Source organism: Acanthaster planci, linkage group LG19 (assembly GCF_054643075.1).
Source record: "Acanthaster planci isolate LZ-2023a linkage group LG19, COTS_SCS, whole genome shotgun sequence".
Classification (NCBI taxonomy): Eukaryota; Metazoa; Echinodermata; class Asteroidea; order Valvatida; family Acanthasteridae; genus Acanthaster; species Acanthaster planci.
Window position 1 is genome coordinate 9,890,357 of NC_141795.1, and position 490,050 is coordinate 10,380,406.

Genomic DNA, 490,050 nt, shown 5'->3' on the forward strand with positions numbered 1-490,050 from the left:
TTAGAAGACACTAAAACATTATAGATCCCTTGTGATCCTTTCTGGTCCTTTAAAAGCACTTCGAAGTTGAATGGCAAAAATGGGAAGTAAATAACTGAACTTTCCGACATGAATTCTCTAAAAGACAACTGAAATGCTCTAAACACTCCACCATACTCTAAAAAGTTGGTGTTCATATCAAATACATTCCTAAACTCATTTAGAGAAAGAAAAGCGCCATTCTCAATTTCGCAAGAAATGGACAAATTAGTCATATTAGGCCAAGGCTAGCAGGTTTTTAATATTATTGAAATTTAAATTTGTATTTCTTATTTTATAAATTGTTAGCATGGGTGTTTAAAAAGACACAGTGAACAAAATAAAAGAGAATCCAAAAAAAAGACGCAGAGGTAAAAATCGCAATTTTATCAGACTTACGCCTCGAACAAATCAAGTGGATACGCCTTACGAGAATTCCCCCTCACTCTTAATAATAATAACAATGACTAGCATTTAAAACCCTCTTTGTAGCAAACTAAATCACATGCACAGCACATACAATTGTTAATTAGTCGAATAACTACATAAACTTAATCAATGCCCTAATAAAGTTGAAATTTGAAATATGTTATCATCGGTATCATATTGGCGGAACAGGTAGGTTCCACTATTCTGCAGCAGCTCAAAACTGACACACATAATGATAACGTCACAGTAGTGTTTCCACGTTTCACGTTAAAGTATAGCTGCAGTGAATTTTTCTTAGCCGGTATTTTTTTCTCCAACATTGAGCCCTTCTTCAGTGTATGGAAGTCGTTCACAGTACTATTTGGTTAAATGCATTGCTAAGCGCAATTTTCTTGCCACTTAAAATCATCCAAACTTTCGTGGACAACCCTAGGGCAATGTTGCTGTGATGTTATCTAGGGAAGACATATTTCAGTGCACACGTTTGTCTGTTCAAATTATGAACCCAGAATTTAGTCATTAAAAACATTTCCGAGAAACGGACTGATGTATGGTGTTGTATAGCCGAAAAATGGCTTCACGTTGTGCCGTCGCGTGCCTTGTCATTGTATCCCGTTCGTAAGTGACTTCGTCACAAGTAAAAGGAGGACGCACCACGATTCGCAGGCTCCCATTGGACGATCGCAGAAGTTGCGTGTTAACTTCCGGTTCCATGGTTCCATAAACGGCGATCAATGCATGGAACTCTATGTGCTGTGCCAGTGCAGTGGGCGTGGTTTAAACTGAAGTGACGTCACACTTACGAACCGATTAGGCCCTTTGGGGTGAATTCCATGCCCATATGGTTGTATTTCTTCGCAGGAACTCATTAATATTTTGTGATCCCACGGGATTTTTACAATAAGACATGCCATAATCAGGAGGCATCATAGAGATATTTCTATAAATTCCGAATTTGGGACTGATATTTTCCAGTTCGGGGTATTTCTTTCACAAAAACCCCCAAATCTCGGGCCCATTTCGGATAGAGGCGGGCGGCTACATTCAGAAATGAGCGTTTAGTTTTACTGATGTTATGGGGGTATCTTCCTCGATATAGGCGTATTTTCGTTGCTAACCCCCATGAAATTGAAACGAAAAGAGATTTTCTGGCCATAATCTTGAATTTCCAGAAAAAAACGGAGGCTGACCTCTTCACGAGAGTCAACAGGCGGCGCTATTTCGGTCCGATGTTGCACTGTTTTCTATGGGCGCGTATATTTTGGTGCAGTGCAACCTGTAAAGACAAGATGGCGGCGCCCGTGGCAACAGACCAAAAGGGGGCGCCCTGTTCTTTTTTAGCGCTTTTTTATTTTGGGGGGAGGAAATGAGCAGTTTTGTCTTTGGAAGTTGTCAAAACTTTTAATCCATACTGTTGCTTGCTCATATGAACACCAATGAATCAGCGATTGTTGTTTGATGTCTGTTATGCGATGTTGTCAATTTGTCATGTGATGTTCTCAATCTACTATGTAAAGTTCTGTATTCGTTATATGACGTTGTCAATAATAATTTGATGTTGTCAGTATATTATGCGAAGTTCTCAATTCATTTTGAAATAACTTTTTATGTGATTGTCAATCCATTATGCAATTTTTTCAATCTGTTGTGTGAAATTTTCAGTTCATGATGTGATGTTGTTAATCTATTATGTGACGTTTACATTCAATTATGTTATGGTGACAATACATTGTGTGATGTTGTCAGTTTATTATGTGATTTTTTTCAATCTGTTATTCAGCGGCGTACACAGCTTTTAGGTGGGGGAAATTCAAAGGCGAATGCTGTTTTGGGCTTTTTTTTAAATATGCAACATGATGTAGGGGGAGTAAATATCAATTCACGGTCCCGACATCCTTGTTTTCAATTCATGGTGTTGTTTACTTGCGTTTGGTGCTAATACTTGATAATTAAATATACCGATTCCTTTCTTTCTCATGAAGTAATCTAATTAAAGAAAAAGAAAAAGAGAAAATCTGTGGGGAGGGGCAAGTAGCCCCTCAGCTGGATACGCCACTGCTTGTATGTGAAGTTTTCTATCCATGATAGATATGTTGTCAAACATTATGCGATGTTCTTGTCTCATTATACGTCCTGTAGTCTAAACATTATCTCGCGTTGGGCCTGCAATACGTGGTGAGCTATACCTTTCCTTAGCCCGTGTCGATTTATATGAAGCAGTGAATCTATTATGTGGTGATGTCGAATTACGTGGTGTGGTCAAAGCATGACGCATCTCCACATCTGGAGCTATTCCTGCTGTGTGGGCCTTATCAGTGGGTAGGCCTATGGCCGAACCGTGGCCGTGCAGCGCACTAGCTTTCAGGATGGAGCCCATTTTGAAGAATTTGGGATTGGCACATCTGTTGCCAAAAGTCATCAAGGAAAATTTAAGTAAACTAAACATTTTTCCGCCGTGATAAGTTCAATATTAATACACAGTACTTTAGATGCATGCAAAGTTTTTGGGGAGCATGTGGTATCTGAATCTGTATATGTATAGCCGCGCCATGACGAAATTTCAGAGAAGGGGTGCTCGATTCATGGGGGTGACTGCACACATATTTTAAATGATTTTAAAGTAATTTTCATCGCAATTGTATTCTATGACCAAATCCTCAATATATCATCTCTGATCAAATGTTGCATGTGTAATGTGCCAAATTTATTCGTGTTTCTTCCAGATAAGTTAGTGTTTTTATTGGGTTACAGTAATAATTAACTGTTTCAAAATCTACTATGTATCACGTTTTTGAAAGTTTGTTATTAAAGTGTTAATAAATGTCAACAGCATTTACATTCGATCGATACGCGTCTGACTACTGAGATGTTTGAAAGCAGGGCTTTATAAATCAAGTTTTAATATCCCTACAATGGCTGCTGAATATGCCAAATAAGTTAATAATACATTTTAGATTTAGTACTATTCTTAACTGAGAAAAAAAGGGAGCGTACTGAACTTTTACTATTACTCCTTAAATCTCGATGGAAGAAAGAAAATTGAAATTGGCACATTATAAATGCAACAGTTGATCCCTGGAAAACATATACCATATTAAAAAAATTTGGTCAGAGAATAAAATTTCAAAACGGATCTTTGGAATAATCGACATGATGTGGGTATACAGATTTATAAGATATTTCAAGTTCCTAACAAGCATGAACACAAGAGACATGCACTAGCACTATGAACGCATTTGAAAGTAATTACTATAGTAATATTGAATTTATCAAGGTAACAAAGTGTTTGGTTTGTTTACGTTTTTCCTGTAAATTCTGCGAACAGATGTGCCAACCCCAAATTCCTCAAAATGGGATCCATGATCCTGAGTGCGATGCACAGCCATGTTTCGGCGGTGCATCGCATTTCCAGGTGCATTTTTTTGAGGTGCATTTTGAAGAAACAGTGTGTACTAGGCCTAACCGTCAAAGAGCCGGGTTATTTTGGCCCGTCTGATAGCCAGGGGGTTGATTCCGCCCCCTAAGAAATCACTCAATCGATTTTTCACAGATATTATGTTGAGTCAACGTTGGTAATGTCGTATTTCATAAATTTACTTTAGCAGCTATACTGTATAATTCATACATGGCAACTGAATTTCTAAGATTAACTTGGTAGCTAATTAAGAATTGACAAAATACAACGTTAAAAATTCTGGCAAAAGATTTCCTATACATGTATTCATCTGTCAAAATGTTTAATCTAGAGTGATCAACTGAAACTATGGACTAATAAAATCAAAATTATAATTTCTAAAACTAGGATGACGTCATAAAAACAAAGTATAAGTACATTATTTATAATATAAATTACGTTTCAGCATGCAAACTTAATTTCTTCCCAACAAGTTTATAAACAACACTCAAGAAGTCAAGAAATCTGCTCGGTATTTTCCTTTGTAAAATTACGGTATATCAAGCACATGCTGCCTCAAAACATAAAAATTGGCTACCAGACTTAATCAGTCTCCTTGCAAGAAACGCTCCACAAAAGTTTACAAAAAATACCATGAAATTAATTTTAAACAATAGAACGGGAAATTGAAAGACGAAGTCAATTAACATATTCACATCAGCTGCGACATTTTTACTCGAGAGCTTATGGAGAAAAAATCAGAAAGTGATCAAGCGAGACTCGAAACTAGAAATTCCTGTTTATGGAGACCAACATCCAAGTTTCGGTTTCCTTACGAAAAAAGAAAAACTACAAAAGAAAAAGACTGGTATACACAATTCTTAATGTGCACGGCATGAAAGCGACGCAGTTTTACAAAACAGATTTTTAGAAAGTGAACCTAACCATTATTTACGTGTAAAATTAACTTTGAGCACATGTACACGTGTTTGCGCACGTGGCACTGTTTAGTGACATGGTCCAAATCTGAGATCTGACAAACTCGTTGACACTTCATGAATTGTTTTCATTACGAAATAAGACACCTGCCAAGTATAAACCTGGTAACTTCACGAGGATATTCGTTGCGATAAACAAAGCGCTTCGTTGCGTCATCAAACAGGTAATACACGTTCCCTGTAAATATGTACACATTTGTTACTTCCCCGTCGTCGTTTAAGTTGGGGCTGATGGCCGTAATACGAAAGTTGCGATACGGCAGACCATGCCAATTTAGGCTCCATATTCTACGGCGAGATCTGAAGGAACTCCCACGAAAACGGTAGACAAAGAGACCTGTGAATGAAAAGGGACCCGGTAACTTTATGTTGGTCATTGTCTCATCGGAATCTCAGTAATTCTTTACAGACTTCTGGGGGGATGTGTTAGGTAACAATAGTCTAGAGTGTGTATAGGGATTGGACAGGTAAGGGGGTACCCCTTCGTCCCATATCTTACCTGGTATAAACATTTGAAGCGAGATATGGGCCGGAGAGAACGCCCCCGCCTATGTGTTGGTCATTGTTAGATCGGAATCTCAGGAATTCTTTACAGACTTCTAGGGGGGGGTGTTAGGTAACAATAGTCTAGAGTGTATGTAGAGATTGGACAGGTAGGGGGAGGTACCCCTCCTTCCCATATCTTGCCTGGTATATTCGGTAAAGGTAGACACATCAATGGCTGGTTTTGACAAAATCTGGTTTTCGTTTACACGAGGAAATGTGGAGTGGGAATACATGTTCATGCACAGATTTAATGTACACGTAAAAGGATGGGCGACACTGATGAACAAATTTTCTTTTTACAATTGTCCAATTTCCAATTTCGTTTTTTATCTGTAGCAGAAGATTTCCTTCTCTCCCAAAGGAAAGTTCCAGTACCATTACCAAAGTGTTATTTAATTCCTTTCAGAGAAATGAAACAAATGGCATCATGTTCTTGGCGCACTTTTCCCCCACCCCTGCTTGATGCACACGACACTGAAAAATTTCTCTCTTTTGCCTTACAATTGACAACAATATTTCCAAAACAGAAGTTGTGTTTTGCGCGTGGAAAGTGTGAAACAATTAATGCTCGCACAGTCAGTCAGGCGATACAATTTAATTCTATCTGAATTAAGAGAACGTTATCACCGGCAGCGTTTCTGGTACATGATAAACTGACAAAAAAGATGGTTGATTGTACACAAGTACATGCTTCTTACCTTTAAAGAAGTAGGTGTCACTGGATGACACGTAACCGGCTTGCACATTACAGGGAAGACCAGGCCACTGTTCACGGATACGTCTCCGTCCACGATACTGCAGATTCTCGTATCTCCACACATAACATCCCTAAGGAAGGCAAAACCAAATCACAAACAATTACATGTACTGGAAATTTCTGTCTATTACTGGTGACAAGTTTGTCATATTATGTCAGATAGAATTGAGAGTGCCCAGTCAAAATTGAAGATGGTTACTCCAAACCTAAAATGAACGCACATTCATCCGTTCCGAATTCAAATCACAATGATGAAAAAAGATTGGCAAGGGAAACAAATGTAAGTCATTTTCCCTCACAAGACTAAACCCCTACTTTGACACCCCTAGCGTAACTCACCTTGAGAATGTATGTGATGTCACCTTGTTTGACAGCCGACTGCACGTGGTTTGGAAGACTTTGCCATGCTTCGCTTATTTGTGTGAACGTTCGCGGAAAGACATCCAAGCGCCACACGTATGCACCTGCAAGCCCGCCCCCCCCAAAAAAAAACCAAAACAAAACAAGTCAAAACTGCATGTTTGAGAACAGATTCCACTTGCAAAAGCCAATCCAGTATAAAGAGTTCGAGATACCAAGGGCTAAAATACACCGCATGCCCATCTGGAAAGGCTTCATTAAGACCGTACATTGGTTGCACTTTCGTTCAGTCACAGCTGATCAATATGTGCTTAGAGGGAAGACAATCAACATTAAAGTTACAGCGATTGATTTCTAGGTATGTAATAGCCACCTGTAATCCCCATGTGCATATAGGATTGTCAGCTAATTGTAAACGAAATTGTGCTTGTAATGTCAAACGTATAGATTGATTTTTTTTATTTGGAGCCTCTAAAAGTGCGGCTTTTGCCTAAATAAACTTGAAGTGTGTATGAAGTGCGTTGAAGCCAGTAGTCCATGCAGGCGCAGTTCTGGACCCTTTGCAGGGGGGGGCTACACAAAGGTTTGCCCCTGGCGCGCCCCCTCCCCCCGTAGAACAATGCTTGAGTCTGGCCAGAGGCCAGCACAATTTTTTTTTCCTGCTCAGGGTAGTCCCTGACGTTGAAGGTGACCAAACCAGATTCTTCAGCACGAACAGTGGCAGGATTAGATGGCAAGTGACTGCATTTGGCCGTGAAAAAATGTAATAAAAAATTAGCAAAAACAGCGTCCAAAATTGACGCCATTCACTCGCTCTTCCGTCGCCTGTCGCGTAGCACTGTCGTACGTCGCATCATACGTCGTGTTATGCGTCGCGTATTGCGTCGCCCGAAACACAACGCAACACACGACACGACGCACGACGGGACGCGTCATCTGCTGTCGCCCTTTGCCTCTATGGTGTTTATAGAGGGCGCCTTTACTGTTTTCTTTCAGTTCCGTCCTCCGTGTTTTCATAGTACATGCTAGTACATAGTACATGTACATGCTGTAGGTAGCGGGCTTTGATTCTTTTGTTCTTTTTTCATGCATTGCTTCTAACTGTGTTTTGATTAACACTTATTTGTTGAAGAAATTTTTTTTAAATCAAATCTAATTTTTTAAAGTCAAATCTAATTAGAAAGTGCGTTGCGTCAACTACCAGCATTGTCACTAGGTAATAAATAACATGAACGTCACCCACAAAAATATTTCAGCTTTACCTGCATGTTCTAGTTATGATCCTTCCAATCATTATTCGTAAATCCACTCTAAGATAAAATACATGAATCATTATTACATGGTTGCTAATTATGTGTGAGCAGTTCCACCACACATGGGTTTTCTGTTTACTTTTTTCCTTTTTTTCAATAAAATAGGACAGAAACTAATTCAAAGTTAAAAATGGGTGAAATAAAAACAAGAAAAATCAACGCCTGCGGCTCAGGACATATTTTGCAACGGAAATGAAAGAAAACAGTAAAGGCGCCCTCTACACCATAAAGGCAATTAAGGGCGGCAGCGCAGGACGCGTCGCGCCTCACATCGTGCTTCAGAGGACGTAACACGCGACACGACACACGGCACGACATACGACGGTGCGACGCTACGGGCGACGGAAGGAGCTACACTTAGGTAGAAAATATGCAGGATGGAAAGGACGTAAGACAGTACGACGAGACGGGCGACATCACGATGTGACGCACGACGCAGCGCCTCGTGTGTGTACTAACATAATGGCAAGAAGGCGACGGGGAGCCGTTGTGTCGTTGCGTCGTGTAGTTGTGACGAATTGGAAGAAACAGAAATGTGTGTAGTAACACCATATGTCATGCCACAGTACGTTTTTGTATAGGCCCGCTACAACAGCGACTCAACGCAGACATACAGTCGCCAAGGTTGAAACAAGTTCAATTTTGGCAGACTGTTGCTGTCTATGTTTGTGTCAGTCGCGATGAAGTGTTTCCATAAATATGATTGCGCATCGTCCAAACCTGATCGGCGATGGTCTCAAACCTGATCGGCGATGGTCTCAAACCTTATCGGCGATGGTCTCAAACCTTATCGGCGATGGTCTCAAACCTTATCGGCGATGCTCTCTGCTCTTCTTTATGTCGACATTGAAACAAAGCTTTATTTAACGGAAAAAGCAAGAACCGTGCAACTCTGGTAATGGCAGTCGTGCTATGTACATTTTTGTTGTCTAATCTACTCATCTTACCTATAAATCCAAAGCTGTGGCCATCTTTGGTGTTAACCACGGCGTCGAAAGTGCCATTTCTCAGGCAGGCTTCTGCTGGGGGAGGCGGTGCTTGGGTAGGTGTTCCTGGTGTTGTTGGTGGGGGTGGGGTAGGAGTGCTCGCTGTTGTAATTTCAACGTCTGGAAAATAGAACCGGGTAATTAAATAGCATGTTTGGATTGGAAAACAATCTCATGCTTGATGTTTTGGTCTAGTTCATGTTGATTTAACAGCACAATAATTACAAATAGGCCTATAGCGTACATATATAACATGTCACTACTTTTAAACAGTGTAGAGAATAACAGGTTTCACTGACACCGGCACAATACTCGAAGAAAGCCCTATATCAAAAGCACAGATGAATTTGGTTACGGTTAGTTTCAATCATTCAACTTCTCTATCCAAACATCCCGGGGTATTGCCTTAAATAAATGCTATGCAGTACAGTGCTTATTATTGTGTCAATATTATTTTTCTGTCTTAGCAATAGTTATTTTCAGTTGGATCATACTTTTCCTGCAGAAAAGCTCCCTTTTTACTGATTTGCTGCTTATGGGATGTTTTAGGAGGAAAGTATAAGTTCACAACTTCCACAGGCGAATCTTGCACAAGAAACGGAGACTAGTCTCTTCTAAAGACTGCAACAAATCGTTATCCCATAGAAAAGTACATAGTGTAGCGAATGAATAGTGAACTATTGCCTCAGCTTCATTTCGGTTTCCCATACGATCGCCCCTTTTGTGTGCTGTACGGCAGGCAGACATTTAACATGCATAAAATGACTGCAGTTGTACTTACCATCGTTATTCCCACTATCAGGTTCCTCATCTGTGCCGTCATAGTCTGGTACCCTTTCTCCTGTAAGGTGAAATTAGGACAGACTTGGAATAAAATATGGTAATCGAAACGTAAACACTTGTTGAGTGGTCAACGTTATTCTCCCCTCTTGAACAGTCTATCGTCGGCCCGTGCTCCCTCTCTATAGCTCAAAGCCTCTGCACGAGTTCCCTCCAATTTTCAGTCAAGAGCAGGACAAAAATAAAACTCGGAAAAGGGTGTCGATAGTACTGACTTAAATTTACTTACTGCCATATAGACTCCGTATTCCCTCCTTGTCATCTTCACTTAAGCGGAAATTTGGCTGGTACCCTCGGTAATAGGGATACATGAGTGCTGTAATGTCTTGAGAATGGAGTAAACCCAAGCTGTGGCCGAACTCATGCGCAGCTACTTGAAACAGATTAGTCCCTGAAACGATGGAAAATTGAAAAAAAAATCCAAGGAGGTAAAGTATCTAATTCCTGCTGTAATTTTGTAATATGCCTGAGGGGAAAAACTACTTAATCGACCGACTTCCCTGCAGGAAAGGATATTAATTTTCGGCTACTGCGAACGTGCGATGGAAAAGAAAATGTTCGACAAAATCTTATTCGTTAAGTCCATGGTTATAATTGGATAGTTTTAAACTGGCAAAAGAGATCAGAACACCTGATGTGAAAAAGGGAGCTAAATATGAAGTTAACGCTGATGAGCGTACACAGAGAGAATGAAGATTGATGAAACTTTAATTAATTAATTAAATGTGTGGTATGCACTAATCATCACACAAAGCCGCGGCTGTCGACGTCTCCCGGTGTGAAGGGGTTACCCCTTCCGCGGCTGTCGACGTCTCCCCATTGTGACCTGGAGACATCGACAGCCGCGGCTCTGTGTGAGGATTAGTGCATACCACACATACATTCCATTCACCAGGCACCTGAGGTTTCAATATTGGCTTGCTGCTGGACAAAGCTTTGCGTACTGGGCATACTGCAGCCCAGCAGTCGTGGTCAAAAGAATCCCGGCGTAAAGGGGTTTTAAAATTGGGGAAACGCCAAACTGAATATCGTTTGATTTAAAATAACTATAGAATCGACAGACAAAGCACAGTATTACCTGCAAATGTCCCCACTGTCCATCTTTCTTCGGCGTCAAAATGAGCGTCTCCACTTAAAGGTAGATACGCGTGTGCAAGGACACCACCTCGCCCATCAAATGGTACCCCATCACCATGCTCCCGAGCACCGAAGAGGATTTGAATGTCAGCGTCTTGAACAAAAACCTCGGAGAAAGACAGCGGGGTGACATCAGCCCAAACCTGCCAAAAGAAGAACGATCATAGAACGCATCAAAGTGTATTAATGTCTGTGATTAGCAACCAAAGTGCTTCAAAGTTGGTTATGGTCGCCCGAGGTAACATGTCAACATATACTCTTAGTTAGAAATCGTTTCTCAATATCAACCTCGCAAATTATAATTATTAAATCAAGTACCACCAACCTGAAAAGCATCTCGTATGACTGCTTTGACAACTTGCTGATCCATAGAGGGCGGGAACTGCTCAATCCAATAAGTCAGATGATTCTTGCCGAATTTGACATTAGCTGTTTGATACGTCTCAGGCATGATGTCGGCCAAGCCACATCGACGGGATCCAATAGTTGAAAGAAGAAGACCATCAACCTCGCCTAGAGACATGAATCATTGTAACAGACACCAACTAAATAATGACCTCAATTACCCAATAACACAAGAGAAAGGCTGGCTGAGTCCTGCATCGAAAATGTATTCTTTAAATGGATTTGGAATAACGTTGTTCAACAGGACAGAAACACTATCGGTCGAATTCCAAAATTATTAATACTTGCAGCTGGTCTACAGGTATATGTACTTGGTTGTGTGTGGGTAGGGTTTGGTTTGGGGGGAGGGTTCAGTGGCGTACTGGGGCAAGGGGCATTGTGGTCTTGCCCCAACTCTGGTTTTACTGTTTTGGCCTGTGCACTGTGCAAGCAACATGCGCTGGCGAGCACAGTTAATAGAACTACCACTAGAGGGCGCTATATTCACAAGAGACAACCCACAGACATATAAAATGGGTGAGGCTATAAGCCAGGAAGTCTGCGCATGATGTCCCCACCTGCCTGGCTCCAATCTAGTGCCCATGTACTAATACCCAACTGCAACTCATCGTGGTTTTTACAGACACTTACGAGGTTCTTGGGTCTCAGACTAACTCGGCACCGTTTTTCCTTCAATTGAAAAAAAATACTTGGCGAAGAAAAACAGTAAGGGAAAAAGCAGTTTCAAAGGGAATCGAACTCAGGACAATAAAATCTATGGTCCAATTCGTTATCTACTAGACTATTGTGGCAGCTTGTAGACAAGAGTTCTTTCACGTGCTTTAAGCTAGTGAAAAGACGTTTTTTCGTCATGCCCGTGCCGCATGCGAGAATTTTACAAAGTGACGTCATTCACGGAGTGCCTGGCTTATAGCTTCACCCCATATAAAATGTATTTATCCTGAACGTCTGTGAGACGACTTGCGTCTCTTGTGAATACAGCACCCTCTACTGGTAGTTCTATTCAGCTGTGCTCGTCAGCGCATGTCGCCTACACAGTGCACGGGCCAAAACAGTAAAACCAGTCTTGGGGCAAGACTAGGGGCAATGTGGAATGTTGCCCAGTTGTTTTTATCGCAATGCTAACCTTTCAAAGGTACATGTACCACCCTTTCTTTTGGGAGGCAGCTTGATTCTTTTACTACCATCGTTTTAAGAAAAAAATGGATATTTTTACTTCGCAGGTGCTGCGGAGCGATATTGAGCCCTGGAAACAGAATGATATTAAAACATTTCAAAAACACAAATATATAATTTACGAAGTCTTCCTATACATGTACAACGACGTATGTTATTGGGTTAAATGCCAACATGAAAATGTAACTTGAGAAGATTAGGTCTTGGTGAATGACTGTAAAATGACATACCAGTAGGTTGGAGTCCTGACAGTGTCTGTAAGTCTATGATGGCCTGGGTCATATTCCTGCTTGGATCTGTGATGTTGTCACTCTCCATAAGGTAACCGTTTCTTTCCAGATAGTTCTATGGTTAGAGGGATATACGACGATCACAGTTAGGAACTACTTAACAAAATAATGTGCATTAAATAGGCACTGTGCCCACAGCCTATGAAATAGTCAGGGCCCACGAAAATACAGATGTGAGCAATGCATAACACACACAATCCTGTAATATACACTTCTACGTTGCCTCCATATAGTGAGGACATTTGTCTGTTTTTGTGTTAAAACAACTCATTGAAAATAACTGTGCTCATTTTTCTTGTTTTGTGAACAGTCATTAGAACCTGCTGTTTGTTGATTGTAATTTTTTTGAATGTTCTTCGTTTTGCTCCAGAAAACTCTAATGCCATGTCTTCCAGAAAGCGGGTAATTTTGTGTGGCAAAACAAATAATAACAATAATAATTGTAATTGACGTTTCGGAGTTGAGGCTCTTTACTTTAATATTGGATTGCAAACTTAGATGAATTTTAGTTAGGGTCAGGCAATTTTTTTTCTCGAAAGTCCCGTTTCTCCCCTGCAATTAACTTATCCAGGGTATAGGAGGAAAATAACATTGACATTAGTCCATTTTTGTATACACTAGAAAACCACCACTGAAAATAGAATAATGACATTTTTTCGTCTTATATTTTTTCATTGCATAATTCGAAGTCAGTTGGTTCGTAATCCAACTGAATGTAGTAAAAGAAAATTCGCCTAACTCGACACAGAAGAATGCATGGTCACCATGTACAGGAAATGCTTGTATATTTAAATCAGCCAGAATTGGGGGCACCTTCTCAACTTCGACACTGTGTGCCCCTTGTACTGTTATCAAGTTTGAAAACCATCCTTGGGAGATTAATTTATTAATAATTTATTAAGAATTTCTCTAAATGTGCCGCCATAAGGTTGTATTGCAGTTTAGTTTACAAGGCTTAACTGCAATAATAAGGAGAACCATACTGCAAATTAAATTGAAATATATTCAATGAAGAAAAACAAAAACAGAAAATACGGCATTTAAAGAGCAAATGAGAGTATATTAACAACACAAAATACAAATTACATTAAACTTACCACTAAGTAAATTTGCATAAAAGGAATCGAACTGTATTATATCTGTCATTGCGGAATTTCGGAATGAAAACCGGATAAAGTTACTGGGATTATTAGATCTTGAATATGATTCTCCAGAATAAGATTAAAGGATCTATTGACCAAATTTATGGGTCGGTGGTCCATGAGCCTGTCTTTGAGTATATAGATTTTAACCACTTACACATAGACTGAAAAGAAATCCAAGTGCCGAGATCTATGGCTAGAATTGTTCTGAGGGCTCGCTTTTGCAATAACATTTGTTCAGTAAATTCATATTGGGCACCAATTCAGCCTAGGTACCAGGCAGGACTCGCGTTCTCCACAAACTGTCTTAAATAATGTGGAATTGAATATGGATAACAATTACCTGAAGTTCGGTCATTTGCTGGGCGAAGGGGTTGGCATCCTCATCGTTTTGAGTCGCAGCGGCTTGAATCCAGAAACAAAATACCACTAAGGTTACTTGTAACTGTCGGACGCCTGGCATTTTTGCAACTAATTTTTGCAACAATCAATTGCTAAAGTATGCATTTACGTTGCAAAAATTCTCAGGCTTTCGATTTTCAAACTTGGTTGTAAATTACAAGTACATGTCCTGTCCTTTGTACTGTACTGTACACAAGCTTGGCTGTTGGGCCTGCTCACGCGTACATGTGCAGCTCCTCGTCCTACATGTATTTTCCAAGTGACGCTTAAAACAAGAGACAGGATTTTGACGCTACGCATCAAAATGTTTCCTTTTTATACAAACAACATGTTTATCTATTTTGGTGATCATCACCTTGGTGATACTAAATAGTGTATGTTCACACGGCGTGGTTTTAGTTGGGACAATGTCCGGCGACTCGCGTTTATCAGAAAACCCTCTTGTTTGAAGGGGCGTAAGCAAGACAACCCCTGTCATTTCCAAGACAGTAGGCTATTGTGTTTTGCCGTTGTGTGAATTACGAATGGCTGGATTGCACCTTGCATCCGGAGTTTGGTTTTGCTTGACTGACCGTCGGATTATGGGAGCAGGGAAGAAAGCGCAGCCCAGTTGTCTATCAACCCTCTTTTACAAAAGAGAGACTTCAATGATGCAGGTGTTGGGTGTGGCTACCAAGATGAACGTGTTACGTAGCTTATGAAATACAAATTCACTTGGAGAGAGGACAGAAAATGGCCGATTGACCTATTTTTCTATCCCATGTTACCAATGCCCAAAGACATGTTGCTATGATGAAAAACTTAAATCAAATTATGCGCCCTTAGAAAATAAATAAAGCTGTATGTGTGCTGCTTTGGCTAAACTGTCATAACACCAAAATTATCGGATCGTTCAAATCGCTTAAAAGTATTCGATCAATTGTAATTCACCATTTCTCTCAAACTACTTCGCTTCTGTATTAGGTCAGACGGTGTTGTTTTATTTATTATTTACTATTTATTGTTGCTTGGAAGGTACTAAATTAACGACAATTCTACATTAGGTGGGATACAATACATGTACATGTATGCCGAATAAAAACTCACTAGGTTCCTCCTTTCAGACGGTATAATGAATAATAAGGAAGGTTTTATTCCCCATGTATTTCAATGTGGGGTCGGGAAAAAGAGAAACCTCCTTTTGACAGCGTTAATTTGCCACTGATACTGGGGCAACTCTTTACATGTACCACTTCACCTCGAAACGGAAAAAGGAATTCACCATCCGTGGGATGTCGCTCTTTTATATCACGCACATGTTTCACTTTTTCAGAATTTATATAACAAAAGCGTGCCACGTCTGTGTTGCAACTGTTGCCATCATTATGGGGTAATTCTTTGAGAACATTCAGTTTGTGCACAGAACACTTCAGTTGAAATTCGACAGCCCATTTAAAATTTTTGAACAGTTCTATTTCACCACTTACGGAAAACGGCCATTAGAACTATAGTCTACAGTCTACGGTGATCTTTCACTGCAATTAAAAGATTAACTTGTCAGTGCAGTAACGATTCAGACAGCAACAAGGCTCAAGAAAAATACAGTTGTTTTCGTAAGCACTACGTAAGCGACGCTATTTTGACCCATCAGACGGAGACATTCGGCACTTGATCTTTCACTACTGCAACACTGGGCAACGGATTAGTAAAGATTGATAGTCCTAAATCCCCACGAAAGTAGAAGAATATCAATCAAAAGTGCATGCAGCCAAGGAACTATCGGGGGGGGGTGTGAATAGTTTCAAATGTACTTAGCTGACCCAACAAAATTTGTAAAGGAATGGAAAGATCGAGGATAACACAATAATGTTGTTGGAGAAACTCTAGTACACAGCTTGTTTTTTGTATCAAGTCGTCAACTTTTTAAATTTCACGTTTTTTTTCAATGGAGATCGAATTAGTGCACTGAGCCTTAATACTGGGAATTAATTTCATTTTCATCTAAAGTTTGTACTTTATTGATACCGCGCCCCCAGCACAAGTTCGCCATAAATACCTGGGATCGACTTGACGCGTTGCACACAAGGCCAAAGCTGCAAAGAAATATAGAACTGGATATACTCGGCGAGTCATTTTCATTGTGGTGATCTGAATTTAGCGGTATACAGCTACTACACTGAGAACTTTCTCGCAAAACGTATACCTGCGCCTCAATTAGATACATGTACAGTCAAACCTCATTAAATATGAGTTTCGAATTTTTACCTTGTAGATTACCTTCTGAAGGGTTGAAAACAACAAACAAAGAACTGTGCCCTAAAAATTCCCTTGTTATAGGCAGAGTGCTATAATTATTGATGAAGGACTTGCGCAAGTCTTAATTTGCGTTGTACAGCGCCCTTTTGTGGTATTACACTGCATTTTCTTCGAATAGCTTTCGATGAAAGGCGATCGACCTGCGGCGTTTAAGAAATAACATCGACCTTGTAAAAGGACATTTTTAAATTCCACTTTTTTCACTAGGCCTATACAGTGCTTTCAAACGCCGTACTTTATCCATTTTGGCATGCTTTCGCAAGCAAACGTAAGCAATCTGAATTTTGCGTACGCACTGACGAACTTACGCGAGCATGCCTGCCTCAAGAAGGCCCAGGGCACTTGAAAATTTTAGCAAAGCCTTTTTGTCGTGGCCATTTTCACTTTGGGCCTGCATATAACCCTGACGATTGAAGGCGCAAGATGACTCAAACAGAGACTTCGTGCGATGTACATGACTGTCACAGATGAAGTATGAAATATTTAGTGGTATGGTTGGAGCGACACAAGCCAGACATGAATAACAGATTGACTAGACAGGATGTTCAAAACAAAATTGAAAACTAGTTTTCAGTCTATGTAACTTTAAATTAACAGAAATATCCAGAGTGTAACACAACGATCTTAAAAGTAAACGAACATAGCAAATAAATTAAGAAACGAAAAGAATGAGCAAAACAACTGAAACGTAAAACTCAATGAACAAAATTTAATAACCCTTAATTAATACAAAACCCAAACAATAAACTAAAACATATGTATAGATGGATTGCCTTCCTGAAATCTGAGCTGAGCCCAAGCCTGAAAACCCTGCATGTTAGAAATCAAAAGGACGAAAAACACGCAATTCAGAAAAATGCAAATTTTGGTTGCATCAACTCAATTTAACATAGGGAAAGCATTCAAACTAAAACTCTGCATAACAAAGACATGCAAGTAACTGAACAAAGGGTTAACTCACAGGAAGCTTGAGAGGGACGGGCATATTTTCATGATATTAATGCAGGTGCATATAAAATTTTACCTTTCAAAGAATAATAATATGAAGCTTTCTTTACTAAGGTTGTTGCAAGTGTAGGAGTTTTAACATAAGAGAAACTTCTCTGGCCATTATATCGAAAATGTTTTCTTTTTCCTTTAAAATCAATATGGCCGCCCCTTCATGAAAGCGGTGAGGTCCGTGCACAGGTAAGCAACCCATGTAAACCTGCACCGGCAATGTTCGTGTACACTGTAGAGTAACCTCGATCTTTATAATTAGAGCAGTGTTAATAAATTCATAACGTTAATATTAATAATGCCTTTCATTTGGTTTTGCATGCACAATATTTCTCCGCAATTATAGACCATCTGTGTGAGTGACATACCATTGCAAAGAGTAACTGACTGGAAATTCTCCCCCTTCCTCCACTGTATCCGTTACCCTTCATGCGATACAAAAAAAAATTTAAAAGGCCAACACTACCTACAAGGTAATTATTTGCCCGGAAGTGCAGGGTGCAGAGAGTGTCAGCCTGAATTTAAAAGAAGTAGTACTCATATATCTCTTGCACAGAGCACGACATACCAGATCAAACGATCAACTGTCACGGTCACACCACCCAGAGGTGGCTAGAGAAAGTACCTCAAACGCCACCGGTCGATGTGAACTTGAATCGGAGGATGCGCATTATCTCCAGGGGTATTACTTGTTCAGGCAAGAACTCTGAGATCTATGACTGGTAAATGCCTGCAGGAATGCAAGAAACCAGATAATTTTTGTGTAGAGGTCATCTCCCCACTAGCACTGCGTACGTGCTGTGCTTCCCCGCTGTAGCAGGAGAACACCTTAAACACTACAGGTCGATTTGGAACAGAGGACAAAGGAGATGTCAGGGTTGAAAGCTTCCCTGGGAAAACAACAAATCCTGATATTTAGAGTGGTTACCTTTTCACTGTCCACTGAGACGTTAAATGTTATTACTGGTGGCTTGATTTTTTCAGAGGTCATTTCGACTTATGACAAACCTTTGTGTAGTAGAAAAATGTTAGTGAAACCACTTCAAACAACACTTGTTGATCACAGATTTCCTGGAGAGGAACTTGTACATTTTGCTTTTCCTCGTCGAAACCCATCGAATTAAATGGCATTGTAACAGAAACGGAAGAAAATCACAACACCTGGATAAAGACCAACTTTATTTTTCAGTTTCCCCTTTCTCCTCACCGGTGCATTATTCGGATATTGATCAAAGAGCGCCCTTACCGGTGAGCCTAACCCAGTGCCCTCATACGCCACAGGTCGCGTGTCTTGGGAAGGAGGGAACGCAAGTTTGCAGGGGACAACACTAAGGCGCTAAAACACCGAACGGGAAGAATAAACCTGGCCTTGAAACAACATTTATCTGAAATTCCACTTGTCGAATTTAACGAAGCTCTACAATTTCTCTTTCGACTGGGCTTCTTCCCAGGCCTCATATTACTGCAGTTTCCAATCAACCTGTGGCATTTGGAATGTTTTTTGCGGCCGCACGAGTTTGCCTTAAATTTTTTTGTATTATCATAACAGCGTCGTTACAAACTTTGATTTTTACGTTTGCAGTACATCCTGATGTTTGACATGGTTTTGCGACCAGATTTTAAACGGCGTGTGATGAGGGTCATAATTAATATCCCGCATAAATAGCAACCAACTTTTGATCTTGCAAATGTTTAGCACAAATTTAGGAAATGCAGCTCTTTCTAGATCTGTCGTCTAGGCTTCATTTGAGGTAAAACAAACACCCTGAATGTTTCGCGCAACGACGATTTGCAATAGACCTGCGGCGTTTGATATGGTTTATGTTGATGGAGTTTTTCATCGAGGGCGCTCCTCAACAAGCCCCCAAACAGCACATCGGGAGGAAAAAGTCAGTAGACCTAATTTGTATTTTCATACGGTGATATGACAGAGTTTTTCGTTGGAAGTGCCCTCATGGTTATTTCGTCAGAAGGGCCAAGGAAATGAAACCTAAGATGACTATTGCAGAAGAAATTGTGGATTAATTCTAAATCGACCCGTGACCTTTGAGAGAGTAATTTCTCGGTCAAGTTCTTGCTTAACTGTGTGTTGTGAGTCGTAGCCTCCAAAAATGTCTTTTAAAACAAATTTATCAGTCATTTGTTCCGGTTTATTTCCTGACCCGTTGTGGCTTCCGAGTCCTACATATACAAAAGCGACCTTTGGCGTTTAGGGTGGTATTATGCTTTTGGTTGTACAGCATGGAGTGTCAGAAGAGAAGGCCAGTGTAAATTGCTTGACCACTCATTATGCCAACAATAATCAGCACATATTAATCCTTACTGCGGCTGTATCTGGCATTTTCAAAGCATCTCATTTCCTGCGTCCTCCTCTCCTAATAGACCTGTGGCGTTTGAGATGGCCGCAGCTTTTACTATACGATGGAAAGAATACTCTGGCGCACATGTTAACGTAGAGTAAGAAAAATGTAAACCACTTTAAGGTCCATCCACACTTATAAAATGTTAAAGACCGGCTTTAGTCAACGCTTGTAGCGCCTACGTGTCATACGCTACGATCTTGTGTTCCCTCCGTCACGACGACGTGAGGCGTTTGAGGTGACTGGACATGGTTTACCGATGAGGGTGCTCCGAACAATACGGCTGCGAGAGTAAGGCGCACGGAGGTATACAAAAAAAAATCTGGACTCGCAATGCCCTTCATCAGCTTATACAGATCGTTGAATCCACTGGCGGCCATTCCACCGAGTCGAATACAAAGCTTGCCCGGCACAATGCCCGCCTTTGTTCTCCCTGGCGTCAATAGAAGCAAGCCAACCCACGCATTTGTATTCGGCTCGGTAAAATGGCCGCTGGTTGGCTTCTATTTCATACAAAGGCGTTGCAAGTCAAGTTTTTTTTTTTTTTTTTTATACGTTCCTGGTAAGGTAACGTATCAGTGAAAACTGACAAATACAGAAAGTCTGTCTTGATCCGCGTGATGTCGAGGCCTCTCCACTTCTTTTACCAGGCAAGTAGATTCGACAGATACTGGGGAGGAAAAGTGAGACACAAATATCATTCCAGGAAATTCCCAACCAATGAGTGTTGTTGGAGATGGTTTCACTGATGGTTTTCTGCTGCAGGAAGGGCTCTCTTGAGCAATGCCCACGGGAAAGTTAAGCCACCAATAACAGTGCAAGCAACCTCTCTCTACTAGTAGGCCTAAGTACAAAGGAAAACATTTTTTTTTCAATTCTCCGTCAAGTTTTTCACCCCCGAAATCTTCTATCTCCTATGCTCCAAATCGATCGGCGGCGTTTAAAGTAAAATTTCTGGATGCAGCACATGGTTGCATAATCATACCGGTGGTGTGCATGTGCTTGAGGGGAGAGGGGTAGTTTTGAGTTACAAAAAGAACTTACGATCTTTTAAATTCCGAATATTATTAGCCAAAGACATTCCAACTGAGTCCAATTCCCGGTCAAACATTAACCTTGGTGGTATTACGAGCCCAGGCTCACGGTTTTCACGTCAACCTGTGGGATTTGAGGTAGTTTCGGAGGCCTGTGCGCGACAGAGAGTCAGAAAAAACCGGAGTAAAATTATTAACGCGTCAGGTCATAAAAAATCAACACAAATCTATCGATTTTGCGGCTGTTTATTTTTTCAATTCACCCTATTTCCTGCGTCCTTCTTTCCGAATAAACCGCTTTTTCAGATCGTTAACACAAAACAGAAAATATCAAAGTTTATGAGCTACATTTTCAAGGAGCTTTGCTATATATTCTGACTGGGGAATAATGATACAATGTAATTAATTTTTGCCTCCGATCACAATTTTAAAACCTTAATTTTCGAGCGACATGATTTCAAGGTATGCAGCATCATTTTACTTAAACCGAAACAAATTAAATGATAATATTACATTACATTACAAGCAAGAACAACTAGGCCTAGTTAAACACCATGCAACATGAAATCTTTATGTATAAAACAACTTGAAGGATCACACTCGCTAAACGTGTGAAAGTCTACATTTGATCACGAAATCATGATGCCCTTCTTTGATGGGATCCCTTTACGTAGTTCAGTGTTCCACCTTAGGCTTTTAATTAAGACAGAACGCCGACTTAATTGCAACGCACTGTCGTTATCGTTTCACCGTGACTGAGTCAAGAGGGGTCGGGCTGCATACATGTCCATGTACAGTTCATGTACTAAATATTACAGAGTACGCATTTTCCTGCATGAATAATGCAAGCTCCCCGGCTACTGCATGACCTGTTCTGTCCTTTTGACCTGCAGAGTGCAGTCATGGCGCGCTGCAGAGGGTGCAGACTGGCAACAGTTCAGGCTATTTAAACCCCTGCTTGCTGATACATTCATTTGCGGACGAGGACCGTATTTCACTGCTGTAATATCCCTAAATCTGTCGAGTGACTGCTTCATTATTGTAAGTACGGTGTCTTTGCAATGAGAAAACGTTCACTTTTCCGTGGAGGAAACTAGGAAAGTCTCACTTAAGCTACGCTTGTAGCGATCACATACATGTACATGTACACATTGTACATGTACAGTAATGTACATGTACTTCTACACGTACATGTACACTGTACGTCTACGTCTGGGTACATGTACTGTACGCGTGCATAGACGTCGACCAGGCTAACAGGAAACGCGCTGTGTTTTGTTACTCGTTGAATGCACGTGTACAATGCAATCGCGTGTACAGTGTACCTTTACACTGTACATGTACATGCACATGTAGCCTACATGGTGTATTCTCCTTGGTATCATCTGGAGACATGCATCCTATTTTTAGAGTACAACACATAGAATGACATGTGTCACTGACCTTTGCATCTCTGACCTTATCGTGGGTGTACATGTATTATGCTGCTATTTCGCATTCTTATTGTGATGCTGAAAGTCTTGTGCCCCATCATAATGGGGGCTCGACAATCGCGTCCCACTCCATTGTCGATATAAAGGCTGATCACAACCGCAACCTTCACTATCGTAGTTATTTCCTATTCCATATTATTTGCATTGTGATGGGAAACATTCCATACATGGACATCTTTTTCCCTTGTAGTAACATATCAGCCCTTGTGAACCCATAACGTCATAAAAAGTCAGTTTCTTTGAAAATACTAATTTTTCAGACCGATGTCATAATGTTTGTGCACGGGGTGTTATTTGATGTCAAGATCCTTATCCTATTACAAAACTGCTGCAAACTACCTCCTGACTACAGTGACCTAATAAATACAAACCACAATATGGAGGGCGTGAAGTTTCGATCCTATAGCAGAGTCTTTCTCAAAGAGAATCCTTCTTTTTGTCAAGATATGCAACTCTTTCCCGGTGTACATTCTAACCTCTATTTCACACTTAAGCCTACATTTACATCGTATGCCAGAACTGTGAATCTCGAGGTGCAGATAAATACACCTAGAGAGAGGGGAATGGGGGCAGGTTCCTGCCAGTGGAATTCCAAGTCCCCGGGGTACCCATTAGTTGCATTTTTGAAGAGTATTTTCACCCAATGCACAGGCTGCAATTAAGCATTCAGATATTAGGCGAACATGCCCTTTTGAAAAATCCCCTCAGAAACGTCATCCTTGTATCATAACGCTACTGGAACGGTTACCCAGGGTTTCCTCTGGGGTACTGATATGTGTGAAGTGGTCGAACAAATTTTACCAAAAAGGCCTAAAATAAAGTAGTTCATATAGTCTAATAGTATACATTTACTCCAAAGTTCCCCTCTAAAATAAATCGGTCTTGTATTCAGTGCCCCTCTTTACCATTTTGATTTCTGAACGATTTTAAACTGATCTATTGAAACATTTCGAAGTTGTTTTGCTTTTTCCTTTCATCTTTTCTTTGTTTATTTTAACTTTTGAATTGATGCTCACGAAAATCAGTGAGGTTGGCCGCCTCACACTTATATAGGCAGGGGAAACCCTGATGGAATCTGCTGAAACCGGGCTTTTAACAGAAACTTAATCTGGAGCCGGTTTCAAAGGTTAATGTTCATTAATTTTTCACATCATTTTCACTGATGTAGGACAACTACATGTATTTAAAGATCAATTAGGTTTTTTGACATAAAATAGTTATTTAACAGGGAATTTGTTATTGTTACCAATATCATGACTAACGTGACAGCTTTTCTTTGCATTTATACAAAAAATCGTCATTTTGGTAGCCTCAGTTCCACCTCGAGAATGCTCAGAGTTAAGAAAAAATGCGTCGATGAGAGTGGCAAACAAATCTAGCGATTTGATGATGTCATAATACGGCTCTAGTCCCCCAGAGTTTCTTGACCTTGTGGCCGTAATATTGGGCTTTAAAGCGCAAGACCTGAAAAAACGGATAAAGTAAGTTAGATGTCATTCTCGGCAAATGACCAATGCCTGAAATTCATCACTGAAGACCCTACACAGGTTCAAACTGGGATGGTTCAAGTTCAACTTTATCATACGATCCAGTATACGTTTTGATCAACATTGTCGATGGAAAAGCAATTCCAAGTCACTCTCACTGTCCAACCTCTTTTAATTCACGCCCGCCGGCGCGTTCGCCCCGATTTAATGAAACACTCGTTTAATACGAGCGATTCACAATAGTGCTCCACCAAGAGTTTGCAACGCGTTGGCCAATCATGATGTGCGAAATTTGTCGACCCAATGCGCGTTTAGAAAGGGTCGACAGATTTCGCCCGTTGTGATCGGCCAATGCGTTTGACACTGTTGGAGGCGCACTTTTGTGAATCGCCCCCATTGCAGAGCCGTCATGTGACGTCACCAAAACAGGCTTCTATGGAATATGCTCCCGACGACTTTCGTTTTCAGTTTGCCTGATATGAAGGAGGACTTTAACTGTTGCTTTTTACGGCAATCTCTATTTTGTTTTTACATAATGGATTGTTTAAAATATAACCAAATTTCATAAAAAGTGAAAATCTGAATTACCAATTTGATTGTTTAAAGTAAACTGTTATAATTTCCCTGCACGTCATGCACTTGCGGACGAGTGGATAGTCGTCCCAAATCATGAACACGTGTGGCACTTACTTGATGCACCTCATGTGATATAATTAACCCCAATAGCACATGTTCACTAGCACCTACTGACTAGATTTGTCCCAAAATTATGAACACTTGAGGTGCTTCTGTGCACGTTAAGTGTTAGTTAATTGGATTAGCACATGTTTACTAGCACGTGCTGGCTAGCACGTATGTACATGTGTTTGCCCCCAAAACATGAACACTTGAGGTTCATGTACTATTTTTGCACCTCGTGTTAGTTGACTCCACTTGGACTTCTTTACTATAGCACATACCTACTCATTGGTACATACATGTATCCAAAAATTAAGAACATTTGAAGTACATTTACTAGTTAATATACCGAAGGTGCTGGTTGCATCCGTTTACCAGCCCTGAAGATGAATACATCAAATGAGTCTCAAAATCACACTTGCGTGGCCCTTTGTTATCAAAAACTATAAAACGCATGGTTTATTTCTTATTATTGTATGAAACGGATGTAATTTTATTCACGGTCGAAACAGACCCGTTACAAGATTATTATAAATAAACAAGTGTATGCCTTCAATCTGTACAGCATATCAAGTATGTGGTGCACACGTATACACCCACCTACCACTTTTATGTGAATCACACCTTGCCCATATGTGTAATAAAACTGGTCATGTTTTCGACGTCACCATGACGTCTTAAAATATCCACATGACATATCAGGTCGAAGTTACCCTATGAAGGTTACTTCTTGTGTTCATGTTGAACACAAATTAGTTGATGCTCTCAAAAGAATGACATTAATATAATGTTTTTGTTATTTCCCTCGTTGTAAGAGAACATTAAATATATCAAGAACCAAACAGTTTGTACCTCGACTATCAGCATGTATAAGCGTATTCCACTCAATTAAGGCGTACTGTTTATAAAATGCATGTACATGTATTTATCTAGTTTTCCTGCTTTGAATTATTTGTCCTGTATAAACTGAAAACTAAATAGAAAAAACCCATTTAAAAAAATCCCAAACAAATTTGAGTTACACTGAAAGGATGCTTTACGCAAAATTTCACTGAATTCCTCGCTAAGGCTTTTCTTGGAGTTAATACACAAGATTTGCCGATGATAAGAAAACTCCCCCACTTTCGTCTGAGCGGCTCTGTTCGATCCGAGCAGAGCGGTGACTTGCAATGGTGACATGTACTTCAGAATGGCATTACATTCAATAACAGTTATTACTCCATGGGAGAAATGTTACACTCTCTTGAAAGCTCAATAACTTTGTGAATTCCTGCACTGCTAATACAAAGAGAAAACAAAACGGGTTTTGTCTGGTTTATTTTCTACAGTCATGTGATTTTTCACCCAGACCGGGACCATCATCAGGGCAAGTCGACAACATGATAATCGAAACAGTAATTGAACCTATGACAGGTCATTCAACGCCACAGCCTGGTCCCCTTGCTAGGGGCATATATGCTCTCATCCTCGTCCTTTTTGAAGTGCTTATTCAAACAGTTGCATTTGCTGGCAGACATTTCAACACAACTAAGCAGTTCCCCATCTCGACCGCCACGCTCGTTCTCTCGGTGGAGCTGACAAAATTCGCACTTTGTTACCTGGCATTCTGCGTTCAGCACAGACGACTGCGTTTCATGCCGTCACCAGTGTTTCTCCTTCCTGCAGTTTTCTTTGTCACCGCTAACAACCTCTTCTTCCATTGTCTCAACTACATTCCCCCGCCCACTTGGAACGTTCTTCTTCAATCACGCTTGGTGTTTGCTGCATTAGCTAGTTATGTTATCGTTGGGAGGCCTTTGGGAAGATGGAAATGGCTGGCGATGATAACTTTTTTGCTAGCAGCAACATTAGCAGTATTATTATACCCTGAAGTTGGGAGATTCAAGCCTGCGTATGAAAAGGATAAGAAAGATGATACTGCGAGGAGTCTGTGGTGGGTTATTGCAGCGGTCTTTGGTGTCACTTGTTCTGCTTTCTCTCATGACAGCGCCGAGGTATTTTTCTTAAAAACTATTATGTAATATACTGGCCTCATATGAAAGTTTCCGGCTTCTGTTGGCTTCTGTTGGAATGTTTATTCTTTGGTATGATGGCATCTGCTTAATGTATAATTGTTGCTGGGGGGTAGTCATTTGCTTTAGCCTTAAAGGGCTAGGCCTTTTTGCACTCTTTAAAAAATTGGCTATCTCAAGCCTGATCTTTGACAAACCTCGCGTGGATGTAACAGCATACAATATGAGAACATTTGTGAAACTGCAGTTCAATCCAACATGTAGCTTTTGCTGATCAGGTCGTTTGAAGTTCAATTATAATGTTTAGAAATTCAATTCTTTTCTTGCACCTTCACAGTACGTCAGTAAACTTTGTAGTCGACCAATTACAGAGAAATACATTCAGCTCTATTTCTTCAGTACAGTTCTCGCTGTCACGTGGGCAGAGCTCAAAACCAATGGCAACCTGTTGCTGATGGATATGAAGGTAATATTGCATTTTAGTGCCATCACAATTTAGTTCAAAATAAAAATCCAAAACTGGACATGAGAGGAAAAAACAGTTAAAGAAAATGCACCTTTTCTGATGTTTCTATTTCTGTTGTAGCTTTTTGCGAGCCTATTTGATCAATGTGCTGTTTTATTTAAATTTGACTAAATTCGACTTGCACTTAGACTCGGACTCGACCCTAAAGACACCACGAGACTGTGCATTTACGGGTACGGTGGATGCCGCTATAGCGAACACCGCTGTACCGAACATTCGGCTTTACCGAACATCGTCCTTGGCTCCCAATATTTTGTGCATAGAACCTACCGTTTGTAATTCCCGAACGTCAACATGATAAAACAGTCAGTGTTTTTTTTTTTTATGTTGGAAAGTGACAAGTGGACTTTATTTCCCTATGGATTAGGACGGAAAGCCACTAGTTGTCAACGGTATTGAATAGACACTGGATTTGCGACTCCACATGATCGGGTGCGGAAGAAAACCTCGCGTACGGTGGCATTGCACTAACAATAGTCTTAAGAAGGCGCCGCTGATACACAAATCAACCGAGATTCGCTACGGCATGTATCAGAGATCGATCCTGAGCGGTAGTTTCAGGAAGTTTAGGATAAACTTGATATCAATTTTTTGACTCAAGTTTGAATAAAAAAACAAAAATAATAATCAGATACATTTCTAGAAACCTTAAACTGGAATGCAACGGCAAAACATCACGAAAACAGCAAACCAAGGTATCACAAGAGGGTGCACTTCGGTTAGACAAGAGAGGGCGCTATTCAACATGGCAACGAAACGTTCGGCAGTTAAAATCGCTTCACCGAACGACCGCTGTACCGAGCATTTAGCGCAAACCCCGTCTTGTTCGTTATAGCGGTGTTCCACTGGTACATGTGTTTAGAAACCTTGTACCCGTTTCTGTGAAGATCGAATACCCTTAAGAAAAATACTTGCATGCACATTCATAAATAACAACACTCTTGTCACTTAAGTTTAAACCACGCCCACTGCACATGCACTGCTCATGCATGTAGAATTACATGCATTGATCGCCGCGCCGTTAACGTGGACCCATGGACCGGGAAGTTACTGCGCAAATTTAGCGATCGTCCAATGAGAGCCTGAAAATGCTTGCGCGTCCGCCATTGTGGCGAAGTCATTTACAAATTAGTCAGTCTTGGGCCAATTAGACGGCAGAACTCGATAGCGGACTAAATCGAGCATATGGCGCGCGCGCGATTTCTATTGCGCCCTCTCTTAACTTCATATCACCAATCGACGGCTCGGTACGATTAGGACAGAGATAGATCTGCGGGTTGTTCTTTAAGTGTGCTTTAACTCAAATTCGAAGTGAAACAAAAACCTTAGCATAGGGTACGCAGAAGAAAAAAAGAAAAACAATGGGAACCGTTTTTCTTCATCGGCGGTCGTATATACTTATACGCAGTGCTGGCCCATCACGAATCCCCGCCCAAAATAATTTGTTTAACCTGTTCAGTGAGGAATAAGGAACTAATGATAAAACCTTACACCGTCGTACTGTTTTAAACTGCAGAAAAGACATTTCCTAAACGTATCCCTAAGGCTAGAAATGTATTGCGTGTATCTGTAGGCAGCTTGCATAGGTGTGAAAGTCTTGTGCATGCAACGTCGACGTGCACGGTTTTGCTTTTGAAATTCTGAAGTTATAAGTTGTGTTTGTAAACTCAGGACTGGCGGCAGTAGTAACTCATACAATATGGGTCCGACATCGGAAATATAGGATGTGAGATTGTATAGCTTAGCTAAACTATCCTGAAATTCAACTGAAGCCTTGATGTACGGTTATCAGGTATCTGGTAATATGCACCAACTACGTGGAATACATCTAAAAGTTTTATTTGAAAAACAACATGAAATTGCGATTTTTAAAATAATACAGTATAGATGTAACAGCACATTTTCAAAGGGCATTTTTAAAAAATGTTTTGTCATAATTTGCCTAAATTTCACATAAATGTAGTTGTTTATTATTTTGTTTTGCATACTGTTTTGATGTTTTCTTTGCAAACCATGAAGAATAATTTATGTATTGAAATAATTATTGCGGTACTTTGATTTTTCAACCCTCAATTTCTTTAGGACTATTTCTTGCATTGTAGTCATATCAATGTCAATGCATTATTTGTGCTTTTCATGTTGTCCAAAGCTTGGGTCGAGGACGGGCAAAATGGCAATATTTCTAAAAAGGACCGTCCAGTTATATTTTTCATCCGTAAAAGAATCTTACTGTCCTGTTTCAAAATTCCAGCGCTATATTTCTTAAAAATGGTTTACAGGAACACTTTGATTTTCGGAGACGGACATGGACTCAAATTAGGAGGACTTCGACTCGGAAATAGTGGACTTGACAATCGCACTGGTGCAAACATCCGGGAAAATTTCCAAATACACATTCGCATTTACCATTCGTGCTGTTCTGTTCTATTGGCTCGTTCTCAGTTTTAAATTTAAAATGCGGAGGATATAATCACAAAGGATCTTATAATACGATTTCCCTGCAGATGTTTTTCCCGTTGGATTTCTACCTGAGTATCTTAAACTTAATCGTGGGTACGTTGTGTGGTCTTGCTGTCACGTCCATCTCCACGAGTAGACTCTCCTCCCTTGCCGATGAGGCTTCCTTCATCACAGCCTGGATTTCTCCTCTTCTCTTCCTTGCTTCCACACTTGCCTGTTGGTTAGTGTTCCCCAAGCAGCAAGGCTACCCGTACGCTGTTACGGCGTTAATATTCGTGTTCATGGGGATAGCATCATTTTTATTTTCCATTCACACTTCGCCACTATCGCAGGAACAGCGTAGGGTAGGCCTACCCATAGGGCAGGAAGCATGACATGTCCTCTGTTTTTAAAGACTATCTATGATGGTTTCTTGTGGTCTTATATAAGACCAGTCATCAGCATTTTTTTAAATATGAAATATGCACTTCACTGAATACGTAAAAAATGCATCCCAATATTTTATCCCCCCAGAAAAAATGCGAGCAGGTGTGTCGTCAACATACATGGTAAAAGCAAGCCAAGGAGATTCGCAAGTTGTAAACCCAGTGTGCTTATGTATAGGCCTACCTTTAAGTGTGTCATTCGTTCACAGAGTCTGCATCTAACATGTTACTGACCCCATGACGTTTGACATAGGGGAATAGACGTACACAAATAGAAGCCAACTAAACCTATAAGAAGGCAAAGTCGAGATTGCAGTATGCAACCAATACAAACTATGAGGGTGTTGCCTGCCATCAATGTAAAGAAGGCGATCAAAATTGTGAAGCGAAAAATGGAAGTGATGTTAGCTTATATACTCAGAGTGCATTGTGGAGGTTTGCATTAAACACTCTATTGCACTTACCCTTTGAATTCTAACGATTCGTCTTCCCATATCCGTTCTGTACTGCTGTGTTGCATATTCGTTTTCGTCAGTAAGCCTGAATTATGATAGATTGCATATTTAAAAAAAATAGCAAACAGAAATACAGAAATTCACACCCAAACTTTCCGGGCGCAAAATTCTTTCGAGTTTCACAAAATATGAGCTATTTTGTTACCTTTATAGCCTTTTGAAAGGCCTAGATGTTACAATGGGGGCTTTCACTTGCTTTTTGGGAGCATTTTCATTTTCTGGTAAAATCACTGTGAACAAACTATTGCAAGGGTATTTTGCTGTCGTTTTGGTTTTATGCTGATTATATGTGCATATTCTTGAGCAAACACGTAATTTTATACCGGGAATGAAACCTCATAAGTGCATTTATTTGTTTTGTCGGGCTTTTTTATAAAGAATTTTTCACTAGATGGGCAAGTGTTAAAGTAATGTACCCATCGGCTTGGTTTCACCGAAGTTGTCAAGAGCGCTCAAACGTTTATGCACTTGCACCTTGAATTTGGCAATCAATGGGGGAAATTGGACTAGATGGGCAAATGGCTACTAACATTTAAGTAAAAAAGACTTGAAAAACATCTCACGGCAGTATGTGAGTCCAGGTTATTGTCACCAGTCATGGCAGATTCGCTTGTTGGTAACAATTTTTTTTGCATGCCCTTTGATGCCGTTCCCTTGATTATTTTTGTAATTTTCCCCTTTCATGGAATAGCAGTTTGAAATTTTATCACGCATGAGTTGCTTGAAAATAGGCCAATTAAGTGTGTGCATGCCCAGAATAGGTGACGAAAATAAGCACGTTAATATTTTATAAGATTTCTGGCTTTTCAGTGCTCGTAGTTTAGTTTTCTCATATGGGGCTATGGTGTATGTTATTTCATACATTAAATTTATAGAGAAATTGCACCTTATAGAATAATATTTTGCGTTGTAGACTTCTGTGTTGTATAATCTCTCAAAGAAACAAAAAGAAAATCAAATTGTTAGTCTGATAGTGGGAAAAGGTTAATCTGCGCTTGCGGTTGCGACTTGCAAAAGGTTAAAAACCTTTACTGCACGTTGTAGTCCAATGAAAGATAGAGGGCGGTATGTATGAGTCATGCCCAGAGCGAGCTGGACGTGTAACAAACTGACGCTGGAAACATTTAAAACATTTCCACTATCATTCCAAATGACATAAAAGAGCACTATGATTTGCAGACTGTTTTTGAAATAGTTCCTTGGTTCCGTTTTCACATCATTTTAATTTTAGTCTGATAGTGGGAACAGGTTAATCTTCGCTTGTGGTCGGGACTTGCAAAAAGTTCAAGACCTTTTACCGCATGTTGTAGGCCAATGAACGATAGAGGGCGGTATGTATAAGTCACGGCCAGAGGGGTGGACGCGTAATTTTTTTTTCCTAGAGGTTAGGGGTAATTATATACGGGATTGGATAACTGGAAGCTCGATCAGGTGAGTGGACACTTACAAGCTTAAGTGCTAAGGTAAACGCTGGGCTTTACTTTCCTATCATAAAAAAATCCTCCAACTAATTCCCCACCAAGACAAAAAATCACTACATGTGGACTAGAACCCTCGGCTTGTTGGTTCTAAGTATAACGCTCTTCGAACAGAACTGCCGTGCAAGTCGGCTAGAGAGGCAATTTTGTTGTGGCTTATGCTTAAAAGTTTGTGTACCCATTTGTGATAATTACCCTCAACCTTCCGAGAGAAAAACACTTGCACAACGGTTAAAATACGCCCATTTTATTATAATTACCCCTAACCTTCCTGGGGAAAAATTATGCGAGCTGAAGATTCCTGACGACCCATCGTAAGACCTTTGATTAGGTATTGCCCACGGCTAAAAATAGTTCATAACGCAGCATGTCAGGGGTCACCGGGGAAGTCAGGTCGGGATGCACTTTTCATAATACACCATGGCACAAAACGCACTAGAGAAAAGAACTCATTTTGTTGACAAATGACAGCAGTATTTAACCAGCCATTTGGTCGATTGCCCTAAAGCAGGGCAGAGATTTCTTGTCACATGTGGGGGATGATTTCTGAGAGCTCAACACTGGCTCTATCCCAGTTGAGATTGTGACGCTGGCAAGTACAGAGTACGGTGGTGCAGGCTAAGGATGTGTGCATAGTCACTGCAGGGTTCTCCCCGGGATATTTTAAAAGTGTGGGCGGATTTCTGTCCTTGTTCACTAACAAATTGCATTCTAGAGCATTTCTTGAGCTTTTCACTAGTGATTTCAAATGGAAAAATGACAGATTTAAAAGTAACTAAGTGCTACATTCTAATGATTTTTTATTTTTATTTTGTTTCTACAAATATGTTTACATTGCAGAAAAGGTGGTAAATGACTCCAAATTGACATATCTCTTGATTGCCAGTGTCACAAAGTTCTATTTTAAAATTCCTTGTGTGATTGTGTCCCTCTCAAAAGTGATCTTGCTATTAAGTCATTGTCATCTGCTGTGGTAATTAAAGCAAAACGAAGTTAGTGTTTGAGGAAAATATTCCTCAGTGCATGATGTGCATTATACCGATAGGGCCTACATTGGTGTTTGCTAGTGCATGTGCTTCAGGTTTTTGAATTACTGTACGTTTAACAGAATTTATAAGCATGTTTGTAGTAAAGAATTGGGGGAAAAACTTTTAACTACTGCCCAGGGCAATCACAATTATGAACGAACGTTGAGACAAATTGAATAATTTTGGGCACAGGGAAACTTCCACTCAACCATGACTCAACTTACAGGCAAATGTATTAGGTCTTTCCCCCATTAAATATAATAAAAACTGAAAAAATTATTGCTCTCAACATTGTATTACAATACCCATAATTAGTCACATTTTTGAAATACAAAAAACACAACAGTATGAAGGTCAGGCACGTGAGGTTTAGATGCAGGGCATCAAAATTTATCGTGAATTCTGAAGTTCATATACATATCATAGCTGCGCTGTTGCCAAAATATCTCTTAAACCACGTAACTTTGTAAACTGAAATTGAGAGGAAAATTTCGGAAAAGTCATGAAGTAATAAAAAAGGGGAGAAAAGCGCTTTGGAAACAGCGCTTAATGCTCACCATGAAAACTGGAACACCACGGAGAAAATCGCAAAAGTCAATCCGTATCCACCCTTGTACAGCCCGCGGCACATGCTACCACGCACAGGCTGCTATGATGACCGGTCGCCGCGCAGGCAGGGCCCGCCGCGTCGCCTGATGGCCACTGCTTAGGCAGGGAGGGCGGCGGCCGCTCGGAAAATCAAGATGCTGTTCATCGCTCTGCGGTCACATGCGCTCACCTCACGATCTAAAAACCATTCTTTCTAAGGTATTTCTGATTCAATTTATTTTTTTAAAAATGCATACGTAGTTTCTTTCTCTCGTAGATGTCACGAAGAGCTTTAAAATGCCACTTGGAAAAATGCCACTTTTCACTGATGAAACCTCCATTCATGCAAAATCGACGGAAATAGCGTGGTCCCTGGGGACAGAATTCTTTTTAGCTGTAATCATTTCCACAGGGATACATACTGTAGAACTACGTTTTGGTACACGCAAACGATCCATGCGGACAATCTGCGCGCAGTAGCCCATTTCGATTCCTACTTTTGGACGTGCAATGGTAGGCCCAATACCGTGCACATCAGGGCGAAAAAAATAGGTATCGGGCACTTTTTTGCGTGTCAGCAATGATAGGCAAATAATAAATTGCGCGTATATCAGGCAGATACGCGGTTGTACGTGGGAAGAACCATGAGTGAGGGACTTGAAAAGTGTGTATGTGGAGAGGGAGATGATTAAATCAGTAATCTCGCCCTCAAGAGGTGGAGGACGGATGTATCCCCCATCCCACGGGATCTCCTTCCATGCCGTAAAGAAACATTTTAGACGTAGGCGTAGTATGTCATATCTGTCATGTTCCTCTATTCTTGCTCTATATGCTTTGACAAAGTTATCGCTGCGGCGCTTATCTTTAATACAAAACGAGCCAACAAGAGGATTTCAATTTAAGCGTTAATTCAAGAATTCCAAGACCCAGGTGTGGCCGTAAATACACCCATTACTATGACTCTTCACATTAAATTTTTGAGTGCGTCTTATACTTGCGCACGTGCGCTGATATGGTCCATAGTATAGACGGACGAAAATGAACAACCATCGACAATGCCATCCGAATGTTGACGACAAGTTAGGAATAATTGCCGTATTCGGAAAGGGAAGGAATTCCTCCGTTTCGTCACTTGACAGCGGGTGATACTGGACCCGTAGCCTACCCAGACTCCTCAGCTCAGGGATCCAGACTAGGACATGCCATACCGGTACCTGGCTTGTCCTTATCGCTCTTTACATGTACATGGTGCATTCCATTAAATTGGTAAATTTATGCCCAAGAGGCTCCTTACAATTTTTGATTCCTTAACTTACTTAAAACAAGAGGTGTAAAATCCGATCTGATTGTAGAAATGTTTATTAAGGATGTCAAGAATTTGGCCCTCCCTATTCCCAGGATTTCGCCTGTAGAGCCAAAGTTGACCTCTGATGACACGCTTCTAGAACCCTTGGATAGGAAAAATTACGTGCAACTGTATAAAATTTTTAACTTTTCCCCGTTTGTTTACTTCTTTAAAGAATCACCTCGGAAAAAAAAATAGAAACTGAAACAAAATAACAGAAATATCCTGCCGAAAGTTGACTTCTCACTTCCAAAAATCTAAAGTATATAAATTCCAGTGAATATAAATTCCAGAATATAAATTTCTAGCCTATGGGTCCCCTATACCCTTGACTATCTTCCCCACACTTCCCTCCATCAGACTGATACGCCTCATCACTGGTTTGCCGGCACTCTGCTGACCCCAAGTCATCGGTTGGATCCAGAGTTAACAGCGCACACGCTGAGTTACACACCCGCGAATCCCGTTCCACGTTCCACCGCTTCCGGGTTACCTTTATAACCGAGCTATCCACTTCTGTCCGGCACACTCTTCTGAGGACGGCCAGAGCTCAGTGGCCGAAACATCTAGTTAACACTCACCGGTTCTTTTAAGAACCACACCTCGCCTAAAAGAGATTGATTCCATGGCGTACCCGCAAACCTATTTCTCATCTTAAAATCCCGTCTCCACACCTCACTGCCCTCTATACACACTTAAGCTGCCTCATCACTGGACCCTCTGCAGTCTCCTGACTGTGCGAAACGTTGAGAACCACTGATTCTTTTTAGAACCCCCGTAAATCAAAAAGAGATATGCATGTATGTATAACCCTGGTGCTAACACAAACCTATCTAGTTTACTAATTGACGGAGTGAACCAGCTTCTGGATCACCTGTCAGATTCCAGTCTGGATGGAGAAAATTTTTAACTTTTCCCCGTTTGTTTACTTCTTTAAAGAATCACCTCGGAAAAAAAAATAGAAACTGAAACAAAATAACAGAAATATCCTGCCGAAAGTTGACTTCTCACTTCCAAAAATCTAAAGTATATAAATTCCAGTGAATATAAATTCCAGAATATAAATTTCTAGCCTATGGGTCCCCTATACCCTTGACTATCTTCCCCACACTTCCCTCCATCAGACTGATACGCCTCATCACTGGTTTGCCGGCACTCTGCTGACCCCAAGTCATCGGTTGGATCCAGAGTTAACAGCGCACACGCTGAGTTACACACCCGCGAATCCCGTTCCACGTTCCACCGCTTCCGGGTTACCTTTATAACCGAGCTATCCACTTCTGTCCGGCACACTCTTCTGAGGACGGCCAGAGCTCAGTGGCCGAAACATCTAGTTAACACTCACCGGTTCTTTTAAGAACCACACCTCGCCTAAAAGAGATTGATTCCATGGCGTACCCGCAAACCTATTTCTCATCTTAAAATCCCGTCTCCACACCTCACTGCCCTCTATACACACTTAAGCTGCCTCATCACTGGACCCTCTGCAGTCTCCTGACTGTGCGAAACGTTGAGAACCACTGATTCTTTTTAGAACCCCCGTAAATCAAAAAGAGATATGCATGTATGTATAACCCTGGTGCTAACACAAACCTATCTAGTTTACTAATTGACGGAGTGAACCAGCTTCTGGATCACCTGTCAGATTCCAGTCTGGATGGAGGATATGTGTGAAACTGGCCAGACAGGTCGACGTCTGGTACGGTGCAAAATCTCGGTATAGCACTGTGCTCATCCACCGCTGCCGATGCACCACTGGTCGTGCATGACGGGCGAGTCGCGTCTCCTACGACGCTTCGAAATTTGATCAAACGGTGAAGAGCCATAGCCATACTAGTGGCTGGTGTAGTCTCACATGGAGACACCGCATGGCGAGTTGCCAAATAGACACATGGCACGCAACATAAACTATTGAAAATATTTCTTACAGGAGTTTTTCTGGATGTTTTTACAAAGGACATTAGTCACGATATACACGATAAAGTGCCAAATTTAAAAAAAAAAGTGATACCAATTCATTTTATGTAACGTCGTCATTTATTGTCCACAGAAGCCAGTATCGAAAAATCACACGCAATTTTTATTGGTACTATTGAACCCTACTGAATTCCGTACCATATTCGACTGTCAACTCGACTTTTGGTTTTGTAAGGACTTGCTGTCACAGAGCATGAACCAAATTTAAGTTCTTCAATCTGGTTTTAGCCAGCTAATGAACATATTTGTAATGATGGCCTCTAGTGGCTGTAGAGGATTGATTGAAGTACATGTATAGGCCTATGTCTGACCATGGAGGTAGAATCACACCTCCATGGTCTGACGCGACATTTCAGGAGGCGCGACTGAAGAATATTCTCTTTTCGAGACTGGTAATACAATTATTTTCACAGAAATGTACATGTACATTGTTTATCCCCGGACAGTTACTTTAACAAAATAATCCAATCACATTACGTCATGCATTTGTCCTTCCCAGCATAAGGTGGCCCAAACTACTCTGCAGTGCCGGTGAGAACAAAAGCGGGCAGTACAGGTGGATATGTACGGAGTCAGTGTTGGACCGTGGTCAGTGTTGAAGCAGCGAACGAGAAGTGAAAATGGCGGCTACTGGTTCAAAGGCAACAGGAGGTATCTTGTTTAGTCTCGGGAGTGCTTGGCGGAGACAATCAATGACGACATTGCTTCGTGCGAGCAGTGCTTCAGTACCATCGTACGCGAAAGCGTCTAATGTCAGTGAGAATCCTTGGCCAGGGCACGCTCTCTGTTACACAGTCAAAAAAGAGCAGCCAGAACCACTGCCAACAAAAGTCAAAGGTTTGTCACTTTACTTTTGTGTCTAGTCTATCAATTGTTTCCCAGTCCATCGGAGGCCCCAGGACACTCCTATCCATGACATTTAAAGCAAGATATGGGACGGAGAGAACCCTCCCTCGCCTTTGTGTTGGTCATTTTTTGATCAGATTCTCAGGAATTCTTTACAGACTTCTAGGGGGATGTGTTGGGTAACAACAGTCTAGAGTGTGTATAGGGATTGGACAGGTAAGAGGGGGTACCCCTCCACCCCATATCTTGCCTGGCATAATCATTGCATGAACTGCAATTTGTCCAAATCAGCCAATTTGTTTGTTAATGCTATTTACTTTGTAACTTTCCATGCACTCCTTTCATTTTTTGAGTTTGCTGCTTGGAGAAAAACCGAGAAAATGCTGTTCATTTTTACCACTAAAATGCAGCTTGTGTAATTTGTCTTGCAAAAAATCCATGGGTGTATAATCATAATCATGGTATATAATGTAATGCCCAGGCGAGATCGTCGATCTGCAGACCAATTATGGCCCTCCGAAAATGTGTTTTAATCACGGCTTCGTGTAGTACTAGTGGTCGGCAGATTTGCTCTTAAGTTTGATTTCCTCCTTCAGCAATGGATCCTTGCTCTATGAATAACGCAACGTTGAAAAATTGCCGAACAATTCATTGAGCAGTGAAGCATGGAGCTACAAAGTGACTGCACTGAGTTACCACAGTTTACACAGAACTGGATAGGAGCGGCCATGATCGACTGTGTGCTGTTCCCTTTGGACCATACCATTGCATGCATTTGTAGGGGTGATTGTGAGATGATAATATACTCGCATGAGGTACATGTATAGTTCTTTTTTCATAGAGAAACCTTCATTTAAAACCAATCTAAATTCTCCTTTAGCCTATAATCAAAGTTAACTATCTATTTTATCAGTGAATAATGAGTTTGGGCGTACTGAAGGTACGTTGGCCGTTTTTAGTTTTACTTGTTCAGACTCTGCCAAAAGCTTAACGCACCACACCTTGCATTTTGGTCGTGCCATGGACTCTTGTCACCTTGATGTCATCAGCAAATGTACATATGTACACCGTAATCTCAATCAATGCAGGACTGGTAAATGCCATTTTATTGCGATACTCAAAAAAGTTGAACAGCAGAATATCGAGACTGTATTTTCCAGAAACAGTCAGCAAATAAGCATTTTTTTCAAATAGGTAGTAATTTTCCAATACTGTTAAAGTTCATGCACAGGCACATACTGAGGGCAATGGCTACAAGTAGGAATGTTTACTCAGACAGATACAAGTATATACTGATATATGCTCAAACAATATTCATATATTCTCTGCAGCAGTAAAATAAAATTAATTATTTTGGGTGTCAACATTTACGGGTTGCTTGTTACATTCAAAAATTATGCAAATAAAAGTGTGCATGGTTATATTTGGTACCACCATCAAAAATCAAATTTCAAGCTGTTTTAGTAAAAAAAAAAGACCCTTCTCTTTCAGCTTGGCTTGTCCAGGCCTCAAAGACTCAAAAGGCAGTGTCGGGGGACATCATTTTACACCTGTTAATTTACATGAAGTAGGGTGAAGTCATGAAGATCAGTGCAGTATGATGTTTAACATTCTGAGAATTTCCAATCCTAAATGTACATTCAGTTTACATGTATGTGTATTTTAAAAGTTACTTACAGTATTCCCTTCTATTGTTTCCGAGTCTGCTCACCTGATAAGTCTGAACCCCTTCCCCTGGCCCACTTGTTGCTTTATTTCTTTGGGAAGGGGAGGGAAAGCAAAGCCCCCTCCCCAGCCTGTGGCGCCATCACTGCTCACTACGTGACTTCAGTTTCTAGCCAGTAGAATGGCAGCATCTGCTGCATTCAGAGCTTTTGATTTGTTATTCAACGGACAAGCTACATTGTAACATCATGGTTCAACTATCAAAAGTTAGGGTTCAGCTTTCAAAAATTGGGATTCAACTTTCGGAATCAATTTAAAACATCATTAATTGCTTACCTCAAAAGCTGTTACTTGCCCTGTTTCAGTATGTGATGGCCGAAGCGCACATACATGTACATGTACCATCTACAACTGTTCTGGTGTAGATGTACTTCATTGTTCAAATGATTTTTCAAAGTGTACATGTATGTATGTATGTGGTGCACTGATGGCGCTATTGCATATTACCCGGTACTACGGGTGCAGAGGTATGAAATCTGCATCAGAGGATGTGGTGCCCACCACATTTCGGTGAAGGGTTCTGACAGACTTTACTGACCGCTATGTACATTTACTTTGCAACATTGGTGGTCACCCCACTACATGTATGTACTGCATCAACCACTACTACTCAAAGGTGGATCCAGAATCAAATTTTGGGAGGGAGGACAAAATTGTTTTGGGGGGCAAACATTTTATTTTTTACATTTGTGTATGCTTTTTGCAGGAAGAAAAGGAAACACAAGGGGGTAGACCATAAAATTGCCTTTCATTGTTTAAAAAGACTTTTGCTCTTTTTTTGGAGGAGGTGGGGAATGACACCCACTGCCCCCCCCAGCACCATTGATACTGGGGTCTATTCCAAATTTAGTCAGAAAAGTATATGGAAAGCAAGTCTACTATTCTATTGTTTAAAAGGCCAAAAAAGTCTCCGAGTCCGGTTTCTGGTCAGGAGCTGGCTCCAAAAGTGGTGTGTTGACGCAGCTTCCCCCCCCCCTTTTCTGGAAATGATGTACATGTACAATACCCTACCTGTATGCTTCTGTCACACGTATACACATGTACTGTCAGCTACTGAATGTTTCATGTGGTGCAAGAATATGCATGTACATGTATATCAGTGCCACATCAACATAAAAAATAAGTACATGTACAGTGCATGTACATGTATAGTACAGTATCAAGAGTACATGTATACTGTACAGGTACAATAGTACACAGCTGTAAGCCTTTTCTTTCCAGATTTCTCCCAGCAAGACTGTCATGCTAATCAGTCTGGCCATTAATTAGCCTGACATATGAAATCACATTTTAAAATGTTGCCGTTATTTCATGATTTATGTAACAGCTGTTGAAGTGCTTAATTGACCGCAAACTACTACAACTACATATAGTGGACATTTCTTACAGTATTTTAGAATGTTTTTTGTGACGTGTACACATTATTTGATTTCCATCAAACATTATTATGGTAGCACAACAGTTAGATACTTTGTACTTCAAGGCCCCTTCAAAAATACTTCAAAGAGGAACTGACTTGAAAAGTGAACTCAAACCTCGAAAAGCAAACTTGATATTCCAAAAGTTAACTTCAGATTTCTGCAAGTTAATTCACAGAACCATGTATATTAATCTCAGGTTTTATTGCTTGAACCATGCTTGTAGGTGTCGTGATGCGAGCATGTTTCCACAAAATTTCCTGCCGCAGCACAAAGTTTGTTGGCCGCATCTCAAGATGCATCACACATGCTTACCATGCAATATTCGACAGGTGCGTTCAATTAGCTTCCCTGAATACACCAGTGTTACACCAAGGGAAGCCTTGAAATGAGGCTAATCGAACGCTGCAGTGTATTCGCCAAGGCATTCTGGGAAAAAGGTCAAGTCCCCGCCACGTTCCATCACGTCCATGCACAAACAGTCCATCCGTGACGTCATTACACTCAGGCTGCCTCCAGAGACATGCTCGCTAGCCGAGGTAGTGGTGGCTGACACCAGGGCAGGCACGAAGACCAGTTGATGGCTAAACAAACGCTCTCTTGTTTGAGTAAGTAAGTTTGACTTACACGTGTAAGTTAATCAAACGCACCCCAAGTATACAAACATTGTTCGCCAGTTTCCTGTCGTGATTACTGTATATGACATGCGTTGTGCATATTGGTGCAACCCTGGTAGCAAGACTGTATGGGAACCAAATGGGTCCCAAATGGGTCAACATAAATCGTTCCTATCCTAAGAACGCTAAGTAGAACAGGGCAGATAAGACTTGAAGGTTTTCATGGTGAAAGAACTACATGTATATAAGTAAAAACGATTGCGGTTACACCGTGGATCAATCTCTTTCTTGATTATATGTGGTTCTGAGAAGAACTGGGGAATAACTTGACATTTCGAACAGTGTACTCTGTCTTCAGGAGACTGCAGGATTCCGACTGGGAGTGGAGCGTATATGGTGTAGAGAGGGATCCAGATGTAGGGATTAGCTTGGTGAAGTGTTGAGGCGGGAACAGTGATGTCGAGAACAATGGATGCTGCGCTGGATCCTGGTACTACATGACCTGGGTGTGTGCTTACTCAATTGTGTCAGTTGGGGTTTGCAGTGGGAGAGTGAACAGCTGGGTGCCAAGGGTAGAGAAGACCCATAGGCTAACTAGGGAGGGGGGAACCTAACTGGGGAGTCCTAGGGTATAGGAGACCCATTGGACTGGGATGTGAGGATGGGGCGCCAGATATCACTGATGTTGAAGCCGATGTCTTCGGGAACTGTGTCATGCTTGATGATTTCTATGGCTTCTCTGGTGCAGTGGGGATACCATCGTTCGATGCTGGTGATGAGTTCAGCTTGGTTCCAGTTGATGTGATGGTGTTCAGTGTGGGAGTGCTTAAGTATTGATGACTTATCAAGCTCTCCCTTCCTGCCATGGGCTTTGTGCTCATTGATTCGGGAGGTCCCTCCCCGTCTCTCCGATGTACACTTTGCCACATTGGCAAGGAATTCTGTACACCCCTGGTCTGCGCTGGGGGTCCTGCCGGTCCTTGTGCGAGGTGAGCAGGTTGTGCAACTGCAGTGGGGCTGTGTGGAAAACTCGGATACTGTACTTGTGGAGAATGCGCTGGATATAGTGGGAAGTACTGCCTAAGTAGGGGAGGGTGATGGAACTAGGGGCCCTAACTAGTTGGCTTTGGGTATAGGAGACCCTTCGGCCGGGGTTGGATCTGGGATCTTGGGTCTTGACTTGGCTTGGCTTGGCTTGTATCCGTTACATTGCAGTGCTGCGGTGATGTGGTGGAATTCTTGGCCGAGGAATTCTTCGTCGCAGATGTTGTATGCCCTACGGCCAAGGCCCGGTTGACAGACGACTTGATCTTGGGGTGATGGAAAGACGTGCTGTGGAGGTATCTGTTCGTGTGGGTGGGCTTGCGGTAGACCGTGCGGGCTAGGCTGCTGTCCTCCTTTCTGGTCACCTCAACATCAAGAAATGAAATGTTACGTTCTTGTTCCATTGTGAACTGGATGCTGCTGTGAAGCCTGTTGAGGTGTTCCAGAAATAGTCAGAGGTTGTCCTGCCCATGCTGCCAGATGACGAAAGTGTCGTCCACATATTGGAGCCAAACTTTGAGTCTGTGGTCTGTTGTGTTGATGGCGAGCTGTTCAAATTCCTGCATGAACATATCCGCCAGAACCGGGGATATAGGAGATCCCATGGAGGTTCCAGCTGACTGTTAGAGGAATTTGTCCTGCCATCGGAAGCTCGATGAGTTGACACTGGTGAGGAGCAAGTCATCTGTTCTGGAGTGAGGTCTGTGCGGTCCTTGAGGGCAGGGTCTGCTGCTAGTCTGTCCTTGGCGATGTTGGTGGCGTCGGAGGTGGGGACATTGGTGAACAGGGAGACGACATCAAAGCTGACCATGATGTCATCTGGTTGGAGGGTGAGGTCTTGGATGAGGGCAGAAAACTGGTCCGAGTTCTTGACGTGGTGTTTGGTGTTCCCCACCAAGGGGCGAAGAATTTTGGTGAAGTGCTTGGCTGTGTCGTAGGTGGAGCCTCCTCTGGATACCACAGTGGGGCATAGCGGAACGTCTTCCTTGTGGATCTTCGGTTGTCCGAAGAACCTTGGGCATCTGGAATTGGAAGGCCGGAGCTGTGTGTAAAGGGGCTGAATGATGTTACCGGTGCACTGGAGTGAGAGAAGCTTTTGTTGCAGCCTCCTCTCGATGGACGGTGTGGGATCTTTTCGGAGTTCTTGGTAGGAGGCTGAGTTGAGGATTTCCACCACTTTGCTGTTGTACTCTGTCTTGTCCATGACGACAGTGGCGTTGCCCTTATCTGCGCAGAGGATGTGGATGGTCTTGTCCTGACGCAGTGAATTGATGGCTGCCTTTTCCTGCTTTGAGATGTTGGGTTTGGCTGGCTTGTGTTTCCAAAGGGCTTGATGGACCTGCAGGCGGATCTCATCAGCTGCGGACTTGTCAAGGTGGCGGAGGATCGGTTCGGTGTGCTGGATGATGTCTTCAATGGGTGATGATTGGGGAAATAGGGCAGAGTTCATGCCTCGTGACAGAACTTTGGTCTCGTCTGCGGAGAGGGTGCGCTGACTCGTGTTGACCACGGTGTGACTGGTGAAGGATTCTTTGGAGCAGAGATGGGGCTTCATTTGGTACCGGTTGGAAGATACAGAACATCTCATAGGGCTGGAGGGTTGGGGGCGTACATAGGGATATAGAAGATCCCATGGGCGGGGTCAAGGGCTGTAGACGTAGGGATATAGGAGATCCCATTGCCTGGATGGGGGTGGGGCTGGAACCGCTGCGGGCCTTGTGCTTGGAGATCTTGAGAAATTTCTTGACTTAAAGAGGTCTACATGCAGCCTGTCGGTTGCTCGGAAAAGGGCACGGACCACTCTGGCTAAAGAGTCCATTCTGCGAGTGAGTGCCTCCTTGGCGATCGATGTAGGTGATAGCCATAGCATTGTCCGACTGGACCAGAACTGTCTTGCCTGTCAGGAGCAGCCGGAAATGACGGGAGCATTGAAGATTGCATGGAGCTCGAGAATGTTTATTTGGGAGTCCCACAAGGTTGGTTCCCACTGGCCAGAAACTTGATACGGCAGAAGGCTGGCACCCCACATGTAGGTCAGAGCATTTGTTGTAAGCACCACGTCCTGACCCAGAGGAGCAAAAGGAAGGCCGCTGGAGAGATTGGTCTTGGAAGACCACAGTGTTAGGTGGTGACTTAGAATGTGAAGGTCCAGAGAATCTGTGCGCGGTCAGAAGTGAGACACAAGTGAAGTTGGAAAGGTCTCATGCAGAGTCGGCACGGAGGGACAAGGTCAACAAGACTGGCCATGAGACCAAGAAGTTGTAGCCAAGCCCGAGCGTTTATCTGTTGACAAAATCAAAGTAGGGCAACACACTTTATCTGATTGTCCACACATGTAGGCATCCATAACAAATACCATGCCGTGGAAGAGATCGAGAACAGCTCCAAGAAATGTGGCCATCTGCGAATGAGTTGTTATTGACTTCTTGTGGTTGATTAGAAACCCAAGATGGGTTGTAAGAGCGCACACCATCACCGTAGCTGGAACAGCCTCAACTCTTGAGCAACACAGGATTAACCAATTGTCGAGGTACTGAAAGATGAGGATATTTGAGCAATGAAGATAAGCCCCCACCGCTTGGACCACACTGGTGAACACTCTCATAGCAGTGGAAAGACCAAACAGGAAAGCACGAAACTCATACCTCTGACCCTGATACGAGAAGCACAGGAACCGGCGATCGTCGGGATGAATGGGTACATGTACGTAGAGGTAGGCATCCTTGAGGCCTAACCGCCCAAGCTGGAGTGGAAATTGAGTGAAGAACAGCGTGTAAGGGTCTTCATCCGGAACTGCCTGGGGCAGATGAATTAATTCAGCAGGTAGAGGAGTGTCGAGGACCCCATTCGTCCGACATATTTCCCCTAGAACCCTGCTGAAGTAAGAAGACGGCAGACCAATGGGTTTGGGATTGACAACCTAAGAAGGGGTGGAACAGTCACCAACGCAAACCCCCGAAAAACCGTGGGGGCGGCAGATGACACCACACTGGAGGAAGCCGGAGCCAAAGAGTGTGACAGTTCCCAGGGGGATTGCAAAGGCCGACAAGCATGTTTAGGAGTCCCTGTAGGACAAGCTCTGGAGGAGCAGAGCGTGTGGAGGCCTTGGAGGAACACGAGGACTTGAGTCGGAAGGCTTACAAAAGGAGATCTTCCAAGTACGTACTGTCAATCCACTTGACCTCACTTTCGAGAAAAGAAGTAAACTGAACCTCACAGATATCTTTAGCAAACAGGAAAGACTCTTGATGTCAGAAACTGACTCATGGGGAATATTCATAGCCAGAATAACCGATTCCCTACTTGAAGCTGTAGCATGAAGATACCCAGGCAAACTGCTCAAGCCTTGTAAGCAAGGAATCGTCTAGGCAGTGAAAGGGAGGCTCTGAGCTATGGTGTAGCGCCGGGTTATCTGAACCGGGCGTTGGCCGAAACCGGACCTGACTATTGGGCCAGGGCGAAGACAGGCTGGCAGATGACCTCAAAGGAAGAAGGGTCAGACTGCTATACAGTTGACAATTTGTAAGAATTATGGACAATTCCCCAGGTGGCAAGCCTATATGCGGCCCATATGGGAAAAACCTGGGTGACGTGGGTCATCTGGGAAAGGCCGGGGATAACCCATGCCTATCCCTTATAGGGCCCATATGGGATTTCCCATATCAAGATCTACATGGGCTGACCCATTTTGGTGTCATATGGGTCAATCCTGGGAAACCCCATATGAGATTCCACATGGGCTGACCCATATGGGTGTCATATAGGAAAAACATGGGCACACCCACATAGGAACTATGTGGGCCTGCCCATGATATGGGATATACCTGGGCAGCATCGCATGGGTATTATATGGGACCAACATGGGCACACCCACATGGGAAATACCTCAGCCGATGCACATGGGTGATGCACATGCACATGGGAAAAACATGGACACATGGTCCCATATGAGTATCATATGGGACAAACCTGAGCAAGGCTTAGAACAGGAATGGACAGTGCTGTCATTTTCTCTTGAAGTAACCGAAAAAACCGGCAATGTGCACTCCTCTCATAACAGTACAATGCTATCCTTGCTCTCACATGATTTCATAATCTTAATGCAGGCTCGTTCCTTTGTGGAGTTTGGGTGGTGTCCTTCGACTTTTGGCTTGCCCCTCATTCGAGCCTGTGGGACACGTCTCCCTTCTTGACTTCCATATACATGGAGGTATTAAGCTGGCCTGTCTTCTAACTTTTGTCACTGCTCGCCGAGGCTGCGAAATTAAAGCTCTATCTATTGCTGATGGCGGACATATCGGAATAGATGCGCCCACTGTGGACAAATGACCAGTTTATATATGGTCCATATTGCCATTTCTGATACATTGACACATGTTCAATAAGTTCACGTGACCGTGTACATGTGATCAAAAATTTAGTGAATGGAAGTATTGGACTAGGAAATAATGCATAGGTAGGCCTATTGGTAATCTCCTCCCACTTTAGGTTGGTGAGGGGAGATTTAGTATGAGTAACAAAGCTAAAGCACTTGAACAACCCTTTTTACCATGTAATTACCCTGCAGCTACAACGTGTATATATAAAAAACTAGAGCGCTAACTTCTCATTCTCTGCACAGAGAAAATATGACGCTGTCCTGGGTGCAAATATTTTGAATCCATGTGCGTGCTTGTATAACATTCGAAATCATAATCAAATTATGTATTCTGAATGCAACGCACAAGTGCAACATTTGCGAATGTGAGTTCATCTTCTGAATAAGACACACCTGCAGAGGCACAATGGCGCACATTAATTTATATATTTTAAAGCGAACCATTCCCTAACATTCGAGAAAGGTCGTCCGATTTCGTATGCATGTCTTTCGATGGCTGTCATTCGATGAATAAGTTCAGCTAAATTAAAAAGTTATTCCCTAAATTCAGTCAGTGATTAATGAATTGACAGCTGTTGAGGTAGAGCAGCGACTGCCGTGTGCATCGGATACCATTTAAATCTGATTTGAAAAACGTCATGTCAAAATTCATGTGGAGCGCACACGTTTGTTGTTTTGGAGCAGAGCAAAATGAAACGCTCATTTATATAATTGTGCATTCATAACGTTGTGTATTGGCTTTGTAGATGTTCCGTTAAGAATACAGACACAGATACTGAAGCTGTACAAATGCCATACAAACTTGGAGTTATCCATTTGTGCACAAATATGAATACACCCAGCAGGCATCACTTTGTACATGAGTGCTAGTTTTTGTATCTCTATATCTGTATAATTGTACACTGTAGCTCTATGATGTACATGTATATTAACATCGTTATACATTGTATTAAGTGAATTTCGGAATAAAGATGAATGTTTCATAGTCAAAATGTATAATGCAAAAACTAGTTGTTATCGTTGCGTTTCACTATCTTGTTGCAAACAACCCCAAACAACGAAACTACATGTGTGAATCAAATGAATATGTTTGAAATTTTAGACAAGACCTGTAATTGTCTGTCAAAGTTTAAGAATTCCAATACCGTACATTACAATGCAAGTTAAGTACATGTATTGTCTTTTTTTCCTAATAAATAGTAGTTCACAACTGTATTGTTACCATAGTGTGCCCAAAACCTGAGTCCTACATGAGGTACATGTAGTTGTAGTCAGAGAGTACATGTACATGTTCTGAGAACTCCCAATTATGATACGTTGAAATGACCAAGCTACAGATATTGTGTTTTTTTGTCATAGACAGTGGTCAGTTAACATTGGATTTTCTTTTGTATCTTTTGTATTATATCTTCAAATAAACTTAAATAAATCTCTGAAAACAAATTTGGGAAAATACTCCTAACATCAAACTTGAAAAATGTATCGAGTATATTTTTTCTCCCCTGACAGATACAGAGTGTCTAAAAATAAATCTCATACTCAAACCAACTTCGGGAAACAACACATTTTAAAAAACAAATTTAGAAAAGAGAACTTTGAAAAAGTCTGCTTTTGAAAATGTAGGTATTGTAGGCCTTGATTCGTGTAGTTCTCAGTGCTAGTTTGCTTTTGTATGTGTGATTGTGTCCAAATTTAAAGAGGCAAAGCGAAGTCCTGGTCAATCAGACAACCCCAAAGGGCTATAGTGATATTTATGGGCCGGTATCAAATTCTTTCAGAAAATGTAGCCAAATAACATCTGTGTTGGACAAATTAATTAGGCTGATTAATTTGAGTGCACTCTTTAACCTTTGAAGTGGAATGCTAATCTGCATGACTCACTTTAAAGATGTAGTTGGGTATGGTGTCCATACATCTGAACAAGTATCTGAAGAGAATCATTATAAAGAAAGGTTAAGGTTTATAACATGGAGAAATTTGGTTAGCTACATGTACATGTTCCATAGGATCCAGCCTAAACCCCCCCTCACTCCTAATGCTCATTACTTTGAGAATGTTGGGATTTCCCAGTGTCATAAACGGTAATGCTGGAGTTACGTACTCAAGCTGTTGAAGCTAAAAATATGTATATTTTTTTGCAAGCTGCAAAGCAAATGCACTCAAGTTTATGGAATGCATCACATGTACATGTACTGTCCCTCTGTCCATTCATCAGGCAGGCCCGTATCAACATGTACATTGTACATTATTTATTTTTTTGCTTTTTGGTTCATGCAAGTGTCACCTGTGCTTGGTTTCAATCTGGAGTTTTACCAGTGTTAGAATATTGATTTGGATCGTTGTTTTGAAGTTTTGTTTACATGTTTACTGAATCTTGGATTTTAATCACAAGTATTATAAACATGTACTTCTGTACTGTTGGCACACATGAGGCAGTACACACATGTGTACATGTACAAGACGTGCATTCAAGAGGTGGGGTAGGAAACGGATTGGGGTGAAGGGGGAAAGAATAAGAGATGAATTGATGATGGGTGGGGGGTGTAAGATGAATTTGAGGATAGGTGGGGGCAGAGTAGGAGATGGATTGTACAGTATGTCCTCAAACAATGAGAGACTTTGGTTGCTGCTTCCAGATTTCTTGACCTTTTGTCCTCCTGTCTCATCTACATGTAGGTGAAGTTCCAAAATGGATCAATGGTAGTCTTCTTCGCAATGGTGGTGGCAAGTTTGAAGTTGGAAAAGACTCATACAACCACATGTTTGATGGTTTATCTCTGCTCACCCGATATAACATCAGAAATGGCAAGGTACATGTATGTCGTGTATGTATAGGTGCTGGATTTTGAAGGATTTTCATGCCAAATAAAACTTGCATACGTGCATGGTAACTTTATATCAAAACTATCAACTGTCAAAACACATTTAATGGTGAATCAACGCAGCTTGCCTTTTGGATACAGAAATCTTTGAAGTTGTTTGATAAACAACAAAATGCACAATGGAAAGTATACAGTTTTTTGAAGACGTATTTCTTAGAAGTTGAATTTTACATTACACATGAATTTTCTGTGTAGCATTTTCACCTCTGTTACTCTGGTATGTTTGCTTTCCTTGTTTTCTTTTTTACATTTGCAGGTGAGCTACCAGACTAATTTCCAACGTAGTGATGCTTATATCAAGGCCATGGAGCAGAATCGCATTGTTATGTCAGAGTTTGGCACTACAGCTCATCCCGATCCCTGTCTTGGTATCTTTGGACGTTTCATGGCACGATTTAAACCTAGCCAGTTCACAGACAATTGTAATGTCAACTGGATGGCTATTGGAGATGAGTGTTACGTGATGACAGAGACCAAAGAGATTCGGAAGATTGATCCCGTCACGTTGGAGACCCTTGACAAGGTTTGTGGTTGATGAACTTCATCATTACTTAGAGACATGTTTTTTTCCACCTGTATGTTGCACTAAGACCTGAACCTGGGCATACAAACTTACATGTACATGTACACATATGGATATGTATATGTATGTTGTTCCTTTTAGAGCCTGAAAGTTGACCCCTGTTTGCATGCCTCAGGATAGGGAAATAACATAGAATAATTTTAGAATTTGCAAATGTGCAAATGTTTCACACAAAGCCACCTACAGCTACATTATATTGTTATCCTTGCTTCTGCTTGATCATCACTTCACAGGTAAGTGTCACCCTTGTGCTATTTTTACAGGTTGCGTTTAAATATTTTTAAGAGCTTGCAAATGATATTTTTGCCCTATTCTGCCGCTGGAGAGGTCAATTTGCCAAGAATCTTAGAATATTTTCTGGTATTTACAATGTATGTGAAATGACTCTTAAACACTTGGATTTGTTTTAATGATGGCCAGTGATTAGACTTTGCTTTAGTACAGGTACAAGGAAGAAATGATCGGCCATGATGTAAATGAGATCTTTTGGATGAGGACTTGGTCGTGCTCTGCAATAAAAGTTGTCTCCAATGATGGTAAAAACAGTTCTTTGACACAGCAAATAAGCTGGAGCGTGGGGTGAATTCACCTCAAACAAAAGGCCGAAAGTACCTGTAGATGACATAGTTAGGGACGCAAGGTGACTCCTGTTGTAATATGGGAATAGGAAACCTTGCTTGGTCAAGACGAATTGGTTCTCCACAGATCCCTAGCAGATTGCTGGTCCTGATACGGAAGTGTCCATGTACAGATCAAACTGTAGTCCCATCGCCAGTAGTTGTACATGTACTTAAGCCCTTTAGAATTGGCAACCTGTGACCTCCAGTCTTTGACTTTTTGTTTTACTCATTCTTTGTGTGTTGCCCTTCTGCATTAAACTGTGCTGTACGTTTATGCGGATGTACGTTTATTCTGTGCGGACTCACAGTTGCGGCTATATTGTGTGTCCAAGGAATTGCTGTTGCCCTGGTAGCAGCATCCAGAAACTGCCGTTCACCATCAAAGACTGGGAAAGGTGCTCCAAACATTGTTTCAAGTATATAATGAACACAATTTTTTCTGTGACTGTGCAGTTGTTATACATACAGTTGGAGCTGTCGCCTCGTTCATCAGTGATCATTATTGGACTGCACCATGGCATCTTTGCTCGTCCAGAAGACAAAATCAATCATAGTCAAATACCTCAACCCCTCTTTTCTTGTCAAGATGCCGAGTGGTGGCTTTAGATTAGTCACAACCTTTGCCATTGTTGGCCGCTACAGCAAACCATAGCTGCCTCTATCGCTTGACGTCAATTCCACTGTAATGTCAAATTGCACATTCGAAACACATCGTTGCCACTGACCTCCCCAGTGCTTTCTTCCAGATTCCTCTATCCCGAAACTCCATGAAGGACTGTGGAGTGGCCACCCTCTCCGCATAGTTAGAGTCTACAACAGGTCAGCAAGGGGTGTGCCAGGGTTCTGTCCTGCTCTGGAAGAGCTCATGTACCGTGTTCTATCTTGGGGACCTGCCGAAGGAGGCCATGGTGGCCTAGATCGCAGATGACCTGTACCACTATGGCAACACTCATAGGGAACTGTTACACAAGTGGAGGTGAGTTCTGCACACCCTGTACAAGCGCGGCCTGCATCTTTCTGCAAAGAAGACCATCATATGCCCCCAAGCAGCTACCATACCCAGATGGGTTTAATTGAAAGGATCGCTCCCTGCTAGTCCTCATCATGTTGCCACTCTTTATGCTCTATCAAGAAGGTTGCAGGCCTGTGTTACTTAATCAGGACATACATGTACATGTACAAAGTTCTTGCCTGTGTCCTGCCTAACTGCGCCTCCATCATATGATGGCCCTTGATGCCATCGTGAGTGGACATCGGTCAACTGATTGCCTTCAGATGCCAGATGGCACATGCGCTGCCTTAACTGAGGCACAGGCTTCTCTTTCTAAGGCCTGTATGATTACTTTACCTCACCCAGATGACCAGTTACAGATTATCACCGACACGGTTGTCAAGAATCACGGCATAACAGCCACCCTGTACACGTATGTCACACGCCCATTTATGGTGCCTTGTGTGATATCCTAAGGCGTTTAGCTTAGAATGAGAGAGTGAGACATACACGCTGTTTTAGGTGGCTGTACTGCAGTCACGAGGAGTGCGTGACCCTTGACCTTTAATGCTTTCCAAAGTATATGTACGGTGTCCCAGTTTGGACATGTTTTAAGAATACTACACCTTGCACCTACATGTAGCTGGTTTCTTAAGTTTAAACCTTTGTGGATTCCAACCAACCTGGCTTTCTCGTGAAGTTGAGGCACTGTCCATTGCTGCCATCACAAAACTTTTCAGTCCATATATACTGTACACATATACGTGATTCAGATGAGGTAACGTTATTATCATGGGTGATTTAAATTGTGATGTTCTTAATGTTAATATGGACTTTGACCCCATAATATCCTGTTTGATCTTCCCCAGCTTACTCAGCTCATACAAAACCCCACTTGTGTGACCCAATCGACCTAAACAGCAATAGACCTGATTTTCACGACTTATCCAGAAAAAGTGGTAGAGAGTGGCATCTTAGAAACAGTTCTTAGTAATCATTACCTTGTGTGGTATGTGCTACACAAATGGAAGCTGCCAAAATCTTAATGTACATATACCACTATTCATTTCAGACCCATTAGGGATATTGATTATGAGACTATTGCACTTGATTTTATGGATGCATCATGGTAACAATTCTTTAATTGTGACGAGGTCAATGATGCGTGGTCCATCTGGTATGCGATTTTTATGAGTGTTATGCATGTAGATTGGCATGCCCCTACTCTATCTAACATGTCTAAATGCATTCGTAAGTGCCCTCTACCCTGGGTGGATAATGAAATTATTTATCTTATGCGAGAGCATGATTATGCACATAAAAATCACCAAAAGATCAGGTACACTCTTTGATTGTGCACACACTACAACTACGTGTATAAAATATTGCACAATAGGCTCACTTTGAATATTTGTCAGAAGAAATTAGGAAATTATAACAGTACTATAATTGAATCTAATAAAAATAAAAGTACTCTGTTGTGGAAAAATTAAAAGAGCTTCTCCCCTATCAGGCTTATTCAACTCCCAGCAATATTGTTTCCTTCAATGATTACATGGATATTGCAAATTCTTTCAATGAGCACTTCTCCATCATTGTTGAGCATACCAGTATGACCTCCAGTGTGCACTCTTACCAAAATCATAGCGATTTTAAAATTTTCAAAAATAATATGTGTGTTAGGAAAGTACATGTAGTTGAAGATGCTGGTTTTTTCTTCCCATTGTTACAGAGGAGTTTAATTGTTCAGAGAGAAATTTCCTCTATGACTAGTGGAAAGGCTACCTGTTCACCATGCATAGCATAAAGGAAGAAACTTTTACGTAACCCGGTACTTCTTTTAAGAACTGTAATAAGTCAGTAACTTACAGTATCATGTAATCTAAATTTCCCACCACTGGAACATGTGGCCAGGTGTAGCCCGTGTGGAATACGATACACAAGATAAAATCCATGTGGTTTGATCGCTCGAAGCTGTGACGAAAGTGGCTGGCAAAGCATGAGCGACGCATGTTGCTGATCAGCTCACTTGCACTGACCTAATAAACCCATAGAGCTGAATGGTCAACGAATTTGGCGGGCTGCCCCCCGCAATGATTGGAAATCTCTGGATCTTCGTTCTGCTCCACCCCATCTCACCTAGACACTACTATTACATGACAGGCACCCTTCGAATTTCAACACACAATCTACACTTGGCACAAACATGTTGTCTTTTTTCCTAGAGTATAATGAATTTTATCGCTAAGGTCGATAAAATATCATATCTCATAGTTTGGGCATATTAACCCCTGTCATCAGGGTTTGGGTTTTTTTTGGATACCCTGTATATATGTAACAACCTTGACGATAATAACTTGATACATCAGTGCCAATCTGGTCTTCGCCCATTACATTCTGCTGAAGGTACATGTACCTTGCATGAGTTGGGGGAAAACTTGTTTAAGAGCCATTGATAATGGGAAACCAGGTTCAGTTTTTATTGACTTAAGCAAGGCCTTTGACTCTGGAGATCACGAGATTTTGCTTAAAAAAAATATGTCTGTAAATCATAAACTGGTTTGAATCCTACAGGTACACGTACATGTGTTATCGATCTCAGTCTGTGAACTGTAAGGGAAGGATTTCAGAATCAATGCCAGTTAAAACTGGCATACCCCAGGGGCTCGATCCTAGGGCCACTGCTTTTTCTGATGTATACTGCTGTGTTCCCACTTTTGACTTTGTATTCCTGATAACACCTTTTATCAGATAAAAGGTGTTATCAGGAATACAAAGTCAAAAGTATTAGATAACTGATAAAAGTTATTATACGCAGCGAACATCTTACATACTTTCGGTATATGTGTGGCGTTGTTGTTGGCATGGAAGGACTATAAACAAGTGTTTGACCTATGACTTCTGCCATTTGACCTGGTTGAAAGTGAATCAGTGGGCAAGTCGCTGACGGGCATTTCGCTTGAAAGTGTAATCTATGCAGGCTTATACCAGTTTTTTTTTTAGGTTGACGTATCCGTATGCAAATGGGTTGAGTTAAAATTTGGGCCAATCAGAAAAAGAACCTGAGCGTTGGGACGCTATAATTTGGTGGGCTCATGCAAAAGTCAGTCATTCTGTCACAGTCTTTCAGAGGAGGCAGAGTAGTATAAAAATTTTTGCTTGGGAAATTCAGTGGAAATTTTACCCACCACCAACCCTCTCTCCTCCTTTCAGGTTTAACTACTCGTAGTTTCAAGGTTGGGCAGTTTTTATGCAGGCAGACAGCCAATAAGCCTCTTTGTTGTAATTAACAGTTGTTGCATCTGGATTGTTCTGGACTATTGTTGAATTACATGTAAATTGTATTTACAAGTGCCCCACCTTTGGAAAATTCGTAGTGTAAAGTGCAATGATCATAGTGCTTTAAAGTTTCAAAAGGCTATGCTCCCGACCAAGTGTTCAACATTGGTGGGAACACCATGTGCTATCTTTCACTTGTATGTATACATGTACCATAGTGTTAATGTCAACGGATGTATTCCAGTGCAATTATCAGACTAAGGTCCCTTTGTTTTACTCAGGTGTACCAATATTACCGGTAATTTGGGTTTGGCAGGTGTACCTTTCCTGATGGTGGTCCTTTGTACTGCCTTTCATTTGGTCCAGTTTACCAGTATTTATAGGGTCCAGTGTACCCTTCTTTGTTATGGTCCGGTGTACCAGCATTAAGGTCCGATGCAGGCATGCATTTGTGGTCCGGTGTACCAACATGTGGGTGTGGTGTACCTTCTTTAAATATGCATGCAATCTTAGTCCGGTGTACCCCCATTTTTGTTCTAAGCGTGCTCTATGAGTTAGTGAATACATGTAGCCGGCTTGCCAGAATCGGTATCCGGCGGAAATAAAAACATGACTGTGGCACATGCACATAAAATTGAGCTACATGTATTTGTGTAACTTTGTCATGAGTCTGTGTATAACTGTAAATTATATAACCTGCATATTATGTAATAATAATCTGCTGTTCTTCTAGCAAGGCTGCAATTGAAAGCAATCTTAATGCTGCGCTACATGTAGCTAAAGTTACATGTATGTAAATGGTCAGTACAAAATAAGCTGATAATCAGTGTAACCGAAACTAAGTGCATGCTCAATGGGACCAGAACTAAAACTTTAGATAATATCCTAGATGTTAGTCTTAACAGCAGTCCAGTTACCCAGGTCTGTTCTTTCAAATATTTAGGCATCATCATTGACAATGATTTTTTATGGAAATCACACGTCCAGCCAGTTATGAAGTCTGTTTTTGGAAAATTGGGAATGCTTAGATAAATTTGTGCATGCGTTCCTCGGCAGACACTATGCAGTCTCTTTATTATAGTTGTATTCTACTTTCATGTATTATAGACCACTCTTGCAGTGTACGGGGAAGCAGATTTCACAGTCATAATGATGCCATAAACTTATGACTAGAGCTGCTAGATTACATGTGCATGTAATTGTCGGATATCACTACCTTATGCCTTCGGTAGACATGTTTATAAGTTGAAATAGATGACATTTGCCCAGAGGGTTGAGTTTCAGAAAGCCGTCCTAGTATGCTTACACTCGATGTGCCCAGGTATATGGAGAACTATTGTCACTTCTTTGGGAATCGGCAAACAAGACAGGCATGAATGTGAAATCAAAAGTTCCTCATGTAAAACCGGAGTACATACATGTACATGCTTCCAGCTTGCTAGGCGATGCCCATATCTGTAGTGAATTGCATGTACGTGTACACCGAAAAGATTCAACAGGTTGTTGACGTACAGGGGATTAGGCAGTACCAGGCTTCTGAGAAGAAGGTTGGGGTGAGGGAGTGTGAGGGGGGTGAAGGGCGACTTTGAGTTCAGCCAGAGTGGAGTTGATGCTGGAAAGTGCCTCGGAAAATGGCTGGTCCGAAGTGGATGAGACAGGGGCAGGCTGTTGTGGGGGGCGTTGTACTTTCAATGGCCGTCGTGAAATGGACTGGGCTTCTTGTTCGCCCTTACGAACAAGGCGAACTAAATGATCAAAATCGGCGACAGTATCGTTAAGATGGCGGCAGGCATTTCGGACGTCAGGGTCGCGCAGTCCCCGCCAGTAGATTTGACGGGGGACAGTGTCCATAGAGGATTGGGTAATCCACCACGGCGACACGAATAAAAAACCAGGAGCTTTAAATGTCTGCCAAAGACTGCTGCAGACTCCTGGTCCTCCTGCTGGCTATTCTAGGCTTTTTGAAGGAGAGCCAGTCCATCTTGCACTGTACCATAGCTTGCTTCATGTTCATGAATGAGGTGGGGGATTGAGGCATCGGGGCTAAGTGTCTGAATAAGCCGGCTTGGCTCTCCACAAATGGACTGTCAGACATATGGGGCAAGGACTCGTTCAGAGTATGTGGCATCACGAAGGAAGGACTCCACTTCAAAATTCCAGGTATCAAAGTCCACTCCATGCCCTTTGGTTGAATCTCCCATGAATAATGATATTCGCGGGGGTTGGACATAACCTGTTGGCAAGAGGGGAGGAGGCAGTGGTGGGTAGGCGGGCATGGGGCGCTGGGAAAGGGGACTTAACAGCAGTAATTGGAGAGGGTGAGAGGGATCGTATGCCGAAGTCAGATTGTCTTCAACAGAGCCTGGTACTGCGGTATTATGCAAGGGTTGGGCCACATGTAGCGGTCCCATGGTTGGTGCTGAGACAGGCTCGGAAGATGGCACTGTAGAGAACGCAGACGTGGAGTGCACAATTTGAGGTGGTGGGGGCTGTATTATGTGAAGTGTTGGAGGTGACGTATTTGATCGCGAGACTGGGGTTGGTGTTGGTGGATAGATAATGGGGAGTGGAGAAAGCCTTTCCGCAGATGGAAGAAGGGCTGCAAGAGCGATCAGTTCTGTACACGGCAGGGGAGGTTGCTTGAATGAGCGCAGCACATGTGGGTGTCCATCGAGGAAGGGCTGTCTATCTAACAAGTAAATGGCATTAGTGGCATCATCCGGGAAGCGATAATGGCAATACAAGTACATGGATGTGCCATAGTCGGCTCTAGAATAATACAATTTGCTAACTGATTGAACTAAGCCTGCACGACTCATATGTCTCTGTACCTACTCTGCCGTGGCTCAGTTGACTGGGGATATTGGTTACAAGGACCGTGCTTCTAGTAAAGGGTCTCAAAGGTGAGTTTTCCATGATGGAAGTGATATAAAAGGGTAATGTACCGGCAATACAATATTAGTATCAATGTGAACGATCGGAAAATAAACAAAATGCAAATAACGAGATTACGCAATTACTGCAAGTAACTAATACTATAAGAGAACTCTGTGAACTACATGAAGAGATTTGAACAAAAAAATGGTTAAATCACAGGTGCCAGGTAAGGACTAGGTGTATGGGTAGCGAGAAAAGATCAGACAATCAAATATATCACAACAATATCAAAGCAATCAGCTATCAACAAAATGGAAGACAAATAATATCAGATAGAATTTGTGGGCTTCACTGCTTAGCCGTCGAAGGGTGCATGTGAATGAATGCATTCAATCAATATGAAAGAAAAGCACAGTGTAAACCACACATCGGGCAGCAATTATGTAGCGGGCATGATATGAAAACGATGACACCTGCTTGCGTTATTTATTTGTTCACTAGTTTACGCCATTTTATTGTCAGCCAACCAGTGCCCAGGAGATTAGTGTGTTTCCGGCTAAGATAGCGAAAAGTTTTCGCACGCTCTATGAAAATACAAATATCCTAAATCTAAAGGATACATATATTTAAAAATAACAAGAAAAACCCAGGGATTCTGTTTACAGAAGATAATTATTAATTAACAACAAAAATAAATAAAGGGCCTAGCTTGAAGATGTGTTGAAGTTGGGGATGACTTGTCTGGGCTTCACTTGGCAATAAGCTGGGGAGCTTGCAGTTAAAGGACTTGCAGTTCAAGGGGGCTTGAATGAATTCCGAGGATCGTTGGCTACGTGCAGATGGTGTGCAGGGCTCGATTGCACAATATCTCCTTGCCCGGCTTGAGTAAATCAGGTGTGGGGAACACAATTCATGCGACTCCACTCCAAGTCACTCACTGTCCAGCAGTACATGCAGCTCAATAGGCTCACTGATGTTACCCTAGTGCCTCAGTACTAGTGGTGTCTTTGCCTAGAGCAGGACAGGGACGAATTTGTAATTGTGGCAGGTTCAATGCAAGGAGAGATCACAGAGACAACAGAACAGTCTCTGTTGAGTCCAGTAGCCAAGTGGAGTGCAGGGTCACTGGCCACTGAATTTATCTGCTCCTCAAGGACTCTTGTGGTTGGTTGCAAGTTCTGCTACCAACCTGCCCACATGCGCTGCCAAGCAACCCACACATTTCTAAGAAACTGCATGACCTAACCCCGGGGGAGTTAGAATTTCAAAAAAATGGGGGCACAGAATTTATCCTATTACAATTCCATCATACTTTGCCAATAGAAATGCACGTGACCATACCGACTCATCTTGTCAGATCTGCGTGTTTGTGAAGTCTAGAGAGGACTCATACATTAACGAAAAACTATATCATCAAATTGTCATCAGTGTGCTGCTCTCCACAATGCCCCCACTTCAGTGACACCCAGACCAGCCTCTTCAGATCCACCAGATGTAGTTGGTAACCTTTGCTGTCAACATAATCAAAAGGAGTTGCCAGGTAATTCTTGTTATACGGGAGACTGTCATATTGTTGTGCACCCATGGCCACTAACATTCCCTGGAATACTATTAATAGACTTTGTAACCGTCAGTCATTCCCCATGATGATTGTGTAATGCCTTTTTGCACCCGAAACTAATACACTAGAGTTCTTTGTCTATTCTTCACCCTTTTACTCACGACAATTAGATTCTTGCATACCAATCAGTTAGAAAGTCATGTGACCTCTTGAGATGGAAGTTTCCCATTGGTTGAGCTCTTCAACAATGCTCTTATTTAATTTATTCCTCAGCCCCTAGAATCCTACAAATGGAGCTTATTTTGCCTAGCTCGTCGGTCAGGTGCGTGAGTGAAATGTTACGTAGTGTGGAGGCTGGACCCATTCCGAGAGTGGTGCAGTCATGGCAGTAATTCCAAAATACCATTCTTATGGTGAAGTGTGTGACATCATGAGTAACCATATGACCCCCCAGCTACCGGCAGCTTAGCTTGGACCGATGCAAGTGCGGTGTTGCCTAACCCAGGGTGCCAGTAGAGAGATTTGTAGCATCGTAGCAGCCCGTCACCGCTACATCTGAACCATTTGTCGAGCAGGCCACCACCATGTTCCTCGCCTCTCTGGTCCTGCTAACTTCCTTAGCCCAGATCTTCCCTGTCTCTACACTGAGCCAATGGTGCAGTCACACGGTGTGGTGATTCAATCATTGTGCTCACCACACTCTAGTCTGAGCAGCAGTGCAATCGGTACAGTACTGGTACATACACAAGTATAATGCTTGGCCCGTCCAGGTGGTGCTTGTCACCGTGGTGGGGCGGGACAGCTCCCGCCATGGCTTAGTGGGTCAGAGTTATGATATTTGGTACACCCATACGGTACCAACTTTGTTTGACTGGAATTTCCACTGGTTGTGCTGACCCGTAGTTTAGTTACTTGTATCAACTTTGCCTCTGACTTTGCATTTCAAGAGTTGCACCATTATGTTTAATAGCTACAGCTACTTCAAAACCCCACATGAACTTAAATGAAGCAATAGAAGAGAATTCAGAGCAGTAACCAGCTATGCAGTTTGACTGTTACCCAAACCCTTAGTGTATCCCATCTTTTTTGACCCCAAATATCACATCTTATTGGAACAATTAAAGTCCATGCTACCACAAGTCTGGTATTTAGGAATGCAACAATATTTTTCCCATAACAGATTTTTGATCTTTGTCTCTGACTGTGTGGGTGCTTATAGTAGTTTGCATAGGATTTGCTTTTTTTATGGAGTGGCATAGACGATGTAGCACATGCGCAGTTGGGGCAGAATAATCCCAAGAGCTGGAGGGTACTCTATCCCAATGAATGGCCCATTTTTAAAATGTTATCGTATTTGTAGCCTGTGAGTTCCTTTAGTTACACATACATGAAAGTACTAGTACATGTATATTCCACTTTGTTAGTAAGTTACTTGTGTTAATTCATTCACTAACAACCTCCTTCAGTCCTCTTATTAATATTCAAGAATTCTGCAACCTCCAGGAGTTTCTTCCACCAAGTTATGCCTTTGTTATGAGAAACAAAAAAGAGGTCACGCCAGTAGTCATGATTGGGCCCTTTAGATTTGGTGACCTCTGGCCTTTTGTTTCACCCATTCTTCATGTGTTGCTCTTGTTCACTGTTTACCCAACAGGGCAGTTTCACAGTTGCTGCTATTGTTTTTCCTCCTGTCCTCCCATAGTCTCCTTGTTTATATTTACATAGGTTTTTCCTTTCTCCCTGACATCATCGTTACATGTACTTGTAACCTTTTACATTCTAGAAACTTTTCACCATTGAGATGGCAAAAAAAAATCTGCAGTACACAAGAAAGTTCCTGTCGTTCTTAGGCGCCGGCAGCGGAATGATTTTCAAAGTGGGGCCAGTTGTTAGACCATCAGCAATTAATACTTGTACATGTATATAGGTCAATCCGTTATGCCTCACCCAATTATAGGACCTGCAAAAAGTGGGGCAGGCCCCTCCAGTCGAAAACTTGGGGGGAGGGGGCAGTGGCCCCCTACTTCCGCCGCCAGTGTTCTTACACCCACCCATTTGGCAAATGCGATGAAACACACCGATTTTTGTGTTGCAATAAAAGATGTGTGTGATGTACATGTACAAAGGATTCTTTCTAACAAATCTGTCTGATGCATTTACATGTATACTGTTGTGTATGTAGGTTGACCTTTCTAAAAGGATGGCTGTGCATACTGCAACTGCTCATCCTCACATCACAAATGATGGCATCATGTACAACATGGGATCACATTATGATAGGAAGTCTCATTACAACATCATCAAGGCACTTCCACCAGATCCAGGTGCGTGTACATGTACATGTCTATCCGTTGCTGGCACTCACTCCAGTGCCTACTTGAAGGACATGTCTAAAGACTGTCTTGAATCATTCAAATCATCTACTGTGATGGAAATCATGTGTGATCTTGTTATTGATTTTGTCATCAAGAAAAGAAATATGAAAATGGAAGGAGATGCCTAATTCACTCATGAAACTGTTCTTTTTTTGTGTGTTTGGCTCACAGGTGTGATGGCAGACCCAATGAGCAAGGCATCTGTTCTCTGTTCAATTCCTGCATCTGATTCATTCCCATCCTACTACCACAGCTTTGGCATGACCGACAACTACATTGTGTTCCTTGAGCAACCCCTGGTTCTTAATCTTCTCAAGTTACGCTTTATACGGATTTTCAAGTCAGGTGGGAATCCTTTTAAAGAGGCATTAATTAGCTTCTTATACTTCGACATTCAGGGCTTAGGAAATACATAGGCCACCAAATGGATTTGTCAAACGAAAATAAGGACAAGAGAAAAAAGTGGCCGCCTCTTTCCACAGCAAAGGACCAATTTTCCAAGCACACAAGGTCAAATCAGGTGTTTATGTTTGGCTTCTAATGCCACTAGGAGATGACATTTATAGGAGGCATTTGCAACTACATGTTTGCCTGATTTGCCTGTGGTCCTGCCTGTATATGTACCTATATGTTTCAACCGCTCTCTAAGTTGTGCGCATGGAAGGGAAGCCAACAAATGACGAAAACGAGTACCAATTAAAAACGAAGTGAATTAAAAAAAAGGTTTTCTTCCTATATTGTCCTAAAAGTTATCAATTTTTTTGTTCAAAAGAACTGACTGATCCCTGTTCACCACTTCCCAGGTTATATCGTGTGTAATTGGGTTGTGACAGACAAGTGCCTTTGGGCTAAGAAGTTAAGTGAATACAACAGGGATCACTGGTTAAATAATATGTATTAACAGACACAGTAAGTGAACATCCACTAAAGAGGAGACACCTTTGCATTTTTTTTTTGAGAGGAGCATGTTTGAAGAATGTTAGGTTCCCATAAAGCTGCATGATATTCTGGGAGTGGGTTGGAGAGTGTGTTTTATAATCTTGTTTGGTGCACTAGCTGTAACGTATTTCAGATCATTTCAGAAGTAATTATTTTTTTTGAAGTTTTCTTGCAAAACTATATGCACCGTACTATATGCATCTTGATAGGTTTTTCAACTACAATGAAGTATCAGAAGACACGCCCAGCACGATTTCACCTCATCAAGCGTGACACAGGGGAACTCCTCTCCCAAAGGTTCCTGGCTGATCCCCTTTTCTGCTTCCATCACATCAATGCCTATGAAGAGGGAGGACATGTGGTAGTGGATCTGTGTTGCTACACAGATGAGAGTGTCATCCAGAGTGTGGCCGTTGCAGAAATGAGGAATGGAATGAGGACGAATGCTCCACTCATAAAAAGTGAAGGCAAGAGATTTATTCTGCCGGTCGACAGAGAGAAGGTAAAACTATGCCCATTTTACTTGATAGAACTTGCATGAAGGAAGTCTTTAGATTCATCGTTTCTTTTCATCTACCATGAAGCCCTCAAATCTATCAAAATAGAGATAGTTTTCTTTGACTTTGGTAAGCTCAGGAGTGCACATACGGTGCAAACGTTGAAGACAGCATCAGTATGGCAGTGCTGTTCAAACTTGACATGATCATAGAACAAGCTCTGCTTTCCATAAGGCATAAGAACTGATGTTCTTGGGATATCAGTTGAGAGTGGGGTGTCCATGGGTATTTGCCCCCCCCCCCTTCAATTTTTTCTTAATAGAAAAAAGAGCATTATATACCCCTGTGTTTTTGTGCATGAGAACAAAAGGAAAGGCTCCACAAGAATACAAACTGGGGTGTACGCATGGACATGTATGCATAATGTGTTTATGATGCCTTGTGGGCAAGGATTTGTCAGGCTTAAACATTTCCTGATTTCAAGAATTTTTTCTTCTGGATTTTCCTGACTTAAGATTTTTCAAACAATCCCTTTCAAAATTTCAAAAATCCTGAATTTACCATTTCGGTGTTTTTACATAGAAAAGTTGAATTACATGTAGAACACAAAAATGTGATATATGTGCCCTCAAGCAAACACATGTACATGCCGTAGAACCACTTGACAATGGACTTCTGGAACTGATGCTCTTAGCGGTTCTAACAAGCCTTACATTTGTGCAGAAAGGTCAAGGGTCAAGGTCAAAATGGCTTGAATATAAGCAATCTTGTCAGTGCTTCAACTTGAAAACCACTTGGCAAATGGACTTCAAATTTGGTTTGTGGATTGCTGTTGGGGGTCCAAAAAGTCTCACATTTAGAGCAAAAATGTTCAGCGTAAAGGTCAAAATGGCTACAGCAGTAGAGAAATCTTGCAATCGCAAAGTTAAGTTGGTTTAGGCATTGACTTTGTGGGGCATTTTTGGTTGTTATTGTACCATTCTAATTTTTGTTTTCTCTTTTAGGAAATGCCAACACCTAAACTATGGTTCTGTACTAATGTACCTGTCTGTTAGGAGGTCTTGGATTATAGTACATATGCTAAATGGACAGTCATTTCCAGAAAAATGCCAATTTGTCCCCCTGCCTGACTCACACCTGGACAATCTGCTGGTAAAGGCCACTGAAGAAAGATGGGTTCTTGGGAGAAACAGGCATTTTGGTGAAAAAAAAGAGCACTTGATGGTGATGAGCGTTAAGTTGTAATGTTCAAGAGTTTTAGGTGTGTACTTTCGTTTCTTGTGAGCTCTCTTGAGTATTGTTTAAAGAATTTGGGGTTTTTTGCAGACACCTGGTATGAATCTCAATGCCCTGGATTACTCTAAAGCAACTGCTGTGCTCAATGATGATGGCTCCATTCACTGTACCCCTGAGGTTATCAGTGATAAGTGTAAGCATTTTGTGTTAACCTTGTGCATAAGAAGGGAAGTGAATTTGATATCCGGAAACATTTGTAGCAAAATTCATGTGGTTTGAAATGTGTCTAACCAAGTTTATGAATTTTCATAGCAATTATTTGATCTAAAGTCATAAATTCCCATTTCAGTTCACTCTATTGGTTGTGATCAATTATTGGTAGATGGTTTGTAACAGTTTTTGAAAAACTGACGGATTGCTTTGTTTTGACAGACGTAGAGCTCCCAAGAATAAACTATGAGAAACACAATGGGAAGCCATACCAGTATTTCTATGGTACCAGTGGTGACCTTTGGCAAGTGAGTTGATATTTTTCTGTCCATAACTGTCTCAAAACACAGTAAATTCCTATTTAAACCTTGCCATTCATTTTAAACAAGGCATGTGTTATTGGTCACAGAACTCCACATTTTGTTTCATTGTTTTCAATTTGTACGGGCTTTTAAATTTTGTTCTATCGAATTCTTTGATACTTTCCTTTAATTTATCTTCTCTAACTACAGTTACTTAAAAGTGACACAAGGACAGCAACATCTCAAGTGTGGATGGAGGAGGGCGCTCTCCCCTCTGAGCCAGTCTTCATCGGTGCTCCAGGGTCAACAAGTGAAGATGATGGTGAGTGTTTGTACTCGTGAGTGATTGAGCAGTGTTGGCAGAAAGCTGATATTGATCCATTGGAATCATCACTAATCCATGGATATGATTTTGCTCACCAAGCTATGTACCAAGGAAAGAACAGTTGTAAGTAGTGTAGATTGACTTCACAATCAGTTTTAAGTCAGTACTTCCTGTCTCTTGAAAATTTCTGTAGTTAGCAATGCCATGGGACCAACTTACTCAAGGACTTTAAAGGTGGATTTTTGGGTTAGGAATTGGATTCAATCCTTGATGAAAACCTTGCTATAAAACGGTTTGGCTGTATGTGAGGATGGTGTAGAGATTTCAGTAACTGATAACATGATGTGGAAGGAAAGAAATTTTAAGTTTGGATGATGGCGCTGTACTTGAATATATATACATGTACATTGTATGCATTGGGAGGCCCCAGAAATAAAAACTTTATCATTCACAGAAAATATCCCATGTTAACTTTTACACTCAAAAGATCTCCCTCTAAAAAGTGTCAAATCATGGCCTCAAACAAAAAAGAAAAAAGGAAATTTCATACGTGAACATACACGCATCTATAAGCGGATGTTGAAGTTTATTTAAGATGCCACTTCTCTTTCCTAACTGCATCTTTTCTATCTCTCTTCTGCAGTTTGCCTGGTATCCAGGATAACTAACACCTATTTTTCTTTTTGTTTTGAAGGTGTGGTTGTTTCTGCTGTAGTAAGTGTACAGGAGGGTAAACCTTCCTTCCTTTTGGTGTTGGATGCTCGTGATATGAAAGAGGTAGCTCGGGCTGAGATTGATGCAGAGGTCATTTTTGGCATTCATGGCATGTATCTTGCCAATTAATTGATCTGACACAGTTTGTTCTCTTTGAGGGAACAGTCCTATAGCTAATGTGTTTGGACTTAATTGCATTTGTTTTTTGAAAATGATGAAGAAAAATCTATTTCTATCTTTTAGTTGCCACTGTGACAGTGTTATTAGTTCTAGTAGTTCTTAATTTAGTATGCTCTATGGGATTTTTATTGAAAATGCTAAGGGAATAAATATGTGCTTGGTTGGTCTTACCTGCAGTTAAGACCGACCAAGCACATATTTATTGCCAGTCATAAATATATTTTATTCAGATTGTCAAAAGAAGTCGATATGATGGATTTCCAGCGTTTTTGTTCTAGACTTTTACTTTCATTTTCCCCAACACCCCTGTCTATTTTATGGAATTATTCCTTGTGCAAATTGTCTAGTTGGCGTGTGCGTGGCAAGCCGCGTGCACACACTCTCTTGACCAATCAGCATTGATTAAACAAGGTGACAACACATACATTTGTAATTTATGCAGCAGGCATTATCAAATGTTAATACAGGGTCAAGTTGCAAGTTGTTGGATAGGGAGACTGAGGTATTCATGAATGAAAGTTAAAAGAATGAATTTGTAGTTGAAACAAGAATGTTACTCTGACAAGATAAGTTACTCTGATAAAGATAAATCTTGAATGACTCTTCCATTGTTTGATTGAGTCCAGCTTGTGTTGTAATATAGGGTCCAGGGGTGTTTGGGGGGAAGGTTGAGGGAGGTCACATACATATGCACTCCCCACCTTCTAGATATAAATTTGATATGCAGAGCATGCTCTACAGGAATGCTTGAGCATTCCTTTTATTGGTGACCTGTGTAACAATGGACAGGGACTAAATATACATGTAATCTATCAGCTAAAGCGACCAAGCTGAAGTCCCCTTGATTGTTAGATGTCATTGAAAGTCACCCACTTTTTGTTGCTCATTTCATAGCTCATTGGCATGTTTGGGGTTATGGTTGCACCCTTATTCAAATTGGTATGCACAGACCTCCCCCTTTTAGTAGGTTACTGGTAAAGGGTACCTGGAGATATGGGAATACTCCGCATAAACACCAACAAATGCAGTAAAAATCCTTCAAAATAGTGAAACAAAAACTGGAAATGAGGTTAACTGAGACACAAAGGTTCATTCTGACGGTATATATTGGTAAGTCTATTAAGCTGCCCTTTAAACAACTTGTTTTCTGTGCTACTCACCCCTACCCTCCAGTCACCACTGCCACTGCCCCCCCCCATCTCTTGTGATGCCTAAACTCCACCCCTACCTCAGTGGTGTAGACAGCATGCAGGGTGGGGGATGAAACATATTGGACAGTCGTTGTGGAGAAAAATAGCCTCATTTCCCCTCTCAAATCATGGAGAGGTAACTTCACTAGTACCTATAGTTCCTGCCACACATGTATCCCCACGTCCAGTAATGTCCCTGTTGCCAATATAGAAAACGAGGTAAATGTACATGCACTTCAACATGTACAAAAATAAGAGCTAACTTACAAAACCAGTAGAAATATGAATATATTTGCTGTATATAAATTTATTTATTTCACTTTATCAGTGGCACTAGCAAGCACACTATTACATTGCTACATCTAGAGAGCGTTCATGAACCAAATATTGACGTCATATGATAGTGCTGAAGACCTTTCTTTTGTCTTGGGACATTAACATCTGTTTTGTACGATGAGCCATCAGTTCACTTAAATTAAGAAAAAACTATAGTCATCTGTGATGTACCAAAAGACAGGTTGCTGTCTTTGCCGTATCAGGAAATACACTTTAATGGGGAAAATAATTAAGATAAGAGAGCACGGTAATCGGAAAGTAGTTTGCATGCATTTTTCTTATCGTTTAACATTTTGAATTTTCGAAGTATGGTGCGGGCATTTTCCTACTTTCAACATTTGAATGTTTCTGCTCCATGAAATGATTTCGGAAAGGAAAACTTTATATACATACTTGTCTGTGAGTTCTGGGTACTTTTTATCAACGTGGTTAAGTACTCTGCTAATGTTGATGAAACAAGAATTTTGTCTTCAGTTAGATTTGAAAACAAAGAAAGACACGGCAGAATTTTTAACAATAAACGTCGTATTCGTGAAATTATTGCTGAGACGAGGGACTTTTTCTTCTTTCGTACTCTTTTATTATCCTAGACTTTCAAACCTTGAGGACTGTGAGGAAGCCGGGAAAGTATCCCTATCATCTTGGGTCACGTTTCGGAAGAGGCGATTATTAGAAATGGACTAACCTCAAAAGTGTGCGGGCCTTGTATTCCTTCTGTTGCAGAATTAGACTCTTGAGTGCTAATCAGAAAATTCGACAACAGGGGAAGATTCCTTTTGTTTTGCATGGGTTTTCACCCGATTGTGCCGGGAACAAATGACAAAAGTACTTAGTTGTGTCAAGGAACCTAAGCATGTCGAAGGAACTGACGACTGTTAAGTTGAAATAAAAGGGGCTGGGTTTTGAAACAAGTCATTTATACAATAAGTGTACAAAACAGTTCTGACTTGTGTTCGACATTGTATATCGTAGTCGGTGTAAAGACACACTCGTGTTTATGATTTGATTGATCGACAAAGTAAAATAAACTCAACGTAAATCAGATAAATTAATAAATTATTGAAAGGGCTACCCCCACCCAAGTGCTATCCCACTGCCTCCCTTAAAACAAAAGAACAAAAAAAAACTCTGCCGATAACGTAAGAGTTGTGAATAATAATCTCGGAGCTTTATAAATTGCACATTCCAGCAACTACAAGCAAAATAAAACAACTAAACTCCGTAATCTTCATCACAAAATTTATTAAATTTGAAACAAAATCATACACACGCTTACACGGGATTGTGAATTTCAGATGACGGGTGCGTGAAACCGAATGACCCAAGTGGCCAGTAGTGGGGGGGGGGACTGTTTGGTACACTTTTTATAGTACACTTTTTATAGTACACTTTTTATAGTACACTTTTTATAGTACACTTTTTATAGTACACTTTTTATAGTACACTTTTTATAGTACACTTTTTTATAGTACACGTTTTATAGTACAGTTTTTATAGTACACTGTGTAGAGTACAATAATGATAGTACACTTTTTTAGGGTACACGTTGACCCAAAATCTTAAAATGTTCCCCAATAGACCCATGGCCCGGTCAGGAAGTCCGGACGTAAACAAAGGGATTATAATCCTTACACAACAGTCCGTGGGTCGACTGCTCCGAAAGCAATTATCGGATTGGGAGTACTAATCCTAACAAACCGTGGGTGTTTGGTTTCGGACAATAGGCGGCTCGTGCCGCCGGTTAATGAGAGAGATAATCTCTAGATAATAGACTGTACGTAGTGGCTGAGCTGTGTCGGCGGACTATTGTGTTAATGATTACATTGTGTATGTTGGAAGTGAGCGTTGGTCTGACTTAACCTTTGGACACTAAAGAAGAGAGGGCGCCCACATGCTAGCGGTCTTTGGGTTTGGCTTACTGTGGCTACCGAGATTCGATCGATACGGGAAGAAGACTCTAGTGTCCCTAGCTGAATTTTTAATCCTTTGAACTAGAGTGTTTTACGTCTCGTTACCCTGTACATGTATACGTTTCACAAATTCAGTCACAGCGGAGCATTACTGTTGTTCGTTATTGCGGAACCTAAATGTAAAATACAGCATTATATAAAATTAAGAGTTCTGGGGGTGGCATGACGTCAGTTGGGATTTTTAATACGTAGCAAAGGGGTAAATTTATTCGTCGTGCTGTGGAATATTGTGCAGAAGTTCCGGCCAATATCCGACCTGAAAATTATCATTCGATAGTCATACCGATAAGTATAACACAAAACAAATTCAATGGACTTCACATATTGGTTTCTGGTAGGTTGGTACTGGTACCGTTTTATTTCCCGTTGTTCATCATTGATTTTTTTACAATAATTATCTTAGTAATTTTAAGAATTACTACAAAGGTGATTACCGGAAGTTTGTTAACTTTGAAATCAGGGTTATTACATGTATTCATTATTTTTGGAACAATTTGTCTCTACAGACTGTTATCTTTTAGGCATGCTCCTCTTCGTCATGAAACAGTCCGGCAAATTTTTCAGCATGTTTAGGCAAAACTCTATTCAAGGCTTTGTTGACGTCCATGCCTTTATCAAGTTTTCCATCGAGATCATCCACAATGTCCTTGTGAGTTTCATTTTCCCTCAAATATAGGTAACTTGACAGGAACTCCTTATAGTTGTCGAAAAAGTCTTGTTTGACGGCCCAGAGGGTCTTTCTGTTTGCCTTCTGCCTGGCTTGATCTTCATCCATGCCTTCGTTGACGTACTTGTCATATTTTTCATCCCTCATTTCCCTATGTGTTTCTCTAGCTTCAGTCAGCCAATCTTGGTAGGCGGCATTGTCTTCCAAATCTGAACTGTCTTCATCCGAGGTTTCGTCATCGATCTCCTCAACAGAATCCGAGTTTTCGTCAGCTTCATTCATGTCTGATTCCTCCTCACCATGGATATTTTCCATGTGCCTCTCTAGATTAAACTTCCGTCCGAAGCATTTGTCACACTGGTGACAAGCATATGGCTTGGCTGTATAAATACCATTCATGTTGACTCTGCGAAGGATGACCTTTAAATGACACGGAACAAGTGAAAGCGTTCCATATATCCTAAATATACACGTATTTACTACTTCTGATTTGCATATTTCATTGTTTATTTTTTTATTGTTTTATTGTTCAAATTGGTCTTTTTATCGCTCAAACTACTCTATGCATTGCTCGTTTACTCGTTTTATTACTCTTTTACTCTTTTCATTGTTCAAATTGTTCTTTTTATCGTTCAAATTGATTTTTTTTTTTTTTTTTAGGTGTAAATTGATCTTTTCATTGTTAAAATATATTCTTTTCATTGCTCAATCGGATCTCCTATTTTTATTGTTCAAAACAAATTTCATATTTTTCAATTGGTCTCTTTATTGCAGAGGGAAGAAAACGCCAAGCCTACACAGTCCAATGAGATTACCAATGAGATTTTAGCAATGAAAATGAAAAACTTCATTCATTGCTCAAATCTCATTGGTAATCTCATTGGACTGTGTAGGCTTGGCGTTTTCTTCCCTCTGCAATAAAGAGACCAATTGAAAAATATGAAATTTGTTTTGAACAATAAAAATAGGAGATCCGATTGAGCAATGAAAAGAATATATTTTAACAATGAAAAGATCAATTTACACCTAAAAAAAAAACAAAAATCAATTTGAACGATAAAAAGAACAATTTGAACAATGAAAAGAGTAAAAGAGTAATAAAACGAGTAAACGAGCAATGCATAGAGTAGTTTGAGCGATAAAAAGACCAATTTGAACAATAAAACAATAAAAAAATAAACAATGAAATATGCAAATCAGAAGTAGTAAATACGTGTATATTTAGGATATATGGAACGCTTTCACTTGTTCCGTGTCATTTAAAGGTCATCCTTCGCAGAGTCAACATGAATGGTATTTATACAGCCAAGCCATATGCTTGTCACCAGTGTGACAAATGCTTCGGACGGAAGTTTAATCTAGAGAGGCACATGGAAAATATCCATGGTGAGGAGGAATCAGACATGAATGAAGCTGACGAAAACTCGGATTCTGTTGAGGAGATCGATGACGAAACCTCGGATGAAGACAGTTCAGATTTGGAAGACAATGCCGCCTACCAAGATTGGCTGACTGAAGCTAGAGAAACACATAGGGAAATGAGGGATGAAAAATATGACAAGTACGTCAACGAAGGCATGGATGAAGATCAAGCCAGGCAGAAGGCAAACAGAAAGACCCTCTGGGCCGTCAAACAAGACTTTTTCGACAACTATAAGGAGTTCCTGTCAAGTTACCTATATTTGAGGGAAAATGAAACTCACAAGGACATTGTGGATGATCTCGATGGAAAACTTGATAAAGGCATGGACGTCAACAAAGCCTTGAATAGAGTTTTGCCTAAACATGCTGAAAAATTTGCCGGACTGTTTCATGACGAAGAGGAGCATGCCTAAAAGATAACAGTCTGTAGAGACAAATTGTTCCAAAAATAATGAATACATGTAATAACCCTGATTTCAAAGTTAACAAACTTCCGGTAATCACCTTTGTAGTAATTCTTAAAATTACTAAGATAATTATTGTAAAAAAAATCAATGATGAACAACGGGAAATAAAACGGTACCAGTACCAACCTACCAGAAACCAATATGTGAAGTCCATTGAATTTGTTTTGTGTTATACTTATCGGTATGACTATCGAATGATAATTTTCAGGTCGGATATTGGCCGGAACTTCTGCACAATATTCCACAGCACGACGAATAAATTTACCCCTTTGCTACGTATTAAAAATCCCAACTGACGTCATGCCACCCCCAGAACTCTTAATTTTATATAATGCTGTATTTTACATTTAGGTTCCGCAATAACGAACAACAGTAATGCTCCGCTGTGACTGAATTTGTGAAACGTATACATGTACAGGGTAACGAGACGTAAAACACTCTAGTTCAAAGGATTAAAAATTCAGCTAGGGACACTAGAGTCTTCTTCCCGTATCGATCGAATCTCGGTAGCCACAGTAAGCCAAACCCAAAGACCGCTAGCATGTGGGCGCCCTCTCTTCTTTAGTGTCCAAAGGTTAAGTCAGACCAACGCTCACTTCCAACATACACAATGTAATCATTAACACAATAGTCCGCCGACACAGCTCAGCCACTACGTACAGTCTATTATCTAGAGATTATCTCTCTCATTAACCGGCGGCACGAGCCGCCTATTGTCCGAAACCAAACACCCACGGTTTGTTAGGATTAGTACTCCCAATCCGATAATTGCTTTCGGAGCAGTCGACCCACGGACTGTTGTGTAAGGATTATAATCCCTTTGTTTACGTCCGGACTTCCTGACCGGGCCATGGGTCTATTGGGGAACATTTTAAGATTTTGGGTCAACGTGTACCCTAAAAAAGTGTACTATCATTATTGTACTCTACACAGTGTACTATAAAAACTGTACTATAAAACGTGTACTATAAAAAGTGTACTATAAAAAGTGTACTATAAAAAGTGTACTATAAAAAGTGTACTATAAAAAGTGTACTATAAAAAGTGTACTATAAAAAGTGTACCAAACAGTCCCCCCCCACTACTGTGGCCTCCGTTTTGAATATCAACAAGACAACAAATAAAATATACAGGCAAGATATGGGACGGAGGGGTACCCCTTTACCTGTCCAATCCCTATACACACAGTAGACTATTGCTTTCCAATACAAGTAGCATTGTTTGCGCAGGAAGACGACCGCTGGCGTGTGGCTACAGCTTTAAGATGAAACCGGAAATTCCAGATTTGGACAATTTTTAGGTCTTTTGTGATCCAATATAAGGAGCCTTGTTTGCGCGGGAAGACGACCGCTGGTGTGTGAACAACGGGAAATCTGCACTAAAAGAGAAAACAGTCAGAAAAGAACTCTTCCCTGCTTCCATGGATATTTCCCGAACTAAACCAAATATGAATAGGAAACTTGCATCAATGGATAGAGAATTATGTGAGCTTTAAGATGAAACGAAAAATTCCAGATTTGGACAATTTCCAGGTCTTTTTCAGGATCCAATATATGTAGCATTGTTTGCGCGGGAAGACGACCGCTGGCGTGTCGATAACGGGAAATCTGCACTGAACTAAAAAAAACACTCAGACAGCAATATTTCACTTCTTTCAAGGTCTTTTGTGATCCAATTTATGGAGCCTTGTTTGGGCGGGAGGACGACCGCTGGCGTGTTGATCTGGAATTTCCGGTTTCATCTGAAAGCTCACCTGGTCTTCTATCCATTGATGTAAGTTTCATATCCATACTTGCTTTAGTTGGGGAAATATCCATGAAAGCAGGGATGAGTTCTTGTCTGACTGCTTTCTCTTTTAGTGCAGATTCCCCGTTGTCTACACGCCTTGCTTTCCGTTATTTTCTAATGGGGGCATGTCGAAATCTGGTTGAGCGCAAGAGTTTGCTTCCGTAATTGAGCAATAAACCAGATCTTCTGGATTCTAAAGTTGGTATACCTAGCCCATACTGGCGGGCGGTGGGAGTCGCAGAATGTGCGTCCGCCCCCCCCATGCAACTAAAAGGTCGGCTTTCGAGGCAAGGGAAGATTTTGAGCTAAAGGAGAACATAACTGCACAAAAAAAATCACATGCTTCGGTATGTTTCGCCTCAGTCAATCCCCTCTTCAGGAGTTTATTTGTAACCCCCCCCTAACAATTGGTATGACCTCATGAATCCTGCTGTTTTCAAAATAAACAAAATATCTATGAAAGGTCTGGCTTTGTTTATTTATTTATTTTTTATTTATTTAATTTCCCAAGATGAAACGCCGGTAGGCACGCCGTTGAACACGTTAAATAGAATTACTTTGCTCAGTATTTATTGATGTGTGCCAGACTTAGCAGGCAAACACAAGAATCGGTCTGATGTAGCAAAGAAAGACTTTGAGCATATCATCTCCAGGAACATTGACTCTCTTTAGTATACACAAATGTAGTCTTCGAGAAGTTCTGGAGACAGTGTCAGAAATGTGTAAATTCCACTTCAGATCCTTTTGAATGATAACACCTAATAATTTCAAATGTGACACATCATTCAAATTGATCAAGTTAATTGACAAGTCTTCTCTTGGTATTTCCCGTCTAAAAAAACTGTCATAGACTGCCATTTAAATGGAATATCCACATATTTCCGTGTGCAAGAGCTCTCAGACACATCGTTGACAAGCACAAGAAAAAGAATCGGACCGAATAGACAGCTAAATCACGTGACATATAGCTATGGTGGGTATCAAGCCCATAATAACCTATGTTTTGAGTGTTGTTTATAAATAATACAGCCAAGTTTCGGCATAGTAACAACCTCATTAGTAACTGAGTATGGTACCTACCGTCAGCTTTATTTTTGGGAAATGATACTTATGAAACACTTTGCTATTGGTGGACGCCGTGTTTGTTGGTATTTAATACCCACTAAAGGTCACGTGACTTAGAGGGCGTAATCAGTCTAAGCTATACGTTTAACTATGTGGGAACAACCGAACTTCTGACACCAAGGTTTTTAAACTTTCGTATCACAATTGTATAGTTAACACGGTCAAATGCCTTCGTAAAATCATAATAGGCTCAATGCCAGATTCGACAGATTCCCCAATCACTGGACCGATGCAAGAATTGTTTGCAACTGTTCAATATTTTCAATAAGAAAGTACTTGAGTTTTGCTTCGTTTTTCAGCTCTTTTCTTGTTGCTTAATTAGCTTGTCATCTTTTTCTGTTGTCTTGCTTAAATTTTCTTGAATTAAACTTGGCATATCGACTTTAGGTCTTTATACTTTGGGACTTTCACTTAGGATAGAGCTGAGGCACACAGGTTTAGCAACTGTGCCACCAGTACCTGAAATTAGAAGCGGTAGTACAATATGGCTCTCGCCAAGGACCTCATCCATGTAGCGCCCATTCTTCTGGCTCTCCACTGCCTGTTGATGGATTGTTCATCTCCTGGTTGAATGAAGAAGAATAATGAGGGAAATCTGTAGACCTTAGGAAGCATTCAAAAATTCCTGGTTAAAATTAAAAGAGATTGATTTCTGGTATTTACATTCTGAATATTGTAGAACTCTTTTGACATTGAAAGTTTCACAAACCAATGTTCTAAGGATTAGCCTAGAAAATGTTTCGAAAAGTGAAACCAATGATTTGCAGGCATGGATCAATTGGGATGTTTGAGGATCCCCTGCCCCCTTAGATAAACTTGGGAGGGGTTAAATGTGTATGTATAGTTTAGAACAACACAAAGAAGTGAAACGGTTTTACCAACATTGACCAATAGTAACTTGCTTATCCCACCACATTGTATATCAGAAGAAAACTTTGAGGGAAATTGTAACAAAAAATGATAAATTCAGCACATTTTCCTCATAAGCTCTTCTTTTATTAAAAATGTCGTATATTTGCCAACAGATTGAATGCAAAAGACTTCATATTTGTTCACATTATATTTCTGTGTTCTTTTTCACAAGGAGCTAAAGGTTGAACATAAGTATTTTCACCACTTGTTTGATGGGAGTTGGCAAATACAAGGACTTGATACAATTACATGCATAGTTGATCTCTAGCTTACCTTGTATTTTCTGCACAAATTATTCCATTTTTTGCGCAGCTGCTCCGGTGTTAGATCCACTTCCAACTGCACTGAAAGGATACAAAAATCTGCATATCTTCTTTGTGAAAATATTGTTCTTTTTTAATGTGAATGTATTTCTTTTAATGAAGCATTTAATAAATCACAAGTGTTTTTATATAAAGATGTGGTCATATTTTCTTCAAAAGCAGAAATTTGTACACGTGAATGAGTTTGTAAATAGTTTTATTGCAGGGAAGGGTTTTTACCTTATCTTTGTTCATTAGGCCTAACTTTTAAAAACTGACATATACATTTGATTTCCGCATGCGGAAACTTGTGTGGAAACTGGCTGCAAACCCGCCAGTTTCCAGCGCGTACGCTGTCCCTTTCCGCTGGCCGCTTCCATGCCCGTTTCCTGGGTACTTAAATGCACCCCACGTTTACGGCGTTTACTGCCCCACGGAAACTGGCGGGGAGACTTTTGGGTCGTTTACCACGTTTCCGCAATATCGGAATCGCGACCGAAATTATCTGGCCTAATTGATCCACTGGGTACTTTCTTGTTAATTAAGATGGTGTATGAAACATTGGAAATCCAAATTTGTCTGGATTATTTGCAAGGATAAACCTGGTGTGGGGGCACAGTGTATTTATTAACTGGATTGTCATGAGTATAGATTTAAGAACCAGAACATGATTAAATGGAAGGACACAAAGCCAACCATTTACGCATCTTTTTCCCCGATGTTTTATTTTATTTCAAATCCAGGTACATCCAATCATCTCATAAGCAAGTGAACCTACCAAACTGCACAAACTTAAATAAAAATCTTTTCCAAAAATTTCGTTTTAACTTTGTGGGTACTTGTATATTTTGTTTCATTCATTGACAATGGTACCAATGCATCAAATTAAAATTTATTTGTAGTTATTCATGTTTGCGCGTCTTAAGATCCAGTGTACGCGTGTATGCCTGGGTGTGTGGGGGTGAATTTTGTTAAAGCTACTGGATGACCTCCAGTTTCAGCTGGGGTCAGGCTGTCCCACCTCAGTGCTCTTGGGAGTTAATATGTCCTTGTTCTGTCTCCCAGTGGTCGACTACGGGCCGTTTCTGTACCAACCTGCTGGAACCACGTGCATTTGTGCACTTCCGTTATTCGACCTCATTTGCACATAAAAGTACACTGTACATGTACATCTACAAAGTTATCATGCATTAGCAATGCCTTAATAGAGTCATTTGTCCACTTGCCCACTTTTTGTGAATGTATCATAATAGACCCATGGTATGAGTTAATTGAGTCGAAAAACATGGTCTGACATTTCATGTGATTCACAACACAAAATAAAGCTATATACATGTAAACGAACATAAAACACGGCGCACCAAGTTCAAAGGAATAAAATACGAAGCGGACACCTAGTGCTCATCGTTTTTTAGAAAACTTCAAATAAGAATGGAAACTAGAAATCACAAAGAAAATTTGGGGAGAACTCTTTCAATTCAGATTCAAGGGAATTATAAATCCAGTCCCAATTTAACAACAGTATATAAAAAAAGAAATCTTTTTCCAGATTTTTCACTTGCCCTTGATCATAAATCGTTTTTTTTCCGATTAAGTGGCGTTTCCAATGTGTAAAACAAAATCAAATGGCTTTTTTATTTCCAAAATCCTTTAAATTACACTGAGGTTGGCGGAGCGCAGAAGAGGTGAATGGTTTTAGAATACAATAAACCCGAAAGTAGCTTAACATAAAGCAACAAACAACAAAAGCTTTTATTTTGCCTGTTCTCTCTAAAAATCGAGTTCAATCTTAATATTTTATTTAACGATTATGAATAGACAAAAAATACAGGAATCGTTACTAAATATATGTAGACCTATAGCTAATTTTGCGGCGTTTGCACTGCCCAGGAGCCTCGATCAACTGATGGCGGAGGGCGAGAGGAAGGCACATTCGAGATGACAAATTCAGGAAGCAACCTTGAAACTACTGCAGGAGCGGTCTTTGCAAAGTGTGCATGTGTGCAAACATCACTTATGTTTAAGTGATGCCAGCTTTGACCGCTCCCATGGCAGTTTCAGGAGCCTTCTGGTTTTACATCCAGATGAGCGATCCTCCTCGCCCTCCGACATACTCTCCTCGGAAGACATGTAGTCTATTGTCAACACCTCGAGGGCTTCCTTTTTGAGCTCTTGGGAAGCCTGTAATGTTTTCAGGGCGCTTTGTCGCCTGTGTAGTTTCTGTTTAAAAGAAAGAAATTGAAGGGAAATTGCTGATTTCCCTTCAAGTGCTGATCGTACGTTCCACGCTCCATCCGGCGCTGCTTGTCACGAAGCGACATACAGTACATGTAGGTTTTGGCAGCTTCTGCATAAAGACATTTTAAACACAATAATAGGCATGAATATTTATACTGTCAGGTATAAGCATTGATATATTCCCTGACATACAGATAACAGACGTCAGAAACAGATATTGCCAAACACCACTAAAGCTGGGCTATTAGCCAATTATGTCATATAAATTTTAGGACTATGCGTAGGCATACGCTGCCCATTTCTAAACTCATCTTACAGAGATTTACTAAGACTAATGACAATGTTTTTAACACATCCCTGAGGACATTTCGTTTAACTTTAATACTAAAGAGTGTAAACCTTTTCCGATCTCATTAGTTGGGCTTGTAATGTGACAATATTCACAAAATGCATATCCAAAATACTGCATTTTCACCTACTTCGTATATGAGCAGAACTCCACTTTTCTCGTCCACGAACAGTTCTAACTTCTCGGGTTAACGTCGAAATGGTTGCTTCATTTTCTCTGGAAGTTTTGCTATGAAAAGTAAGCATTTGCATATGATAATTTACAGTGTAAAATCATCTCTATTTTAATTTGCAAAGTCCGTTGGTCAATTTTGGTAATATCAAAATGGTAGCAAACTGTGAACCACTAGTTTAAAGAGGAAAACAAATTGACGGAAATGTCACATGTCGCTTGTATGATAAATTCGATACGTATACATTTGTGCCGGGTTGAATCCTCCAATCCCATCTCTGTACAACTTTCCGTACACGTCCCTCACAGATTGCTATGAGGAAAAAAAGTTGATATAAACTTGTCAAGAACATTTATTGTAACCACAGTTTTCCTTACATGTACTTATCTATTAGTGCCACCGTTTTTCTTCTCCCATAGAATGTCATGCACAAAAAGTCGCTGAAAAAGTTAGTTAACCGCCCTTCCTCGTTTGCTCGTTTCTGGTTCTGTTTTCACATAATTCTTTGTATTCATCGTAGCCTCATTTTAAGTCTTATTAATGAGTACAGTTTCAATTTCCTCACATAAAGATTATTCAATGTTTAAAGTTGCGGTGCTTATCCGAAATTGACGGAAATCGAAATTTCAAGTTGATTTTCAATCAATATGAAATTTCGAGAGACAAACTACCAAAAAAAAAATCATAATCTCACCGAACATTCACGAGGAACAGCAACACGTTTTCCTCTCTAATTTACCTCCCCTTGTCGCATATTTTGTCTTATCTCTTGGAGCTCCTCATTTTGCTTTTTGAGTTGTTCCTCGAGTTTCTTGTTTTCCATGTACAACATGAGCAGAATGATCTCAGATGGTGCACTTGAACTTGAAGCCTAAACCAGCAATTTCAGATAAGGACATGTAGGTTAACACAAGCTGGCTGTGCCTCTGCATGCTGTAAAGTTAATTTACTCAAACTTTAGCAAATAAGCTTGTTTCGTTTAATTTAAAACAGTACAGTTTCGTCCCCTCAATCTATAAATAACACCTGGTTGAAAAAGTATGTTTACAAGGTATTTGCGTATACAAAACAAAGTTTCGTGTACCCGCAGTTGAAGTGAGCATTTCTAATGTCAGAAATGTGATGAGGCATTGAAAATGCACTTGCAAATACATGTACATGTTTAACATCAGCACTTTTTATTGTCCCTTACATACAGGTACCACAGCAAAATGTTTATTTTCGAGTAATTCTTAAAAGTTGGCTCATACAAATTACAATTTTCATGCATCGCGAATCATTGCATAGATGTAACAGGGACATGCTCAAAAAATGTCTTCCATTGTCATACTGCTGAAACTCACCACTGAAATGTTTCCTGCCGAAGTACCATGTAACGATGAGGTCTGTCCACTCCTCGCAGAAAGTAAAGATACTATGGATTCTTGACTTTCTGTGTCACTCTCATCGGTACTCGGAGATGGCGAAGAGGTGGATTGTGGAAACCTGAGTGCGTTGAACGAGGAAGACCCACTGCTGCTGGGCCGAGGATGACCACGATGGCCAAGTGCGTGTATACTATGTGATATATCGACAATTGTTGAACTATTGCCGGCTTGTAAACTGTCATGATCCTCAGAAGAAATTGTTTCTAATTCAAGAAGTGTTTCTTCTCGTGTAAACAGTCGACGCTGCGGCAAATCTTCGATATTTGGAATCTGTCTCGTTCCTCGGTTCATTTTTCCTGTACGTGTTGCTAACATCAACTCCAGATACACAAATGCGGCACGCAATGCCAACAAGGGTGTATGGCAGACAACAGCGGTTATGAATTATCAAAAATGGCGTGCAAAGCAGTGACGGGCCAATTGGAAGGGAGCAAGCTCCGTGATTACATATGCAGACCCTGAATTATGCCAAGACTATCTCAGTCTGGTAGGGTGTTGTGTTAGTTATCACATTTTGCTGCTAGTGACAGTCTCAGAAAAGCTTAGAACTCCATGAAACAGTGAAAGGGCACGCTGAGTCTCCGAAGGCCTCTTTAGCCAGTAAGAGCAGCTGGACGCTCACTTAGTTTTCAGAGGGTGATTTCTGCTACTGAACAGACAGCTCTTCTTTTAATTTTAAAGGCTTAGCAAATCGTTGGATTTTCAGTACTTTTAAAACACTGCAAAGAAATATAAGGCTGTATCTTGTAAATTCCAATCAAAAGTGGATATTTTAATATAAAAGTTATATGATATCAGGACTAAAAGTGTCACAGCCACGAATGCCCTATTGAAGTTTGGAGAATAAAAAGATCATTAATTTTACTAATGCGATTAAATTTAGTAGAGAGTGTTTCATGATTAAAAAAACTGCCTTTGGGCAAGTTATGGATTTTGTAATGCTAATTGTGGATATTTTACAGCTGTGAGTTGTTATGTATGGAAAGATTCAGAAGTAGTTAAAACATAATGGAGATGGTGTATTTTCTCATATTTGGCATGTATTCTACGAAATATCTATACACAATAAACCATTTAGCATCCATTTTAGGTGACATGTTGTCATGAATATCAGTGCTTTAAGGGTACAGTCCACTAATTCAAGCCCCATGGAAAACAGTGTAAAATCAGCACTGTTCAGGGCCCAATAGCATGCACGCCAACATCCCTGAGATTTCTGAAACACAAATGAAATTCTTCTCTGGTGACTTATCTTTCAATTTCTTTTCAATTTTTTGTGGGTTAACCAAATCACATTTTTAATTATTCCCACAAAACATTACCCTCCAAAAAGTGATTTTTCCGAAGTCTGATTGCAGCCATTTTTCAAGTGGCAACCCTCAACTTTCTCAGGCACTTTGGACCATTTTTCAACCGTAGTTTTTAGCCATTCTGCTCTCATATGAGAGCTCAAAGACCCAGGGGTTGATCCCGGCAACGATTCACACAATCTCACCATTTTGGGGGCCAAACAATCTCCTTTTTCAAAAGATACTGTGGAGGGGGGGCACTTTTAATGCTAATGAGCTGGCCAGAAATTCTCACTTGAATAAGTGGTCTGCACCCTTAAGGAAAGAGTTATGTGTTTTAAGTTCTCTTCAACTGGACTTTGCCACCGGCATAATTAGATACATAACCATATGATCGCTCCAAAGGGACCGAGTAAGTATTTATTTCAAGAACAGTCGTCAACGGTAAAGAGCTGGATCCAGGCCTGTCACTACTGGCATGCCATCGAAGTGAAACATTCCAGCTGACACACACTCACCCTTTGTTCGATTGCACAATTCTTGACGAATACCAGCCTTGAAGTGCTCGCGATCACTGGCTACTGGGGGTCAGATGGAATGCGCTCTCGCTCCAGCTGGCTGAAGGTGAATGGGTTTGTTGCCTTGCATACCTTACTCTCCCTTTCCCATCGGACTCGCCTCTTCTCTTCCCGCCAATTTCATTGTTTTTAACGGCGTCTTTATCTGACTTTCATAATGACAAACCACCGAGCAGACTAGTAGCGAATCGTAGCAGCGTTGAACGTTACACTCTGAACTGAAAATATACGTCTAATTTATTCGAACCTTTGCAGTAGCCTTCAAAATGAAAAAGAATTACCCCTTGATTATTTTTCTCCTGCTTAGAGCTAAAGTAATGCTAAACTTTCAGCCCATATACCGTCTCTAGCCATTTCCAAGGCTGATCTTCACTACATGGTAACTTTGCAAACAAATTTTCTATGGCTTAGTTAGTTAATAAATAAATTAAAAAATGGCAATTTAATTTGAAATTTTCCTTGAACGCATAAAACGCTCATTAGTCGCCTTTCAGCCACCTTAACTGGCCTTCCCGAACACAACTTATTTGCCATGATGTCAGTCCCCAAAAAGTAACAAAACAATCTTCCTGCAGAACCTAGTGTTGTATGCAGTGCAGGCTGCAAGACATGCCATTATCCCTTCCACTCTCTACTTGGAATGTAAGACCAGCCTGGGGTGACAAGGGCCACAATTAGCAGGACGATTTGTCTGGCGGGAATACCAAAGCTTGACCCCATGCGGTCAGCCGAAGTGGGATGTACCCGCACGGTAAAAAGGGACACGGAGAATGAACTGAATAACCGCAGATAGGACAGAGATAAAAATGTTTAGTAAAAAGTTTGAAGTTAAGTTCATGTGACAAATGTTGATTCATAAAATGGGAGATAAGTGTGTTAATTAAACAAAAGATGTCGCTGCGATGTTTATTTTTTATCATGCCATGATTACACATACGCTTTATCGGTCAGTTTCCAACGAATCACTAGCCAGTTTCCTCGTGAGTAGTTTCCTTGTCACGTAAATGCTAGCCTGAAACTCTGGAAACTGGTCTCCACGTTTCCGGAGCCCATTTCTGTGTCGGTAAACTGCCAGCGGAAACGATTGGGTGCAAACACTGCACCCGTTTCCGTGGGTATGAAATTTCCGGAAACTACACCTTTCGCTATATTGATCCATTTTGTTTCTGCTAAATGGTTAATGGGATTCCAATTTATTTCCACTGAGTTACACTCATATTAGTTCCACTATGTACTTTATATTGTCTTTACTAGTTTTTCTGTTTCCTAAATATTTACTTTGTAAATGACACTGTAATTTCAATGTAATTTCTTTCCCCTTCTGCTCCCAGGGTCGTCGGTGAGTGGGTATAGTCACCGCCAATTCAACAGGGGGGGGCGGTGTCTTGTCACCTCCCACCCCGTGGCCCTACCGTTTCCCAACAGGGTTTCTCCGGCAGTTTAAGCCCACGTCCAGAGACGGTAGTGGACCCCACTCCTTTTTCCCTTCCCTCCCTTTCACTATGTCCATCCCATCTCCCAGTAAAAATCAATTTTGTTTTTACTAATTTTGCCATCGGAGCATCAATTACTGATTTTCGTATTTTTGTATTACCACAATCACAATTATTTGTCTGTGCTCTCGTGTACCGATTTTTAATTTTCTCTATACTGTTAATCAGCTTTCTCCCTGAATTGACTCCGTTTGTTTCGCTTTCTAAGTAATCTTTCAATTTTGTGCACATAAACTTTATTCATTGTATTTTCTTTGATTTCAAAATAAAGTTTCCTCTTTGAAAATTACAAAAGTATTTACTCTGTTCATCCACAGCACATTTAGCGTAGGTAAACGGGTGAAGTGATAACAAGAAGACAACGAAGAAATGTTCAGCTTTTAGAGGTAGGGGGAACTCGGGATGAATATTCCATGGAAAACCTAGAGAGTCAGGCAGGGACTGAAACTCCAATCCATATGCTGACTTACGATACGGGATACGAACCCAGGTCGCAGAGGTGGAAGGCGAGGATAGAGCCCCAACACCAACCGTTTGTCCGGTAACTAACAGTACAGCTAAATTACTGAATGAATCTAAATGAATGACAATTACATCTTCATGGCAAAATATCAGAAAAATGCGCCCACCTTTTCCAGAGACAGAGACCGCCGTCGTGACCAAAATTGCAAACCCCAGTGTGCGGAACAGGGTGCTGACTTTCGTCAATCATGCTGCGTAATACAGACGGGAGAGATAGAGCCAATACGGGCGTTTCACAATAGTGCGCCTCCAAAAGTTTGCAATGCGTTGACCAATCACAGTGCGCGAAATCTGTCGACCCAATGCGCGTTTGGAAACGGTCGACAGATTGATCAACTTGTTGCAAACTCTTGGAGGCGCACTATTGTGAATCGCCCGTATTGGCAATAGACGCGCCGAGGCTGAGACTTCTTGGGACTTTTGGCTTAGCCAAAGATTGTATACACTTGGTTTCCAACGTATTAGTCAATAAGATCAGAGCTTGTTAGCTTTGCATAAGGGCTAAGGATACAGAGCTATCGAATTTCATTTTTTGTATATCCATAAATTATGTTAATAATTATTGAGATCACATTTCACATTTCCATAATTAGATACATACATTTTGAATCGGTTCTGACAGGGGCATTTTATTGTCCGAGGCTGATATTTGCTACCCACCGTACACTGTCAGAAAACGTTTCAATTTTCTGCAAATTCTAAAGGAAAATGCCTGGATTGCTGAGCACAAAAATATTCATCAAAGCCAGCTTACTGATTAAAACAAACAAACAAACAAACAAACAAATGCCACAGCCCTGGCATCACCCTGGCTCCAGGGCCTAGTTCGGCTGGGCCAGAATTTGGGACTCCCTTACCCAGTCGATGGTCGAGTTCAGTCATTTTGGTATTTGCACCAACCCTACTGACCTGTTGATGGGTGCTGGAATTAGGCAATCATGCCATACTGCTGGCTTTGAATAAATTCGGCCTACTAAAATTTCGGATGGAGGGAAAAATTGGAATTTTGATAAATTTTCGTTGTCTTTCTAATAAAGGATAAGGCTCAACTGTGGGCTTTTTACAAGTTTTGTGAAGGAAGAGAAACGAATTCATCCCCAGATCATGTTTCAAAACCAAACAATTTGCCCCTTTGCATTGGGGAACATCTCCCGTTCACTCCCACCTTAAATACGCCAAGCTTGCTTAACGTTCAGCAGAATCGAGTTCAGATTTTACACTTGGTGTGGCGAGTAAACCAACAACCTATATTAACTTGATCCGAAATTTATGGGAATGCCAATTCCTTTGTTTGTTTGTTTGTTTGTTTGTTTTTTTTGGTTTTTTTTTTTTGGTATTTCACGTTGAGAGGCATGAATCTCAAGTCACTTTTGTTGGTGTTTTGCAAGGTGCTGAGCGTCGTATTTCAGATTCCAAAATGCTCGCGCGTAACATTAACTCTTGCGATATGCGTATGAGGTTAGTACCTCAGCAGTATTGGAGTCTCCCCGGTACCGGTCAGTCGTCTCTGCATAGGCTGCTTATTTTTCTCTTTAAGACCGCAGAGAACAGTGGCTCGTCAAAATATATGAAGGCATGCAAGATAACCCCCCCCACGTGGGTTCTACGCCATTGGTGTTGCCGACAGACTTACGTACTCAGGCTACTCCCGTGCAAAGCCAGTCGTTTCAGGCAATTCTCCGGTTCCACAAACATCTAAACATGTTTATCGGTCAATAGACCAACTCCTTTTGCATGTATACAGGAGGTTCAGTTGCGCCTTGTGGTCTAGTCTCCTTATTCATTTTCTGGCCTCAGTTGGAACGAAGAAACCCTTATTTTTCACTTGCAGCATATCGGACAAGCGCATTACGTATAAAGGCGCATTTCCATATGCGCGTTAACACTCGTGCCACCGAACGCAACGCACTTGTGTTTTTTAAATTTTAAATGATGCAGTCGTCACTTTGCAGAGGACACTATCTAAACAACCTCCGATCCCTGAGCCATATGCAGCAAGGTATGAGACGGAGAGAACCCCCCCCCCCTGCTTTGTGTTGGTCATTGTCTCGCAGGAATCTGGGCAATTCCTTTCAGACATCTTGGGGGTCGTGTTAAGTAACAATAGTCTGGAATGTGTATAGGGATTGGACATGTTGAGGGGGTACCCCTCGGTCTCATTTCTTGCCGGGTGTACCCTGAGCACTGAAGATGATTTTGGGAGCCGGCTCGGTCCACGTGTTGGGTTTTCAGTCCCTACCTGATTCCGTGGGCTTTACCCAGAATATTCCTCTGGGGTTTTCCTCCCACCTCTACAACTGTAACTGCTTCTCATTGTCTCCCTTAATTTCTACAGGTTTCTTCAGGCTTGCGAGCTACAGCGCATGGCGAGCTTTTGAGGAATCCTTGGTGTCATTACCAGTGTGAAGAAGTGACAAGGTTCACTTGGAAAGAGAGGCGTGGCTCAAAAGGGTAACACAACAACTCTATGGCAGCGATTTAACTGATGAGCAGGATGGTTTAATGAAGAAACTGTCTGTTTATTATACCCAGATAATTAGAAACAGGGGGTAGTGACTTGCAATTGGCCTGGATACAGTAGCAATCTTGAGGAAAGTGCGATTTGTAAATGGAATGGTGGAGCTGAAACCAGTGATGAAGTCTTGGAAATATGGAACAAAAAACCGTGGTGACTGGGGAATAAACAGAAATAAATACTAATAAATTCACTGGAATGCACGTTCATGTGCCCACTAGACGACAACACAATTGTACATGTAACGTTGCAACAATTGTCCCCGATTAAGGCTAAGGTTTGTACTCTAAACTTCTCTTTTTTTTTTTACTAACACAAGAGTCACTATATGATTTTATACCGTAAACACTAAAGAACATATAGCTGTACTCACAATTTTCAGTAATGCACGGTAAGGGCAAATTTGGAGGTATTCTGATTGGAAATGTGCTTGGAAACTATTGAGCGGTCAGTCGACAGTGAGGGACTTTCTTACAACTAGGAATGGTTAACAATAATAATAACATAGAGTGACTGTAAGGGGAATGTCACACACGAAACAAAGGTACATTTTGAATTATTTCAGAAAAATGTTTCTTAGAATGTGTTTTTCCACTGTGCAAAGTCTCAGTTTGTCTTTAGCTTGTAGAAAGGGTTGAAGGCAGTGGCGTAGCCACGGGGTGCCTGCCCCCCCCGCCACAAATTCCCGGTAGCCCCCACTGAAAAAAACGGAGGAATGAATATTGAACACGGCTAACAAAAACTTGCCCCCCAAAACACACCACTGAAAGCTGGTGCCCCCCCTTTAAGACGCTGGTGCCCTTTTGTGCCCCCACCAGTAAAATTCTAGCTACGCCACTGGTTGAAGGTTTCATTTACCCCAGGAGTTTGACTCTGTTCAAAAGTTCATATATAGTATCCCAATCAAAAGTAACATCAACAACAATTACATAAATAAGGGTAGACTGACATTTAACTTTTTCATAATAGATATTGCATCTCAGGAGGTGCCCCTAGTTTAAAATCTATCAGCACGTCTGGTGCATTTTCTGTTTTCATACACATTTTCGCCTCATTAAAAAGTAAAACAAATCGCCTGCCCAGAGCACCGATGCCTAATTACAATAATAAAGTACCTTAGTCATAGTTTAATCCTTGATAATTTTAAAACCACTGGATTTTGTAATAAACACTCATGTGAATATTCTTATTCTTTGTACATTTTGAACAATAAATTTGCCTCTATAAATCATCACAGCCTCTTTCATAAATAATTAGATTTGAAAAGTTGATGGAACACAATAATTATTATCCTGAAAATCTTATCCAAATTAATGAGGTCTTAGAAGCACTGGATTTCTGAATATACACTCACGTGAAATTTATACAGATTTTTGCTTTTTCCACATTTTTGAACTAGAAAATTTGTCCCATTAAATCAACATAGCCTCTCCTTCAAGCATAATTAGAACTCAAACTTGTTACAACACAATTGTCCAAACGTGATTAAAGTTAACGAAAGTAATGGCTATCTTTACATATATTTCTGCCCTTACTGCCTCCTCACATAAGATAACGAGTACTGGGAAATTTTACTCACGTTTTTTTATAAATGGAATGCATTTACTGTTTGTGAGGCATGAAAATGGTGGCATTTCTTGTAATGACTACTTGTGGAGAAACATTCCGTGGTATCCAAAAGACACCTCTGCCTCCACCTCGGCCCGAGCAACCTCCGTAAAATCCCGTGCATCCAACACCAGAAGAAATGAATGTTTCCCTTTTCTGAGATCAACTACCGAGGATAGAACAACTCCTGTAAAATAAATCATGAGGAATTGAGAATTGATACTGAACAATCTCTAAAAAGAGAGGAGATAAAAATGAATTCAACGCGTACATGAGTTAAGGCATACTTCACGAGAAAGCGAACACAAATGCAATTTTGTGACGTTAGATCAAAAATTCACTCTGCGAATTCGCAAAAGTTGAAATGAAAAAAAATTGAACTCCAGCAAAATTTCGATGCAAATCTTTCGTGACGTCAAATTCGCTTCGCTTTCATTCGCCTAGAGTATGAACATGCCTTTACGTGGTCAAGCCACGACATAACTAGAACGTACAGTTTCTTTAATTCCTCGCGATAGGATATAAGTAATCTCATTCCATTGATCTGAACACTGGATGCAAAACATGTAGTTGGAAGTCTCGTTATTTAACGTAGCACCGTAGGTTATAACCATTGGACTGATTAATATTTGGACTATTGAACTTCGGGCAACGAACCCTCGGACAAACGAAACCCTCGGACTATTGACTGTTTAGAGAATTGAACCCTCGGACTATTATACCATTGAACTCAGAATCGAACCTTTGGACAATTGAACCATTGGACTTCTTAGCCCTCGGAGCGTTGAACCCGACTGTGACCCACTGCGCGCTGCATCTAATGATATATCTTTTACAAAAAGCTTAAATACACTGTCTGGAATTGTTTAAAGCAACTGGCTGCATGCGTTTGTTAAACCACAACCGGAGCCCAATCAATCTAACGCCCACGGAAAATATTTCATAATTATTACACGATTACTTTAAATATTTAGAAAAACACAACATCTTCCTCAAAACAAAGAGCAAAGGATTTAATTGCTGCTGTTGTAATGTCATTTAAAGCAATCGTTCTTTCATCAACGTCTAACTCTTTTCATTACTGTGTCATATATTGATGCTGAAAATTGCAGAAGACACTTTGGCATTAAAAAGGAAGGGGCTAAGGGGGAACCTGCCATCTCCAGGAGAAGAGGAGGGAGGCATGAGGGGAGGGAAAAAACTTTGATCTTGTGCGGTTTCCTTTGGAGTAACTTCAATACACCTGTACTTTGCTTGGCAATCCGAATGGTATGGAGTACACCAATGTGCACATGATACCTACCATCATCTTCACTCTTACAATCCGGTGACCTGACAAATATTGGCTCTGACGGAAAGCAGCCATCTTCAAACCACTCTTCAGACGTCACACTTTTGGTGTCTACTTTCAGCAGCTAAATGCCAACACAAATGCGTTTATTACTAATGACAGTACGGTTGGTATGTGGAGAATTGAATTATGCATGATGTACTTGTATTACTCATTAATGTCACTTTGATGATTCTTGTCTTCGATGCTTAAAGTCGTTTTCGAGATATTATGTTTTTAAACTCTGTTCGACAGAGCGAGGGCAAACTTTTAACCCACCACGTACAAAACATATAAAACTATAATCCAAATAGCGTCGTTAACCGCTATAACACTAACATAATTTTATTTCTTCTAATGTCAACATAATGTTTTCACATACCTCTGAGGGACTTATGTGAATTTGTAATTTTTTTGGAAGACGTTGGTTAGTTTACCGTCCAGATTTAAGTGGCGTATAGGGAACACTTGGGAATATACTTTTGTCACGGGGAGTTTCGCTACTGCTAGGTTTTCTCTAAAACAGATTGCATTCGATACAGTTTAGTTCAGATTGATCACAATACATGCACGTCTTCGGGCAAGTAATTTTGACTCCGAATGGTTTTGGTGCGTTTTACGTTTGTCTTCATGGGTCGCACGTCGTCCAAGGCAGAGTTTACAAAGCATACAGTGGAGAGAACAAAACAAGCCTGTCTGTAACTGCCTGACGTTGTTCTGTTGGCGGTTGGAATACTATCAGTATGGATGTGAACAAAACTTGGTTAGCATTTCTGAAATTGAACTATGAAAAGTTATGAGATTACTGAAATGAAAAAAAAAACGGTTTGCACGAACTCTGCCGATGAGGCACTCACTTTTCTGCGCAACAGAATGTGGGCGTTACACAATAGCACCCCCAAGAGTTTGTAACGCGTTTGCAAATCACAATGCGCGAAATCTGTCGACCGAAGAATGCGCGTTTGCAAAAGGTCGACAAATTTCGCGCATTGTAATTGGCCAACGCGATGCTAACTCTGGGAAGCACGTTATTGTGAAGCGCCCGTTTTCATTGCAGATATAGTACAGAAACACTGAACATTGTTCAGACGGGTCATTTTCTCCAGTATCACAATTTAAATTGTGCATAAAAACCACCAGCGGTCCGTCTACCAAGGGAAGAAACAGAGAAAAAGAGGGAGAAAGCGTGAGAGTTAACTTTATCCTTTTACCTTTTGATTAAGTTCCCCGCCGTTTGCGTAGAAGAACCTGTATGGCTTGCCATTGTATAACTCGTAATTCATCCGCGGAAACTCAACATCTGCAAACAGTGTAATTGCAACAAATACACATCATATTAACTAAATTGACGTCAAAAGGATAAAAAGCAAAACTGTAACAAAGAAACGTCTTCATTCATCAACTTTATGTTAATTTTGGTCATAGACGGGCTAAACGTGCCTATACTCGAAATTTAACTATGCTCAGCTTTCATGTCCATCCCTACATTACACCAATCCATTTCATCAACCCCAAAGTCTTTCAGTTTGTGATGTATGCATTAAAGCCTGACATCACTTATCTTCATCTGGCCCGAGCTGAAATAAAAGACTGTAACAACAGTCCTTTGGGACCATAGAGATCACCACAGTAAAACTAGAGGTGACAGGCGAAGTCTTTTACGTTACGGAAATTTGGTTCCAGAACAGAGTGACATGTTCTATTACGCTACCATGTTAACGGGCACGCGATTACGCACTCATGCAGTCCACCCGCAGATATACATGTACAGACCACCAGTGTAGCGCGTAAAACCATGATTTTGCAAAGCGTGGGAAACATTAACTCCAGTAATGGAGATCATGGGCGGGCAAGCAGTGGACGAAACGACGGATGGCAGCGCGTCAGTGCGAATTGAGCATGGCGCACTGGGAATACATGTATTGATTTACATGTGCTCTCAAAATACGTTCCCTTTTTTACTCTTTAGTACTGCTGTCTCTTCTTTTCAAATGTAGCAACCGCATTGTTTCGAATGCGTATGGACCAGATTAAGTAAACAGAGGGTTTTTTTCACAATCGAAAATTGGATTCATAGAATTTTATGGCTGGAATTCATCAACGGTGTGTAAATTCCCCATACCGAGGGGTGAATTTGCCCACGCTTTTTGATTTAGTAGGATGTCGTCTCGGCTACGGTACCCCGCCACTGTTTTGAATGGGAGCTGTCTATCTAGCCTATGGGTTTATATGTCTGTGGGTCCACCCCAAAATGTTCAACGCATGTGAAGCTTACTGACGTCATCAATATTCATATGCTCTTGCGTCTCAGTGCGCTTGTGCGTATGGTGTTCTATCCAGATTAAAGACGGATGCGCCACGATTTGCAGGCTCCCATTACAATGGAGATCCAGGAGTTACATGCATTGATCGCCGTTTACATGGAACCATGGGACTGGAAGTTAACGTGCAACTTCAGCGATCGCCCAATGGGAGCATGAAATCGTGGCGTGTTCGCCTTTGTGACGAAGTCACTTACGAACCGGATGGACGACAGATTGCGTCGCGTCGTCCGGTCACCCCGACAGCACGACGAGACGCCGCGACGCCTCCTTTCTCATTACTTGTGTGCATTGCGTTGTGTCGTGCCATTGTTTTTTGTCGCCATGCGTGTTTTACACGCACACGTACGCGTCCGCGAAGTTCCAAGTTGTTGGTGCGTTAAGGGACAATTTACTTGCTCTGTGCCTTCTCTGGTTCTATCCCAATGTTTGGGACTCACCACGCATGTGTGGACGCTCGTGCGCTGTTTGTGTGGGAAACACTGAACGCAGGCGATAAATTTGTGTTTGTTGGAATCATAATAGACATTTTAAAGGTGGTGTACACCATTGGTAAAATCCCAAAATCAGACTACCGTATTATCCTGAAATATCTTACTTGAAAGAAAGTAGGCCCCCTACACAACAGTTTCAATCAATCTGTAAAATGTTTCCACCCAGAATGCTGTAGTTTTCGAGAAAAACAAAAAGTTTGTTCTCTTTTATTACGATGGTCGGCCGACCATCGTTGGAGAGTTAATCCACTTCGCTCATCACATCCTTTAACAGGCGCAAAATTTCCTATAGCCTATGTAGTGTTTGCAGATGTTGTGGGAGTCTCCATTAATGAACGGATAAACCTAAAAGTAGCTAAAAATATACTAACATTCTTTCACCCAAAACATTGTGAACTGAAATTATGGAAACCTGAGTATTAGGCATAGAGTAGAAAATAAATGGGATCCCCGAGAAGTTGAATTTTATTTAAGGAAAGGTTTTTTAACGGAAAACTTTCCGAATTCAAAATAGGCCTAACCCCTAGATAACAATAGTATGATCCGATATGGCGGCTGTTTCCGAGCACGATGATTTTCGTCAACCAAAAGTACAATTTCCATTTCATTTTTTATTTCATTTATTATTTCGCAGGTCAAATTTACAATGAATAAAACAAAGTAAGTAAAAAAAAATTACATAAAGTAAAGACATAAAAAAGACGAAGGGTAAATATAGCGTCAAACCTTATAAAAAGACTGAGACCCAAACATCAAAATAGTTGCATGCCCCTGCGGGATTACTAACGAGTAAACTAAATCACTAGCAAGTAGTTCTCCTATAGCATGACTAAAAACCCTAAATTGCAAAATCGTGTTCTGGCTCATTCTGCCGAATGCAACAACGAGTTGTTGCTCACTGAACCGGCGAATGATATTAGCCACCCGCTTGTCAACAGTTGCACAGCTAGGCACTCTGCAGACTGAACGCGATAAAACGTACTGCTATCAGTGGCTTGAGATATGTAGCTGCCGCCGGCAAATTTAATCCAGGTACACAATTCTTACCATGACAAATCTTAGCCTAGTTCTACGCCAACACAGTCGGGACTTCGTATTTACGAGGTGGGAATCAGACCATGCCAATGTACAATTTCGGAAGTTTTTGCTGAAAGAAAAATCCGCCAGAGCCAGGAATCAGAGGCAAATGTTAATACTCTTTAATTACATGTTGGAGCCAGTTTATAACTACAAGAGAAGGATAATGTTAACTTTTGGGACAAAAAAGACACCAGTTGGAATTGAATCCAGCTGGGACCGTACTATGCGATATCAAAATGTGAACATCACGTCCATTACACATACACTGTACTATGGAGCTTACTTGGAATCTGGTGGTAATTTTGTAACCTTCACAGCCTTACTCATGCAAAAGCATCAATAAGGGCGCTTTATAGTTGTAGCCGGCTAGTAAACACCGTGCAGTTGAATTTAACCGGCGACTGCTAAATATCCACTCTCTTTCAGAATCAAAGTGTTATGCCTATTTCCGGCAGTTTGTGCGTTTATATTGTCTGTGCCTTACGATGTTTGCTGAGCTAAATGGATCGGACGGTCCATTCATTCCTCAATGGACTTCCACGAGATCATCAACCCACAATGTAGACTGAAAGTTCATCAATTTTGATTTAAAATGCATGGAGAGTTCAATTTTGAGACTACTGAACTGCCCTTTTTAACCTTGAATTATTCTTGCCTTAGTGTGCATAATACTGTATAAGTGTAAACTGTAAAATTGCTGTTGCAAACTACACCCCATACTTCGATCGGCTATGACTTGAGGGACGCAGTAAACTGATCCATCTTCTTTCAGGGTCACATCTGCCTTGAAGATCTCAAGCCAGTTTGGTCTACTCCCGCCACGATAGTCCTCAATTGTCTAGAAAAAATAGGGATTGAGGAATTAACAAATACATGCATTTCTTTTAGAAAAGAAACATTTGTTTATGTCTGGAAACGCAACAAACTTAAACTCAAAAATCACCTCTCCAACTGGGAGAACGAAACGTTTGGCTTTCCCAAACTGTGCTGGTTTAACACCGTTTCTCAGATCCTTTAAATTGATATCACGAAGAATGGAGCCGTCTTCGTAAATGCACATGTCAATCACCAAATGCCCCGCCTCCTCGTATGCATTAATGTGATGAAAACTCAAGAAAGGGATTGATGTGTAAATCTGCGGTAGGAGTTCTCCGGAGTATCGCTTAACCACGTGAAATCTAGTGGGCCGTTCATCATGGAATTCCATTCCGATGATGTAGCCTGTTGAAATAGATAATGACATTGAACTGGATTACAACCATAAATCAATTGGCCTTATTCACAAGTCTCACATGCTGAATTGAAAGCGGAGTCAGCTTTTATTTTAGATTGGTAACCTGAGAATAAAAATGAAAGCAATAAAATACAAGTTCGTTACAAATTAGTGAATTTGTGGTGTGTTAAAGCCACATTAAAAAAGTAAAGAAAAGCAAAGCCTGGAATCCAAAACTATAGTCTGGCAGATCCCATATAACAAAGTACACTGGGTAAGATTCTTTGAACATTATCAAAAATGGCTTCCCTGTAAATACAGTTCACTGGCTCATCATATAGGGGATATAGTTTATAGAGTCACAGGTAATAATTAGCCTTGGATGCGACCCAACCCAACCAACACAATGAAAATGACGCACTTTTGAAGAAGAGCTGTGCGTAGAGTACTTTAAGCAGATTGATGACGGCAGATTGCTCCACAAACACGAAGTAATTGTCCGTCATTGCAAAGCTGTGATAGAAGGTAGGATAGGTACCAGATGCAGGGATGGAACACAGAATCGAGGCGTTACTCAACGGGTCTCCCTTGACATCTGCGTAGACATGATGAGAAGCTGTTAGTTACCGTATGATCAAAGCCATAATTATCATCAACCGTCCTCTGTTATGTCCAACCAACCATATAATTTTCAGTTGAGTGTGAAGCAATTAAAGGCATGTAGCTGGCTGATATGTTTCTGCCAAATTAACGCGTTTCCTGGACAGAGCCATCAAATGAAAAAAAAACCATCAACCAAAACTACGGCACGAACACAAATCCTACAATACTACAGCATTAACTCAGGCGTACCTTGGTCATGTGGAGGTATCTTAATGATGTTGTATGAGCTACGATAAGAGAAGCGAGATCCGAGACCGTAGACTGTACCGTCCTTAGCAGTGTGTGGATGAGAACTGGTGGAGTGTACAGCAATCCGATCCGATATATCCACCTGTTTATCAGCGAGATAACATATTCTGCAGTGATGTGACGCTGCTGTATATTAAATATACTGTTCAAAAAGTTGCTGCTGATTACAAAGTTTTCTTTTGAAGAACAACTCTCTTTTACATAAAGGATTTCCGTAGTTTGAGTAGCTTTTTGAGGTTAACAGTAGCGAGTGTAACCACAAGAAGACTAGAAATTCAAGAATGGAATAATAATGATTATATTTATCATATTTGACCTACTGACCTTATGAAGAGTCTCCAAACTGTTGGGATTCACCTTCCGCATCAGCGTTCCGTCTGTGACAGCGTAAAACTCATCTCCATATTGTGCCCAGTTGATGTTACAGTTGTCAGTGAACGTTCGAGGAACAAATCGCGACAGGAACCTACCTAAATAGCTCTGACAAGGGTCTGGTTGTGCCACCGTGCCGAATTCAGACATAACAATGCGGTTCTGCTCCATGGCTTTGATATAAGAATCACTTCGTAAGAATCTACTTTGGTAGGTCACCTTGCAAAAATGAAGAATATAATCCGATGTAAGTGCAGGGTAATTTTGTCTTAAAACATTTGGCATTTCGCGCTGTGATATCAGAGCAACGCTACGAAGTCTTTCCTCGAAACAGAGAAACACCCTTACCGAATCAAGCCAGCATAAACCTAATTGAATTCGTCTCTTTTTATATCAATGAATATTTAAGATGTCGATGTTGGTTCTGGCGTAAAGAAAAAGAATAATGAAAAATAAAACAAAATAAAGGGGGGGTGCCCTGAACGCTCAAAATGAAGGTGAACCCCAAGCATGCGGGACATATTCTTCGTGATAATTTCTGCCTTTTCAGGAAACATACATACATTTAGCTCAATTTTTTTAAATACATATTACTCTATGCTATAGAGGGATTCCACATTAGCTCCATCTGCGCATATCCGCATCGAAACCGAGGCTCTCTGTGTTGAACTTCGTCGCACGCGCCCGCGGAGTCGACACATTACATGCAGTATCCGGTTCGTAAGTGTGATGCCACGCCCACTGCACATGCAGATACACGACCATCGCAGGTACGTTAGTTCGCGGTAAATTGCCGTTATTTTTTTCTTCTGATTTTACGTGTTGAGTGATCCTGAAAGACTCTTCCACAAAAAGTTGAAGGCTAAAAAGTCTTACTTTAACATTCCTTTATGTATTTTGTGTCTTGACTCCTTACTTTCCATCGTCTGATCGTAAAAGAATTGAAGCTAACACATACAGCCTCGTTTTCAAACGTGGAAATGCGCAGATCGACGTTAAAAGCGTCGTATTGGGATCCCTCTATAACAATACGCACGAGATCTTAATGCTTCTTTTCATTGGAAGCGACAAGATGCAAGTAGTTTTCCCAGTTCTCAGAAAATCCTGTCATCAATATTTTTCTGAGGGCTGTTTTGCTTTCTTCACACAACGCACTCCTTCTCAAAAAAGCAAAAGAAAAATAGCCCCCAGAAAGTCCTTCATAAGTACCCACTAACAAAGATTAGAAGGAATATTGGTGATTATTAACTGCCCAAAGACGCAGTTTAACTCGATACACAAGTAAAAAGTGGAACTTACTCAAAACCGAAAAATCAAAAGTATGACATAAACAGTTATACACAAAGCTATGGAGACACTCCTGATCTCCTTGTATGACTTAAAGCTTCATAGAGGTTTTCATCAACATAAAATAAAAAAAAATAAAGTTTCTTCCTCCTACTGCTTCAAAAGAGGTGGAAAATGTTAGCAACATTGAAGGAAAAATTCCTATATAAATTGAAACAATAAGTTAGATTGCACGTCTCCTTTAAAAATCATCAATGGCAGGTGTGAATGGGGGGGAGGGGTAAAGATGTATCTCACTACAAAGAGAGGGTGCTGGGTGTGCTCACACGTACACGTTCCTGTGACATATCCATTAATGTTTCTTTACCATGCCCTTGTGGATATTATAGCGCAGTAAAACTGCCAATCCATCGAACCAATGTTCGTAAGTGTCCGGTCCGACATCAAATTTTCCGGGCCCGTTGCGAAGCAAGCTACCATCCACCCACTCAGGAACTTTACCTTGTTCAAGAAAAAAAGAATCCAGGAATGACACTGAAAAGTGTGAGCAGCATTTGACTCAAATTAAGATTGTCCAAATATAATGTATCCTCAGTGTAAATTATTTTCTAATCTTGAGGATATCCTACTGGCGAGCAATTTAAAGATTCATTTTTCCATTAGGTTGCTTTCTCATACATGCACACCTGCTATTTTCGCAGTACATGATTTATATCTTTGCTGATACACAAAGACGTTTTCTAATTCCCGCAAACTCTTATCAGATTTTAGTCAGGGATGATCAAGATAGCATATGTTATGATTAATTTATAGATATTCGCTTCAGTGAATACATCTTTAAAGAATTTTCAATTTGGCATGTTCTTTAATTTCTCTTCTCTTTCTCACAGCTGTTTTTACCCAATCTTGTCATTCTTCACCTATCCTGCGAATCTCGTGACTAAGATGTATTGTGGAAGTCATTTCCTTATGAAAAGGCTCTAAATATAGACCTGCGCAGCAGGGGAATAAACAGCTGTAGGCATGCGGGCAATATTGTGTCAAAGATGACAGCCTGTCTCCTTATTCCCAGATTAACTGAAATAACAGTATGAAAGGACTAATTCCAATTCCATAGAGCTACAGAAGACAAAAGCCATTGGCAAACTTCCTGCCTTTGCGATATTAGTTACAGGTACTTCGGACAGGCGTTATACATTTATACATGCAGGTCTGCCTTGAGGCACCATGCATTTGAAACAAACACAAAGGTATCAATGTAAACAAAAATGTATATATAGAGGTGAAAGAACCATTGAACAGCATCGCTCAAACTACAAGACAAAAAGACCTTTCAATTCTCTTCATTAATTGCTGTTAATAAGAATGATTGACATTTCATTCTTAGGATCTTTAAAAAAATTCCTACGGGGGGAAAATTCAACGAGGCCGAAAAGTGCAGTATTGAAATTTAAATAATCTGTCCATAAAAATATTATTTCAGTACAACCAACCTTCCTCATCTTTATAATTGCTTCTTATGAGCAGACTTTTTGATGAGTTATTCTAGATGGGAATTAGGTGAATGAATGATAACTGTATTTAACGTTCATCTAAGCAAACAAAAATAAATAAATAAAAAAATAAACACGATATCAAGATATAAAGCTTACACTCAATCGTTTGTGGGCAGTACACAAATAAGTCGAGAACCAGGCTTTTCACATTTCTATCTCCTATACTCAACGTAAAGAAGCTCTTTGGCTGATTACACAGATGGTCTGGAATAGATGCGTTATAATTCTCAGTAATTGCTCAATTATTTATTTATTTAAATCTTTGGACATTAAACAAGGAAAATCATCGTTGGCAGGGGATGTCGAGGGAACGCAAAAGTTAAAAGAAAGCCCTGTGAACCCCTACCAACAGTAATATATATATATGTATTTATAAGAACCAATATGATAACTAAAATAACAGTTATCATCAGTCGGTATATCAAAATGTCGTAGTCATTTTGTCAACCTAAGTACACCGCTTAAATGTGTTCCCACATCGCACATCACAGGCTCAGCGCAGCGCGCTACAGAGCACAATAGATAAGGGTCCAGTCCACTAATTCAAGCCCCATTGAAAACAGTGTAATATCAGCATCGTTCGGGGCCCAATAGCATGCACGCCAACATCCCTGAGATTTCTGAAACACAAATGAAATTCTCGTCTGGTCACTTATCTTTCAATTTCTTTTTAATTTTTTGTGGGTTATCCAATCACATTTTTAATTATTCCCACAAAACAAAATCACCCCCCAAAAAGTGATTTTTCCGAAGTCTGATTGCAGCCATTTTTCAAATGGCAACCCTCAACTTTCTGGGGAACTTAGGACCATTTTTCAACCGTAGTTTTTAGCCCTTCTGCTCTCATATGAAAGCTCAAAGACCCAGGGAGTTGATCCTGGCAACGATTTACACAATCTCAGCATTTTGGGGGCCAAACAATCCCCCTTTTCAAAAGATACTGGGGGGGGAGCACTTTTAATGCTAATGAGTTGGTCAAAAATTCTCACTTGAATTAGTGGTTTGCGCCATAAGCTCCCGGTTTGTGTTTAGCGTTCTCGGAGCATACCATTCAAACCACAGGGGTGTGTAGCATGCTTACATACATGTAGCTTGCTCAAACTCCATTTTCCCCACTTATAATTGCCGCAAACATGCAAATATCTGAATGTACATGATCTTCAAAACATCGCCTATATACTGATTAAACAATGCACAGAATTACGGATGGTTAAGAGAGGTTTTTACCATGGAAATGAAGAGGCGAACCCGAACATAAATGACACAGATGAAGTCCACGTACGTGCCATAGGTCGAGTTCGGGCGGCCTGTTCTTGACGCGGGTTTCTTGTTCTCGCGCTCGAACGGCGGGAACACGACTCAAGAACACTGTTCCCGGAACAGGATCACGCACCACCTCCTTGTCAGGGTTTTACAGGAATACACGGGAAAACTCGTGAGATTTTTTATTTTTGAACAGCCGCAAAAAATATCGAGATAGCACACAAAGCCAGGGACAATGGGAAATTTTTACAAAATTAACAATACTCATTTTCCATAGCAAAGAAATAATAAATGTTCCTTTTTAAAAAGAAAAGAATTCAGCCCAGCTTTCCAAAGTTTACTCTGAAAGAATGTACATGGATGCCGCCATGATGCCACGGACGTGTATAATAAAATCTGGATTCGCAATGCCCTCAATCAGCTCAATGAATCCACTCGCGGCCATTTTCCGAGCCGAATACAAAGCTTTCCTGGCAATGCCCGCCTTTATTTTCCTGACGTCAATAGAACGGAGCCAACCCACGCTTTTGTATTCGGCTCGGTAAAATGGCCGCTGGTTGGCTTCTTTTAATTTTTCATACAAAGGCGTTGCAAGTCCAGGTTTTTCTTTATATACGTCCGTGCATGATGCGTGCAACAACCAGCAATAAACGGTTGTACGTTCCCGGTGTCCGAGCGGCCGACTGACGAACAACAAATCGAGCGGTTCGTGAACATAGGAGAACAAGCCGCCCGAACTCAGCCATAGTGTGCAATGTACTATGTGTGAACACGTGGCCGGCAACTAGCGAGGCGCTTGGTCGAAGTTTAAAAGAGCTTCTCTGATTAGATCACAAATTTGACAGGTCAAGAATTTGACCAATTGAAATTGAGCTTATATGACAATACAAATTATTTTATGAGCTTTACAGACGCGTGGGAACTAGTTTTATACGATGTGTAGTTCGTGAGTTAGGTCAGTGTACAGTGGTGCCGGTCACCAAGTTGTTATGAAAAAAAAAACACCTCCGTGCCACAGAAAACGTGAACATTGCACAATTGGGGGTGAATTTTGACAGGTCTGTTCTTTCAATAAAAAAAAATAGCATTATATATGTGTATTTACATTGGAAACCAAATAATTACATAGTGAAAGAACTGTTGTGATACGTTGAGCTCAGTGTTTTGGAGTTAAGCCCTCATTTGCTCCCAAATGGCAGTTCCCTGATTTTCCAGCCCAGTTTTGACTGTATTTTGTAGTGTCTTGCCAACGGTGAATAACGTTACATAACAAACTGATATGGACGGTAAAATGAGTCGCGAGGGGCTCCATTAAATGGACTAGTGCTCAATTACAGTGAATGAAATATTGCGTGTAATATCACAGGAACGCCGGGGTCCAGGATTTTTTTGTTTTGGAAGGGGTCGGAATCTGCCGGGGCCGGTGGGGGGGTTCTGTAATAGTCGCCATTGTTGAAACCATTTAATCTCTTTGTTTTGTCGTCAACCAAATACACAAAAAGGCCCTCAAAGGGTTTATGTTTTAGGGGACTTTGAACTTTAGACGTACGCTGCTAAGCACGAGAAAAATAAAATTGGCTGTGAGCAGGGGGCCGGGAGTGGACGTCGACCCCCAAACCCCTCTGGATCCACACCTGTATCTGTGATCCTGTGCGGACAGACCTCTGTCAAATGTGTATTTATTCACATTACGTACATGTACAATGTAAATCATCAGAGGTCCAAGATCATCGACAAAGGTACATGAAGCTTATAGGAACTCAGACAAGGTTAGGTCGATCAAATATTAATACAGGTGTGAACGACAGGACAAAACAGGATGGATGGCACATACTTCACCCCTCATCCTGAAACTGCCATACCCTTGTACACTGCGTCAGGTTTTCTCCCGCTGCGACAAATATCTGCTTTCAGAGAATTTCAAACATGATTTAACGGGAAAGGTGGACGACTGACCAAGAAAACGGTTCTTACCTTTAATGTTTGCCTGCAAAGGTTCTACTTGTTCCCTGCTAAACGAACGAAAGAGCCCTGGGAATCCAGTCTCGCCATCTCTCGGAGTCCATGGTTTTGCATCATCACTGTCCTCCGATGCCATCATGTCGCCACTCTCTGATGAGAATAAACCAGTGAAGGAGGCACTGTTTCCCAAGGCGACTGGTGATCTACTGCAGTGATCACCTTGCATGCATATCAGCAGGTTAATACGTCAGTATCATAATCGAACCAAACAGATGTACAGACAATACATCGCACGGTCATCTGAATAAATGTGTGTGGGTGAATGACATCCTTGACAAAGAGATGGCCTTTACGTATGCCAAATAGGCCTACTGTAATTTGCAAATAATGATTTCAACATCCATGATCATGCATGCATGAGCAAGCCTGGTTGTGTTGGTTGGGTATGTTGATGAGGTGTTTGCCACCCATGCCGTCACGACCTCACTGTTTAAAGTAAATGTTCTTATTTTAGTCCGAATTATCCTCTGAAATACAATATAAAATAAAAATTTAAAAATAACAAGAAAAAATTAAGACAACCAATGCTCACCCCACAACCAAAATTAAGCTCAATAAATACATGAAATAAATCCAACAATTTCTGTCCGCCAAGTAAAGACGGAAGGCTTTTGTGAATTTTAGACTAAAATGAGTAAACTGGGTTTGTTTGCGGTAGCACCCTGGATATATCTCTTTTTGAGGAGGTGGGATTCTGAAAAGAACCTGTGAGTGTAAATGTCAAACGTTTTAACTTTCCCTTTATTCCTAAAAGAGTTCGGTTAATCCTTTCACAAGCTCCCGACTGTATGATATAAATTTTCTCCCAGAAATTATAACACTTTGGGAACTAGGCATAAAGTGTTTCATTTATTCCTAGACTATTCCAAAGGGTTTTTATGGGGATTGCTGAAAATATGTTCTGATTGCTTTTTTTCGATCTTTTTTTACCAAAGGCTGTATGCTGTGTAAGGTTATAGTCAGTCAGAATTTCGTGGCACATAGGTAATTTGAAAAGGAAGGTGATTTATAAACTATGGAAAATTATGATACAGTCAATAATGATGGGAAAATTATTATGCTGCTGTCATTTTGAATGTTTGTCTTTTTCCAACGAACAATCAAAGTATTGTTTCATTGTAATGTATTGGTGATATTATCAGACCAGTAATTGTTGAATTATTCCTTCGTGTCATAATCGTGCCAACGTTTTGCAGGTGTTTGGATCTTGCTACAAAAAGTAATAACGGTAAACACATCGCATGTCACAAATGTTACACTACAAAGGTGACTATCAACATATCAAGGCTTGCCAGCATATACATGTACATGTACATGTCTTTATCTCACATATGTCGAGGAGTCCTCACGATGACTCTATGATGATTTCACAGTTGGTAACCAACTTCTGGTACAGGAATCTTATAGGGCACTAAGTGAACTAGGCACATCAGTCACTTCCAACGCGCGCACATAATGTTGAGACCAAATTGTCTCAAATGGAGTTTGTCGTAAATCAAACGGGAACACGGGAACAAACGAGAAGTCCCACTCTTATGCTTGAAACACCGTGACGCACTCATCAAAAGTCACACGGCAATACTATGGTGCACTATTTACGACACACATTTCTCTCTCTCTTTAGCCTCCCTCCAGGTGACGCAACTAGCAAACGCGACAGCACAACGGCACCGTCGCCTTCTTGCTATTAGGTTTGTACTCACATGACGTGTCGCGGTGTGTGTCGCACTGTGCCATCGTCCGTCGCGTCGTGTTGGCTTAGGTCGTTTCCTCGTTGCATTTTTTTCTGCCTAAACGTCGACCCTTCCGTCGCCCGTCGCGTTGCACCATCGTGCGTCGCGTCGTGTTTCAGGTGACGTAATAGGCAATGTGACGCACGACGCGAGGCGTCGTGTGCGTCCAAACGTAATGGCAAGAAGGCGACGGTGCGCGTCGTGCAGTCAGGTCGCGTAGTTACGTCGCCTGGAGGGAGGCTAGAGAGAGAAATATGTGTCGTAAATAGTACACCATACACTACAGCTGGAAAGAGCGTAAAAAAAATCCCACACAGGCAGCTCCACAACTCAGCCCTGTAAGTCACAAGGCTTACCAAGGTCAACAAACTATCTGTTTACAGCGCCGGCTCCAGTCAAAAGCTTCCAGACACATTGCCGTGATCCAGTGGCCTGCTACACTTTCTAAAGAGGGGGAGGGAGAATATTTTACAGCGGAGAAGAGATTGCGAGTATTAACACGTAACAGTGATTTTGTGCACAAACATATGAGGATGGATATTTGCCCCCCCCCCGTTTCCGTCACTGCCAGGACGATCCCATGATTGACACCCCTCTCAAGGAGAGTGAGAAGTCACGGGATCTCGATGAGGTGACGCGTGGCAGTTGGCAGAACGATCAAATCACGTGATTTTAGAGGCATTTCGGTCAAAACGTCCCTTGTGCATGTGGCAGGGAGGGTTCTATGGTCATCCTATATACATGTAGAACAGCAAAAAACCTTACGGGAATTCTATAGGTATCTTATAGAACGCAAAATTGTCCTATTAATCCTATAGAAATGTTTACAGTCCTCAGTTAAATCATGGTTAAATGTCCTATAGGACTCCTAAAAGATTCCTGTAGGACTCTTTTGTAAGGGTTTGTCTAATTACTCCGAACTTTCAGGCATGACACTGTACTAGGACAATGTAAACGATAGACCTGCATTTTTTATTTCTGTTTTTCAAAAATCAAGTTTGTTTTGAAACGGATTTACAAAAGTATGAGTAGGGCGCAAATTCAGTGGGCGAATGGGGATGGGGTAAAAGTGGCAGTGGGGCGCCGGTGGTTCACCGGGGGCGAAGTGACATGGGTGAAGCAGAAACGGGTTAAGCAACCTCGATTCCATGGGCTGCGTGTAGGATATTTCAATAGAAAGTTTTACTTAAAGGTACATACAACTTAAATGAGTATGGAAATTAATTGGCATAATCTACCAAACTAACGATCTCACATGTGGACAAAATTGAGGACATCACGCATCAGCAAGATCACTTTGATTGTAGTTGATCCTCCACGCTTTGAAAAATGTTCATGAAATTAAAATCAAACATCTTTATTCAAAGAATGTTTTAAAAAATGAGCAACAGTATACCCATAATAAAAAACTAAATAATAACACATTAACAGATTCAACAATTAAAAACAAATCTATTTGAACTGACGCACTCTAGGCAGTGTTCCGAACAAATACGACATCACGGCTTCCAACCTTGTCTTTACCGAGTGAATTTGCCTCAGTCCTCAAGTGTTTGTTTCTTGGAATTCTATACATAATACATACAGATAAACAAGTAAAACAAATATATTGCCAATGAAAACTGAGGAGCATACAAACTGAATAGTGTCCAATAAAAAGATCATGCCAATAAAAACAACCTGAGTTCCGAAATTTGACTGGACTCCCGCTGTATTAAGCATAATGTTCAAAATCACTTTCGCATACATGTAGTTAGGTTGTAATCGGTATGATTTTGTTTTTAAAAAACCTGAAACTTACGACTGCAAACAAATCCAGCTGCACGGTTATCAACAGTCCGGACTAAGGGCATTTAACGGCTGTGCAATTCTAAACAATTTTCCAGCAATTTTCCCTTTTAAAAGAGAGAGAAATTGGACCAACAAATTCTTCAGCCAGACTAATTTCCCCGTGCGCAGCATACGTGTAGCGCAAGTGCCGGTCTGGTGTGACGACCACAATTAAAACTTTTAAACCGTCAGGATGCACCGTGGTAAATATGCACAAGAGCCGTCCGCTGAGCTCGTTAATGAAAGTTATATACTCTCAGGGTCCTGAGAGCCACGGAACTGGGGAATTGAAGAATTATGGCACTGAACCTCTGGGCCCGATTCGGGCTTCCAATTCTGAGGAATTTGGATGCAGTCGGGTCCAAAAGTGGCACTATTTAGCCGTTTTGCAGAGGGATGCATTTTCAAAATGGCTACTTTTCCGGGTAGTGAAATTTCCTTCCTCATAGGGGTGGCCTGCTCTGGGTGAGAATTTCTCAAAAATTCATCGGTCAACCCACTAAAAATTGAAAGGAAAATGAAAGAGGACATGTCGAACTTCGTTTTTCTTGGCAGCCTGAACACCTGTGAGAATTGTATTTTTAAAAATATTTGTGAAGTATGGGGATTTATCACTGCTGTCTATGGGAATTTATTTGCCGTGGTGCACCCATAGGTCTAGAACGGTAGCGGCCATGTTGTTTTGAACGGGATTTAAACATGTGCTCTCTGTAGCTGTCTCTGTCAACTAAGCTGAAGTGGACAAAACTGAAATAAAATAGACGTAAAACAAATTATTTGACACTCTGTACCTCCGAATTTGAGGTTTTTATTGCAAAACACGACAATGGAATAACCATGTACAGGTGGCTGTACTGTTGGAAAGTTGTAAACGCAGAGTCTTTTACCTCAGTCACTGCTTGTTCTTTTTTGTCTTCTTTGGAAGTTTTCTTTCACAAAATTGTTGACTTGTACACAGAAAAGGCATTTTTTTTCAGTTAGTGAATTTTAATTTTCTGTTCGTGGCAAATATTTTGTGGGGACTTGACTACGTTTAGACAACATGGAAAATAATAGCATGGGTGGCATGTCCAAGGTAGAAATTTTGAAAACACACTGCAAAATGGCCGAACTGGATTTATGGTGCAAACGACTGCATGACATTCAAAACATCAGTCACTTTCCATTGTCCAATACCTTACTTCTTGGGAAAACGTTTGCAGTAATTATGTTCACTTTGGATGAGGAGGCAGTCAGCCTGAGTGCTTGTGTCACATTTCAAATCATCTTTGGCTTCTTGTTGGTCACGTTTGTACAACGGATACGTGGTATAGTACAGATGGAACCTTTGTGAACGCAATTGCGCCCTGCGTGATTTGTACTGCTGACTTTTCCCACGTTTGGCATGATACATGTACTTCTGTTTCTTATCCATTTCAGTAAGGGCTTTGGCAGATGGTGAGCCACCAGTTATTGGGCAACCGGCAGCTCTACACTTTTGGACTACTGAATTGGCGTGTCCATTATTCACCAAGCGCACTGGGATGCGCTGTGATCCCGACAAGATCCATTTCTTGAGAAGGTTAGTGTTGCCTTTGGATTAGTTACTGCAAAGGCATAATTCATTGATACAGCTTTCTGAGTACTGGTACCATATTTAGTTTTGTCCAGGGTTTCTTGTCAAAGTTTCTTGCTTAGTACTCTGAGAAGAGTCTGTTCATCACAAGTTGACAATTTCAGTTTGCCACGGGCATCGACTGGCAGATATGAAAATTTACATTTACGCTTCCACCCCTACAAATTTGGTGACCACTTTTTGCAAAGGTCACGATTTCCAATGTAAGACTCAGCAACTGCACTTGCTGCATTTTCAGACATGGTTTTCATTTTGGAAGAGTTCCTGCCACTGTTTTTCAGTATGGCAGCCAGCAGCAGCCTCGGCCTGTGCCCTGTGGCTGACATCATCGGCAAATTGATCCTGCAGCTTTATCTTTTCCTTTTTATTTTGGCCTGGAAACATCTCTGGACTGAATTTTGCACGACTTAGGGCTGTAGAGAGGGATCGGTTTAAATGAGGAGGGTCTAATAAATGCTCGGTTTCCATACCTGCAGTCTTACTTTGCATATGGAACTTACACCTTCTGCCAGACAACCGTCGGCATCGGTTGTCACTCTATTTACAAAACGACGTTCTTTACAGTTTATCAGTTTTGGGTACATTGAATGCCACCTTCACGTTCATCTCCCATGTTGTAGTTCGCTGGGCGAGTGGCCGTACATTTCCGGCGTGCTTGTGATCCTCTTCTTTGGAACTGTCACATTTTTTGCATAGTTTGTTCTCGTGGTGATACATGATGACATATTTGCTGGTTGTGACATTTTCACAGACAACATCTCTTGTCTGCGTTGCTGGGATAAAGGGTGTTTTCTTGCGACAGTTTCGAAGAGGGTTGTCATATTGTCTGTCGGTCTCCACTGCAACTGGACTTTCTCGCTCGTAACCCTGAAGTTCCTGAATGTCTTTCACGATTTTTCTCATGTTACACATGTCTTTTTCGTTTTCTGCGTGATACGTGATGACATATTTGCTGGTTGCGACATTTTCGCAGACAATATCTCGTCTGCGTTACTCGGATGAAGGGTGTTTGCTTGCAACAGTTTCGAAAAGGGTTGTCATATTGTCTGTCGGTCTCCACTGCAACTGGACTTTCTCGCTCGTAACAAGCAGTTCATGAATGTCTTTCACGAATTTTCTCTTGTTACACATGTCTCTTTCGTTTTCTTCGGTGCTAATTTCACCGCATTTGTTTGATGTTTATTGCAGGGCACTCGCCGGAGGAACAGTCGTGTCCATTGCTAACAAGAGCCTCCTTGCACCAGCTGTTGAAATTCCGGTGTTGCGGGCCCACTGAGAACGCCATGTTTGGAGCGGCGCGGCGGTCCGTCGTCCCCTGGCTCCATCTGTGGAATCTCGGTGAACAGTTTTCTCTTGTCGCTGCAGACCCCACACTTCTGCCAGGATATCGTCTCGGACACGGCCAAACCTCGACGCTCCCCGGCCAGCATCTGGCGTCAGCGTGGGGCGGCCATCACAATCTGGATGTTCCCGTTGGTGATCTACGATAGCCTGCATGCCCGAGTCGACTGCAGAATTGAAGTAGACAAACTGGTATGTCGCGCAGACACCTCCTTCGGACTGATCAGCTGAACCCTGGCACTAGACTTCTGCACTTTTCTTGTGTTGGAGGTTGTCAAGAGGAGAAGTCTCTGCAGCTTTTGAACGGAGCAGCATGACATCCCTTGCCGGCACTGCATTGGGCGTGGTGCAAAAGAGCCCCCATTCATCTCTGGAAACAGCGAGTTCCATCTGCTGTTGTGTTGGCCTTATGTAGGCTTTCGGCGAGTCCAGCTTTAGTCGACTGTGTTTGGGCTAACATTTTGCAGGGGACAAATTATTGCCTATCTGGAACCAACTTGTCTTCCTTTTGTAGACTGTACGCCCCAAGCGATCCATTTTGCTGCAGAAATAGCTAACACTGCAAGTTCGTGCAACTGTTTCCTCTGTGTGACCATTTGGCACAATAAGTGACTCTTGCGGTAGAACCCCAGCATGATGGCCAAAGCACAAGGGAGTTTATTTCTTTTGTTATTTTATGGGAGGGTGGGTGTGGCATGGGGGTTAGAGAGAGAGGAACGTGGGTCTCAAGAAATCTTTGGAGACAGTAATAACCAAGCTTGGACAATGAAGACTGGGCAGTGGAGAGGGCTCGGCCAAGGAGTCATTGTACAAGTTGTCAATAAATCTTCATCTTGGAGTTGGAGGCAAATGGACAACCACATCTAAGAATTAATACATGTCATCAACGGCCCATTGTGCGCAGTTGTAGATCTTCCAAGAATGTCACTTGTTACAGTAAACTTTTAAAAATAGCCTGTAATGTAGAGAGGCAAAATTTCTCCCAATTTGATATGTGGGAAGGACAAAATAGAGTGCCCTCGTGAAGCCCACTCAAGGCATGCAAAAGTCCTGCTTTCCCATTGTTAAACACTGGGAAACACCATAGCCACATCCAACAGTTTGAGCCCTGTGGTTTCTCTCTAATTTATTTGCAGCGGTGCACCCCTCACTGAAGAAACGCGTGGGTGCACAAGATGGAGGGCGGCGTGTCCTGTCCAGTTTTTATCAATATCAAAGGTTATGGTGGAAGCAGCATAAGATTGAAGTGACCGACACCCGTGTATATACCATGCACATGTACATGTACATGTATGTATCCCAGACAGTTGTGTAATAACAAACACGCGCGCAACGTAAGCAGACAACGCGTAGAGCCGTTTTCCAATACACGACTTCGTATCCTGTACATCGTCACCAAAATCGATTTCCTACTGTAGGCCTGAAGTGCTGAAACTAAATTAAAGTACTACTATTTGTTGATCTTTTGTATCTTATTCGATGTTTCTGTGATACGCTAGCACGTACTTTTGAGCTAACAACTTCAAAGTCAGGTGTTAAAAAGCAGATAGAGCCTAGCAGGTACGATATATCGAGTATTGAAAAACGGCTTTAGCTACAGCCGGCCGGTATACGGTGTGCGGAAAGCGTGTACCCCCATCGCTTAATTACGTGGTATGATCGTGACTTCGATTGTGACAGAACTTGGTGAAAAATTTGTTAAGGGTTGTGACAGAAACTAAAGATATTTCAGCATGTCTTTTGTCACAAAAGTGATTCACAGGGGTCTCACCACATCGGCATTGAGACTGGCAGCAATAAAAAATGTTACTGTCGTCGGTGGTGGTCAAATGGGAGCAGGAATAGCACAGGTAAGCACCACCAAAATGTGGAAACTTTTTGGGGGCTTGCAATTGCCAATGCTGGCAGTGAAGCTGGGTAGTGTTGGTCTGTTCAATGGTTTTATCAATGGTTTTACTAGGCTTCATGCAGTTTTTGGCCGAATCCTAGTTAATTCGTACGTGTCAAGTCGTACGTGCCAACGCGGATTCCGACCAACTTGTACATGTACGCCAAATTGTACCATTACAATTTACATGTAGGCTTACTTTATGTTATAGTCAGCTGATAGTACGACACGTGCGAAGACATGGAAGATATGTGTCGTTGTGTTGCCCTTGCCCTGTTGGATCCCCCCCCCAGCTTGACGCCCACCTACATGACGTACATGTACTGCTACTAGTCTGGCAAAAACTAATGTCAATGTATCCTGTTGTGTCTTTAAGGGAATATACGTGTATGATGTAGGCCTAGGCCCTATGTGCTGACCAGTCTTAAACATGTACGTTTAAGACCAGTCAATTGAACGGCTAGCAGTCACTTGTTTTGTTTGTCTGCTTCGAGTCGACTCGTACCTTGGATGACTTGTACTTTAGATGACTCATAATGGGCAACCTGTACCTTGGATAACTCATACGGTAGGCCTACAGTACATGTACCTTGGACAACTCGTACGTCGAGTTAAGACCCCTCGTACCTTCATGTTTGCAATTCAGTTATAACTTTCTTGCTCTTCCTTTTCAGCATGTTTAAGATCAGATTTGACAAACATATTAAGGAAAAATCTTCATAAATCTCCCGGAGAGATCTTGAGCGCCAGCATGATTTTCTGCATAGTGCCTGCCGCGGGCCTTTGTGTCGTCGGTTTACGTGACGGATGTCGAACAACCTGACTGTTTACCAACTTGACTTCCTTATTAACTTTTGTTCTTGGGGGGGGACTTTACTGAACTCTGAATTTGTTTTTTTGGGGGAGGGGACTTCAATTTATTCTTATGGCTCTTGGAAAACGTTATTGGACTTTTTCATTTTGTGGGGAATGATGGCTTTGTTTAGTAACTTTTTGGGGGTGTTTTTTAATTTTTTGGAGGGGAGGGTGGTTGCCTTCCTTATTAAAAGTCTTTTGGGGGGATAAGTTACAACTGACTTTACTTTACAAACTTTGAAATAAGTGAAAACGTGACATCACTCCATCATCACGGTGGACTGCATGGTGAAGATTCCAAATTGCATGCAACAACGGCTAGCCACGTTGGCCAGCACCAGTTGCCTTGCACTTGCACGACGTTGATGCGTCTCACATTAATGTCACCCCACCAGCATGTAGGAAAGGCATTGTAGCGAAAATAGCAAATTAGGAAACGAACACTCAAGTTAATTACAACTATAATAAGCCCTGAGCAGGGTCTGATTTCTGTGAACATGATGAAAGTACAAGTTGTCTCGTACACAAAGGTACGAGTTGTCTTTCCTGGATGTACGAGTTGTCAAAAGTGCAACTCGGCAAAGGTACGAGTTGGTACAGTTATGTTTAGTTGATGGTCCAAGTTGTCCATGGTACAAGTTGTCCATGATTCGAGTTGTCCATGGTACAAGTTGTCCATGGTTCGAGTTGTCCATGGTACAAGTTGTCCAAGGTACATGTACTGTACATGTACATATACGAGTTTACCTGTTCCCATCGATCTGTGTTCAAAAGTTTTGCAAAAAAACCAGGAATGCTGGAAATGAATCCTGTAATCTTAGTTTATGTGTAAAAGAAATAAACAACCCTTTTTTGGCTAATTTTCCTACAGATACTAGAGTTTGTGTCATAATTCCCCCCAAAATTCAGAAGTCTTTATGTCATCTAAAAGTTTGCCCTTTATTGTTTATGTACCGGTACTTTTAACGTGTTGTGATGTCATCAATATTTTTTGACTCTGTGAAGCATTACAAGGGTGCAAATGGGGCCCCTTTCTTATCTTCAAAATTTCAAATTATTTTTTTTGTCAAGTGAGTGAATATGAATAAAAACTAGTGGTGGATCCATTCTTAATTTTGTTTCTCATATTTCTTCCCAGAAGAGAGCTAGTTTACCTGGGTTGAAACTGGGTTGCCATGTTCATGAATAAAGGTAATGGTGGGATGGGATATGCACCAACCTGATCACCATGGAAAGGGCACAGACAAGTATAAACCCAAGGGTGTTGAATGGAGAGGGTGTGGATGGGCAAAATGGGACATTCGGTGGTCCAAGGGTGTGCAAATAACAAAGAACATGGTTGCTAATGTTGGAGTTGCGTTACATGTAGGTCTGTAGACCAGCCACAGGAAGGTGATTTTGAAGGAAATTAAGATATTTGTCTTAGCTCTTAAAACTATTTGTTCATTAGTATGATTGCAGACTTATTGTGGAGGGGGATTTACTGATAAGGTGGATGTGGGTGGTTAATATGGAGTCACAGAAGAGGGGACCACTGGAAATACATGTATGGGGTGCCACATTTAGTGTTGGGCTAGTGAAGAAACAGTTTACACAAATAAGCAAAAGACAATTAAATTAAGGGACTTTCCTTGTAATTTATTATGCAAGAATAATTAATATTAGCAGAACAAGGAATCTCATGTTATGGTAAAATACCATACATGTACTTTATTAAAATTCATTTCCCTGTTACTGATTTAAGAAAGTTCTTCAAATGAACTGGAAATGACTACTGGAAGATTTGAAGTTTAAAGCTGTCAAATTGCTTTAAAAAGTAAAAAAAAAAAATTTGCACTGTTTCTATGCCAAACACCAGGACTCGGCTTTTCAATAAATTTATCTTGTGTAGCCCATCTTGGCCACCTTAGATTTCAAAGAGCGGCAGCTGCATAAATTTCAGCAGGAATTTTTACACACGTGGTCAAACCCACTAAAAGCTGCCTACTACTGGTCACATGAAGTTATGTTCATACATGTACATGTACAGAGTAATAAGGCAGTCAGCAGCCATTTGGTGGAAACATTAGAGCTACATATACAATGTACAGTTGAACAGACCCTGTTGTGTCTGCAGTTGAAGAATAGTGCCGAGTTGTATGAAAAGTGTTTCTAAGAAATACAGGTATTCCTCACCTGAACCCTCTCAACTTGCTCCTGTTGAGTATTTAAACATCTAAAATCTATGTCAAATTAATAAGTGCCCCTCCTACAGGTACATTGTTCATCGTTTTTGTTGTTTTAAGTTTATGACATAAAATTGTGATTGTGAAAGTTCCCCTTGGGAGCATGGGGTGTGTGATGAATATTTCCAGAACCATCTGAACAACACGTATTGAAAAGTAGGTCTATGAAATCATAGGTTTACTTCCATGAGTAAAAAACTTTCATATTGGAATGCAGGTTGCTGCCCAAACTGGACACCATGTTACTGTGGTTGACCAATCAGATGAAATTCTTGCACATTCCAAACTGACGATTGAGCGGAGTTTGGCTAGAGTTGCCAAAAAAAAGTTTGGAGAAGATGCCAAGGTATGTTAACGTTTTCAGTTATGTCTTTTTGCTTTACTCTTGTAGTCCTCTTTTCTATTATTTTTGTTGCAGCCAGGCTTAGCGTGCAAAGATCGGTGACATAGCCATACAGGTGCAATGACATTTCCTGTCTTGTTGCAGGCAGCTGAAAAATTCACAAAGCAAGCAATGTCATTAATTGACGTGAGCACAGATGCTTCTTCAGTTGTAACAAAGACAGATCTTGTAATTGAAGCTATAGTAGAAAACATCAGTGTAAAGCAAGAGCTCTTCAGTCGACTGGACAAAGAAGCCCCTCCGTGAGTTTGAAGCATGTTATTGTTAATAAATTTTTTGGCAAAATGTTTACAGTACATGTAGAAAAGGATGTCTATTTCAGTTCTGTGCTTTTCTGTAAAATTTTATTCTGCTAATTAGGTAGAAGTTGCATATTTTACAAATTAACTTTCAAACAAAGTTGAGATAGAAGATCAATGCCATGGACTTGTGAAAGCTGTTAATAGATCATCACAAGTGGCCTTTTTACTTTCAAAAAATGTGTAAAAAAGCTATAAGGAAGCTCTACCAAAAGTGGATAAGTAAGGCTTAAGAAGTGACTCTTGTGGACTTTTCATTTTGCAAACTTTGTTGTGTTGGAAAGTTTAATTAGTCTTAAGTTCCCATTTTACATTGCAGGGAGACCATCTTTGCTAGTAACACCTCCTCACTTCCCATCTCAGATATTGCCAGTGTAACGGAGAGAAGAGACCGTTTTGGAGGCATTCACTTCTTCAATCCAGTGCCTGTTATGAAGCTTGTAGAGGTAACCAGAGGGCGAACTATTAAGTTCAGTTAGCAGAAATCTAAACATTGTTTACTATCAAATTGGATCAAATTTGATTTAAAGGTACATGTAGGTGACACCATTGGTAAAATCCCCCAAATGAAACTACCGTATAATCCAGGAATATCTTATGCGAAAAATAGTACAAAACAGCCTCAGTCTGTAAAATATTTCTGCCCAGAATGCTGTAGTTTTCGAGAAAAACTAAACTCTGTTCTTTTTTTTTAACGATGGTCAGCCAACCATCGTTTAACAGTTCGTTTTATTATACACACCACATCCATCAACAGGTGTTGCAGTAATTGCAGATAATATGGGAATCTAAATAATGAATGAACGGGTAATATTAAAAGCAGCTAAAAACATACCGGCAGAAATTTAGCAAATTCCTTTTAAACTGAAGTTAGAGGAATCTGAGCATAAGGTATAAAGTAGAAAATAAAAAGGATGAGCTTAAAGTTAACATTTATTTTAGGAAAGGATTTTCTTTTTGCAAAAATGTTTTAAATCTCATATGACCCCCAATGCATAATGGTATGGGCAAACATGGTGGCCATTTCCAAGCTCCATAGCGAGAAAATTTTCATCAACAGAAAGTATGATTTCCTCACGTTAAACCTCCCATGTTTCAAAAGATAGTCCCACTTTGCCCATGATTTTTAGTTAGTCAACTAAGAATGGAGATTTTAGACTTTCATTAATGTGTATACTGACGTGAAAGAGTGGTCATTTAGCATGATCGTGCACACATGTGCATGATACATTTTCAAGATGTATTTTTTTTTTTTTTTTCAAGATGTATTTTTGCGTTGGGAGATGTTAATTTTATATAACAGGTTTTGCCCTTACCCAACGTATATTAATAAGCACTGTATGGTCAGTGCTTGCGAAAAAAACCTCACAAGCTTACTCGCGTGGGACTCGAACCCACGACCTCCTGCTTACTTACCCCGGCAAGCTCGGTGGTCGAGTGGTTAAGACATCTGCACTAGTAAGCAGGAGGTCGTGGGTTCGAGTCCCACGCGAGTAAGCTTGTGAGGTTTTTTTCGCAAGCTCTTGGACAAGCACTGAGCATACAGTGCTTATTAATATACGTTGGGTACGGGCAAAACCTGCATGATACATGTTATTCTCTTTGCATCAGTGTCATGGATATGAGTGGACTGCATGATTCATTCCAGGATGAAGTTTTTTCCATGAGTCGGCAATAATGCTATGTATACATACATACCGGTATAATCAAGGAGGTGCATTACCCCTTGGTAAATTCACTGACTACTGGCCTTTGAAAACTGCCCTTTCTTAAGAGGGAAAGAGAACCTGTCATGCCTGTTCTCTACCCTGATCCTGCGGGTGTTATTTGCTTACTATGATTTGCAAACACCCTGTAGTTCATGGATTTTTATTACAGTTGATTGTTCAGTTCCACAATTTAGCCAACTCCGCAGTTAAAAAACGGGCTTCATTTTCAGAAAAGGAAAATTGCTGGGGGCTTGATTCATATTTCTCTGAAATAGTTTACTTGAAAATCTTGCAGAAAATATGAGTTCTATACTTTTTCAAATGTATATGTTTTAGATACAAAAGTAACTGCAAGATTTTTTGCCAGCTCCACAAACAAGTTTTAGATAATGTTACAGTGCCCACTCAGTGTGTGTGTAGTGCATGTCCTGTGTCAGAAAAACAAGACCTTCCGTACAGATGGCATTGTTTGTAGAACTGGCAAATGTTTGTGGAACCGGGCAAATAACAGTCCACCAAAAAAGCTCGCTAGCATTCGTCTTTCAAGTGGCCGCCCCAAATGGTAGAGTATCATGTGTAGCTGGATAATTTCTGGATATTTCTGGAGGAAAACCTTTCCATGAAAGTAATTTTTCAAGGTGCCAGGGACCTTGGACTGTTTCTGTTTACAGAACCGGTCAATCAACCGTAGAAGATCTTCAATTTCACCATAGAAAAATGCCATTGTTTTTCTTGATTTTTCACAAAGCAGTTGACTCAAACAAGAAGTAAGTCAGTGGAATCTTAAAACCAGTAATCAGCCAATCTGTCTTGAAATTACGGCAAAAAACCAAAAGTGTCCCCTTCCTTTAACCGTAATCATTGTACTTGGCAAATTGTCAGTCTGTTTGGCAAATTTGTTGTTGCTGTGCTGTGTCTGTTCTCTCAACTGAAGTGACCTTTGACACTTGGTCAGTCTGATATTGTATGCACACAGGGAAGCCATAAGGAGAGACTAGATATGGATCTTGTGTGTTGAGTAGTATCCTTACTTTAGTGTACTCTCCTTGAACTTAACATATACGAAGTAGAACCAGTCCATACATGTACTTGATACTGGGTGGGATTATTTGTGTTGCAGCATAATGTTTTTTGTAAACTTGCAGTGTTGGTCCTTTTTACTTCTGGTCCCAAAGTGGCAGTCACAGGGTGGTGGACCCCTAGTTGTAATGAGTTTGAGAGAGCTAGAAATGCTCAAGGTGTCATTGATTAATCTGGTGGGGATCAAAGGGAGGGGAGGTCAATCCCTCCTCTAACATAAAAAATTGAAGAAATAATTAATCAAAATAAAGTAATACATGTAGAGGTGCATCAGTAACAATTTAAAGCATTACATATATGTATCCCCATGTTTTCAACAATCAGACATGGAAAAAAATCTGTGATCCTGACCGTCCCCTTGGACCCTACATTATACTTATCACAATTGTTAGTCTTAAAGTCAGTGTGACAGTTTTGAATCATCAACATTCCCTGATCACTTGATTAAAGATACAAATTACGGTGCTGCCGTAGATCTCAACCTTACTACATGTACATGTACCATACTTACCAAATCAGATCCATAACCTTCAGGCTTCCTAGCTTGTGCACTTACAATTTCAGATTGACCTGGTGTCAAAGTTCACTTAAGTTGAAAGAACAGATGCAGCATAGAATGATTACTTCACCAAACAGAATGTTGATTTACAGAAAGAAATGAAGTTTGCCGAGTACAGTGATTATACTTACAGGTAATCAAACAGCTGTGCTAGATCTATAGGAATCCATTTTTCCAAATGTGGGAAAATCATCAGGGTTTTCTGAAAAAAGCAATGTTTTCATGAAATACTTTGATAAATATAAATTAGGCAGATGAAATAAGGTTTTAAACAGCAGCAGATATTTAGTCAAATGTGGGGGTAAACTGGGACAAATACTAAGAATCAGACAGATGCCTTGACTGGCTGCCCCACCTCCTCAACAAGGACATTACCGGTCTATGACGATTTGGACTGGCACTTTGACGTAAAGACCAACTCCATCGATGTTGATTTTTCTCATATTGAATCCTATTCAAAAGAACCAAGTCTAAGAAAACTGGCACATATCAACATCTCCTTTTCAACACACGTTTTTGTGTTAATAAAACACACTTTTTGTTCCTATTTTTCCTGGGAGTCCAGTCTGCAGTTTTAAAAATGGACATGTCGCCACAACTTATTAGCATCTAATGAATATTGATGTATTACATGGAGAGGAAATACCACAGTGCACGCGCTATATGCATCCATAGCACACATAGCTGGGGGCGCGCTATATGCATCCATAGCACGCATAGCTGGGGGCGCGCTATGTGCATCCATAGCACACATAGCTGGGGGCGCGCTATGTGCATCCATAGCACGCATAGCTGGGGGCGCGCTATATGCATCCATAGCACACATAGCTGGGGGCGCGCTATATGCATCCATAGCACACATAGCTGGGGGCGCGCTATATGCATCCATAGCACGCATAGCTGGGGGCGCGCTATATGCATCCATAGCACGCATAGCTGGGGGCGCGCTATATGCATCCATAGCACGCATAGCTGGGGGCGCGCTATATGCATCCATAGCACGCATAGCTGGGGGCGCGCTATATGCATCCATAGCACGCATAGCTGGGGGCGCGCTATATGCATCCATAGCACGCATAGCTGGGGGCGCGCTATATGCATCCATAGCACGCATAGCTGGGGGCGCGCTATATGCATCCATAGCACGCATAGCTGGGGGCGCGCTATATGCATCCATAGCACGCATAGCTGGGGGCGCGCTATATGCATCCATAGCACGCATAGCTGGGGGCGCGCTATATGCATCCATAGCACGCATAGCTGGGGGCGCGCTATATGCATCCATAGCACACATAGCTGGGGGCGCACTATATGCATCCATAGCACGCATAGCTGGGGGCGCGCTATGTGCATCCATAGCACACATAGCTGGGGGCGCGCTATGTGCATCCATAGCACGCATAGCTGGGGGCGCGCTATATGCATCCATAGCACACATAGCTGGGGGCGCGCTATATGCATCCATAGCACACATAGCTGGGGGCGCGCTATATGCATCCATAGCACGCATAGCTGGGGGCGCGCTATATGCATCCATAGCACGCATAGCTGGGGGCGCGCTATATGCATCCATAGCACGCATAGCTGGGGGCGCGCTATATGCATCCATAGCACACATAGCTGGGGGCGCGCTATATGCATCCATAGCACGCATAGCTGGGGGCGCGCTATATGCATCCATAGCACACATAGCTGGGGGCGCGCTATATGCATCCATAGCACGCATAGCTGGGGGCGCGCTATATGCATCCATAGCACGCATAGCTGGGGGCGCGCTATATGCATCCATAGCACACATAGCTGGGGGCGCGCTATATGCATCCATAGCACGCATAGCTGGGGGCGCGCTATATGCATCCATAGCACGCATAGCTGGGGGCGCGCTATATGCATCCATAGCACGCATAGCTGCGGACGACAGCACAAACTTGAAGAATGCTCTCATTCTTCAAAAACTCAATTTCAATCCTGGTTCTTTGGCAGAATTTCTAGTACGTCCACCAAGATGCACAATTTGGGCATTCTTGTAAGTCATGAAGAAAGGAGAACAAACTCTTGACGGAAAAGAGATAATGCGGCACAGTAGAACCTGCACACAGGGGTCGCCCTGACATGCACATGAAGCTCCATTTACATGTACAGTATATGTACGTTCATAGCGGAACCAGTCATGCCACGGATACCAGTGTCAGTGTTTTCTCTGGTATTACATCACACAGATTTAGTTTCTCAACAGCACCACCAGCGGTCAGATTGTGGAAATTTTTCATAAAACTCAAAGACAAGGTTCAAAAGTTTCGGCAAAATTACAAGAAATACAGACGCAATGCAGACATGATTTGGTAATGAATATATGATTTATTAAACACTAAATGCAATACAGAGTTTCTTTTCAAAACTTTTAAACAGTTGGAGTTGGTCTTTAAATATGTATGACCATTTTGCTTGAACCCTGGCTTGATGAAAATCCAGCATGCGATTTTGATTCATTGCCTTCACCAACTTGGTTTTCAGGGTGTATGCTTTCTTTAGTTTTTCTACTGATTTGGGTAGAGCTATTAATATTCATGACCGAAAATGCTATTTAAGTGGTGGAGATACAGGTGACAGTAGGGGCAGTCTTGACCTGTTGATATTTACATATGATCAGCATTCGTGGGAATGGTCTCTTAATGTGCACATGTGATTTTCTTTTATTACTGAGTTGTTCAGCATTAAGCCAAGAGAAATAAATGAGCCAGCTGTCATTTGCACCTGCAGGTCTTTTGTTGAAGGTGAGCTTTCGCCATGGGTGTAGTGGGGGGGACTACCCCCCAGAATGAAACAGTAAAGGCAAAACAGAAGGAAAAAAGCAACATGAAACATGTAAAAAGAGATAAGGGGATGAAAATCAACACCAATAAGCTCCCCCAAATTGGCCCCTTTCCACTATTAATTATTTAACCCCTAACCCCCACTCCCTGCTGCAAATTTGTCCTGGGGAAATCCTCGCAATGCCCATGGTGTTGAAACTAAAATTATCACATACCGTACACGTACTGGACAGCAATTACTGGTATATGCTTTTGCTGCTTGAATGTACGTGTATGACTTTTGGCCAGTGAAAGACTCGCATACATGTACATTGTACCAGTACGTGCAGTGGTTTCATGCGTGGGTGATGAGGGGGAACACAACTTGTCTTCATGGTCTTCCAGTGAATATGTACAAATTAGAGGCATCTTGCCATCTCTGTAAAAGAGGACCACATGTACATGTATATTTAAGTGTTGGAGATACATGTAACAAATGCTACTGCCATGCAGGGTTTATAGCCAGCATTTGAAAAATGGGTGTGTACGCTTTACATAAAAAAGAGTACGTCCAAGTTACAAAACAAGGTGTCCAAAATGGCCTCTAGGGAGTGCAAAACGTGACCAGACAGATGTCCTTTGGTTAAAACATTACTGCAGCATACGTGAGTTACCTTGAGTAGCCATCATGAAATCTTCCTTACTGCCCTGCCACCAGTGTCCTAGCTTGTGTGCTTATTTGACATTTTCAAAAAAATAACATTCATGAACTGTAAATGGTTATGAGCAGGCACAAAAATTGAGAGTACTTCAGTATTTGAGCGGACACACTTTGTTCCTTTATGAGTGTAAACCCTGTAGATATGGATGGAAATCCAAAGAGCCAGTTTTGTCGCATTGTTTCTGTAGACACACAAATACTTGCAGCAGAAGGCACACTTACAGGTGTGACTGAGTTTGTACCAGATTCTGCATATGGAAGCAAATATACATGTACTGGTATTGCCTTTCTTTTGCAGGTTGTTAGCACGCCAGAGCAGAGTGAAGCTACAATCAAGACACTCACAGAGTTTGTTGTAAAATTAGGCAAAGTACCAGTCGCATGCAAGGTGAGTACAGGACTGGAATAGGCTGGTTTGACTGATCAATAGGTAGATTCAGAAAATTTGACAGAAGGTTTTTCTGATGTTTAAACACCAGGTCAATCCAGTTAATAACGTTTGACATGTGATAATGAGACAGAAACTGCTGGGGCCGCTTTAGAGTTAATGGCTAGTACATCATAGTACCCACCCATGTACAGTGCAGTGTCCACTTTCATCAAACAAAAACTTGAAATGTGGCTATTGCAATTCCAGACTCATTTTAACAGAGACTTGCATTTACCTTTGTGTTACAAGAGGGCCTTTTCCATTCATTGAGGTGGTCTGCGTAAGGGTTTAACGTACATATATTCCTTTGCCCATGTAAATGTAGATGAGCTACTACAATTATGGTCTTCATTTTGTGTATCTTCATTAATGAATGGTCCAAGTGTGCATCATTGCTTTCAATTGACAAAGCTTTTATGTTATGTTTGCCTTCAGGACACTCCAGGCTTCATTGTCAATAGACTCCTTGTTCCTTACATGATGGAATCCATTAGACTTCTTGAAAGAGGTACTGAAATTTGACCATCCTCGGAAGATTGCTCAATACCAAAAAAAGTACAGTTGACTCTTTTAGTAATACAAGCTCCGATGGAACAAGATTCTGGTTTAGATGAGCATATTTGGCCAGTCCCGACAGAAGCATGTACATGTACATTCCTGTGAGGAAAAAAATCTTGGGTGAAATCAGATTTTGGTTAAGACAAGTGCCTTTACCGGTCGGTTGAGTGCAAAAGTATTGTTATCTATCTATTTAGCACAAGCATTTTCTAAACAGCTCGTCTGTCAACAAGCCCATTCAATAAAAGTGCTGTTGTACTAGGCTCACTGATAATGCTTGCTAATCGAGGACCACGGCTTTTAAATTCCCAAGTGATCAAATGGTGTTCTTTATGGGGGGTTTTCATGCTGCCCTATCCAATTGAAAAAGACAGACGGTGGGCGTTTGTGATTCTCGGGCTATCTGAGGGCCTACATTGTATATAAACAAAGACTCGTTCCAAACACCCCACCAAAGCATGGAAAAGAGAAGAGAAATATATCCCTACCCAAGTTAAAAACTAATGTTAAATGCATGTGTCATTAAAATCCGTTGTTCTGCTATGAAATACTACCCAGTCCCTGACCAACATGTACACCCTCTTATGTCCACACACAAAAATTCACTGGTTTCTTTCACTTTGTACATGTGTACATGTGTACATGTAAATTGTAACTCTGTAGTCAGTCACCAACTAAAATGTTAACATGCATGTATGGTACGTGCACATTCCCCGCAACATCAAGGACAGTGCAGGCCACATCGCTTTGACATTGATTGTGATGAGTTCGCGTGCCTTGTCATTGCATTTGATTAATTTTCTTTATTAATTTTTCATTATACAGGTACAGTACATGCGCATTCCACTTACATAAAGAACATGTTTAAATTGTTTGAAAGCAAATTCATTACCTATCAAGAATACATGCGTATGAATCGGCCACATGCACATGATGAGGGTGATCGACAAACAACACATACAAGTGGGATAATCTGCCCCCTTTCAACATTGTTTCCAATATTTTCTAAGGGAATTTCTGTCAGGAGCTGAACTTTTAGGAGTTTGAAGAAGTCCCTTTCCTTTCGTGACACAAATTTTGTGAAAATGCCCACTATTACACAGCGCACATTTTTCTGAGACAAGTCAGCCAAAATTGTATGCTTTTCCACTGCCCTGCTTAGTGCACACAGGCTGGTATATGTGTAGCCTTGAACTTCAGTGACTGTAACCAAAAAAACCCATGTCTGATTGAGATCAAATTTATGATGAGGATTGTCCTTGCATGCATACCAGGTTTCAAAATAATCAACTGTGGCACAGCGGAGTTCTTGCTGCCGCCATCACCCTCACTCCCAGTTGTGAGATGCCCTGAACTAACCTGGTTGTCTGAGGGCCAAGTACCTTTCCAGTAGTTTTGTATTCATATGGACAGTAGTTCAGATCTGAGACAGCAGGACTGTAAATTTCTTAAGAGTACATGTATTCTGAGCTTTAGTCGTAATTATGGCACTCAAAACTGAGCTTTTATCTTAAAATTTTAGGTGATGCTTCAGCAAGAGATATAGACACCGCAATGAAGCTTGGTGCTGGCTACCCAATGGGTCCATTTGAGTTAGTGGACTATGTAGGCCTTGATGTCACAAAATTCATCGTAGATGGTGAGCTTATGAGTCATTGGTGTGTTTGAAATCAACTGAATCATTGAATGCACTTCTTATTCACATTACTGCTGTCTTATCAACAGCTTGATTCATTATCTTAATCATTTTCTGGATCACAAGAAGATACTGCTTGTATCATGAACTAATTTTACAAAAAGATAATTTTATTGTTGGTACTGTATTAGGGATAGAGAACTTGTTATTCATGAAAATTTGTTGCAATCTGTAGAATTATTTACAGTGTTTTTCCTTTCTAGACATCCCAAAAGCCCTATGATAACAGAACATGTACATTGTGATTGAAAGTCAACCTGTGAATGGTAAAATCTGTTCACACTTTCTCTTTTCCGAAGGCATTTATTTTTAGTTCACAAACTGTAAAAATGTTTCTCAAAGTGGGAAAAGATTTCCACAGATTTTCTCACAAGTGGAAAGGCATGTTCACAGTGTTTCCACAAGTGGGAAAAAGATTTTCCCATCAGTGGAAACAGGTGGATAAAGCAGCTCAGATTTTTACGCGAGTCTAAAAAGATTTCCGCATATTTTCACACTTAGTTTTTCAATACACATATTTGTTGATATTGAACTTAAATATGTGTTCTTTGAGCTTGAAGTTATATGATTTCTTTGCTTTCACAAGTCTTTAAAAATGTGCATCTCCCAATATGGAAAGCAGAGGATCATCAAAGACAGAGGTACAATCTTTCATTTACTGGAATAAGAAGGCAATTGCTACAGGAAGACAGCGTTACAATTATAAGGCATTGTACTTCTCGGTTTGTCAAGATACAAGGCAAATGGCCATTTGTTTTCAATATTTGCTGGGTTAGCCGGTTACATTGGTAATTACATGTGTTTTCCTACAACCCCCCCTCCCAAATAATTTCCAAGCCAGCGTGCAGCCATTTTTCAAACGACATTCCTCTCCTTTTGAGGCATGTGGGACAATTTTTCAGCCAAAATTTAATCAACTCTCCCCTCGGACATAGCTCCTGTGGCCAATTCATGGAGCTTCTTAAGCACAAAATTTGCTTTAGCATGAAAAAAACGTGCTTGACAAATCAGGTTGCCATCCAAAAGTCTGTGTGATGTATATTGTTTTAGAATGGTATTCACCTGTGTTTTGGTGAGCATGACAATCACATAGATTTTGAGCTGGTAACCTTTTTTTTTGAGCAAGGTTTGTTGCACGTAAGCAGCTCTATGAGATTGACCCCTGAAATTAAGGAGTTGATTCAGGCATACAGTTATATTTACACAATCCCTCCATTTGTTGCAGCCTAACAATCTACTTTTTTCAACAGAAACTTGGGCACTTTTCATGCTAATGTTGCAGCTGAAATTATCCCTTGAATAAGGGTACTGTACATTATGTACCTTCAGACATACCTGAATATTCATTGAGTGTCCTTAGTGTATTATCCTGGAGCTAGACCAAAAGAGGTTGCAATTTTCTAGCAAGGGAGGCACCTTTGGACTGCATTTTGCTGATTGATGAACGACAATGAAATCCCGCATTACAGTCGCATTGCTACAATTGACATGAACACTCATGACCAATATGGCTCTTTTCAACTGATTAAGAGGTGCTTCTGCTTGAGGTGGATAACAAATTTTCATATTGGCAAAATGTCACACATATTGCTTTTAAGGAATTTCCTATTGGCTCATGAAGGTCCATCTCTTATAGCATGTATAGATGAATATAGCTATGCATAGATTCATGTGCTGCTCAGTTCAGAATGCATCCATGTTTTGTTATTTGATTAATATTCTGAGTGTGGAATTCAAAATAATTTATCCTTCTCAAATTTCTTTCAATTTTCCATTACTCTTATCATTATTACAAGTTTCCATGACTTTGGGGCCTGGAAATGGAAAATCTGATTCAAAGACTGTCAATGACGGATGGAACCTTGCATCATAGGTGTGGAACACAAAAGCAGAATTTGTTCTAATTTGCATCTTTTGCAATAAGGTTGCATCAGTTCTGCTACAGATTTCGCATCAATTTGCACCTTTTCTCATGTTCCCACAAAAGTTTGCAATTTTTGCAGTCCGATTTTTCTCACTGTTTTGACTAGTGTTCCATGTCACATTTGCAAACATTTTCCACCATTATTACATCATTGTCACACTGCTTCTGCACTTGTCGTATCCAATAGCCTGCATATATGCTGGGTCAGGCGGGGGAAAGTTGTATGCAAATGCGATTGTGAATTCCTTTCACAGTTTTTCTCATTCCTAGTGCTAACTTTCAGTTACAGTGTACTTAACCTTCATGGATGTGAAAATTTCAATTTACTGACAGGGTAGGGTTCCATAACCGTTTCTTTTGTTTTAGGATGGCATGAAAAGTATCCGGATAATCCACTGTTCAAGCCCAGTCCTCTTCTAGAAAGGAAGGTGGCCGAAGGTAAGCTTGGTACAAAAACGGGAGAAGGATTCTACACGTATGGAAAGAAGTAAATTTACAACACCGAGGAAAATGGTCTCTTTCGATCAGGTTCAGCAGGGTTAACGATCATCTCACTCATAATGGACATGATCTCAGCCGAAACTGGAAAATTGAAATTATTATTCAGCGAGGGTTTGGGCCTGGGCAGCAGTTAAGACTGGTTTATGAAAGACATGTACATTTGATTTACATATTTTTCAAAGAGATGCAATTAGGTATTAAAATTATATTTGTTTTGTGATTTTCCGTTGAACGACAACGAAGTTGGTAAACTCTTGAAAAGCATCCGAATGAATAAAATCGCTATTAAAAGATAGTGAGATACATGTATCTGAAAATTCTGTGAAATATAGCAATATCAAACTGGGAACCAAGGAATGATATTCAAAAAAGAGTGTCGAACCCCCCTCCCATTTTCAGTTGCAGACAATAATACAATTTGGCAACATGCAAGTAACTACATGCATGATGTTCATAGAAAAATTGGAAGCTAACCCCGTGGATCACTTTAAAACTGCTTTTGAGAAGGAAGGCAAAATGCTTGATATAGGTGTATTTTTTAATTTGGCCTCATGTTTGGATAAAAAAGGTAGGGGAAAAACTGATTGTTAAACTAGTTGACTATAAGTTTATACCTTCACTGATAACCTTTCTTCCATAATGATTGGACAGTTAAGTAAAACCCATACCAGCACAACGTACGAGCTGTTAAAATTGACACACCAATTTGTTTTTTGATGTTTTAAACTTCCAAGCCTTGGAAAGGCAGCTTCATAGTTCAGGCGAAAGCAAATAAATGAACCTGGGCTGCATTTTGCCTTGAGAAACATTATCCTAGCTAAGGATAGAAACGGCATGCAGTAACTTTGGATTTAAGTTTGTATATTTCTGGTTTCCGTTGCCAGGAAGCAGTTTGCAGCAATGTTTGTGTTTCACAATTCAGAAATCTACTTCAGGTCACTCAAAATATTGAGCGTCATTGGTTACATTCTGCAACTATCCTCAGGATAGAAATTGTGTTCCAGATATCCCAAAGATAGGTCAAACATCGACTTTCCATCGTTGATGAATTTAATTGAATTACATGAACATGAATTTGATTGTTACTGTTTCAAGGTGACAACATGAATAAAATAAATCGGGATTTGAATGGAATTTCTGTTCTCTGTTCATTTGACAAGGGTATTGCGTGAAATTCTAGTAGTAGGTAACGGGTGATACCAGAGCAGACCCTCCTCCCCATTTCCCAGATCAGAATGGACTTTCCAGATCAGAAGGGACTTTCCCCAACCTCAGGGAATTCTCCAACTGCTCGCGGCCTTGCACAAAATTTGGGCTCAACTTACGGGCCAAAAAGCGAGTGACAAAACTCGTGACTTCTTGTCTACAATACCCCGTGACCTTTTGACCCCAAAAGGGACTTGTCCAAAACCGCGTGACCCTTGACCCCAACCAAAAAAGGGACCTTCCCAAAACCGGGTCGAAAATAAAAAACCTCATTCTCCCAAAGAATAATGAGGCTTAATAAAAATTGAGATAATTTACCTATATATAAATAGAGACATGAATAGAAAAACCAAATCACAACGTAGTCCTGTCTTGGCAGATTTTAGGCGATTGAAAAAATCGTTTCTAGCCGACTTTGTCACACAATACAACATTCCATTACCATTCCATGCCAAGCCCGAGCTCGTAAAAGCAATTCAAGCGAGTCAACGGCAATTTAGAAATCTCACCCGACAATCATATCACCAGCTTTTAAAGATAGCACAAGATAATAACTTTGAATTTACGGCCACGGGGGCCAAAGGAAAAGTATTGCGAACAGATTCGATCGTTTGGGTGCAGCCGATGCTAATGCCTCTTTTAACGGAACACGGCCCTTTCTATCCCTTGGGTTTTAAAGAGCCTTTGATGTATCAACTGACTTTTAATTCACACGGCAAAGTGGTCAAAAGCACAGACACGTCAGCCGAGTACAGCATTTCAGATTTGACTTTGGAATATGAAGTTGTCACTAATTGCGACTTGGCTAAAAGTTTGCGGCAAAAACATAAGGGACTAATGTACTACTTATTTGACAGGATTCATTCGTGGAAGAAGCAGACGGTAAACAAGTCGCATACGTTTTGGAATATCAACATTGACCAAAAAAGTAAAAGATTGAAAGGCGTTTTGGTACTTTTCAAAGATCCCACGCTGCCAAACCCGCAAAAATTTTATAACCTACACATCACTGAAACGAGCGTAACGGTCAAAGGCAAGCCAAATCAATTATATTCGCAAGGACTGTTCGAATACCAGCACTTTGCAGAAATTTGCAAATAGTTTGGAGATTCAGACACAGAAGCGGGACGAGCGGTTGTAAAAGACTTAATTTAACCGGCGTCGACATGGCCAGTTGTTTAAAAGACAAATATGGCTTGTGGCTCGATTTCAGGAGTTCCGACGACAATTTGGCTCACGGATCAGGTAGGCCGCTTGGAGGGGGTGGTGATATTTCGATTCAAATGGAAAGAGCTGTAGAAACTGCGGGACCCTTAATTAATGATGTACGTATTTTTAATAATGGATGCACAATTGACGGTTGAGGACGGTAATTTTAAGAGTCTAGTGTTTTAAGTATTAAAAGCCGATTTAAGTAAAAAGTATGAGTCAGAGTGGCAACATGTATAAAAATCCACATTGTGCCTTAATTGTGGGCGATACTGGAAGTGGCAAAACATAATGGGTGCTCGATTTATAAAGTATATATTTACGTATGAAGTTGTAGTAATAATTTGCCCAACCCTTTTAACAACCAAATGTATTAGGAGCGGCTATGGATATATGCCAAAAACAATGTTTATTTATGCGACTTGGAAAAAGAGAAATTAGAATTAAACGAGGTAATTGACTTGTATCAAAAAGTTTTTGAAGGAGTAATTACGCTGTTTATCATTGATGGTTGTGCCGCTAATCAATTTATCAAGTATAAAAAGAAATCTGTGCCATGAGTCAATTGGCTTTCAATGGCAGACATTATTTGCATTCCTGTTGGTTGTTGACGCAGAAATATAATGCCGTTTTGAAAGACTACAGGAGTAACATGGATGGGTGGCCTTTTTCTATTGTAAAGATAAATCGTCCTATGATAAAAATGCTGGACGAAACCGGGCGTGGTACCATACGAAGAGTGTGATCAACTGAAGCAGCATTTAAGAAATTTTAAATTTAGTAAATTAGTTGTCAATACCAGGCCGCCTGTGTCATATTTGCTTGAATAAAAATGAGAACATGTATTTATGTAATGTTAAAATTAAGATGGAAAAAAAGTCTGCAATCGCTGCCATAAATTAAAAGATTTGAATTCTTTTAAAGTTAAAGACGATTGTAAAATATGCGTTGGTTGTATCAGCTGTAACGAATCCGCAAAAATTTCCAGTGACCAGCACAAATGCACTCGCGGAAAATAAAAACGTCAATGTATCGAATGCGGTGGATCTTCAATTTGTGAACATGGCAAGAAAAAAAAAATGACTGCAAATTGTGCAACGACCCAATTAAAGTTACAATTAACAAACGGATTTATCATTGCTGCTATGAAGACAAAAACACAACCGATTTGACCCTAGCCATTTCATAGACACTGACTTCTGCTGTGGTTTAATTAGAAGGTTATATGTATTGCTTTTATCCAGATTGTAAAGTGAAAATGAAGCTTTTAGAGAAGAAACCTAACTTGTGTACCATTAAACGGTTAGACAACTCTATATGCCATATTAAAAACAACTGCGTCTTATCTTGCTGGAGTTGCAACTTAAAGAAAAAATCTAACAAACTCAAATTAACTGACGAGCTAGAATAAATTACTTATTATTTATTTAAAATTTGTTGTTAATTGCTTGAACTAAGATAATGCAGCTTAGTTCAAGCTTTTTTAAATTTTGTTTAAACTAAATAATAACTATGCTGGAGTATATTCAATTTGTTATTGAATTAGTTGTAGCAGTTAACTTTACCTATTACACTTTGGAACACCTACGTGTAAAACACGCGTTAAACAAATTTAAAATCCATATAATAAAATGGACAACATTAAATCAATCCTCAGCAAGTCAAACGTCGACACACAAAGCTCCGAATTTAAACCCAATGTAAAAGATAGACTCCGTTCAGGAGTAGCCTCTGGCGAATCAAAAAAATATTTAGGCAAAGAATACACCGTGAAGGACATTGAAACTCTAACTCCGGCAGGCCAAGAAAAGCTTTTTAATTTATACTAGGTCCGTTTTGGACGAGAAATTGTCAGTACACTTGGCAATGCGATTCTAAGTTTATACGCGCGTCTATTAGGCATTGCTACACCCATAAAATTCCTAGGTTTTAACGTCGACCTGAAGTCGGAAGAAGACCCAACAAAAGATTTAAACAACGACCCAATCATTAGCCAAACAATGAGTCACGGCGTATATCCATCACCCCTGGTAGCAACCTTAATTGTGACAAAACATTTAGCTGTGAATAAAAGTTCATATATTTTAAAAGAACATGTCAACAGAACAACAGCCCACGACAGCACCGGAGGCAGCACCAAACCCAGCCCCGAGCCAGGCCAAAACACAGTTGCAGACGGTGACAAAAGTTAAATCAGAAATAAAATGTATAGAACAGTCGCAGCCAACAGAAATGTGATATTAGGCGGTTTAGGTGGCATCGCATTAATTTTAATTTTGAAAAACAAGTCAACGCCCCCAAAAGTTCAAACTTTTCAAGCACCGCCAAAAGTTCAGGTGACCGTACCCATCCCGGAATTTTAGACATGGAATAGTTTTTAAAGCGGGTAAATTTAAAAACTGAATACAAGTAATAAGATGAGTAATGCTAAAGCTGTAGACATAAATGGCATTGCCAATACCTTGTATTACGAACCCGTGGTTAGCCTTATTTCCATGGGATATGCCATGTTGAGTAACAAAATATTTAAAATTAAACCGCCCGATTTAAATAAATTGCCGGTAGAAGACGCGATAAAATTGACCGCAGTGTCGAGCGGTACATTGGCCACACAAGGCTGGCTCGTGTCACAGGGAATTTTACCTGCAAGTTTGCCAATGGGTTAAACAGCAAGTTTTTAATAAAGTAAAGTCAAAATAAGAACCAGTTAATTACAAAGTGCCTTGGCAAAAGGCGGATTTTACCCGGAAGAAATACCCCTATTGGACAGAGGGGAAGCAAATACAATTTATGACGACGATCAAAATTTTGAAGACTCTTTAGACACCATTGACATTGACGGTAAACTCGATACAACTTTTTTTACTTATGGCTCAGTCAGACCAAAATTAGCAGTTGATCCGAGGCCAGATACATTAGAGTTGGATACGAGGCAATTTCAAACAAATCCCACGGTGAACCAATTTACGCCCATTATAGATAGCGACCGGACGTGCCAAATTCGCCCCAGTGCGAAATTTTTGAATATCGGCCAAATAGTGGATTATTTCTCACGGGCACAGATGAATATCCTAAAGAACTATTATTAACGAGCGAAAAAAGTCCATACACATTAGTAATCTTGAACACTATAGCAGACCGCGCTAGAAAAGCCGGCTACTCGGGATCGGCATTTGTGAGAGACATTTTGGGATTAAAAGATTACGGCCGAAAAATAGCAAAGGCTGGCAAAAGTTTAAAAACGATTCAACCCAAAACGAAAGTGTTGAAAGAATTACCCGGAGCGGCCGAGCAAGTAAGCGAAATCGTGCAAGACGCTACAGAAGATGAGTAAATGCAGACCGAATTTAATATGCGAGAATGGAAAGCTCTAAATAAATCGCTACGGACCACAAAAGGCGCGCTGATTTTAAACCAGGGTAAATTGGATCAGTTGGACAAAAAAATTCAAGTAGTCAAAAATGAATTGGAAGAAGCTGGAACCGATGCCGAACGAACGGAATTGTTGGAACAACTGGAAGACGCTGCAGACTAGAAATCATCAATAAAGATACCGATAAAATTCGAAGTCAATTCAACTGCATAAAAGATACCATCGAAGCTGTAATGGACAGAAACTTGACACTGGGCGAAAAGATCCGACTGTTGTTTACAGAACAGGCATCACGATAGCGAGAATTTTAACGGCTATTGTGTAGGCGGTCAGTACAATCGTAGCTAGCATGATTGCCAGTGTTAGGGCCAAAACCGACTCAAGTACCGCCCTCAAAAGGTGGTATAGTAAATTAGGTAAAACGGCAGTTGTGAAACGTGGCAAATGTGTTGAAAAAACTGGGCCTTAAAGCGCTTGCAGCATGGCCCGGATTTATCGGCAGTATTTTAGGTTGGATATTAAATGTGGTGAGTACAGCGGTAGGTTGGGTCGCCGATCACGTGTGGACTTTATTTGTGGGCGTGGGAGTTTTAGTCTTGACATACGTGCAAAAGATGTAAACAGTTTAACGGAACAAAAATTAACCCACCTTCTCAATTTGGAGAAAGTGGGTTATAGTTTTTTTTTTTGCCTTTTTGCCTAAGTTAACACATGGTACAACATGAATGCAACTGCCACAACTGCAATTGTTCCGACCGTCAACGACAATTTTTCTTCCAATGGTTTCCTTTCGGGAGTGGGTGTTGAAATTGGCTTTATATTTGGTATGGGATCTGACTTCAAAATTTTTGGACAAGGTCCTTTTTCTTCAACTTTTTCGTCAAAATCGAATTTAAACTTGGCACGTAGCCCGTCTGCATGCCTTTGGTCGCAATTTGTAAATTGTTGTTGTAGCCTTCAAATGTGCCGATTCTCAGGTCCATGTCCGATGGCACCTAATATAAACCGGTGCCACTACAAAATTTAAAGGTGTTTTAGCGTGCTGTAGAGAATCTTGAAATTGGTCTATACTTATTTCTAAATCTGGAACCGCGTTTAATAAAGATTCAACTATGGTAATAAATTGCCTTTGAGCGTCTAACCCAGTGCCGGGTGCCATTACACTAGTCTTTGTTTGAGCTTGGGCTCCAAGTAAGGCGTAAACATAGGCTCGGATCGACTCCTTTACTTTTGTGATGCCTACATCTGTTGAACTTTTTTGGAATAAATTCCCACCAGGCCAAAGTAACCACATATGATTGTTGGATCCAAGTTACCGTATGGGTACTCGCGTGAACAGAGCCTTTAGGCGGTTTAGCCCAACCAAACCCCATAAAAGTGGATCCCGCATATTTGCCATTTGTCAGTGTAAATCGTATGGGTCGTAGTTTTTACCTGGGACCGGTACGTAATCGTCATCGTAATAACAAACCGTGCCTAGCCCATTTGATACGTTGTCCCTCGTCTGTTTATAAGATTTATTTGGATCGACGTTGTACAATATTCAAGTGTCTGTACATTTCCGATGATCGTAATTGTTGTGTAACGCGTTAAATACATCGTCGCTCGGTATCGGCATCAGACAGTCGTAAAATATTTTTCTCACCGTGTAATAAACTTGTAAATTAAATAAAGCAGACACGTACAGGTTCGAATCAGATAGTAAATCAAAAACCACCCCACATGCCGCCGTTGCAAAATACACCGCGAAATTAAATTGGTTTTGGTAAAACGAAATTGGGTCAGTTACCCAACGATTTACCGCTTCGTCCGTTTTAACTTTTGGCAACTTATATGCTGCGGTTAAATTTGGAAACTCGGCTGAAAACCAGTTGTTTTTATTTACCACGATTGCCAAGTGAGTAAAGTTGTGTCCCATCTTTTAAATAAAGCTTTTCTAAAAAGGGGGTGCGGTGGGGTAAGCCGGAGGTGGTTCCTTATACTTGACCGACTTGGTGAAACTTATTCGACAACTTTTTCATAAGATCTTTTTCAAAAACTGCCGCCCTTTTATTGGCTAGTGCTTCTGCTTTTTCGTTGACTTTTCGATCAAATTCGGCTTTACTCGTCGATTTACTTTCTTTCAATTTTGTCGTCGTATTTGCACGAATCTTTTCTTTTATTTCGTTAAACTTTTTCAGCTCGGATAAAATTAGTACAAACTCTTCTTGGGATATGTCACCGTCTTCAATCGCGTGAGATACGTATTCGTCTATAGTATTTAGCTTGGCATCTGCTAGCACGCGAATTTGATCGTGCTTTTTAGTTTTGTGAGCCTGTCGGCGAGAGGCGTACTTTAAAATTGCATAAGCGCCAAATGCGCCGATGGCAAGGCCTTCCATCACTAGTCCTACAGGTCCGGTAATTATTCCCATAATGGATGCGATGCCTATAGCGACCAAGTGGGGCCTATCTACAGAATATTCCACGTAGTTTAGCGCGGTTAAAAGCCTTTTAATCTTTCTGTTATAAGTTTCTCTGGCATCACGTTCTCTTTAAATTTGGCCGCGAATTTCTTCGATTTTTTGAAGCCGGTAAATTTTGGTGTCGTTTGATTCGGTTTGGTATCCAGTCAAATCTGGATAGATATTTTACTCGTCGTTTGTAGCCATATTTTAAAATATAAGTCTATATGTCTTTTACAGCTTCAGCAGTTATGTATGTGTCTTTTACAGCTTCAGCAGTTTCTCTTGTCACGTCTTGATAACAGACGGCAATTAAAGCTCGGAGCGGCTTGCCGCTGGAAATCTTTCCGCTAAAACTCGGTTTACTTTATATTCGATGAGATTCGCTTGTTCCGCGGTTAACTCGATGTCCAGCCCATTGAGCGTCTTGCTAGTTTTAGATTGGGGCTTTTTAAAGACAAAACGCTGGTTATATTTACCGCCCACATTTTCTGCTTCACCCGATAAATGCGCGTTAATACTAGTCGGAAATCTCGGCAGACTAGTTTAAATTCGGCTTCCATTCTATTGGTTTGTGGGCACATGTCTTCTTGTTCAATTTTTGTTGGTTTTTGGCCAAACAAAACGAGTAAATCTCGTTCGTTTGACGATAAATAATTGTCCATTTTTTCAATTGTCGTTATTTATTTAAGTGGCGTGAAAACAACCTCAGATATTCCCGGGAATAGCTGAGGTTGACATGGTTCTGATTTTTCTCATTTTTATTAAGCTAATCGGCCGCGTCTACAAACTCAGCTGGAGGGATTTCTACTTTAATTAAATCTTCAACGTCGACTTCATATTCAATTATCAACCCAATTTCATATAAATCGGAATCGAGTTTAGACGCGGGATTAGGCGGCAGTTTGTCGTCTTTTTTGTGCCTCATCTTTTTGTGCTTGCCGGCCACGAGCACCACGTGATCCATGCCTTCCAACTCGACATAATTTACGCAGCATGTACAATCGGTACAACCAAAACATTCGATACACTCATAACAGTCTTCACAACTGTCCAATGCATTTGAATTCTCGCAGTCGTATGGATTGAAACAGGCCACGCAATTTATACATTCGCCGCATTCGTCGCAAGTCGAGCACTGGGTACATTTCCTGCAGTCGTTACATTTGTTGCAGTCGTGGCTTTCTTTACAGTCGGTGCATTCAAATAAACAGTCCGAATTTAAACAGCGCAAGCAACCGTACGAATCTACCAAGTAAACCGAGTTTGTCGTGTCTTGGCAAAAGTGGCAATGGACGTTTGTTTTTGGTCTATCATTTTTTTTTAATATTAGTCTAATTTCTATTTATTTTTTATTTTTTTATGCAACGAGTAAATCTTTGGGAATAAATATTTCCTTTGGCTTGTAAACTTGTTTTCCGTATTTGGTCTTTCTAACTAAACAGACTCGATGCCTTTGATTTTGCACGTCCAACTTTGCTTGCTCGATCAAATCTCTTTTAGTTTCGTAACCGTTTACACTTAACCATACCGCGTGAGTGGTGACTAATTTAGCATATTCAAATTTAGTGGCAAAAGTTGAGGGCATTTGACTTTTATAGAATCGTTGAGAAATTTGTTTGGTTTTTCCGACCCGGTTTCGGGAAAGTCCCTTTTGGGGTCAAGGGTCACTGGGTTTGGGGGCCAAAGGTCACGGGGTTTGGGGTCAAAGGATCACGGGGTTTTATAAACCAGAAGTCACGAGTTTTGTCGCTCGCCTTTTGGCCCGTTAGTTGAGCCCAAATTTTGTACGCGGCCGCGAGCTTGGGGAAAGTCCCTTCTGATCTGGAAAGTCCCTTCTGATCTTGGAAAAGGAGAGGAGGGTCTGCTCTGGTATCACCTGTTCCCTACTACTAGAATTTCACGCAAGGAGAGGGAAATTTAAAACAACAGAACAGAGGGCTTTTTTCGTATTCCTTTGTTAATTTCAAAAACCAATCTGCATAGGTACAAGTTTGATGAAGATCCAAAGTTGCAAAAGTACTAAAGTCGTGCACAGAATAAAAGTGCACAAAACAAATGGCCTTTTGAGCATAAAAAGAAAAAGGAAATAAATAAAACCAGAGGTCTCTGTCTGTGTAACAGAATAGAGGGCTTTTTCGGTGAATTCAAGTCATTTACTATAAACAAGACAGTTTCAGGCTCTTACGTCACACTTACATAATTATTTAGGCATAATATTTTTATGGGGTCTTTGCGTGGTATAACTTTGATGACGTTTGAAGTTCGCTTACAGACCAAAAATTGTGCATTCAAAACTGGTAAAAAGTCTACTGGACGATAAAAAGAATTGAAAGATCAATAATGAATCACACGATGATGTCGTCTGACGTCAGTACGATACAATCTTTTGATAAGGGCTGTTACTTGACACTTGGTGACAATTCAGTTTTGCAAAATCGCCAAAATAGTGTTTTGAAAATGAATACAAAGTCAAGGGGACGAAATAAATGTTAAAAAATTAATAACAAATTACTTGATGACGTCATCATTACGTCTTTCATTTGCAATAATCCTGTACCAGTGTCTTTGTTGGCTTTCACTTTGGTAACGACAAAAGATCACAAAGATACCAAAATTGTGGCTCGAAAACGTGTACAAAGTCAATGGGCTACATGTATAAACCCGGTTGCAGAAACACTTCTCCTTTAAGTTCATGTCACATGTTTTGCGCTGAAAGTGAATAATTTTAATGAAATATTACTTAATATTCGGACTCTTCGGTACATTTTAAACCAAACAACAGAGCGTAAAGCCCACGATGGACGGCGCTCGACAATTAGGTGACCTCTCCAGTAGATAATTTGAAAAATACTTTATCCCAGCAGACTAACACCGTTGAAAACAACTCGATGCCTATTACGACAAGAATATAATATCAAAACAGTACTCTGAAATATGTGATTGCTGAGCCTTCGATAACTGAGTATTTTCTTCAAGGCAACCCAGATTTAGTTCTGAATAAATGCGGAAAAATCACAGTGAATTGAAGACCACGTTTTATCCTTCTCTTTCAAGTTATCTGCAAAGTTTCAACCTGATAGAACATGCACTTCAGGAGATACAGGGCTTTAAAGAGTGCACCTTTAATGTCAAGTGACTTGTCTCCTGATGGCTTCATCATCACATGAGGTCAATTTTTCTCTAAAGCAATCCCTTTTCAAGATATCTGCAAGATGTGAACCCGATCTGACATCTGCTGTAGGGGATATAGTATCTTAAAGGTTGCAGCCTTAATGTCACTTGACTTGTCTCCTGATGACATCATCATCAGATAAGGTCAACATTTCTTTAAAACACTCCCTTTTCACGATATCTTACCAACTTGCCCCCTAGCCAACTCGCCCCCTAGCAAACTCGCCCCCTGACCGACTCACCCCCGAGCCAACTCGCCCCCTAAGTTTGCCAAGCACGTATGGCCGGCCCATTCACCATTTAATAAAAAATACAATCAGTCAGAGATGGAATCGGTGATTGCTGCCCTTAAAAATAGGTTCTGGGGTTTGCAGCTGGCACTCAAATTTTTTTTTATATTGGTAAAACTAATTCAGTATTATCGTGTGTATGGGCCATGGCGCTGCGTTTCCTGTGTATTGTCTATGGGATTTTGTGCGCCACAACACCAACACCCTACCATATTAATATATGTGAGGTCCCAGTCGAGTGAATGAGCAACAGAACACTATAACTAACTAACTAACTAACTGGATATCGGGTCACTACAAGAAGATGCAATCACATACCCAAATATTAATGGGAGTACTCCCTTTTAAAGATATCTGCAAGATTTGAACCCGATTAAACATGTACTTCAGGAGATATGGGGTCTTAAAGAGTGCACCTTTAATGGCACGTGACTTGTCTCCTGATGTCTCCAAATTCCCCTAAAGCACCCCCTGTTCAAGATATCTGCAAGATTTGAACCAAATTGGATATACACTTCAGGAGATATAGTACTTTAAATGAGGCACCATTTAATGTCACGTGACTTGTCTCCTGATGGTATTTATTGTCATCACCTGAGGTCAATTTCCGTTTGTAAAGCACCCCCTGTTCAAGATATCTGCAAGATTTGAACCAAATTGGATATACACTTCAGGAGATATAGTACTTTAAATGAGGCACCATTTAAATGTCACGTGACTTGTCTCCTGATGGTATTTATTGTCATCACCTGAGGTCAATTTCCGTTTGTAAACCTTCCCTTCTTAACTGCCTGCAAGGTTTCAACCCACTAAGACATGTACAATACAATATACAATACAAAACATACTTATCGCAGAAACGCACAGATTAGATATCTGAAACATTTGTCCCATTTGGCGTTCCATACAATACGATCCGCTCTCGGCAGCACGTGGTCGGCATTTTGCCAAGTCCCGAGTATTATGCCCTACGCACTGTGCGCCGTCTGTTGCAGGCAGATATTGGGCGTCTACACACCCACACAAGCATCCTTACACAGCTATACTTGTGGGGTATTTCCTTTGTTCTCGTGTACAGAACTCCCACACAAACGCAAAAAATTTCAAATCACTCCAATTCGATTCAAACAAATTCACTTTCCTGGGTTGAAATTTCGACCGTATGTCGCTTATATAGAACACTTCAAAAATTTCCCTTTTTTGTGTTATTTCCAAATATCAGTTTCCTGAACTTCTTGTGGGGTTCCAATTTTGGTACCCCACAAGGTAAAAACTGGCCTTGTGGGGTACTTCCCATTGTTCTGGTACCCTGCAAGCTCCCATGTATAAGCGCAGCCATACACACACGGCGACCGCGCCGCGCCAATGCCACACAACACGGTCCATGGTCTGCGTCTGCATACACAATCTGAGTCAGCCTCGCATCGACAGCGGAACAACATGGCAATCATCTTGACGTCGACGGTTGCACAATCCGTCCTTGCTAACTGCACATTCACGGGCAAAGTCGTGGTAAAAATGGCCTGCCGACATCACAATTGTCACCAGTGCCCCTTCAGATGACGCTAAACAATAATTTGGCAGCATTTATCGAATATTTTTTGTAAAAATGAGCGTGATGTAGCACGGTCAGAAGACACGTAGTCAGAGCTTCTTGTATATAATTTATCTCTTAGTAATTTATATCGACGTGTCGTGATGCACATAATACGGCTGTTTACTGTAATGCTTACACTGGAAAATATATCAAAGAAATTTTGATTTTATTCTATAATTTTCAATGGCAGTGACAACTGTAGTCTGGTATCCGATCTTTTTACCATTTTAAATCGAGTTGATGCAGACACAAGTCAATTTGGAGTGGCCCGTGAACATGAATGAAGAAAAATGCACAAAAAACAAATGTGAAACGACAAATTTTACGGACAAAATTCCAGCAAACAAATTCTACAAAATCGTATTTATGAATAGGAATTCGGCTCCGGCAATTATCAGCCTTCATACTCCTGAGCCGGTCTTAAACGACCTTTTAAGACCGACCCGGCAGATATTTATTCCCTTAGTAATGATACGAATTACCATATCAAAACAATTCGACGTCATGCCCGAGGCTTCTGCATCGACAGGGAACGAGTCACGTCGATGTCGTGTTGAGCGAACGACAGTGGTAAATATCCCTGGGCGAACTCTGCAGGAGCAATCGTTTTGCTGCGTCTTTAATTTCACCATGAAAACTATATAATTGATATCAGAACACCGAAACCGACCTTATGATTCATGGTTGTTTTTTCATCAAAATCCAGATCCCTCTCAAACTATACGAATCTCTGAGCTGCATTTTTTAAAAATTGTCCTTTCCTTGCAATTCCTCCCAGAAAAAAACAAATCCTGGGACAAGCCTTAATTTGAATAAGGGTCATTCGGGCACGAGGCGCACAGTGCGAACTCCTGACAACGTTGCTACAGTTCGACAGCAACTTGTCGACCAGTCAGGGAACCAGTTGCAGGAGGAATGGACTTGGGCACGCGGAAGGTGTCGGTGCATAATTAACTGTGAATTACGTAACGTGTAAATAATCTGTGCGCCCCTGATATTTTATTATATCGTTCCACAGACATATCTACTGCCCTCCAAAATGAATTTTCCATATTTGAAGTTTTGGAAATTTCATTTTCAAAACTTGAGGTGCAGTATCTTCTCATGGTGCAAAATACTTCATGTGTTCAAAAGCCAGAATGAGACGAACTTCTGGCAGTGTGTTTTCGTGTGCAGTTCTATACGTGTCACAATTTAGCTCCCGCAAGTGTAGGCTTAATGAGCAGAAGTTCTTTTGACACCGAGAAAAAGACATAAACCACTTCGAGTTCCACTCACAGTATTAAAACTGCGTCTGAACGCTCGGATCGTTTTAATTTTACGACCAACTTCCTTGGTTAGCAACTGTTTTAACTTTTGCAGCTGTTCTGAACATAACCGTAGAGTTGAGTTAGTTCATCATGAGGCCATCTTGGTTGAAGATTAACAAAGGTAAAGTAATGTGAGGAATTTCGTTATTATGATATTACAAACACTGGTAAATATCAGTGCTCCTTTTTGACACATGTACCTCTTTGAAATTACTGACCCATTCCCTGCGTTGTGTGTACCTCAACGTGTCGATTTGTTATTTGTACAAAAACGATCGTAATGTACCGTATGAGAACATTTGGTTTATTCAAAGACTTCAACTCAGATTTTTGGAAACCAACTTTTCTGGCTTGAAAACCTGGACCCAGCTATAGAGGGCACGATTGCAGTACTATACAACTCTACCAATAAAAACTGTGCTGGTTTTGATGGAAATCTTGAAACATACTTTTTCCTTGACATGCATGACTATTTTGACTTCAATTGATTTCGAGACGACTTTTAAAGTCAATGTTCAGTGTAGATTTGCAGGCCGATTCAGAATCTGACAGTATTCTAATAATAATTATAGATATCGCAATACAGCGTTTAAATAGGTTGCAATTAATGCAACTGAAACTTGTAAATACATTAATAAACTTCAATACTACAATATTCTTCTGACATGCATAAATTTATATTTACATTAAATTGCTACAATAAATACCTCTATACATGTATTTGCTCAATGATTAAAATTATAGAGATTTTGTTTTTTAATGCTCACAGTTATTGCACGTAAGATGTCAACTTTAAAAAGAAAAAATAGTTCAAAATAGTGTAACATAATTTTTGATCTCCAAATAAAGGTTGTAAATCGACAGCGTGTGAATAAAAAAGGCCAAAACACCAAAGGATCGGTAAACATTGTGATCTTTATGTGCATAAAAGGTTAGCTTATACATCCAAATCCCTTTTCCCATTTTGATAGAACAAAACCAAGCGAACTTATGGCATCCTAGTATTTCTTTCCTACTATAATAGTCTACAAAATGATTGATGTTCTTACAATTAACAAGAATTTCATAGAAATTTGTAATATCGTTCATTTCTTTGGTTTTGTGCTCCTCTTGTTTGTTTTTGTAAGAGAGCCGATTAGATATAGCTATGTAATTGAGAATTGTTTTAAACCTCCTAAAAATGGCTTTGCTTTATTATTGACACTGTTAAATACCCGGTCAAATCTCCATAATAGATTGTTGTCTTGCACAAATAGTTCGTTTATATGAAAACGGAACAGGGTAGGGAGTTGACCACTCATTAATTCAACAATTATTTGTATTTAATTATTAATACATTAAGCACCCACTTTTTCCAGCTTCATGAGCGACGATTACCTTTTCCATACAATGGAAAGTATTCTGTTCCAAACAATAAAATCCAAAGCATCTCTCTTGATCTAAGGTCTGGACATTCAGGGGATGTGTTCTATTTGTATTTTGGTAAATACGTTTACGTTCACTCAGATGCTGTTCCAGGTTTCGCTGTCAAAATCTTTCAGCAGGATCCAATTATGTTAAAATACATAAACTAGTATAGTTTATGAAAATTCTCAAATCTCACCTGTTACCTGCAAACAGAGAACCTGTAAAAACTGCTCGGAAATAAATTTAATACCACTATACTTTAATTTTGATGAACAACACAGCAAACGAAATGAAATCTGAAACTCAAACTACTGCGAAGGAATACTGGCTTATAAGTCTAAAAAAGCCGACCATTCTCGTTTAATGTTCTAATTTACCACATCTGCCAACTCTGAGAAAGTTTCATTTTGAGGAGGTGGGAGAAATACTCAAAATGCTTGGCTGAATTTTATTTTATTTAATGATGAGGTTGTTATTAAGGGACGTACGAATGCATAACGCGTGCATATCATTCAGGCTTTTGTACAGTTTATCGCGGAAGACTTCTGACGATGTAGTAGGGCAACTCTTCCAGGATGTAATGGCAAAAAGAATGTAGTCCTCATGAGGGTTGTAGGCCGCACCATAGCCGTCTGGTACTACGGCACCGTAACACATGAACGTATCCAGTTTTGTCAAGACCTGACCAACACGAAATGATTGAGAACATATTTTAAGATAGCTTTACAAACGTCTGTTTAAACGTGAAATCTGCAATAAAATGTGAAATGCAGAAGGCCATTTTTTTAAGAGAAGCGCCATACCTGACTTGTGCTTAAATTGAAGTAGTTGCTTATCCGGTATGCTTCATCTTTAAAAATCTCGGGCATTGGCTCCCCGAGTTCTCGTGAAAGTTCACGAAGTCCGAGAAGATGACAGTCGAAGCCTTGCCCCATTATATTCTAGAAAGAAGAGAAGACTGTTTAGGTTCGAACCTTTTGAATAAATAAACTACCGATGGCCACAATTAGCTTGCCTTAATTGACTCTAATACGACACCGTGGACCTCTTACGAAGGAAAGAGAAAATCAAAACAAAACGTACTGTAATGCAAATATCCGTCTGTCGTTGTATGGCCGCCCGCAGGAGATCCATTTTTTCCAGTTCCTGAAAAAAATACAAGCAGTTAACCTTCCTCAAAATTGATTCTCAGAGTAAATCTCATTCCCTTACCTTCCTAAACTGTGCAAAGCAAAAACAAGTTTTTAAGATTTTTGCAAACATTAATACAGAGAATCTGCGTGTGTTAATTTGGCATTCACATTACATACAGAGAAGAGAAAATTCGTTGTTTTACTGACCGTAGCTGGTCGATCACCAATCATGGAACGCGAAAATTCAAGAGCTTCCGCTGTTGCTGCACGGATATTATCTACTCTTCCCTCAAGAAATCGCCGTGTGGAGGCGCTTTCATATGTAGAAGTTAAGTGCCCGTAGATCCTATGGGTGTGAGCAATAACATACCTTGAGCCGTTCATTAGGGCTTGGAAAAAATTGTAGGATATCTCCGTAATCACGTGTCCAACTGCATTGAAACTTGGCACAGACACAACTAAGACTTATCATATAAGCAAATATTTCTTGTGTGACGGTGACGTCACATTGTTATTTTTCATGAGTTTGGGCTTTGTTGGTAATTTTGAAATCTATTTAGCGTATTTCCTTAAAGATATGCAGTATTTTTGGAAATGTATTTTCCAAGACCCTAAACGTTCAAAGTAGACGGGTCATTGTCTGGAACTTTTTTGACATCATGATGAGTTGATGACGCAGTCAAAATAGCGATTTTTAGAAATTCTAGTCAACTCTCATTGATTTATAAATGTGAAGACGAACAGAACTTATTTTCAGGACCGACCACGTTTGCAAATATATGTCATCATGTGATTTATTATAAAATATGAATCATCATTGTCCTCTAACAAGATCACTACATATCTCAGTGAGTTCCTACTGGACGTAATGATGGAACCATTACCTGATTTTTCATTATAAATTAGCTGCCTTTTTCTTGTTACTAAAATCCCCTTCAAAATAATAAACTTTTTTACGCTGGAAAATGTGGAAAAGCCGTAATGTTGTGTTCCATGTAGCCATAGGCCATCTCTCTTTAAATATTTTTCCCTTTGTGGTTTTTGTCCGTCTATCATTCTCGTCTATTTGGGCATTAGAATACCTAAACAACCCTTCCAGTCCCCCAGGTGCCTGAGACCATGTGCATTGGAGCAAGGCGATCGTGATTTTGTGCTTCATTACCTGAAGTAGGTGAATTGTAGAGCAATCTGGATAAAGGCATCCGGACTCATGTTTTGTGACTTCGGAAATCCTTTACCAAATTTTGTGTACCGAAGAAGTTTCAAGTCAAAGTCGTCAACATGCCTGCAAAAGAAAAGAAACACGGTGGGCATGAAATAGTTCAGCATCTTTGGCTTACTCTCAGTGCATGGGGTAAACAATCATAGCAAAAATATGCCACCACTACTCATCAGTTTTCTGGGTCCATCAGCCGCACAGTTTCATTTCTCAACAATATGTGCCTTAGAAAATAGATGGAATTAATTCTGGAGCGACGACACTCTATTCACTTTCAGAGTTCATTCATGATGACTTGAAATTCTCTGAAAAAAAGGAGAACGGCATGGCATTGGAACGGTCTCAGCATCTCAAACTACTTAAAGCTTCAATTTAGTTTTGTTTGTTTGGCCTGCCATACCTTGGACATACCATGCTTTCTCTTTTTCACCTCGCTCTTTTTTCTTCCTTACTGGCATTTCACTATAAGTTGCTTCCGTAAGCCAATACGTGCCACTCAGGTCTTAGCCCCTACCGAGTGTTTTCGATTCGTTGACTGTTTTCCCTGTTCCGTTATTTTTTCACGTCAAGAAGTTTCTCAGATATAGTTTATCCCACCCACCCGCCCCAGCACATGTTGGTTCTCTTTTGTTTCTGATTTATACTTTTTAAATTCTTCAGGCTGTTGCTGTTGCTGACAAATGTCACACCTGTGGCATGTGTGGCCATAGGGCCAGGAATTGCCTCTACAACATTGGATTCAAGTCTTCCAACCGTTTCCAATCACGTCCAAGAGCCTGCCCCACACTCTGTTCCTTTACAGTCATAGATGCCCCTCCCACTGGCACTCACCAGCTGCCCAATCAACTCTCCTCGCTCCATCGGGATACGCCTACTCCCCAGTCTGTCAGCCCTGTATGCACGAAGGCCACCCGTTTCCAGGATCAGATGCTAAGTCAACGTAGGGTATCCATCTGTGATAAATTTCCCGATGTTCTAAAGGTACTTGCTTGCCTAAAGGATCCAATTTTCGAGCCGTTACAGTCGGATTAATTATCCAATAAGGGAAGACTAAAACAACATGTTCAGTTTTGGCGTGAATTAGATGCTACCGGCAATTATGTACTGTCTATTACTGAGAATGGGTGTTGCATTCCTTTCACCGTTGACCCGCCCCCGATGTTGTTTTTTTTGAATGACAAGTCCGCATTGCGTGAGGCTGATTTTGTTTCTGAAAGTGTTCTAGAATTACTCGCCTCTTTTCGCATTTCTGAGAAATCGTGTCCATCCTTTGTAACTAGCCCACTCTCAGTTGCTGTCTCCTCGGCCATTTTCATTCTTGACCTCAGTGCCTTGAATAAATTGCCCAAAAGCACTTCAAAATTGATGATTGGAAGATCGGTCTTTAGTATTTGTCTCCCAATGCTCCCATGTTTTCTTTTGATTTAAAATCGGGTTTTCGTCATATCGACATTTCTCCGTTTCCCAGTGCTATTTAGGTTTTTCTTAGCGTATTTATGGTGTCACTCAGTATTTTGAATTCCGTGTTCTACCATTTGGTCTCACAACAGCTCCCTACATATTTACAAAATTACTAAAGCCTCAAGTGAAACACTGGAGGGCATGCGAAATTTCGGTTGCTGTATATTTGGACGATGGGTTTGTGTCCATTCCCTGTTCAGAAGATGCCTCTATGCGCACCTCATATGCCTCTTCTATTTCTAATCATGTTCGTTCAGACTTACTAAAAGCAGGCTTCGTTTACAACATCTCCAAAAGCAGTTGGAATCCTTGTAATAGTCTCATTTGGTTGGGCATGAAATGGGATACAAAGGTAGGCACACTGCAGGTTTTGGAAAGAAGAATACGCAAGCTCCGTACAAGTCTATCCACACTCTCCCTTGGCAAACCTCATGCCTAACTATTAAAGATTTGGATTCTTTTGTTAGGCAATTCATATCCTTGTCGCCAGTGCTGGGTAGTATTACGAGGCTGATGACTTGCCATTGCCAAATGGTAATTTCTCAGGCGGCTGACGAGTTTGAAAACTTCACTCTTAATTAGCTGGTTCGGCAGTTCAGCCGAACCAGGTATTGAAATCGTTCTGTTTTTTTTTTTCTTTCCTTTTTTTTTTTTTTTTTTTTTTTTTTTTTTTCTTCTTCTTCAGCCACGTTTTTCTACCCCTACACTTTGGCACTTAGGAAAATCAAAACAATTTCAAACTTGGAGGATAGTTGTGTGATCATCCAAGGACGGTCCTAGAAGAAATTCACAGTGATAACTTAAGTAGTTTATTTATTATTGATTTTTGAAGAATTAATTTTTTCCCATAGACTTTGTACACAGATTGCACACAGTTTTCGGACTGTCCTATATCAGGCTATGAGGGCGCTATTGCAAAATTACGGTCACACCTGCCTGGGCTTTCAATTTTCAAGAAACTGTCCCATATTGAGCCATGTATGGCGTTGTTGCACAACATAGGGTTTGTACACACATTGTCCCGCATAATGCGTGAGCAGTCCTCAACTTCGACCCAGAATTACTACCAGAACGAAGAAGAAATCAGACTAAATTTTCCCTTCCGTTCGATCGCAAATATACCCAAGTGTCCAAATATTAAATAATATTTCATAAGTTTTTCCCAGTTTAGACAAAAATCACGTGACATGAAATTAAATGAGCAGTTTTCCTGCACACGTGTTTCTAGCCCATTGACTTTGTACACGTTTTTGAGCGACAATTTTGGTAACTTTGCAGTCTTTGATCGTTCCCAAAGTGATAGCCAACGAAGACCCCGATGCAAGATTTATTGCAAAGGGATGACGTCATGATGACATCATCCCCTTATTTTATATTCATTTTTGAACATTTAATTTTTCCCCATAGGTTTTGTACACGTTTTTCTACTTAACACAAGTGAACAAGTAGTCTTTAACTTCGGCGCAAGATTACTATCAGAACAAAGGAGAAATCGGGTACTTTACGCTCTGTTATTTTATTTGAAATATGCCTAAGAGTCCGAATATGAAGTAATATTTCATAAAAATTGTTCAGTTTAAGCGCAAATCACGTGACACGAACTTAAAGAAGCAGTGTTCCTGCAAACAAGTTTCTAGCCCATTGACTTTGTACACGTTTTTGAGCGACAATTTTGGTAACTTTGCAGTCTTTGATCGTTCCCAAAGTGATAGCCAACGAAGACCCCGATACAAGATTTATTGCAAAGGGATGACGTCATGATGACATCATCACCTTATTTTATATTCATTTCTGAATATTTACTTTTTCCCCATAGGTTTTGTACACGTTTTTCGACTTAACACAAGTGAACAAGTAGTCTTTAACTTCGGCGGAAGATTACTATCAGAACAAAGGAGAAATCGGGTACTTTACGCTCTGTTATTTTATTTGAAATATGCCTAAGAGTCCGAATATGAAGTAATATTTCATAAAAATTGTTCAGTTTAAGCGCAAATCACGTGACACGAACTTAAAGAAGCAGTGTTTCTGCAAACAAGTTTATAGCCCATTGACTTTGTACACGTTTTTGAGCGACAATTTTGGTAACTTTGCAGTCTTTGATCGTTCCCAAAGTGATAGCCAACGAAGACCCCGATGCAAGATTTATTGCAAAGGGATGACGTCATGATGACATCATCCCCTTATTTTATATTCATTTTTGAACATTTAATTTTTCCCCATAGGTTTTGTACACGTTTTTCTACTTAACACAAGTGAACAAGTAGTCTTTAACTTCGGCGCAAGATTACTATCAGAACGAAGGAGAAATTGGGTACTTTACGCTGTGTTGTTTTATTTGTAATATGCCTAAGGGTCCGAATATGAAGTAATATTTCATAAAATTGTTCAGTTTAAGCGCAAATCACGTGACACGAACTTAAAAGAGCAGTGTTTCTCCAAATGGGGTTTTTTGCCCATTAACTTTGTACACGTTTCCAAGGCACAATTTTGAACCCTTTCGGATGTTTGATCGTTTTCAAAGTGACAGCCAACAAAGATGTTGATACAGAAATTATTGTATATAAATGACGTCATGATGACGTCGTCATGTGATTACTCTTGTTTTTTCAATATTTATTTCAGCCCCTTGACTTTGTACACGTTTTCCAGCCAGCTTTTGGGTTAGCTTGAGAGCTTTGATCAGCAATACTTATCTTGTTGGTAAAACAGTCCCGAACCAGCTCTGTGTTTGTTTACAAACACTTTTCTCTAGTTGTCCTTGTTCTTCTCAGATCTGATTTTGGAAGGACAACGTCAGCTAGTTGAATGTTCGTTTTGTGTTTGCTCACTGAGTTTTTAGTTAATAAAGAAGTTACTTCCACTGACGCAGGGGCTGTGGTTTGTAATGAAAAATACATAGCTCATAAACTTTGGACCCCGCAAGAGTCATCCAAAAGTTCTACTTGGCGTGAGCTTGAAGCTATCTGATTTGCTATCCTTTCATCTCTCTGTATAATCTCATCTTCTAATCTGAAGCTGTTCAAGGATGGTGAGAGTGCTGCTAAAATCATTAATTGTAGTAGTATGAAACCGGCATTACAGGAGATTTCGTTGGACTTTTCTCGAATTTGTCTCTGTAATTCTATCTGAATCGACGTAGACTAGATCCCCAGATCCCTAAACGTGCAAACTGACTTCATAAGCAGATTGATCGATCCAGACGATTGGTCTCTTTTTGGTGATTTTTTTTCTCTCGACTGAGTAATTTGTGGGGTCCTTTTACGGTGGATTGTTTTGCCAGCTTCTATAACACCGAGTTGCCCCGTTTTATTCTCGTTTTTGGAATCCCAGCTCACTTGCAGTAGATGCATTTGCACGGGATTGGTCAAATGAAAATGCCCTTGTCGTCCCTCCTGTCGCGCTGATACCAACCGCTATTTAACATGCAGTTATGCCAATGTACTAGAGTCCTTGTGTTCCCATAGTGGCCATCTCATCCCTTTCGGCCAGTGTTGTGTTCGTACAAACATTGGATGGAACTGATTCTGCTGTTGTTGCCCTACAGCAGGGTCGAATAAGAACTCCCTTCTAAGTTCTAGGCTCTCCTGATTATGACGGTGTGGTAGCCGCTGCCTTTTCCAATTTCACCACAGTCGTATCATTTACATCCATTCTCGATTTTTTTTCTTTTCTCATGTAGAGTTCGTAGTCATCCCTTCTGGCTAACCTTCCCGACCAGTTTCAAGAATTACAGGAAGAGATTCTTCGTGATGCTATTTTTGCCAAATCCGACGGCACAGTCGTCTCTTATTTTTAGAAATGTCGACAGTTTCTTTCCTGGACAGAGTCACGTCGTCTTTCCCTATGTCTGCCGTTTTTTGCCCAATTCTGACATTGTTCTCACAACTACCCCCGCCACGCTCAAATGGTTGCACTCCTTAGTAAATACTAAGCACAACCCTGTTGATTCTCCTGGGGTTCAACTCCTTATTGTTAGTGGTTGCCGAGCACAGCACCAACCCCCTGTACAAGAGCAACCATTAAGTCTAGTTCAAGTTAAAGCTATCGTTGATACGTTCGCTCCATCCGGAGGTTCACTTTTGGACTTCAGCACGGCCTGCTCTGCCTCAAGTACGCATTGTTATTTCGTCATAACGAAATGGCGGCACTTGAAGCCAGTCACCGTTCATATGTCGACGACAACAAAGGCATTTCAGTTTTCATCCCCAAGTCTAAAACGGATGTATGCAGGGAGGGCAACACTGGCTGTCTGTAGGTCACGTACCTTAGACGCCTATTCCCCCGTTTCTACCCTTCGTCGATTCTTAGCCGCTTCGGATGTTGCTATGGGCCAACATGTGTTTTTGTTTTCCCCTTTCTTTCCATTTGAGTGCTAATTGTTATAAACGAAGTGTTAACAGACCACTGATTTATGCAAGATGTCGGGAATTATTTATCCTAGCCCGTCAGCGTATTGGTGTTGTTAGTAATCCGTCCGCATACGGTCTCCAAAGTTTACGTTCCGGGGGTGCCTCTTATTTAGCTAATAAAGTAAACTTGGCTGATGTGTCACATGAGTTGATTATGCAACATTGTCGCTGGAAAACCACAGAGGCAAAAAATAGGTTCATCAAATGGATATGGAATATCCCTGGACGTTTGCAGTCGTTCGGTCACTCCTTTGTGATTAATTTCTCATGTAGTTTTTGCCATATATTTAGGTACTGTTGTGTTGCAGTTATGACGTGTAATTAAACTCTTTGATGTATTGTGTATGCTGTTAATTTCAGACTTAATGAAATGTAACAGCGTGTTCCGATGTCGGTGGTCATTTTTAACTTAATTTGTTTGCCAGATTTTTCGTAAAAGCGAAAGACAGAATTAAACAAAGAGTCAAGCCCAGGGTGTTTACCCTTCCTTCTGCAAGCAAATTATATAGAGAGAGAAAGTAAGACGACCGGCAGTCAGTTTACTTGATGCCAAAAAAAGAAGAACCGGATGGTCAATTTACCCCCCCCACACACAAAAAAACAGCAGAGAAATAGACTGTGAGTCAATTTACCTGATGTCAAAGAAATAGAGAGAGGGCAAGATTGAAGATTAGTTAGCCTAACATTAAACAGTGAAAAAAGAAATTAGTGGTACAGGCCGAGTTTATTACCGTGCACAAGTAGTGTGTGTATGTTTATGTTCAATTAATCTTTGTTGATGAAAATTAATACTGAATCGAACACTTGGATCCAGGCTCTGACCACAATCCCATGCTATCCAATAAACCATGAGCATATGTAGTTTGTATAAACTAATTGTCCATGTGTTTCCTTGAAGCAGTACATCCATACCAAACTATTTTCCATGCGTATGAGCGAAGCATGAATATTATCTTTTCTCTTTGACGTCAAATCTGGAAAAAAATACGCCAATGATGTTTGGGACAAATTGTTGCTTCTGAATTTCAAGGAAGCTATTAACAACGGGAAGTGTTTGACGTTTTTGCCTTCTGGAACTGGTAATCAGGGTCCTAAAATACTGAGTGATCCCAGAGAAAAAGAGAAAAAGGTGAAAATTTCAAATACCAACCTGTCCACTTCTGTTCTGGCCTTTTCAATATCTTGGATCGTGTCATCTGACAATTTCCATCTCAGTACTCGCGGACAAGGCAGCTCACATATCGATTGGGCTCGTGTTAACTTCCTTTTGTGGGTCTCAGAGTCACTGAAACATAAAAAGAAACTGTTTAAGCACGATAAGACATCCAAACATAGGAAATTATGTATTAGCAAATGCCATTCACCGTGCGTAATTGGTTTCCTGCTTCATGCAATATACATACATGTGAGCCATATACATTACCTCCACAAGGTTCAAATCACAGTTCTTTTGAGCACCTGTTAAGCCATTTCGTTTTCATTTTGTTTTTATTGGATTTAATGAATCCACAAAATTAGCCTTACATCTCGACACCCCTGCATTTTTGTAACAGGGAGGTGAAAGGCGTCCATAAAAAGTCGGTTATTGTTAATTTATTGAAAATCACTTACATGTATCTGAGCAAATGTTCCACAAGCTGGATAACCGCTACGCCCTCTGACGGCGAGTGTTCATAATTCAGTCCACAGGTGCCATCATCGCCAATTATAAACTGTAGATCAATAAGGGGGAAAAGGAGTGTCTAACTCTTCAGGGAACCAAAGTGTCTACCTTTTGTATCGCAGTAACACTGTAATATTATAAAACGTGTAAAAAATTGTATTTTGTACATCTTGTCTTACTTAAAAAAACTGCAAAATCTCATATCAGAGTTATCATCGCAGGATTACGGGCTGATCTATGATTTTTGTAAGAGGTGGGCATTCAGAACGTTTCTTGTTCGTTGGGGAAGGACTGAATGCAGTTGTCGCCGTTGGCGAGGTCATGCATTGAATCTCTCCGGTTTGACCCTAACCAAAATAAGACCTCTACATAGCACATGTTTTCAGAGGGTCCTTCAACCTTTAGACAAAGGCACCTTAAAAAATGGTAATTAGCAGGGGCGTCGGAAACTGGTTGACACAATTATTTTTTTATTATAAGAAAAAGGTCTCTGTGTAGAGGGATAGGGTCTGTAAATAAACATGAGATTTGGGGGATTTTCATAGACCTTTCTCATAATGACAAGCAAGTCTTTCTCTGAATACAGAAAATCAAAACATAGTTCACTTTAAACACTTCGATTCTTGCCATTTTCAGATTTTCTGAGTTGAATATGTTTTCCTGATGTACGTATTTAAAAAGTGCAAAAAACCTTGGCATAATACTGTGTACACAAACAAATAACTCAAAACCAGCTATGAAGTTTTGTCCACCACTGACCAAAAGCCCAGGGCTTCAGCAAATAAAGTCAATTCCTTTGCTATTGGAGACTGTCTCGGCCCTTTGATGCAGCGTTCCACTAAGTTAATTAAATCATTACACGGACAACCAGGTGGAAAATTGATTATACCACACTAGATTTGCAAATTGGAACTCCCTCTGGAGAAAATCAGTGAATTCTGTTAAGTAGGATGATGGCATGCAGTTTGGAGCTGCCACCTGAGGTCACTTTGAAAATTGTGGACGGGTCAAAGGAACTGAATTTACATCATACACATCAACATGCCGTAGGCGATTAGCGTATCGTTATAGGATTATACTGTGGCATTTTTATCGCCTTGAAAGGCAGGGGAAAACATGCTTCAGTTGATTTCTTGTGTGTACCACCATGGATAAAAGCTTGGGCTTGGTTTATGTAAAAAAATGGTGCTAATGTAACAAAGGTTTACCACAACACCATGCGAATTTCGTCTATGAATGCTCCGTTCGACGGTCGTAAAGAACTGAAGGGAATCCGAGCTGTTCAAAGTTGGGAGCGTTAGTAGAATAACTGGGAGCAGTTATGCTCTGAGGGGATGGCAAGCTAGTTGGGCCTTTAAAGCTGTCTTGGCGCCAGGTTATTTGGTGAAGACCTATTTGGTCACCAAGCTTTTGGGGTGCCGGGCTGCTTTGAGGCCAAGCCATTATGATGCCAAGCAACATGGGCTCTACGCGACTGGAGTGTCGAGCGTTTTGGTTGGCAACCTACTTGGGCTCTTCTAGAATCATGTGCTCTTCGAGCGCTAAACAATTTGAATTGTCCCCCACCTGCATAGTTTTGTCGAACCACCTGTTGCCGCTGTTGAGTGCCGTCCCGCCCCCGTGTAGCATCTGATGGGCTAACGGCTCGTCGTCTGCATCCATAGGTTTGCCCACCTCGGCCGGGGGATGTCCCATGTTGGCGTCCAGACTAAGAACGAATATGCAACGTTCGATCATGTCTAGGGAATCGCGGTTTGTTGAGTCTAGATGTGGGAAGAATAGAACCTAAAATCTAAATCACGACAATAACGGTTAGCAAAAGCAAAAGTACACGGTAAATCCTGTTCACAATTATCACTACTTATTTTCGATAATACAGAAGTAACTTTCAGTCATTCTCAGATGACAGGGCAGAAACCGGTAGGGCTGTAACAGGATTACACCAACTGCATGCTCTTATATTTTATAACAATGACGTAAAGCTTGAATGAAGAATGCCGGAATATAATAAAACATGGCAGATAATGTATCATTTCAAATCAATCAGTTAAGTAAGAGGCGAATAAAACAAAAATCAATTCCTTTGTGATCCAAAGTCGCCCGATACGGATTTGAACGTTAACTGTTCTAACTAATGAAGAGAAAAGTTACAGAGCGCCCTCAATAGTTCGTTTTTTGCACCTGAATGCCTCCCCAATCACGTTTAAAGACTATATTTTTTACTAGAATGCCTGTCAGTTTTGCTGTTAAAGTGCGTTTGGTGAGATTTGGGAGTACAACCTTTGGCCTTAATCTGGGACAATCGTCGTTACACGTTTATCTAAAGGGTAGCTGCAATCAGTGTTTTTGTTACAAACCTGTAAAATGCACCTTTATACCTCAATAAACCTTATTTTAAACTTTGGTTTCACTATTTCAAAGGGTATTTTAATGCCTTTTTGGTTTTTATGCTAATGAGTGTTTGCATATTTATGAACAAAACGTCATCTCAGGAAGAAGCCTCAATGTTACATTGGTCTGTACACAAAAAGGTTCTGCGTTTTTTGTAGATTTTCCTGGACTAAGTTTTCTCTTCTTTGCTGATTCATTGTATTTAAGAAACCATCAATCCCTCTCTCAGAAATGTTTTGAGTAAGTAGATTCTTGGTTCACAATTTGAACAGAAATACCTATGTACTGAACCGTGTCTCCCCAAGATGACTTCACAGCAAAAGTACCCTCAGTTGTCTGGGAAAACATGGATAATTTTGATTGTTTAAAAGTGTGCACTTTTCAATGCATTTAACCAAATAAGAATGTGCAAGAGTTTTCATACATTGAAGAAAAGTACAAAGATGCTGGAAAATTGTGTCGAAGAAAAATTCATTGCAGCTACACTTTAAGTCATTGTCCAGTGGATGCATGTATGTGCATTCCAGTGAATTTGATTACTTGCGTTTTATTTTCTTTTTATTCCACAGTCACCATGTTTCCTGTTCCATGTTGCAAAGATCTCGCCCCTGGTTTCAATCCACCCTTTGTGTTATTTATTCACAGTTTCTTCCAGATTAGTATGTCACCCCCAAATTATTATGGTCAATTGCAGGTCTTAAATCTCTGGATTTCTGATTATCAGGGCATCATCTATACAGACAGTTTTCTTCATTAAGTCATCCTGCTTGTTAGTTGCTATAAGGTTGTTGTGTTACCCTTTTAGGCCATGCTTCCTCTTCAAAGTGAACCCATTCACTTCTTCACACGTATGCACCTGTAGCAAATCTCTTTTTTTAGTTTGTGAGGCTTTGAAAGCCACCCTGACGAAACTCAAAGTCATCGACAGTATGCTCTGTCCGAAACATGGTGGTACCAAAAACTTCAATACAATATACAAACTCACTTCAATATACAAACGTTCAAAAAATCTCATCTTATAATGACTGCTTACATTAAAACTTCTGCACCAATTACACGAGTTAAATCGGGACTTGGTACCAGTCCCTATAATTTTTCATAATTAGGATAAGTTCCTTATGCGTTTCTTGCTCATGTGATAATTAAGCTGTGATATGAATTTGACACGTCATAAGAAACATTTAGCGAGAGCCAGCCGAGACAAATGTGTGACTGAGGGGCAAACTCAATTGGCATGGCTATTCCCCCCTTTTAATATTCATTTTAACTTTGGGTTTTCATATTTGATCCTACTAAAAAGAAGCATCAATTTTCAGCTCAAACTGTTCAGTTCGTGTAAGCAGTACATGAGGGCCTTCAGGTATTCAACGTGTCCACACGCAAAGAAGTTTATTGAAACTCCATCGCCTTATATGGTATCATTACGACAAAAAGTAATCGACTGCAGTGAAGCCAGCCACGTCGTCCACTACTAAATACAGTAAATTCACATAGTAAATACGAACGATGCATGAACAAAATTACTTAACCAATCCTTGTGCCGATAAAGCTTCTACATCACTCCCGCCTAATGGAATTGCCAGTACGTCATCATATCCCCAAACGTGATTTATACCGATCTCTTTGCTTCCGTGTCTCCTAGTAAAGTTTTCCGTTCACAGAAGACTGTAAAAAAAGACCCACGTTTGCATCGCCTTAAGCACCCGCAGCATGACTTGATTAATATTTGCTACTTCCGGATCCTCCCTCTGAGCTTATAATATATAGCTTGCTTGCGGCACATTCAATCAGCAAGTAGCCTGTCAAGGTAAAGTGGTAGGGATAGTAGAATGTAGATAAATATATTGCTATTTGTCTTTGGCACTTAAGCCCGGGACGACCGCGTGTCCTAGATTCGTCTTTGTCAAATGCAGCAGCTTAGCAACTCACATACCCCTGCGGTTCATTTGAAGTGTATCGCAGGCTTCAAGATGAGGAAAAAAATTTTCCGATGACAGTGCCATCATAGTAACACAAAACATGAGAAAGATAAGAAAATTAAGAAAATAAAACTAAATATATAACTAGATAAGACAATTTATATATGAAATTTTATTTTTAAAAATACGGGGAAATCGCAAAGCCATTGGCCAGCACAAAAATTCCAAGTCAAATTGCATACAACACGTAATTCCTTGGGTAATCTTGGCTTTGGATCTTGGCTTAGAGGTTACTTAAAACCATGCTCGTGGAGACCATTAAAAACACGAGAGCTGCGCCTTGTTTGAATCTAATCTGGGTGACCGTGATGTATCGAACTCCACATTTTTCCCAGACCTTTTCAATCGATCACACAGGTGAAAACAAACCCAGGCTCTCATGCGTTTGTGCTCCTTTTCAAGTGATTATCCAGAGAAAACACGCTTTGACACAGATAAGTTAACTGCACGACATACAAAATGAACAGTGCCATACTGAATGTGCATTCATTAGACAGGTAAATCACGTTAAGTCTTCGAACAGAATTATTCCGTGGTCATAAATAATTGTACAGAATAAAATTATCATGCTTACGAAAGCTTCAGTCTTGAAAAAAGCCTTTGATTTCCATTTGTTTCCCTAACAGTAACGTCAGTACCGGTATTTTTCTTCCAATTTATTCTATTGTCATAAACTGTGAAAGAAAATTGCCCTTCACAAAAGCTTCAGTTTTTGGAAAAATTGCCTTTGAAATCATACTCGTTGATACACAACGTGTAGTCTATGTGAAAACAGCGCGCTCGAACGCGGAGGTTACACAGAGTAGAACGGGTAAATACTCATATTACACAATGTGTACATCTGGATTCGAGGTATCACACATAGTTGGTCAACAGCATGTTATATTCTGAGGGAATTCTTTCTACCTGGCAACCTGTAACGGCAAGGCTGTTTTAGTCCCCTTTTACATATTTCTCAACTATTTTTCAATCTTGAGTCATTGCCGATGTTTAATGATGATGGGAAAGAGAATTCAAGGTTGTAAATCTGTAAATTGTAAATCTTGTGGCACGAGTCAACTCATTTCGATATAATGACTCGAGTTGAGTCATTTACCTGTTGGGTCTCGAGTCGCCAGATATTGTGGCTTGAGTCGGACTCAAATCTGGACTGGACGGATCCAGACAGGCTTTGCAAGAAGGCTGTCATTCATCACATACAAATTACATACTAATTACTGGAGTCAATGACTCGACTGGAGTCCGACTTGAGTCACAATTTATGGCGACTCGACTCCAGTTCCGACTGGTACATGACTCTAGTCAAGTCCCCTATCAGAAGACTGGATTCGATTGCAAGCTAACAAGACTCAAGTCGGGACTCGAGAAAACCGCTCAACGAGAAATAGTTGCCATCAGACGGTGCTGGTTTATCGTGCTCGCGTTGTCACAAATACAGTACGGTATCCTACCCATACCCTACATACCAATAATAGCGGCTGTTGCCCGTCCTCCACAGTGCAACAAACAAACACCATGTCCTGGACCAACACCATGTGGTTCAGTAGCAGGTATTGCTAACCGGGAACCTGACTTAGAGAGCATTTCTTAATTTGTGATGTCATCTTTGTCTTGGCAATTTCTTATTATTCTAGACTCTTGGTGGAACGCCGGCTACATTTTACCGCCTGATTCACACAATATTGTGCCTTTATTTCAAAACACAAATGGACATTTACATACAAGAAATTGATGGGATTTCAAGCTATTCATGGTGACAGGCGACTAAGATGGAAAGCTTGCGGTAAGACACGTCTCCTGACGACGGACAGAGCACACTGTCCGAAACGTTGAGCCTCTCCGGTTCTTATCAGAACCACACAGACTCAAAAAGAGATATTGCATGGTGCTTACCGCAAGCTTTCCATCTTAATACAAGAAATTGTCCGTCATTGAACGGCAATAACTGGCACCTATTTTATTTCCATGAGGAGTAACATGTGGTGTCACCAAATGTATTAGCTCTGATGAGAATAGAAATACCCCCAAAAGTAACATGTTCTTTTGTGTTTATATGTTGTATTGTGGTTTTTTTTTATTTATGACTCTATTTGACTCGAGCTGAATACTTGACTCAATTGACTTCTTTACATTATGTCTGGTATCGGCTCGAGACACTACATTAACGGACTCAATTTAATCGACTCCTGGCCATTTCACCATCGCAAACATTCCAGACCGGTGCATGCACTGTTCAATTTGCATATTCTCCTCTGCTGCTTTGGAATTCATGAATTTTGTACCAAACTGCAATACCCTCATGATCACTTTCAGCGGTTACACGATACATGTATTTTGTTCGCCCGATTTTCTTTTTCAGGTACTTTGAAGCTCAATTACAATCAATTAACAGGGATGCAGTGGTCGCCCACTTACCTTTAATTAGCCTTTTTCTAGCCTTGGCCCACTCTATTCGGCCCATTGTCGTCAGCAAACCCACAGGGTGAGATGCAGGGTGCTGGTGCGATACATCCACGATACGTTTCAACTGACTGAGAAGGTCTTGCTCACTTAACCGCTTGAAATTGACAATAACGTCCAGTACAAAAAACTACGAAGAAAGGCACAAGACAATGAAAATGTCATCGACAACATTTTGCCAGCACCAAGAACACTTTGTGCTCGTCTTGGTAGTTAATGGGAGCGCTAGAGGTCATTTATCTGGAAGGCGGAATGCCTTACATTACATTAACTTGAAAGCTCCATTCTTAAGTCTATGTACTTGTCAGTTGCATTTGTATTTGTCGGTCTAGTTATTTTATCGGTAGATTTTTTAAAATCTCTCTTGATGAGACGCTATATATTACTTCAAAGAGACTTTCATTACAAAATCCAGAAAAATACATTTGACAGTTTTGTATACTTCCCAAGATTTCGATATGAATTAAACAATCACAACCAAGGAAAATTCAGCTTATCACTTACTAATCAAACCTGAGTAAAAAGGTGTATGTACTGTGTCATACAGTGAATAAGTGAGGAAGCTGTACCTAGAGGCTTCCTTCACAGACAGGAAATAGTTCTCAGAATACAATTCTCAGATCAAAATATAAAAATGAGCAAAAAACGCTTTGCATCAGAACAAAATTTGTTATACCCAGCAAGAAATGAGACCGAGGGGTACCCCCCCAACATGTCCAATCCCTATACACATTCCAGACGATTGTTACTTAACAAATCCCCCAAGATTCCTGAAAGGAATTCCCCAGATTCCTGCGAGACAATGACCAACACAAAGCAGGGGGGGTTCTCTCCGTCTCATACCTTGCTGCATATAAAATTTGTCCACAATTCTTGACGTAGATGGGTGCCGTTACCTCCAAGATATCCTGACGGCAATGTCTATGAAGCTGAAAGTCTATGCGTTTATATGTCTCTGATAGCGCCGTACTAACGACATTGACATCTGAAAATTGACCAAGATCGGCGTTCATTATACTTTTACACTGCCAGTCTCTTTCAACAAAACAAGCCATGCCACGTGACTGCAACGCCATTTACGCCAATTATAATTAATTCTTACATACCCAACCCTTTTTGATGTTCGATACTTCCAACTTTCGGCAAGTCAGCCGAAACAGCTATTGCTTTCCTTATTATTGGCTTTTTAGAAGGGAAGTGCTTTAGACGAGCATTGACTTGGCATGATGATGACGTCATAATGTGACAAGTCACGTGACATAAAAAGTGCACTCTTCAAAGCACTGTATCTGGTGAAGTACATTGTCCATTGGGTTCAAATCTTCCAGATATCTTAGAAGGGGTTCGTTTTAGACAAAAAATTGATTTGATGTGAAAATGACGTCATTTTGTAACAAGTCACGTGACAAAAGGTGCACTCTTCAAAGCGCTATACGTCTCGGAGTGCATGCCTGATTGGGTTAAAACCCTGCTGATATCTTGAATGAAAGTGTTTTAGGCAAACATTGACACCATGCTATAATGACGTCATCAGGTGAAGTCACGTGACATTAAAGGGCACTATTTAAGACTCTACATTTCCTAAAGCGTATTTCTTTTGGGGTTCATACCTTGCAGATACCTTGACAGTGAAGTGATTTAGACGATTATTTACCTTATGTGGTGATGACGTCATCAGGTGACAAAGTCATGTTTCACTGTTTAAAGCCCTCAATCTTCTAAAGTACATATCCCATCGAGTTGAAACTTTGCAGATAATAAGAAAAGGAAGTGTTTCAGTCGATGTTTTTTTTTTACCTGATGTGGTGATGACGTCATTTTGCAGTGCGACAAGTAACTGCACACTGTATTTCGTGACATACATGATCTTGCAGATATCTTGAAAGAGGAGGGCTTTAGACGAACATTGAACTTATGTGATGATGACGTCATCATGTGACAAGTCACGTGACATTAAAGGTACTTCTTTAGAGGCCTATATCTCGTGAACTACAATACTACATGTCTGATTGGGTTGAAATTTGATAGATAGCTAGCATGGAAGTGTTATATAGAAGATGACATGATGTGAAGGGTGCAAACTTTAATTCGTTTTATCTCCTAATGTCCGAAAGGGTTTGAATATTTCGTCGTAACAGGGTTGCCCAAAATATTATTAGAAACTTTGGGAATTTTGTGTAGCTCTTGGATAGATGTTTGATTAAGAAGTGAGAAATCCGAATGTGGTAGTATCTCAAATGAAGAAATGCCCTTTTCTTAAGAAAAAAGGAAATGCCAAAAAGCCCTTCGCTCTCTTCTTCTTCTTCAGACAGACAAAACTTCCAGTTTGGTCATTTACGTTTTGGATAACTAGAATAACGGGCTGTAACTTTATGATACCTATGAGTTGCAACGACACACCGTAGGCATGTCGTGTTTCGTTGCGTTTTCGCGGAATGAGTATACCAGGCAAGATCACGGAAGGACACGGAAGGAGTTACAACTCTGGCACATCAAAGTGTTCGATGATCATCACCGCCCGGTCAGACGAACAATAGTAAATATTCCATTATAAGGAGTGATCGTACGTGAGAATTCATAAAATACCTTATTGTGTAAATTCCGTAATAAAAATGATTCAAATAAAACACAATGTCTTGTAAACAACTTGGCTATTTATTACCAGAAGAAAGCGTTCGATAACTGCACATGAACACTTCGGGTACACAGCTAAAAACGCAACTGTGCATGCATTAAATTTGATGTTGTCAGACCAATACCGAGCACCAACGATGGCATGAATATTCAACATCTTATACTGCAGTACACAACATTTTAAGGATGCAGATTACCAGCGAAAAAAAATCGTCGATGGTCTTGGGGTAAAGGGGGTTGTATGGTTGTGAAACAGATGGTGGGTAGCATGCCTTCGCTTCGCTCTGGCGGGCATGCCAGAAAGCGGTAATTGGCCAGATGTTATAGCCCAGGAAGTTCAAGCTCCTTCTGTGTCCTTCCTCCATGGCAAGATATGGGTCCGAGGGGTACCCCCCCACACACACCCATATAACCCATCCAAGCCCAAAAGACACTCTAGACTGGTGGTACCTAACACATGCCCCTAGATGTCTGAAAAAAATTCCCGAAATTCCGATCAGACAATGACAAACACAAAAGGGGGTTCTCTCCGTCCTATATCTTGTTAGATTGTAACCTCAGGCTTACCTGATTATTGCATGCGACGATGATATGTTCTGGTTCAGGCATTACACTGCTAGAGGGTGAAACTAGGCTGTCTTTTACCTCGCCTGGAACGCGATACGACGAGAACAGCCGGTAGTATTGCTCCATACATAATGGTTGACCAGGCTTGTGATGCCGTACCCTGTCAACCGGCAGAGCTCGTCTAGTTATACAACAGAAACAAAAACTATCACCGATATGTCTATTAAAAGGTTTTACCTTATCCAGGTCTTGTGTGGGTCCATGGGAGCAAAATGATTTTTTTGAAACGACTATACAACTTATTCGTAACAGAATCCCCTGCCAAGGAAGGTGGTGGCCCGATTTTCGATATTTTGTCGCTTTAGATTTCAAAAAACAGTGGGGGCCGAGTGGCTGGCTCGCTGGGTTTTTTTTTTTAGGTCTTTTTTTTTTACAATCGTACTTAGATTGCTTCGTCAACAAATCCAGTCTGCCGATTTCTTAAACGTCAAGTGCGCAACACTTCATCTACCGCGGACTGCAGCTCCAACCAGGCAGCCAGTCGTTAATCCCATAAATTAATTGACTCTATGAGCCGGAAAGCAATCAATAGATTCAATTACAGTAATGGGCTGAGAAATGCTACGCAAGATTCATAATGATTTTGGGGGTCGTTTCGAACATTGCGATGCGTCATAGTTTGAAGGGGTTTTTAGACGAGAACATATGGCTCCTATATCGTGCGTGGAATAATTGCACTGACACAAAAAGTGAATGGGCAAACAAGTTTACTTACGCATCAATTATGACTTTGTAATCCAGTATGCCAGATATTAGTTTTGCTGCAAATCTACAGAAATAAAGAAGCGGTCAAAATCTGTTGTCAATGTCCTTTTTTTAAATGTTAAATTAGGCAACTCAAACGCACGTCAACATTTTCAACTGCGAGATCTTCAAAAATCTTAAACGTCTAATCACGCTGACGCATAGGGCAGAGAGAGTGAGTTTAAAAAAATGTCATTTGAATGCCCACTGAAGATCTATGATAATTAACATATTTGTGATTTTAAATAACCTTTATCAATTAATTAACAATTGTCTGTAATCATGAAGACTGTACACAAGGAGACAATTAGATTGTACATGAACTAGAGTAGTAAAATAAGTCACTTCCTTTTAAGTGGAAAGGCGGTTTTAATTAGTACGTTTAAAGCCAGACAAGGTCCTTGGGACCAAAAGTAACCGAGCCCAAGCTACTTTTGTTTCTATTCATAAATACCTCTTAGGGTAGAAAAGCGAAATAAAGTCGAAAATTAACTTTCTGCAATGGTTTCACTCACCACTAGTATCGTACATTTTCGAAAACACCCCTCCAGCTTTAGAAATAGTAATATGCCTCACGCGCGCAGGACTAATCTCCTGAGAGACTAGTCCGAAGGGACACTATTTTTGAAATGACACCTCATGCAACAATGTCTGACAATACACCCTCATACGCTTTCCCCGCCACGTGGTTGGCATTTTGCCAGGTTCCCCCAATGTAACGGAGCTCCGATCCGTTACACGCTTTCAGCCTGGTTTCCATATCGACGTAAAAAACACAGAGGGCAACACAATCAAGACACAAAGTACAACGCAGACAAATGGAAACCTGTCAAACGGAAGTGTCGCCGATAACGCAAATCAGCCCCAGACGGATCAGCAAAGTTGAGCCCCGTTCAACTTTGCCGACTGTCTGCGTTGAGTGGCTGAGTAGGCCTGTGCAAACACGCACACTGGCATGACGGGCGTACAACGATGTTTCTCTCGCTGGGTATAACTAATTTTGTTCATTTTCTCCTTATTACTAGCACATGCAGCCCTAATCGTCAACAAAATAGCTGACCATTAACAAATTACATCAAACTAGACTATCAGTTTGGCTTCAAGATGAGACATTGCCACCTAAAAAAGGCATTTTGGGCGAAAATGTTCCGAGTTTCGGGCGCCATTTTGTTATATTGTTTGGGTAGAGTGACGTCACATTGCGTCTCATCCACATCTTGCAAACCGTCTGCATTACAACTGACCATGTGGAAACCAGACTTTACTTGTACAAATCATGTGGCTCTTACCGCTACGGCTCTTACCCCTACGGGCATTTTCAGCACACGGCAATTTTTTTTATCATTAGCCGCACAAAGTGTGTATGAACATTGCAACGAGCCAAACACTGTAGACAATGGATGCATATATTTACTCTAGCTTTCGGTGGGCAACTGCAGACTTAAACGGTTGGGATTGATTTGGGGAGGATTTCTGATGATTTGAAAGTCTTTTCGCTATAACTTCCGGTCTGATGACGTCATTAGCCCGACTTTTTTAACGAAAAGTTGAAGACGTTAGGGTTATTGTATTTACCAATTTTCAAGCCATTCCAACAAACATTACCACCTCTTCAAAATAGATTTGTAAAATTTTTCTACCAAACAGTAGAGGGCGCTCGAGTGTTGCATGACGTCACAGGTGCACGTTTAGAGGAATATTATTGGTTCGGAGACTAACACCGTTGACGTGTTTAGATAACTTGTTCCATAGGGATGAAGCACTGAAGCAAACGATCTCTTTCTCCAAGATCACTTAGAGGAGACATGGCCCACGAGGAGTTTATTGTTAGATCTCATGTTATCCCGATTAGACGAACGCAGTTGAATGAGGTCCGAAAGGTAAGAAGGGAGTATACCGCCACTGTTTTGAAAGTAATTAGGTCCTTCAAAGGCAGCCAATGAAGATTTCTCTAGACTGGAATGATGTGTTGGGTTATCTTAGTCCTAGTGACAATCCCAGCCGCAACATTCTGGAGACAGTCAGACGACTTGACTGTTTTTGCGGTAAATTGTACAGTAATGAGTTTCCCATACCAAGGCGATTGGTGACACAGACGAGGGTAAGCTTCTCATTGGCGTCCTGCGTGAGATATTTTCTGGTCGGTCCCATATTGCGTAAATGAAGTGATGAAGTCCAGCAAACTGAGGAAATGCTGGCTTTGTATGACACTGTAGAATAAAAAATGGCTCCCGGATTGCGAACTTCAAGTGATGCACAGACATGAAAATATCAATTTTATTGCGTATCAATATCAATTTTATGAGCCAACGATGATAAACTCAGTTTATTGAACCAATAATGATAAACTTCATTTAGCTTTAAGAAGTTGATACACATCCAGTCACAGATCTCATCTATAAACGGCTCCAGTTGATGAACTGCCATTTCTGCTCTGCTTTGAGTGGGGGTGAAGTGGACATAGATTTGGGTGTTTTTTGCATAAAGATGGTAAGGAAGACCTTACATGTTGATGATGCTTCCAAGAGGAAAAATGAGCGAAAAAAGCACAGGTCCAAAACAGATGCTTGAGGAACTCCTGATGCGAGAATCTTGGAAGCGGGGATGAATACTTGTCATGAATCTGTAGTCATTGTGACCAATTAGTGAGGTAAGATCGGAACAAGCTAAATGCTGTACCATCAAAGCCAAGGTGCTGAACTTTATCCATGGCAGTCAATGTGTCGTTCTGAACTCTAATCAGTGCAGTTTCAATGCTGTGGTTAGGCCGGTAGGCAGATTGATACTTATTAACAAGACAGTTGTATCAGAGGGAAGATGACAATCTGACAAGTACCACGCGTTCAGTTTAGAGAAAGAAAGGGAAGGTTGGAGACTGGACGGTAGTTCTCATATCTCTTTAGGTCAAGGTTGTTGTTTTTTCAAGAGTGGACGTACAATGGCAGATATTAGTGATAGCTTTAGTGGCAATACCAGATGTGAGTGATTGGTTGACTATGCAGGATAATAATGGCACAATGCAATCTGTGCATTTCTTCAATTGATCTATTGGAATCGGGTCCAGACAACAATAATCTGGGTGGACATGCGGAGCTTTCAACTCCAATTCCAGTTGAGGCAGTCGTCGGAAAACTGTGACGGATCGCTTGCATCTTCTGCGTAAAGTGCTTGGAGAACCCGGAGGCAAGATGACCCTCAAATTTCATGGAAGCAAGTACATGTACATTCAAATTTGTCTACGTGCGTGCCAACCGTCAGGCTCTATATACTGTCTAATACCAAAAATGGTGTAACTACACTTATCTTTACATAAATGGTTTGTAGTTCGTATAGTACAACATTACAAAATTAATAATACGGCATAATTATCTCAACATATGTTGTTGTTGTTGTTGATGTTGTTGTTGTTAATTATCACAAGAGCGAGTGGAACATGAATAACGTAGTGCTTCTGTGTCCCGTATCCGCTCCGAGTGCAACAAAAGAGGGCGTGTTTTTGTACTCTCTGTGCACAGCAACTTCAGCCGTGCATTTTGAGGGGGTCCTTTTGGCACAAAAGGTTTCCATATGAAGATAATATTAAACAATTATGTTATTTCAAAGCACTACGTTTTATTCAATTAACAATTGACCAAACGGGCGTAACAACAGGGGTGTGTGTGGGTGCGGCACCCCTGCTCCGATAATGAATTCCAGTCGGTAAATAAAGCTCCAATCGGAATATAATCCAAAATTAAAACATTAATGATATACGTTGGTCGATGGTATTTCCCCTATGCATGAAATGTATTGTACCACTGATCACTTTGTGACAAATCGGCAATTTGACGACACATTTCGCGCGTTATGATTGGCCAACGCGTTACAAACTCTTGGTGGTGCACTATTTTGAAACGCCCACAATGGCGCACGCGGCGTGTGCTACGAGATGTACCATAAAGTTCTACTTATGATCTCTATGGATATATAACCATTGATCTTCAGTCCCACAGACTGTATCCGACATCGATCACACCTTGCAACAGAATGAATTTGCAACCAAACTCAGGTGGCGCGTTTTGTGCAAGGAGGGTAAATACGTACTGTTCTGGCGGTCCTACCCCCTAACTTTTTTCCGATATGCCCACAGTGTTTTGTTTTTCACATTCTGGCCTTGTAAGAGTTTTTAAGTGATCTTAAAGGCTAACAGAAATAGAAAACGGTTAGTTAGTTGGTATTTCAAAATAAAAATATTCAACAGCATCATAAATTCAATGTTTACCCCAATAATCCTGACCCCAAAATGAATAAAAAAGATCCTGTGTTTCCCGCCCAGAAAAAAATCCCCTTTAGGCCGTTCGCGCTCCCCGGCTGATTTGATGACGTCATCGGCATCGTTTCAGTTTAACGTAGAAATTAAAAGACACAGTCTTAGCTAGTACAATGTTTGTCTGTGGGCCAAGCTACATCAAACACAACGTAGTCTATTGCAAGCGTGCAGTACTGCACGTACTGTGTGCAATCTTGCAATGTACATGTACACTGTACATGTAGGCGTTCTGACTTAAGGGTTAAGTCATGATTTCAAATGAAATGTCATCGCGCAAAAATGTGGCAAGTTTTCATTTGCAACAAAAAAGTACAGAAACATACCGCGCAGTCAACCTGATGAGAAAACTGGAGGACAGGGGTGAATTCAGGAATTTTTCATGACTGGTCAGCCCCATCAGATTTCTTTTATATCTGACAGTTGTAAACAGGCATGTTGTCTTTTTATGGTTACTATAATTATTTAATTATTGATTCTTACATGGAGGATTGTCACCACAGACTTGTCAGTAGCATCAAGAGGTTCCTAATTAACGCAAAGTGTACCTCTTTCTGTAAAAGCGAATGAGGCATCTACCTACCTTAGCCTTTGGCCCTCATCTTTGAAGTGCTGCTTCGGAAACACCATCCCTGGGTTCGAGTTGAGTGGAAGTGGCACATGATTGTTCAAGTACATGTCATCCAACCACCATCTGTTTGACTACAAAACAGGCGAAATTATTAAATGATACTTTGGGTGCCTGAAGATAGATAGTACACGTCCCCGCGAGTCTGTCTCTTTTTTTGTAAGGTATGCTTTGTGTGGACGAGTGTTGCAGTGAGCTGTCTAGAGTTACAACTAGCAGGGCGATAGACAAAGTAGACTTAACGCCGCAAGGAAATATCCAATCGTACGGAGTCCTAACTGATTATAAAGTTGGGAGTTAATAGAATTTTTCTAAAAGGGGATCCAAATTTCCAAATAAAAGGTAGGGAACTTTTCAGAACAACTGCAAAACAAAACCCAAAAACAAAGACACATGAGCAAAAATTAGAACAGGAACAAGAACGTAACACCAAACATATCAAACAATAATTACAAAGTCTACAACTAGAACTAACAAGAAGGACGTGAACATAACATGGTAAGAGGAAACCAGCTAAACAAAGACGGCACTGTAACTTAACTCACCCAGTTTGTTTGTGTTTCTGTATACTCCAAAAGCTTCTGGTGCAAGTACTCCCCCTGTCCTCCCGGCTTGGCAAACTCTTGCACCAGGCTCTTGGTGGTGGCGTACTGTGTCCTAGATACCGTTGCCGTTAGCGACTGCAGGTATGCAGCTAATGTATTGTGCAGAGGCGGCACCGGAAGACGTGGAAGAGGTTTCTGTAAGCGGTCAGAAAAAAAGTCCTTCTACCAAAAGATTTGTGTCAAATATATTGTAAGCTCTAGGTTGGTTCTTACCTGCAATCAAACTTTTATTAAATGGTACATCGTGCGCAAATCATTTTCAAATACAGTTCCTGAAGGAGCTGTAATTATTCGATTAGTAATTACCTGTTAGAAAAGGTCATACAGCAAATTAAGTTGTCATGTATAAACATGAATAAGCGTTGTGTGGTAACCAATAAAGACGCAACCTCATAACTTAATTGTTTAACTTACAATCAGAAGAAACTCTTCTTCCCAAATTTAAATTATCTAATTATGATACTCAGATCTTAGTTTGCTCTGATATTTGTAACCTTATAAAAAATCATCAGTCAAAGTGATCTTTAAAAGTGTTCCTTCAATGTTGTTCCTCAACTAACCTCTTGAAATGACAAAAACGTTATTATCGATTAAACTATTTTCTTATCCCTTGAAGGAATTACTTAAACTAGGGTAAGGCACATCAAGTGTGAGGCTTCAGGAAGGCGTCATATGCTTTGCTCACATAGAGCTATCCCACTCAGAAAGTAATTGATCAGAAAATGAGTTATTTGCTTCATTGCCACGTAATAGGGTTTAGCACCTTAACTTTCGCTTACTAATTGCTTTCAGATGCTTGGAGGTCGCTGTCATAAAATCTAAACAGACGAGTACAGAAGGGTAAGGTAGTAAGAATGTATAGCATTGAAATCACGAAAATTTCACTCCTTTCGTGGGTATTTGTCTCAGGAGGCCCGGCTTGTTGAGACAAGGTGAAGTTTATCACGAGGTTATCAATGTCTTGAGGAGGACGTTTTTATGGGACGGATCATTTCACATTAAGACAGCGACAGAACACATTTAATGAGATACCTTATGTAGTCAATGATAGAGGATAAAAAGGGTTAAAGACACCAGAATGACAATGCAGCTGCGTAATTGACATGTTTTCATTTTGTACAACATAAATATTTGTGATTCCTTGATTAATTAGTACACACAGGTGTGGAAGGTTTAGCGTTTGCAAGAAAGCTCAACATTCATGTTTTTACAGTAGGACTAAATTAGCCTTAATGTAGATCCATGGAGCATTTCAGCTAATTGTTTCCAGTAGTATTAAAGTTTGTGTGAATTTTGGTGGTTAAAGTGAAGAACACAAAATTGTGTTAACAGATGCCTAATGAAGAACTAAAAACAAACACAATCATTAGAGTTTAAAACACATCACGTTCTTAAGAACGTTTTCACTGAACGGACGGGTTAAAGTTTAACCTGAATCACATCTTCCAATTATTACAGAAAAAGAACAAAATGAAAGTGTTAATCAACCTAAACAATGGTACATGGTTATTAAAAACAATATTCATGTCTTGCTACTTCTAGATACAACGTTAGTATGACGTACTGCTTTCATTACCGAACTGGACCACGATGGCTTTTTGGTTAACATTTCCGTATTCTGAGGTGAACTATATTTGAAGATAATTACGAAAACACACAATTAAATCAACAGTAATAGCAAATATCGAACCTGTAGTTGTTTGCAAAATATCAGTAAAGATTTAGAACATCTTTAATATTTTTTCATATGGAAAATAACTTTTGAATGATACTCGTAATCATTTTGTTTAATTCGTTTTTCATTCTAGATGTTAAAATAATAAACTAGTTCCATGGTGTATGGACTAAGTATAGAATTTAAATAAAGTATCTAACGGACGCTTGTAAAAATCACACATTAGATGTACCCGTCTTTTTGACACATTTGTTTAAAAATGGGGTAGGTTCATTTAATTCATTTCATTATTATTTCGTACATCATCTAACAGCGCAGGCGCCAAAAACGGAATTTCATGAATGTCAAACATTACAAAAAAAATTACGTACAATCCTTACCCGAAGGGCTGGTTGAATCATTGTGAAAGAAGCCAGAAAAACCCGAAATAAACCCCACAAAAGAAACAGATCAGACATTCGAAGATGAAAGAGGCGTGTTTTCCCCAGTAAATTAATTAGTATAGCCCAACCAGAACTTTTTAATAGATACAACGTGACAGTTTTGAGTTCTCGCGATAGTTTTTCCTCAAGAATTCAAGCAATGTGGATAGGTTCAAGCAAGCACAGTTCGCTTATTGAAAGATCAAAGGCAATCATAATTTAGACGGGTTAGCTATAAACCAATCAAAGACACTTTCTAGTTCTTTATTAATATTATTGTAAAGGGAACTAAAATCTTTGTCAAAGTGGAACAAACTGGAAACATCTGCATATAATATTTAAGATAGCGCACTAGATGACTTATCATTATAAAAAATACATTGAAAAGGGTAGAAGCCCGAGCAAAGAGCCCTGTGGCACTTGACATAATTAAATAAGTGCCATTGAGGTAGAGAACCCATGTCGAAAACCATACTTGTTGTCCGAGATTAGGGAATGCTTTTCAAGAAATTATTGTGTTCTATTGTAAACAAGTTTTTCAAAATTCTTAGCGGAACAATATGTAAGCGGAGCCAGATCACCTGTTTTGAAAAGGGGGGTGACTTTGGCAATGTTTAATTTATCTGGGAAAATTCTTATTGATAAAGAGAAGTTGAAGATGGTACAAAGGGGATCACTTACACTGGTAGTAATAAGTTTGATTAACCCAGGTTTGACACCATCCATGAATTCGGAGACTTTGTCATTAATTTCAGTTTTACTTCTAGGATTAAGGAAAATAAAATTTTCGTTGGGCTCAGTCAAGAAATTTTGACAATTAACGTTAGTATGGGGAATTACTTTATTAAGAGAGGGACCTATTTGTTTGAAATAGTCATTAAAAGCATCTACTATGTCTTGAAAGATAGTTAAATGGTTACCACGAGTATTAAATTCGGAAGGGTACTTTTTGTGATCATTCTTATTCAGTAGTGAGTTGATGATGCACCAGGTTTTTAGCGCTTCTTTTAGCTTTTTTCAAAGGTTTCTTCATAGATTTTTGTGTTAGTAATTTTGAAATTAGTATTCAATTTGTTACAAAAGAGCTTGTACTTATTGGAATTGCTACGAGTCGGATTGCTTCGACATTTGTTTGTATTACTTATTTTTATACTTGATGGAGTTCAATACTCCACTAGTCATCCACGAATTATGCTTTCTAGGCGGCTTGGGTTTCTCTAAAGGAAGGTTTTCTCCGTATATTTTCGAAACTTGATTATTGAAATTATTAAGAATAAGGTTAGGGTTGTCTGAACGAGCAATGTTCCAGCTTGCATTGCTTAAATCGATTTTAAACCTCTCCAATATTTCCGGTGTAATGTGTCTGTCAAGAACGACATGCAATGTGTTTGTCAATAGCCCTAACGTTAAAGGACGATCGGGACTTGATACACAAGTGTCATTAAACAGGATACCACTCTCTTTGTGTCCGATACCATTAGATATGTTACCTATTAGAGTAGCGTTGTAGACGTTATACGAGTTGGTCTGTCTCTCAGTGGTAAATGCTGAAAAGAGCGTTTACGAAATTTTAAGTTGAATTATGATTATTATAATTCAATAAAGCGATGTTAAAATCACTCATGATGAATGACATTTTGCCTTCCTTATTTAAATAGGCTAGAATTTCGTCGAAAAAATCGTATTTAACCAACTTCAATGTGTCAGCTCATCCTGAAGCGCCCTCCTTAGAAGTATTCAACGTGTCCCATTTTATTTTGACAGAAAATCTCATTAAGTCGAAATGTAGGCCTACTGGCTCTTCAGCTCCCTTTAATCCTCCTACTGTAGAGTTCAAACGGCTTTTTACGTCTAAAACTACAGACTCCGCGGTTTGCTCTGTTGTGCATGTACATGTACACTATTTAAACAAAGTTATCATGCACGTGGACATAGAGACGCAGACAGCAGTGCCCAATTACACTCCACAATGATACGAAATCATTGATATGCATGTGAATGTAATGTACTTCATCGCGACTGACGCAAATACAGACGCAGACAAAGTCGGATCAAGTTCAAATTTAATTCGTCGATTGTCTGCGTTTTGGCCTACAAACACGCGCTGGAACGGTCCAACATGCTTACAAGGAAGTCTTCTGTCGCATGAGAATGGCATATTTAGCTCATTTCCCCTAACAAATAAGTGGAACTCAAAGTAGAACCTGAAACCTAAATCCTGATGGCACTTATTTAGGCATCCTAGAATTTGAAAATGATACCCAAAAGTTGAGAATTTCCACTATATTTCCCCACGAACCTTTTTAAAACTTGAACTCCGAAAAGGAATGTGTAAAATATTTGCTAGCTTATTAATTTATAGAAGCTGAAAACGGCTGATCTGAAAGAGCTCGATCGTGCCAGGAATTGACCATTTTCGCTAAAAATTCAAAATAGATGATTACCACGGCAACTAGATGTACTCCTGCATGCAGATGATAAGTTATGGCATGATACATGTATTGTGTTAATGTTTATGCAAAGACTTATTTGTTATAAACAATTTCAGTTTCAAAGACTAAAATGAAAGACCGCTTTTCAGTTCAATAAAAATTACACATTTAAAGCGCCATCTATTCAGAAGACTATTCTGAGGCGCTAATTATCAATATCCCTACACAAACACAACCGTGTTTGCCCTCACAGGTACCTATTTTTATAGGTGGGGAGAGGCACATAGGGTTAAAGTGACTTGCCCAAGATCACAACAGGCTGCCACCTGCGGAATTTGAACCCCTGACCCTATCATCGAAAGCTATAAACCCTAACCACTAGGCCACATGCCCTAAACAATAATAATCAGCACTTAGGAACAGTTTTAAATAGTCTAACTACTCAGTATTTGATTTGAAAAACAAACAAGACGACATGGGAACAATAAATATCGGACGTGAAAACAAATAAAAAATAAAAAAAATAAAATCACAATTCACAACATCAATCACCCCTCCGATGTCCAGTATCTCCATCCACTTATCAAGCACAGAGATAAGGTGCAGCACAGTAAATCTACTACTTATGAACCGTGCCGTAGTAAGTTTCAACTTGCTTAGCCAAATTGTTGCCATAATCGGCTTTGGCTTTTCTGGTTGGTATCAGATGAGAATCTGATTTCTCAGTGAGCAAAAGTCGTGATAAATATCACCCGACGTTGATTTAAAAATTTATTCCACAGTCGCTTCTTTTTAATTTACCAAGTGTTTTTCGGTCGAGGAGAATTTATAATATCTTCGTGCTCGACGGGTAACCTTCTTTTGTATACACTTGCTCTCCGCCTCCCTGAATCCGCAGTTGAACTTTTCCCATTGCCGGTTCACATTGTTTCAACAATCCTCAAACTCTAATGCCCAATCACTGTCCAACATTTCCTTCATTTCCTCATAGTTACCCTTTTCATTACTTCACCTCATTTGGGAGTCAAAGTCCTTGCGGATATCTGGAAAACTCTGAAAGTCAATTTCAATGACAGCATGATCACTTTTTGCGAGCGGTGCCGTACTGTTGATTCCTTTCTTCTCTGTCTCCCGTTTACTTCATGTTTACACCAATAAACTGGTTTGCTGCCAAGGCACCTAACCGGTAGTGACTCTTTTTTCATGTTTTGTTTGTTCTGTATATGTGTAAGTTTGGAAATTTTTCCATACATGTACTTAAGGGGACCTCAATGGAAATAAGTAAAGTAAAGAACTGTGAATATTATACCAGGGGCTATCTAGTTTGATTACCCACGGTTATGAAAACTTTTACTTTGACTTTGTAAACACTTGATGCAATCGCAGAAATTCTGAAATGATGCCGTCAAAGTCTTTCAGGGACAAGCTCTGGTTTCACCACCACCAACACATGCTCACACGTTGTTGTTCTTACGTAAGGAAACAATTTCGACGTGTTTTGGAGAGGGTTTCAGTACGAAATAATTCTTCCAAAAATAAAAGAACGTGATAAGATGAGCCCTTGTAAACTCCCCACAGGCAGGTAGCAATATCCGGAATCTCGCCGAGTGTGGTGTTGCCACAAAAAGCAAAAAAAAATATAAATCATATAATAGTTTTGGAGATCTGAAAGCAATTTTGAACATTTATGAAGGCAGTTTTCCTCTAAATAAATTTAAGTGCAAGGAAAACGTCATGTCATGGATGACTGATGGAATTATGAACTCAATTAAACTTAGAAACAAACGATACAAAAAATACTTCAGGAAACCAACCCCCTAATCGTTTTGTTACTTACGAATCAGTAATTATCATAACTGCTATCATTTAAGTAAGTAAAGCCGACTTTTCTAAGGATAAATTTGTAAAAGCTAAAAATAACGCTACAGATACTTGGGATATAATAACCTCATTACTGAAAAATAAAACATGTGTAAATGCTTCCCCAAATTAAAAATTCAGGGTCATTATGAAGATATCTGCCAAAACATTGCAAATGCTTTTAATTATTAATTAATTCAAGGAGGTAGGGCCTTCTCTGAACCGAAAAATTCTTTAAGATAAAATTTATTTCAAAACATATATGACAGATCCTTTTTTTTTAATCCCATACCTGAAACTAACGTTTATGCTATTGTCTCCAAATTAAAAAATAAGTCACCTAGTATTGATGGTATAAAGCCAAAGCTGATTAAATTTGTGATAACCCACAATGGCGATCCTTTATCATAACCCTATCCAAAATTGTCTTCCACAATTGGACAAACAAGTTCCCAAAGTCAATCCCATATTTAAAACTGGAGATCCCGCAGAGCTCAGTAAGTACTGCCCATTTTCTGTACTTACCTATTTCAAAAAAATCTTGAGAAAGCTATATATAACTGGACTATGGAATTTCTCGATAAATACACTCTTACTTCAGACAATCAGTACAGTTTTCGATTAAATTTTTCAACACCAATGGCTCTAATTGACTTCACATAAAAATAGTCAAAGGATTTAAAGATAATGTTTATTCTATAAGCATATTCTTAGATTTATCCAAAGCTCTTGACTCTATCAATCATGATATCCTTCTGATTTAAACCCTTTTCCTGTGGGGTACCTCAAGATTCCTTGCTAGGACCATTACTTTTTTGATATACATGTATATCAATGGCATCTCAAATATATCCAATTTGTTCTCTCGTTCATTTCATATGCAGATGACATCACTATTTTTATCGTCATAAAATATCTCGTCTCCCTCCTGAAATAGTCAACAATGAACTAAATAATACCTGTGACTAGTTCAAAGCGAATCTTCCTTCTCTAAATTCATCTATATGTAATTACTGATATTAGTATAACAGGAAAAATCAGAGTAACCTACCACACCTGAACATTGTATTAGACAAAACAGATGTGGAAAAAGTAAGTAACTTTCTGGGTGTTATTGTTGATGACAAATTGACTTTGAAATTTCACATTGATGAAATTGTGCCTGAAGTGTCTAAAAGTATAGGAGTGATTCTTAGACCTAGGCATATTGTTCCACTTGAAGTTCTGAAAGCTATTCCTACTTCACTAATTCTTCCTTATTTTTCTTCTTGTATTGTTGTCTGGGGAAATACTTTTAGAACGTACTTAAAAATTAATTGTTCCCCAAAGGAAAATTGTTCGTATCAAAACAACCTCATCATTTGGGCTCACAGTCAACCAATCACACAAAATTTTAGTGTTTGAGCGTTGTTGACCTTTACAAGCAAGCTTTTTTTTAAGTACAATTTGCAACATACTGCCACTCTCCTATAGCCAAATGTTTATAACAACTTGCAGTTTTACACAATAACATAACCAGAGCAACATTTAATTTATCCTTGCACATACTTCAACACAGAAAGACTGTTTTTCAAACAAGCTAAAATTTTCTGAACCCAAAATATGGAATTCCTTGCCGCTGTCTCTTAAACAGTCAACTTCCCACCATATTTTCTAGCGCAAACTGAAGTTATATCTCCTGTGATTTCCTACCAGATGGAAACTGGTCCTATAAGTGATGGCGCATTCATAAATCCAAAATGCTTTCATTTTCAAGAAAAAGCATCATACTTTTTCCAACGATCTTGCAGATGGACGAATTTGGAAATATCACAACTATTAATGGGTGCAACTAAAATGTATGTGCTGCTTGCATCCGGTGCAGCAGTCTATATCAACGGGTAACAAAGTTGCCAACACGCCTTCAGTACGCTTGAACACTGCCAATTCACAGAACAGAAATAAAAACTGTAAAAATGTACCCAGGAATGTAGTGAAATTTGTCTGGTAAATTCCAACACTGGTTTCACTTTAAAATCTGTATTTGGTAATCAAACACAATCTTGCTATCACTTTGTAAACAATGTTAGATGCATTTAATGTTCAGTTCTTGCACATCACTGTCAAATGGCTACACACTATCCATCAAAGCCCTAAACACAGTAATTTAGCAAGAAAGTGTGTAGAGAAGTGTTTAAAGGCTGAACACAGTTTTGCAGTGTTCACAAAATACGTCTTTAATGAAAAATGGACCAAATTTTTGTCAGTAAAATGCATTCAAAAGTTGGGAAGACACTGTCTAATGAGGGCTGTGCGCCCTGTCACCGGGTTTTATATGGACCTTACACCACTGACACACCACTGAAATTTTGTGTCCGTATGGTGTATCATTTTTATTTCGTCAAAAGAAATACAACAAAACTTGAGTTTGACAATTTTAATAAACGGCCCCACAAACTGGCTTCAAACCTTTCGTATCACTGAGCTCACAGTTAATAACACGACGAGACAGTCCCCTTTCAGCGAAGCGTGGTTTATGAGGAATGAAACAAAATGTTCCCAAATGAATAGAACTTATTTATGAGGCTCCTCGCTATGGTCATCTGAGGGAAACGTTGATTCGGCAGACCACGCTGTAGTGATCACAGATTGACCCTTCAACATGGTGCGGGATCGGGCAACTGAAAATCTTTTTCCACCGATCGGTTGCCCAGGTTACGGGTTTTTGACTTTCAGACGAACCACTCGAGTCGTGAGTGCGTTCCGCTTCATGATCACCCACTCTCGACCTATTTTCCCATCCATACCGACATGTTTTTTTCCTGTGCACGTTATAGTCACTGTAAGGAAGTTTATATCTTACTACCGCGCTTCGCAGAAACACTCAGAGTGGAGTATTATTACTGAAATATTGGTACAGCTCATAACAACATTTTAATACTAATTCCAGTTAGCTGCTTTTACGGGGAAGAAGGCTTGGTTTAAATAGTCTTAACATAAAAACTGAATTGGATTCGCTGAAGTAAATAAATAAAAGAGAGGTAGGTTGGGTCACTGGCTTGAGCAAATGAGTTTAAGAAAATGTTCTGCTCAATAATTTCCGACGGAACACATATTTCTAAGAATTCCTATAGTTTGCATCCTGCGTGGCATTTAAAAAATCTTACCATGAAATCATCGGGATTTTCGGAGAGATTTGATTTAATTGTCGATGCAAAATACGCCCTCTGTGGAACACGGCAAAGTGCAGTACAAAGACTGCAACGAATGATTAATAGCCGAAATGAAAATCATATCCTCGATAGAGTAGCGACTCATTCAACCCCTTTCCTAAAATACATAGGGCCCCCTTTTGGACTTTTGTCCAAAGTTTCATTACAGATTTCTTTTGGGGGGGGGGGTTATTTCCAACGAATTTCTGATGGTAATTTTGTTTGCATTTCCTTCAGTGTCCTACTTCTTGCTGGCGTTTCCACAGATAATGACTGTAAAAAAAATTAGATAGAATTCAATTTCAAAGGAATTTCTTTGGGTCATCACCGTGATAAACAAATGCAGTGTAGTAAAGACATCTCTACTGATATCACGAAGGAAGCGCCAGTTTGTTGAACACGAACGGAAACGTTGTGAACCAGCCCAGAACCATTCCAAATTCAATGCTCATAAGAACAGCTATACTGTCGTATTAGTAATCAACATGTTGCACTGCATGACAAAACTTTAATTCATTGGGCCCGAGCGGGACCAAGAGTGGGTGCAATTTCCCACGAAGGAAGGCTCCTTTGGCGGGAACTCCACTTTGCTGGTTTCCGAATGACTATGGGATACATGCGTTGTGTATGCGTCCGGCCCTACCAACAAAACAACACTCCCCACCAGCATGGCTCTTTTTAACCGATAAGGGGATGCTTCTGCTCAATGCGGAATTTCGAATGCCACCAGTGCCTAGGATCATTATTTAAAACACCGTAAGTACGAAATAGTAATCCGTAAGTACGGTTTAGTAATACGAACGTACGAAATAGTAATCCTTACGTACGAAAAGGTAATCCGTACGTAATAAATAGTATTCGGTACGCACGAATTGATTTTTATTGTTACCATGTCCTGAATATACTTCCATAAGAATATCTTGTTAGTATAACATAAAAAATTGACAGTAAAAGATGCTGTCCCAAAACAGCAACTTTTGAATTGCCAATTGACAATAATCTACTGATAAATAGCAGACATTTTTTAACACCTTAGGTGAGTAACTTCAACGTAAAATCATTTATTAACTTGAATAATTTCTGCACGGACACATTGAAACTACTTTCATCACAAATAATGGGAACTTTCGAGAATGGGAACAAGTATATACATGTATATACAAATCAATCTTTATATCACTGACTGTGTGGGAACTTTCAATTTATGAATGCATTTATGTATCGAGTTGTAAAATTTAATTCTATAAATATGTTTAAACGGAGTAATTTAAGCAAGTCAAACATCACAAACACCTTTGACTTTTGTGTGCCTTTCTTTCTTTCTTTCTTTCTTTCTTTGTTTTGGGTTTTTTTGGCTAAATAAATCAATCTTATTTAATTTCATTTAATTTAATTTAATTTAATTATGCATCTGAGAAGTGAGGGACTCTTTCGTGTGAGATTGCTTTGATTTAGCCTGTGACACAAAGAATCGATCCAAATTTGTTAAGGAGATCATCTATTCTGTATAACGGAATGGAGGGGCATTTTTACTCTATACACTGGAAGCTTGAAATATTAGAAAAACAACATTACACACAAACTTGCCGACATGAATAAATGTGGCCATACACCACAGCCCAATATTCCTAACTGACTTTGGATGGTTGGCAAGACAACGTTACATCTAGCAGGTACCGACTGCGCATTCCCTCGTGCCTCTTAGCAGAATTTACCATCCAATTAGCCAAGCGCGGATCAGTTACTTGATTTAATTCAGGGACGCGTTGGGGCCGATGCGTCAATTTCACGCGGTGGTGGCTAGCGATTAGGTAGTGCGCGGCCCCCGAAGAATTTAAGCACGAATGGAGATGGGCTGCTCTTTCCACGCCGATATAAAAAGCAATGTTTCAAAGTACAACCTGAACTGAATATTACCTAGGGAAATATTATGATACACTATTTACAGAACAAAAAACATTTTCAATCAAATGTACTAGTACTGAGTCATTCATAGTTTATTTCGACTGAATCTAAAACCTGTTGTGCATTTCCTATTGGTAACAAAACAAATTCATAATGATGATACGTTTTCATACAAAATTTAATCACAACTCGTTTTCAACTGCCACTCTTTTTTCTGAACAGTATCAATTAGTAGCCTTCCTGTCATTTTTTTTGGAAAAAGAACTAAAAGGAATATTATTCTTTCCATTTTGATTTTCAAGGAACTGATCATGTCAGCATTTCCCAATATGTGCATGATTACTGCTGCATCGGATGCACTCTTATTAAAAAAAATACAAAATCCAGTGGAATATTCAATTTAATTTCGTATGGGTAGAGAAACCGATAAAGTACACCACAACGTAGTCGAGGGTTTTGTGCTTGCCGAAAGCAGAATGGCGATCGTCTCGCCTTATTTCAAAAAAAAAAACAGTATGAAAAAGTTCTTGGCTTTTCGTGGTTAAAAACCTTTTTCTAAAAAAATGAGATGATGAGGATCTTTGAAAAGAACGAAAAGCCTCCATTTATCAGCTCTATAATTCCTTTCCACTATAAAATATCTATATCAATGAAATCAGATTGATTTCAGTAATGACAGTAAATTTCTAACATATGCGCAATTATTTGCATTTTGATAGAACAATTTTAAAGCAAGGCTACTGGGTATGGTCAATACTATAGATTTAGAAGAAAATGTACTTTCGTGACAGTTTAAAAAGGTTATGATACTGTCAACAAAGGTAAAGGTAGACAATACATTTAATATTTGAGCCTATATGCCGTTATCATTGTGCTCTTTATGTAAAGAATTCTTTGATAAAATACAGATTCCACACAGTCACTGACTTTTGTGACACTCTTCCAGATTACGAAATACGCATTACAAAAAAAGACTTACCAGCTGGATGGGATTGTTGATGTCATCATCGATGTCTCCATTGGTCACGTACCTTTCTGCGGTCACGTGGTTCATGTGCCCACCTGGTGCCTGTTTTGCGTCTCGCCGGTTCCCAGTCGCGACACCGTTGGTTACAGGCATGGATTGGCAATGTGTGATGGCTACAAGTGAACTCATCAATGCTCAAGGTCTGAATTGTACCTGTTTGAGGTCCAGCACCTTTAAAGTTTGGAGGGAAAGTTAACTCACACTTCAAATTTGTGCATGTGAACCTATCAACAAGAATGTGAACGATTATTTGTTAAGCCATAGCTCAGCTATCAGAGTAATTTCTAGAACTGATAATGCCAAATAATGTGGAATATTTGTGGTATTATTAACAGTTTACACACCTGTTGCAAATTCTGAGGTCATAGGAACTACTACTTCGTTGCTTGCATTTAGCAACAAACTCTAAGAACGAACAACGTCTCGAAGAACATGCAGAATGACATTGAGATATTGGTTTAGACGTAGAATGGAGTAAACGATATCTAAAATAAAGAATGGCACTGCTCTTTCATAGTTTGTTTGTTTCTTCGTCAGAATTGTGTGGAAAATGTTTCGGTAATTTCCGGTTTTCGATTTCCCCTAAGAATTGACAATACTGTGTTTCCACTTGCCCAAGTAGTGCCTCTAAAGAAGTGATATTTTTTAATCAAGAGGACGTCTGTACATGTACAATTTTGACATCATCTTACAGGAAAAATGGCATTATTTGATGAGGCCTGTTTTTAATCACCACCTAAAAATAAACGGAAAACACTATTATGCATCCGAACTGCTCATAATACCTCCCTTGTATGCATAAAAAGCACCTGCATTTATCCTAATTTTTTTAATTTGCCACATTCGATGGCTATAGAACAGTCTCAGAATAGGAAATTAAAGTCTGGTTTGTGTTGATATTTAGACGTACATCCGTCATTTCAGCTGCGAAAAAAAGACGGCGATTCTTTCCTTTCATGGCGCCACGAGATGGTAAGGAGAAACCTGAATTGTTGTTTTCTCCGGAACGTTGTGGGTAATTTTACGCGGGGAAATATTCCATAAAAATGGTGTCGCTCATTGACGATTTCTGACTGATGGTGTGCGATCATGTGCCCAGAAAGGTCCAATATGGGCTACAGGCTTGAAATGAACGCACAAGCATTTTGTAGTGAAGGCTGAAGTGTTGCTTATTTGGGCAAAACTAGATCATAAAAATCTGATTTGAAATCGGAACTTTTCATTCTTTCCCAGAGTGAACGTAACGGCAAATTATAAAAATGACATTTAATCATCTCTCTGATATGGCCCAGAAGATCTTTCTTGGTATCAAATGTTGTTAAATACAACATCTATTCTAGTTGATTTTGTACAAAAGTTTATAGTTCTAATTTGTAAAGCTGAAATTATAACACAGATAATGCAACCCATCCCTCAGTTCACGACCTTTAGCATAAACTTAATAAAACAAGCGTCTGTGCTATTTCAGATCGGCAGTCCATTGCACGTTCCACAACAGGAGCTGGTCATTGTGTATATGCCTTATAGTCCTGACCTTTTACTCTTGACCTTATCAATTAAGATGGCGCCAACGCAGAAAACTGAACTGTAGTTGATCGCTCGGAGACAATTGTTAGACAATTCGAAACTGAGAAGCAAGTAACCACTTGTTAAGCAATTCTCACAATCACATCTTCTTTATAATGGAATTTGGTAAGTGGCTTTGTTGTTTAACGATGATAGCTCCCTTAAGAACAAGGAAATGTATGAAGCGATAGGGTACAGTGACAGCTATGCGTCATTCGTAAAGATTCACAAGAGTCGGGAGCATTTTCAGGGAGCTACATTTCGGCGTGAATGACGTCATATCTAAGTGATTGACGCCGACAAGTCTGCTTCAACCCTTTTCGATGTATTCCAAGACACACTTGCGCCACTATTCATTGTGAAACAAAACACGACAATGACTGGACACTGTCACTCATGCATTATCACATTTTGGGAGGAATCCCTCTCGACTCGGCTTGCGCTCTTTTCCTTCGTATCACCAACCATAAGTATGCAAGAAGCCGGCCAAATCTCTAAACATGTTAACTTCAGGACGAAGCCACTGGCTAAAATCTGAAGAATTTCTTTCAAGCAAAGCTTTGTTCCAGGATTTTAATTAAGATGGTCTGAAATCTCTTTCACTAGAATAGTGATTAATAAAAGCAAATCCAACGGTCGGCAACTTAAATTACCAAAGGGCTAACTCAAAGAAATTTCCAGACATTTTATGCTCCGGAGCAAATGTTATTGATGTCACAGCTTTCAACTGAATAGTTATGCTTGGACTGAAAGGTATCATAACTCTACTTGCCATGAAACCCAGATAGATTCGTAAAGCCACATTTTTGCCGCTGCGGCTGAAGACCAAGCGTTCCATTTAAGTTTCCGTATCAGGTAGGATAAACCATTCCAATGTAAGCAAAACCAGTATTAGTAGAATTACTTGATTATTGTTTAGGTAAAACGTCTTAATGAAAATTAACGACAGACACCGGTGTTTTATTTGAGAAAAAGAAAGATATTTTCTGTAATTTCCCTCGAATAGGTTCAGCTCAGTGCACGGAAGGGATTGAATGCAGCTCAAACCAAACAGTTGCTTCCGAAAGAGCGCCCCCGTAATTGATGGGAGACTGTTGCTCTGATCGATCTTGCGTCAGGGCAGAATTGGATCAACGGAAGTGTATACGCCCCGACAGGCAGCAATTTGATATCAGTTGCCTTGATGGCAAAAAAGGACAAGAGTGAAGAAGAATCTGAGGTTGCACAAAAAATAATTCGCCCATGTTTCTTATCGTTCAAAAATAAAAAAATATCTGTACTGCGACGCCTAATCCAAGTTTTCTATAAATTATTGTTTTTTTCTCAACACCGCTCAGAATCATACTAAACAACCATTAGGTTTTTTATGAAGGCAGGAAAAACTGATGTTTGATTGATGTATGCATTTTATTCTGCAATCACATTTGAAACTGGCACATTCTAAAGAGCCGAAGTTAAAACCTGGAGCATTCAATTCCGTCCTCTTCTAAAATCTCAGTCTAAATAGAAAATGGAGAATTTTGTGGGGAAAATGATTATAAGGTTTCCTTATATTAGTATAATGGCTCCAGAGTTAACTAGTCATTGCTACTTATTTTGTGTCAAAAATGTACCAAATGAAGCGTTACTCAGGCTAATTGGGCCATGAAATTCGAAATCCTCGTGACGTTTTAAAGTCATGCATTGACAGAATTAAGACTTTGTGTCTTCCATGTTACAACGCATGTTTTTTTTAAACCTACAGGTAGGAAAGGCCCCTAGTGCTATGAAGTATACATTTTCAAAAAAGAAAGTCTTTTTAACTGCATTTTACATGTGTTTCCATTTTTGGAAGCATTCGTTTCATGAAAAATATTTTTACATTGCGCCTCGTGAGTTGTAGGAATACCCTACTGGCTTACACAAGTCACAGCACACGGCGTCAATTCCCACCTCATCTCCTGAATTTACCCTTTCGGAAAAACAGTCTCATGTTTTTTCCTTATCAAACACTTCTGGTATATCTCCCCAAACCAATTTGAAAAATACGTATCAAAAAACAAACCTGACTAAAAATTGCTTCATTTTTATCTTAAATCACAAACAGTGCTTTTCAAAATAAATCTCGTTAAAACCAACTTGAAGAGATGTATTTCGTGAAAACAAATTGTGGGAAAATAAATCTAGTAAAAATGAACGTGAAAAAAAATAAATCTCGTAAAAATGACTAAAAAAACAAACTTCAGAAAATACTTAATTTAAAATTGTATACATCATGGCATTAGTGGGGTTTTGTATTTAGGTCTATTCTTTCAGTAGATTTGAGTTTGTTGCTCGTAGACTGTAAATGATACGGTCTTGAAGTTAGTACATACGTGAAGTTAAAAATTTGCACTTGTTTCTGCTCTGAGAGAGACAAGTTAAGTGCAGCCACCCCTTCTTTACGTTTGCAAAAAAGCGAAAGACTAGTGGAAAAACCCAGTATACTAAAATAACCGTGAAGCTGGAACATCAACCGGTTTGTTCACAGTTTTGTTGAAACTATTCCGAGCCTTTTGCGTAGCATTGTGTCTTTGATCAACACTGACTATGAAAATTACTACATTACTATGAAGCACGAGTTAATCCTATAACTTTATTGACCATGGTTAGCGGTTTACACATAAAACCCCACAAGTCGCATTCCCTCCCTGTCGTTCCCATGAACAGAACCCTTTTGTAACTCGGAAACTTCTCAAACTTTTACGCCTGTACCGTGCGTGCTCGCCCATTACATGTTGCAATTATCTCGTTTCAACATTATCGATTTCATTAATGTCTCGGTGCTGGGTTTACTGTTGCTATGGAACCTTAAGTCCGGAACTATCTCGTTCAAAGAATTTTGTTGGACGGTATGGGCGAGACTTCGTGTCGATCTAATCGGGTATGAGCAGTACATTGAAAACACAGAATACAGTATAGAGTTGAGCGTCAAGTGGAATTTTTGACGTTTTGCTGATAGTACATAAATCATCTGAATCGTTAGGGACACTGTGGGTTTTGATTTCGACTCTGTTCATGTTGAATACAGATATAAATTTTATAATAGACTGATAATAACGGTTCTACTAAGATCGCCGTGATACACAGCCAAATGTAATGAAATCAACCAAGGCATCTCCTGTGGACATACATTAGGCAAAATATTCACACAGGACATACATCAAAAATGACGTTTTGCTTCTTTTCATCAACCTTGGTTTGTCACAGACTGCTTGGTACAACTGTTCCTCGTCCAACCCCTCATTAGACAGCGTGCGCGCATAATTGCTCTCTCAGAGACCCAGTCCTGGACGGAAGACACAGAACCAGAACATTCGTAATAATCTATGATGATCTGTGGCATATTTATTGTTGTACACTTTATTCCAGACTCTTCGCGCATTATTTCGGAAGTTCACTGTTAAATTCAAAGAGCTCTCTTTCAGAAAGCATTTAATTGCCGTTGCTTTTAACCTTGTTCTTGAAATTCAATTGCGTGTTCATAAGCAAGACCCTTAACAGCACCACGGTAGGAATTGCCCAATTTATGATGACCCTCAATATTACGGTAAAAATGTGTGGTTTCATGTGTACGTGGGTTACCAGCGTCAAAGTTCAAAACAGTATTTAGTAAATAAAAATCAAGCCTAGGAAGCTATGATATTTGTGAGAAAATTCTGATGGATGTACGTTGGCTAAAGTTAGGTCTCAGCGTCACAGCGGGGTCTGTCCTTAAATAGGCCTACACACGAACTGGTATACCCATGAGGCAAATGATAGTTTTCAGAACATGGTAATGTCCGAGTGCACTTCTCGAGTGCCACTCGAATTCCCGTCAACACGTAACGTACAAAGGACACGACTTAACTTGGAAGGAATTTCATGAATGCTTCTAGACAGCCCTTTTCCAGCACGGCTGTAATTATGCAAATAATGAAACCAGATGTTTGCTTGTGGTGGCGTGACCTTATTTCCGATTGGCGATGAGGTCATAAAGGTTCCAGACCGGTAAATAGACCCAAAATTTCCCGAGCGGAACAACCACGATCCCCATGCTGTCAGATTCTCTGGTGATCTGGGTAATCATCTCTGGAAAGAAATATCTTCAAACGTTATTGTTTAAGCCACCAAAAATTGCAAGGAAAATAAAGATGAGCTTGTATTTTTACGGATTGTTTTAAATGCAGGTATTTATCATTGTTGTCTGGGGCAGCTTATTTACTTGTCTGCAACCTCATAGCACAAAAAAGCCCCCGTTGTCATGCAAATAATTTTGCTATTGGAAATTATGCATTTTTACGTTGACGCAAACAAACTGCTCAATGTTTTTTCCAGAAATATGCGTTAGGGGATACCAAATTGTATGCGATTTTTTTCCCCAGAAGGCCTGTGTTACAGATAAAAAAGCAACGAGTCATACCTAACAATGCACGACTACAAACCCTCAAAACCGGTTAAATAATACAATACCAAAATCATTCAAGGTTGTTTGCATTGTATCAGTTAATCAATCATGCCATGGTTTTGTTGCACAGAGAACCAATATAATCTTTTACACCAAAAACAAAAAACCTTCATTTCTGAGCTTTTAAGACGGATTTATTTTGCCAAAGTATGTCAACACTCTAATGCACATGCAGATTTAATTAAAATGCACTTCAATGGGCTAAACCTACTGCAAGCAATAATTAATACTTTAATTATTGATAATACTACTTGCCTGTAGCAGATTTACGCACAGAAAATGTACTTTGAATTATTTGTACCACTAAAAACAAATATTATTAGTGAAAAAAAAAATTAAAGAATACATTCAGTTTAGGTTGGGAGGTAAAGGTCATTGTGGTTAATATATTGAAAGCTTTTAAAAATGCACTGGTGTTTTTCCGCTACCACTGAACAAAAAATGGTGTAGTTTTCTTTTTCAGGAAGTAAAACATCTTATTTTAATTCTGGATACTTCTTTTCAGTCAATAATGATATAAACTTATGCCTATATAAGAATGTCAGTTACACCAAGAGGAAAAGTGAGACGTATTCCTTACAAATGGAGTATACATGTAAATAAATTCAGCAAAGTGAATGCAGGTCATCTATTTCTATTAGTTATATTTACCTAGTTTCAAAGTGGTTAAGAATGAAGTTATTTAAAGTTCTAAAAATTAATACAATCTGAGCACTACGTTTTATTGCTAACTTAGCTGGAAAGACGTGTAGTGTTCCATAATATCCAACCAATCCGTCTACCTAAATAACAGCAGATTCTATTTACCTTGAATGACTTTCTAATAACAATAGATTCCATTTACCTTGAACGAAGACAAAATATAAGTAAAACGACCTGAAATACCAATGTCAAACAAAAGAGCACTGCCGATACTAAAAGCGGGCAACAATAACTATACATGAATGAAAGCTACATGATTAAGCAGCTTGCTCTTTGGGCACAAATCTAGGCATTTTGTGTGTGTGTGGGGGGGTCTCATTTGATGGCTCAATGCGCCTAAGTGTAATACGATTACCATTATCCCCCTCGGCGCTTTTTGAGCTGTCTCCAGAGAACAATACCGAATTGGCAGTAGATGGAAGAGACCGTAAAGCTTTTTCATATATACATATACGACCTACATTTGTACATTATACACTCCCCTTAAATTCCACCTGGTACGACGCAGACGTTTCCAATAAGCGTATTTGTGACATATTAAATAACACAAAGGTATTAGTTGCCATTATTTTGGTTCTATTTTAGGTAATTACAGTCAACATAGGATCCTCGTGAAGAGAATTTGCAAGAGGGATAGCACTATACTATTTTGTAAACTTCTTGTGGTTTTTTATTTTCATTCCCGGTATCTACTGCGATATTTCCCTTTTGTGTTTACATGTTTGAAAGAGTAATATTGATGTTCAGAGAAAAACGCCCACCAAAAATGCCGTATAGTTAACACAATGGCCAATAATAAGCCGTAACTTGCTACAAATGGCTGAACACGAGCAAGGCAAATTACCACATAAATTGCCAAAGGAAATTGCGACTCTTGTTACAGCAACATGCCCTTAACAAATGCAACAAGCAGTCGACTCTGTTGGAAAATACTGACATGAGGGCAGGGCAACTACATTGGTGAAAAATGACATGTCACGTCCAGGCACAGTCATTTCCTCCAAAGTTACAATTGCATCGAATTTAGGTAACAAGCTGCTACAGCCTGCATTTTATTGATCCCTGTTCTAATGGTATCGAAGAAGTAAGTATATTAATGACACATGCCGTGTTTTTAATCTTCCTGTCCAGAAAGGGACCCGTAGCCCTGTTGCCGGGCTACGGTTCTTTGTGCATGTTCTTCTTGTTCGGAGCCTCGGCTAACCAGAGCACCCATTCCTAAGCTCCTGCTGTTGGTGGAGCTTCCGTCGTCGCTATCGGTTAGGTTTCCGTTGGGTATGTTGCCGTTAACCTTCTGCATCCTGAAAGCGTTGTGGTTGACATAGTAGCGACTGCCTTCTTTAGCTTCGCGTTTAGCCTCAGCTTTGATGGTATCATACAGTCCTGTGGCCGGCTCCTCTGTAAGAAGTACGGTGTCTTCAAACTGCATGGGCTTCAGGTCATATACCTTTCTTAGACCAAGGAGGATAGGAGCGTAGGCAATGTTCAAGACACCGATGATGATATTCAGGTTGGTGAAGCCGAGGCTTTGGACGATTTGGCCAGCTAACACCGGACCTATGGCGTATGCAAGACAGTAAGAGATATCAGCTATAGCATAAACGCTTCCGTATACGGGCACGTGTCGAACATCGACGAGGAGTCCAAGAGTTGGTAATAGAGAAGTGTCTACCAGCGCAATTCCGTAGCAGATCCCACAAAGGGGAAGGATGAGAACGCCGAATGTCTCACAAGCTGGGACAATGAAAGTGCATATGCCGATGACAACAAGTCCGATGGCGGCGTAGAGCCACTGGTAATGAGGGTAGCGTGTAGTGAGTTTAACCGTCATGACAACTCCGATGACATGGGGGACGAAGGCAGGCAGCCAAATGATTCCTGTTTGCCAACTCACGGCAGACATGGTGTCCTCCATCCAGATTGATATGGTGGGCTCGAGGAAGGCAAGGGACACGTTGGACATGGAAAGCGCCCCAGCAGCCACGGCTATGTAGGGATCTATTATCAGCTTATAGATCGGCGTTCCTTTTGGCATCTGCCAACGACGTTCACCGTAAGGTTTAATGACGAAGAGTAGCAAGAATCCATCGAGGACTGCTACCAGGGCTAGCGTGAAGAACGGCATCTTTTTACCGACGAATTCATACAAAACACCGCCAAATGGAGGGGCCACGAGGCAGCCAAAGGATATAAAAGCTAGAGCAATACCAAGAGCTTTACTTCGCTCGCTTTCTACCTGGAACCGATCAGCTATCATTGCAAGACCTGAGGTGTCTGCAAAGGCAGATCCTACACCTTGCATGCTCCTTGCAATGAACAAGACTCCGTAGGAGTTTCCAAAAGCAAAGATAGTGGTAGCTATGAAAAGAATACTGAGCCCAAAGACCATGGGGATGTCATAACCGATCTTATCAATGATTGTTCCAGAGATAGGATTTATCAAAAGCTGGACGATGGCCTTCGAAGCAAAAAGGATACCGATGTAGACGTCTTCGCTTTTAAAACTCCCGTTTGCTTCGATGGTGGAGTTAACCGTAGTGTTAGTTATATTGTCGCCACTGGTCACAGACGTTGAGTCTGTGTCATTCCATGCACCGATGAACCTCAAGTAGTCTGGAATGATGGGTACTATCACCATATACAACATATTGTCAAGTAGTAAAGCAACGCAGACAATTATTAGAATAAACCGTCGCTGAATCACTGGATTCTTAATGCGTGACTTTGCAGTTCCTATGAATTCAGACATGGCCATTTTTGCGCTTTCCATCTTTTCTCTAGCTGCTTCAGCCGTCTCCATGTTATTTTGTATGAAGTTCAAACGGTCTCCTTTTTTCTGATGTTTGGTATAACAACAGGTATTAATGTCCCCTCGATAAAAAGATCGTTTCAGTCTCAGTTATGCGACTGCGTGGCGTTTTCTTGATCCGCAGAAGCTGGATGTGAAACCATCTACTAACTGCGCACTATCACGGATCCCGTAACATAACGTGCTTTCAGTAGCGAGCGCACATTGCTACCACTGACATAAACCTTGCTGGGCACCAAGCATTGGATATTTTGCACCTGCAGAGGGACACAGAAGGAGAAATTTCTCGATTAAATCTCGTTGCAAAGTGCTCTTATCTCTTCTAAGACGCTCGTTAAAGAACATTTATTTAGTATTCGTTCTGGAAAAGTTGCATGCAAAATATCCGCCGCCGACACCGCTGCAAGTTCACCACATTACATCTACATTCTGGAAAATAAATCCAAAAGAACTCGAAGTCCATAAGAATATTTGAAGCAAAAATGTATACTCTGTACTAAAAGATACAGAGGTAAAAAGCTACTAAGTCAAATTACCTCACAGCTGAATGCCAATTCGAAGTTGGGGGCAAAATGTTAAACCTTTTTGACTTTGCATCGCGAATAATTGATATGAAGTCTCAAACTTCTCGCCAAGAACAGCACTGTTTTGAAACTACAGTGTAGGAAATGTTTCTTGGGAACTTTTCTTATTCTTAGTTTCGTTTTTATATTTTCTCTCCTTTTATTGGAAAAACTGATACAGTGAATGAACTTGGTGAAATAAATCAATGCGGTCTATTTGGTTGGTGTATATTGCGATGTCAGAAATTTCGAATTGAATTACCTCTCAGTTTTGGGATATTGCCTTGCTTTAACACAAACACCTGAAACTGCCCACGCCCTATGCACAAAGATAAATCACAGATTATAAGCATAGTTGCCATGATCAGTTGAGTTATTAGCAATCCACAGGATGATTGTTTACATAAGTTCATAAATGCTCGTAAACGAGCATTTTGAGTCTCAATCACAATGTAGGGGTTTAGACGAACAACAAACCAAGAAGGTATAAGCATTTCTATGTGTTGATAAAAAGAGACTTTAACAATATTACACAAAAGTAATTTGTGGACTGTTGATGCAATGGGTTTTAACAGTGCAACAATCAATGTTTATGAGTGCAATGGTAAGGAAAAAATTATGAGTAGACAAAGGGAATGTTCCATTTCAATAAACTTTATTGTTGCCGAATGAAGTTATACTTTCCTGGCGCGAAAGGGAGAACATTCACTCTACATTTTAATTAATGCTTGATATTACCATTCAGACATTGTAAAGTAAATTGTACCAGAAACTGAAAATGTGTAAATGAATTGTCACAGTAAACTGTCAGTTAAAATTTGAACAATGCGATTTTAATCCCATAGATAATTTAATTAACCCAATTGGCATGTTAAAGCAATATTTGACTCGGCACATCGAAATAAGGAATAAATCTGAAATTGACTTTTTCCAGAAGAAAATTTAATAAGCTTTCAAAGGGTACATATTACAAGTGTGTTATTTCTCTGGTTCTCGAGTTATGATCTGATGAACATGACAAGCCATTTGAATGCTTATAAACTCTCTTTATAACCATGTACACATTTCAAAAAGTCAATTTCAAACTTATTCCTGATTTCGATGTGCTGGGTCACATGTGGGCATGGCAAAACGTATTTGATATTACTGTCAATATCATCGATATATTTAGCGTGATAACGGTATTTTTGAGGGTCGTGCTTAGGAAGGTAAAGTTTTACGTCGATAAGAATGACAAAACAGGAAAGGACATCAACCATGATAACACATGGGAGACTCGGGGAATCCATAGAAATGATACTTTATTTACAATTTTGAATGTAACTATCGAATCACAAGAGAGACAGACATACGGTTGAGGGGTTGAGCCTTTATATTCCATGAAAGTGTACCAAGATTATAGAAACCTATATTACAAGGCTCTAGACAATCTTTTTACAGAGTTTCCAAGCATAATTTGTCGAGACAAACCCTCAAATCATTAGCATGTATTTATGTGTGAGCAATTTTTCTCCTTTCTCTCATACTTGTTTTCAAACTTAGAGCCTTCAAACTTGTTTTCACATACTGAATTGTGTTCTTTCACACACTCAATTTTGGAAGTATTTTGATTCAATTAGACGGTGCATACCCGTCATTCGATTTCGCGCTGGGTGACTAAAACCAGAACTCCCGATTTTTTGTTATTATTATTATTGTTTGTGGTGGTGGTGGTGTTGATGGTGGTGGTGGTGTTGATGGTGGTGTTGTTGTTGGTGTTGTTGTTGGTGTTGTTGTTGGTGTTGTTGTTGGTGGTGTTGTTGTTGGTGTTGTTGTTGGTGTTGTTGTTGGTGTTGTTGTTGGTGTTGTTGTTGTTGGTGTTGTTGTTGGTGTTGTTGTTGGTGTTGTTGTTGGTGGTGTTGTTGTTGGTGTTGTTGTTGGTGTTGTTGTTGGTGGTGTTGTTGTTGGTGTTGTTGTTGGTGTTGTTGTTGGTGTTGTTGTTGGTGGTGTTGTTGGTGTTGTTTTTGGTGGTGGTGGTTTTGGTGTTCTTCGTATTATTATTACTATTATTATTGTTATTCTTATTGTCTTGTCCAGGGGCAAGCATGTTTGCATTTTCAGCCCTCAAACTGTATATACAATGTGTATGCAGAACATTAAGAGAACAGGAATATATGACAACTTAAGACAGAGGAGGGAATAGATGATACAGATGTGTTCCGCGTATTGGCTTTCATATTTTCATCACGCCAAACGATACATTAGAGATCTTATTCAGTGCAATAATGATTGTCCATTTCATCCAACTTTGGAGGCGATAAAGGCCTACTCGCCCTGCGGACCTTCACCACAGATATCTTGAATTGGAGATGATTATAACTGACTAAATTTAGGTTACTTATTTGTATTTATACATACAAAAAAACACGCACTCCCTCAGTACATATGTATATTTTATTTATGTTTGTGTCAATTGGGAAAATTTGGAATTATTTTGTCTGTATTAATCACAGTTTGCCCTCTCGTATGATTCAACGTTTTTGGAGAGAGGACAGAGCAAACTCTTCCTTTGACAGCAAGTTATCAGTGTATTAGAGATCTCTGCCTGTGACCTAAACTTTCATTCTATAACTTGCATATATATTTAAACAGAAAATTACCAATTACAAGATGAACAGTAAATGAAAACAACGCATAGATTTCACAAATATTTGCCTATTCAGTTTGAATGGTAATCTAAATCGCTTATCTATTTCTGGCTAAATTTACTGAAAATGTCGCTAATTCGGATGCAAAGTTTACGAATTCACAGGCGTCGAGTGCTGCATTATGTGATTTTTTACCGCATCTTTTTATAGCGTATTTCATTTTTGTGGCACCATTACATTACGAAGTACATTAGAGGCTACGTATGGTGGTTGTTGTTAGTAACTGTGAGCTATACACTATTAATTTTCGAGCGTCTGACACATCACCGTGTAATTTAGAGGGCAGACCTGAGACTACAGTGCGCACGCCGACGAAAGCAGAGCGAACAAATAAACAACGCGCGCGCGGAGGATTCCTTAATTAAAAGTAAGCAGGTATTGATGCATGAGTAAGTATGACAGGGTCCTGCTTGATTTTTAAAAAGGCTGCATCAATTATTTTGTGCAATGCTATCAATTACAAAGCTATCGTAATCAATGTCCTCACTCTTACAATTAGTTTGGTTCACAGGTAGTGATGTGTCACTTGTTAGTCACTTGTTAAGTTAAAAGAGTATAAAGGTAAGAAAGCCGTAAATCAAACGTAATTAAAAACAGTCTTAGATTGGGGTTTAATTTCGACTTTAAATAAACCTTTGTGAGATTTATGTCGGCCAGTCTGCTCACATAGGCTATTTTCAAAGCAAGACTGGTGCTCGGTGTCCTGTTCTAAAAGGTAATGTAATAAATGTGTTTCTGGCATTTATATAAAGATGGTCACTGTGTTTGGTAATCTTAGCATTAACGGTGCACGATTTCGAGCTAATTAAGGTTTTCTGGTTAACTTTGCACATCTTTCATTTAAAATTGATTAAAAGAAAGTTCAATGTCGTCAAAGGAGTCACTCGGCCCAAATGTTGATATCAATTTCAAAACAACACCATTTGATTTCACTATCTGAGCACTGTACCGTCACTCCAGGAATGGCGTTGCATTGGAAAAACAAAATTCGTTTACTGTTATTCATTTTACCGATTTATTCATTCAGTTTCGTCTGTGGCATGATTGAAGAGTTTATGAAAGACAGGTCATACCAGTCATCTTCTGATCGTTCTTGTATTCGCTCTTACCCCAGCGCCCGAACAGGGCGCTGGGAAGGACTGGTGGCTTTGCTCTGTGATTGGCTACATTGTGCAGGACCTGCGACTGCGAGGTTATCCCTTCCTGTTAGCAAAGGTTATTTAAATTTGTTGGTCCGCCAATGGCAATGCTTTGGCATAGGCAAAGTGTCGGCTATCTGATTAAAGCATGGCCTTGGTACAATCACAGTGTGGTAATTTATCTCACTAAGTATCACGGATAATATGTTTCAAATCATTGGTTATTTGGATCAATTTCGATGAACGAATAAAGTGTAGGTAAGTGTACGGAATAAAGTAAAGGTATCAAGTTGGTAACCACTGGTTATGTAATGCATTGAGGGAGCTAGGACGCTTGGCAGAAATTTACCTGCAATGCGCTACGCGTCGTTAGCTGTGACCCCGTGTGAAGTATTTCCTTCACTAAAATTTGTGCAAGGCCATCAGCCCTGGTTGAGCGACGTTTTGGAAATTCGGTAAGGTTACATAAAATCCAAGGAATGCAAGGTACTGTTATAAATAAAAAGAGGCGTCAAAATAACCGCTAATTCAAACCATCTTAAAAAACAATTCAATGACGGGAAAACCTATCTATAGATACACCGTGCATAGAGATAGACTCATTGGACTAAATGAGGGTAATAATTAGACTTACACTAATTCTCACTTGCATCAACGATCTCGCTTTATTACGCCAAACAAAAATTACCGAACATTAGGCCTAATCACGCGCAGAGTGGGCGTTTTCAGCAAGGGTTTGTAACTGAAAATCGGTAAAGAGTTGACTTGTGTTTTCAAACTATTTAAAATTTTTACTTTTTTCTTTGAAATTTTTCACACAACTCCTTGTGAGTGTCGACACTGCTGGTGACCATTGTATGTTAATCATATTTTGTTCTTCATTCCACATCTTGTGCCTTATCTGGGCAAATTGATTTCAGCCTTCAGTTGGTTTTCTATCCACAAGGAAACTCGCTCATTTTTACAGCAAAACGAAACCCAAAATTCTCTCAAAATGAAGTACACCAGTACACAGGCCAAAGTATTAAGAAACGCATTTTGTTGTCCTGAGCAGACCATTCCAAATGTTTCGGGTGTTATTCATATTGCCCAGGGAATTATCTTACAATAATTGAATATAAAACGGGAAGACACGCGGGACATTTTGTAACTACAGCTGCATCGGAAATCCCAGAGCGAGTAGAGAGAAACTTAAAAAGTAGAATCCCTTGCGAAAGGGAAGAGCACAGGTGACCGGCAGGCAGGTGTACTTGCTGCCCGGCCAACGGCTCTTACAGGAGAAGTATTGGGACTATGAACGGAGCACACTCTGAATTCTTAACTGTAATCGCGCATAATGAGACGTTTTTCAAAAACAAAACGTCAGTAGTTGCACAGACTCTAGTAATGAAAAAGCAAACAAACAAATGGAAGAACAGAAAATGCTTTTACCAAACCTGTGCCGAATTACAGATGGTCTTCTCATTCAAGCACTATCTAGTAAGTGCTTTGAGGATGGAGTAAGATAATACGTATATCTGTTCCAACTACATTTCAATTCCCTATAGCCGTTTGTACATAAGCGCCACATAGGAACCAAAGGTTGCTAAACTATTACCATAGAATAGTTTGCATGGCCAAGGCTGGCCAGGACAGCTGCCATTTCAACTTAACTGTCCAATATCCAGCGCCAGATGTTGCAACATGCTTATAAAAATGGTATTTACTATAACATAAATGCGCTTTGGAATTTGAGATTCCTGACAATCTCTCACTTTTCTATTCGAGAAGAAAAGCGCACAGAGTTGTCTGCAGCAACTGTTATCACATAGGTCTATCCCAACTTTTTTTTCAGTCGTCAAGCTGTTTTCACAAATATTGTTTTTCCTCTGCAAAATATTATTTTCTCCAAAGCAATACAATAACTACTGGCAGATGCCTGTAATAAAAAGTTCACGTGAAAGAGCTAACCTTATCCAAAATTATCTGTCGATTGTTTTCTCGCATAGCCCATTCCCATGTGTATAACGCCCTGTCATCATAAATTACTGAAGCAAAGTATAAACCCTATAGTACGACCCCCACGATTACGTATTTCTTGTCATTTTGTTTGTCTCTGTTAAAACGTCACATTTTAGAAGCCCTGTGGAAGAGATTGCACAAGCATTAAGGGGGTAACTGTTGCCCTGAAGTCAAGATATAACTTTCTTAGTATACCATTCCTCAATGGCCTCGATGGGATATTATACTCAAATAATAACATGACTTAAATATTGCATACATCCAAGAGCCGTAGGTTTGTCTGTGTAAAGGGCTCAAAGTGAAAACTATATTGTGAAGTTTTGGGACATTGCAACGTTTGGTTTACTGAAGTAACGAGGCGTTCAGTATAAGGCAGAATCGGAACACAAGTCTCAAGGTTTAGTTTTAGAACGGCTTTAAGGCTTCGGAATAATTCGAGCTGGAATTGTTTCATGTGGCAAACATGTGCAGAAAAACTCTGACTTTCAGACTACTCCTTGTCAACTGGATTACAATAAGGCATCAAGATGCTTACATTAATTTTTTCAAGAGAGAGGGCAGATTTCAAATTCAAGCCGCGCAAAAGCCTCCTGACTGTATCTGTACTGGTGTGAAACTCCTGATGTCTCTTTAGTTAGTTGTTTCTGAAAAAATGCAGCTGCAAAGCATTTGGACGAGGCTGCTTCTCCAGAGTGATTCTTAGCCATGATTTTTTTTATCTTCTCTTATTAAATAAAACTGGCTCCCTGTCTTGTCGTTGGGTGGCCAATGACCACATGCACAAATAAGAAAGACAACGTAACAAAATCAATGACAACCTACTCATTATTAAACAACCCACGGTTAAACTAAGCAGACGTATTCACGCAGTTTTCTGGCAGTCGTCTGCATACTTTTATTGATGTTAGCCAAGGGCAGAAGCAATGACGTCAACTAATAAAGGATACACTCTATGGTTTCAAGGCAAGCCTCAGTAATTAGCGCTGTCTTTAGAAACTACTGAGCATCGGAATGACGCCATAAAGAAATTTTAGGGAATCATTACAAAAGCAACATTTTTCTCACCCGTGCTGTTTTTACTCCATTTTTAACATTTTTCCAACCCTTTCGTACACAGACTTATCTTACAAAGTCCCGTTATTTTTTTCACTGCAATTGTTGTTAAATTACAATTCATTTCTTCCACGTGCGCATAATTTGGCGTCGAAATTCCCTGTGATCTGATCAGGTATTTGCACTGTATAAAACAATCAGCTAACTAACTTTAAAGGAAGCCAAAATATTTCAATCGTACATTTCCTTATAAAATTTCCCTCCAACGTTCTCTCCTATATAGAAACATTTTATGTTGTCGTCCTTATTACACAGATGCTTTCCGTTGATACAGTTTTCCCAACTGCTGGGCTAAACTGTACGCCTGGCCTTAATTCCCCACTTAGCCAGCGTAATATCGATTGCAAAATTAATTCCAGCAGGCCCGGAATTTTCTCAGTAATTTCAAATGAGTAACAAGGGAGAGTCAAGCTTGCTGTGACTTCGATTTTGTCGATTATTTTGTCTAAAGAATCTATCCAAATTGATATTGAAACGTAATTTTCACATAATTCTGTTTGAAAGAGTTTTCCAAAATTCCGTATTAATTTTTACACTGGATAGACCTAATACAAAAACTCTTATAAGCTTCCAATGCGTCTGTTGAAATAATAGTTAATTGGTATTTCAGTTCAAATGTCCAATGTTAATTCTCCGTTGCAAATAGATATTTCAAAACCGATTATTTACAGTATAGGCAGGGAAATTAAGATTTGTTAATTTGAGTAGCCCTATTCTTTTTCCTAAAAGTGTCATTAAATGTTTTACGAATATGGACACTTCTAAAAAGCTATAGAATTGTGGAGGGAAACCCACAGATAATATACTGCGAAGCATTCAAGGATTTTCCGTCCAACCACGTTCTATTCGATTCAGCCAATATTAAAAGTTGGTAAAGAGGAAATTTAAAGAGTAGGCCTAAGTTTAAACAAAGTGGGGAATTGGGAAATGCAAACAGGAAAAGTCTATTCTTTGCAAAAGAAAATGAACACACACGATACGCTTTTTACATTTCATAGCAACGCCATTATAAAAAAATGAAATAACTAGTCGCTGTCTCACATTATGCCATTTTGTCTATCTCGTGTGTAATCAAAAATATTTGGGCAAAACGTTAAAAGGCCAGAAAAACTGTAGTGGTCTATATCACATCCCGTGTCCGCAAAATTATTTGGCAAACTGAAGAGGGCCTGCGCGCTAAAATAATTACCGTCTGGCAGTCGATATCATGTTATCATCCAAGTGCAAATTAACTCGCTGGGTCTCGCTCGCCGTTTTCTAAGTATTAATATTTGCTGACGTAACTTAATAAACCCAAAGCCTGGCATGCATCGATAACATTCACTTTATTAACATTGATTCGGACAGCGTTGGCCCATTAGGCACGCATAGCAGAACGCGCTGCGCTGGGCACCCAGCCCCTACGGATCCAAGGTGTTAAAGCCTCTGCAGCAGACCAAGGTATCAAATTATGGCGATAGTGCTTTTATGTGCAGGCATTTTAAAGTGGATCGTTGTTAACGGCTGTTGACACATGCCTTTCTCTAAAAGCTCGAAGTGGAGCAAATATTCTAGACTTTAGAGAAACCACAGCAGGGTAGTGGTTGTGCAACATACTTGCAGCTAGTGGGAGAGAGAGGTGCTGGGAGAAAGAATTATGCTAAACAACAATTGACTTTTACTTTTAAGAAAAATTTTCCTGTATTCCTTAAAAATTATTTAAAACCCCCTTTCTTTTACAAAATTTAAATGTCTAGAATTTAAATCATCTTATTTCTGTGTCTCAGCTAAGAAAATGCACTTTGTATCAAAGAAGTCAAAAGACCAATTTCCATTTAACAAGAGCAACTGAAAAAATCCGGACCTTTTGTGTGGATGGAAGAAGAAACTCTTGTTCTAACATGCACTTTCTCCGTTTTCAGCTCAAATTTCTTTTCTCATCGACAGATCTCTACTCGAGAATTATTGTATCTAAAAGTTCGAATAACCTACAAATATTTTCCAGTAAAGTTTAAGATGGGTGTCAACGCCTGCTTCTCTTACATCGAACCAATCCCTGCCTCAATCGGAAAACATCATGCGCACTTAATTTGATGAGTTTTCATTTTCACCTCGTTTAGGATTCAAGACGTTTCCGAATTAGTCACTCTCCGAAATGTGTCCCTGAAATCCTTGCTGCTGCATCTCCAGCAAGACGGTCAGCGGAGGATATTTTCCCGCTCCCTCCTGCCTTAGATTGAAAACGGCGCCTGAAGTTAAACCGCAGCAAACAGCGCGAGAGGGACTCAGGCATGCTCAATTTTTGTGCGATGACAGCTGACAAGTGCCGCACGCGTACACGCCTCTGGGCCAGGAATGTGTTGGCGGAACCCGAGTCTTAAATTTGCTCTACATTTTTTTTGAGGGGGGTGAGGTTCAAGGGGTTGCATTTCACGGCCTGAATCCTATCGGGATAGCCGAACCATTAACAATTTGGTCGTCAGATATATTTTTGGATTATACAAATGTCCAGGTAGGAGTCGGATATTTACGGAATCAAGTGCTTTTTTCAGCACACACACACAAAATCAGTGTGTCAAAACCATTTAAAAGGGAAAAGGGCTTCTTCTTTACATTTTATAAGAATTTTCTAATGTGTCACGTCACGAAAATGTTCATTATAGGTTCATTCTTATGCTTCGAAATTATATTTTTTATATAACCCCCCATTTCAAAAATTGCAAGCTAACAACGGGGCAGGATGCAAATACCCTCATGCTACTTCCAAAGCAGTCTGTGTATATTTTCACGGCTTTTAGGGTAATGAAGCCACAGCCAGACTGCTTTTCATCAGGAGGACTGTTCGAGAAACCCTCATGTCGCGCAGAGAACAGCGACCGTTGAACATCACCCCCATCAGTCCTACAGTGACCGCATAAGAGGATGCGTTACATGTCCAAAGTAACCCGTTCGCACCCCAAGGTTAATTAAAGTAAAGACCTGCGACGTGATGATAGGATACAAGGAAACACGATGCCGTATTACATCGCTGTCACTCAATCCACACATCCTCGTCAGTGCTGACTTTCTCTGCATTAAAGAGCGAGGTCCTGCGCTTGGCAATATTCGTGCCCGAAAGTTGTACATTATTTACCTTTTTGAAGTCGTGCAAGGCTAAAACAGACCCATCCTGAATTCGGCTCCTCGTAGAACTCTTCGCTTGTATTCTTGTACATTTCTGTAGCAGTCCTCAGATCAGAAATGGTACGTATGTAATTACACTGCGATAATGAGCATTTTATTAAAACAAATACTCGCGATTATGTGGAAACAAAACTCAAAAAATTTACAAGACATTGTTGATATGTGATGTACCGTATCACCGCATTGGTGAATATTCCACGCGCGTAATCTTCACACCTGTGAAACCATGCTCATATCAATTTTGCGACATGACTTAAAAACATTATTTGCAGTTTTTACAAGTACGTAAATGTAAATGAAATTTATAATATAATACGAAAGGGACATTGAACTAATTAGTCTTTTTGTTGCTTTGCTCAGTAGACGCTACAAAAATAGTCACAAGTAAAATAAATTCAAAATAACAAAAGACGATGCACCTGTTTATTGAAAACAAATCATTTAATCATAAATAAAAAGTTCGGTAAATCGACAAACAAAGTTTGATTATGAAGGAAGGGACGCCTGCCGTTCAAAACCGGATGATTAGTTATCGTTACCAGTCTTAACCGCGGACGCGTCCTCCAGCACTACGAAGCAGCTGCTTCGGTTTCCGCGTGAGAACGCCACGCTAAGGAAACGACTCCTTATCCGTCGGCTTTTCAGTCAACACCGATAATTTACGGTAATGTCATATTCACCCGGTCCATTCTTAGTTCCATTGTCAGCGTCTCATCATCGTGGCAATTATAGCTAAAAGTGCATTGTATTTGACGGGTTACTCGGTGCCATTAAAGTGGATTCAGTCAGATTAAGACAGCGACCGTTGTACGCAGTTCGAAAGAAAAAGACGATTTTTTTTCATTCAGCCTACAAGCTTTACGATAACTAATGATTGAAAAATTGATTCAAAGGGTTGTGTGATTGCATTTAAACATTCTGCTCTCAAAGAAATGGCCCTTTTATACTTTTACACCTCGAGACGAGCATATGCAATGGGACCCGTCGTCTCAACTACATGCAGTTCAGTGATTGAGACCGTGTATCTTGGTATGTGTAAAACATATGCCAAGTTGAAAACACGAAGAAAGCACGTTTTAACTGTTACCAATTAATATTAGAAATATAATTTACATAAGATATGTGATTGTGATTACATTCAAACCTATTGCATCATATTATTTTTGTCATATGGAGCAGTGTAATAGTCGTGAGTCCACTGTGACCGCAACTTTAACCAACCCACCGTCGTTAACAACAAAATAATGTGACTCTTTCTCTTTACATGAGATGGCAATATCATCTCTTGACATGGAGTAGCCGGTCTCTGCTTGGTACTTTGTCATAAACTTGCCCAAACCTCAGAAGTGGCACAGTTATTTCACGCTATACCCATTTCCCATTTATTTAATCAATCACAAAAAAAGATTCCTCTCATAAGTGTTTAAAAAGCGTTTCTGAAACCCAAACAGTGAAAGAGAGGAATTAAACGTCAGACTTGGCCACACTGCTTATTCAGATAAAAAGTATACTCTTTTGGTTGAACAAACCCGGAGTTCAATCCAATTTCGATATGAAATTTCAACACAAAATTCATAACACCAAGGACTATTGGAATACATACACATGTACATGGCAGCTGCTGCACAAAAATGCACGTTGACCACATACAGGGGTTTCTGATAAATATATAAAAAGTGATATTACAATTTCTCATATTCAGACTTGACGATCTCTGGGCCAATAAACCGAGTACATTCGGGTGTTCTTAAGAAACTACCAGCCCTTATTTAATCAATTCCAGGGGAAAAAATACACAGGTTGAAGTGCGTACGTGTTTTGTCGATTCTGTTTGCGCCTGGTTGATTTCGGAGAAATGGACAACCCTAGCTTTTCAACTTTTTTTCGTATGAAGATAATTCATAAAGAAATTTTCCTCTTTCGAAGCGGCAAATTTTAGTAAAGCTTGAGCTCTTTTGCAGGCGGGAAGGAGCGTTTGAAAGAGTGAGGGTGCTTGCAATTCCTTTACGAAAGGTCATCACTACATAGGCATATAGGAAAAGATTTCACTTGGCACTGTAATAACACTTCGGGTTCACCAGGAACAGCGTTCCGTCAACAGGCCATGTTTTATTCATCATATCAGGGGCGCGCTTCACGGCACTTGAAGTTTCTCTCTTTCCCCTGACTGCCCGCTGGCCGTGTAAAGAGCAGTGCCACGCTGTGGTCGAAAGGGGGCATTTTATTTCAACAAGACAAGAGTGCGGGGCTTCGTCCTGGGGCCGGGGACACAGACCCGGGGAGGTGACTTTCAAGTGCGTTTCTCAACGGCATTGATTGTGTATTGGATCTCCTTTTCTAACTCGAGCCTTCTGTAATTGTATCCCATGCAAGGGCGAAAACGATAATAGGTTCCTGTGCTATCCTCACGAAATCTTGCAAATAAAATCAAAGGTGCAAAGAAAACACGAGGAATTGCGAAAACGTGACGTTTGGAAAGAGTTATTCGGTTATTTTCAAAAAGTTGCCCACGCGTCACACAAAGTTATAGTTGGCTCTATGTAGCATTCTGTTAAAAGATCAAAGTTTTGACAAAATCCGCTTTGCATTACTTTTGACGAGCTATGGTATGGGAGTTACAACTAAAGGCCTGATCCCGATATTCACTTCATGTCAACTAAAGCAATCACTTACAACAGTAGAAAAACAAGTATTTCAATTAGAAAATAAGTTTGTAATGCACTGTGAGCAGCTGTGCTTCAAGCAATGAAGGATTGAGTAAAATGATGAACACACATTATTGAGACAATCATTTACACCCAGAAAAGTCAATTATCAAATTTTAAAAAGAAAGGGAAACAAACGAGGTAATGCCTTTTGCTACATTCCCCCTTTATTATTAAACTTTAAATTTGCTTCATATCTGAATATCCAAAGACAAAAAAATCATTACGAGTGTATATTTTCCTCTCGGGAAAGGTGAAGCAAAAATGGTTGGAGAAAACCCTGTTACGATAAATCACAATAATCATTTAACCGTGCAACGGTTATCTCAATTTTCCGCGGAATTAGAAGTGGCAGGTCTCTTCCTCTGGCCGTTCCGGTCGATTTGATTTCCCGACAAAACCGTTTCCCTCATCTTGTCACGGCCTGCCGTGCCTACAGAACAAGAGTATGATTCGGGAAACGGAAGTGTTTGCCGAACACTTTCTTCACTGAGACTCAAACGGGCAGAGCCTGGCGTATTTACTGTGACAACACAAAACACTTTTGTCTACAGTGAGCTTATTAAAATGGCCTTCGCCTATTGAACTCCGTGAAACATATCCCATCATTACTACCATAAACGGCAGCCAATCGGTTACAGTCTGTATTCTGCAGTCTGCTTAATTAAGGTTTTTTTATTTATTTATTCACTAAGGGCTAAAAGCCTTTGAGTGGTTTATGCAAATGATGCAAACAAGACTTCAAGTCCATACCTCGTGCTTTACTTTTCGTATTGTTAATGCGACTTATTTCTCAACCCGTTTTTCTGTGGAAAGTACTGATGTCAGTACAATGTTAAAATAGTCACTGTTTCTTCGCAATTTTTCACTTTTATAATCTATGTGATAGAAAACCTTTAACAAGTAGGCCAAGCTACAACTACTATAGTGGGAATAGTACTTACTCTTTCTTCGATTTAATATGTATCACGGATTTGTGAACAATCACGTTATACAAAACAATAGTTCATTTATGACTTTATATCTTTATATTTATCTGAAACTATTTCCGAAGTACAATGCAGATATAAAAATGATACTGAAAAGGGAGAAGAAAGAAGGAATTTCCCTTGTTTTTACTACTTTCAGAAAATAAAATGAAAGCAATTATTTCAACATGAATCTTCCATTTTTCTCCTGAAACCATTCCCTTCATCACAACAATTTGAACTCGACAAAAATAATGCTACAAAATAGAATTGTGTGAACTGGAGATAAAGGACTCACCTGGAATATATGGAAACCGCTTAGAATGATAGCAAGACTAAACCGAGCTGTGAGAGAGAAGTCGAAACAATTCCAACACCCCAAAAATGAGTAACTGTTAGGAAGGTGCGTTTGTCATGTGTCAGACCACCTCATGCCTGACGTATATTACTGAGACACGACTCTCATTGGTCCTCAGCCCAGCATTGATTATCATGACTGCGTATTGATTCCCTTTTTGATGATTAGCTGCCTACGAGACCCATGGGCATGCGTGGTGAGAGGCAGGCGGCATTGCAATGCGCAGATAAAAGCTTGGGGGGAACTGAAGTACCGAGTAATTTGTGAAATTGTCATTAGGACTTGGGTGGAATATCGTGAGGAACGACGACAGACTAGGAGTGAGGGCGAGCTGGGTGGATGAAAGAAGGCATGAAATGGAATAAGGTGAAACGGGAAAGGCAAGCCCGCCGGAAGGGAATAGGCCTAATAGGAGGATTACGAGGGTCCATCAATTGCATGTTACGAGTGCAAGATCAGGCAATACTTAGGTGTGGTAAATAGCAGCGTTCGTGGTGGTAAAGAGCAACAATGGCAGACTAAAAAATGTACACCAAAACTAAAATTGAAAATTTATATAATAATATTTCTATAATAGAAATAACTTGCAATCAGCATCTCAAGCAATTAATCAATCAGAACTGCCCAAAACTATGAATGGTAAATTAAAATTCGAACTCCTTAAAACTGTTCAAGCGACGTTTTGTTCAGACGGATACTTTAGTTTCAGTCAACTTCAAAAACACACCACTAATGTAATGCACCAGTAATTTATCCACAAACACATTCATCTGCAAAAACAAATCCGTCTTCCATCAAAGCAAACGGATGTTCCGAGCCATCACCATAACTAGGACCTGCTGCGCCTCAAACGACACGACTACATGCATCATTTGCCTTACCTGGAGCAAATTATGTAAAAACACTGTGGGCTTTGTCATAACAGTCATAATGGAATTGCACTGGGGCTCGTCAATCTGACGTCCAGCTGGAATTGTTTACAGTAACTGGTAAGAAAGTTATTTGACAGGTAAAGGATATCTGCAGCAAACCTGAACGAGACAAGCCATGAACAAAGCAATACCTCCCAAATTAATCTGGTCAGTAGGGCCTGGTGACACTACCCAAAACTGATTGATACATGACATTTACTGTTTGAACGAAATTAACAAGGTATTAAAGTTTTGTTAGTGCCTTGTCAATGAACAAAAATAAAAGAACTACAATGTCTTTTCTTTCGTAAATTGGACAAAAATGTTTTCATTTTTATTAAACATCATTGAACGTTTAACGTCGATTATTAGTTTCACATGAAACAATTTGTGACTCAAACCCAAGATCAAATTTGTGAAATCGTTAGAAAACTTGAAACTGACGTTGTTTTGTCTGTAGCAAACTGAGTGACCAAATAACAAAACGTTAAATTCAATTCACCAATAATAATTAAGTTAAAATGAAATAGCGCTTCTATCACAGAATGTCCAGCCGGCTACCATTTTGTTTAATCTCGTTCTTATCAAACTCTAGACCTCAGTTACCTACACCGACAACAGAACGGCAAGGTTATTTACTCAACAAAGAAAATTATGCTTCAACAGCACAACCATTAACATATCAGTGTGGAACTCTTGGACTCGTGAAATTTATTCTTCACCCTTACGTCATAAAGCATAAAACATAATAGCACCGTGCATGACAATAACTTCAAATGTGTTGCATTCTTCATAACGCAATCGGATCATTTAAAATAGGGATCGAACTTGTTGTATATCATAAAATAAGTGCATCTGTGCCCAGCAAATTCAAGGAAAAGAATGGTCAAGTTAAAAATAGTATACAAAGACAACACTATTCTCCGATGCAGTTACATGTTTCTAATTTACCTGTTTTCACACGTTTTACATTCACAAGATTTTTAATAGAAACCTGCATTATGTCCAAAAAGCTTGGTAGCAACTCGTTAATATACAATACGTAGAGGAGCAGAGTGGAACGCCTCTGCTTCAGATTAGGAAATAACGTAACACATTGCTTCCTCGTGAACAACTTGCTGCTTTGGCATTATAGGCAGCTGCATAAATAAATCCGTATTATGAAATCTGCATGAAGAAAATACTTTAAACGCTAAACCAGACGTCTCAGAGAATGCCTTTCTGTACGCTAAAATGGCCCAGTTCACCTACCGATCATGCTCGAAGTTTCGCCGACATTTCCAGTACCTCCAAAATATCTGCAAAGTTAACATGGAAAGGTTCGCTTATACTCCTCGTAAGGCATCATTTTGTACATTGTTATTTACATGTATATTTATTGTCTACATTACTATGTACTGACATGAACGTGAAATAAAAAAGGAAAACAGCTTACAGTTATTTACTTGTTTTTGAAAAGGGTGGGGCTGAGTTGATTTGTGACTATAATAGGGATTCAGTTGCGCTTGAGTTGGGTGATTTTCGTAGTTCATTGAGATGATTGATAATCTCGATCACCAACTCAGTCGTCTCGTCTGTAACACAACTTAACTTTTAAACAATGTAAAGTAATTTTTTTTTACAAACTAGTTGGCATTACCGAGATACACTGGCCTAGGCCTATATTGTGGAGTTTATCTAAGTATTACGGGATTTTTCATCTCTACGTGGAAAAATTGAAAGCGTGTGCATTATTTTGTAGACTTCAGGAGGCATCATTGAGGTTTCAGATGAAAGAGAAAATTTAAAAAGTGGAATAAGATCTTCTACATGTGAGGAAAGTATTGCAGACACCTTTGCAGTGATACACTGTCTGAGACTCTAGCATCAAGTAGACAGGTGGTATGGCAGAGGCTCTTTATGCAGCCATAGCCCCTGTGCTAATTCCGTCAGAATGAACACGCGTGCGCTGTCGACTGCGTAATTAGTACCGATTTGCAATAACATGGTGACGATTGATTACCCATCATGCATCGGGTGGCTGGAATGAGCAAGGGTAGATTTTAGAGCATAGATTTGTAAGTTAAAGTATGCCAAATGGAACTAATTCCGGTAAAGTAGTGGCAAATTTGTCAGGTTAACAACAGAACGGACCTGAGGATAAATTTGCATACCAAAATATTTTTTCCATTAAGCTTACAACAAAACACATTAAAAAGATTCTTTAGAATCGTCATATAATGAAAAAAGGTTAGAAGAGGCGTAGCAAATTACATCAACATTCATGGTCTGCAACAACAATGGTGTTAATAAGCATTCACGGACCGCACTCAGAAATAAATTTTGTCGAAGATTATGATTAACACTTAAAAAAAATGAAAGCAAATGTAGCAAATTTATGGCCGTTGGTAATCACAGATACCAATGCTTTAATTGATTTCTTTTAAACAGCAAAACGCGCAAAACCCTTGCCGCAGTACAGTGTAGCATGGCAGAACCACGGCGAAGCTGTGTGTTCCATCCTTCTCTCGTGTTTGGTTGTTTGTGACAAGCCGTCGTCTGTATAAGAATCCCCAATAATCGTAGATCATGCTCCTAGTATAGGTTCAAATCCTTGTTTTCGGGTTTAAATCCTCGATGAACCTAAACTCGTGCTCAGTGTTAATTCTATTATTCCTGTTATTCAAAGACTCGTTGTAAAATCAGACTATCCAGCAAAAAACTGAATACAGTCAGATGTATTTGTCCACCGGCCTTAATTGGCAATTAGCTCTAAGTGCTCTAGATTGTTTTACCTAACTGAGTACTTAAAGTACTGAAACCCCGCAGTCGCTTTATTGGTCTCCAGCTAGTAAATGGTGTATTTACGCCAACTGCGGGGTTCCCATTGCAACCGACGAGATCGATCTATGAGTACAGGAAGATAGTATCTTAACAAGGGGAGGGGGCATTGGATTCTGTTCGATAAGCGTGTGTGTTTTCACAAATATGCACATTTGTGCTAAATTCTTAACAAAGGGAACATGCCCCATCACTCCAATAAAGATATTTCATCATACGACCACAGCAATTGATGTACAATAGTATTTTCAATTGTTTGTTTGGCGAGGGCAACATTCAACATCTTCGATAAAGTTCGTGCTGTGACACTAAAGGCCTATTTTGTTCTTGTTCTAAATTCTTACACGCCAAAAATATAAAAACCTTTTTACAATTACCTTATTTTTTCACTTCGCCTGCCACAATACTTGTCAAATTGTGAAGCCTTGGTGAAAATGAAAGTAGAATACACACCATCAACGCATTTGTATCATAGGTGGAAGAGGTTCGCATTCACGATTTGACAAATACTGCAACAATCAATCACAAGATGTAGACTCACGACGTGGTAGGCTTGGACCCACTTGTTAATTAATTAGACTGGATTGAAAGCTTTGACAAAATACACTGGACACGTGTAAAATATGTACTAATGCCAGCATTGATTGCTCGCACATCGAATCTTCATTAATTAATTATCTCAGTAAATGCCTCCATGGGTAAATTTTCTGACAAATGGAAGTAAACATCACAGTGATTTGTGTGTTGTTTACTCTTAAGCAAATCTACAGGAATATCGGTACTGGAAGATTGTTTCCCTTTAAGGCCGTGTCAGAGAAGGGCGATTCTATAATCTATGACTATGGCATTGCACAAAACATCAACTACTACCTATGTACAAGGTCTAAAGTGGTTTTATCAACTTAAAAGTCTCTTATACAACTTGAGATTCGTCTTTCTAGCTGAAAAAAATAACGACAATTTTAAATTGCGTTTTCTTCGTCGCTGAGGACGAACCTTGTTATGTTGACATCTTCTTGACATGTTTGGAGTGCAATTTGAAAGTGGGAACTCTTTCTTCACGGTCATTACCTTATTTCGAAGGAAGGAAAGCTTAGTACAAGAACAAAATTCTATTAAAAAAACAAACGTTTCATTGCAATGTGTACTCTTTCAAACTTCTTTTCTGAAACTACAGGTCTATTTTATCTCATTATCCCGTCATTTGTTGAGTGTAATTTATTCATAATTGCACGCGTGACATTAACATAAAGTCAGAAACTCTTTCAGCTTTCGTATGCATTTCCTAATGTCTAATAAGCTACATAGATATTTTCTTTTCTTCCGATACTGCTTTGATGAAACTTAACACTTCAGCCAGACAAGCATCCCGAAGCAATTCACAGAGGATGTATCAAACACGATGTACTATTAAATTATTCATATCAACAGTGCAATTTGCTTTTGGCGGATTTCTGAAGATCTCAGCTCTCTGGACACTAATCGGATTGATAAATTTTGTTTCACACGACAGTCAGGCGCATCGGAGACATCAAATTTATTATTGTAAGCCAAGATGCCTTTTGCGATGAGTGCTACACCCAAAAAGTAATAGGCAAGAGTTTGAAAAACAAACTGAGTTAAAGTCTCCTGGGTGAAATGTTCTCTTAATCTCAACGTAAATTAATTACTTGAATTGACTTGTGGAGATTCAATAAACTTTAAAACTTTCTTTCTGAAAAAGATGATGATAACATTAGACAAATAAAGGGAAAGTCTTAATGCTCATATCAGACTAGTTTGGTCAAAATTTGGATACAATCTGCATCTTCTGTCACTGGATGTAAAAACGTTAACAAGAATGTCGAAACACTTCACACCTGAAGTTCGTGCCGCAAAATAAAATTACACGAGAATTAAGCCCTTCACTTTGAATTCCTTTGATAAAATTTAAACTGTAGCCAAACAGCACAAGGTGGGACTGATTTGCCTGCACAAGGCCCAGCAAAAATCGTCTTCTGTTGTACGACTTCGCTATAATTACTTCTCGTAGACTCGCATAGGCTGTAGCTATAATTGTGCTGCCAATGACGCTCTTGATCGCTTGCGGCAAACCTCGGTGTTTATGGCTGGACGGATAACGATGCATTCTGATTCAATTTCAGTCGAGGCACATCAGGGCATGCACTTTGGGGCCCTGCAAGTATCTGCATACAAATAAAACTAACAAGAAAGGGATGTTCCATGAAAATGTTGCAATTGTTGAGGTGATGTTTATAGGAATTTTCACTTCCATTGGAAAAAGGCACGGTGCTGAAAATTTCGAAGATAACTTTGCCATAGGCAGTTTGAATAAATATTTGGCATGAGTTCTTGTTACAAAAAAGTTTGTATCTATTCCTGAAACTATAAAGGAATTGCTATTTCATTTTGTTTTGTTTTGTTTTGTTTTTGTTCCAATCTCTCAGCTCCCGTTCTTCTATCAGAATCTGGTTCAAAATGTAAAGGTTTGGGATACCTCACTTGCGACCTCTCGACTACGGCATCTAAGGGCATGCTCCCCAAGGAAATATTTGAAAGGGGCCTTAAATCCTGCAATTTTGTGCATTTTAATTAAATGTCCATAAAGAAGAATCCAAGAATCCCATGACAGCTTTTCAGCAAGGTTTTTTTCAAAGATTTCAAAAGGGCGTTTGTTCAAAAACCCAGACCTCCCCAATGTTCTTAAAGGCTTTTGAACTCACAAACGTTAAATTAGTATGAAAATCTCTTTAAGAGAAGGGAAGTAGTCTTGTTCCTTTAAAAAAGAAACTGCATACATTGTGTAGTTCTGTTTAAGTATTCTCCTTTATTTTGATAGACTAATCGGAGGAAACGCCACAACTGCGGTAACACAACACTTTAAAGCGCGTACTTTAAGGTGGATGCGCGAGGGCTTTTGACGAATAGCGACACCTTATGGGTCGAAAAGGCAAGTAGTCTGCGCGTGCAACCTATCTATGAGTGATGTGCCACCGCGTTGTAGAATTAGCCTTATTCGCAAGTCGGTCATGTTGAATTGAAAGCAGGATTAACTTTTAGTTGTGGGAACCTTAGAATAAACATGAAAGCAATGAAACAAAATGTCATTTATGCCAATGAATAATTTAAAACGTGAACATGAGGCACAGAACCCCAAATTTTCTACCACCCTCCCATTTGACAGATTACATTAAGTCATAAAATTTCTAGGGACACAATCGAAAATGGCTTCCCTGTAAATATGGTCTATTACACTATACTCGTCTCGTTTAGTTCCTCATTCCTGATATCCAGTTGAACTAAGGATTTGTCCGGCTGTGGCTGCCGTCAAAACTAAAATGTTGGTGGCCATCGCTCGAATAGCGTTCTTAACCTTTTGACATTTGATGAAGGACAACGGTAGGAAGTGCAGTGATGTAGTTCAATGGGCTGATCAGAGGAGGGATTCTGTGGTGGTACGGTGGCCTCACTCTTTAGCACCGTTCATTAAATGCGAGGCGTACCTGCATTCTTGCATATCACAAGGGAGAAGAGGCATACCCAATTTAACGCCCCCATACCAACTACCAACACGGTCTCATCGGAGATATGACTGTAATTTTAGATACCAAATTGAAGTCAGGTTGGCGTAGTGGTTCTTTCCTCGCTTTCCACCTCTACGTCCTGAGTTCGAATCCAGGCCCGGTCCACATGTGGATTGGGTTTTTAGTCCCTACCTGATTCCGTGGGTTTTACCCAGAATACCCCTCTGGGGTTTTCCTCCCACCTCTAAAACTGTAACTGCTTCTCGTTGTCTCCCTTTCTACAGGTTTCTTCAGGCTTTGCGAGCTACAGTGCCTAAGGCGGTTTTGAGCATCCTTGGTGTCATTACCAGAAATATATAAAAATAATAACCATGGAGGAGTATTTTATCCTAGCAATTATGTCCATATCCCATTGGACGACACACTGCTTGTGTCTGTAAAGCTCTGGTCCAAAGTTGACTCAAGTACTTTCGTGAAATGTGTACATGTACTTGAATGGGCTTTTGCGCGAGTGCTGGGTGCACAGTGCCTCAACCCTGTCAAAGACGGTTCTTTGTGAGCAGGTACTTGTGCTTAGAACCAAAATCTAGTTTAATGTCCTTTTGTAAGGCACATTGTTGCAATTCTCTATACTGAATTCGGAATAACAGGCGTGTGCGTTGATGAAAAAAGTTAAGCATAGAAAACACTTTTTCCTTTAAGTACAAATTCCTCTTTATGTCCGTTTGCTTAGTTATGTTTCCAATTAGATGGATTAAATATATCTTGTTTAACGCTATCCCTTCATTGCATTTCTGATTATCAGAATTTTGATTCAGAATTACTTCCTTCAAACACGATTAAGATGAGCAGCTCCAGTGTTTGGCATGTTTATTCAATATGGTTGCAAATCACATCGGAGTGTTTACTGGCTACAGCATAGAATAACTGATCGAGACAGCTCCGATCAGTTGCTACCATCCATTAAACACTGATGTCATGTTTCGCCTAGGCATATACAAAAAGTAAGACATGACAGCTTTCTGTCCATCCTCACATTAAAACCACGTAGTCTGTATATTCAGTTGAGAGTAATTTTTAATTTGTAAATGTCTATTTATATAGTAACTGTGAGAAATCATCTAAAAATGTGCTGCTATTATCGTAAGAACACTAAATAAAATGAAATTAAACCCTCGCATTAATTTCAATCCAGGAAGTTGGAAGAAGACAGCTAAACGGCTATTACTTTTATAAACACAAAACAATCTACACGTGACTTTTTGCATACTTTCATGCTTGGTTGGGAGTTTCAGATTAATGCAACTTTTGAAGTTCTCCACGAATATCGAATTTTACGATGCTCATCTACTGGAGCCATAACGGCTATAGCAAGCATCATGCATTGCATGAAGTACACGTTTCAATAATAAACACCCACACCCGGGCAAAAGAAATGTGCCCGTAAATAGGGGCCGTACAACATACAAAATGTCCAAATTGTGTTTTTGCCGTTTGGAGAGTGCTTTCATCAGCACGGGTTTATTGGCCCTGTAGCTCTCGCTCTCGATTGCCCCTCCTGACGGATAGCCCCCATATTTTACGGGGATATGGGGCTTTTTGGATTTTATTCGGCTAACAACTTCGCAGACGGCTTATGCATGTTGCAAAATTCAGACTGACAAAACGTTGAGTTGCATCAGACTGCTTTCAGCAGTTCAGAATTAATGTATTTCAATTGATGTAGTTTTATCTGCTGTCCTACAAACTCACAGGAAAAAATGGAGACTTATTTTTTTGGCAAAATTTCGACACATTAAACGTAAAACAGTAAAACAAAATGCTTGTTCCCGTCTGGATATTTTGTGTTTGCTTGTTTACCTTCATTATCCTTAAGATTTTCGTCTGAGCAAAGACATATACGTTTTGTTGTCAAATGTGTTGGTGTGCATATCATAAGTTTAGATGGTGAAAAATACATCGTTCATTTTCGTTCTGTTTCACGACGAGTGTGTAGAGACTTCTTTTAATCTGAAGAATTACCTATGCTTTGACGTCGCATTTGCCCAAGAAGCCTGATTCCACGACATAAAAAAGTCGTCTGGTCTTGCGTAGATCTTCGAAGTAGTTTTCTGATTGGCTTTTGAAACCAGACGCGCCAATCTCATTTGTAAGGTAATCCAATTTCGTGCACAACACGCTACCAACATAAATCTCCTGCTAATAATATGACTCCTGTGACTCTGTGGGCTGGTGATGGGGAATTGAGGAAAGCATCCCAATAAGACCGGGCAAAACGTTTTTTCGACGATACATCGAATGCAAAAACAAACAGTCGGAAAGTGTCTTCGACTGTCGGTCATTCACAGTAGGTATGCAGTAAAATCTCCTTAAAAAAATATTAGTCCCATATAAAAGTCTCTGATAAGTCAAATACCCTAAGTAACTCGTACTTTCAGAGCTAAAAATAAGTTACAAAACTCCACATCAGAGCCCCTAGTTTCTACAGACTATTTCCGTTGCTTTCGCAACTGCTACACAACAGATTACAATACCGATAAGGTCCGGATAACTGCGGTGCCTGACAGTTCACACTGCTAAATGTATCGAGCACAAGTTGAGATTATTGGCGATTATGGCGGGGTGAGATTCCGCACTGTCTTCACATTTCCTTAAAAACTTTCACCATTAAATTGGTCTACTCGACTCAGGAAAATTGCTGTCAGTCTGATCGAATTTTATTTTCATTTTTTCCTTTACCCTCTTATGTTATTACTGGGTACACAGCCTGACTGTCAGTCTGCATCATCAAGGATGCACTGGTGCCATAGAGAAGCCAGCTCTCGTGGCTGTATTTTGAGTCAGTCCAATTAATTAAGATGGCCGTGCTCCGACTGAGAGGGGCTTATGATGTCACTTTGAAGGGGTAGAGGAGGATGTTTGCTCTTTCATCAATCATTGTGCTGCTGACGAATCACTTGATAAATAGTGACAGTAATCTTGCCGTGCAAAAAACCCAGAGTTTTAAGGCATGCGGTTGGCTTTGAACAGCGACTCCATACATTTAACAGCAACATCAAGCAAAATTTGCTTTTTGTTTTTCGTTAAAATATGCGTCGTTTTAGAGGCATACTTGATGAATCCGCACCGAAATATAGGCCTATTACTTTAATCTCTAAAAAAGGTTTTCCCTGCTTGTGTGTTTAGTTTTAGCAAGAAATAAAGCTGCTCTTTCAATCTTTATTCAATATAGTTTCGTTCGGTTGAATGAACAGTGAATGAATGAATTAATCCTTGGAATTTAGGTGTTCCCTCTTGCCCGCAGTCACGTGTTCCTTTCTTACAACACATTGTTGTATATCTCTATATAAAAGCGCATTATTGGTAATGATAACCAGTTCAGGGGCTCCACTTATGCTTCTGCTTTGTATATCCCTCTGGGCTTTGGCACTACTATTGCATGAAGTCATTCCGAAAAATTAGAGATTATTTTCCCCATTTTTAACGGTAAATGTAATCTGGTTTATATGAAGCCAGCGATCTTGGAATTAACGAGCAAAAAAAATTTACAGCCCAAGGCACAAAGAAATTGAACATTTCATGTTTTGGGTGAAGCGAAAATCTTCAGTAAAGTCTTGGAATTTTAACAAACCGGTGACTTGAAAGGGTACTGAAGCCATTCAGCCGGCTAGTTATAGTCTAAGACAGCCGTACACACTCTAGCACATGTGAAAGAACTTTACTTTGGATACTTCTCAACTTCAGGCAGCACAGTGTGGACGTAGGACTGAAAGATTAGATGATTAAGATAAAGCTAAGACAGGTCCAATTGCAAGGTTCTATTTCTAACGCTTCTGTTAATGAACAACACACAAACACTGCCTTTTTTCCATACCTTTCCTGTATACTCTTTGTTTAGTATCAGATGCATTGTGAAACCCTCTCCATTGCTGTATAATAAAACCTCGAAAAATACCTTTCACGGGATCCACTCAGTTTTCATTTAATAACATCAGACTATTTCATCCAGAAGAGTGCAGCGAAGGCGCTAGCTCTCAAAACTCCTCAACGTCAACAAACTGGTATCCCTGCCTAGTTTTGACTAAAACAAACACGAACTTCTACATTAACCTTTTACTTCACATCTTTAGTGAAATGTCGTTCAAAAAACCGCCAAATTGCAACGTGGAAATATTCCCTTCAGATTATCTGCGATAAGAGGTTAACGATGCTCTACACTGAACGTTTGCGTTTCTAAATGATCTCATCTTTTTTTTCATATTCACTGCTGCTGCAAGATTGTAATCTCAAACTTTTTATAGTATCCTTACTTTTTCAGATCTTTTTAACAACTTGCACAAGATGCAAAAAATACTGTACTGGATAGAAGAGGAAATTCTAAACTGAGCGAACAGTTAGTGATGTTGGTAACTTAACAAGTGTAGCTACTAAATTTAGAACGTTGCATACGGGTAATTCCAGATATTAGGGGTCCAAAAGTGTGACTATTTTTGTGTCCCTGTTACATCTGACCTTTTTTTTATTTGACATGGAAATATCCCCAGATTTGATTTCAAACTATTACTGTTTGTTTGGCTGGTAATTTTCATTAATATGTCACTCTTGGACATTACGAAATGTGTTCTGAACTTACAAAATCATATTTCAGATGTGTTTAGGTTCAGGTTTTCTCGTGGTCCATGCCAGCGTCAAGACACCTTTCTATGATGAACGAAACGTGAAGACACCTTGGCGTTTCGATTCAACTCATAGTCATACTTACTTGCACAATCTGCCTCTGGCGGGCGTCGGGCCATGTACACCTTGCATAAACATGCAACCGTGGCCTCATGTTTCCGCCAGAGTTCCGGGCTGTAGAAATGAGAGGTGAGCATGCGCATTGCCTCAAGCGCTGGCAGGAAAGTTGAAAAAAATCTTTTAATGCGTTCTCAGCACTCGTGCTGCGATATCACTTTTGTTGTGGAGGAAGTGTTGCTCATATCAAGTGCAACTACGTTTGTCTTTCGTTTGGTTGATGACTCCAGGCATATTAGCAGAACCGATGTATATTGTTAAAGTAGCATAAATGCAGTCTGCATACACTGTGATGAAATCATGGGCGTCGCTAGGATTTTTATAGGGGAACACTTTTTGGCAGGGGGTGGATTTCGGGTGAGGCGCTCTTTACCTTAAAAAAGATAAACCATTAACGACAGAAGTGGGTCTATTTTGCGCCAGTTGGTGATTTGCATCTCCCTTCATCTCAAGTTTTCATTTCTTTTGCTCCCCCCTTCGTTTTTTTTCTTCCTTTTTATCAGGGGAAAGACGCAAGTGCCCCCTTGACCCTCCAATTTGACACCCATGGATGTAAAATTCACCCCTTTGTATCGGCCGTTAAGGTTCCTAAAGAAATATGCATAGGCCTATAGGCCTAGGTGATTTTGCACACTTCATAAAGTACTTTAGAAATACTCCACCATACCTTTAAATACCGGGGCCGGGCTAATAAGTACCAAATGTTCTTTTGCTTTTTTTCTTTTTAGTTAATTTTCTAAGTTGCACCAATTTTTTGACGCGCCTGAAACACAACCTACGTCCTCCAGTCTTCCGAATCTTCAAGTGGAGCCACAATTTACACTTGGCTTCAGTCAGACACGTTACCCGTTTTCATTAATTCAATAAGCGTATGTACGTGACCGACGCTTGTTGCCCACACACGTAGCTGAAAGGCTGCAGCTTTTGTTTCAGGAGACAAACATTTACCAGCATCGCCTTTTGTGACGCTGCCGCAATGTCAACTTGCAGCTCATGGATTGCCCAGTCTGCACCGAAAAGATACCATGCCCACCAATCATGGTGAATCATGACTCGTGTTAATTTAGGCTAACACAATGCCTTAGTAAGTTGACCCTTACGGCGTAAAACGAAATTAGAGGAATCAGGGTTGTAAAACTTAAAAAATCAAATTTGGAAAACCTCTTAGCTAAACTTCTTTTTTTGGCATCAGGAACCTTCGATGTCATTTATCGTTTACCTATAAATAGATTCGAAATATCAATATTATTATTCCTGCAATCAAAAGGAAATTGTAATCATAGGAAGACAAATCATAACTTTCGGGGTCTTTTAGTCTTATCTGCATATTTTTTTCCTGCCACCCCTTTCCCCATCCTCTATAAAACTGCTAAGCCATCTATTTTGTAGTACATTATGAAGTACATGATAATGATGAATTCTTCAAAGCATCGTGAATAGCGCCTATACGGCGTGGAAGACGAGCAGGCCTACTTTATTATTCATCTTCGTTTGTTATTCGTTTTGCTATGCTACGTTTGTTTGTATTTATTTTGTGTTCTTCGCTTTTGCTTTAATTTTCGGACATTACCATATGTTTGGTGTGTGTCATCTACGTGGCTTTTCTACAAGTTGTAGTAAAGCCCTTGTTTTGTTAAGACTTTTTTTCCGTTTATAGTTTTCTTCTTTTTCTCTCAAAATTACATAAAATTTGTTCATGATTGTACCAGACAGCACTTTCAAAACTGTTGTAAACCCTGAATCTTAATCAACTTAACCCAAGTTAAAACTTCTATCTTTATTAAACTTACCCAAGTTAAAAACTTTGTTGTTTTCAATGGCCAATATCTGTGGAACTACAAGTCCAACTTAACTTTGTTTGATATGATGCAACGTACGTCATGATGACGTCATCACTTTATTTTACTTTTCTTTTCGACCTATCTACTAAGCAAAACAAGATTTTTAGAAATGCTTTTCTCGAAACCGTTAAAAGCCAAGTAGATTATGCACCCTTCGCAGAAATTTGACACCATGATGACGTCATCAAAAACTATGATTATTTAGCAGTTAACGGAACGTGTGATCTTCTTGAAGCCTAATGGGGAAAATATTTTATGTCCTATCGTTGCAAATACGAAATTGCATCATGATCACGTCATCATTATTTATAAATATCTATATATTTAAAAATTTTCCTCCACTCCTTTTGTTTTCTTCCAGTACTAATTTTAGCACTCTCCGCAGTCAAACTACTTTTAAACTTTACATATAAAGTTTTTTAAGATTACAAGCATGAATTGCAATGGCGTCGTGATGACAACATCAAGCGAGTTTACATCGATTTTTAAATTTTGACCGACCCCTATTGACATTGTACACGATTTTTCTTACTTTAAAGTCTTCAAAGAGAATGTCCAATTGTAATAAATTTTTGGTAGAAATCATTGATGTGTTAGACTTCCGAGGCACTACACTATGTAGTCTATAAGACTTCCAAATAAAAACGAACAGGAAAGGTTTACGTAAGTCAGAAAATAAAAGCAATGAATCTTTGTAAAAATGGAATTTCAAAAGCTCTATCTCTTTTCAACGAATCCTACATGTTAACCAGAAATCCAATCGTGTTTGTAAATGTTAATAATTGACAAACGTGCTGGAAATCGATAATCCGCTCTTTCTTAGGCGAATTGAAAATTGAAGGGTATACTTAATCTGCCTTCTCGTTTGTCGCCTGACGTTACATTTGAATAGGGATCTGTCCAAGCCAAAGCAAATCTTCTAGGACAGTGATGTTTAATTCATCATGCCTTTTTTGCCAAAAGGGAGATAACATTGCTGTATTAAACAGATACACCACGACACAGAAGCAAATTTTCTCATATATTTCGGATTTTAGAATATTTGGAAAGAAGATAAATATAAAAGCTTCTTTTGGAGACTTCAGTGACAGCATCCCGTGTAGCTTTAACCTTTGGGTGCGCCAAAGTGACATAAAGTAAATAGATATTATTATCAGATTACAAGACATAATTCCTATTCGCTAATCGTCTTTCTCAAAGCTAAGTGGCAGATAGAATGATGATTAATTATCTTCCAAATACTTCTGTTGCAATTAACATCCGAGTTTTCATACCTTTAGATTTATTCCACTGAAACACAGGTTTTCACTCTTAATTAACATGCTATGTTAATAGACCAGTACAATTATTATGAGCTAAGTATCAGCTCTGCGCGAATGAATATTTTATTTTCTCAGAGACAGTGCCCTGAACTCCCACCTTTAGCATTTTGGACGAGTCGAGTAAAACCATAATTCCCAGCAGATCCAATTTAGAGGCAGCCTCTTAATGAAATAAGCCCATAAAATTTAATGTGCTTTGCCACGAGACATGGGGACATGAGAGAGCCGAACGCGGCAATCTGTTTAGGCGATGCTGCATTAGCCAGTTTAATTTGACTGCCGTTAGATCAAGTCGGTAGCTACCGGTACCACTCCGGCTGCGGAACGCATAAAACTCAATGGCTGAAACTGGTACAGGAATGCACACCCCGACAAGTACTTTTATTGAAATTCCTGGCCAGATCTATTATTTAAAGCTTAAATGTTTCTTGTGAGTTATGTGCTTAAAATCATGTGTTAATTAATGTATCTACAGGTGTGTGGAAAGAGTTTGTTGCTGAGGTAACATTGTCATATTTCTTGGTAGTGGAAGTCTTTGAAGGTTTCTCTCTATGAACTAAATAACTACAGAAGAGGACAAAAATAGCAATGGCTAAACCACTACCCTCATTGTGGCACATGCAGTACAGATTTAAATGGCTCTCATGGCCCTGGAATAACATCCGTGATCTCCGAGTGCCAACACGTATACGGTCAACTGTGAACTGTGGTGATTAACTCAGCATTCTCAAACCATGTTCAATTAAATTCCAGCAATTTAGAGTGGTCTGTAAACTTAACATGTACGTACGTGTTATTACCAGTAGAATTTAGGACACTAAAGCTATCTTTTGTGCCAAGTAACCTTTAAAATCTATTTGGTGCATATTTCTAACACAGTTTGCATCTAAATAGCAGCTTTTAAGTTACTGCAACTTTTTGTGCGGCAATAGTTGTAATGACTTAATGACTTTGTTTATTCCTCCGTTCGTTCCATGACAGTTCCTAATTACATTGTTGTGTCTTTTAATTCTGGATGTGTACAGATTAAAAAATACAGAGGGCGCTTTTTACACTCATTGCACTGCCCGTGTATAATGATCGCTGTGGAAGCAGGTTTGCGTCTTTTACTGCAGCTATTGTGGTGAGACTCCAAGCACAGACTTTGGGAAAGTAGGAAAGGAGTACTTCAAAACGCCCTCTGGCTGCAAAACAAACTAGTCTGTTCCATGACCAATGATTGCCTGACGAGTACTCTTGATAACATCTTAGGTCAGGTATTGCCCATAGATGTAAATAGATCATGACGCAACGTGGCGTGACTGTTAATGTACGTTGTCACTTTCAGAACATGTTGGAAACTCAAAAAATACGTAGAAAGGGAGCAACATTGTGTTGCATATGGAAACAACCTAAAGAGAAAATATATATCTATTATGCGTGCAGACACGACCGGGAATAACCGAACATCAACGATACTATCCGAATGTGGACGGGACGAGTTCGGAATATTTTGGCCATTTTGAGAAACTGGAGGACTTCCTTCAGATTTGGTCACGTGGGCATTGGGTGATACCAGACCCTTGATTGGGCGAGAATACGTGTACAGTAGTCGGAATCATCAGATCTGGTATCCAAACTTCAATCAAAATGACTGTGTCACCTGTCTGTTGGAACTATTTCAACATTTTCAAATAATCACACAACAAAAGGGGTCATTGGGATAGCAAACCCCAAGTGCGCGTCTGAAAAGTCGTCCACGGGGCTCAGCAACAGCATATTATTATTATTTGAAGGTAAAAATTAATGAGCGGGCAAAATGAGACTACGCAGTCTAACAATCCCATCCCGCCTTGCACTAATGAGCAATGAGTAGCATATACCAAGATAATGTTATTGAACAACCTGTCTCAAGAAATAAACAGTCCACTTTAAAACTCACAAAGCAAGGGCAAACACTCATTTCAGGCTCCATGGATCTAATATATCACAGCCAACAGTGACTTATGAGCGTGGGCGTCAAACATAATACGTAAGCACAATCTTAGATCTGCGGACACCTCATAATAATATGTAACATTAGATATTTCATTATTTTACCTGTGGTAATTCCGAAATCAGTTTGGTTGTTAAGGTCGATGCACTTTTCACTTAATTCTTTCGTTAATTTAGGGCTCCACAAAAAAGATGCTTTATAATGCGTGTGGTACGAAGGTAGGAAAAGAGTTTGAAATTTATACCTAAAAATGCCACAGCAAGTCAATTAATTTCGTACAGCATCTCGTGCCGAGTTTACCACGAAGAACATACTAAAGCTGAAAGAAATTTTAATGTCTTACTAAAATTAGTGTTCAAAGGAAGCAAGGGGTTTGGCATCAGTAAAACATGACTTTAACGAGTGTTTTTAAGAGCATGGTTACATCAAGCCGGAGTCTCCTTGTTTACCTGATGATAATGCAAAGTGTCTTTTTTTATTATCATTGCCACTCTAACAGTGATCGATTGCAACATATCGCTGGCAACGACGGTCTTGCGTGGAATGCTTCTTAAACACCTGGCGTTAATAGCCTCGCACCTGTTTCGCCAAAAGTAACACAATATTCTGGCGGCTAATTGGTCGGCTGGAAACAGACGTCCCCGGGCGTCTTCGATTTCAAGCCTGAGCACTCGCGCTATTCCGCTGAAACAAAAATACAATAAAATGAGATATCTTTAATATTTTTACAGATACAAAAGCTGACAAGTATACATATCAGTATTGAAACGTTAGGCCTACCTGTATATTTTTTATATCGGCCTTCCAGACTCGTCTGTCGCACTTTTTTTGCAAGTTGACACTTTTTGCGTTTTCTTCTTGTTTTTATTTCGTGATTAGGGATATGACTCTCATCATAACAAGTACTTGTGTATAACTAAAGTACTGATGACAAAACTCACGGTACGATATCTAAGTCTTCCAAGTATAACCTTATACTCTGCTTCCCATGTCCTTTTTTTAAAGTTAGACATGCGAAATTTAAAACCACGAGCCTTTTCATTAAGTGAAAACTTGACCGAAAATGGTACTTCGTGCATACGTCAATTAATAGCAAAAATGAAGTTTAGTACAATTACCGTGTTCTGCCGTGTAACTACAGACACTGGGAAACCTATTTGACGGTATGCCAATGACCACAACAGGCAAATGAAATGATCACAAAGTGTTCAATAAAGGAAAACATTACGTTTGGGTGTGGTGGGCGAAGACCTCCGAATGTTTTAAATATACACGAGCCAAGTCCATGCAGTTGTTCAAGCACGAGACATGAACTGATGTGGGAGACAGGGAAGGTGTCACTGCGTTTAATGCGTGACCTGCCTTACCATGACAGCACAAAGTGTGCCATTGATCTCCAAGCACATCAGCAAATGTAATTGTGGACTCGCAATTTGACCTTATACCCATGACACAGTCGTGACTCACCTTACTATTAGGCGCCGACGATTATCTCATGTTTCAACTGACGTGAGCAAATTCCCCCTCGATCCATTCAACACACAACACACACCAAGCCAACCAGTTAGCTATTGAATGAAACAATAATTTTGCAATTACAGAAGGATTACGTCAACAAATTACAACTGATACAGCGTATGGGTACATGCTACTATGTATGCCTCCCCTCTGAGTATGGCCATAGGAATGTGTGAAAACATTACTCCAACATGCAAAGGGATGTTAATCTTCCAGGACATGCTTCTTCCAATCAGAGGTTGCCTACCCAATTTCGGTCCGTATACATTTACTTTTTGTTGTTAAACAACCATGAAGAAATGTCTACATCTGTTAAATTTCCCGCGGTCATGTTAAATGAACCTAAAGCCCAAGTGGATACATTGGGCCTATAACCTATACTGCTGCATGTATTTTCTATAATGCAGGTTTAAGGCTTCGATAATTTCAGAACACTGATATTTATGAATTACCGTAAGCAGTGATAAAAACTTTATTTATCCGACCCGTCTGAAAATTCGCCGAACTCAGCAAGGTGGAATGCTGAACAAGAATTTAAAATGCTATAACTGTGCTTCAAAATTATCACATATAAATCAATACCTAACAATGCAAGAACGTTCGTCACAGGTTGAAATGACAGTCGGAACTGATGTCGTCTGCAGTTTGGCTTAACTCAAGCAATCCTACTTGGATGTCTTAGTTGACTCATTTCAATTCCTTGCAGTCAAATATTGATATTCCAATTCAGGAAGAAATCTGCTCATTTTATTTGGGTGCCTTCATATGCAAGGAAAGCACTAAGACTGCCAACGAAGCAGTCCGAGTCCCAATATAAGCTGAGGACTCTTGCTAAATGAGATAGGCCTACATAACAATGAGTACATACCGCGCCACAGGTAAATGCGTGCTTTAGCCACTGGTGGTTTTGAGAAATAAGATAAATGTCAGGAGTAATGCGCTGCATTACTACTCCGAAAAAGAAAACTGGAGAAGTTACAACTTCATATCGTTATTCACAAATCTTAACCCTACGGGCAAAAAATGCGTTATTCGAATGCTGGAAAAGGGCACACAAACGCCGCCACTTCGAAATTAAATCTTTTCAAAACATGTATACGCACGATGTGGAACTAAAACGAATCCAGTGACCAAGGTAACGCCACCACCGGTCACTCACTGTTGTCCCGGAAAGCCACAATCCTGTGACAGTCGCTCCGTACTAAACCCAATAAAATTCTCAACGTCGCATCATTCATTTGTAGTCTCTGCCCACATTAGTAATGTTACTAGGCTACATGCTCAAACTGCGCCACGACTCACCGTAATTCTGTATCACCTGTTATACTACATACCAGTTAGCAGCATAATAGGCCTAACCTGTCCTTTCTGTCCACTGCTAAGATAACGCAAAAGGAACTAAACTATCCGTTCAAATTGATGGAGGTTACAGCTGGCTGATCGTCACCGCTGTAGACGGTAAATCTGTCCTCCGGTCAAACTGTCCGGAGGAACAGAATTACCTAGGTCAAAGTGTCCCTCCCCCTTGCCCGTTATGTCCCCCTCCTGGTTATTCGTTCCCCTCTATTTGTCTCCTTTCTAAGAACCATTCAGCAACTAATATAAAAAATAATAACTGTTAGACTTGCAAAATTAGTCAAATATATGTTCCTGCAAGAAATCAGAAAAGGCAGCAATCTATATTCTCATGTTTTGAGATCAGCTGCTTTGAGAAAAATCAAGAAAACGCTGTAACCCTCGAAGCGCTGTTTGTGAAGTTTGTCTCGCAAAAATCCATGGGCCACAGAGTGTTCCTGAGCGCCTGTACAATGCCCGGGCGAGGTCGATCTGCAGAGGACTGATTGTGACCCTCAAAAATGCTTTTTTCCCCCCCATGGTTTCGTGTAGTACTAGTGGTTGGGAAATTATCTTCACGTTTGTGTTTCCTCTTCAACAATGCAACGCAGTGAATCTGTCGAATAAATAACACTTCATCGTGCAGTGAATTTTGAAGTAACTGCATTCACCACCACAGTCACTGCGCGACCATGTACATGTAGATATACATGTACATGTACATGATTTGTGCAAGTACTGGGAATAATCGACCACACAGTCAGTGTTCACTCCCCACACGCACGTACGACGGTCAAAAAAAGTCGGTCTAAAAAGGCTATACGCCGTCAGTGCCCATCGGGAACACTTTATAAATAAACAAATATGGTAACTATCCTTGTATATTGGGCATGACAGTAACTGTTATTGGAAAAACAGAATGCTAAATGTCTCGACATTGGAGATTTGTTCGAGAAACACCTTTAGGATTCTGTACGGATCTCCAAAGAAACGGCCATTGGACCATTCCATTATCTAAAGGGATGACACCGAGATGATATATTCACGTGAGGTAAACTTCCAAAGTTCCCTAAAGAAACTTTAATTCTAAACCAGTCTAAATTCTCTTTAGACTGTTGTTACGGTTAAGTACCTATTTCATTAGTTATAATCATGAGTTTAGGTTAACCGAAGGCATTTTTTAATAGATCTTATAAATCCTATAGACTGCCTTTATATAGTTTATGACTGAACATGTTGGAGGTCACAAGGGAAGCCTTGTCTGGGTTGGAAGCTAATTTATTTAAAACTCAGATCCAAAACTTCCAGTGAGTGGGAAAAGGCTGTTGGAATCAACCCAACAGACTAGAATCTGCTGAATTTATGAACCTAAGTGTCTAGGCCCCTATAGATCGTTCTTTTTTTCGAAGAGTGTGATATAGCACAGGAATTGTGAGTTCCTGGATCTGGAAGTTAAGTAGTTTTGGTACTTGAAGACCAGCAGTGGTGGTATCTAAGCAGTCATGGTATAGGGCCATTTGTATTGAAAAGCAAGATCATATACGCTTTCTACATCAGCATGGCTTCTTTTTGTTCCATATTTATATTAGCCACTAGGGAATCGGGGCGTGCGGTCTGTAGACCAGGCTCAAAGTGAATCAAGCGATAAAATCCCATATTTTTGTTCAAATTGTTCCCAATGACATCAAACCTCTTGGTCGGACATAAGTCTGCACTGGGCTCTATAATGTACTCAGAAGGCTTACGTCTGACACGCAAAGATAGGATCGACTCTCCCTACCCCATGTTTAAAGCCGCCTTCAATTTTGGCTGTAAGACATCTGATATCGAGGGGCTGATTTGGAAAAATAACACAATCTATCCTGAAAAACGAAGCAAAACTCAAGCACTTTCTTATTGAGAATTTTGAACAGTTGCAAACAATTCTTGCATCGGTCCAGTGATTGGGAAATCTGTCGAATCCACCCTCTGTAATCATTACGGAGAGAAGCAAACACATCAATTAACAGAGTGTAGTACTGTCGTGCATTGAGCCTATTATGATTTTACCAAGGCATTTGACCGTGTTTACTATACTATTGTGATACGAAAGCTTAAAAACCTTGGTGTCAGAAGTTCGGTTGTTCCCACATAGTCCCACATAGTTAAACGTATAGCTTAATCAACATACCTCTCGACAACCCAGTGTGATGCCCTGCAGGTAACAAAGTAGACTGATTACGCCCGCTATGTCACGTGACCTTTGGTGAGTATTAAATACCGACAAACACGGCGTCCACCAATAGCAAAGTGTTTCATAAGTATCATTTCCCAAAAAATAAAGCTGACGGTAGGTACCATACTCAGACTACTAATGAGGTGGATACTATACCGAAGCTTGGCTGTATTATTTATAAACAACACTCAAAACATAGGTTATTATGGGCTTGAAACCCACCATAGCTATATGTCACGTGATTTAGCGGTCTATTCGGTCCGATTCTTTTTCTTGTGCTTGTCAACGATGTGTCTGAGAGCTCTTGCACACGGAAATATGTGGATATTCTGACTTTTGATGAAGTAAGTTATTAATTATGACGAAGAGCCCAAATTTGATAATCTCTCTGTTTGGTGCAATGACAATGATGTTTTGCCCAAGCCCTCTAAACAGCAGTCTATGACAGTTTTTTTTAACAGGAAATACCAAGAGAAGACTTGTCAATTAACTTGATCAATTTGAATGATGTGTCACATTTGAAATTATTAGGTGTTGTCATTCAAAAGGATCTGAAGTGGAATTTACACATTTCTGACACTGTCTCCAGAACTTCTCGAAGACTACATTTGTGTATACTAAAGAGAGTTAATGTTCCTGGAGATGATATGCTCAAAGTCTTTCTTTGCTACATCAGACCGATTCTTGTGTTTGCCTGCCAAGTCTGGCACACATCAATAAATACTGAGCAAAGTAATTCTATTTAACGTGTTCAACGGCGTGCCTACCGTATCATCTTGGGTAATTAAATAAATAAAAAATGAATAAATAAACAAAGCCAGACCTATCATAGATTTTTTTATTTTGAAAACAGCAGGATTCATGAGGTCATACCAATTGTTGGGGGGGTACAAATAAACTCCTGAAGAGGGGATTGACTGAGGCGATACACACCGAAGCGCGTGTTTTTTTTTCTTTTTTTTTTTGTGCAGTTCTGTTCTCTTTTAGCTCAAAATCTTCCCTTGCCTCGAAAGCCGACCTTTTAGTCGCATGGGGGGGGGGGGCGGACGCACATTCTGCGACTCCCACCGCCCGCCAGTATGGGCTAGGTATACCAACTTTAGATTCCAGAAGATCTGGTTTATTACTCAATTACGGAAGCAAACTTTTGCACTCAACCAGATTTGGACATGCCCCCATAAGAAAATAACGGAAAGCAAAACTCTGGTCCACTTCTGCGCCTAGTCGTGTCATACCCAGATGTATAGGCCTATTTCACTTTTAACATTTTTACATTAGAGTCTATTTTATTGTTTATTTTGCGAGCATAGCTAGTATTTTTTAGATTAAGATTATAATTTGAATGTGTAAATTGCATGTTTAATATTTTGGAACCTTGTTGTAAATTTGAACGTTTTCAGGCTTTAGGCTGTTTTAATTCAAATGAAATAAACCTCAATAAAATAAGTGAAGGTTAGTAGTGTCAATCCATGATAATGCCCTTAGTTGTTGATGGTCTGACTCCAACACTACAGTTTTCCATTTCTCATTCACAGTTTTCGGCGGAGTCCAATGGGGCGAATCTGTAGTTCTGTATCCAGGGGCACTCGATTCAGATGACCTCGTGGCGTCACATTTTAAACCCTGCTTATTCCGTTGGTTAGGACAGCGGGCCCTCTGCACTCAACGGATCACTTACTTCATTAAGACAGTATTACGAGTCTCGAGTATTTACAATGACTAATATGTTGTTTTTCATCTTGAGTTTCATTTTTCTGGAAGGGGCACCTTAAGACATTTATTTCTTGGCAATCAAAGGGCTATATTTTACATGGAACCTGGAAAAAATGTCGGGCAATATGCTGTCTGTGCTCATATATTTACATCCCAACTCAAGAAATTTTATTTTGATCAAACCACTGCGGGCTATTTCATTTATATAACCACAAATAAATTCATTCACGACAAATGAGAAGTACCTTCGACACAGTTAGCGCACCAATCACCTGTTTTCGTTGGCTGGAAGTGCCAACCTATATCTCCTTTAAATTCCTTTTCCACAATTTTAGATGAACCCAGTATTTCTTTCAGTAATGTCTATTTCAGCCTATTACCATGCCCTCCTTTGACTCGTTGGCACTCCAAGCTATGCATGAGGCGAATATCAAGATAATTTGCAAGTGTTAACAAAAATAATCGATGGATTTCTAATCTGATGAATAAAGGCTTTTTGGACGACACAAGATTCACGCTCACTTCACCAAAAAAGAGGATTACGTTGTGATCTCATAGGCAGCAAAGGTTGGTTTGCGCTTACCAGTGTGATTTTGTATATTTAAACTTGAGATATGCATCTTTCTGTCCGATGTAGAAAATTCCATATAGGGCCTACTATCTTTTATTCAAAAGAAGATGAGCGCAATTACTTCCTGATAAAGAATGGCAGCAATATGAATGGTAGCAAGATCACTTTATGTCAATGACCTATGGTATATTGGGATGACTTTATCAACAAAAAACTGTAGTCAGGGGAAATCAATTTATACATGTAAATAAAACTTTCCTGTCAGCGCCCGCAAGAGGGCGCTGTCATTACAGTTGTCTTGTTTGGTGCGTGCGTTACAAAAAAACATTCTAAATGTGCTCCTATGACTGTACTCTTGAATGGATATGGTGGACGACGTGTAGATACAAGTAAAGACAATGTTAAATCAATTTTCGTGTTATTTTATTGATTTCTCAGTTGTTCACAAAACACTGGGTTATCTGGGCCTCGTAGATTTTTTTCGAAGTGGGTATCGATATGAGTAACTCTATAGGTCTATACATTCTCCTTTCTGTGGCCCAAATTTATATAGATACTGAGTTTCAGAAATGGTTACATAACTTGCAATGCAGAGATCGTAACTGAAAGATTGTATTACATGGTCAGGTTTTGGACTAGGATGTGTACAGAATTTCATGACACTGAAATAACATTTACCTCTTAGATAAATATATTACATTTGGTGTTGCCTTTCATCAGACATAAAAGCATTAACTTACGAAAAAAATGTCAATGTCAATTAAAATCAAGATATTAGATGAATATTTCTACAGTTTTGAACCATTCAACAAAGTATAAACAAACGATCAAAACCAAAATTTCTTCAAAAGTAATTAGTTAAGGTACACCAAACTCTCTACAAGAGTGACTGGTTCGGGTGTAAAGATACCACCGTTAGAATAATTATTACATGTATTTTAAAAAGCATAAGCCCATGCTATCTATGTTATTCTTTGGAGAAGTTAAGAAACTCATTATAAGATCTTAAAATAAATGGGATGCTTAATTTTCTGCATCCTACAGTCCAATCAGTAAGTATTGAAATTATTTTGAAAATAGCCGACCACCATCGTGAATTTTTGTTGGCGAAGAGGCTCTCGTGTTGAGTTTGCTGCTTAAAACATAATTTTCCTACTGTGCGAAACACAAATTGAAAGGCCCTGGAGTATTCAGAACAATTACACGCATGCAAAAATGTACTACATTGCCAGCAAAACGTCATAACTTACAACAAACGGCGCATTGAAACTCATTGTGTCGTTTCTTCTCCATATCTTATTTTTGTTTCTGTTTCTCCAACCCCTCCCCCCTCAAAAAAATATGGCCATCATGCCGGTTATACATCCGGGTGGGGGTATTTTGTCCCAAGCAGACAATTTTTCACTACATCATTTTATACTGATTTTTACTGAGAGCGGTCGGATAACTGTCTAGGAGCAAGACTAAATCCAGGGAGTGGCGTCAGATGACCTTGCTACATTACAACATGCCAGCTTTGGACTTTCCTCCCTTTCACCAGAGTCATGAGGCACAGCATGGACCTACAAAGTGGAAGAAAATACTTCTTGATACCAAAGTCAAGTACTTGTGAAGTGTGTGAAGTACATTACCTGTTGAAACGCATTACCTTTATGTTAATAATAATTATCTAAATCGGGATAACGGGTGTCTAATTCAGTATTGAAAGGTAATCCGTTTTCTCAGGTTGATTCCAGTACCAAATATGCTGACTGTTCCACCAACCCCCCCCCGCATGGCGTATCCAGTTTTTGGTGTGGGGGCGAAGGAAATAAAAAGCTTATTCAACGTGATGTTGGGGGAGAGAAAAATCAAAAGCCTTATACTCGCCGTTCTGATATCCTGCTTTTATTTTCTAGTGCTGTTTTCTTAGGTTTTGGTTGATATACTTGATAAATAAATATACCGATTACTTTCTTTCCTACTCATTTATGAAAAATTCTTTGTAAAAAGAAGAAGAAGAAGAAAATCCATCAGGGGGGCAAGTTGCCCCATCCCCCTAAACAAAAACTATAGGTCAATTAGCTGCCACTCTCATGTGACCGATCTGGGGAGATTTCTGTCTGGTTACGAAATGGCCAAAATGTCCAAGCTCATTTTTGTTTGGTTTTTAAATGTAGGTATTGGTGGATGTCACGCAATTATAAATTGCTTGTCTTTTCTGATTTTCACACAAACACCCGCACACCTACCTTACATACCTAGTGTGGACATTCCGTTCTTTTCGTGCAGTTTAGAAAACTTAGTGAAAATACTCGTTTTCTTGAACTGGGAACACGATTTTCAGCTGGCTTTTTTTTTACAAGGTTTCTTTGACTATTCCTCTTCCTTTTACGACCGATGACCCCTACCCCAAAATGCCTCTAAAGTTCTTTTCCAGAGAAGGGGAACGCCCTTTGCACATGTGTAAGTCCACAGAACGTCTTCCTTTCCTGCATCGTGTGGACATCTTTTGTTCACAAGTCCGCACTGAGTATGTAAGGTTAGCGCACACATGCTCACACCAACACACTTAGATAATTTCCATACATTTTTCGGTCTTTTTAAATATTGATAGCAACTCTTTTTGCAACTTTCGATAACAATTCAAGGCTGATAAATGATCTGGAAAAAATGAACCTCACCACAACAGCTCTGCCAAGAATAGAGTGCTCCCCAACGAGTCCTTCGGACGTAGTAGACCAAGCCGCCCGTACTTCACTGGTTTCATCACGCAGAGCACTGCCCATTACACCACTGAGTTAAACACCACAAAAGTCAATCATTTTGATTCCCAGAACAGAGTCCATTAAACCCTTACGTGTGATCTATGGCAGTACGTTCCCTATCAATAAGGCAGAAGATTCAAGTTGCAATGTTTGAAGTAGGCCTGTCTGACACTGCCGCAATGGTGCATTAAGTTGTTGTAAAGTTACAGTGACAACATCAACGACGATGCAAGAAAAAACCCCAAGCAATCCCAATCCCAAAGAAAACATTACAGCCACCCTTACCACGACAAGAATCTTTTAAAAAAGCAATAGACCCTATATACTCACATTCCAACAATGACGCGAAAACTGGAAAGACCACACTTCAAGAAAACTTTGTATACGTACCTAAGTGAGTACGTGGCACCGCTATATCTTGTCCCAGTCGACTTGCATCCGTTACTTAGGTCTCCAAACTCATGCACGTCTACAGTATGATCAACGAGTCCGTCTCTGTCTAAGCCGTATAAACTGGCCTTTATTTCCATAGGTCCCCCAGATTTCTGACGTAAAATGTTTTTAAATAATTTTTTATGGTGATATTAAAGAAAACGTGTTGTAAATCAGGTAACAGTTCCCAAACGGAGTCATTAAAGAATTTGAATATGGTAACGTATGCAATTTCGTGTCTCTATAGCAAGCCTGAATGACTTGTGAGCATTTTTTCCGGTAATTTCTCATTTTGTATTAGCAAGATTTAGATTGACAAAAGATGGTAAATTATTACGAGGAGCTTTGGCATACAAGATAAAGCCAATTCCTCCACCTCCCATTGATTGCTAGTATGAAAAGTATATTAAACAACAGAGGATTTAGTTTCTGGGGTAACATGCCTACCTTCTGCTTAAAAACCAGGAGTCCGACAACGTGGTTTTTAACAGCTGAATCCGAATAAGGGAAGTTGGCTTGAAGATCGCACCGTGCGAATTCATAAGCAGCACTTGCATGCTGTGAAGAAAATTAGAATGAAATAGGGAATGCTTTAGAATGGAAGGTAAATTTGGTGGATAACATGCTAAAGAAGTCAAAAACTCATCCAAAATCCACTATGAGATTGTGAAATGTCAATAATACGTCGCAGTTCTTTTTATTGAGCGTTTACTTTGTTTCTTGTGAATACACTGTACTTATGAATACACAATACTCACATTATCATCAGTGACGGCGCCCTCCTTGTTCAATGCCCCATCTTCCTTTTCCTTCACCTGACTGATTCCTTGAATCTGTTCAGCGCTGTCTTTGTTGTTATAAGCCAATCCTTGGTGACTTGTGACTGCTCCCTCTTTTTTCGGTCATCACTTCCTTCTTTAAGGATGTTCCGTCACCCGATGCTCTGCCTGCGGCTTCCAGTGGACCATCCCTACATTTTATGTCTCCTGCTTTGCCTTCTGCTGCCCCTACTCCGTCGGGTTTTGCTGCTGTGATAGCTGTGTTATGTTCTTGATTTTCTTTACTAAGCATGTCTCCGTTTGAAGGACGGCTTCTGTCACCGAATCTTTAGTGCCGCCCTCTGTGTCATCTAATTTCCAACCAGACATCTCATGTCTACTTCTGTCGTTGCTCATTCCATTATCGTCAGAGCTAATAATTTTCCAACCAGCATCAGGCTTAGCTCCCACCTTTCCAGCGTCTGTTTCAGCAGCACCTGTATTGTCTCCGGGAATAGACTTTACTTCATCTTGATGTCCCACTTCATTTAAAGTCGAGTCAACATTGGTGGTTGCGGAGTCAGGACTGTCTTTGTTCACCCCGCCAAATTTATGTTCACTGTCTGTCATCTTGGTTTTTTCTTTTTCGTCTAGGCCTATCTGAAGTTTAGCTTTGGTAACCGGGACTTTGACGTGGTTAACCTTCTTTAACTTGCTTTTCTCCTGAGCACCGTCTTGAGACATGCCAAGGGAATCCGTGCCATCTTGCTTATTTGCAGCCGTGTCTGATGCTATAGTATTCGCTTCAGTTGTATTGGTGTCGCCAGAGGACTTGTTGCAGACATCTTGTGGATGTTCACTACCACCTGGAGTAATGCAAGCAGGAACAGCCTGTTTTATTGCATTCGGTGCATTCCCATTAGTGTCTTGAATGTTTTCAGACGCCTCTTCAACAATGTCATACTTGAGTCCCTCTTCCATTCCAGTTGTTTTTGTGCCAACCTTCTTGTCAGTTGCTTCATTAACTTTGACGTAGTTGGAAATATTAGGTGCTTTATCGATCTCGTCTGCCTTTTGATGTACCATGTTGCTTTGAACTTCTTCCGCTCCCTTAATATCTTGTTCTTTTTCTTCTTGACCATCCTTGATTTTCCCTTGATATGCCTTGTCATCACTGTCGTCATCGTTTGCTTCTTGATCCGTCCTACCTTGAGTCTTAATATGGGGATGACCACCCATTGTATTTGGGTGCATTTGCTCCGGTCCTTCGTCATACCTTGCTTTTGAGGACACGCCTTCACTTCCTGCTCCCAGTTTCAATTCTTTATTCATCTGCTTTAGGAATTGCATGAGCTGAAAAACTATCTGATGATCATTTACACCTTTGTCTGCATCTATATTAGCTTCTTCTAAACTAATGTCAGCCCTTGCTTGAGAATGTGCTTGTACTCGAATCTTGTTTGAAGACTCATTCCCCTCGTTTGTTATCTTTTCTGTGTGCCCTCCAACCTTCAAACTGGAGTCGGCGGATCGGTGGCCAGGGTCTCTTGCTGACGAAACAGGAACATCCTTCTCTTCCTCTCCTTTATCTACTTGCTTGACATTGGGTTTTGAACCTTGTCTGCCTACTTCTGTGGCACTTGCTATGTTGTCATTAGTCTCTGTATTGGTCATATCTTTTGCCATTTCTCTGACTATCGTTTCTACCTTCCGGTCTTGGCCATCAGTAGGAACATTTGCTTCGGAGTTTACTTCTTCGGGGCTTTTAGAAGTTTTTTCAACGCAATTTACTTGCTGAACATATCTTTTTCCTACCACTGATTTGACGCCAGTCTCGTCATCTCTGATGTCTTGTGGTAGTTTATCTGTTGTGCCTAGTTCACGGTCTCGATTCTCAATGGAATCATCTTGCAAAATTGTCTGTTCAGTACTCTGAGAGGGTTTCTCTGCACCCATACCCTGCTCCACACATTCGGTCTTGGCTGCTCCTACGTCCTCCATGGTGTTTCTTTCTTTTCCTGCCTTTTCCAAAGCTTCGTTTTTTGTCAACATTTGCTTTGTTTCGGCTAGTTTGCTAATCGGTGTCAAGCGTGTGAGAGTATGAACCGTTTCAAAATCATTGTGTTCAATATCAAAATCCTTAAGTCCGTCTCGATGGAGGGCTTTAAGGGCGTCTTGTTCATGGTTCTCGAAATCGTTAGTTGACCTAGCTAGACCCTGAAGTTGTTTTGACAACATTACCCTTTCCTGTGTAACCACCTTATCGAGATCTTGTTCCTCCTCTATGTCATCATTTGTATCGTTGCTGTGAGTGACGAGGGAATCGTAATTGATTTCTTTTGCTGTTAACGCTACCTCGTTTTTGCCCTCGAACTGCAATTTGATACCGTGAGTGTTTCTCATTTTGGAATTGGATAGTTCTTCCAGGCCGTTCGTTGGATGCTCGACGTCCCTGCTTTCTTCCCGATCTATTTTCTGTACTAATGCTTGTGACACGAGTTTCTTCTCAGCTGTGACCTCTCCGCCTGTCGACGTGATGTCTTTACCATCCTCTGTTGCTTGATTTTTCGGGTCTCCACTCTTTGCCAGTTTAGACTCTATGAAGTCTGAGAAACTACTACAATCTTTCTTAGGATGTTCCTCTGAGACTACGTCTGATGCTGGACTCTTGTTTAGTGCTTTACCTGTCTCAGTCGAAATCACGTGAACCGTGACAGACTTTGAAACATTGAATGTGGAAGCCGGACCTTTAGATTTGTTTTCCAAGTCCTTTGGTTCCATTGCTGACTTTGAAGTTTTAAATTGATCGACCGTATTTTCTGGATCCATCACATTGGTTTCAACTTCAACTCCAAAGTTGTCTCTAGAATTAGCCCCAAAATTACTTGTGTCAACCAAGTCCTGATCAGCGAGTTCCTGTCTAAAACCAGTCGCCAAAACCCTATTCCACCCTTCGGTCTCAGCATCTTCAGTCGTGCCACCATCACTATGGAAACTTTCTTTTTCGTTTAGTATTTTAATTTTATTCTCCAAAAGCAAATAGTCGAGCATCTCTTCGAGTTCAATATCATTGCGATCAGCATTGGGAAAATTGATGAATGGTGCACACTCGACAGCTAGAAAAAAATTAAAATAAAATAAAAAATTAAAATGTGGGTATTTGATTATTTCAATACATTTTCGTTACATATTCAGGAGTAGCCTACGAATCCAAGAATTTAAAGCAACTCCTCCTGTTTTAGATCTCTGTGATAGGTTGGACGTGCTGGACCGTGAAATCCTCAAAATGGTGAGCGTCAACATTGACAACTGAAGTCTTGCCGTATTTGTAACCTGTATGTTTTGTGTCGGTTTGATTCGCGTACTCAATCAAGTTGGCTCCAGTGCTGACAGATAGAGTTTCTTTTGTTCATGGGATATCAGATATGACATCATTCCGATATCCGTTTTCTTCTCTTCAAGAGTTTCTGTTATTTGATTATAGACCTTTAACGTTTACCAATGATTGTTTCCGTAAAGATTAAAACACGTTTAACAAATCATCGATAAAAAGTTTGAAACAATCATCTTCTTATACGCCTAAGAAAACTCAGGTAAAAACATGCTTAGCTACGTGTTTTAAAAGGTCAGTTAATCCATAGAGGCACTCGCCTCTATATAGTTGCCACACAGTGATCATTCTGATCTTTTGAAAACAATTTCAACATTTGCAGATAAAATGTGGATTTATGCTACAACGTGGCTTAACTGTACCTTCACCATAGAGCTATGACTCTATGACCTTAACAGTTGAAGTGTTTGCATGGGGGCACCTCTCTACCCGTATCATCAACAATCAACAATTAATCACAAAGACATCGATCTCTGAAAACGTCCTGTGTACAACCTCTGTCTTCAAAGACCATCAGGCAAATACCCTTAGAAATGCATTTTACGCACAAAGAAACCAGGAAATTCATCTGTACGGGTTATTTGCTTATTGTATGACGCATACTCTGAACAAGGTTGATAAAAAGTGCATGGTGGTGCAGAGCAAAGGCTGATGAACAGGTTAAATCTTGCAATAACTGCAACAGATAAAATAGAAACACTCCGCACGAGCTCCATCATAGACTTTTCTCTGTGATAAATACAAATGCCTGACATGTTTCATGGTAAATCAGTTCTTTTTGTTGTTTGCCACCTGAATCGTATAACTGACAGCCTAGAAAATCCGTATTAAAGTAGTCTCTTCTTTAAAGAATTTTTGGTTTTAAAATATCCAGTTCGCAGGATATTTTCGACATTTTGAAGAATGCGTAATGCATAAAACTCTGACACTGCATCTTGCATGCATATCGGACGAGTGTGCAAGCGTTCACATTACACCACTTCCCTGCATGTATTGCAGCACTGGGATTTCACGAGTTTGTTGAGGGCGTATAGTCAATTTCACATGCAGCTAATTTCACACTCTATACGTTTTCTTTGTGGTGAATAAGAATACCTGGCATGTTTAAGCGTATGAAGTGAAGTAAATGCTCTCACTCCCAGTATAAAGTTACGTAGTGGATATCGAAGACATTCTCTGCAGATTGTGCCAAAATATCTGTAAGTCTTTCACGACAATACCGAAGTAGTTCATCTTTTTAATCAATGAAGAAAAAATCAGAAGGTTAGGAGTGGTTGTCATCTCTAAAATCAAGTTTGAAACTGGATTTGAGAAACGTCAACCAGCACATAACCTGAAAATTTCAGCTGTGGCAGCATTTAACACCTAACCGCTCAAAGAGCGAGTCATTTTACACAGAAAAATGTATTGAAACCAGCCAACCATTATTTCGCGTATAAATTCAGCTCAAATTTCAGTGTTATAAATGATATTTTTTCATGAAAATTCAGACTTAGAACGTATCATGAAAAAAAACCAATTTGGTCTTTGACTTCATAAAGTCTTCAAACTCCCAACTACTTCTAATATACATGATTTCTCACCAATAGCGAATCCCAGTAGCACCAGCGCAGAACGCAACCAAACGAAGGAGGCCATGATGAGCTTGTATATAGGCTTCACTATCAGAATAGCCCAAAAATCTGTCTTTTATAACTTAACCTGACCTACCAGCATTTTTTGTCATGGATTCTAAATGCAATAAAAGTGAATCGTTTTTTTAAGGTGTAAGTTTACATACCCGCATGTAATATTTTCTCACACCACGTGAAAAGCTGTCATTCAACTGATAATACCAGTACACATTGCCGTGAGAATGCAAGTTGAAGTTGCTGGGCAGGGCCATATCATGGCTCCAATGGGTTAGCTTCAATTGGGTATCTTGGTTAGTTGATTGGTTTCATTCTTTCTTTTCTAGTTTGTTTCATTGTAATTGTTAAATTTTGGAGCTTTGAAGCTTTTCATGGTGACAAATTAGGTAAAAGGTTTGCGCTTAGGCAGTCTCCTGACGATGGATTGAGCACACTGTGCGAAACGTTGATATACCCGCCGGTTCCTTTCAGAACCACACATACTCACAAAACGGATCCTTGCATGGTGCAAGTTTAAACCTTTTACTTAATTGTTATTTCTGTTTTGAGACTGTTTTGCGTCTGGGATGCCCAGGCACTTTTGCTTTATTAGAAAAACAAAACCTATACCAAAAACAAAACAAAATAATTATGTGAAAGTGGGCAACAACTCGCTGAATCCCCCCGTTACCATTCTTGTGAAATAATTTGGTTGCCGTTCTTCTCTTGCAAAGCGTCATCATTTATCTTCAACGGTCCTCATTACTGTAAAATTCATAAATAAGGCTAAAAGAAATGACAGAAAAGAGGAAATAAGTTCGGATGAACTAAGGCTCGCTTATGCTGATTAGTGACGCTATTTCGCTATTTAAATTAACATAGAGAATTCCGTCATCCCCAATCGGTTTAAAATGGTATGCCCTAAATATTTACGACGATATAATCTACAGTCGCTATGTGAGCCTGGAGCTGGAACAAAATATGGCGCATTCTTCTGAGCAAGGGAGGCTCCTTTAGGCCTAGTTGGAACTGCACTTCGCTGGTTCACGACCGGCTATGAAATGTACGCGTTACGGTCAAAACGCTGCAAACAAAATGAATACCCTTACGATCACAACGCTACCAACAAAATGAACACTCCCGATCAATATGGCTCTACCCAACTGATAAAGTGTTTTCCTTGAGGCGGAAAGCTAAGGTGTTTTAACCCAAAATAGCTGGGTCATTTTGGACCATGTCTCCCCCCACCCTCGGCCGTCCCATGTCCGATTTGTTTATATATTAGCTATAATATGTGTAAAAATACTCGTCAATACAAATGCAGTGTTTTTCGACTCAGTCTGACAAGCTTTCGTTTTACTGTCATTTGAAGCTGTATGCTATTAAGCGTACCAGGCCGCAGTGGAAAAGTATATATTTTTGGCCGACCTGTCTTGGAAAAATGTTTTGTTACAAAATGACCGCAAAAAGTAACAGCCTCAGCTTGTGAAAAACCGCTTCGGGGCGATATCAAGAAGCAAAGTGTCGAGGAGGCGGACCCCCCCTCCTTCAGGGTTAAGTTATACTTGCCAACACGTGTAACGGCGGTGTTATGGAAATAATTATATGTATTGCTGGCCGCCTGTAAAGCCTGGTCAAATACAGATGTGCTGAAGCTACGGAGGAAGGAAAGTAGTTTCACCCAGGAGTTGCCACAGTGTCATGAAAAGTACTTAAATCAAAAGGCATGGCACAAAATGATGCTCAGTTGTGATCATTATGGCTTAGAACTTAAAAGTAGACAAACCCGAGTTCATTTTTCCCCAGTAACAATGGGTTAGACGTACCAGACGCCAGAATTTCGCCAAATTAAGACTTATAAAGAGACCAGGGCCTGATGCAGCCTTAATCTTCTGTATACTACCGCAATCGCAGCGACCTTTCAGCTTACCCGAAGGTCAGCCCACACCTGAGGGCATTTCTCTAGAGTTACCCATTCACATCGTTTGTCGTTTTAGGTAAATAGAAAAAAAATGGATAGAACTTATCATCACACAGTCTCATGAGGCAGAAGCAAAATTTACTGCACAAGGAGACCTGCGTGCTAAGCAGATGACCATGGACGGCATTTTGACCAGCATAGAGCTCTCGTGTGCGACGAGCTTGATCCTGGAAGCCATCAAATATATACTGCCACGCGGGCATAATAGTATGCGAGCGTGGTGCTATCAATTTTGGTCGCCGGATTAGTCAAGAGTGTTTGAGCGTGTACACGTTTATATCAATTCCTCTTCTTTTTTGTTTAGTAAAGTTAAAATTAGTGCCTCTGGGGATATGTGGATAAAGAACAATGGAAATTTTAGATGATCATGCCCGAGGATTGGGCATGGCGAATTCAAGCCACCAGAAGGAAGTTGCAACTGGTACGAGGTGTTTACTAAACAACATAATACAAAAGGGACGGGAACGATTCTGACCGACGTTTGACTCTCGAGAGCACCAACAGAGTGCATTGTTCTTTTGGGGAAGGATTGACAACTCTGATAGATATAAAAGATATAATGGGCCATTGACCTTACAGACGATATAATCGAAAGTATGAGTGCGGCTCTTGAAGTTTTCCGACATTCTAAAATGCTAACTTTTCCTGAAATAAAAAAAAAACAGGTAGGCGTATATAGGTAGCATTTTTGTTAATGCATGGGATTGATGAAAACTCCCAGGCATATGATTCATTTGACTAAAAGGGTGAAGTTTTAAGCTAAAATTGTCTATTCTTCTTGATTTCTGCCCTGACCGCTTGAGTGGTAGAGTCCAAACGGGTGTTTTCTTGACAATACGAGAAGCTACACAGAGCGTGATTGCCTTGTTCGGTACACTCTTAGAAATGTTGCGTGTAATTAGACCAACCTCGGTATCAATATTGATTAACACACAGATAGCCTTTTACTGCCCAGCAACGGTGGCGTGGATACCAACATGGTGGTGTGGTGTGTAGTGGTGCATCTTGGGGCCAAGCGGCGGTAATTGGTTCTGTACAAATTCTCCGAGCGCAATATCGTTACGACGCTATACACACATTACTTGCTGCAACCTACAACGCTATGAGCGGAATCCACCCAGTACATTTTCTACGATATATTTGTTGTGACATGAACAGTGCAGTGACTCTAATATTCATCGAATCGTAAAAATAGCATTTCAGAAAACGTTAGTTTTCCGAAGTAATGAAAGGGAAAACTTGATTTTGTTTCCTTATGAATTGCAAAACGCCAATAGGGAGTTCTGAGGGTCTCATTTGAATCCATTGCTTTGTGGTTTGCGAAAACTCGTCCGGAACAATGCAGGAGTCGCTTTCATTTGTTGCCTTTTTTTTAAAGAACGCAAACAACCAGCACACCTTTGGTGAGATGTATATATCTTCCCAGAGATGCGAGGGAAAAGCCTGTAGTAAAGCAGTTACAGTACATACCCGGAATTATAGAGTAGGCCCTCGGGAACACGTTTCCTTGTTTCGCTTTTTAACTCAGAAACCAATGAGTGGAAATTTAAGTCCCAAAAATGTGGGCAGTGGATGCAGTAGCAGATCTACCAACCATAGAATGCATGAGGCTTGAAAGTCAACGTTATTTACAATGCCCTTCTATATACTCAACTGTTCAAATGAAAGCAGTTCGTTTCCAACACAGGCATTGTTCATAATGCTCTACACACTGCATCTGAAAGCTTACAATAATATAGACACAGTATATGTTTGTCGTTTCTACAATGACTGTTCTAAGCAAATTAATCAAAAGCCATCTGTTCTAGGAATGTCGTTTTGGCACCTAGGTCTCTTTCTGCGCGATGCGGCCACCGTTTCGTGTTACAATGTCGACTTTTAATGGCTCTAAACACATCGTGGGAAAATTCAGTTTAGCGATTAGCTTTCTTGCTAAAACAAAGTTTGTAAACATGTTTAACTACTAAACATATTTAATTTGTCGTTTAGGAATTGGCCACGCCATGTTAAGCATCTGAACATACAAAGTAAAGTTTATTGCTAAACACAGATTTTTATGTGCACAGACATTACAAGGGCACAAAAACAATACACTTCAATGAATTCTGTTTTCTGGTGTTCTTATTGAAAATCAACTAAGAAACAATGCTACACTTGCTCGGCAATCTGGTGAGCAAACACAGAGATGCAGGTCAAATGCACATCACCAAAATGCACAGGTAGAATGTACGTGTACAAACCTTCACAAGTAAAAGGAAAGGCGATGTTACATTCAGATAACTACATGTACATAAAATTGTGTTCACTTAGTAACCACGACGTGGCCTACCCTCATTTTTGTATCATCCACAGTGACCACAGAAATCGGGTTATCTGTATCAGACGGATTACTTAAGGAAAAAGAATGCACGAAAGAGTGTTTCGTAAATGCATATTACTGAGTATTATTGAATGACAGATCTCTATGGCCAATGTAGTAAACTGCTCACATTATAAGAACCTCTGAAAGCATGGTTAATACCCATAACAAAGTTATCTACTTGCTTTTTCCTTTTACGCAAGTTGGTTTTGAGTTCACCTTTTTAAATTATATATGGTAAACCGACATGGTAATAAAAGTAGCAATCCATTTCCGTCTACATGTGTATACGATATTTCATTTAGATAACATTATTACCAGTATACGGGCCAAAAGGTAACTGAGTTATTACAGCATATACGGAACTGAAAGTTCATCCCAAGCAAAATATTATTGTGTTAAAACGGAAGAAGTAAACCGCCTTGTTCTGGCTCGTTTCAGATATTTTTCTTTTCCCTATTTACAGACACAGAGATGAAAGATTCTACCTGCAAAATCACGTCAACAAATTACATTTTCCCCAAAAACTTCACAAGGTAATTTATGATTGGCCTGTTAGGCTACTACACATCCAATACAATCAGATTGCAGATAAACGATTCAATGTTGTTTTCAGATACAACACAAAAATCACTTATTTTATTTAAGTTTACAAACACGCTAAGATTTCCGAGCAAACGGCACTCCATTAGACTATTAAGTGGAAGCTCCTAAATTTGTCCCACAATGTGCCACTGAGACTCGTGCGCACTGATTTTCTTCTCAACCTCCCAAACTATAGCGGTGTTAATAGGCACATACATTATCCCAACATCTCAAAATCGACGTTTTCAGCCATGATCGAATCAAAGTGTTCATTTCTTTATTTACAAGCTCTGTTACTTTACCTTCTCTCAGCTTAGGAAACCAGTATTTCCCCTCTAAACAATTTTTTTATTCCTCACAGTACTCAGTAACTCAAGATTTCTCCAATGCTGTTGCACCGAGTCATATGCAACGCCACTCAGAACCCCACTCAGCATTACGTAGAGCTACATGTAGGTGTTTGGACACACACATATCATATTTTTCCACTGGCAAGTTAACATTGGTGCTTCGTGAATCCCAATGTTGCCCTCAAAACTGTTCATTTGCCAACATCTAAAGAAACTGCTAACATGTTTAAAACCCTAGATCCTAGTCATGGAGTAAATTCCACAAGTGTATGAATGAACAACCAAAACAGTTAGTTGGTTTACAGTTTTAAGGTGTGATCCTTCTCAATAGAATTACACCTATTCGGCAAAAGGAGACCAGGACACTTGAGATTCTAAATTTATTTCATGCTAAAATCCACATGGGATCTCGTTCGTCAAAAACAAAACCAAAATAACTTAAAGAAAAATCGGACAAGATAAAGCAAAAACAACCCAAACCAAAGCTTTAAAGGTGCCATTCTCAATTGATTAACAAAAGCTGAACCGAAAACCAAAATCATTAAAACTTTCTTAGCAGTACAAAAGGCACTTTTAATTCAGTCTAACTATTCTGAACAGCTGTACAGCAGTAGTTCAACAATTAAGGCAATATTTCGCATGCTATGGCACAAAGGAATCTTTGGTACAGAATTTTCTTTCGAGGAAAATGCAGTGGGTGTGCCATTCAGAAATTGGATATTTTCAGAAAGGGAATCAGCAGTTGTTCTAATAAAGCAGCATTCTCTAGCATGGATAACTAATAATAAGGTTAAAGCAGAATCCCTTTTATGGTATGTTATGACACAGTAAAGTCAACCTCAACTGCAATCTTTGATCAAAAACTTAGTTGAAAGTAGGAATATTTCAAAACAAGAAGTCAAGACTAGAATACATACACACCTATACCACCCCAGATGTAATCAAACTCTGGCATTGTAGTGGATACTCTAATGGTTCGTTGAGCACATGGAAAGTCCAGCAAAGACTTCTCTGGAATTGAATGCCAATTCTGATCACAAAAGCAAATGAAAGCAATAATTTTCATGCACATACTTTCATTTGCATGTCTCACTAATAAATGAACCTATTACAAATTTGATGTCAGGCTTTGCTTACATGTGCACTTTCCCATAGCAGTAAGGTGCGACGTGATCCATCGTGCCCCATATAGAAAGCACACATGTATACAAAGTGTGGCATCATGTTTTGGGTCTATTCCAAACATGTAATGGTGGCAATATCCACTGCAACAGAAATTGGTTGTAGATGCAGTCACCGCTGATAGCAAGCATGAACCTGTGCATCCATGTGGTTTGTCCCTATCAATAGAGTGTTGTTGCCTTGTAAAAACATGCCATCTCCTGTTGCTGTACGGTGAAAATGTTTTCCATATTCGTTCACTGGATATTCAGCGGTATCAAATGTCCCAGTAATGGATGAAAGGAGCAGATTTATGGGATTAAAGTGACTTTCAGAAAACTAGCACGCTTAAAATACTTAAAACCAAAGCTTCCTATTCAGAGCAAAACATATATTGGGCATCAAAAAGTGAAAAAAAAAGAAAAAGAGGGCTGAATTACAGTTGTACATGTAGCTGTATGAGATTAATTTCTACTCTTCCAACCACAGCAATTTTCATTTTCCAGCTCTCAAACTAGCTGTTCAAAAGTACAATTAAAATAGCAAGCAAATAATGTGAGGCATACAATAATTAACTGCTGTAACATTTGTCCTAGTATGATGAAGGCCAAACTAATTTGGACTTGGCTGGATTACTTTAATCTAACTTCATGGTCTCACTCATCAAGTTGTCCAACTCGATCAGGTGAGTGAACTTGTTGCCAGTTGCAGTGGCAGCAGATGCTGCCCGACCCGCATACCTAGGAAAAAATAATTTTTAAGTAAGTAGTTTAGACAGCTAGAAAAGCCCAACTTGAAAGCTTTCATTTTATTTAACAGTGTAGCACGACAACTGAAATTAGAAAAGGTTCTGCTGAATCTGTAAATTGCACTTGAAAGTTTGACCTCTGTGCCTGATCTGGCAGCTCCAACTGAGAGAATGGAAATTGCACCACAGTTTCAAGATGCATCTTGACAAACTTAAAGCCAGTGAAACCAAATCTAATGGCCACTGGCAAAAAGAGGTATGATTGGAACACTCAGCAGGAGAGAAAAAAGGCATAACACACTGCCTTGGCTTCTAGCCAATGTCTTGGGTGCACACTGCGAAAACATTTGAAAGTCTCAAACCAGGATTTTATCAAGCTCCTAGGGAGCCATCTCAAAAGCCATCAGGGAAAACTTGTGTATATGTTGTCGGTAAAAGTTGCAGGATTCTTGGCAGCTCCCCAATCTTCCTGCAATTAGATAAATACTTTGTTTACACATTCCCTCCACTGTGTTTGGGCCAGGCTAGCTAGTTTAGGGCAGAGTAGAAAAATGCAAGAAAGCCGACCGATATGTTGAGACTAAGTTTTCAGCTAGCTCCAATCCAAGTAATGAACTCAGTAGGGTTCTGTGGACCTACATGATGTAGTCCGAAATGTTCTCTCATTCATGCACTGATAGTAACTCTAGAGTTAGTGTTACGGTGGAGATAAGTATCCACGGAAGAGTTCCCTACCACTCTATCCTATGTGGATTATACATCAAAAGGGGGTCATCCATGAAGAGAGGGGGCAATTAGACTGAGGGCTACCTTCAAAGATACATTTAGCTAGCTCCATCTAAAACAGATGTGATTTTAACGCAACATTAATAGCTTCACCTGCATAGTTATGTCCAGAGCTACTCAGGACAAATTATAGCCCCTAAAGTTTGTGGAATTCACTGCACTTCTAGTTCAGCTAGGTTTGTTACAACCTAACTCCAGTGTTTACTGACATTTAAATGTAGCTGGCCTTGCCAATCTTGACACAACTGGCCACTATTTGTCTCATTTTGTGTAATGGAAGCCTTTTTATTAAATATTCACTGATTTTACACTTTCAAATCGTCTGTAATCATTTGATTTGTTTTTACGTAACATTCAAAACAATCAGCTTGGGGGGGGGTGAAAATCGAATGCGAGTCTATGCAAACCTTGAAACCAAAAAGAGTGTGTCCCCTGACTGGTCCAACTCCAGGGAGGAAATTTAGGGATATCTCGGATGTAACTTTCAGTCCATTTACTACATATGAACATACATGTATATGATGCAGAACATGTATGTTGGGAATCTCTGCCGTGTAGACATGTATAAAGCATAGCGGATAGGGTGAAAGGTAAACCTTCCTTGTAACTCTCTAGCTCCAGAGTTACAATCACTGAATGAATGGGAACATATTTTGAACTACATGTACATTACTTATCCTCACAGAACATCCACTGAGTACATTGACTAGACTGGAGCTTGCTGTTAATTTGCCCTCAGTAAAAAAAGGGGCTAGAATTGGGGCTTACTAGCTCTGGAGACAGCTAGGGGGGCGTAAGTTTGGTTCAAATGACAACTGCTTTATGTGGAGCTACATGTACATGTATGTCCACAGATACAAGTAACACTCTGTCTGAACTACCCCATATCTTTATGATAGCGCAATTCAAGAAACTGTTACCACGTGCTACATACAATATCTGGAGGTACATGTACATAAGTGGTTTACTCGGAACTAGTTAAGAGAGTTTCACAGTGTAAATATCATTTAATGATGGCTTGATTTTCTTCTGCATTAGTTTCTCTTAGCTTTGCTTATTATTAGAATGTGCATTGAAATAATAAGAGCCACATACCTGGTACATGTACATACTGATTGAAATGAACATGTACACTGTATATATGAATGTAGTCTCCACAACTGACCTTTGTACTTGAAAAGCTGCTGAGATTGTATTCATGGTTCTGATACATGTAAATCTGGTGTGAACATGTAACTGTGTAAACTTTACCGCTGCTTGACAAAACTGAACCTGGACTGCTAGATTAAAAACATGGAGCTGGAACCGTGAGTTGAACTTTACCAAATTGCTGCATTCCAGTATTGTAGTCGAGTATTTTTTGAGTACCAATTTCACCGCCAAATTTTGAACTGGTCAGGTGTGAACAAAGTTGAAGAGCATGAACGTTGGATGGTAACATGCACAAAACTACCGATGATCTAAAACTATAACAGTCTTTTAAAAATTATGTTTTAAAGACAAAAGCAATTGGGAGTACTTTTCCTGTAATGGTATTTTCTACAAAACTCTGTTACCACCATGTTACCATCCACTCTCCATGTTCTTCAGCTTTGTTCACACCTAACTAGTTCAATTTTTAGCAGTGAAATGGATAAGTACATGTAGGCCTGGATCAAGTACCGTAAAAACTACAATGGGGAGAACACTAAATTTTTTCCCTCTCTGACCATGGCGACTGATTAAAAGGCCAAGTTCAGACTAAGGTGCACTTAAGTGCAATAGGTCACTCTCCTTGAAACCACTATCAACTCTTTGTGGAGCCACCTGTTGTAAGCTCTCTGTTCATTATGGAAAGAGTTGTTCACAGTAGACAAGCTGTGAATGAAAATTCCCTAGGAACGCATCCAGGACAAATGCAGAGCTTCTTGTGGATAAAGTGAATGGCCCCAACCACAATTTGTCCCCAGTGAATTTTGAGCCGTTTCCTGAGCCTGCTTATTTGTTTCCAAGTCAAGTTTCACATCCTATATCCAAGATATCACAAGTGCTCTGGATGTGTCATGCAAAGTCAAGAGACATGGACCTCTGTGAGAGGTAACAGTCAATATGCCAATTCACTCAGATTCACTGGATTAAACCTAAGCGGACTACTCACGTGCAGCGTCGTTTCCAGTTACTCGCTGTGTGGATGCGTGCCTGGACATAGTTCCACGCCCCCATGTTCTTGTGTTCCTCCTGGGACCACTGGATTTTGGCATTGGGATACTTGTTTAGCTCCTCAATGATCAGATCATATGGGAACGGTGAAATCTAAGCAAGTCAACACAGTATAAGTGTTGAATTGTTACAATGGCTTTCACTTTAACTGATAAAATTTGACATAAGAGGCAAGCACATCATTACAATTCTTTCGAAACAAAAGTGCTTTTTGACTATGCATTGCAAACAAATTTGCTTCAAACACATATTGGGAATGGGAAAGGGGAGCTTCACAAGTGTGCAGCACTTTACTCCTAAGATTGGTCACCAGTGTTTTGCATCAGAATAATTTGGGACAAAGACATGTAACAGTTATTTTGAAACCGTATACCAGGGTCTGGGGTATTTAGAGCAAGCGGATTACCACCGGGGACAAAAGCTCTCCACCACCGCAGTGATGAGCCACATAGCACCGCTGCATGCTAATCTGGCCCCTATTGAAAAGAGGTCAGCAGTGCACTGAGCCAGGTTTGTGAACAAAAGACAGTTGTATAACACCGCACAATCTGGGCTCTGTTTACAAGGCTGCAGGCCTGGCTGAAATATTCGGTCGTCAATGAAGGTCACCTGTCAACTTAGAGTAGTGCCTAAAGATTACTCCGTGCGGCTATAAATGACTGTTAAATGGAATGATGATTTGTTGAAGGATTTTGAAAACGGAAAAATGATAGTCATGCCGGCCCAGCATCCTCAACGTTGAAAAATGGTTAGAAGTGGTTAAAGTTTGACTAACTCAGAACAGTTGGCAGGCATGCACTAGGCGTTCAGAGCCAATAGTGCTCCTCTGCAACCCTAACCTTTCTGTTTGTTACCAGAGGGGGGGGGGAAACTTGTGCAACTAGGTGGATACCTGTTCCAATCTAGTGATGGCAATATCAGCATTGAGACCCTTCTTCTCCCTCTCTTTCACCAGGTCATAGTACACTTTCCCTGAGCACAGTACCACCTTGCGGACATTACTGGGATTCTGAGTGGCCACTCCATCCTCCGGGATAACACGCTTGAACATTGTTCCTGAAACAAAACCCAAGCTTTCAATGATGCCGTTTGGTGAAATTCATTTGTTTGTGATACACTATAGAAATTTATTATGCAACCCAAAGTCAAGTGATTTTCCAAGGCAGTCGGACAACTCATCTGGCAACAAGAATTAGAAACCCACATTTCATAGTGTGACAATGTTTCCATTGATGTCCAAGCATGCACTGAACACCTCTACACTTTACAAAAGTTCGTGTGAGTTTCAAGTTAAAGGGCATGTGTAACACACAGGAGTGTGATGCTAGCTCAATAATGTCTTTTACCAGATAAGTCTATTTAATAACAAATACCCCATTGAAATAACTGTTTTCATAGCCATCTGCTTAGACAGGGATTTTTCAAAAGATCTGAGATGTGAAGCATAACCCTGATAGCCTGAGTAAGGGACCAGCAGGGTTTATAACTAGTAAAATGAGTTCAAACAATCAATGAACATTACCTTCGATCATATCATCAAAAGATGACTTGGCATCAGGATGACGGAGAAGACTTTTTGGTGTAAAGACGATGAGCTGAGAAGAGAACATAGATCCATCAGATCAGTAATATAATCATGTCTTTCTGTGTGGTGAAATGGACACAGAACAGTTGCACATGTCGACTCACCGGTTTCCGGAAGGGCAACATGATCTGCCTGCGCAGAATGTGGAACATATTGGCTGGTGTGGTGCAGTTGGCAATCTGCCAATTGCAGTCGTACAGCTGATTCACAACAAAGTCATCATTCAGGGCCTACATACATGTATGCAACAAATCACCATTACACTACTATGAAACACAGTTATTCCAATGACAATGTGACAGTTCTATAAAAAAAAGAACTTCCTTAGTTCCTTGGGTACCATCGGAAGAAGCCTCCATACCACCAGACAAAGCAATTTCTGTTATGCAAAAGATTCATTATGAAAATACTTGAAATTCACTAAGATTTGCAACTTCACAGATACTTAGTAACACAGCATCCTGTAAATAAAAAAAAATGCATTTAAACTTTTTGTTGTTCCTACTTTTCAAACGTTTGCTGATTGTTTTTGGTAATATTAGATTTTCGCTTCTTTTACAAGACTCCATATGGGAAGTCTAGTTATAAGCATGATATTTTCTTTATCCAGACATTTGAATTCTCACTGGTATAACATCAGGGTCGTCGTTGCTCATCTGCAGGAAACGCTCAATGCGAGCACTAGAATGCTCTGGTCCCTGTCCAGAGGAAAAAGTGAGACATGAAATGGCAATATGCCTTAATGAAATGTTACTCCTCTGCAGCAAAGAGTTCCGTGTATGTAATCTGGAACCGGTTCACTGAACATTCACTTGTAATGGAGATCATGCTTCATGCATAACATCCGGATCTGCCATTAATTTTGTTTTGTACGAGCGCTTTGAGTTGATGATTTTTTGGTATTGAATTATTGTATTTACTTTTTGCTTAGCAATGGCTGTTTTGTTAGTGATTATACAAATGAAAGTCGCATGTGTCATTTCTTAAAGACTCTAAATGGGAAAAACACAGGAAGAGCTTTCAAATACTGCGTATATTTGTGCAGGTGAGTGTACTGTAGAGGGTAGCCGACATGTTTACTATAGTGTGATCCAATTACTATACCAAGCAGAACTCTGACCTTGATTACATAATCACTTCTTTCACCACTTGTCTGACATTGGAATCTACAGGGAAGTGGACATCTATTGAGTTATGGTCCACACAAACAAGACTGTTCATGCTGAATTGAATAATTGAATTGTGAAATGAAAGTGTGCAAGCAATTTCTGACAATATAAGTAAAACTGCACTGTACATGTACTTGGAGGTAGTTTACCAGTGATCGTCTGATACATTTTCTAAATTGTATACCAATGCAAAAAGTGCCCTCAAGTCATACTAATGTTCATGTTCTTGCCACACAAGGGCCACACAGTGCAAGAAGGTCACGCGAGAGCAAATCTGCTCTTAAAATAGGATTTACAGCAGTTTATTTAAATCTGACTTAATTATGATGGTTGAACTACATGTAGTCTAGTCAACTATTTGGTACCAACATGCAGGAAGCTTTGTTACATTGATAATTATTAACAGTCACACCTATCAATATGCACAAAAGAAAGACAGGACTAAGAGCTGTTATGACAATGTTTGACTGTATTTTGACTACAGATGGTCCACATATTACTATTGGAGTGTACTGGCAGGTATTGGTCTTAAAAATCAATCTACATGTATAATCAATCCATAGTAGTAAAATGGTTCTTGATTAAACATTGGTTAGGTTTGAATGGTATTTGACAAGAATACCAGTGATGCATCCAGTTTTCAACCTTTTATCAAGAAAACCTCCATTTACTGAAGTGGGTTTTTGCTCCTGGCCTATTTCAGCCTACAACAGCGAAAATGGAAATGGTGAGTCCAACCTTATTCCCTCATACTTCTCTGAAGCATCTGCTCACCAACCAGAGCCAATCCTCAACCTGCCCCCGAGAGGGATATGGTGGATACTTGTGTCTTACCATGCCTTCATATCCGTGAGGGAGCAACATGACAATGCCGCTCTGGCGACACCACTTTGCCTGTCCACTGGATATGAACTGGTCAATGATGCATTGGGCATTGTTGTGGAAGTCACCAAACTGAGCCTCCCAGATGACAAGCGAATGGGGGTTGGTCATGGAGAAACCCAGCTCAAATCCTAAAAGCAAAAGTAATATAAGGGTATCAAAAAATTACGAAGCAAGTATACAGTGAATAGCTATCCTAAAAAAAAGTATCAACTAGAGGTGGTGGTTGTTACAGCAACAACCACAGAACACAACCACATTCCTGAAACTGTGATGTGTATGTAGGAGTTACCAGATTATATGTACAGTAAATGTATTATTTATTTATTTTTCCTTTGTGTTTATTCAGCCCTATGATTCCTTTCTAGAGTGATACCATTACTCCAACTTTTTTTCCCATCCCTTCAATCCCTTTGTTGGCCCTCACGTCTCAACTAATCAACTTTTTATTCTGTTTCCTTTGACCTTTGCTCTCTTTGGTCTCCCCAGTATTTATCCCTTGTGTTTTGTCCCCCTTGCCTCCATTCCTTGTTCCCACACCCATGTTCCATTTACATGTGCTGTTCATCCTTTTACCTTTCCCTCCTTCCCTCTCTATCGCCCCCATCCCCTTCCTTTTGTGTCTCTCTATGGAGCCCTGTTTGTCTGTCCATGCATATCTCACTCTTCTTCAGTACTGGTGTTTTAAGACTTTGCCAAGTTTAGGATGTTTTCATTTTTATAATTTTTAAGGTTATTTGTATAATTTATTTATTTGTACATTATTTAATTCAGAGATTTTATCTATTTCTCATGGATGCCTGTAAGTGGCGGGTAACTGCTATTGGTCATCAGAAATAAATAAATAAATAAATAATGATCAAACATCATGAAGTTATCAAAATGGTGACTTGAAAACATGAACAAAGTCAATGGGCTAAACTAAATATTGAAAAATCAATAATAAATCAGATGATGACGTCATCATGACATCATTTGTTTAATGTTTAGAATATTTCTTGTATCAGGATCTTTTCTGCCTATCACCTTGATTAAGATGGAACAATGAGAAATTGACAAAATGGTGGCTGGAAATCACGTACAAAGTCAAAGGGCTAACCAACATATACAGAAAAAATGCTCCTTTAAGTTCATGTCACGTGATTTACACTTAAACTGAAAACAAATTATGAAATATTATTTCATATGTTGACTCTTGGGAATATTTCAACTCGAATAACAGAGCGTAAAATATACAATTTCTCTTTCGTTCTCATAGTAATCTTGGGCCAAAGTTCAAGACTACTCAGTCATTAGTGTTTAGTAGAAAAACGTGTACAAAACCTATGGAGAAAAACTGCAGCTTTAATCTCATGTCACATGACCCCCAATGATGTCATTTTGATGATTCTGTCCTGGGACCCTCTGTCCATGGCAGACTACAAGTGTACATAAATGGAATAAGGCTGACTGACCAGAATGCCAAAGACTGGCTGTCGAAAAACGCTTACGAAACACATGGGGGGAAATTAATGATCCAAAAATCATTATAAAAATAGGTGATGACGTCATCATCACATCACAAATTAAGCATAACTCTTTATCAGGGTTTTTGTTGGCTGTAACTTTGATGACGATCTGACATCAAGAAGTTACCAAAATGGTGGCTTCAAAATGTGTACAAAGTCAATGGGCTGAAATAAATGTTGATAAATCAGTAATAAATCAAATGATGACGTCATCTCGATGTCCTCCATTTAGAACAATTGTTGTATCAGGGTCTTTGTTGGGTATCACTTTGCGGTAAACAAAATGGTGGCCTGAAAACATGCACAAAGTCAATGGGTTAAAAACACATGGAGAAAAACTGCTCTTTTGAGTTGCTGCCACATGATTTGCGTTTAAACAAAAGGGAAAATTTAGCTGATTTCTCATTTGTTCAGGTAGTAATTCTCAGTCGAAGTTGAGGACTACTCACGCATTAAGCTCGATGATAGTGTGTAATAAAAAAGTGTGTACAAACACTATGGCAAAATATTAAATATTCAAAATTCAACAATAATTCAAGTGATGACGTCATCATGATGAAGTTGTTAGAGGATCATCCTTGGATGATTGTCTGAAGGTCCGCCAAGTTTGAAGTCGATCGGGTGTATGAAACTATCAAAGTCCTATGGGACAAGAAAACGTGTACAAACTCTATGGGAAAAGGCTGAAAAAAGAAACAAGAGGTCATCTGTCTGTTTGCAAACAGAAGAAGGCTTTTATGCATTCTTTTGTACATTTGAACAACTAAGGCATCATCACATCAAGTCATTTTTCATATGTAACAACTCTCTTTCAAGTTATCTGCAAAGTTTCAACCTGATAGAACATGTTGTTCAGGAGATACAGGGCTTTAAAGTGTGCACCTTTATTTTCAGGTAACTTGTCTCCTGATGACGTCATCATCACACAAGGTCAATATTTTTTTAAAGCAATCCCTTTTCATGATATCTGCAAGATTTGAACCCTATAGGATATCTACTTCAGGAGATATAGGGCCTTAAAGGTTACACCCGTAATGTCACGTGACTTGTCTCCTGATGACATCATCATCACATAAGGTCAATATACCTCTAAAGGACTCCCTTTTCAAGACACCTGCAAGATTTGAACCCAATCAGAAATGTACTTCAGGAGATATAGGGCTTTGAAGAGTGCACCCTTAATGTCACATGACTTGTCTGCTGATGACATCATTATCACATAAGGTCAATATAACTCTAAAGCACTCTCTTTTCAAGAGAGCTGAAAAAATTTAAACCAAATTGGATATACACTTCAGGAGATATAGTACTTTAAATGAGGCACCATTTAATGTCACGTGACTAGTCTACTGATGGCATTGTTGTCACATGAGGTCAATTTCCCTTTGTAAACATTCCCTTCCTAACTGCCTGCAAGGTTTCAACCCACTAAGACATGTACAATACAATATGCAATACAAAACATTATAATTATCATGGAAAAGGCACAGATTAGATATCTTAAACATTTGTCCCTTTTGGCGTTCCATACAATGCGATCTGCTCTAGGCAGCATGTGGTCGGCATTTTGCCACGTCCCGACTATAATGCCCTACGCACTGTGCGCCGTCTATGTTGCAGGCAGATATTGGGCGTCCACACACACAGTAGCATATGCACAGCATACTAATGGGGTTTTCGAGTTGGCAATTTATATTTTAGGGGATTTTTGTCTGCAGCGCTTCACGTGCGTGAAAAAGTACACCAGTTATGCACTTCATGCAGCTGACTCCAATGTTTTAGCTGTCATCTCGTGCACAATTGACGCTTGTATCGCTTATGGTTGATTTTTTACCGAATTTTGAAGAATAAAGACATTTTTATTGTAACTTCCGGTCTGATGACGTCATCAGCCCCAAACTTCACACACATGTTGACTGGGTAAAGATGGTCATCTATATCAATTTTCAGGTGATTCAGAAAAAACGTGTACAAAACAAATGGGCTTTAGAGCAGAAGAAAAAGGAAGAAGCAAAAAAAAAACCAGGAAAAAAAAAGAATGCCTTTTTCACAAATTGCAAAAAAGCCAACTAGAGGTCTCTGTCTGTGTAACAGAACAGAGGGCTTTTTCGGTTAATTCAAGTCGTTTACTATAAACAAGACAGTTTCAGGCTCTTACGTCATACTTACATCAATATTTCGGCATAATATTTTTATGTGGTCTTTGCTTGGTATAACTTTGATGACGTTGAAAGTTTGCTCACAGACCAAAAATTGTGCCTTCAAAACTTTTAAAACGTCTACTGGACGGTACAAAGAATTGAAAAATCAATAATGAATCACTGTATTACTTTACAATCTTTTGATAAGGGCTGTTACTTGATGACACTTTGGTGAATATTCAGTTTTGCAAAATTGCCAAAATAGTGTTTTGAAAATAAATACAAAGTTAAAGGGACGAAATAAGTGTCTGAAAAATCAATAATAAATTACTTGATGATGTCATCATGACGTCATCCATTTGCAATATCACTTTGTCCACGATCAAACATCGCAAAGTTACCAAAATTGTGGCTCGAAAACGTGTACCAAGTCAATGGGCCATAAACTCGTCTGCAGAAATACTGCTCCTTTAAGTTCACGTCACGTGATTTTCCCTTAACCTGAACAATTTTTACGAAATATTACTTCATATTTGCAATCTTAGCCATAATTCAAATAATATAACTGAACGTAAAGTACCCGATTTCTCTTTCGTTCTTATAGTAATCTTCAGCCAGGTAAAGGAGTACTTGTTCACTTGTGTTAATTAGAGAAATGAATACAAAACATATGGGGAAAAATATCATTACTTTCGATCTGATGAGGTCATCGGCCCCAAATTTCACACATGTGTTGACTGGGTGAAGATGATCATACACGTCTATTTTCAGGCGATTTGAACAAACTTCGCCACAGACAGCTAGTCAAAATTCGTTTTTCAGAATTTTTAACCTGTTGCTAGAAGGCCCTCGATAATTACATGACGTCATCAGTACATGATTTGAATAATAATATACCCCCATTGGCTAACATCGTTGAAAGCAAGTTGATACCTATTACCACTTTTAAACAATAATCCCACTTCCGGTTTCGACCGGAAGTAAGGGTCACATGATTTGACCCACACGAGATGAAATGAAGACCCAATTTTACCTTGGCACTTGCCACAAACAGAATGTTGCGGGAAGCCAGGGATACTTTTACATGTATATTAATAATATGTATATTATGGATTTTAAAATAATTAACATATATTAGAATATTCAAAAGTTAATAATAAATCACTTGATGATGTCATTGTGACGTAATTATTTGGGTATTATCTTTGCCCTTAGGTTTCCTTGGTGTAACTTTGATGACATTTGAATATTGTTGAACAACCAAAATGTTGCCTTGAAAACCTGTGCAAAGTCATTGGGCTGAAATAAATATTGAAAAAATCAATAATAAATCACTTGACGTCATCATGACGTGATTGTTCAAGGACCATCTGTGCATCCTTCATTGGTACAAGTGTGATGAAGATCCAAAGTTGCAAAAGCACTAAAGTCGTGTAGAGAATAAATGTGCACAAAACAAATCGCCTTTTGAGCAGAAGAAGAAAAAGGAATAAAAAAAAAAACACAAGGAATGGCTTGCGAAAAAGCCCCAAAACAGAACAAAAATAATGCCTTTTTCGCAAAATTGCAAAAAAAGCCAACGAGAGCTTCTATGTCTGTTTGCTTTTTTGCATTTCTGAGCTTTTGAATGAAAATGTAATCATCATGATTGCATATCTGCAAAGTTTCAACCCACTGGGACATACTTTTGGAGATGTAGGGCTTTAAAGGATGCACCTTTCATGTCACGTGACTTGTCAACTGATGTTGTCATCCTTCCATGGGGTCAATTTTCGTGTATCACACATCCCCCTCTAGATATCTGCAAAGTTTCATCTCAATGGGATAATTACTCCAGAAGATATAGGGATTCAAAGTTTGCATCATTAAATGCCCTGTCATGTGACACCTGATGATGTCATGATCACAATTTTCTTGACGGACCCTCTCTAGCTGGTGGACGAAGAGTTAATTGCACCTAATATATTTGGTCACATCGATAAAAATGCCGAAGTCTGGCTCTTGAAAAATGTGAACAAACCTATGGGGAAAACTTAAATACTACAAAATGCATAGAAATGAGGTGATGATGTCATTATGACGTCATGCTTCCGGGCACATCTTTACTACACTGTCTTTGCATGAGGCAACTTTGATGAAGATTGAACCTTGCAAAGGGTCTAAAGTGCTGTGTAGAAAAACTGTACAAAAGAAACAGGATTTTTGGTGAATAACCACAAGAAGAAACAAAATCTTGACAAAAAGAAAACCCTTTTCACAAAATGCGAAAAAGCCAACAAAAAAAAAGAAAAAACAGCTAAAAAGCATCAGGTGAATGGATATCTTCAAAAAACTTAACAGCACCGTAGCCAAGTGATAATCGAGTGCACACATTTTGTGAGCTGGTATGCCAAATTCCAGATATTTTGTTTTCAATACACTTTGTATCATGCTTGTATGCTTTCCGCAAGGTGGTAATATTTTGCCATCTTGAAATGTACTCACCTAAGACGGCAAATTCGGAGAGGGAGCTGTTGCAGACTGTGTAGTGGGCTTGATCTGGGTACAGGTTGTTCAGAGGAGACAGGTACTTTTTGTCAACATTCTGGTCATGGAGAACATGATGTCGGTGACTATGGTGAAGAACAGATTAAAAACTAACCTCAAAAACCAAAAGAATAGACAAACCCAGAAGCATACTGTTTTAAAGAATTGACAAACCTAGAAGCATACTGTTTTAACGAATTGACAAAAATAGAAACATACTGTTTTAAAACTAAAAAGTGTGAATATTTGTATCCAAGGAGAAGAAACCACTGTTCTGTGGGAGGTAGGAGTACCATCTTGCAAAAAATCATTTTCCTACATTAAGGATTTGAAAAACTTAACACAAAATAATTCATTCTCAACACCTGGTTATATCTTTAGTTAATAAGTTTTTTGTATTTTTAAGCCTGTTGGGCTCTCTAAATATATTAAAGCTCATAACAATATATCACAGTTTAATAATTACGAGAATGAGGACTATGGATGAGTCTTAAGATCTACTGGTTTTCAATCTCTGACTTAAAGGTTTCTCGTAAGTTTGTAACAGTTGGGGGGTTTCTTGAAACTTCCATGTTCGTGGCTTTGATGTGCCAGGTTGGTTTACAGTTGCTAATATATAAACAAGAGGCAGAACCAATGATGCCTGCTGAAAAGCATAGATACTAGATATACTGTATATTAATCTGGATCTGTATTGACGATGTTAATGTTATACTAGGCTTGATCTGTGGCATGGTACGGGTTCATTGAATACGTTTCATTAACACAGGTAACTACAAGACCATAACGTGAGAGAGAGGGTGCATGCATGTCCAAACGTACATGTTTACCACCTCCTCACACGATGAGCCCAAAACCACCATTTGCATAAAAACACTGGAGTCTTCTAGTCTTTTTTCAGGAGAGTGGGTGGTGAAAAGAGAGACATCTTTGGCCAGTACCTGAAGGTTCCTCTCTCAACGTCCTGCCCACTCAGTCTGACATGGATGCCATCTTTCAGCAAGGACCCAAAGGCTAGAGCCTCACCTAAAGCCCAGTCCACAGCGCGGTTCTTCACCATGTCCAAGCGACTACGCTGGACACGCTTCAAACCTGAAAAACAAATCCTTTCAACTTTACATCACACAGACCAAATGACATTTATTCTTGAATGATGATGTCCTCAAATGAAATTGACCAAGTTTATAAGCACACTATGGGATTCCATGCTGAATGTGAATGATGGAAATATTTGCATGAAAGATATTAATACAACAATGAGCAATTACAAAAACAATAAATTAAGACTAGCAGAGCTCCAACAACTATTTGGCACATGGCTACATACTATGTGCCTGTAGTTTATTCTGCCATCATAAATCATCACTGTTAAAGGGAGCTATCTCCAGACAAACAGCTATCTCTAAACGAACTACAAGGAAGGTCTTGGATATTGGTCTGGGGCAGCAACAGCCTTGTTCCCAATGGACTTTCTGATTGACTTGCCATGCAGGGTTGTAGCTAGGCAAACTTGAGTGCCAGCTAATTTCATGGCTGGGTGTCCAGGGGCCCACCCAAGGGCCCTGGTGGGATGCAAGGGCAACACCCTGCTGGGGTGAGAGGGCTGGGTTGGTTTTACCCTTTTAGAACAGGGAACATGTACCGTAGGAGGGCCTATCTTCATTTAGTTTTAGGCTATTTATGATGATTTTTAAGCATCAATCATAAAAGAATTTAATTCAAATCACACATTTATGGCTTTTTAAAGTATCCAAATACACTTATTGCGTTGGTGATTGCAAAATATGATGAATGTTATAATGTACATGAAATAAAATGGGACTAAATTTTTAGTGTCTGTGTTATTTTTTATGAAGATGCGTGCCATCGATACCTTACGACTACAGTCATTTTCCTACACATGTTCATGTAGTTCCAGATCCAAAAAAATTGTTCAGTCAGATTTGAGGCTACAAAACTCCTCAAATTCCAGTGAAATATGGTCAGTAGTCCACCTTGAGTGACATACTACAAAATTTCAAAATCCTCCCCCACAATAGTGAGGGAGAGTCTGCTAGGGAATACCTACCCAAACAGTCACTATACCGGTATCTGCAAATTTCCTTTGTGCCTTATTTCATATGCTAAAACTTGAATCAACTGTAGTGCGTCCTCTATTATCACAATACATTGCGGCACTGCCACCATGTTCGTCCGTCTTTTCTGGAGCCCAAGATCCAAGCCGGATGAGAAGGACGGGAGGGCACGACTGTTTGGTAGGTATTTGCTAGCAGACTCTCCAACACTACTGTGGGGGAGGAGTCGACTGTGCTCATCCTACCCAAATAGTCAATATTTGCAGAGTAGCACCATTCTCTAGAGGAGGGTTGGCAAGGAGGCACTGAAAATGACGAAGACCGTGTGGAATGATGAGGACCACCAAAGAAGGAAGGCCTTAAAATAGAGCTGGAGGTGGTTCACCCAGTATACTGTAGGTCCTAATGGTCTCAGTGAAGAGGCGAATATTGTCTCGCAATGAAAGGACTCATTGCAAGGCTTTATTCAAGTAGCAAGATGATAGTGTTTTCCAGCATGCTGCCCTTCCAAAAGGACACTGCTGAAGGATGTCTACTCTAACATTATGAATTGTGATAGGGCCATCAGGTTTTTGATCAGCCATTCGGAACAGGTAAACTGAATGGCTGAGGAAACCCAACTAGCGATATGTGTCTCTGATTACTGTTTGATGAGGTTTATCAGTGGGCTGAATTTGAATAGGACTTTGTGCAGAAGCCTAGGGCTGGGATGAAAAAGATGCCATGGTGTTACCATCTGATGAGACCATCTGTGATGGATACAATCAGCAATCTACTGCTCCGGAACAAAATGGTAACTTTTAAGTAGAAAGGCCAGCTTCCCCGAGGTGTTGGATGATGAAGCCTCAATGAGACGCTTGGGAGGGAAGACCTTTGAAGAGCTGAAGGACATGAGACAGGTCCCAAATGGGAATGTGCTGTCTTGAAGGGGAACGCTCAATGAACATGCCAAGAGGAGGGTACCTGAGGGTAATGTTGTCTGAAGGAGGGCAGTCAACAGGGGGAACCACAGTGGATAGCTCTGACAAGAGAACAGTACTTGTATATGAATGTTAACTGCAGTTCTGAGTAAAGTACGTATGAGAAAGAAAGTTGGCTACTGCGGTTCAAGGCGCCTCTGAGGGAGCCGCACAAAGACCAACACACCATGACATAGAAAGTTGTTATCTGTTGGTGCAGACTTATAGTAGCAGCCTGACTAATCAGGGCACCAGGGCTGGTGAAGCAAGAGCTGAGCGGAGCGAAGAGAAGACTATAGCAACACTCTTGAACATCTCATACAGAACTGCTAGGATGAAGGGTAGGTACGTAGGCAAGTAACCCTTTCAAGCTGAAAGGGAGGACGTCTGTTGCCCAGGCTTATGTATGTGTGTATGTGGTGCAGAACATCAGCGGTCAAGTGTTCTCTGTCATGGACAAAAGTCAATGTGTGAAATTTCGAATGCCTGGAGGATTAACTCAGCCATGTTGCAATGCAGAGTCTGCTCCGTCAGGTGAATCTTTCTGTGAGTGCACATCTGCAATAGAGTTGTAATGTTGGCTGCCAGGATATGGGTTGCCTTCAGGTCAATCCCAGAGTCCAACGCCCTGTGGAAGTGACGTATTGCACTGAAGGTTGCCTGTAGTTCCAGAATGTTGAAGAGACTGTCCAATAACGGAGGCACTCCTGTCCCTTAGACCTGAAAAGTCTGGAAGGGAAGCATCCCATGCAAATTGAGACAGATTGGTAGAAAATTGACACCTACATGTAAGGATCTATCTTTGGGAGAGGGAGGTCGTGAATCAGATGGTTCTTTATCAGCTGCCAGCGAAGGTGTGACTGGATGAGGTCCATTATGAAAACTGGGAGGTTGATCAGGTCACAATTTTACCAGAAGAATGCCAGTAAATGGACTGGGGGGGCCTCATTATGAAGATGATGAAGAGGTACCAGGTCCACCAGGCTCGTCATCAGGCCAAGGAACTGTTGTGTTTGTGTGCCGGAGCCCTCAGAGGGGTCGAGGATCACACCTAGATAAATCGGGGCATGAATAGGGACTGACCTTGATTATCCCTGAGTGATGACAAACTGCAGATGGCAAACTCTTAAGTAAGGCTAGTGTCAGCTGAAGCCTTTTCCCGAGAACTGTCTACGCTGAGTCAGCTGTCAAATATCCAAATGTCGAGATGACTATGGTGTAGGTAGGCTGCAACAACTTCTGTCATTTGGGTAAAAAATCCTTTGGACGTCGAGAGAGTGAAAGGCAGGTTGAACCCCAAAGGTTCTGCCAGCGTAGATGAATCAGAGGAATTTGTAGAACCGTAGATGGACTGAAGGCATGAGAGTAAGCGATTTTCAGATCCACCTGGCCAAGATGGAGTCAGCAGGTGTTAAAACACCTTGGAGTGTTCTGGATGTCTCAATACAAAAATTCTTAGGGATGAATGAACCTCCCTTGTTTTTTTGTGTGTGTGTGTGTGTGTCTCCAATGCCTTCCCATTCAATCTTGGAGGGATTGGAGTTAGGTGAAGATTCTGGTTGGACAGAGGGCCTCTAGTAAATTTGAAGGACAGCTGAAAGCAGTTGCGAGCACCCATCTGATTCACATAAATAAAGAAGTTGGCGGTCCCCAACAGTGCCCTCTGTGTTATTTGCATAGGCTGAGAGGGGGAGGGCAGTGCTGAACTTGACTGGTGCACAGGAAGTGAACGAATGGAATGAGTGAGTTAGTTCAATGTGGTTAGCCTTTGATCCCATCATCTCTATGAGTTGCCCCATGAATAAGCCTTTCTTGAAAAAAGAAACTGAACTTTTGCTTTCACGCCCTCATACAAGATGTTCATGGCTTCTATCGCATTAACTCTGCGAGTAAACGATGTGAGGTCGGAGATGAGTGAGAATCGCTCAAGATAGAGTTCTTATCAAGTGTCATAAGAGTGACAGCATAATGGTCTGGAGGGACAAGAGATTTTTTTTTTCAAGCACAGGAGAGATACTCCAAGAAGAGTGAAATAAAAGGCTGTGCAACAGAGACTGCAGTGTGAGGCTCTATCCAACTTAAAATTGGGTAACCTCAAGATTGGATTTGTCCTTGTCGAGGAGGCAGCGGCTTGCAAGAAGACTTAGCCAAAACAGCAGATTATAAAGGAGAGCCAGTGACTGACACATTCATACATTGGAAAGTCAAAAAGCAGAACGGTCATCGTGCATACAATGCGAGCACCCTGGGACGAGCTCATTATTATGGGTGGGGTCCCAAGGCCCCCTTGGGGCCCCTGGTGGGGTATATGGGCAATGCCCCAGTGGGTTCCAGGTTCCTGGGTTTTAGCAATTTTTATACCCAGGCTGGAAAGGTCATCTGGAACAACAATTCTTAATGAAACATGAAACAGAATTTGTCATTTTCCCCTGCACCTTCCATAACCACCCTGCAAAAAAAAGCCTCTTCCATGAGTTGTTCAATTTTTTTCTTTCATATTCTCTATTTGTGCATTTAAATTTCACTTTGTAAAGTTTTAGGCTGCATTACCATTCTTTCACCGCAATTAATGAAATTACAAATATGAAATAACAAGACTGGAAACATACAGTTGCATTTGGAGAAGAGCAAGCATGGATGCATGGATTAATCACTTTTTGGAATAAGGATGTCAACTTACTCATGTTGGATTGCAGCTCTTTCCTCTAACTCAACTTTTCATGTGCTTTGGTGTTTGGAGGTGATGTGTCAGTCCCTATGGTTCTATGGTCCCTATGGTTCCCCACTATTAGTGCCAAGCAAGGCTGTATGTATTTTGATATCTTGCCGACAAAAAACAAACTGCTCCCCCTTTGAAGATGAAGAAACGCAGTGATATATCGCTTTATATTCTTCTAGATATATCAGACGGTCAGCGTAGACACAGCAGACATATACAAGCCCTCCATATACTCGCGCTCACACCCTTGACATCGTGTCACAGTTGCCACATGCACAATTGCTGTGTATATCTGCATTGGTTATGAATCGGAGATGCCACTAGCCTATGCCCCAAAAAATCGAAAAATCGCACGGTGTCGGTTTCATATGTATTAATGCATGAGTCTGCGTGCATGTACACAACGTGCATCTTCATCATGTAGTTGGCTATAAAAACAAAAAAGTTCTTTCTTGATCATCGCTGGTTGATCACAGTCATGAGTTGCAGCCTACATGTAGGCCAGCATGCTGTTTTTTACTCAAAAAGATACAAACATGACGAAAGCTTTCCGCCTGATCGGAAGTATGCAGCGTTATGGTCATGACGGTAGTCAGTGGGTTTAGGCCTACCTGGCAAACGAAGCTTTCTAACATAAGTAGAAAAGAAATCACCATTGTTATCCTTTTCTTCGAACCATTTCCACTGAAATTTGTCCTTGATATCTCTTTCAATATCATGAAGATCCTCGTTTCTGTTGACAATTAGATGCTGCACTTTGTCAGCCCTTGAACATAAGGTTGATCCACGTGTTGATCATCCAACATACAATGTACGTTCGTTGTGTATGTTCATGCACAGCACATGTCGGATGTGCGAGCATCAAGGTGTCCATGACAAGCGATTTGCATGCATCAAAGGTCAATATTTAAACGTATTTCCAGTCACTGACGACACCACTCAACACTGTCCTTCGTATTTTGCACCACAACATGACTGACGTAAGCACTCTGCTGACGACTGCGCACAAGATTAAATACCCAGTCGTGTGGTGCAGGATACGTGCGCATCATAGATTGGCTTCCAGTCTTTTCTTCTTTATTCAATTTTGTCAATGTTGGAAACATTGAAGGGGGAAACATAAAAAAATCGGATTTGGGGAGAAAAATATTAAAAAGTCGGATTTTTTATTAAAATCAGAAAAGTGGCATCTCTGTATGAAATCTCTGTATGAATAGGCTCATTCATAAATGGCAATATCTTTTTTTCCCCCATAATTATTGGACGATGATACAAAAAAGATTTACAAAAAAATCATTAATTCATACTAAACAACAAAATGTAAAACGAGGGAGTTTTGGGGAGGACACACAGAAGTAAATAATGCCATGGTTTCATTAATTTTTGTCCCTTGACATGCCAACCTTGTTCCCATTCACACGAGCTTGCTGCACTAGGAGGTCCAAAGGAATGCACATGCTGCCCATGGAGTCGAGGTTGGCATCCCTATCACTTGGCTTTGGCTTGAAATTACACATAAATTTACAGGTACGGTTGTGGCTACACCCACTTTCCATACAGTCATGTGTAAATTGAAGCCGCAACCAACCGATTTGGGCACAAACAGCACGTACGTGAGTACGTGTTGTATGAGGAATGATAAAGATGAGTGAACTTTTGTGACAATCCGCAGAAATTGGAAGATTTTTTTCTTTCAAAAAATAGGGAAATCGTAACATTCTGAAATTTAGGCCTTTTAAAACTCAAAAATCAAAACAGCTGCACTCTAACTGGAACAGATGGCAGGTCTGTACATCGTATACATGTATATGTGAAACTTATATGGTGTGTATGGTGCAAAGTACATGTAAGAAGGATAAATATTTCAATCTCCATGCATGAGGTGAACACCTTAGCCTTAGCAAACAGAGGCAGTGGTGCTCCAGGGCCCTACTTATACCCTGATTTGTAACCAGTGGCATAACTAGGGTGCTACAGCTGAGGGGGCACCTGGGGTGCACAATTTTTTTTTCCAGGGCGCACTGAAAATAATTGAACTTAGTATATATATTTTTGTCAATTTCAAAATTTCAAGGGGAGGGCCACCCGGGGGGACAGGCCTCCTTTGGGGGCATGTCCCCCCCGTAGCTACACCACTGTTTGTAACTTTGTCCCTCATGAGGCTGGTTAATCCTACCTCCATGAAGGTTGTAATCCTCTGGCACACTGCTGAATTTCTCCCCAATATCTCTGAGAATGTCCTCACTGATCCCAGTGGGTGGGTAGCGAAGGGGCACATCACTCTTGAAAAAACCTTGATTTACAAACAATCATATTTCCATAATAAATACCATGTATAAATGAATATCTTGAACTTAACTTTAAGTAAATACCCAAAAGCAAAATTTGTCAACATTTTTTCTCAGGTCGGCAATAATTTGATGATTTAGAAAACAGACCTGTCCAGGGAGAATCCAGCCAATCAGAATTCTTGACATGCGCAATTGTCTTTGCATTCTGATAAGCATCTTCACAGATCTTGTCGTAGCCTGCAAGTTCTTCCTACACACACAAAACACAGTGATCCGACAAGTAGTGATGAAGTTGACTCAAAACAAAATTTCAACAAAGGTGTTGACCAGTGGGCTTAAGGAATACCTTAAGTACAGAAAATAATGATGAACATATAGCATTTAGTCAATCCTGTTTGAGTTGCATCTTCTGCTTTTGTTAGACATTAATGTATCAGTTTGCCGAGCACCCTTAATTCTCATGAACAACCAAACCCGAGACAGAAATATAGTATTACAAGCTTTCACCTATTACTATAGGGCCAGTTTTAGAAAAGAAAAAGAGACTGAAAAAATGACGTGTGATAGACTTCTGGAAAGTTATTCATTTCCACTACCTACATTTTTCACACATGGTAAGATACTTCCCAACCACAGACATGTCCTGTCCTACCTCAAATTCTTGCTGTGTCATGACACCTTCTTTGATCTTAGCCTCTGCATATGTGGACAGCACAGGCTGGTGGCTGCGGATTTTCTTGTACATTAGGGGCTGAGTGAACATAGGCTCGTCCATCTCATTGTGACCATTGCGGCGGTAACACACCTATCAATAAAATCAATATGCATTTCAGCAAAAAACATTTCTGACTGGCCAATCCAATACAGCCAAACCTTCATATAGACCTTTCCATTTTAGTTCATTTGGATATGGCCTGCTTTTTTGTCTAAGGAGGACACCCGACCTTCATTTCATCTCACACCTGGTCACATTCCTAGTAAATACCATCTACCTAATCTGGGGCAGTATTTGATTCATGAAGAAGAAACAAAATGTACAGAAGAAATCGGCAAATATGAAACAGGTAAAAAGAAGCAAGGCTCGGGGAGATGCTGTGCCGTTATAGGTTGCACTATTAATAGCAAAAAACTGCAGTAGCGGATCCATTGCAGTAGCGGATCCATTCACCTAAACTACATTTAGAATGTAGGTGCAAGCAACCATGGCAACTTCACCGCTTCCCAGGACATCTCAAGAATGACAAAATCCGCAAATAGTGCATTGCCAACCATCAACAAAAAACTAAGCATATTAAAATAGCTGGGTAAGTATGGTGACAGCTTTACATTTCTGGAAGGAGATTTTTTTATTGTTTCCAATCTTTTCATTTCAGCCTCTTCTGTAACTAGTACTGTGTAACCATAAAGGAATAACAACACATTATTCCTCCGTGGTGTAACTAATGCTTGTTACTGTTCACAGCAATCTTGTAGACTCTTTTCTTATGCGAAATTTATTGTAGGCCCACTCCTCCAGAGTTGATTATTCTATGAATGGTTTTCTTTCAAATGCAAATCAACTGGGGATGGAGTACAATTGATTTGCATAAGATTGAAGTGAATATTGCGCTAAACATGCATTATTAAACATGTACATGTAGGCTCTAATACAGTAAAATCTTGATAACTCAAAGTCGGTTAACTCGGAACTCCACTTAACTCGAAGAATAATCAATTCCTGCTGAAAGAATAGGCTTTTATGTACAAAAACATTTCCATAACTCGAACTGCTCATGCTGCCGGATTCGTTTACCTCGAAGTTTTTGTGTAGCAGATCCAAAAGAAGCCACCGCCAAAATACTTCCAGAAAGTGCGGGTCTAGTTATGAATCATTTCTGACATGCACACTTCGTCTTTTCACACCGGAACACTTGCAAGTGCGCTACCATGATGATCGATCTTGACACATAACCACACCTTGACCGCAAAATCCGACTTGCAGGAATTGGCCCAATTGTTACCGTGGGCCCATTGTAGCGTAGCCAGTGCGTCGGCAGGCCAACTGATGGCTCTTTGCGGTGGCTGCAGCAATGCATTGGAGATCTTTTGTGTCTGCCGCACGTGCCACACGTACGGTCTGGCCCAACTGCTTGCGCTCACCCGTGCGATGGCTGCCCAAGTAGAGCCACAAACCACTGCATGCTCACATGCAGTGGACCAACCATGTGACTGCAACGCAGAGCTTTTGCGTAGCCAAATCTCACTCCCAAAAAATAAACAAAAGTTTGAAAATAAAGAACGAAGAACAAAAAATAAAAACAGACACCAATGGCATTTTTGTTTTTACGAAATTTTATTGAAGCGCAAAAAGGTGCGCCCTCTGACTCATCGGGAAACCCTGCCCGAGTACGCATGTGCAAGGCGCTGCGTTGCGGTGTGTGGTATCAGAAATGGGACCACCACAATGCGTCACACATGCACAACGTAAAAGAAAGATTTGCCACGCAAAGGTACACAGTTTAAATGACTTACAATACATGTAATGTATTATTTATCAGCTGATTGACAACAAAAATCCTCTGCCAAAATGTCTTTCTGTGAACAAAAACTTCTGGCACCATAGTATAAAATAACCACAATGTCATTTCAAAAGTCATCGTAGGGAGATTTACGGTAACTGTGCCTTATCATATAGGTACATGTTATGATACACATCGTAATGATGACTTAACTTCAAAAGCAATTGGGACCTTTTTTTAACTCGAATTTTGGATAACTCAATTTTTTGGTCCATTCCCCACAGATTCAAGGTATCGAGATTTCACTGTAGTCACCAAATTTTGAATTTGATTAGTAAGAAGGTTTAAGTTAACGTTTAGAAGGAAGGAGAACCTTATTGACTGGAAGCATTGCTGAATTATGAGACAATGGCTGTAATATAGGCCCTGCAACTCCCAGCATCTCTGTAAGTCATCTAGGCTAGTATTGTTATAGTAGTAGGCCTACAAACATTTGTATTTGTTTTGAACAGGTACATGTATGTTCAAATGCACTTTCCAGACGGTGGGCCAACTGTTGCTCATCCATACCCAGTGTATATGTAAAGTTTCTTTGCCTTTCTGAGCCATTCAGCTCCACTTGGTTTTATTACGGAGGTTTCCTAGTCCATTCATTTTTTTTAGGAAGGATGATCAAGTCAGCCTCAATATCCCTGCAGTTGAAACAAGTCTCCTCTATCAAACCCCAATTTCCGCTATGTTGTCCTTCACAGCTTTATACCGGTACTCACATAATTGGAGGTTCCTGTGTTATCATACATACTTTGCTGTGTATATTAATGATGCATTCAGTTCATGTCATACACTTGGAAGCAACTGTTATTCTATAGGCAGTTTAATGCCAGTGTAATTTCATACTCAGTGATGACTCCCAGACCTGTGAGTCACACCGAGTGTGACTCACAGGTCTGGGATTACTCAGTGATGTACATCTTTCCTTTGCTACTTTGTAACCAGAAGCAGCTTTCAGTTGGAAGGCCTCCTCCATGTCACTGCACAGTATTCAAAGAAAGAAGAAAAGGAAAGAACCAGAAGACTGATGAAGCAAAATTCAGCCACAGCCCCTCAGCAAGGCAGACACAGCATCTCAACGCTACAAAACAATAGACCAGAAATAAAGGATGTTGCAATTCAGTGGTACAATGGAACTAATGTTAACCACACATACTGCATTTTCCCCGGCCAGCAAGAAGCTAACTCAAAGGAGACTCCGACAGAAAGTAAACCCGATTTACTGTAGCTGCTGGTGATTTCATTGTCAAAAATAGCATGTTTTAAACTGGCCTCCAGGTTCTAGATGCTCTGTGGTGCAATCTGAGGCATTTTCTGGCACATTTTCCTGACATTTTCTCCTGTTTACAGCATGAGATTAAGGTGAGATTTGTAGGCCTAAATTGAACAAGTTGGCATCTCTGTAGACAGGGTCAGAAAATACACCAAATATAAGGAAACTGTGCCACTTTGAAACCTAATTAATGTGACTAAAGGCTAGCAGGAGCTCTGCATATGACTCAAGACATCATACTTACGCTACAGGTACAGGACAATATGTTTTCCTCCAAGCGTTCCTCATGATGGATATCCATGATTGATATCCTGGGCAATTTTATGAACGGCTGTCTTTCTTCCAGATGGGTTTCCATGGACTGGACGTTTGACAATATCCACTTTCATTCTCTTGGAAGTTGCTTCCTTCTCTTTCCTGGTTGCCTCTAACCTCCGCTTGTACCTACCATTAGCAGTCTGCATATGGTAGATGAGGGATCTGTCCACAGGACTCTTAATGACATCCTTTCTATGGTACAACTGTAAGCTTGTGGTATGCTTTATAGACTGCATTGCAGATAATGTCTCCGCTTCAAGTCTATTGGCCTTGGAACTGATGAGGTCATTCACAGTGGAAAAGGATCTCTCCCCTTCAGGCAGCTGGTGGGTCATCTACACAGTCAACTACTGCCCGGCTGGCTGCAAAAACGGCTGGACTGGTAGGTGTATTGTTCCTTACCTCACGTATTTTGCGATGTTTCTTTGACTTGGCATGGTTTTCAAGTCCTTCTTACCGAAAGAGCTGTACTTGAGTCCGTCATTGCACCACGAACAAATTGCATATGCCGGGTGGTCTATTTTCTGGACGTAATCCGACAAAACATCTCCGTTGCAATCCTTCTCCTCCAACCATTTCCAACAACAGACATTTCTGATATTTTTGTTGACGTCCTTTATATTGTGTGACCGATCTACCACTTTGTACATGTTGCGGATTGTTGGATGAAAAGCAGATTATTTCGCTTGACAGCTTGACATGACACGCGGCTCAGAACATGTCAGACGTGTAGCAACTCCCATGCCCATGAAAGATCCAGCTTCTAGTCTTGGCGTTATTTTACCCAAAATGGATAAGGGCCTTTTTTATATGCGCGCGTTAAGTCGTATCCATGTGCGATGTCTATAGATGGATCTGTTCTATAGACTACTCACTTCAGCTCGTTCTGCTCGCAATTTTTACATGACACGGCACGAACTTTAGGCTAGCTATAACATGTATTTTCACCAGGAACGGAAAATCAATGAAAATCTGGGAAACATATGTCTACCGCACTGATATCTGGATTTCCGGATAAATCCAGGTAAGTTCCATCACTGCAAAGCTCACACATATTGATGATCCCCCAGCTGCATGCACAGGTTTATGTAATTTGCAGCTACCTTTAATCAGTGATGAAAAATTTAATCTCACTAAAATTGGAGAGTAACTGGACACAGCCAAGCATTTGTAAGGAACATGTAAAGCCTCGCTTGAATACTGTGGTGACGGTAAAACAAGTTTACAGATGTGCACATCTGCACACATGCACTGACTCAGCGTTAAAATGTCTTTATCAGAAAATTGGACAAAAGGGCCCATATTTTTTAAGCCTGCTTCAAATTACAAAATAAAGACAAAACATAACAAAATGTCAGTACATGTACAATGTTGGAAAAACTTCAATTAGTTAGCCTGAAAGAGGTTTTACTCTAGTTTATTATATATATTTATATATTTATATATTTATTAAGTATTATAGTTTCTCAGCTCAAAATCTGACCTCAGACTGGCAGACTGTTGGAAAGACATTTTAGCACTGAACCGATGATTTATATTTCGTATTTTTATCAAGCTGTAACCCTATTGTTTAGTTACTCTAAATTATTTAGTGGCAATAAATCAGTCACTGCTGGCAACAGCTCTTTGAAATAAAAGTGTCGTAAGGAGGACAGTCTTTCATTAACACACTGCGGCATCATCTGTACAGGACAGCCAGAATTTTGGCGATTGTACAGTAGCCAGCAGAAGCACACTGTTCACTGTATTTAACATCCTCAATAACAGTCACCTCTTGACCAAACCATAAATTTGAACAAGTATCTTTTGGAACAATTCATGGCTAACTGATTTTGGGTGTAATATCCACTAGTAGTTATAGGCCGTAGATACAACGAACCATTTGCACTTCTGACATCGTATGTTCCACTCTCTACCAGACCCTTGACAGAGCCACATTTTATTTATTTCTATGGGACACTTGATTTCTAAAACAGTGTTGTCATCTATAATGCCATCCAAACTAGCTCCTAACCAGCTTTCCTTAGGATTTACAGTTAAGCCTGTTTAATGTGACATGTTTTCCTGTCAATTCCTAAAATTGTTGCCGAGCTTTTTGGTTCACTTTCCTGCCGGTGTTGTTTGCCTCTGAAAGAAGATTTGAGATAATTTGAAATCCATTTGCTTGATTTGTATCAGTTTTCTTTGGAACAGTAGAAGCAACACTGCTAGCGATTCTAAGCTTACGTTGCTTGAGCCACTCTGCACTGCCCTGCAGAAAAGCCTCAGCAAGGTTTACTGCAGACTGTGATGTCACCTGTACATATTTGTCAAAGACCTCCCTGCATGAACTACATGTACATGAACATGACAGCTGTCCATCATGAATACCGTGATCTACCTCCTGCAGTATTGGCTGGGTAGTTGTAGTTGCTGGTGGTGGCATGGCTGTCTTTGTGTTGTTAAAAATAGTTCCTGGAATTTAAGATAATTCTCTGAGTCAGGGGCTGTTCAAATGGTGTTTGAGGTCTTCATCATCCTCAAAGGATGACACTGTATTACAGGGGTGTGAGTGGCCACTTAAGTCCCCATACGTTTGTACACAGCAGATGCAGAAAAGAAAAACTGAAATCAGCTAAAAAGCTCAATTTTCACACCTCTGGTATTAGGCATGGACTGTTTTCTACCACGGATATTCACAACAGTGTGGAAGAACGTTCACTTGTGTTGCTGCATTCCATTTGCAGGCTTTGTCTGCAGAGGTCAGACTCAAGAATCCCTTCTAGAAAGCTTCAGGTACTTTGAAAAGCAAACCTGCAGAGTGACTACAGCATTTTACACGACTAGCAACACAATCACATTTTACCGACACAATCTGGTGTGAGTCCTTGTGGATAGCCACTTCCACTGTATGGTAACAGCCAATTCTTTATGAGAAGTGAACACTTCCCTCATCCTGATGATACCATCTGCTGCTTTGTAGCAGGACAAAATCAGTCCAACCCATCCAGAGTGAAGGTAATTTAATCCTTCACTAATACCTCTGTGAGTAGAGTTTGGTTGGGCATCACTGGCAGGGGCATGGATCAAGTAGTCATGAATTTCTGAAAGTAGACAATATAAAATCAGTCCTGACTAAAATTCAAACAACACACCTGCACAAGGGCATCTGTTTGTTTACTGCACGGACAGAATCCATTTGACTATCGCTTTAAATTACAGGATAATAAAACATCTGAAGATAGAGAATGCTATACCTTTTCACTGATAAGCAGTCAATGAGATGATTTTTAAGCGACAAATTAATCCAATTGTGATTTCATTTTCAGTTCCCTAGCGAGAGACCTTTCCGCAATTTTTGTGCACATCACTGGGTGAAAAATAAGCAGAAAAAACAAGAGATGCTGGTAAGAGTTCCATAAGAGTTTCTGGTAAGAGTTTATATATGGACACCACTTATTTTCTCTCACAGTGGTTTATAACATGCACATGTACATGTATAAGCCATCAGAAAGTGATAATATGCCCCCAAGAGTCATATTTAGCAGTGAAAATATTGAATAACTTACTTAGAAAACACAAGTTTCTAGACAAGGCTAGTAGAGTTTGTGCACAGTGTGTCAAAACTTAGTGATGATGTCCATATACGGAAATCTTGCCGAGATGCTCAAAAAAATTATGTGTAAAAAATAGGCCTTATCAGAATCATAAATTAGCTTAATGACATTAAGGCTATGTTTTGTAACACACCAACTTTACCTTGGATTCGTTAGGTAATTTGCAGGTGATGATTTGCACGCATTGAACGCTGGTAGGAAGCTTCCCTTTTTTTAGAATTTATAGCTGGCCAAATGAGGTTACCCTTATGGAAACCACTCTTGGAATGGTGTGTAGAGGCCACCCGCGGTACCAGCTATATGTGGTCATTATGGCAGGTGGTCACTATAGCAAGGTTGTATACATGTATGCTCACGACTTTATAGACGACACATGCATTCATCTGTATGTGACCACACACATACCCTCTAACCCTCCATTTAAATAATACCAAATAAATATATCAATCTGAAAAAAGACACATAATTTCATTCCGTTGAGTGCAGACTAGAGACAAAATTAAGTTCTTGATTGTGGGATATCACTCTGCAAATGATAGTAATGCAATGATAGTAGTAATCTTTTGTGGTAAGTCGCTAGAAAAGTGTAGTCTGGACAGGAATTCATCATCTGCGTTACCGACAGGCACCTGGCATGACATATTGTTCACGAATCAGTCAACCATGGAAGGCACTGAATCTACTAAATGCATACTCCACACACTTCAAAGCTACACCGAGTGAAATGCAGCGGTCATTTAAAGACTCGTGTGCACTTTACGACAAGAAATGATCAACTATCAACGAGAATCAGTTCAAGCTTTAAACGAAAAAATCAAGACAGCGACATCTATCAAGTGGAAACGTGAAGGAAACCAGAAACAATTCAAGTTTAATGGTGAAGTCCTGGAAATCCTCATCAAGGCCTCAGAAGCATGCATAGCAGGAGATTTGGCCTCGGTAGGCACTAACATTGACTTGGCCACACCAAAAATGTCAGCCAGACAGAAGCTAATCCTCGCAGATTCCAGCTTAGGTGGATGGCAAACTGTGAAGGAGTATGAGACCAATGATTTGGCGTCTGATTCTGATGACAAGAAAATTAACAGAGCTGAAGCATGACCGGTCAAGATGATTAAGAGACTGAAATCTGAGAAAGAAATGCCCATTGATTCATCCCACCACCGGCCGAAACAACGCGCCAGCCACAAGCATATGCATCACTTCTTTTTCTTTTAATTTATGTTGCTCTCAAGACAAAAGAATGGCAAAAACAAATCTATGTAACTCTACATACATGTACAGTCAATGGATACTAGCAAGAGTTTGGTGTAAAAGTCGATACAGATACAGTCACGTTAGTGCTGCAGCCGAACTACCGAACTGAACCAAAAATAGTAGAACATGGCACTTTCGAACTGAACCGAACCAAACTGGTTAGTTCGGATGTTCAACTTTAACATGGCATGGCATTGACAGCACACAGAGTGCATTCAAGAAAACGTGACAAAAAAAGCAAACACAACAAAAATGGATAATGAGTTGTACTGCACCGGCGCTTGGCACGTGTGTACTATAAATGTACATGTACTGTACATGTACATACACGTATACGTACAGTAAACCTACAATGGCCCCCACATCACATGATGGTTGTAAAAACCATGTAGTGAGAATTCACTAATAATCAACCGAGAACATGTAATCTACAGCCTTTCCGCTGTACAACAGATCTACATTCTCACTACATCCAATTGAGCTTATTTATATTCAGATTTAGCATTATGTTTGTCAATCTCCGATAGCCACGCCCTCAGGTTCCATATCAGGCTAATGATGTCATAAATGGCTGTGCAAACAAATTTTGATTAGATGCTGATCACAGTCAGACTCGTGCTCGATCGAAGGCAACTCCGGAGGGAAAACTGATTTTGCCAGGCGGGCAGGTGCTGCGCTCCAGCACGGGCGTAAAACTTCAGGAGACACTCGTTGGTAGCACTCCCAAACATGACGTTAACACGTCTTATGCCCCGACTACAGTACATACAGGCCACTCCTGCGTGTTTCATTAGAGGACCATGTTCTGTTTCATTAGAGGACCATATTCGCCCATAAAGTTACTGTAGCAGCAAAATCTCGGCACACATATTTGAATGGGAGGAGGCGTCAAAAAGCAAAAATAGTCCGATTTTGACAGATTTTAAAAGTCTGGTATATCATTGAAGCCCTAACAGTTTGACTTTGGCATACATGAAGAAAGAAAGCCAGAAGGTGGTGACAAAGGTGTTTTAGTTGAGTCTTTGGAATTTTTGAGAACCATTGTCACTTTACTATAATGTAAGGTCATGGAGCTTTAGTATGACCAATCCAGTCCAAAATTCAAAAAAGAGGAAAACTAATGCTCCGCTCAGTAGACCTAATGCAGAGCAAGACTTGTAAAGCTGACAGGATGCTGGCAAGAGTTTGGTGTATGAAATTCTTTCTTCTATTTACATGCACATGTCTTCCAGACTGTACTTGCCTTTAGCACACACCTTCCTCTCCAATGGCACATCTTTGTAACTTTATTCATGATGGAACACAAGTTACATGTACACTTAGAAATCAACGATTAAAACCAAGAGCCCACGATTGAAACAAACACTACACATGTACAACAATGCAGCAACAAGCATAAGAAGTGAACAATATTTTAGTCTGGGCACTCGGATGTAATAAGATTGATTTCTAGCTGGAACTTGAACATACTTGGTAATGTTTGGTTTGAATCTCTGTCCTTCCTCTTACGCTGGTGGGTTTCAGAGTTACCATGTCCAATTATTGCCTTCCTGCCCCTTGACAAAAAGTAATTACATACTACGTAGTTAAAGATGATGCATTTGGCTTGACACCATTACTCGCACATAGTCCGATGCAAATATCCATCCTGGTCCTTTTCCTCGAGCCATGTCCACTTGAATTTATTCTTGATTCCCTTGTCAATTTCTTTGATATCTGCTTTCCAATCAACTTCCATGTTGATCAAAAATTTCTAAAAAAAACACACGGTAACTTGTCACTGAAAACTCCACACACGATCGTTCGCACAATTCACAACACACGCATGAAAAATACGTTGCCATTGATTCAACACGCGATTAATCAGCGGTTCCCGGTGGTATCACATTCGCAACTCCATTACCAGTGATGGGATCACAATGGGAACCATCAAACCAAGGACAGGTCGAAGGTTGCATTAACCTTGTTCCTACGATGATAAACAGTACGCGTCAGCAGTATGCTCTCGGAATGATTCAAGTGATAAGTGCATATAAAGGTGAAGCCTGGGCACGCTTAAGTTGGTGAGTAGTATACATGCACACTGTAGGCTGTGCTTGCACAAATACATGATCTGCCGTGTTCGTGAAGATCAAAACGCAGGCCGCCTGCGCATGCTGGCTTGGATTGTGTACGTATAAATGTACATTAGCAAAGTGGAAAATGAACATTTTGCCATTTCCGGAAAATGGTAACTTTTCATGCCATTTCCGGAAATTTCTGGAAATCTTACATCCCTGTAAACTACAGGGGATTTCAAAATCAACAGAGGGTGCACTTCATATTTGAGGCCTGAGTACACAGATTTCACGGCAAAGTAATTGTGCACAAATGAGTTGAGCTGGGTTGCCGCGCTACGCAGTGACGGCAATAGCAAGATGTGGTTACGGTATGTTTATGTGAGAATCAAACTTGGACAAAGCAACGGCGGCCAGTTTAGCCAAGCAGCCGCTATAGTAAAGGAGACTGCAACAGCAGGTTTATCCAAATGAATGGCACACACAGTGTGCACAGATGTTTATCAGCATGCTATTCAACACTTACTGCCATACCTCTTCTTACCAACACTTACTGTCTGAAAACCTGTTTTTACACTGGCACACGATGATCAAGTGACATGGTGACATAACCATGTCACATTCACCGTTAGACATTACATTAGCCATGTTAGCCAGCATTGTTTAACACCATAAGAACACATGTGAGCGCCTGCCCCCTGGTGTACAGGCTAATGTCAATGTTCCTAGATTCCTTTGTCATCCTTGATTTTCCTTTTAGCACGCTTAGAAAAGCAAGTGAAAAACATCACCGAGACAGAGACATGGCAAAACAATTGTTGACTTGTGTGATGTGGAATTTGCAACAACCTAGGGTAGGCCTCTGCCGCTTATTGGTCCTTCGGTTTTCAAAACCTCATATCTCACAATACATCAGTCAACTGTTGTCAGTTGTTCTAACCAGCAATTGATTAATATGAACTATGCTGGGCAGGATTTAGGAAGATTAACAAAGGGGCTTCTTGTAGATTTTTTTCGGGAGAAAGACCATAAAAATGATAACAATTTGGAACTAAACTGTAGACACACAATGCAAATACAGACTAAGGTGCACAGATACATGTACATGTATTTACCAAGTCAATCACTACATCCTTGCCATAGGTACATCTCCACTGTGAGGCAATCTGACACACATACATCACAGCCTCTGGGTCATCAGCATTCACATGGAAGATGGGTGCGTTCACCACACGGGCTACGTCTGTGCAGTAGGGAGAGGATCGGGCATAGCGAGGGTCAGTTGTAAAACCAATCTGGGGGAAGAGGGAGAAGAGAAAGACAAAACAATTACGTACATTACACCTGCCTTCCTACCGTACTTTCCATGAAGCAAACATTAAGTTTATATGTAGAGGGTCCAGCTACACCTGACCTACCGGTAACTTGACTGCCTCAAAGAAAACCCAATGCTTTATGCTGATTGATTTACCCCTTGGATACCGTAACAGGATATAAACTGCATCTTCCCACCTTCTATGTACATATACTTATCTGCAGTATATACACTGGATTGACTGTCCATGCAAAGAAAACCATCTTGTGCTTAAATGCTATGAGAGAGGTCCACTTTTAATGAGGACATGACACAAACATCTAGCTTCTTACTGACCAATCAGCATTCTACACTTATGCCACCTGACCCCTGACATCTTTCTGTGTATGTAGAGACACAGGCGCACTTCAAGAAACTGTATTTTGTCATAAAAATAACAACAATCCTTTGGTGGAGACTCACAATGTGCCTGCACAGATTTGTGCACTTTTTTGTATGACTTGATGAATATATGCAAACAATTTCTGTTTTAATGTACAGTCATGCACACGTACATTATATTTCATTTGAAAGTTAACGCTGCGAAAAGGAATGGAAAAAAATGAGAAAAGAATTCGCCCTCCGCCTTTTCCCCCAGGGCAGCAAATTCGCAGTGAATTGCAGCAAATCGGATGCAAAACAGGCGAACGATATACGAAAAATAGTGCAAAAATCATGCAAAAACTGTGAAAATATTTGCAAATGCGGCGTAAAACATTTGTGAAAACATTGCGGAAGTGTGCGAAAACAGTGGGAAGGTGGTGTGACACTTTTGTAAATGGTTGCTAAAATAATGCAGAAACTTGTGAAAGCAAGAAGCATGGTGCAGTGAAATGCTCCACGCTGGCCCCACACACACGTGCACAAAGGGTGTGCTGCGCTTGGGGCCGGGGCCAACTCACCACATGGAGTGTGCTATTGAGCACCAGTACTCTGGTGCTAGTAGTAGTGATCACACCATCACTAAGTGCAGACAAGCACTCGGCCCTCCATGCAGCACAATTGTAAGCATGTGCTCACCACAGCGAGCACCGCCCGCGCAGTACAGTTGTTTTCTTGGATTACAATAAACAAACACTTGTCAACGTCAGAGAATAAATTTAAAAGAAGCTGTCCAGATTTTGAGTAATTTTACGGGAGTCCCCGAGTCATGAAGTTACGGAACACATGAAATGTGTAATTATATCAAATTTAACTTGCTCTGCTGTGGCGACATTGTTGTGAATTTTCTTCCCACTTTTTGTTTATTCTCGTGGTATAATTTTGGACACAAATAATCAACACTGAGATACAACATGTAGTGTTTTGTTACCTATAGATTTCTTTCTGATAAATAAAATTAGCTGCTTAATTTGTACACGTATCTTAGCTTCGTGTTGCAAATCTCATTTTTTTGCCGATTGTGTTCGGTGTGCAAGTCGGGTTTGTTTTCACTGGGGTTTGCTGATGACATATTACATTCTGTGGTCACATGGTATTGGAAAAAGTCAGCGATTGGACTGTCCACGAATGGGTACGCAGTTAGTAGTCAGGATGTCGGGGTACATGTACAGTAGGTGTAGATGCAGTGTGTACTTCGCAATGCAGCATGCACAAGGTCCCATGGTGATTTTTGAAGAGCTTTGGTGATATTTTGTTTTCATCAGTGTCACAAAAATGTCGAGATAGCCGGATACAAGGCATATATTCCAAAATTACGGTACAAACATCTGCCAATACATGTAAACATAATTCACATACATGTACATGACAACATGTGGGTAAATATACATGTGCACATGTGCAGTGCACATGTTGCGCATCCATCCGGTTGGTTATAGCGCTGTGAGGTTATAACACTCAATTCTGTCCCCATGAGAGTGCTATAACTGGAATCTACTGTAATTCAGCTGTTCGGTATGGTGTACAGTGCTGGTCTCCGACCTCCACCATAGCCAACTCTGATTTCGCCTGTCGCAATGTATTTTGCCCAAAACAGAGAAATAGACTGCTTTGAACAATGTTGAAATTATCTTGTCCCACTTGTTAGGGGAAACTCTGTGAAAATATTTTCCCACTTGAGTGAAAAGGTGTGAAAATCTTTTCCCAATTTTGGCACATGTTTTTACAATTTGTGAAATGACAAAGGAATTCCCTGGGGAAAAAAATGTGAAAAGATTTTCCCATTTTGGTGTTAATTTTCAATCGCAATGTACTGTATGCTAGGGCCAATTTCATAAACAGACGTCACCAGCTCAAACTCTATCTGATTGTCATGCTAACCAAAAGACAGGTAAATATGATCCCAAAACAATATACATCACATGGAGTTTTGGCTGGTTACCTGATTTATTAGCAAAGTTTTCTTGTGTTTAAGCAGCTCTATGAAATTGGCCCCTGGGTTTGTGCAAAGCTAAAGTGGAAAACATCCCACCAAGCCCTCTCTTCTTTGCCAATGAAGGTGTACTTCAACTTTTATTCCTTTTCCTCTTTAACTCACACAGAAGTGGTAAATTTTGAATATTTCTGGTGAGGGAAACTCTGGTCATGACCAGAATATGTTTCATGCTACAGCTACAGCTCTGTTCTCAGCATACACCAACACACTTGCAACCAGAGAATCCAAGACATGTAACTCTGGACACAAGATGTGGAAGTGGCCTGATTTGTAACTGTAGTAACCAGCATTTTCCTCCCCTTAGCCTCTACACCGGAGAGTCATTACAGTTTAAACAGTTTGTTGGAACCTGACTGACCTGGTTGTTGACCACAACATGGATGGTGCCATGGGTGGAGTAATCTGGCAGGTCCGACAGATGAAACGTCTCATAGACAATGCCCTGGCCAGCAAATGCAGCATCACCGTGCATTAGGATGCTCATCACCTGTTGAAAAAGTTGATACGGCTTCTGATTAGTTGTCAGAAGACAAATATAAGACAACCTGCTGTAAGATTCCTTGCTAACAAGACTGGGCAGAGACATGAGCAAACAGCAAAAAAGAGTTAAAAGAAGATCACCAAAAAGATTTTTTCCTTTAAATTCTATTGAAAGTTTTCAATATCAGTTGATGTTCCACGGCATTTGCATTTACCTCTTTTGTCTTCCACTGTCCCATAAATGTTGGTGGATATGGGCACCACTGGCACAAACTTTGCAATACTGAGCCAGGAAAGGGGGGTTTCCAAGATGAATGTTGATATACACGTACTGTTACTATTATTACGATTATTAGTGGTTTATTAAACACAGTAGCCAAATTATGGAATATTAGTTGGCCTACAATGCCAACTTTACAAGGAAAATACCTTTGTTTCCATTTGTTGGAAGAGAGAAGAGAAAGAAATAAATACATGTACCACCTAAACAACAAGGGGGCACACAACAGCAGCAGTAGCTGCGATGACAAACATACATGTAAATCCAGATACATGGCAAGTACAACAAACACAGTCTTTTCTCATTTTTGTAGAATTTAAAGAAGAAAAGCTTGCATAACGTACTTTCTTCCATTTCGAATTAGCTTTAAAGTCTTAAGTCACGCTGTAAAGAGAACATGGAGGGCACTATCGGATGAAATATGTCCAAATCATCTAATAAAGATGTGGCAGAGTCAATAAATTGTCACGAATTGAAAGGGATAAAGGAGACCTAAGTTTGAATTTGCGAGTTACATATCAGCAGTTTTTTATCAAACAGATATTAAAATCATACATGTATCACATTCTGACCAATCACAAAGTCTCTTCTAGTAGCCTGCAAAGGATTGTGTGTTTCCTTGGCATGGCATGCTTTCCTGAAGGTGTGGGGTATACGGGGAAAAAACAAACACAAAACAAGACAAGAGCTTCTTTGTCTGTTTGCAACAGAACATAGGACTTTTCCACATTTCTGAGCTTTGTATAGAAATGTCATTGCCATTATTGCATATGGCATATTCTTCATAAAATGAACCAAAATGCAACTCCGGGTGTCATTTTTTTCACAACTTCTAAAGAGTGACTTTGATCATGTAAAATACAAATTAGCACCTTCAGATATATAAAAATGATTATATGGGGATAATTAGTAAATAGTATCACCTTTCACCACATATAAATCTGTGTAAAATAACCTCAGGGATTATCAGTCCTCAGTAAATTCTATTGGCTCAGATTTTAACACGGAGTTCATGTCCATCAAAATTGCTAACGTTCGAGACTTTAATTAATTAACTCCAATTAAGTTGAAAGGTTGGCACGTTCATCATTGTTCCAGATGTCAGCCATGACTTCCCTCATTACATCAAACATTGGAAATTAATTCACTGCTGTTCACTTCCAGAAAAATGAACCCCCAAAGTTGAACATTATCTAACGGTCCATATTTTGAGGAATCTGCCACATTTGCAAAGCTTCAATCCAATCGAAGATGCACTTCAGGAGATATAGGGCTTTTAAAGGAAGTACTTTTGATGTCACATGATTTGTCAACTGATGACGTCATCATCCCATGAGGCCAATTTTTGTCTATCACACATCCTCTTCTAGATATCTGCAAAGTTTCAACTCACTGGGGCATGTGCTTTAGGAGTAAAGGGCTTTAAATTATGCATGTTTAATATCACATGACTTGTCAATTAATCACACTATTATCTTATTGGTCAATTATAGTCTATCACACATTCTCTTCTACAGCGTAGATATGTACAAAGTTCCAACCGGCTGGGAGTTTTCTTTTGGAGATAAATGGCTTTAAATTACGCAACTTTAATGTAACGTGACTTATCAACTGATGATGTCATCATCCCATCAGGTCAATTTTTGTCTATCACACATCTTCAAGATATCTGCAAAATTTCAATCCCATGGAAAGTTTACTTTCCACAGACATCTATTCAAAATTCATTTATCAGAATTTTTAACTTGTCACTAGAGGGGGCTTGACAATTATGTGATGTCATCAGTAGACGATTTGAAGAAAACATGTACATGTACTATACCCCCCGACTAACACTGTTGAAAATAAATTGATACCTATTACCACTTTTAAATAATAAGCCCACTTCAGGTTTCGACCAAAAGGGTCACGTGCTTTGACCTACAAGAGACGAGTTGCAGACCAAGCTTTACTCTGCCACTTGTCCCAAAGAGAATGTTGCGGGAAGCCACGGTTGATTTTATATGGTTTTAGAAATTTACAATAATATTTAAATATTCAAAATCTACATGTAATAATAAATCCCATGATGTCATCATGATGTAATTATTTTAAAATTATCTTAGCATCAAGGTCTCTACGCCGTGTAACTTTAATGACATTTGAAGTTTGCTGAAGAACTAAAATGTTGCTTTGAAAACGTGTATAAAACATATGGGAAAATTAAATATTCAAAATTCAATAAAAAAATCAAGTGATGGTGTCATCATGGCATCACACTTTGGGACGCATTTGCTATAGGGTCTTTGATTGAGGCAACTTTGATAAAGATCCAAACTTGCAAAGGGACTAAAGTGCTGCGCAGAAAAACTGTGTATAAAAGAAATGGGGTTTTGGAGAGAAGAACAGGGGTAGAAGAAAAAAAAATCTTGACAAAAAGAATGCCTTTTTCACAAAATGCAAAGAAACAACAAAAACTGACTGATATGTTCTGTGGCAACAGTTTGATTGGTTGAGCCAAAAAATGGGCAGTACGTTTCATCTTTACGTTGTAATTTGCACTTCTACCAATGAGATAAGAAATCCATCGTTACCAACTCACGATACGCAGCATTAACCCAAACAGTCCTCAATCCTTCACCTGTTGGAGGACTAGGGACAGTTAGGGTTAAAGTTGATGAAACAGTGTGGCATTTTGCCCTGGCTCATGCCAGGCCAACAAATTGTTGGACTGACAATGAAAATAGCCAATACAAGCATGGAATTTTAAATAAAGATGGAGCTCATTTTGATGTCAGACCAAAAACAGAACCAGAACCACATATCAAGCCATTTGAAAATATGGTATTTTAAAAAAATCAAATAAGAATAAATGTAAACTTCTTGCCAAAGCCTGAAAAGTTCAGATGAAGTGCAAGTGCACGCATGCACCAGAATACAGTAGGTCTACATGTCCTACACAGCTGTTTAATGTATCCGCCAGCCGAAATTTTTTTACATAAATTACTGAAGTGAATGCCATGATAACTTCAACTGCGTATTATATCCAGGCCATGCAGAAATGATTTTTATTATAAAGCACAACTTTCAAGTGTTTTATTGAAACTTTCAAACTTTATTTTCCTTGCCAGTTTTAATCGTCCTTTAAGACCAGCCAAACACGTGTAGTTATTGCTAAGGAAAGTACACAATAACTTGTTTTGGTTTCACAAAAGTGAGTGGTATCGGACCTACCCGTTTACCCTCAGTGTCCCCTCGGTAGAACTGCTCAGCACGGACTTTGCCCTGCACCACCGGATCCACAGCCTCCAGATGAGAGGGATTGGCCACAATGGCAATGTGGATGTCTTTCTTGGTGATGTGGTTCAAGCGCGAGTGGGACATGCCAAGGTGGTACTTGACATCACCTGAACCCTGGGATGAGGGGCAAGAACGACCAAACAGAAATGACAATTTTTGTTGTCAGAGTGCTCTCTGGTAATATTGGGATCAACTTCTGCACTTTAATGGAACAAGATGTACATGTAGTTTCCATCCAAAGATGTTCATTTTAAAAACAGATTTTGCCCTCACAAAAATGTAAGGTGTACATATACAGGGTGTATTAAAAAAAAAAAGCCCAATTTTAAATGGTTACTGTGGCAAAGCTACACACTTTCTGGCAGAAAACTTGGTATCATCTCAAAGTAGAGAACATATGCTTTCCAATGATACCTCATCCATGATTTTACCATTATGCATCACTGGGCACCAATGTGTTGAAATTTAGGTGAAGGCTCACTCTGACATAAGACAAAATTCCCCAGATTTTTTCCCTTTAATCCAGTCAAGACATTTTCAAAGACATTTCATTTTGCATTGTCCAATGCCCTCGACGTGACTCCCTCCCCTCTCTGAACACAATGGGTATCAATGTCTCTTGTTATTCACAGCTTGTCGGATGGTATCTGCTGAAATGCCTGCATTTGTGGTCAGTCTTCAGCACAAAGATTCACCATTCTGCTGAAAGCTGCATTATTGTGATCTCAGGTTCGCACACTGTCTGAAGACTTGTCAAAGCACTCAGCGAAGACATTTCCACTCACAACCAAATCAATTATGAAAAAGGCAATGTAGATTTCATCGACCTGGAAAGTGAGCTATCCCCAATTATGCACCAAAACTTCAACACACTGGTGCTCAGTGATGGGTTAACGGTAAAATCATGAATGAGGTATCATGGAAAGCATTTGTTCTCTACTTTGAGATGATACCAAGTTTTCCGCTAGAAAGAATGTAGCTTTGGATACTCTGTGTTTATCTGAGAGCTTGTGAAAAAATTCCCAAAATTGGGAGGGACTTGAATCCACAAACTCCTGCTTACTACTACAAACATTTTAAGGGTAATTCCAGAAATTAGGGGTCTAAAAGTTAGTGACTTTCTGTCCCCGTTACATCTGACCTTTGTTATTTGACATGGAAATATCACCAGAATCGATTTCAAACTATATAAGTATTTGTTTGGCAGGTAATTTGCGTTATTTCATCTCTCTTTGTAATTAGAAAATGTGTTCTGAATTTACAAAATCGTACCGGTAAGTCAGATGTGACAGGGACAAGAACAAAATGGACCCCTAATTTTTGGAATTATCCTTAACCACTCATCACCGAGCTTGCTGGGGTTGACTGGTCGGTCCAAGTCAGAAATAACAGCAGGTACCGCAAACTTCATGTATTACAAGATGTATTTTACATTGGGAAGTCATTAATTTGCCCTCACACTGATATACATGTATATAAGTTTTAAAAAATGGATAATTGTAAACTTGTGAATTTTCTTGCAAGCTCTCAATAAACATTGATTATCCAGTGTTATATGTCGGTATGTGTGTATTCTTTTGCATTTGGTACATTGTTGTGCATGTTAAATTGTTCTTTTAATGTCTTTTCTGTTTATTATACATGTATATTACACACTCTACCTTCTAGGGACTTTGTGTTGTACTTTGCTGCGGCCCAACTACTGGTAATAATGGAAAGCACTTTGATCTTAGTTAAAAGCACTATATAAAATAATAATAATTATTATTACATATACTGTGTAGCAAACCCAAAAAAGACAACGGGGCCTTTGTAAGCAAGAAAATCAGCTTTAGAAATCCGATCGGTCGAAGAATTGGCAGAGGTACTGACCAATAAAGAAAGCATTTGTTTCTATTCTCTTTTACTACTTGTGCTGCACTCACTTCATCAGCTGCTTCCAGCTTGGAATCAAATTGGCAGAATAGGTGCTCCAAGGGTTTGCGTGCAACATTGGCAAGGACGTTCAGACGACCACTGGGGAAGAAGGGTACAGAAATGGTCAAATAGTCATCACAAACATGCTTTGTATGCAAGTTTTCCACAGAAATAAGTCAGAACAATTTCAGCTCAACATGCCATCGATAATTCAAGCAAATCTTTATACCTGAAGGCCTGTGAAAGTGTAACATACATGTACAAGTACTGTAGTTTGGACCTCTGCATAAGAGAAGCCCACATAACATGTACATGTATGTACATGCAGGGTTTGTTATGTGAACCTCCTCAAGTCCTCAGGAGAATGAAGACAAGTCCATACTACATGTACATGTACAAAAATGGGTGTGCATGTACAGGTGTAAAATGAAAGTAAATAAAACCAAAGGTTTAATTCTCTACAAGAACAGAAAATAAGGCTATTCTGCATTTCCACAGTAGAACTTAGACTTATGCATGTTACATCCACCTTAGATGAATGGCATATTTTCGAGTCCTTGTGTGCATAATATTGCTTTTGGTTAAGCATTGTAACACATTCTGTTATAAACCTGGGTGTGTCAACGTAGCAGCAGAGCTTTACTTTCCACGAGGGCGTATCATCTGCTGCCACTCTCCAGCTTTCCACCTATCGTCAGCGGCTCGCATGGCCCACACCCAAGGGGCCATGATCCGGTCATGCCAAGCCAAGATGAAGTCGCATCAAGCCTGAGCTCCCGCTTGAATTCCTGTGAGGCCCGCTCAAGACCGAGGTCTGCCGCTCACCACCGTCTATCAAGACCACAACGGTCAGCCTGGATGACCACTATGCCCTGCTTGGGACCCAAGACCGGCCAAGGTGACTGTACCAGGCTCCCAACACAACGTCCCTCCACACATTTCACTTGGATACTGGTACCCTTTTATTATTTCAATGCATTTATGATTGTATAATTTGTCCTTTGTATATAAAATGCTTTTGTTGCGTTTTCTGGTTTTCGAAAGGTCAATTTAATTTTGATTAAGTTAACCGCTGTCCTTCCTTTGTGAGTTCTGTGTTTTTTAAACCCGTGTTGAGATAATCAATGTTCATACCAAAATAATATCCAAGTTCTTAACAATGTGCTACATTGTACCTTTCACTATTAGAACATGCACAAAATTTGCAGTATTTTTAGAAAAAAGAAAAGTCCACAAAAATTCACAGGATTACATGCAGATCACGGTGACTTAATACAGCTTGCACATACTTTATGTACCTCAACTTTACATCTGAAGTGTTAAGTGGAGGGTGTGATCCGAATCCATCCCTCTCGAGGAACAGACATCTTTGCTCTCTCAAAGATTTCTTGAATACTTATTCTCAGTAACATCCACGTTAAATTTGGCCCTGACACAGGTATTTACATGTTTTGTTTTGCTTTTTGTAAGAGCAGATTTAACCCCTTGATGACGGGAATTTTTTTTTTTGAAAGCCGACTCCGAGAATTCCAGCTTCGCTTGGCCACAAAGGCCACCTGCCAAACTGCAAAATTCTCGTTTGCGGCCCTCCATGCTCTGCATGCTTTGAATTACACAGTGAAAAGGCTCATTGTTCGGTGGCATGTGGCTCTACTCACGCTTCCACTTTCCCGTTGCCTCTTTTCAAAGTTGGGACTATTGTGAAGCTGGTGATTACGATGCAAATTTGGTCTTTCTTTTCTGGGCTACACACAAAGGCCAATCACCACTACAAGAGCCAGGGTCTGCCTTTTTTCACCGTGTTCGCTCGAGCATGGACAAAGAATAATAGCTGAAAAGCGGGTTGAGGATCTCTTTTTTACGCAAAGGGGTTAAAGGCCTCGAGGATCTCTTTTTTACGCAAAGGGGTTAAAGGCCTCTGGGCCTGATATCAATAACACTGATTACCTTCAAACATAACAGATTCTAAATTCTTATAAAATTGGAAACATTCTTGACTGTTCTCAATGTAAATCAACACATTAACTTTCACCTCTTAACTTGACAAGGTACAAAATGAGATCAGTTCCACTGACAGGAAAGTAAAGACTACAGGTCATTTAAATGTGAAGGACAGATATGTATCTGTGAGGGACAGATGGAAATGTGACTCCATTTAAAAACAACTTGTGACACACCAGTATTTCACTTTGAATGCATTGACTGAACTCTTATTGATGTCAATGTAAATATGTACACGTACACGTACCTAATTAGAAATAAAGAGAATTAAGGTACTGCTGACAATACAGGAAACACAGTAGGCCTACCTGGATCAGTTCTCCTACTGTGTGACATGTATTGGCCAGATAATGCATGGTACTTGATTAAGTAAGGACTAAAAAGATTATAAACCACAAGCCTTGTCCAGCAATGGAAAGGTATTATGGGCTCTTTACTGTCACTTCACACACCATGTTTTTTGGCTGCAATTTTCAACATGGTTAATGACCACACAATATGTTACTGATCTTTTCCAAGTGTTCTTAAAAGGTCATGGTCCCACATACATGTACATGACATACATGTACATGTAGGCCAGACAGTTGAATGCACTGCCCTGGGGAAGCCTTACCAGGACAACGGTAGTCAAGCCAAAGGAGCAAGCCAGTGTGAATCCCTAGCAAAGGCTACAGTCATTTCCCAATATCACCACAATTTTGGGAATTTAGTCTAATTTAGTCTAATTGCTGGTCAAACATGTCATATAATCCTCAAACTCCTGTGATACATGTACATGTATGTGGTCAGTAGTCCACCTTGTGTGCAGAAGATACTCCAAAATTAATTTCAAATTGAAACTTTTAATATGTGTTTATAGGGTCAATAAAAGTGATGACAAATCTCTTCCTCGCTATAGATCGGTTTAATCCTGGAAGAATATGGTTTAACTAGTTCCGCATGGATACAAAATCTCTTTGTAAGGTCCGTCAATATATCGATAATATCCAATATGTCGATTTCATTTTGATAAAGATATGAATGATATCATTTTTATATTGAAATTGATATATCAAAAGCGCCGATATAATGACAAAAATGAAGCTGTAAATTATAATTAAGTACATGTGGTTAGTTGTTTTTGTTATAGACAATGTCTTGTCCGAGATAAAAGAAGAACGTTTGTGCCTTTTCCTAGAATTGTACTGGATGCGGGCTGCTCAAGGGAAAATCAAAGGATGTAAATTGTGGCAGTGTTCAGCCCAATAAACCTCTGACACTGCAGGCTTTCTCTGATCTTGCCAACTGTCTGATCTTGCTGACAACTGTCACAGTCTTGCGGACCATGAGTGAATTATAGTTATGAATAAATTATAGTTACTGTCATGGGAATTGAATCCACTCACTTTCACTGTAAGAATCTGTTATGTGTTTACCACTTTTTCTGCAACACATTGAGTAAAAAGGCACGGACGTGGGTTGCTGTGTTTTTCTAGAGGTTGCATATCATACACTGACTACATGTACATTAAATTCTTCAAGTGTATGAACAGTATGTTGCCATGTGAACACAAGTGCACATGCAATGACATGTACATGTATGTAAAGTAAATACATGTATGTTATGTTCCACTCTACCACCAATGACTTGTACTCCTTTCACCCCTATTTTGACGAGCTGACGATAAGATTTTAGGTTTGGGCATCATTTCTGTACGTCATCGTAACTCCTCGATTCGCTGATTTGAGGCACAACAAAACCAGCTTTAAATGTATGTTCATGCATGCCAGTTCTGCATTTCCCTGGTTACATCATCAAACCAACACAAACACGAAATTTGGCCTCGCATGTTTCTGAAATCATTCCAGTTGCTTGTGGAAAGATAATGCCTCTTATTTCTCTTGTCTTGATTTTCGGCCAATGAATTTATTGCATATTGGTTTTTGGACGTTGAAATATTGTAGGCCTTTTGAGTACCTCTTTAGAAATAAAAGACACTCTAGAAGTCACTTTGATGCAATAGACATTCAATGCAAGAGTTTATATGACTGTTGAGTATGAAAAAAGTACTTGGTATCACAAATAGTGTTAGAATCACAGGTAGTGATTGATCAAATGTCTCACTTAATGTCATCTCCTCAGCAAGATAATAATCACTCACCGATGCGGCATACCAATCACAAAGCTCTCGACTCCCTGGCCACTGCAGACATCAATAATGCTCTTCAAGGCAGGCACCAGGACTTCACATCCCTCCAGGCCAAAGCGTTTCTCAGCCGACCACTTCCGGGCCAGAAACTCCTCGAATCTGAGTAGGGCAAAGACAACAAGAAGCCTTTTTTATTATAGTGAATAATCCAAAACATCTACGGTACATGTACATGTAAAGACAAGTAGCATAAAACTAGAATATTCAAGAGTCAAGCAATGTAGTTTATGTGACAGTATTAAATTTGATGAACATGTACATGTATGAAGGGCTACACTACACTAAAACCATGACAGCTTAAATGGGTATCTGTGGTTCTTTCTCAATACTTAAAACCAAAACGAAAACAAAGCCACACAAGCAGTGTGCCAAAGAAGGAAGGAAATATGTGACCTGTCACAACAAAATAAGCCTAAAGTCGCATTCCGCTCTTTCCTATTTTGAAGGTTCAAAATCATATTGAAGTGGAGGTTAATTTGGGGATTTTGTAAATATTTGGAAAGACTAACCTGTCTCCTATTTAATTCCAAATATTTCTCAAGATCATATAGTTAAAACTGTCATTTTCACAGCAGTTTTGACAACTGCATTATGGATACCTGGTCTGAATTGTTGAAACAATATCGGGAACAAAGACGCAAAGCTGCCAGAATAATGTCACATGGTCAACTTATACTTCTATATAGTTCCATGTACATACTATTGGAGAACTCTTTTTCTACTGAACCCAAGAATACCAATATCTCAATTTTTGAAAATTCTGAATTTCAGCTCATTTTGTGGTGACAGGTCACATATATTCGTACTGACACTGAGGCCTTTTAGTTTCCTGACTTTTTCATACTTTTGTCAATACTCATGTACTGTGCCCATAAAAAATGAACATGACAGTAAGCATCATAAAAAGAGAAAAATAGGGATAGGGGCTGATTTATTTTTTCTAAGAAACATTCAATTTTGCGACCCATATTGTACTGCACAGTATACCTGGTGGAGCGTATCAGCCGCTCAAGGATCAGCCGTTTGTCCATTTTGGTGAACTGCATGGCACCAGGCGTTTCAAACCGCTCTCTAATCCAATCACACTGCTGCCTGTCATTGATAAACATGTACTCCACACCAATGCTCCGGCAGTAAGTGTCCTACAAAATCAAACCAGATGGAGTAGAAAAGGTCATATTGCATGTTCATGATGTCATACACGTACCTGAAACACTTTCATGTTCCCCTGTAAAAGCCATTTTGAAGTGTCTGTGGCATTAGGCCGAGTGAAGCTTGTTTTTATTTTTGTGGGCATGAATATCCTATTCAGAATTTCTGTTCCTAAAGTAAAGCACTGCAAGCCTTTTGTAGGGTACCGGTATGTTGTTCTAATTAATATCCATTTTCTTTCTTTAGGTTGGATAAGTATGGCAAACTGTTCAATGAACTGAAAACAATGCTTTCGATATCATAGCAAGCATTTTTTGGAATTTCAAATATGACAATTCTGAAGACTAAAACATTTGTACAGGGGCACTGTGATTAAGATTTCATTTTGTACAAATAAAATATGTCTTGCACGCTTCTATGCTGGCTGGAGTGGTACTGTGCTCAGTCAAGTCCAACAGCTCCTTATGTGCAGGTGCTTGCAGTTAGAACTAAAAAAGCCTGTTCAGCGGCCCATGCATGTCACACACAATGAAAGCTACTCAACAGAAGCATTGCAATTGACTCATCAAAGCTTAATAGTGAAAAAATACTGCTGTATTTTGACATGTACATATAGGTACTGTAACAACTTTTCCAGTATTTTGATACCCATATTTAGGAAAGGACCCAGATTGATCTTTTGTTCTAAAAAAAATAATGATTTTGATAATAATCATCGCATTGAAAAAGCCTAGCCTCAAAACCTTAGTTATTCTAATTTGTACAAAATTCTGTATTCAGATGAGTATGCAATAATTGATTTGGAAAAAATTTGTGAAGAGCAAATTACCATCACAACACGGTGACAGCTACAGGTAGGTTCAGTCGTCTTTGTTCCCAATGTCATCATTATGGACACAGCATGGCTGTCTATCTTGGCAATTGTGACCCCACGTGCACATGAGTCACACAAAATGCCGTCAAGCTTAGTGTAAAAAGTGAGTGGCAGGTACAGTGGAACGCCGCTATACCCAACATTCGGCAGTACTAAACATTGTCCTTGGCTCCCAATAATTTGTGCAAAGAACCTACCAAACACAAACTTGATATCAATTTTTTGACTCAAGTTTAAATCTAAAAAATTCACAGATACATTTCTAGATAAGTTAAACTTGAATGCAATGGCAAACCATCACGAAAACAGCAAACCAAGGTATCACAAGAGGGTGCCGGTGCACTTCGGTTAGACAAGAGAAGGCGCTATTCAACACGGCAATGAAACATTTGGCAGTTAAATTCGCTGGACCGAACATTTAGCGTGGACCCCATCTTGTTCGTTATAGCAGCGTTCCACTGTACCAACGAGCCATCCTTTAGAATATTGATTTTCATTGTTAACTGAACCATGATTTTCTTACACTGTACACTATACCGGTACCATACAGCTGGGAGCACGAAGAGAATTTATACGTATACAGTAAAATTAATATTTGTGTAAGGAAATGCAAAATAACTGGCTTTCCAAAAAAATAAATAAGGTTATATGCATACCTGCCAACATTGGAAAGTCAAAAATACGAACACATCTGCGAGCACGAAGCCCTTACGGTATGGAGTATGGGGCCCGCTTAAGGACCCCAGAAAAATTTGGATTCTAAATGCTCTGTAGTGCAATCTGAGGCAATTCCTGGCACATTTCCCTTAGTTCGGGCAAGGACCATTTACCCGGGATGTGAAACCGCGAGCGGCACCAGTGCAAACACATGTGCAACCTTGGTTCCATGCATTTTAGAGATTGTTATTACCCCCGCAGGCGCTCTCGACTTTCTCATATAAACTCGCGACCACATGACACGTGTTGCAGCATGCAGCATGTACAGTGCAGCTGTGGTTATGCCGAGACGACTCGCCGACGTGGTGCTTAGATCTATTTGTTTCAGCGAACAAATCTTCTTTATTAATCGATTTCAAGCAGAAACAAAGTTTTAATGAGGCAAAATTCCCAAATGTTGTGGTACACTTTTCTCAAAATGTATAAGATGAAATATCTTGAGCAACATATTTTTAGAAAGGGTGTCAGTACCCCGACTTAAAAAATTACAAGAAAACAAAGTGGTAGACAGGAATATATGTTTTATTATTAGAGATAATCCAATTTAATTTCTGCTTTGATATTGTACCGGCTGTAACACGCATTGAACCAGCTCTGAGCTTAAGTTGTACATCCCTGGGTAAATGGTCCGTGGTTCGGGGGGGGACAGTTTTTACAAATTTGGAGAATTCCAGTCATCGTCAACTCTTCCCATACCTTGAGTTAAATACTTTCTTTAAATAAAAAATATATGCCTCTCAGTTCCCTTTAGAACTTGATGCTTGTGACGGTTCCCTACTGAACCGAGGTTACACCACCTGACATGCCTGATCATGACTACACGCTCGCAACGGAATTCGGAAGTCTCATGTAAGATGCGAGCAATGTGCTGTCACTACACAAAATGGAGACCGATGAAAAAAAAACCAATGGCGCCCTCTTTTTCCAGTACATTTAGCGCCCTCTTTTGCCATGACTCTTTATGCTTTTTATTATTTTTTTCTATTTTGTTGGAAATCGGAATGTTCCGAGTTTTTGCGGTCTAAAAACTTAAAAATCGGGACAATTCCGATTAAATCAGAACGGTTGGCAGGTATGTAATATGTAACTTTAAAAAATAAAGCCGACTGGAGATTTCAAGACTTTTGAGTCAGTTGAATGAGGGTAATCAAACGAATTAAGGGGGGAGGGGGGCTAATCAAGCACCAGAGGCACTGAATGACAGCTAACTTCAGATTTTGGAACATCGATTGTGACCATTTGAGATACACACATGTGAATTTGTATGATGTACTGTACACATGTACATGTACATGTATGCTCGTGCTAGTACAGTGTAAGTTGAACAATCCAAGTCTGGAGTGGAACAACTAGGCACTTGGGACCATTTCCTGTCGATCTGTCCCAACAGATCATCAGACATGGAGGCAACAATGTAGGACCGCAAGATCAACTGTTAAAGTGCACATAAGACACCAAAGTCAGGTTGATTTTGCACAAAAAGTGTGCTTCGAAAGAACAACCACCACCATTATATGGCAGGTTCTACAAAATATGACCCACTAGATAACAATGAACGTCTGGGGGGCTTCTTATTTACTGAAGTGAACAGCTGTGAATTAATTCACCAGGCATACTGACATGAAGAGTTATGACTGAAATAAATGTAACACCATCAACCATCCCGATCTTTCAACTTAAAGGATTCAGGAAATGAATTTTTCTTAGAATCACTTTCTGTGTATCTCTGTACTCTTCTTCCATGTATGAAGACTGTTGGACATCTTTTTTGACTTTACGTGAACTGAACGGTGCACTTTTCAAACATTAAAGTTTGTCTAAGCATTTCTGGACAAGTGAGCGCACATTTGCTTTGATGTCAATCCAGGAAGACATGGTTCAGGCTGCACATTTCATGTTCAAATTGTGAATCCCAAATTTGCTATCTGGGAACATTTCCGTGAAAAGGATTTTTGCTAGATTATTGCCAAATACTGACATGTAAACAGCCAATAAATTATTAAAGACATTTTCTGTGCACAAATCAGTACAACATTGAGATTCAGTGCCATCATGATGGCATCTCAGTCGTTGAATATGCAAATATGTTCATAAATATGCAAATATGCATTAGCATAAAACAAAAAAGCATCAAAATATGGGTTAAAATTGCAAAACAACAATTTAAAATCAGGTTAATTGAAACCCAAAGATGCAATTTCAAAGGTTTTTAGTAGAATTTATAAACATATTTCTATCTCCTTGTTCCTTTAAGAGTTGATTAATTCAAGTCTCAAACATCAGCATTTTTGACAGACATTAACAACCTACATGTATACATAACTCTAACCTCCTAAACATCATCGGGGGTAATAATTCTGTGGTAATTTTTGAACAGAGTTGTAGGTGGTGACAGATAATACTACATGTATTTACATACATTAAAACCATAATTTCATGTGCTATTCTCATATTTGTGTGACTCAAAATTCCTCTTTCACCTCACCTCCAGTCTCCTGATGATCTCCCGCAATGGTAGGGCAGTCTGTTCACCACCAATGAAGGTCGTCTGGGGCAAAGTGAACACCCGGTCCATGTCATGCTCACCTAGAAAACACGGGAAGGAATCATAGCGAACTGAAGTACACAGCACATTAATCCTTTACAGCCAAACCTCCACTCACACAAAACCCCTTGTATGTTTTGAACAGTTAATCATAAAAATAAATGGGGCTTGTGAGAGGTTACTACTGTAATTACACCATCAGAAACAAATCAAGTTTCTTTTCAATCTGGACACTGAAGTACATGTAAAAGCATAACAAGTAAGCTTTACATGAAAGCACAGGTTTATTTTTGCCATTTTCCTTCAACAGTTAAAGCAGCACTACAAATTATATGACCGCAAATTAAAATAGGCAACCTGTTTTTCTAATCAGTGGTTGCAAGTCAGTTTGAAATCCACCACCACATAAAAGGCATACCATTCCATCAGTAAAAGAACTGAACAAAACAAACAGGGAGGGAAACAAAGTAAAATAACATAGGAGATATTATCCACAAAATGTCCAGAATGCTGAGATCACTCAAAGTGAGAAATCAAAAAAAACAACAAGGGCCTCGATTTAAACAATTATTAATAAAGAACCCCCAAAAAGCCATCCAGTACATGCTGAAAGTCATGTGACCTGTTTCCACAAAGCAGACATGTACATGTACAAGTACGTGTACATGCATCTTAATGTACAGGTAATCTACCGGTATATTGCAAATTCACTTCAGTGTACAGTCAGAATCATTACATTTAATGAACTTCACATGAAAATCCTACACCCATTGTCATACATGTACATGTGTAACTGAAACTGGTTATTGTTTGCTTTGTTTTGAGCTTTAAAGCTGTACAAATACATGCACGCATAAATGTATTTGTAGGACTGTACACTGTACCTACACTGAACCAACACTGTAGATGCATTAATGTACAGTTTACTACTGTACAGTACGTGAAAGTGTTGATGAGTATACATGTTGTAGAGTAGACCAACGGTATATCACTGAGACAAAGTCAATTTTTTTTTACTACATGTATTTACAGTGTGTAAAATACAATTGGGGTCTGGCAGATACCAAAGAAAAAACAATCAGTTCCATTTGGCAAGTCTTGTACGTTGTGACATACATGTACATGTAGTATGAAGGAGATGCTATAGCATGCATGTCTACAATGATGTCAGACTCTGAGCCTAACAATCCCAGTGTCAGTGTTTTGTTTGACAGTGACAGATGATCAGTCTCTTTCTTCTCACTCCAATGATGAGAACAATCCTGTCAATGACTTAGCCAAAACTTTCGGAAGAAGATGTCGTCAACATTGTGGTTGGCAGCAATGCTGATCTGGGGGACTACCTGACGAGATAGCAGAACACTGACGTGTTTTAATTTTGTATAGTTTGTAATAAAAAATTACAAAAAAATTGCTGCAGCTGAGTGCAGACTGAAGTGGCGGAGTTACAATGTATCTCGTCAAATCACTTCAGCCACGTCAACAAAATTATATACTTCAAATTCAAAAAGGTTGGATAATCAGAGTAACAATATTTGGAACATCATTTGGTGTACACCGTGATGGCATCATCACTTTGCTGACAAGAATGTCATCTGATATGCTCAATTTTCAAAATTTTTTTAGGGAGTCAGGTTAGCATGGTGGGTCTTTCCTTGCCTTCCACCTCTGTGGTCCAGGTTCGAATCCCAGTTTAGGGTCCACATGAGGGTTGCGTTTTCAGTCCCTACCTGATTCCATGGGTTTTACCCAGAATATTCCTCTGGGGTTTTTCTACCACATCTTAAATTGTAACCGTTTCTCACTTTCTCCTCTGTACAGGTTTCTTCAGGCTTCTGAGCTAGAGCACCTAGGGTACTAAAATTGAGGAATCCTCGGTGTCATTACTGTCAGCTTCGCCCCAGCATACATGTACAAGAACCCTAATTTTTGCATGCATAAATGCTTCAGAAGCTCTGATTTGTATTTTTCAATGTCTTTGTGTTGTGTGTACTGTTTGTGTTTATTGTACCTGTACTATAGTGTCCAATGGTGTAAATACATAATGAATAAATTAATAAAGTTTTAATGTTGCTATGGTCTCGTCTCTTCATTGTTTTATGCAATACTAGGTTGTTACAATGGCCTTAACATGTGACCAACAGCCATGATTTTTCAAAAAAGCTTTTGCCACGAATCACCAATCACCTCAAACAGGACTGCTGCAATATTTTTGCTGTAAGCAAGCTTGCTAAAATTTCTGCCGAGAAACCAAGTCTTGGAACAGGGATGGTCTTCGCAAGAGAATTTTTGTAATTTTCGTTATTCTGCTATTTTATAAATTCAATTTTGCCTACATGTACCACTTTCAATAATAACCGTCGATCTACATGTAAGAGACCATGGAGGATGCATTGTTTTCCAATCAGAAACTGATTGATGGGGATATTACATCCATTTTAAGTGGTCTAAATTTGTTAATTTGATCCAGTAGTTTTAGAGTGATTTCATCAGGCGATCAATATAGTTGTTTGTATTTTAATGTTATTGCTACCTCAATCGCCATGTGGAATTATTATTCCAATATGTGATTATACATGGATATTAATTCAGATGGCATCCAGGGCTGCATGAGTCGTTAGTCCTTACTTGCTGAGTGCCGTATTTTCTTTCATTTCCGCACTGACTGCCCGAGGCAGACAAGCCCGAGGCCGGCTGCAGGCGAGCCAAATTACCTACTGGCACTGCCACCAAGACCAACCATGCGTGGCACCATTGACCATGACGTTTTCCCCGGCTACCTACTCAGACATTCCGGCAAGGTTCAAGCCAATGGTTAGGGCAAGAGGATGACCTTTGATGTGGAAACACATAATCAAACCTATTGGCGGTGGGACCTAAATTTATACATATTTTTCAAATATTTTTTTTTTGGCTTTAGCAGAGTTTAAGTAACTAAAATAGCATTGGACTAGCAAGAGTTAGCGTTGAAAAATTAATTAAACTAGTTGATTGTAATTTTCTCTAGATCACTGCATCCCATAAGTGACTCCTGTAGCCACTTAATTTTCCTTTAGTTGTATGCATGTACTTTGTTTTAAATTTTCTGAACATGTAGACTTAAATTACAACTAGACTTAATTTCGGTTTCAGCAAGAATGAAAGTGAAACGCACCATCATTGATTTTGCAACCTTCACCTAAAGATCTAAACATTTGTATTCAACCTTCGATTTTGTAAATGTTTGTAGATACTAACAAAAAATTAACTTGGTGTATTTTTGTGCCATAGTATTTAACTGTTATTTATACAGTATGTGATAATTAATTTAAGAGAAGATTTTTATTAAAATCATTTTTAATGTCTGCACGAAGCTGTTTGGGGGCAACCAAAGACCCGTAAAATTCATGCTAAGCTAAGTTAGCACAGTTTGTGAGTTAGATGTGGTTAGTTAAGTCAGTGGTGACAATTACCAGAACTGATTAATTATAATAACAATAATTCAGAGGGAACATTTCCTTGTGGCTCAGTGCAGAGGTTGCTGTCGATATTGCACGATATTAAAGTCGATAAGGGATACTTGAAAAGTCATATAAATGTGCCAAAAAATCGTAAACTACACCGATTTAAAATAGCTCTACACACAAAATTGAGCGAGCGGACCATGGACTAAATTGTGATGAGCATCGCCTTTTGCTTTGCAAGCATGCCCAAATATGACTGGGGAGCATATCAACCTTCTTGTGGGGTACCGTTACCTTAACTTGCCATTCATTAATGTTCATTTAAAGTATACATATACATAAGACCTTGAGAAGGACCCCCCATCTTTTCCAAAGCAATGGGAACACCCAGCTCCCCACACAGTGTGTGAAAATTGATAAGCAACTTTTGACATAAGCCTTTCGACACTCCTACAACTACCGGTAACAAAAATCATCCCAACAATCAGTAATACATAACTGGCAACAGCCATTTTGTTCAGTCTAAATTCAAGGAAGAATTATTATTTACACGCGAACCGGGCCATTTCGCTACAAGTATTCATATTCGTGACTGGTTCTGGAGACTTAATTTTAGGCTGAATATACACGTTCGTACTCGTGTGTACATAAATGTGCACCCAGCCCATAGTCTGATTACCGGCGCACAGTTTGTGCATACGGAATATGACGCGTCTGGTTGACTCATCAGTGGATATTTAGCCACACATTGTACGTATAAAATGCAACGCAACAACTCTACAAGCACGCAAACCAAGATAAAATAAGATAATAATTACGTCATAATGACGCCATCGAGTGGTTTATTATTAAATTGTGATTAATTTTATATTATGTTAATTTTTTTAAAAATCCATATAAAAATATCCGTGGCCTCCAGCAACATTCTGTTTGCAGCAAGTGGCAGAGTAAAATTTGGTCTTTAATTCATCTTGTGTGGGTCAAGTCACACCACCCTTCCTTCGGGGCGAAACTGGAAGAGGCTTATTGTTTTAAAGTGGTAACAGAGTTTCAACTTGTTTTCAATGGTGTTAGTCTGTTGGGGTATAGTATTCTTCAAAACACAGTGTACCAAATGTACCACAGTTTTAAAAAAATTTGGTTATAAATGTAAAATGCAGTCAAGACTTGTGGATTCAAAATGACAACCCCAATCACGCATGTTCGAAGGATTACTCTGGAAAATACAACTGATTCGTTTAATCTCAGAAGGCAAGAAAGATTATAAACCTGATCGAAATTTCTGCATGTACCGGTATTTCTTTCTCTTTAAAAGTGATAAAGAAAACTATTCCGCCAAAAACCCAGTAAATTGAAACTTGCGAACAACATATGTCACATGGTCATTAGGTTTCTCAAGAAAAGTGAACAGCAATCCGTAAAACACATGGAACAGTTGCACATTGCTTTTTAAATTGTCCATGGTTCCAAGACCCTCATACTGTACATGTACATGTATTGCTTTTAGCTGATATGGATTAATTCAGACTACGCGGTGCATATGTGTTTTAAAGTAAAGTGCTGTGATGAGGTGGTTACAACATGCTTTCAGGTATGCTAGTAGATTATTTTTTATGATGTACATGAAGCTACCTGTTCTTGATGAATCGGAGGGAGAAATGGGCCAAAATCATGGTGCTAAAGCAAGTGGAGACATGACATGCCATGACTGTGCCATGTAAAACATGCCACTTAACTCAAGACAGATGGCAAAATTAAAAATGGTATATATTTTTCTTTCATATGCATTAATAACAATGGTATATATTTTTCTTTCATATGCATTAATATCAAGTTCTTTACTGCTACCCTCAAGTTGTAGAAGAATATTTGTGTGTACGTGTAGCTCTGAGTGTCTAAGGGAATCACCTTAGCTGACGTTGCACTTTGAAACCATCATGTGCGAAAGTGAACTCCTGTATGCTATGTGTCATCTGCATAATTTCTGTCAATCATCACTCGCATGATGTGAATAATGCATACCCTACCATTATTACCATAGTCTGAATGTTGCTGCTCCAGATCAAACATGTCAAACGAAATCCAAGACTTTCCTACGATGAAGCTGTTCATCTAGACATTGTACTCTGTAACACTGTTGGTTTGTCATCTCAAAATAAACTACAAGGTCTTCGAACCAAGACTAGTGTATTTGGGATTGGGCGTGACATTTTCACATGTATCTGTACATAATCTAACATCAGTCCAAACTTTATCAAGCTGAGTATTGAATGTTTTGAGAGCACATGGTTTGGTCTTTGATCTTATGCCAAGATAGAGGAATGTCTGACTTTTGCCTTTTTTCTTGTCTTCTGAAGTAGAACTTTCAATATTGCACCTGCTGCAGTAGGTCAACATTTGTTTTACACAGTGGGATTCCTTAAAATGACTTATTTAAAAAATAAATTATTTTCAAGAGTGAGAGACAAACTAAAAAATTGTGCAGAACATGTATCAGCAACTGTTCCAAAGTGTAAGTGTGATCTCATATTGAAACTCAGTTTCAAAGCACATTAACATCATTAACCTCATTTACGTGTAAAAAGGTTACAAGTTTCTAATCAAAGTTTAGTACTTATGATTTACTATGGAATTTGTAACATTTACCACATGTGAAAAAAGTGTCACAATAAATTAATGTAATGGTATCTTTCAGTACATGAAGTCTGATCCCAATGAATAACACTGTCTGTTAATCTGCCCATAACAAAAAATGACAGAATCTCTATATCTAATGTTAGTGTTTTACAGCAAAACTTTTAAAAAAATGAGTGTGAGGCACAAGAAGAAATCATGAATGACAGCTCATACTAGAGTGCTGCCTGTTATTCGAGCAACCCTTACCCAACTCATAGTTCTTAGTAAGGAGCTCTTTGGGTGTTTCACCATCCAGATCAGCATTGTTGATTCCCAACGGATCCAAATTGGAAATGTTATGGCCACGAATCTGAAAAGGAATGTTCTCGGTTAGAAATAAGAGAAAAGCATATGTGGAAAGTATAGGGATCCATTTCTGTTCCTTCATGTCACAGCTCATCAACTACTCTTTGCATACACAGTACCGGTAAAAGGTGAATGTGCATGTGTGTGCATGTGTACGTATACACGTGTCTAGTGAGGGACACTTCAGCACCTGTAATCAAACTATTTATAAGGCGCAGAGTATCTAACATTCAAAGGGACCAATGTACCGGTATTACATTTATCCGTACACACTGGGCTCCCAATTTCTCAGCTTGAGTATACATGTACATACATGTACATGTACAGTGTACCCACATACAAGTACTGACCTGATGCTGTCATATGAGGTGTAAACAGCTACATGTACATGTAGGCATAATAACCGCCGCTCTCACAGGTACCCATCTACTCTTGGGTGGGTAGAGACACATACAAGTACTAACCTGATGCTGTCATATGAGGTGTAAACAGCTACATGTAAGCATAATAACCGCCGCCCTCACAGGTACCCATCTACTCTTGGGTGGGTAGAGACACATACAAGTACTAACCTGATGCTGTCATATGAGGTGTAAACAGCTACATGTAGGCATAATAACCGCCGCCCTGACAGGTACCAATCTACTCTTGGGTGGGTAGAGACACATACAAGTACTAACCTGATGCTGTCATATGAGGTGTAAACAGCTACATGTAGGCATAATAACCGCCGCCCTGACAGGTACCAATCTACTCTTGGGTGGGTAGAGACACATACAACATGCTACTACCACCTGGATTAAAAGTCCCATCTCTATGATCAGCAGTTGAACCCTAACCACTGGGCCACATGCCTCCAAAAATGTACACGTAGATCCTTTAACCCTAATTTAGTCCTTTCTGTTTGACTGTAAGTTTACAAGATTGGGGGTTTATAATTCTGCAGCTACATGTACATGTACGGGTATCATGCCACTGTTAATAGAGCTTGCTGCTTTGAGAAACAAAAAAAAAACGAAGTGTCTTGCAATGATGAAAGCAGAGATCATGGTATGTGTCTGACACAAAATCCATGGACTACGGGGCATTCATGGTGGTTGTTCTATGCAACTTGGCTGAGAAAGCAATTTTGTTATATTTTATCCATTACCTGAATCACCCATTTGGAGCAGATCCGAGTCTGCCTATATGACAAACTCTGGTTGGAACTCGCTGGTTTTTGATCAAGCAGCTTGCATTTCAATGTTTCTTATCTGATCAAAAGTTCACAAATAATGAACAAGTGATTGGTGATGGCACTACCGCTGGGTTTGCTGACAAAAAATCCATATAAGTCTATTAGGTTCTTACTTATACTGTATGGCACTGGGAAAAGTGTCAAAAAATATTGGGTAACCAACTTTGAATCATAAAAATACACCAAATATATTCTGAGAAATAAAAAAAAATTCAAACTGCGCCTATGCTTTTGAACAGTTCCGTTATTTACACCATCAGCAGTTCACAGCCAGTGTGCCATGATTGACAGGTCACACTGGCCTTAGGGAAATGGGTGCCAGAGTGATTGTTCATCTGATAATTACTTACTACTGATCCAGTTTGGATGAAACTACAGCTGGGAAATGGTGGATCTTGATCTGGCATTTTGATGCAATCGTTATCTTACCGCAACGAATCTGCAAGTCATGTTCCCACTTATGCTTGATCCACCTTTTCGCACAGACATGTCAAGCCCGAAAGGTGAGTGAGTTTTTGCTGAGTGCGTGCTCTGTGGCAGTGTTGCGTCTGGGACGAGTCACATTGCATGCGTGTGACCCTTGCAGTGTTTTGGGTGCGGAATTCTACTGACGTGACAACCTTAAATCGGACCGAATGTTCAGCCTAGTATATTGTATCTTCAAACTTTGCTTCCATTTTCGATACCCCGTTACACTGCAGGCCATATGCTAACACGGAATTTAGTTTTTGATGGAGAGCAAGTGAAATCACACAAATGAAAAAGGTTAAGAAATGGACGAATGCGCAACGATAATTGTGAAAGGGCTAGGAACACATCGTGGCATGCATTCATCATGCATGCGTGGTGACACATTTTGCTAGCCCGTAGTTGTTTATTGTGCATGCTGTGCACGTTAAAAATTTTCACATGAGCTACACGCCAAAAAACATATTTCTTTGTTCATCAGACCACAAAGTTTCACGCCACTTGTGCACGGACGGATGTCAACAGGTCAAATTGCCAGATCAGATCCGCCTTTTGCGTTCCTATCTGGTCGTGATCCGCCAATAGCAGAATCTGATCCACCAATTGGGGGATCAATATCCTGCTCCAGAGGAGGATCAAGAAAGGTGGATCTGATCCTGATCCACCTTATAACAGTTAGCGTTCCCACTACACACAATTGCAGGATCTGATCCACCAATTGGGGGATCTGATCCACCAATTGGGGGATCTGATCCACCAATTGGGGGATCAATATCCTGCTCCAGAGGAGGATCAAAAAGGTGGATCTGATCCTGATCCACCTTATAGCAGTTAGCATTCCCACTACACACAATTACCAGATCTGATCCACCAATTGGGTGATCTGATCCACCAATTGGGGGATCTGATCCACCAATTGGGGGATCTGTATCCTGCTCCAGAGGAGGATCAAGAAAGGTGGATCTGATCCACCAATTGGGGGATCTGATCCACCAATTGGGGGATCTGTATCCTGCTCCAGAGGAGGATCAAGAAAGGTGGATCTGATCCTGATCCACCTTATACATGTAGCAGTTAGCATTCCCACTACACACAACTGCCGGATCTGATCCACCAATTAGCGGATCTGATCCGGCAATTTGGCTAAAGGTGGATCTGATCCCCAAATTGGTAAATCGAGTGGGAAAGTACTGCCAGTGAGTAGCATTCAGAGGCTTTGGCTAATGGAAGTTTCAGGTAATGTACTGGTACTTGTATGTTCATCCACCCCATTTATGATAATTGCCTCCGACCTTCCTATGAAAAATATGTACATGTATGTGTATGCGCAATGATGCAGATACACACATTTTATAATAATTGCACACATTTTAACAATAATTACCCTAGCTATCCCGCCTCCTAAACACCACGTCTCCACCATTCTTATTTGGGCCACGACCAGACCGGCCTGATTCGTCGTCAGCACATTCACCAGTACAATAATGATGCACAAGTCACATGCATAGGAGTGTGGCAGTGACAGCATGCATGACACTATTTGAAAGGTTCGTACGACTACCGCACTGTTTGCCATGCCATTGCAACGATATGTGTGGCATCTAGAGTTGTAATCTGGCTCCTGACCTGTCTACGCTTGCTATTCCTTTGTCAGTGGCGTAGCGGGAACCAGTATTGTGCATGCTGTGGGAGATTTCTCCACAAAGCAGTACACGTACCCTTTATCATGTTGTGGAATTTTCGTTCCATTTCAGTGCATTTTGCCGGTATTCTGGTAATTGTTCGTCAGTGTTTTTAAAGAATTTTTCAATTCTCTGATTGCAATTAGGGATCAACCGATGTAGTAGGTTTTAACTGCCGATCCGATGTCCGATGTTTTAATCAGGACATTGGCCGATGTCCGCTCTGATGTTTTCACCAACAATAACTGAAACGTAACCTTAACAGGATGTAGGCCTACTAACACCACAAAACCAGTGTGCTCCCATAAAATGTCAATTTATACATTACCAGTAATAGAATTAGTTTTTGCCCTCACAGTCATTGTTGAGAGAATAAAGCGCGTAAACTTAGTACATCGATCGCCGCCCGCACTGCGCACCCACACAGTGCTTACCGTGGTACATGTACGTATACATGCACAATAGACACAGCACTTTGGGCTGAATCACGGTAGCCTTTAGTCAAGGCACACATGGCACCGCTGTACCATTGCATTGGTGTCTTCATTGTGCATGCCAATGGCAGAGGTGCACGTTGTGTGTTCAGGTAGCCTTGCGTGCCTTGAATGAAGGCTACATCATAGGCTACCTTCAGACTGGTCACACTAGCACCTTGTGTGTGGTGCCACTCATGTAGTTCCCGGGCTGTTTTAATGACTGTCAATGGAAACGGTATACATATACACGTACACTGTACACTGACTGCCCCATATGGGGCTGGCCGCGGTCTGTGCATCGAGTTGTTGCAGCATGGATCATGTAATTTTCGGGTGTACATGTACTTTACTTGGGTTTAACCATGGTATAGCCAATCATTTATCACACCAAATGAAAAAAAAAACCAGTTTGTATTCAAGCTCAAATAAAAAATACATGTATGATATTTTTGTTTTCAGATTTTTGCCGATATTGCGGAACATCAGCCCATCCGATCACTGGTATTAGCTACTCTTCCCCAAGAGAAAGCAGCACAACAATTGCATGGTATCTGGGATTGACAGCATGTCCGGGTTTTTGCACAGTATATCAGCCCAATATGCTAGGCTATGACCCTTATCAGAAATCCTGTTATCTTGATTTCTTTCGCACAAATGACATAGGGGAAATCTTTCACACCTAACCAACGTACACTACATGTAAGTATCTAAAAAACTGAAATCGATTTTGACATGATTTTTTCTTGTTGCATATATACAATTTCAGGTGAGAATTACTCAAATAATTGGTTTTATGTTTAGCCTCAGCAAGTCACATTTCAACAAATTGTATTTTCTAGACGACTGTTGGAAAAAGTATTAAATCATTTTTCACCAAAATGACAACATTCCGGGCAAAAAGATTTCAAAGATTGTCTGGCACTGTTACCGGTATTTACTGGTACTTGTACTGGTACAATTAAGTACTGGTCAGTACTTTACAGTGAGATACTCAGTATTGAATGACTTCAGTAGTCCTGTGTTTGAGATACTGTACATGTACATGTAAGTTTGCAAATGGTCCCTTTAATGCAACAGAGAACTGTTTCAACACTTCAAATCTTAGTACTGGTATCGCACGTATGTTTTGTTAGCATACTAATATGTACACTTGTGCATGAGCACTTCACATGTACACATAGGTGTACATGTACATTGTATGTGGTGTAATATTTTCACCATCCTGTGGCTCATTTACACTACATGTACAGTAGTCAGTACACTGACAGAAATTTATGTATTCCTTGACTGTTCATTTACTGCACGTATACTGCCAGTGAAGTCAATGAAATTTAGTTAGCATTATGGAGACATAAATGAACAGGTACTTGTATGTTTAGTATTTGAAGGCATTTTATAACACTTGCATGAATATCTGGATGGCTTGTTGGGTTCCCATCAATGTCAGTTTTGTATCTTCCTTTAGTACTGTACACTGTTTTATTATTGCAGTTGTCACTGCATTGTCCACCTACTTTAGTACATGCATAAACTGCAAATGAATTGAATGAGTTGAATAGCTTATGATCTCAGCATCCATAGACATGACAGATCAGCTTTCCTCAGAAGGGCAGGCAAGAGAATGATCCAGTTGCTCCCTTTAACCCTTGGCATTACCTAGATTATAGTTTCCTGTCACCAGTTCAGGTATAGGTCCTGTGCTTGCTGCACTTATTTGCAGCGGATCCAAGCTGGCTAAATGATGACCACGAAGCTACAGAAAGAATACAATGACACTGTTAAATTTTCAAATCTTTCCTCAAAAGAAAAACAACCATTTTCAAGTAGCATATATGTATGTATACATGTACACGTAAGTACATGAACTTGATACATGATAAAATGACCGCAACACCCATCGTACATGTACATGTACTATGGTCAATTATAACTGATGACTAACATTCATCCCCTGTCCCTGTATCTCAAACGCCACAGGTACATGTACATGTAAATGTACAATGTACCAGTACATGTTCATGTACCGGTATATGTACATCTGTGTCAATACCTCAGGCCTGGTTTTCCAAAGAGAAATGTTGGTACTGGTTGTTTCATCAACACAAACCGTACAGGGAAATTGACTATAATCAGAAAGATGACCAAAAAAATCTACTGTTCAAGAGGGATTTCAACCTGTGACTGCCGGAACACTGTACCAGCACTCTACCAATGGAGTGTAACAAGTACATACATTTTTACATCCACACATTTAGCCCCCTGTTGGTGGCTCCTCACATTTGTCAATATCCTTGTTCATGGGGCTCTAGTCGGAAGCCATGCCGTATAAAGCTAGAATACTGTACAGCTGGGGCTCATGCCTCAGAGACACAATGCAAACAAGCTAGCAATGTTGCAAACCTGTTAACATGGTAAAGTGGTGAACAGAACATACATGTACAAGTATGTGTACATGAACACACAAACATGTATCACTCAAGGAGATCTCTGTTTACCAGCAGGAGAAACGGCACAGAGTCCCTCATTCTTGGATTTTTTCCTACATTGTACGGTTATGTGAATGACCCTATGGCAATGGCATGATGGAAGTTGGGCTCCACTTCTACAGTACATGTTACATGTTCCAGACCTCCCAACACTGGCTATCAGGAATTTAGAACCCTTTTCTCCAAAATTCAGAATTTTTCACAAAAACTCAGAATACTGTATTATACGCAACATGAGTAAACAGAAAATAATGGTTCATACAGGCATTCCGTAAATTTGCATCGCTGTAATAAGCCAGTTCATAATTACTGTGCATGCAAAAATGAACTTATGCAAAGGTCATTGTACATGTACATAAAACAAATTAATTTACGTATAGCTTGTGTGTCCACCAATGGGCTGCTGCTGATATGGACATTCATTTCATTAAGAAATTGCTGAAATAGGGCAGATGCTGAAGACGAACTAGGGAAGAACCAAGAACAGAACCCACATTCTGGTCACCTACACCTACATGTACCAGTACATTGCCATACAGTCATTTCAAAAACTAATACTGAATAGTGTCCTAAAATAATTCACACTATACTTTTCTATAACTTTTGAGGAAAAGAAATTGATAAGATTTCCATATGTCACTAATTTTCCCCTGCATGGCCTTATTAGCCCTTAGAAAGCAATGATATGTCTTAAAAAGTCAAATTTAGCAGTGAGAAAATCGAAGCATTTTGTTAGAAAACACATAGAATTTTTCACACCAGCCTCATACATGTCATAGGGTTGCTGCACAGGTTGTCAAGTGACATTCGTATATGTACATGTACATGTATTTGATACTAGAGAGATTAAGTAGCTTAAAAATGAGTGTGATTAAAATAGCACTGAAAACAATTGATGACCTGGTTTTCTTGAGATGTGTTATATTTCATGCCAGAGTAATAAATACATGTACAAAAATATATTTAGCCTGTGGTGTGTCAGAGGGTTTCATTCAAGCTGTACATGTACAGTATCTGTATCATCTTCAGAAAAAAGACACAAAATATGTGACTTTTGAAAATGATCTTTTAGTTCATTTCATTTCATTTATTTTGCAGGATTAAAACACAGAAAATTTACAGAGTTTACAAAATTTAAAAAAAAATCAAAAATATCATTTTAGTTAAGAATCTACATAGTTAAAAAAACAAAAAACAAACGAACAGACGCAAAATACAGTAACACACAAACTTAGAAACAGCAGCACAAGCAACAACACCCGGCACACCCACAAAGACACAAAACACAGGTAACACCCCCTTGCAGGATTGCAAAAAAACAAACTTAATTACTATTGAGTTGCTCTCCTGGTGCAACAAACAGACCAAAAACAAAACAATACAAAACTAAAAGGATAGCAAACAGGAAAAGAACATTAGTCAAACAACATATTGTATTACAAAAAAAAAACCCACAACAAATAAACAGACAAACCAACAAACAATTAACCAATCAGACAAACACCCTACAAACAAACAAGACACCAACACTCAACAACCAACCAAAAAAAAACAAACACAGGGTAGTAATTAATCCCTGTCTCATTTAAGTGAGCACCTACCCTGACTGCAAATAGCACACACACATGTACTAAAAAACAACACAACAAAAACATCCACAGATCTGAATCCATCACTTTTACTAAGTATATAATATCAAACCGGTGCTCTGAAATATGTGATTCTCAAGCTTTCGGTAACTAAGTACTTTCTTCAGGGCAAGCGGATTCAGTTTTGAGTGAACATGGAAAAATCCACCTTCATTCCCCTGGATGCAGCGTTTCAAGTTGGAAAATGACGCACTGCTCCAGTTCCTTACGCTGTACATCAGACGACGCTTTCCGCAGGATGCAGACTCTTATGTCACCAAGGGTATGTGGCGGCCTTCAAAAGTGCTGCGCAACATACCCTAGGTGACGTAGGCATGCGCTGAGAGAAAAATGGCATTTAGCTAAGCAAAAACAGTGAGAAAAACTGAGTGCCCAAACGAAAGGACGAATAAATGGAAAATGCAGAAAACAATAAGCTTCAAACAAAGCTAAAAGGCAGAGGGTGCATGTGCCTCCATATCCACTGCAGCTACATTTTATGCCACAGATAGTGCCAAAAAGACAAGCTGTCTCAAGATGCTGGCGACTTCTGTCCAAGAGTCCCCAAAAGTTTGCAGACATTGTGTCATTAGTCATTAAGCACTCACCACCAAGGAAGAAGAAAACCCTCTCGGAAAAGGTAATCCTCAATCCATCAAAGAAAAGGTGCCTACAGTTTCTGGAGAAAAATTCTGTAACATCAGTTCTCAACAGAATAAGGAAGACATGCTCACGAAAGGATCTTGAACTCAGAAGACGCTTGCAGTTAGCAACATCAATCAAGAACAAGCTATAAAAAGTACAGCTTATAGAGAGTTTGGCCTCAGCTGGAAGTTCCCAACCAAACCAGCTCACCTGCACGTATCAAACTTCAGAAAAGAAAGAAGTGATGCACTTGGTAATGAGAAAAAGCAGAAAAATCACTGACTTTTTCAATAGAGGTGACATTTCGCGTGAAATGCCTAAGGGAATCCACTCAAAGTAATGGAGTGCTCAACAGTGTATGCCTTTGGCCTGTTCAGAGAAGAAAACCCAGGTCTCTTCCAGTACATTTCAGGAATTATAATAAAAACAACATCAAGCCAATGTTACCAGCAAAACTTCTCCAATGTCTTTGCGAATGCTGCATCTACATGAGGTTTTGTTGGAAAGCATGAAGCAAGCTCTATCAAGGCTGGAGAGGAGGCAGCAACCATTCCGATATGCAGCTTCAGACCTGTCGCTTTGCCCTAAGGAGGGCCTCTTTCCTTGGAAGGAGTGTTTTCCAAGAGTCTAAAGCAATGTGGCATTCATAAGATCAAGTCATACCTTAAGCCACTCCTTGATGATGAAGTAACCTCACAGTCGCAAGTTGCGTGGAAGTCATGGGAAATGGAAAACAACAAGACAGGCAAAAGAATGGCACTGAAACAGAAGACAGGTACTCTTGCAGATCTTGTACATGAGTTGACGTTGAAGCTGGTTCCATTTTTCTGAGCATCTTGTATTAAAGGCTAAGTGGCAGGCCCAGCAGTTTGATCACCTATGGCAAAATTTTTCCTGATAAATGGGTCATAATGTGCAGGGACTTTGGTCAGTTGGTGAGAACTGCATGTACAACTGCCATTTCTAAGATGAAGCACAAAGCGCCCACTGGTCATACAACCAGGCACCCATCCATCCTATTGTGGCCTACTACGGAAGCTCAGAAGAATCATGCGATCCAGTCACACACAAGTCCTTAATGTCCATAAGTGATGACTGAAAGCATGACCAAGTCACCTGGGTCTGGTACTTGGGATGTGTTCTCTCTGAAAGCTGATATAAAGGTGAAGGACCCAGGACCATGGAAATCGTTTATCCCCTAAATAACTTCTCAGAAACAGAAAACCAAACAAGAACCATCTCCAAGACCTGAGAAGGCAGTTCTAAAGGGAGTTTCAGGAGAATCTGAAATTGGCCAAAGGTACATATTTAAGAAATCTTAATGCAATGAAACCTCATTAATAGCACACTCTTAATACTTCATTCTGCTTAAAACAAGGAAAACTTTTGGTCCCAATTCTTTGCTCTGTGTTGTTTTCATTATATATACATGTAGTACAAGGTTCCTGTTTTAAGAGGGACTTCTTATTCACGAGGTTTGACAGTATTTTGTTAAATTGATTTGTAAAGCAATTGAAACTTTTCAAAAATGTTTTAGAGATGCTCTGTCAACAGTATCTCAAAATTTATGTAAAAGGCCTATCCTGGAAAGAGCACAGAATGACCAAAAATTTGTTTTTCTTATTCTCAGTGTTATTGAGGGTGGCAGTGAATTTCCACCAAAGAACCCAGGAACTGATATTTTGGTTTCCGAAAGGTAAGAATAAGGCTTGCTCAAATGACATCACTGGCTACAGATATTATTATTACATTATGTTTATTACTGCACATATTGCCATTGTTATTTTCACACTTTACATGTATATAAATGCACATACGTGAAGTGAATTTAAGATACTGGAGAATGTCATTATGGTACAATTGTTTACATGAAATACAGTTCCCATGAAGTTTCAACACGGTACTGGTATGTAGTGAAACAAGACCACTGATAACATGTACATGTACAGTTGAAGAACACAATTATTACTTCAAATGTAAAACTATCAGAGAAGAATTTCCAACCAACTTACATGTACCATAGCTTCTTTGAGGGTGGCTCAATTTCTTGAAATTTCCTTAAACAATACTCATTGAAAACACCAGGTTTTAGCAGAAAATTGTGCTAGCTGCACTAGACTGTGATTTTGAATAAAGAGGTTAATTTGCAGTTGACCTCACAACATTTCTTGCCCTTGGGAATTATCGACTTTGTTGCATTGACTTAAGTAAATTACAGTTGAATTTATTCTCTCTTTTAAAAATACTTGGCCTTTCAAATTTAATTAAATGCAGTTGAACTGAACCAGATGATCTACTGTAGTACAAGTTGTGAACTTGATTAAACCAACAAAAACACTGCGTTGGACTGGAAAATGTCTGTAATGTCATACAGTGTCCTCATTAAAAACATCAAATTAAAGATTTAACAGTTTTATTGAAAATGGGCTTCTGATAAATGTCATTGAACATTATATACTGTATGCTTATAACAAACACATTTTCAAATAAAAAAATACAAAAGATTGCTCTCGTAAAACTACCTGGATAGAAATAAGTTTTCTTATGTGCTGGAAATGCGTGTAACAGTGCCCTTTTTATTTGCTCATTTAACTTGAACTTACATAAAGAATCTGAATATTTTTTGGTTTGTGCTTTATCTACTTATAGTAATACATATACTTAGCTTGGTCGGTATTTCAGTATTACCGAATACCACGTTTTTTTTAATACCGAACAATACCAACTAACAATCCATGAATACCGGAATACTGACTTATTCGATATTGAATTTCAATACCGCGGTATTCTGGCTAATTTGTTCAGAATGTTCCCACAACCCTCATAAGATGAAAGCAGACAATTATATCCACAACAGTGACTGCATACTTTGTGGTTTCAGTCATCCAGCATCTCGTTTGTATTGTCTCTTTTGGTGAGGAGACAAGACGTAACGTGATACTTCAGCATGCAGCCATCAACCCGCCTGTCAAAAGGTTTTGTTTCCCTATCGCCGCCGTCAAGTTTGCGGTTTTGGAATAGCTTGTAGGCAGTGCTTCTTGTATTATTCACTGGCACATGTACACAAGTCATGTACATGTATCACAGCCCTACAGGTCGGGAATTAATAATCAGCTGGTCTTCCTGGTACGCTCTGGACTTTATTTTCTGAAGATTTTTATTGGTGGATCAAAAAATGCGAATGCTGCTTTTTGCTAGACTTGTGCTCTCTTAGGGTCTTTTTTGTCCTTTATATCCAACATGTACAAGTATAGTGTGAAATACTATGTAACCGAAACCAGGAATGTGTGTTATAAACTATAAAAAGGTTCCATAAATCTGCATCGGTTTGGCATCCACGGCAATCAACAATCTTTTTTCTTGTTCTCACATTTGTTCCAACTACACGAAAAGAGAAGCAAAAACCTGATTCCTCATTTGTCACTGCTTGTATTTCAGTATGTCCGGAATAAAATTAGGACAACGTGGTTGATCAAAAAGATCTTTCGGTTATGATTAATCAAATACCTTGTGATGTGCTTAGAATAATGAACTTCACTGTCATAGGACAACATGTTTAACCACTTCATGCCGGGGCATTTTTCAACGTTGATGATGCTGGGCCGGCATGACTATAATTTTTTCCGTTTTCAAATCCTTCAAAAATTCATTTCATTTAACGGTCGTCTATAGCCGCACAAAGTAATCGTTAGGCACTACTCTAAGTTGACAGGTGACCTTCATTGACGCCCGAGTATTTCAGCCAGGCCTGCAGCCTTGTGAACAGAGCCCAGATCGTGCCGTGTTATGTAACTTTCTTTGTTCACGAACTTGGCTCAGTGCACTGCTGACCTCTTTTCAATAGGGGCCAGATTAGCGTGCAGCGGTGCTGTGTGGCTCATCGCTGCGGTGGTGGAGCGCTTTTATCCCCGGTGGTAATCCACTCACTCTCAATGCCCAAAACCCTGGTATACGGTTTAAAACAAGGCTGAATTATCCCTACTTTTTGAGAGTGAAAACTTTTGGTGATGCCCAGCAGCCTGGTCTTTTGTTCGAAGTACGGTCTTTTGTTACAGGGCCCTGTTTCCTTTGTCCCAGTTCGGAGACCCCGGCCACGCATATAAACCATACGTCTCTGATTCTGGAGTCCCCGGCAGGAAGTGGTTAATGTGCATGTAAAAATTTTGAAAAGCAAATACATGTGAAAGCATCGATCCAGGAATTTTTAAAAGACTTTCAATCGCCATGGATGACGATGAAGCCAACAGTAACTAACCTGCACACAAGCTACATGACACAATTGATTGGTAGTCTGAGTTCACTCGCCAACTTCGGCGCGGCCGCCCACGCACGAGATGTCATGAACGAGTACTGTGATTGGATAGCTGTGTCTTGCCAAATGTACATAATGAAAACGCACAGTCTCATTAGAGGTACGCTAGATCTGTTAGCAGCAATATGAATAATTTAGTGTTGGGTGATTAGTTGGACTCTTGAGATACGAGAATAGTCATGCGAATTTATTTGGGGCGTATTTTATCGGAAATGGGATGGGAATTTTTGTTTTGGCCTTTGTGTAATCAATGTAAAATTCATTAATTTTTTAATCTAGCACTATGCGTGTCATGATGACAGGAATCTGACAAATGATGTCTGTATATCGCATTGTAAGCGTGCGTGATGCATAAGGAGGGGCGGGCGTTAAGCCTTGTGTAGCGCAACTGGAAATTTTGTGGAAACACGTTCGCTTGAGTACAAGCAGTACAACCTCGAATTAAATTCCTGAACACAGAAAACACAAACATAGACATGAGATCAATTTTTGTGGATGAACCTGCCGAAAAATTGGTGACGGCAGTGTTTTTTTGACTTGGAACTATAGAGCTGCATTCGATGAAGTGGAACATACAACCCTTTTTTGGCAGAACCTGTACATTGACTGGTTGCCGCATTTCCATCATGCCTTCATTGGCAATGGTTCGGCCCAGTGGGAAGCAGTGTGGTGCACTGTGCACGTGTTTTCACCACTGCAATTCGCAAACGCTTTATGACTGGGTCATCAACAATGGTTTTTTAGGCAACAGAGTCACGAAAACCTTTCATTGTACCAGGAATTTTGTACAATGCTATTTCTCTGTAACATAGTTTCTCCCCACAGAAATGTGCACGTTTTCACCGGGACCACAGATTTGTGCTTGTTGTAATCGGAATTTCGTTACAACCGATTTCATAATAAGAGTCGACTGCCGCGTCGCAGAGTTTTCTGAAAGCCACCTTACCATTGCACATGCGCAGTGTTAGGGCGCAGCTAAGAGGAACAGCCACTGGTGACCCGCACGTAATCATTACAATAACGTACTGTCTCAGCGAGTACCAACTTGACTGTAGTACATGTGCAGATTTTGACACCGTCCGAGTGACCACACAGATATAGGAATCATGGGGAAACAAAGCGGTATTTAAAACACCATCCCTTTTTTTTTAAATTCTTTCCCATAAATAATTTTTATTTGACATCAAATGGACAGATAAATAAAACAGTTATTAAGTTTAGGGGGCTTAGTGACTTTAAAAACCCTTTATGCTGGCCTCTAGTGTTGTTTGTGGTTTGCCTTTGAATGTCAGCATCGCCATGGCTTTTTTATGACGTCATTGCCTTCTGCAACAAATACCGTGGTATTAGTAAATACTGTAATACTAAAAATAGTATTTTTTGCATGGATACCGCAGTATCGAAAAAAACACAATACCGCCCAAGCCTAACATATACCTACATGTACATGACAAAAAGTCTCAGGGAAATCACTTTGTGTGTGATGTCAGACACCTACACGTGTTACATACGTACATGCACAACGTAGAAGGGAAACAGCGTACATGTACATTTGAATGCTAAAAATGTGGACTTCCTTGTGATGAACTATCTTTTGATCCTTAAACTGGCTTGTTGGAGGAACATTGAAATAAAAGCTACTACATTGTTCCTGATGATTATTAATTGTTTACCACTTGTGTCACACTTTCTCCTCCCAGTATTGTAAACAACTCACTACAGGAAAGTTTACAGAAAGCAGTAGCAAAGATATCATCAAACTGAAAATGGAAAAAAAATGAAATTTAAAATACGTTCCAGGTAAACTATCAGGTACATGTACATGTAATTTCATACAAATTAAGGTTGATTAAGAATTGATTAATCCAAGTACATCATGTTTCATGTTCTTCATACTCAGTCAGCCTCCCTTCTGAAGGAAAATACCAACCAAGCCCCTGCCAGTCAGCCGACTGCCCTACGTCTAGAGCCTCTGCCATTAGATACTCCTGCTACGGGTTCCCAGGCATGAAGTCTTTGCCTTACCGGACCACTCCCTCTTGTTATCCGGAGCAACCCTGGTGTATACAAAACTGGGCAAAGCATGCTGTCGTGGCTGTGCATCTCCTTGTTGTCTGTCCTTCATCTAGGGCTTTCTGGAAGAACATCTCCAGGACAACTACAGTAGAACACTGTTATGACAAGGTCCTGGTAACTGCACAAACTACATGTACCATTATTAATTGATACCGGTACCTTGTGTTACCAGTTGTGAAAAAACAAAGAAAAACGAAGACTTTGCACCCCCCTCCCAATAAAAACTTTCCTTGTTATAAATATGACCTGGTATTATCAGTGCTCTTATCTGTCTTCACCTGTCAATGCTTTAAATAGTGCATTAATCACTCGCAAATACTACCAAATTTTTCCTAATGCAATCACATTTTCACCATACAGTCACCATTTGCGACTCAAGATAGGTAGCTTTGACGAGTATGCTTAAAAATCAAAATTTGTTCCAGAAAAGTAGAAATGGCAGCGCAAGTAACATAATGACTTTAAAGCTTCGCGTTTGCACTCTACCAGTACATGTACAAGTACATATATGATACTGTACATGTGTCGTGATCACACAGACGAGTTGGTTGGTTCCCGATCTAAACATACGTTGTTGATGCATTGTATATGGACACCAAGGCCATTTTGCAAACCATGGAATGGGCTCCATTTTTGGCTGCTTTTCTGTTGCAATGTAACTGAAGCCTGAAATGGAGCTCGATCAATCATGCCAGAATTAAAGGGTGTCGCTGTGATTTAGAGTGTCAGGAACAGCATTCACCAGCAGGGTGTCCTGCGACACGCTGAAACTACGAACATCATAACATCTGTGGCTGAACCCCTTGGCAAGAACCCTGATTTTGTGGATTGACTCATCAGCACTCGTGTACGTACCAGTACATGCAAGTTGTGTCGTGCACATGTGCAGGGATGCACAGTCTACGGCATGGATGGACAATGTAAACACGGTATTTATAGTACATGTGTTCATGAATATTCAGCACACGTGATTACTGAACTTTCATAAAAGTGCTGGCGCCTAGATTTTTCCCCATTAGGAGCCGATGGCTACTAAATATTTTTTCTGTTTTAAGGGTTGTTAATGGTATTGTATTGCGATAGCCCATCAGGCTCTCTCCTCAGATGGACATGAGCCACGGTCCCACTTATCCAGGTAGCCGTTACACGCAGATGCCCCCCTACGGCACGGGCATCCAGACGTAATCCAGACAGCAGCACCTTCCCGGCCAACTTCCTGGATCGCTGCCCCGGTGAATATGCCACAGGTATGCAGACCCCATTCTGAGTCTGCATCACAGCCCTTTGGAGCAGCTCTCTTCCAGACTTATACACTGCCACTAAAGACAAATTATGCATCCGACTTAGCAAGCCTTCCATTAGGAACTCCTTGCTCGATAAAGACAGAAACCAACTTTATCTAGGTTACATGAAGTCTTTGTCTCAGTCTCCGACCTATTTCTTTTTTTTATAGGTAAATTCCTTGGATATCAAAGAGAGTTCTCCTTTCTATCCAGACATCACTACAGTCATGCTCGGGACTCTGGATGATAATGTCATCTCTTTCTTTGAGTAAGTCTTGCAGTTTCCTTGCCTCTTCTTTTGCACTACCAATCAAAGCCAAGGGATCATGCTGTTGAACCTGCAGAGAATCCACATGGCAGGGTCCGACAACGTAGTGGCGGATGCACTCTCCTCAGGATGATAGAGCAGCCTCACATAGACCTCTTCACTTCTCTGAACAATGCTCAACTCTCTGCTTCTAACTTGTTAGGTATTATCCAATGATCTTTCTGTTTGACAGGACTTTTGACAGGACTTTCTAGTGACGTTACGGCCATGGCCGCACGGGATGTCGTCTGCCCACCTGTGGAATTTATGACAGGAAAATTTAGCCTTTTGTTATGTCCTTTGACAGTCAGGCTTTGGCTCTGGCTTAATACTCCTCTGAGTGCTATAACAGACTTCCTTGCGTACTTCTTTCACTCCGAGCTGCAGGTACGGTATCTACAACTCATCTACAGGTCAGCCTTAGCTGCCATTCACATTAGTTTCAAAATCAGTTCAACCGCCTCTAACAGCACCACATTCGACCTTTTGCATGGTATGTTCATCTGGTGTCCGCTCATCGGGAAATTGGTGTGGTCATAAGACCCAAGCTAGGTTCTCTAGATGCTTTCTGGTCCTTCCTTCGAGCTCTAAATAACGCCTCACTTATGCACACTAGTGTCAGGTTGGCTTTGTTCCTGACAACTGTTACCTCTAGAGGAGGCAGCGAACTACAAGTTCTCCCAATTGCCGAAGGCCGTCTAAGTTTGGAGCCGCACAGTGTTCACTTCATTCCCTCCATTGGCTTCCTGACAAAGGACCAGACTCCCTCACTTGATCCTTCCAATATCTTTGCATCCTCTATCTCCTTACATCCTGGAGATGATGCCGATACGCTTTGATGCCCTGTTCATGTCCTGAAATGGTACCTGACTAAAATGATAGTATAAGAGGGATGATAACCCTGTTGCTTTCTCACTATCATTAGACCACACCATCCAGCAGCATCAGTGACTATTGCCCGCTGGACAGCCTCCATTGGAAATTAGATTTGTTAATCCAGTCTGGCCATTAAGCTCTAATGAACACTACATCATGGTTCATGATGCAAGAGCAGTATCTGCATCTTGGTCTTACTCTCGAGATGTTTCCGTTGCAGACATCTGCAAAGCTAAATGTTGGAAGTCTCCCTCTACCTCATCATGAAGTTCATTTACTATTTCTTTCTTCCTTGTTTACATGTGAATGCGTATTCTTGGCATTACATGTGTTGTTGCAAACCACCCATCTAGGCCAGTGCTACTCTGCATATGTAGTGTGTAGACTCCTCCCTCACATTAAGTGTGGGTTGGGTCTACTAGAGAATACCTACATGTACATGTACCTAACCAGTCCTCTCCCACCTGTCCTCCCCACTCTGGCTCCCACCTTTTGAGTCGCTTTCGAAAAAAAGACGATCAGCATTGTGGGAGGTCAGGGTGCACCACGGGTGATCAAATCTTTTCAGCAAATAATAAAAAGTACATGGAAAATTTGCATGTGTACTGACAGTTTGGGTAGGTATTCTCTAGTAGTCCCGACCCACACTTGAAGTGGGGGAGGAGTCTATGGCACACTACCTCACCAAACAGTCACTACATATATACACTGTACAAATTTCCCATGAGCCTATTATTATCTGCTGAAAAGATTTGATCACCCGTGATGCACCCTGACCTCCCACAATGCAATGCAGGCTCACCGCTATGATTGTCCTTCTTTTGTCTCTTTGTAACTCATACTCTTGAAGCAACAAACATGCATCGCGGTCTGTATCATGCCTGAGTGCATGTGCACATTTGTGCATGAGCACCAGCCATGTACCAAAGTCCATGCTGTATGCATGGACTACATGGGAGGTGCTCACCTTCAACTTGTGTAAAATTACACAGTAAAATAAAAAAAATAATAAAATTGCCAACAGTTGAAATGAAGTCACTATAACTAAAAAAATGCCTTGGAATGTCATGTTCTGTTTCTTTGCAACACACTTGATTGTTTTAGCACCATTTCCGTAAATGAGTCGGCGCAAGGCTGGTAGTCAGTCAAATGAAAATAAGTTCTATTTATTTCATGCAGATATCATGCAGGTATTATCCAGAATATACACATACCAGTGAATCAAAAATGTTGGAGCTAATTTAGACCTCTACGAAATTACAACTATCATGTCACACATTTGGCCCCCAAAATAAAGGACACACTCACATGTCCATGAGCCAGTGGACAAATACATTTAAGCAATCACACCACACAAACTCTACAGACCTGGTAGGATCGGATGATCGTTTGGACTGACAGGTGATCTTCAATAACACGTTTGTCCAAGGGTGCTCCCAGTGCCCTAACTGGTATAGGACTGACCGACTGGGCAGGTGCCTGGTATATAGCTGGGGTAGGCACTAGGGGTGAAGTGTATGCCATGCCGGGGGCAGCTCCATTCTGTGCGTTGCGGAAGAAGATGTCCCATGACTAAAAATATGAAAATAAAAAAGGAGACAACGGATTTATTGCAATACATGTAGGTAGGGCCTGCTCATCCATTTCACAGGTGCTCTTCTTAGAAGCCTATCCTAAATTCATTCACTTTGCAGACGTTGCATAAATTATGTATGTATATGTACAGTGCATTGTATTATGAGCTAAAATATAAAATACCAGTACATACATATTGTATATCATTGTACTGGGTGTGTATATTCTTCCACAGATGAACCAAAACACATCACTGTGTCATTTCTCAAAACTTCTTACAGAGTGACCACATGTAATCCAAATTTGCACCTTCAGATTTAATGATCAGTTGGGGATAATTAGGCAGACTGTGTACATTTTGTGGACATTTGTGACCTGGCACAACAAAATGAGCGTAAAGTCGCACTATGTTCTTTCCTATTTTGAAGGTTCACAACCAAATATTGAAGTGGACGTCAATTTTGGCACCTTTCAATATTTTGAAAAATGAACCCCTCTATTTAATTCCAATTTTGTTTAGCAGGATCAGATATTTAAAAATGTCATTTTCTCAGCAAGTTTGATGATTGCATTATTTGTGCCCAGTCAGAAATGTTGAAATAGTGTTAGAAAAAAAAGACGCAAAGATACCAGAATAATGCCATATTGTCACCTCATACTTTTACCCAAGTGTTCCATGTACATGCAATGTACATGTACATACCACTGAAAAGCTCTTTCTGCTAATTTCAAAAATAACAATATCTCAATTTTTTAAAATTCTGACAGGTCACATTTGGTTGCCTACCAGAGCAAATCAATGGGAGCTGAACTCATTTAATGTTTTAAGTCCAAATGTTTGTACCAGATGACTTGATTCAAAAAATTCTCTCTAGTTAGCAAAAAATTCAGGATAATTTTCAACAGATGTAATTTGAACCCAATCAGAGAGACCTTTACAAAAAAGAAGCCATGAAAAAAATTACAAAATTGATGTAAAATGATTAGAAAGAGTCTTTTCATCCCCTTACTGTTTAAAATCATTCTAACTATACCAGCATATCTGTCAGGTCTCATACCTTTCAATCACTAAAAAAAACTCTGTACATTTGGCAGCATCAAAGATATTTGAGCGCAACATGTTCGATGCAATACCAAATCTGATGGAATTTTGATGAAATTAGAAAATTTTGACTGAAAATTTATGACATTTAATATTACTGAAAACACTGTGTTATGCAGTGTTCGAAAATTCCATGCCCGATGGTTATTTTACCATTTGTTTGGGAGAGGTTGCTGCTCAAAATTTAATAAATATTAAGAACTCAGAGCACATGAATTTCATCATGAACCATATTTTATGTCTTCCACATCAGTTCTTGGAAAACATCATTCAGTTTGAGGGATTTTCTTTCAAGAAACCATGGTATAGAGAGAAAAATCCAGGAGCATTGCACATCCATGGATCGGAGGGGCTCATGAATATCAAATGAAAATGAGAGAGCACTATCTGAGCTGATGTCAAAGGTCAAACAGCCCACCAGTCAGCAAAACGTTTCTGCACTGTCACAATGAAGTATCGACAAACGTCCTGAAGTCATCATGACCCAGATTTACAAAAACGTGCTTGATAAAAATGTGATTGTTCCAAGTCGTAAAAGCACGAAGGTTTGGGGTCCTTTCTTGCACTCTTTTCTCAGGATCTTGCTGTACATCATTTTTTTATTTACTTGCTAGTTTTATTGTAGATATTTTTAAAGGAATTGGATGCTGTTTGCAACTGCCAACTTCTGGACCAAGCAGTTATAGTTTTCATATACATATTATCATCTGTTACCACTTACAAATCTTTTCAAAAATTACTACGGGAATTATTACTGTTCGATAATTTATAGGAAGCTAGGATATACATGTATACGGGTTGCTCACGTCCGTCAAAATTGCTTATGTTCAAGACTTTCATTATTTAACTCTGATCAAGATAAAGGATGGGCACAGTCATCAGTGTGCCAGATACCAGTCATTACCCCCTCATTTCATTAGACATTGTAAATTAATGCAATATTGTTCACTTCCAGAAAAATGAACTCCGCAAGTTCATTGCTACATGTATCCACATGCATGGCTCATATTTTGTAGAACCTGCAAACATCAAGGAGAATCACTGGGGAACTGTAAATGGGTACTAGGAATGGCCGAGGCAAAGCCAAGCCCAGTCTTGAACGAGTCTACAGTTCCAAGTCTGGACATGCAAGTCCCAAGTCTATGACACTCTCACTGTGAACCCTTTGCCTGAGTGCACACCAATTGTTCCATTTATTAATGTGCACGGCTTTTGGCTTCATGAAACATTGACAGTATTCATGCAGTCAACACTGTCAGTGCTGGATATATGTACATACTCTCTTCTCTTCCTCTTGTTCCTTGGAGTCATTAATATATGTGTGCCATTGCAACGAAATCTAACAGACTAAAACTACCACAGGATTCTTTGAAATTGAGGAATGCTACACAATATCAACTTCATGAGAGTATTTGTGCAGTCAACATTCAGTGCTGGACATGTACATGTCTTGTCTTCTCTTCATCCTGTGCCTTGGATTCATTATTGCAGGGACTAAAACCACCACAGCACTCTACGAAACTGAGGAATGCTATATCAACTTCATGAAAGTATGGTTAGCACTTTTCAAACCACTTTACGAACCACTCAAAATGAGGTTCACTGATCCTTACATGTTCTTACATGTACATGTAAGTATACATGTAAATCATTCTGAAATGCCCCCTTACTGCATATTGCTATTTCATTTGGAGAATGAGCAACGTTGGATTCAAATTACGATAAAGTGCACACATCTTCCTAAATTGCTTATAGTGCTACAAACACTAACACAAGAAAAGTTACAGGGCCTGTAAAACAACAACCAAACATACCTGTATGATCATGCTGGAAGGGTTTAACTCTTCAAGCATGATCATACAAGTATGTTTGGTTGTAGTTTTAAATGAATTGAGATGTATGTGCTGGACTGTACACACAGGGAGCAGCGATTCTTACAGGTCTGTCACCTCAGGACCAGTACAATCTTGGAACAACTAGAAGATGTAACTGAGTTTGCATCAATTCAATTAAGCTACTGGGCATACGGCAGGTTCCTCAAAATATGGACCATTAGATAATGTTCAACTTTGGGGGTTCATTTTTCCTGAAGTGAACAGCAGTGAATTTATTCCCAATGTCTGATGAAATGAGGGATGCCATGGCTGATATCTGGAACAATGATGGCCGTGTCCATCTTTCAACTTAATTGGAGTTACTTAAAGTTAAAGTCTCAAACGTCAGCATTTTTGACAGATGTGAACAACCCTGTTGCAATCCTAGCCAATTAAAATTTACCAAGAAGTGATAATCCCAGCAGTCAGTAAAGGGTGATAATATTTACACATATTAAAGCCATAATAACGAAATTAAAAATACCTCTCACAATTAATCGGGTCCCAAATTCGGCAGTTGCAGCATACCTGTGTACAAATTTTTTTTATTTCTATAGAGTAAATTTTTATGTGTGGCCTTTGACAGAAGCGGCAAGTTTCTTTTGCTGCCCAGTGTAGATGTATTTTGATGTAAAACTTTAAATGGATTCAACTCCATTTGATTTGCACCGTTAGCAAACCAACTGTCCACAAAATGTACACAGTATGCGTAATTATCCCCAAATAATTATTTTTATAAATCTGAAGGTGCTAATTTGTATCTTACATAATAAAAGTCACTATTTTAGAAGTTTTGAAAAATGACATTTTATGTCATTTTATGAAGAACGCGCCATAATCCAACATACATAAAAGACTGGGTAAAACATAGACAGAAAACCAGCAAAAAGACATCAAATTTATTCCTTATTGAAAGGTGAAGAGAAAATTCAGATATTTGCTGAAAATCTTGGTTTTTAAAGCATTGATCCTGAAAACATAAGAGGTAACAAACTACAATGCATGCATCATTTTCTATGGAGAAAGGCAAACATACACAATAAGGACGGAGTTTGGGCATTCCTGGTATCCCTTAAATTTGCCCACTGTGGCAGTTGCAAGGCCCAGGACAATCAGTGTCACAGTGATAAAGCACTATTAAGCTCTTCCCCAACCCTCCGGTCACAACTACTTTGACCGAAACGAGGGGGTGGGACATGAGGGTAACTCCTCATACTGTACTGTAGATTCGTTACAAATCTACAGTTTGCTATTCGGAAAAAAAATCTACGCTTTGAACAAAGGAGTGATGTCACAGCAATAGTTTAAATGTATGTAATGCTTTCTGTAGAGCGATCTAATGGCCAAAGTAATGCAAATGAGAGGATTCATTCATTTGTTAAAAGGGGATTTCACACACATCAAGGCAAACATGTACATGTACCAGTATGTGAAGATCTGGCAACGTTTAACAATCAATCCAGTCAACTGATGTCATGTTGTGCTACCCACAATCATGTTTCTGGGGGTTTTTTTTGGATGAGGGGGGATTCTGAGAGAGTGTGTGTGCATTTATGTAATTTTTTTCTGTAGTATCATTCACACACTTTGGGGCTTTTCTGTTTTCTTTTTTATCTGCTGGTGGGGGGACACGCTTGCTTAAGGGTCTTCATGGGGGCATTTGTTAGGTGTTTTGGCTAGCAACCAGACAGCAGTTGCTTTCCTTATGGCCTATTTTTTTTTGGGGGGGGCTTTTAATCACAGTGTGGAAAAGTCTTTCTTCTTGTTCTGTTGACTATTGTTAAGTATAGGACACTTGCACCAGTCACAACCAAAATTACCTCCTAAGCTTTTTATTTTGCTTTTGTGATGTCAATAAATAGTGCCACAAACACACTACATGGTTTTTTGGAGTAAATTTGGGGGTTAAGAGGGTAAGAAATGCGTGATTGTGCAATACCCCGTTGTACAGTCAATGCATCTGGCAACGAATTTGGGGCTGGGGTAGTTTGACCAGGCTAAAACATGAGCCACGTCAGCAAAATGCATTTTTCGGGGCCAGAAACCTTTCCAAAATACAAAAGTTTTTAGTTGAATTCAGAAAGACATGCTCTTGGTCACCATACCTAGCTTGAAAATATTAAACAACCCAGACTGAAATTTCACCACCATTAAGACAAAAAACTATTTTTCACAATAACTATTATTTCTGGATTTTTACTTGCACCAATTTTCTCCACACCAACTTTGGGACTTTGCTAAATCTGATTGACTTCAAACTTGGTACAGAAGCAGACCACCGCCAAAGGATGGTCCTCGAAGATAGCCAACATACATGTAATGATGTCATCACTTGTCACGTGACAAGCCCTCCAAGTTGAATTCTTTGAAAGCTTATAATTCCAGAACCATACATGTATGTCTGATCTGAGTAAATCTGGGTACAAATATTAAGAAAGATGTGTTACAGATGAAAATGTGGATAACGTCATCAGCTGATTTATTACGATTTTTTTGTTTCATTTTCAACCTTCCTCTCGACATTTTTCATGAACAAAAATTTTTTTCCAAATTATTTTTGCAAATACCTCAAGTAGGCTAAGTAAATGTAGATATTTGAGTAGTTTGGAAATGTGTTGGCGCCATGATGACTTCATCAAAAATACTAATTTTCATACTAGACAAGTCTGATTGACATGAAATTCTTTGGGTACGTAGATAGTCACCCCAAACATGTTTGCAATGTTACATAGTCATAGCCTGATCCATTGATTTCTTATTAAATTTTGAATATTTATTATTGCTGGTAAGTTTGTGCACAGTGACCTTTGCCCTGAACTGTGCAATGCACGTCATTCTGTTTGGCCCAGCGGCTAGATGGCCACAAGCGCTACACTCTAGCTGGATACAGTTTTCATTGTGCCAGCAGAGTTTCTCACAGTGTGTGGCACGATGTCAGCTCTATGTTGAAACCAGACAAAAGACTCATAGTTATAAGGCCAATACCAACTAGCAAAATCGCTCCAGTAAAACGAACACCTCTGTGTGAATTTACTGATATGAAGTACATGTATGTCAAGAACTGGTGTGTTTATTCAAAAGGCTAACGTTACTTGTCATTTTGTTAAACTTGTTAATCCTGTTCCATATCTCTAGGTTCCTCATTAAATGTGTTGCCAGCAGGCTGAGCCCACAAAGCAAGCTTTCCTGCACCAGTCTTGGTTGGCTGGATCGACAATTTGTATATGATCAACCCATTACATGTCAGCACGAGAACCATATCATGTACGTTGACATGAATGACTTTGCATGCCTTGTCTTGAAAAGGGTTCATGCTGCACAACATTGCATACCTGTACATGCACTTCCATGAGTCATAATGGCATGCAAATCTTAACCCAAAATTACATGAATAAACATAGTGTGATATTGCATGGCAACTTTGTATTGTGAATGTTTTCTTAATTTCGCAGTGCTCATCCATTTACAAAACTGATAGTACTTGAAATAGTGTCTGTTAATGTCAGTTACGTGAACATGTTCAGCACGGTTAATCACATAATCATACTGTGCTATCAGTAGATACTCTATCATTTTTTCAAATCTTCGACAACCAAAGTAGGAGGAAATCAGCCGATGACAGAATTACAGTCACATTCAAAATAACAGATTGCGCAAGGATTGACTGATGGTAAAGATTACAATTCACATTTAAGAACATACACCGGGCTGCATGGCCTTATCCTTCATTTTTCTGTAGCATTAATGGACTTTTATGAATGACTCTCAAAACACATCATTTATTCTATTTTGTCCGATAATTTTTCAGTGTTTAAACAGGAAAATCACTGTGCAGCACCTGGAAAAACCTTTCACCAATGAATGCGTTCCTTGTAGCATTTACAATTAACAAATGTATATCCCTTTATTGAAAATGTTGCTAAACAGACTACATGTATTGACAACACGGTATTCATTTTTATTTTCTTCAAGTGAGAGCATGTTAGCAGCTACTGGGATAGCAGGTTTCAAATGATGGAACTCACTCCTGATTACAATTCAGCCCAGCAGAGATGATCCCACTTGAAAGATACTGGTCATGAGCGTCACAGGTTGAAAAGTGGAATAGTGCAGTGGTCCTTGTTTCATTTGGCCATTAATATACATGTACAGTAACATGTACATATACCGTACTGCTCACACTGTCAGCAAAAATACACATACATACAGTACATGTATCTGCAAGAAATATTGAACTTTGAAATGCTACGTACGGTACATGTACAGTACATTGTGATTCAGAGCAGCCAATGTACATGTACAGTGCACATGTAGATCATGCTTTTCATGAGTGTCATAATAAATCTGTCACATTTAACCCTTTTTTCAAAGCATGTTTTGAGCAAAGATAAACATAAAACAATATCCATAAAATTAATAAGGTTGATAGAACTTTCACTCCAGATGATAGTGGCATGATATCAAGATGACTTCATCAGGTCATGTATTTGTTAAATTTTAATGTTTATACAAAAACAGATTGACAGGGGTGACCCTTGTCATTTCCAACCCTTCACCATCAGCATGTTACACAAAAGAACGGCCATTAGGCATAGACCTTTCTTAGGAACAGTTGAGGTCCCCACAGTAACCAAAGTCACGTGACACATCTTTGAAGCTCCAGAGCCAAATGTCCAACTTGGAGGAAAGTCGGCATTCTCAAAATAGGATGTGTTATAAATGAAACCTGGGTTACGTCATGATGACATCATCACAGGTCAAGAGCTGTAATCTTGCTGGTGATCATACTTCTAACATTTAATAGCTGCAGGACATTTGAGTCCGATTCAATTTATTTTTTACATGTTTGTGGACTGGGACATATTTTATGTGATTAGTATAAGGTTATGTTAAGACGTCACATCATAACATCATTTTAAAGGGATACAACTTCATGTCATATAACAAGAGAATTTTTAGTCTCGATTTGATGTGTGTACCTGCATAAAGCCGGGGACGTGCCATAGATGAGAATACAAGTAATGTTAGGATAGGGTCACAAGGGATAGAGAGACATCTGAAAGGTGCACCTAGAGACTTTTGAGACCAATAAGGTCCAAACTTGGCATATACTGGTAGAAACAATGAGGTCTGGTAGTTGACATTAATGGTCACGTCCTGGTCATGGGTATACATGTACATGAATATGGCGTCATTTCAAAAGCGTCATTTTCAAAGTGTCATCTTCAAGGTGAATGTTTTAAGGTTGTATAAAAAAAAGTGGATACCATTCCATTAATTCTTGTATGCAGGTAGACTGATGATGTATCATACACATGTAGGTGAAACTGATACAGACACCATGATGATATCATCATGTGAATTTTTAAAGACATATTTTTCCACAAATCTCATCGTTTTTTATTTGTTTACCTCTTCCATAGCAAGCATGCATGTATGCTGATTGAATTTTTCTCAAACTTAAAAATGAGGAAAAGCCTTATGTTCTGTTAAAGACAGACACACAACCTCTCTTTTTTTTTCTTTTTCAGACATTCTCATAAGGTTTGTACACATCTTCTTGTCCCTTCATGCCCATAGGACTTTCAATAGGTTCATACATGTACACCTGATCGACTTCAGACTTGGCAGACTTTCAGACTATAATGTACATCATACAATATTGGTCCTAGAACAAAATTGTCACAATGACATCATCACCTGATTTATTTATGAATATTTAATATTTTGCCATTGGGTTTGTACACATTTTTCTACTACACACACACTTATCAATCTTAATGAGCGAGTAGTCCTCAACTTGTGCTCAAGATTACTATAAGAACGAAAGAGAAATCAGAACAAATTTTCCCTTTCGTAAAAACAGTTTTTTGCATATATATGTGTTTTTAGCCCAATGACTTTGTACATGTTTTCACGCCATCATCAGGGTAACTTTGTGATGTTCAATCGTTCAAAATGATAGCCAACAAAAACCCTGATACAGGAATCTTGTCACATCCTTTAACCAGGTGAAAATACGAAGACCTTGTGAAATGCAAGACTCAGCATCACAACCCCAGTACCATTGGAGAAAGTACAGTGCTACAAATTCACCAGCTGATTTCGGGAAAGGGGCGAGTCCACTGCACAGTACATTGCTGCGCTACATTCACCGAGTTCTGTAACAATGGCAGAACACTCGATGACATGTCGCGTGATCAGCTAGTGTGTGGAGTTTGAAATGATCGCATTCAATGGAGCTTTATAGTAGAACAGAATCTCACTCAAAAAAAGCATCAATTGGCAATGTCTGTAAGCATGGACTCAGCAGCCCAAAATGTAAAAGATCTCCAAGCTACTCAGACACAATATCAAAAAACAATAAACAAAATGATTCAAAGTCATGCTATGGTTTCACAGAAGTCAGTGCCCAGTACAAACAAGCAGCATATATAAAAAGGCCACGAACAAAAAGCCTGCTACTGTTGTAAAAAAACAATCACCCACCTGACAAATATAGATTGAAGAACAACACTTGCTTTAACTGCCAGAAATGTAGGCATATTGCATGTGTCTGTTGCAGTGGCAAAGCACAATAATGCATCAAACAAATGGAAGCTTCAGTAGAAAGTGGGGATTCCGACAGTATTGAAACTGAACAATTCGCAGATAACATTTCAGTGTACTCACCCTTTGCCTGTTCTAGCGACAAACCAGACACGAGGGCGATATAAGTCAACATACGTGTATTTGTAGACAATAAAGATACTGTCATGAAGGTAGACACACAGGTGCAGCCCTATCACTTGTGTCAAAAAAGACATTCAAGTCACAAACCTCGACAAATACATATAGCAAGTCAAACTCTGCATCTACATGTACACAAGTCATAATCCTTGGAAGTTTTGCTGTGGAAGTTGAGTACAAGTCTAACATATTTGAACTTCCACTGCTGGTTGTTAAAGGCAATGGACCACGCCTTTTTGGAAGAAACCACCTACGGACAATTGAGCTAGACTAGCACCAAAATACCGGTACCAGTAATGTGCTTCATTCAACTAGCAGACTGGAGGATGCACTGAAACCTCATTCAACACTGTTAATGGCAGTGAACACCATTGGGTTTTGTCATAATTTCACAAGATTGGCTGATTACGGTGTGTAATACTCACTGCAACTTGCATTCTACTGACTGGTTTCATGTTTAAGTCATGTTTAAGTTTAAGAAAAAACAGTGCAGCATTTTCAACGATTAGATCTTGTGTATTAAATGAGAATGAGTTTGGAATGATGGTAATTTCTATTCTTTTTGACAAAAGTACAAATGATGGTAGGGGTCTCGGTGAATAATGTTAATTTTTAAGTAGGCATGCCTGTCTTTGTATATGTAAGATAATCACACGTTGAGTTCAAACCCAAAAGAAACTATTCAGATTGAAGTTTTTCAAAATGAAACGAAAACTGAGGTGTACTGTGTACATGCAGGTCTGTTTAGCTTGTTTTGTAGTTACTTTTCATTGATACACATGAAAACAATTTCTTACCATGCAGGTCTGTTAAGCTTGTTTTGTAGTTACTTTTCATTGATACACATGAAAACAATTTCGTACCATGCAGGCCTGTTAAGCTTGTTTTGTAGTTACTTTTCATTGATACACAGCAAAACGATTTTGTACCATGGAGCTTCTCAAACAAGAACAGGCACATGTAAGATACAAATGTGCAGTAATGAAACATGAATCAGATATCCCATAGTTGATTAGACATTTGCCCCTTTCCCAAGCAAAAGTGTAACAAAAACACAAAGCAAAGCCCTCTCCCCCAAAAAGTAGAGAAAAGGGTAAAAGTCAGCCTCAAACTGATAACTTTGCTTTATACAATGACTGAATGGGGTAATGGGAACTTAAAACAAAGCTGTTATACATGTATTTAATGTAATAAATATTAAACAGCGCCCTTGGGTGTCAAATAATACCCAGCCATAATAATATCCAGGGAAAATGTCAAAATAATTCTGAAAAAATGGCATATGGTATATCTCTGGGGAGAAGCGCTTAGTTGCTAACCATGAATACGTGACAACCATGGAGAAAATCACAAAAGGCAGTCCATATCCGCCCAAGCACAGTGCGCAACAGGTGCTCGGCTACCGCGCAAATACTGCTGAATGCATGTTGACCGGCCGCCGCACATGCAGAGACCACTGCCAGGCCCTGCGTGCGCGGTGGCCTGGCAGCGGTCATTCAGAAAATCACGATGTACTTCATCAACTCGTAGTCAAATGTACCCACACTTATGATCTAAATCTCATTTTTTCTAAGGTATTTCTGATCCAGCTTCATCCAAAAAATGACACCTACTGTAGGTTTTCACATGTATCTACATGTAACAGACAGCCTTCAAAATCTTGCTTGAAAAAATGCCAATTTTAACAGATGGAACCCTAGAAAACTTCTTGTTTTTTGCGGAACTTTTGATGAATAGTTATTTCAGGCAACTCAACACTATCCATTCAAAGCAGAAATCAATGGAAATCATGTGGTCTCTGGGGACAGAAATTCTTTCAGGTACATTGTTTTGATAAGAAGTCATGAAACCACGTTTTCGTACACAAGAACAATCAAATGTGCACTAATGTGCAATGGTCCAATATTGATTCCTACTGTTGGCCATACACTGATAGGCCCAATAACGTGCGTATCGGGGACACTAAAATGGGTACCGGGCATTTTTTCTCATATCTGCAATGATCAGGAAAAAAATTTTGCATATTGGGCCAATACACAAGTTTGTACGTGGAGAAAAACCTGCCCCACATCCAAGCAATGCACTTCGTGGGAAAGTACACGTACATGTAGCAGAAAGGAATATTGCTGTCAGATGATAGGAAGAACATGCAGTCTAAATCCAGTAACTCATTGCCATTTTAGTTGAATAGTTAGATCACTAGAGACCAGGTTCATCCAAGAGCCATGATCAAAAAATAACTTTAAAATGACATCCCTGTCACTTGATAAGGCAACGTATGCACAGTCAAGTGACGTTGCTAGATTGAGCCTTCATCCCTGATGTGTTACCACAGACATGTTGCATGCATTGTGTTCAGATATAGGTTTGATCATAAATATTACTGCAATACTGCTAAGGATACGGATGCTGCCAAACTCCTCATGTTCCTTCCACAGACTGAGAGAAACTTCTTCATACTTAAACTAAGAAATAGCAGTAGAAATTTTGACGGCAGCAAAATTTGAGCAGGGCAGCCTACCCTACTAAAAACCCCTCCTGGAGAATACTGGTTCTATACAGTACATGTAGGTAGTACACATGTACACCATACATGTATGTGTATCTGTATTGTATCCGATATTCTCTTAAGAAACTCACAATTTCAGTTGAACAACAATATCACAATCAGCAATCAAACAGACATGGTATACATGCAGGTAGCTGTATCAACATGACCAGCAACTGTTAGATACTACTCGATATGATACACATGTCAGAAGGTACCCTAGGTCTTAATACTGCAGCCAAACCGAACCAAAAATCATTGAACATGACTCTTTCAAACTAAACCGAACCAAAACAAACTGGTTGCTTCGGATGTTCAGCTTTAATATGGCATGGCATTGCTAGTGCACAGAATGCATGCAAGAAAACTTGATAAAAAGCAAACATGATAAAAATGGATAACGAGCTATGCCACCCCGGCGTTAGCATTCCGCTCATGTGCATCAAGAAGCATGTAGATAGTGTACAGTGTATATGTACATGTACACATGTACAGGTACATCTTCAGTACACTTAACGGTGGCCCTGCATTACACGATGGTTGTAAAAAGCATGTGGTGAGAATTCACTAATACATTTGTAATCAACCGAGAACATGCAACGTAAGGCATTTCCGCTGCACAATCATTTTAAATTCTCACTACATCCAATTGTGCTTATGTATATACATGTATTTAGCATTATGTTTGCTAATCTCCGATAGCCACATCCTTACATTCCATATTAAGCCAATGATGTCGTAAATGGCCATGCAAAATGAATTTTGATTGGATGCCGATCACAGTCGGACTCATGCTCGATCGAAGGCAACTTTGGAAGGAAAACTGATTTTGCCAGGCGGGTTATGCAGCAATCCAGCGCACGACAAGATTTGGTTCAAGCAGTAGCCTAATTTGCCTTAAGTCGTAGTGAATAAATGGAATTATAATGGAATGTATAATGGAATTTTATATAATTATATATATAATGGAATTTTGCCAGATCTGTAAGTTGTTTACAAATCTTAAATAAAAAAATGCCGTTATCCGTTCGAAAAAGACTGCTGGAAAATCACCCCTTTGGCCACGTGGACGCTGTCCTGCATGTCCTGGGAAAAAAGCTGAAGGTTCTTCTAATACATCAAAAGCCACAGTTTGGAAGTTTAATGTGTTTCATGAAAACTAACGAAAACACAATTCGCTGGAAATCTAATTTGATCTTGTATCTTTAAGGAAGAAACTCCCATTTGAGCACACAGGTTTTTTTTCTGTTTTCACATATATTTTTTTCTGTTATCACATATCCATATTGTTGAGTCAAGGGTAGTCCAAACACAACTGCTTTTGGTCTGTAAAACACGGTCAGAAACTGTCACACCTCCAAAGGCCACTTTTTAGGAAATTTAACTCCTACACAAACTTTGGGGAAACAGTTTGGAAAAAAAAATTAAGTTCACATCGAAGATCGGAGTTACTCGTAGATGGGATGGAGAGGAGATTCGTTACTTGTATTAAACATACATGTACATGTATACACGGTAGTACTATGGGCCTCGAGCTTGACCATGAGAGGGCGCACTTATCCTAGCAACCGTGACTCTGCTTGCGGTACTTACATGTACTACATTTTGCAGGTTAACGAAGCGCAACGGCTTCTGGTAACAGTGAGGCAGAAACTAGGCTCTTGAATATTGAGTTTGGGAGGACCTGAAATTTTTTGACGATTGAATTAATGAGACAAAACGTGAATAATCATGGTGCGAGAAATACATAGCAGATTTTGTGAAATAAAATATGAAAAAAACAGAGCAGAGGAACTGCGGAAGGGACAGTTGCTATCCGAATCAAATCACGTTTTCATTGTCATAGAATCTGTGCATGAGGGAAAAACAACAATACATGTATGTGGTGTTGTCATTAGTAAGTCTTATCGGAGGCTGTAATTAAAACTTTATCTAGTTGAAATGAAAAGAAGCAGATGTGCATACATTCAGACTGGGTTTAATTCTATTTTGCAAAAAAGCAAGGTAAAAAAAATCCCATGAATTAATTATTTATATAACTTATCAATCAAAACTGTTGACAGATAAACACAACTTTTAGAGTGTTACTTTTTCTCTTTACACTTCCAGCAAAGTTCGAAAACTAAAAAATTCCAATAATTTAAATGCAAACAAATTCACACACATCTGTTATACATAAGTCTAGTAAGAATAAACATTATGTACATGGTTATGATTTTCACAAAAATATAAATTAATCTTATTTTATATTCATAAATTATACATTTGAAAAGTTACATGGAAAAAAATAAATAAACCACACTTCCTCACAATGCAATATGAAAACATATCAGGAGAGTGTGTCACAAATGTTGGTGTAATTCTCCATCCGTCACAGCCATGGCTGTGTGCATCACCAGATGGTTTCATCACAGACAAAAATGAACCAACGTTAAATGAACTTAAATGTCCTTATTCTTGTAAGGAATCAGAGATTGTAAATTGGCAAATTAAAGAATCAAATTTTCTGTATCTCAACTTTGACGAATATGGACAAATAGGCTTAAAAAATATATGTGTTTACTAAACCCAAACTCAGGTAGCAATGTATGTCACAGGAGTTAAAGCATGTATTCTGTTTGTGTGGTCTCCCAAACAATCAGTCACTGTAAATGTGCCATTCAATCCTACTTTCATCCAGACATCAATTTCTGAGGTACAGAATTTCTATTTTGAATTTTTTCTCCCTGAATTGTTTGTTGACAAGGGGTTCTCCTTGGTCTTGACGAAGGGAATTTCTTGCCGAAAGCTCACTCCAAGAATTCCAGTCTTACTTGGCCACGAAGGCCACCTGCCAAACCGCAAATTCTCGATTTGTGGCCCTGCGTGCTCTGCATGCTTTGAATTACACGGTGAAAAGGCTGATTGTTCGGTGGCTACTCACCCTTCCTCATTCCCGTTGCCTCTTTTCAAAGTGGGGACTATTGTGAAGCTGGTGATTATGATGCAAATTCGGTCTTTTCATTTCTGGGCTAAGCACAAAGACCAATCGCCATATATACAAGAGCCAGGGTCTGCCTTCTTTCACTGTGTTTGCTCGAGCGTGGGCCGAGAATAATAGCTGAAAAGCGGGCTGAGGATCTCAATTTTTACGGCGTGTCTTAACGCGTCCCAGCGCGAAGGGGTTAAGAGACAGCATCAATGTCAAGTATCTTTCAAGGCCTTTGTTAAATCTGCAGAGAATACATACATGTACATGTGGATGTAAGTGATAATGCATTTATTATGAGTGTAATATTTTTCTTACTTTCTATGCAACACAAAACTTTCTGAACTGGTCTCAGAAAAATACATATGGGTAATCCAGAAATTATGGGTGCAATTGATGATCACATCTCCTGGCTCTAGTAAATCCAAAATACCACTCTATTATGACTTTACTGTCTGTTGTTCTTCCATAAAAAGTCTTCGGCAAGAAAGAAATCAATCCGTGTGGAGAGATACCAACCAATACTTTACAACTGTATGTTCCTTTGTAATGAGAATAAATCGGCACCTGTCCCTTCACAGTTGATGGTTTCTCAGTTCTAAATTCAAATCTATAATACACTTGGCATTTGGGTACTCAGAAAAAGCAGAAGGCAACAAAGACTTGACTGTTGCTGCTGATGGCCACATGACCAGTCAACGGTTGATCTGGACAGATTTTCGAGTACAAAAAGAAAAGCTCTTGATACTGTTGTTCTGAATACTGAAAAAATTACTCCTAAACATGTAAATGGCAAACCAAATCACAGTTTCATGAGAAACAACAGCAGACAATTCTCTAGACTCATACCACTTGACTTTGTTGGTAGCAGTGAGAGGAGGAGAAACACACTCAGCTGCACACCTGTCACATCATGGATTTTGTCTTTAGCTGCATCTGTGCCATCCCAGCCATAAAATTCACATGTGCACTTGGGGTTTCCTGGCACGGCATCTGGTCCTATGCACTGGTCTTTTGTTTCTGTGTGTCCAATACAGGGTTCTTTGTAGAAAGATGCCTAGGTACTAGCCTCGGTACCAGTCACGTAACAATACATAATATGGACAGCAGTTCATGCATGAGCTCCTGGGCCAATGCAGGTGCATGTATCCTGTTCAGGAAAAGTGGCTTGAATCTGTCCGTGCACATGCACTTTCTCAGTTTTCTACTTTGGGATCAGCTGGCCCGAGATGTACATGTAGTTGTGATCAGCAGATACTAATGGAGTAGAAACAGGTACCTGCGTCTTATATTCGTTGATTTCCTTACTGTAGTCACCTCCTGTGTTCAGGAAGTGTTTGTTACACTTCTTCCTATCCTCAAAATGGCAAGCACACATTCTGTTGGATTTACCTGGTTTCCAAGGGGAGCCATCACGCCTGAACATGTATTTCATAGAATAAAAACAAAATTAAGGGATAATTTTAGAAACATGTGAGAAATGATGACTGACTGTTTAATGTGAACTGAGTTTTTTAGTTGGATTGAAAATGCCAACAACTTAATGATTAAAGGTTGATCGACCAATCACGCAAAAATCATGCAATCATCAGTAGTGGCATCCATCTGAACTCAGAAACTGTCCCTAAACTTACATGCATATCCCAACATCACTGCTGACCCCCCAAAATTCATTGTTTTTAAGAGAAAGACACGACATCATAAAATCTGAATTCCAAGTTCTAGCAACTGTATAAAACACCAATTTTATCATGTCACGTTTTTGCTTTCTGATTATTGAAGTGAAGGGAAGAATTACTGGCAGCCGTAGGCATATGGAACCTAGGCCTACGCCTACCACCAAAACTTTGGGTCTGACATCCACCCCACTCCAAATGTGGGAGCAGGGCAGATGTCGGACCCCACAGTTCTGGGGGTAGGCCATGCCTATATGGAACTCTTCCCGCTTAAATAATAATACTAAAGCCTAGGCTGTGACTAACCTGCTATGACTAAACCTTCCAGACACGGTGATCCATAGTTATAATCGCCTACTTGACTTCAAAGAGAAACGGAAAACATACCTCATGGGCAAGTTTTTCTATAGTGAAAACACCCCCGCATGGCATATTTTGCTATGTTCACCATGAACATGATGATGACGATGGCCGGCTATTCTCTCGCCTTCTTCAAAGCTATACCGTCTCAATGAAAGCCCTTGGCTAGATAACCTAGAGCCTAAGAATGCACGCAAGGACACTTACATTTTTGAAGAGCTCAAATTTAGTACATGCACTTCAGCATGCACGAGACAAGGCATACATGTGCACTGCTAGTGCTGCAGCGCGTCGCGTCCGTCGTATGCATGCACCAAACAAGATGGCGATTGGTCGAGTATTGCGGACTACCTGGCTCTGTTCAACTGTTGAGGGGGTACTTCTAGTCGAGGCAGATATACGTCACGTTCGTAGCGAGCTCTTTGATGTCCCAATGTGCATTGTACATGTGTGTGCATGTCCAAACCCGAACCGAACCAAAGATCGGCAAAAAATTTCCGTACTGTGTCTGAACCGAACCCGAACCTTGGCAAATACTTGTAGCACTACTTGATCTAGCCCCAAGAGTGTGGTCTGGAGACTTGCCTTGTTGTATCCTTGGCCACAGGTCCATCAATGCCAAATCACGAGGTAAATATTTGGATTTGCAGAACACAGCATGCACACTCCTGCACACATGATTTACACATGTACCGTATGTTTGCGTCCCTGTGAATATTGAGGACTCGGTTTCTCTTTCCTTCATTTTTTAGGTGATCTTACTCAGACATTGAAAAATTTGAAATTTCAGCCACAGATGACAGCTAGTACTTTTGGAAACCAAAAGGCAACTACATGTGCCTTTCTGCATTTTTCTGTACAGTGTACATGGGGTCATAACCCTACCCGATTTTTAAGGTAAATTAATCATGGTGACCAAAATTCCACTTTCTCAATCAAATTTTCCTATGAGAGCCATCATGAGGTACATGTATATGTACATGTACCTGTAGCTCTTGAAAATTTCAGAACAGTGGCTTCTACACCATGAGCGATGAGACAGACCCTTTTTTTTTTAATTACCTGCAGGATTTTACTCCCAAATCTCTCATTCTGTACCCTACCGGTGCAAACTTGCATCAAACTGGAAAGATTCCCATGCCTGCATTGGAACTACATGTACTGTACATGTACAGTATGCAAGTGCAGTGAAATGCTGTACGGTGCAATTGTCCTCACTAGGGTAGAGAAGGACAGATTGGTGAGTAAAAACTCCAAATTTAAAAAAAATGGTCAGGCTTATGGTCCAGAAACCACGGTTAAGAAATTTGTACCAACGTCACAAGGGCTCTCCTGGGAATATTTGATTGAGAAAGTGGAATTTGTGTCACCAGTAATTTACCTCAGAAGTTGGATTCAAAAGCAGACGGCATTATGACTTCTTGTACATGTACAGTGAAAGCCACTTCATACTCACTGCATATTCACTGTGTACGTAGCATGAAGGTCTATTTTGAGGTGCCTGCAATGCGTGAACTAAAGCGCAGTGCATAATGAAAATTCACGCCCTTGCACGCAGTTTGTGAAAATATTGGATAGTGCGTACGCACCAAATGTATGCGTTTGCAAAAAAAATGAATTTTTAAAACTTTTGTTGGATACGCACACGCAGCTGAGACATAAAAAAAATGAAAGCATGGGCATCAAATGCGGCGTTCACATTACGTGTGTGCAAATGCAGTGAGTATGAACTAGCCCTAAAACAATTGCATTAAACCACTTCAAACTGCAGGAATTTTTTTCCCTGCCCTTGATGACCTCGACATACTTCGAGAACTCTATGTATGTAAGTCACTATTCCGTGTGACTTTGAGGCATATTTTCAAGGGGTCATGACGCTGTGTGTTTTTGAATCCAGTTTTTGCGGTGAAGATGCAGTAATCCATAGTCTACTTTTTCAATTGGATTTTCTTGTGAGAGCAACTGCGAGGTACCTAAATTTGTACAGCTCTTGAAAATGCTAGCAGGGGAGTTCCAGGTCTGAAACCAAGAATTTTTTTAAAATCCGGCATTTTTACTCACCAATCTCTCATTTCCACCCGACCATTGGACACGGGGGGATTTCAAAGATCTTGCAATCTGTCACAGCTCCACAGCACAGTGGTCGCTCGTCCTGATGGTATCAGCTTACAGGTCACATGGTAAAGACAGTCGCGCAAAGAAAACAAGATGCCACTTCCCGAATCCGAAAATGCTTGAACCAAATGGGGAGCAAGCTTGGACACTGGCTGGCCCAACACATGCGCAATGTGATAAACACAACTTCATGAACAGTACGATCATCGTCAAAGTAGTGACTTAAGAGTTCTCAAAGTAACCTCGACACACATGCACCAGTGCCCGGCAACAGGTTACCAGGCCATGCTCCCAACAGCATGACAACTGTTGCATTTCATGTCAAGCAGAGGAACCACTAATTAAACGTCACTTCTGCCAAACTTGAGCACTGGGGCATGCGTGTCAAGATCACCAAGTGTAGGGGAAAAAAGCTGTGAAAAAAGGCTACAATTCGAAGTACTTTAATTCTGTCATCTACGTGTATGCCTGAAACTTCAAATCTTGGAAGGTCTGAGGTACTTGTGTTACATGTAAGATCACAAAAAAGTGCAGGAAGGGAACTTACATACAAATAGTACAGTCGACACTCATTGGGGCACAAAACGTGTACAAATTTGTGCAAACACTTTTTTCAATTTTTCAGACCAATCAGCATCTGTATGGAATTTTTACCATGCAAAGGTTTGCAAATGTTTACCAGGCGATTTGGCATTAACAGATGTGTGGTCACGGAGGAGAGTTCCATATAAGGATGCCATTTGACAACCTGTGCAAAAACGAGACTAGTCTGAAAAATTGTTTTTTCTCAGTAAACGACTTGGTATTTTCCTAGTTCTACATGTAAATTAAACTTTTGTGGATATGTTGTTGCTTTCTGGTGGCTATCTTTCCACCAGGAATATAACAAAGGAAGTCTCCAGACCACTCTTATGGGGCCACACATTGTCCAACATTTAATGGTTTCAGACAGGCTAGAAGTGGCTAGGCCCCTAAGAAACAGCCTTACTTCCAAAAGTACACAACCCTTGTTCCAAATCCTCTCAGTCTCACCTTATGCACTGATTTGGGATCTTCAAGCCATGACTGGTACATTTGTTCCACATAGTTTGAACTGCTGCCACTCAGAAAGGGCTCTGTGGCCACAGGAGTGACATAGCAGCGCCAGGACTGTTGTCCATGTCCACATCCGGCCCTCATGCCGGACAGCCATAATGTCCTGAAGTTAACTGGCCGGAGCTGACCAAACGTCCACAATGTCTTAAATCGGTGCATAGCTCGGAGGTCCACTGTCTGTTGTTAGTCCGATCTGGCACTAAGCCAAAAATTACAAAATTCTGTCTGTGAAATATAAACGCTGATTGCCTTGGTCGCTCCAGTTTCACGCTGGAACGGTACTCCCTTGAGAGACTACCGCCTGTACTGCGACGGGTGTGTCGGCTTGTTGTCCGCGCTAGAATCACGCGGCGTGAAATCGACTCAGTTGTAGTACGCGCTGGACTGTTTATTTCAGAACAGCAAAAAGTTCTGAAAAAAAAACAGTCGGTGAGTTACTATGGTGATGCTTGTGTCACATACGTCCAACAGCAGACTTTCTTCTAATACAAAGCCTGCTGAACTAAACGGTGAAAAGGTTGTGAATTCCAGCTTACTCCGGACCTACATGCACATGTATGTAACGCGTTCCGTAGGTAAAATAATGTTCCAGCGGATATGCGCAATATGCGGAAGGTCCAAAACGTTCACACACAGCTCAGGCGCCTTTGCAGATTGTGCAGTTTGGTTTTCCTACTTGGGACGCTGTTAACGAAGCTTCAACACCTGGAAGGTTCCAGCACAGCCGTCATCGCTAAAACTCAAGCAGTTCAGTGATAAATAATGACCATCGAATGCTTCTCGATTCCACCATTCCACAAGTCACGTCAAACAGCCTGGTTGTATCGCATACAACTACAGCAAAGATTGTGTAGCGCAGCGCCGCTGTGCGGCCAGCGATATGCATCACATAATGTACAATCCTTGATGTACATGTACATGTACATGACAGTACGTAAATGCTGTGCCTACGGCGTCCGGGAGAGGACATAGGGAAATTTGTTAATCTCGTTCTCACTGCTTACGGGTGCACCGTGGTAATTAGGCCAGAAATATGTCCGCCGAGCTCATTAATAAAAGTTATAGACTCAAAATATTCTATATTAGAGGGTCCTGAGAGCCATGGAACTGAGGAATTCAAGAAATATGAGACTGGACCTCTGGGCCGGACTCGGGGCTTCCAATTCTGAGCAATTTGGATGCAATCGGGTATGAAAGTGGCACTATTTGAGCCATTTTGCTGAGGGAGGGTTTTTCAAAATGGCTACTTTTCTGGACAGGGACATTTTCTGCATTTTAGGGGTGGTCTGCTTCTGGTGAAAATTTCTCAAAAATTCATTGGTCAACCCCCCGAAAATTGAAAGGAAAATGAAAGAGGACATGTGGAACATCATTTTTCTGTGCAGCCTGAACACCTGTGAGAGTTGTGAGTATTTTTAAAATATTTGTGAAGTATGGGGATTTATCACTGCTGTCTATGGGAATTTATTTGTAGTGGTGCACCCTTACACGATTCGATATCTAGTTCCCTCTACCAACTTATATCTCTTTCAAGTTACTATTTCACCAAATGTGAGGATCAGAATATCTACAGCATTTGTAACAGAATGACATAGGCCGTGACATTAAATTCCATACTTTGTTTTAAGGGAATGACATAATATTCTGTTTGTGTTGGCAAATGACGCAAGATTGTGATAAGTAAACGGCACCCTCGACAGATTTTGTTTGCCTGAAATCTGTCCTGTAGGAGGTTCTCTGATTTGTCTGACGTTATGCAGTTTATTTAAAATCAGATACAGGGTACGTGTTGCACGGTTACACTGCATGATGTATGTCTAGCGTCAAACAAAGTGGCCTTCGTGTGAGAAAAGATGTTCGATTGATATCGAAAGAACTTGATCCAGGTGTGGAGTTGAGAAAAGCTGAACGTCTTGTGAGGCGTACATCGAGCACATCGATTGATTTGACAAATCAACCGAGTGTATAGATGGTTACTTAAGAAAAATGATTTGGTTCAATGTCTATCATATATATTACAACTTCACAATAATTGGGCATATTTTTGGGTGTGGGAGGTAAACAACACACGAGTTGAAAACGAGTTAACAAGTATTGGGGACAAAATATTTTCCGGTCGAATTCATCATCTTCGCACACGAATTAGCGACGGTTTCATTCAAATTAGCACGAAATTAGATTGACAGTCTATGTAGAGCACGATACAAGAAGCAAAACTAATCATTCAACTTCATTCCAAGAGCATGCGACGGCACAGTCTTGCTATTCAATAAGTGAAGGGCCACCATTCAGTTTGGAAAAACAGGCAAAATTCGCGCGGACACTCCCGTGGTATGTGTTACGGCTTTCAAAAGGGGTGTTTCACAATAGTGCGCCTCTAAGAGTTTGCAACGCGTTGGCCGATCAAAGTGCACGAAATTTGTCGACCCAATGCGTGTTTGAAAAGGGTCGACAAATTTCGAGAGTTGTGATTGGCCAACGCGTTGCAAACTCTTGGGGCGCCGTTGTGAATCGCCCATATTCGTGAATTGGCAAACATTTTGTGAGATTCGTGCAATGTTTTTCGTTAAACATGAAATTAAAAAAAATTCTTTGTGACTAGTTTATGCAAAATCTTTTATGAAAGGACACGTTACTTTTGGTTCACGGATAGACATCTTTATAATATAACGATTTATCAATGTTTATTTGCTAATTCCTTTTTTGTTTCTGTTTGAATTGTTATGAAAGAATGAACAACAGCGAAGTAAAATTATTTACATTACACAATTGGACAAAGTGGGGCAATGTCTAAAAAGGATGAGAAAATAGGATGAAATATGAAATATGACAGCAAAAATAATGCTTTAAAGTGTGAAAAGATGGAAGAATATAAGCCATTGTTTAAGACAATCCAAAAAAATCTTAGTATACATGCACACGCATTTAGAGAGAGTGCGTTTTTTGTGTATAAAATAGAGAAATTACAAATCAGTAAACTGCATCTAAAGGAATTTACTTTCAGCGCAGCATCCGTGATGAAGGTTAAGCTGGCAGCGGCCGATTTCAAGAAACTCATCTTATCTTGAAACTTATCTTACGGCCTGAGATGAGTCACAAGTCCAAGATTGGTCTTTGCAAAGAACGGTTCCGTCGGGTATCGATTTCACCAAATCCGTCTTTAGAAAAGATGGGTTATAACAAGAAATCTGGAGTCTGTTTCATGTTTCTTTGTATCCTTTGACGAAAATAGTCATTCAAACTATAGGGAAAGCCAAAATACGAACGTGTGGCAAAGCAGTTGACTCACATGTATGCTTCCAATCATTTTGATAATTCCATTTTAAAATATCAAATAGGTTTTCCCTTACCATTAGATTTTTTAGCATTTCATTTTATTTAAAACTACCTTTTCGTAAATGGTAACACTTTTCAAGTCTGTTCCTGCAGCTAATTTCATCCCACCAAACTGTTACAAATTGTAGGTCTAGGACAATACTCCTCTTTCACTTCGACATGGAATAATGAGATAAGACGACCTCAGAACAAAGACGTAAATTAGGAAGAGTTCCTGAAATAGTTGGGACTTACCGAACGCGTCCTAAAGCTGAGTGAAATTGATCCCGACAGGAGTTGTAAGGTAAGACAACTTACCCTTCTTAAGACGTCTTTATGTTTCATGAAATCGGCCCGCAACGCAGCTGGCAGGGAGAGTTTCGTTTTGATTAAACGGGCAATCAGTAAAGGAGAAAATTTACTGTATTCTTGATGTGTAATTTGTTTGAGATATATAGTTATAGACCTACACTCAAGTCAAGACGTGGGACACACGTCTGGCGTGTTTTCTGTTTGTAATCTCTCCTTCCGTTCTACTTCTATACGTATCTTAATTTGATGATGATTCTTACCTCAGAGTTTCTCGGTTTGAAGGCTCAAATGCGAACATGATTGCCCGCAGACGAAACGAAAGTAAAAGTCAGGAGGAATTGCTCGTCCCAGTCACCCAGCGCGAAATCGAAAGTGGCCGTTGTACACTGGTCAATTGCATGAAATTAGCTCAAATTTGTTTAATACACCATTTAATGCCTGTAAACAAATTTGAAGACTCTGCCGTATAAAAAAAGAAACATGGGAGCAACCGGCTGAAAGAAATCGTTGAAATACGAATGAACAATATTTAATTTAACTGTGGCCGGGGAAACAAATTGTTGGGATGGGATAATAAGTCGTGAGAATGAGATAATAAGTTGACGGAATAAGATGAGGTGTCCGCTCCAGGGCTCCGTACATTCGCTGGTAAACAGAGGACGTTAATAAATAGTTTTAGACAGGTCAAGTAATGCGTTTTCCCAGAACGCGTACGACAACGCGTAAGATTCTTTCAGTACGCGTTACCATTCAAGTTAAGTGCTCGCAAGAGTTTAAGTTACAAAGTTTTCGTACTTCTGCGTGGTATGCATGTTCAACTATGGCAGCAAATTGTGAAGAGATTACCCTTGCATATTTGATGAGAGAATATACTAATGCTGATGATGGCGACTTAATTTTGTTGGAGCATGTTCTGAAAGTGAAAGTGCCAAGAGTTCTTGCACAAGGCTTGACATGAGCATCCTGACAGACAGTGAATGTCTAAGACTATTCAGATTTACCTATGACCGTAGAGGAAGAAGGAGTTGCAACTCAAGCACTTCAAAGTGTTCAGTGATGGCCGCCGCCGAGTATGACGAATAGTAGAAAATATTCCTAAAATTGACTATTACTGTCTGCTCTCATTCGGACAAGCGGGTCCGGGCCAGTAATATCCTGGCAAATACTTGTACTTTTTTGCTTGCAATTAAATACAGATTATCGATGTGACCAGGAAACAGAGAGAGAAAACTCCTGACATTAGACTGGCCTACTTTTGCCATCGTAAATAAACTTTTTAAATTTTGATACACTGTTCCATTATCCAAGTTTGTAATTGTATTCTCCTCCATCCAATACATCAGTGTGCAAAGACTTGGTACGAATTTGACTAAGACTGGCCAACAAAATGTTCAGGCACAAAATGCACTATTGCAGCACAGGGAGAAATCGTGAAATCTCATAAAATACGCTTTTGTACAAATGCCATAAAAAATGATTCAAACAAAACACTAAATCTTGTAAATAACCGGGCTATTTATTCCCAAAATAACTCCAGAGGAAAGAATTCATGCAGTGAAGGGCAATGACTGCACATACAGTTTCAGGGCACACAGCGTAATGCAAGCAACTGCGCAATCATTAAATTTGATGTTGTCGTAAGATTATACTAAGCACCAACAAAGGCATGAATATTCAGTTTCCCATACCTCAAGTTTTAAGGATGCAGGTTACCACGACAAATTGCGTCGGCGATCAAAGCGTACAAAGGGGTTTCGTTGTGAAACAGATGGTACGTAGGAAGAGTTCGCTGCGCTCTGGCTATGGACACACCAGGCATGTCAGAAAGCGGTAGTTGGCCAGATGCTGCAGTCCGGGCAGTTCAAACTCCTGTGTCCTTCCTCTGTGTTATGACCAAGTTAAACAGGTTGCTACTCGACTGGGAATTCCTCCTGAAACCACGTGTTACAATAAGTCCAACGGTGTCTCGCCAAAATTTCCTGTTTTTCTTGCTGAGAAGATTGGCGTATCCATACAGGTTCGTTGAATATACTTTTTCAAATGAAAATTTTTACAAAAAGATAGAGTAGTGTAATTCAGTTTGCCTAGCTTAAATTGATATACAAAGCGAAATAATTCATATGGCAATGGGAAACTTTAAGCAAATTTTAGGAACGTGAATAACCTCTGTTTTGTCTAGAATCATCTGTGTTACTAATTAAGATAACGTATGCGTTAATTCCGCTACAATGCAGATTGTCAGATCTTAGCAAGCGGTTTGGCCGCTATGCATACTGAAGAGCTATCAATAATAATCAACACCGTTAAAGACATCATATGGGAAAATGTTGGAGATAAATTTACCGATCTTCATCAACCCTGGCTGTCTAGCTCTTTGGAAGACTTTGCCCATGCCATACACCAGCACGGAAGTCAACCTGTGTGGGGATTCATTGACGGTATATACGTACGGCCGATTTGTCGTCCCGGAAAACGCCAAAAAGAGGTGTGCAGGATTTCTCTGTTTTATTTCATTTGTTAAATGGCACCAACGTCGGACATAAAACAGGAACACATCGGAGGGAATATCAGTGGCGAAAAACAATCTGAAATATGAGTGAATTATTCTATTTCCCTATTATGGCCTCACACGTTATCTCACGTAATCTCTTTTGTTCGTCCTAATAATACGTCAGTAGACTCCCAATCAAACTACGCCTAATAAACTGCACTCATTTATTTTTAGGAATATGACGTTTGATGTGTTTCTTAATTGATTTCATTCCACCTTCAACAGGTATACAATGATCACAAGAGGACACACGCTCGATCTCAAATACCAGTCGGTCGTCACCCCAATGGAGCTCTTGCCAACCTATATTTGGGCCAATGGGAGGGAGACGGCATGATTCAGCCTTGCTACCCGATAGCAACCTTCTGGAGATGTTCCCTAACCATTCCTTAGGGGAGTCGTTCTGCCTTTACGGTAATACAGCTTATCCTATTATAGTCCGCAGTTTTTGGGACCATTCAAGGGAGCAAATCTGACAGAGGATCAGCAAATGTTTAATAAGAAAATGAGCAATGTTCGCGAATGTGTCGAGTGGGCCTGTGTCTTTGTTTGCCTTTGTCGACCTCAAGTAAAACCAGAAACTTCACTTTACACAGTCCGTGGGCAAAACGTACAAAGTTGCTGCTTTGATGAACAACTGCCACATGTAAATGGGGGTCCCTACTGGACAAGTATTGCTTTTGGGGGACTCCCCTCCACTCTTATGTGGAAATAAGTGAAGTGAATGTCTCTCAGGATCCCAAATTTCAGATTACTTTGCTGTCAAGCCCCCACAACTGGAAGAGTATTTGGCATAGTGTTGTACTAATAGATCTTCCCAGACATTTGAGTCAAAGCTTTTAATTCAGTGTTCAAATTCAGAGTGTTTTATTGATGTCCCTCTGCAAAGTCCTGGTGTTTATTATCTTTATATACACGGATTAATTAGGAATAACTATACAGTAAATAATAATAATACGATTCAACTTAATTAGTCATCAAACCATTTGGGAAATGTCAGCCAAGTGAAATATATGAATATACTTAAATATGTAAATAAATTTGACATTCTTGTCAAGTCTAAGTGTCTTGGATTTACTTCATAAGTTGTCGCCTCAGGAATTCCCAAATCACCATTCTTTCCTCGCTTTCCGCTTACATCTTCTTCTCCCTTTCCTTTTTCTCAAGCTTAATTTTAAACTTTTATTTCTCAAATACCAGCTGTTCATTCTTCAACTGGATTTCCTGCTCCTTCAATGACATTTCTTTCTCGGACTTTGACTTCAAAACATCCGATCTGAGGACAGCGAAGTTCTCTTTGCTTTCTGGGGCGTAACGTTAATTTCAGAATCAGAATCACCAATCTGGCTTTCATCGCGTTGGGTCGACAGATTTCGTGCATTATGATTGGTCAACGTGTTGCAAACTCGTAGAGGCGCACTATTGTGAACTCACGGAAATAAATGAAACGCCCGCGTTAACACAAGGAATGTTTATTTATTTATTTATTTATTTATTTACTTATTTATTTTGTTTTTTGAGCGGCCGAAATACCGAAAATACCACCTTTGAATGGAATGCTGTGGTGTTGGCTCATTCCACTCCCTTGTGCTTGATTCAATGAAACTATTTCCATTGTTGTGATTCAAAGCGTATACTACTTATAAGGCGTGCATATTGCCGGAACTTTCACTTTCAGGCCTACGCCTCATGTCGAGTTTTGATTGTTCTTTACATTCTAGGCGTGTCAAATGATGGCTGTTTTAATTGCAAGATGCAAGGACATTGGTTACGTGACTGCCCCTTCGCCTTTAACCCTGCAATGTCGCACCGAGTTAGACCCAAGCGCAGTCGGCACACCCACTTGGATACACCAACTACCATACCAGAGGCATCCCGTGGCAAGCCCCAAAATTCAGTGACCTGTCTGTACCTTCGGTCCTGCAATTGAGGGAACCGTCTCGGGATATACAACCAAGCCGATAGCAAGCCCTCTTCTACATGATTTCACCTGCCCTAAGATGTCTAACTTGTAGGGCGAGTTCAGCGACGTATCTGAGGTAAATTGTGATTATGAATCATGTTGTGCTACGGATATCCCCTCGGATATTAATGTTAAAGGAAGATTGCATGGGCATTCAAGTTTTTGGCGCAAGATAGGTGCCTCTTTAATGATAATGTCGCTTATTAAACAAGGATATCGAATCCCGTTTATCACTCCACCTCATTCTTTATTTTCTAATAACAATAAATCCACTATTCTTGAAGATGCCTTTGTGGTATCTATTTTGAAATTGTTAAACTCTGGTAGGATCGTTGAGAAAGCTGTTCCTTCTTTCGTGGTTAATCCATTGTCCGTTGCATATCAACCTTCCGGCAAACGCAGGCTTATTCTAGACGTTGGTAAAATAAATGAATTTATATTAACCCTAACAGTCCTAAATCCTCCAATTTTAATATGATTTTGTACACACCCTAGGGAGTTAGGGTTAAAGATTTCATTTAAACTGGGCGACTGGAAAATATATCTTCAATTCTTGTCCAAAAATGCTCACATTCTTCTTTGATTTAAAGTCCGAATACCATCACATTGATATTTGTAACGATTACCAGAAATATTTAGGTTTTTCCTGGGTTATCAATGATGTTAGAAGGTATTTTGAATATACAGTGTTGCCATTTGGTCTTTCATCCGCTCCATTGCTATTTACTATGATGATGATGAAGCCTCTCGTCACTCATTGGCGTGCCGCTGGTATTCTTATTGCAGTCTATTTGGATGATGGTTTTTGTGTTATTCCTTCGACTTCAGGTGACAGTGCACTGAATCCAAGTGTAGCTAAATACATTTCTTGTCATGTAGAAACTTATCTAATTAGAGCTGGCCTTGTATATAATATTGGTAAAAGCCATTGGAATCCTACAAATATAATTGAGTGGCTCGGTATGACTTGGGACACATCCTTGGGAACTTTGCAGGTCCTTCAGAAAAGGATAACTAAAATTCTCAACACAATACTGTAGCAGAGATTAAGGGATCGGACATAATCACAGTCTCAATACAGTCTTTCGTGGGACAGGTTATTTCATTGAGTCCAGTGGTAGGTAATCTACCTAGGTTAACCACCCGGAACTGCCAGTTTACAATAGCCGGAGCCTCCCACGAAGACCAATTGATTAGTTTGGATGTAACTGGCGTCGCCGAGTTGACATTTTGGGAGAATAATGTCTCCAGAAAAAAAATGGAAGAAACATATTCACATCTGGCAAAGTAAACAAAATAATATGTTGTGATGCTAGTGCTGTTGGTTCGGGGGCAATAATATGCAACGATGTCCACACCGCTCACAAAAACTGGAATGTTAAAGAAGCTACGATGAGTTCTACGTGGCGAGAGTTCTTCTTCTTTCTTGCCCATAATTTCCAGTTCAAAAATTAAAGTGTACACCGATAGCCAATCCGCAGCCCATATTGCAGAGGTTGGAAGTATGAGACCCAATTTACCAAAACTTGCCATTGGTATTTTCAACACTTGTATTATGTCGGATTTTAGGCTGGAAGTGGAATGGATTCCGAGATCTATGAACGATCAAACAGACTATGTTAGTATATTGATTGACACAGATGATTGGATGATTTCACCACAATTATTTGACACTACCTGTATAAATGATAGATTGGGCCCTTTTACAATTCATTGTTTTGCAACCTTATAATGCATTTAAGTTACCTCGTTATTTTTTCAAGGTTTTGGAATCCCAAGACGTCGGGAATAGATGCATTTGCCCAGGATTGAGCTCATTAGAATTGTCTCCTGGTACCACCGATTGTATTGATTCACAGCGTTTTAAAGCATCTGAAGTCTTGTAATAGTAAAGGAGTACTTGTCCATGGTAGCCTTCCTCCTTATTTTGGCCGTTGCTTTGATCTTGTTATACTCCCTGGGTCAAAGATTTCATTTCCTTGGAAGGTCCAGATCTCTTGCAATTGGCCAGAAACAAGAATTATCTGCGTGGATCTAGTTAATTCAATAGCCATAGTTTTGCAGTATATATTAATAGTACATAATTTCAATAAAATCTTTCTTTTGGTTTATAGGTCATTCTCAATCAAAGTTTTTTGTTGGGACTTCCTGAGGGCAGCTTGGAATATTGCAAGAGTCACGTTTCAGAGCGTTTTATCCGCAAAGGGCAGATGCAACTGTAGTAAGATGCCTTTATTAATGTCGAGAGTTTTTGAATTTACAAAAGGATCACTATTTTTTTCAAACTCCAAGTTGAAGATAGAGTAATAGCTTCCTTTTTTGATGAAAGATAGCGAGCCGTAAAATCTGACAATACGATAATAATCACATCTTCAGCTATTAAGTGGTTGTATTCATTGATCAATGTCGAACACAATCCTGTAGATTCTTCTATGTGAAAGCACATAATATTGAGTCATAACCGATCTCTGCACAAACCTCCTATTCAAAAAGAACGAATTAAGTTAGACCAGGTTAAGCCATAGTTACAAAGTTTACACACCCTGAAGCAAGCCTCACTCATTTACGAACGGCATGTTATGTGGCTCTGCAATATTTTTTATTGTTTAGGCATGACGAGATGGCACAGTTAAAAGCTAGCCATTTAGAAGAATTGCCGAATGATTCTTGTTTGAGTATTTTTATACAAAGAGCCAAAACGAACATTTTTAGAGATGGAAACAAAACATATGTCAAAACCCAAGATGAATACTGTCCAGTTACGATTTTAAAGAAATACATGGCAAAATGTAACATAACGTAGGAGAAGATTCTTACATATTTACCCCTCTGTCATATCAGTGGTATCACCTCAGTTTGGGTACTTATACACCATTAGTAACAAAACCAGCTATTCAAGATGCCGGGAAATGTTTTTAGATGCACTGAGGCAAATAGATATAGAAGACTCTAAGAAATATGGATTGCATACTTTCAATCAGGTGGGGCCACACATTTGTCTCATAAAGGGTATCAGACGAAATCATCATGATGCATGGTAGATGGAAAACGAGTCAAGTTAAAAATAGATACGTAAAGCATAGTGTAGAATCTCGGTTAAAGATATCCAAGTTACTGTCAAGTTGACCACATATGTATCTAATTTAATTTCGTGTTCAGGCAAAAGGTTCATTGCATGTGTAATATTCCAAAATGGATTAACGTAACCATGCCTGTGCATATTCAAAATGTTTAAGTTTTGGCTATAAGATTTCGCCTATGGATAATCCGTGATTGTGAGAGCCTTCATCGCGGAATCTCAAGTAGTATTGGCTGAGATTAACAATTAGAATTTGTACTGTGTTTGATAATGTCCGAGCTAATAACGCACGTTATATATGGTTGGTCGCAGTCTTGGCTAGGTTTTTATGGAAATTTGTAATAGTTAAGATCCGTATTGTGTTTTGACATTTTATGGTATTACCCCCCCCCCAATCTTTTTGATAAACGTTTGGGGGTCAGATATGGAGTTTGTATCCCAAGAAAGGGATTTGCTGGGAATTATGCAAATGTATTAAATGCTTAACAGAATGTATTTCCCTCTTTGGATGTGTTGTGATTAATATCAAATATTATGCTCTCTTTCCACCGTGGACAGATGATCCGATGATCCCAAGGTGGGATTAGTTGGAATATTTGAGTTATGTTGGCTTTTAAAAAAGTTTTCCAGTTTTGAATTTTAATGTGTTGTTTCTTTTAGATTCTTATGCGACTTGTAAAGCGTACATGTTATACGTATTACATGCACGTACAGTGTCATTGAATTTGCCCATTGTATAGGTGTGCCTGATATTTTACACACAAGTTAACGGCATACTTAACTAATGCATGTTCATGTACATGTACTCAGTGCTTTCGCTAGGGTGACTTCATTTGCATACGTGCGTTGCGCACTTTTAGCCTATCAGCATACGCGTGCAGTTTTCAGCCCTGCCGAAAGTCCTGTTTGCCTCCAAAACAGGCCCTGTGGGAAGAAGCGATCCGGCACCAGGAAGAAGCAGGAAGACGATGACGAACTAAAAAAAAAAGGTTATGATGATAGGAATACAGACGACAAGCGGTAGTGCGCCGAGTAGAGACAAGAAGAGGCCCGAAGAATTGAAGTTTATAACCGTTCCGATGTCAGCGTAGCAAACATGGCACCGAACAGACAGTAGACTGGCTACCAGTCTTAATAGCTACACCGCAGTCGCAACAATAATCCTGTGGCTTAGAATAAACGAAGGGGCGTATGCAGGCTAAATTCGCCTGACAAAGAAGAATCACTTGAACTTGACGGATGATTTTGGACGAAAATAAATCAGAAGCATAATTGAGAATTCCAGACACGGTTCTCCACTGCCTTATAAATTGTCTGTCTTTGTCTGTCTTAGGGATTCCGCCTCAGAGTAAAGGTTTCGGATCAGATTTTAGGACAGACTCAGATTATTCCAACAGCCCAATTCCAACTTTGCCCCTTGCGTAGTGCGCCAAGCGTCCTTCCCGTTCCTTCCCCTTGTCCCATCCATGAAGTCTACCGGGTTTTGACGTGAAGGCCTGTCCTCTTTAAAAGTGTGTGGCGACATCACTGCTGCGGGTGAAACAGCTAGCTCAGCAAGAGTCACCGATTCCTCCAGGTTGATCCCGGCGGGTTAATTTTAGGGATTAGTCAAGTCCCGTATACCCCTTAGTTTTTACAATACCATAAAAGTTTGGATTAAGCGAGAAAAGTATATTGTACACTGCACACTAACACACCGTACGTCAGGTGGCCACTCTCCTGTATCATTATGGCTGAATAAACACATCGACTGGTGTCTGGGCACTTCACTTCATGGTGGCAGCAGTGGTGGACACGGAGAGGCCGCATGAAAGCCCAGGCATCGAGGTAGTGGAACGCTTGAACGTCTACGGTAGGAGATACAGCCACTTCATGCATCTTGCGGTTGCCCCAACAGGCGACAACGGACCGATTCATCCCCACAAAGCCGATTACAGTGGCCAACGTAGTGGGCGAACGCCTGTACTCGCCAGCCCACTCGTAACTCAGACACACGCAACGTACGCAGCCGTACCTTACCCGTACGCGGTTGACCACAGACTGCCCGAAACCCTGCTGAAACTACCCCAGTTTCCCGCTCACTGCAAGAACGTCGCGGAGACAGTTGCCGCGTTGCATCGGACATGCACATATAACTAATTCAGGGACCAGACAATCAGCCATATGCACCCACCGCGCTCGGAAAAATTGTGATGTAACTGCATTTCCTGACCTCATTTCATTCATCGAAAGCGCTGCATGCTATTTGTCCATACTGAACTAGATGTACGTTGCATATTGTGCGTGGTGCAGATATATGGGGCGCCGTCGGAACCAAAATTAATATTTTACAAAACGATTGTTCCAAACAAAAAACAAAGCAAGAAATTTAAAAACAACCCAAAAGTGCATGAACAAAGGACATCTAGATACACGTACACGCACATTGTGATATTGATAAATGAAAATAGTTCCGGCGAAATTTTCGTATGAGATACCCCTCCGCACGCGTGCAACGGAGTCGACCTTTAACCCCCAACTACCGGATTACAGCGGAGATTACCCGGATTGCAGCAGGAATTACCGGATTACAATAAAAATTACGTGGATTGCAGCAGGAACTACCGGCTTACAGCAGAAACTAACAGCATTCGAGCAGAATCTACCCAGAATACGGTAGGAACAACTAGATTACAGCAGGAACAACCCAGATTACCTCGGAAAAATCTCAGACTACTGAGTACTGAAGAGTTGGAGCCACCCCGGAATACCAGAGCGACCAGGAAACTGCAGGAAGCATATGTGAACACCCCAGGACTATAAAACAAGGATTATGGACTGGACTAGACTCTACAAAACACTGAACGCAGGAAACAAATAGAACTGAACTCGATTTGTACTTTATTAATCATTATTCTATTCAAAGACAATTGTGCTCAGTTTTGTTCGATATTGTAGCACAAAATTGCTTAATATTGCCATATTACTTGAAATTACCATATTTCTTGTTTTTGCTTGATAGTGTTCGTGTTTCATGCCCACTAAGTTAAAGGGTATATACATGTAATATCATTCTTAACATTTCATGTATACTTATCATTACCTGTATACTTACTATTACCTGTATACTTACCACCCCCGTTGTACTCCATAACCACAAAATTCCCAGAAATGAAGTGGGATGCGAGCGACCTAGCAGAAGAGTTTAAGATTTTTCGACAATGAGTCAAATTGTGTCTATAACAGACCAAAACATCACAGGCAAGCGGTTAAAATCAAAATAGCCGCTGGAAAGGAAGGCCTGCAGAAAATAAATGCCTCCAGCCTGAGGAACAGCAGCGAGATCCTTCCAGGCTGTGGGATTTGTTCGAGAAGCAACTGAAGGTGAAAGTCAATTTCAGAGTGCACCATCTAGAACTGATGCGGTACAGACAGAAGCCGAACGAGCACCTGGATGAGTTTGTGAACAGATGTCATGCCAAAGCAGCTGAATGCCAGTTTAGTAAGGAGGAAACCACCGAGCGAGTTATAGAACTAGTGATAGCATCTACACCATCCGAGTCCTTTCAAAAGGACCTGTTGGACAGACCACTCGGATACAGCATCGACGACATGCATATTGAAGGGTGGAAGTATGAAGTGATTGTTGCCGGGAAGCGGTTGCAATCCCTCGAGAGCAGCAGAGCATCCGTGAAAGCCATCCGAGCTAAGAGCCGGGATTGCAGGAACTGTGGCTTATCACATGTGCCCAGACGATGCCCAGCATACCATGATACCCGCAAGGCCTGCGGAGCTAAGGGCCATGGTCCAAGTGTTGCAGAAAGACAAAAGCTAGAAGCAGATACCGCAACAGATCTAAGTTGTTACGGAGAAGATGCAGTACCTCCAGGGGGAGAAAGCCCCACACAAGCCCAGGGGACAAAAGGATGAACCTTCAGTGCCTAAATCCAGTGAGCAAGTGACAGATTTCCATCAACTGGAATAACAGACGATGAATACGAGAAAGTATTCCATGTTGTCACCATCACAGGTTACTGTGAGCAGAAAAAACACACCTGCAAAGAAGCCTACAGAATGCTTGACATAGTTTGCCCTGACTTAGAAGGTAAACACTGCCTTCAAGTCAAGATAGACACAGGTGCGGGAGGCAACACACTCCCACTCAGACCCATACAACAGATGTATGGCGATACCCGGAGAGCCCATACGAAACCGGTGACAACCAAGCTGACGGCATACAACAGGACACCGATGCCATATCTGAGCTCCATCTATCTACTCTGCAGATATGAAGACCCCACACGGTCAAAGCACAGATTCTATGTTGTTGACGTCACAGGCCCAGCGATTGCAGGTCTACCCTTGTGCCATGAAATGGGAGTCGTGACGATCCATGCTTCCTCACTGTCGTCGGTACAGTCAGTTGAGCAGTTGATGGAGTCATATCTAGATCAGTTCGACACCATTGGAAACTTCAAACACAAGGTAACATTGCACCTGAAGGAGGACGCGGTACCCCATACCGACCCACCCAGGAAGTACATCAAGCCCAAGTTGAAAAGAGAACTCGACAAGATGGAAGCGCAGGGGGTCATCAGAAGAGTACTGCACCATACATACTGGTGTAGTTCAATCACCACAAATAGCAAGCCAGATGGATCCCTCCTTGTGTGCCTTGACCCTAAGCATCTCAACCAAAGTCTGCGTTGATGCCCCCACAAAATTCCTATGCTGGAGGAACTGTACCCTGAGGTTTCCCGAGCCAGAGTCTTCTCTAAACTTGATGCAAAGGCAGGATATTGGGCTGTGCACTTCAACGGAAAGTCACAGGAACTTACTACCTTCCGGATGTCGTTTGGACGTATTGCTTCCAACGCCTACCATTTGGAATCAGTATCAGCCAAGACATATTCCAGCAGTGCATAGATGAGATTGTCGACCAGGTTCCAGGATGTGTCTATATTGCTGACGATATATAGTCGTGTACGGCCGCACGTAAGAGGAACATGACTCCAACCTTCGGAACCTGTTTGAGGTTACCAGGCGCGAGGGGCTCGTGTTCAACAACACCAAATGCAAAATTAAGACAAAGAATATACAGTAAGTTTCTTCGGCTCGATCTACTCTGATGTAGGAGTCCAGCCAGACCCGGGGTGAGTTGAAGATATACACAGCATCCCCACACCACAGGACAAAGAGGTCCTCCAGAAATTCCTTGGTCTAATCACCTACATCTCAATTCAATTTGAATTCAGTTATTCAATTCAATTAACACAGAATACAAATAAATACGATAATAACTAAGATGACATTATGCACTACAGAGGCATAATCAAAAGCTTAGGGCTTGTACTGAAATGCCTTGAGAGAAGACAGAAAATAGGTCACAGGACTAACAAATAAGACAAGAAACGAAGAACGGCGGACGGAAAACAACGGACGAAGAATTTACACAAGGCAATAATAGATACAATGGAATCAAAAATAGTAATATGCAAGTAATGAAACTGAGAGGGAAAGTATGCTAAATAACTGGAGATAAGACTGATTTTGTATGAGGTTTTGAAGCGGCCTGCAGACGATTGTGTTTTCAGGTTCATGCTGATACTATTCCATAGTCGTGGCCCCTACTATCGTAAGTATTGATCGAATAGGTTGTGCGAGTGTATGGAAAATAAAGACTGTTGCGAGACCTTGTGCAGTAGTCATGGACATTGTGGTCAGGGGTGAAAAAAGACGAAAGGGCATGTGGAAAAAGATTATTGGTGTATTTGAAAAAAAAATCCCAGTTTGGAGTTTGTTTATATCAGTGAGTATATGTGAGTTGAGTCGTGCAAAGAGAGGGGCTGTGTGTGCCTGGGGAGGTGATTGAGTACAAATCCGAACAGCTCTTTTCTGAATAATTATTAGCGGGTGCAGTTGATTATAGGTCGAACGTGCTCAAAGAATATTACAGTAATTGAAATAAGGAAGGACTAAGATATTATAAAGAGTTAATAGGGTGGAAGGGGGGAGAAAAGTGTGGAGCTTAGATAAGACACCTGTATTCCGTGAAGTGGTCTTACCAATCAAAGCGATGTGGTCGTTCCAGTTCAATTGATTGTTGAGTATAACTCCTAAGAATTTTACAGAATGTACCTGGGAAATAAGTGAATTATTAATGTAAATGGAAGATTAGTACATGTAGTATCCCTCGGTTTAGACTTGGTAAAGAACATGCACTTGGTTTTGTTAGAGTTCAGAGAAAGTTTGTTATTCAGAGTCGGGACGAGGGAATGCCGGCTGGTATTGGAATAAATTAATGTCTTATCATCGGCTAATAATAACAACAGTGAAGAAGAAAAGTGCAGGTCATTTATATAAATTAGGAAAAGAAGAGGCCCAAGAATGGAGCCCTGAGGAACACCACGTGTAATTACTCTCCGTGAAGAAGATGCGTCGGCAATAACAGTATACTAAGATCTGTTAAAAAGATAATCACGGAACCATTTAAAGGCCTGTCCTCTCACACCACAGAATTCAAGTTTAGAGACAAGGATGTTGTGATCTATTGTATCGAATGCTTTTGAGAGATCAATGAAAATTCCTGCTGTGAAAAGTTTACTGGATAGGGAGTTGGAAATGAGATCTGTCATGTGAATAAGAGCCATATCAGTAGAGTGTTTTGAACGGAAACCAAACGGTTGTAAACAAGTCGCTCCAGAATTCTTGCAAAACAGGGAAGAACAGGAATAGGTCGGTAGTTGTGAATATCACGAGTATTACCACTTTTAAAGACAGGTGTGACCTTAGCGACCTTCAGATTGAAGGTTACAGAACCAGTGTGAAGAGAAAGATTGAAGATGTAGGTGAGAGGACGGGACAACATATTTTACAACAGAGACATGAATATTATCAAAACAACAACTGGTGCCACTTTTGAGAGTTTTCACTGCGTCAATGATTTCAATAGGATCTGTAGGAGTCACGAAAAAACTATCAGAGTTAGAACCATAAAGATAGTCAGAGAAATGTTTGTCAGTAGGAAGAATTTTGCTTGCAAGCGAAGGACCAACATTGCTAAAATAGGAATTAAAGGAATCAGCAATACTCGTCGGATTGGTGAAAACTTGTTGGCCATCAGTGCAACAATTTGGGATGTTCGCTTTAGCATCCTTCCCAAGAATTTTGTTAATTTCTCGCCAGGTGTTTTTCAAGTTATGTTTATTTTTTTCAAAGATGTATGTGTGAAGTTTTTCTTGGCATGTCGAATATCTGAAGTCAGACGATTGCGATAGCTCCTGTACAGGCGTCCATTGGCTGTGGAAGGGTTGCGTAAGTGTCGCCGGTACAGCCTATCTTTATGGTTGCAGGAGTTGATGATAGCCTCGGTGATCCAGGGTTGTTTAATTTTATTTTTTCTTGTGAGTGTTTTAGAGACAAGAGGGAAATGACGATTATACCTTTCAATGAAAAGAGTATGGAAAGTGTCGTAGGCAATGTCAGGATGCTGACATTCGTAAACTTCACCCCAATCAGTGGACTCAATATCTGCAGAGAAAGAACGCAAGGTATCATTATTAATGTTTCGTGCAATGTAACATTTGGAACCAGAGTCAGTGGCCAGGAAAAGAGAGGGGGTAATTTGAAAAAGAGAAAGGTGATCAGAAATGTCAGTATTGAAAACCCCTGCTAAAATATTATCATCATTGTTGGTTAGTATATTATCGATCAGAGTGCTGCTATGAGGTGATATACGAGTCGGTGGGTTAATGAGAGGATGGAAACCGTTGGAACAGAAAGTGTCAACAAAATCATCTCAGCGTACATACCAAACCTCGCCGACAAGGCAGCGATCCTTCGAGATCTTTTGAAAGAGAACATACCTTTTGTCTGGCAAGAGGACCACCAAGCCGAATTTGAGGCATTGAAGCAGTCGATAACCGCAGATACCTGTGTCAGTACTACAACCCTAAGACACCGACTGTACTTGAGGTGGACGCATCGCAGAAAGGACTGCGAGCATGCCTCACCCAACAAGGCAAACGCATTGCCTTTGCGTCCAAAAGCTTATCACTGGCACAGAAAAACTACTCCAACATCAAGAGGACGACATTACCATTGGTTTTCGGCATAGCCCGATTTCACAACTACCTCTTTGGGAAGAAATTCACGGTATACACAGACCACAAGCTGCTAGAAATGATCTGGAAGAAGCCTCTGTATAGTGCACCACCCAGATTACACCGCCTACTGATCAAAGTGCAGGGCTACAATTTCACTGTACACTATCCAGGTCCCACAATGATCCTGTCCCATGCCCTGAGCAGACTGCCCAACCGTAAGGAGAATGCAGCCATGCACCTTGACCGACTTGTTGGTGGCATCGACATCATTGACGGTCCAGACTTCAAGCAAATTGACCTCCTCCAGACTCAACTGTAGATCCAAACTGCCCGAAACCAGGACCTGAGTTCCCTGAGCGAAGTCGTGTATACCGGCTGGCCTGACCAAATCATGGAGCTACCCAAAGATCTGAGACCGTACAGGCCCTACAGGGATGAAATAGGAATATCTTCGGGTGTCGTCTTTAAAGGGAAACAAGTAATAATCCCAGAGGACCTACGGCATGGCATCCTGAACCAGCTCCACGCTGGACACATGGGTATTGCAAAAACATGACGTCTTGCTCAATAAACTGTGTACTGGCCAAACATCAATTGTGACATGGACAACACTGTGGGGGTGTGAATACTGCCAAGAAAACCAACCGAAGCAGAAAAAGGAACCCCTCCATCCCCGTGAGATTCCCTGCATTCCATGGACCAAGATGGGCACTGACCTGTTTGAAATTGGTAGGGACGACTACCTCTTAATCATGGATTATACCACCAAGTACTCAGTTGTCCACAGGTTGAGCGATACAAAGAGCACAACGGTAGCTGGTGTAACTTCATGCACGATTGGCATGTTGGGAGCATGCCGGTGCACTGTACAATGACACGTGCACTTCATGGGGCATACATCAGGTCACATCCTCACCACGGCATCCCCAATCCTATGGTTTGTGGAAAGTGCTGTACAGACGATCAAGACACTCATCCAGAGGTACCAGAAATCAAAGCAAAATGTTGACAAGGCACTCCTAAATCTGAGGGCTACTCCGATTGATTCCAAATTGTTATCTCCTGCCGAGATGATGTCTGGCAGACCACCCCATGCAAGTTTGCCAAGCCGCAACCCACACGTACACGCACGACGCAAAAAAATTAAGGAAACCCATGACCATAGGCAAGACAGAATGAAAGCGGATCACGACTGGAAAAGCTCAGCCAATGAGCTCCTACCTCCTCAGGCAAAAGGTCCGATTTCTCGACCATAATTCTCAAGCTTGCCGACGGGGTGAAGAGTCAACAGTTCGTAAAGAGCCAAGGTTGTATGAGGTTGTCGCCCCAAACGGCAGCATCCTGAGGCGTAATCGATTACACACCAGAGAGACGACAGGCCAACGACGCTCTACTACTCCCAAGCATGTCAGCTGCGCGGACACAGGGAAACCCACAAACCCCATCAAGAAAGAACACCCCCCCGACCTAAGCCACAAATCGGCCAAGGAAATAAAACTACTCAACCAACTACCACCAGATCAGGACGGATTGTCCGAAAGCCTATTTGGTACACCACAAATTAAGGCCCTGTAACACCATCCGGCCAACTCGAGTCTTTTTCAGCACTGCAAACTTGCATAATAACGTGAATTTTTTGTTCAAGTTGTAGAATACAAACCAGTGATTACCTATACCCCGTACATCTTAGAAAGCCAACCTCAAGGATTTTATGAGGACAGGTGTTTTCTTAGTAGGAATTGTCTAGATTAAGTATAATAGTACATTAGTGACTCTTTCTTTTGATTCACTGTTATAGTACTTTAAAAATTGTTGACGTTTAAACCTTGTTGATGTTTTGAAACAATCTTCAAAGTTCCAATTATGCCTACCAGACTTGAAAACGTGAAACTGGAGGACCCAGTTCAATTCAGCTTCACACTTTATTCACAATTGAATTTGGATAATCACCAGATTAATATGAAAGTTTTTGATGCGAAGTTGTCAACCAAGTAAGTTTTAATTATATATAACGGGTTTGCCCTTACCCAACGTATATTAATAAACACTGTATGCTCAGTGTTTGTCAGAGAGCTTGCGAAAAAAACCTCACAAGCTTACTCGGGTGGGACTCGAACCGACGACCTCCTGCTTACTAGTGCAGATGTCTTAACCAGTTTTCTACATAAATTGTACTTTCAAAAGGAGGGGATGTTGTAATATTAAGCGAGGAGCTATATTGTACACAGCGCACTATAACACACTCTCCTGTATCATTATGGCTGAATAAACACACCGCCTGGAGTGTCTGGGAACTTAATCAAACTTTGTCATGCTATCACTTCATGCTGTTCAGGAAAAGAAAGTAAAATTCTAGAACAAAAGTTATTTTTACTTCATTCGACTCTGACTACAAAGGTATGAATAGGAGTGAGCCGGTCTTAATAACATTCAAAGGTGGCCTTCCCTATGCACGTGCGCCGTTGCGTAGACTGTTAAAATCGCTCCTGGGGCGATTTTGACGAAGGATCGTATAGTTGCTGTATAGCGTGACTACACGTAAAACATTGTTATCGAATTGGCGCCATTTGGGTAGGAATACGCTATGTTAATGCAACAGGCGTAGGCGCCGCAACAGGCATGCACACTTGGTATGCCTGCGCGTACGCATTAACCTTCACACTTGAATGGCGCCCCTGTGGTGATAACATCTTTTTGGCAGAGTTCTCCATCTTGCGCCGCTACGCATCACCACACAATTGCATTGCCACACGTGTGTCACGTTAATGGAGTCGATTTTTGTGTCAGTAAAAGTGAAACGGATTGTGTACGCAACGTACGTACCCTAAAACGTATACATGTAGATTGCAAGGCGCTAAGGAGAATGACCGCTGGGGGTTGGACATTAGTCGCATCCATCCTCCTTAGTTGGTGTTAAACGTGTGAATCGGTCTTTAACTCCAAGATGGCAACGTTGGAGACACTGTCTTGCCAAGAAATTCCAAGAATTGAACGTCTCGGCAGCAGAAATGGAAGGCAATGAGGTGACGCTCCTGGCAGAGACAGGTTGGCTATGTTTCGCTGGAGTGAAGCACACTTAGCACACTATGTACACTTTATAGCACACACGATTGGTACATAAAGGGATCTTAAGATTGGTATATAGAGAGTGACTGGTTGTCCCAGACTCGAGCTCGAAGTCGGCCTGAGGTGGTTGCATTTCTACCGATTCTTGAGTCACGTTCTGCATCCAAAGAGTTGGTGCTGGTATTTGCAGAGCCCAGCTACTGGAACTTATCGATAAAGCTCAGAACTGTGCCACTGACTGTGATTTCGATTGGTGGTATGAGGCCTTGTATCAGAGCTACTGTCTTGCTGAGGCTGATCTTCACAGCAAAGTCCCAGCAAGCGGTGGCAAAGGAGTTACAGTGATCTTGAACTTCAGCCGCAGAGTGAGTAACTATGGCTGCGTCATCCGCATACAAGAGTTCTCGTACAAGGGACTTGCCTAACCTTGGCTTTGGCACGAAGATGAGACAAATTGAAGAGGTTCTCAGAGGTGCGAGTATGTAGCAAGATACCGGATGGAACAGGAATGTGCTATTATTATTATATCTATATTTATTATATTATTATATCTATTATTATAGATTTTGATTTTGATAAAAGACATCATCTAGTTGGTACATTCATTTAATAACAAAATTTCTCACTCAGAATTATTATCCTTGCAGAAACTGACTCATAACAACATGGTGTCGGACGTACTCAGAGAAAGTTTATTTTTGGAGTTTCCATTTTTGTATCACAAACTCTGTGAAATGCTAGGACCTGAAGTAGTAGTTTTCCTGTGTTTAGTTTTGCCAGACCCTTGTTAAACTTCAAGGCAAGACACATTTTTATTTTGTTGTGACTTTCAGATAAAGCATATATTATACTGTTGTCGGACGTACATTTTTTGGTGTCGGACGTACACGTCCAAACTGACTTTTCAGAATAAAAGGTAATCAGTTCAAACCCAAGCTTGTCTCATTTTTCCACCTTCATGAAGGCTTTAGTAAACTTTCCAAACCAAAAGAAAATGCCAAGCCATACAAAAATCATCAAAAACAACTAGAAGGGAATTGGATGATGGGGCATTCAGTGAAACAGTATGAAGGAAAATATTGTAGCGCCGGTGGGGACGCCAGCTCGGACACGCATGGAGTTGGCTGGCTGCCCGCGCTGGTATGTGAACGGCCCGCAGTTTTCCCGCCTCGCGCCTGCGCAGTCCATGCCGACGGGTGCCATGTTTAGAGTTGAGCTGAAAACGCATTGTTGTGTACGACATCATTAAAACAGATTTCGTGACCAAAACAGCGAGTTGCGGCTGTGTGTCATTCTATACCAGCGTCGAGCCCTGATCCGTAGGACACGCTACAACTGGTGGCTTCGGCGAGACGCTGGATAGCTGTAAAAAAAAAAAACCAGGTAAACTCTTCGCCTTTACTGTGTCATGGAATTGGTGGATAATTTTGGTCGGGTGCCGGACTCGCTAGACAGCGGCAGCACAGGCCAGCGCGGGGCCCTGTGGTCGGGGGCCCAGACTGCGAAGGCGACGTGGAACTTACCTGGGTTGGCGGGTGAGCTGGAGTCGTTCCTCGCGGGGAATCTGGAACAGTTATCCAGGAGTGGGAGGCGGAAATTCGAGGGTATCGAGTGCGTCGAGTGCGCGGCGTGGGGGATCTTGGGCTAGGTCCCCTGGAGAATGCAGCCAAGTCTGCGCAGTCCCCGGGCGACTTCCCCCCTTCTAAGGTCGATGGGGCAAAAGGGGTGCGGTTCCGTTTGGAGCACGACCATTTCGCCCCAGTCGCTGGGAGGGGGTGGGGCATTGCCAGGAGACATCCTCCCGACCCCTCACTTGTACACCCATCGCCGGCGTCCGTGGGGCACCCTCTGGCGACGGGGACGCACTGGGAGAGGCGTTCAGAAGGATCGAAGACCGGTACTTCCGGACCGGTATGACAGAAGCTCTTCCTGGGCGGATTACATTACGCACTACGAGAGCGTGGCCACCGTCAATAGATGGAGCAAGGCCGAGAAGGCGGGGTACTTGGCCTCCCATCTGCGGGGACTGGCCCAGGAGGGATTCACAGACTTATCACCAGAGGCCCAGAAGGACTACGTGAGCGTCCTTGAACATTTCGAGTGGCGGTTTGGAGTTGCTCTACAGGTGCCGCTCCATCAGGTTCAACTTTCCATGCGGGTGCGCGGTCGGGGAGAGTCCCTAGAGGAACTCGGGAGATCCATCCGACGGTTAGTCCTCCGGAGTTACCCCACCTTGCCCACACAGGCGCGTGAAGATCTGGCGGTGGAGGCCTTCCGGAACGCCCTGGGGGACGAACAATTGCAGCGCCATGTCTTCGCCAGGAAGGCCACGACCCTGGCGGAGGCGATTACCCTGGCCACTGAGATGGAGGCCTTTTTGGAGTCCCAGGCACATCAGCGGAAGGGTAGGATCTGGGCCAAGGAGGTTCGGGTGGTTGAGGAACCCTCCGCAGGTACGCAGGGCAAGGCAGGGGTGGCAGGTGGAGATCCACCCTCGCCGGGCGCCCCCTTGCGGGCCCAGTGCTACGGGTGCCACAAGTATGGACAATTACGCCAGGATTGCCGGTGCGGAAAGGGGAAGGGCGGCACCGTCTGGGGCCGGCTACTGGCAGAGCCAGTCTTGACGGCGCCGCCGGAGCCAGCCCCTGTGCCTCCGTTTGCGGCAGAAACAGGGCCAGCAGCCCGACACAGGGAGACGCCGGTGGCGCCGGTGAACTGGGCCAACTACGCCAACGGCAAGCTGGCCAGCAAGACAGTGTGGGTCCTACTCGACATGGGGGCAGCCCTAAGTCTCGTGTCAGCCAGGGTCTACTACGCACTTACAGGCGCCGACAGAGCTGGACCGACTCTGCGGATGGCTGATGGTAGCCTGATGCGAGCGCACGGAGTCGCCGATTTCAAACTCCAGCTGGGGGACCAGTGCACCCTACGTCATTGTGGGGATAGACCTCCTGGCTAAACACCGCTGTGAGTGGAGGTGGAGCGAAAACTCACTTGTGGTTGACGGCAAGCTGGTTCCCCTGGAGGGGCCGAGAGCGTGGTAATCTCCGCCGGGCACGAGGCGATCGTGACTGGGAAAGTCTGCGGAGATCATGCCCGCGGAGTGGGGATGGTGTACCCAGCCTGGCGGCCACAGACCATTGCCAGGTGGCCGTCGCGACGGACCTTGTGGATACCAGTCAAGGGGCCGTGCCGGTGCGAATATTCAACCCGACAGGAGACCCGGTTACAGTCTATAAGGGGAGTCGTCTGGCCATGTTCGCCCTCGTGGAAGAAGGCGCGGTGATCAACCCCAAGGAGAGTTCTCAACACCACCCAATCCACCACCCAATCAACACAGGAACGACGCCACCCGTCCGGCAAGCTCCCCGGCGGCTTCCGATCCACAAACGGTTGGAGGCCCAGAGTCAGGTGGACCAGATGCTGGCGGATGGTGTAATATAACCGTCGCACAGCCCGTGGTCGTCGCCAGTGGTCCTGGTGCAGAAGAAGGACTGGTCAGTCCGCTTCTGCGTGGACTACCGGTGGGTCATTGCAGCCACCCTGAAGGATGCCTACCCCATCCCTCAGATAGAGGATAACTTAGACGCACTCGAGGGAGCCAGGTGGTTGAGCCTCCTGGACTTGGCTAGCGGGTACTGGCAGGTCCGCATGGCGGAGGATGACAAGGAGAAGATGGCTTTCGGGACACAGAGCGGCCTCTACCAGTTCACCGTGATGCCCTTCGGGCTCTGTAACGCTCCGGCCACCTTCGAGCATCTGATGGAGCGCGTCCTGCGGGGTCTCCAGTGGCAAGTGGGGCGGTTCCGGACCGCCGGACTCAAACTGAAACCCAAGAAATGTGACTTTTTCAAAACGGAGGTGTCCTTCCTGGGCCACTTGGTGTTGGCGGAGGGGTGCGGACGGACCCCGCTAAGGTCGCAGCGATCCGTGGTTGGCCAAGGCTGACGAACGTGACGTAGGTTCGGAGTTTCCTGCCAGCTGTTGGGCATCCACAAGACCAGGACGACTCCGTTCCACCCCCAGTCCGACGGCATGGTCGAACGGTTCAATCGTACCGTGAAGACCATGATGAGCATGTTTGTGAATGAGAATCAGGACGACTGGGACGAACATCTTCCCTACGTCCTGATGGACTACCCCTCCTCCCAGCACGATAGCACCAGGCTCACCCCGAACATGCTCATGCTCGGGAGGGAGGTGGGACTTCCCCTGGAAGTCGTTGTGGGGTCACCGGAGGAACAGATGGAGACTACAGAGTCACTAAATGATGTAGACGAGCTGAGAATGAAGCTCACGCGGGCCCACGAGTTTGCCTGGCGACACCTGAGGCCGACTCAGAGCTACCAGGAGCAGCAGTACGACTGTTGCGCCCAGGGGGGGCAGGTTCGAGCCCGGCCAGGCTGTTTGGCTGTACACCCCAAAGAAGAAGGTTGTCCGCTCCCCCAAGCTGCAACGGTGGTGGGACGGACCCTTCACGGTGCTACAATGACGTGACCTACAAAGTGCAGTGTAGTGCCCAAGCGAAGGCTCAGATCGTGCATCGCAATCGGCTCAAGCGCTACCTGGGCGACATGCAGCTTGGATGGTGGGAGCGCGCAGCCCGCGGAGCCTTGGCCGAGGAGGCGCCAGCGCGGGCAGGGGGGCAAGGAGCCAGCGGATCTGGCCCTCAGTCCTGCCCACGGGGGCCGTCTCCCCCCGTTGACGAAGGGACCGCACTGGAACCTATTGACGGGGCGAAGTCGGGACACCCTGGCCAGAGCAGCGGCGTGTCGAGCGGGGAGAATTCAGACACAAGCAGCCAGGGAGGCAGCACGCCGGCGGAGCCATCGCCATGCGAGCTGGAGGTGGGGGGTGTGTGCATGACTCACAAGGGGCGGCGGGTTCGGGGCCCGTTGCGTTTCTGCTCCACGCTAACTTCTGAATCTCCCTCTGTTTCTCTCCCCAGGATGGACCGGTTGGCCTGCCCCCACTGTAGGCGGGAATTCCGTCAGCGGACCGGATTTGCAGCGACACCTGAGGACGGCTTGTCCGGAGCTGTTCGCCACCCGGCCCTATACCTGTGAGTGGGGGTGTGGCTGCTGCTTCTACCGCTTGGACATGCGGGATCGGCACCACCGACACTGCGACCACGTCCTCATCGGCCAGGTCCGGGAAGAGGATCCTGACGTCCTGGAGGTTTTTTGCCGGTGACAGGGAGTTGGGGGGTGACGAGTTCCCCGAGAAGCAGCCACCCCCCCTGCCTGCCCTCCGGGGGGAGCCGCCCGGACCTGCCCCCGGTTGGCTGCCGCGGGTGAGCCCTTGCCGTCGGCGCCGAAGGCAGGGTTCGCGGGGCCAGCCGGAACGACGAGACGAGTCGGACTCGCCTTCTGGTGCAGCCTCGGGCCCCCGCAGTGGCCATGGCGGCCGGGACCGCCCCCCGCATCGCTCAGTAGGGACGGGGATGCAGACTGAGGAAGAACCCCCAGCCCCGGTATGGAGCGGGGGCTGTCAGAGTCTGGCCCCCGGCTCGTGGGTGACGTATGCGGGGGGTCTGCCTGCAACTGGGAGTGCGAGCCACCCTGCAAGAGGAGCGGGCCACCAAGATGCAGACACCACGATGGACCCACCCCTCTGTGAGCTTCACCACAACCAGTGGCAGTTGGAGGTAGCCCCCACTGGCCTTGACCACCGCGGCCACCGCCAATTCCGGACCCAGGTGGTTCACACTTATGAGGTCCTGGGCCGGATGTTGTACACCTTCGGTAGTGAGCCGTATGTGCAACACGGTGTCGACGCCGACTACGCCGGGCAGCGGTCCCTGGGGGGCTTCTTACCCCGAGAGCACCGCCTCTGACCCAGTACCCTGAGCAAGTTCCGTGGCGGTTCTAGGACCAGCTGTTCCGGCAGTCGGAGGTCCAGCGGGAGCCCCCTCCACTGCCCACCGGAGTCCGCCCCCCCCGGAGCAGCGAGGCAATGCCGGCGGGCGACGCAGCGACCGGAGTGCCCTCCACACTGGACCCCTGGATCCCCCCCATGGTAGCGCAGAAAACCCTTGGAACCCACCAGACTTGTACTTGTTGCATGGTTCCACTCTTTGTAAGCTGTGCAGGGGTGACCGGGAGGGCCTCGGGCTGGCCTGCCGGGTTGCGCCGCCTCGTTCGGGGACGAACAAGAGTCCTCGGAGAAGGCGGTGTAGAGCCACGTGTCCGGCCGGTGGGGGCGCCAGCTCGGATCCGCATGGAGTTGGCTGGCTGCCCGCGCTGGTATGTGAACAGCCCGCGGTTTTCCCGCTTCGCGCCTGTGCAGTTCCTGCCGACAGGCGCCATGTTTAGAGTTGAGCTAAAAATGCATTGTTGTGGACGACAGCATTAAAACAGATTTCGTGACCAAAACAGCGAGTTGCAGCTGTGTGTCATTCTATACCAGCATCGAACCCTGATCCGTAGGACACGCTACAACTGGTGGCCTCATTTCCTTGTATGCCAATGAGGTGGTAGTGGTTTCTGTACAGTGCAAAAGCATTGCATTGCCAGCAATGCATGGTTCTGACAGTGTCAGACGTACATGGTGTCGGACGTACACATCTGATTCCACAATTTTTGAGTATTTGTTTGAAAAAAATAATTTGGGGAGTGCTGATGTCTAGAAAGAAGGAACTCATTGTGCTTTGTATTGTAAATTTGGCAGTCTTTTGCTAAAGGGTACACTGAGGGGATAAAAAACTGTCATTTTGGTGTCGGACGTACAAAAGAAAGTAAGTGTTATAAAATAAGACATTACATGGAATTTCAAAAGAAAAATGAAAATTCATTTCTGTCAATGTTCACTTACTGGGGCACTCTTCAAACTGTAACAAACTGGAAATTTTATCAGGCTAAAAAACGGAAAATCTTTCAGAGGGGAAATATTTTCCCGAATTTCTAAGTATTTAAAACCAATTTTTTAGTATCATATAAAAGCCAAATCCTTGAATGTTGTTAGAAATGAATGTGACCGGACGTGGGATTCTAGGCCGCTCCTGGTAGTGGGGTGGTAGGTCCATCCTCCAGTGATAGAAGATGAGGCACTCTCCCTTGACCGATTCCCCCAAAGAATTCAGTCGGAAACCGGATGTTGATTTAATTGATTGATTGATTTAATTATTATTTGTGGCTTTCATCTCATCAGCTTCTTTCGGTAAACATTTCCCTGTATGCAAAATTGTTGCATAAGTGGTTACAACCAAAGATATTTATTGTATACAAAATACAACACATTTAATACACTTATACATCTAGTGTACACAATGTTGTAAAAATGTCAAGTTGAAACATTGTATCAACACTTTGTGGTAAATAATTACCCTGGTGTGGTGGCTTAGCAGTGATGTAGCCTAAAGTGGTGCAGGAACCCTGTGGCGGGCAAGTTCCCCAAAAGCTTGAGCTAATGCAAACATAATTCACAAAAGTGGCATGATAAATAATATTCTTAACTACAGGGATTATAGAACTGCAGTATGAATACTTGTATAGAATGCCCACCGCATAAAATATAGACAGCGTACCCCATCTTGTAAGTAAGCACACTATGAAAGCAATGGCCGCGCGACCCACCGATGCGAGTCGTACACAGCCCCAAGCTCCATACACAGCACGGTGTTGCACAGACGAGGCCTACAGCGCACACCACGTCCAACGTAAATGTAACGTAACGTGCTTTGTGTGTATACATATACATGTATATAACGTATGCCACACAGCAATCTATCGCAGAAGAATATGATCATAAAACCACTCAAAAAGTGAATCAAAATCCCACTATCCTTATGTATAAGATCAACTGACATGCTCTATAATGATCAGCGGTTATGATGATGATAAGTCCTGTGAGGGTACTTAACCTAAAAAAGTACAGAAAGTGAAGAATTTTGGAGCAAAACTTTCTTACCTGGGCGTTGCTCGATCAGCAGCGAAATGGCCGCACCCGAGAAAGTTCTCCAACGACGAACGACCACAGCCATAAGTCACTGTTCACAGCGAGGATCCCGGACATATTGCTCCGCCATTCATAAAAAGTGTAAATGCGGATCATTCCAAACCCAAACTGAGGTAACGCATTGGAACTTCCCATGGAACACTAGCAAAACAATGTTTACAATTAGTTAATTTATAATTGAATGTCAATTAAGGGGTATAACCTTAATTAGGACATAAATCGTGATTCCAAAAGGACTGTTTGTTATGGTGGATGTTCAGGCTTATTTCATGGAAAGTGTAGAGTGGTTTTCGGGCTGCGTAATTAATTAGATAAATAGTTTTCCATGCGATGAATTAGAACTACAAAGTACAGGTCACTACATGAAGTATATTTCATGAAAGTATACACCATAAGCTTCAAAATGATATATAATTTGTCACATGGAACTGCCCTTAAATGAGCGTGCAACATGTGTGAGAAATGCAATTGTAACGCTTGGCACTCGTGAGGGTAAACTTTGGTACTGTCAATTCAAGCCTCTATTTTCATTGTACCACCATTAGAGGGGTTCGCAAGTGTGATTGAGGTCTAACCAGTCCAATAGATCAAGCACAACACCCAGCTACATGTAGAAGAAGCACAACTCAAGGGTCTTGACTAAAACATCAAGGTTATTGTTCTGGTTCTTGACAGAAAGTATACATGTACAACTGACAAAAGCTAGGTTCGCAAATTCCCAATGGCTCAAGAACTCCTCAAATATGTTCCCAAAGCTTTGTAAAAACTATATAAAGTAACACACAACAAAGCATTAAATACGTGTAGACTAACGGTAATACTGACAGTAACTTACGATTACAAAGTCATGTATCTTGATCCACATGAACAAACAATTTACGAAAGATTTTCCCAAGCAAAACACAAAGAAAGATACGTATTGGTACATAGTTTCTCATTTCCAGACCCAGATGATAATATAGGAGGTGGATGACCTCCTTGCGTGCACTAGACTTGTAGTTAACAGTATTGGTGATTTCTGGCCACTTGGTCGCATTTCTATCACTAATATTGAACAAACATCGCACAAGATGTCGACCTCCATGGAAAACTTAGACCGTTCCTCTGTTGGTTGGTGTTTGTTTCCTCGGGTAAGTATTACAAAGAGGGCACTTAATGACAAGTTTCATTAACAGCAGTAACCCCAAGGAGTGAGTTCCATGTTGAGATACACACGAGTTCTACAGTAATCTGTCTTGTCTCTGCCTGTTTAAACTTCTAATAATGTCATTACTACCATTAATGTCCACATCGGAGTTGGGATTGACCAGCTCAAAGGTACCTTGGTTCTTATGAATGTGAGTGGGTTTAGGCTGGTCGTATGAACCATGATGTACTGCTGACACGTGATCAGCGGTGTAGATGTATCCTGATGATCATGCCCTTTGTGTAGTGCCCTCTGTTGAAACAGAGTATATTGTCTAATCACAAATAAATGAATGAAGCACGTGTATGTACCTTAACTGCAGCAAGCGCTTCTACTTAATTTTCATCTCTATTCCAGAATTAATAAGAACTAAGGGATGCAAAGAGGTAAATTTATAGGACTTACCGTGTTTGGACTTAGGCTTTCAGTATTGTGTTTGTATTCAATGTGAACTGAGCGGGCATACAGGTAAGACCCTCGTACGTTGGGTCATTATTGTGACTAGTGACTAGTCCCGAGTGGTGGGTGTGTCGTTGAGGGGCTTGGTGGGTTAATTAAGGGGCTATTTGGTGGTGCGGTAAGAGTTCCTTGTGGGAGCTTAGGCCTACGGTCGATTAAGGGTGGATTGCGATTGCTATCTCGCAAGTTGTGAGTGTCGTATTAGCCCTGAGATAGCACTATTGACTTATTCAGGTCCCGGTGGCACTGGATGCACATGGGTTATCGTGGGGCTCATTGCTCCGGGCAAGGTCTAGTCACACAGTCTTCCCATTGATGAGAACACCCTCTGCTGGTATATTGGTTGAGTGTGTTGGTGAATAAATCAGCCGCTTATTAATTGTTGTATATAAGTCAAGAGTCCAGGCGAAGCTTATTTCAAGTCAGGTCTGTCCGGGTTACGCCACTAAGTTTCGACCAATCAGATTAGCTGTCATCTCGACGAAGACCAACTTTCTTGGGGGACGGTATACTTCGGTCCCAACGGACTCGTCCCTAGCCCCTCAGGGACTCTCTGGTGAGCCGTCCGACGTGCCGTGCCTCGAGGAGGAGGGTGCCCTTGCCTTCGTCGGAGGGGCGTGGCGTCACATTACTCTGCATTCTTTAAATTTGTCCATTTCTCTGATGTTTGTCACACTTATAATCGATGTACACTACTGTCTTAATCTGGATAGTTTGTGAACTACTGTATTGTTATTTACAGTTTTCACAGAGCCACAAACAAACCAGAGGCTTCAGTTGAGACCCTTGTTAACCCTGAACCTGTAACTTCTGAACTGATTTACGTCATGTGTGTCAGAACCCCCTATAGCACTAGCACTACCACCGCTGAGTGATTAATGCCGGGCCTAATAAGACCTGCGCAACTACTGAAATGCTGCCTCTACTATAGCAGGATTCTGCTCTGTAGGTACGTGGTTCCACTGGTCTGGTTGTGTTAACAGTCAGATGGGCTAGACCCTGTTGTGCACATACATGTAGAAATTTATATATATACATGTACATGTAGGAACATTTGGTTTTCTCTTCAAGCAAACTTTAATTCTAAATTCTGATAGGTCAGTTTATGGCAACAAATGGTGTGATATAACTTTATCTTTAAGCAAACAAATTCTCAGCACTGAGTGGTCAATCCATGGCAACAGTGTGACATATAAATTGTTTTGCATGGTCCATGTCAAACTCTGCCTGATGTCCTATTCTAACTCTGCGCATTGCACTGTTTTCATTCAAAAAGCAAACACACAGCTGCAAAGTTTACTGTAAATTCAAACCTGGCACATTTGCTCACATTGAGCCCACTAAAATCTTCACTGCTTGTCGATTTGCTTGCAGATAAATTTGTTATCATGCTCACGCTCATTGAACAGGGAATAATGTAATGCACCTGTGTCAGGTATACCACCAGGATAAAGTTACTGAACAGAGATGCATTACAGTACTCCATGTTCCACTCGTGCTTATGTGATAATAGTATTGCACGATTCACATCAAACCCCATGATGAGAGGCAGTATTCTAATTCAGTAAAAGCAAAATGCACAGCTGCAAAATGTACTGTAAACTCAAGGGTTGCACATTTGTGTGCACACGTTCCCAAAGCATCTTTACTGCAACATTTGCTTTAATTTATTACACTCGTATTGGTGAAACATGACATTGTGGTGTATGGCACACAGAAGCACTACAATATTGTAGCGTGTCCCGCTGAACAGGGTTCGACGCTGTGAAGAACGACACTCAGGTGCAACTCACTGTTCTGGTCACAAAAATCTCTTCTTTATTCTGTCGCGTACACTACAATGTGCTCTTCCGACAAGCTCTTAACATGGCGCCCATCGGCAGGGACTGCGCAGGCGCGAGGCGGGAAAACCGCGGGCCGTTCGCATACCAGCGCGGGCAGCCAGCCAACTCCATGCAGGTCCGAGCTGGCGCCCCCACCGGTCGGACCCGCTGGCGCTACACCGCCTTCTCCGAGGACTCTTGTTCGTCCCCGAACGAGGCAGCGCAACCCGGCGGGCCGGCCCGAGGCCATCCCGGTCGCCCCTGCGCACTGAGCTAACAAAGAGCGAAAACAAGCAACAAGTACAAGTCTGGTGGGTTCCGAGGGTCTTCTCCGCTACCATGTGGGGGATCCAGGGGTCCAATGTGGAGGAGACTCCGGTCGTCGTGGTGCCCACCGGCGTTGCCTCGCTGCTCCAGGGGGGCGGACTCCGGTGGGCGGTGGAGGGGGCTCCTGCTGGACCTCCGACCTCCACTGGCTGTGGTGAAGCTCACAGAGGGCCGGGTCCATCATGGTGTCTGTGTCTCTGGTGGCCCGCTCCTCCTGCAGAGTGGCTTGCACCCCCAGTCGGAGGCGGATCCCCCTGCATACGTCACCCAGGATCCGGGGGGCAGACTCCGGCGGCCCCCGCTCCAAACTGGGGCTGGGGGTTCTTCCTCAGTCTGCGTCCCTGTCTCCACTGAGCAGTGCAGGGGGGCGGTCCCGGCCACGGCGGCCCCGGGGCCGCACTGGAAGGCGAGTCCGACTGGTCTCGTCGTTTTGGCCGGCCCCGCGACCCCCGCCTTCGGCGCCGAGAGGTCACCGGCGGCGAGGGCTCACTTGCGGCAGCCAACCGGGGGCGGGTCCGGGCGGCTCCCTCCGGAGGACCGGCAGGGGGGAGTGACTGCTCCATGGGGAACTCGTCACCCCCCAACTCCCCGCCGCCCCTTGCGAGTCACGCGCGCTCCCCCTGCCTCCGGCTCGTACGGCGATGGCTCCGCTGGCGCGCTGCCTCCCTGGCTGCTTGTGTCTGAATTCTCCCCGTTCGACATGCCGCCGCTCCGGCCAGGGTGTCCCGACTTCGCCCCGTCAATAGGTTCCAGTGCGGTCCCTTCGTCAACGGGGGGAGACGGCCCCCATGGGCAGGACTGAGGGCCAGATCCGCTGGCTCCTTGCCCCCCTGCCCGCGCTGGCGCCTCCTCGGCCAAGGCTCCGCGGGCTGCGCGCTCCCACCATCCAAGCTGCACGTCGCCCAGGAAGCGCTTAAGCCGATTGCGATGCACGATCTGAGCCTTCGCTCGGGCGGTACGCTGCACTTTGTAGGTCACGTCGTTGAGGCGTTGGCACTGGAATACTGGAAAAAACTCTTATCAAGGGTTGCTTTTCTATTGTATGAATGTACTTTAACTATGTGTGGGTATGGGAGTGCCAGATTGCCACTGCCAGAGTGTGTCTTTGCCACTCTGGCCAGGCCCATTCTTTCTTTGTATAGTGTCTTTGTTGCTTTTGTAGTTTAACTAGGCTTGGGTCTGGGAGTGCCAGAGAGGTCTTTGCCAATCTGGCCAGACCCATTCTTTCTTTATATAGTCTATTTGTTGCTTTTGTAGTTTAACTAGGCGTGGGTCTGGAAGTGCCAGAGAGGTCTTTGCCAGTCTGGCCAGACCCATTCTTTCTTTATATAGTCTCTTTGTTGCTTTTGTAGTTTAACTAGGCTTGGGTCTGGGAGTGTTAGAGTGGTTTTGGCCACTCCGGCCAGACCCATTCTTTCTTTATATAGTCTCTTTGTTGCTTTTGTAGTTAACTAGGCATAGGTCTGGGAGTGCCAGAGAGGTCTTTGCCACTCTGGCCAGACCCATTCTTTCTTTTGTTCCTATTTGCCTCCAGCTATTGCAAAAGAATGTTCTTTGTTACAGTTTCCTTACTTAAGTTGGTGTCTCCAGGAATGAGTGAGGCAGGGGGAGCGGGTTAGCGTAGCGGTTCTTTCCTGGCTTTGCACCAATGAGGCCCGGGTTCGAGTCTAGTTTATTCCTTAATTTGGTTTGGCACCCTGGATGTCCCTTTGCTTTGCCTGAGCCATTTCTGTTGGAACATTTTCTGTACATAAAAATGTGAAACCAGAAGGCAATTTTGCTTGTGATTATTTATGTACTGGTGTCCCGTTACAATACCTGCATATGCACCTGATGATGACCTTGCTGTAACAGAAGTAGATAACAGTGTCTGATGTTAAGGTTGATTTTCTTCCAGGATAGGTTCTGCAATCTCCACAGCCAAAACTGCAGCACATGTAGTTCAAGCTGCTGGTGGGCTGAGTCGACTGAGGGGCCAAGTCCTTTCCCACAGTGAAGCACACATCGATGTGTCCTTTATCATTGATGGTTCTGAGGTGAGCAACTGCAGTGATAGCTTTGGTGGATGCGTGTAAGAATATGCACAACTCATTGCGTTGCATCATGGTAAGTGACTTCAAAGCATAGATACAAGTAACGGGAGGATCGTTTAGCTGATGTAGTGAATCCGTGCTTCCCATTCTTTCAGCTTCTCATTAGGAAGTGGTATGTCCTAGCTACAAGCCTCAGTAGTGAGTTGACGCCGTAGAGCTCAATCTGCCTGATATGGTGATTGCATGTGGCTATTAGCTGAGGGGACCAAAAGGCGCCGTTAACTTTTGAAAGGACTCCACATCATGTGAACAGTTTGTCAGCAGCTAACGCCTTGAACTTGAATGTGTCTGTTGCCATTACCCAACGCAGACCAAGACTTCACTGAACGGATTTAGCATCCCCTCCAAGGCCAAGGTCCTTCATGCTAGTAGCATGGTCCTCTGGAGAAAGAGCTTCTGTCACGGCAGTGCTATTTGATGCGATCTTGTGCAGTCGTAGGTTTGATTCTGCCAGCAGTGCTTGGATTCTTTGCAGCAAATCGAGAGCCTCCATATGTCTGTGGGCAGAGACTTGAGTCAATAATTGACATGGAAAAGTCTCATGACAAACTTCCTTGTGTCTTCACCAGAGTTGCCCCCACCTTCTCCGACAGCTCGATGGGGACTATACAATACTGCAGGAGATGGAGTGTTGCAAAAGGTATGGTCTTTCATTCTGTACTCAACCACATCCCTAAATGTCTCATCTCTGCACAAGAGGACCACCCTAATTTGACCTTGTTCTGATGCTAAATGTCGGCACATTTCTCTCCATCTTTGAGACAGTGGTAGCTGTGCATGGTTTTTCTCGAATATTTTCATGAAGGCGACAAAACACTTTTCCATCTCAGGCTTCTTGTTAAAGCCGTAACTTAGTGAGGCAAGATGAGTGAGTGCATGTTGTCAGTTGTTGGAAAGGAGACCATCTCAATAAACTGAATGGGACGGGTGCCACCCACCTGTTGGTGCCATCCCTGTAGACATCATTGAAAGTCTTCATAAGAAGATTGTGTCCTTGATTGAGAGGGTAGGCTTGTCATCGTGACTAGATTGGATCACATCTCGCCCAAGTTCCTTGTCTCATACTTTTCTGGCATGTCATTGGTTGTACATCTGAGATAAACCGTCTTGCTGCTCCCCCCTGTAGCTCGTCATCACTTGAAGATGAATGTAAATCACATATTGAGTGAGAAAGGATGGTCCTTTCATCTCCAGTGTCTCATCTCTGTGGGTTTTGAAGCTACCCAAACTCGGGTTTTGTGCATTCCTGAGGCAAATTTTACCAACCAGAACCCAACCCATGTCAAATCACTGTAAATGGAGGGCTGTGTATGTTGGCCATTGATTTGCTTTTCCACACTCACAGGATATCTTTTCCTAGTATCAGACAAATTTGGGCATTTGGGTTAAGGTTCGGGATAAGGGCTGCCACAGACTCAAGATAGGGCTGCCTCATCAGGTGTTATTTCATCGTTTTTCCTTGAGGATTTCTTACCTTGATAGGTGGGGGAGATCAGGTAGACTTACATGTATTCCTCCATTCACTGCCTTAATGTGGAAGTTGTCAGCCTGTTTTCCAATCCTTCCTGTAACCCATGCACAAGTTTGGAGCGAGTAGGGTGATGGACTACTTTGTGTGTTGAAAAGATCAAAGAAATTTGACCTTGCCAATGACCGATTGCTCTAATCATTGAGTATGGAATACGTCCTAACTGCTGCCTTGGGATGCCGTCTTGAGTGCACCTACATATTAGTACAGGACTGTGCTGTCAAACAGTTGTTGCCTACCTCCGGATTTGGCTCAAGGTCATCCAGTGGTCACTTTCGTGGCAGTTATTTCATGAAACTTTAAGAAACCTAAAATCAAATTTAAGCTGCTCTTATCCTTTCCTATTTCCTTCAGCCGATTATTAGCTGTATTTGAATGGTCCTCATGCATGAGGCCCTACCCCCAGAACTGTGAGGTTCGATATCCTTTGCACTCCCATACGGGAGTGTGGCAGACAACAAACCACTCAGTTCTGGGGGTACTGAGGCCTTTATGAGGTAATGGTAGATTTGGATCGATTGCTGTTTCCTCATTTGCTGTTTCCTCATTTGCTGTTTCCTCATGTACACAGTTTGCAGGTTAGGTAAGTGTAAAGGTCATTTTCTGGCCAGTGGACAAATTGGCATTTACACTTTTCTGAATGATCATGATGATTACAGCCAAACATTGTCATTAATGTGGCTCTTATAAGTGTTCTGTGGACTGTTTGCATATTCAGGGCAAAGGGCACCTAATGATGTCATTTTCATGCAAAACAGGTTAACTATATATATACTTCAGTTCTTAGACTTTTAAAACTGATGAATCATCTACATCAGTTCCAACCCTCTAAAAGGACCTGATGTGTCTTTGCAAATAAAGATCAAAGGTTAGCCAGTAATCAGCATCGGTCGTTTCCCCATTTACATCCTGTGGAATGGCCGGCATAACATTTGTTCAGTTAAATGTGTCTGTACTGTCAAAATATGCACCATTTGTAGACAGGTCAATGTTCACAGAATGGTCAGCAATTATTGAGTGTTGACCATCAACTGATATTTTTTGTTTGTGGTGCGCAGTTAAATGTATCTTGCTCCTGTCTGACGGTGGGTTTTGTTCATGCAATTCAAACCCTTAATTTGTTGCCAGCTAGCCAAGTGTCAACAATTCAAGAAATCTGAACTCTGTGTGAAACCAGCCAAAAAGTGGGGATTTTTCAAAGCATTTCGCTTTACGAGTCTACACTTGGTAATTATGATGACGCATGACTTCAAATAACTTTATTTTAATATAAATATAATAAAAAATTGTTGTGCAACAATGGAATGCACTTGCCAGCTAACTCTTGACAACCAGCTTAATTACAGACTAATTCGCCTTTTTCAAAGGCCAAAATGAGAGTGCAGGCTTCAATTGATATCAAGTACATGTAGTTATTCACATAAAGTAAAAAGAATTTTTGGGCTAATCAATTCAAATAATTCACTATTCAAATATTTGACCTTCAATTTGATCGAACATCTGACTATTCGGTTGTACCAACTGGCAGATTGTTGATGAATAATTTATGTACAAAATCAGTTGCAATAATGCTTACAATTGTACATTGTAATCACTTTAATAGCTTCTCACGTCTACGAGTATCTCCAGCCATGATTTGGCAAGATTTAAGAGACAAATAATACTTCTTGTCCCATTGAAAATTTCTGTTCCTTTTAAATTTTTTAATGAATAATCGTTGTAAGATTTCTGTCGCTTTTCATTTGAATCTGCTTGAAACAAGCCTCCAGGGGGCAATTTTTCTCATTTAAATAAAACTAAACAAAATTCTCCCTTCATTTTCATGAATTTTGCATTTACATATTCAAATTTGGAAAATAATATTCAAATACAATAATTGATTGGATATTCGGCTCAGCCCTACTCGCATGACTTGACAAATTTGCACAATTGTACTTGTTATCTCAAAGTTGTCAGAAATATACACAGTTCCTTAAAATGAGCTGCTAAAACATGTGCATGCATGTGTATTAACTAAATAAAATATATTCAATGATCCCGTACCATGCCACAGATAAAGCCTAGTATAACATTAACATCTTCAAAACAGACCCAGATTAATATACAGTGTATCTAGTATCTATGCTTTTCAGCAGGCATCATTGGTTCTGCCTCTTGTTTATATATTAGCAACTGTAAACCAACCTGGCACATCAAAGCCACAAACATGGAAGTTTCAAGAAACCCCCCAACTTTAAGTCAGAGATTGAAAACCAGTAGATCTAAAGACTCATCCATAGTCCTCATTCTCGTAATTATTAAACTGTGATATAGTGTTATGAGCTTTAATATATTTAGAGAGCCCAACAGGATTAAAAATACAAAAAACTTATACTAAACCTACTGTAAAAAACTGTATTAAACAAATGTCTGCTTACATTAATGTTTCAAGTTTTGATCAAAAATGAATTTCAGCCTAAACATTTCAGTTAAACATAAGGTGATAAAGTATACATTTTGCCACTTACTGATTCAAAAGATGTGAATGTAGACTAATATACATATACATATTCATCAACAAATAAATAGTAATTACAATGGGGTTTTTGTGAAGGATTCAACATGGCATTTTGTAGATTATAAAATCACAACACACTTTTGATGTTGCACAATACACTTGTATCTATTTTAGCAGCAAACAGAGTGATTGAAAGACAGGAAGTATGAGATGGTCTCGTCCTGCATCACACAGAAACAGTGTGCTGACGTAAGCACAATGAAAATGCTACATCCCCATGTATCCAAGATTTGGGAAAGAGGATCAGCTCAAGATCACGGAACAATTCATGAGTCATTCGAAATCATTTTAGTACCAGAAACAAATTGTTTGAAATCATTTTCCAAAGAATTCCTTCTATAACCTCTAGTGGGGGGTGAATTCCCCTGGCACCATACCTCCATACAGGGCAAGAGGTTGATCAAAATGGTGGCACAACAAAATTTTTATTGCTTGTAGAATCTTAGAATACATGTACACATATATCTGGTTCAAACTGCAAAATACAAGATTTTGTCTTCAGGGATTTACGTTAGGTGAATACAAAACAAAGTGACAGTAAATAACTCGAGGGTGTTAGTATAGCCCCAGCTTTCAAAGTTCATGTACAGAAAGTCATTAATTGTCAACATTAGTTTTTAAAAATACAGTAATCTCACTAAACTGTTTGTTTAAGTTATATTTTTTTACCCCAGCTGTTCTGTATTGTTTAAAGAGATTCCCCATATTAACTTGCCAAAGCTCTGTTGAAGAAATCCTTCCCAAAATGTTATTCCTTTACATTAATACATTTTAAATATTGAGACTGATCTCCAGAATATACCCTAGAACATCAGCGATGCTCCTGCATTTGCTTTGAAGAAAATAGAGCAGAGTGTTCCACTTACCAGCCACTCACATAACTTTTGAGTAGTTGTCATTATTAAACATCACCAAAAACAAGAAAAATATCAAAAATGAATGCAAAATAAAAAACGGTGCAGAATGCAAGTACAGACAAAATAGACAATGACAAGAGGGCAACTACAGACAAGCATGAAACACAGCAGAAATATAATCTTCAAAACTGAGTAAGTTAGGGGAACATAAAGGTGTGAGAAATCATGAGCGAAGGGCACCAAAAAGCTGACAACAAAAGTAAACTAAACTGAGGCACTCTATGAAGGCAACCTGTTCTGGTAATCAACACCTACAGTACTTAACATGTTTCAGAAAATTTCTGTGCACAAAAACTATGCAAACAAGCTGCACTGGTACATTAAGGGCTGGTAGTAATATAATTTGGTATGGCTGCCAAAACAATGCCACAGAAGCTTGGCAGTGAAGGGGGACCTTTATATCATTCCAGAATCGCTCAAAAGGGGCGTGGTTTCTCTCTGATTACTCTGTCGATTGCCCCTGTCCAAAGTGTTTTTCTTACTGCTCTCATCATCAGTATCCAGAGGTTGGTCAAGCTCAGCATCCTTCACGTACACATAACCCCTTGCAATCAGCAAAAAGCACACAAAATCAATGGTCATGATCCCAGCAAGAAGGAGAAAAAAATACTCCAGGTGGCCATTGTTGACTTCATTAGGGATCCACTCTGCCTCTGCAATTACAAATCAAGTGGGGATGTATTTCTCCTTCCTTTTTTTCTAAAAACAATTTAATATTCAAATTTAGTTTCTCTAGACTATATAAACCAATCGTCTGATTCTTGATTCTCAGACAAAATATTTTGACAATTTAGGGGATTGTTTAGTCAGGTAGCTATTATTGCCTAGCAAGTGACCGATGCAAGGAATTCCTTTTCCTGAAAATTTACAGCATTGTTCAAAAGTTCCAAATTCATTCTTGGTGATTTTCGGAAATAGTGTCAAAAAGATCCACAAATATATCCACAATGTATACGTTGCCAGTCTTGTCTGATTTTCTCAAAAGCCAAACAAATCTGACAACTTACACAAAATTTCCTATGGTGCTTTTGAATACATGTAGTAGCTACATCTTCAGCATAAAGGCACCTTTCCATAGGCGATTTTGACAGCCGAACGCTACGCACACATGTATTATGTTAATGGAGTTGTTTTTGTGTCCTTGAAAGTGAAACGCATGAATGTATCGTGTACGCAGTGCACCCCAAACGTATATATGGAAAGGCACCTTCATGGTGATTGTTATACACTACCAAGCAAACGCAAAAAGCATCCTAGAATTAAATTACGTCATATTCGTCTTGCATTGCATCACTTGTTATACAATCACTTGTATTTTGGTCTGTGATGGCCACCAGACCTAAAATGTATTACGCATCAATAAGTAGGTGAATTGTCAGGAACTGGAACCCGAATAATATACATACACCAAGTCATTCTCTCACATGATTCATTCAAGCTTTACGCCACTAACCACCTGCTCCACCATAATATATGTACACTGATTTCTTTGTGCTACACACAAGTATTGTGAGCATAGTGCCGTACATTTCTTAAATTTATACCTGTATGATACAGCAACAGTCAAATACTTTGAGAAATACAAACCTCACTTTTGTTCGCATGCATGCATGTAAATACACGTAGGTGGAAAAGTTGATGCAATGGCCATTCATGTACATTATATATGTACTCAAGTCTGATTTGCCGAGAGTATACTTGTATATGTAGAACAGTTGCAAACATGGCAAAAGTTTGTGGGATGGCTTGAGTAAACCAGAGCTTTTGCTAGTTAATTTGGCAGAGAGATATATTTCTTGATCCAAGTTTCCATACTGACCTCAAACTGAAGTAAACTAATTTTTAACTAACAAATGTCTGACTTGCCTGATGTAATTGCATTCATGATCGTAACAAGTAGTGATCCAATGTAGCTGCCAAGTCCAGAAGTTAAGAGAAATAGCCCCATGACAACTCCTTGCATAGCTTTGGGGGATTGAGAGTATGCAAACTCCAGGCCTGCAATGAGGAGCAAAGTTTGAAGATGCATAAATAAAGTATCCTCTTGAACTGGGTGCTATGTGTAAAAATCAAACAGCTATATGCCACTCGACACTTACATTCATCTCAAGTGAACAAAATAATTAGATCTGGAAATCCTATTCCAAATATTCTCTCTGAAGTAAAGATCTTATGTACTTGTATATGGCTTCCCTTTGTCACTCTTAAGTTACCTGAGGTAATATCTGTAGTTTTAAGGTACAATGTTGGTGGAATTAGAGGGGGATTGGTTCCCAGGAAGTAGCCACATCTTACCCAAAATATTTATTTTAACCATCTTGTATTCCCATTATAAGTACTATGCTTTTCAACATAGTGATAAAAACCCGTTCCTAATCTTCCTTTTCCATTTCAATCAATTTATTTCATAATATGGGCTTTTCTTGTTCCTGATTTACAGATATTTTGACTGGATTGTACTACTGTATGATTTGTATCACTGTTTATCACACATTATGTGGTATTAATTGTGAGTCTAGTTTTGTCTCTGTTTTAATTCCTTTAAATGTCTTCAATTTCAAGTCTTTTTTAGGAAATCTAATGCTTGAGTCCTCCATCAGAAAAGATATCCCTATCCTATAAGTCACACAAGTCTGCAGCCTAATTGTTAATATTTAAAGGCTAAATGCTAAGTAAGGAGTAAAGGTTTGGGGTAGCAGTACATGTACTGTATGTATAGCAATTCTCTTTTGTGAGTTTGTGAGGCTCTGAAAAGAACCGTGAGGGATGGGATGTTTCAAGAAGTGTGCTTTGTTGAAGACTAGTGTCTATCAATATCAGATATTTGAATAATCAATACATCAGAAATCTGATATTGAGTAAATTTGACATACTGAATACTCCCATGTAGATCTAGTAAAATCCCATTATAACTCAAAATAGAACAACTTAAACTCCATTTATCTCAAATTTAGTCACACTTTATTCCCATAAAAAAGAAAGGGATTTCACATGTATAGGCCAATACATAAATTATGGGCCAATACATAAACTTCTGAACTAGAAACCTGCATGTTCAGATGTTCCCCCAAAATGAGGAGGATCGAGGCATGTATGTTCACCCAGTACTGGCGGTGTATCAATTTAGTTACCATTGTACGGGGTGGTGCATGACAGGGGTACCCATATGTTCCGGTCCTGTATCCTGCGACTAGAGCTTCAAATTGCACCACGTGTTGCCAACAAAGAGTGCAACATAACTCGTCGAAAACATTTCTTGTAGGGGATAAGCTGAAGATGCCCAACATGTATGTTTGCAAAGGACGTAAGTAATGACATACATGATAAATCCAAAGTGCAAAAGTTTTTTTTAAAAGTGTGACTAACACCTTCACTTAATGTCCTCAGAAGCCAGTACCGATACTTGATATATCATAAACTGATTATTATCGACACTATTAAACTCTACTGAAGCTACACTATTCAAATATCAACTGATTGACTTTCAGTTAGGTTATGAATTGTTTTCACAGCGTGAACCAGGTTTTTAAGTTCATGAATGATTTGGCTTTAAAAACTTGCAAGCTAATGACAATCAAGATGGTCTTTAGTTCAATGCTGGCTTCACCTTTATGGGTTTCACATTCTTGTAAAAATCCTGGGTGCAAGGATGTCAAGATGCTTTTACAGGAAGAGAGAAAATAAAACAAATTTTCACTACTCAAAAAAGGCTATTGCATATTTGATAACAGAATTATTTACATGTATAAAGAAACACATGGTAAGACTATCTTTTAATTTTCTTCCTTGAACTGAGACAGTGTTTGCCTGTAGGCCAAACTACATGTAAATCAAACACAACATGATCTATTGCATGTGATACTGCATGTACTGTGTGCTATATAAATGTACACTGTACATGCATCGTTCTGGCAATGACGTCATCTAATCAGCCTGGGAGCACGAACGGCCAAAAGGGGATTCTCTGTGGGCGGAGAAACACAGGATCTTGTATTCATTTTGTGCGGTCACAATAGACCTACAACATAAGGTAGTAAGGCAGTGTTTACCGCAGTGCATTGTGGATGAAAGGTATATATATATATATATATATATGGCATGTGTATCGACCTGACACCAAAAAAAAAAAGAAACAACAAATTTAAAATCCTGATTATCATCCGAAATGGTCCATGTGAACTGCTGTGTTCCATTGTGTTTATCAAGCACTCAACGAACGCCAGAACTGCGTTTTTTTAACTTCCACGGGACCGCAGGAGGTGACAGATTTAGATAAGTTCCGTGAGAAATAATGCCATCAAAGCAAAGTCCAAGTAGTATTGTAAATGGTGGTTCTGACCAAAATGACCCTCCTATACCTACCCGACTAAAACAAAAGTGACATTTCCAAAACTTAAAGTGAAAACACTCACTCTATACACCTCCCAAACTCGATAAAACATACCCAACACGATAAAATGCACCCACCTCAATAAAACATACCCACACCCCGCACAACCCTCACCAGATTGAGAGACTGATGCTTCAAAAATTTTTCTAACTGTATAATAAAACAGAGATGTCAGACCAAAAAACCAACATCAATTGTTACTTTGCAAATACACAATTCAAAGATCTCAACGTTATATATGCTTGTGATTTTGAACATTGTTTAAATTCTGTTCCTATGAATCGATGTAACGATTGTGTAGATTGCAAATATTGCACCAATTGCACCGACTGTAAAAATTGTATCAATTGTGAAAATAGCATTGATTGTGAAAAATCTCGTAATTGTTTTAACTGTGAAACTTGCATGGGATGTAAAAGCATCAAAGATTGTACAAACTGCATAGCATGTGTTGATTGTAAATATTGTGATCAATGTTGCGAGAGTGACTGATGTGACGAGTGCGAAAGATGCAATAATAGCATAAAATGTGACGATTGCAAAAAATGCGATGGATGCATTAATTCTAATACCTGCCAGCGTTGTGAAAACTGCAACGATTATTTTTGTTGCATCAACTGTTGTGATCTAAATGGTGAATATTATTTAGTATTTGTATATTACGACGATATAGGTTATGGTTGTTATAAAAGAATGAGATCAAGAGCGCCAAACGACCAGAGTCAAAATATGAAAAGGAGAAAGAAGCAGTAAAACTTGACAATCAAACACGACAAAGAAGCTGAACCACAACCGCACACAATTTTTTAAAAAATCACACTATATATTAAACACAATGTTCTGGTCTTATGCTACAACATCAGATTACAATGAGATATACCACTTGCTCAGTAAAACAACTCCTAAAGAAGAATATGTTAAACCAGAAGAAACATGTAAACACGGCAATAAGAGAATAGAAGACAGATTTGTATATTGTTATGATTGTTTTCAAAGATTGTTCCCTTATCCAAGCTTTGAAGTAGAAAACGTAAGTGGCAAATACAATCAGCGCTTTGTTTACAAAAGGCCCCCATATCTAAAACGAAAAAAATTCTCAATTAACTAGACATTCATACCAATAAAGCAAGTGATATAGAATACAAATTACACCACATCTTAGCAGGCATGATTTATAGAGGGAAACCACTCAGGGCGTTGGTGGCGGTGTGTTATCAAGACGCAACCAAAAAACCTGTAGATAAATTCAAGCAATTGTTTCGAGTCTCTGAGAAACACTTTGCCAATGCCGTCATAAACTTTATGAAGAAGATATTTAAAATCGGTTTATTATAAATGGAATCACATTCTTTTTATTCAACCACTTATAATATTTTACGTTGTTATGGTCCCAGCCTTGCAGGCCGTTTGCTCGAGTAACTTCGAGGCTTGGCTTTTCCGAGTGGCTTTCGTCTTGCGTTTTTTGGGTTCCTTCGCATTGGGGAATTTACTGCCCAATCCCACCAATGTTCTAGCCCGTTGTGTCGGTCTGATGTTACAGTCAAAGACTTCCCTTTAAGGGTCGAACTTCTCCTACGTCACTCGAAAACGGATCAATATGGCCATGGTTATGTAGTTTCCATCCCAGCAGCGCATAGCCGGCACAACATGATGTGCCCTGTCCGGGCGACTTTGTCCTATCTTGCCTGTTACACATCCCCCATGGCCCGTTTTTGTCACATTTCGATGGGCGTCCTGTCACGTGTTACCAGTTTGTCGTGGTACTCCGTCGTGCCCTTGAGTTTATGGGGCTTTAGGACGCCATATTTACCTCTCGTTCTTTTCGCATAGGCGCAGCTACGTCTGCGACTATGGCGGGTGTGTCTGAGGATGACGTTAAGATTTTGGGGCATTGGAAGTCTGGGGCTTACCGACGTTACATTCGGATTCCCCTGGCTATTTTACATTGAACGATACATGTTGTATTAGCTTAAGTACTTTGCTCGTGTTTTGTTCCGATTTTCTTTTCATTTTTCTTGCAAGAATTGGTCCCTGGCAAGCCAACTGTGTGGGTCATTGGGGACGGCTCTGTGTGCTGGTGTGCTCGGGTGGCGGGGTCATCGCCCTGAGGAGAGCGTCTTAATCGGCTGGCCTATATCCACTGGATGGGACGGCGAAGACTCCAGATGTTCCAGTTCTCTGATTTCCTGTTGGAAGCGTGGTCGGCAGTTCCGATCTTACCTGACGTCATCATTCTCCAGTTTGGCGCAAATGACCTGGGGCTTGTACGGAAACATTTACTGAGTATTTTAGCACGGCAGTGCATCAATTTGACCAGAGAAGCACTGCCGCATACCCTCATTTTTTATTCAGATTTACTGCCCCGCCAAATTTACCCTCACGCCCTAAAGCAGAGTTCCCTTGTTCGCTGAACGCGTATGTTCATTCATTATTTTGAAATGCTCATTGGGGTGTTATTTGGCACCCCCAGATTCAGTGGTCTTCCGCAGTGTTATATCATGCGAACAAATTTCATTTGACTGATAATAATTATAATTGTTTGTTCATTCTCGACAACTTCTACCAAGCCCTGGAGCCATATTGTTTGCCTGTTGAATCTCCCCTTTATACCACCACCTGAGGTCTATTTGGCAGCGGTTATGTTGCCGACTTCGTTCAGCAACAAGCCCGTTTGTCGTGAATTTTATTCAGGGACCGCAAATTGACCTCGGTTTTAAGGCACTGTATTCTTATTTACGACACTTATGGGAATTTGCCAAAAGGAAAGGCCTGACCCCTTCCTTTGTCGGGGGAGTCACTAGATTATTAAGGGCCAAATTAAGAAAAGCCATTTCGTACTCACTAATTTCTGTCGTTTGACATAAATAGCTGTAAGTGGTTGTTGAAAATGCTCATTAGTTGCCTGTTATTCCAGCAACCCTGTGTAAGTCCAAGTTGGGCCGCACCTCGTGGAAATTGCTGTCTGATCCCAGCATTTGATGGCTGGCCCAAAGTTATTGTATGCTGGAGTAAATCCTTATTTATTTAGTCATGAAAGTTGGGTAATTTTACATTCTCCCAGATGTAATTGCTGTTTGAATTTGCATATCAAAGGCTTTGTATCGTGCAAGCACATTCCAAATTTAATTTACCACTCCATGTACTTTGGGCTGAAACAAATGCTGATATGATAATTGCTTTTCATACATTTTTGCAGATAGCTCTCTGTATTTGCTGATATGAGTTGCTGTTCCGCGTCACCAGGCTCGGCGGGAATAATCACTGACAATTGCTGATTGCTGTAGCTCCGGTGCACCACAGCGTGTCGCTTGGTTTTCTTACTGAATAACAACTCGCTATGCTTCAGTGGGCCTATTGAGGAGTGTGAATGGGCCAGTACGAATTCAAGCTCAGAGAGTGCCTGTTCACTGCCAGTAAGAGCAGTTAGGAACTCAGGGACGTACGCCCCCTACCAAGCCTGCCATGTCAGACTGGAGCATGAAGAGTTGGAGCCCCCTGGTTGTGCTCTCTCGATCTTTAGTCAGCAGTGGCCTTGCCAGTGTCTGCCTGGCAAGCAGGGGAAAGTGTGAGCCAGCCTACTCACTTCAGCCTGACTAGAATCTACAATGGAGGCAGATGTAAATTAGGTTATTGCTTGGTCGCATGCCCTACCGACCGTTACAAAAAGGGGAATAGTGAGCCAATGCACTGTCCTATTCCCAGTGTTTTTTAGGAACTACCAAACAACAGTGTTCCTACGAATGCTAGTGATCCCTAAATCACACAGTGACATGGACTGGCCCCAAACCAGAGACCTGGTGCCCACACCATAAGTGTAACTAAGAGAGGGATGGATGTTCCAAAATAAGTCTCTCGGTGGAATGCATGACCTAGAATGTACACAGAGGGAGATACAACAGAAAAACACTTATACATGCAAATCTATAACAAAATGCAGTGAAAGGTGGCAGGAAAGGGACATTCAATCACAATCTTTATTGCCGTGTCAAGTAAAAGACGCAAAATATACACCTATAAATGCAGTTCGATAACAAATGCAGTACGATAACAAATAGAGAGGAGACACGGAGGGAACAGTCTCATCGCAAGCTTTATTATGGTCGCAAAATGGAGACAATACACAGCTACATGTGCACGATTACGAAAGGCAGTGAAAAGGTTTAAAAAATTGGAACAGTCTGACCACAAGCTTTATAACAATCAAGAATAGTTTATTAGAAAATAGCAGTTAATTGAAAAGTGCCATAGAACGCAGATTAGGGAACAGAAAACTCGGAGCTGGACAGACACGTCCATTCGTAACAGTGCTAGGGAAAAGAGGAAGAACAGGGTATCCATTCCACTACAAATTATGGGAGATGAGGGCACACAACTGGTTTATCGAGAACTTTAATAGTGAATGGCGTAATGGCCTAGGGAAATATGCAATTAGTATTAGTAATCTGGGTAGGTTAAAAGCAGTAGACTTGTGTGATTCTTCCTAACAGTGAAATTTGAAATTCTACTAAAATTAGTTATGCAGCTGTATGGCAACTAAGAACACAAATTGTTTAAGCTTATAAAATACAGAATCTAAATTGAATATTTGTAACAAAACTGATCTCAAACTGACCAACCTGGCTATGGATAAAAGGGCACCAGTAAAATCCATCACCTAATCAGTCAGCTGGGCTGGCTGTAAGGCGGACTTGAACTAAAGCTTCGTCCGAAAGGTGGATTTCGACAAACAGACTCTCTGGCAGCCTAATGCAGATGACCTCCAGCCCGATCCTGGATTATCCTTGCCATCGGAGTTGCTGGAGCTAGTCCAAGTGTGTGCAAGAAGGGACTTCGCAACCCATCCATCACCTTAAACAAAGCATGCGCAAGTTTCCATCCTCATCTCCCCTTCCTCCATCTCAAGTCTTCTGGTGATGGAGGCCGTGGCGACTGAAGTAGGGCAGAGAGCTTCTAGTCAGGACTCTGCACAGGAGTGGCACCAGTGTGATGGCTATTGTCAGGTGGACCTGGGAACAAACACTCCCTTTGTGTCCTGCTGGTGTGACTGGGGAGCTTTTTAGGAAAGCACTGCTTGCCATCAAATGGAACGACCCATAAAAGATGGCCGAAACAATTCCCTCAACACCTGACCAGGTTACCAGGCCTGGTGAGGCACTCCCCTCTGTGGAAGAAAAAAAAGAGAAACACATAGACATTGACCCTCCCTGACAGCAATTTTAGACCCCCTCTGCCGAACAGCTGTCGATGCACAAGAATTGAGAAGATGCACATTTTATGTCACTGCAAAGGGAAACAAGGCTTTTTGATAAGGGATCTCTAGTCAAAAATGGCAGGGGGTATACAGCTTCTTCTGGAAGGGGTTGCCAACTGGGTCCCGGAGAATGTATGGGGTTGCTTTTGCTGTTAAATCTGCTGCGTCAATTCTCTAAGATGCCTGTTGGTGTTAATGAGTGACTCATGACTTTCCCCATCCCACTATCCACGGGAAACCACATGATAATCATCAGTGCCTATGCACCTACCCTGTTAGCAATAGATGAGGTGGAGGACAAATTCTATCGATCCTTGGACCACATTTTTTGCTCTATCCCACATGCGGATAAGATCCTTCTGATGGGGGACTTCATCACCCGTGTTGGCTCCAAATCCGAAGTCTGGAATGGAATCATCGGAAAACACGGCACTGGAACATGCAATGTGGGCAGAGCACCAACTATGCATCACCAATACATTGTTTCGACTACCTAACATGTATAAAGGCACATGGATGCATCCTCTATCTCCTCAATGGCATACACGCTTCTTTATGGAACAGTCAGTGTACGTGGGGCCGCGGTCCGTGCATGTTGCGGCATGGATTGTGCAGGTGTAATTTTCAGGGATTATGTCAACATGAGCACTCATATCAGCAAGGAAGGTCAAATTTAAAACAACCTGGGAACTACAGCATGTGTAGCACCACGCACGAGGTGCCGTGTAACCAGTCTGAAAGTGGCCTACTTGGCTGCCTGAACACACGACGTGCACCTCTGCCATTGGCATGCACGATGAAGACACCAACGCAATCTTGCAGCAGTGCCATGCACGCCTTAACTAAAGGCTACCATGATTCAGCCTGATGTGCTGTGTCTATTCTGCATGTACCATACACGGTAATGTGATCGGTTACATCAATATCGTGCGTGGGGGCGATCGATGTACACAATTTACACGATTTATTGTCTCAACAATGACTGTGATGGTAAAACCTAATTCTATTACCGGTAATGTGCAAACTGACATTTTAAGGGAGCACACTGGTTTTGTGGTGTTAGTAGGCCTACATCCCATTAAGGTTACGTTTCAGTTCTTGTCAGTAAAAACATTGGATCGGACATTGGCAGATGTTCCGATTATTAACATCAGACATCGAATCGGCAGTTTAAACCTGCATCGGTTGATCCCTAATGGTGTACAACTTCTACGTCGTCTTCACAAATTCCTCCAACGGTGCTGCCGGAATGCTGTTATTCCCCAATGATGGAAACATGCAATTATGGTAATGATCTACAAAAAAGGGTAACAGATCAGTCTGTGGAAATAGCCGTGGCATCTCCCAACTGGACACTGCTGGGAAGATTCTCTCCAGGATCATACCACTGCTTCATGAATTTGTTGGATGGGTGCTGCCTGAGTCAGTAAGTGGCTTCCGAGCCAACAGAAGTGCTACTGACATGATTTTGTCTCACAACTTCTCCTTGAAAAGTGAAAGGAGCACCAAATGAACTTTATGTTGCATTCATCAACTTTCATAGCCAAGGATTTCAATACTGCGAATCGGTCTCTCCTGTGGAGAATTCTGGAGAAATTTGGCTGTCCCCCAACCTACCTCTCCATCCTCTAACAAGTCCATGATAGTATGGTGGCACAGGTCTTGCATGGTGGTAGAGTCTCCGATCCTTTGAAGTGAAAGCTGGTGTCAAACAGGGTTGCGTTTTGGCTCCTGTCCTCTTCAATATCTTCCATAATACAGTAACTCTCCTGTCCCACAGTAAGACCAACCTTGAGGACAGTATCCCGATCCGACACCGACTCGATGGTGGGCTCTTCAACCTGAGAAGACTCAAGGCAACCTTCAAAACTGAATCTACCACCACCTTTGAGCTTCAGAATGCAGACGACACGGCCCTCGTGTCCCACTCTCCTGACAGATTGCAGAGAACAATTAACACATTGCACACAACTTACACTTGCTGTGGACTTGTGATCAATCCTCAGAAGACAGAGGTGGTTCTAAGACACCCGTCCCCCAGCATGTCTCTCCCTCACATTTCTGCATCGATGAAAGCCTCCAAAGAACATCCATCACTTCAAGTACCATGGCAACATCATCTCCGACGAGTTGTCAACAGATGATGAGGTCACCAACAGAATCCATTTTTGGCTTCCTTTGCTTTTGGCCACCTTCGCACCCATGTCTTTGCAAACCATAACCTACGCTTGAAAGTGAAAATCCAGGTATATACCGAGCTCTCTGCATGTCAAAACTTCTCTACAGTGCTAAGACATAGACTGTCTACAGCCGTCATCATATCAAGATGTTGGAATCTTTCCACATCAGATGTCTCCAGTGCATCCTGGGACTTACCTGGTATGATCAGGTTCCCAATGTGGATATCCTGCGACACTGTGGGCTGCATAGCATTGAGGCCTTCTATATCAAAGGCAGCTGTGCTGGTTTGGCCACGTTGAACGGATACCACAGACATGTCTGCCAAAAAAAGTTCTTCACGGAGAGTGCCAAGCTGGTCACCATTGCCCAGGGGACCACGAAAAAGATTTCTCAATGTTGTCAACAGTACGCCAATAAATGCTACATCCCAACCTCCCAGCTTTAACAACTTGCTAGCGACCGTGTCATCTGGAGCAACACTATCTCTGAGGAATCGAGCATTTTGATGAAAAAAAGAACGCTTCAACAGGTGGAGCGCCACCTGGTTGCCATCATCGCCAAAAGCAGACAACAAGTGAACGTACTGCTGACCCATTCATATATCCCCACTGCAGCAGAGTCATCTCATCACAAATTGGTGCCTACAGCCATGCGAGGACACACATAAGGGGAAACTAATTGAGGGTGAACGTCGTCATCTATCAAGATGGACTGCCACACATTTCTGTTTTATTTCAAAGCAGCAAGAAACACAATACATCATGTGAATTGTGAAATTCTTGTGTGTATAACATGAACTCTCAGAGTGTCATCATGAAATCATTGGTCAAGTACCATGTATTCATGATGGTTATTCCTTGCCAAAAAGAATATTTGATGAAAAAGTGAGTTTATTTTTAATCCTCTAATATAATACAGATCCGATGAAAAGGTAAATTCAACACGATTCTGTGTTTACTTTTTGAGCTTCAAGTCAAACGAAAAATCCTGCTCTGAATAATGATCAATTATTGCAAAAAAGGAAAGGAGTACATGTATCTTGCTATCAAATTTTGAGGGAGGAAAATCATTTGAAGATACCCACAATAGTCTAAACCCAGTAAACCACGTACTTGAATTAATACTAATTTTTAAAGGTTGAATTATGTAGCGATCAGAATAGATAAATTGCAATCTGATGTCAGCAAAATACCTATTTCGTCCTTGTGCTTTTCAAGGTGTCTATGCTGTGAAAGGTGACAAGATGGCTTGCTTCAGTGTCTGCAACAGCATAGCTTCCACAGGGTGCGTGATTCCACTCCAGCGGTCTGCCGCTAGGGTTCTTCATCATCAGCGGGTCACGTGTACAAAGATTAGGGGAAATTCTTTTCACTGTAACTTCCGATCTGATGATGTCATCAACATGAATTTTTGCAAATACACTGGATGCTTAAAAGTCATTTATCTACCAACTTTCAAGCGATTCAACCGATTTTTGCCACAGACACCAACTCAAAATACATTTTCCATATTCTTCAACCTGCTGACAGAGAGGGCTAGAGAAATGCATGAGGTCATCAAGTCCAAGTTGTGAAGAATATACTATATGACGAGAGACTAACACTACTGAAATAAAGTTAATGTATCTTTAACAAGGGTTTTCCAGTTTCGACCATAAGCAAGGGTCACGTGACTCAACATCCTGAACAAGTAATGAAGAACCCAATTTATTTTGTCTCTTGATGCCAAACAAAGACAAGGAATCTAACACGTGATTTTTTGTGCATTTTTAAAGATTAAACCTTTGAAATTGAAAATCTTGTAATCTGACACCTGAGGATGTCATGATGTCATAACAAATGTGTACATTTGCAGATGATTGTTGATGTTTGTGCCAAGTTTGAAGTTTATATCTCATTCCATGTTCTCAAACAAGTGCACACAAAAAATCTTTGTAAAAGAAAAAAATAATAATATCGACAATGATAATATGCAAGCCCTGAATAACAATTCGCACACTAAAAGGGTTTGAGCTCAGGCCCAAACCCTGAAAAAATAACAATCCAGACAAGAACACTACGGTTTGGGAAAACCGTTACTAACAGTATTAGTTTAAACGAAAATGGGCAGAATTCAACTCTCACTGGAAATTAACCGTTACGAAAAATTTGTGTACTTGTCATATCATATACAGTATTTTTAAGAAAAGAAGCTGGCAAAACACAATTTAGTACAGGAGTGAGTTGTTGGAGTACATTGTCAAGGAACTCGCCTAGACATATAGCATGATTATCAACATTTCAGCATGATTCAAAAATTTGATATCAGCAATATTGATTTAAATGATATCAAATAATCGAATATCAACCCATCAATAGACATCACGCTAATCACCTTGCAGGAAATATGTTGTGGATAGCTGAGAAGAAGTCCAAATTTATAGTAGAACATGACAAACTGTTCAAACTTAAGGCAATGTGAATAAGGGTGGCCTAATTACAGGTACTGCAGTTATCAATTAGAACATTATTTATTCTACTTTTCTTCTTCTTCATAGAACATGCTGTGCAAACTTGTGGCAGTTCTCACAGAACAGGGATAAAGGTGCTGTGAATTTTTCAAAATTTAACCAATGCTCACAAGATATATAGATACATGTATACCTACCTGTAATACTTGTGAACACCTCACTGGCTCCTATCAATGTGTACTGAGGAACCTGTGCAAAAATAGACAACTCAGATGCATTGAAAACCTTGTCAGCCACTTCCTGTTTGAAGTATCCATACTCTTCAATGCTTGCTTTCCGAGCAAATTCAATTCCAGCTGCTAGTCCCATGGAGAATACAGCCAAGACCATACCAACGCCTGCACAAAAAGTGTTAAACAATCTTTATATCTCACTGAATAAATATTGAGTAAGCACACCCTTCTCACATAATACGGTATGTCTGAATTTCCTGGATCTTCCAGAAGATGTTAACGAATTTTTGTTGTGTGACTTCAGTTTAGTCTTCCTGTAGTATCTTTTGTATTTCACTTTTTAGTCACAGTCATTGTAAACATTTTCTTCATGAATTAAGTTAAACACATACACATTACAGTTTGGCAAATTTTAAAGGGAATTGTCTCAAATTTGCATTTGTGTTTTTGCTTCCACACTTGAAATAAACCACGCCATGTTTTACATTCTTACCAATTCGTTTCAATTTTGTGAGAGGATATCCGATCCTGGCCATACACGGGTAGAAGACACGATCCACAAAAGGAATGAGGACAAGAATAATTGCAATGTTGAAGAGGTTGATAGCAGCTACCGGAATAGTGAAACCACTGTAGATGAGACGCATACGCTCACCTTGCAGCAAATAGGTTGTGGACATCTGGGGATAAGTTCACATAATGCCACATCACAAGTTGTTTGCAAAGCTGTGTGAATATGAGTGGCCTTATTACAAGCAGTCAATTTCACATTCTTCAGACAACATGCAGTGCCAAGAAATAATAAGTGCATGTACTCTATACCCGCTAAATGCATAAAATATTGGAGGACAACACTATGCTCCACTGAGATACTTTACTATACATGTTGGTAAACCTGGTACACTGTAGGTCGTTGAAAAAAGAGTTATAAAAATGGAAAAAACAAAAATACCTTCTGCGATAGCTCTAAAAGCATAAGGTCTACTGGGATTTTACACAATGTACAAAGTAAGTATGTACATACAGAAACTTGAGCTAACAGTTCTGAACACCAACAGTTAAATTGCATCACGCAATTCTTAAGACCCAAAAAGATGAGATGCCACTGCCATGGGATATATACATGTATGTCTACAGTTCTTTATTCTTGCAGTTCATGTGGTAAAGAGTTACACTACTCCACACTAGATACATCATGACTGGATCAGGGTCTCCAATTCTACTTATAAATCTGCTGCCCAAATGAAACTGACTTTTCTGCACAATTACTGTTGTCCCTGATGTTACAGATCAATTTGGAAAACTTTCAGAAGTTTTCTGATTGCAATCTCAAACCCAGCAAACATCTGGCAACCCAAGTCTACTTTAACAAAACCCCAACAACACCCTGGTGATATGGAAGGAAATGAACATACAATAAAGAAAGTGTACAAATTTTGGTGTTATTTATTTGTAATTTGATTTTTTTGTGTTGGATGTGTTAATTGGCCTAAACTCCTAATGCAGAAGCATTTGTAAGGCACTACGTTGCTACATGTTTGAATGAGCTGGAGCCAGGAGTCATGGGAATGGGTATACATGATGCATTGGAAACTGAATATTGCTGTACCAAATGAACACTTTAACAAACATTTTGCGTGGGCCCTGTGTTTGTACAGCAGTGTTGTACTGTATGAATTTAAGATGTGATGTGAATATGTTTTACTAGTCTTATAGTGTAAACAATTTTAATGAATACACTGTTTCATAGCTTGATGTTTTATATTTATTTTATTGATGTTCTATATAATATTTTTTATTGTAAACTGCATGTACATCCCCAGAAAAAAAAGTGACTGGGATGAAAGTGGGATCCCAGTGAGGTTCCGGTGGGATAGGCCTATCCCAGTGGGATCCCATTTCCAGGTGGGATTGTAGTGGGATCCCAATTGAGGTGAGATCCCACTTGCAAGTAAAAAAGTGGGATCCATGTTGAGATGAAATCCCACGTGGGACGGGAATCCCAGTTGGAGGATTAGGGCCAATAAAATGAAAGCGCTTTTCTCCCTTCCAAAATGATGCTGAGACTTGTATGAACAAGTTACAACAATGTTGAAGCTTAGGCTTTGGCCTTCTGGTCTTTTATCCAAAATCCGTTCGATTTTTACGAATTCAAAGTAACAGAAAGCTTCTTGATTCATCCCTTCATATATCAGATCACGATGGTATGTGTACATTTATTAATTCAGAGGGCTATTATTCACTTTGGCAGGGTTCCGATGTAAAGGAATGTTTGGCGTGTCACACAGATGGTTGTTATATAAAATAAAAACAAACTAAAAACAAATGAAGACTCAAAGTGTGTCAGATCTCTGAAACAAACTACATCACGAAATAAGGTATTGACTGAGTTACAAGGAAAAAATATTCTGACGTCATATACATAGTACATAATATTTTAACCACCCCACCAAATATGTTTTTCGAATGACAACAGTCACCAATCAAAGGGTCAAGTGAGCAAAGGTTCTTTGATTGTAAGCTCAGTTTTAGCACACGTACCTCAAATTGTACTAAGAGTTTGTTCATTAAAAAAAAGTTGGGGACCAACAATAGTTTTACAAAATACACTAGGTTACAAGTCATGTCTTAGCATAGCTCAAGCTATTATCATAATGATGATCTTATATCTGAAAATGACCTGCTTATTAGGCACAACCCTACATGTACACCTCATTTTCATGCAAAGCCAACTGCCGTGTCACACAGGTCATTTTTTTGCAATGACTGTCTGACATGAATGGAAACGAAGTGTAACAATATTGCCACAAAAAGTGACAAAATTTGTCTGAATCAACGTAAAATATTTGCAGTCGATAATTCTTAACAATTACAGACAATTCACACTACAATGCACAGCGCTGGTCAAGTAATTACGACGGCAAACTGGCCAACAATGTCCGCATTTCACATGTAACTTGTGCGTGAAGCATCCAGCATGTCCAGAGGGCAAGCGAGCATTATAAAATGGAAAATAAAATAAAATGGAAATACACTCGCTCTATCATGTTCAAACATAAGCAAATACAACCTTGACTAAATTCATGAACAACAAAAATAGTATGTACATGTACATGGACAAAAGATCAAGTTCTGTGAAAGTTATAGAAATCTTCTTGCAACATTGATTTTTACGAAATGTTGATATGAAAGCTGTTACATGCATGACACGTACATGTACATATGCAATACACGTGACAGACATACATGACTATTGCAGCTGACGACACTGTTTAGTACAGACACAGATCCAAGAACTACATGTAGACGAACACCCTAGTCTGCTACACACGGCTCGTGGTGTGCCAGCCCACAGTGTGTCTACCATCTGGAACCAGACAATATTCAGGCGGTCATGGTGCCGGAATTGTAATCTTTTTTTTACAAAGTTTGACACCATATTATTTTAAGGGTTTTATTGTGTAAAGCGCAAAATGTACATGAATATTAGATTCTATCGTGGGTGAGCAAAAACAAATTTTCGTGCAAGCAACTGAATCTCACGCACATGAAAATAAAGTTTCTCACTTGATTACGCACAGAACATAAACTGCCAATTTTGGTGCCAATCGTCATTTTCAAATTTCTTTTTGGTTTTGCACAGCGAGTACATCGTGTGTGATGCAACTCCGCAATTACAAAATGACTTCACCTTCGGAAAAGAAGAAAGGGCTTTTATTTGGTTCCACAATGGCCAGTTAACAAAAACGTGTCTTATTTGTCAGCAATCATTCAAAGCATAGGCTTGGGTCTAACAAAGGAAAAGCTGTGCGCCCAGGCTGAGTCTGGCTGGGCAGGAAAGTTTCCGGCTGTCAGCATGGTCAACGTGGCCGTCACAGGCCAAACTGGAGGTAAGTTGCATGTGAGTAAAGTATCGGTGAGTAAAGTACTGGTAAGGCAAGGTACCGGTAGACCAAGGCTATACACAAATAACACGACCAAGAAATGGTAGGCTAATGTTTGGGACTTGGTCCAATCCTTAAAAGTAGCTGACAAAACAGTGGGCTTAGGCCTATTTCTTGTGACATAGGTAACAAAAATTGTTAGGCCAAAAAGGAGCTCTGCTTCTAAAAATTAAAAAGGGTTGGTAGGCAGGTAGGCCTTGCTCGGAAAAATATTTTTGGTCAATATTTTGTGCTGCAGGAAAGGAAATTCACAAGAATTATGGACAAGTACGGTTATCATGATGGCAAACTATAGCCAACAGTGTCCATGTATGGCATGGTAAGCATGTTTGGAAACACGCTCACTTCAAGTATAAGCAAGTACGAGCAAAACAACCTCATCCTAAACTGGTGAACACAGAAAATACATACAGATAAGAGACCAAGTTCCGTGAATTAACTTGCAGAATTCCTCTTGCAACATCAATGTTTTTTTGACCTGCAGCTGTACTTATGTCATGTGTAGCGAGGGTTGCATGCAAGTACGGCCGGGCGCCAATGTAGTGTAATCTACCAGGACATACATACTGGTTGGCACATTTCCACCATGCATTCTTTTGCATAGGCGTGGCGGGAACCAGCGCAGTCTTGTTTCATGCATTGCGCTTTGCACACGTCAGCAAAACATGAAGCAACTTGTGAAAATCATGGAACTTTCTTTTCGAAAATAGCAAATGTAAGTGGGAAAACATATAAATAGAAGCTCTTAATGTGAGGAAAGGTTGTTCAAAGGTGTTTTGTGAAGAAAAAAAGACAGCAGGATTTAGGCCTATTTCAATTGTTTGTTAACTTTTTAAAAATTGTTTTTCTAACTTTCTGATAAAAATTTTAGGGTCATGCCAAAAAATTAGGGTCGGTCAAGAAACCAGAAGCAGAATTTTTTTTGGGGGGGGACATAACTTGCTCAACCAGCGTGACCAACATAGCCATACATTTTAACTTAACTATCAAAAGGATTTAAGTGGGTCTAGCCTCATGTTGTAGCGAAATGGACCCCACTGACTTGTTTATTTGTAATCATGTGTAGCTATAGGACCGAAGCATATACTTTTTTTTTAAGTTAGGCCTTAGGTCCCAGACAGCTGAGCTACTCCTAGATCTAGCCAATGCTAGGCCTAGTATTTTTCAGGCCCAGGCCTTTAACCACTACCAGCCGGGGACTCCAGGATCGGAGCCGTATGGTTTATATGTGTGGCCGGGGTCTCCAAACTCGGACAAAGGAAACAGGGCCCTGTAACAAAAGACCGTACTCCGAACAAAAGACCAGGCTGCTGGGCATGACCGGCATTTTTCACTCTCAAAAGTGGTGATAATCCAGCGTTATTTTGAAACCGTATACCAGGGTTTGGGGTATTTAGAGCAAGCGGATTACCACCGGGGACAAAAGCTCTCCACCACTGCAGAGATGAGCCACACAGCACCGCTGCATGCTAATCTGGCCCCTATTGAAAAGAGGTCAGCAGTGCACTGAGCCAGGTTCGTGAACAAAAGACAGCTGTATAACACCGCACAATCTGGGCTCTGTTTACAAGGCTGCTGGCCTGGCTGAAACATTCGGGCGTCAATGAAGGTCACCTGTCAACTTAGAGTAGTGCCTGAAGATTACTCCGTGCGGCTATAAACGACTGTTAAATGGAATGATGAATTGTTGAGGGATTTTGAAAACGGAAAAAATGATAGTCATGCCGGCCCAGCATCCTCAACGTTGAAAAATGCCCCGGTCAGTGGTTAAGCCTGTTTCACAGTAATAAAATTCAAACATCACAAATACAAATGTAATTGAAGAGGACTTCACAATTAATGGAGGATAGGCTTTGATGTGTCATCACAGTCAAACGGATAATTGTCATAAAGCACATGTGCAAGGGATATATTATTGAATTTATTACCTAATATCTTTTCAGAACCAATTAGCTACTTTTTGCAAGAATTGCAATTCATTGCAGACTATGAGAGGCCTGCAAGGGTTGAGATGAGATCTATCTACCTATGAGCAGAAGAGTACCCTCACCAGCAAAGAACAGAAAGTCCCTACGCCTCTTCAAGTTAGTTCGTGTCCACAAAAACATGATTAGGAACAAGCATTCCCAAGCCGTTGTGTGTATATACTCGGAACTCCTTTGCGAAAGGAACAAAAGCCTGAGCATGATGAAAGTGACGGAGCTCTTGCCTACAGGAATGTTATTTCAATGTAGAAATGCACTGTAATTGTTCCAGCTCGGAGCAGCATAATATATTGTTTGGAATAAAATGAAATCCCAAACTGGGATCCCATTGGGATATCATTTGCACAAAACTGGGATCCAAGTGGAATGTCAGTTTCATCAATCTGGGATCCCAGTGGGATGTCACATGCATCAAACTGGGATCCCAGTGGGATGTCAGTTGCATGCATCAAACTGGGATCCCAGTGGGATGTCAGTTGCATGCATCAAACTGGGATCCCAGTGGGATGTCAGTTGCATGCATCAAACTGGGATCCCAGTGGGATGTCAGTTGCGTCAAACTGGGATGTGACTGGAATCCCAATGGGATACCGGCTATCCCATGCAAATCCCAACAAAACTTCCTGGTGGGATCACACCCCATCCCAGCGGGATCCTGCCAGAATCCAAGTGGTATCTGGGTGGGAATGCACTGGGACCCCGGATCCCACTGGGATTCCACTGATATCCCAGTCTCAGCAGGATCCCACCATAACTGGGATCGCACCCTGAGATTCAAGTAGAATCCCATCCTGCATTCCGGTGGGATCCTATCCCGCATCCAGTGGGATTCCTGGTGGGATCCCAGTAAATTTCCCGACAAAGCTTCCCAGTGGGATCCCTGCCACTTTCTCTTCAGGGGATGTGATGGGATTTCAGGTCCAAAGATGTACATGTATGAAATCAAAAACCAAACCCAACCACAAAGCTCAAAGATCTAATGTGTGCAAAGAAACTTAGCGAGTTCAAAAACAAAATAACCCACACACCTGGTAGTACACAGTCCAGTAGAAGATGATGACAATAAAAACAGGCAGAATTCTTCCCAGGGATTTCACCTCATTCACCTTTAAATCAGGAAAGTGACCTCCAAAGCTATGCTTGGCACTATCAAGCCAGCTGGTCATCTGATCTTTCCTGGTGTTAGGCATCCAAAGTCTGGTGACAGCCTCCCAAATGATTTTGGCAACAGTTGTGAAAACACTCCCTTGAAAGAAAATTTAGAAATTTCTTGAGAGAAACTGGTCTGGCTAAAGAGTATGTCACATTTCATTCAATAATTAAATTGCCCAAATTAATGATGCATTTAAAAAGCTACACAACAGTGAGTCAGACGCTTGCTTGCATCACAGATTCCATTAAAAAGAAGTTGGATCATTTTTAGAACTACCAATGATTCAGTGTGCCTTAATAAATTCAGGCACTTGAGACCAATCACAAACCTGCCATATTCATGATCTCTGAGTTCTGAGTTTTAAATATTCCTATGCAAATTTAAAACGTTTTAAAATTTTGAGAGGGACAGATAGAGTCCGTCATCCTTGATTTAAAATGTGGAAAATTCAAAACTGGTCTCACCCTCTGGTGCCTTCATACAATACCACTTTCGACCAATCAAAAGCATGATAATAGCCACAACAATTGAGACAGCTGGAATGGCAAACCCAACATCAAATCCAATTTCCTGTTGCACATAGACCACTGCTGAAAAGGAGACAGCTGAACCAACATTGATGAACCAGTAGAACCTTCACATGAAAAATAACACGATAATGTCACTTACCGTAATCTCAAAACTGGACATTAATGCCAGTAGGGTGCGTACTTGATGTGTATGTGGGCCATCATCGTATGTACCGGTATGTGTCACAGGGTTCAATTTGTTTCACTTTAATTTGTTTTGTTTGCTTTATAGAAACCGCAAAATGAGCTCTTTTTTACACATCATTCTTTTTGGCATCCTGAGGAAATGGACAATATGAGGGTAGAAAATGTGACCCATTCTACTCATTTACATTGTGAAAAATTTCTTTACAGGCCTTCACCTAAAGAGTACCAGAACTTATGCTGAATTGCAGTTCATTTTTTAGGTGGGTAAATTACATATAAATCTGAACAAGGATTGAGGGATGTTTAAGGTTACTGCACCTACATTGTACAATACAAATGTAACTAGTAAGAAATCCCAATCTTACCAGTTAAAGAAGGATTTGACAGGACCTTCTCCAAGATCATCTAACTGTTGAGCTCCAAAAGGGCCGACATTTGATTTGATGCCTCCTGTACCGATAGCAATGATGGCAATACCAAACAGGAAAAAACCTCGCTGCTGGCTGTTGGTCAGCCCTAGATGGGGGCCATACTTGGTGTAATCAATGGAGATGATAGGTAGCAAAGTTGTGCCTTGAAGACAACAAAACATGAAAAATATAAAGCTCTGAAGACTAATACGGCATCTGCAAATTCCATTGCCAGTAGTTGATTGCTGTGGTCCAGGTTCTCCCTAGGTTTCCACCCCACTTCCATTTCTGGTATATGTATATGTACATACCTGCAAAGGGAAACCAAACTTCAACTACGAGCTGTACATGTACACGAATATGCAAGCTTCATGTTAACAGTGGTTTGACTATTTTGATCAACAATATGAGGCTTTTCAAATAAGGTTTAACTGGTCTGTTCAACAATTTGAGGCTTTTCAACCAAGGTTCACAGCATCACTGGCTACAGAAGGGCATTTTGAGATTCGGTGATGAAGCATGCAGCACATGTACATGTGTAATAGCATGTATGTAATGTGGGATGCACTTTTGTTTGCTATATCATCTTGAAAACCACACATGTTAAATGGATACAAATTCTTTGAGTTTTAATTAATTTTAACCCTCAGGGCTGCCATGCTCATTAACGAAGGCTGGTGTCATCACATAGAGATTCTAATCACCAGTTCAGTTCCCGGTCATGCTGGAACCTGTACGATTGTTTTATGGTAGCTAATACATGTACATCCCTACACAGTCCCCTCTAACTACATTTCATTATGTTGCTGTGGAAGTAGAAGTATATGTAATACCCGGTCACAACCCAAACAGCCGCGACCAGTCAACACATGTTTGTCAACAAAGAGATCCAGTTCCTGATAGAGACAATATGGCTCCTTGGGGTGACTGATCTTTCAAGAATTTTAACTTGGCAGTGGTTGGGGTCTGGCCAATAGGAGTTTACAGGCTTGTGGTGTATGCCTGGGGTGAGGATTACAAAATATCTCTGCCAAGTTGGCACATTAAAAAAATTATGACCTTATTTTGTGATACACTGTGTCGATCTCAATCACCGCGCCACTGACACCAGGGAAAGAAGAACTTCTGAGGGGACTGTGCATTTGTTGTGTGCATACATGTACATGCGGATCATGTACTGGTAACAATTTTAAGGGTACTGCAGGGACATGTATGCACACGAGTATAAAAGGGAAGAACTCAGTGCCACTGAGTCAATGCAAAGTGCACAATAAATTTCCAATTTCACAATGTAAACTAGTCCAGCAAAACCAGAGCCTACAAAGAGCTAGAGCCGAAAAAGATGTCTGGCTTTTTTTTCAGATATTAATCATGATTCTCATGAACTAATGCAGGCCTACAACTTACCTATGCAATAAATGAGAGCTGATCCAAGTATAGCATTATATTTCCCCGCTACTGTGTCAGCAATCCATCCACCAATCACTGGCACAAGGTAGGATGTTCCCGTAAAGATGAAGGAAATTGTGGTTGCATCAGCACTGGAGAATTTCAGAACATTGGTGCAGTAAAGCACCAGATTTCCTGCAATACTATAGTAGGTTAGCCGCTCACACAGTTCACAAACAAGTATACACAGAACCACTCCAAGCCGATCCCGGAAACCAAAGGACTTGGTGGTAGCTGGGAAATCTATCTCCACACAGGCTGTCTTTTCTTTCTTCATGCTTTCACTCATCACCGGAGCTTTGATACTTTCGTCAATTTCTTCATAAATGTTTGGCATTTTGGTGTAAGTACATACAGCTTCAACTCAACTGGCCTGAGACAATATCTGCAAAGAACAAGCATTAATGTAATTTTGTTCAAAGGTAAATGGACAAGAGTGTAAGCTTAAAACTCATTGTGACATGCATTGGACATTTATGTGCAAACTTTTCAGAACAATTACCATACTTGGCCTGGACAAAATTTCCAACACTGCTGAAAGCTCGCATAAGATTTGTACCTTTTTTGGGTGGTAAAACATTTTTAGAATAAAATAAGCATTACTTGAAGGATGTTTAAACTGAAGGTGAGTACATGTACATTAATTTGTGTATCACGGTAAATGAAAATAACACATATATGTATATGTACTTTGAAACAGCACAACTGAAAGAGGAAGAATGGGATGGAATTAACACACTAACAAGCTCCATGACTGTTACTAACGATCATGTGATCCAGCCTGTGGTCATGTGATAAAAAGATCACCACTGTGACTGATAAAACTTTCAGAAGAAATTCCAAAGACAGTGACGTAATTTGCGATTGTATTATACCACTTTAATGATGAGTGGTGACTGACAGCAAGTTTAACAATGCTGAAATATGAGTGCATGGTAACTGTGTGTGTGTGCGAGGTTCAATCTCTCATCAACAATACGGTATATCAAATACAATAAGCATCTATCCATAGTGTTACACTATGCATCAACCAGTGAAATGGCTTACAGAATCCTCATTAAAAGGTGAAGTGAATAAACTGAACAGTTTGTAATTCAAAACAAAGCCTTGAAGTCAAAATGAGCACTCTAGCTAGAGTCAAAAAATGTGTCTAAAGCATGCTCTTAATTACTCTTTAGCACAACCACATCACACAAAATGTCAAAGCTACAGTCTTCCAAATTCAACTTTTCAGGTATGCACATGTACTTCAACATTAAATGTCCATACTCAATGCAAAATCCTCCTATTCATAATACACTATGCATGCTCATGTATGGAATTGACCGCATGGTCTAACATGCCAAATTTATACTCATAACTTGCAGTTTATCATGCCCAAAGATGAGTATTTCTATCTCCTTCTTTATACATCTTAATCTGTAGCACATGAGCTGTAATTACAAGTAACCCAAAACACGTACTTACAGCATAGGGCATATCACAAATTCAAATAAAAGTCACTGAAATTCTTTGAACTTTAGTAGAATGCAAAATGTGCGAGCAAAAACATGGTGGTACAATTAAGCCCTTAAAGGTCAAAAAAAAATCTTCGCTTCTGACGTCACCTTCATTAGAGTAAGTGATTTGACATCCGCTACAACTGGTACAGGTAGCGCATGTCCAAATTGATATAAGCCGTCAAAGTTAAATACTCAGGTAGACTCCGGTAAAAAGACTTCCGAAAACAAAATTTGATTGAGCAAAGCACAAACAGTTCCAAAGTAGAGTGACTCAAAATGCATAAATGTTAAGTACTGAACACTGGAGGTGGATCACTGTTTATGAGATTATTGTGACAAAACAGGGGTAGACATGGATGCCAGTCTAATTCGTAAATTATTAATGCACGTGCGGACCAATCGGCGTTGCATAGAGCACTAGGTCTGGGCGCTTGCGGCGTGCTTAGGGCGTGCACTGTTAGTTTCGCTGCTGGGTCGTAGAGTGGAAAGATCGCAGAGAACGCTGTATACCAATCTGTGCTGTGTACTGTGCGAGGTAGCGTGGACGCTGCACCGGAAGCGCTGCGTGTGGATACGCTAGCTGGTAGGTGTAGTGGTGAGCTGTATTGGGTCTAGATTAGTTAAAGGTAGAGCTGAGTGTACGTGGAGAACCGGGGCTGGGAGCTAGTGGTCTTTGTTGTTGGATTGCTTGTCGTCTGTAAGCCCTGTTAGTGGGGTGATGGCTGGAAGGCAATTCTGTTATCATCATGCTAGCTGGCCTTGGGGTTCACTTGATAAGCTCAGATCGCTGTGAAGGTAATTACCCTTTCATTAAATCACCCCTGATTTGCATGACATTCTGTGTTTTTGCGTGAAGGCTATTGCTACTTGTTAGTAGTGAGGTATCTTTAGGTTATAGATTGGCTGTGCTAAAGCTAGTCGGGTGGTTAGGTTACCATGTGAGGCATATTCAATTGCCTTGTGAGGTGTATTGTGTAAATAAACCTTAGGTTATTTATATACCTCATTGATTTACAATTGTTATAAATCAATTACTTGATTATTGTCCTTGGAAATCCTGTGTCACTGTAAGGTTTGTTAAGGTTATTTCCCTGTATTTACTTGCTCTGATACCGGTATTGATTTGTCTTTCCTAAGTGGTGGTAAATTTCCACCAAACAAACTGCTCCTAGGCTTAGTCCACTGTTCGTTATATCCCCCCTTGTGTCAGGATAGCCGCTCATCCTTGCGCAAGGTTAATAAATATATTTGTGGGGTTAGGCCAGGTCAATTCCATCTTCGGTCAGGCCGGTCTACCGGGTCCACCACAAGAGGTGTCAGTTTCATCGCCACATTATGGCTGAGATTTTGATCTTTTTGAAAATTTGCTATTGCTTAAAGGGGAAATCCTCGCTCTAAAATACTTTATCTAATCTGAAAGAACATGAAGTGACATATAAGCTCGCCAAGAGTTGGTTTTTCTTTGATATAAAGAACGGCTCACAATCCCTTTATAGTCCTAATTTCTTGCCATTCATTGATACAAAGGATGCGTCCATGTTGTTTAAAATTTCCACAACATCCGGGAGCTTATGACCTTTCCTTGACTGATTTCAATAAAACAAAACACCATTCACAATTACAATTGCCTCTCTTTGAAATGGCATGATAATTAAATACGGGTGGAGTTTTCCTTTAAATGGCAGCTATCATTATTGAAGCCCAAACATTAGACAAATTGTTTAATGTCTGCAATTTCAGCGCCATTGTGTGGGGCAAGACTACGTACAGTACATGCACAGATACATTTAGGTATGATAGGCACTGTAAATAGAAAGAATGATACTGACACGGTATCGATTCCATGCCTTCAATAATGAAAGTAGTGGTGTTATGTATATGTACGTAATTCTAGCTGTATATTTACAAAAATTCAGCACCCTAGCTGTTCCATTCTTTGGATCTATGATAAGAATTTCAAACACCTTGCATGTTTAAATCAAAAAGGACACCGCACGGCCGAGATGATATGCTCCAAAATGTGGTTTATTGTCAGTATTTAGACATTTGATGCCTGTTTTCTTTATGTTAGGAAAAGACTAACTCCTCTTAGCTTTAGTTATGAAAATTGATCAGGGCCATCATCAATGTACATGACCAACATAATACAAACCTACATTTTCACACTTCATTGCAAAACAACTTATCCAATGTGATCATCTTTTCTTCAGAAGCTTCAGACCCCGAAAGAAGTCTCCCCTTCTACATGTTTCTGTTCATATTAAATGGGAACTTTTCAAGTGTTGTTCCTTGGAACAAATAGAGATGCAGTCTAATTTGAAGCATCATCAAACTGAAGAGCAGAAGTTTTCTGATCACCTGATTATTTCTGAAGGGGTCACTTGACAGCATTATTTATCTATGCCATTATCTATTTTAGGGTACCACAATTGTGGATTTACCCATATTACAGATGTTTAACACCCTCCCATAATGGCCATGCCTCAGATTAGCTCAGAGGCCACTCATGGCCCAACATCATTTGATGCACAAGAATAAATGATGAACTGATACAAAAATTACTTGAAAGTTTTGAAAATGTGATGTGTCATGCATTGATCGTAATGGAGGAATCACAGCCACAGTCGATGTAAATTATTACATATATGCACTAGTTTGCACAAGTGTACTTACATACTATGTGTATAGTTACTGAGCAGAAAAAATAATCCAACATGGAATTCACGTTTGTCTCTGCTAAATCCACAAATGGGAGGAAGTTATAATGAATACAATGTATATTGCAGTGTACTTGACACCATTATTTTTCAGTAGTTAATTAGCCAATGGTGGCAAAGCCGCCGCTACCAGAGGAGGGGCTCCAGCAGCGTGCACCTGGCCTGGTTTTGGGTCTGGGCCAGCGTGCGCTCCAGAAATGAGGCAACTATAAACACATGTAGACCACATAAATGGGGTACTTTTGTTGGGGTATGTGGGAAGAATTTGGTTAGGTTCCAGGGCCAGGTTAAGTTGTCACAAAATATTTTTAGACAGTGTGTTTTGTAAGCTGACAATAAGTTGTTGTGTTTTTGGAATCATTGTGGCAGGTAGCTGTTCTTGTGAAAATTAAAAAATGAAGCAAGTTGAGTTTTGGAGTTGAAAGCCTGTGAGTCAACTGTGTCCCTTTTTATTAGTGTTTGCTTAGGTTTAATTATGTTACAATTGATGGCAGCGGTGGGATAGTTTTCTTGGCTTTTCAATGGAGAAGTGTGACACGCTGGAGCCAGCATGAAATGTCACAGAAGCCATTAGCAACATGTCCAATGATATCAAATGGTTATAGCGGTCACTTTCGGACAGCGGTTGAGCTACTCATGGATCTTCACCCAGAACCGGAAGATGGTAATTCTATGTACCAGAGACACTGAGCCCCTTTCAAGGACAATAGCACCAGGAGACAAAAACAAAGCTTGCAGAAGCACCAAAAGAAACTGGCACAGGGTCTTCGTGAAAAGTGAGGCGCAGCAAGTCTGATAGTGATGAGCACTGTTCTGGCTACCCTCAATCTCCAGCCCAACCAAGGCATACAGCAGTTGCAAAGCTTGTCCTGCAGGCAGGCACATGGCAATGCACACTGCTACCACTACTAGCGGATACGGTGCTGCAAATGCAGTTGGCCAGTACGCAAACGTGCGCACCGCAGCAGCAATGCAGGTAAAGGCTCAGGAGAAGGACGGGTTGTCATTCATTGAGGACTAACTGGTGCACTTTGAACAAGTCAGCAGGATCAACTGCTGGAATCAGGAGCAGAGGGCAGACTATCTGATGGCTGCACTGAAAGGACCAGCACTGGGAGTTGCATGTTCCTTGCCAAAGGAGCCCCAGTTGTTCTTCAAGGAGTTAGTCAAGGCCATTCAGTGACAATTTGCAGTGACGGCGTGCAGGGGAAACTGTTGCTGAGTTGAGCCAAGCTATCAGAAAATTGGTCCACCAAGCCTATCCCGAGAGCAGCTCCAAGTTTATGGAGGACTTTGCAATTGACCAGTTAAGAACACATTGGACGATATTGACCGCACACAGGCACTATTCCAAGGGAAACCATCTACACTTGATGAAGCTGTGGAAATTGCTGCAGAGGATGAGGCATGGTGCAGGACAAAAAAGGCTTGATGATCAAAAGGCAGTGATGTCCCACGCCAATGCAGTGAGATCTGCAGAGTCTGTGCAAACTGACAAGATTGCAACAATGGTGTGCGAACTGTTGGAAATACAGCGCCGTGGCCAAGGAAAACAGAAGGCCAACAACTGGAAGCCAGGACGCTGGAAGTACAGTCGCCCCGACCATTTCTGGGCCTGATGTTCCCTCCAAAAGGATGACCAGCATCCGTTAAACCAGGCAGGGCAGGTCTTGCCACCGAAAGCCCAGCTGTAGATGTCCAGCAGCTCAGTGCACCTAAAGTGCAGGCAGTCCCAGCACCAGCGAGGGTAGCCTTGCCGCCAGTGCAGGCAGTTTTACCACTGGCACAGGTAGCCTCGTATCCAGTGCAGGCAGTCCCACCACCGACATGGACAGCCTTACCACTGGCACAGACAGCCCTACTACTCGCGAGGCAGCCTTGCTACCGACACGGAGAGCCTCACTGCTGCAGCAGGCCGCCTCACCTCCAGTGTTGACAGTCCGGTGTTGGAATACGACCGACATCTTCCCATGAACTGGGACTCTATGTCAGAGGGGAGATTTTGGGCATGGTTGTGAGGTTCCTGATCGACACTGGTGCAACAAAAAGTTTCATCTTCATGCCGCTGTTTCAAAGGACAAACCTGGGTGAACTGCCAGTAAAGGTTGGCAGGAATCAAATCCCACATTGCATTTGGGGAGTAGACATGAGTGATGATATTATCCTGGAACTGGACTTCTTGTGAGGAGAACGAATGCCAGGATCCCTCAGCGGGAGTATCCACAGGTGCCTGCAGTCTGTCGGGTACAGATAACTGAGAATGGCATTGTGCCCCTTCTTCTGAAATGCTACTGGCTGCCAAGTTCGCAGGAATGGAGGTCAGCTGCTGATATGGGGTGTGCTGCCAACAGTTGTCAAGAATTGTCAGGTTCTCCAGGCCAGTTCTCTTGTATATACCTAGGACAACTGTGTACCTTTGAGACTCTTTAACCTATTGCCTGAAGCACTCATGCTAAGACAGGGGACTGCTTCTGCCATCCTGAAGCCCTTCGATAGTGTTGCAGTACTGGAACACAAAGAACAAGCAAAACAACAGGCCAGGGGGAGTGAAGAGCTGGGAGTACCTGGACATCTGTCTTCACTGTTTGAGTCCAGCTGCAAAAGTTTAATGGTTGATGAGCGAGCTGGACTTGCAGCTTTACTGAGACGATTCAGTAATGTATTCTCTATTGGGGATGGAGAAACTAGCCAGACTAACCTGACCCAGCAGCATGTCGAGACCGAGACAGAGAAGAGTACCCTTAACCCAATGGGAGGTGGCGGACAAGGAAATAGCAAAAATGCTCTTGCAGGGTGTCATTGAGCCATTGAAGAGTCCATGGAGTTCATCACTTGCCCTGGTGAGGAAGGACAAGTCTGACCGAGTGGTATTGACCACCGAAGGTTGAACGAGTTACAATGAAGTATGCACACCCACTCCCACACACAGAGGACAACCTTGACTCACTGGCAGGGTCCCAATTCTTGCCGACCCTGGATCTTGCTTCTGGGTACTGGTAAGCAGAGGTAGTTGATAGGCACAGGACTGAATTTAGTACGGGGCAAGGTGGGCTCTACCAGTGCTGTTCGAGTAGTGCAACACGCCTTCCACTTTTGAGCGCTTGATCGAGCATGTCCTTGCAGAGTTGCAATAGCAAGTGGCTGTGTTGTACCTCGATGACATTATCGTGTTTGGACAGTCGTTTGATGAACACATGCAAGACTTTGCCTAGTCTTGCAGAGGCTTCGTACAGCCAGCCTGAAGTTGAAGTCCAAAAGTGCAGACTTCTTCAGCAGGAGGTGGAGTTCCTTGGTCATGTGGTGTCACCTACAGGGGTTGCTACTGACCCTTGAAAGGTTCGTGCTGTGTGGGATTGGCCTCAGCCAGCTACCATTACGTGAAACTTCCATTAGCCAGAACCTCTGAATGCTACTCACCAGTTTCATCCTGCCTGGATCAGCAGTAAGTAATTATAAGATAAACAATTACCCTGGCACCCACTTCCCCCAAGACCACTGTGACCATTGCTCTGTCAATCACGGCACACTGGCTGCGACCTGCTGATGGTGTACAATAACGGGACTTTTCAAGAATGTGGGCGAAGTTTGACTGTTTTTTTATTTCATTTCTCAGGATACATTTGGTCAATTTTTATGATTCAAAGTTGCTAACCAAATTTCTTTTGACACTTTTCCCACTGCCATACAGTATGAGCACGAATCTAGTACACTTTTGTAGATTTTTTTGTCAGCAAACTCACAGGTAGTGCCATCATCAACCACCTGTTCACACTTCATTAACTTTTGATCAGATAAGAAACATTGGAATGCAAAGTGCTAAATCCAAAACCAGTGAGTAGCGACCTGAGTTTATCATAGGCAAACTCGGATCTGCTCCAAATGGGTGTTTCACGTAATGACTGTCATTATGTCCGAAGATTTCTTGGACTGGTGTCATATTATGGGCACTTTATTGAGGGCTTCGCTCAGATTGCTCGACCCTTGCTCCAAATCACTGATAGGGATAGGCCATTCCTGAGAATGGCAGAATGCCAGGAGGCACTGGAAGCACTGAAGCATTGCCAAGAAAGCACTGCAACGAGAAAGGAACTCCTTGCAACAGTGTAATTTGTGAAGAAGTACCATCATCATCTCTATGGGTCTTGGTTCAGGATTCGCACAGATCACTAGCCCCTGAAATGGATGTACAGTGTTCGAGATCCTCAGAGACAACTTGCGAGAATGCTACAGAAGCTCAGCATCTATGACTTTCCTACTGGGCATCGGTCTGGTAGATGCCATGGAAATGCTGATCATTGTCCAAGAAATGCTTCCCTTACTGTGACCACGGCCACAGCAACAAAGTGAAGACTGAAAACTTGCGACAGCCCCAGATAAGGTATGTAGGATGCAGTGTGGTGCAGACAACTGCCCGGCTGGTACAGGATGCCCCACTATTGGAGCAGGGAACTGGACCCCCGGGTGTAATAGCCTCTCCACAGGTAAAAGAGCCCACACTGAAGGCAGCATACATCAGCCAGGGAGAAATGCAGAGCCATGGGTTCTAGATCACTTCCATGCCACTGAACTTAGTCATGAGCAGCTGATCAGGTCACAGTGGCGAGATGATGACTTGAAGGAAGTGCTACAGTGGGTGGCGCATGCTTGACTGCCATCCTGGGAGTGTGGGGCTCCATTGAGCAAAGAGATCAAGTTCTGGTGGGCTCACTTCGTGGAACAGCTTTGTGGAAGAGCAGGGAGCCGTGTGTATCCAGTGGGAGCCAAATCAACCAACTGATAAGCCCTGACTGAGAATTTTGGTACCCTGGGAACTGCAACCTACCATACTGAGGCATTATCATGACCAAAAAAAAAAACAACTTCAACTGGTTTCTATGCATCAGTCTGCACGTCACTTGGTCCAACAGTAACAGTGTCAGAGATGTCCAACCATATGCACCAGCTAGGGCCAAGAGAGTGGAGATTGGGCACTACCAGGTGTAGAAAGAATACTGGTTGCTGTCATGTGGCCCCTCCCTGCCACTGCTGGTCACGTATATCATTGCGGTGGGAGACTATTTCATCAAGTGGACAGAATGCCCTCCAGTCAGAGACCACACTGCCAAGTCCATTGCAACGAAGCTCATGGATGAGTTCATCACTAGGTTCAGGGGTCCCCTGGAAGTCCACTCCAACTATGGAAGGTAATTTGAGTCTGAGGTCTATGCAGAAATGTGCTCATATTCTAATCAGCTCTAGAAAGACCCACACCACTTCGCCATACCCTAGGTCTGACGAAATGATTGAGCACTCATAGGACGGTTGAAGCCTTGCTGAGCCTGTGGGTGAGCAAATCCCAAACTGACAGGGTGAGCATTTGGCCCTCCTTGCTATGGCATACTGGTCAGCAGAGCATGACACTAGGCCATTCTTGGGAGGGGGCCGTACAATTTGGACAGTTAACTCGGCACAGTTGTTTTTCCGTAGTTCACTAGCCAACGGAGCAGCTGCCACTGGCAAAAGGGCTCCAGCAGCATCACCTAGCCTAGTTTTGGGTCTGGGCCAGCACTCCCTCTGGAAATAGTCAACTATAAAAAGACAACTTGAATGGGTTTTTTTTGTTGGGATACATAGAAAGGGTTTGGCTAGGTACCAGGGCCGGGTAAAGTTGTTACAAAATGTATACTTTCCAAGAGAGTGTGTTTTGTATTTTGAGAATGAACTGTGTTTTAGGAAGCATTGCAGTAGGTGGCCGGTCTTGTGAGAATTTAAAACAAAGAAACAAGTTGAATTTCAGAGTTGAAAACCTGTGAGCCTGCATCCTCTTTTGCAAGCATTTTGCTTAAATGGAGGTCAAGAGCCCAAATAGGTTTACGCTACAATATTGCAGCAATTCAGGGTTCCTTTGAATCAAATTTGCCAACCTGAACCCTTTCTCATTTTGAGGTTTTGGGGAAAGGTACCTTCTGGTTCATTGCTATAGACAATTGAATTTGAGGAAATTTCATTGTCATATGGAGGATTCTTTGTTCAACTCATTCTTTTTAACTATATCATAATCACGAAAAGGGATATAGCGCCCTTTCCTGATTCAAAGAAATATCTCTGTACATATGCAAACAGTCAACCAGTCCGCTGAATTGTTGCACGCAGCAGTTCCAGTGGTAGCTGTGGCTGAGTGCATCGTTACGCTTTTGCATCGTCCAAATGTTTAGTGCCTAGTGTTTCTTTAACCCTGGCCTGGTGGAGTGCCTTTGAGGTCTTTTGATCTTGCAATGCTGATCTGCAGAGCCCTGAGCCCAATCTCTAATGCCTTTTATAGCCTAGAAGGAATGAGTGCTGCACGCAAACTGCCCGTATCACTGGACTGATTGATTACACCTACAAATAATAAGCCATTATGCATAGCCTTACTTGGTAGCTTGTACATTTTCAGTGTGCCAGTGTGTTTAATAACAACAGGGGTAAAGCAAAAGGTCTCTTATTATCAGCAACGAACCACAATAGACTTACAGACCTGTAAGTGCACCACACTTGTATTTGCCACTCCCCAAACAGGCCCATGGCTGGGGGGTCGGGGGGTTCAAACGAACCCTTCCTCTCGTTTCCGAGTTCCGCTCGATGATGTTTTTTTGTTTAATAAATATGTAATTTTAATATACCGTAATTTTTGGAATATAAGCCGCATTTTATACATTGATTCTCATGCAGAAAATGTCTCTGTGGTTTATAATGAACTGCGGGTGGTTTATACGGCAACATTTAAAGAATGAAATCAGTCACTAAATGCCGTGCTACACTTGCAGCACAGCCGAACCCAGACCGCCGACGCGCGCTGCGGCTGGCCAGCCACCCGTACCAGCGGCAGTCTTTTTTTTTCATTGGTTATCATTCACATTGGCTCTACTCACATGTTGGAAATGTAGGAAACCAGTCCAGAAAGACTAAATAGACTTGTAAATGCACCGTACGTACCATTCACACCTCACAAGTTGTATGGTACGTCTGTTCGTTTTTGTTTTTTAAGGTTGTGTAATCCATGTTTGAACATTTGTTTATGGAACAATATTTTACCTCCAATTTCACAAAGGGTGAAATTTAATCAAACTCCAAATATTCTGATTCATAAATGTTGATTTCATATAACCACTACAAAGTTCCGATGACATATTACTTTGGTCTGATTTTCCAATTTTTTTTCCCAAGTGCAAAATGAAATGCACCTCAAAATATTTTTTTACCATTTTGAGTTAGGTGAGTGGAGGTAATAATGATTTACTAGAATGTATTACTTTTTGGTAAACCTTTGGTTCACAACAAACATGGAACTTGTTGATGTTGTGTTCCAAAGCACATTATGATGGACCTTTGTATAAAAATATGTGTTCACAGTGCCCAAAGCTCCACTTTTGGCTTTGACGAATTCCCCCCAGTCTCTGGTCAGGCAATGGGCCTGCCATATGTAACCCAGTTCTATCACTTCTCTAAGATGAGGATCTACAACTAGTAGGCAGAGTTGGCCAATCGCACAACTTCAATACTTTTTTAAACATTGGCTGAATCAACCAATGGTAAAACTATTGCAATCTTTAAGTTTTCAGTTGATTTATATGGTTTTCTAGGACTTACACATGCACAAGCACTTTTTCTCTGAACACTTCCCCTGCAGTACTAACCGGTGCACAAGTGTATGCAACAATCAATCTGATCTGGCAGAGAATTTTTGTTCAATTAAAGTCATTTCTTTTGATTAAAATCAGCTTTTTAGATTCAATAATGCAGTACATACAGGTAAACTGATTTATAATCATGATTCAATTTAACAAGATTTGAAGTGTCCTCTAATTTATAACATTAGCATGGTAAAGTATCAGTGCACAACTATGCAATTAAATACTATTTATTTATCTATTTTTATTTATATCTGTTCATCCAACAGCGCATTTAGCGCCAATCACAGAAGAAGTGACAATGAGGAAGACAATGAAGAAATGTTCAGTTTTAGAGGTGGGAGGAAAGCCCTGGATAACGCACAGTGCCCTCCTTAGTCTGTGCAAAGCATTGTAAAGACGGAAAGTTCTGGAGAATATGAGCACAGTATGATAGTCAAATGCTGTCTGGATAATGTGTCATGTTTCCAAGAATAAGAAAACAAAGCAAAATAAGAAAATAAAACAACTGCATATTCGAGTGGTCTTTGGACAAGTAAGTTAAAGACTTCAGTCTAAGTACATGTAGGCCTAGGTTAGGGCTCAGTGTACTGACTACTGTGACCGTGTCATTGTTGGACGTGTTGGAAGGTCATCAAATGTGCAAGCCCAGGCCGAACGTTAGCAAGCCTTCATCTGCTATCAGTTGCTGCCTCCAAGTTCTATTGCTCTCGTGTGAGCCCCTTGGGTCTTTTCACATTTTACTTGTTTACATGTACCAATTTTTATCAGTAGCTCTGTGAATTGAAATGTGCTAGTAAGACTTAGTTTGGTAGAAAAATAGCCAGTGTGGAGATTCTGTTACAGGAGAAAGTTACATGTAACAACAAATTAAACAAATTAGATTTGTTATGTCTGTTAGGCAGCATCGCGAAATTGACCAACTGTTCCATGCCGCACGGGATCACGGAGAGCACGCCAGTCCCCACCAAACAAAAGACCCCTTGACAACGAGGCGCGCCTGCGGACGGAACGCAATATGCAAGGTTTATGTAAATTACCAGTCTCATTAATACGCCTGATATTCCACGGCCTGCAATTGACCATGAAAGGAGTGGCTTAATTTTGAACCAATCATAGATAACTAATAGCAGTAATATATTTCTCGTCAATGCAGGAAAAAAATTCATTGATCCTTGATCTTCAGCAAACTTGTACGAGCATGCAAAATTTCTTGTTCACGCTGCTACTAGATTGCCTCAGTTAGTAAAGTTGTATGAAAACAGTGAGCATATCCCACCATCAACGAAACCACCAAGTTTTAGTAGTTCGTAACACTTATGATCAGCAAATCATACAGTTATGACGCAACGCTTTGTTACAAAATCTTCGTTAGAGCTCGGGCTGGAATGAGATGATTGTGGGGCAAGCATTCAGAATTTATCATCAATGTCCCATGAAGTTATACTTTAAAAATATTCAGACCACATCATTTGAAGTTGACAGGAAATTGTATGATTTAAAATAAAACACACCCGAGGTTCTGCCTCTCAACAAAGAGGACATGGAAATTTACCAATGCTTTGAGTGCCAAGGTTTGGTTTGGATTTGTTCATGGTCAGACATGTATACACATGTACGTATGCACATGTATGTACATGCACATGGCCAAAGGGGCGATTTACGGATAACAGCATTTTGTTATTTGAGATTTTGGAACTACAAGGAATCTTGAAAATGTTAACACAACATATACGTAAAACAACTTGACCTAACGAAAGACAAGTTTATAGGCCACCTTGCTCACAAAATCTGGTTGCACGTACGCTGGTCAGCCTGGCAACATCCGCTTCTCTCCAGGGTTGCCTCAAGTTAGAGCACGAGTCCTACTACGATCAACATGCATCCAATCAAACATTGTCTTTTACGGCTATTTATGACATCATTGGCCTTATACGGAACAATATATGGAAAAGCGGAGCTTTTGGAGATTGAGGTACATGTACTTGATGTTGTCTGAATAGACATAAGCATAATCGGATGTAATGAGAATACAGCATTGTTGAGCCTGTTACAGATGGGACATTTCTTCCTTAATAATTCCCCTGCTGTTTAACTCTTTCTTTAGACATTTGTGGTACTGTAAGTCTAAACTGTTCTGCAGCAGACCCTATGTATTTGTGTTTTGTACCCAGTATTCTTTTGTTAAGACGTTGCCCAGTGGGCTGACCGGTTATGTAATGGCCCTTTTATTATTTTCTGGGTGCACATGTATTTAAGAAGTGGGTTGTACCATGCTTGGGTGCACTCATATCACACCACAGCCACCCGTTCAGCCAGGGGCTCTGTACTTTTTTTCATCTGATGGGTGTCGCCAACCTTCATAACTCCAGCCAATGACGAATTGGCCCTCCAGCTAAACACTGCCTGCAGATACAGCGAGTCACCGTTGTACTCTTCTCCTTCAAATTGACGCCTTGCCACATGCATTGCATGTAGAGACAGCGAGTCTCCGCTGTTCTCTCTCTCCTTCAAGTTGATGGCCGAAACCAACCGGTTTTGCGGCTCTTCCTAGATGGCCTAGGACCAGACTGGTTGTGAGGCTCTTCCTAGATGGCCAAGGACTAGACCGGTTCTGAGGCTCTTCCTAGATGGCCTAGGACCAGACCGGTTCTCTGATGCTCTTTCTAGATGGCCTAGGACCAGACTGGTTCTGAGGCTCTTCCTAGATGGCCTAGGACAAGACTGGTTCTGAAGCTCTTCCTAGATGGCCTAGGACCAGACCGGTTCTCTGATGCTCTTTCTAGATGGCCTAGGACCAGACCAGTTCTCTGATGCTCTTTCTAGATGGCCTACGACCAGACCGGTTCTGAGGCTCTTCCTAGATGGCCTGGGACCAGTCCGGTTCTGAGGCCCTTCCTAGATGGCCTACGACCGGACCGGTTCCGAGGCTTTTTCTAGATGGCCCAGGACCAGACCAGTTCTCTGATGCTCTTTCTAGATGGCCTAGGACCAGACCGGTTCTGAGGCTCTTCCTAGATGACCTGGGACCAGGCCGGTTCTGAGGCTCTTCCTAGATGGCCTAGGACCAGACCGGTTCTGAGGCTCTTCCTAGATAGCCTAGGACCAGACCGGTTCTGAGGCTCTTCCTAGATGGCCTGGGACCAGACCAGTTCTCTGAGGCTCTTCCTAGATGGCATAGGACCAGACCTGTTCTGAGGCTCTTCCTAGATGGCCTAGGACCAGACCGGTTCTGAGGCTCTTTCTAGATGGCTTGGACCAGACCGATTCTGAGGCTCACCCCAGATGACCTGGATCAGACCAACCGGGTGCACCAGCCAGTGCTTTAGCCAGCTGTGCCTGAGTTGTCCCTCCGCCACAGAATATCAATAGTCAACTTGACAGCACACACCCATTCATGTCCTCAACAACAACCTATAAGTAAATATTTAATTTTACAAACAAATAGTAACCTAGATTCAAATTGCTTTAGTTATTATTTTTGATATGTAAACTGAATAAATTTCTGTAAATATAGTTGCTGGTTTCCTTTTCTATGCTGTCATGTTCATCTCCGTTGTGCCCTACTTCATTTTGGTTCTTTTGAATTAGTCGCATGTAACAAGCCGCGGAAATGCCATACATTGCATCTCCTCTGTTAACCCTTTCTCGGCGGGAATTTCTCTCAGAATGCGACTCCAAGAATTCCAGCCTCGCTTGGCCACGAAGGCAACAAGCCAAACCGCAAATTTTCAGTTTGTGGCCCAGCGTGCTCTGCAGGCTTTGAATTACATGGTGAAAAGGCTGATTGTTCGGTGGCATGCAGCTCTACTCAAGCTTCCACATTCCCCGTGCCTCTTTTCAAAGTGGGGACTATAGTGAAGCTGGTGATTATGATGCAAATTCGGTCTTTTTATTTCTGGGCTACACAAAGACCAATTACCATATACACAAGAGCCAAGGTCTGCCTTCTTTCATCGTGTTCGCTTGAGCGTGGGCCGAGAATAATAGCTGAAAAGTGGGCTGAGGATCTCAATTTTTATGGCGTGTGTTAACGGGTTAATTATTAGTGAATTCTCACCACATGCGTTTCACAACAATCATGTGATGTGGGCCATCGTATGTCTGAACACACACGTGTGCCAAGGTTTGCATTTCATTATCTTTTTTTGTGGTGTGTTGGCTTGTTTTTATCAAGTGTGGTTTGTTTTGGAAGTGCCACGTTTGATGATTTTGGTTCGGTTCGGCAGTTTGTTTGCAGTATATCTGCAAAGTTTCATCCCGCTGGGACATGTACTTTTGGAGATAAAGGGCTTTAAAGGATGCACCTTTCATATCACGTGACTTGTCAACTGATGGTGTCATCATCCCATGAGGTCAATTTTTGTCTGTCACACATCCCCTTCCAGATATCTGCAAAGTCTCTAAGTCATGCGACTTCTGAACTGATGACGTCATCATCCCATGACATCAATTTTCATGTATCACACATTCCCCTCTAGATATCAGCAGTTTCATCTCAATGGGATATTTACATCAGGAGATATAGGGCTTCTAAGTTTGTACATTAATGCCCGGTCACATGACACCTGATGACGTCATGATCACAATGTTCTTGACGGACCCTCTCTAGCTGGTGGACGAAGAGTATGCACCTAATATATAATCAGTCACACCGATAAAAGTGCCAAAGTCCAGCTGTTGAAAAACGCTTACAAAACTTATGGGGAAAAATAAATACTCAAAATTCAGTTATAAATAAGATGATGACGTCATCATGACGTCATGCTTTGCAACACATCTTTGCCATAGGGTCTATGCTTGAGGCAACTTTGATGAAGATTGACTCCTTACAAAGGGACTAAAGTGCTCCAGAGAAAAACTGTGCACAAACGAAATGAGATTTGAGAGAAGAAGAAGAAGAAGAAGGAAACGAATGTTGTGTTTGTCGGTATAAAAACACTGAGCTGTTTTGGGAACCTTTTTGGTTTGATAAAAAAAGGAAGTTGGAACAGGCAGGAATTGAACAGCTGCCGTTAAATCCGCAGTTCAAATTTCTATGGGACCACTACCCCTCCTTGCAACAGTAGGGCATGCCAATACAGGCTCACACGCTTTCCCCGTCGCCACGTGTTTGGCCTTTTGCCAACACTGCGCATTGTGTGCTGCCTAAGGTACAGGCAGTTATCGGGCGTCCATTCACACAATAGCCAATGCACAGTATGCGAATGGAATTTTCAAGTTCGCAAATATTGTAAGGGGGTTTTGTCATCCTTGTGTCATCTCTGTGAAGTACACAAGTTAAACACTTCATGCAGTTGACTTCAATGTTTCAGCTATCATCTAATGGACAATTCACTCTGAAATCTTTTGTGGTTGATTTTTTATTAATTTTGTTGAGCAAAAGGACTTTTTATTATAACTTCCGGTATGATGACGTCATCAGCCCCAAATTTCACATGTGTTAACTGGATAAATATCATCATCCACATCTATTTTCAGGCGAGTCAGACAAACTTCCCCACAGATATCTATTAAAAATTTAGTCTTTTTGAGATAGATGCAGGAGTTCGTATTTGTGAGAAAAGACAGTCACACAAGTGAAGGCCTATTGGATGGCACCATCCAAGAAGCATGTTATGGCTGCTCCTGTGTTAAAGTAAAGTAGATTTCTCTTCAGTTGCTAAAGGTAAAAGGAAAATAGATGCAGCTATTGATGCTGCTGGGGATGATGTTGGACATGAGAATTGGGAGGCATCCTCAGCTGCAAGCTCAGCAACATCAATAGCAGAAAACAAGGAGCTCAGTGACCTTTTACGAGGACTTGAATTGACTGGTACAAAGTCTGCTGTATTGAGTGCAGTGGACCCTTATGCAAATAGTTTTATTCCTGCAGATATGTGAAAGAATTTCCAGTGATACTGTCAGATCTAAAAGATACCAACACATTTAATCTGACTTACACAGAGCTGTTGGAGAAATGTGAAAACATAAAATATGATGTGACTAAATCAGCCCTATGGTACAGATACTGGGCAGGAAGAATTACTGCATTGAAGATGAAAAGTGTCTGCAGGACAGATGCAGCTTATCTTGCATTAAGCCTTATTAGATCTGTGTGTTACCCTGATCTATACAAGTTCACTACGGAAGCAACTCAGTGGGGATGTGAGCATGAAGAACATACAAGAAATGTGTCATGCAGACTACATGATGATAAAACATGTAGCAATTCATGTGGAAAACTCTGGTCTAATTATAAACCCAAAGTATCCATACTTTAGTGCATCACTAGATGGCCTTGTACAGTGTTCATGCTGCAGAGAAATTGGTGTTTGTGAAATAAAGTGCCCCTTTTGTAAAAAGAACAAGTCAATGAAAGAGGCAGCAGAGGAACAGATATTCTGCCTTCAACCAGTGGGTGCCACACTTTGTCTCTCCAAAGAGCATCGGTACTACTATCAGGTTCAGACACAGATCTTCATCCCTGAGAGGGCGTACTGTGACTTTGCCGTGTGAACCAAAGAGGATGTTCATATCGAATGTGTTCTTGGTGATAATGCTTTCTAGAGAGACATTGTTTCAGCAACAACCCATTTCTTCAAGATTGGAGTGTTACCAGAACTTCTGGGCAAGTATTTCACCAAGTTACCACAGGATTTGACTGAGCATCACATGGAAACTAATTACGCTTCTGAGAAGTGGCCTTATTGTCGCCAGGTCAAGAGTGGACGCATGATTCTGTGTGACAATGCTACATGCCAACTCAAACAGTTTCATTTCAAATGCTTGAAGTTCAAAAACTCATACAATGCCCCCAAAATATGGTATTGTCCAGACTGCAGGAAACTAAACAAAGCACAAAGGAATATTTCAAAAAAACAATAAGTACTCTCCATCTGTAGAAATATGGTAAACTTAAATCTGAACAAAGTATGTGCTCACTTCAACACGGACTTTCTTGTTTACCTTAGATCAAGTTTTTCTTCATTATCATGATACACAGGAGATTGACTTTCAAGAATATTAACAAGTAACCTGTCAAGTACTTGAACCGGTGCACAATGTACATGCATTCCATTTTATACACAACTAGTATGTTTGCATGTGCTTGTCTAATAAGGTTGAGTAATGTCAATTTTTCACATGTTCAATTCAAAACATGAAAAGGGAATAAGTATAAATTTCACATTTAAATAAAAAGATTATATATTTTGTATTAAGCATTTCAGATGCAGGGTTTTCAGATTTTGGACAAACATTTCAAACTCAGGAAACTTTGTTTATATGGTTCAGACTTTCATTTAAATCCACAAATCTTGATTACATATGTTCCTAAGTGACAAGTCTGAAGCCTAAGTCATGTACACATGGATTGATTCTGTGCCACATGTATGTTACAGAGCTTAAGTCAAAGTTAAATAACAGAATAAGAGACTGGAAGATTGGTTCTGGGTTTATTGTAGTGCAAATAAATGCTTGTGTCCATTACGTCTGCATAAAACTCTACACAATCTGTCAAAACCTGCAATAAAGAGTCACATTTTGATGTTCTGATTTAAAATACAGTCTGTTTGTGTTGTATATTCTTTGGCCAAAAGTTAAATTAACAGGCACATTTATAACTGTCAACTTTTCATAGTTTTCTCTCATCAAGTTAAATTTGGTTTTCCACGGGACTCGTTTGAAATTGAGGCTACATTTCAGGCAACAAATTTTGAGCCAACATCTTCAAGCGTTCATTGAAAAGAACATTTTGCTCTTGTAACTCCTTAAAAAGTGGTAACTTTGAAAATGGCAGTTAAAAAGGAACCGGTTAACAGCAGTGATGAAGTTACATAAAAATTTGATTCACTTGTATCTAGCCGTCTGAGTGACTTGCTCATATTGAATAAAGCACAGCAAATTCTTGCTATTTTATGTATAAATTCTACTGGCACGGGGTGACTCAATATGTTATATTTTTGTCGTACCCCAATGATTCGCTCCATATGAATACTTAAGTGAACTATCTCTGGTGTTTTTTCCATATCTAGAGCTGAGAGCAGTGGTTTCCCTTCCATAAATGCGGGAATCTCAACCTAACATCCATAGTAACCAGCATCATCCTTTATATCAAAGCCTCTGTCTGCAAGAATGATGTCTTGTGGAAGAAGCTTCCTAAAGAACTTAGACTCTTGTGTTATGGTTTTGTCTGTTCCTCTGCCACCCCAAGCTACTGACAAGAATGAAATCACACTCAGTTACAAAACACTTCAAAACAATCAATAATTACAGCAACTCTAGTATCTTGCCAAATGTCCGAAGGAATTGCATAGGCATGGTTTTCCCACAATACCTCCCTATCCGCCCAAACCATCAGACTTGATAAACCATAGACAGCATCTATCCCAGTACAGAAAATATGTAAAATTGTAGACTCACTAAGAGAAATGGGTTTGCGGGTACACCATGGAATCAATCTCTTTTGGGCGAGGTGTGGCTCTTAAAAGAACCGGTGAGTGTTAACTCGACATTTCGGCCAGTGTGCTACGGCCATCCTCAGGAGAGTGTGCCGGACTGGAGTGGATAGTTGGTTATAAAGGTAATCCAGAGGTGGTGGAGCACGGAACGGGATTCGTGGGTTGAGTGACTCAGTGTGGGCGCGCTGTTGCATGAAGGAGTTGGATCCTAGAATTGGCGGGAAACCTTGGGTTCAGGTATAGGGGACCCTAATGCCAAGGGGGAGGGATGGGGGTGGCTTCGGCTGGAGAAGACCCTAACACCTGGGGTGGGAGGGCACGGATTTTGGGTATAGGGGACCCCACTGCCCGGGAATGGGTGTCTGCTTGGGTGCTAGTAGTGGGCGCCAGATGTTGCTGAGCTTGAAACCGATGTCTTGGGGTATGGTGTTGTGCCGGAAAATCTTGATGGCTTCTCGGATTCTCCTTGGGAGCCAGTTCTAGATGGGGGCGATGAGTTCTGCTTTGTCCCATTTGATGAGGGGTCCATGGAGTGTGCATATTTGAAGATGGCTGACTTGTCGTATCCTCCTCATTGGCCATGCGAGCGGTGTTCTTGGAGTCTGGTGGGGAGGTTCCTTCCGGTTTCCCTGATGTGTACTTGGCCACATTCACATGGAATGTGATATACACCGGGGTGACTACTGGGTGGGTGCTTGTCCTTGTAGGTGTGAAGTGCAGCCTGCAGCTTGTTGGGTGCTGAATGATGTACTTTGATGTTGGCCGAATGCAGGATGCTCCGTAGTTAGTGGGAGGTGGGGCCCAGGTAAAGTAGGCATACTGTGGCGGTGGGGGTTTAGGGGGCTTCGGGTATAGGTGACCCTAATGCCATGGGGGACGGGGGGACTTCGGGTATAGGAGACCCTAACATCCTGGGGGAGGGCTTGGAAAGGTTGTTACGTTGGTTGCGGTAGCCGTTCATCTTGAGGGTAGACTTGCAGTGGTGGAGTTCTTGGTGTAGGTTGTTCTGGTCACAGATCTCGTAGGCTCTGCGGACCAGGGTGCGGTTGACTGAGGTCTTGATGGCTGGGTGGTGGAAAGATTTCTGGTGCAGATTCCAGTCGGTGTGGGTGGGTTTGCGGTGGTTGAGGGTGCCGTCTGGGTTTCTGAATAGGTGAACATCTAAGAAGGAGAGGTATCCGTCTTGTTCTTGTTCCATGGTGAACTTGATAGTGGGGTGTTGCTTGTTGAGGTACTTGAGGAATTCTTGGAGGTGATCTTGACCATGGGACCATATGATGAATGTGTTGTCAACATAGTGCAGCCAAATGGTGGGTTTGAGGTCGGCAGTGAGGAGAGATGATGTTTCGAATTCTTCCATGAAGATGTTAGCGAGGACCGGGGATATCGGGGATCCCATGGAGGTCCCAGCTGTCTGCTCGTAGAACTGATCTTGGAAATTGAAGTAGCTAGAAGGAACGCAGAGGCCGATGAGGTCGGCAATCTGGGCAGAGAAGAGGGCTGTGCGGTCGGCGAGGGAGGGGCCACTGTCCAGTCAATCCTTGGCAATCTGGCATGCTTCTTCTGTGGGAACACTGGTTAATAACGACACCACGTTGAAGCTCACCATGATGTCGGTTGGCTGGAGTGACAGGTTTCTCATGAGCTTAACCAACTGGGTGGAGTTGGAGATATGGTGTGGTGTGTTGCCAACCCGGGGCTGGAGGAAGCCAGTCAGGAAGTGGATGGTCTCATAGGTCGGTGAGCCCTTGGAGACACAATGGGGCACAGAGGGATGTCTGGCTTGTGGATTTTGGGTTGACCAAAGAATCTGGGACAGGTAGACGTCGACAGGCGGAGCGATGGTACAAGTCTCCTGGGATGGAGTCAGAGTGGAGGAGGGCAAGGAGGTGGCTGGTGATACATTTCTCGATGGCTTGAGTGGGGTCCTTGGGTAGGGGGCGGTAGGTGCCGGATGTGAGGATGTCTTGTACTTTGTTTGAGTAAGCCACACGGTCCATGACCACGGTGGCATTGCCCTTGTCGGCCGTGATGGTGTGTATGGACTTGTCGCTGCAGAGATCACAGAGGGCTTCAACTTCGGGTCTCGTGAGGTTGGACTTGATCGGTTTGGCGTGTAGGAGTGCTTGGTAGATCTTGACTCGGATATTATCGGCTGTGGTCTTGTCACGCTTCCGTATGGTAGGTTCCGTGGCTTGGATGATGTCGGCTGGGGGAACGGCGCGTGGTGGGGTAGCGAAGTTCGTGCCTAGGGACAGGACATCTGTCTCGGTGGTCAACAGGGTACGTTGGCTGAGGTTCAGGACGGTGTATCATTGGAAATCACTCTGGCTGTGGAGGTGGGCTGGGAGGGGCGTTGGTGGTGTTTGCTGATGCAGTAGCCACTGCCCTGCTACCATCTTCTGTGTAGGAGCCCAGTCAAGATTAGTTTCATCCTGCAACTCTACAGGCTTTCCTAAAAAAGGGAAAATGACACCAAACAATAAGGGAACAGACGCCAGCCTTTTCAACTTCTATCTTATCCTCAGGTTTTACAGTGAACCTCAAACCACTTTTGTGAACTTGCTTTTGAAATTATGTTTAAAAAGGATAGTACAAAGGAAACTATTTAAAAAGCTTTTCATAGGTTCGCCCTGTTCACTGGACCTATTATTGCATTGTTCATACCTACGTGTAATTATCCCCCACCCCCAAAAAAAGTGAAAGAGGAAACATTTCTCAAAATTCACTGAAAATATCATCGATTTGTGACAGCCCCTTATTTCCCATAATTTAGTAGAACCAACATTAAATCATGGAAACAGTGTCACGAGGGTCAACACAATCCCAATTAAACATGTATTCTATTTTTGCAAAATAAATTGTAATTCCAATCGGCCCTCATTTTCAATCAGTGCTTTTCACCGTAAATACATGCAAGCATTGATTCGTGGTCCGAAAGGTTAATCTGATGTTTCACCAAAATAAGAAATATAATGAGTAATATAAAAAATAAGGTCAACAAAGTATACCTTTGATGAAATGTTTAGAACATACTTGATAATTTCCAATCTTTTCTACCGAGATGCTGCCCTGTTGATGTGTGCCAGCCACTTGCGCTGTCGTCTGCTTCAGTTCTTTCTTTTCTTTGCCATTTTTCACACGAACTGTGGGTATTCTGAAGAAAGACAAATGGCCTTCTCTTTCTCCATGATTGCCACAGCTCACGACTGCACAAAAATTTGCCATTTTGCTGACGTTTAAGTAACCTCAAACTGCAGATTCTAAAAGTATGACACAGTGCGTATATTCTGTGCATGTGTACTAGTGAACATGCAGCTTTAGCTGTGCTTGTCCTCCAGAATGCACAGAGGTCACCGTGTATTGCAAACTTTGACCTTTTGACTCCTGTGCAAGCACCCTATACTCCAGATCATCCCACGCTAACCAAGACCCAATAAACAGTTCATTGCTACTACTCCACCTACCAGTCGATACAGCATGTCTTATATCTTATCCTATATGAGCTACCTCACAGCACAATGAACTGCACACAGCATTCCGCAACGATCCCATCACTGCGACACAGTAGCGAACTAATTGTGCATGCCCTAGAGCACGCTGAAAGCACCCAGACCTAGTGCTATTCGCATTGCCGATTGATCAACGCATACATTAATAATGAATGAGCTAGACTTGTTATATCCATGCAGTTATCAGTTGAATCACACTCAGCAGTAGGACTGCCAGGGACAGCTACATGTTGAACTGGAATGACCACATTTCCTCGATTGGTAAGATCACTTCACGGAATGGAGGAATCCAAGGTCCGTTCTTTCCTTCCCCCATCCACTCTATTCACTCTTTACAATACTCTAATCCTTCCTTACTTCAACTATTGTAACAATGTCTGGGCACACTCAAGCTACAATCAACTCCACCCACTAATAACCATTCAGAAGAGAGCTATTCACATGTGCTCAATCACTTCCACAGGCACACACAACCGCTCTTTTTGCACGACTCAAGACACTTACACTGACTGATATTAACAAACATCAAACCAACGTTTTTATGTTCAAATACTCAATCTTCTCCCACATGCCTTTTCTTCTTTCTTCACCCCTGTCCACAGTGTCCATAACTATCGCAAATGGTCTAAAATCAATCTGTACCTTCCATACACTTGCACATCCTATTCAATTAATACTTTACAATTTCAGGGGCCACGACTTAGGAACGGTATCAGCACGACGGGTCGGCATGAGGCAGACCCGTAGGTAGCGCTTGACTTTAAATTGGTGGCAACAGCAGCAGGCTGACGATGAGGACAATTTTTTTTCTCTTTTTTTTCGGCATGTACAACATGAGTCACATGGGTCTGGCAACCAACTTGCCACTCAGTGGGGATGCAGGCTGGAGTAGGGCCTCAGAGATTTTGGGTAAGCCTAGCTGGCATGGGAAAATGCCATTCATCACCTTTGAAGCACTGGACTCCTTTTTCAAGGTTGGCCAAGAAAGTTTTACTCTGGAAGATGTGGGCGGGAAGGGATCAGTGACAGTGAGCCAGATTAGACGGTTGAGTTACCATGCATTGTCTGAAAAAACATGGTACCGACCCAGTCTCCCACACTTGGTGCCCATAGGCTGTGGCCAACCCCTGTAGCAGGGGCAGGAACCCAACTAAAGACACCTAACAACACATGTATTACAGCAGACAGAAGGGACCTCTCCATGTAGCACTTAAGTCCTCCAACTCACAGTGTGTTGAACCTAGCCTCCATTCGGAGCTAGCTCTCCCTACATGAGTCATGGAGGCAGAGCCTGTGGAGTCGTTCCTCGTGCAGGTGAGTGGCACAGAGCCAGTTAAGGGGCCCTGCACCAGAGTTAGTGCCCCACTACCTCGTTTTCTGGAGAACACCCCCTGCCGTTTCTGGGAGGAACTCATTCAGCGAAGAGAAGTCCACTGGCAGCAACCACCCAGTGGCCGGGTAACTTGGCACCCACATTTCTACCTTAGCATCCTTGTTCTCATAATTAACGTTTGTGTAAAATGGAAAAATGACACACTATGGAGGAACTTGCAAAATAACAAAAATCTCTAACTAAACCAAAGACCTTTGAGGGAAACGTCACAGGAAACTTATTAATAGGGACTAAGACACCAAAATTTGACTTAAAAAAAGGACAAAAAGCATTTATTAATGAAACAGTACCAAAACAATATGCAAAACCGAAAGGACTATAAGACTGAAAAGACTTAACAACCAAAGACTAAAACTTTAAAAGGACTAAAACCAACACAGTGTGTCACAATAGATCTAATGAGGAGACTTTGGCTGAAATCTGTGGTGGTGAATCTGTGGTGGAATGATGCAGCAGCTATTCTGTGACACCTGTGTAGACCGGTCCTGTTGCCGAAGTCTTTCTGATGTTGCTTCATATACATGTGGCTCATTGTCTCATTGTGAAGACTTGGCCAGAAGAATATCTGCACACAAGCTTCAGTACCTGTCCGTAAGTCAATGTGTCCATGCTGTGGTGAAGCCCCTTGAAAACCTCTTCCCTCATTCCATGAGGCAGCACAGTCAAGTCCCTGACCTTGGCTCCACCTGTCTTGTAAGTACACCTCCCATAACGGCCAGATGCTCCCAAACATTAAGTTCTGGTAGCCTCCGTACCATTTTTGGTTGATGCGCCATCTTCCTTCTACTCATCCTGTTGGCATTGGCCAACTTGAGCCTCACCACTCTTTGTGTGGCTGGGTTGCTCCCCTGGGCTTTTTGTAGACTTTGGCTCCATCTTGTGCTTCCATCATCTTCACTTGACTTGCTACTCGACGGGGAAATGGTGGGAACTTCATCATTGGGACTAGATGAAAGGGTGTAGGGTATTTCTGCAGGATGCAGGGCTGCTGGCTAACTGATGGGAAAATGGGTGGTAGGATCATCTTCAATAAGCTTCTTTCGGTTTAGTTGCAACTGATGTAAACACAGGGTACACTCTAAGCTCTGGATGCAATGCTGCTGCCTCTGTCACAATCCAATAGCTTATAATAAAGCTGACTTAAGCATCTGAAACTGCTACAGGATGCTGCCTTGCATGCAGGCCAAATGCCTGAACACCTCCAACATACTTGAACTTGAATCAGCTGTCATAACATCATCTTTAACAGGGCTGGAGTTGTCTGGGATAGGGTCAAACCCACAAAGTAGGAGTGGAGTCAGGACAGCAGTTATTGTGCACTCATAGATCCACTGAACAACCTGTTGGTTTTGACTGAACCTTTGACCAATTAACAGGAAAGACCATCAAAAACCCTTTAAACAAAAGAAAAAATTTACGTAGTCCCTACACGGATTCTCTACCAAATAATTTCTAAAATGTAACAGGGGAAAACTGATACGCTATGGGGGAATTCGCAAAACAACAAAAATCTCTAATTACATTTGTAAACAAAGGTTCTTTGGTGGGGAAAGGTTGAAGGAAACTGAATTAATAGGGACTCAGACACCAATATTTGGTATCAAAAAAGGACAAAAAGCATTTAATGAAAACATATCCCCAAAAGATGCAAAAACCAAAGGTACTACAAGACAGAAAAGACTTAACATCAAAAGACTAAAACTTTAAAAGTGCTTAAACCGTCACAGACATGACAGAGTGTCAAAATGAAATAAGTGAGGAGACTTTGGCTTCAATCTGCGAAGCAAAAAAAAAAGTAGAATGTAAGGTGAAGAAAACAGCAAAACTTTTCTTGTACATGAACCAAAGGAAGGCAGAGCAGAATTAACTGGGGATTAAGACAATATATACACGTATGTACAGACAAAATTGTGCACAGGCCTATGTGGCTCATTTGTATATTCAACTCCCCCTGGCCATCTCAATAAACTACCGACAATAAGAAAGTGGAAACAAAGAAAGAGATTCATGGAAAATACTGCACATATGGCAAAAAGAATAAAGTCAAGTGAAAAACTACAAAACACTAAAAAACAAGATACATGTAAGTAGTAAATGGAAAATAAACTAGAATCCAAAAGCAAGTTTTACAGGTCCCAACGAAGTGCCAAATCTTAATGGCAGTAAATGACTCCCAGTCTTTTCACAGAAAATTAATACACGTAGAAATCAACAAACTACATGTAACTACCAGGAAGAAGATTGCCAAAATGTTTCAACTATAAAATAGACACAAAATGAACTCTATACAGAAATTAGAAAAGTGAGAAACTCACCACTGACTCTTTAGAAGCAGACAGAAACCTGACTCCAACAGAAGAAAAGCACACTCAAGTGAGGAGGAACAAATACATGAACAAGGATAGTGTCTCTGCTGATCTACTCTTCAAACTAAGTGTGGTCAGAGCATGGGGTCAAGTATGGATAGTTCTAAGCAAGGCCAAGTATAGGTACATGTACATAAACAGTGGAATATACAAACAGAAAAATATTGGGGAACTCTAAACTAAAACTGTGTATTTTTTATTGGGGAACTACTTTGAAAAGACGCTTACAAAACTCTAACAAATTTCTAGCTCTGCCATATTTGGTTAAGCATTTTTCTTCATTTTTCCCTTTTTTGAGAAAAGTCACTGGTGCCAGCTGGTTGGACCCCTGCAGGTACCCAAATCAGTCGCACTTGTGCCTAAAAATTGATATACATGTACAACCAAATGTTTCATTCTTATCGCCAATGGTGACCATTTGTGCCCGTTAGTCGCCTACCTTATGAGTCATATTTCAGAATGATCGCTGTCCAGTTTTCTTCTACGTGCACCCAGTAATGTGTCTCTATGATCACATTTTTTCCCTCCCTCTTACTATGAGCCGCTGCAGTCTACTGATTCAAGTGAGAATTTCTCGCCAGCTCATTAGCATTAAAAGTGCCCCCACAGAATCTTTTGAAAAAGGAGATTGTATGGCTCCCTATTATTGAGATTGTATAAATCTTTGCCAGGATCAGCTCCCTGGGTCTTTGGGCTTTCATCTAAGAGCAGAATGGCTAATAAATACAGTTGAAAAATGGCTGTACACCATGTAAGTGCCCAAGAAAGTTGAGGGTTGCCAATTGAAAAATGGCTGCAAACAGACTTCGGAAAAATCACTTGTTTTTTTGGGGGGAGGGTAATTTTGTTTTGTGGGAATAACTCAAAATGTAATCAGTTAACCCACAGAAAATTGAAAAAGCAATTGAAAGATGAGGGACCATATAATAATTTAACATATTTTTCAGATACCTCGGGGATGTTGGTATGCTTGTTATTGGGCCCTGTACAATGACGATTTTACACTGTTTTCAAAGGGGCTTGAATTACATTTAAGCGGACAACACCCTACTATGTACATGTATGGGGACCCAGAGATGAGATGTTTTGTGTATCCATTAGATGCATTAGCAGTCTATGCATGCCACTTGTTTCAGTCCCAAAGGTACATGTAAGTTTGAAACCAAAAGGTGTCAAGCTTCCCTTGGACCGGTCTGGGGCCAGGTACATGTACGAAATAATACTCACAAATAAAAAAACAAACATGCCTTGCTCTTTCAGCAGTTTTTTTTCACATAATTGGTTGTCATTTTTTATTTACTCCATGCGCACAAAATTCAAGGCCTGTCTGTCCGGCAGAAAATTGACAGAATAATGTTTGTGTGTTTTGTCAGATATTTTACATGCATATACAAGTTTGTGTATGTTGCAAATGTGTGTACAGTATGTACAAAAGTCGACCTGGCACCTTACTTTTTTTAGGAACCAGTGGCTCCTCGTTTAAATTTCTCTGTACCACACTGTGTAGCCAGATGACCAATGGGAACACTAGCATGGATCCACAGTAGAGCCATGTGGTCATTGTAGTGGGCCCCTATTGGTCAGCCCGGGAGCGTTGGTGGTGGTGGCACAGTGTTGTTTTCTGAGTCACACTGTTTTGGGTGTGTTTTGGATTTATGCCATTTGGACAAGAGTGACGATGTGAAAATGAACAGCCGAGAGCAACAAAAACCTCAGCAGAAGTCTATAAACTGTCTTTTGTCAGACAGAAGAAGACCCATAGAGGAAGGAGTTAAATCTCTTAATTTTAACCACATAACATCAGATTTTCTTACCTGAAAAAAATGCCAGGGGCACCTTTTTTTCCTGCAAATTCTTCGAAATGGCAATTTATTTATGACACAACCAAGCACAAAGCATTAATACGTCAACTGCAGAAATAAAAATAGAAGTCTTAAACAAGTGTATACATCCTCCGTGGAACAAATAAGGAAAACTGTGAGTGTTTACACATCACCCGGCGTCAAGTGGTTAAATTACCATTTGTTTGATTTTGTAGTGTAACCCGTGGTTCACATTTCAAAATACATGTAGCAGGAACCAAATTTCATATTAATCTAATTCCCTTATGAAAAAACTCTCGACCTCACACAATTCAGGATTTACGTACAAAAGAGATTTTGCTTTATTGGAGGGAATAGACAAACCAATCAATATGAGAAATATAAAGTGAATCCAGAGAACACCAATTCAGATGGCCATAAATTAAACCAGGAGATTTACAGAAAATGCAGGATCCTGTTAAATTAGAATACACATTGAGCTCAAGAAAACAAAATGGTGCCTAAGTTCTTGATGCAAAGCTGAGTTGCGACAAGGTGAACAGGAGTCCATCATGTTGTGTAGCCAGTTGGCAAAAGTGAAGGGCAAAAGTTCAGCAGAAGAAATGTAACGCAAAGGAATACTTGTGGATCTTGCAAGGTTGATGCTGGTGATTAGTGCCGCAGATGCCTTGGTGCACTTGTGCTGTGTCTGCAAGTCACAATATATGTAGCTTGGTGGCTGGGATGCCTGGGGACAGCTCTTCTGGTGGATTGCAGATAGTCCCCTCCAGACCCTCTTTCAGAACATGCAGTGCAGTAACTAAGATAGAGAGCATAGTGGTCCATGCCACATTACTAATATAAAAACATATACGAGGTCAGACCGACGCAACCGACTTTGTATGGGTTACGCGCTTTGGTACATGTAGCTGTACATCTACAAAGACCTCAAAATAAAATACCATCTTGCATGTAAGTTAACATGTAAAGGGAAAATATATCTGAGGCACTGACTTAGAACAAATCTTAAAACTAGACAGGATCACCCTAGGAATATATTACTCTGTCCAACATATCATGAGGTAGGAATCAATTGGTGAAAACTCCAACTGTTAATCAGACTGGTTGGTCTAATGCTTGACCAAGAGAAATTCATCTCTAACTTCTGATGAATTCAATGCACATCAGAATCTATCGAATATTCACGAATCCCTACTCAAATAAACCGTAGTCATTGAAAAGCATTACAAAAGCATCAGTCCAACTGTAGGACTACAGTCAGTCTAACATTTACACCATGGATATGATGGGTGATAAGTCATGACTGACAACTATATTCAAAAGCTGCTCATATTTCTCAATGCAGTGAAGAGCACAGCTTATTTCCAGCCTCCACTAAGTTATAAGTCAAAGTGATTGAAAAGTACACTCAAACCACCTCAAATAACTCACTAAACACTTCTTAAGCTTTTTGTAAAAGCAAAACTTTCCGAGGAACCATCTCATTTGGATCTAGTCTCAAAACATTACTGGCTAGTGGAAATTACAATATACATGTACCAAAACCTTCAACATCATAAATTTGCTTGGACCTCTCAAAATATCCCAAAGTCCAGACTGCATAAAATCAATCTGTACACTTCTTTTTTACAATTTACAAGAGTCACGGTGAAAAATGCAATGACTAAACCCCAGAAAAGATACATAATACATGTAGTAAAAAATGATATAAATAGGAACTCAAACTTACCTAAGATAGAGAACCAACATTCATGAACATAAGGGGAAGACTTGGATTTGGAGGTCCTCCAGTCCAATGGAATACATGTATAGTGCAGAGCACAGACAAAATTCGGCAGACATGTAGTCAGCACGACATCAAAGTTTTGAATGCCAGGCTTGCCAAAACTCTGGGGCAAACTGCCACCCAGAGCATGCCCCTGCCGAATGACCAGCTCAGGCTCTCATTGGACATGTTAAAAAATGTCACACATGAATACTGATTGGTCATTTAGTATCTAGGCAGATAAGCACTCAGCAGAAGTTTATGGCTTTCACAGCTTGGGTAAGGTATGAACATGGTATGAACAACAACTAGGGATTAAGTGTCCCAACATCGGCCTGCTGATCTCCTGAAAATTTACTGGGAGTGTACACACTGGTGTATTATAGTCAGAGATTAAAGGCAGTGGCTACAAAGAGCATCCTGTGATCTCCTAGGAGAGCAGGAACATCAAATATAAACTTAAGGAAGAGCAGGCTATTTGACAAAAAGGAATAGGCAATAGATCAAAGGTTCACCACTGGAACACTGCTTACCAGTAGAAAAGTCAAAAGCTCAGGAAGGAACAATTTAAGTATGCAAAAGGAAAACATAGTCATAAAGAAATAAACTTTGAAATTGTAACCCAAAACCCCTTTTGGGACGGGGTTACAGTAGCAACAAAAATTGAGAAACAAAAGAAAATTATGACACATACATGTACATGTAGCCTGCAGTACACCTAATTTGTGCTTATGCTTTTCCATATGATTTAATAGGCCGACTTGATGCCTCCACTTAGTTTTTTTTACATGACTTAGAAAATTCAAGAAAATCAGATTCGAAGCAAACAAGTCTAGCATATCTAGCCAAGTTTAAAATCTAGGCCCCATAGGCCCTTTTTCTTTAAAGCAAAAAATTCAGAAGTTGGCTTTAACATGTTTAAGACAAGTAGGAAGTATAATGAATATCGGATTTACTTACTGCAGTATAAAGACTGCATAACTCACGGCCACCACTCACCAGACGCAAGAGTATGTGACTTGGGCACATAAAACCACCTAGCCCAGGCCTTTAACACACACTTCACTGAATTTTACTCATAAGAAGAACGAAACATGTTCCGACGCTGCATGAAGAAAAACAGGCGAAATAAATCAATTGTTTTCCATTTCTTTTCTCGCTCTGCACCGATTGCGTTTTTCAACCGTAGAGGCGTTTCTAGTACTGGCAAACGAACAGCACTTGTTTCCTTCTCCGGCTCTATGTCTAGACGACTACGGCTTAGTTTAAAAAAAACAAAGCCTGAAACCAAAACTGGGTATCATGTGACAAACCATGTGAGTCTATGTTCATAGAGCTATATATAGGCCCAGTGTACGTGTGAGTTTGTACACAAACCGGCCGCGCGTCCAATACATGACCTACAAGTAGGCCCCCCTGATATTTCCTGACGTCTTTCCTTGAAGTTTCAAGAAGTTGTTCAGCGGCCTGCGTGATTCGATTGATTCGAGCAGACGAATGCTAGCTCTACTGTCATGATTTGACCGAGCCTGGTACCGCTGTGGTGCGTAAAATAAAGTTATAAATCCTGTGAAAATAAGTAAATTTAGTCACGCTCTAATGCCTGACAAACGTGAATACGATCATGGATGGAGCTAGAACTTAACAATATATTGTGAGAGGTCCTGATTTCGAAAGGCCCTACATCGTTTTATATATAGCTCCCTGATAGTACGATTATCGGGTTAATTTGCCCTCAATGGTTTGTGTACCATACCAGTGTGCATACGGGCAAACCAGTTTCAGGCATATTACTTATGAGTCGTCTGGGAAATTTAGCCCACACTTGCACAGAGACTCTAATAGTAATACTATTAGTATTAGGCCCATCGGTACTACTGCTAGGTTCAGGTTCATTTTCAGGTTCACAAGTATTTTCCACATAATTATGGAGGGAGTCCCTGAAAAGCAATACAGTGCTTGTCAAGTAGGGACCCCCACTTACATGCATGTACACATACAAATACCACATTCACATAGACATTACATTGGCATAGGCCTACATAGTACATACATGTACAGTACATGTATGCGTACTAGCAAGTAGCATACTAATACTAGGCGTACTAGTGATGAGATTAAGACCAAGCCTGTACTGTTTGGCCAACGACCATGACTTCTTGACAAATCCATAATATCTTGGAACTCTGTTGGAAGATAAACCTGTAGTGCTGGCCAAAGAAGTTTCAAATTTTCCCTGTTGTTTTGTTTTGTTTTAATGGCTCTTTCAGCTATTCAGGTATGTTCATGCCCCATAGAGACATCGTTCATTACAAGAGCGCATGCACGCTTCATTTTCAAGCAGACAACGATTTTTCGTGCAAGCAGACGACATTATAGCGCAGAATTTTTCAACAACTGACCTCGTGAAATACCAAAGTGTAGAAGCATAAATACATTTCGGGAGGATCTAAAGAAGACATCACAAACAACACACAATTTTCCTCCATTGGTAAGATTTTTAAACAACAGTAAATCTCAGATCAGTATACATGTAAAAAAGTGGATTTTATTGACCCTTTCTAACAACCAAAAAAATCGAAATTGCAAACTTGTACATTTATTTCATCAATTAATTTTTAATAGAAGGTAAGTTTTCTGAGACAAAAATGTATGTGTAGCACCAAATTAATGATTCGTCTTTCAATGCATTGATTTCAGGCATTTATCTTGAATCCGCCAGATAGAATTTTTAATAATCAGGTCATTTTGAATCACCCAAAAATCGTATCGATCCAACGATCCAACAGTTTTGTATCCAACAGAAGGATGATGATTTTCTGTTAGATTGTACCGATTTCATTAGTATGGAAACCATTTCTTGAAGGTAGAATCGTTAAATTAGTGACATTCCCAGTTTTTCAGTGCAATTGATTAAGACACTGTTAATTTATATGAATCTAGTTTTCACAACCAGGAAAACTCCTTTTTAATAGATATTGATCAAATTTGGCAACATTAAATTTTTTTATGTGAAAAATGTAACATTTTGGGGGTTGTTTAAAGCCACATTTTTGTTACTTTTTTGAGGCAGGGCACAAAATCAATGCTACTGAAAAATAAACAATGTAATTTGGATTTGTTATGAAAATTTCTTTATTTATGGTCCCTTTCCAGGAAATCTATTAACAAAGATGATGCCTCATTTTGCAATCAGGGCATTTTGCAATCAGACACACATGTAGCCTGTTAATATGCCATTGTTAAGTGCAAATCTTGCACACACGTACTTTGGTAATGAGCGCCATGAACATACATGTATTCAGGCTATTTGTGCCAATAACTATACATGTATTTCATAATCTTTATTATCAGCATTAATCTAACATTATAGTGTTAGGAAGACGGTCCAGTTTTAGAGACAGGAGGAAACCGGAGTACCCGGAGAAAACCTGTGAGAGCGAGTATGGACTGGAAATCAAATGCACTTCAAAGCCTGGGCCAAGCTAAGACTCAAAGTCAGGTCTCATCAGTGCAAAGCGAGGAAAGAACCCCTACGCTAACCCGCACCCAAAATTTTCCCTGTTTAACTTACATGTACATCTGTTACTTACGTCTTAAGACTTGTCAGCAGTGCCAGTGGCCGATCCAGGTTTTTTGGGGGGATGGAAATGAAAATGAGCCTGTGATCGGTAGGGCTACCAAACCCCCTGCCCCACCTTGTGTCTTCAGAAGTGAAGAAGACCTACATATATAGGTGTGAGTGCCATCCCAGAGTGCCCCTTGCACTTTCTGTTGTTTAGCTAGGAACGAGAGCTGACTCATTAAATCGATTTTCTGTCGCATTCCTAACTTCTTACACCATCTTGCCACGTGCTCAGTCAATACTGGTAAGCCGATCTTTTCTTATTTTTTGTATAAATCATGTTGCCCGTGTTATTGATTATTGTGGCGGAATCAGAATTTGTCCCGCTCACTGAAAATTTGGTATTTTCCCTCTCTGCAGGAAATACATAATCACTGATATTTTATTTATACTTTTCCCCATGTATGCCACATCTTTATTGAGCAACAATGTAATTACAGGTACATGTACATGTATGTGTGGTTTGTATACTCCATTGCTTCCCTTGTTTGGCTCATGTACATGTATTTTTAGCCAGCGTTTTTTACTTAAACTTGACATAGCTATATAGTGATAGATTTCTTTTGGACGTTGCTCATCACATTTTTATGCAGCACAATACATTGCCTAATTCCTGAATGACTGAATCGATCGTACACTTTTGAATAACTTTTCAAACGATAGTGCATTCTTACTGAAAATATTGATTATCTGCCTATCTTGAATACTTCTTGTTTTTTCATTTACTCCAGTAGTTGATGATTTTTTTTATAGAATACTTATTTTGTTTGCATTTTGCCGTATTGAATTAATGAACTGGTTCATTTGTTACATTACTTCCCATGATCCAATTCTATTTAAGTTCTGACCATATTTCTGTTCATACTTTGCCATGGGCACAGGTTACAATTCAGTCCCTGAATGACCTTGAATAACCCGTACACTATCTGGCTAATACATTAAGTGCATACATGTCCAAACGACACTGAGTAGCATGTACATGTACGATGTAGGCTGTAATTTCTGATCCAGTATTCAGCTTGCTCTGTAAATACTTGTATGAATCCCGTAGGCTATGAGTAAGTATGTTAGAACCTTTTTTCAAATGAGGCGCAACTAAAAGTGTGACCATTTCCAGACTCCTCCCACATTCTATTCAAATGAGCTAGCACATGTCTACATATGTCTACCATTACTGCCGGGCACAGATCATGTTTGTGTATAAACCATTATGCTGTCTACTTCCCTCATTATGACATTCCCACTGTAAGTAATGTTCTGGGTGAACACCATCGAAACTTTACATCTTTTAGTAGTGATAGATTCTCTCCATTTGTGATTTTTTTTATGTAAACTCAATTTAGGTTTCCTTAATTTTTAGTAATTTTATGTAAAGTTGGTTCTGACTGAGAAGCAAAGAAGACCTAGGTGTGAGTACCATCCTAGAGTGCACCTTGCACTTTGTGTGGTTTAGCTAGGAATGAGAGCTGACTCCTTAACCCCTTCTCGACGGGAATTTCTTTCCTAAAGCCGACTCCAAGAATTCCAGCCTCGCTTGGCCACAAAGGCCACCTGCCAAACCACAAATTCTTGGTTTGTAGCCCAGCGTGCTGTGCACGCTTTGAATTACACGGTGAAAAGGCTGATTGTTCGGTGGCATGCGGCTCTACTCAAGCTTCCACATTCCTGTTGCCTCTTTTCAAAGTGGGCACTATTGTGGAGCTGGTGATTATGATGCAAATTCGGTCTTTTAATTTCTGGGCTACGCACAAAGACCAATTACCATATATACAAGAGCCAGGGTCTGCCTTCTTTCACCGTGTTCGCTCCAGCATGGGCTGAGAATAATAGCTGAAAAGCGGGCTGAGGATCTCAATTTTTCCGGCATGTTTTAACGCGTCCCGGCGTGAAGGGGTTAAATAAACTTTCCGTTGCATTCCTAACTTCTCGTTCCATCTTGCCATGTGCTCTGTCAATACAGAATACGATTCCGCAGGTCACGCTTTGGGAGACAAATGGCCTGCTTCTCACCACCCATTATTCTCCTTGGGACCGCCACCTCCCTGGACTTTCCAAGACATCGCCGCCGATGCTGCCTGGATCTTGCCCGAGTAGGACATGATCTACACAAGCCCAAGTTCTGAAGAGAAACCAGCTGAAGCCTTTCCCCTTTTGACACTGTATGAAGATTCATTGACTTTAATACCTTGCATCCATTGACGTTCTTGTGTGGATATTTCAGTGGTCACCCAAATACTCTAGACATTTCCAAACCGTTACCATTTGTCAATAATTTTCCCTTTTTCCCCAATTTGAGACTTGTTGATGTCGCCTGTGTTGCTTTCAGTTCATCCATTTTGTTTCCACCACTGAAACACAACACATTGAATACCGGTAGTTGATTTCCGTATTTTGTTGTTCTGTTCTTGATCGCTGTGTGTATGATTGATTTACATGTATGTGACGACATCTCCAGAAATTAGGATAAGTCTGAAGAACTTCTGATATGTTTTCTTTCTTTTAGAGGTGAAGTTTGTGAATTATCATCTTTGGAAAATAATTTTGTCGTCTTATGCAGGAAATGTGTGTTCCAAAAGAACGGCTCAGTTCTTTTTAGCCAAAGGGAATAAAGTGCTAATCACAAATTGCAGCTTTCTTTGACTTGTTTCATATATATGAATTAGAATCTGACCCAATTTTCATTTGTAGTTTTATTCATTTTCCCTTGCCCTCCAGTGGCTCTGTCACAGGTGGAATGTGATTTTTTTCAGAAATAGCGAAGTTATGCTTTGACAAGGTTTTGGATGATCATTAAAAAAGATAAAAATCAATGCTTAATTCCAACAACTTCAAATTTGCAAAAGTTTGCAACACATTGAAAACAAAATTACACTTAATTAGTTTGCATGGTCAAAGGAAAGTAATGAGTTTTTTCAAATTGCCAAAAGCAAAAAAAGTAACTTTTAAAGCAGTGAACAAAATCAAATAAAACTTAATGATTCCATACCAAAATAATTGAAATAAACAGTTGTAATTGTTTCCTTAAACACTTTAAGCTGAGCCCCAGCCCTGCATGTTACAAACAATACAGACTTGTGGATATAAACTTACAGAAAGCTTGAGAGTGCCAGGCCGGAGAACCTCCAGTCTTGACCGATTTAAGGAAAAGTGTAGCACAGAAGTTAAACTACAGGTTTCATTGATTCATTATGGTGGGTGTGGTGGTGGGCATGCATTATGCTTTGCAGGTAGCTTGAGATAGAACCTTCAGAACTGTCTTGGCCTTCAGCGCTGTCTCATCAGGTACACCTTCAGTGTACTCACAGCCCAAGCTCTCCCCACCGTGTCAGTGTGGCGCTCTAATGAATCTTAGCATTCTAGGCCTTCTGTACCAACTACTTTACAAAGGAAGCTTCAATGCAAGTTTGCCTGGGGCATTCATTCAAAAAGTACTCTGGCCTTTCCATTCAGTTGTATTTGCAGTTTTATTCAGTTGTATTTTTTCATCACTGGACAGGTTGCATGCTATCAAGAACTACAAGTGGTAAATAAAAATCTTACACACAAAAGAAAAAACGTAGGGGAAAAATCTGCGTAATTGGGGCTGTTGACAGGCTCTTCATACATTTTTTATGTTGGTCCTCATTTCCATTCATGTGTTTAATTTCACTTCAAAGGCCAGGGAATTGTTTTGGGTGCCTGTTGCACCACACATTTAAACGATTGAATTCCTACATGCTTTTACTTTTAGATGAACTTGAAACTTGTGAGATGGCGTTGAAATTTGAGCAACCAAGATTTCAAACTTACTAGATTCTTGGCACAATCAAAACTTTACATGTATGTCAAGCAACTGTGCAGAGATGTTTGAGTCAACCTTCAGTGGAGTCCTTAACAACGTTTTCAAAGAATTGTTGAACACAGAGTTCCCCTGGGGTACTGATCTGTGTGAGGTGGTCAAACAAGTTTGCCAAAATTCTAGTGCCTAAAACAAAAGCAAGTGTTTTCAAAAAGACCTGAAATAAATTCTGTATAGTCTAATAGTACATTTACTCCAAATTTTCCCTCTAAAATAAATCAATCTTATTTTCTGTGTTCCTCTTTACTGTTTCAAAATATCTAAGTTATTTTGCTTTTTCCTTCTGTCTTTGTTGTAGTGTGAGGTGGTAAATTCAATAAAAAAGACTGAGGTGGCCACTCAAATCAGTAAGGCGGGCCCTCTCACAGTTGAATAGGCAGGGAAAACCCTGGTTGAACATTCAAAAACAAAAACACAGTTCATTCATTTGCCACGATGCTGTAGTTTTACTCTGTAAAGGCTTATGATTATGCGAGAGAAACATTTGACCTTGCTGTGCCTCATCATCGTACAATTAGAACATGGTACAGTAGTGTAGAAGGGGACCCTGGATTCACAAAGCAAGCATTTGATGCTCTCAAAGCTAATGCCAATGACAACTTGGCACAGGAAAAGGACCGAGACTGTTCAGTTATGTTCAATGAGATGGCAATACGTAAACATGTTGAATGTGCAAAAGGTAGTATAGAGGTTACGTAGACATTGGTTCAGGTTGGTTCAGTGACTCCACACCAGTACCAAAAGATGCTTTAGATTTTATGGCAGTGTCAGCTAATGAAGGTTAGAAAATACCGTGTGACTATTTTCTTGTAGATGGCTTAAGTGGAAGAACAAGCAAATCTGGTCGATGAGTGTTTTTGTAGACTTTATGATAGTGGTATATGAGCAGTGTCTCTAACTTGTGATGAGCCATCATGTCATTTTGCAATGATGAAATCCCTTGGGGCAAACATGAATGTGCTTGGTTTGGATCTATCATTTCCTCATCCATCTGATCATTCAATTCGAGTTCATATCATTTTTGATGCATACCATTTGTTGAAGTTGCTCTGCAATTTATTTGCAGACATGGGGGTTTTCAAAACCTCAGATAGTCAGACCATAAATTGGCAGTGTATAGAAGAGCTCAATAATCTTCAAGAAAAAGAGGGACTTCGATTAGGTAATGAACTAAAAAGTGCACATAATGACTAGCAAAGACCAAAAAATGAAGGTCAATTTGGAGCACAGGTATTTAGTGCAAGTGTAGCAGATGCCCTATGGTATTGCAAAGAGGGTTGAAGCTCCCTCCATTTGGAGGGATCACAGTTTGATTTTTACTGAATGTTGATGCTGCGTTTGATGTGCTTAACAGCAAGAATCCTCTGGGCGAAGGTGCTAAAGTTCATATTAGAAAAGAAAATGCAAATAAATTGCTTAAGATCTTAGGAGATGCTGAACACTTCATTCTACGTCTGTTAGAGAAACCAAACATGTTAGATATCAAATTGGAAAATTGTTCACATACACATGGTCTGCTCCTTTTTCTGCTGCCTGGGAAGCCATATCCGCAAATGCAAGTCCCAGTTACAGCCAAGACTAGCATGTCAACCTTTGGAAGCCACTTGCCCAAAAATGTAGTCGTTTGTCATTCCCAAGCAAGAGTGCATCGGACTGGGATAAACTGTCATTTTGTCCTGCAAAGGTGGAACATGTCCTGCCCAGATTCACTTGTTACTTAGGGACTTCAATGTTGACTTTCACTCCAGAGCAGCTGAATCATAGTCTGATCGGGCCTCCTTAGTTGACATGTTTGAGTTTACTGACTCATTAAATTTAATACTACCGGTACTTGTCACAGATGTTACTAGGCTATCTAGCAATATTTATTCTTTGGGTTCTGCTATTTATCTCATTTCTGTGATATCGCATGTAAAATGTTCAATGCTGAATCTGTAGCTAATTCAGTCTTAGGTGATTATCATGCTGTGCAATTTATGTTTTGTGCAAACAAATGTTTGCCTCGTTCTTCTTATATACGACAATTTTTAGCCAACAGGTATACTCTTGTAGCTATTAACGACTTGAACCTCTTATTTATGGCTATAAATGATGCTGATTCCTCATGGGAGGGTTTTTGGGATATTGTAAATGCAGCTGTTAAGATTCGATTCCATGTTCACATAAAAAAGCTAAACGTACAAACTGTGCTTGGTTGACTCCTGAGTTTAAGCGCTTGTTAGATCTTAAACGTAAACTAAATAGAAATGCCAAGTTGTTTAAATGTTTTGAACGACTGGAAATTGTATAAGTTAGTATGCAATTGTTGAATATTCTACACGTAAAATACACAAGACATTCATTGAGCACATGTTCTTTTAATTGTAGCAATAACAAAACTGTTATGGTCTTTTCTGCAAAGCACGAAACGATCCCCAAATTCACCTTCTTTAAAGCATGGTTCCTAAATTTGTGTAGATCCTCTCAAAATAGCTTGTGCTTTCCCCATTTTTTTCTGTTGCCAACTCACTTTGTGAAGTCCTCTAGTATGTGACTTTCCCATTCCTGACACTTCTACGACTGTTTATTTATTGATGTTCAGTGCATCATTCGTTCCCTCGCCCTTGGGAAGGCCCCTGAACCTGATGGGATTAGTGTCCAGTTTTTGGGTGATACAGTTGAACACTATTTCTCCTGTCTTGTGTAGAATTTGAATTTTTTTCTCTCTGGTGGTTCCCTTCGCAGGGGTTGGAAAACTGGAAATGATTCTCCTGTGTTTAAATCTGGTGACCGTTTCCTCCTTAACAATTATAGACCTGTTGTACTGGGGCCTATTTCTATTGTAAGATTATGGAATGGTTGCTAATATTATAAGGGATAAACTAAGGGCAAACAGGTTGCCAACAATCAACATGGTTTTATTACTAAAAAATCATGTGTCACCCAAATTATTAATACTCGGCATTCTTAGGCTACCATCTTAGACCAATGTAACCCCCCCACTTTGTTCCACCATAAGATGACAGTATGTGATTCATGTGACACGTATCCAGGTGATGGATAGTGCATTGTTCTACCAGATGGCCGGCTGTCTGCACCTCACCACAGTAGCATCTGTCTGTGTCTGAAAGGTTCCATAGATGCATACAGGCTCGAAAGCGCCCAATGCCAGTACGGAGTCGATTCAGGCGGCACCATTCTTTACGCGGAAGGTCACAGCCAAGAGGGTGGGATGACAGAGGCAGCATGTTGGTGAGTCTGCCTGCAGGCTGTTGCTCCTTCCACTTGTTGGAGAGCCAAGCTTTCCTGCTGAGGTTCTCAGTCTCTGTGGTGAAGGTTTGGGCAGACCTGATGAAGGGTTTCCTACTTTTAAGGCGCTGCCTAGGGAGGGCAGCATGGACCTTGGTGTGGAGAGGATGTGATTCTTCCATGGCAGCTTTAAGGGCCGGCGACCATTTAGACCCGGTTTGAAAAGGGCCCCCCGGTAAGCTTGTCCTGTTGCAAAAACACCTATCATACCGGCCTGGCTACCGGCCTGGGATGCTGGACTGGTTGTTGATCTCGAACTTCTCCATCCTGGGGTCTATTGGTTGCAAGTAGTGGTACATGTAATCTATCCCAGAAGGAACATGCTTGTGGTTTTTAATCCTTCAGCTCTATACAATATTTATACTAATCCGCTTAGACCCCTATTCATCTGTGGAAGCATTGTAGGGGAAGCCTTTCATCAGGGACTTTGAAATGCTGATGTACAGACAGGCCTGATACCGGCCTGGAGTAGCCTGAATACCGGGCAGGCATTATACAGGGTGGGCTACCGGGGGGGGGGGCCGTTTTCAAACTGGGTCTAAATGGTCGCCGGCCCCAAGGGTTGCCTGTCTTGTGGCAGCTTCTCTTCTGAGGTGATGAGGTGCGATGCCTGCTAGTACAGGGAGCTGATGAGTAGGAGTGGGTTTCAGGCAGCCTGTGATGGTTTGGAGGGCAGAATCGAGTTTGGCGTCTACTCTCTTTGTATGGCAGCTGCGCCTCCAGACGGAGACGCAGTATTCGGCCGGAGCATAGGCAAGGGCAAGTGTGGAGGAGTGATGAATGGTAGTGAAATCAGCACCCCAGTCACAACCGCACAGACTACGTAAGAGGCATACTCTTGCAGACACTTTACAAGCAACATTATGAAATATGATTGAAAGCTTGATCAACATTTAGACTACATGCATATGTGTTCTTTCGCCAGAAAACTCAATATTGGATGCAATAAAGGACAAAAGAACGGTGTTTTTCCCTTTTTTTTACAAGAAAAAAGTTAGGGTTTCAAAACCAAAATCGTAATCATTTCATATACATTTAAAAGGTTAAAACAATGAAAACCCTTTAGTACATTCAAAGTCAAACTTTCAATTTGAATGGAAGTGTTGAACTTTACTAGCAGCCAAATCACCTTAGTTTAGTCGTGGAGGTTTGCTTACTTTTGCCATGCAAACCGAGCGATAGCGGGATAAACATTTTTCACCGCACATGTACAACATAATTTCTGTGGTGAACACAGGTGGTCATGCCAAAAAACTGTCCAGTGCCAAATAGTTTTCACTCATTAGCATATTGCCATCTAAATTAGTCCTGTGTGACATAAAATTCTTGACAAACTTGATAGTGTCCGCATTTAGCACTGGGCGACTTCCTGTTGAATTGTCTACACGTCAAAAGACCTCTTTTCATCATTTTTTTTCCCTTTTACAATTTGTTTAACACTTTCTTTTCATCTGCAATAACTAAAGTTCTGTGGAGCTGTTTGTTTAACTTTTGCTGAAAGTTTAAAATTACATCTGTCAAAACTTTTTTATGTTATCTGTGTCAATTCACCTGTTTTCAGACTCTTATACCAAGTATTTCACTAACTAGTTAAATGAATTTATTTGACAAGTTGGGGAAATAACACTTGTCTGTTCCTGCCAAATTCTGTCCATTCCTGCTATATACTGTCCCTTCCCGCCAAAAACACAACAGAGATCCTTCCAGCAAAATAAAGTTGAACCTTGTTAATAAGAGCGCTTTACCTTTCATGAGTTACTTCTTGAAATGAAGTAAGATTTTAAACTTTGCATGGTGGAAGTTACACGAGATGTAGGCTTGCAGGTTCACCATGGGATCAATCTTTTTTGGAAGGTGTAGATCTGAGAGAACTGGTGAATGTTAACTCGACATTTTGGCCTGGATGTGCTGGCAATCCTTAGAGTGTGCTGGACTCGAGTGGAGAGAGAGTTTATAAAGGTAATCCGGAGGTGGTGCAGCATGAAATGGAATTTGCAGGTTGTATAACTATAGTTGTGCGTGCAGTGGAGCTTGAAGGTGTGGATCCAGTTGTGGAACTACAAGTGCAGTCATAGAAAACATTCCCCATTGTCAACAGTTTCCTCGACATTCCCAAAGAATCAATAGCTACAAGCTTATTTTCTCTAAAACTGTGAGTCAGATAAGGAAGCTGTAGGTTGCATAACTGCACATTTTAATAATTTTAAATTTCTTGGATGAGTACGATAACAGCTTTTACGATGGCTGTTACCTTTCAATATAACAACAGTCATCAAACAGTTGTTAAAATTCCTCCGCCCTTCATTTTGAAAAGTGCGAACCAGACAGAAAATGTTGCAATTCTCTCACAGTTAAACAAGTTTTTCATTACCTTCTCGGACAAAAAAGATATCTCATATATGCCTTAGGTTCAGCAATGACTAGGATTTACCAAAAATGATGAGATAGTCAAATCCGTTCTAAGAATCTAGGCTCTTAGCAGTAAGACTAAACCAAAAGAAGGAGAATACATGATTTTGTCTTTCAATCTGCAGAAATTACTCTGCAAGGGCCTGTTTTATATGAAAATCATAAAGGCAGTAAAAGATACAATGTTCTTGATCAAAGATATAATGTTCTTGAACAAAGGAAAGAAATTTTGTTTCAAATACTTTTTGGTAAAAAATATACAAATACATGTACTTTGTCTAATCAGACGCATACCAACTCAATTTGTTGTTTCTTTATATCTTGGAGGGTGAGTGTTCACTGATGTTTCCTTCATGGGCAAGTTAGGAAAACACTTCTGAACATTCCTGGATTTCATTGATCCAAGATGTACGAAAATTGAACTTCTACGAAAAAACAGCATGCTTTTCCGAGTCAAAACAAAAAGGACACTTTTTAGGAGGATGAATTTGCTGGTCACACCTTCCAGGTATCTCTGAAGATTAGTCTTTCTGTTTGTATTACAAGCATAGGCAGACTTTTCAAGATGTGCTTACAGCAAGATAAAAACACAACAAAAAGTAAAAAGCCTTGTGCACGTACTGAACAGATAGTTCACTCTATTTTTGTAATTCAGTAAAAAGAATTCCATGCCCATATGACATGTACAAACTTTTCTAAACCAATTTCAGGTGCCAGCATAAAACTTTGGCTGTGACAAAGGCCGTGTGGCACTAATAAATTCACATACAGCATGTACACAGCTTGCCAACTACTAATCCTAAGAAATCTTTCAGTGACTCTGAACTATTAGCTTGCTTCATTTGCTTCCTGTTCCACTTCGGCAGTCGCCTGCTCCCCATCACCTTCCCCCCTCTCATCTTCAACCTCAGGTCCACCTCCTCCATCTTCATCCCCTTCCCCTTCTCCTCCCTCTTCCTGCAGGGATCAAACATGAAAGATACAAGTTTCAAGTAAGTATCTACATGTAGCTAGAGTGAAAACAATTCTATAAGACCACAGCCAGAAAGGCAAACATATCTGCAGTTTAAACTGGAAAAGGTGTTCCGTTGAAGACTAACGGTAAAACACATCTCAATTTGTCAAATGAGCTGGCAAATTGGCACAGGCTAAAGTGGAATAAATGAAAAACCAAAATACAGTGTTTTTATTCTTTCAATTTTCAGTTTTTCACGTTTGTGACCCCTGACATGTGTAGTTCACATATGACATACAAGTAATTTTTCTAAACAAACAGGATGTACATGTACTACATTTAATTTCCACACATATACAAGTAGCTATAATAAATTACTACAGCACTAATTCACTATTCCCAATCTTGATGCCTCCCAAGTGCAGACAACTTGAATTCATGTGTCTTTGTAGAACATAAGATGAAACGCATTCCAAATAATGTACAGTACTCCTGTGCAACAGGAGAACGGCATCCAATGCAAACAGCACGCAACACATTGTTATCACTGGCATGACAAATTTTACAGTCTCGGCAAAATTCATCTGCAATGCATATGCATACATGTTTGCACTGTTCACCAGGTCAAACAAACAAAACATTTACTGCTCCTGTGGTTAGTTTTTTGGCAAGTTTTCTTTGTTGACACATACATGTAGTTGTAGAATATACCAGTAGAAGATAATTGAAATAGGGGTACTAGCACAAACGCAAAACCAAATCAAAATTTTTTCCGTAGGTTTTTGCATAAGCACAGTGGTATTATGTCATGCATGCGACTAGCAGATTTCACTCAGTGCACAGCAAGTTAGCACTCTTGTAATTATTTAGAGCTCTATGTTTCCACAAATATAAAACTCAAGGGCACAAAGACCTTCACTTGGAATTTGTTTTTTTTTTAATGTCTCTTCATGCAAACTTTTACACACCCCAGCAGTTTAATTCTTGTGCATGGAGTCTTAACAGTAAATTCACTTTCTAACTTCCAGCAAAGCCTACTGTCACATTTTGCCAGCATGCCTTGCAAATTTGTTCTCCATCAAGGAGGGGCTTCTAACAAGGCTGAAGCACTCATTTCATTTTCACTGCTAAAAAATGAATTTTCACCCCATGAATGCTACCTTCGTTTCTTGCTGTACATTGTCCTCTTCTTGAGCTACTGGCTCTTCCTCCTGTTGTTCTTCTCCCTCTGGAACAGTCTCAAGGTTAGGGGCACCTGGGAGATTGCTTCGTTCTTTGGTGACTGTCAACTTGTCCTCCTCTGCTGGTGCTTCAGGTGGGGGCTCTGCAGCCTAAAAAAGGAGAAAATGAAAACTATTAAAATTATCCTTGAGCAAAACTAATGACCTTATTCACAAGGAAGCCATTTTTGATCACGTTCCCGAATCTGATGTCTATTTAATGGGGTGGTGCCAAACTACATGTATTTGGTTTAATGCTTCACTGTCTTTTTCTCAAATGTTGCTCAACCACTTCCCGCCGGGTACTCCAAAATCAGAGACGTATGCTTTATATGCATGGCCAGGGTCTCCGAACTTGGACAAAGGAAACAGGGCCCTGTAACAAAAGACCGTACTCCAAACAAAAGACCAGGCTGCTGGGCATTAGCAACATTTTTCACTCTCAAAAGTGGTGATAATCCAGCCTTGTTTTGAAACCGTATATCAGGGTTTTGGGCATTTAGAGCGAGCGGATTACCACCGGGGACAAAAGCGCTCCACCACCGCAGCCATATTGAAAAGAGTTCAGCAGTGCACTGAGCCAGGTTCATGAACAAAAGAAAGTTACATAACACCGCACGATCTGGGCTCTCTTTACAAGGCTGCAGGCCTTGCTAAAATACTCGGGCATCAATGAAGGTCACCTGTCAACTTAGAGTAGTGCCTAAAGATTACTTCGTGGGGCTATAAACATCCATTAAATGAAATGATGAATTTTTGAAGGATTTTGAAAATGAAACAAAAGATAATTATGCCAGCCCAGCATCATCAACATTGAAAAATGCCCTGGCTTGAAGTGGTTAAAATGTTTAGATATGAATAAAATCACAAATTTAAATGCTATTATATAATCATTCACACTTTGGACTACATGAGATTGCACTGCAAACACCTAGCTTCAGCGTACCATTATACCCCCCAACAGAGTAACATGTACATGTAGTGTTCATCAAAACTCAGTGTTGGGTGGCTGATTTACCGGTAGTTATAAGGTATTGCACATATTGTAAGGCTGTGGGCCATTATTAACAATTACATGTACAAACAATGTGGTGAAAAGTCACACAAAGTGTGATTTTACTACAATGGACAACATCCCTTTCACAGAAAATACACACCTCCCATAAGACATGAAGAAAGTTATGATGACTCAATAAGAAAATACAGATGTTGTTGGCAGTGGTGAAGTCACTGTTATGCCCAGCCCTGTTATGTACATGTAGAAATGCAGCAGTAATTAGGCAATGGTGTACATTTAGCAGTCATTTTGAATGTGCTAATTGAAACTGCAAAGGGACAACCAAGGGACTCTTGCATAGAAATTTACCAATTTGAATAACATTTATACATGTACATGACAACAGAAGAGGAATTTTCTCGACAACAAGCTGAAGGGTGGGACCCTGATGAGCCAAGTAAAAGCCAAGGTACTGTACATATACCGGTACATATACAAGCAGCTGGCCCTACAAACGCAGCTTAGAGGCTTGAAAACGCAGCTGAAAAAGACAAGTCCGCAAGTACATGTATGTTCAAGGACATGGCCAATAAGTTCACCATTAAGAACATGTAGTTGTAATATACCTTAAACACGTTGACTGCCACACATACTGTAATTTCACGAGGCATTCCCATTTGCCAATTAGCATTGTTGCATGCGAGAGTATTTAATGGGTAATTTAAAGTGTGTATTTAAACATGAGCATTTTACAGATGTACATGTATGTCCTCACCACTTCAAGCAGTATATTTGGTTGTTCTCGGTACTGCCAGTGTATTACATTTACAATACAAACGCCTTGTACATGTATATTAGAAGAATCCGGTACGACCGTAATTACAAGTACATGTATACTCATAGTTGGCAGTCATCGTGTTAAGATATTCAGCTATTTGATTAGAATTCATTTCACATTCTTCCGGTTAGGGGAGAGATGGGCCAAATTCGTAGTTCTTAAGGTGTGAATATCCACATGATAATGCAGATTTGTGTAATGAAGCCCACCTGCCTGTGTAATTCAGTTTAAATTATTTACTTATTAGTTTAATGTACTGCTTTGCAATTGTACTCGGACTCTGACTAAGGTACTTGGACTCGGCCTTTGATGTACTCGGACTCAGAGATTTGGACTCTGACTCGTCCCCACTGTACTTGGACTCGGCCCAGGACTCGGCCCCTAGAGTACTCAGAGTACTCTGTACTTGAATTTGAGGACTCGACTCCAACACTGGTGTGCATGCATCGCATGCAAGACTGCCGTGTGCACTCATTGACATCGTAACAACCTTGTATCGTGTTGTGGTTGTGACAAGGCTGATCATGTCAGGCTTGTTATTGTAGTGTTTGGATGGCGTAGATAGCCCAGCTGCAGCAGAGAGATTTTTTTGGGGGGGAGGGGTTGGGATATACTTTTCCATTGTATTTATTTGACAAAACATTGAAACTTTCATGCCTAACTGTAAGGGCATTTATGAAGTGCTAATAATGTGCACTGACAGTGTGAGGACAGTATTTGACTGATGTACATGTACATGTAAACAAATTTAACAAGCCGCACTGTGTTAAAATGAATAGTATTTTTCTCAATTTTCCTCAAAGCAGTGACATCGAAAATGGTACAAGTCTGTGGAATGATACACAAATTCAATCCCCCAAATCACCCAATTTTGAAAAATTCCAGTACATGCAAATCGTGTACACTACCTCTAATCTTCCACAACTGGAAACAGGGTCACATGTCGTGAATTCTCATTTACAAGAAAATCGCACCTTTAAGCAGCTTGAACTTTAGTTTCAGCATTATTTTTGTTACCCAAAAAGTGGCAGATTCTCCTAACATTTATAAAGAAATTGGATTTTGGGAGTTCAGTTCCACTCCGGGAATGCTCGAGCAACAAAAATGCATTGATGGGGCCTTAAACAATATTTGGCAGTTTGAAAATGTCATAATACTGCCCTCGCTCCCCCAGAGTTTCTTGACCTCACACCCATAATAGACTGCCATGTTTCGAACCCGTCAGGCTGTCCACAGCAGAATAGGCCACCATGCTTGCGATTTGCACTGAGGTTGCATGGTTAGGGCTTTGCCTATTAATACACAGCGACATGCAAGACCCTTAGCCTTAGCTTTGGAATCCCTCATCACATATGGACACAACCTACCGGTAAGCTAGGCCTCTACACAAACATGCTACATGTACATGTACATACTAAGAGCAGCTCAGGCAAGCAGTTGCACATCAGAATTAGCTCAAGTAACAGGCAATACGGTGTATAGTGAATGTAAAGTGCATGTATACCACAGCGTCAGTTCCACGGGACACTGAAAAAAAAAAACAGACCACCTAATTTGCCCCCAAAATCAGGATGCATCTTTAACCTAACTTAACTCACTGGTTGTGGAAGCAAGGCCTAAAGGAACACATGTAAAGGTATTTTATTCGGTGTTTCTCCGTGCGAGAGCAAAACCCTAAACTACTTTGAAAAAAGATCGACATAGAAAAGGAACTTGCCAGTCTGTTTGCATTAGCAGGTAATGTAAATTAACATAATGTTCGTTGAGTATAAAAAGACGTTATGTCAGCATTTCAACTGCTTTTATCCTACTTCATTACAATAAATGTGTGTGGACTATCTTTATCCATCATACATGTATCTAAACCACATTTTTTACAAGTATCTTTGATGTTGCTGACAAGACTGCCTCAAGTCATAATTTCAAAACCATTGTATATACTTCTCCATTTTACTCCTTGTGCATAAACTGGTTTCAGTCTGCCACGGACAAGTCTTACCTTCTTTGCCTCAGCTTCTTCTAGAGCTAATTTCTCAGCCTCCTGTCGCATTATTTCTTGCCGGACCTTTTCTTTCTCAGCCTCTTTCTTTTCAATGATGAGCTGCTTACTTTGAGCTTCTTCCTATTAGAAGAAACAAAATCGAAGAAAAACAGTAGTGCATAAAGGTTGCATCAAAAGCATCTACCCTTTTACACAAAGTTACCTAAGGTCCAATAATTGAAAAACTAGGAATTCATGCAATATACATGTAGTCTTGTGTTTACCATAACACCACGAAGGGTCCACACCTAGAATTTGTTCAGTATTGCTCCTCATACCTTTTCACAAGGATATTTTTTTAAATTCTTTAAAGTTTTGGCCTGCTGTGTACAGGTAGCCACAAGTACAATTTGTGTACTTTCAAAGGGTATCCCTTCCACAGAGAGTTAACAGCAGCTAGACTCGGTTTTAAGGATCTTAGAGAGCTATAGGGTTGTGGATGTACCTCTTCTGCATAGTGCTCATTTTTTTTGTACTTGTAGAGCCACTGTGCAATGTACTCAATAGGATCCATGGGCCGTTTCTCAGCGACTTCGGCCAAGGCACTGGTCAGGCAATTGCCCAAATTCCACTTCAGGTATTCTGTGTCCATAATTTGCTGTGATGATGGGCTTCCGAACTGCCAATGTGATCAGTTGGGTCTGCACACTTGTCTGCAGAAAGAGTGGAGTGAAAGGAAACAGAAACAGCTTATTGATCAAATACATGCAGTTATACAGTTTAAAGGTACGAACATGTACATGTAATGTATATATCTACACGTATGTGCATGCACATGCAACTCGCGCTAAATCAGCTTTATGAGCTTTATTACATGTTTTCATCACCACAGTAGCAAACCATGAAGGGAACCTGTACAAGTGTAAAAAAAAGGGTTTCATTTCAAAAATGGCTAATTTTTATAACGGTAGATACATATGTTTTTTACATAAAAGGGTTGTTGAGTGGCATTTTCTGCAGGACAAAAAAGACAAAAGAATTTTAAACTTTATATTTTTTCAGCTTGCCAATAAAAATTTTAGGGTCACACATTAAAATAAGGTCTGTTGGGTAAACCGAAACAGCACTACATGCACTGGTATTTTTTTTAGGGAGGGATAGAATTAGATTTGAGCAGATTACTTAGCATGGACTGTGCAGAAACTGTAGGTCATGCCTTGTTTCCAGCAGGATACACATCCATGGTTAATTTTGGTTAACAGAAAACATAACTTAACTGTCCAATGGTGGTCAACATGTTGTTGGTCAGTCTTAGCGAAATTCGTACTAAGACTTTGAAAAAAGATGTTTTGGAGAGACAAAATAAAATTACAAACATTGCATAGATAATGGCAGCGTATCAACTTAAAGTAACAAGTTTATTATTCATGATGGCAAAAGCAGATCTAATGTCAGATATTTTTCACTATCTATTTCCTGGTCACGGTGTAAAGTTGTAGTTAATTCCAAACAAAACACACCAAATATTCCCACTTGTAAAGCACTTTGAAGTGCCAGAGTTTTGAATCTTTCTGTGTCCTTCCTCTATGGTTTAAACCCTAAGTGGGCAATTTAAATGAACTAAAATAAAACCATGATTGTAAATCATTTGCATCAATTGCACTTACTGAATCCAAAAAGCTGATTTAAATCGAAACAAGTCGACAGAATTAAACATAAAAATCTTGCCAACCCAGATTTTGTCTAACACATGCGCATTCATACTTCGTTAAAATACTAGGAACTGGAAGGCTCACAGAAGGGGGATTTTTGCCGTTAAAAAGGGCAAACCCTGCAAACATTTCCAATCAGTAAGAAAAATTCAAAAATTACAACATTTTTGGCTTTTAACCCAAACAATTAAATATGTTGATTTATATCAGAAATTTTTTCAAAAAAATCATTTGATTTAAATTGCAATTTAATGCACACAACCCTGCTTGGGACCACAGATGGCAGGGTGACCAACAACAGGTAGTGAACCATTGCACATGTGGAGCTGTTGCTCCAGCTTCGTGTATGCATGTACACTGTGCTGGACTGGATTCATTTAGTATTTGTACTTTGTATTCAAGATAGCATGCGAATGCTACGTGAACTGCCTTCCATTAGCATTCCCAAGTACTGCATTTCAGATAGCATTCACATGCGCATAGTATGCGAATAGCATGCGCATAGCATGTCAGAAGCCAAAATACTCAAATGAGCTATAGCAGTCACATGCTATGGAGAATGCTGTTTGGCATGCTATTCTCATGGCATTTGCATGCTACCGTTTTCTCATAGCATTTGCGTGTTATGAGATAGCATTCCCATGCTATTTTCATGGCATTCGCATGCTACGCGTATGTATGTATGTATGTACGAGATGGCATTCGCATGCTATGAGATAGCATTTGCAAGGCATGCATGCGATGCTTGGGATCAAGTGTGGACTCATTGCCAGACATAACGTGGCATGTGTGGAGCGCACACCTTTGCTTGTCCAATCCCCATCCTGCACGATGACGCGCACCCATGAAAAAACGGGTGTTGTTTTCGACACATTCATTCATTGCATTCACGCATACACACAAAGCTTCATTACGACTCCACGAGAGATACACAGTCGCCGATAAAACAGCAGTTCGGATCGTGAGCTGTCTCTGACACTGTCTGGTTCCCAGACCAAACAAATCCCGACTGTGTTTGGCATTGGTCAGCGATCGGGAGGCTGTTAGCCCCACTAGTGTAGCACGGACTCTCACTCCCGTTTCATCCTTAGCCACACATCCGTATACACAATTTCATGTTGGCGTACTGAACATTTTCAGGGCACCCACTTATCATCGTGGGCGCAATTTATTTTGCACAAAGAGATGATCCTTAGCCTCTCCACTTTCTTAGCGCCATTTATTGAATGATTTCACTCACGTTGTTCTGGTATTTTCTAGTCTTTTTGCCTTCACCCATTCAGTCTCACGGGCTCACTCACACTGTTGCCATCTTTAAAATGAGGTCGTTGAACATTATGTCACTTGACCCCTCATCGTCTCAATGGCTGTTCCATGTCAAGACATATCTAATACACGGACTGAGCGATAAGATACTACATGTACCAATAGGCTCTTCCAAAATTTGGGCAGCAGAAAATGTTCAGTACGCCGACACGAAATTGCGTACGGATGTGTGGCTAAGGATGGATTGGGAGTGAGAGTCCATGCCACATTAGTGGGGCTATCAGGCTGTAGGCTTAGTAAACAAATGACCCAAATCGAAAACCAAAATTTCAAAGACTCCTACGAACTGGAAACTGCCCAAAGTAGGCCTATAGCCTACAGAGTAATACATAGTGGTTTGACAGGTCGGGGACCAAAGCACAATCTAGCGATGTCCCCAGTTTCTGCTTACGTTGCTAGTTCAAGCGGCAATGACGTCATTTCGCCATATCACCACAGTACACATAAAATTTGCCACAGTGAATCGATGGAGATTTTTAATGGCAACATTTTCGTGCATAAAGTAAACTTCGGCAAATCTTCATTTTTTTCGTGAAAAACATTTTCATTGACTTTGACACATCCAATGCAAGATTCAACCAAAAATCTCCTCAATCCGCTTTATTGATACCAAATAAAAGGAGGGTTTAATTTAGATCTTGGGTAGCATGTTTCCTGTAAATTTGATCAATCAGAGGAATTGGTTTTGAAGTTTTGGGCCGATAAAGAGATCAATGTCATCTGCGAACTGTGATCTAAAAGTAGTTCAATAATTGCGAATGTCATTGCATGGAATAATTACTGGCGTCCATATGCGGAACTTTTCCCAAAAATCCACACATAAGCCTAAAGGTCAATATTTACCTTGATAAAGAGAACAAAATAGAAAATGACATACATGTACACGTACGCTCCTCAGTCATGTCACGGACTCTATCAGGCCGCCTAGTATTGGCGCGGCGCGCGCCGCTGCGTGCGCGTGCAAGCCGGCCTGTTTGTGCGTTACGTTGCCAAGCAAATAAACTGCATAAACAAATCCAACTAGAATCACCAAAATTTGGGACAAGTAATAATAATTCCAAACAAAGAAAAATACATATATTTGAAACAAAGTTTTACATGTTCATTAAAATAGCTGGACATTAATTTGTGCTGTTTCTTGTTATTTTTGTAATTTAGTTCAAATCCTTCTTTTTCGCCAGAACCGATTTTGTGACTGGTCAAACGAGGGCGCTATTTTCGCGCCCGATGGCTGCTGGCTGAACTGCCATGACCAACAGTGATAAATACCCGAAATGAAAAAAAATCTGGAAAAATACTCACGCGTTTCTCAAGCGCTTGAAACACGCGTCAAATTAAAGCCCAGTTTATGATTTTTTATTTTTTTTATTTCCATTCATTAACCGATGTCTTTTGAAGATATTATTTCCACGGAAGGTCACCCCTTCCGTGCAGTCGAGTCTTGACTCGGAAGCTCGCCATTTTGAAATATCGACGTCTACTTCTCCAAAAATATACCGTTTTCAGGCACCAATTTTGTCCAAATCTCACTCAGACGCAAGCTGGTAATCTTTTTGCCCGCCTTAACCTGTCTTTCCTACAGATCTTCAATTTCAAGGGCCACAAAATACTCTTTTTCGTAGAGAATTTGAGTGCTCGGAACAAATTCGGATTTGCCGCGTAAGCAGTTTTCGGCGTACTGTGGGTACATGCTTGCACCACAGACATATCATTTTAAACAGGCGGCGTTTATATGTCAGAGAAATATGAAATGTGTAGCACCAAGATCAGAATATAGATAAAAATATAATATATATTCAGTGCTCTGAATTATATATTTGCCGGTCTTTCGGTACCTTCATTGGGGCAAGCAGATTCAGTTCTGAATGAATTAACGCAGAAAATCCACGTTCATCCACCTGCATGCAGCGTTCCGAGTTCGAAAATAACCCGCTGTTCCAGTTCCTTGCGCTGTACATCATAGGGCCCAATTTCATGGCACTGCCTACAACAGAATTCCGCGCTAATGATCTCCAATCTGCGCTAACCGGCCAAGCTGTAAAATTCTGCGCTAAACTTCGATTAGGCCTATCTTCCCTGAATACACCAGTGTTACACTAAGGGAAGCCTCAAAATGAGGCTAATCGAATGCTGCAGTATATTCGCCAAGGCGGTCTGAGAAAAAGGTCAATCCCCGGGGGTTCCATCACGTCCACGCTCGAACAGTCCATTCGTATCGTCATTACACTCGGGTACTCGGACTCGCTTACCAGCCAGGGTAGTGGTGGCTGACAACAGGGCAGGCACGAGGATCACGTGATGGCTAAACGAACGCTCTCGGTAAGTTTGACTGACATGTGTAAGCTAATCGAACACACCCATAGAATCGTTAGTTACGGGATGTACGCATGCGCACAAACCAAAATTCCTCGCTAAACCGTGATATATGTTCGTCGTAAGCACAGAATTTTCATCTTCGAGAAACGCTGATTTTGCGCTTGCGGTGAGCAGCGCCATGAAATTGGGCCCAGATGACGCTTTCCGCAGGATGCTGACGCTTACGTCACCGAGGGTATGTGGCGGCGCGGAAAAGCGCTGCACACCAGTGAGACCGGATATTTGTTGAGGTACACTGCGCAAGTGTTCCGCAACCGGTCATCAAGGCAACCCTTGGTCTCTTCGATGTAGGCCTATAGTTTGCCACAGCGATGACACGTAATGCAATAAACCACATTACTTCTAATGCATGTATGATCCCTGCGTGTTCTGTAGCTACCGAGGGGGCCGACGACCGACGGGCTGTTAACCAAAGATCGTATAGCGCCGAATGTGCAAGATGGATAACCCTGCTCAAAAGATGTAATTACCATGTGCGCCATTTGAGCAAGCATTACGCCTGCGCTGTATACGGTAATGCTTGGGCGCAGGCTCACCAGGTGCAAGAGCCTGCCGCGGCGCCTGCGCCTGTGCATTAATGTGCATTGCGCAGGCGTATTGCTTGCTTAATTGGCGTCCATGCAAAAGTTACAATGTTTTACGTGCATTCACGGTGAAGTTTGCCATCTTGCGCCGCTTCGCGGCGCTATACGATCTTTGCTATGTAGGGGCAAGTGTTACAACCGGGGCGCTGACAAGGGGAATTGCTGCCTGCTTGTGACGGCGAGACCGAATCTAACTGGGAACGCATAACCATGTCCCCGAAAGAGCGATCGCGCCGAAACGCGTAAATTGGGGGTTAGGTGAAAATGAAAGCTATGGACACATCATCCCCGAGTGTACGAATAATGTTTGATCCTGAATATTACGTACCGGGATGTTTCGAGGGTGGTATGTGAGTAGTAGGGGGGACGTGATCACGTTTTTTGGAACTCCGCATCGCTACTACAAATCCGACGCAATCGAAGAAACTGAGAGTAAGGGATGGAGTTCTTGCACTTGAGGGGTGAGACGATTGGTACTGCAGATAGCTGTGGGAATCTGTGGGTTTGTAATGACGGTTGTGCCAAGTTTCCGTGCACAGATCTGGACGCGCAAGTCGGGGAAGGTGACAGAGTGTTGCGACACATCAGATGTGTAGCGCAGTGCTGGGTGAAAAGCATCCACAAACGCTAAGAAATTCTCAACGTCATCACACGTACCGGTAATAGCGACGACAATATCATCGATGTATCGCAGGTACATTAGCGGCCGAACGCCTTGATACTGGGTCAGCATCTGCTCCTCGATGTGGCCAACAAACAGACAGGTATAGCTTGGTCCCGTCCGTGTGCCCACACACACCCACACCACAGGTCTGAATGTATATAGTGCTCGCCGTTGAACGGGAAGTTGTTAAATGTTGAGCACCAATTCAGCCAAACGGAGCAGAGTGCTGGTGGGAGGATCCTGAGTCGGGCGGAGATCTAGGTAGTGTTTGAGCCCAGCCAAACCACCCACGCAGGGAGTGGATGTGTAAAGCGATTTCACATCCATGGTAAAAAGATGATGATCCTGGGAACTCAAATTCATCGGGCAGACTTAGTTCATGGTTAGTATCCTTGACATAACTGGGGAGGGTTTTGACAATGGGTGTTAGAAGCGTGTCAAGGAAGTTGGATATCAATTCAGTGGGACAACTACAAGCAGACACAATGGGGCAGCCTGGATTTCCGGATTTTTGAATTTTGGGTAGCAAGTAGAAGCTTCCGCCGTGCGTGGGTTGGGAACGACTAGTTTGGTTGCGTCAGGGCCCGGGGAGGTCACAAGAGTGAATGAAAACGGACAGTGCTAGCAACAATATCTTGATGCCCTTGTGTAAGGTCGCGGTCAACCTTAGCATAGAACGCAACGTGTCCCGCTTCAGCAACATACAAGTCCTTACGCTTACCCTTGTCCACTCTCTTAATGACGATGATATCAACGTTCTTAAGAGACCTCAGTGCCTCAGCCAATGAAATGCTGATGTCACTTAAGGCATTTAAGGCGCTTCATTACTGCGTGGCGGTTTTCAATGACGCTGTCGAGGGTTTGCCGAGACCTCAGGTGGACACCACATGGACTTGGTGGGCGCAAGCTTAGCAATGACCTTAGGCAAGTCTTCATTCTGAGTAGACGTACCGCACCCCAATCAGAATGAACTGACCTGAAGTCCTTGTCGTAGAAGAAGGCTCGCAAACGCATACGGCCGAAGAACTTCTCGACGTCCTTATTGGTAGTGAACTAGTCACATCGGTCCGTCAGTGGGATGAAATTCAGTCTACGCTCGAGGACAGAACGTTGGCCATCAGTCGGGGGGGGGTCTAGTGGCACTGTAACTACCAAAATCTTTTGGTTAGCGTTGTTCGTGGATATGGATGTACACAATGACATTTGTCTGAATTGAGCTTGGGGTACTTAGATTTGATTTTCTTATTTTTGGTAGCTTTGAGAGCCGCACCGTTCGTGATTTGTGTTGTGAATTATGCCCCTGATGATGTAATCCATACGGTGTTGCTCGAGTTATCAATGCGCTCAGGCATAGTTTTCACAATGCACCTCATGATCTTACGTGAGGTAGAGTATAGAATGCGGGGAATTGTGTTACGGTAAGTAGCCTACTCTCACCCGGATTGAGATCAGAAGGCTGGATTTTCAACTCAAACCCAGTGGGGATAATCTTGTGACGGAGGCAAAACTTAATGAAACCTACGTGACCACAGAAGTGTGTCTTCGTAAACGTTGCCATGGCAAGTTCCAGCGAAGTCTCCCTTCCCCTTCATTTTCCATGAAGTCTACCGGGCTTTGACGTGAAGGCCTGTCCTCTTAAAAGTGTGTGGCGACATTATCACTGCTGTGGGTTAAACAAGTAGCTCAGCAATTCAGCGTCACCGATTCCTCCAGGTTGATCCCGGCAGGTTAATTTTAGGGATTTGTTAGGCCCAGTGCAGGTCAAGTCCCGTATGCCCGTTATAGTATTTCGGGAGCACATATTGTACAAATATTGACTGTTTCGAGTGGTATAAAAAAACTAGCCTCCCTCGATGATCCATGGGGCATTCTATTTTCCCTCGGCGAGGGAAAATAGAATGCTCCATGGATCACTCAGGGAGGCTAGTTTCACTGTACCACGAGATAAAGCAATACCTTCCCACAGATTCTGCACAATTTAAGGTAAAAATCAACAATGAAACACCAAACTGGAATTTACATTCATCAAGTTTAATTCAAGAATTCCAAGCGGAACAGCAACGTTTTAATACATTCATCAATCAATGTTGTACAAACCTTGTAAAGTACAGGTACCAGTATCTTATTAATACTTCCGGAAATTTCAGCAAATTGAGTTCAAGAAAAATTGTGGGAAATATACAGAAGGTGGAAGATTAAACTAAATGTTTATGCCTGAAAATTTTCCATCTGTTCAACTTAATTAAATATTCAAATCTCATTTGAAGCGAATCGAAGAGACTCAGCTCTTCAGTTTCTCTAAAATAACAGGACTCTTACTTGTAGAAATAAACTATGCCTCCATGGAAATGGAAAGTGTGATTGGATGTTTCATCAGCATTATTGTTCACATTTGTAGCCACTGGTGGTGAGGTATTAAAATTGCCTGGGTGAACTGGTGAATTTGCCATGTCTCTCAAAATGGGGAAGACTGACCTTGGTTGGCTGGGTATGAGTGTTTTGAGGCTGCGTATGAGAGGATGACGATTCATCAACAGACTGTTCAGAGTTCAAAGCAGCAGCTAAAACAGAACTCATAAGACGTTTCTTGTTCTCACTGCTGTGGCTGTAATTCTTGATGCTCGTTTCTGAGTGATGGCCAGAAACAGTCATGATGTTCCTGGATTCGAAGCCAGCTTTGTCAAGAATTGTGACACTTGTAGCTCTGAAGAAATTTGCTTTTGCTTCCATGGAAATAACCTTTAGTTTGTTGGACAGAGCCTTTTTCCAAGTGGTGCATAACAATACCATGTATCTGAACTGGTGCATGAGTTGTCTTTCGGTCTTTGCCAGAGATTCACAGTTGGGATGCAGCTTCTGCGTGTACAGGAAAAATGCGCTCATAGGACAGCGGGGGTTCCTGGGCACTTCATACACAAGACCTGCTTGGTTTTTATCGTCATTTTCCCTGTTGTTTTTCGTCAGGTGATCACGTTTGTGATATACCGCAGCCTGTTGGAACAAATATGTATTTTGAAGTCTTTTTTTCATGTTCCTTTTGTTTTCTCTGCCTCGATTGCAGAAATAATTATCATAATGTCTATGGACACCCTGTTCTGAAGACCAGCTGGTGTGGCGATATTCGTTACAGATGAAGCATTTAATGTGTGCATGTCCTCTGGAGTAACGGGATTTTTATGTTCCACACACCCTTTTCCAATTTTTTTTCAAGTGAACGAGTACCAGTAACGCTTTGAAAGCCCCTATTGGATCGCTCAAATGCTTCATCTTTCGCAATGTCGATTGGATTGCTTTCTCTCTATACCCAGCAAGAAATGAGACCGAGGGGTACCCCCCAACATGTCCAATCCCCATACACATTCCAGACTATTGTTACTTAACACATCCCCCAAGATGTCTGAAAGGAATTCCCCAGATTCCTGCGAGACAATGATCAACACAAAGCAGGGGGTTCTCTCCGTCTCATACCTTGCTGCATATGTTTCTCTCTCTTTGAAATGCTTCTGTAAACCATACCTGATAGACTGTGCTGATTTTTTACTGTATATTACCATCAACCTGACGTACATGTACTTCCGCGTAGAACCTCCGCAAAAAGGTCATCGAGAGCTGCGTTATTCATTTCCTCCATCACCGATAATGTTGTGCCTCTGTCATTGCAATAATTGGAGAAAATGTTCATGCAGTACTTTACGCTCTTTTTAGTGTTCTGTGAATCAGCTCAGTCGAGAAATTCTTTAAATTCTTCGTCGGATATAGAAGAGCTAATTTTGCAAGTGCGTAACGTAAGAATGGGTGTATTACGTTGTGACAAAAATGCACTTTTCTTTATTCTTCCCAAGTTGACAGGAATCATTTCTGTGTGTTTGACAGGAAGGAAGTGGAACTTGTGTAATTTCAGTGATTTTTCAGTGGACGAGTCAAACATTGTTAGCTTCACAAACTTAAAAAGAATGCCATTTAACCTGTTTACAGAGTAATTCCATCATAATGTGCAGAAGCCGTCCATTTTAACACCAATGCTATTTAATGTTTTGTTTGTTTTAGATTCTTTTACGACTTGTAAAGCGTGCATGTACATGTACGTGGCGAAATGTATGATAACTCGCTGACCAGAACAGTAAATGGAGGTGATCGAATTTGGAATCCTGGCACATGTAAATATGAGTATCTACACGACAGTTTAAGAATAAATAGAAGTGCCAGTCGAATTAAATACAGCATTGATGACTTGTACGGACTCAGAGATACAAATCAAGCCAACTTTTTATCTCCATAGGTCAGTGATAGAGTCTGTGAGTTGGGGCTACGAAGGTCCACTCATAGTGGGTGTAGAGCTTGCAGGCTTAAAAAAGAAAAATTACTACTCACACGTCTGTAAGGACTACGAACAATTTGGCTGCCCACCCTCGCTCTGATTGTCGTCCCAGAGTTTTAACTTAACCCCGATCCCCAAAGCATCAGTAAGTTTGGAACCTGATCGTGAAGCTTCGACATCCAATGCCGCAGTTCAACAAGAACACCAGAAATCACGTCTTCCCCCTTTTTCTGGCTGTGTAATGCCAGATCAGCGAATAACAAATTTGAGGAATTGTCAGCTACTATTACGCTCGGGAATTTTGACGTGTGTGCCCTTACAGAAACCTGGTACAATGATGACATCTTGCCTGGAGTTGTTAGCATCCCCGGTTACTCTCTTTTTATGAAGTGTCGAGAACATCAACTTGGGGGTGGTGTGGCGTTATATGTAAAACACCAGTGGAACGCTTCCCAGTTACCTGAGATCAAAGTGCCAGAAAACTTGGAGATCGTCTGGATCAAGCTACGACCCTATCGTTTGCCAAGATCAGTTTCTTGAATATTTTGTGCTGTGGTTTATTTCCCACATCCGGACTCTGAAGTTGAGGAAGTCATTCATTGATCACATGTTCAGCACTATTGACCATCTGAGTGTCTCCAACCCACAGGCTGGGTTTGTTATATTAGGAGACTTTAATCAACTGAATGTTAATCCACTCATTGCAGACCAGAATTTTTGACAAGTTGTGGACCAGCCAACTAGAGGTAATAATATTCTTGATAAGATTATTACAAATATGAGTGATGATTAATTATGCGATACCTCAAATTACATCGCCAGTTGGGATGTCGGACCACAACACTGTGCATTGGGCCCCAGTGTATAGCCTTCGAATTAAAAATGCAAGTAAATTGTGTTTGAGGCGTCCTATGCCCGAGAGTGCTACACGTTCCTTTGGAACGTGGATTAGTAATTACGAATGGGCTCAAGAGTTTGATCACATTGATGCTGACACAAAAGATGAAAAGTTTATTGAAACCCTGAACACAAAGATTGATTTATTTTTTCCGGTAAAAAGAGTCAAAATTCATGCTACTGATAAACCCTGGATGACTCCACAAATCAAAGGGTTAATTAAATCACGGCATGTAGCTTTTCATTGTAATGATATGGTCTCTTGGAGGAGATTGCGGACAAAGATTATAGCATGTACAGGTGTGGCAAAGAAACAGTATTATGCCACTCGGGTCGCCAAACTCAAACTGAGTAAACCACCGGCTTGGTTTCAACGAATCCGCATGATTACTGGTAATAAGAAAGACCATCCGTCAATACATGATCTAGGAGTTGACCCAAATAATATGTTCATGGTAGCATCTACTATTAATGAACATTTTGTTTCAGTTGCTTCAGATATGGATTGCATTGACCTTAGTAGTCTCCCGGCGTATTTACCTGCTTCCCAACCTTGCCCGTATTTGTATCCATGGGAAGTTTATAAGTCACTTCAAACCATTAAACTGTCTACAGCTGGTGGGCCTGACAATATCACAGCTCGGTTTATTAATCATTTTGCCGTTGATCTTGCTACTCCCCTGGCTCACATTTTGAATGAATCCTTCCAACAAGGAACAGTGCCCAATGCGTGGAAACGAGCTATTGTGATACCCATACCCAAGTCAAGCCCAACGTCTGTTGACAAGTTGAGACCGATATCTCTGTCTAACCACTTCGCACAGGTTGCGGAAGGATTTATAGCGAGGTGGTTGTTGGAGGACATTGGCCCGAGGCTGTATCCTGCTCAGTTTGGAAATCGAAAAAATTTCTCAACAAATCATTATTTGATCAATATGCTTCACCTACTGTATCGAAATGCTGACATATCCAGATCGGTTGCTACTGTGACTACCACAGATTTTTCGAAAGCATTTGATAGGATTAATCACACACTAGTGTTGAATAAGTTAATTCACTCACTCAAGTTCGCCCCTCTATCATTCCATGGATAGCTGACCTTTTAACCTCTAGGGAGCAGTGTGTTCGTTACCTTTCAATATGCTCCAGTTAGTTGACCTTAAATGCCGGAGTCCCACAAGGAACCAAACTTGGCCCTATTTCATTTTTAGTTATGATCAATGATGTAAGACCCACGGGTGATAATCTTGCTGTGTTCAAATATGTTGATGATTTATCGATTGTTGAGTGTAGACCATCTTCGCAGAAATCTTGGGTGCAGGACGCCATTGACAGCCTTACAAATTGGTCGATGCAAAACAGCATGAAACTAAACCCTAGTGCGTGCTTTCAGATGAATGTTGACTTCTCTAGAAACAGTCCTCGTTTCTATTGATGACCATGATCTCTGTACTACGGCACATATCAAGGTTTTGGGGGTTATTATTCAAAGTGATCTTAAATGGGATAAAAATGTGAACAGCATTGTCAAACGTGCTCGAAAGTAACAAAACCATTTGCCCAATTTACCCATAAAATAATGTATTTATACCCTTCCCACGATGTCTAACAATTCTCCACTCCCCTGGAAACCCATTCGATGATTTACAAGAAATTTACAAGCCCAAGAAGAGTGAAATTTACCTATTTAAATTTCAGCAGTAGACAGGCCAACAGTGGAGGCGACGGCAAACATGAGGAATGCCCCTGCCACCGCATGATGGCGCTGTTGCTACACACCAGCATACCCACAATTATATGTGCATGATATCATGATGACATCATCATCATGCATGACATCCCTCACATATTGTAATTCAGTTTTTTTAACTGTGAAAATGGATTTTACTAAACCAACATGAAATTAAATGAAATGAAATGAAACGTTATACGTATTACATGCACTGTGTCAATTGAATATGCCCAGGGGAGTGGGACGGAAGGGTGTTGTGCAACAAGCGCCCCCCACGCTCAAACTCTTCTCATTCAGTATTGCGCAGCGATGGCGTGCACATCCTTTGTTTCTTAGCTGTGTGAAGATGGACCACGATCCACGAACAGCCGGCAATAATTTTTTATTGATGATATACTGTCAACTGTGACTCGGAGTGTTTAAACCCGTTAAATATATTTCTTTTATGGGACTTTCACTTGTATCAGAAAAGTTAATTTTCGAGATGAAAATTGGCCTGGAGGGAGTTCCTTTTTGACCGTGCCGTGCCAACTTCTTAATTAACGCGTTGTCCGCATACGCGTTTGTGTGCGACGATCGGTTATGCGTGCTGCATCTCCACGCGCTGTAAGTTTTTAGCGAACGTGAAGAATATTTTTACTACACGCGTACCGAAATGCAATGGACAAAAATTGAGTGGGACGAATCACTTGTTTCTCATAACGTTGTGGAAAAAGGGTCATGTTGAAGGAAGGATTTCCTTTAATCAAACGACTACAGTCGGAAGGTGAGGTCCTTATGCATACATTTCAGAAAAAAAAAATCAATGTTGAAGGTGGGAGTTTTACAAATTAAATCGTTGTTATGTATGGAATTTAGAGGTGTTAATTTGAGGATATCACAGCGCAGCGTCGGCATTATGAACGTGTTCGGATGCAGGATCCATAGCTGGGTCGAGAAGTTGAAATGGGAAACCTTTTCAAGAATCTCCATAAAACAAAGGGCTGGTGTATACGTACATATTGAAAATAGTACAAATTCTTCAATAATCCTTGTGGATAATGTAAACGCTGCAGATTGTTACTTTATATGAAACAGTTCCTTATGAACACCCCTTTTAATGAATGGAATAGGCTTACAAACCGTTGTGCGCACATCACGCGCAAACCCCTTCCGAGTCCTCCCAGCCCCCCTTGGAATATGCACATTGTACATGTATATGCCTGACATTTTACACACAAGCTTAATGAGGTATCAGTGCAATTCGTTGTCAGTGGGGTGACTTCATCTGCATGCGTGCAATGCGCACTTTTAGCCTATCAGCGTACGCGTCACAGTGTTTTCAGCCCTGCCAAAAGTCTATAAAAGGCGAGCCTGCATCACATTCGAAATCTCTTTTTGCCTCCAGAATAGGCCCTGTGGGAAGAAGAGAACCGACACTAGGATAGGAAGAAGCAGAAAGACGATGACGAACTAGAAAGAAGGGTTATGATAGGAAAACAGACGAAAAGTAGTAGTGAGCCGAGTAAGGACACGAAGAGACCTACAGGCTGCATTCCACCAAATCGTTTATTTCTGCGCGCGAGCTCATTAATATTTTGTGATCCCACCGGATGTTTTACAATAAGACAGACCACAATCAGGAGGGATCATAGAAATATTTCCATAAATCAACTATTTGGAGTTTTTTTTTCACAAAAAGCCCCAAATTGCGGGCCTATTTTGGATAGAGGCGGAGGGCTACATTCGGAAATGAGCACTTAGTTTTACTGTTACTTTGGGTGTATCTTCCTTGGAAGGCAAAAGAATTGAGGTTTATAATAACCGTACCGATGGGTGAACCCTCGTATTTAGGCCAGAAATATGTCCGCCCAGCTCATTAATAAAAGTAATACACTCAAAATATTCTATATTAGAGAGCCCTGAGAGCCATGGAACTGAGGAATTGAAGAAATATGAGACTGGACCTCTGGGCCGGACTCAGGGCTTCCAATTCTGAGCAATTTGGATGCAATCGGGTTTGAAAGTGGCACTATTTGAGCCATTTTGCCGAGGGAGGGTTTTTCAAAATGGCTACTTTTCTGGACAAGGACATTTTCTGCATTTTAGGGGTGGTCTGCTTCTGGTGAAAATCTCTCAAAAATTCATTGGTCAACCCCCCGAAAATCACACGAAAATGAAAGAGGACATGTGGAACATCATTTTTCTGTGCAGCCTGAACACCTGTAAGAGTTGTATTAGGAATTCCGATTGTTTTATTTTATTTTATTTTATTTTGTTTTATTTTGCTTTGCTTTGCTTTGCTTTGCTTCGCTTCGCCCATGGCAAGGCTTTGGCACGGGCAAAATGTCGGACATGATATGATAAAAACTATGCCTGGGTACAATCACAGAGTGGTGATCTATCTTTTCACAAAGTACCACTGATCAGTGACACGTGTCTTTTGGCAATAATTTTCAAATCATTGGTTATCTTCATCAATTGGGATGATCGAATAAAATGTAGTGAGAATATTTGAGCAATGACGAAGAAAAAGAAAAATGATATCGAATTGATAAACTGCCGTTAGTGTATCGCATTGACCAAGCTCGCACAGCTCGCGAAACTTTACCCTTAACGCTCTGCGCGTCGTAAGCTGTAACCCCGTGTGCCTTGTATCCTTCACTAAAATCTGTGCAAGGCAATCAGCCCTTCCCACCGCCCTGTTCAGGCACTGGGCGACAAGCATATCTGTAACATAGAGCCGTATATAAACTACAGCGCTTCTCCTCGCGGAGAAAATTATTTAAATGCCATCCTAGGCACAGACATTTCGAATCCACGTGCGTGTTTGTAGAACATTCAAAATCAGATAGAATAAATAACAAATACAACACGCAAGTACAACTCCCGCGCGTCAGCAAGTCTTTTCAATAAGACACACATGTACAGAGCAACGGCACATGCTTATTTGCATCCATCTAGCTGATTATTTTGATACGAATGACATTTGCTGCTAATTAACTCCTGCCTTGAACACGTCAATCTGGTCACTCCTAGCGCAACACAAAGTAGGCCTATACAGGCTGGCAAACACATGCCAAAGGACACCAGTACTCAAGCCTGAGGCCGAATGTATGTACGCAGGGTAATCCGTCAGGCAGATTCACCATGTACGGTACCAGAGGAAGTACTAAACCAAGGACAACCCCAAGTGCCGAGTGTTACGCCACGGTTAATCTAAAAATAAACAAACAACATATTTATTTATCGACTGCCAAATTAATACAAATTGCACGAAGTACACGTACATGATATGCCCAATGAAGTAAACTTTGATTTCCTAAATGTGCCACTACAGCAGACTAGCATTACAACCGTAGCGCGTACACTTAAAATCACCCCTTTAAAACATCACGTTTAAGGTTCCGACATAATCGTGTATGTGGAATTTAAACATCGCTGAACTACTGCAATCTAACTCGAAGTCTCAACAAAGTTTCACAAAAAGAACCCCTAAACGTACGACTCTGCCGGACTCTGGGAAAGTTTCACGACAGCTGCACACAGTGTACTGTACATCTACTGCTACAAAGTTGCCCAATAACCCAAACTAGTAATTACTGAAGTTTATCTGTTCAATGCAACCTCTGCAAGACAGCCCTACACACACCGTTGAATTTATTTAAGCAGAAAATGTAATAATTTAATGACTATGGAGTTTGGTGATTCTGGAGTACAGCGATCGACTCTGAGCTGTTTTGCCAGCGTCGTTTCAGTAACGTTCATGGGACCTAGTTACAGTTTCTTATGTGCTTGGTATCTGGGATTGCTCACTGGTATCGTGTGTCATGCATTTCTGCACCTTGGCAGCTGTTCAGAATCATCAGAGCTGCGTGATAAATTTGGCGAAGTACCTGATCTGGAGCCTCAGGCAGCTCTACAACGCAGAAGTACAACCTACCTGTGAGCTGTGAAACAGATCAGCTAAAATCTGAACTTTGAGTGTCAACCCTTGGCAATTCTGTTCGTTGTTGAAGTTACCCTTGCAACGATTTGTAATTTGTTACTCATGCTGTGTGAGTGCGTATTTGCTCAATCAATATTGATTGCATATTATGCAAATGTGTAATTGGTTACATGTGAAGTTTATCGGTAGACTTAATTTAAGCAAGGCAAATGTAAAAGGTACGAGCATTATACACATTGCAAAATGTCTACCCGCGATGATAACAAAACAGTTAAGAGCAGGTCCCAAAAATGTGGATCAGCCAGTTCTTCCATCTGTAGAGCCAAAGTTAGGACAGTAGCTACACTCGCAAAACTGACTGCTGAGGCTGCTTACATGCGTTCAATTTAAGCTCTTGAAGAGGAAAACTGCGTTTATGAAAGCGTAAAAGGGAACTTCGTGACCTCCAACTCGAGATTGCCAAGGCGGAAGACGAAAAGAAGGTACTAGGAGAATATGAGGAGCAGTCTTCGAGTAATTGTCTGTCACAGCTGTTTGCGGAATCATCAGCTGAGGGAAAGGTGGGCCAGTGGTTGGCTGATAATGCAAAGAAAGTACCGCCTGCAGAACCGTCCCAATCCAGCCTCTTTCCAGCCTGCAGAACCGGTGCATGAAGTGCGGTCAGCGTAACAAGTTCTGCCTGTTCCTGCGGAAGTGATAGTACCAACTCCCGAAATGAAGAACTTAAAGATCCACTGAACTATTGGCTATTTGCCAAGAGTTTCGATGCAACGGTAGGAAACACCAATGTTGGGCCAAGTGCGAAGTAACCATGGGCTTTTCTACTATTTTGAGGGCGTACAATCTACCAGAACTACCAACTGAGTAGACAAAAAGGCCAAAAGCCGCAGAGAGCCAAGACAGGTAGAGCCAAATCGACAAGGCCCATGATGTGCCCTTTGTGCAAGGGAAGTCGCCCTCTTCATGTATGTTCAGACTTCATAAAGATGTCAGCACCAGATTGACTTGCAACTGTAGGACAGAAGAGGTAATGCTTCACCTGCCTGTCGAGAATTCATTTCTCGAGGAAGTGTAGCCAAGGGCCTTTACAGAATCAGCATTTATGTTCATATTATAAAAATCACTAAATTTAGTGATAGTTTTGGCCCTGGTTCCTTGGTAAAGTTTGGCTAAGGTGACAAAAATCATGATAAAGTTGTAGGCCTAATGCATTAACGTCGATCACATGATTGTAGGCCCGCCAAGCTGCCATTTTTGCCAGCCCTAATAAGACGTGCTCGTCCTAACCGAGACATTTTCCAATCATTTTCGGCAGTTTCGCCGTGAGTGTTGTTTTCTAAATGTTTTCAACAGTTAAATGATAAATACTGTAAACCGCAGGACCAGTGAAAGGATCAAAGGATAGATTATTTTCTTTCTCTGTTCGTATTTGTCGCCCTGTGTAGCACGGCAAATTACGTTTGTCATGGGTGATACGACGCTGTGTCGGAGTACAGAGATCGGCAGAGCTTATTCACAAAAGGGGAATATCCCATATTATAGTTGCAAACGATTGTTGCATTTCATGAATGGTAAATAGGCTTCCATCGCCGATTAAGACGGCTGGAAACTGTTGATATCTAAACTACGGAGGCCGAGTGGTGCCATGATTTAGGTACCGATTTCCTTTGTGTGGAAACCATTTGAGCGTTGTTCGCTGTCCTTATTATTACTGTTTGAGAGTTCCTCATTCCTAGATGTATGGCGAACCATGTATGTCACCATAAGATAAATCACATTATATACTGAAAGTTGCATAGATTGTTCAAGTGATAGCTTTGTGAATTACTTCACACAGTGGTAATTTTTACCTTGTGTTTGATGACCACGTGGTGTTGGAAAGTTATTGTTGTGCATCTTGCAGGAAATGGTAACAAGTGTGCTCATTTTGTCATAGGTATTGAACCTAATTTACGAAACCAGTATTTGATGTTCATCTAGCTACGGTAGCCAGGCTGCGCCATTACTGGGGGTAAGCAAGCACGGAACTCAGGCATCACACTCACTCAGTCAGTTGTTTAAGCGTGTTGTGGTATTTCCACGTACTTTATTTAGCTTTTCTTGTACTTATAGAGTTTTCTAATTTTATAAGGTACATGCACTTGCCAATTGTGTTGCTGATGCAACATTGCCGTTACTTTCCCATCTCTGTAATTTGAGTTATATCTTACAAGATGTACTAGTTCATTTAACAAAAAGTCGGGGATGCATTCCCCAGAGGTGACATATGTCAGGCGCTAAATGACATTTATGGGATACCTTCTCTGATGTTATTTAGATACTGGTACATGCAATTAAATCTTTGTCGAAATTGTATATTTCACATGCAGCATTTTTCTTGGGGAGACTGCCTACGCGCTCCCTGTTATTAAACGGCACATTCAAAGAACCTCTAGATGTGAGTCACTCGTCGCATCATTTGATGTCCAGTTCTACCCTCTGATCCCTCTACTCCCCTCTTTACACAAATAAGGTGACTGGCGTCCTGCTACGCTTTTGTGAAGGTCAAGTCGCCTTTATGACCGATATAGAATAGATGTTCCATCAAGTGGGGGTGGAACTGGAACACAGAGATGTCCTGGGGTTTATTTAGTGGCACAATGGGGACATGCGTGAGCATCCAGACGTCTTCCTGATTTTGTTCGTCGGTGTATGGAGTCCGAGGTGTGCCAACTATGCCTTGTTGTGAGCTACGGATGGCTTTGGCAACAGGTTTGATTCTGCTGTTGAGAAAACTGTGAGGAGGAATTTTTACGTGGACGACTGCTTGAAATTGGTCAGTTTCGAGGAGGATGCAATCAAGTTGTCAGTGCAGTTGTCAAATCTGCTGTCAATGGGATGTTTCCATTTGACCAAATGGACAAGCAATCGACGTCGGGTTCCTGAAGCTATTCTACTTGAATAGAGGGCAAAGGAGGTGAGGGCAATGGGTCGTAGCCGAGGTAGATTACCTGTGGAACAGCTCTCGGAGTCAAGTGGGATACTGAGAATGATACACTTGGAGTAAGCGTTTGTCAAAGACTGAGGAACTACACTTGCCGGGGCTTGTTCGGTATTGTCTGTTCCGTCTATGATCCCTTAGGGTTTCCACAGGTTTTCCGGGCCAAGATCCTGGTTCAAGAACAATGTCGGGTCGCAAATAAGGTTGGCCGGGGATGATCCCTCGGAAGTGGCCACGCAGGAAAAGTGGATCAGGTGGTCGAATGGCCTCCCAAGGCTCTGTGAGTTCAAGGTCGACAGGTGTTTGGCCCGGGTAGCTTTGGAAAGGTGCGTAAGTGCTGTCTACCTACATCACCTCTCAGATGCATCTAAGGATAGCTATGGTTGTGTCTCTTAGGCCTATGCTCGGTTCGTCTGAGGAAACAACGATGTTCATTGCAGGTTTGTCATTGGCAAGGCCCCGTTGGCACCACTGAAACCCATGACAATTCCTAGACTTGAGTTGCCAGCAGCTGTCATGGCAGTTCGAGTCGACTGCATGCTTTGAAGGGAAGTTGGCTTGGAGATTCAAGGATCTACCATTTGGACGGACAGCATGTCTGTACTTCAGTTCATCGGGAATAAAACAAGGTGCTTCCACATCTTTGTTGCCAACAGGATGGCAGTGATACATGAAGCATCTACGCCAGATCAGTGGCGGTATGTTGGTTCTAAGGAAAATCCTTCCAGTGACGCTTCTCGGGGGCTTGATACAGATTGTTTGGTTTCAAGTACCAGGTGGAGGAATGGTCCCAGACTCCTCTGGAAGAATGAAGACACATGGCCGGCGATGCCAGAAAGGTTGAATCTCCTTGATAGCGATAGAGAAGTAAAGAGGGAATAGTCTCACAGGTAGTGAGGGCTGATGAAAAGGTTGATGTCCTCGATAGGTTCATTAACAGATGCTCCTACTGGCTACGACTCTGTAAAGCTGTGGCGTGCCGCGTGGATTCTTCACTTCATAACGTGGCTCGGCGATTCCAGTCCAAAGGAGCTTTCCAAGCTGACAGTTGTGGATTTGAATGCTACTTAGCAGGCTCTGGTAAAGTTCGTCCAGAGAATGAGCTTTCAGCAGGAGATCAGGGATCTGTGGAGATGTCAAATATAGTGAGAAAACAGAGTCCGATTGACAGTCTGCGTTCTTACCTTCATGATGGTGGAGTGCTCGTACTCGGAAGTGCAAGTACTGGGCTGGCAAAGTACTCGCCCTGTCTTTGTACTCGGCAGTCAAAGTACTCGGCAATACTTGGTACTCGGAAAAAGTACTCGACTACAACACTGGTGTTTACACGATCGAATAGCGCTAGCATGCTCTGTGAACACACTCGACAGATTTATTACCAGGCGGTCGCGAAGTACCGCGGTAGCGAAAGCAAGCGGCGTTCAAAGGTCATCAAGTTTTGACGTGAACGGCCAGCTGTAGTCCTGGCTCAAGACGTCAGTGATCGCTTGCGGATCGCCCCTCGTGCGCGATTTTTTTTTGGAAACTGGGGCGCCCTCAGGGCACCAGTGAACCAACTCTTTGCTCGCCACGTTCGGGCGCTGGGTGACGAGCGAAGACGTAAGACGCACCAGCGTCTTGGGGGTGCACCAAAAGCTAAAATTAGATTTTCCGTAGACACCAACGATAAATCCTTACAATTATTTTTAAAATAAACTCTCACGGGTGCCCAGGCTGGACAGAAAATGATGTTTGACATGTCCTCTTTCATTTTCCTTTCAATTTTAACAGACGAATTTTTGAGAAATTCTCACCCAAACCAGACCACCCCCCAAAAACAGGATATTTCACTGCCTGGAAAATGAGCCATTTTGGAAATGCATCGATCCTTCTGCAAAACGGCCAAGTAGTGCCACTTTCGGACCCGATTGCATCCAAATCACTGAGAATTGGAAGCCCTTAGTCCGGGCTAGAGGTTCAGTGCCATATATCTTCAATTCCCTAAATCTGTGGCTTTCAGGACACTCTGTAGTTAGGCCCTAATCATATCTTGAGTGTAAGGCCGATAGCCTTTATCAATGAGCTCAGGGGACATATTTCTGGCCAATTGGGGGTGCGGGCACCCTTGGGAATTTTGCAACACTATGGGGGCGTGACTGTTTTATGTAAATAGACCGTAGTCAAAACGAGTTGCCAAGATTTGACATGCATACATAAATGTGAACAATATGGCGACTCTACGCAGACAACCCACAAGATTTTGTGTAAAGTGTTTAATTTGCACAAAGAAATTAGTCACATCATGGAGGTAGAAAGTTTTTCCTTGAAAACCATACACGAAATTGCCACTCTCTCGAGGGACATTGTTGGTGACTAAAGTGCTGCAGCATCTGTACGAAAGCCCATTAGGCCGAGCCCATTCTTGAACGAATCTACAGTTCCGAGTCTATTCTCTGACTTAAACTATTTCCTAACTGTTATTTGTGAACATGGAGTGTTGGGTCTATGACGCTCTTGCTGTTGTCCTACGCCTGAGTGAATACATTTGCTCCATTCATTTGGAGCAAGTCAAACATCGACAGTAGTGGTGCAGTCTAAGCCGTCAGAGCTGGATACATACTCGATTCTCTTCATGTTGCGCCTTGGAGTCATTGTTACACGTGTGTTATTGCAGCCAAACATATCGGTCTAACCACCACAGGACACTATGAAATTGAGGAATGTTATATCAACTTCATGAGAGTATATGTGCAGTCGACGCTCAGTGCTGGATATATACCTGTATTCTCTTCATCTTGCGCCTTGGATTCGTTATTATACGTGTGTCATTGCAACGAAACCTTCCGACTAAAACCACAGGACTCTATGAAATTGAGGAATGCTGTATCAACCTCTTGAAACTATGGTTAGCACTTTTAGAACCACTTTACGAACCACTCAAAATGAGCTTCACTGATACTAATACATGTTCTAATACATGTTCTTATATATGAATCCTTCCGAAATGCCCCCTCACTACAGATTGCTATTTCACGTGGAGAATGAGCAACTTTGGATTCAAATTACAATGCCAATTCTGGAGTTAAATAATAACATTTAAGAATTTCTAGAAAGCGCACATTTCCTCCAAACTTTTTTATAGCGCTACAAATATTAGCAATACAAGAATATTTACGGGCTAACTCATCAAGCAATTTTATATATTTGCTCGGGGAGAAGCCATTCTGACAGATCTGTCACCTCAGGACCGCTATGATCTTGGGACAACTAGAAGCTGTGTCAATTCAATTAAGCTGTAATCCAACAAAGAGTGGGCAAAACCTAGACACAGAAATGCAGCCAAAATACATCAAGTTAATTCCTTATTGAAAGGTAAAGAGAAAATTCAAATCGTTGTTGAAAATTTTGCTTTAGAAAGCATTGATCTTGAAAACTCAAGGGATAACAACCTTTGTCATTTTCTATAGAGAAAGCAAACGTACACAATAAGGCTGGAGTGTGGGCGTTCCCGGTACCTCTTAAATTTGTTAACTGTAGCTATTACGAAGCCCAGTACAATCAGAGTCACGGCAGCACTGCTTGGTCCTCCGGTCTCCCTTTGGTGATCAAAACAAGGAGAGGTGTGGATGTGAGCCTCCCTCGTCGACACGAATCTACTGTAATTTATGGAATTCCATATCTGCCGTCGTCCGTCGTGTGTCGCCTATCAAGTGTGTTGCATAGGACCTGCAAAAGCCGTTGTTTAACAAATGACAATGTGATGATTCCATTCACTTCTAATGATCTTTTCCGAGTAAGGCAAGTACAAATCCCACCTGCAAAGCATATACTAGTCAAATAATTAATTCCAATAATGCTAGACTACCCCTGCCCCTTGACAAGAAAATATCGCCTCTGAGAATTCAACCAAGTGTTTTTTTGGGAAAAACATTTTCAGCAAAAATGATCCGGCCAACTTATCCACAGTGTTATTCTAATTAGCATACTCTAAAAATGTGTCGACTTGTTTTCATCAAATTCCAGGAAGAAATCTGCCAACCGATACAGATATTCTATCTTGTCCTCTCAATTTTACCTTGAAATACAGAAATACTAGACGTGCTGTGGATAACAAACTGTTTATTAAATGTATTGTTAAGGGGCAATCACCACTTGGTTTAAGTTTCAGAAAATATGACGTTTTAGTTTTTGTAGGTGTGTATAACATGGTGGATAGACCAATGAGAACAGGTTGTCCAGCACATCAGCATTATTTATGGGGCTAACAAGTAACGTTACTGTTTAAAAGACTTCTGTGAGCCAACCTGCAAATAAAGTCATGTCTAATTTGGAGTATACAGCAGATTTCATCATAGGTATACCCGCCCTCAAAATAATGTTGAATCAGTTCGTCTCTTATGAAAACTATTGGGAATCAAACATTGTAAATAATCTATTATTTACACTCCGTTCTGTGGGATATCGTGCAGGGACAGACAGAAATATCACATAGGCTATAGACCTAAAGTCTGGCTGTCAACGAGTAAAGTTACGTCTAGAGTAATTAAGTTATCGAGAAAAACAGTCTACCGTAACAAAAGTCTGTTTTATTGATTTATTTATGTAACCAAAATGGTGTTATTTTATATACACGTTACTTAGCCGATGTCAGGATATTATTTCTTCTTTCAATTGGAGTTTGGCGCAACTGCAAAAAACGAATAGGCCTACATGTACATCTTCTAGTTCTATTGCTAAAATGAGAGTCAGGCATGGTGGATCGATCGAACAAGGACATGTACATGTGAAACGATCAAGGGTCAAAGTTAAAAATACCACTGCGCAATCGTGACAAAAAAAAAAACACGGGCGACGGACGACGCACGACGGACGACGCACGACGGGCGACGGACGACGGGCGACGGACGACGCAGGACGGGCGACGCACGACGGGCGACGGCAGATATGGAATTCCATAGTAACTGCAGATTTGCGAGACATTAACCGTAGATTCGTAACGAATCTACAGTTATTGTCTTACGAATCTATAGGCCTAGTTATTGTTTTGTAACAACAACTGTAGATCCGTAACTTACGAATCCTACAGTTCCTTGTAGATTCGTAAAAATAATCTACACTTTGAACAAAGTGGTGATGTCACAGAAATAGTTCAATACGGATTATTTAATTCGTAATTAAGGATTATTAACTCGTTATTACGGATTATTTATTCGATCTGTTGTACTACCAGTGAGTGTTATTAATGTGACATTTACTCAATTGACAGGTTTGGAAAAAAGACCAATCAGTCACACATTTAGAAATGTGCTGGAGGTGCCCTCAACATACAAACAGTTTGTTGATTTGCGACGTGAATTTAACGAAATCTTAGAAAGTGGGTCTGGGTGATGGACGTTATATAGATTATCAAAGTATATCATGTAGGACATCGCCAAAGGAAAAGAATGTAGGCCTACACTACTTGTTGCAGTTTTTGTTATCCGAAATCTTTAATTTTGTAGTTTATTTTTGAAAAAATACATTTATAGATTATTGCAAATATAGAGTGGCTGCTGATAAAAGCAATACTATGTTCACCATTGTTTATTAAGTTTTAACATGCCTTTAATCGTTAGCTAGGTCCTTTGGTTTTAACCCCAAAAGGTATCAAAGACTGAATTTTATCGTACCATTGAAAGATACAGGTATTTTTTCTTTTGTTGCATCCAAAAATTATTGATGATCGTAAGTGTACAAGTATCATATAAGAAGCAATTTTACGGTAAATGGTTTCTCAGAATAAAAATGAGGGTATGTTTCAAAGATTCCAAATCAGTAAAACAAAGATTAATTAAGAGAACATAAATTTCTTTTTAATACAAACTTATGTATTAAATTATCAAAAATACAGGCACTGTCCAGTTCAACCATACATCTTCATTATGACTGTTTACCTTAAAAACAGCGGCAAGTTTTCTGCAATTTACCTGTTTTTTACATGCAAGTGCTTTGTTTAATTTAGCTAATTCAAAGCATACAGAGATCACCTAATATCTTTAATGAAACTATTAATTCATTGAGAAAATTATCTTACTCACATACTCTGTACTCATCGTAAAATTGCGGAAAGCGGTTAATCATAATGATAACTATTCCTATTCAAACGGTATTTGAGGAAAAGAGGAAAGTAGGTAGAAATCTACATATATATATACTTTTTGGTGATCTTCTAAATGTGCCCTGTGTTCAAAGTCTTTCCGAAAAGACAGAGATTTTATTTTTACTGAAAGGTAAAATACCATTGGTGCTGTTTTATCTTACTCGTAATCAGCACTTTGCTTAAAAAATGGTGGGCATAATTATTTCCGTATTTGTCATCCAATAAACGTGTCAGTAAAAACACACAATAGGCTATATATTTTAATCATCAATCACATATATCATATTAAAAATGTTGGTTCTTTGCAAAGGACCTTCAACCAACCTTGTGTCATGAACGGTTTGTGTGACAACTGGGTTGCATACTTTATTAACATCTTGTATACGTTTCACAATAACCATTTTTTTAACAGTTCAAGAATTTTTCAAGACGTTTGTATACTAGTCGGTAAAGTTGAGGCATAATTTTGTTCGAATCTTGTCCATTTTCCATCCTAAACAATATCCAGTAAATTAGAGTTTATAATCTTCTGCATACTAATTATTCGCTGCATTTAAGGATTGAAGGGAAAATTGCCCAAACCTTTCATTATTATGAATCCCAAAAATGCTTTGTGCATAATTTCCAGTTTTACGTCATGTTTCAAAATATTGCATTTTTACAGAACTATTTAAAAAATAAGCAGAATGTACTTGACATCTCACTTCACTTTTGTTTATTGTTTCAGTTATCCCATTGAAATAGAATCCTACTTTCCTACACCATCTACCAATCATGAAACTATTGCTGCAAGAACATAATCAGCTATACCTCAAGGTAATATGTAGTAAGGAGTTATGTTTACTGGTATATGCCATTATTTAAGACGGATACATAACACTGGTGGTCTACTTCATCCAAGATCATTCTTCTGAGGCTTTTGTACAAGTTCATTCCCTCTGAAACAGTAACAGGCACAGACATGTGATGCTCTTCCATCAGGACTGTACAAAGCTCGAACATGGATTCTTCGCAAGGGTATCGACCTTTATAGACGCACTCACTGCTGCATACATCAATTTCATCTTGAGGCACCTCTACCAGGGAGTTTTTTGCTCCACGACGGAGCCGTGGTATAGTATGCATTAGCAGGGGGCGTCCAAATGGGCCATAGAGATTTCTTGAGGGGTGATACAGCAGTGTCCAGTTCTCCCTAAAGTTTGTGAAATTTAAATAAAAATTCTTTTAATAACCTAATTACTGATTACCTTCACACACCAGTCTGAATACTGTGCACGAATCTCACTTTCCAAGACCAGTTCATGTGGTACTCACCTGGATCATATTTAGTAAGCAAAGCTCCAGCAGTGGTTTGTCTAGTAGATCTCCATTGAAATAACCTTCATCTTTCAGTTGGCAGGAGAGGTCTATCCAAAATTGAGTGAAGTGTTTTCTAAGCATGCCCCACTAACACTTAATCCTTTGGTTATTTTGACTGGCTCCCTGCATGACTCTTGTCTTTAGCAAATGAATCATCATGATCCCTTCTGAGAAACTGCTAAATCTGTCGGATGTGAGTATTTTCAATTCCAATATCAGCTCTTATGATTCTTGGGCATCCCATGGTAGAGCATACCGCGTTCACGTAATAGGCCTATCCCGCAATGACAGCAGGGTCACTGCTTGTTGTATATGCTTCCAGCCACAAAACACACCTCTGGAACCATCAATACAGCCATTAATGCAGATTCCGTAGGGTTTAAGCTTATTGTAAGAGTCCACATGACACATAACTTGGACCATAAACTTGATATAGCCGTCTTTGCAATCTCTTCCTTGCCCTCGTATCGACTCCATCTGGATCTAAAAATTCCAAGCAACAGGCGCACGGATTCTTTGTGTTCAAGCCATTTTTGATGCACTTCAGGTGCATCTGTCGGTGACCGTGTAAGCTTGAAGACTGTTGCAACTGTTGTAGAAAACAGGCAACATCTATCACATTTTGTGTGTTTGTTTCTTCGAAAGAGACCAAGATTTCGCAATTTTCGGCAGAGTGTTCGCTTACTTATTAATACGTTAGGATTAATTAGGAGAATTTTAAGAATTTCCTCGTAGGCTAGATAGACTAAGGAGGAAGTAGCATCGAATAAACCGCTCACACTCTCGTCGTGCCATACTTGCAGAGTGAGTATAGGAACGCTTGAGCAATCCGTAATGACGAAATAAAAAATCCGTAATAACGAATTAATAATCCGTAATGACGAAATAAAAAATCCGTAATAACGAATTAATAATCCGTAATAACGAAATAAACAATCCGTAATAACGAATTTATAATCCGTAATAACGACTTAATAATCCGTAATAACGAATTAATAATCCGTAATAACGAAATAACTAATCCGTAATAATCTGTAATAACGAATTATGAACACATATTTGCCAAGGCACTAATGGGCTTTCGTACATTTGTGATTACTGTTACAGAAAGACTTCTAGACCCCCTAAGGTAAAAGCTTTGTCGTAGCCCAGAGGAAATACGTAGCCAGTTTGTTGAAACTTAGTTGCAGCCATGCAACAAGTAAGACTGGTTTTCATTGACGAAAGAAACGCAGAGAGTAACGCAACCAAGACGGAAACTGCAACGCAGACATAATTATTATGGAAATATGTCAAACGGAGGTGTCGGCGACAACGCAGACAAACACAAACCAGCCTGCGAACGGATCAGCAAAGTTGAACCTTTGTTGAGTAGCCGTGGTATCCACATACTATGGAATTCCATATCTGCCGTCGCCCGTCGTGCGTCGCTCGTCGTGCGTCGCCCGTCGCCCGTGATTTTTTTTTGGTCACGATTGCAGAGTGGTATTTTTAACTTTGACCCTTGATCGGTATGTCCTTGTTTGATGGATCCACCGCGCCTGACTCTCATTTTAGCAGTAGAACGAGGAGACATATTCGTTTTTGCAGTTGCGCCGAACTCCACTTGAAAGAAAAAATAATGTCCTTTCATTTTTAAAAACTGACATCGGTAAAAAGACTTGTATATGAAATAATACCATTTGTGTTACATAAATAAATTAACAAAATAGACTTTTCTTGGGGTAGATTGTTTTTCTCGATAACTTAGTTACTCTAAACGTAAATTTACTCGTTAACGATCTGACGTTAGGTCTATAGCCTATGTAATATTTCTGTCTGTCCCTGCACGATATCCCACAGAACTAAATGTAAATAATAAATTATTTACAATATTTGATTCCTTAATAGTTTTTATGCGAGACGAACTGATTCAACATTATTTTGAGGGTGGTCATACCTATGATGAAATCTGCTGTAATTTATCTCCATAAATAATGCTGATATGCTGGACAACCTGTTCTCATTGGTCTATCCATCATGGCGTATACACCCACAAAAACCAACACGTCACAGTCTCTGAAAATTAAACCAAGTGGTATTTGCCCCCTAACAATACATTTAATAAACAGTTTGCTATCCACAGCACTGTCTAGTATTTCTGTATTTCAAGGTGAAATTGAGAGGAAAAAATGGAATATCTGTATCGGTTGGCAGATGTCTTTCTAGAATTTGATGAAAACAAGTCAGCACGTTTTTACAGTATGCAAATTAGAATTAGACTGTGGATAAGTTGACCTGAACATTTTTGCTGACAATGTTTCCCCCCAAAAAACACTTGGTTGACTTCTTAGAAAGGCGACATTTTCTTGTCAAGGGGCAGGGGTAGTCTAGTATTATTGGCATTAATTATGGGACAAGTACTGCAGGTGGGATTTGTACTTGCCTTATTGGGAAAACATCCTTAGAAGTGAATGGAATCATCACATTGTCATTTGTTAAACCCCGGCTTTTGCAGGTCCTATGCAACCCATTTGATGGGCGACAGACGACGGACGACGCACAACGGAAAATGGCATGCTTGGAACTGGTAAGTGGCAGAATTGGGACACAACAAAAAGCAAAATTGCGACGGCAGATATGGAATTCCGTACAATACATTTAATAAACTGTTTGTTATCCACAGCATTGTCTAGCATTTCTGGATTTCAAGGTGAAATTGAGAGGACAAAATGGAATAGCTGTATCGGTTGGCAGATTTTTTTCTTGAATTTGATGAAAACAAGTCGGCACATTTTACAGTATACAAATTACAATAAGACTGTGGAT

At 40.7% G+C, this 490,050-nt stretch overlaps 13 protein-coding genes, 6 long non-coding RNA genes and 5 pseudogenes across 30 annotated transcripts; 8 read left to right on the forward strand and 16 right to left on the reverse strand.

Annotated features, from left to right (window-relative positions):
* Positions 1–4,016: 4,016 nt before the first annotated feature.
* Positions 4,017–14,646, reverse strand: LOC110986855 (hatching enzyme-like). 2 transcript variants are annotated; one of them, XM_022249113.2, is made up of 10 exons: positions 14,135–14,646; positions 12,590–12,704; positions 11,104–11,291; positions 10,720–10,921; positions 9,871–10,032; positions 9,583–9,642; positions 8,763–8,921; positions 6,482–6,606; positions 6,084–6,213; positions 4,017–5,176 (listed from the first exon to the last, which is right to left on the reverse strand). In XM_022249113.2, the coding sequence occupies exons 1-10, from the start codon at positions 14,252–14,254 to the stop codon at positions 4,911–4,913; spliced, it is 1,527 nt and encodes a 508-aa protein (XP_022104805.1). In that variant the 5' UTR covers positions 14,255–14,646; the 3' UTR covers positions 4,017–4,910. The 2 variants fall into 2 exon arrangements, with proteins under 2 accessions (XP_022104805.1, XP_022104807.2); XM_022249115.2 differs by lacking the exons at positions 12,590–12,704; positions 14,135–14,646 and adding an exon at positions 12,310–12,373.
* Positions 14,647–21,741: 7,095 nt separating this feature from the next.
* LOC110986830 (putative UDP-sugar transporter protein SLC35A4) lies at positions 21,742–31,367 on the forward strand. Of its 2 annotated transcripts, none has more exons than XM_022249056.2 (4): positions 21,742–21,922; positions 25,888–26,533; positions 26,889–27,017; positions 29,582–31,367. In XM_022249056.2, the coding sequence occupies exons 2-4, from the start codon at positions 25,919–25,921 to the stop codon at positions 29,909–29,911; spliced, it is 1,074 nt and encodes a 357-aa protein (XP_022104748.1). In that variant the 5' UTR covers positions 21,742–21,922; positions 25,888–25,918; the 3' UTR covers positions 29,912–31,367. The 2 variants fall into 2 exon arrangements, with proteins under 2 accessions (XP_022104748.1, XP_022104747.2); XM_022249055.2 differs by having other exon boundaries at positions 21,747–21,922; positions 25,868–26,533.
* A 435-nt stretch (positions 31,368–31,802) lies between these two features.
* LOC110986828 (carotenoid-cleaving dioxygenase, mitochondrial-like) lies at positions 31,803–68,558 on the forward strand. 3 transcript variants are annotated; one of them, XM_022249053.2, is made up of 11 exons: positions 31,803–31,908; positions 37,393–37,730; positions 49,598–49,731; positions 50,060–50,326; positions 61,897–62,038; positions 62,261–62,434; positions 63,238–63,530; positions 64,852–64,954; positions 65,194–65,279; positions 65,484–65,595; positions 66,293–68,558. In XM_022249053.2, the coding sequence occupies exons 2-11, from the start codon at positions 37,514–37,516 to the stop codon at positions 66,439–66,441; spliced, it is 1,677 nt and encodes a 558-aa protein (XP_022104745.2). In that variant the 5' UTR covers positions 31,803–31,908; positions 37,393–37,513; the 3' UTR covers positions 66,442–68,558. The 3 variants fall into 3 exon arrangements, with proteins under 3 accessions (XP_022104745.2, XP_022104746.2, XP_087005325.1); XM_022249054.2 differs by lacking the exon at positions 31,803–31,908 and adding an exon at positions 37,031–37,285; XM_087149199.1 differs by lacking the exons at positions 31,803–31,908; positions 37,393–37,730 and adding an exon at positions 38,534–38,554.
* On the reverse strand, positions 56,649–57,687 carry LOC147796012 (uncharacterized; annotated as a pseudogene).
* Positions 68,559–77,377: 8,819 nt separating the features above from the next.
* Positions 77,378–81,247, reverse strand: LOC110986842 (uncharacterized). 2 transcript variants are annotated; one of them, XR_002599197.2, is made up of 4 exons: positions 80,774–81,247; positions 80,125–80,301; positions 79,389–79,742; positions 77,378–79,018 (listed from the first exon to the last, which is right to left on the reverse strand). It is a non-coding gene; the product is annotated as an uncharacterized LOC110986842 (long non-coding RNA). The 2 variants fall into 2 exon arrangements; XR_002599196.2 differs by having other exon boundaries at positions 79,389–80,301.
* A 5,392-nt stretch (positions 81,248–86,639) lies between these two features.
* LOC147796013 (uncharacterized) lies at positions 86,640–88,485 on the forward strand. Its single transcript, XR_015423368.1, has 2 exons — positions 86,640–86,738; positions 87,075–88,485. It is a non-coding gene; the product is annotated as an uncharacterized LOC147796013 (long non-coding RNA).
* LOC110986847 (carotenoid-cleaving dioxygenase, mitochondrial-like) lies at positions 87,413–104,342 on the reverse strand. Of its 2 annotated transcripts, none has more exons than XM_022249091.2 (11): positions 104,042–104,342; positions 102,665–102,802; positions 98,239–98,372; positions 96,537–96,803; positions 96,153–96,294; positions 95,722–95,895; positions 95,031–95,308; positions 94,808–94,925; positions 91,404–91,492; positions 90,166–90,277; positions 87,413–89,049 (listed from the first exon to the last, which is right to left on the reverse strand). In XM_022249091.2, the coding sequence occupies exons 2-11, from the start codon at positions 102,789–102,791 to the stop codon at positions 88,901–88,903; spliced, it is 1,590 nt and encodes a 529-aa protein (XP_022104783.1). In that variant the 5' UTR covers positions 102,792–102,802; positions 104,042–104,342; the 3' UTR covers positions 87,413–88,900. The 2 variants fall into 2 exon arrangements, with proteins under 2 accessions (XP_022104783.1, XP_022104782.1); XM_022249090.2 differs by having other exon boundaries at positions 102,665–103,138; positions 104,042–104,341.
* Positions 104,343–110,833: 6,491 nt separating this feature from the next.
* Positions 110,834–128,000, forward strand: hadh (hydroxyacyl-CoA dehydrogenase). Its single transcript, XM_022249088.2, has 8 exons — positions 110,834–111,081; positions 114,417–114,545; positions 114,687–114,844; positions 115,221–115,347; positions 122,061–122,150; positions 122,628–122,700; positions 124,273–124,389; positions 126,737–128,000. Exons 1-8 carry the CDS (start codon positions 110,965–110,967, stop codon positions 126,859–126,861), a joined length of 936 nt encoding a protein of 311 aa, XP_022104780.1. The 5' UTR covers positions 110,834–110,964; the 3' UTR covers positions 126,862–128,000.
* A 13,757-nt stretch (positions 128,001–141,757) lies between these two features.
* Positions 141,758–205,938, reverse strand: chat (choline O-acetyltransferase). Its single transcript, XM_022249081.2, has 15 exons — positions 205,834–205,938; positions 181,608–181,826; positions 169,084–169,278; positions 168,494–168,612; positions 163,576–163,629; positions 162,801–162,981; positions 159,555–159,729; positions 154,336–154,532; positions 152,718–152,818; positions 152,257–152,391; positions 145,177–145,299; positions 144,222–144,360; positions 143,965–144,027; positions 143,685–143,822; positions 141,758–143,562 (listed from the first exon to the last, which is right to left on the reverse strand). The coding sequence occupies exons 2-15, from the start codon at positions 181,782–181,784 to the stop codon at positions 143,335–143,337; spliced, it is 2,025 nt and encodes a 674-aa protein (XP_022104773.2). The 5' UTR covers positions 181,785–181,826; positions 205,834–205,938; the 3' UTR covers positions 141,758–143,334.
* Positions 187,795–205,971, reverse strand: LOC147796014 (putative vesicular acetylcholine transporter-B). Of its 2 annotated transcripts, XM_022249083.2 has the most exons (3): positions 205,834–205,971; positions 192,023–192,079; positions 187,795–191,454 (listed from the first exon to the last, which is right to left on the reverse strand). In XM_022249083.2, the coding sequence occupies exon 3, from the start codon at positions 191,186–191,188 to the stop codon at positions 189,503–189,505; it is 1,686 nt and encodes a 561-aa protein (XP_022104775.2). In that variant the 5' UTR covers positions 191,189–191,454; positions 192,023–192,079; positions 205,834–205,971; the 3' UTR covers positions 187,795–189,502. The 2 variants fall into 2 exon arrangements, with proteins under 2 accessions (XP_022104775.2, XP_022104774.2); XM_022249082.2 differs by lacking the exon at positions 192,023–192,079.
* Positions 205,972–220,891: 14,920 nt separating this feature from the next.
* On the reverse strand, positions 220,892–226,050 carry LOC147796015 (uncharacterized). Its single transcript, XR_015423364.1, has 3 exons — positions 225,901–226,050; positions 224,548–224,648; positions 220,892–223,764 (listed from the first exon to the last, which is right to left on the reverse strand). It is a non-coding gene; the product is annotated as an uncharacterized LOC147796015 (long non-coding RNA).
* Positions 226,051–231,854: 5,804 nt separating this feature from the next.
* LOC110986846 (uncharacterized) lies at positions 231,855–239,499 on the reverse strand. Its single transcript, XM_087129979.1, has 7 exons — positions 239,344–239,499; positions 234,622–237,485; positions 234,370–234,507; positions 234,059–234,169; positions 233,570–233,724; positions 233,096–233,207; positions 231,855–231,994 (listed from the first exon to the last, which is right to left on the reverse strand). The coding sequence occupies exons 1-7, from the start codon at positions 239,396–239,398 to the stop codon at positions 231,896–231,898; spliced, it is 3,534 nt and encodes a 1,177-aa protein (XP_086986105.1). The 5' UTR covers positions 239,399–239,499; the 3' UTR covers positions 231,855–231,895.
* Positions 239,500–243,454: 3,955 nt separating this feature from the next.
* LOC110986840 (2-oxoglutarate dehydrogenase complex component E1-like) lies at positions 243,455–344,410 on the reverse strand. Of its 2 annotated transcripts, none has more exons than XM_022249077.2 (22): positions 343,490–344,410; positions 322,879–323,082; positions 303,936–304,038; positions 297,550–297,650; positions 293,309–293,463; positions 292,274–292,420; positions 288,140–288,230; positions 286,149–286,328; positions 282,534–282,662; positions 279,560–279,739; positions 268,047–268,199; positions 267,542–267,644; positions 267,280–267,396; positions 260,292–260,442; positions 259,309–259,436; positions 253,128–253,306; positions 251,751–251,822; positions 251,229–251,354; positions 251,062–251,134; positions 250,432–250,595; positions 249,478–249,632; positions 243,455–246,546 (listed from the first exon to the last, which is right to left on the reverse strand). In XM_022249077.2, the coding sequence occupies exons 1-22, from the start codon at positions 343,709–343,711 to the stop codon at positions 246,444–246,446; spliced, it is 3,036 nt and encodes a 1,011-aa protein (XP_022104769.2). In that variant the 5' UTR covers positions 343,712–344,410; the 3' UTR covers positions 243,455–246,443. The 2 variants fall into 2 exon arrangements, with proteins under 2 accessions (XP_022104769.2, XP_022104770.2); XM_022249078.2 differs by lacking the exon at positions 303,936–304,038 and adding an exon at positions 309,554–309,650.
* Positions 269,759–277,920, reverse strand: LOC147796016 (uncharacterized; annotated as a pseudogene).
* Positions 309,831–320,229, forward strand: LOC147796017 (uncharacterized; annotated as a pseudogene).
* On the reverse strand, positions 337,297–339,719 carry LOC147796018 (uncharacterized; annotated as a pseudogene).
* A 2,982-nt stretch (positions 344,411–347,392) lies between the features above and the next one.
* LOC147796019 (uncharacterized) lies at positions 347,393–356,003 on the forward strand. Its single transcript, XR_015423371.1, has 4 exons — positions 347,393–349,664; positions 349,956–350,144; positions 351,452–351,769; positions 353,808–356,003. It is a non-coding gene; the product is annotated as an uncharacterized LOC147796019 (long non-coding RNA).
* On the forward strand, positions 352,354–353,810 carry LOC147796020 (uncharacterized; annotated as a pseudogene).
* Positions 356,004–371,176: 15,173 nt separating the features above from the next.
* On the reverse strand, positions 371,177–376,694 carry LOC147796021 (uncharacterized). Of its 2 annotated transcripts, XM_087130162.1 has the most exons (3): positions 374,714–376,694; positions 373,831–374,019; positions 371,177–373,326 (listed from the first exon to the last, which is right to left on the reverse strand). In XM_087130162.1, the coding sequence occupies exon 3, from the start codon at positions 372,228–372,230 to the stop codon at positions 371,790–371,792; it is 441 nt and encodes a 146-aa protein (XP_086986288.1). In that variant the 5' UTR covers positions 372,231–373,326; positions 373,831–374,019; positions 374,714–376,694; the 3' UTR covers positions 371,177–371,789. The 2 variants fall into 2 exon arrangements, with proteins under 2 accessions (XP_086986288.1, XP_086986287.1); XM_087130161.1 differs by having other exon boundaries at positions 371,177–374,019.
* A 5,831-nt stretch (positions 376,695–382,525) lies between these two features.
* On the reverse strand, positions 382,526–441,373 carry LOC110986826 (solute carrier family 15 member 4-like). 2 transcript variants are annotated; one of them, XM_022249052.2, is made up of 9 exons: positions 441,097–441,373; positions 408,888–409,314; positions 407,436–407,643; positions 406,819–406,988; positions 406,230–406,447; positions 399,766–399,952; positions 399,237–399,437; positions 386,635–386,766; positions 382,526–385,421 (listed from the first exon to the last, which is right to left on the reverse strand). In XM_022249052.2, exons 2-9 carry the CDS (start codon positions 409,264–409,266, stop codon positions 385,165–385,167), a joined length of 1,752 nt encoding a protein of 583 aa, XP_022104744.2. In that variant the 5' UTR covers positions 409,267–409,314; positions 441,097–441,373; the 3' UTR covers positions 382,526–385,164. The 2 variants fall into 2 exon arrangements, with proteins under 2 accessions (XP_022104744.2, XP_022104743.2); XM_022249051.2 differs by having other exon boundaries at positions 441,058–441,373.
* LOC110986851 (uncharacterized) lies at positions 430,074–435,167 on the reverse strand. Its single transcript, XM_022249104.2, has 4 exons — positions 434,965–435,167; positions 431,074–431,530; positions 430,845–430,985; positions 430,074–430,721 (listed from the first exon to the last, which is right to left on the reverse strand). The coding sequence occupies exons 1-4, from the start codon at positions 435,165–435,167 to the stop codon at positions 430,074–430,076; spliced, it is 1,449 nt and encodes a 482-aa protein (XP_022104796.2).
* A 101-nt stretch (positions 441,374–441,474) lies between the features above and the next one.
* LOC110986827 (uncharacterized) lies at positions 441,475–446,346 on the forward strand. Its single transcript, XR_002599194.2, has 2 exons — positions 441,475–441,640; positions 445,683–446,346. It is a non-coding gene; the product is annotated as an uncharacterized LOC110986827 (long non-coding RNA).
* Positions 446,347–453,021: 6,675 nt separating this feature from the next.
* On the reverse strand, positions 453,022–463,298 carry LOC110986849 (uncharacterized). 2 transcript variants are annotated; one of them, XM_022249100.2, is made up of 5 exons: positions 463,164–463,298; positions 459,754–459,961; positions 459,267–459,389; positions 455,373–455,543; positions 453,022–454,214 (listed from the first exon to the last, which is right to left on the reverse strand). In XM_022249100.2, the coding sequence occupies exons 2-5, from the start codon at positions 459,898–459,900 to the stop codon at positions 454,086–454,088; spliced, it is 570 nt and encodes a 189-aa protein (XP_022104792.1). In that variant the 5' UTR covers positions 459,901–459,961; positions 463,164–463,298; the 3' UTR covers positions 453,022–454,085. The 2 variants fall into 2 exon arrangements, with proteins under 2 accessions (XP_022104792.1, XP_022104793.1); XM_022249101.2 differs by having other exon boundaries at positions 463,130–463,286.
* Positions 463,299–467,939: 4,641 nt separating this feature from the next.
* Positions 467,940–472,911, reverse strand: LOC147796022 (uncharacterized). Its single transcript, XR_015423384.1, has 3 exons — positions 472,809–472,911; positions 469,427–469,560; positions 467,940–468,901 (listed from the first exon to the last, which is right to left on the reverse strand). It is a non-coding gene; the product is annotated as an uncharacterized LOC147796022 (long non-coding RNA).
* Between the last annotated feature and the right edge of the window lie 17,139 nt (positions 472,912–490,050).

Excerpts from the sequence above, each read along its gene's own strand:
- LOC110986855 (XM_022249113.2), bottom strand. The coding sequence starts at position 14,254 with ATGCCAGGCGTCCGACAGTTACAAGTAACCTTAGTGGTATTTTGTTTC. Across the intron at positions 11,292-12,589 it reads GTCAGGACTCCAACCTACTG|GCGAGGTTGATGGTCTTCTT; the intron begins GTATGTCATTTT and ends TCATGTCTCTAG. Across the intron at positions 10,033-10,719 it reads GACAGTGGGGACATTTGCAG|GGACTAATCTGTTTCAAGTA; the intron begins GTAATACTGTGC and ends CCATCGTTTCAG.
- LOC110986830 (XM_022249056.2), top strand. The coding sequence starts at position 25,919 with ATGATAATCGAAACAGTAATTGAACCTATGACAGGTCATTCAACGCCA. Across the intron at positions 26,534-26,888 it reads TCTCTCATGACAGCGCCGAG|TACGTCAGTAAACTTTGTAG; the intron begins GTATTTTTCTTA and ends GCACCTTCACAG. Across the intron at positions 27,018-29,581 it reads TGTTGCTGATGGATATGAAG|ATGTTTTTCCCGTTGGATTT; the intron begins GTAATATTGCAT and ends ATTTCCCTGCAG.
- LOC110986828 (XM_022249053.2), top strand. The coding sequence starts at position 37,514 with ATGGCGGCTACTGGTTCAAAGGCAACAGGAGGTATCTTGTTTAGTCTC. Across the intron at positions 50,327-61,896 it reads CGTTGGAGACCCTTGACAAG|GTTGACCTTTCTAAAAGGAT; the intron begins GTTTGTGGTTGA and ends TTGTGTATGTAG. Across the intron at positions 62,435-63,237 it reads TATACGGATTTTCAAGTCAG|GTTTTTCAACTACAATGAAG; the intron begins GTGGGAATCCTT and ends GCATCTTGATAG.
- LOC110986847 (XM_022249090.2), bottom strand. The coding sequence starts at position 102,878 with ATGCAAGGTGATCACTGCAGTAGATCACCAGTCGCCTTGGGAAACAGT. Across the intron at positions 96,295-96,536 it reads GTTTGGAGACTCTTCATAAG|GTGGATATATCGGATCGGAT; the intron begins GTCAGTAGGTCA and ends GCTGATAAACAG. Across the intron at positions 95,309-95,721 it reads CGCACAGCTCTTCTTCAAAA|GCTACATCATCGGAATGGAA; the intron begins GTGCGTCATTTT and ends CTATTTCAACAG.
- hadh (XM_022249088.2), top strand. The coding sequence starts at position 110,965 with ATGTCTTTTGTCACAAAAGTGATTCACAGGGGTCTCACCACATCGGCA. Across the intron at positions 114,546-114,686 it reads AGTTTGGAGAAGATGCCAAG|GCAGCTGAAAAATTCACAAA; the intron begins GTATGTTAACGT and ends GTCTTGTTGCAG. Across the intron at positions 124,390-126,736 it reads CACAAAATTCATCGTAGATG|GATGGCATGAAAAGTATCCG; the intron begins GTGAGCTTATGA and ends CTTTTGTTTTAG.
- chat (XM_022249081.2), bottom strand. The coding sequence starts at position 181,784 with ATGAGTTCACTTGTAGCCATCACACATTGCCAATCCATGCCTGTAACC. Across the intron at positions 169,279-181,607 it reads TCAACAATCCCATCCAGCTG|AAACCTCTTCCACGTCTTCC; the intron begins GTAAGTCTTTTT and ends GACCGCTTACAG. Across the intron at positions 168,613-169,083 it reads CAGAAACACAAACAAACTGG|TCAAACAGATGGTGGTTGGA; the intron begins GTGAGTTAAGTT and ends CCTGTTTTGTAG.
- LOC147796014 (XM_022249082.2), bottom strand. The coding sequence starts at position 191,188 with ATGGAGACGGCTGAAGCAGCTAGAGAAAAGATGGAAAGCGCAAAAATG.
- LOC110986846 (XM_087129979.1), bottom strand. The coding sequence starts at position 239,398 with ATGGCCTCCTTCGTTTGGTTGCGTTCTGCGCTGGTGCTACTGGGATTC. Across the intron at positions 234,508-234,621 it reads AGCAGCAAAACCCGACGGAG|AAAGAGGGAGCAGTCACAAG; the intron begins TAGGGGCAGCAG and ends TGATGACCGAAA. Across the intron at positions 231,995-233,095 it reads TTCTTGGCAGAGCTGTTGTG|GTCCATGCTGTGCCTCATGA; the intron begins GTGAGGTTCATT and ends TCCACTTTGTAG.
- LOC110986840 (XM_022249077.2), bottom strand. The coding sequence starts at position 343,711 with ATGCACCGATTTAAGACATTGTGGACGTTTGGTCAGCTCCGGCCAGTT. Across the intron at positions 259,437-260,291 it reads GTTGAGAGAGGAACCTTCAG|TCACCGACATCATGTTCTCC; the intron begins GTACTGGCCAAA and ends TCTTCACCATAG. Across the intron at positions 246,547-249,477 it reads AACTGGAAACGACGCTGCAC|GTATGCGGGTCGGGCAGCAT; the intron begins GTGAGTAGTCCG and ends ATTTTTTCCTAG.
- LOC147796021 (XM_087130162.1), bottom strand. The coding sequence starts at position 372,230 with ATGGCGCCTGTCGGCAGGAACTGCACAGGCGCGAAGCGGGAAAACCGC.
- LOC110986826 (XM_022249052.2), bottom strand. The coding sequence starts at position 409,266 with ATGCCAAACATTTATGAAGAAATTGACGAAAGTATCAAAGCTCCGGTG. Across the intron at positions 399,438-399,765 it reads CACAAAATTGAAACGAATTG|GCGTTGGTATGGTCTTGGCT; the intron begins GTAAGAATGTAA and ends CTTTTTGTGCAG. Across the intron at positions 385,422-386,634 it reads CATGAATGCAATTACATCAG|AGGCAGAGTGGATCCCTAAT; the intron begins GCAAGTCAGACA and ends TTGTAATTGCAG.
- LOC110986851 (XM_022249104.2), bottom strand. The coding sequence starts at position 435,167 with ATGATCCTACCACCCATTTTCCCATCAGTTAGCCAGCAGCCCTGCATC. Across the intron at positions 431,531-434,964 it reads ACCCAGCCACACAAAGAGTG|CCAACGTACCCTGTTGACCA; the intron begins GTGAGGCTCAAG and ends CCTGAACCTCAG. Across the intron at positions 430,986-431,073 it reads GAGACTTGTACCATCGCTCC|GGCTCACCGACCTATGAGAC; the intron begins GCCTGTCGACGT and ends TGTGTCTCCAAG.
- LOC110986849 (XM_022249100.2), bottom strand. The coding sequence starts at position 459,900 with ATGGACACAGAATACCTGAAGTGGAATTTGGGCAATTGCCTGACCAGT. Across the intron at positions 459,390-459,753 it reads ATGAGCACTATGCAGAAGAG|GAAGAAGCTCAAAGTAAGCA; the intron begins GTACATCCACAA and ends TTCTTCTAATAG. Across the intron at positions 455,544-459,266 it reads AAGAAGCTGAGGCAAAGAAG|GCTGCAGAGCCCCCACCTGA; the intron begins GTAAGACTTGTC and ends CTCCTTTTTTAG.